The sequence below is a fragment of the Pongo abelii genome, chromosome 1, assembly GCF_028885655.2.
Source record: "Pongo abelii isolate AG06213 chromosome 1, NHGRI_mPonAbe1-v2.0_pri, whole genome shotgun sequence".
Lineage (NCBI taxonomy): Eukaryota > Metazoa > Chordata > Mammalia > Primates > Hominidae > Pongo > Pongo abelii.
Window position 1 is genome coordinate 125197216 of NC_071985.2, and position 576716 is coordinate 125773931.

The window sequence follows — 576716 nt, forward strand, 5'->3', positions numbered from 1 at the left end:
CCTACTCTCAGGGGAAACTCTTACATCCAGCATTTTCATGCAATAATGTTAGAACATTCAACCATGGCCTAGAAAGATGCTTACAATTGTCTTTTATATTTCCTCACAATGATGATGCTAGTGTTTTAACTCTAGTTAGAGGAGGAGTGAGGATCTAGAGGAGACTATTCTTGTACTTGATGCCTTCTATGAAGTATCATTTCCTTTTATTTGTCTTATGTAATGTGCTGGTAATTTCATTGCATAAGTTGGCATTTCCAACCAATGTAATTACATTTGGAAATGGTTATAAGAGGCTATTACTAAAGAAATCAAATGTTTCTCCTCTTTATGTAAAGTGGAGATAATAATTCCTCTTAATGTTTGTACTGTGCTTGGAGAGCCTTGGCTGAAAGAAGTTTTGCAAACACAAAACAGCACTCCCTGTCTCACTTTGTCCTTATTTAGCACCTATCACAAGAGTGCCATTCTGGCACAAAGTAATGCAGAAAGCTCAGTCTCTGGGGACCTATCAAATGATCATGCCACCTGAGTGACTGGGTGTTAACATTAGGAGAGAGAAAATGTCAAATGTAAATTAAGGGCTCCTGTCACAAACATGAACAATACTGTTCTTGAAAGTTACAGATAAACACAGGCTAAAGTGGCACCGTTTCTTCTCTTCCTGCGATCCCAGGGGAGACACCAGCCCAGTGACTTTAGGCCATGCCAGTGAGAGAGGCTGGGGGAGCAGGCTGGGCTGAAGAAAGTCATAGGGCTCAGACGCTTCTTGGATCCAGCTGGTTAGTGGTGAGCTGTGCCTTCTCTCCTTCCAAACCCCCAGCTGAGTCATGGAGGATACAGGGAAGGAACACAGGCTATGAGGCACAGTGCTTGGCATATTGAGGGTCAATAAAGTATCTGAAGAATTATTTTAGGGCTACCAAATCACCAGTTAAGTTTTACACATGAGCCACAAAGCCATCTTCCCTACTTTTACTTGTCTACTGAGCATCAGTTTGGCAAACACTTAACAAATGCCTGTTAGGCCCAGAAGCTATTAGTTTCCAGGAACAAAGAGACAAATACAACAGTCCTTGCTGGAAAGACAAAAAACAAAAGCATCCTACGGTTTAATGCAGGGATGGCATGTCATTTTCATTTCTTGAACTGAAATTCTTTTCCAGTGCTAGTGGTCATTGGGAGCACTGCTCAGAAGGGTCCTAAGGCCTCCTCTGGTTTCTGCAGGCAAGGACGCTGTGATCAAAAGCATTTGTTTGTTCATTCATTAATTCCACAGATATTTGTTTAGTGCCTTCTATAATGTCAGACACTGTTCTGGGTGCTTGGAATTCAGCCGCAAACACAGCAGATATTCTAGTGGAAGGAGACAGACAATGAACAAACAAATAATATAATGTCAGTGGTGGTAAGCAGTAGGAAGAGAAAGCAGGATAAAGGAATAGAAGGTGATGGTGAGAAAGAGGGGCCTCTCTGCTGAGGTGACATCTGAGCAAAGTCCTAGTTGAATTTTGGAGAATATCTAGGGAAGAAGATTCCAGGCAGAGGAAACAGCATGTACAGAGCCTCGAGACAGAGTGGGCTTGAGAGAAAGGCAAGGAATATGTCCGAAGGGGAGTCAGGGAGGGATGTTTGAATTTTCAGAGAAATTTTGCTGGAGATGTAGCTGCAGGCTATTTATGGAGGGTCTGTGAGCCTCAGTAAGACCTTCATACTTTAATCTACATGTGAGGAGAAGCCATTGGCAGGTTTGAGAAGAGGCAGGCGTGACCATATTTTCTTATTTAAAGGGGAGATGGAGTGAAGAGGGGTAAGGCTGGAGGAAATGAAACCAGTAAGGATGCTGTTGCAGTAGGCCAGTGAGGAGAGGTGCCGGGTTTGATATGTGGAGCCGGAAGGGCTTGCTGACTGCATGTATGATCGAAAGAGGAATCTTCAGGCTTCTGGGTCTGAGAAACTGAGTGAAAGGAGATGTCACATTGTGACATGGGGAAGTTGGAGAGCAGGTAGGGGCTGGAGGAGGGGGGCATATTAGTTTGGTATTTTAGACATATTGGTTAAGCACCCCTATTAGACATCTAGGTAGGCCTCTCATAGGCCATTGGACACAAAAGGCTGATTCCAGGAAAGGATGCCTTTGACATCCCTGGCGAGTGCTTCTAGTTCTAGTTCATGAAGGCTAGATAATTCCTTGGATACAATTTCCAGGCTTTGCAGTTTCTCTTTTGATTGTGGAACAAATACTGGTTACCCTGTAACATTTATTCCCCATGTTTTCTGAATCAAAACCTGGCATCGATGGTTTGATAAACACCAATAGTTCAAGGTTGAAACTGATTAGAATGTCTGGATGCATTATTGCTAAATTGGCTAATTCATGCATTCTTGAGTTCATTCATTCCACAAGCATTTATTGAATACCTCCTACATACTTTGCTTCTTATTAGCAAAATTGGCAGCACAGAAATAAATCTAATTAAAGCACAGCCCTCTAAGGGGGTTATTTTCCTCATTTTATTTCCTATGGGCACCAGAAATCCTCATTGAAATATTTGCGTAACTTCATCAGCATAAAAGATGACATAGCCCAGGCCATCTCTCTCACTTCTTGTACCACCTTCCTTTTTGCTTGGCCTGGTCAACCACGTTTCCCTCCTGCTGTTCCTCACACACACTCTTGCCCCCGATATGTGCCCTTGATGTATTCTCTGCCTGCCAGGTTCTTCCCTAAGATATCAGTAATGCCCATTTCCTAATTTAGGTTTCTGCTTAAAAGCCATTGTGTCATGACGCCTCATCTCATCTCCGTCTCAGGTGGCCTCAACCTGCTGTTACTCTCTACTCCTGGATCACGTATCACCATCTGTGCCTCTGCTCTTGCCAGTCACCCACCACCAGAATATGAGCTCTGTGAGAACAGGATCATATTGTCCTCCACTGTATCTAGGTGCTAGAATCAAAATCATTCCTGGCACATACTATGTTCTCAGTAAGTAGTTGGAGAATAAATGAACAAACTTAGCAAGAGTTTTTTTTGTTTGTTTGTTCTTGTTTGAACTTGGGACTTTAGAGGGTTTATTTCTTTACCAGGGCTAGGTTAAAAGTCCAAGATCAATGTGCTGGCATGGTTGGCTTCTCCTGAGGCCAGCCTCCTTGGCTTGCAGAAGGCTGCCTTCTCACTGTGTTCTCACATGGCCTTTTCTCAGCACACATGCATCCCTGGTGCCTCTTTCTCTTCTTGTAAGGACAACAGTCATATAGGATAAGGGTCCCCCTCCCACTGCCATATGACCTTATTTAACCTAATTACCTCTTTAAAGATCCTCTCTCCAAATCCAGTCGCATTGGGGGTTAGGGATTCAACATATGCATCTGGAGGAACACAATTCAGTCTGTAACAGATGGAAAAAACGTTGCTGCTTAGAATGATGGACTTTTTACCCTGGCCTCTGCAATTAGATGAGCTTTGTATAACAGCACTTGTAAAAACAGGAGCCTATTCCCTCATGCTCAACCCAGGCCTGACCGTGCTAACAGCAGATTTTCTATGGCATCCTGTCTACAACAGTCTTCTTTCCTGCACCCCATATTATTCCTGGCCCTGCTGCCCTGCAGTGGGTGGTCTTCTCCTTGCCTGGGGCCCTTGGCTTGATCATGGTTGGCATTTGCTTTTGATCACTCACCTTTGGAAAGGTGGTGTGCTGCTGTGGCCACTGATAATCTCTCTGAGAGGTCTGAATCTACATTCTGTGGGTCACCAGGTTCTCCATTCAGAAATAGTGTGCTTCCACACAGCGCAGAGAAATTGGGCTTGGTGTGAGGGTTAGATACCCTTTGATAGAAGGGGTCTCTGTGTGCTCGGAATCCAAACATACAGACCTTTAATTTGGGCAAAGTTCAGGGTGACTTAATTTAAGTACTTGGTGTCCAATATCATATGTGTGCTTTGCCAGACCTGCATATACAATGTCCGTGAGGACATCATGGTCTAATGTGGAAGCCAGTGGGCTAAGCAGCTACATAGCACAGTCAGAAGAAGGCGTTGATAGAGGTCGCAAGGTACTGGGTGGTCAAAGGAGACACTGTCCACCCTATCTGGGAGAGGTGAGAGATGGAACAAGATTCCAAATTCGTTGACACTTCTCCCAGCAAGAGGCAAGATCTATGTCCACTCCCACGAATCTGGGTTAGCTTTTGACTGTGTTGAGTGATTGAGTTCTAAGGCTAAGTCATAAAAGGCATCTTGATCATTGAAATGAGATGTCTGACTTCTCTGCAGCTGTGTCGCCAGCCAGGCTAGGTGTAGGCACTCGGGTCATGTGGAGAGTGGATCCTCCGGTCCCAGCTGTCAGTCACATCAATTGCCCCCAACTGAGGTGCCAGATATCACAGAGGAAAGATGAGATGCCATCCTTTCTTGCTACTCACTAAGTTTTGGGGTGGTTCGTCATGCAGCAATGGTAACTGGAACAGGGCATCAAAATGAAGGCTCCTCAACCAGGTCCTAAGGGATATAAGCTCACCAGATGGGCACAATGAGGAAGCACATATCAGGCCAAAGGGACAACACATGTGAAAGCATATGGGACATCAGAGTCTGATGTCTTCAGGGAAGTGCAATCACTTGCATTTAGCTGGAGCACAGGCTGACAAGCAAGATGAGTCTGAAAAAATATGCAGGGACCAGATAATAAGGAGACTTGCATGCCTTGCACAGGCCCTCATCAGGCTTGGTTACATTCAGGTTAATCTAAACTCGCTGTTGCTTCTCCACTCCTGATAATTTACTCATGCCTTGCTGACTTCTTAATGAAACCAGTTGTTGGGCAGTATTTGAGATGCTATCCGTAATATAGAAACTAAAGAAGCTCTTTATTTCCTATGTCACTGACCACAAACTTCCAATTTCACTGTTTTAACATTTCAATCGTGAGTGTAACAATAAAGTGTCCATTATATTGCCCCCAAAGGAAGGGTGTGGGTGTCAGCCTCTGGAATGCTATGACTTCCAGGGGATAGAGTGGATTGGGGCTTGGAGCGGGGGTCTCTGAGGGGAGAGCTAGGATTGCTCTACTTCTTGAAATTCTCTGTTCCCCCGGAATACCTCCATCACATTTTTTCTGAAGTTAGCATTTCCTTTTACTTTTAATAGGAATGAAAGCTTTTTCCTTCCTTGGAAAGGAGGATCCCCATTCCGTATTCTTGTTGAGTCAATTTTAGAAGCACCTTCTCTGTGCTGCAAGATATTGTAGTGCGTTTCCATAACATATTTAAAGGCTCACTCCTCAAAACTGTCACGTCTGGAGAGTCCTAGATAAGTCAGCAAGGACAAAGACGTGATGACTCTCTCCTGCCCCTAGTATTACAGGCAGCTATCAATTCCAGCTCATTTAGGCTGATCCAATCCCGGCACCAAAAGCCATTTCCATATTATTACACCAAACTGAAAATTACAGAGGCTGTGTATTCCTCTGCAGAGTCTCCAATTTAAGCTTGTAACTTAGCACTAGGTTATTAGTGACATGCATCATTATTCTCAAGACACATTCTATCTGCAAAATTTTGTTCTCCAATTCTTCGGAAGATGTCAGCTGTGCTGCTCAGACTCTCCACTAGGCAAGCTGCACTGTTCATGTTAATGTGCTCTTACCACAGGCTTTAAAATTAATTTTTGATCATTGATTCCTTACATTAACAGCCCCCTGAGCCCTTCTAGTGGGTAGAGAAACATCATAGAGTGAGGCCACAGAGTGTGTCAGTGGGCAAACTGGAGTTAGAACGAACCAGGCTTTAATTAAGTGGGCTCTCACAGGGCCTCAGAGCATCCGTTGGAAGCTACAACCATGAACTGACAAGAAAAACGAGAATCTCGTTTCTATTTTTCTTTTAGTCTGGAAGCAGCTTGTTTCGGTCAAATAATTCAATTTAGGAAAAAACCAAATATTCAAGTTGAGAAATGATACATGCAACCCATTCAATTGTTTTGATTGCTTTATTGAATCAAGAAAAGTAAACAAAAAAGGTTTGACTATTTACCTGCTCCAAAACATTTAACTGCTCGCTCCAGAAAATCTCTAAGGTCTTGGCCAGCTGTATGATTCCATTATTTTATCATTTTTGTCAGTAAAAATTGTTGAATTTAGAGACCAGAATTTCCAATAGCTGGAATTGCTTGAGTGGGAGAATCTAGTGAAATATATGCTTTAGCCATATTTTATGGCTAAATTGAAAATGTGTAGTTTTAACTCACAGTTCATAAATGTGAACTTCAGATGAGATAATTTCATGTACATTATCTCATTTAATTCTCACCACAACCCTTCTGGGTAGGAATAATGATGCCCATTTTAATATTAGTTAACCTCAGGGAAGCGGAGTTTAGGGTAAACCCAGTGAGGGGCTTGTTAAACTGCAGTGAGGTTTTTAATTAGCTTAATCCAATGGTTCTCAAAGTCACGTCAGCATCAGCAGTTTTCAACCTCACCTGGGAACTTGTTGCAAATCACACCCTTTACCTCCATTTCAGACCTACTGAATCAGAAACTCTGGGGCTTGGCTCCAGCAAACTGTTTTACTACAACCCTCGAAGAGATTCTGATTCACACTCGAGGTTGAAAATGGTTAGCTCAAGGGCCAAATATTTTTTTCTTTTTTTGAGACAGAGTCTTGCTGTTTCACCCAGGCTGGAGTGCAGTAGCACGATCTCGACTCTCCGCAACCTCTCCCTCCCAGGTTCAAGTGATTCTCCTGCCTCAGCCTCCCGCGCAGCTGGGATTACAGGCACAAACCACCATGGCCAACTAATTTTTTGTATTTTTAGTAGAGATGAAGTTTCACCATATTGCCCAGGCTGGTCCTGAACTCTTGGGCTCAAGTGATCCACCCGCCTCGGCCTCCCAAAGTGCTGGGATTACAGGCATGAGCCAGTGCGCCCAGCCAAGGGCTAAATATGACGAAGATTGAGAAATGCAGTTGTTTCTGTTTTAAGAAAAGGGGAAATATATCAAAATCTGACATTAGAGAAGGTAAATTGGGATATATTGATCCCATTAGAAAAGGTAAATTGGGGTATATTGATCACTTTTTTAAAAAAGAATAAACCACAAGTTTTAATTAGAAATACTCCTTAATGAATTTAAAATGAGATTCAATTTGCAAATCTTGAGTGTAAACACATTTTCTCTTCAGGAACTCTATTTTAGCTCTTATTTATATTACTTAATACAGCAATAGATTTATATTACATAATTTAAGTAATATGTAATTTACAGTGTTAGACTCTGTTGTTCCAATCAACTAGAGCAGTGCTTAGTACATTACTAGATGCTCAACAGATGTTTGTGAATGCACATATAGAGCCTTGCTAAATGCAAGGTCCTCTGTGTGTGTGCATGTGTGTATGTATGTATGTGTCATGTCAGTATTAACACTGATAATCTAGTAGGAGAGATAACAAGCCACAAGATAAGTCACACATAGGAGGAACTAGCTGCTGGGTCAAATCTTTAAGCAGGAATAGAAGCAGTGAGATGAATTGGCAAGGTTTCTTGGAAAGACAGAACCTGATGTGGGATAGGGTTTTAATGGGTGAAGAGTGTTGAAAGGCATTCTAAGTTTTTAAGAAAGACCTAAATATAGTCAAGAAGATGAGAATGGGTAGAGCATTTTCAAGGTTCATGGGTTGGGCAGGTGTCCTGGGGCCAGTGTGAAGATGGATTTTGAGTTTGAGGTGTGAAATGATAAGTTGATCCTGTAAGATTGTTAAATGTGGTGATGAGATAACAGAAATACTATCTCATGAATATTATCCTTTAAATTGATAAAATTTAAATTAATGTGAGGTTCAACACTTGAATCCAACTATAGAAATTTAGACACCTTTCACATACTGTATCTCTATTATGCAACCATATACACATATGGTTGACTCAAATTTTGCTTTGTCCATTTAATTGCTACTATAAGTCACATTTAGCCATCTTCTTGTTGTATACATATATAACTTATCAGAAGCAATTAAGTTTCAGAAAGCAAACTACAAGTCAACTATGTGTTCATAAACTGCATTAATAGAGGTGCAGTGTATTATTTAGAATAAAGATAGTAAAAAGAAATACTTAACATTGTACCTGGCTCAAGGCTTTTGATAAAGGTTGTTGATTACTAATCTTTTTATTACCATTAGTATTCTCCTGTTGTCATTGTTGCTGATGTAAGCTCCAGGTTCAGGTCACGTGTCACATTCAAAACTTTGAAAGTGTTGCATATATTGCATTGGAGCACTTTCAGAGAAAGTTATGGCAAGATCTCTGGCTGGAAACTTCCAAAAAATCTGCAAATGTGGAACAGGAGCTTGAAAATTTTATCGTGATTATCACTATCATGGAAAACTACAATTTACCAAGGAATTTCATATTCAGTAACTCATCTTGATTTTCATACTAACTCTGGGAAGTGAATACTTCTACTGCTTGAATATTATTAGCCCCATTTTAGGGGCTAATAGATGGAAAAATTAGGTGTCTAGAGCAGTGTTGTCCAACAGAAATATAATGTGAGCCACACATGTAATTCAAAAATCTCTAATAGCCACATTAGAAAAGGGAAAAAAATAGTTAAAATAAATTCTAGTAATATATTTTATTTTATCCAGTGTATCTAAAATATTATCATTTTAATGTGTAACCAATATGAAAATTATGAAAGAGATAAATCACGTTTTTTGTTTTTGTACTAAGAGTTTGAAGTATGATGTGTCTTTTGAATTCACAAGACTTTGGACTGACAACATTGATACGCCCGGTGGCCAGAGGTGGCTAGTAGCTAGTGGCAGGTGCAGGTCTAGAGGACTGATTAGGAATGTAAGTCCTCACATAATCAGAGTAGTGCCCACAACTCAGGGAGCCATAAAGACAATTAGAAAGACCTTTGCTCCTGATCTAATGCTTGTAAGCTAGAACAGCCATACAAATGAAACAAACCAGCCATTCAATTCAACAAGTATGTTCCCGTGTCACACATATATTATTTTCTTTCTTATAAATTTTATGAGAAGTGTGGGAAAAAATGGTTGAAGCCCTTTCTAGCAAAATGTCTGCAATAAAGAAAAATCAGAGTGGGTTGCTTCTCACCACCCTGAAAACAGAATCAGAGTTCACACTATATCAGACTTTTTCAGGAGGTAATATATAGAGACACCCACACACACAACAGGGACTACAGATTTCCTTAGCAGCTCAGTAGAGATAAGATTCGTATGAAATAAATAAATAACTGATTGTAGGAAAACATGTGCTTTCATATACCTGAGTCATTATCATTCACCTCCTGACAACAATTTATTATGTAATGAGACTTTCCACAGTTGGGGTAAATCGTAATCTTAGGATTCAGAGCAGTCATTCTTATACTTTTAGGCCTTTTATAAATTTAAAAAAAGAATTTATTTCTCTATTCAGAAAAACAATGTCATATATATAGCAAATCTTACATATAATTTTAAACACTTCACTGATAGACTCCCCACAGTGCCCTCCCCTAACCTAGTTTGAATTCTAGGTGTAGAAGTCCTGTTTTGAAGTCACTTACTCTAATGTGTTGTGTGGGGTCTACTTGGCAGCCTGAGAACCATTGATCAGAATGCATTTAGATTTGACTGCTTTCCCAATTATGAATTGTAATTACACAGGATGTAAACACGAGTTTAAGTGGTTGTAAAGCTCTCCAATACTTGTCACGCTATTAATTTAATAAACGGAATATTTAGCTGGGGTCTTTATAATTAAGCATCAACTGACTGAAAGATTCTTGAAAACATTGTCATACTATATTTGGACACCCCCCACCTTTTTTTTTTTTTTTTTTTTTTTTCCAAAGGGAGAGAAAAAGAGACGGAGAGTAATGACACTAATCTCTTTGCCTCTAGGTGTTTATCACACCATGAAAGCCAAAACAATTACTCAGGGCTTCATGGGGTAGTCATGACTGGTAAATAGCAAAATACGATTTCCTTGGAGAATGTTTTCCTGCAGTGTTTCACACTGGCAGAGGGAAAACCATTCCCCAACAGGAGCAGCCCTCCTTCAGGGTGCAAATACAAACGAACAAAAATGACATTATGTTCTTGCCTGCCTGGGGCAAAAAGAATCACCTATTCTTAACAGGACTTCAGGTGTGCGATTTTCTGCCATTTTCTGTCTTTTATTAGATTAGAATGACTGCCCCTTGTAAGAGCAAAGCAGTAATGTGGTACTATTAGGGCAGCTGGAGGATACAGCTGTGGTACGTTATGTCTTCAAGGCAACTTGACACATTCTTGCCATGCAGGAGTTTCAGAATCTATTCAGACAGATGTAAGAGGGGTAGTAATTATTTTTTCTCTTTCCAGTCATTTTTCCCCATAGAATTCACAGTTCACTAATTTAATAATAGTTAAAAGTAATGCCTTTGAAAAAATGGGACTAAGTTAAGAAAATGAAGATTATTTTTACTTCCAATCCTCTGCAGTTTGCTTCAGCCAGGCAAGCCAAACCTTTAGTGTTAACATAATTAGATTTTTGCAGAATAATGGCCCATTTTACCAGCTATCATTTTAGGTTAATAAAAACATCACATAATTTTAAATGTTACTACTCCATTTTAATTCATCCTTCAATGAAGAACAGCTTTTGGGTGATGAGAGAAGGCAGAGGGGGATTCCGGCACTTAATAAATGCTCAATTATGTAACTCTAAACAACACCCCCTAACATCATTTAGGTCTTCTTGCTAGACTTGTTTCAAGACCTACTCTAAAAATGTATTAGGGATAGAACTTTCCTGTCATAGTAGATCTCAAGTAACCGCATTTTATTCATTATCATTATGAGTTTTTCACAGATGTTATTTTCTCATTTCTAGTTCAACGCAATAATATGATGTATACAAGCGATAGGTGTGTTTCTTAGTTATTTGATATTTCAGATGCAAAATGAAGATAATAACATGTGAGTCACACCTCACCAGGTGTGGAGAAGAGTAAAAGTTCACTATGTTCCCAAGATTACTGGTGAAAATTCAAAACACGATAGTTGGCATTCTTAATTCTTTCTGACATCATATTATGTTTATGTGCAGTTTATTCTGGGAATTTGTTGGCATCTGTTTTAGGTAGCTAAAGGAGAAAGCTACTTTTGGTGTAAGAAAGTAAAAACATAAAGTATAAAATCATTCTATACAGAAATCGTCAGAACTGACAGAATATTTATGTCAGATGAACATTTGATGTTTCTCAGAGATAAAATTGATTAGAATTTAATCCTATTTCCTAAGGTAAAGAAAGAATTGTGCATGGCCAGACACTTAAAACCTTGAGAGTGTCCCTTACCTGTATTTTCATTCTTCTATATTATTAAAACTTTCCAATTGGACTTTCTTTAAAAAACAAACAAATAAAAAAACAAAATGAAAAACTTGGAGTTTTACCCGGTGGCTCATATTCTTCTCTGATACAGCTTAGCCACTGTCACCTTGCCATCCTTCTCAATTAAGGTTGGGAGTAGGAAAGGTAGGTAAGGAATTCTAGTTCAGATTCGGGAAGCTGAGCTCTGAGTTGTACCAGATCAAAAATACCTACAGTGTTTTCACATTACAAATATATAGAAAATGCAGTTCCCACATATCTTGGTCAATCCTGTGAGCAGAGAATCTGTTAAACAGGTATTTTATTTAGTGTTTAACAACCGGTAAAGTACAACAACCCATTTGCCATATAGTACAGAGCATCCCATTTCAGAATGCTGGGTCTTTACATCCCAATCATACTGGATTATTGATAGAGGGTAAAGGAGATGGAACAAAATATTCGATGTCAAGATTTCCTCACAGTTGTCCCCCAGTGCATCCAAAATTTCTTATACTCCAGTCAGACCACAGGTCCAAGAGAAGATGAGGGGAGCATTAACTACAGGGCCAGCTGAACTGTGGAGCAGATGCCTTCTTCCAACCTGGACCTTTCTTTGTGTTACCTGGTGAGCAGTTTGTGCCAACTTAGGGATCTGACTCAAGGGCGCCTCAGGCAGATCGACCCCAAATATCTGCAGGACCTTGTGCAAAAGTACCAATGGAGGACCGCATGCCACATGTCTAAGTATTTAAAAGTCATACATAAAGCTAACAAACTGTTAAATTATCTTCCTTCCTGCCACTTTGACACATGATGCTTTCATCACCCTTGGAAGCCCAGGTATAGATTTAGAATTCTTAGACTGTTCAGTGTTCTGTACTGGCCCCCGGCCTCATGGTAGCCCTTGTCTATCTCCTTCCTAGCCCTCATCCCCTTATTTTTTAGCCGTGGACTCTTGTTTTCATGTCAAGTGGCTTCTCCTTGCTTGTGTGTACACTCCACACTCCAGGCCCCAGGGCCTAATCCATCCACACAGATGCACCCTTTGCCACTCCCTGTGCCCAGGTATATGCACTCAGGATGTTGCCTGCCTTCAAGAGTTTAAACCCCCAGAGGGGGCCCACATTTGGCCTAAAAGTGTGTGTGTGGGGGGGTGGGGGGCGTTATCTGAGTAGGAAACTCTAGGTTCCTGATATCTGGGAGAAAGCTGGAGGAGAGTCAGAATGGGTCTCTCTAAGAAAGGTCCCCTCTTTGCTGGACTAAATTCTTCCTGTAGGCTGTGTACAGGGTCAGAAATAAATAACTCTCACATCACAGCAGGGCATGTCCATTATCTTCCTATAAATAGCAAATCTTTCTAGATAGCTGAACCTTTGTCCCATTTTTTGAAATGTTATGCCCATCAATAGTATTGACAGAAGGAATTATATCAGTTCTATATGGGAAAGTTGATAGATTAACTCATATGCAAGACTATATTAACCCACTTTAAGGGATTTATCAAAGGGAAAAAATCACAAGAATTAGGACCTCAAATATATGAACAACTGAGTACCCGCTTTTCACCCCAGTCCTGTTCTTAGGGCACAACATTGTAGATGAAACCACCTTTGTAAGAATGCTGGAAAGTAACAGATGAATCAAGTCCACTGAGTTGAGGTTTCCTCAGAGGAGTAGCTCCCTTAGAAGAACTTGAGAATCCAGATTTAAAAAGAACATTTCATTTCCATTTGTTGTATACCTATAAGTGAATTTTTATTAAAAGCAGTTCACATCGCTTCAGAAATTCAGAAAACTATATCTAAATACACTGAATGAAAGATATTCCTCATCAATTTAGATTCTTATAGCCTCATAAAGATAAACTGCAGATGAATCAGTTTAAATCAGGCCTTCATTAAATTTTAGAATTAGCTTTTGGAATCCCAACTATTGAAGTGTGCAGTGTCTGATTCCTGAGCGTTGCGACAAAGCCATGAGCAGATAACGATAAAGTGCATCGTTGCCAGAAATAACACGGGCTGCCTTTGGTTTGTGCTAATAAACTATAAGACAACTTAAACTCCAATTTTAATATCAGAAATCCACTTCATTATAAATAATCTCAAACTCCCTATGTTATCAGCATTTTCATGTGTTTCTTTGGTGAGCCTGAAATATAATTTTCTATTTATGCTTCCAATGTAAATCTCCAATTTCTGGTTGGCCACTCTGGCACTAAGCCTAAGCTCTAATTTATTTCCATCTTTCCTTATTTCTTACATCAAAAGAGACTGTTGGTTTGAATAACAAACATTCAATAGACTTAGACGTGGGGTGGCAGGCGGCACAGGCATTACCTGTTTACCTTTTATTGCCTTCTTTGAATTGGCTTTTCTGGGAACAAAACCAATAAGACATGCTGTTCCTTCATCTAGTTTTTACCCAGGTTATTTATCAGGAGACATTCCTCCCCCCTTCCCTGTTTCAGCAAGGAGTGGCAGCAGGGTGAAGAATTCAGACTGGAACTAGGCTTCTGACCTGACACTATCATAGGTTATTGTTCTACCAAGTCATGTAGAATTTCATTGTCCTTAAGACTCTGGTTCGGGCTGATAATTGTTTTTGATTCCAGGAGATGCTGCTGCTAACACATTTGTAATCTGTAGGACAACAGTGTGCTGGGAACAAAATTCACACTGTTTTAGCCTCTTTGAAACTTTGCAAAGGTTCTTCCCCACCTGCCTCCCCTTGCTGTCTTGCACAGTAATTGGCCTAATAAAAGGCAGAAACCAGAATTTATTACAACTTGGGCAATACTTAAAACAAACTTTATTCTCAGGAACAGCAGTTATGTCTACTTGCTGCTTTATATTTTGATATTTCCTCTAAATACTTAAGTCTGAATATATTCAAAGTCAAATCGCAAATCACTCAATTTCCCTGCTCCTTTCCTGGTTCCCCAGGTTGCGCCTTGTGATACTCCATGTAAACACTGTATTTGGAAAGATACATAGATCAGCATCCCTAGAGTCACATGATCACCATCAATCTGTGAAAATAGCATGACTTAAAAATAAAAGTCTCTTAGTACTCTGCCAACAGGCTTTGGCATAATCTTGGCAATCACTTAGATTTTTTTTTTTCTGTTGTTATTTTTCCCAAGTGGAGATAGTCTCATATTTTGCAGAAGTTGTCCAAGCTAGTGAACATCAATTCATCTTCCTGGGTACTAAATTCGTCAGCTGAATGTATTCAGTCCACACAGAAATCAGTAAAGTGAGTGTGAAACTGCTTGGTGGCTGTTCTTTTCATCTTAAGAAATTGCAATACAAATTCCTGAAATCGTTTATGCAGGAATTTTTATTCTTTAAATCTTCCAGTGTTAAAGCAACAAGAAAACATTTAGAATGTCCTTTGGTGGAATCTTATTACACTTGTTACATATGTAAACTGTTATTCTTTGATGCCAGCATGTTCGTTGCCCTTACAGAGAAATCTCTGCACAATGAAACAAAACAGAACGAAAGAGGACAAAATAAAATGTTAGTCTTTGCTGATTCGAATTAGATACATTAACAGATTGTCTGGTAACACAAATTGGCAATAATACAAAAAATCTACATATTACAGTAGTTCAAGAAAAATAACTTCATTTGAATACAAAAGGATAGATACACTTTCTTTTTTCCTATAGCCACTCTTGTATAGTGGGTGTGTGCTCGCACTGGACTCAGTGCTGCTAAGATATACAGGGGTATGACTGGCTTGCGCTTTTGGAGGGGGCTGTTACACATGTGCATCACTAACATCTGACAAAGAAATCTTTCAACCAACAAGGGTTACAGAGCAACGTTCACTAAAGCACAGGTTGGAAGGGATTCAGGGACGGAAGCAGGCCAATATGGCAGCTTGTAACAGATTTCCTTAAGCCCACAATGCACCTGACAGCAAAGAACGCTATTTGGTTGGTCCACACACTGGGCGGAGTCGTACTAGGGCGCACCACGCTAGAGTAGCCAATGTTTTTAGGTCGGTTGATTTGTTTGTTTTTTGTCTTTCCTGTTTGGGGGGCTGTCGCAGCCTTTCCAATCCACAATATGCTCTGCAGCTGGCAATGTGATTTGCAGTGATAATATCAACAGCTGCCAACTCCTCTGGAGTCAGAAATTAACAGTCTTGACTCGGATGTGCTGTCCACGGGTGATAAATATGGCTTAGTTCAATTAGGCCTTCTTAGTTTGTACACTGTCTGAGTGGGGGTGTCTGTATGTGTGTGTTTCCTATGTTAGTAGCAAATGTTTGGGTTGTGTCTTCTTCCCCACGGCACAGGCCCGTCCGGTGTGGCTGGAGGTGACACCTAGAACACCAGGGGGCTGGCGGTTCCCAGCAGCGTGGTCAGCAGCAGCAGCGCTGGGGAGCCGTGCGGGGGCGCGCCCTGGCCAGAGTCGGAGCCGCAGCTGCCAGCCTCCTCGCACCGCAGCTTCTCGCAGAGGATGCCCGTGTATGCGGCCGGGCACAAGCAGCGCACGTTGTTGTGGCACGTCCCTCCGTTCTGGCAGTGCAGGAGCTCGTTGTCGCAGACATTCGCTGCAGAATGAGGGGGAAGGTAGGGGTGGGTGGGCGCGGGGAGGAGAAGCAGAATCAATTTAAGTTCATCTGGTACATCATGTTTTCAGCCTAAAAAGAAAACTCTATCGATCTTTGTGCTCCCCCCTCCCCTCCACAAACGAAGCCCGTGACTCCAATTTCCAAACAAATGTAGTTTTCTGCCTTTGTTTTTATCATATTAGTCCTTTTCACATAGATTTTTGCTGCAATCTTGGATGTTATCATTGTCCATTTCAGGCTATAGAATACAAAGTAATGCAATAGTCCTGGTTTGGCAGTATCTTTTCTTCATGGAACTGGGACCTGTTGTGATCTCTTGGGTTTTTAAAGGACAAGTGCCCGATGCCAGAGTGCAGATCTTTGAAGCCAGATGAATGGTATTTAAAATGCAAAGCGGTATTGCTAAAATGACCAAAAACCTCTAAGGGGTGGGCCATTCTCCCGGTGCGTGATTCCAGCGCTGCATGCATGAAGACAGAACCCACCGGGAGGCATGGGGATGGGGGGTGGGGACACGGGGAAAGTAGCATGCTCCAGGCAGGCGGCAGCCAGATGGGAAGAGAGAAAGCTTGTTTCATGGGAGGAGTGTGAGGAAAAGCAGTCACATTCGTCCCTGACAGCCTATTAAGGATTTTTATCACCTTGTAAATATGGGAAGTATAGCCCAAGGTTACCTTGATTTCCGGGAATAGTAATAAATGCAATGGTGAAACCCTGATTACCAAAATTTCATTATGTCCATCAATTAATGGAATCAGTTTGAATAAATCAAGACAAGCAACTTCAGAGACTAGAATTCATTCACAGACCCTGTCATGTAACTTTCACCTCTAATAATTTCTTATTTCTTCAAAATTCTGACTAACCTCATTAATTCCATGTCTCCTATTCTTTTAGATAATCACTGTTTCACTGATTTAGCAGAATGTTAAATAGAACCCAGGGAAATTAAAACAACAACAAAGAATAAAAGAGCCAAGAACATTTCCCAAGCAACATATGCTGCTTAAGCACTTAACATATAGAACCCCTCTGGAATGGGAGGTCGGGGACAGAGCAGAAAAAGCAGCTTTTTATAAATTGTAACATTTTCCATTTTTAAAAAATGTCATGGTGAAATTTCCCCAGGGATGCCACATGAGTTCAACACACTACACACTCATATACACATACCCAATATTACTATTAAGTGCAAAGTATTAAAAGAAAACAACTCTACCCTCCAAGTAGTAGCTCAATAGAGAATGTTGCCTTGTCCATTAATTATGTTCAACAGTCATGTCAGCTTCAAAAGAAGCTTCTTACACACAAACATGCCAGTGCTTTGTGTGTGAATGAGCTTAGGAAAGATGGTGGTGGATACCCACATGGTTAATAACAGAGTGCCCTAAATAGACCACTGTTTTACCGCCTTCCTCAACATTTCCTTGGTGACCTCTAATACAGTTGCATAGTGTATTGGCATAATTTTCAAATGTATCCACGTTTGCTATCTGTAAATGTCAGAAGTGACTATTAAGGCCTACTAAATCCTTCAGGCTCCAAATATTGATATGCAAGGCAGTGTTCCATGGTTTCTAATGATTAATATAAGCTACCTCTTATTGAGTGGCTTAGAAATCATAATATTAGAACCACATTATTTTATGAGTCATGGTTAAAAATGTCAAGATCTGTAGCTGTGAAGCAAAGTCCACAAGTGTAGAGTGGCTAGCCTCATGGTCAAAACTGACAAAAGTTCTTGGTTTTGGCTTTAGTTAATTTGGAAAGCATATGTAGGTTTTCAGGATTTTATTTTGCTTACACTTGAAGAAATATGTTTAATTGGGGCAACATGGAATAAACAGATCCAGATAACTGTTTTCATCTAAAGTTAAAGATCCTCAGCATTTCTTGTTCCAGGCAGCAGAATGCTGAATGGGGTATTTCCTTTCATATGGGCACTAGAGGTAGGGAAATATCTGTTCCATCAATATCGATAATTGCTTGCCTTGAATAATTGAGAAGAAATCAATAGTTAATTACATATCACTCCCCTTTAGAAAAAAAAAGCTATTTTTCTTCTTCTTGGATGTGAATATAAATCAGCTGTTGAACAGAGGTTTCTTTTTTCAAGAAGCTGGTGATTAAGTTAAAATTCAATATTTTCCTACATTTAAATAATTACTAGTTGATTTTGATAGTTGTGAGAAATTTAATAAATACACTAGGAACAGATATAGCCCAGAATTAGTAATCTCATGGATTGGCAGGATATATTTTCTGTAGGAGAGAAATTGAGAAAAATAAAACCTATAATATTTTTCATTATTTAGGATTCACTATAAAACATATTACATTTGGTCTCTTGATTGTGCTAGTCCTCCAACAAATACAGAACTTTATCATACATACAGTGCCCTCTAACTGTTGGAATCACGTGCTAGAAGCACATCTACACCTAATTATGGATCTTACCTGATATTCATAACTCATGCTCCATCTTCATGTCATTTTGAACCAAAATTGTGGTAGCTAATAAACAAGCTAGGTGGTTAATAAATATCACTGAGCTCTTCTTCAGTGTGCTCAACCTTGTACTTAACCCCGCAAAGAAAATGAAAGAAATATAAAGGATGATTTCTGCTCTTACGGAGTTTAAATCTGGCTGGGACGATAAAATATCTATAAGAAATGATCTAATATTAATTTCATTAAAATGCCCTTATCAATTCCATTGAGCTTAATCAATATCTGTTGTATGCCAGGCACCCTGCTATATTTTACGGTTGTAACTAACTGTCCTAAAGGAGTACATGGTTTGGCAGAAAATAAATGGAAAATAAATACACAAACACACATTATGATACAGTATAAAAAAATCTACAAAAAACGTATTTGCAAATTACTAGGGAAACTCACATGATAGTATGAATAATTACTTTTGGGAAGATTAAGGGAGATTATAAAAAAGAGATTGTATTTGAACAAAGGCATTCATCAGGCAGATACTGGTAGAAAAGCCATTATAAATAGGGAAACTGCATGAGTAAAGACAAGGAGATGTGAAAGTGTATCGTATTGGTTATTAAGCAATTGTCTCTTAACTCTAAATCCACCCTTCTGATGTTGAGGCCAGAACTCTGCAAGTTGTCTGCTGGATCCCGCCAACAGCGGGCACTAGAGGGAGCAGAGAAAGTAGGAGGCATGGAAGATCCTGTTTCCTTGATTCTGTTTGATGGTGCTCTAACAGTACTGCCCAGCAACGGCCCTTCACATCAACAGCAACATGTGGTTCCAGTGTTAAACTTTATTCATAACCAGCTTCATCACACCCTTAGAGGTTCCTACACCAGCCTGGTGGCATTCCTTCCCTAGAGGTTTAATCCTCAGCTCCAAGGAGGCTCTACTCAGCATTTCAGAGGCAGCTGCAGCAGCCAGCCATTACCCTATCTTAGAGGTTCAGGTTTCAGCTCTGTGGGGGTCCCTTTTATCCAAACTTTTACTTTCTGATAACTCCATCCTCTTTCCTGTAATCCCTCAGTCCTAAAGTGATAGGTGGTTCCTGCTTACTTGACACAGGAATTACTTCAGTATCCTGTTCTCACTTTAAAATTTCAAATACTTTTTAAACTATTTCTTTTAATAAACTCTCTCTGTTGAAATACCTAGAAATGGTTTCAGTTTTCTGCCTGAAGCCCAACTGAAAGACACATTAGTGAATGATGCATGGACTGGTATGGCTGGAATGATGGATGCACAGAGGAAAAGGCAAATGTGGCCTGGTTGTGAAGGTGCCACAGTGGAGTTTAGTAATAAGGGATGGAAAGCTATCAAAGACTTAGAAGGAGGGTGGTGTTTAAAAGAGAAGAGGAAGGTGAATCTAGACCAGAAAAAGGGCAGACTGGAGGTAAGCAGATGATACTCAAATAGAATGGACTTGGACGAGGTTAGAACAATGGTGAAGGGAAGGAGGGAAAAGATTTGGAGACAGGTTATGTGAATGGATAAGAGAGAGTCTAAGGTTCCTGTTTGGGGTATTTAGATGCATAATAAAGAAATTTATCGAGAAAAGAATATAAGAGGAAGAGTTTGGTCAGGAGAGAGAGAAATGTTTTTTGGACCTGTTGACTTTTAGAACTGTCTAGGTTCTTCTGCAGCTTTTGTTATTAGTTGGAAAACTATTTAATGGAACAGGAGATAGGTCATCCTGGAGACACAAATTTGGAGCCAGGATGGTGGTGGTCATTGTTGCAAAACATGAAGCAAAAAGAGTAGAAGACTTCATCCTAGGAGAATATAGACCAAGTAAAAATGAGGACTGCAGACAGAAAACTGAAGAACATCAGCATTTAGGCCACTGGAAGAGAAAGACCATAAAGAATGCTGAGAAGAAAACAATGTCAAAAAAATGCAGTGATCCTATGAAAGTATGAAATTAACCGCAGAAGTCTTCCTGATGTGAATGACTGTATCTATGAATCAACAAACTGGAAAAGTATGAGAGGAAGGGCACTTTGAGTTGGACAAATGAAATATGCAAAATAAACATTGCATGTTCTTGATTGACTCTGTCATAAGGGGTTCTTGAATAATTGGAAAAAGGATTGAAAAATTTTGAAGAATTAACATTTAATGGATGTCTTCGGATGTCAGTCTAAAGTAGTGGTTCTCAACACTGGATGATTTTGCTCCCATGGGTATTTGACAATGTCTGGAGACATTTTTTTGGTTGTCACAAGTGGGTAGGGAGGGCACACTACTGGCCACTGATGTGTATAGCGAGGCCAGGAATGTTGCTAACATCCTGCAGTATACAGAACAACCCCCCACAACAAATAATTACTTCTCAATTAATGTAAAAGATAAAATGATAAGGCCTGGCTCAGGGCATCAGTCATAGCAATGAAGAAGGGCAGTTGTCCCTGATATATTTTGGGGAAGGTACAATAAAGAAACTTTGTCATTTCTAGATCAGGAAGATGGTAAATTTTCAGGTGCTGAGCTGTGGGAATTAGAGGTGACTCTAAGTACTTGAATTGGAAATGTAAGAGTGGGTTATCTACTTCAGGGAATAAATATAGGAGACTGGGATCTAAGACAGACCCTTTAGTACTGTTCACAATGAAAGGGTGAGAGGAAACAAAAGCACTCCTGCCATGTAAGTTGCTTTCATAGAAGCAGTAAAATCAGAGCTTGCGGGAAACTTCAGAAACCATCTAGATGAGCTGTAGATAAGGAAGCTGTAGATAAGCAATTGAGAGTAGAACTGGGACTAGAATCCAGGTCTCTCGATTTATAGATTACTGCTCTTCACATAGAAAAAGAACAATCAGGAGAAATGTAGTAAATAATATTGCACAGTGCCACATTCCATGCTCCTCAAGACATAGCTGACTTTCCCACTTACCAGGGAGACATGAAGTAATTCTTCTATAGATACTTAGTAGATTTGCAGCTGTAATGACTAAGTGCTCTGCTTTCATATCACACTATGACTAGGCAGAGGTTTTTGTTGATATTATCAATTGTTACTCATTCTAGGGTTTTACCACATTTTGGTGGAGCTCCAAGTACAAATCTGCTCATACAGAAAATAAACCAGAAATGCCAATGTCTAGGCTGAAAATGGCAAATATGTCTGCACTTACACTGTCATTTCCTCTTCCCCTGTACATAGGAAACTGCTATGTACAGAACGTGTGTTCTCTCTAAAACTCATGTTGAAATTTATTTGCCACTGTAACAGTATTAAGAAGTGGGACCTTTAAGAAGTGTTTAGGTCATAAGGGCTCCACCTTCATGAATGGACTAATGCTGTTATTTTGGGAGAGGGTCTGTTATCATGGGGTGGGCTGACCCTTTCTTCTTCTCTTTCTCTCTCTGCCCTTCAGTCATGTGATGCCTTCTGCCATGTTACGGTGCGACAAGAAAGCCCTCACAAGATGTGAGCCCCTTGATCTTGGACTTGTCAGCCTCCAGAATTGTGAGTTGATAAACTTCCATTCATTATAAATTACCCAGTGTGTGGTATTCTGTTATAGTGCATAAAATGGAGTAAGTCAGAAATACAGCTAGTTAATCACGGGACTCTCTTGCACTGAACTTCAAATGCTTCTCAACATAAGGTTCCAGGCATCCACCATGAGTTGATAGTACTGGCATGAGGATAAACAACCATTTACAATCCTGGCATTATCTCACATAATCCTGCATATAGTTGCAAATTAAAGATCCAAGTGAAAATTTCTACCCAGCAGGCATATTTCAGTGATCACGCTCTTTACTTGGTGCCCTGCTCTGTGGGTTTACCTCAGACTGAAAACTCTAAACTTATTCTGTGGGTGTATTCATTTTAAGCATGTCCCAACTCTCTCTTTATTGTTAGTGACAGTCTAAGAGTGTCCTATGTCAGTAAACAGAAAGGTTCATTTTAAAATCCCTTATACAACACTTGATCCAGTACTGGATGCAAATAGTTATTTGCTAGACAGAATTCTTTTTGTGATGGTAAAATATGATCCTTAGATACCAGAAAAGATAATACTGCTTTGGTAATAGCTTGACTGTATTCTAAAGGATTCCTTTTAGTATTGATAAATATTATTCATTTATGGAGTATCCAATATCACAAAATATAATCCCCTGATGTTTTGACATTAGGAATGATTTCAAATGGAGTGACCAAGATAATTTGTGGAATTTGACAGCTGAGGTTAGAGTATTAATGTTAGATTCAAACAGAGTTATGTGGCCAAAAGATGAAGTGTGGAATCCTGGTGGAAAAGCTGAAGTCAGCAAGGTGTTGTAACAGCTCTGACCATAGCTTTAGTAAGCAAGCCACAAGGTAGATAAATAAGCTCTCACAATTGCCATGAGTTTACAAAAACATTTAGAATTTCCACAGTGAAAGAATTGATCAAGCAGCATTTCTTCCTCTCTTACTTCTATTTATTTTTCTCACACCATCTTGGATGAGGAGCGACACAGGGATATAGCTAAATTATTTAATTCTTTCATTTTTTTTGGTGGGTGTCTTGATTGTCACATACATTTCCTCTTCTCAAACTGCAATCTGCTGTCAAATGTGACTTACGAGACCTTGATTCCTTTCCCCTCTATGAGTTCTTTCTGGAAGGTATGGAAAAACTGACCACAGATGGACTCCTTATGCTCAGAGGGTATTAGCCAGGGCTTGGTGTTGCCACTTGTTCTATTCTTTTATCTTTTATGAGCTGAAGGGTCACTTATTCCCCTAAGGTCGTGATGATCCATTACACTACCAAAGGGAAGTTTTCTTTTCTCTGTTTGGGTTTCGTTCAACGTTATCCATTTAGGTTCATGCTGTCAGTGAGCTGCTATGCTTGAGCAATGCTGGGTCTGTATTTATAGACTTGAAAGTTTCTCTTTTTGGCTTTGTCTCCTGCTCTTCAAGGAATCGATGTAATGCGTTACCATGACAGCTTTTCTTGATGGTTGTATTAACAAAGTGACCTCTACCTTTACCACCTGAAACAAGCCCAGGATTGCTGAGAGAAAGATGTTCCAAATTGTTCCCGTCCTTTTCAAAGAAACATCAAAGAGTGAATAACCTCCACCAAACAGGCTAATAACAAAGGTATGTGGGCTACATTCAGGTCTGATTTAGGCATTCGAGACTGTGTGGCAGGGAGTTGAAGAGCTGTGATTATGACCCATTTATACAGCTTTTGCAGCTGTTTTGCTAAGTTGTGATATGTGAGATGGAAAACTGAACCTACAGGTTAGCTCCCGGGGCATGGAAGAAACTTTATAGATTGTTATCTAATCACTTTTTGTTGTTGTGGTTGGAATTCTAGGTACACTAACTGCATTCCACCCCCGCGCCACAAAAAAAAAACAAAAACCTTTTTTCTTCCCTCACCTTATGGTCTGGTCTGGTCTGGTCTGGCCATGAGGGGTAGTATGGTGCAAAGGGAAAACACATTGGCTGAGAGTCATAGAACTGGAAAACCTGAGATCTAGGTCTGACTAGTCATCCATTTACGATAAGGCCTTGGACATACTATGCAACTACTTAGTGACATTCATCCATGCATTTGTCCAACATCCACCCAGGCACTGCTCTAGATGGTAGGCATATTGTGGTAAGCCAGACCCACAGTGGAGCTGCACATGAGGGGCTTGTATTCTAGTTGCAGCTGTAAAGTTAGGCTACAGGCTACAGGTTTGAAGTTGGTATTTCTAGTTTTCTCAAGTTTTATGATTTGCATGAATATTTTTAATGGAAAGCCTATCATTTTGAAGGCAAAGTGTTAGAAATCCCTCTTCTTCTTGACCAAATATATGATGATGGTTGGCCTTGTGTAACAGAGTCCTTGGTGATGACTTAGGTGACTGTTTCTGTTTGATCTGTTTTGATTCAGTCTTATCTGTTGCCCCATGCAACAGGGATAGTTTTTTCCCTCATACACTAAAAGCATGAGGTAGTATAAAGAGAATTAGGCTCGGATCCTGTGATTCAAGTCTCATCTCTGTAGTTAATGAGCTGGGTGAACTTGGGGAAATCACTTAACCTCTTTGTGCCTTTCTTCACTTCACAAGCGGGATAATAACACTTGTTCTATTTACCCGCCTAATAGTTGTTGGTAGCCTCAAGATGAATTATGTGGAGGTGCTCTAAAAAAAAATAAAACACAGCCTAAGTATACTTTGTTAAAGTTCAATTTCTTCCTCAATCCACCCAGTGCCAGAAGCTCAGGATGGAAGAATGAGGTGCTAATTCCTATCTCTGCCAGAATAATGAATTAAACACTACCTATCCAATTCAAGCTACTTGAAGTATAAAAGGAAGCAAATGTCCTTCCTCAAAGACAGCATCTGTGCATGTCTTCTGCTAGTATGAATCTTGAGCAAGCATGGGGTCAAAACATGCAATTCTCAAATATTTGTATTCAACTACTGCGTATTCTACAAAGCCTTGCAAGGTCACCTTAGAGTGGCAGTGCCCATTTTCTCAAAGACGACTTTTATATTCTCATTCAATGTGCACTCTCCTGTATCAATCAGAGCACATAAATAAGGTGTGTTTCCAGAGTAGCAGGGAGGGGCTGAGCTGGAGACCATCAACCTGCATCTACTGCTCCATAGCCCACCTTTTGTCTTTTGCAATGTTGATGGTGTAGGGGGCCAAGGGAGGTACGGATGCAAACGACAGACTGAAACTTGGTAGCCATCACATGAAAACACCCTTGCTTTCCTGTTTTTAATTTACACTCAAGTTTGTCTGTATGCATCTGAAGACAGTGGTACTTCGGTGACATGACCCTGTGTGACAGCATCCGATCTACTTGGTTTCAGCATAATGAAGCCAAGGGGCAGAGCTGAAGTTGCTGTAGGGAACAATGTGGAAGCTGTTGGCTGGGTGGTTGGACACACGTAGGTAATCAAGGACCGCAAGTTCTGACCTTAGGGAGTAGCCATTCTATTCTTACCCATCTAATATTAAAGCACCTGTTATGAGAGTGACACTTTCTTTTGCCAAATCATAGAAAAAAACTGCTTAAAACACCATTAAAGAGCCTCACTCATTTAGAAGGAGACCATTCTGCAGTTCACAGTATCCTGGCTAGCATGAAAGAGGTGACAGGTGACTCTGATGCAGGAGCAGGAGGCCCTGCCCAAACATCCCTAAAATTTTTGGTCTTTGCAACCTGAAAAAAGCCTTCGCTGTGTGATATTGAGAAAGAATTAATTCACTGAGAATCCCACAAGCTGAAGGCTGGGCACCTCTCCCAAAGTGATCATTAATGATGTATTGAAATCCTATTTAGGTCAACACCTTCAGACACAGACACAGACAAGGTTCTCATAAAAATGGTGCTGAGAAGTCACAGACTTTCTCATCAGGTATCAGAAAATGCACTTGTCAAGTTTAATAAGAGTTGCAACCTCTACTCTTAGCTGAAGGTGAAAGATGGAATTCATGGGGAGGCATATTCACACACAATGGCAACACATATCAGGGTAAAAATCATCGTTTCAAAGTACATGATATTGTGCCAGGATGAAAGGCAGATACAAAATGTTTATCCAGTATAATCTCCATAAGTACAGACATGTAACTCTACACATACCTGTGTAATATAAACCTTAGCAAAAATACTAGAATCAATTGTACCAAAATGTGAACAGTGTTTATTTATAGCTGGTAGGAGTGCAATAAACTTTAGTAATTTTAATTTTCATCTTTATACTGTTCACTCTTTCCAAATTGCCTAGAATATAGTACTTTGGTGATATTAAAAATGTTAATAAAATAAATTGCTGGGTTTTTTAAAGAAATATGTGTCTTTTACTTAGATAATAAAGGTAATTCAGTTAAGAAATGAATTATGTAATCACATTTTATCAAATTTCAGTATTTGTGTTACTAATACATATTTCTAGTAGAACTACCAATTATCTCAGAAAAGGCATGAGTTTCTATACAATCCCATAACCATGAAGGGGTCTTAGACTTGATTCCTTGGCTTGCCAATGACTCCACAGCCTCAGATGTGAATGGAACCCATCAGAGCTTCCTGAGCTAAAGGGATCTGCAGCCGAACGGATGACCATCTTGTTGGTAATTAGTAGAGACCGGTGCTAAATGAGTGGACATTTTTACATTTGTAGATTGAGCCACAGTGACAGTTGGCTGAATATCTCACCACCTTTCTAGTAGAGGGGATCAAAGTTGAATTTTTTTAAACTAATTAAAAAAAAAAAACAAACTATTTCATGTAACTTGAGTTTGTGAAGGACTCTAACCTGCTGCCCTTGTACGTACCTGCACTTCATCTTTTACCTGTTTATTGTTGCTATGTCATTAGTATTCAGCACTGTCTCTGGCATGGAATAGATGCTAAGTAAATAATAAACAAATAGGCTAGGCGTGGTGGCTCACGCCTGTAATCCCAGCATTTTGAGAGGCTGAGGCAGGAGGGTCACTTGAGCTCAGGAGTTCAAGACCAGCCAACATGGTCGGACCCTGGCTCTATTAAAAATACCAAAAAATTAGCTGGGCATGGTGGGGAAGTTGAAGCAGGAGAATTGCTTGAACCTGGGAGACAGAGGTTGCATTGAGCTGACATGGTGCCACTGCACTCCAGCCTGGGAGACAGAGAGAGACTCTGACTCAAAAAATACAATAAAATAAAATAAGATAAAATAAAATAAATAAAATTTTGTTGTGTGCCTGTTTCTGAATGGTGGATGTCTGTCTATTATTAGCAGCTAGCTAGCTAAATGGGAAAATTATTTGGCAGGGAAATGGGATAGGGAGCTAACTAACACATGGAAAACTTGCTGAGCAGCTTTGACTTGCCAACTCAGGTTGGATACCATGATTGTCAAAGGTTCCCATACACATGATTTTATAATGGAAGCATTAACAGGAAGAGAATGGTGACTTGCATTAAGTCATTCTTCATGATATGATATATACTTGGGGAAAGGATGGAAGAGAGGAGAAGCAGCAAGGATGATTGGTGCTTTGAAATAAGAGATCAGGAACGTTCCTTTCATTTTTTTTTTTTGAGACGGAGTTTTGATCCTGTCACCCAGGCTGGAGTGCAGTGGCATAATAATGGCTCACTGCAACCTCCGCCTCCCGGGATTCAAGCGATTCTCCTGCTTCAGCCTCCTGAGTAGCTAGGATTATAGGTGCGCGCCACCACGCCTAGCTAATTTTTGTAGTTTTAGTAGAGACAGGGTTTCACCATGTTGGTCAGGCTGGTCTCGAACTCCTGACCTCGTGATCCGCCCACCTCGACCTCCCAAAGTGCTGGGATTACAGGCGTGAGCCACCGCACCTGGCCTTCCTATCATTTTTCATTAAGCAAAATGTATTAGCTCTTATTATAATCTGGGCATTACTAGTAATACAAAGGTGAAAACAACATGGCCCTGAGGACCTGAAGGATCTCAGTGACTTTTTAAATTTAATCTAGAAGGTGATTAGTTAACTTTGGAACATAGGGTAAAGGAAAATCCACATGGAGCTGTTCTTTGTGGGAGTACAGCAGAGGTGAGAAACCATTATGGGAACATAGAAGAACTCAAGTAAAAGGCTTTGGTGTTCTTTGAAATGATGTTGGAATTATGAAAGACAATCTTTCCAACCCTATACAGTGCTGAAGACAAATTTGTAAAACATTCTACATTCTGGCTAGGAGGTAGGAAAATACTACAGGCCTTTGATATCCCAGCATTAAGAAATGCAAGTATCTGCAGCTGAAAGGAGATAATTGTGTCATTAATTCAACTAAGCGTTTTTTTTTAAAGGCAGAATTTCAATGCCTTTGAGCACTTTGTAAAGCTAAAATATAATTTGAGGTTCCTGTTTGTCAAGCTATAGCCAAATGTCTCCTTAGAGACTTAATTTTTCCTATATATACTTGGCAGGAGTGTTCTAAATATGGTCTAAGCCCTCTTAGGATTTTTAAACAGCAGGGATATTTAAGTATGAAAAATAGCTACTGAAATCACACAGCAGTGACTTTTCTTAATGATTTTTTTTTTTTCCAGGGAATCACTGTGATTCACTCTTGTCTGCTGTGGCCTTGCTGTCACCATAACCACCCCCTGACAATGTCAAACCAAGTCTTGGGAGGTGATTTTATAATGTCAGGATGAAACAAAGCCATTTCCCTGTTAATGCCAATGTCAAGGCAAAATGAATTGGTGTCAATAAATTCAAGGAGAGGAAAACAACATTATGGAATCACGAGAATGTGCAAAATGATGACAGGAGTCATTTAGGGATGCCTGATTCCAAGTAAAAATGACTGCTAATTTTCAAAAGTATATTTGCTACTGCACTGGAGACCAAACATTTAAATTTCTTAAAATACATTAGCAAGGCTAAGAAAGGACAAAGAGGTTAAGATTATAGACAAGTCATAGCATACCTTTTCAATGAAGTTGATGCTGACTATTGTAACTCACATTGTCTTTCCCACTTACAAATTCCTGAGACACTCAAAATTTGAACCACAAAGTTTAGTACTTGATCATTTACTGTGGTGGTGTCCAGAAGTCTGGATTTCAATACTGACATTACCACGCATGGCTCTGCAATCTGGATTTCTGAGCCTCTATTTCTTCATCTGTAAAAGAGGCCACTTCACAGGGCTGTTGTGAACATGAGAGGTCATTTAACTCAATGATTATTATTAAGTGCTTTGTAAGTGCCAGGCACTGCTCAAAGTCCTACAATAAAAGATAGACTGTCAGAGTCACAGAAATGGTGATTGTTAATATAGGTTCATGCTTTTTATGTCTCATTAGGTAATGAAGTTTCACATAGTGCATACTCCTGTGTTTTCTAGTTCACTTTTATCATTAGCAATTTCTAGCTTAATGAATACTTGTCAATTTGAAAAAAATCATTGTTCACTCCTACAATTTCTTGGATGAATCAATAGCTGCTTACCTGTTGAAAAGATCTATTTGTTCACTTTTCTTTAATGATGAGAAAAATAAACAAGAGCTCTTATTAAAAAAAAAGTTTAGGTAAAGACAGCGACGTTAGACAAGCTCATAAGTAACATTAAGTAATTCTGTGCAACATAACTTTTACTAAAGCCAAACTTCAAACATGAGGCAGAAAGAGGATGTACTGAGTTCTTTCCTAATATCTAAAGGAATCCTTTCTTCATTGGTTAAGAAAAAGATATCTGAGTGAGAACATATCTGCTTAGTGGACCTGAAAAGGGGGAAAATTAAGTCATTACGGGCATTCAGAAGGGTATTTTACAGCTTTTCTGAGAAGAGCAAGGCTGTTGTGTCTCAGGAGAGAGGTGAGATACTTAAACCAAAATCAGAGTCTGGCAAAAAATGTGTGGAAGCTATGCCTTCAGGGACTTTCAGATCCAGCAGCAGAAAGAAAAAATTTATGAATTGGTTTGGATACAATTGGGAGGCTATGCGTGGTATTTAAAACACAGGGAAAAGATGTTAGAGCATCTCTTTGAAGCAGACTAAGACATACCCAGGTTAGATTAAGCAGTGATGAAAAAGACTTGGGTGGACTCATTAAAGACTAATCACATGACGTGCTTTAAAATATCTTGTCCTAACACATTTCACTTTCCTCAACATTTCTTACTCTATTTTCTGAAGATATGTATTTTTACATGAATAGGGAGTTATTCTAGAATAAAAGCTCCATGAAGATAAGAATTTTGACTGCTTTCTTCTTTGCTGTGTGTGCAATGCCTAGAACAGTGCTTGATAACAAAGTATACTCAATGAATATAAGTATTTTGAGTGAATGAATAAATGAATTTCATAGAAAAAATGACATATTCCATATCCATTGCTTCCTCTTTACTTCTAAAATAGCTTCTCAACTGTGACTATTCTATATGCCCTAAATTAAATTGCACAGATATGCTACAGCCAGATGGGGCTTCCTCACAAAGAGTTTACACAATACTTCTCACTCATTCGCTCCCTCACAATCTTCCACGGCTCCCCACTGCTAACTGCAAATACTGCAGTCAGGACCTCCCAACAGTGTGTTCAGAATCTCCCCATCATGTGCTTTTACTCCACAACATAAAATGACTACTCCTGGATCATATACTCACTGTCTTAAACTTACATACCTCCTCCCCACACACATATGCACACATGCACAATTAAAATTAACAAGTTATCATTAAAAGGCCAGAAACATTTACATCTGTTATCTAATTGAATATATCTAATAATCTGGCAGATAGGTATTATTGTTATTATTATTACTTCAATTTTATGGGAGACCTGTGGATCTTACATAAGTCTTCCTGGCGACTGAGCAGCAGAGGCAGGATCAGAGCTGAAGTCTTTCTATTTGCAAAGCACTGTCCATGCTCCCCCGGGTCCCTGGACTGCCACATGCCTGCCCCTGTAGAGGTGTCTCTGCTCCAGATATGTGCTTCCCTAAACTCTCCACCCATTCTTGAAGATCTTGCTCATGGACAACCCCCACCATGGAAATTTATTTCTGTGAGTGTTTAAGCCTTCGGATACTATCCTTCCTTTGAAGCCTTGTGGCAGATGATCTAGATAAAGACATAGACATAGATAGAAATGTTAGCTTTATATGACTCTGCAAAATCTACAACAAACACTCGTTTTCCATGTGCATTTCTTGTCTCCTCAACCAAAATACAAGCAATCTGAGGGCAGGCCATTGTCTTGCAACTCCTCTTATTGTCCACACAGAACAGTATGGTGCATGACAGAGCAGTCCATCTATAAGCACTATTCCTTAAAGGTAGTAGACACCTTTTTCATCTTTATAGCCTCAGATATCTATTTTATCTTTGAATCCTAAGCATCCATTTTGTTTTTCTGGCACCTAACAGGGGATTCTCAATGATTTCTTTTCCAATGATGATTTTTCACATGGCTTCTGCATTTGTAAGGTCATGGAAAGATTCAATCATTCCTGAGACTGTAATTGGAAATAACCTGGGTTCTCATTAACGCCTCCAAGTACTGGTTTCAAAAAAGTCCCTTCGCTAGCAGTTTTTAAAACTTTGTGCTTCTGTTTCTTGTACTGTGGTGAGAAGGGCAGTAGAGGGAGATAAAGAGGACAGAGAAGGAGGGGGAATGTGGGGTTGGGCCGACCTGGAGAGAAACGCCACATAAGCCTATGGAGAGACGTGGGGCCCATCCTTCCCTGTGGGCATCTCAGCTCTGCTTGTTAAGGGGTAGGAATCACATTTAAAATTTAAAACCTTCAAAGTGTTAAACTAAAACTGTATCTTGGATTTCGCTTCTTGTATCAGAGTGATGAATGAATCTCACGGACTTCCCATAAAAATGTGCAGGAGGGTGGAAGGCAGATTCTCCACCTATTGCACTCCCATTACCATTCGAACTCGGCCTGAGGCTGAAGCTAAGACCCTGCACGGACAAACACTTTTCTTGTCACTGGATGTGCTGCTGCTTGGTATGCTGTGTGACCTCACTTGGATCACGTCATCTGGTTTTATCTTCCAGGGTTCTAATTGTTCTTTAACTTCTTGTTCCGTGCAAGCCTCTTGGTTAATCTAAAGTTCTTTGCTCCCATTCCCCCTTTGTTCTGTAGATTCCTGCTACCTGTCACTGCTGCGCTAGCCCCTTCATATATGTCTGAGTTACTCATTTCCATGCTGGGCTTGCTTTTTACACCCCGGGCCCCAACTAGGCAAATCTTTTGAACATCCCTTCAGCCTATCAGGATCTGTTTCAGGCTGGTCTCTGTTCTGCTTAATCTGGCAATTCTTTTGTGCTAACGATGTGACTGATTATAAATCTTTATGCTTGTCAAATCTACCTATAAAGTTTAAATACTGTAGTCTAAAGGCTAAGGCTATGGCTGGCCTGGCTTTAACAAGACAAAGCAAAGCAGTTTATTCACAGATTGCGAAGAAAGAAAAGATTCACAAGGTGGGCAACAAAGGTTTTTTTAAGGGTGTAAAACTGATGCCCCTATTATGTTAACTAAAGGGGAAGAAACACATAACTCAAAGGATATTGAATTAAGGGCAAGGTCATTACATCAGACTTGAATACTGAAGGCTTCATCCTAAGTGCCACTAATTGCTTTTAATTTTTAGTAAATGATTATTAGATGCCTCCTTTTTACACAGTCTAGGAAATAAATTATATATTTTCAAAATAACCTCAAATCCCCCAAATCCACCAAATGAAAATGTATCTAAAAGTGAATACATTGCATTTTTCTGTACTTTTAGGGTCACACATGCTGATTTTTAGGGTCACTGTCGATATGAAGAAGAAATAAGGACTATAATTTAGTAAACATATGGAAATGACTCCTAAGGACATAAATCAGGGCTCTTGCCTTGTATAGACTGGTGAGTAAACTGAAAAAAAATCTTACAAGCCACAAGTACATTTTGGTTCTTAATAATTTTCTGATAAAAACTCTTACATTTTCTTTTGATGTAATGCTTAAATAGCTAAAAATGCTTTAGCTAATATTATAAATTATTCATTTTCTATTTTAAATTTATTGCTTTATTTTTCTGGGAACAAGTGAAAAAAAAACAAGGTTATTATGGAATGAAATTGTGTCTTTTTTTTTTAGCATTACATAACTAATAAGATGAAAATTTTGACAATTCAGTCAGTAAAGAATTACACCAAAATCTCAAGATAAATGGATTTTTATGACCAAGTTATAAACGACATGATACAGATTGAGTTTACAATGCTAACATCAATAGATCCTTAACTATATTGCCAAGAGCAATAAAGTGAGAATAATGGGAAAGATGGGATGACCACTTGAAAAAGGAAAGGATTTTCAGTGATTTCCAACCTTTATCAGTTAATTTCCTAAGAAGCACATAACGAATTCATGTTGATGATGAGTACTTGCCTAATGACATCCAAATGCATGATCAGTACATGCTAACTAGACTAGGAATCTAGCACAGAACATTCCTAACTGGAAGTTAGTCAAGGCACAATGAAAATCTGAGCTGACATGAGGAAAGGGAGGGGAGAAACCTACTTTCCTGGTTTGTTTGATAGTGCAGCTAAGAGTCCATTGGAGGTAGGCTGGTATAGTTTGTCTCTTCCCCACTGTATGGGAGAAATTGCAAGGATTGTGGAGTCACACAGATCTAGAGTCCCATCTTGTATCCTCAACTCATTAGCTGTGGGGCTTTGGCAAAGCAAGTGACCTCCCTGAGCCTTGGCTTCTGCGTCTATAAAACAGGCACAGCATGTTTTCACTGTAAGGCAGCTGTGAAGATGAGAATAGGTACCAACAAATAAAAATCTTACCAACAAATGGTAACTCTGTTGATTATAGAGAGGTCTAAATGAGATATATATGAAACATCTGTCAAACAGTAAGAACTTCTTAAATGTTCGTTCCTTTTCTCCTTAGAAGAGATATTTAAAAACAACAGCAAAAAGCCTCTACATAGTTTGGCTTCCTGTTTGGGAAATTAAAGGAAAAGCACATGTTGATACGCCATTAAATGTATCACATTTGGTGAGGGAGGGTGAGGTTTAAATTAAAACAGGATAATAATAGTAACAAAAGCGAACATCTATTTATTGAGGACTTGGTCTGGTATCAGGCATTTTTCCAAGTGCTTTTTGTGCACTGGTTAATCCTTTTAACAATCTTACAAGGGAAGAACTTTTAAGAGTTTGACAGGTGAAGAAATCAAGACTTGAGGAGGGTAAATAATCCCTCTAAGGTCACACAGGTAGTGGGTAGCAGAGCCTGTAACCCACCCAATTCTGTGAGCTTAATTACTTTGCTATTTTGCCTGATTGTTATGTTCTGTTCGAGGTCTATATGCTGGAATGCTGTGAATGCTATTACTTTTGCCCTTGTTTCTTTCTCCACGAAACAGAAACTGGTAGGAACCATTATTATAAGCCATCCATGTGGCAAGGGCAATAGAAAACAGAAAAAGTGCATCCCTGCTTCAGACCACCTGAAAATTTAGATTTAACACTTTTTCAGCAAAGGCAGGCAGAGACTACGACAGATCCCAGATCCATCTATTTTCATTACCTGTGTTGCTCCTAACGGTCCAAGCCACTAACACCCCTTACCTGGTCTACTGTAATCTTGCTAATTACAAACCTTGCCCTTTCCTTCTTGCCCCTGCTTGCAATCCATTGTCCACACAGTAGCCAGTTATTTTTTAATTTAAACTCCTACATCACGGCACGCCTCTGCTCAAGGCCCATTGAACTTGGAATGGAATCCATGTCTCTAGGCCAGGCGCGGTGGCTCACACCTGTAATCCCAGCACTTTGGGAGGCCGAGGCGGGCAGTACACGAGGTCAAGAGATCGAGAACATCCTGGCCAACATGGTGAAACCCTGTCTTTACTAAAATACAAGAAATTAGCTGGGCGTGGTGGCGCACACCTGTAGTTCCAGCTACTCAGGAGGCTGAGGCAGGGGAATCGCTTGAACCTGGGAGGCGGAGGTTACAGTGAGCCAAGACTGTGCCACTCCAGCCTGGAGACAGAGCAAGACTCTGTCTCAAAAAAAAAAAAAAAAAAAAAGAGAAAAAGAAAAAAAGAGAATCCATATCTCTAGTGTTGGCCTTCAAGGATGGGTGATCTGGTGTTTATCTTCCTCTTCGCATCTCAGACCACCTCTCCCTCATCAGCACCCTCCAGCCATACTTGCTTCCTTCCATTTTCTGAACTGGCCTAGCTCCTTCCTGCCTTTTAGCTTTTGCAGGAAGTGTCTCCTCTGCCTGGAACACTCTTCCTCCAGAACTTTCCATGGTGGGGTCTCCTTAACACTTGGATCTCAGCTGAAGTACTCCCTTCTCAGAAAGACCTTCAATGACTATTCAGTCTACAGTGGTCTTTGCCCACTGTTTATTTCTTTCCCTGTTTTCCGTGTGCCTCCCACCAGCGTATGATCTCCTTGAGAGCAAGGTCTATGTATGTCTTCTTACCACAGTATACTCAATATCCAGAGCAGTGGCTGGTATAGAATTCACGCTTTTTACACATGTATTGAATAAATTAAAGCCTTCTCTGTCTTGTTTCACCCAGCATCCATCCTTTAAGGGCCTAAAAATAGGCCAGGGATAATGGATTTTGTGGAGACTGTCCTGGCTGGGATGGATTTTAATTGCTCTCTTACCCTAGGATTAGATAAACTCTTCTGACCTTCTGGGCTCTAAGACCCGATGACAACTATTGAACACAATTAGCAGCCCAGTACACTGGGCTGCCAGACCCTCTAGAGTTAAGTATCTCAGGATGTGTTACAGCAGTGTTGTTTTATGCAGCCTTGCTCCAGGGGAATATTATGCACTTGGCAATCCAGCAGAAAATTCCCCTCAGAGAAAGGATCATTCCTCGTGATGGATGGACAGTTTCCAGCATCAGTTTTCACAGCTAGGCTACCTCCTAATTTCCAGTTTGGTATAAAAGTGAAAGCTGAAGGATGTACTGCTGTCAAAAAAAGAAGCTATCGAATAATTACAGCTATTATTTCACATAGAGCTGCCTTTTTCGCCGGCAGTGCAGCCAAGTTGCTGTGAATATAAATATTCGTAAGAAGTCAATATTAAACCATGGGCCATAGAGGAAATAATTTCATTTTCTAAATAGAAAACTATTGGATTTCTTTGTGAGATTTAATTGCCAAAGTTTTTCCAAAGTGTAAAATCTGTCCTGCCTGGTAAAATATTATCTGTGAGGGCTCAGAAGGAAAGCTGAGGAGAAATGAGCTCACCTCTTTCTGACAATAAGAGCAGAGGAGCGATGTCATGGTAAATGAGGCGACTAAAGACCTGGGAGTGCACTCATGATGAACTGTCAGTTCGGCACTGTGCAGGCCATGGTTTGATGGCATTGTAGCGGGGCATGAGCTGAGTTTCAAGAAGCTCACGACGAGAACCTAGACTAGCCATCTGTGACTCTGAAACTCTGCCCTTGATGAAACGGATCTTAGCCTGCATGCTCATTGCACTGAGAACTGTTTTCTAGAGGTTTTCCTTTCCTGACAAAGCACATTATTTTCTAATCTTATCTTAATATTTTAAAGAAAAGGAAAAGAACAAAGTGAGAAATTAGGAGAAAAAAAAAGAGAGCCACAATTGTACTTTTATACTTCAAAATTTCATTTGCTCTCCCTGAGTGCACATCGGACTAGTTGGAAAGGTGAGGGATACTGAATTGTGATTTAAATTTCCCCACTGGAAAATCCACAAGCAAATAATTTTCCCTAGGAGTACCCGGCTGGCTCCATCTTAAAATGCTGCTATGAATGCTTGTGTTAAAACATTCCAAAACCGTGTATTGGGACAGCTCGTTTGAGCCACGTTCTAGGTTAAAGTGCTCTATTCTGAAGGTGTTTTAACAAACTCTGTCCTGCTGGTGTCCTGCTAGCATCAACGCATAATAAATTTTGTCAGGAGAAATCAGTGGTGATGCTGCTAAGTCCTCCCCCCATCTGTAAAGAATCATTAATCTTGACTGCAAATAATTCCAAATTACTTGAATGAGTAGAAATACCTCAAATTGAATTGAAAATACATTTTTTTTTTCTTCTGGCAACTTTTTATTTTTTACCCCTGCCTTTTTTCCTCCCCCATCTTCTCTTTCTGTTCTTTAGGCTGACATCTCTGTATACTGGCAAGGGTATTTTCAAAGACTCTCCAACAGCTGTGAATGCAGAGAACGGGATCTTCTGAAAGTATGTATTCTATTTTCAGGCTGAATGAATAGCATAACCTGAAGCTAGTGGCCTTTATGTTAGGAAAGCAAAACAAAACACAACAGAACCTGAGTTTTACAAAGGATATATGAATAAAGTTATCCTAGGTGTAGGACTCAAATAAAATTAAAGGCAATTTCTATCTCTCTCTTTTTGAACAATATGCATATGTCTTTGCAAAGTTACAAAAGAGGAAAAGCAATGAACTACTTTAACTTTTTCCTCTTTGATATACTTCAGGTAATAATAGATAGTGTGAACCTAAGCTATATCAAAATCCACTAATGCCATTTTTCAGTGGTAAAAGATAATGATAAAAATAAAATAAAATAAAAAACAATACATATGGAAAATGACTTTAAAACAGCATCCGTTTAACTTTCTAAACTGTTTTGATCCCTTCTGAGATTGTAGGAAGTAGAACGAAACTAGGCAAACATTAAGTTATATTCCTTATCAGAGAATAATGTTTCCAATTTGAAAATGAAGTTCACATCCAGCAAATAGGACTCCAGATATGGAAGATCTATAGAAATTGGCATGACAAATTTGGCCCACCAATTTTTGTATGCAAAAATGTTATGCCAAGGAACTATCATATGGAAAGCAGTAATTATGGTATTAAGGTAATGGTAATTAATCGTAAGACATTACATGTTTTTCTTCTTCTTTTCCTGAGTTGTTCAGCTTCAAAAAGGCCATCAGGTTAATTTTTGAATAATTGTTTCATGAATATTGTTAATCTGTGAATTAACTGAATTTGCAGGACTTTAAAAAGGAAGCAGTGCACACTTTGCTCATTTCTGTCCATGTCTCAAATGATACCTATTTTTTAGTTTTAAGCCAGATGGTCAATGAAGGCAGTGACCTTAGTAATAGCCAGTGTAATTACCTACTTTATTTTCACTGAAATTGAAACTTCATTGAAAATAATTTTGCCTCTCAGTTTATTTATGGTGAAAAGTGCTTTTTACCTTTTGAACTTTAAGACTACTGGGCTAAATTTAATGGCTAGAGATCTCCTTTAATCGCCTCTAATGGCTTCAGAGTAGGCTGGAGTTAAATTTAAAATGATATAGAGTTCTTTTGCTTCCCCCAGACTGGCAGTTCCTAATTTTAGAAGATTGCCACTGGAATAGTGTAACAGTGGAACTAATGTGTCATCCCCATTAATCTGACTAATAGATTTAAAGTAAGGGGATTTTGGATCAGCTTTTTATTGTTCTGTGTGTTTTAATATTTGACATTAGGCATATGGTGAATTACACTTCCAAACTTTTAGATGCGAACATGTTGGAATTGAATATATCTGCGCTTGGGCTATCAGCGCAAATGAGAGCAACTTTTAACGGGAAACAGCCTTTTTCTCGAACATGATGGCTACAAACACACCATGCTGAGGACGGGCTCATTCTCTAATATCTCTAACTAAGGAAGCTGGGATATACAAATTAAAAATGTCTTCAGAAAAATTTCCTTACAGTACTCATAACACAAAAAGCCCCCCAAAATTTATGTACTTTTTCTTAGATGTTACGGCAAAGTATTAGATTCATAATTTTCTAATACATTAGGAGGCAAACACATCCCCACACTACAAACTCATAAGTCTACTGGCATAAATAATTTATTCCAGTGGCTTATGTATGATTCAAACTGTAATATTTATAAAAGAATGTGGCAATTTTCTTGTTATAAAAAACTTAATAAAAAATAAATTATTAAAAAATGCGTAAGATTTTCTAGATCATTAATAAAAGGAAAACAATCCCACCCCCCAAAAATCTATTTGTCTTAGAGCATTACATGAATATCGGATAGACACATGTATGTTATAATTTAGCATGATATGAGACAATATTCCCAAGTTCTATATTAATTGAGCATAATAACACAATCAACATAACTGTGTTGGATGAATGCTCATATCTGTATATCTATAGCACTGAGCACAGTGCCATGCACATGGGTAAATGTAAAAGGTGCAAATGGAATTCTAATGCATTGCCTCTAGACTTTTCCAAAGATGTACTGCTCTTTTAAGCTGAAGTATTGGATTGGGGATTTAGTACCAAAAGAGCCAGAAGTTCATACTACAAAATAAGCTGAATGATAGGTGTATGGTGTTTACTTTGTATTTGGATGATGTCTACTGGCTTTTATTTCTCTCCAAGAGTGATTTCCCAATGAAGGAGAACAGATTGGGACAATTCTATATTTTTACACCTAATGCAGCACAGAAAAGGTTGCATTGGCCAGGCAAGCCTGAGGTTTGAGATTTGTATTTTCTTCAGATAATACAACCTAGATGTGCTAGTGGTTATAATCATGACAGAATAAAAAGGAAGCCATTTCTTACATGTGTGGATGGTGGTGTGCTTCATTTCTGCAGAAGAATTATTAATTCATCAGTATATTGACTTATATGACACAACACTCCAAATGTATAATTCCATGGACCTAAGACCTGGCAGTCCAGTATGACCTTATGGAGAAAGATTTTATGACAGAGTATCTGGTAATAATGGTCCCTCTAAGCACAAATATCATCCAACTTGGGGACTGAGGTCTTGCATCACGTTACATAAGCAACAATATTGCATTGCATAGCCAGACAAAGGTCTTTGTGGACAAACATGAAACCAAATGGAACCACTAAGGTCTGGCTTCCCTACTTGCTACCCAATACTTTAACCTACTTTCAGAGTCAAGGATTAAATAAGATGTAGTGTGGTATCTGCAGCCACATCAAAGGCTGTTCTAAAATCCAGCTAGGAGTACTGATAAGCGAGCAGGCCTACCAAGGGTTCTACTTGCTTCTGGTGGGAGCTCTGAGAGAGGCATGGCTGATTTATCTGAGTGGGAGTAATCCCCCAATACTACAGTCTCTGGGATTAGGCATGGACCTACAAGAGACTCCAAAATCAGATAGCACGAGACAGAACTTGCTCATGCTGTGTACAAATCCCACTCTCTCTTCAAAAGATTAAAAGTAGGAATGTAGGCATCTTCTTGGCATCTAAGGGCCTTCATTTTGTTAGACCCAGCTAGCTCACAGCCAAGTGAGCCTTTGGCTTATCAGACCAGGGTTGGAGGGTGTCAAGTCTTCCTATGCATCACTTTACTATCTTACTACTAACTTTAAAAAGATCCATCCATGCAATTTAAAGCCCTAAGTGATTCCAGGATGCTTTTCACTGCTCCTTCACGGCCTTTGTCTTTCATTGCTCATCCCTCTTGGCATGTAATGGTTTTCTGTTTCTAAGATGAAATGACCTGCCTCCCATCATCATAGGTCACCGTGTTATGACCTGGGGAATCATTCTATCCATTCTCGAAATGGGTGCATCCTTTCAAACCTCTTCAGGGATTATTTCGTGGCACCTCTCCATGTTTTCAAAGATCCTGTTTTTAGTATGTGCAGCCACCATATCGAGCGATCTCTACTTTTCCTCATACACCATTTTAGAAGGAATGACAGGCGCAGGACATGGAGCTGAGACAGGGTGTCTGCTACTGGCAGCTAATGATTTGATGATGAAGAGAATTCTTACCATTCCTGTCTCCGGGGCAACAGAGGCAGCCTGACCATGTAGCACTGAAACGACAGCATGAAAGTTGCTACCACAGTAAAAGGCTCATCCACGTATTGTTCTTGCCACGCTCTCCAGTGCTGTCACCTCATTTCACAGAAATGGCTGCAGTGCAACAGCAGTTACCTTCCATCTCACCACAGAGCTGTGGAGTAGAGTCACTTTGTGGTTGCCCTGCCTGTCTGAGAACACTGGGCTCTCAGAGCGAGTCAGGCATTTATTATTTTTTACACACACTAACACAGCTGTTGAAGAAGAACAAGCCTGCTGCTTTGGAAAAGATGGGCACCTTCCTGCTTGCAGCATCCAACCCTCAGGTTCACTTGATCCTGGGCGCCACATTAGGCTACTGGACAACACTGTGCATAATGACTTTTTATTGATTTTTAAAGTCACCATGGGCTGGGCGTGGTGGCTCACGTCTGTAATCCCAGCACTTTGGGATGCTGAGGCGGGCAGATCACTGGAGGTCAGGAGTTCGACACCAGCCTGACCAACATGGTGAAACCCCGTCTCTACTAAAAATACAAGAATTAGCTGGGCATGGTGGCACATGCCTGTAATCCCAGCTACTTGGGAGGCTGAGGCAGGAGAATCGCTTGAACCTGGGAGGTGGAGGTTGTAATGAGCTGAGATCGCCCCATTGCACTCCAGCCTGGGTGACAAAAGCAAATCTCAGTCTCAGAAAAAAAAAAAAATAGTCACCATGTGAGTGTCTAATGTTCAAGAGTCTTCCTCATTCTTGCCTCTGCGTCCCTACAAGGCTTACCACAGAGTTGGCACAGCACTGTGCTCACATGTAGCACCTGAACGATGAATGTATGTTGGTGTGGGGTGGAAGGGAAGAGAGCTGAGTTTGAGCCTCATTCATTTATCTCCTAAATTCCTGACCTCAAATGTGCTTCACCTCTGTAAGCCTTGGTTTCCTTATCTGTAAGATGAAAAAATGATATCTTCTATTATAGGGATATTGCAAAGATCAAATAAAACGATGCGAAGAGCCTGCCATGATGATGATGTTGGAATAAGTTTACCTCTTTTTCATATATAATCCAGTGACTAAATAGATGATAGCTATTTATGCATGCTATTTCTTCCTTTGGGTATTAATTAGTGAAGTGACATGGGGTCTGCTTATTGGGCCACAGTTTGATGTTTATGTATCTAAATTTTTGACAGGTTTGAGGAATTGGTCAGAGTGATTTTTTTTTTTTTTTTTTTTGGTAAAAAGACACAGGATATTTGGCTTGAATTGCATCATTTGCATCCTTGGAATGACAGCCCATTCTTTCCGTTAACATCTTAGGCCTATGAGAATGTGTAGAGACTATGTCTCAGCAGTGTCTACTTTATGGCAGGGTCTCTCCTCTGCATGCAAGTAAACACTGTCCTTGTGAGCTGGTAATCTGAGTATAACTTGCTTGTGCAAAGTATGCATGGGTGCAGTAGTTGTTGATTCTGAGAAATAAATTCACTGCACACAGAGGGCAGTGAACAAACATTTGTTCCTGATAGATGATAAACAGATAGTGAGAGAGAACTGGTAAGCCTTGTCAGTCACTGCTTGTTTTTATCCCGAAGTCTCTTTCTCTGTTGTGTGGTATTGTTTGTGTTTACCAACACTCCCATTAATGAGTACTGAGGGCTGTTTTCATTTCACTGAAAGCAAACTGATCCTGTAGCTGGGCTGTGGTCCAATATTAGAACACTGCAAGTTCCTATTACCCTCCTGGTTCTAAAGGAGGGTTGGGCTTGAGGTGGGTTTATTTTGGACCTATCACAGTGAGTTGGTGTGGCATGTGGGGCAAGGAGTCAAATCTGTATTTTGATTTTATAATAGCTCTATCAGCTACTAGTTGTTTGCTTTGAGCATATTAAATTCTCTGAGACTCAGTTTCCTCATCTATAAAATGAGTATATTAGCACTCCTTTGCAGGGTTATTGGAAGAATAAATAAAGTAACATGTGTGAAATGTCCAAGCATACTGATGGCACAAAGTGAGTTTATTACTGAAATAATTTTAAATTTAGTTTAATTTATAAAGCGGTTACAACATGAGAGTTTTTATGTGTAAGAGTCTAGCCCACTTCCCTACATGGCATCCATTTTCCTCTTTATTAAAGTCATGGCAGTTTGAAAAGAAAGACTAGTCAGCAGGAAAATCTTAAGTACATTGTAGAAAAAATCCAGGCTTATGCTGGACTGAAGAAACCCCCTGGGAGGCTTTGGTCGTGATCTCTATTCATATTTTCAAACACACTCTTCAGTAAGTAATGCACACTCTTGTAGCTGGAAACTAGACACCTGCTGAGGGAAAGAAAAGATCCCCAGTGAACTACTGTCTTCTCTTAAAAGGAAATGTGTTTGTAGTGTCCTTTTTGACTGTCAGTTTCTGGATGAAGTTTTAGATGAAAATCCATATCCTAGAGGAACACTATTTTCTGTACTAGTGTTAAAGTTGGAGCTAGGAATAGGTAGTGCTTTGCCTTCTTGATGAAAAAGAAGTAAAAGACTTCCTTTGCCTTCACATTTATTAACAAACTTGAAGTTTACTGTGCTGCTTTACAAAATAATAGAATTCTAATTTGAAGTCAGACACAAGAGAAAATTCTTTCTTTCACTAAAACAAAGGATTAATGCTGACCACTGTTGAGACATCGAACGGTCTCAGTGTCACTGAACAGTCAGGAAAGTGAGCCACAGTGAATGGAAGATCCATATTCTGCCTCAGCATACTCAAGAGGGAATCCTGAGCAATGTTGGGGGCCTCAGGCACTCTCTAGAAGTTAGTCACCTCCTTAGGGCCAAGGGAAGAGACCAGGGATTGTCACGTACCTCCTCAGTGAAGGATGGACTTTCAATTCTTTATACTTCTACTCCCCATTTGTTTTAGTCCATTTTGTGTTGCTATAACAGAATACCTGAGACTGAGTGATTTATAAAGAAAAGAATTTTATTTAGCTTATGGTTCTCCAGGCTGGGAAGTTCAAGGGCATGATGCTGGTTTCTGGAAAAGGTATTCCTGCTTCATTGTGTCATGGCAGAGAAGGTCAAAGGGGAAGCAGACACTTGGAAAGAAAGAAAACCCAAGGGGCATCCTGCCTTTATACCAACCCATTATCAAGGGAACTAATCCATTCCCATGAGAATTAATCCAGTCTCACCAGAAGGAGAACTCACTCACTACCACTAGAATGCACTAGTAGCCATTCATGAGGGATCTACCCTCATGACCCAAACACCTCCCTGTAGGCCCCACTTCCCAATACTACCACGGTGGGGATCAAATTTCAATACAAGTTTCTGTGGGGACAAACTCCAGCTCTATTTATACCATAGTGCCACTGCATTTCAGAGTTTGAAGGAATCCATAGTAAGTGTACTGTTCACCATCCAAGACTTCCCATGTTTCCTTGATGGACACACATGATTCACTGCTTTGTCAAATACTCTGTAAAAACCCACATTTATGATCAGAATTTCCATTTACAGGTTTAATGGCTCATTGACAGATGCAAATCCTTCCCAGCACTTCATCAAGGTTATCTACCACCACTTGATTATAGTAGAGTAATACCAATAATAGCTGTAATTTATAGAGGTTATGTTACTGCAGATGTTGTGCTTAGTAGTTTACAAGCATTTCATTTAATTCTATAACAACAACCCCAATGAGGTGTAATAATATTTTTTTAGAGAAGTGAAATCTTAGGTCAGAGAAGTTATATAATTTTTTCAACAAGACACACTTAGTAAGTGGCAGAGCCAGGATTCAAACCACTACGTAAGAGAGAGCTACTGAGCTGGAATAGACCTTAGAGTTTTCAGTTTCACAACCAGGGCCGTTAGGAGTTCTCTAAGTACTCTGGACAGGAAACTTTGGTTTCACTCTACGATTTCACATGTTTTACTACAGTCTCAAGTTTAGCAACATCCTTAAGGCATGGGCTGTGTTAAACTTGTTTTCTATCTTACATGGTACCTATGATGTTGCAGGATTCAAACAGTCAATAAATGTTTGGTTACTGATTAATGAATCCCTAAAACCAAGGTCTCTCTTCCTACCATACTCCTTCAGAGTGGTATTCTTACACTGTTTCTCTCTCTCCTGGGGGTTCTTCACTCAACATCTAGCTGCAACGACTAGTATATTCATGTCAAAACATAAAATAATACACTGATATAGTGTGTAGGAGGACGGCACTTTACAAATGCAGACTAAATCAAGATGGCTGACCCCTGAAAATGAGTCCATGCAGTGTGCTGCTGATGACAGTCACACTTACAGTCTCTTTACTCTGTGGAGGTTATGTTTCCTTCTCATTTTTACATTTTTGGTTAACAGTGTTAGGGCTGCCGAAGTATTAACTCATCCTGTGTTCCTCCGCGCCTTTTGGTATTCTAGGAAAATTCAGCCTTACTTTTTCAAGGGCAGTGTGACATGTGGTGAAATTGTTAATCATACTATTTTTAAAAAATCTTTTTACAGGAATAAACAACCTTATTGTCTTCAAAGTTACAGTCTCAATTTTAGTCTTTCTAGCATAAGAAGAGAAACCTTAACTTTGCTGAAAAATAGCACATAGCATGAACTTGCTAAGAATAGCCAAATAACCCCGTGGAAAGTCCCCTGAGGAGTTATAAAAAAAAAAAAAAAAAAAGAAAGAAAAAAGGGAATTGAGGAACTGAGTGCTTGTTTCAGACATACAAACCCCTAAGGGTATTAACAGTCACCAAGCTGATAATAGTCAAGTATCCAGTAGGTCTGATGGTGACTCTATGAATTGTGACTGCCCAGTAATCACTCCTGGATAACTGGTTTCTGCCCAAGTAGAGAACCCCATTTAGTTTTTGGTCTGTTTAGGGGTCACCATAATTCAAGACCCTTCCAGTAGGCAGGTATTTTAGCATTACAGGGTAATTTCCAGGATTTAGGATGATCCTAAAATTGATGAAGAATTGCTGCTAAGGTTGGGATGAATTTAATGAATACAACTTATCATAGGTTGCTTTATTTTCCTATTTGGAACCTGTAAGACTAAATGGCATTGATTTTGGACAAAATCTTAACTTAAAATTCACATTTACAGATGGTGATTAGTATTTGAAATGACCACAGTAAAAGACATAATAGGTATTAAATCCCATAATTTTGTAGCCTTCTTTTTTTTCCGGGAAGGAGCCATGATTATCATAGCTTTCATTTTATTATGTCATTTGTTTGTAACTTGATTTCTTAAATTTGTTAATCCATTCCTCACCATTTTCAATGAAACTGTGAGGATGGGTACCATCATTTATAGTTTTATTATCTCACTGCGTGCCCATACTCTGACAGAAACTGGGTTAAACATTTTAATTCATTGTGTTATTTAATTCTCACGGATAGTGATGTGGGTCCAATTCTTATCTTCATTTTACATGCACAAACTGAGGCTGAGGCTGCATTTTTCAACACTAAATATTTGTGTGTGCAACAATAACAGACATATACTGCTAGCTGATTCTAATTCTATAAGAATTTAGGCACATTAGCTTAGGTTGCAAATATTACATTTGGTTTCATTATCTTTAAAAATCTGTCGTTGTCCAAAATGTTCTTACTTCTTTATCCCAAGACTTTAAAAATTAACAGGTGTTAACATATTTTTCTAGTTCTATTCACTTTTAAAAACATAACTGAACATAAACAGGAATTCTTGAAGAAAGAGGATAAACCTATCAGTAGGAATAAAGCAGTCATACATTTTTCTTTATACCTACTTGCTTTCTCCCTGTCTAGAAATATTTTATCAAGACAAGTATGCAATGAGGAAGTTGGTTTTAAAAAATGGTAATTGGGAACCTGGTAAAATATATTTCAGTGCAATGCTAATCATGTGTGTCAAGATAAAGGAAATTAAGGTAGCTTAAGTTTTCAGTTCTCTTCAGAAAAATCAATTATAAAGCAGTTATGCTGCTGACACTAAACAATAAATCCCTGGATTTAGTTAATAAAAAAAGCTTCCACTTTTTGAAGGTTTTTTTTTTTTTTTTTTAATCCAGCAGAAGAAGCTCATAACATTGATTTTTGAGAAAAAAAAAAGGACTCTTTAAGTCAGGTATTTTAAAATCCAGACATATTCTTGGTCTTAGCCTGTTGGGAACAGAAATCACTGACCATCTAGGGAACATGTCTTTATAAAGCTTCCCACAGTCTGCAGTGCTCTTGGCATTAGTTACCTTGAAGTCTAACTAGGAGTGGCAAACTGGAGGCCAGCTTGCATCTCACTTGGGGTTCTGAATATCCTGAGTCAATTCACGGCTGGATTAAATCTCTCCGAAAATGTATAATTGCTAAATATGTAGTCCTCAATCCTGGCTGCATGTTATCCTCACCTAGGGAGTTCTGTAAAATACAGATGTCTGGAGCCCACCCCCAGAGAATCACACTTAAGAAGGTTGGAGTGGGGCCAGCGATTACTATTTCATTTCAATCTCAATTAACCTTTATATAGTCACTGAGATGTCCCCTGTCTTGTCACTTTCTAGTTTTGGATGATTAGGATCTTGCTGTCATTCTTTCCCTTTTGTTCTCATAAAACCAATGACACAAAGGTTAGCCAATGAGAAAGAAAGTTTTTCAACAAGTACAGTTCTGCTCATCTCTTTTCAAATGAGCAGTTAATAATTCATAACAATTAACTGAGTTATGAGTTTCTCTTTCAATACGTTTCCAAACATGAATAGATTAAATGGTAATTGCCATCAAATTTTATGTTCTGTTTCATGTGCCCAATAGAAGTTTAGCTTTTGGAGCTCACTTTGTATTTCCTTTTGACATATTCATAACCAAATGCAATATACTATATTAAAATATTTATTATTAACCTATCAAATATTAACCACTTTTAAATTGTAGGGATGAAAGAAAACAAATAGGCTACTTGTTTAAGTTTTCATGATTTTTCTTATTTTAATATGATTTGGATTCGTAGAATACATAAAAATTGATGGCGTGAGATACTATATGAGTTCCTGCCCCTTATATAAAATGTTCCAAGGTGTATGTATGCCCTTGATTTCCCAGCCACCATTATTCTATAAATACAAAGTGATAAAAAGCAACAACAAAACTCCTTGGGCTTGAGTCAGTTTATCCTAGGTTAAAACCTTCATTTATTATCTAGTCCTCTGCTTCTCAAACTTCACTGCGCATATGAATCACCTGGAGATCTTATTAAAATGCAGATCAGTAAGTCTGCAGGTGGGTCTATGATTCTGCATTTCCAACAAATTCCCAAGTGATGCTGATCATACCCATTGAGGGATCACACTTTTAAGTTGCAAGGAACTATATAACTTTGTGCAGATTACTTAAGCCTCTCTGGGCCTCAGTCCATTCATCTTCTGTTAAATGGGGATAACTGCCAATGGGGTTTATAATTGGCAAGACTATAAACGGCTTGGCATAGTGCCTGGCACATGACAAGCATATAATTAATAGTGTCCATTGTCATTACTACTGCATATTAATAAGGAGAGCTAATTTATGTCTTAAATGAGTGGCTAAACCAGAACATTGTTAAGGTTTCTGCTCAGATACAAAATTCTATGGTTATAAGTCAGAGACAACTATGATCAGAAAAGCAAGCTAGAAAAGTGGTATTGGAAGTCAGTTGTCTCAGATTTTGACAAGAGGAAGGTACTGTTAGACTGGAGACCCCTCTTGAACCGTGGCCCTTGGATGGCAGGAATCCCATTTATCTTTTGGTGCCAAAACTTAGTACAATGTCTGGCACATACTAGGACTTCAATATTTGTTAAATAAATGATTTGTGAATTAATGAATGCAAATATAAGTGAACGTGTGATTGAATAAAAAGGTGAATGCTTTGGGCAACGTGATAGCCAGGCCAGTTTGCCAGGAAGGATAACTTAAAAGGTTTAGCAAGGCTCTGTTAAGAAGCTCCTTCTGTCACCTTGTCTAAATTAAATTCAGTAACCAAAGATGAAACAAAGGCATAGTTTTCTGCAGAGTACAGTATGATCTCATCTCATTTGTTGTATTTAAAAGGACGTATTGAACATAGTTGATTGAACGATGTTTTATTAGATGTTTCTATCAAGTGAAGCACAAACTCCTCCATGTCAAGACCCTGGACAGTCTTTATTAAAATTGTTACTTCAGAAATTTCGAGGCTTGATTTAACTATACGGAATTCATACATCATGTCTATATGTAGTTTAGCATCCTTGTTGCAAAATCAGCAACTTTAATTTTTCATTCAATTAGAAAGAACAAGGATGTAATATTTCAGGAAAGACTTAATAGTATGCCCAAATAACTTCCATCTGGTGAGCCAGCAACACCATAGAGAACTCAGTGATGGTGGCCTCTGACATTATATCACTAATAAATTGTCAAGTTATCCTGATAACAAGCTCTTCTGTAAACTCCCTAACTTTGTCTTTTTGCATTCAACATCTGTGGGAACATACTAGTTGTCCATATTATTGATTTTCATGATAAGGAGTACGGGTTAACACATAGGCTAAGTCCATTGGGTCAAAAATACTAATTAAAAAGAGGCATAAATGAATGTCTTAAAAATAAAATCAATATTTCATCATTTTTATAGTGTTTTATCTCTGAGACATATGCCCATTTCCCCAAAAGAGTTGTAGTTTAGAAAAAAATATCTGTAATATGTAATGTTAATCCTACGCTTTTGCAGAATAAGGGAAAGAATATTGTTAAAAATATATCTTAGCAATTGTTTCTGTTTAAAAATGAACATCCAGCAATGTCTGGATGATCTTGACTGCTAACCAGTCAAAGATTAAGGCAGAGGCAGAGCAGATGAACTGTGTGTAAGCCTAAATTTCCATGTGCATACAGTATGTGCCTATATTGGAATTTACATCAAGACAATCAATCACACTGTATTTATGAAGGCCTTTTCTCCCCTCCCTGTAGCAACGGATAACTGAAGGTTGTAAACAGAAAACTTTATAAAGATGGGATGAAAAGCATATATGCATTTTAACAGTGACGGGTTATAACATTATTCCTGTGGGTAATCCAGAATCTCTTGGGTTCAATGGGCTCAATCACACTGAAAAGAGAGCTGGGCAGAAATGCAGGGGTTCATATTCACAGCACTGTCATGCACTGTGTTCAGAATAATTGTCTCTGATATTAAAAGGCAATGGTAAAAACCTACATTCTGAACATGTTCTGTATCTGTTTTTTCCTGTGAACATGGTATTATAACCTGATATTATTACTGTAATTGTCTCTAAATAGAGCTTTTTGCTGATATTCAAGGTGACGGGTTGTTCCTGCAGAACACAACTGAATGATTCCTTACACCAACATGAGCAATCCTGATCATATTATGGCCACCCTGACTTCTCTTTCATTAGTTGCTGATTGTACTAAATTGATGCTAAATTGGCTCGGCTGGCTCTTAAAGCCTTTAAACAGATGGCACTGATTATGTCTGTGATCTTGTCCTGGAAATCATATGGTCAAAGCCCTCATGTTTCTGGGAACCCTAACATTTTTCTTAAGAACAGTTAGGGCCTTGTAAATAAGAACCAGTTAGTTCAACTCCCTGTGATACCCATGTCAAGACAGAGGACACATTTTAATGAAATGTATGTTTTTCTTATGTTCTTTCCTGCCTTCTGCTTCACATTCTTTATTTAACAGGTCCTCTGTTTCTTCATCTTGAATTGCTGTTTGAGTTTGGAATAAATCAAACTATGATCTGCAAGCCAAATCCAGCCTGCTTCCTGTTTACAATGGCCTATGAACTAAGAATCATTTTTACCTTTTTTAAATGATTGAAACAAAATCAAAAGAAGAATACTTCTTGACACATGAAAATTACATGAAATTCAAATTTCAGCATCCATAAAAAAAGTTTTACCGGAACACAGCTACACTCTTTCATTTAAGCGTTGTCTATGGCAGTACAATAGCAGGGTTGAGTAGCTGTGACAGAGACTGTATGGCCTACAGAGCCTAAAATTGTTGCCATCTGGCCCATTACAGAAAGAATGTGCTGACCCCTGGAATAAATTATCAAAGCTTCTGTCTCCATCTGCAAAGTAAAAGTGACAAAATCCTATAAAATGCCATTGGATTAAAAATAAATATTCACTAGTAACTGGTGTGCCACTTAACAGGTATTTGAGTTGGTGGAATTATCCTCTTTAAATCTCAGTTTTGTCATCTATAAAATAAGGAAAATAATCTTCTCCTGTGGAATGAGATAATGCATACATGTTCCCGACACATACAAAGGGCTCAATAAGTAACACTTTTTATTATTTTTAAATAATAATAATTCTTTACTAGAAATAAGTCCATATGTAAACTGATAGGACCATTTGTAAGATTTCAGGATCACAGAATTTAAGACCAAGAAGGAACCTTGGAATATCCAAGCCCTCTCTAGGATTTCACAGAAGGAAATTCAAAGGTTGATGACTTGAGCAAACATTCTTTGGAGAGGTGGTGGAGTTACACCTAGAACAAGACCCCGACTTCAAATCTAGGGCTTCTTTTCACCTCACTGTGTTGACTCCTACAAATTAGTTTTCAAGAACCCTCCCATCATAGTCTACCTGTGACTCCTCTTCCCCAGAATTCTGTTCCACTGGGGGCTGAGAACTTGCCCTTGCTTAACTGAAATATTTATTCTGCAAGTTTCAAGTAGGATGGCCCTTTTGCAATTGGGCTGATTTTCACATTTAGACATTATCTTTATATATGTAGCTTTAGAAAATTTTGAGATTTTCTTCCCATATACACACTCACACATACACTCATTAGTGTGTAAGGAATGGCCCAAGGTGAAACTCCATTTATGTACTTAGGTAAGAAAAGAGCTTCACATATTGTATTACCACTTGGCCTTCTTATCATCTTATTATCAGGTAGGATCAGGCCGTTGCTTTGATTCTCAGCTACTAGCAGATAAAACTGTGCCTGCATTTTTACATGAGCACCAGCATTTCATACAGCTTTCACTATTAAGCTTCAATGGTTCTGTGGTGTGAAATTGTGGAGTTTGGGCATACATGTCCTTCTCAATATTCTCTTTAAATAAAGGGGGAAATTAACATGGATTGTCAAGTAAATATGAAAAGTTGCCATCCAGGTCAAAGTGGAGGCCCCTCTCTGAGCTGAGCACACGATGGCTAAATAGTAGGCAAGCCTCAGAATGCCAGTGGGTGCCTGGAATTGCTGTCTGGTATGTCCACTGTCTGCATTTGCCCTAGGCTAAGCTTCAGCAATTCAGGAGCTGTGGGTTTTGAATGTATTTAGGATATGATGCTACTGTGGATTACATTCAGAACAACTCACTGCTTTCAAGCCAGCTCCATCAGTGTATCCCTTTTGTGGTTGCTCTGAATGGAGCCCTTAGTGTGTGAAGTCCTTTCCACAGCATAAGCCCTGACTCTCCATGCTCAGAGGTAGCATCAGGTCCCTGATGTTTTAGAGGTCTGTGGGCTTTTTACATTAAGAATCAAGGGAAAATAAGAGCTGCATCTGCAATGCAATGGCTATTAGCAAGACTGAGTGGTGTGGCATCTTCCTGCTGAATCAAGAGATACTTCACAACTGGGGGCAACCCTGGGGTTTGCTCATCTAGCAGACAAAATGATCCTTTTTGCCCCCAGGAGTACTACCAACTTATTTGTAATGCCTACAAATTGCCACTTTCTATCTTCTGTCTTCCTAATATTTTCCTTTTTAAATTGCCTCTGGGAGGCTCCTACTAGTTCTGTTTAAAGAGCACTTCCTTCCCACCCTTAGGAGTTGTACCATGGTAACATCAAGTGCCTTTCTCTGAGTATTTATTTTTCATCACCCTTATGTATGTAGCAAGGGAAATGATGCTGTGTTCAAGGTGCTATTGGAAACTAATGAAACTAAGGAAATTAAAAACTTGGATTCAGTGATGCCATTCATTTTATTGATGAGACCAACTTGTAGTGATAGAGATTGATAGAGATGTGAGGGCCAAATGAGGGAAATCGTATGTTTAGCAACTACAGATGCTCTGCAGCATCACAGACACATCCTTGTTTAAGTGACGTGCTGCCTGTCAATGAATTCAAAGTGTGAGGTCAACTGGTGAAATGTGAACTGGACATTTTAATGTAACACGACAAACAGGAAGAGACAGCAACTAGAAACATTGAAAAATTACAAGTTAGGTGCAAGGTATTTGTCCAGGGAGGTATAATCTTCATCTCACAGAGGCAGTTGGAAGCATCATCTTAATACCTTCATGATCACAATTCGTCAGGACTGTAGTAGTTAATCCCCTATCCCCTCCAAAAAGAAAAAAAGAAAACCTCCTGAACTATAGTAATAGAAGAGTGTGATAGGAACCAATTAATCCCTAGGATAAAAGGAGTTATTTAAGTCTCTAGTTTCTGACTTTTGGAAACCAGAAGTGAGGACTGAGAACACGGCTAGTGGGAAGTATGAGAGTCTGAGATCTGTGGGTAAAGAAAGATTAGAGTGTAGAGGACAGCCAAGTGATCAAACCGTGGTTCTTACTATAAACTGAGGTGGGCAACTTCACCATGCCTACCCTCTGCTGCATGAGTGTGGTCTGACGTTAAAACTGGAAAGTTGAAGAGGCCCTAAGGAGTTTTCACTCAACTTCTCATTTAAGCCAAAACTCTTCAGAAAGCATCGCTGATAGGAGCCTGTTCAGCTTCTATTGGAACTTCTCCAGAGTCTGGGGAAGTTGTCATTACTCAATGCACCTACTATATTCTCAGACACCTAGAAAGCGTAACTTGGAAAATGCTAAATTGAAACCCACCTCCATTATTCATGGTCCCTGTTCTATCTTCCTGAATCACGTCTACTTGTTAGCCCTCCAAACACTGGTTGACATCTGTAACATATGTTATCAAGCTGCTTCAACACTGTTTCATATGAAAAAACTTTCATCAAAGAAGGGACTCTCTTACATCACTGTCTGCAATGCTAGAATGCTCTTTCCAAGAACTGGCCCCTTGATGTGGGCTGCTCAGGACATGTTTTAGTGGGACTGTAACCTCCTTTGATCTTAGTTCAGCCTGAAATTGTTAGTTCCTTTGCCACTTATATAATATACTGTCTAAAATTGAGCTTTAATGTAAGCTAACATCTTTCCATTTTTGTCATTTGAACTATGTCAGCACAGCCCTATACTATCTGCATTTTTGCAAATTATTTAGCCTAAATTTGCAACACAGTGTAGGGACTGAAATAATGTTCATCAAAACCTCAGAAGAAAGAGCCTTTGATAGTCAAGTTGGTTAATGTAGAAGTCTTTCATTTTTTTTTAGGTAGTCTATTGGGAACAATTTATGCTTTTATTTTTAATAAAAGTGATTGTATGTGTATGTGCATATGTGCACACCCATTTTTAAAAAGGTCTAACATCCTGCCTTTTTCCCCCAGGAATATTTTGAATCTTTCTTAATGTTTGGAACAATACCTCTTAGATTTTTAATAGTGTTTGCTCCCTTATGTGACAATGCCTTCTCCATGGTATGGTACCAATAAGTGGTAGCTCCTCAGACTGCTTCTTCCACTCTTTTGGGTAAAGAAATTCTCATTAATGCAAGTAAACAATTTTACCAGAACAAACCTTTTAGCAGAACTCCTGATATTTGAATTCCCCCATTTTGGAAGATAGAATATTTAAATTTTCCAATTTTCCTCTGAACAATGTGTCCTCTAAATGGTCTAGTGGTCTACAATATGCTCTCACGATACTTTTCTTATACAGTCTTTGGTCTTGACTGAAACATATTTCACTATCTCTACCTTGTAATGCACAATGCACATCTATACCTGCTTGACATACATTACTCCTCTCGAATCCTTTTAAGTATTTCTTTTGAATATGTTTTACCATTGCATATCTTTTTCCCCAGCATGAGTTGCATTCTGTCTTTATAACACCTGCATATTTATCTCTGACATGAAACATTGACATTCTTGATTATTATTATGATAAGCACAATATAATGTGTTCTCAAAGATGTCTACATCCTAATCCCCAGAACCTCTTACCTCACTTGGCAAAAGAGACTTTATAGATGTGATTAAATTAGAGATCTTGAAAAGGAGAGATTATCCTGGATTACATGTGTGGGCCCAATCTATTCACGTGGTTCCTTAAAAATGGAAAGCCTTTCCCACTTGTGCTTAGAGAAGGATGTGATCTGTCTCCCCCTTGCTATGTGTACTTTGCTTTTTATTTCCCACAGCTCTAGTATCTTCCAAAATCATAACATTTAACTGATATCACCAAATCTTCTGACTTTCACTTAAATAAGCAGACTGTGAATTCTTCTGAAAGTACCATTAGTATTCACACAAGTTAACAATTGGTGGCTTTAATAAACCCTGCAGCATATTCCCATGTGTCTTACATACATCCTCCAGGAAGACAAACATATCTCCTCACCAGTCACATTAGTTCTACAAGTGGCTATTTCTACTCTCCCAAACTGAAAAGTCATAGATCTCCTTTATGTCCAGTTACTTTGGCGCTGACAACAACTATTTAGTTACTTCCCAATACATGTTAACCCTTCATGTTTTCTATAAAGCATAGAATGCTGCTTCCTATGTAGAAGGCTCAATTTTATTCTCTGGAACCCAGCTATTGACTCTTCTCTGGTTTCAAAAGGATCATTTAAAACTTTTTTTCTCTTTCTTTCCAATGTCTCATTTTTCTATTGGGCAACCTCAACACTAATTTTGACTCTGCCAGGCCTCCTTGAAATCTTATTATTTCTGTTTTCTTTCCTAGCTTATTTGTTCTATGCTGTCTAAAGACCATTCGTTCTAGTGGTTTAGAAGTGTTTCACCTTTTAATTCAGAAAGACTTGGCTACATTTACACAGTTCATAATTGGTGGCCTCTCAAGCAGAAAGTTTGCTGATGAGCCTGGAGTTTTTAAAATGTCCCCAGCTCAAACCCCATAATTGCTTTGGGGTCAGTTTTGCTTCACTCTCTTGAATCAGTCTTGTCTCTAACCAGGAGGCTTTTTAGAAGCTACCAGGTCAACAGTTTGATTCCTCAATGGTGGCCAAACAAGTTCTGCAGTAACATTGCACGAAAGCTTTTGAACATGGATTCTTGCTTAGTTCTGTGGCATATCAACATGTGCTTGGAAGTAGTAATAATAATTGAGCACTTACTATGTACTATGAGGTCCACATTCATTATTTTATTTGAACCTTCACAATTACTATATGTGTTAGGTCATATTATTACCCCATTTTAGATGAAACACCAGGCTTAGACAGTCCAAGTAATTTCCTCTTAGTCTTGCAGGTCATAAGAAGTGGAGATGGGATTCAGACCCCGGTCTCTATGAATCCAGAGTCTACTCAAAGAGCATACTCACTGTTTCGATTCACAGAATATAGGCAACAGTGTCAATTACTGAATCCCTTTTTTAAATCTTCTGTTCCCAAACACAAGTCCTTTTGGACCACAATTCCACATGGCTCCTTTTGACAATCCTGTGGGAGGACTGGAACCTTCGACCTGGATCCCTTGGACTCTTCCTGATACCTCCTACTGCCTCCCTGGCAGTGCCTACCTAAATGCCTGCTTACTCTCAGCTCATCACTGCAACTCCACTGTCAGCCCTACTCTCCCACTGGTTTTCTGCTTGGCATTGATTTCATGTTGCCACGTTAATAGCTCCTCCACTAATACTGTGGCCAAATCCAAGGATGGGTTCAACTCAGGGCAAGTGGAAGTCGGGGCGAGCAGTGGGAGAGGGGAAAGGGAGACAAGGATGCACCAAGGGGCATTTTTGAGTGCATTCATGTGTGTGAGGACAGGAGCAAAATGAAAAAGAATATTTATCAACCTTCCAGCACCAACTAATCAGAATGTACATTAACTGTAATCCTGGAGCAGGTGCTAGTGGCATGCTACTGTGACACGTGTTACCCCGTTATTGCTGATCCTTGGTGACAGCCCAAGAGATCCCAGGGGAAGGCACTTCAGGATCTTGGTGAAGTAGCCATTTACTAACTGACAGAAGAATTTCTATATTTTAACATAGAATACCAGCCCTATGTGGGTGAGTCTAAGAGAAGGAAGAAAGATTTCAGACTGAGAAAAATCTCCTGTGTTCTCAAAGGTGTGTTTGGACGATGTTAAATTTATATATCAAATCTAATTTCAACACATTCCATTCCTTTCTTTACTTAGTAGCTAGAATAATCTTTTTAAAAACAAATCTGTTCCTTTCATTTCTCTGCTTAAAACCATATGATGTATCCCATATCTTCTCCATATGATGATTCCTATTTTCCTGCCTGACAACATAAAATGTCTTAGCTTGGGATTCATGAAACCACATGATCTAGTCCCTGGATGCTGTTTAACATCTTCCCTTACTCCCAACACATGTGCATGCTCACACACACACACACACACACACACACACATTCTGGAACACAGTGTGTTAGCTCAATCACCTTTACCCAAGATTCCTATCCTGGAAAGCTCCACTGATCCTTTAGTGCTTAACTACATGTCACTTTTCTGGGAAGACTTACTCCCCATGTTGGACTTCACTAACAAATAACATGTACCTTCCTCTTATTGAGCTCTGATTACCTTCTATCGTAATTGTTGGGACTCTCACTTGGATGTGGACTCCATGTCCACATGTCCACAGTAGCTCTCTCTTTTCATCCTTCTGTGCCCTACCATTAGCCCAGTGCCTAAGTCATGGTAGGTACTCAATACATACTCAAAAGAATAAATGCATGTCCTCTCATCATCTCAGTGATCCACCTAAGAAGTATGTGAGGTTCTGGAACTGAGGCACAGAGGGTTTTATGATTTGTATGTGGCAGGGTGAGGCTTAAATTCAGTCTTTTGATTCCAGAAGGGAAAAGTTGGTGGCAACACCATATTTTTTATAATACTCCAATAATGAATATAGAAAAATTGGGTTAGGTCCTTTTTGAGATGCTTTTTCCCAAAGCAGGATTGATTTATTTTCCTCTCCCAAGTCTTACCCTGAGTACACTCCAGCAACCAATTCTTTAGGTCCTGCTTCCTCAGGAGCTTTATATGAGATCTTCTCTTTGAGAAGTGTGTCTTAATTACAAAGTCTCCTTATTCTTTATGCTTGAGTCTTGGTGCTGGTTTTGATTTTTCCTCTGCCTATTCTCCTTCTCTTCTCCTGACTGTTGGCCTGCTCTAGGCCTTGAGGTCTAGCTGTGCCATGATTGATAGCTTCACTCTGAACCCTGACACTTCACATGGTTGCTGGGATCCACCAACTCTCCCAGGCACTAAGGACTAGCACTTTCTGGAAAACAACAGCATGCAAGACTTTTAAACCATGGCTTTATCTAGACCTTATATGCAGGTGTGAGGCCTGACTTCTGACTATTTGACTGTCTTTCAGTGTTCCTCTCCAGCAAGGCTGGAGACCTCAGTCCCCAGTTCTTGGATTCCATTCTAACCTTGGCCTGCTCAATGCCAAAATTTCAACTTATTGCCAGAGCTCATTGCTGCCCATGGCATTTCACTTTGGATTTCCATTACTTAGAAGTGTGGCTGCCAGATAACTATGTATTCCATAAGTAACAGATAGAACTTTCTATAATTTTGTATAGAAATTGGATCTACACAGTTATTATTATAGAATTCATCATACAGAATTTATTTTATAGATATAAAAGTTGCTATTACTACTGTATTATATAAATAATATATAGTTTTCTATAGAAATTGGCTTTAGATGTTAGCTGCATGCTGACATTTGTTTCAAGTGAAAAGTAAGCAAAAATAACTCTAGGGCTGTGCTGTCCAATATGGTAGACACATGTGGCTATTAAGCCTTACAATATGGCCACCCCTAACTGACATTTTCTGCAAGTATAAAATGCACATCTGACTTCAAAGACAATAAAAAAAATGAAAAATATAGCCTTAATAATTTTGATATTAGTTATATGTTGAAATAATAGTATCTTATCTAATTTGAGCTAAATATGTTATTAAAATTAATTTCTCTTATTTCTTTTTACTTTTTTAATGTGGAAAGCAAAAGCGTCTTAAATTACATATGTGGCTTGCTTGATTTTCTGTTGGACCACACTGCTACACAGGATATGTCTTGTGGTTCTTTAATACTAGCAAAATACCTGTCTATAGATAAAATGGAAAGTTAGTTCGGAATTCAAAAGCAGAAAAGGTTATAAAAGACAGAAGGAACCTTCTGCCTTGATTTTAAAATTCATGTTCCTTGTACACACTGACATGCCACCTGCCTTGACAAGCTTTGAAGACCTGGTAATCTCAAGAGAAATGAGGCTGAACCAAATGGCATTTGTCCACAGCTCCCCGCATAGTGCCTAACCTCAGAGGCTTGAAATCAATATTGATTTTTGCCATTTATTTTACCCCACGTTTAAATATTCCTTCGATTTATTCCCTTTAGGTTTTTGGTTAAGATTCAGTGATGGGTGTGATAGCAAGGGTAGTAATAAGTTATGCAGATATCATTTAATTTATGAACTCTGGAGCTCCAGGGTAGCTTTCAGTTCAAGAAATGTATTAACCACATGCACATCACCCTTCATTCTGCGGTGAAGATTTCCACGCTGGGTCCCTATTGTGCCACTTAATTTATGGTCTGGCCAGGTATATGGATCTCCATACAATATTTCAATATAAGTTGCTCCAGCTAACTGAGGGGATGAAGATGGGCTTCAAAAAAGCCAGCTGGACAGCTGATGGATTGCTCTTCCATACATCGGCTGCAGCATTAAGTAGCTTTTAAAACTTGTCAGCGGTTTGGATATTTTTCTGCTCTGAGAAGCTGCACGCACCAGCCTAGCCAAGCAGAAATCAGCCATGCTGCAGCAGGCAGAGGGCAGCTCCCAGAGTTACTTACGTTGACAGCCGTAGTGCCAGGAATTTCCCGGCAGACACTCATCACACTTAGGCCCTGTTGTTCCAGTCTTACACTCACAAAATCCTGAGCCATTACAACGATCATGGATTGAGCCCAAAGGGTTACAATAACACTCTGTAGAAACAAGACAACACACAGGCTGGAGACAAGTCTGCATGGCTTATAGGTTATCAACACAGGAGCGTCACGTACTTAAATGCATCACTTACTTGAAGAAAGATGTCCATTAATGAAATGCTTCTGCAAATATGGCTATTTTACAACCATTTATTTATTTGCTTAGCCTTCCATGATATCATTTTTATGATATGGGAGGAATGAACTGAAAACTTCCAAGGAAATAAGACACACTTTTCACTGGTAACAGATCGTAATGGAGATTCCATTTGTTAGGATATTTTTAGATGGTTTAATAAACACCATGAGAAGTTTGTATATCAAGGATAAATCAATATACCATCAGTGTAAAGTGTGTTTTAAGTTATTCAAATGGGCTTAGCCATTGCACTCAATATTTGAGAACTGCTGAACATTTTAAAAGTACAATATGAATGCACTTAGCTCATTCAAAGGTAGTTTTACTTCATGAATTGGGACAGTATCTTAACTTATTCATGTATATACCACTTTGTGATAAGCCTTTAGATGTTGTATTTGCTAGGCATATTAATGCAGTTTTTATGCAGCCCAGATTAACAATCATGAAAGAAAAATAAACTTTGTAATCCCAAATAATTTTCAATATAGTTATAATTTAAGATGTATATTTTTCATTATAATGTCTGCTGGCAGGACAATACAGCTTTGCACAGTAAAAGGTGAATAGAGTGTTTTCTTGATTCCTCACACATTCTTATATAGGATATTTTTACTTCTGAAGCTCTATTTTGCTTAAAGCTTGAACCAGAAATGGATATCCTTTAGGCTTCTATTAGCTGGAAAGATAGTGCAGGTAGCTGGCAGCTTTTGGGTACTGTGAGCTAAAGTTCCTTTCCTCATTACTCTTCTAATAATTTTGGGGAAGTTATTGTGCCTCTCAGTTTCCATTATTTAAAAATGGGTACATTAAGCAGTTCCCTCACTAAAAACCAAATAAAACTATACCATCCAACTAACCAAGAGAAGTCTTGAAAATTTAGTTTAATATAATCAAGTTTAGCATATTAGATTCGCTATGGGGATTCAGGGTTTAGCCTTACAGATGGATCCAGGGGTTTGACTCTAAGTTTGTGTCACAGACACTAATTAGATAGTCTTCAAATAAAAGTGGAGTACCTTAGAATTATGATTTATTTTATGCTAATTAAGTCAGGTTTCGAGTTCAGCATTCTTATAAAACATATTTATATGATGAATAGTCAAATATGTAGGTAAAAATAAAACTTAAAAACTCAAAAATGCTCTCTCCTTGCCTGGCTTAGTTTGTACTTAACAACTAGAGTTTTATTTTAAATTAACATTTTCTATTTTAATATGCGTGTGTATATGGAAGCTGATTAAAAATATTTTAAAATACTAATTTTGTGAAAGCTTTTAATGTTTGTCTGCACGTAGGCACATTATAAATTTGTACCTATATCAAAACTGTAATTTTCTTTTTACTGTTTAAAGTGTGTAAGTTGACAATAAATCACCAACATTTTGTAAGCCAGTAAGCAGAGTTACATCTGGCTAACATGAATTCACACACTCCTCCAGTCAATTAGCCCATGACCGTTAATTAATATAAGATTTTAGAGGCAAAAAATGTAAACAAAATTAAACAAAACAGTAGAACATTTAAACCATAATATATCCCAGTCATTGTCATAGGAAAATGTGGGTAAGTGTAATGTTTTGCAGTCATGAAAATAAAGGACAAGAAGGGGTGTGGCCTTCCCTTCACCTTATGTAACAAATAATTCAGTTTTTTAAAAGTATCATTTATGGAATGATGGTCAATGGTGGATGTTGGAGTAATGCAAAGAGTCTTGGAGGATCATATTTTATTCCATGAAATTAGGAAGAACACGCAAGACTGTTAGATTACAAAGCAAGATAAAATACCTGGCGGTGGGGGCTTCATTTAAAAGTTATACTAGAATTGATTTACAGGTATTAAAAGTGTCTTATGTTCCCCTTATTCTATTTAAGGTACCTCTGATTACCCAATCATGGGTTTCAAAGGGGAATTAAAAATAATACATCATAATTTTAAGAAATGCTTAGCAGCAGCTGCTGAACTCTGTTTCATTGTGATGCAAAGCTTGTCAGCAGGATTATTAACAGTGATTACCCAGGGTCACAAACCATATATCCTCTAGCTTCCTGCTTAATGCTCAAGTTTACACGAAACAGAAGCATGCAAGGATGTCATCTTCACGTAACTGCTGCGTCATTACAGGGTAATTACATGTATCTTTGGAGACATGGCTGTGTTTGGAATTTGTACAAAAAGTGGGCAAATTCACCAGTAATTACAAAGCAGCAATCACTGTGGCAACATGGAATAGCCTGCTGCATTTTATATTTGCCATAATATAAAATGATGCAAGTATTTTACAACATCTATTTCATCACACAGAGCCTACATTTTGTCAGATATGAGTTGTTCCTTTACAGCAAGGTGGTGAATTTTATTGTCAGTTGTTAAAGAATTGGCAAAGTGTTTTTTTTTTATTTTTAATGTAGATAAGACTTAGATGAAGTTCAAAGTTTCCAAGATTAGTGCCTTATTCTGTGAAAGCGAATGGGGTAAGTATCCCTTCATTTTCATTAGTGCTTTCTATACAAAATGGTATTAAAATTAACTCTCAATTACTTGTGATGTATCCTTTTGAATTTAATAGTCCTGCCTCAAGCCCTTTAGGAATCTTAATTGTGGAAAATAGCAAATAGGTTCATGCTGTCTCATAGGGCAAACCTTAGCAATGGAGCCACAGGCTTCCAACGGCCCTGAGAGGGCAAACTCCAGCCTTGTGCACAGGCAGCCCCGGTATCACTGCCCTCCACGCCTCAAGCAGGGTAAGTGAAATCTACAGCTTTTTAAGGAAATTGTTATTAACTCATTGTGTGCATATAAGCACTACAGATAAAAGATAGACCTTAGTACCTATCAGCTAGCCAAATTTTTCAATTCATTCTTTAAACACAATTTTCTCCTTTAGAAAAGGGCAATAATTTAAGAAATTATGGTGGGTGAGGGAATAATCTAGCTAATATTACTTTTTATTTTATTTTATTTTTTGAGATGAAGTCTCGCTCTGTAGCCCAGGCTGGAGTGCAGTGGCGCTATTCTCTCAGCTCACTGCAACCTCCATCTCTCGAGTTCAAATGATTCTCCTGCCTCAGCCTTCTGAGTAGCTGGGATTACAGGCACAGGCCACCACGCTCAGCTAATTTTTTATTTCTTTCAGTAGAGATGTGGTTTCACCATGTGGCCAGGCTGGTCTCAAACTCCTGACCTTAAGTGATCCACCTGCCCGGGCCTTCTAAAGTGCTGGGATTACAGGCGTTAGCCATTGCACCTGGCCTAATGTAGCTAACTTTAATAGTACCTAAGAATGCACCCCTTTGTGTTCACCAAGTACTTCGCTTGGTTTCAAGTACAAAATACTAAGTAGAAACAGGTTTACCTCAATAAAATGGAATTTTCCAAAAGTTTATAATTTTAATTAAAAAACTTTCTAGAAATGGAGAAGAAAACTCTTCTTGATTTTTAAAAGTAAAAATAAATACAAAATTGATATTATTTTTCATATTTCTTCTGTAGTTTATGTGATTTAAAAGACTGACACTGAATGGACTGTTTTCTAGTCTGTGGATAATCAAATATGGATTTACAACTGAACTATACCTTTTAAAACTGGATAGAAAGAAGCAGATGTGGAGTTCACAGTTTACTTCAGAACTGGAAAAAAGGCCAAACTTCATAATAATAAAATACTCTGAATAAAATATATTGTGATGTTAAGTTACCTGATAAGAGAAATTTTATGGAATAAAATATTTCCTTTTAAGGACTTTTTAAGATTGATTTAAAATCATATTAAATATTATAAAACATTTTAATCTTATGCATTTTGTAAAAATGGTTAGGTTTTTTATCCTGTGTTCCTATTTATTTTAGCTTTCTGTTGTTTACCTATCTATAGCATGACATTTATATATTTTTATAAATGACATTCAGTAAAATGTACTCTGCATTCAAAATTCAGACAACTACATGTCTTTTGGTTTTTATTAATATCCTCAAATCTTTGTAACCCCAGTGTTATGAAGACAATTGAACTTCTGCTCATAAACTCAGAGTGGAATTGCTGCTGTCATCCAAAACGCATACCATAAGTAAAAGTCTGACAAGCTTAGCTTTGCTAATTGTGTCAGTGGTTGAAAGTGTTTAAGCTTTGAAGTCAGAAACCCTTTGCTGTAAGATTTGGGTCAATCTGCCTTACTTTTCTCAATGACAAGATAGGGGAAACAATTAGTGTAATACTTACCCCACTGTTTTGTTAATGAGGATTAAGTAAAAACAAAACAAGACATCTGCAAGCCAGTTCACAGTTGACCAAGTGTTTCCTGTGTATCCCACTTGATCTTCATCTGACTAGAAGGCTCAAATGACTTACCTATGGCACACGGCCATGAGATAGCAAACGGAAATTTGAGCCTAGCTTTCTGAACTCTAAGTCCAGTACTTTCTCTCATAATTGACACATAATAAATAAGGAGATGCTTTGAAATATAGAAAGTACTGTAGACACCAACACTATTACATATACTTGGCCCAGTTTGATTAAAAACAACTCTACAGCTTTTTTTTGTGACACTTGGATCTTGACGATCCAATCAGAGGACAATGATCACAGAAATACGGATTGGATTTCTTTTCTTGATAAAAAGATTGCTTGTCATTATTCAGCTTGTGTATCTTATTGAACGTACCTCAATGTGAAAAAGTCTACCTTTAAAACCGGGTGCCTATATAGCTACCTACTGGTGTGGTAATGGCTACACATACAGTTTTCAGCATTTCAAATATATGCATTGCTTCAGCGTGAATTATGAAGTGAAATTCCATTTATTGTTTCTTATTTTTCCATTGGCACCCCCACATTCTTAAAGACAGGTTTTACTATGTAAAAGTTAGGAGATTTTCTGGGTGGGAAAGGTGCCTGGTCCTCCCTAGGTGCCAAGAGCAGTAGTCATTGGTGGGGAGGGAAGGGAAAGTGCTCAGGGGCCTCTGTGGATGCAGTTTCCCAGGGATAAGATAATTAATTGCCTAGAATACTTTTGAGAAATTACTCCTCCTTTTTGGGAGCTGTAGGAAAATTCTATAAATGGAATTTCATTGCTATGGATGAAGAAGTCAGACAAACTTTTACATTTCCAGTTGCTAGTCATTTTCAATTTCAAATAGCAACATTTTCAATCTATAAATACTCGTTGATCACAATTATATGCAAGAATCTGTACCCCAATTTTTCATATCCATAATTAAATCCCATATAATGAGTTTCTATTTTGAAAGTTGAATGTATAACTTAAGGCTATAAGATCAGTTCAGAATCATCAGGTTTTAAAATTTCATACAAAAACAAAAAACGGGAAGAAAGAAAATTCTTAATTTCTTTAACATGATTTCTGAGATCATCATATTTAAAGCAACAACATAAGGGTTCAAAGTATATCCCCCAACTATGATTTCAACCAATACAAGTGAAATCACAAGTGAAATCTACCATAGGATATTTGCTCCATTGAGAAAGTTCATTCTGGCTCAACCGTGGTGCACATCGCCAGCCTCTCCACCCTAAATATCTCCCCGTAGCTCAAAAGGCACAGAAGAATAGCTGAAATTGTAATGGAACTGACCTATGCACACATTCTCATCGTCCAGTTGTGCAGAAGCATTTCTGAAGTAGCCCAGCCTGCATAACTCACAGTGCTGCCCTCTAGTGTTGTGTTTACAGCTCACGCAAATGACTGTATTTAGCAGATCGATATAACTGCATCGATTGGAGTGGCCGAAGCATTCACAATCTTGCAAGGAAGAACAGAAATGTATACAGAGTGTATACAGCAGCAGAGTAATAGCATACTACATGCTTGGGTAAAATGAGGGATGGAGAAAAGACGGTGGAATGGCATTACATATATGTGATTCAACACAACACATGGTGGCAACAGGTGGTTGTGACTGGCATGGAAATAGCATCTGTTTCAAGCAGGATAGGAAGGTCGGACATTCGGAACAAGACTGAAGATTGTTAATTCTTGGCAGACAAGATGAACAGAAGCATTTGCAGGTGTACACCTTTTAAAATTTGGGAAGCCTCAGTTTCTAGTGATGAAAAAGTCTATTTTTATTTTTATTTTTTGCAGATGGAGAATTTTAGTGTCTTTGCACTATTTCCCTTGTTTTCTCTTCATCTTTTCAGCCTTAAAAAAAGTGAGAGAGGGTTGTGTGAGCATTGAGAGTCTGAGTACCATCAACATGGCTCCTTTAGCTCTCTGACATCATGCCAAGACAGCAACTCAGTTGGGGTTTCATATACATCATGGCAAATTTAATAGAGTTCTAGAAAACTAAACAATTCTTTATTTTTGTTTTTCCCCAATGCTAAGAGAAGATGGCTTTCTTAAGCCTTTCTTCAGACCAAATCTCTATGCATATGTGTGAGAGAAGACAAAAAAAGCAGGGAGATAATTTGTGTGAAAAAGTGCTCTTAAGATTTCCTCCTTTTCTCTCAAGTTTCAAGAATAGTTTGCTACAAAAGAAGAATTAGGTAGCTACTGCAACCCCACCTTTCTCTTCCTTGGTTTCTCTAAAATGTTAGAGGTGTCTCTGAGGCTTAGGAGTGATGGTGGTAATGACTAGACAGGGAGATGAAGAAGAGCATGAGAGTAGCTGGGGAAGGGTGGAGGGTGACTAGATTTCTTCTTTCTTGCATCTCATCTAGAGCAAGAAGTTGTAAATCCAATTCAACCTTTTTAAAATAAATGATAATGACAAAGTCTCTGTTGGTAGAAATAATTATCACAGAAGTGTGAGTGGTAACTAGGTGGGGTATCTCTTTTGTCTTCTTGGAATATGAGGGTAAGCCTAGTTGGACATTTATAAGGAAGGTCAGCCAGGATACTGCAAATTTTGTTTGTTTAAAAATATTTCTTGCATCAATATCAATCTCGCTTTTATCCCACTAGAAAGCCAAGCACAGTCATTATTTGAACACTTTCATTCATTCTTTCATTCGTTCATTCAGTAAATATTTTTATTGAGTTGGTCTACCTATGTGTCAAGAACTTGGCTAGGTGTTGAGTTACTATTTTGGCCTATATAAAATTTTTCAAGTATTATATTTTGATGACCAGAGTAAAAATGAGTAAGTGTTGTCAAGTAAATAATAATAAGAGGTGGCTAACTTTTAAACTTTAAAAAAAATTAATATGCTACCACTCATCAGAAAAGTTCATATTCTGGAAGCTGAGAACAAGGTCCTGATGGAACGAAATCAAATTTGGATAGAAGCAGAGGAGGATACTGGAAATGGTGAAGAGTAGAAGATAACCAGAAACAGTGTCAGCAACTTTGGGACCCCAGTTGCTAAAAGAGAGGCAAGAAGAAAGGGGGGATCCTGAAGCCAAGGCCCTTCCTTTATTTGAGGTGAGCTGTATCACCATGTGTATGTGCGCAGGGAGAGAAGGGTGAGTGTGAGGACAGGAAGAAGTCAGAGGGGAGGCGAGTATGGAGGAGAGGGAGAGTACTGGGAGACGGTGGCCTTGAGACTCCAACGTAGGAGACAGTGTAAGAAAATATCCACATAAATTTAGTAGTAAAGGCATGCCAAGTTAATAATAATACTACCAGCAATAATCATAGAGTTACAGATTACTAAATTAAAATCTCTTGTAAAACAACAAGCATTTCCCACCAATCCTCTGTACCGCTCTGAGTTACGCGTTGTTTATACTGGCATTACTGACTCCTGAGGAAGTCAGAAAGGCTTCTAGAGCCTTCTCTGTTTGAGAGTTTGAAATCAAGACAATCTTTCAGGACTACAGCCTTTTGAGAGCAGTGGTTGAAGGAAGGAAACCCAATTCTCAAACCTAATTGCTTCCCAAGGACTTCTTGAGAACTGCCTGGAATTCCTGAGGAGGGGCAATAAGAGCCCTGCTCCTGGGTCCCCTCCTCTGGAAGAGGTCTCTTATTGGCTGTCCTTCTTCAGGTTCCCTAACCCGGGTTGGTTCTTGTTACATCTAATTTAATTAACAGAGCTTTGTTCAAAAGTATCTTTTATGTTCAAAAATTCATCTAGGAGATTTCTACAGCTACATAGAAGCTTGTTGCCTGGAAGCTTATTTAGTAAATAAGACAACATATGCTCAGATAACCAGAAAAAAATAGTATGTGCAGAGAAAAAAACAGTGACACAAAGCAATCTAAGTAGAAGGAGAACTTCATTTAACATGAGGGGAATTAGAAAAAATGTCCTACAGGATGCACACTCTGAATCTTCCTTAGGGCATGTAGAGTTTATTAAAACAAAACAAAATAGGAGGGAATGAGCATTTTAGGTGAAAGGAATAGAGTAGAGTGGGAAAAGGTATGAAGCTGGGGAAATGTAGAGAATAAGGCTAGTGACTTTTCATAGTATGGTTCCTTTGTGGGTACCTAAAGGATTCTGTAGAGTCTGCCCAACGGCCAGAACTACATGCTTTAATCTACCTGACAAAGCTTTATCTGAGTAAGAAAACCAAATCTGTAAGATACCCAAGTTCAACAGTTTAAGACCCATTCCATGAATCTCTATAAAAATGTTAAATGTGATATTATCACTACTATTATCAGAATTTAATGAATAGTACACATTTCTCTGGGGACATTAACTATTTATGGGTCTTGTTTAAAAACTAATTTATTAATTTTGAAAGGAAATGATAAATAATTGTATAAGAAACCATATTCAGCTAAACATACAATAGTATAAATTTATTTCAAATGATAATTGGATACTTTAAATGTTTTATAATGTAGAAAATGGCTAATAATAACTTGATTCTTTTAAGACTTCTAGTACTCTTCTGAGACTTTGATAAAGCTGTCATCTCTGGCCATAATATATTTGAGAATATAAAATAAGAAACAGATCTTTGAAAGTGATTTGAAAAACATGAGAGTATTATATAAAGGCAAAGTATTTCAAATATGACTCTTAAACTGCTATATTATTTTTTGGTGTTCTGTTAATTTCCTACTTTTTAATACCTGGTCTTTCCACACAGGCACAGAACCTATTAAGATACAGCTTGAGGTGCATTATCCTACTAAGTTTCTGAAGGGATGATATTAATAGTTTAATAATGATTTGATTCTTCAAATCACTGACCTCCCATGACCTCCCATTTCTTCTTATATAGTATCCATAGTCCAATCCTTATAATCACTTCCTTTTATATACTCCTTTGGCCTTCCACCCTCCAATTATAAGGAAATCTTGATCCCAGTTAAAAGTTGATGCTGGTTAAATTCAGCTCTCCAGGAAGTCCTAGCCAGAGCTATCAGGCAAGAGAAAGAAATAAAAGGCATTCAAATTGGAAAAGAGGAAATTAAATTATCTCTGTTTGCTGACAACATGATCATATACCTAGAAAAGCCTAAAGATCCTGTAGGAGAATCCTAGACTGATTGCCGACCTCAGCAAACTCTCAGGATACAAAATCAATGTACAAAAATCAGTAGCATTTCTATACACCAATAACATTCAAGCTGGAAACCAAATTAAGAACTCAATCCCATTTACGTAGCCCCCAAAGTAAAATAAAATACCTAGGAATACAGCTAACAGAAGAGGTGAAAGATCTTTACAAGGAGAACTATAAAATGCTGATGGGAGAAATTGTAGACAACACAAATGAAAAAATTTCCCATGCTCATGGGTTGAAAGAATTAATATTGCTAAAATCACCCATTACTCAAAGCAATCTAAAATTCAATGCAATTCCTATCAAATTTCCAATGTCATTTTTCACAGAATCAGAAAAACCAATCCTGAAGTTCATATGGAACCCCCCAACAAATGCCCAAATGGCCAAAGCCAAAGCATTTCTAAGCAAAAGGAACAAATCCAGAGGCATCACATTGCCTGACTTCAAATTATACTACAAAGCTATAGTAACTAAAACAGCATGGTACTGGTACAAAAATAGACACATAGACCAATGGAAGAGAATAGAGAACCCAACAATAAAGCCACATACCCTACAACTTCTGACCTTCCATAAAGTGGACAAAACTAAACAATGGGGAAAAACACCCTATTCAATAAACAGTGCTGAGAAAACTGGCTCACAATACGCAGAAGAATGAAGCTTAACCTCTATCTCACCCTATACAAATATTAACTCAGGATGGATTAAGGACCTACATATAAGACCTAAAACCATAGAAATCCTAGAAGAAAACCTGGGAAAAACTCTTCTGCACATCAGCCTAGGCAAAGAATTTATAATGAAGACCCAAAAAACAAATACAACAAAAACAAAAATAAAAAAATGGGACTTAAACTAAAAAGCTTCTGCACAGCAAAATAAATAATCAACAGAATAAACAGACAACCTACAGAATGGGAAAAGTATTTAGAAATTATGCCTCTAAAGACTAATGTTTAAAATCTACAAGGAACTCAAATAACTCAACAAGAATAAAACAAACAACCCCATTAAAAACTGGGAAAGGCATGAACAGACATTTCTCAAAAGAAGACATACAAGTAGCCAACAAACACATGAAAAAATTCTCAGTATCACTAATCAACAGAGAAATGTAAATTAAAATCACATTAATGTGCCATCTTACACCCGTCAAAATTACTCTAATTAAAAAGTCAAAAAGCAAGAGATGTTGGCATGGATGTAGAGAAAAAGGAATACTCATACCCTGTTGGTGGGAATGTAAATAAGATCAGGCTCCATGGAAAACAGTATGGAGATATCTCAAAGAACTAAAAATAGAACTGCCATTTGACCCAGCAATTCTACTACTGGGTATCTACCCAAAGGAACATAAATCATTATATAAAAAAGACAACTACAGTAATATGTTTATTGCAGCACTATGTATGATAGCAAAGTCATGAAACCACCCTAAGTGTCCACTAATGGTTGATTAAATAAAGAAAATGTGTATATACACCATGAAATACTATGCAGACATAAGAAAGAATTAAATCATGTCATTTGCAGCAACATGGATGGAGCTGCAGGCCATTATCCTAAGCGAACTAACAGAGAGGCAGAAAATCAAATATTGCATGTTCTTATGTATAAGTGGGGGTTAAATAAAGGGTACATATGGACATAAAGATGGAAAAAATAGACTGTGAGCACTCTAAAATGGGGGACATTTGAGGGTTGAAAAATTACCTACTGGGTACAATATCGAATATTTAGGTGATAAGTATACTAGAAGCCCAGTCCCCGGCCATTATGCATGTAATATCCGTGAAACACACAAGCACATGTACCCCCTGAATCTAATTTTTTTTAAATTCAACTTTTCGTCTCTTCATGCTCATATCCCAGTAGCTAAATGTGGCTAGTTTTTCTCCAACCATTTAGAAACAAGTCTCATTTGAAGTTCTTGACCATAAACCTCAATGGGGTCCCCAGATCTGCCTGGTAATCCTTCCTGAAGCAGGGGGCTTCTGGGCCACCACATTCTCTTGATTCTCCTTCTTCCCTACACATCATTGCTTTTTTCTCTCTTTTGCTTTTTGTCCTCATCTCCTCAAATGTCTCAAGGTTTAGTCCTTGGACCTCTTTGTTCTCTACATTCACTCTAGATGATTTTTACCCAACCCCATGGTCTATATGCGGGCCATTCCAAAATAGTTATTTCCAGGGTGGACTGACTCCCCAGTTAATTAGTGAGACTCCCTTCAGAGTCATCCATTGTGTGCCACTGCCTTCCTAGAATTTCCACTTGGACGTTTTATAAACATTTCAACTTTAACTTGTTCAAAGAGGAGCTCTTGGGTTGCTTTCCTAAACTTGCTACTCACCCAACCTGCCCTGTCTCAGTAAATGACTACTCCATTCCTCCAAATGCTTAGCTTCCACCTCTCACCATCTCTACCACCTTTTACTCAGATGCATCATCAGCCCTTACTTGGATTACTGCCATCGTCCCCAAACTGTTCTTCTGGCCTCAACCCTTGTGAAAATGTCATCTCCACACAGCAGACAGAGTAACTCTTTCAAAACTTTAGTGAGGTCATGACATCCCTCTGCTCATCATCCTAATGGCTTCACATCTTATTCAGAATAAAAGAGGAGTTCATTCATTCTCTAGTGACCTGGCCCCTGTCCTCCCTGGGGGCTCATTGCTAGCTCTCTCCTCCTAATTCATGGCACAGTGCCTCCATGTTGCTCTTCAAACACACCAAGCACTTCCCAGGGCCTTTGCACTTGCTGGTCTGGAATACCCCCAGACATCTCCATTATTTGCTTCCCCACTTCTTTTTAAAATGTCTTCTCAAAAAAAATTCTCTGACCATTTAATCTGAGATAATAGCCCCCACCCACATTCCCTAATCCCCCAATTTCCTAATTTTGTTTATATTTTTTCATAGAATTTATAATATTCAAAAAGTATTATGCAAAAATAATATCTCCCCCTCTAGTTGAGTGTAGATTTTCAAGGGCAGACTGTGTCTGTTTTGTGCACAATTATAACTACAGAACTTAAGATATTGCCTGGCATACACTAAGCACTGAAAAAATATTGTCAAATGAATGAATGAATGATGATCCTGAGATCCCTTCCTTTGGGGAACAGAGGAAGATACAGAGAAAAGTTATGTTTAATTCATTCCTTCATCATTTGAATTCCTGAAGAGAATCTGGCTATATCCTATATATTAAGGAGTTTAGAAAAACAGTAGCCACAGAACAAGCTACAGCTGAGTTAGTGATTATTTTAGCTGAGAGTTCACTACATGTCTATTAACAGATCAGCTTAGGCAGAGAAAAAGCAGGTTTCTGAAAATTGCTTTACATAGTTTTTAATGTCAAATTGCATTTCAGACAACTTTTATTACTGTTGTATAAGCAAAGCTAAAGGGGGTCTTTAGCTGTATGTATACACAATGTGGCATGGCAACCATTGGCAACACATGTTTATTGAGGACTACCCTGTACCATGTACAGCCATCATGTACCAGAAGACAAAGGGAATGAGGTCCAGGCCTTCAGAGTCTAGTGTGGGGTTTCTCAACCTTGGCACGATTGCCATTTTGGGCCAAATGACTTTGTTGAATGGGGCTGTCCTGTGCATTGTAGGCTTTTCAGATGCATCCCTGGGCCATCTACAGACTAGATGACTAGATGTGGTAGCAAGCCCCAAACTGACAAACAAAAATTTCTCCAGACATTGCCAAATGTCCCCTGGGGGGCAAAATCCACCCACATCCCCATTGAGTACTATTGCTCTAGTGGGAAGATAGAAAAAATACTATATATGTGTAATATATATTATATATTGAAGCATAGAAGGCAGTTGTGGTAAAGTACGTAGTACCTAGACAGTTAAGAGCAATGAAGGCTAGAGGTGTTTTATAAGGGGAAGGGTTCAAAGTTGACTTTCTAGATAAAGAAAGGACCAAGTCTCCTCTAAGGTTTAAAAGGTTCCTTTTGACCGACACTGGCTGGGGAAGACCTGGACAGATAAGAGTTCCAGGAAATCAAGATGTTGGACACAGAGAATGAAAGAAAAAGAATGTTACTAAGAGGAGGGGATTCAATTTCTCTTTTGCATCCTCGTTCTTACTATTCCCCACATTGCCTATAATTACATTAGTAAATTGTCTCTGTAAATATAACATAAAATACAATGAATGTGGCACAATTAGAACAGGTAGATTTTCTTTTTTTTTGGCCAAATGAGGAAAGCTAATTCAAATCCAGAGCTGATTAAAATTCATTTTAGACATTCAAAAAGAAAGAATTTGAGAAAAAGACCTCAAAGGTGAAGGAATTGGAACTCTAAAAAGAATTTTCCCTTCACTGCATTAAATGGAGTGATTCTGGGAATTAAGAGGCTCTAGCATTTTCTTTGTCTTTTCCCCACCCACCACCCTGTCTTGCATCCTTACGTAGCTGTTGAAGCTCTTCCACACATATCATTTGACGATGATGTGAATTTGTCTCTGGTAAGTCTATCTCAACTGGCTAGCTTCTCCCTGCCCCCAGGAATATGTCTGGACCTCATTGGTGCTGTGTCCTCAAGGAACTAGAGATGCAGGTTCAAATTCCAGGTTCAGAGGCCTCTTGTATATCCAGCACGCTTGACATGACAGAAAAGAGATGAACTTTGTACATGCTTTTTCCTTCCTTTCTCCTTCACCTCCTTTGTTTCTTTCCATATGGCATCCCTATGGTGGCTTCAGTGACTGCCTATATGACACACCACATACCCAAATTGATTTGTTACCGTCTGAGCCTGCATCTGCTCTTCTCATACAGGACTTATTTCCCAAAATTTCAAACCTAATTGGGTTCCCCTCAACCCAAATTGGCATCTTCTATGTTCCACGGTTAAAAGCACATTTGAGAAAATTTTGACCTATGGTTTAAATACTCTTGGTTTCCCTTTTCCCATTTCCTGACTAGTTTCCACTTTTTCTCTATATGCCACGGAAGGACAAATTCAACATTGATTAAAATCTAGGAAATGACTAAATTCAATAAGGAATAGGAAAACATTATGGTCATTTTCACCAAATGGGTCAAACTAAGTTCAGATTTTATTAATAAATGTGTTTCTTTGTAAGAGGTGTTTTATGAAAAAACCAAAACCAAAACCAAAACGTGACATATGCCCAACAGTCAAGGGTGGAAAACAAGACACACCTGTTACACAGGACATTCAAAGAAAAAATGGTGAAATAAAAACAGAAGTCTTCATGTTTCCTGAAAAATCTTCATTCTGTGAATGACAGATGCTAGCTGGAATGGGCCATTCATAAGTCACAGATGAGATGCTGCTCACTTTCATTTAAAGAAAGTAATATAACTATTATTTTTGGATCCTAAGCAACACTTAATCCAGTGCAGATCTTCACTTGTGTTTTTCAAAGTTATTCAAAACAATTTTTTGGAAGCATAAATTCCAAGGTGTTTCATTTGTCACAAAGTGAAATGGGCACCATACATGGAACCTGCCATTCTGGTCTCATGAAAAGCATCCTTGAAACTCACTATAAGTGGGTTTCTTTATTTTCAATGCAAGTGAGTATCCATGATAGTGCTCTAACATTCGTGTTCTAAACAGGAACCTCAACCATTGTAATTCTTATTCACACATGAATCTTTCAGAAAACAAATGTAGCATTTTTAATTGCAGTCAAGTTTCTGAGTGAAGCATTTTTTGTTCTTACAGATGATTCTCAGTACTATTCGATGCATTGATTGATATCAGTCAACATGCCTCACCAATAAGCTGATGGGTACACTTCACAGATATTCCAGATTCATACAGTGCAATGTTTCACAACACATAACACCATGAAATCACTGTATGAATCCAAGAATTCCTACCTCTCTTGTGGTTTGCAACTTGAACAGAAGAAACTGTTGACAAAGCTAATTTGGGAGCAACTGGATAGGTTTAAAAGAATGAACAGTAAATTAGAAACAATAGTGAAACGTTCAAACTGTAATAACTTATCACCAACCCACTTGAAAACAGCCCTAAATTAAGAGACTATTTGTATCTGTTGTTTCTGGGAGTTTGTTTCAATCACAAAGTAAGGCTTGTATTTGGCTGACAATGGTTCAACATTGTCAGTAATACAATTTAGAAGTTTTCTTTTCAGAGGGAAAAATAATTACCATTTAAATCAAGAATCCAGTGAAGCAAGGATTGTTCCCATAACAATATGGATAGTAGCATCCCCTACTGTCAATCTTTTAAAATAGGAGTTGTGTTGTCAGTTGACATTATCATTGCCTGGGTTCACCATGACATTCTGTGTCATGATAAACTATATGACATATACACCATTTAGACTATTTTTGTTGAACTAATTAGGCATCCTAGAACATAGTCAGTCCCAATAGTCAGCCATTCAGCAGCATTTAGGCCTATCTCAGAGTCACCTTGAACACATATACCTTTAAAAGTTGTAGTCTTCTCAGCATTTGTTACCTTTTTGATGATATCAGCTTGTTAATGGCAGGGATTTCTCTCTATGTTTGCCTGCCATTTCTTTTCCGATTATTCATGAAGAGTTGTTTGTTAAATAGCCAAAACAGAATAGAGCCTGATGTTCTTTGCAGACGCTGACAAGATAAATTATGGCTGCATAGAACTGGCCTCTGCTACAAAGTGCACCTTTCGCTAACATTTCAAAATTTAAGCACTTTGCTCAACTGTGCTGCTTCTCAATAGATTCATTTGAACTCATTCTAAGAAAGTGCAACTGGTATTACATAATGATATTTCTGAAAGTGTTTTGTCCTGTGACTCTCACAGACAACACAGCAAAATAATTAAATGGGCCTATTTCAGGTTTTGAACAACGCATAATCTTGTTCAGCTCAAAACTCACTGTGGAGAAGTGTTGTCTTAGAGCCTGTGTTGTATAATTTGTTAACTATGAAATTCAATAGGAAATACCGAGTGACATTTCACTGAAGATGCTGTCGTTGAACTTGCCAAGGAATAAAGCCACTAAACCTCTTCTGAATCCTCCTAGAATTATACTAATAGGGGCGAGATTGATCTGTATTTCTTCTTTCATATACGTATGCAGAAACTTGAAAAAATTCATTTGGAGCAGATGATTAAGATAATTCTATTTGCTAGTAATATATGTATCTAGGACAGTCTAGATTTCATCACTCTGATCAAGGACTGAAAATGCAGCCCTTCCAATTTGACTCCTCAACAAATTGCTAATATATTTTGTTTTGCTTAGCAGCTATTTCCTGGTTCCTCCTTTTGCTCATTTCCTTTTCCATCTGTATTCATTAGAGTTCAAAAGGAACATCCTGTATATAACTAAGGAAGGTGGAAGCCAAAGATGTGCCTTTTTTTTGAAGAAGGAAGAAGGCAAAATAATACAATATTATATTAAAATAAATTCCTATTTATACATGACTATATATATCTATGGGCTAGATGTTAATATAAATTTAACATTACACTGCAGCTTATGAAGTTTATTGCTCAGCCTTTAAAAGTTCTCTTTCTTCCTGAGTAATCACATTTCTGTCTATCAGTGTTGTTTTCTTTTTTCTTTTTTTTTTTTTTCTTTTTCTTCTTTGACATTAGGAGTCAGAAAATAATTCTTGCTCTAAGGACAGAAAGAGAACAGATTGCTCTAAATGCTGGAACACATGAATGTTAATTAATAAAGAAGATAAAAGGAAAAGTTCCAACAAGGAAAATTTACTGTGATGTGAAAGACAGGAGAGAGAGAGAGAGAGGAGGGAGGAGGTAGGGGGGAGAGGGAGAGAGGAGACAGGGAGTGAGAAAGAGTGTATGAGAGAGGCTAAAGGGAGGGAGGAAGAGAGGAAAAAGGAGGAAGGGAAAGAGACAGATTGCTCCAAATTTTTGCAAGTCAATATGGAGCAATAGTCAGAGAAAACAGATCTGTCAGGTGTCACAATACTACCTCTATGTATTTTCCCAGACCCTCAGTACAACTGAGGTACCAGTTGGTTGACTTAAAAATAAGAGGAAGACATTGAAAGGATGCCTGTGCCACTCACACATTTTTAAGTCTTGTTTGTCCTCCACACTGTGGTGGTAACAGGAGTCTAGACTTCTCTTGGGACTGACTGACCTTCATTGTAATCTGGTAAAGGGCTTTTTAACTTCCATGCCATCTAATTTTCCCCTTCATCTTTCACTCTAATATTTTTGGGACACTCTTCATATTAGAAAAAAAGATTGAATTATGATTCTTTCAAAGACATAGCATTCATGATAATGCTCTTATTTTGTGCTAAAAATGGCATATAGGATTTTCCCCCAAACACGTGGGATTTTATGTCAGTAGGAATTTTACATGCTCCTACCTTGTTTTGGGTTAGAAACCTCAAGGGAAGAAATATTCGGCCATATCCTATTAAACTTTGGAGGATCTGCATGCATCAGGAAAAATCAGGGTATGTTATTTTCAGCTATAATGTCATTTGGTCTAAACAGAAAATTATATGGATAAAGACACAAACCACACATCTGCTCTTTAACTTGGCTGTGATGCACTTAAACAAAACATGACTCCCACATCAAACAAGAGCAAGCAATTGATGATTCCCAAAACATTGAATGGACATTAAATATATAGCTACTTCCCTAACAAAGCTACACATTTACTTTTAAAATAAGGTAGAGTGTTCTTACACACACACAAAAATACAAATAAGGACTTCAGCAATCCAAACCATTATGTAAAGCTGGTGCCTGAAACTAGAAGATAACACTAAAGAAATAATTTCTCACTTGAGGATTCCATTCTCCTCAATTTATATTTACAGATATGAACTGGTTGCATTCGTCTTTTGTGATGGATTCTTCTGGGTATGTTTTAAGTGTGAGCCATTATCTCTGAAAAGGAGTGGATATATTTCCTATTTTTATATGTGTAGTTTCTCAGAAAAGGAAAGAGGGATAACTGGTGGTTTTGGCTTATGGAGAAAAGTCCAAGATGCTTCCAGTTGTATTTAAGGTTTGTATGTATGGGTGTGTATGTATTTTTATGATGCCTTTACCTCAAAATATGTTCCCAGAGTTATTGATTTCAATGCAGAAATCAATAAAAGCATTAATTAATTTAAGAATTGGTATTATTTATGTCTTGGTATTATTTGTGTCTTCCAGTTATGGAAGGCAGAACAGCCAGGCTAGGATTTAATGTTTTTAAACTATTTTTGTGAAGGTGCATAGGGCATGACTATTAAAGCAGCTATTTTATGATGAAAATCCTACCATCTATTGAGTCCAGTCTCAAAACCACATCTCTTTTGTTGTCCTTTGGTACCACCCAGGTCCGTAAGGACGGCTCTTGGCTCTAAATTTCTGTAACCTGTTACTTTCAGTGCTCCTGTTTTCTCACTGATACGTGGACAGGCATGAGTTTTAATACTGCCAGTTAAAATTTTATAGGTCGATTTCTCACCTCTGTAATTGGATTGGATCTCTTTGAAGAAGGGCAAAGCCTTATAGAGGGCTTCAGTAAATATCTGATAATTGAGAAATAGATATCAAGTGGCTATGCTACCGTAAACAGGTATTATCATGTTGTTTCCTCCATAATTAGATTATAGTGCATTCTTCTGAGACAAGAGACTTGCACTATAACTTTGCTTTTTTAAATATTTGTTAGAAAAGCTGACCTGATAGAGCCAACAGAACTGTTGCTCTGTTTCGCTCTGTTCTCATACATATATCCACAAAGGCAAAGGCAATCTTGATGATATCTATGAAAATTTATGAATGAAGAAAGAATGCAATAATTTTCCACATCTGTACTCAAGTGTTATTAAATAAATAAATATTTGGTAACATGTAGGCAAAATATGTAAGTCAATTGACTGAATGTTGCTTTTCACTTGAGCATTTTGATGATGGGTAGATATTGAATGGCAGATATTGAATTAATAGGACAAGCCTATTTGATCTGTGATGATCAGCTTTGAAAAACTATAAATTTGTGTTTTGAGGAAATTAATATTGTCTGTATTCCCAGAAACTGTTTTATTTAATAAAGCTTTCAAAGTATTGGTGTGGTTTTACATAAAAATGTATTTGTATTATTAGTATCAAATTAAGACAATCTTAGTTTGGTGAACTAGCTCTCTCCATCTTTTTCTGTGCAGAAACAAATATAGGTCTTAAGTGGGAGTGAAGTTTGCAAGCTTAATGTTAAGTAGTGACTTGTTTGTCTTGATGAAATGCAAGTACTGGTATGATTTATTATTTTGTTATTGAGCTTTGCCAAGAAATTTAAGTAAAGATAATAATTTTATATTAAATCAATTTTAGAAATGAGTTCTGAAAAATAACACTATAAATTAAACTTTATTTCATATACTAATATTTTAAATATTTGTCTGTGCCTGTATTTTAGTATAACTCCTTTCTTAGTGTTTTATGATTTTTTTCCCCCAGGATGCTGAGGTTCCAGTTTATGGATCTTCTTATATGTATTTAAAAAATTAATGTAGGCCATTCTACTTTCAAATTGCTGAGACTTCTTGACCTGTATGGACTTATCAAGATAGACACCTCACTTACAATCTGTTTCTACTGAGAATATAATTGTCTTCTGTATTGTGTACCTAAAATATTTTCTTGGGCGGGGGAAGCCTTTGTGTTTGCCTGGGAATATAATTCGACTTTTTTTTCAAATAATTTTCATTATGTAGAATGCCTAACCTCCTTAAACTACTAAAACTCAGAACCACCAGCAGCCATCATATGAAAATCCTGATCAAATCCATACATATCTCCAGTGGGACAAATTTTATGTGCTCTGCATTTTCCTTGGGAGGAAAAATGTTATCCTGTAAAAATGGATATTGAAATTTGTGGCCTCTAAACTCCTATAGTCTGTTACTGACTGCACATATACATTTTAACATTTGGCCATCATGAGACTTTTTAAGTTAATATCTCATCTTAATTTTTTAAATGTATTTTGTTTTATAATTGCAAGGCCAAGTAAGAAAACAACTTAAAATTAGCCAATTACTCTCTGAGTAATTTTACTTTTTATTCTAATACCTTAGCATGTAGTAAATGCTCAACAAATATTACTAACATTTAATTCCCAGAAGTAAATTAAGCATATTAGAGGCTACTTTAATAGTATGTCTGAGAGCAATTCTATCTTATCACATCCAATTCCAATGAAAGTTTTTGTAGAACATGAAGCTTCTGAGAATTCTTAGTGAGAAAAATTCTTAGCAATGGAAAACAAATTATAATACATCAACAATATTTGTATTGCTTCTTTGTATGAACTGTTGTAGAATGTATTAATTTCATTTTTTTCCCACAAATCAACTAGGGAAAATCTTTGGGTCAATATGAATGTCTCAGAGTGGTGTTTTGTTACAAGGCAAAGGGCACTGGGATTCAGAAGATGAGAGGTCTGATCCCCGTTCTGCCACTGAGGAGCTATCTGGCTGTTAATTTCTCCGGATTTTACTTTCCTTATCTGTAAAACAGGAATGCCAGATAAGAGATTTCTAAGGTTTCTCTCAGCTGACAATTTCCATCACTCCAGTGGTTTTCTCATGGCCCAGCAGCATCATGGTAAAGTTCATGGAAGGGTGACGCCTGTATATATGAGGCATATGCCATTTGGAGAATCTAGTGGATTAAGAATTCCTTGCGTGATGAGGAAATTATCCCTACGTGCCTTGACTATGGACCTTTTGACTGTTGGTGAAACCCAAACTGAATTGAGAAATTATTATAAGGGTGAGGGGAAGGATCACGATATGCTTGTAAATGACAAATCATTCAAGAATAGCTTTTTATGGAAATCACTTCTTCTTAAGGATGCTGGTTCCATACCTTTGGGAAAATTGACTGAATTTGTCTTGAGGATCTCCCTGATCAGGCTCCAAAGACTATGTCTACATATGTAGTATGGAGACCAAAATCACTTATTCCACAACTGCCTCCTTTAAAAAATAAAATATCTGAAATGCCTTTCAGTTGCTATTATTAGTCTGAATTTTCAGATTGTATCTATGGGAAGCCTAGAAAATAATCTATTTAGGATAAATGTATTTAAGATATGGTGCACGTAAATAGAGCTCAGGCTGGGTTAAAAGTCCAGTTCCACCACTTGGACAATTCCTTAACTTCTTTGTGCCTAGCTTTTCTCATCTGCAAAATGGAATAGATAACGACACTGTCTGCTACTCATTGTTGTCAAGACAGAATGAGTTAATATTTGCTTGACATCGTAGTGAGCATTCAGTAAATGTTAGCTCATTCTATTTGTGGTTGCTATTGTAAATAAAAATCAGATTGCTGCACTATAAACAGTTACTGACTTGAAGTAGGAAAATAATGTCTTCCTCTATTTTTTTCAGTATCAATTGTTCTTAAACCAAGTGATCCGATAAGTTAAAAAGATCTCTTAAGATATAGCTTACTTTAGAGAATAATCCAATTCTAGGGCCTCTATCAATTACTATTATTCAGAAAGCAATACAAATTATTTTATAATACTGTGGACAATATTTGATTTTTAACCTTTAATCTGAAAATGGTAATTCCTAAATTTCTTTTGGTTTAGAACCACATCAGCTTAGAATATGAATTAAATACGTAGTTTCTCCATTTTTTTTAAGAACCCAACCCCAAACTGTTACATGACAATTTAGTGGTCGCACTTGAAATCAGTTTTCATGAATGAGAAAAACTGAGACTTTGGTTATAAAAATTAGACTCTGGAAGGAAATATTTTCCTCTTCTGCACCCAAGGAAAGCTCACTGCATTGTAAGTTGAAGAAAACTATGATAGAATTGCTAAACCTGACTGTCTAGTGCTGACATCCCAGTGAGTCAAGCTGCAAAGCAAGCTTGAAACAGAAAACTAAAGACACTTTATTTACATCAAGAAAGCTTTGGAGGTAGAGTTGCTTTAGAATATTAAGTTGCCTTCTATCACACATGGCATTTACTGAGCAGCTTTCAAGTCACTTTGTGGATGGCCTTTAAGAACATTGTAAAATGTAACTTTCCCATTAAGGAAAAAGTTTTCTAATTTTTTTTTCTAGTATTGTCTACCATGTAATATCTCATATTTTAGTTTAATTTATATAAATGAGAAAGTTAATTCTAATGTCATGGTAGAATGAAAAAAGTTCTAGTTTGGAAATTGGACATTGAGCTGGAATCCTGGCTCTGTCATTATTTAGATTTTTTAGGGAATTCATTTAAGACTTGGCTGCCTGGTCTGAAAATGATGAGGTGGATGAGTTGCTTTTTTATTAAGTTTCCTAACAACACTAATGCTTACATAATTTTTGGTTCTAAAATATGGCAACCTGTGAGAAACAGGGTACCACCATGATATGATGTGCGACTGCTGTGAGGATGTTAGTGAACCTTCCTTAAACATTCTTCTTCCCTGGCATATGAGGAAACTATCTGGTGGAGATAAAATTACAAGGTCCCTTTGGGTTTATACAGTCACTACTCTCATTCCTCAGGAAATCTAGAAATAGCATTTTTTTATTTGAAAAAAATTTTTTAAGCACACACCGCATTTGGGACGGAAATAGCATTATTGATGCCCAGAAAGAAATCCACAGGACCATCCTGGCTAATATGGTGAGATCCTGTCTCTACTAAAAATCCAAAAACAAAATTAGCCGTGAGTGGTGGCAGGAGCCTGTAGTCCCAGCTATTTGGGAGGCTGAGGTGGGAGAAAGGCGTGAACCCAGGAGGTGGAGCTTGCAGTAAGCTGAGATTGCGTCACTGCACTCCAGCTTGGGCGACAGAGTGAGAGACTCCGTCTCAGAAAAAGAAAAAAAGAAAAAAAATGAACAAACCAAAACAAAATAAAACAAAAAAACAGAAAAGAAAAGAAATCCACAGGAAACTCCAAAGTTCTATGGGAGAAATCCCCAGAGGCTTGGAGGTAATCTTACCATCTTCGCAGCAACTACCTACTATCAGAAACACACCATCATTAAACAGATGGGGAAAACAGAGTTTAGAGTGATATTGGCAGAGTTCTCCTTGAGATGGCATATCGAATTTTATTTTGTTATAAGCAACTATCTTGATGAAGAAAAATTTTTGGTTTACTGTCGCAGAGTAGGCATAAGCATGCTTCACAATTTGCATAGCTAATTTCACAAACTGTTTCATGTTCTATAAAATATCTGACATCTATACATTTTCTCTCTTCCTCAATATATTGAGGATGTTTGGTGGTAGAGGAATAGTATATTTTGAAAGGGGGAGGTCACAGTCCTCCATCCCTGTCCTCAGACACCATCCATGCTTGTAAGTTCTCCAGCTGACAACACAATAAGGAATCCGAAAATGAACTCTGATTTTTCTCCAGGACTCTACAGTTCCCTGAATAGAAATGGGATCAACAGGTCTTCTAAGGCACAGTGTAATGGATTGGAAAATGTCTAGGGTAGGAGTCAATTAATCTAGAATTTTTCTTTTCTAATCTCTTCCACTTGGTATAATGTTATGAGTGTAGCCTTTGCAGCCAGATAGGCATTCCTGGTTGTACTGCATTGGGCAAGTTATGTGGCCACTCTAAACCTCAGATTCACCATTTGTAAAACAGAATTCTGTAGACGTGGGAATACCTCCCTAGAATTACTTTTTCTAGGCAGTGGTGTGGTTAGTTGGACAGCTCTCCATCGATAGTCCAAGAAGACTTCAATTGATAGTCACATCCTTGAAGTAACTGGCACAGTACAGGAATTCATAGTTAACATGTCTAAAGTCTCATCAAATGAAACCTTTTGGAGATCTTGGCAAGTTTTTGCTTAAGCTAGGAATTTCCTGACCCCACAGAGATAACTGGCAAAGGCAGAGATATCAGCTCACACTTAAAAAAAAAAAAAAAAAAGTGGCTTGACATTGTAAGGTCACCTGGGAAAACGCTAATACATGATAAAGTTAATTTGCTCAAGGTGGGCAATTGTTGTCAATAAAGACTGGTAAACTTATTGGATTTTAAAAAAAACATTTAAGTAGGAGATTATTTCAGCTCCTCCATTGGAATATTCGATTTGTTCTTCAGGATTAAAGAGGCAGCTATGTCCTAATGTTCATTCAATTTTAGGATAACCACAAGATTTCATGAATGTGAAATGCCATTTACACAAATATGAAATGGTTTCGTGATGAGGATACTGGGTACATGATAGTCCCAAAGGCATTTCACCTGGGACCTTAGCTTTCCTTCTAGAACATCAGCAAACAGTTCAAAATTAATGTAGCACACCATGCAATTTGCCTATCGCTACACTAGCCTGATAATTTTTTCCTCATTACATAAAACCTAATTAGTTAAAGGGCAATTCAAATGAAACTTTTATTTGGGGGATTTAGAAGTATTACAGCAAAGGGAAAAAAAAACCCCAAACAAACACTGCAGCTCTCTGTATAACATGAATGTGATTATTAATAACCTTTGGGTGGGAAAATGATTAACCTTGTTATTTTCTTCACTATCCAGGTTTCTACAATAAATCAAGACTGCACAAAAATATTTGGATGCTGTATGGAAAACAACTTTTACAAGGTCTCCAACTGGCATAAAATGTTTTCAAGTATGAAAACATCTCTGGGCTTCCTCAACAGGCTGATAGATCCCTGCAGGTAGCACTTCCCTTGTTTAATGGCCTTGCCAACTAAATCAAATTAGAGATGAATTTTTAACTCTGTGATGAAGACACTGCTTATTATGAGATAAAACAGGACAATTAGCTATTTCCCTTAAGTGAACTGTTGTTTTAAATTGAATAAGTTAGGGGTGGGGGACAGGAGAGGAATAGCCAAACACCTTCCTCAGTATTCTATGCTTCATATAACATACTTTCAAACAGTCATTTGAAAGTAATTTAAGGAAATAATCTAGAGTCAGGTTCACAAAATGTTTACATCTCTCTTTTCTTTTGTTTGTATTATTTAAAAAATTCTATTTATTTCAAAACTCCAAGAGTTCGAAATGGTCTTCTTTGATGTGATCTTTGTTTTGTGAATAGTTTAACTTTAACCTCTGACTCATCTGTCATTTGCTTTTGTAAGAAGTGATAATCACCCACACAAATGTATTTGCACATTAGGCCAATTCTTGCTGGTCTAATTATGCTTTTTATAATATAATGTTTAACATAATTTGTGTAATCATTTGCTTTTCAGGACCAAAGATCAGATGATATATATTAGAAGGTAATGATCAGTTTATCACTTGAACAAAAACACCCACACCAAGCCAACTATTACTTTGGATTATCAGCAGCAACAAATATTCACTTGGATAAAATCATGAATTCTACTTATAAGTGCATAATATACTTTATTAAAAAACGCAATCTGAAGGAATTCCTACCACATCAGGTAAAGTGAAGACATAAGTCTCAAAGGCTACAGATTTATTTTGGGATTCATTAATTGCTGACAATATCACCAGCATTTTTTCAGCCATGGTCAAAGCAGATCAGAATGACTGAGTTCTAAGTCAAGTATCCTTAGGATTATGGGAAACCTACTTGTTAATAGATAGACAACAGCAAGTACGAATGACCTTAATGGGAAATTTGTTTCAAAAACATTTTTAGCAGATGATCGGAAAGGATGACCCCTCTGTCCATGCATTTGAACCTTAATACAGGCGTTGGCATTTTGAGATCTATACTGAAATTTATTAGGGCTCCAAAACCTTTAATCACTGTGTATACAGAATATATATGTAAACTGATGGCTATTTACATCAATAATCTACATCGATAATATACATCATTTATTTTCCTTGAGCTATGCTGTGATAATCGGGGTCTCATGGGTGTTACATCTGTTATAATGGTATCTTTCTATATAGTTAGTGGAATTATAGTCATTGATTCCTTCTTTGGGGTAATGCAAAAAGCACTGGCAAACACTCATAACTTAGCTAAATATCCAAACAGCTTCCTTTTCTCTGGCTTGCACCTTGAAAACCCCATTCCCCTGCCCTCTGGAACAGGCAGTGTCATCTACGTGTGAATTCTTGCCCTTTGGAGAGGAAAGGAATCCATGAGTGCACACAACAAGCACCTTATAAGCCCACAAAGAAGGAACTTTCAAATGCCATTAAAGCAGCCTAGAAGATACAATCACGTTTGATGGTTTTACTGTAACTCTTTACCTTAAAAGCCAGGCAACAGGTAAGCTAGTCATGTGTGATGTTGGGTGACCTCTGGAAGCTCTTATATCCTGCTTGCTGGAAATCTGAGAAAATACCCATTGCATTCTAAGCAGAACAGCCAGAGGCATATTGAAGGGAAAGTCCAAAATATCACTTTTAGTCAGAGGGTTTTTATTAGGAGTAAATTTTCCTAGGTTCTTGGTAATAAAGGTTAATATATTTTTTTCAAAGGCACAACGAAGCATCCTTTCAGGTCACCACTGATTTCAAAACAAAACAAAACAAAACAGAAATTTCCTGATTTGGTGTGTAAAAGGTCAACATCTGCTGATGCTTAGATATGGGGAATGTGGTGGAGGCGGCCGAATGGGATGTCGAGTGAGCAGTACAGTTAGAGGGGCCATGCAACATACAACTGACACTCCAAACGGAAAGACACCCCAACGCCAAAGAACTACTTTTCCATCCATCCATTTCTGAAACTTCTGACAGGCCAGATCACTATAGCACCCTCAATAATCTGTGTCAGCTTGCTTCTACTTGCTTCCCTGTTGCACTAAAATGCACGTGCAAATGCAATTGTCAAGGCCTGAAAGGAGCACATTGTGGGGTATATATAGTTAGGCAAATGCCAAGGGGGATGCTAAAGCAGAAAAATTAGACTATTAGAGCTGAAGGTTTTCATTTGCAAGTTTGTAACACTGATGCTGTTTCAACAAGATCACAAAGACGATGCTGTAGCATTAGGCTGGTATCTCTAAATGGATGTGAACACTTCTATTTACAAAGTGGCCAATTTTCATGGCATTTACCACATCTAGCGCTTAACAAATCAGTGTCCAGGCCTATTCACAAGCTCAAGTAAACTGGGTTGATTTATAAATTGGGAAACCTGACTGCGCATTTATAAGAAGCAGGAAGTTGCTTTATCCAAATTATCAGAGTATTGCTTTTTAGATGGATGCTGGGAATCGCAATTATTCAATGGCTATTTACACTGCGATCACCCTGCCTGGCACAGCACCTATGACACAAGCCTGTGAGGGGGTGACACTACAGTGAAAATTCTCTCCGCTTACCATGCATAATCTTGCTTCCTCAGTAATTTATTTCTAATCAGTTACTTAGTAGTTGTTCAAAGATTTTAGCCATTAGAGATAAAGGGTGCAATATATAAAAAATATGTAAAATTTTGCTCTGTAAAGTTACTGGGCATTTTCTTAATGCGAATTTCCGGCTTGGCATGAGGGCACCATTATTTTACACATGAAGCAGGAGCTACACCTGGTGCTCCCATGATAGCTGGAAGACAGTTCTTTGTAGTGATGCTGGAGAAGTGTTCTATAGATGGTTGAAGGGGGGTTTCTCTCCAATTGCTTAGATTCATACTAACAGATTTATCAAAGGAATTTCTAGTACTCTCACTCCCAAATTCCGCACATTTTTTTATACTCTTTCTATATCAAACTCAAAGCTAAGTAGTCAAGAAGACATAGATCATTGTATTTTAGGAGGGAGAAATGAATGTACAGATTCTCTTTATCCTTTATCTCTCCAGAAAGACTACTGATCACAAACTTGCCTGTTTCAGGCCTTCACAAAATCTAGAGTTTAATGCATTAACAAAATTCCCTCCCCTTGGTTTCATGGACTTTTTCTTGGGTTCTAATGCATATACCCAAGGCATTCATTGGCTTTCATTTTCTGCTTTTTAAAATTATGTTAGACATCCAAATCCAGTCTAAGAGAGAGAGTTCAATTTGTTTGTTGGTTACTAAGTATGGATAAATAGGACTACTTATATTTTTGCTAAATGATGATGATTATCTAAGGAATTGCACCTGAGTCTAGGTAGCCCTCACTGGTTAAGAGTAGTCAGAAAAGTCGTAGCACTGCCATGTTCATGGAGTTATGCACAAATAATAATTTTATCTGTGTTCTCACCAAATCTGTGCAGAAAATCAACACAAAAATGCAATTCACAAAGAAAATACCTTATTACATCAGAAATGGACACTGGGAAAATAGATCTGAGGAGCGGAACAACAAAGCAAAGCTAGCCTAGACTTGGTTTGGTGGTTTTTTTTTGTTTTTGTTTTTGTTTTTACTTACTACCAATACTGGAAATACTGGGGATACCTGGAGAGAAAGAAAACAATAAAGAAAAGCTGTTAGCTATTTATTAGTACATAACATCTTTAACTTAATATAAAAATCTTAGAAACTTGACACTTGATAACATTCAGACTATTAGGAAATTAGCACACACACAAAATACATGTGTACGTATATATGCATATACACATTTTATACACACACACACACACACACACACACACACACACACACACAATTTCCAGCAATTGAAACCATTTTGTTTCATTCTAGAACTCCTGGGCTCATCAGAGTTGGGAAGTTAATACTCATTTCGGCATCTGGTCCAAGTAAGCCTTTTGACATCCAACATTTTGTGTTTCCCTATAAGGTTAATGAACATTTGTATGTGGTTCAAACTAGATATTAAACCAGGCTTAAGTTATGGGTACAGGGTACCAAATATACACTCTATGGACCTGTGCAAATATATTCGCATATGCAATAGACCTTTTAAAATGTGTTATGAGATTCATGTGTTAGCTGTTGAAAATCACTTGGCATTTTATTTGATTAATTTCATATAACTATCATTTTTATTCTTTTACTTGTCAGATATGTGGATTAAACTCTGTAATAGAAACTTAATTGAGCAGAATAATTCAAGAATACATTAGGTTGTGTATATTGATCACGGGCTTCATCGATTTTTCAGCTTTCACTTTAATTCACAAATTGTGCTAAGGTAGAGAAGCCATTTCAGAATATGGCTGGACTTGGTATAAATGTGGACATGAATTTAGTCTGTATCTAACCTAGCATTATAGTGCTGTGACCAATAGTCTGGGCTCAGAAGCCAGGCTCTCTGAGTCTGATGCTTGACTCCAACTCCTAAATTTTCACTGACCACATGACTTCGGGGCAAGTTGCTTTTGCCCTCAGTAGCTCAGTTTTTTACCTCTTAGGGTTGCTGCAAGAGTTATATAAACTGATAGATGTAAATCACTCAGAGTATTGCTTGACAGGTAGTATGTACTAGGTCCATCTTTGCTATGATTACTATTATTGTTATAGCTCATTCACCAAGCCACATTATGATAGATGCTGTTAATTAAAAGCCAGAGATTTACATCTTCACCACTAATTTGGGTAGGAGAGCATGCGATGGAAATCAGACAGAACTCAGTGAGAATTCTGCTTTATACTGCCTTGCTGGGTGATTTTAGGCAAGTCTGCCAGCTTCTTTGCACTGTTTCCTCATCTGAAAAAGGGCTAATAAGATCTACTGCATAGGGCTGCCATGAGGATCGAATGAGATAATCCATAAAAATGTCTGACACATGGTATGCGGCCAATAAACGATAGCTGTTAATGAGTTGTTCAGACTTGTTCTTCACATCACTGAAGTATAGTAACAGGTGGTAACTGCAAAAATCATTAAGGTTCTATTTTAGTATTTGTCTTTGAACAACAGCCCTTGTTTTATTTTAACTAATCATTTTAGCTTGGTCGGAGATTTCTAGCTTTGTATTCTTTAAAACCAAAAACTATTTTCCTATTTTTTAGTGGATAGGAGAGAATAAGAAATTAAGACTTACTCTGAGTCTTTTAAACCCTGGAAAGAATGAAGTCTTAATTTTAGTTATTAGAAACACAAAAATATCTTGATTTTAAATGCTCAGAATTTGTAGTTCTTCAGCTTAATTCCTGATCAACCAAAACTAGAAATCCAAATTTCCATGTCCATGTTTTAACTCCACCGTATGAATCTCAAGCTGAACGTGATTTCTGCAAAGGACCGCTGAATTCCTGACCTGACACTTCAGTAGACTACCTTTGCTGCTGTGTGACAGTGACTCGATACTGAATCTTTATTTTTTTTGCAAATCCTCTGTTGAGTGAGATATGATGGCAGCATCACAATTTTAGTATCAATTGCAGAAGTTCCAAATTTCCCCATGATTGAAAATCCTGCTCCATTGCAAGGCACTGCTTGCCTGCTGTAATCCACCGAAGAGAATGGAAGTTGGGATGGCAGGAAGAGACTTTTCATGTCTTTACAAACTTACATGGTGCCAGAAGGCCAGGCATTATGCAAGGCAGAGATCTCAGGGTGTTTGGCACGATACAATGAAGAAGAAAGCCACAAGACTGTTTGATGCAGTATTTGCTGCAGCTGAATACTTTAGAAAGATGCAGAAATTTTTTCATTCCTTTGGGGGTACCAGGGCAGGGGAGCAATGTTTGTTCCAAGTTTCCAAACCTCGCCAAGCAAGGCTATTAGGAGATTCTGTTTTTCTCATGAAGATGTTTTCTATTACCTAACATTGGTTGCTTAAAATTCAGGCTGTTCCTCATTTTGTGGCTTACAATTTTTTGAGGTGCTGCCAGATGAGTCATTTTTTCTATTCCTCTGCTGTAAAATGGGAATTGCTTAGAAAAGATTTTTAAACTGCTCATTTGAATAAAGACCTTTGAAGTTGAAAATGTCTGAACACCAAGGGATGTCCACTACTATATTTTAAAATATCATTATTTTTTTCTAATGCTTCTTATTTTAATGTCCAAATACCTTGTTTGTGGTTCTCCACAGATAAAGAATTGAATAAACTCATAAATCCACTAGAAAGGCTACAGGTAAGCCAGGAGAAATTCCTCAAACACTCCAGGGGATAAGACAGAAAGGGTTAGAAATGAACTGCAACAATTTATTTCATGAACGGTGGGGTGTCTTTGGGGTTTGTGAGGAATGAATCAATGAATGCAATTCCATCTTACAACAAACAGTGACTATGTCTAAAAGCCACAGGAATGAGAGTCAGATTGTGCTTAGGAAAACTGTCTAGGCACATGTTGGCAGTTTTTTAGCATTCTCTGTGAAGTGACAACTACCATGTAAAGAATATTATTACCTTCGAAACTGAGCTCAGAAGTTATTTATTTCCTTCCTCCTCCACATCCCTGACGTGAGTTAGCTACTCTCTCCTTTGTGATCCCATAGCATTTGGTACAGGCCTCCATGATCAATTTATCAACTTGTTTTTGCATTTTTTTAAATGTGTTTGCCTGACAGATCTGAGGGCACAAGTTCCATGCCTTGTTCCCTTCTGCACCTGTTGGATCTGCCTGGGACAATGTCTGATGACATAAGCGTTGCTCAATGTATATTGGATCAAAAATTTATTACTTATTTCCATGAAACTTTCTATCATTGTGAAAACATCACTTTTTGGTCAAAGGGTGATTTTATCCCCTATAAAGTGTTCCACTGAGATTTCTCAGAGTACAGGATTAATGGATATTAATTGTTAATACTAATAATACATCTTGTCTTTGAACACATGCAACATTCTTATAACAAGAGTTAGGCAATGTACAAATTCCTTTTATCACTTTGCCTTCCATGAAACTCAGAGCTCAGTTTGATGCTCAGCTGGGGAAACTGTTTAGCATTTAGTGTTTGGCCTATTTTCTTTCTATTCTTTTTCTCGGATCTTCTGTTTAAATTCCATTTTTTGACACTCTTATTTGTATTTGTCTTTTTTCCTAACACACCCAGGGGCAAGTGCAGACTTTGTGGGACATAAAATGTGTACAATTCTGTGACTTCTCTTTAAGAAAAATAACTTAACATTAAAATATAAAATTATACATATATATAAATTATGAAGGAGCTCAGTGAGGGATCCTGAAGTTTAAGCTTCATTAGCTTAAATTCACTTCTGGAGCAACCTCAAAAATACTTGGGAAAGATAAAGAGATGACAGGTAAATTAAAAAGAACGGAAGGAAGGAAAGATACTAGATAAGTTCATTCAGAAAGAGTGATAAAAAATGAAAGCTGAAAGGGATTTAAGACATCATCTTCTTCAGCCCTTTCATTTTATAGAAGAGGCATAAAGAGATTCAAGTGCCTTGTCCAAGTCCATCCCTTTATAGTCAACATCGGAGCATGTAATTTCTAGTCCCTGTGTGAGGCATTGTTAAATTTGTGCAGAGGAAATGAAGCACAGGTGTGCATGAGGGTTTTTTTTTTTTTTTTTTTTTTTGACAGAGTCTTGTCTTGTCATCCAGGCTGGAGTGCAGTGGCTTGATCTTGGCTCACTGCAACCTCCACCTCCCGGGTTCAAGCAATTCACCTGCCTCAGCCTCCCGAGTAGCTAGGATTACAGGTGCATACCAACACGTCCGACTAATTTTTGTATTTTTAGTAGAGATGGGGTTTTGCTGTATTGGCCAGGCTGGTCCTGAACTCCTGACCTCAGGTGATCCACCTGCCTCAGCCTCCCAAAGTGCTGGGATTACATGTGTGAGCCACCATGCTTGGCCCCGGTGCATGAGTTTTAACAGAAGTTTCTGCAATTAGTACTATTTTAATAATAACGCTTCTTCTAGAATAGAAATGTCACTTCAACCACAGAAATACATACGTGTTGAGTAAGCCAAAGGGCTATTATGCTACCATATGCTGAAAAAATGAGAAAGCACTTGTCTTGCAGGTACTTGCAATTATTCTTTCCTCAATCAGCCCTTCCTTCTCCCACTTATGTTTGTTTTAAAGATATTCTGCTGCAATTAGGGGGGTGAGAACCTAGTAGAATTACACAAAATAATAATGTGATGTTTTCTTCTTTTTAAATAAGTTTACTACTCCCCCAACCAAGTAAATAGCTTAAGGGTACACTGTTATGCTTAAGGAAGTCAAAATGATGATCTCAAAAATAAATACCCTCCTCTTCAGAAGCTGATTAATACAGTGCTAAAAGCCATAACTCCTTTTGAGAATCAATGGAAGATTCAGCGGCTTTTCATCAGGAAGGAAGCAGAAGGGATAAGGATTTGGCATGCTTCAAATTGAGAGGAAAAATTACCACTGTTGTGATAGATGGTTTGAAAAACCCATCAAGTAGGTAACTAGATCTTATAGCCAGACTGCAGCCGTCAGGAACTCTAACTCCAAAAAAACTTCTTCAAGTTGAAGAAAAGGCAGATAATGAGTAAGAAAACATTCTGCAGATTCATTTGTATTCCAGAGGAATTACTTCCAATGTTCTTCCAGTCCTGGCCCCTAGTATAAACTGCTGTTGATAGGAGATGCAATGAGTTGTCTCCCAGGAACTTGAAAGTGAGGGAAATAAGATCACCTTCAAAGAAGTATGCTGTGAAGTCATCACATAAATGATCCAAGCAGAAATGGCCACAGTCATCTTATAGCAGTAGCAGAGCTTGGGGCCTGAGTGTGTGTGGCAGACTCAACAGAGGTGACATTAACCTGACTTACCATGTTAGCATATCTGAAGAGTGGAAGAACTAGCTAATCAGAAGGTGGAAGCCTCGCAAAAGGAGCATCCTGACACATATGGTGACAGTACCGTCCTAGCATGGTCTCAAGAGCCGGGAGTGGTAACCTGCAAACTTTCAGACCTTCAGTGTCCTGTTGGCATGAAGAAGGCTGACCCTGAGGCAGGATGGATGGGTCAGGATGTTTCAGCCTGATGTTATTAACATTCAAGTCATTCAAATTTCCTGATCCCATGCTCACGAAGCAACTTCCTGATTATTATCTGGCTCTGCACATAGACTTAATTACAGGAAAGAGAATACACTGGCAATAAGGACTTGAATAATCTGAACACCATGACAGTTATTTCATACTGTGGTTGAATAGACAGGCAGTTGGCCACAATATATCTCCCTACATAGCTACTGTCTCCAAGGGGAGAATTTGCTGCATATGTGCTGGGTCTCAGGGAAAATATAATGACTATAGCAGGTAATTGCACTGCTGCTTACTACGTGGCTGGCACTGTCTAAATGCCTTACATGTACTAATTCATTTAATTTTTATGAGCATCCTATGACGTCAATAATCAGGCTGATTTTACAGATGGAGGAAACTCAAACACATAGAAGCTGAGTAACTTGCCCAAGATCATCTCAGTCTGTTGGGAAGGAAACTTGAGCCCAGAGTCCAGGTACCAGAATTCAGGGCCATAGCCACCATTCTATACTGTCTTTCCATTTATTTCAGGCCCTGATCTTTACTATTCAGCCCTCAAATTAAAAAAAAAAAACTATGAAAATTAAAATTCTTTTCAACATGTACCTGCAATATGACCTACTGTGATCTGAATCAACTTGGTGGCAAAACTGTATTGGAACTGGTGTGAGGGTATTATTTATAGTCTTACTCCATCCGAGTTGCTGAGAATAATCATGTTTGCTGTAGAAATATTAAAATGTTTGATTAAATGGTGTTGCCTAATATTCTGCTATGGGTATTGTTGTAATATATGTGTACTGTATTACCTTTGTAAAATCCTGAAGATGTTGAATTCCAAATCATATCTGGTCAGATGAGGGACCACACACTATAGATCAGTGGTTGTACCTGAATAACTTGGTATTCTGGTTTTCAACACTGGGCCTACAGCTTGGTCATACACATATGTGGAAGAACCTCTCTTACTGTGCTGACAAAATTAGGGTTCTGAACCTGAAAGGCTGGTAGTCAAGCCACCCAGGTGGTAAATAACCCTCGGGGAGGCCTGTGAAAACCCGCCATCCGATATGCTATCTAGATGGTTCGATTGACCATGAGCACCAGTGAGATTTTTTCCCACTAAAGTTCCTCCAAGAACTCAGATGGTCTCTCCTGTAGGAGATTGAAGGCTCTTGTGTTGGAGCTGGTGACCTGTTAAGGCCACATATTCCAGGAGATACAAGAAAATCAATGGGAAGCCAGTGTAGCCATGTGCACATTACAGGGCTATTAGGTTTACTTATCCATTCACAAAAATAATTCCACAAATGAGCTGGGCGTGGTGGCTCACACCTGTAATCCCAGCACTTTGGGAAGCTGAGGCGGGTGGATCACCGGAGGTCAGGAGTTCAAGAGCAGCCTGACCAACATGGTGAAACCCTGTCTCTACTGAAAATACAAAAAATCAGCTGGGTGTGGTGGTAGGCATCTGTAATCCCAGCTACTTGGGAGGCTGAGGCAGGAGAATCGCTTGAACCAGGGAGGCAGAGGTTGCAGTGAGCCAAGATCGTGCCATTGCACTCCAGCCTGGGCAACAAGAGCAAAACTACATCTCAAAAAAAAAAAAAAAAAACAAACAAAAAAAAAACAACATATTGCACAAACGTTGATGAAGACCAAGAATAAAACATGGACCTATTCTTAAATTTCTCACATTTTAGTTCCTATAATGAGACAGACCTAAGTTTAAATCTTAGCTATGGGACTTTGGAACAACTTAACCTTTCTGTGTCTGCATTTCCTTATCTGTAAAATGAGGATAATAATAGTATATATCCCATGGGGATGTTGTGGGGATTTAAACCAATAAAGAACATAAAGTACTTTATGAAGTGTAAAAGCCTGTAGTAAATTTAATACATGGAAGCTATCATTATTATAATAATTTTGGTTAAAGGTAGTTGACCAGTTGTAAATCTACACACATTATCAATATTTGAGAGAGAGACAGAAGTAATTGATTTTGCATAGGAGAATCTAGGTAGGCTTCAATGAGGCGTCAAGGAGAAGTCTTGAAAAATGAGCAGAATTTCAATATAGAGTGAAGAGAAAAATGCTTTAGGGGAAAGAAATGAATTTAGTATCTAGCATGTTGACTTTGAGATCTTTACTGACAGCTGAAAAATTTTTCTGAATTTATTAGTAAGATTGAAGTTAGAATTGGTTGATTACTACTAAATCAATAATACTAAGATCTAAAACCACAAGAATAGGCTAGAATGTCAAGAAAAAATTGTAGACTGAGAGCAAGCGGGATGGGGAACATGGAGATTTAAAAGACTAATAGAAGGGGAATCTTTGAAGGCAGAAAAATAACAGGCAGAGATGAAGGAAGAGTGCAGGTTTAGAGAAAACTGACTTGTTCAAATAGGCATTGAAATGGAGCCTAAATCCCAGTGGAGAACAGAGAAAGTCACTCAAATTTAACTTGATCGGCAATACAGTGCAATGTGCAGTTCTCAGAGTCAAGACCCACCTGGATTCAAATCCTCCCTTTAACCCTTTCTAGCTGTGCAAACCTTAAACAAGATCTTTTTCCTCTGAAATCACAATATTCCATGTGTTTAAAATTAAAATAGTAGTATTTGCTTTGTAAGACTATTTTGAGTTTAGAATGGACTGATATATATAAAACACTTAGGAAATTGTCTGGATAAAGACACATACATGTGTACACCTGGGAAAATATAAATTGGTCAATGCAAACTTGATACCAGAGAAAATAATGGAACAGTCATCAAATTACTTTCCATCACTCAGAGGACCCCTAGATATTGTGTAACAATTCAAGTTAGATTTATGAACAAATAATGTCAAAGTCAGACCAATTTGATTTTCTTTCTTTGAAGAATATTAGACCATGTGGGTAAGAGAAAAGGAAAAGATTGAATACAGCTGAACTAGCTCAGTTTTCTGTCTATCTCCATGACATTTCTATGGCTAGGCTGCAAGAAACTGTTCAGCTCAGCATGTCCCCATAAGAGTGTTTTATAGAAAGTTATTGAATGGTCCATGAAGCAAATAAGTTTGGGAAACACTGGGTAAAATAGGTTGCTTTATTGTAGGACTTTTCAAATGTTTCTATTATAGTAATGCAATATGAATAGTCAGTATAGTGTACAGCATTTCTCAGACTTATCTGGCCATGGAGTGCTTTTATGGGTCAAAGAACATAGCCAGAGAAGGAGAGGTATAGGTATAATATTATATTTGCTGAAGTTATGATTCCTACATAGTGATTATTAAGTTTTTAGCATCTATATATAGAAAAACATGTGTTATTCCATAGGGATCAGAGTTTAAAGAGTTATTTAATACTTTTATTCATGAGCTGGACAATGGGGAATCAAGAGAATCATAATTAAGCACGAAGTTGGACAGAATTGCTATTACTTGGAAGACAGAAATAAAATTCAAAGGACATCCAAAATAGAATTCTATCAAAAAAGAATGAAGATCAATAAGGAGAAGAAAAATGTCTTTTCTATAAAACATAAGCTTTGTAGAAAAAGAAAGAAAAGATTTTGATATACATGTGCATGGCTTTAAAAGTCCAAGAAAACACACTGGGTCTTGAATAAAAGCATGATGAATAAAAATATCACAAAAGTTACTCTGCCTCTGTCAAGTTTATTGTCATGAAAAGCATAGGGAAATGTGGTGTGTCTCACAGACTGGGGTGGCTATATTTTAGAATGTTGGCCTTCTGCACACTTCTGCTTAGCTCTACATGTTTCATACAATAGTGGTCTTGAACTGCTCTAGAATAGAGGACCTCCAAAGCCAAATGACTCCCAGCAAGGTCCCATCTACGGTATCCCTGAGTGGTGGCCTGAGTGTCTTGGGGAAGAATCTTGTCATTCCTTGATTTAATTTAAGACCTCTTAGTTGTTTTGTTAAAACTTGTGAAGGTGAACAGAAACTGATCATCCTATTTGAAAAATATCCTGGCTACTTGATATTCTGCTAAATCTAGAGATTATCCAGGATGAGTGGCATTTCTAGGTCCCTGAAAAGTTGATTTTGAGGGACCAGAAGTTGTAGCTTTTGTGTTCTTATGTTAGGCAATGATATATCCTAAGTATCCCTCATAGATAACTAACTTGTAACGTACCCACTAGAGTCATGTGAGTGTGTGTGTGTGTGTACCTGTATGCATATGTGTAAGAAAAAGCAATATGAAGTGAGAATCATAAAACTGCTGAAGGTCCTGTGCTTGGCTGGAAGTACTACACTAATGAATTAGAGGACTTCCAGAGCAGGCAGCCAGGTAAAGGACATGAAAACATTAGCACATAAGAATTGGAGTCGATAATGGTTAACCTGTGGAAGAAATAAAGCCAGGGTTGATATACTTCCTTTACTACTTAAAAAGAAAAAAAAAAAAAAAGGTTTGATAAGAAGTAACTTTTATACCAGTTAAAACTGTCCAACAATGGACAAGACTGTCTTACGAAAAAAACTAAAAATAAATTATTTTTTGAATGCTTATTTTGTGACAGGTGTTAGGCTAAACACATTACATGCGTTAGCTTAGTCAACCATCTAAAAATCCACAGGAGGTAATAGCTGTTATTATCCTCACAGTAGAGATGGGAAACAGTGTTGGAGAAGTTGGCTTACTTTTTCAAGGTCACATAGCTAGTAAATGGAGAAACTGGGATTCCAGCCTACAGTCCGTGCACTAAACTACTAAATTGCTTACTTCCATCCTCAGATGCTTTAAAGCACAGTCTGATGTGTCAGAGATTTAGTCAAAGGGGTTATTCCCATTGCAAGACTGGACCACTGCAGATCTGCAGATAGTTTCTAAAACCCTTCATCTAATTTCTGCCATACTGATGATTGGAATATTGAATTGAACCCCTTTGGACACTGGGTCCATCCATCACCTGCCTATTTTAACGTCAATGAGGAAAAACGTCCTAAAAGTATAGAGAAAACCAGTAAAACTAAGGGATAGGTGGACAATTGGACCTACAAGGAAAACTGAAAGAAGTTTCATTCCTTTGGTCAGAAAGTGACTTGGTGATCTTCAATATGCAAAGGATTCGGGGTATACAAGTTATTTCCATGATGATTATAACAAGAAAATAACAAGAAATCAATTTTCAATGCGAAAGCTTGGATGAAACAAGAAAGTCTTTCCAGTGAAAATGTCTTGAAATAAAAACTTCAAAGTACAGTTCTGGGTAGAAGAACAAGGTCATGTTAGAATAGAAGCCGAGGACTTCAACAGCAGCCTTCCCCTGCTGCCTCTCCAGTGGCCTTGGCAAGTTGACCTGCCCTGAGGACAAGCCAGAATGCCAGGAAGTGTTTGTGAACATCACACTCTTCCAGCCTTTTCTACTAAAGAAGGAGCAGACATTAAAGAGGAAATCTGAGCCATTTTCACTTTAGGAAAGCTTTAAACTAAATTTGACAACTGCGGTCATAGGAGTTCTTAGGTAGCCAGCCACAGGGTATTGCAATAAATAACCTTGCAAGATCCCTTCCAAATTCATGAGTCTATGGCCCTCAACAATTGAGGAAAGGCTACAGAGTCTCCATTAATAAAATCACCTTGAAATATCCACGTTTCTGCTCAACAGAGCATTAATGTATTAATTTTAGGAGCAAGAAGTCAGTTTTTTTCTTTAACACTGAAAGCAACTGAATACCCTTACAAAGAGGGATTTTTAAAAGTCTTTTGAAGGATTTCTCTCTGCTTCATAGAAATGTTATCATAATTTCATGCCCCCATACTTCATGGCTTGTTACTTGGTCCATTACTCTTACGTTTAAGTTGATAAAGTCCTGGTTCCTATGATATTAGTTCTTAGGTTTGGTTTCTCACAGTTGCTGCTTTGAAGTGCCTGATAACATTCTTACCCTTCTATGGAACCAGTGGCTTCTGAAGTTCTGATTCCTATGGGGAATCAGGGATTTCAGTGGGGGCACACAGATGGTTTCTGTAAATGCAGATAATGCTTGCACTCTTTCACGTGCGTAGAAAAATCTTGTTTCTTAATGTGGTCCCCACAGGCCTACAGTCGTGCTCTTTATCCAGAGGGGACCTCTACACACAGGATCCAAAGCAGGTATGTTTCAATTGCTGGAGTTTGGAAACAGCCAAACTTTTCACAAGGCAAAGTTAGGTCCTAGCTAAAACTGTAGCGGGGAAAAATATTCTGGACAAAGCATCTTTCAGGATACTCAGTAAGGGAAATGGGGCTGTAAACATTCAAATAATTTCTGTAAATTGTTTATGGCTAAAATTAAATTAGGATTGAGAGTTTTCAAGGCCTTTGATATTTTAATAGGAAATTAATTTGGGGGAGGAAAAAAATCACCTCCTGTCTCATCCACTTAGAAAAAATTTCTTCTGTGATGTCAAGTATCATTTCCCAACACATTTGATGTGAATGTTAGATGACTGAATCCTACCAATGATCAGAGTGCTAAAACACGTCCACGTGAGGTAAGATAGGGACTAAAACTTTTGCTGCACTTTGAAGAAGAATGAGACTACTGGTAAGAGGAATAAAATCACAATTGTAAGCAAAATTGAGAGGAACTATCACCTCATTGTGCACAGAATACGCTGTTACCAAGCAAAGTTACTCACAGGTATTTGCAGTGCCTTTGGGGATGGGGAGATAGGAGCCTGGACTCCAAGGTCGGCCCTGATAATTCTTCTTGCATTTCCCACAGTCTGGACCTGTAGTGTTGTGCTCACATTCGCATGTCAATTTGCTGTTGTCATACACACATACAGTGGCATGGAGATTACACTTGCACCTGGGCAGAGGAGAGACAAAGAGTTCATTGTCAGATAAGTTGGTCTTGGTGACCACTGTGGCATTCCTGATCTGTCTCCTCAAACCATGCAGTGCTTTAGTGATACACAGAGGCGTTTAGTAAGAGATAGATTTGCAGGCCCAGCCCTCAGAATCTTCGCCAAAAGAGCTGGTTGCAGGGGGCCGGGTTGTTACGATGTAGTCTGTCCTTACACTGCACATTGAGAAAGCCAAATAGCAGTCAAGTCAGTGGGGGCCAGAAGCTCCCGCAAGATAGCTGTGCTCCAAAATCAAGGGGTTCCCAACAGGTTCCAAAATACTGTCATTTAGGAAAAGTCTTTTTGTGATATTAACAAATCTATGACAATTTCATCTGGGCTTCGTTTGAGTTTAAAGAACAATGTTATCTTTTTTCTTTAAATTGTTAAGACAATTCTTATTTGTTTAAAATGGAAGATAACCATTAAAATAATTTGCTATTCAGACTTATTCTTAGAAACCCAAGAAATTATAATCAAGTGTTCTCATTCTGCACTCTAAAATGACATTTCCTCAGATCAGAAGAGATTTTCCACCAAGGCCGCTAACAGACCCGAAGGGAGGTGAGACACAGTAATCCTCAGACATCCCACTCACAGCAAATCGGGGAATCACAAAGGGCTCTCAGAAACAGGCCAAATGACTCTAATAAAAGATGCCTAGAATCCTAAAGGAGAAAAAAAACCCTTCATGTGGCAGGGTTGGGAAGTCATTAGCCAAGGCCTGGCCTTTGCTGCCTATGAATAAAGCCATGATATACGAGAGGCAACAATGGAATATGCAATTTCCACAAAAATACATCCCAATGCCCGCAGTCTTTGACTATAAAATTGCAATGGCTAACTTGATATTTGTTGAGGCAGCAGGATATAAACTGTATCACACCATATCCTCTGGAAAGGTAAAACCTACAGTGACAGAATGGCCACAACCAGAGGTCAGAATAATGTATGTGGGAAGAGATGGTCCACACATAGGAGAGAACCTGGGCACCCAGGCTTAGGGGGGTAGAGAATCAAGATAGGTGTGAATCAGAACCAGAGAGAGAGAGAGAGAGAGAGAGAGACAGTGTGTGTGTGTGCGTGTGTGTGTGAGAGAGAGAGAAACATGGCCTCTTCCAGGAACTAGGACAAAAATATAGAAAATCAAGTTTCATAAAGATCAAAAAATATTATAGTATTTTATTTTATTTTTCTCTTGGGCCAAATGCCATGAACGGGAAAAAGAACAGAATGCTCTTTCTTAGGTAGGAAGATGAGACTCCTTAACAACCATGTTGGCTTCTCTAATGTCTGTATAGCAATGGCCAAGTTTTTCTTTAGTGCATCCATAATCTTTTTGGAACACTGACCCGTACTTACGACAAGGAAAAAAAGGAATGGTTAAGACTATTACTGAAAGCTGTTGGGCTCTCTTTTAATCAAAGGTGTAGTCCTAAAGCAACCACCATCTACACTAACCTGTCTGGGAAGACCAAGCTACAGCTTCCTCAGGGGTCTATTACAATGTTTAATACTTCTTGCTACAATCTGTTCTCTGTGTACTTACCAATTATAAGCTTGTTCAACTTAGACACATAAATGTCACCTTTGAAAATGAACATTTGTATATTCTTTAAAAAGGTAAGATAAAAAATAATTCAGTTAAATAGGCAATGTTTAATTATGAGCTAGGTCCTATAACAATCTCCTATATGCAGGGAATTACTTGTGCTAGGTTGCTTATTAAAGGATCTTTCTCCTTCCAACATTAACACCTTTATTTATGGGTGTGTTTCTATATACGGAGGATGTTTAAAACCTAAGTGATAGAAACACCAGCTTATACTGATTTAGCAACATATCTAGTGTTAAAAATTCCAAATGAGGAAATTGAACAATGTGATCCCAAAGAATATGCTGGTTTCCTGCCTGAAGATCAAGAATGCAAGGAGTAATTGTAAATTGGATTATATATCTTGTAACTGTTAATACTTTCATACTTGTAGTCACTCTGAGTTATAGGCAATTTCCATTCTAAAGACATTATATTAGCTGAGAAGATATTCTTTGAATAATAAAAGGAGGTAAAAGGAGAATAGAGGAATATTTAGTCTTATTTTTTCTCAGATTTCTTCCAATTAATGGCTCTTTCTCAGCTGTCCAAAAGCTTATTAACCATTCAAGGCTAAACTCAATTCATAACCCTTCTCTGAAATCCATCCTGACCACTGTACACACCCTGAGTTCTACCCTTCTGATTTCCTTAAATGTGTCCGTGTGCTTGGATTGGTTGTTACTAAAGGCTTTTCGTACTTATAAATTTTCTTACTCATTGCACAAGCCTCGCCCATCTTAAGGTGAGGAAATACCTACTGTGCATCTGGTCATCTTCTCTAGCTACCCCCTAAGTCCTCTCCCCTTCCTTCTTGAGTTTCCTATACTTGCCACCTCCATTCTCTCATCTCCCACTCACTCAGTCCTTCCAAATGACCACAGCCTCCCTTGCCAAATCACCCACGACCTCCTTGTTGAAAATCCAATGGATACTTTTCCATGCCTTATTTGTTTCCTCAGGGGCTGGGACTCTGGACCACTCTCTCTCCCCTGACACTCTCCCCTCTGGATACCCAAGCTCGTTTTCAGGAACCTCTTCAGCCTGTTGACTACACATGCTCTTCTCTGGGTTCTGGCCCAGCACAGCCAGCACACTCTCCCTGCGCACTCTTATCTAGTTGTCCCTTCAATCTTTGTCTGCACTCCTTAACTTCCTTTGTGTTACAAACCTTTAAAGCAAATTCACATCATCTTCCCCACCCCAAATAAATATATTTAAAGGAAGCTCAAAGTGTGAAAATATTTTAGGAGATTTGATGATTCTCTGTTAGCTACAGGGGTCCATAGAGCCCCCTCCCTCCATTACACCACATGAAGAATATCTAATCAAAATGCTGGTAAGTCTGGGCTCTGTATCTCCATCTCAGATCTCTCTCCCAGGCTTCAGACTTATTCATCAAAATGCCTCCTGGACAAATCTAACTCAATATGTCCCCAAACTAAACTCTTTGGCTTCCTGCCTCACCCGTTCTTCATTCTGTGCTTTCTGTCTTAGTAAATTGTACCATCTTCCACCCAGTTAGGTAAGAATGACGTATCCCTCTCCTTTTCCTACCACATCTAATCTGGCATTACTCAGTCTCTCACCAAGCCCTGAGATTCCTCTTTGATATGGTTTAGATATTTTGTCCCCTCCAAATCTCATGTTGAAATGTGATCTCCAATGCTAGAGAGGGACCTGATGGGAGGTATTGGAGTCATGAGGGCAGATCTCTCATGAAGGCTTGGTGCCCTCATTGTGGTAATGAATGAGTTCTCACTCCGTGAGTTTTTGCAAGATCTGGCGGTTTAAAAAGTGTGGCACCTCCCTCCCCCATTCTTGTTCCTGCTCTTGCCATGTGACATGCCTGCTTCCCCTTTGCCTTCCACCATGAGTGGAAGCTTCCTGAGGCCCTCACCAGAAACTGAGCAGATGCAGGCATCATGCTTCTTGTACACAGCTTACAGAACTGTAAGCCAAAATAAGCCTCTTTTCTTTATAAATTACCAAGTCTCAGGTGTTCCTTTATAGCAGTGCAAATGGACTAATGCACTCTTCCTTGATTCTCTTTCCAATCCATACAGTTCTAGCAACAATCACTTTCTTAGCTGTGATCATCATCTTTGATCTGGTTTATTACAAGAACTTCTAAACAGAAGTTTGTGCTCCAGGCATGCTCCTCTCTACCCAATCTCAACACAATAGTCAAAATATTTTTTTACACAAATATATTTTGGGTCACTTCTGGAACAGAACTATTGTAAGATTTCCCATTATTTTCAGGATACAGTCCAAGCTCTGTAACATGGCTTGCAAGTTCATTTTGCAATTTATCTCTTGACCCTTTTGCAGCTTCATTTGTACCCCTCCTAACTCTACACTTAGTTCTTCAAACTTTGCCTTCAGGTACTCTTATAAGCGGTTTCTTCTGCCTACAGCATTCTACTCTCCTATTCCTACCTCTTTGATCAGGATAATTCTTCCCTTCAGATATTAACCTGTATATGTCAGTGGCTGGCTCCTTTCTGGTATTCAAAAAATAACTGCCCATAGTTGGAATGTTTCTCTGGTCCACCAGGATGCCTTTTCTGTGTGCTCCTATGACATAAGGCAAGGCTAGTTGCATAATAAAGCTCATAGTATCTCTGCTATAGACTGTAGGCTGTATTTTAATTGCTTATTCTGTCATCCTCACTAGAGGATAAGTTCCTGGGAGGCAGCAGTCATGTCTGCTTTATTTATTGTAACATCCCTAGTGTGTGTTGTGGTTCTTGGCACATAATAAGTGCTTGAAAACTTAGATGATTAAGACAAATGATAATAAACAAGTAAGCTTCCTGAAAGCAGGAATGTCATATGCGTGTTCTACTGTGTCTAATTTGACAATGGACTAATTAATGAAAAATTAATAGACATTGTACTAAATTAAACACTCCATGATGTGTGTTGAAAACTGCCACATGCCCTAATTGTTGGTTTTCATAACTTATACTACATTGGAGAAAGGAGATGCTATGAAATTTGTGAGATATCATAAACCCAGTTTAATTTCATTTAAACTCCAGGGGATTTATCAGATGACTGAAACCCAAAACAAGAGCTTCCTAAACAATGTTTGAAAGACCTAGGAAAAGAACACAGCTCAGAGGAGAGAAAAAAACAAAGCATTTGCATAGCATAATTATTCCGAAATGTGCCTCTTTTAGCTTCAATGTCTCATGCAAGGATGGCCACCCTGGTCCAGCTGAAGTTGGAGGAACGGCATTGCTTGAACATTGGCTAAAACTGTAACTTCACATCTGGTGAAGCTTTTGGGCTCTCTTTGCTTAGTCACTGTAACAATTGCTGTGCTGGGGCTGAACACTGCAAGTAGAGGGTGAGGCACCAGGACACTGCCTTTGTTTGGAGATGACCCCCTTTCATTTTCCACAGCTCAGTTTATCCCCATCAGCCCCATTCCAATCAGAGGCGAAAACCTGTTATTTAGAGCCCTTGCCAGAGGGCTCTTCCTCCAACCAGAAAAAAAAAAAAAAAAAAAAAAGATATCACAATGCTGGGAGATTGCTGTCAATTCCTGGTGCTGTGACCTCCGGCCTCATGATGGGTAGAGGGCAGACTTCTGTGACATCCCACTTGTCTCTGACAGATTCATTATCCATTCCCATGGCCATGTAGCTCCCACGTCTATTTATCCTGTTAGGCAGGGGAGGACTGGACAAGTGGAGACCTAAAAGGCTCTGCTAGCAGCCACATGTCTGATGTTCTCGAGAGCCAAGTCTGTTCACCGATTCTGTTTACACCCACAGTACTCATACCTAAGCACTGCAGATAGAACTAATTGACCTGCGTGTTCCTTGACGATCTACTTGTGTGCAAGTGACAAATGGCAGACATTGCCAAATAAGGGTGTCACCAAGGCAGACTTAAAAAAAAAAAAAGTGAGCTCTAGTCTGTGATGCAAACTTTACGAACACCAGTGTGTTCTCACTTTCAACCAGATCTGCACTTCCTGTATTTTAGTGACCAGCTGTCATGAGTCAATTTAATCTTGCTTATAAAAATGCTCCAACATTTAGTTCTGTGCCACCTGCCAGTAGGTGTGAAAAACCTATACCGTCTGCCTCATTTTTTATTTTTTTATAACTTAATGTATCTATTCTGGGAAGCCTGTTATCTGCCAGAATTTCCTGTGAGCTAGAGGTCCATATAGCCTATCGCTAATGTTCATAATAGAGGTACTGAGACAAAGAAATTTTAAAAATGTCCCTTTGTGAAGAAAAACATGAATGCAGGCCAGGCTTGCTGTTGTGCAGTCAGAGTTTTGGTTACTTTTGTGCCATAGGAGGATTCAACATGAAGTGGATAAAATTTGGCTTCGGGACCCTTTCAGGGCTCTGAGGAGGACCCTAGCAATATGTTCACACGGTAATATGTTTTGGTATAATTTACTCAAGTAAGATATTTATTTATTTTTATTAATGAGGGTTTTTTCTTAATGAGGCCCCTTGGGTCCCTGCAACCCCAAAAGAAGTTTCAGGCATTCCAAAACGTGGATCATCCTCTGCTTGTACCTCTTCCCTTGGATTGGCACTAGCTATACAAATGCTTTTAGAGAATGTGTCAGCACAAATATTGGAGCTTGTAAATATCTTTTTAAAAGAGTGATACATTATACAGTGCCCCTCACATTCTTTTTCTGTCTCTGCAGCCACCTTGACTTTTGACTTTCTTTACATAGACACATGAATTTCCAGTTCCCACCTTAACACATTACTTGAAATGGGAGATGTGCAGCAACGTAACTTAGAGTTGATGAGTTATGACACTGGGACACTGAAATAGACAGCCTGAGTTCAAATCCCTCCTTTGCCACTTACTTACTGTAAGGCCGGGATAAGTAACTTAACAAATCAACAACTAAACAAAGCTAACACTGTCTGAATAATTCTAAGCACCTGGCATCGTGCTAATTGCTTTTTGCATTTTTCACATATTGTTTCATACCAAGCTCACAACAATCCCATGAGACCTGCACTAATGATTACAGATGATCATGCATTTGAATATTAAAGTGTTCTGAATCCCAGCTGGTACAAAATGGAGCAGGGATTTAGACCATGGGCAGCCTGCCTCCAGAACTTTGCTCTTACAACTGCAGATGGCATTCACTCTTCCTAAGTACAGCTAAAATTCAGCTGCCTTTTCTGTAAAAACAAGGGCAAGAAATGGAGGAGTTTCCAAAGGATGGTTGTGAGGCTTGAACCAGATGATGCATGTAAGCCCTTAAGATAGTATCTGACACAAAGTTCTTAACAAATGTTAGTTTCCATTATTATTTCTGTAGTTACTATCTCTACTATTATGGACTTGGGCTGTCTGATTCATTCTGTGGGCATTAATTAATGGGATATTCTATGGATAGCACCATGAGAGGTCACATAGGGATTCAAACAGAAGGCAACATATAGTACTAATCCCCAAGAACATAGAATGTGTTGAGTAGAGAAGATGAAACATACACGGAATAACTATAAACAGAGTAATACTCTCTGTATCTAATCATGACAATATAACAAAGTAGGGTAGGGACACTTAGTTGTCTCTCCAGTGATGATGATGCCTTTGCACTGAACAGTCAGAGGGAGACAGTCTCTACTACTGAAGGCAAGTGGAAAAAAGAGGGCCAACAATTACCAAGGCCCTTCATATACCTGGAACTGTAATAGATGGTTTATGTACATTATTTCACCTCATCCTCATTATCACTCTGAAAAGGAGGTATAATTACCTGTTATTTTCAGATGTGGAAAGTGTGGCTGACAGCAGTAAAGTAACTTGCTCAAAGAAACACACTGCTGGTAAGTGGCAGCCGAGAGTCAATTCCAAAGGCTGGATCTAGGACATTACTCTGTCTGAGATTAGAACCAAGCAATCTGGTTCATATAACAATTAGACTCGAGGTTCTAGTCAGCAATGTTAACACTTAATACTCTAATGTTGCTAATCAATGTGTGGTCCATGGACCAGCAGCTTCTGTATCACCAGAGGGCTTGTTAGAAATCTCAGGCCTCCTCTAGGCTTACTAAAGCAGAATCTGCAACGTTAACAAGATTTCACATGACTTAGATGCACGGTAAGGTTTGAGAAACACTGTAGAGCTCACCAGTATGTCAGAGTTCTGATGAAGAGAAAAACTAAAATATGGGTGAGGCTTATGCAAGCCCTCTCCCTTCCACCAGAATTCTGTTGGAAAATTTTTGGCCCAAACTGGACTAGCACTAAGGTTCTAGCTGTACCCACAAACTGGACTGATTATTTTGTTTGAAAATTCTGTCAAATCTACTAATTGGTGCATTCATACAATAATTGAACAATTTAACTATATCAAAATGGGTTGCACTTACTGTTTAAAATGGTATTTATGTGTAGAACATATTAGGAATGCTAACAACTGATTTATAAAATGACAAATAACCCAATTAGAAAATGGGTGAAGAATCTGAATAGATATTTTATGAAGACGATATACAAATAGCCAATAAGCACATGAAAAAATGCTCAATATCATTTGTCATTAAGGGAGATGCAAATCAAAATGACAATGAGATGCCGATTCACACTAGGATGGCTGTAATAAAACAAAGACGGATGATAACAAATGCTGCAAGGATGTGGAGAAATTGGAATCCTCAGAGATTGCTATTGGGAGTATAAAATGTGTTTTTACACTTTCAAAGTGGTACAGCCATTTTGCAAAATAGTCTGGCAGTTCCTCAAAAAGATACAGTTACCATATGACCCATAAATTTTACATCTAGGTATTTATCCAAGAGAACTGAAAATATGTCCACATAAAAACTTGTACGCAAATATTAAAAGCAACATTATTCATAATAGCCAAAAAGTGAACACAACCCAATGTCCATCAACTGATGAATAGATAAACAAAACTCAGTATATCCATATAATGGAATATTATTCTGCCATAAAAAAGAATGAAGTACTGATACATGCTACAGCATGAATTAACCTTGGAAGCATTGTGCTATGTGAAAAACGTCAGACACAAAAGGCCACGTAATATATGACTTCCTGCCAGGAGTGGTGGCTCACACCTGTAATCCCAGCACTTTGGGAGGCTGAGGCGGGCAGATCACTTGAGGTCAGGAGTTCAAGACCAGCCTGGCCAACATGGCGAAACCCCATCTCTACTAAAAATACAAAAAAAATTTAGCTGGGCCTGGTGGCGGGCGCCTGTAATCCCACCTACTTGGAGGGCTGAGACAGGAGAATTGCTTGAATCCAAGAGGTATAAGCTGCAGTGAGCCGAGATCATGGCATTGAACTCCAGTCTGGGCAACAAGAGTGAAACCCCACCTCAAAGGAAGAAGAAAATATATATATATATATATATATATATATATATACAGTTTCCTTCATATGAAGTGTCCAGAATAGGCAAGTCTATAGAGACAGAAAGTAGATTAGTGGATGCTAGGAGATGGGGAGAGGGGCACGAGGGGCACATGGGGAGTGACTGTTGATGGATAGGGGCTTTTTGAGTGATAAAAATGTTCTGGAATTAGACAGTGGTGATGGTTGCACAACACTTTGAATATACTAAAAACCACTGAATTGTACATTTAAAAAAAAAACAACAAAATTCTTAAAAGTATGGCATTTATCCAAAATAGAATAGAATAGAAAACAGTGGATAAGAGTTTCAGCCCTGGAATCTTGTAGCCCTGCTGCAGCAGGAAGTTTTAGGCAAGTTCCTTAAGCTCAATTTACTTACTCTGTAAAATGAGGATAATAAGATACCTACAAAAGGGGTTGTTAGGAGCGTTAAATGATATGACACAATGAGGCCAAGACTGGTAACTGATATATAATCTTTTTTTTTTTTTTTTCCCTCACAACAGCACAGTTTTAGCTGGGTACACAGTCACCAGTATAAAGATAACACCTCTCAACACCTTCTCTAGCTAGGTGTGGCCATATGACTATGTTCTGACCGATGGGATATTAACAGGCATGGCGTCTGTGAAACTCATTCCTCAATTTCTCATTTATTTCCTGGAATAAGAACACAGTGTGGTGCCATCATGGACCACATGGACTATGGCAGAGACCAGAGAGTGGTGGCATGGCGGTGAGGGGACCGAATCCCAGCCCTCAGACAACTTCCATTGTAGTTAGGGAACGTGTGTCAAAGCGGGTATACAGAGCAGAGGCCACGATCCCAGCCCTAGGGCACTGTTAACGTGAGTCTGTCTTCACACAACTGATATCTGAACACAGGGCCTGGTATATATTAATCACTTAATAAATATAAGCTATTATTATCATCACTTGTATAATTGAAGTACAATATTACAGCAAAAGCCTATATCATAAAATGTCAGGTGTGCCTGGCCTGATCCTGATACTAGAGGAAAGAGAAGACTCCGATCTGTTCAGCATTCTATGAGTCCTTTCATTATTAATAAAAACCCAGAGTTTGACAGTAGTTACCACTGATAAGCAAAAATGTTTTTAGAAGATGTATTTTTCCAAAATATGCAATGACCAAAGTTTAATGTGAAATAGATATCTTCTTATAATTTTTTGAAAGCAGCCTCATGTCAACAGACCAACAAAGAGGACAACAGCCAATTTGCATATGAATTCCTGTATTATAGGAGAAGCATACATGAAAGAAGGGGCATTAGGGCTCTAGGCATCCTCTCTGCAAACTGAGAGGCCAGGTTTCCATAGAGTTCTTGAGCTCATTCTTTCACAAATATAATGAGTACCTAATATAGCTCCTGGTTGATGGGATTTTCTTGTCTTGGGCTCTGTTCTTGAGAAAATTATCTTTGGAAACTGACTGGTATAGACTATAAAGAAAAAACAAATAAACAGAGAAATCGACTGCTATGCGGTTTCCTCTGGGAATGTAAACTAAAAACTGAGATTTTGATCATTTCTTCATGGACAGTGGGATGTTGTGGTCATATATATATATATATAGAGAGAGAGAGAGCAATTGGCTTGCCCCAGAAGTTGATGGAACAAGGACCAGAAAGTCTTCTTGTACATTTGGGCAATAAATGGGTTAGACATCTTGGCATTTAAAAAAATTATCTAAAAGTTCCATTTAAACCTTACTTGAGACTCTAAACTTGAGTATAGTGAAGCATCAGATTACATGATTCAGTAAACTGCTGGTTCTGTTAGATAATAGTAAAAGTTGCCCCATTCTATTTCCAAGCTTGCAAGGGAGGCTAGAGTACCATGACTATAAAATGAAAATAGGAGCTTATAAGTTTGAGATAATGAACTGTTCAAGATTGGCACAGGAATATGATGGTGCTCCATGATCATTTGCTAAACTCGTGAGGAATCTGGTTAGATAAGGAGTGCTGAAGGATAAAAGACATGACAAGATAATTACTACAATCCAGATTGCAACCGTTCTCCACAAAACCAATCTATCCAAAGACTGGTGGGCAAAGGGCTTGTTAAATTAAAACTAAGTTAACCCAAGGCCAATAAGCAATTAACAGCATTAACAAAACTAGGTGCTTAATATATGCACAGGTGTGGCAAACTTTTATATTCTATGTCCTTTTGAGGAAACAGAAAATTTAGGGTTTTCCAGCCCCAGAAATACAAATGAACAATGTTCAAGTAACCAGAGTCTATAAGAGGAATAGGGCAACATAGTGTTAAGAGCTTGGACTCTGGTGACAAAATGGGCTGAGTTCAAGTCCTGGCTCTCTCAGTAACCTGCTGGGTGCATCCAACTGAGTCTCAGCTTCCTTCCGTGTAACTCAAGACTATTATTATTAGCTATAATGTAGGACTGCTATGAAGATAAATAAAATAGTCCTAGAGCTTATAAAGATTTTTGATGTATTCAAGCTATTTTCACACATATTCATCCATTCTGTGGTTTATGGTAACCAACTTCTATATTAGATCTCTTTCTTTTTTTCTCTTCATAGAACCACATAAGTGAAATATTTCTTTCACTTAGGTTTTTATTTCCTATTTGATGTGAACTATACCATGATAATTTCTTATATACTTCCTTGGATTAAACAATATAATTTTTTTATAGGGGAAACTGTGAGAAAAGAAAAATAGAGCAGGAATAAACCTAATACTCTCTTGGGTTTTGCAAAGCCACAGAGTTCAGGTAGGCTCTGGCTAGAGAGCTGTGAGCCATCTGACTCCATAGCCCTCCTCTATCAGGCTAGATTATCAGGTAAGGTTTTGATATCTCTTAAATATACATACTTGTCTACTTAAAAAAAGGTATTATTTCATCAAGTGGTTATATTACACTCTGATTAGAAATGGATCAGGCTAGGAGTAAAATTCCTAGCTCTATGACTAGGAATTTTAAAACACCAAATCTGTGTAAAAGAATACTACACTCCAGCAACTTTATTCCATACTTTTAGTTTTTACTACAAAATTTGAGAGGAAATTGAATTAGATTCCCATGGGTGGTATGGAAAATTGGGGAAAATAGCTTTCTTCTAATTCTCCCTTTTCTGAGAAATAAAATAATTTCCAATAGAGAAGAGTGCGCCTAGCAAAGTTCTTTTTTTTTCCTCTTATTTGGTGGCCTACTTTTGTTAACAAACCTTGGAAAAGTTGAAGTTTTAAAGACCAAAAACAAAACAAAAAATACACAAAGGGAGAGAGAGAGGAAAAGGGAAAACAAAAACCAAAAACCCAAGCCCACCAAAGGAGTTGATCTTATTTGTCAAGACCAATGACCCAAACTGTGCCACTTAAGAATAGAAACAAAGGCTCCAAAGCAAAGACACAAAGAATCCTGAATAGAGAAATGAAGAAGAGCAATGATGTCTGAAATGATACAACAGATAGGACATGGCCAAGAAAAAAATAACTAGATAGTGACTACTGGATTTCTGGACACTGTCATAATTATAGTCAATGCCTGCAATCTTTCTGTCTATCTGGTTAAATATTCCAAAGTGGGGTCTGCCCAAAGTGTGTACAAATGTTTTAATGAAAAGTGAAATTTAAAATAATTTAACATGGATCAATGTCACATTTTTAGAGTCAAATGATACACGATGAAGAGACCTGGGTTCAATCACTAACTAGCTGATTCACTAGTTGGGCTAGGTTGGCTTTCTGGGGCTAATTTCTTTGAAATTTAAAGGGTTTGTTCTATGCTGAAAAATGTCTCACATTGGCTCCTTGACTGTCCCCACCTTCTGGCAATATCTAAATTGTAGTGAGGTTGCATGCTGTAGCTTTTGCACACCCCAATACCTTCTTCCTTCTTTGATAACAACCCTTTGGGACCACTCTTCCTCATTCTCAGGCTAAGTAGTTCCCAACTTGCAGCAATCAGGGAGAACAGAGGAGCCAGGTTCAGCCCATCAATCCATTCTATCTTCCTGGCACAACGGTTGGTTCAAGGAAAATTGAACCATTGTGATTGGTTCAAGGAAAATTGAACCATTGTGATTGGTTCAATTTTGAAACCAATTATGAAAATTGGCCCTAGGGCCTTTGCCGAGATCATGGTAGAGACAAGTCCTCTTAATTACAATACTGCTAACCTGATAGAAGGTAAATTTGGACCTGGTCATCATTTTGGCCATGACATGGAGAATCCCGGCTTAGAATAAAGCCAAGACAGAGGAGAGCAAAACCAAGAGCCAGGGTCAATGTCCTGATGGCTTTATGTAGCCCATGCTCCAGCCTGTCTGAATTTAGCTGTGTCCTGGATTCCTAGTTATGTAAGCCAAATAGTCTCTATTTGGTTTAAACTGGTTTGGATTATTTTTCTACCACTTGCAACCCAAAGATGCTAACTAACATACCTGACTACAGCACAGAGTACATCATGTTACTTCACCTCCCAACCTGAATGAGCTAGGCTGGATGCAAAACAATGGATTGAGCAGCAATCTGCAACTTATGGCCTGGCCTGAAAACATGATCTGGATCAACCAGAGTTTTCTACCTAGCATTTAGCTTTGGAAAATGGAGAAATGATATCACTAGGAGGCAGGCATTAGAATATGCTAATTTCAAAGCCCATTCTAGTTCTAATCTTATGCAATACTTACGAAACAAATTAGTTAAAATAAAGTGACTTTTTTTTTTTTTTTTTAGTTAAAGAGAAAAGTGCTATATTTTGGAGTTAGAGAAAACTGGATTTGACTCTGCCCTTTATCACTTTAAAAGCTGTTTGACCTTAGGCTAGTGACTTTGCTTCTCCAGGTCTAGCTCCTCATCTGTAAAATAGAGATGACAATAAGCTCTTCATTTGGTTTTATTATGACTTTTGAATGACATAACATGTCAAGTGCCACCATCAACACCACATGAGTAGGTATTTGATAAGTTTTAGGTCTTACCTGATGTCATAATCAATCATTTATAAAATAGTTGTTTAGTACTCACAATATAGAGGACCCTGTGGTTAAGTTTTTACTATTATTTCTGAGCATTGAAACATTGATGAACAAGCAAAACAGACAGATAAAAGGGACCTGATGTTTCAACTCATACTCCAGGGTCATCAGATTTTCTCATTTTTGTTTTATATTTAACAGAAAGATGAGAAGAAACCTTGGTGTACTGTGAGGCGCTGTAATAGTGTGGAGGAAAGGAACCAGGACTATGAGCTTCTTGAGGGTAAGGGACCGGCAGGGGATGGTCAGGGTATGGTCAGGGGACAGGCAGGGCTGAATCCCCAGGTCCTGAACAAGGCCTTCCAAGGTGCCTGGTGTGCAGTGAGCTCTTAATAAACACTTGCTGGAAAAATTATCTAATTCTATGTCCTCGCTGTGGAAACATGAAAACCAGGATCAGAGAAATAATAATAACAATAGTAAATTAGCTAGCACTATTGAACTACTTCATGTTTAAAAATGCCTTCATAAGAGTACATTTTCCTAACAGTGTAATGGTGTTCTACTTCATTTATACAGCAGCTTTATGAGAGAGATACAAGAAAGTATCACTATCCCTATTTCACAGATAAAGAAAAAACTCATCCCTAGGGAGTATATGTGTAACAGAATATAAAGCCAAACTTGTTTTAAAGTGATAACATAATGACTTAGCTCTTCTCCACACACCTCCTTCTCCCATCTCCCCCAAGTCCTATTAGCAACACTTTAAACAAAGTAAGGCAACTTTCATCTTTTAAGTGTTTGAAAATGGAGATCGCTTTGCCTTGCTTTATTTGCCAAAAATTTCTGCTATGGCTTTAACAGGTTATCAAAATCATTTGATGAAAAAAAAAGAGAGATTAATTAGTGTTTTGCGCTTGAAAAAATGAAAAGTGGGTAGTATCATTGCCTTTCAAATTTTCCTGTGTCCTCCCCTGAAGGTCACTGCAGACAGTTCTCCCAACAGTCAGCTTCATAGTCTCTTGCCTTTTGCCTTAACATGCTTGATGCTTGGCCAGCCAAGTTGAACAAGCCAGAGGTGATTTAACTTCCCAGGATCAACTCTCAAAGAAACAGATGTTTGAGGATAAATACTCCAGCATTTTTCCCCCCAGGGAGATAGTTCTGAGAATAGCACCTTTATTGATGTTCTTACCTTCTCTTGTATCCTGGTCTTCTGTCTCAAGTCCAAAATGCTCCAATTTGAATTCCACTTGCTTTACCACCTGCTAGCAGGTTGCTTAACTTTTATGTATCTTAATTTCCTCATCTGTAAAACTGGACTTTAAAAGTACCTACCTTATTAGGTTGTTAAGAATAACAAATTATTATCTTTGAAGTATTTAAAAAATAGTACCTGACACATAGTGCTTGCTATCATTATCACCCCCTTCGTCATTGTTATTATTTTGGTTGTGGGAAGGAGGGCTGATGGGGCACTAGAGAAAGCCAAGACCTCCAAATTCCTGACTTGCAGAGTTCTTTGTAACAGTATTGCTATATTATCACATGAAAGGTTTCTGGATCTATATGGCTAGCAGCTTAGGATATGACCAATACCATTCATGTTTTTATCTCTCATGAATTGTGTAGTTTGGACATAATTTTAAACTTTCAGGTGCTTGAATCAAATCTGAAGGCCACTGTTGATCCCTGATCCTCAGAGAATGAGGATATAGCCTCTGAAACTAAGGTGGAAGGTTCTGGAAGTCTTACAGGCCTTTACGATTCCGTAGAGATGACCATAGAAATGAAGTGACATGTGCTTTTTAAAATAAAAACCACATGATGCTGACAATAACTGCCACGATGCAGTTCCAGACCTTGAGGTTTCCCTTTATTTGAGGACCTGCCTAAAGAGCAGCCTTGCAACAAAAGCAAATGGAAATTGCCTCTCCTGCAGGACTGGAAATACCAAATGCAGAGTGTGTTGTAGCCTTTTAATCCACAGGGTAGCAAAGTAAAGGTCAATTACCTCACTTAGAGGAATGAAAGGCATGTAGTAAAAGTCAAATAGATATGCCATTAGATAACGTATTTCAAGCATGAAAATGAGGATTTTTCTATTGCAGGGTTATATTTAATGCACTGGTAAACACAAGAGCTTTATGACAAAGAGTAAGATACGAGGTTGACAGTGAATCTGCCCGACAGAGTGCCCTCTGTTTCATGTGTGGGACTGTGCAGTCACCACTGATTGGTGTCAGGACCCTGCCAGGAAGCAGGCAGGCTGGCCCCACAACCCGCCAGACTGAGCCAGGAGGAACAGGTGCTTCCAAGGGTGGCTCTAGGGATTTAAGTCCGTCAAGACACTCTCAGCAATGCCAGACCAGCCTCTCTGTCTGTAGTCTGTCCTGACCTGTGAACCTGTACCTTGGGCTTTTCTCCTTCTTCGACATTCTTCTCCTGAGCCTGACATTGGCTCTGTACCCAGCTCTGCCCTCCCTCATTGGTGAGTCAGGTTTAACAAACTCATTCCCAGCTCCCATGGCTGTGACTTTGCATTCCAAGGCTGTTCCCCCATCCCCAAGTACCCCAGATTTAAGTCTCTATTTTTAACCAAAATCAATGTGTATCCATCCTGGTTTCTGCATTTGTGGATGATTTGATTTGAAGTGTCTGACCCTGATTTTTACATTCTGGTCACTTGTTTAGAAAGGGCTCTTTCCCTGCTGAAAGCAATCACCTGGCCAGGTCTCTGGATATATCTTCTTCCCTGGCTATGCGATCAGTCTTTCATCTAATCAGAAACATCCTCAAGGGTCATAGGCAATGTGCTGAGGCTGGAAGAAGGAGTGCTTCTGCTGCTGACCCAGGAGTTCCTCATGAACCTGGTGTTATTTCACTTGGGGAAGCACAGGGTTGGTTTAGACCTATTGTTTAATTTCTCTGAGTTTCAGTTTCTACACTGCAAGCAAGTAAAATAATTCCACTTCTCATTTCTTTTCTAAATATAAGCACTTACATTAAATAGGGACATTTATTTGGTAAAAGTGTACTTTATTTGGTAAGAATGTACTTTAATGTTAATCAAACCGATTGGCAGTTCTGCCAGAAACATCACCATTGGATTAGATCTGTGTGGAAAAGTCTACCTTAGTTCTGAAAATCACACTTTGGTGAGCTTTTCCTTTATGCAATATATAATGTAAGTACCTATCCACTCTTGTTGGGAATGCCCTGATCCTGTGAAATAGCCCAGTGCAGGGACTTCAGCTTGAGATGGTAAGCTTTCTGGTTAGTGACGTAAGTTTGGTGCCTTGTTTGCACATCCACATGTCTAGGGAGATTCCCCAGTAAATTGCAATTTATGCTGCCATATTCCTGAAAATGCTGACTTGTCCTTGGTAGATACATGCATCTTTTTGCCCAAGCACTTGCTCATAGGAAACAAGAAGAGTGCAGGGCACAAGGAGGAGTGTGGCGCTCTGATCTCTTATCCTTTTGCTGGAGAGAACGCTGTGAAGAGGAACTAGACTGAGCTTGTGCACACAATCAGGACTGAATTTTGCTGTCTCAAAGATGAAATTATGGTGGATTCCACAGACTTAAATGTACTGGTTGAACAGAGCCATTGTTTTTCTCCTGGGCCAGGAGGTCTGGCTGCATTCTCTCGGTAGATGTGAGAATTTCCCTTAAAGAAACAGAATCTTCTCAGACAATTATCCTCAGGCAGGAAATTAGGTGGGCTTTAGAGGGATAAAGGATGTCTCTCCTCTCTCTCTCTGAAGCCAGGCAGTGGGGAGCTTGGAGGTGTGGTGGTGATTGAGATACTCCTCCGTTCCTGGCCACATCACTACTGCATGATGCCTCCTGGGAGGTTCAATGTGAGGGCTTAAAACTAGTCACTTACTCTCAGTTTAGTATTCAGTGCTCCCCAAAGCTTCCATCAAGTGTTGTTAAATTCAACAACCTTGTTTTAAGGAAGTATGTGTCCAAAACTGGGGGAAACAGATATGTGACAAGCAGCTCAATTGGCCCCATGTACGCCAGGAACAGGAGTCAGGGGGACCCTGAAGCCACATATGTCAGGCTCGGGGCACTTTAGTCTCCCCCTTTGCAGACCTGCAACTCCCTGCTTTTCCTGTGTTACTCTAAATGAAGCTCTGCTGCTGAGTCAATGAATAAGTAGGCAGAGGCAGTGATCTTCATTTGAGAAGAGGCATTATTCAGATAGTTACGAAGGAACAGAGCTGTGAACATAGAGTAGGGGAAGACAGGACACTTGCATGTGCTGGGGCTGGTGGCTGGGGAGCAGCAAAAGAAGACTGGAAGTTGGGACCAAGAAAGCGAAGAAATTATCCAATAAGGTTCACTCTAGATACTATGTCAGCAATTAGGTTAAAAATCCCCATGTCATACAAATTAAAAGTCAGAGAAAAGCATGTAAGAAACTCAGGGAAAACAAAAAAACAAAAACAAAACAAAATTCAGGGCCAGTGTAAATTCTAAAGTTGAGAGAGCCTGGGCATAAGGTGGCATGGCAGACTGGGTAGGATCTCAGGCTCCTCACAGAGTTTCCTGATTGGGATCCTTTGCCTTTTTAAGTAGGTACACAACACTGGACAATTTTTCTTAATGCCTCTGCTTCTCAATCTGTAAAATGGAAATACAATAGCAAATTTGTTTTTTTTTTCTCACTCTGTCGCCCAGGCTAGAGTGCAGTGGCGCGACCTCGGCTCACTGCAAGCTCCGCCTCCCAGGTTCACGCCATTCTCCTGCCTCAGCCTCCCGAGTAGCTGGGACTATAGGCGCCCGTCACCCTGCCCAGCTAATTTTTTTTTTTTTTTTTTTTTTTTTTTTTTTTTTTTTTTTTTAAGACGGAGTCTTTCTCTGTCACCCAGGCTGGAGTGCAGTGGCGCGACCTCGGCTCACTGCAAGTTCCCTCTCCCGGGTTCACGCCATTCATCTGCCTCAGCCTCCCAGTAGCTGTAACTACAGGCTCCTGCCACCACGCCCGGATAATTTTTTGTATTTTTAGTAGAGACGGGGTTTCACTGTGGTCTCGACATACTGATCTCATGATCTGCCCGCCTCGGCCTCCCAAAGTGCTGGGATTACAGGCGTGAACAACCGCGCCGGCCTGTTTTTGTATTTTTAGTAGAGGCGGGGTTTCACCGTGTTAGCCAGGATGGTCTCGATCTCCTGACCTCGTGATCAGCCGGCCTCGGCCTCCCAAAGTGCTGGGATTACAGGCGTTAGCCACCGCACCCAGCTTACAATAGCAATATTATTATATGTTTTGATGAATAAATAAGTTAATAAGAGTATAGTGCTTAGAAGAGTTCATAACACAATACAAACGTCAATAAATGTTGGCAAATTGCTATCATTACTATTATTGTTTTCTAGGCAGATATAAGCTAGAAGCAACTGATTAATAATTAAATGTCCTGACTAGTCACCTACTCTCTGTCTTTCTCTCTTCAAAATGAGGAAGAGGTAAACAGAAAGAAGGAGGAGGTTAGGCACAAGAATTTAAAGCACAGGAAAAACAGTTAAAGGAACAAAAAAGTGTGAATAGCAAGAAGACTATGATTTTGAGCTGGTCTGATGTCTGACATGGTGAACTTCATATTTACTTCCTCTTGGGGTAGCTAAAAATCCTGCTTATTATCAATTATCAGTCAAACGATCAATCTATGACCTGAAGGTGGAGGCACTAAATTGGGTTTCATTGTGGGTTGTAATCCCTTTTTGGGTCAGAATCAAAAGACAAGTCAACATATTTGACTAAAACATAATAATATATAACTTTTATATCCAATAAGGGCACTTTGGCCAATGAATCTGCCATTTACAAATAGCTGATCAATAGTACCCTGTAGATCATGTCAGTAATCACTGGAAAAAATATTAATTAAGAAGAAGGACTCCAGAAGAACTTCTACTTACAACCAAGTTGGAGTAACAAGACCTGTATTTACCCTCCCGCCTGAAACAACAGCAACAACAAGTCAAAACAAAATATACGAAATGTTTTTAAGACATCAGGTAAGGAGGGACAATTGCCTCTGAGAGGCAGAAAACAAATGAGGTGAGTCCAATGACTGCCTTAGCTTGCCAGAGTGTAGAAAGGAGGAACGCAGGCTGAGCTACTAGACTCCCGGATCAAAGGAGTTGAGGTGAGTTCAGGGGACTGAGGATGCTAAAGTCAAGGCTAAGTACTGGAGAGAAAAGAATTGCACAAAGAACACTGAAGATCTGTACATGGTCCTCCTGAACTATTTAGCAGAGTACTTGTCTGTGTATGTGTATGAAGAAACTACATGAAGACAGGGAACAAACCTCCAAAAGGATTAGAGAAAAGCACCCAGTATTCACACAAGGCTAGGAATAGTGCCGGTGCTCACTAGCCAGACTAGAAAATCTCTAATTCACAGGACATTGAGTAGATAATCAGGAAAGTCTTGCTTCAATAATGAGGAATAATTAACCCTAGACTACTGTGAACAAGTCAGAAAAGCAAGATCCGAAGGGACTGACAGTTTCCAAATAACTTAATAAATCACTGAAAAAAACCCTAAAGAATATTCATAAAAACACAAAAAGGCTCAACACTCAACCAGATAAAATTCACAATACCTGTTATAGAATCAAAGATTGCCAGCCATGCAAAGGAGCAGAAAAATGACACAAATAATCAATTGAAATCAACTCCAAACTGACACATATATTGGAATTAGCAGATAGGACATTAAAACAGTTATATACAATTATTATTATAATTGTATTCTATATGTTCAAACATTAAAGTAATAGAATATATAGATATATATTTTTAAAAGACCCAAATTGAACTTCTAGAGCCAAAAAGTACATTTCTGTAAAAAAAAGATACACTGAATGAGATTGTGAACGGAAAGACACAGCAATAGAAATGGTTTAAAATGAAACATAGAGAAGATAAAAAAAATTTTTAAAAATGCAAAAAGCTTCAGTGAATTGCATGCCAATGTAAAGTGACCTAAGACATGTGTAACTGGAATAGTCAAAGGAGAAGAGAGAGAGATGGGTAGGCCGAATAAATATTTGAATAAATAATTACCAAAATTTTTCTGACTTTACCAAATCCAAGGAGTGTCATGAACCTCAAGAATAAAAAAATAAAATAAAATTACACCAAGCACATCATAAACAAACATGCCCCAAACCAGCAATACAGACTATCTTGAAAGCAACAGAAGAATAAAGGACATGTTACACACAGATTTCTTTTTGAAAACAATTCAAGTGAGAAGACAGTAGAGTAAAATCTTTCAAGTAATAAAAGAAAAAAAGAAAACATGTCAATCTAGGACTCTCTATCCAGTAAAATATCTTTCAAAATAGAAGTCTATGGCTGAGTGTAGTGGCTCATGCGTGTAATCCCAATACTCTCAGAGGCTGAGGCAGGAGGATTTCTTGAAGCCAGGTGTTTGAGACCAGCCTGAGCAAAAAAGCAAGACCCTGTCTTTACAAAAAATAATTTAAAAAATAGCCAGATGTTGTGGCACACGCCTGGAGTCTCAGCTACTCGGGAGGCTGAGGCATGAGGATTGCTTGAGCCCAGGATGTCGAGGCTGTAGTGAGCTATGATTGTGCCACTGCACTCCAACCTGGGTGACTGAGTGAGACCCTGTCTCTTAAAAAAAAAAAGAAGGCTGAATAAAGACATTTTCAGACATACAAAAGCTGAAAGAATTCATTTCCAGCAGACATGTACTACAAGAAATGTTAAAGGAAGTCCTTTAGGAAAAAAAAAAAAAAAAGGATAACACATGGAATTCTGGATTTAGACACAAAGGAATGAAGAGAACAACAAATGGTAGCTATGTGAGTAAATATGTAAGTTTTTATCTATTATTTGAAAGATAATTGTTAAAACAAAAATGATAATATATTGTGAGGCATATTAGATATATATGTATCTGTAAAACATGTGAAAACAAAATCATAAAGTCTGAGAGGGGAGAAATGGAAGTACTATTGTAAGGTTGTTATATTTCATCTGAATTGGTATGATATCACCTGAATTTAGACTGTGTTAAATTATAGTTATATATTATATACTCTAAAGCAATTCTAAGATTAAAAAAATGAAAAATGACTAGCAAGCCAACAAAGGAGATATAAAGGAATCATTTAAAAAATTCCATTAATCCAAACAAATGCAGAAAAAGAGGAAAAGGGAACAATAAGAATGGGACAAGTAGAAAATAAATAGCAAGATATTACCTTTAAGTCTAAAGATATCAATAATTACATTAAGTATAAATAATCTAAACACTATAATTAGGATAGATATTTAAAAAAAAAAACAAGAGGAGTTATATGCTGCCCACGAAAAGGGTGGAGAAAAATAGATCATGCTAACACTAACCCAAAGGAAGCTGGAATGATATATCAATATCAGACCAAGTAGTGTTCAGAGCAAAGACTATCGCCAGAGTTAATGTAGGTTATTTAATTATAATAAGGATTTAACTGATGAAAGGAACAAAATAATTCTAATTGTTTATTCTCCCTGAAACAGAACTTTAAATCGAATTAAGCAAAATTGATTGAAGGACAAATAAAAAAATAATGATGGCAAGGTGTTTCCATAGTCCTTTCTCAGTAATTGATAGAACAAGTAGATAGAAAATTAGCAAGTTTATAGTAGACTTGACAACACTATCCACCAACTTGATCTTATTGGCATTTTTAAAACATTCCACCCCAAAACATCAGATTATGCATTCTTTTCATGTATATACAGAGCATTTACTAAGCCATAAAATAAGTTGAAATAAATTTAAAATGAAGTTATACAATGTATGTTCTCTGATTATAATGAAACTACACTGAAAATTCATAACAGAACAATGTCTGAAACATCCCCAAATATTAGGTAAATAAATATATACATCTAAATAAACCACAGGTCAAATTAAATCTCAAAGTTTCCCTTTTGAGATTTTTGAACTGACAAAATAAATCAAAATTTTTGAAACAGTACTAAAACAGTATTTAGGGAGGAAATTTATAGCACTAAATTCCAATATTATTACAGAAGAAGAAAGGCCTCAAATCAATTTCCTCACCTTCCATCTCAAGAAACTAGAAAATGAAAAGCATATTAAGAAGAGCAAATTAAGCCCAAAGTATGCTTAATGAATATCAAAACAGAAACCAATGAAATAGAAAAAATAAACATAATAAAAAAATCAATGAAACCAAAAGATAGTTTTTAGAGAAGATAAATTAAGTTGAACCTCTAGCTAAACTGATCTGGGAAAAATAGAGAAGACACAAATTATCTACATAAGGAAGGACAGAGGTGATATCACTACAAGTTGAGCACCTCAAATCTGAAATGCTTCAAAGTCTAAAATGTTTTTGAGGGCTGACAGGACACTCATAGGAAATACTCATTGGAGTATTTTGGATTTCATATTAGGGATGCTGAGCCATTAAGTATATAATGCAAATATTTCAAAATAAAAAAAAAATCCAAAATCTAAAACTCTTCTGGTCCTAAGCTTTTTGGATAAGTAATACTCAGCTTGTCTTGTAAAGATCTTGTCTTGTTTTGGTACCAGCCTATTACTTGCATCAGACAATGATTTAGAAAGTATTCCCTCCTCTTCAGTTTTCTGGCTGAGTTTGTGTAGCATTGATGTTTCTTTCTTAAATGTTTCCTAGAATTCACTATTGATTCTAGTGAATTTGGCCTTGGGACTTTTCTCTGTGGGAAGATTTCTAACTACAAGTTCAATTTATTTAATAAATATGAGGCTTTTTGAGTTGTCTGTTTCTTTTTGAGTAAGCTTTGGTAGTTTGTATCTTTCAAAAAATCTTTCTATTTTATCTAAGTTGTCAAGTTTATAGGCATAAAATTGTTCACAATATTTCCTAATTTTCCTTTTGCTAGCTATAGAATCTATCATGTTATAGGCCAATAACCCTTATAAACATAGATGTAAAAATTCTAAACAAAAATTTAGCAAAATGAATTCAACAATATATAAAAAGGATAATACATGATGACTAAGTAAAGTGCATGTATCCCAGAAATGCAGGGTTGTTTTAACATTCAACAATGAATTAATGTAATTCACCATATTAACAAACTAAGAAAGAAAAACCACAAGATCAGCTCAAAAGGCACACAAAAATCATTTAGCAAAACTCAACATCCATTTCTGATAACAACTCTCAGGGAACTAGGCATGGAAGGAAACTTCCTCAGAATGATAAAGGAACACCTATGTTTAACATTTCACTTAACGGTCAAAGACTGAATGCTTTCTTTTTAATGTAAGGAACAAGAAAAGATGCTCATTCTTACCACTTCTGACTGTGTAAAAAATCTGAAAGAATTTAAAATAAGCTACGAGAAATAATAAGTCAATTTAGCAAGGCTGTAGTATATAAGATCAATATACAAAAATCAATTGTATTTCTAAATAGTGGTAACAAACTGTTGAAAATTATAATAAAAGCCAATAGCATTTATATTAGCATAACAATAAAATACTTACGATGAAATTTGACAAAATATGTGCAAAACCTATACAGAAATAAACAAAATTGCTGAGGCAAATTAAAGAAAATCTGAATAATTGAAGAGATATACCTTGTCCATGGGCCAGAAGACTCAATGTTGTAAAACGGAATGAATTAATGGCATTAGCAGCAAACTGGATGGGATTGGAGACTATTATTCTAAGTGAAGCGACTCAGGAATGGAAAACCAAATATTGTATGTTCTCAATCATAAGTGGAAGCTAAGCTAGAGGATGGAAACGCATAAGAATGATACAATGGACTCTGGGGACTCGGGGGAAAGTATGAAAGGGGGTAAGGGATAAAAGACTACAAATTGGGTTCAGTGTATACTGCTTGGGTGATGGGTGCACCAAAATCTCACAAATCACCACTAAAGAACTTACTCATGTAACCAAGTACCACCTGTTCCCCTAAAACCTATGGAAACAAAAATTGAAAAAAATTCTCAAAAAAAAATGACAATTCTCCCTAAACTTATCCAATGGATTCAATGCACTCTCAAGTAATCCTCTCCCTTGGAGAAAAGCTCAGCAGCTTTTTTTTTTTTTTTTTTTTAAGAAATTGACAAGCTCATTCTAAAATTTACATGGAAATGTAAAGGGCTTAGAATAGCCAGAACAATTTTTACAAAGAACAAAGCTGAAAGATTAACACTACCTGATTTCAAGACTTATAAAGCTACAGTAATTAAAACAGTGTGATACTGGTATAAAGATAGATTGGAGAACGGAATATAGCATCCAGAAATAGGCCACACATATATACACAACTGATTTTTGACAAAAATGCAAAGACACTTCAGTGGAAAAATGATAGTCTTTTGCATAAATGCTGTTAAAACAATTAGATATTCATATAACTGAACTATTCATACCTCCATCGCTTACAAAAATTAATTCAAAACTGATCATAGGCTTAAATATGAAACCTAAAACTGTACATTTTTACAAGAAAACATAGCAGAAAGTCTTGGTGACCTTAGATTAGGAAAAGATTTCTTAGATGTGGCACCAACAGGATGATCCATAAAGAACAAACCTAGATCAACTTCTACTCTTCAAAAGACAATGTTAAGAGAAGGAAAAGATAAATTGGGAGATCCACATATTGAAATAAAATATTTGCAAAGCATACATGTGACAAAGAATATGCATCCAGAATACAAAAAGACCTTTCTGAACTCAATAATAGGAAAATAATCAGCCCAATTTTTAAAATGAGCAAAAGTTTTGAACTGACACTTCACCATGAAAGATATATGGCAAATAAGCAAATGAAAGATGTTCAATGCAATTAGTCATTAGTAAAGTGCCAATTAAAATCCCAATGAGATACCATTACATACCTACTAAAATGTCTAAAATTAAAAAGACTGACCCTCACCAAGTTTGGTGAAGGATGTGGAGGAACTGGGCTCTCATACATTGTGAGTGGGAATGTAACATATAATAAGTAAGTCAGATAACAGTTTGACAGTTTCTTAAAGAGTTAAACTTATGTTTACCATATGATTCGGCCATTCTACTACTGGGTATTTACCTCAAAGAAAACATATGCCCATAAAATATTTGTACATGAATGTTCATAACAGCATTACTTGTAATAGCCAAAAACTGGTCACAACCCAAGTGTCCATCAATAGGTGAATAGATAAACAATGGAATAATACACATCAATAAAGTGGAATGAAATATGACATGAATGAATCTCAAAATAATTATGTTGAATAAAAGAAGTGATAAAAAAGAGTCATATTACATAATTCCATTTATATAAAACTCTAGAATATGCAAACAAATCTGTAAAACCAAAGTTGATCGGGGGCACGAAGAAACTTCTGGGCATAATGGATATGTTCACTACTTAGCTTGTGGTGATGGCTTCACGGATGTATACATCAGTCAAAACATATCAAATTGCATACTTCAAATATGTGCAGTTTATTGTATGTCAATTACATTTCAATAAAACTGTTTACAAAATAAAGACAAAGTCTTAGTGTTGGACTGCCTGGAATGGAATCCTGACTCCACTATTTACTCGGTGTCTGATTATAAACAACTTAGATAACCCCTTGAGACTCAGTTTCTTTATCTGTCACATTGGGATAACAACAGTGCAAGTCTCATGTTCCTAATATGAAGAGTAAGTGAAATAATGCACGTAAAGGACTCAGAAGAATGCTGTTACATAGGCAGTACTCAGTGAGTGCTCACTGTTAGTATGTTACTTCATGGTGTCTCTAATGAAGGAGGCAGTGAATCACAGTCAACTTAGAAGTCAAGTTCAACTTCTAGCACTTTAGGTACTGGCTGTGAAACTTTACATAAGTTAGTCAACTTCTCTTCTTCTCAGTGTCCCCATCTGTAAAATGAGGAAAGCAACAGTACTTACCACACAAGACCATTATGCAAGAAGCTGAAATGAGAAACTTGTACTAAATAATCCTGCCACCAATTTTTTTTTTTTTTTAGGTAAAGAAAATAAACAAATGTGGTATTTTTGCACACCTGAGAATCATCTTTATTGCACACATTAAGATTCATGTTGGGGGAGAAGGAAAAGAAGGAAGAGGGGAGAAACAGAATGAAGAGAGGAGACCTAAGACATTGGAACCAGAGGTAATGAGGATATAAGAAAATCCTCTAAGAATCCTGGAGATAATGGGGACATGAAGATAGAAGAAAGGGGTTCCTATTATGTGTTGGATCGATGTTTCAGCCATCCTTATTTAAAGTTTTTAGGCCAGGCACGGTGTCTCATGCCTGTAATCCCAGCACTTTGGGAGGCCGAGGCAGGCGGGTTGAGGTCAGACCATCCTGATCACCTGGCCAGCATAGGGAAACCCTGTCTCTACTAAAAACTACAAAAATTAGCTGGGCATGGTGGCGTGTGCATGTAGTCACAGCTACTCAGGAGGCTGAGGTGGGAGAATCGCTTGAACCAGGGAGGTGGAGGCTGCAGTGAGCCGAGATCGCACCGGCACTACAGCCTGGCGACAGAGTGAGACTCCATCTCAACAACAACAAAAAACCCCAAAAAACAAAAAAACAAAAACAAAAACAAACAGACAAAAAAAATAAAAAATAAAGATTTTAGCACAGAGTAACTACAGTAGACTAGGGACTAGGGGAAATTTGGATGGCTCATGTATTTGCCATTTATTTATTTATTTATTTATTTTGTGGTAAAATTGCCTGTTTACAAATGAGAAAAATTGTTGTGACATTCCAGGCTTGCCATGATGCAACAGGGATCCACAGGCATAAAGGTATTCCAGGATTTAAGAGTCACACAGGAAAACTTTCTCCTGAGGGTAAATCTGATCTTAGTTACAAATGAAGTTTTTTAGGCCATAATGATAATAATTCACTCCAGAATTATTTACTGCATATTTGACATGAACCAAGCATGCTGGTGTCAGACATTCAGAAGATTCAGTGCCCTTCTTCGAGGAGTTTCAAATCAGCATGTTTCTAATTCCTATCTATATTTCTCACGGTCTTGTATTAAAAAAAAATCAATTTCAGGCAAACATTAAGATCTGTACTTCTTCTTTGGGGCAGGCATGGGTTTAAAATGGCCAAGCCTCCATCCAGGATTCAGCCCCTTTGCCTGTTATATCTGTAGGACAGTACTGATTTATCACATGGCTTGATGTCATTAAACATTTATTATGCACCCATAGTGTGCTAGAGAAACACACACACACACACACAAGAACAGATAAAAGACATTGTTCCTCTTTAGCAGCACTTTGTAAAAAATGACTATGAATATATGCTTATTCAATAGATCAAGCAAGCAATATACATTTTAAGAAATTTATAAATGTTTAATCAAGATTTTGTACAGTAACTCTGACTGAGAAACCCAGCCTTCTTGGAATACTAAAATAGGATTTTAAATGACCAGAAATTTAAAGGTCCGCAGCTTTTGTGAACAAAATGAACTGAAACATCTTGAAATGGATATTTTAGAAGTATTTCATATAATTTCTTGTACATTTTTCAGAAGAAAACATAAAAAGCAGAGAACATCCTACATCCCTAATAGATGAGTTAATTCTGCATCATTTCAGTCTAGAAATAAAATGTGGAAGATTTCATTTTGTCCTAGTAGCTTATACGCTAATAACTTGGGAAGAATTTGAAGTCTGACTTTCTCCTTTCGAGTACCTTTAAATATAAAACACATATACAGAGAGCTTTACAGAAATAGTTTTTGTCTACAGAGCTATAACCCAACATGCTGGCATTCTGTAGCCCTTTGGAACATCATCCTTGACTCTAAACCCTTTTGTTCTAAAGTTAATTTTAGCTACGAATTTCCAGGTCTCTGGAGAGAATGTGTCACAACAAACTTTACTTTGAGACAGATTTTTTGGGTCTATATTTAATTAAAAGTGCCCTTACATCTGTTCAGTAGCCATCCTAAAAAAGTCCTTCTGAGATATGAGTGATGACCCACAACTTCCGATCTATATTTGTAGGTAGTATTCCATAGCAGCAACTGCCAGCTGGTGTCGTGCTCTTTTCTCTCTACTGTGCCACACTGAAAGGGAACAATTTGTTGTGTGGGAGGTCTAACACTGTGGAGATTAAATTACCTTCTGAGTGGACATGGTTACAATACCATTAAAAATATTACTCAACTCTCTGCTATGTTCCCCCACCACACACACGCACTAACAGAGCTGCCCAGGTGAGCTGTTACAGATCTGCGTCAACTGCTACTGTTGCATGAAACAGACACGGGTAGCAGAATCTTTATCTGTCATCAGCTTACTGGAGAGGTAGAGAAGGTATTTTGACACAGTGGGGAATATAGTACGTTTATGAACTGAAAGAAAATTGAGTTTCTGTGGAATTGTTTACTGCTGCTGGAGAAACAAAAGAGGTTAATTCCATACTGTTTAATATAGCTTTGAATGAACATAAAATAAAATAATGCCTGAGCATAACAGTGGTATGCTTAAAATCTGCCCTCCCCCAAGCAAAACAAACTCAATGTAGTTTCAGACCTTTAAAGCAGATTTTAAATTCTTATGAATTCAGATCCTGAGGGATTATGTTAAGTAGTTGTTACAAATCATATCTCATGCCAAGTGGCATATAGAAAAAATATGCAAAAATATGATTATGTTTCATTGAAGATACTGTCTATTCTGTATTATGGCTGAATTTGAATTTTTATATTTATAGACATCATTACATCACATATGGTAAGCGACTGTAAAATTGCATATATAAAAATTATATTGGCTTACCTATATGCAAATTAATATATATATTCATGTGTACAATTTTTTTATTATCCTTTAACTTCTTAAAAATGGGGCTGCAATCCAGTTGTTTCTTATGGGCCCTGGAGTGCCAAGAAAGATTTATGTGTACCATCAGTAAATCATTCACCACATTGGTGACCCTTTGGTTATCTTTTTTTGGTAGGGAACATCAATATTTTTTTGGACAGTTCCTAATACAGGCTGGAGTTATGGAGTTATGGTGTGAGAAAAGACAATATCTCAGAGTTGATTTTGACCATTTTGAATGAAGTCTTCTAGGAAAGAAATCTGCTCCATAGTCCCAAACCATATATTGGATCTCAACTGTCTTTTAAGTCAACACTTTGTAATATAGCTGTAACGTGAGCTTCGGATACAAGGCCCCATATGTAAGTTTAAATTTTCTAACTAGCCACATCAAAAAAAAGTAACAGGTGAAATTAATTTTAATAATGTATTTAATTTAATATATCCAAAATGTTATTGTTTCAATATACTCATTAAAATGAATATATGACTGTGCATCATATAAATTATTTTGTTTCCCATCCGTGTTACAAGCGCTATACTTTGGGAAGTACTTTTTTACATAATGAAGGAGGACTGGGAGACAAAAGGTAGATAAACAACTATGTGCATATGAGATAGACACGGATTGGGACTCTGGGTTCTGTATTTTACTACACAATTGACTTTAGGCAGATAATTTTGCACTTGGAACTACTCTTATCTGTAAAGGTGGAATAATTGATTCAGAGTAGATAAGCATTCAAAGCACTTAGTATGTGCCTGGCACAGAACAATTGCTCAATACATGTTAGGAGGAAAAAAATGATGGAGATGCTTTCTTATGTGTGAAACCAAGGGGTGCAGTTTTGATCAGGTCACTAAGAGCTCATGTGAGAGTACTCCAGGCCCTTCTGAACACATCGTAAATGGTTGCAGAAGCACTTTGTGAAACTATATGTAAAATGTAGTGAGAAAATTCAATGAGTCTTTTAACCAAGTCAATTCACTCCTAGAATATGTCTGAATGAAATAATTCAAGTAAAACAACAACAAAAAACCTCTATTATGAAGGTCTTCACTGCAGTGTAACCTATGAAAGAAATAAATGGGAAAAAGCTAAAAGTTTAATAATAAGTGAATAGATTAATAAATAAGGGAATATTGTGCTGTACCTCATTATGCAGTTAACAAAGATAGCCACGAGAATTATGTAAAATTACTGAAATGATTATGGTAAATACAAATTAAAATTCTGAATACAAAATAGTAAGTATATTCTGAAAACAATTACATAAAATATGTATGGTGTGAAAAAGGTTTGGAAGATAATTTGCAAAAATAGAAATAATTGTGTTAGGGTAAAGTGACTTAAATTATTAATATCATTATGACATATTTTCAATAAAATAAGTGTAAGCAGTTTACCCAAGAAATACTTATACATTCTTATTAGTCAGTCAAGCAAAATATTTCACATCTATCCTATGCTCCTCTCTTCACTGGGCACAGTGCAGCATCAGAAAATAAAAAGAGACAGTTCCTTTTCCCCCAGATGTTACCTAGACCAACAACACAAAATAACTGATCAAAACAATGGTGAACAATGTAAGATAGGTAGCAATTATGTCATACTACATCTTATTTAATAATGAAAGTACTGTATATAATATCTGAGGAAATATACATGTGCATGTTGAAAAGATTAAATGTTAAATTGAATTGAGTTCAGATAAGATGAAAGCAAGTATCAATATGAAATGGTGCCTGTTGGTGGAGATGAGCCTTGAGCTAAAGTCTGAAGGAGAAGCAATCTTTATATAAACGGCAAGAGAGGATCCACGTTCCACAAAGTGAAAAAGCAAATAAAAGTATGAAGTGAATAGAATTAACCAGAAAAGTGACTGATATTATTAGCAGGTTTTTTTATTGGGGGAAATAATAGTGGGATAATTATTAATTTTGCTTAACTAACATTTATTAAGTGCAAACTATGGTTCAGATAAGGAGATGAAATTAGGCATGATGTTGAAAGCAGTTATGTTGCAGATTAAATCATGTTTCCTGTGTATTCTAAATGATGACCAAATCGGACTGGATGACCCCCCATATTCCTCATGACTGTGAGACTTTGCAATGATATATTCCATGTGGCTTTCTGGCACAGAGACTACACAATTCTATACTCCCTCCCTAGGAATATAGCAAGACGCTGTTTTATTTGTACTTGCAATGGGGCTTTTTTCCTTCAGAAAACCATCCAATGAATAAGCCTTGTCATTTCTCCATCATATGTTCATGAAATTCAGGTGTGAAAATGCTTTCTTTTGAAAACTATAATTAGACTAATTCATATTTACAACATGAGGAAAAAACCTACCTCTAATTCTTTGATTAACTTTTAAAAAGAAGCAGCAATATGAAACCCTGACCATCCATTAGACAAGATATAAAAATGTTCTTAAGAAATTCAGTCAGCCAGGCTTCTGTGTGCTAAAAGCCAGCCATGGAAAAGCCATGAAACAAAAGGGAGGGAAAGGGTGAGGCACTAAGACCGAACTCAAACATTTGCTCAGAATATTCTCCTGAGCTCATCCTCAAGTAATCAGCCAAAATAAAAACAGATTGTTAAGAAGGGTAGGGAAACTTTTAAAAAAAATCTGAAAGGTCTTGAAATCTTCATCTGCCCTTATTCTATTTTTGCTTAAATTGAAAATAGCATCATTTGCCTTGTGCTTTACAGTTTACAAAGTGTTTTAACATATATGCTGTGTTTAAGTTTCACAGCAACTCTGGATTTTACAGCTGATGCAAGAGTCTCAGAGGCTTAGAGACCTGCCCACACCTCTGCTTCATCAAGCAGTGGACACTGAGCACACATCTAGGTCTTTAGACTCCAAAGCTCATGGTGTTTCCACTGCACTACATCATGCACCTGTTCAGCTTTTGCTTCATTTGTGCTGGAATAATGCACAGACTAATTCATGTTCCTACTTAGATCCTGACACCCCATAGTTGAGGCCACAGTGAAAATTAACTAGTGAACATGTAGCTTTCCAGTAATTAAAGCAGTAGGATAACATGTAACCAACAACCACAGGTATCTAGCATACCTTACATTAGACATCAAGTGGTAGTATTACAAAGGAAATAAAAGGCCTCTTCTCCATAACTCTCCTAAGCTGCCAGCTAGTGCATCCAGAATCTCCACCATTTTAGTTATTCCTTTGGGCAAGGTGTAACCGTCTCTTTTAAATAGCAATTATATTATTGAGGTGAAAATATCATGGCACACAGACTTAAGAAAATTGATCAGAGAGAGAGTTCTGAGGAAAATGGGTAGAGGTTGGGGTAATTCTGATGGATGGTTTCAGGGATGGGTGCTCTTTGGATGCCCAAGGAGATTGTGATGGTGGTACAAGAGCATGAGACGAGGGAGTGCTGGATATGAGATGAGCTTCACGCTTTCTGCAATGTTGTTCAGGGCTCTCCCTGCCCCTGTTCTTGTCTCTGCCATATTTAAATCAGCCTGTTCCGGCTGAGTACTCCATGGACCCTGTCAGCCACACTCTAAGATTCTACAAAATAGTGTAGCATAAGCCAAGATGCTAATTTGATATGTTACAATTATGAAGTGATCCTCAGAATTGAAATAGCAAACACTCTTTCTTCAGGTTACTGCAGCAGGATGCAGACTAGTTTATCATTTCTTCCATAAAGAAGTCATTTCCCAAGTGTCAAAAATGACATCAGCTTTCAACAGGATGAGGAAGTACTGGCAGTGATTAAAATATTTGCTTTTTTCTGGCTGGGTGCAGTGGCTCATGCCTGCAATCCCAGCACTTTGGGAGGCCGAGGCGGGTGGATCACTTGAGATCAGGAGTTTGAGACCAGCCTGACCAACATGCTGAAACCTCATGTCTACTAAAAATACAAAATTAGCTGGGCATGGTGGTGCATGCCTGCAGTCCCAGCTACTCGGGAGGCTGAGGCAGGAGAATTGCTTGACCCAGGAGGCAGAGGTTGCAGTGAGCCGAGATCAGGCCATTGCACTCCAACCTGGGCAACAAGAGTGAAACTGTGTCTCAAAAAAAAAAAAAAAATATATATATATATATATATATATAAAAAATATAATTATATTCATTATATAATGATTATATATGTTATATATTATGTTATATGTTTTTATATAAAAATTCTATATTATATAGTTCTTATATAATATATTTTATATAATATATTTATTTATTTTATATATAATTATATATTATATAATATATATTATATAAGAACTATATAATAGATTATATAATAAAATATATAACACTATATATATTATATCTATATTTTTTCAAACCCATTTCAAAGATCTTTTGACTTTTTTTGGAGCTATGTACTTCCATATTGCAATATAAGAACTGATTCTTCTTTAAAACAATGCAATTTACAGAGTTAAAGAAGTGAGATAGCAGTTACAGGAGAAGCAGATATATGTGTCATGTATACAAATCAATAACAAAACTAAGTTTCTTAAGTCTTTCTAGTAATCACGGGAAGAAATATGTAACATGTATTTTGGAGGCATGGACGAGAGATACTCAGTGACTGGTGACTAGATGTTAGAAAGTAGCATCTCAGCTATGAGTCAAGGACCATATATTAAGTGATCTTTACACCCTAAACAGGGCTTAGCATAGGATGTGCACATATTAGTTGCTACTTAAATGCTTTCTAATATATTGATTTGCTAAGCAGACTGATAATGCAGATAAAATTTCAGAGGCATTACTTATCTTTGCAAATACTTTTCAGAATTCAAATAAATTATTTATGTACTACCCATGAATTAGAGACTATCCATTCATTATCATATAAATTATATTACTTGATTTCCTTGCTGAAAATCTTCCAGTGGCTTCCTGTTGCCTATAGGACCTAAACAATATGGCATTTGCTCAACTCTCCTACCTTAATTTCTATCACTTTCCACCTTGAGTATTCCATACTGTATTTTCTATTTCTCTTCAGGGTCTTTACACTCACTGTTTCTCTTTTTGGAATGTTCTTCCACAGATATTTCTATGGTCCACTCTTTCACATCCTTTAACTTTTGTTCTGATATTCTGACCTCTCAGACCACCTCTTCCTAAAATGGCTGTCTTCTTATTCTCTTTCCCTTACCCCGATTCATTTTTCTTCATGGTATATATCACTGCCTGAAATTATATTTATTGTTTTGGTGTGTCAAGTTCAGTACCTGGTATGTAATGCCCAGTAAACATTTCCCTAAAAAAAATCAATTTTTCTAATCAATATGTTTGGGTGGTATAGACCAAAGGGTTGGTCAGTTGTCAGGCAGGTAAGCAGACCCTGTATAAGACAACAGGGTGTGGCGGGAGCAGCAACCATGTGTGAACAGTTTAGGCTTGATTAAGAGGTATGCAAATAAAAAATAAGTAAAATGTTGTGTCGACCAAATAAAATATATCTGGGGACCAGATTGGGCCCAACTGTTTTGGGTTTACATAAGTTACACAATAAATAGCAATGACCATCTCGTGATAGTTTTGGAGAAAATCTTGTTTTCTATAAATATGTATTCCCACTTCTCTCTTTTCCTTTTTTTTCATCTTATCACACTTAGTATTTTTTCCTTCAGATGTAAAGGTGAATTAGCACGGTGTATGCACTCAATACTGTCTGTTCAGCTCCCTAATGATATGAACAGTGAATGAAAATGTAAACCTATCTGTAGGTTTTCTAATCACAGAAACAGGAAGCTCCAAATTTAAGAACATAGAATCAGTGATGCAAATGTGTTGGGGGTGGGGGAGCTTGCCAAGGACAGACAGAAAATAGAAAAAGTCACCCTTCACTGCTGATGCCTACTCTCAATCAAGTCTCAGAGAGGGGCAATTTCCGGAGAAATGATCATCCTATAGGTATGAATAGGTTAATGAAGCTATAAAGCCTTTGTTTGCCCACCAGGCCTGTTTTCTCTTCTCTTCCTGGGAAACTAAGGCTTCTTTTAAGCCATTCTCTGATTCTCTGATATCTTAACTGGTCTGTGATAGGGTTCAGATTCAGTCAATCTATTATCATCTCCTATTTATATTTCTCTGCAATCAATGACCATGCTATATTGCTTCAGGCTGTGATTCACAATCATAAACTGTAGTTTATATTTATCAACTTCATTTACAAGAAAAATTGGGCACGCAGGATGTAATTACATTGTCATGAGCTGCTAAAGACAAACACTGAGACTCACACATCAGTGACCACAGAAGTCAGACCCGTTCTCCCCAACAGCTCAGTTTGTGTGTCCAAATCTCTATAGCTCTACTGGCATCTAGGAGCTGCAATTTCCTGTGTGTTTTAAGTTGCCTTGTTCAGATTTCTAGCAAATTGGAATAACATTTGGTGATAGAGACGTCAGCATTTTCAATAGAACTTTATATTTTTTTGTGGGACAATGATCAGCCTTGTAGGAGTTGGCCATAATTTAGATTAATTTACAGTGGAGCTGTCAAGCCTAGAATTAAGAGAGAAAACCTAGCATAAACTAATCTGTCAGTTCAAGGCACAGACTTCAATCCTTTAATCACAGCTAAACTCTTTTACTTCTGGGGCACCAAAGCTGTCCTCACAGCAGGGTGTTATGGCATGTTTATAATGTCTAAAGGGTAAAAATATGCTCAAATTGCAGTTCAAATACAGTGTTTTTAAGCAACAGCAGCTTGTAGATGTTGTTAAACTCTCTGCCTTTTTTTTTTTCCTGGAATGATTCGATTATCATCATAAGGTCCTCTTTAGAATTCATTACTTTCAAAACAGATACACTAAAATTTAGGCTTTTCTCCCCCACAGGCCAGTGCTCTGCATTAGTTTGGAAAAAGATGACCACATTTCAGTGGGCTAGATCAACACTAGAATGCAAGAAATGAATCGATTATAAAGAAAAAGTTTACATTAGACAGACTCATCCAGAACAGGAAAACCCCACTCGTGACCAAATCTATGTGCAAGTGGCCATTTGCTGTGGATTAATTCTAGTCATAGATGTCAAAAAAAAATTAAGTACTATCTCCTCATGCCCATCTATTTTGCAGTGCTCAACTTGAGAGTATCATCTTCTTCAGTAAGGCTTGAAGAACTAAATGTTTAAAATAACTCAAGTAGAGGTGGCACTTAATATTTCTTAGTCCAGAGTGTAATATTTTCTCTCAATTGCACTTTTCCCCACAAAGATTAAAAAAATTCATACCTTAGGTATTTACTTTCGGGTTGTGCATATTGTTATATATGCATTCTTAGGACACGTAAACATTTTCTCACAGTGTTTAGAGTCACAATAAAAGCTCATTTTTAATTTGATATATTTCAAAATTTTAATCATGTATTCGAATGGAATGATCTATTATTTGAGTGGTCAGAAATTTAAAAGAAACGATTTGACTTACATAGAAGAGTAGTATATAATGCTATAAATTCCACTGTTACAGTTTCAAATGTTCCTTAGACATATGAAACCAAGTGCAACTTTAATATTCTAACTAAAGAACTTCATCTATATTTCAAATGTTTCTAATCAATATTTTCCTTCATTTCAGATCAACTCACCATTCTAATCACATATAACTGGAAAGTTAAGGACCAGATAGCCTGTTATGAATAATTTACAGCTGTCATTGTGAAAAACAAATTGTTAAATATCACTGACAAAAAAAATTTACAATTTTATGTCAAAAAATAAATTTTTTCCAGTTCCTTTTGTTCTTCGTTAGCTTTTAAAATCAAGCTGTCCTCTTTCTTCCAATGTTAACTTGGTGATTCAGGATTTCTGGCCATTTCTCAACTATTTCTATCAGATCAGCCAAGTAAAGAATGAAATTAGCTAAAGTTTTTAAGGAACTATGAAATGTCTGTGGAAGGAATGAAGTAGTTAAAAGCTGAGCTATTATATGTTTATGGAGATTTTGGGGTCCAAGACTTTGACAAGGAGGTATTACAATCAAAGTATCTAGAAAATATGTTATAATCCTGAATGAATCATATTTAGCTTTTCTTTCCTTTCTCATGCTCACTGCATGCCTACTCATCTTTTCTGGCCCAGTTAAGTATAAATTTAGGAATTTATTTTAATTGAGATCATGGCTCAATGAGGTCAACTACTATAATGGATCAGGTCAGCAGAAAATAATTTCTTTCAAAAAGTACTCGCATATACTATAGGGCATAGGTTAGTGCTCTGTAACCTAGGGAAAGAATCCATGGACACAATTGTCAGAGCCAATTCTGACTGGGGTGGGGCCCACCAGTGAATGCATTTAAAAATTATATTTGGTGATTTGTGTTGTCTGGTTAGGCACTGCTGATTAGGCCCAGATGGAGACAGACTTGGTAAAATTCTCCCCATCATCAGATTGGTCTTCTACTTTTGAGACAGAGTCTCACCTTGTTGCCCAGGCTGGAGTGCAGTGGCACGATCTCTGCTTGCTGCAACCTCCACCTCCTGGGTTCAGGAGATCCTCATGCATCAACCTCCTGAGTAGCTAGGATTACAGGCACGCGCCAACATGCCCGGCTAACTTTTGTATTTTTTGTAGAGACAGTGTTTTGCCATGTTGTCCAGGCTGGTCTCAAACTCCTGAACTCAAGTGATCCACCTACCTTGACCTCCCAAAGTGTTGGGATTACAGGCGTGAGCCACCACCAGATTGGTCTTTAATTCCTATACCCAAAGGATATGATACGTTTCTTCTAATGACTTGACTCCCTTCAGAAAATAGCCAAATTCTTCCTTAAAAAAAATCATTCTTACAAATTGATTAATTCATTCAATAGGCCTGGCATGGTGGCTCACACCTGTAATCCCAGCACTTTGGGAGGCCAAGGCAAGCAGATCACTTGAGGCCAGGAGTTCGACACCAGCCTGGCCAATGTGGCGAAACCCTGTCTCTACTAAAAATATAAAAATTAGCCAGGTGCGGTGGTAGGTGCCTGTAATCCCAGCTACTCGGGAGGCTGAGGCATAACAATCACTTGAACCTGGGAGGTGGAGGTTGCAGTCAGCTGAGATCGTGCCACTGCACTCCAGCCTGGGTGACAGAGCAAGACTCTGTCTCTAAATAAACAAATAAATAAATTTATTAATTCATTCAATAAATATTTTTGAGAATATACTCTCTACCAGGTATGTTCTAGGTCAATAACATTTTAATCTTAGCATTGCATTAAAATTTCTTAAAGAGCTTTTAAAATATGTCTATGAGAGGCCTTATGCCAGATGTGCATAATCACTGGATACAACCCTAAATATAACCAGGATGGAGACACTTTCCAGGCACTGAGGTGACAAAGGTGAGAAGAATAGACTAAATCCCTTTCATAGTGGATACATTTTCATGAAGGTAAAACAGCCCAAAATATGAAGACTTTTGTTTCTGCCACGACGGTGGTCTGGAATACACAAAAATCTTTTTAGGACACAATAATTTATGAACACTTTTGAGACCGTGGAAAACAGTGTAGAAAAAAATCCACTGAGGTCAGAAATAAACAATAAAACCAGAGCATTACTGAAACCATGGATTACCGAATTTCTGTGGCCTAGAGTTTGAGGGTGGCGGTGGGTGGACTCGTATTGTGAAAAGACCTGAGGCATTGCATCAAAGATCACCCTAAATAAAGAAGGAAGCCCAAGAAAGGTTAAGGCCTTATGAGAAAGGGCAAATTAGTGTGTGTCTGTTTATATATGCACATTTCATAGAGACATCCACACTTCCTATAAATGTTGTTGAGACAATTGGCAAGGAAACTTATTTGTTTGGGCTTGGCTCTAAGTAGTGGTTAAAAATGAAAAAATATCTCTGTTTCTTATTACTACACTATGTGCTCTGAAGTTTGAATATACTCTATTTGTATGTTCCTTAAGACTGCAATCTGTGAATTATAACTTTAAATAGATCCAGTCCCCATTGCCCCTAAGTACCGTAAAGAAGAAAACATAAATTTGCTTTATTATTTAAATAACTGGGAAAGATAAATTACTATCAATTATAAGCTAAGAATTAAAAAAAAACACACTCACAAAGCTAGCAGAAAACTACTGCCTTATGTGAGAATCAGTGGAAAAAGTAAAAAGAATGATGTCAATTTAAAAAATAAACAATAAAAAAGTTAAAAAAGAAATTGACCTGCAAAGACTTTGAAAAGTTGAACAATCAGATCAAAATAACCATGTTTGATAGCCTTAAGAAATAAAGAGAAAATTAAAAGCACAAGTGAGGAATCGGAGACTATCAAAAATGATCAGGAAGGTTCAAAAGAAAAAAAGAAAACTAATCAAACACAATTCTAGAAATAAAAGATCTGTTCACTAAAACAAAAAATTCAATGATAAGAGTTTCATGTAGAGAGAAACTCAATATAAGACAGAAGTAGCATTGCTTATCAACAGGAAAGGGTGAATTATTTTTAGGATACTAACAGCTGGGCACACTGGTCCCTTGTCTTTTAAGGTATATAATGTCAAAACCCATCACGCTAAAGTATGCTATCATAAAAAACTGAAATGTTTATTACTCATTCAGGCAATAGGCATTCCCTGGATGAGAGATGGAGCACAGACACAAAAGGGCTCTCTGAGTGTCCAGTGGAAGGGGATAAGGAAGCATGCAGGCCACAAGTGGGAATTTTCAATGATGCTGGGGGTAGGCTAAGTTTTGAAAGACTGTATTGGTGAGGACCAAAAGGGGATGGGAGAGGGTCCCTGGCATGCAACTTATTGAGCTTCAGCAGAAATGAATGCAAGTGGCATTTTGATGATCCCCATGCAGCTGAGCATAGAGTTTTACCGTTTTACCCATGGATGCAGCTGAGCACTACAGGTTTCCACCCATACTGGCTGGTGTTTAATGGTTTAATTAATGTCATAATGCTTGGGGTGATTTTTTTTTTTTTTGAGATGGAGTCTCAGTTTGTTGCCCAGGCTGGAGTGCAGTGGCACAATCTCGGCTCACTGCAGCCTCCACCTCCCGGGTTCGAGCGATTCTTCTGCCTCTGCCTCCTGAGTAGCTGGGACTACAGGTAACCGCCACCACGCTTGGCAAATTTTTGTATTTTTAGTAGAGACGGGGTTTCACCATATTGGCCAGGCTGGTCTTGAACTCCTGACCTCATGATCTGCCTGCCTCGGCCTCCCAAAGTGCTGGGATTAAAGGCATGAGCCACCATGCCTGGCCAATTTAAGTCTGTATCTCTACAACTATTCAATAAATGGTGCTGGAACAATCAGTTATCCAAGTAGAAAAAAATAAACTGGATCTCACTTCAGGGTCATTGACATGGTTTGGGTCTGTGTCTCTGCCGAAATCTCATGTCAAATTGTAATCCCCAATGTTGGAGGTGGTGCCTTGTGGGAGGTGATTGGCTCATTGGGGTTGATTTCCCCTTGCTGTTGGTTTCATGATAGTGAGTGAGTTCTCATAAGATCTGGTTGTTTAAAAGTGCATGGCACCTCTCTACCCATTGGTACTGCTCTTGCCATGTAAGACGTCTGCTCCTGTTTTGCCTTCTACCATGAGTAAAAGCAACCTGAGGCCTCCCCAGAAGCAGATGCTACCATGCTTCCTGTACAGCCTGTGGAAACATAAGCCAGTTAAATCTCTTTTCTTTATGAAGTACCCAGTTTCAGGTATTTCTTTGTAGCAGTGCAAGAATAAACTAACACAAAAATTGGTATTCAGGAGTGGGGCATTGCTATAAAAATATCTGAAAATGTGGAAGCAGCTTTGGAATTGGGTAACTGGCAGAGGTTGGAAGAGTGTGGAGTGCTCAGAAGAAGACAGGAAGATGAGGGAAAGTTTGGAACTTCCAAACTTTCCAAATTTGCTAAGTTGTTGTGACCAAAATGTGAATAGTGATATGGACAATGAAGTCTAGGCTAAGGAGGTCTCAGATGGAAATTACGAAGTCACTGGGAACAGGAGCAAAGGTCACCTTTGTTATGTGTTAGCAAAAATGTTGACTGTGTTGTGCCCTGCCCTAGGGATCTGTGGAACTTTGAACTTGAGAATGATGATTTAGGGTATCTGGCAAAATAAATTTCTAAGCAGCAAAGCATTCAAAATTTGACAAGGCTGTTTCTAACAGTTTTGGCTAATATGTGTGGGCAAAGAAATGGCTTGAAACTGGAACACATATTTGAAAGGGAAGCAGAGTGTAAAAGTACGGAAACTTTGCAGCCTGGCCATGTGGTAGAAAAGAAAAGCCCATTTTTAGGAGAGGATCAAGCAGGCTACAGAAATTTGCATAAGAAAAATGTTAATTTTCTTATGCAAATGTTAATATCCAAGACAAGGGGGGAACAGCCTTGAAGGCATTTCAGAGACTTTCATGGCAGGCCCCCTCATCTGAGGCCCAGAAACCTAGGAGGAAAAAACGGTTTCCTGGGCCAGGCCCAGTGCCCCACCACCTTGCACAGCCTTGGTCCACTGCTTCCCACATGCTGGCTGCTCCAGCTCCAGTTGTGGCTCAAAGGGGCCCACCTACAGCTAGGACCACTGCTCCAGAGGGTGCAAACCATAAGCTTTGGTGGTTTCCACGTGGTGTTAAGCCTGCAGGTGCACAGAACTTATTTAAAAGTGCAGAGCAGGAACAGGCATATTATAAACAGAGTGTGTAAGAACTCCTGACCTCGTGAGCTGCCCGCCTTTAAGCTGATCCACACCTTAAAGCTTATTTTGAAGCTTTAAGATTTAATCACTACTATGTTGGGTTTTGGACTTGCAGGGGGGCTGTAGCCCCTTTCTTTTGGCTGATTTCTCCCTTTTGGAAGGAGAAGGTTTACTCAATTGTACCTTGGAGGTAACTAACTTGTTTTTGATTTTACAGACTCATAGGTGGAAGAGACTTGCCTTATCACAGAGGGGAAATGTGGGGCTGGAGCCCCCACACAGAGTCCCCATTTGAGCATTGCCTAGTGGGTCTGTGAGAAGAGGGCCATTGTCTTCCAGAGACCATAATTGTAGATATACCAACAGCTTGCACCTGTCACCAGGAAAAGCCTAGATTTCAGAGGATATATGGAAAAGCCTGGATGTCCAGGCAGAAGCCTGCTGCAGGAGCAAAGGCCTCATGAAGAACCTCTACTAAGGTAGTGCAGAGGGGAAATGTGGGGCTGGAGCCCACACACAGAGTCCCCATTGGAGCACTGCCTAGTGGGTCTGTGAGAAGAGGGCCATTGTCCTCCAGAGCCCGTAACTGTAGATACACCAACAGCTTGCACCCATCACCAGGAAAAGCCACAGGCACTCAACACCAACCCACGAAAGCAGCCACAAGGGCTGAACCCTGCAAAGCCACAAAGATGGAGCTGCCCATGGCTTTGGGAGCCCACCCCTTGCACCACTGTGCCCTGGATGTGAAACATGGGGTCAAAGGAGATTATTTTGAAGCTTTAAGATTTAATGACTCCATGTTGGGTTTTGGACTTGCATGGGGCCTGTAGCCCCTTTCTTTTGGCTGATTTCTCCCTTTTGGAAGGGGAATGTTTACCCAATGCTTGTATCCTAATTGTACCTTGGAGGTAACTAACTGGTGTTTGATTTTATAGACTGATAGGTAGAAGGGACTTGCCTTATCTCAGATGAGACTTTGGACTTTAGACTTTTGAGTTAATGCTGGAATGAGTTAAGACTTTGGGGGACTGTTGGGAAGGCATGATTATATACTGCAATGTGAGAAGGACATGAGATTTGGGAAGGGCCAGGGGCAGAATGATATTGGTTTGGGTCTGTGTCCCTACCCAAATCTCATGTTGAATTGTAATAACCAATGCTGGAGGTGGGGCCTGGTGGGAAGTGATTGGATCATGGGGGCAGATTATCCCTTTGGTACAGGTGAGTTCTCATGAGATCTGATTCTTTAAAAGTATGTAGCACTGCCCCCATCTTTTTTGGTCTTGCTCCTGCCAGGTAAGATGCCTGTTCCCGCTTTACCTTCCACCATGAGTAAAAGCTCTCTGAGGCCTCCCCAGAAGCAGCTGCTGCCATGCTTCCTGTATAGCCTGCAGAACTGTGAGTCAATTGAACATCTTTTCTTTATAAATTATCCAATTTGAGGTATTTCTTTATAGCAGTGAGCAAACTGACTAAAACAGTCATATATGAAATTGATCTCCAGGTGGGTCATGGACTTTATTGTGAGTGGCAAGATCCTAAAACATTTTGAAGAAGCTAAGACAGAGTATCTCTGTGATTTGGGGAAGACAAAGATTGCATTTTTGTAGATTTATTAAGGTATAATTAACAGATAAAAATTGTGTATACTTAAATACTACTAAGTGATAATTTGACATGTATAAACACTGTGAAGTGTTTACCACAATCAAGCTGATTAACACAACCATAACCTCACATAGTTAGCTCTGTGTGTGTGGGGAGAACATTTAAGATCTATATTCTTAGCAAATTTTAGGTGTACAATATTACTAACTATAGTCACCATGCTGTACATGAGCTCTCCAAAACTTATTCAACCTGCATAACTGAAACTTTGCACTTTTTGACAAGAATTTCCCATTTTCTCCACCTCCCATCCCCTGGCAACCATCATTCTACTCTTTGCTTCAATAAGTTAGACTTCTTTAGATTCCACATATAAGTGAGATCATGCAGTATTGTCTTTCTGTGCCTGGCTTATATTTCTTAGCATAATGTTCTCCAGGCTCATCAATGTTGTCACAAATGACAGAATTTTCTTCATTTTTAAGGCTGAATAACATCACATTGTATATATGCATTACACTTTCCTTATCCATTCATCTGTCAATGAACATTTAGGGTGATTCCACATCTTTGCAATTGTGAGTAATGCTGCAGTGAACAAGGGAGTGCAGATATCTCTTTGAGATACTGATTTTAATTCCTTTTGATATATATACAGAAGTAGGATTACTGGATTGTATGGTAGTTGAATAAAGATTTAATTTCTTAAGTAAAACACAAAAACATAATCATCATAAAGACAACTATGGATAAATTTGATCAATTACAAATTATGGACATCTATTCATCAAAAGTCACCATAAAGAGAATGAAAATTCAAGCCATGAATTGGAGAAAGGAAGACAAAACTGATGAAGAATTAGAATCCCGATTATATATTTCTATGAATCAATTAAAATGAAAGATAAATTATCTCATTAAAAATGGGCAAAATACAGGGAAAGATATTTCCCAATATAAGAAACAAGAATGATAGACATTTAGGGCATCTATCTTCATCAGTAATGAGATTATTAATCAGAACCACAACTTATTATATTACATTCATGAGGTTGAAAAAAATTAGTAAGTTTGAAAATACCAACTCATAGAGAGAAAGTACAATTTTTAGACCTGCTGTTGAAAATATAAATTAGTACAACACTTTGGAAGAAAAGTAGGGGTTATTTTATAATATGGAATATGTGCTTCTTACCTATTCCCTTCCAAGGTATTTATTTCCCTAGATACTTTTTGCACACACGTACCAAAAAGTTCTTAACAAGGATATCTATAAGAGTAGCAGTTTAAAACAACCCAAATGTCCATTGACAGGAGTGTAGATAAACTGTGGTATAGTCACACAATTGAATACTATTTCATCAATATTTATGAATCTCAGAAGCATAATATTAGGTTAGAAAAGCAAGTCTCAGAAGAAGGCATACACTACGACACTTAAAACTAACCTAAACAGTATATTGTTTAGGGATAAGCATCCATGTGCTAAAACTACAGAACAAAGCAAAAGAAAGAAAAAATGATGCAAGATAATGGTTATCCTAGATGTGAGTGTGGATGGTCAAAAAGTCAGGGACATGTAGCAGCATGGTATTGTCACTTGGGAGAAATACATGAGGGATTTAAACAATATTGCTAATATTCTATTTCTCAAATTCTGTGGTGGGTTCATAGGTGGGTAATTTTGTTATTCAGCTCCCTAACCTAGATCTATTCTACATACATTCTTTGTATGTTTCATTAAAAAGGATTTTATGCATATAACTTAAATTACATCTATGCATAGAAAAAAACTTTAAAATAAATTAAAAAATAGATTATTAAGATTATTTTATGCAGAGCTCAGTGCTACAAACAACAACAGGGTAATATAATCAGGGTGGGGTTGCTGTTGGAGAGAAAATGACTCTCAGAAGTGGCTTTGGTATGATATCTGATTAATGTGAAGGAATCCATGAAATGTCAGGCAAACGGTATTCCAGGGAGAGAAATCAGAAGCTCATGAAGAGGTCCTGAAGCAGGAACAAGCTTGGCAACTGAGGAACAGAAGAAGGCTCTGCGGCTAGAGCTGAGGGACCAATGGAGTGGTAATCCCAGAGGAAGTCAGAGAGAGGCAGGGGCTCACTATGGAGGGGACTAGAGTCAGGAGGTAGAGTTTGGATGTTATCTGAAATGCATTTAAAAGCCATGGGAGGATATTAAGCACGAAAGTAGTGGATTTAAGTTTGTAAAAGAGAACTTTGACTGTAGAGTGGAAAATAGATTTGAGAGAGGCATAAGTAAAAGCACAGAGAACAGTATAACAATATTCCTATCAACAATAATAATGGTAATAAAAGAAGCCAAGATTTATTGTGCACTTACTAGGTGCAAGGCACACAGCATTATCAGCATTATCCTAAATCTCTTAGAGAGGCAGGGTTCAACTTGGATATGAAATTTTCTATTTTATCCTAGATACCATAGCAGAAATCAGTTTATTTGAATTAATTTACTAAAACGTTCATTACCCATTGTCATCAGCGGGGACAATGAAATTCAGAACAAGACAGTGTTTGGAGGTGGGAGGGAGGTCTGAGAGCTGAGGCTGGTGCATCTGACAGTGGCTGAGGCACAACAGTGGACAGCCTTTGATAAAAATGAAATGATTTAAGGAAAATGGCTTAATATGGAAGCTGGTAAAATAGAGGTATTAACACAGTGATTAAGAAGAGTACCAGGGACAGGCACAGTGGCTCAAGCCTGTAATCCTAGCATTTAGGGAGGCCGAGGTGAGCAGATCACTTGAAGTCAGGAGTTCGAGACCATCCTGGCCAACACGGCAAAACGCCGTCTCTTCTAAAAATACAAAAATTAGCCAGGTGTCGTGGTGCACACCTGTTGTCCCAGCTACTCAGGAGGTTGAGGCAGAATAATTGCTTGAACCCAGGAGGTGGAGTTCGCAGTGAGCCAAGACCATGCCACTGCACTCCAGCCTGGACAACAGAGTGAGACTCCATCTCAAATAATAATAATAATAATAAAAGCAAACAAAAAAAGCAAACAAACAAAAAAAATCGGGTACCAATATGGGGACAGAGAAGATAGGCAGTCAGAAGGCAAGGATGTCAGGACCACAGATATGATATGGTTTGGCTCTGTGTCCCCACCCAAATCTCACTTCAAATTGTAATCCCTATGATCACCATGTGCCAAGGGTGGGACCAGGTGGAAATAATTGGATCATGGTGCCAGTTTTCCCCATTCTGTTCTCAAGATAGTGAGGGAGTTCTCATGAGATCTGATGATTTTATAAGCATCTGGCATTTCTCCTGCTGGCACTCACTCCATCCTGCCACCCTATGAAGAAGGTGCCTGCTTCTCCTTTGCCTTCTGCCATGATTGTAAGTGTCCTGAGGCCTCCCCAGCAATGCAGAACGGTGAGTCAATTAAATCTCTTTCCTTTATAAATTACCCAGTATTGGGTATTTCTTCATAGCAGTGTGAGAATGGACTAACACAGATAAATCATGATGAATAACAATTCTTACTATGTATGTACTAGGCACCAAGTGCAGCACACTATATGCTAATTCTCTCAACAATCCCATGAGGCCAGTTTTGTTTTGTTTTGTTGTTTGTTTGTTTTTAAGAGATAGGATCTCACTCTGTTGACCAAGTTGGAATGCAGTGGAGCAATCTCGGCTCACTGCGGCCTCGATCACCTAGACTCAAAAGATTGTCCTGCCTCAGCCTCCCAAGTAGCTAGTGCTACAGGCACCCACCACCATGCCCAGCTAATTTTTCTAATGTTTTCTAGATATGGGGGTCTCATTATATTGCCTATCTGATCTTGAACTTCTGGCCTCAAACAATCCTCCCACCTTGAACTTCCAAAATGCAGGGATTACAGGTGTGAGCCACCATGCCCAGCCTGAGGCCAGTTATTATTCTCACTTTACTGATGTGGAAACTATTGCTCAGAGATGAAGTCATCACCCAAGTTACAGAGATGGTAAATGATGGAGAGACGGATCTGAATCCAGTCTGTATGACTACAAAATGCCCATCAAGTGATAGGAAGCCTTACTGTGACCATTTCTGTCTCACTCTAGAAGTCTGCTCCTCCTGCTTGCTTTGCCTTGTTCTTTATTCCCTTCCTCTTCCTCTTCCTTCCAACCCTAAAACATGCTGTAGCTGCTTCTGCCACCACTGTTTTCCTGGGTCAGCACATGTCCCCACAAAAAGGATTTTTCTTTTTTTTTTTTTTTTTTAGGATAGAAAAGAGATCATGGCAGAGGTGAAAGAACTAAGGTGCAGCTGCTGTTTTTTGAATTCCTACTATGTTCACATTCTTCACAAATGCATATACAAAATAGGAAAGTCCTGGCTGTTATAGGGGCAAGATTAGTCATCTTTAAGCAATCTTGAAAGAATGTGTTAAGTAAGGGGTGCCTTGCAATAAACCTCCGAATGCTATTCTGGTCCCCTCAGTTTGATCAAAGTTCCTTTTTAAACTAGCTTCTGAACATTTTATCTTGGATATAAATTTTTCACTTGTTTTGACATCTCTGAGGAGTTTTTTAAAACTTGCCAAAAAAATCTAAATATATAGCAGATTTGTGTGTGCACCTTGAGAGAAATGTATTCTAAATCAGAACAGCCATCAGAACCTATGTAGTTAAGCTGCCATCCTAGAAAGGGGCATGGGTCATGTCCATGCCACTACCTGGAGTACAGTTATCTGGTAAGTTCTCACTCTGCATCTGGGTTGCCCTCAAATGAATGGTCTTTTTCTCCAGCCTGCAGTCTTAAAGGGTATCAGAATGGCTCACTCAAACATCACTTTGCCTCTGGCCAGCTGACTGTACTAAATCCATACCCAGAGCCAAAGAAATGCAGTTTCCTCATTGTGCCAAATTGATCAGGGATCAATCTTCTTCCAGAGCTGTATTACTGATGGAGAAAAACTTCAGTCATTTCTTGTTGGCTGTAGTTCAGTATTTCTTAGTCTCCTACATTTTTCCTTTTTTGAAATCTATAGAAATTGCAATGCCTGGGCAAATCAGACTGCAACACATCAGCCACACAGGCAGGGAGACACCAGACCCCAACTCAAATCGAGGCTTATCAGGCGTGCCTTTTTTGTGTGTTGCTGGTTGATGTAACTGTACCTTTCCTGATATATTAGGGCCTGAAGGAAATCCCTTCTCAGAAAATAGATTCATAAGTTATACAATCTATGCCAAGTGAACTAATGAACACTTTCAATTCTGAGAAGACTATATATACCCTCAGTCTGGAAATGAGAAGAGGGTATTGCTCACCATGTGACATACATAACCTAGGAATGAAAATCCTTCAAATCAGAAAGTTTTTAAAGAAAAAAAACAGCAAAAATCTAGGGCAGGCAGCACACTTTTCTTATGGGGATTAGTTGAGGTAAAAGAATTTCTAAGGTACTGCAAAGGCTGCATGTAAAATACAGTGGGTGACATTCAGACTGCTTGAGATGAGGGCCAGTTATCAGCCTGCAGGTGGGTTTTTTAGAACAATGGTTCTGGACTGAGGGTTGCCGTCATGAATAATATGAAATGCCATCTGAAATTCCTACCCCAGAAAAATGCCATTTCAAAGGAGAAAGCCAAAGTAACCCGCTCTCCCTTGCTGCTATGTTTGTAACTTCTGTGCCACAGCGGCTCACAACTGTCTAGTGACCTGCTGAGCACACTGCCTTCCAGCATAATCCACAGAACTTTGAAAATAACCCTTTGGGCTCTTCGGATTCACACAAAGAATAATAAGGGTCAGTTATTCTGAGTATTAGCTAACAGTAAGTAGTTCCGGCTTATAATGTTTCAAATGTTAGCTCTTCTCTATTTTGATAACTAATTCTGTCATCAAGCAGGGTAGAGATCAGTTATCTGATTTTACCCAGATTTTCCATATAGCTCTGGAACTCTACATTTAAATTCCCAGGTAAATAAATAAGACAAACTCAAAACATTTGGAGAGATTTTCATGGTCAGACCTACAACATAATGTGATCCCTAGTCTCTCTTGGAATTATTGGGTCTTATGCTTCTTAGAGAGACAAAAATATTACAAGTGACATTTTGGAACTACTCCAGGATATCAGTGTTTGAATGCTATGCTTTTCCTGATAGTAAAAATAAACCACATAGTTTTCATCTGTTTTAAAGAAAACTAGATGTTTTATTCACAAATCAACTTTTTTTCCTGCTGTTTTAAAGCAGAATGCCACACTGTAAAGTAGAAGGCAAGGTTTAAAAAATTAACCTTATCTTTGAGGATAAATAAACACTGTTGTCAGCGAATTAGACAACTTGAACTTTATGACCCAAAAGAGTTTCAGAATAAAAGTGAGAAAAATGTTTTAGAATTGAGGACACTGACAGTATAAAAAGAGGTATTAAGGGAGGGTTATGAAATTCTGTTTTGCATCTCAGAGATATCTTTGGGCCCAAGAAGAGGGCCCAAACCTCACAAATACAACAGAATGACAAGTTTGCTGACAAACACTTCATCAAGTAGACTTGAAAAAAATTAAAACACCAACAGATGGAATGTGTCTGAATCCCCTCCCTGCTGGTGTGTGTGTGTCACTAAATATCAGCAAGTATACTGGGGAGGCCCCATAGGATTCTGCCGAGAAGGCAGCAATGACCCAAATGCACTTCCCTACACAAAAGACTCAAGGTTGATGAATGCAGCTGGCTTTTGTTGGCTCTTCGTGTCTCCCTAGGTACCCTGTCCTCTCCTAAAATAAAAAGAAAACAACAAAAAAAGTCAGATCATAATTTTAGATCAAAGAAACTTTTCATTTCTTTTTCCATAAAAACTTTGGTAAATATCATCTGTAGGTTTAAAGAATCAATCCTCCTCTTCCCTGTAATTAAGTGGGAAAATAAATTAGTAAATGTTTCCAAACATAAGCATTAAAAACAATAAATATGCCTCTATGGTAAAGTTTTCCTTTTGGAGGGGAAGAAGTAACAAAATCTAAATTAAATTAAAGTGGCATTCTGGGAACCAAAGTGATACCATAGCTCAATAAACTAATGTAATTAGATAATGTAAGATTTTTTTTTCTAGACTCCAAGTTTGTAGAGGGCTTTGTAAGGACTCAGGATCATTGCTGGAATCCAATTCAGTCTTCCAGCTTCTCAAATTCACAGGCAGAACTCTGCCTTTCAGGTGTCACTTGTCTGATTATCGTTCCAGTCTCTCTCCATCTTGGAATGGTTTTGTGTAACTTTCAAGTGCAGCAGCCCCCTTTGGAAACTGACAAGTGTTCATCTTAAAATGGAGTCATCAAATGCATGCAGCCTTCAGGAGGCTCCTTTTTTCACGAGAACAAAGAGAAATGTTTTTAGTACAAAATTCCTTTTTAACAAATAAAAAGCTTGTATTGCACTGCAGGGCTGCCCATCTCCACAAAGCCCTGGCTCTTTTTGGTGGCCCTCAGAAGCAGCTTTTCATTGTATAATTCGTTCAGGGATAGAGAGTCTGCTGGGCTAATGAGCTCTCCTGCAGACTTTTCTTCTGCAGGCGAATCCCCAAAAGCACAATCTTAAATCAGATACTGTAAAAGCCAAAAGTAGAAGGGGGGAATGAAAGGAAAAAAAAAAAAAAGTAGGGTCAAGAAAGCCAGGATAGCAGTAGGCCAATAATCATACCCTGCATTTGGCTTCAAAGAAATTGTGGGCTTGAAGATCTTCATCCATAGTTAATTTCTATGGTTGTTCTTTCATGGCCAAGGTTCTGTTTTGGGTATTGCATCATGTGAGCACATCTCCAATGGATGTTAATATAATACATCATCATGGCAGCTTGCTCTTAAATATATTGACAACAACCTTGACCAAGAGCTGATTAGAAAGGGCAGGATTAAGGAACATTCCCTTTTTTGCCAAAAACTGGAGCATGACATTGGAAATTATGAAGGCTCTGATTCCTGTCCTATTACTAATTTTCCCATGTTTTATACTGTCACCAGTGAGTCTGGCAGACATTATTAGGGAAGCTATGTGACAACATCTAATAAGGTATGTTGGGAGAGAAATCATGGCTCCCCTCTGCACTAATGATCTTTTGAAGAAATACAGTATTGTAGATTACAGGAGGTGGAGGTTGCAAACACTGATGATACCCATGATATTTCATCATCAGGCAGCAACTTACCAGTGATCTATAGCTGCAAAGGAATAGCTTTTAGGAGGCACAGGGATAGGGAGTGTGTCTTATCCATGTTAGTGAAGATGTTCTGGAGAGGATCGTTTGATTATTTATTGGTCGTTCTAAATCCCTGAACACAATTTTAGAACACTGTAGGTCTTTGTGGTGTGACACCTGTATAGGATATTCTGCCTTTAGAAGTAGCCAATGGGGTTGTTTAAAACAGCACAGACTGTGTTACGAGTGCTTTAGTGATGAACTTGGAGATTTTAAAAGGCCAGGGGAGTATTAGTAATGTTGGGGTTAACAGAGGCAGCTCATTTTAGAAATTTGGCATTTGAGTTTTTCAACATTATCCAAAGTAGGTTCACCACATTCTTTTTAACAAACTCTCCAGCACGGAGCAGATGGTTTCTCTATTAACAACCATTTGCATTTAACATATTGCAATGATTTATGTACCACATGCCACTGAGAAAAGCAAAAACATTCAGTAGCAACTAATTAGTTGAGTGCAAAGACACATATCTCAATGTACAGAGCCCTCCTTTATGTTTTACATTTTTTATAGTTTACTGTTTTATTTGTGCAAAGCAGTTAAATCTGAACCTTGGCATTCCTCTTATGATTATGGTAATGCCTCTTTAATTATCATTCTATTAATGCTTCAGTCATACTTTTTCGTTAATTCAGGGGGCTAACATATTTGTATGTCAGAATTTCCCTGGAAATTGATGTCAGTCACATTTTATTTTTAAATGGTTAAAGTGATTATAAGTTATTCCTAAACCCACCAAAATGCTTATTTTAATAAGTACACTTTGCTTTTAAAATAGAATATACTCAGTATAAAATGTATATAAAATACGACTACTAAACAAAAAGTGACTTATAAAGATTGACAAATTTTAAATGGGTTTTTGATGTCATTTATTAATACATAATTTGTTTTTATCCTATCTTCTTTAGTAAATTGTCCACTCTAATGCACTCACATAATTTTTTCCTTTTCCTGCGGAACCCCTGTTCCAATTCCCTCACAACTCATGGATTCACCTCTAAACTGGATGTGATTCTTAAGTTGGTGACCTCTTAACCTCCCCAGGACACAAGGGTTTTGCTGTCTTTCAAAACCAGCTTTCCTGAAGCCAGAAGAGAAATAGAACTAAAAATTCATTAGTTATTGCATTCTATGAAAGAGAAATCCCAAACTCTTTTTCTCTCTTAGATGATCCTGAAACATATTCTGCTTCTTTGTGCTGACCAACAGTGTCAATGGATATTACAATGCTGTCACTGTGTGTCAAGGTGACAATGTTAGGACTGTAGGATGAGCCAATGAATCTTTTATAAGCATGATTTTCATTCTCAAGAGCCATCCATGCAAAATGTCAAAGTAGGCCATCCATCATCGGTGAGGATAAATGCACATCTGCAACCCAGAGGAAATGGGGTATAATATAACTTCATTACCCAGGGCTCAAGAAGCCAATCTTAGAAACCTAAGCTTGCTCTTCCCCCTTTGCAATTCCCAGTTTTAATTTTCATGGGAATCTCTACCAATAGAGAACTCTAGGAATATGGTAATGATAAATTAAAGCTGCTGAGGTCTTTAAAGAGGAAGGAAACAATTAAGACAGATAAGTGCACATTAATGGCAGTGGAATAGGATATGAATTATATAGCAGAATTAATATAAACTCAGTCCATCAACATAGGAAAATGGAAACAGTTACTAGAGAAAGACAAAATACTAGTGGTTAAGTTTGACAGGGCCAATATATTGTTGTGAGATTAATATAAAAAATGATTAAAAATAAAACAAAACTTACTTCTTTCTTTTTTATGAGATGGGGTCTTGCTATGTTGTCCAGGGTGGTCTCAAACTCCTGGCCTCAAGCAATCTTTTCACTTTGGCCTCTCAAAGCACTGGAATTACAGTCACTGCACCTGGCCCAAAGCTACTTTCAAAGTCATAATATTCATTGTAGCTACCATTTCATGAGCCTCATGGTAATAACCACTACTTAGTTTAATATGTACTTGCATTTTATACACATTAATAAACTTGAAAATAACTTGCAAATGTGGGTAGCATTTGTATATTTTATGGATGGGGACTGAGACTCTGAGATGTTTAAATTATGTGATTTTTCTAAACTCTATCAAGTAAGCCAATGGAGGAGCTGGGATTTGAACCCAGGTCTGTCAACCTTAAAGCCACTCTTGTCTCTCTATGTAAACCAGAGTTCATTAACAAACCACAGTTGATTTTTCTGATTTTAGTTTGTATCAAAAACTTACCTGTGGTGTGCAATTTCCTCTGGCATCTCATTTTGATAGTAAAATAATATGGAATCTTTACATATGCTGTTGTTAGCAGAAAAATCTGATAGAATAATCAATATCAAGGAAAGAAGCAAATAATCAAATTGCAAAGAAGCCTCTTCGTTTAAACTCATCAATGCTAAACAAATATAAAATGTGTAACCCTGAGAGATATTCTTTTGCTTCTGCAGGGCTCCTGTTTTCCATAAATAACATTTATATTTAATGAAAAGAGGATTAACTTTGTATTGAAAATTGAGCCTTTCATTCAGTCTGATTAAACAACATGTGGTCTTGCAAGTCCACATTTTACTGAGTATTTCTGTGTGTCTGAAACCACCTCCACTGTGAATCAATTTTCTGGATATGCCTATCTTAGGGAAAGGAGAAATATGTCTTTCTAAGTGTATATACAGATCTGGTACTAAAATAAGGAATAAGATACTTTCAACCATTAGATAATCAACCATTTAAAATGATTAATAATAAGAATTTCATTTAGTTTAATATAACATATGGAGATAATTGTTTAGAAATAACCTTGATGAAATTGAGGCTATCAGAATATCCTCCAGAAAGCGTCTGCCCTCCCAGAGGTCTAGGCTGCTGCTCTTCCTCCTCCCTGCTGTTGCCACAGTAACCTTATACACATCCACATCATTGCACAAACCATGATGCTTCATAATTTTTCTCTTGAAATATCTGTCAACTCATCCAGATGGTAGCAACTTGAGGACAGGGACTGTGGCTTTTCATCTTTGTATCTCTAGCAACTGGAACCCTGCCAGGAACTATTACACTAAGCACAAAACACTTAAGAGTTCACATTTATTTGTATTATATTTTACATTCTTGAAAGAGAAGTAGGTAGATATTATTTTCCATGTTACAGTTCTGGGATAAGAATTCATGTGATCTGATTCCCAGCTAAATAATGTGGTTTTTTTTGTTATTTATTTATTTACTTATTTATTTTTTAATTTTTTATTATTATACTTTAAGTTTTAGGGTACCTCTGCACAATGTGCAGGTTAGTTACATATGTATACATGTGCCATGCTGGTGTGCTGCACCGATTAACTTGCCATTTAGCATTAGGTATATCTCCTAATGCTATCCCTCCCCGCTCCCCCCACCCCACAACAGTCCACAGAGTGTGATGTTCCCCTTCCAGTGTCCATGTGTTCTCATTGTTCAATTCCCACCTATGAGCGAGAACATGCGGTGTTTGGTTTTTTATCCTTGCGATAGTGTGCTGAGAATGATGGTTTCCAGTTTCATCCATGTCTTTACAAAGGACATGAACTCATCATTTTTGATGGCTGCATAGTATTCCATGGTGTATATGTGCCACATTTTCTTAATCCAGTCTAACATTGTTGGACATTTGGGTTGGTTCCAAGTCTTTGCTATTGTGAATAGTGCCACAATAAACATATGTGTGCATGTGTCTTTATAGCAGCATGATTTATAGTCCTTTGGGTATATACCCAGTAATGGGATGGCTGAGTCAAATGGTATTTCTAGTTCTAGATCCCTGAGGAATCGCCACACTGACTTCCACAATGGTTGAACTAGTTTACAGTCCCACCAACAGTGTAAAAGTGTTCCTATTTCTCCACATCCTCTCCAGCACCTGTTGTTTCCTGACTTTTTAATGATTGCCATTCTAACTGGTGTGAGACGGTACCTCATTGTGGTTTTGATTTGCATTTCTCTGATGGCCAGTGATGGTGAGCATTTTTTCATGTGTCTTTTGGCTGCATAAATGTCTTCTTTTGAGAAGTGTCTGTTCATATCCTTCGCTCACTTTTTGATGGGGTTGCTTTTTTCTTGTAAATTTGTTTGAGCTCGTTGTAGATTCTGGATATTAGCCCTTTGTCAGATGAGTAGGTTGAGAAAATTTTCTCCCATTTTGTAGGTTGCCTGTTCACTCTGATGGTAGTTTCTTTTGCTGTGCAGAAGCTCTTTAGTTTAATTGGATCCCATTTGTCAATTTTGGCTTTTGTTGCCATTGCTTTTGGTGTTTTAGACATGAAGTCCTTGCCCAGGCCTATGTCCTGAATGGTAATGCCTAGGTTTTCTTCTAGGGTTTTTATGGTTTTAGGTCTAACGTTGAAGTCTTTAATCCATCTTGAATTAATTTTTGTATAAGGTGTAAGGAAGGGATCCAGTTTCAGCTTTCTACATATGGCTAGCCAGTTTTCCCAGCACCATTTATTAAATAGGGAATCCTTTCCCCATTGCTTGTTTTTCTCAGGTTTGTCAAAGATCAGACAGTTGTAGATATGTGGCGTTATTTCTGAGGGCTCTGTTCTGTTCCATTGATCTATAGCTCTGTTTTGGTACCAGTACCATGCTGTTTTGGTTACTGTAGCCTTGTAGTACAGTTTGAAGTCAGGTAGCGTGATGCCTCCAGCTTTGTTCTTTTGGCTTAGGATTGACTTGGCGATGTGGGCTCTTTTTTGGTTCCATATGAACTTTAAAGTAGTTTTTTCCAATTCTGTGAAGAAAGTCATTGGTAGCTTGATGGGGATGGCACTGAATCTATACGGTACCTTGGGCAGTATGGCCATTTTCACGATATTGATTCTTCCTACCCATGAGCATGGAGTGTTCTTCCATTTGTTTATATCCTCTTTTATTTCATTGAGCAGTGGTTTATAGTTCTCCTTGAAGAGGTCCTTCGCATCCCTTGTAAGTTGGATTCCTAGGTATTTTATTCTCTTTGAAGCAATTGTGAATGGGAGTTCACTCATGATTTGGCTCTCTGTTTGTCTGTTATTGGTGTATAAGAATGCTTGTGATTTTTGTACATTGATTTTGTATCCTGAGACTTTGCTGAAGTTGCTTATCAGCTTAAGGAGATTTTGGGCTGAGACGATAGGGTTTTCTAGATATACAATCATGTCGTCTGCAAACAGGGACAATTTGACTTCCTCTTTTCTTAATTGAATACCCTTCATTTCCTTCTCCTGCCTAATTGCCCTGGCCAGAACTTCCAACACTATGTTGAATAGGAGTGGTGAGAGAGGGCATCCCTGTCTTGTGCCAGTTTTCAAAGGGAATGCTTCCAGTTTTTGCCCATTCAGTATGATATTGGCTGTGTATTTGTCATAGATAGCTCTTATTATTTTGAGATACATCCCATCAATACCTAATTTATTGAGAGTTTTTAGCATGAAGAGTTGTTGAATTTTGTCAAAGGCCTTTTCTGCATCTATTGAGATAATCATGTGGTTTTTGTCTTTGGTTCTGTTTATATGCTGGATTACATTTATTGATTTGCATATATTGAACCAGCCTTGCATCCCAGGGATGAAGCCCACTTGATCAGGGTGGATAAGTTTTTTGGTGTGCTGCTGGATTCTGTTTGCCAGTATTTTATTGAGGATTTTTGCATCAATGTTCATCAAGGATATTGGTCTAAAATTCTCTTTTTTGGTTGTGTCTCTACCCGGCTTTGGTATCAGGATGATGCTGGCCTCATAAAATGAGTTAGGGAGGATTCCCTCTTTTTCCATTGATTGGAACAGTTTCAGAAGGAATGGTACCAGTTCCTCCTTGTGCCTCTGGTAGAGTTCAGCTGTGAATCCATCTGGTCCTGGACTCTTTTTGGTTGGTAAGCTATTGATTATTGCCACAATTTCAGATCCTGTTATTGGTCTATTCAGAGATTTAACTTCTTCCTGGTTTAATCTTGGGAGGGTGTATGTGTCGAGGAATTTATCCATTTCTTCTGGATTTTCTAGTTTATTTGCATAGAGGTGTTTGTAGTATTCTCTGATGGTAGTTTGTATTTCTGTGGGATCGGTGGTGATATCCCCTTTATCATTTTTTATTGAGTCTATTTGATTCTTCTCTCTTTTCTTCTTTATTAGTCTTGCTAGAGGTCTATCGATTTTGTTGATCCTTTCAAAAAACCAGCTCCTGGATTCATTAATTTTTGAAGGGTTTTTTGTGTCTCTATTTCCTTCAGTTCTGCTCTGATTTTAGTTATTTCTTGCCTTCTGCTAGCTTTTGAATGTGTTTGCTCTTGCTTTTCTAGTTCTTCTAATTGTGATGTTAGGGTGTCAATTTTGGATCTTTCCTGCTTTCTCTTGTGGGCATTTAGTGCTATAAATTTCCCTCTACACACTGCTTTGAATGTGTCCCAGAGATTCTGGTATGTTGTGTCTTTGTTCTCGTTGGTTTCAAAGAACATCTTTATTTCTGCCTTCATTTCGTTATGTACCCAGTAGTCATTCAGGAGCAGGTTGTTCAGTTTCCATGTAGTTGAGCGGTTTTGAGTGAGTTTCTTAATCCTGAGTTCTAGTTTGATTGCACTGTGGTCTGAGAGACAGTTTGTTATAATTTCTGTTCTTTTACATTTGCTGAGGAGAGCTTTACTTCCAAGTATGTGGTCAATTTTGGAATAGGTGTGGTGTGGTGCTGAAAAAAAATGTATATTCTGTTGGTTTGGGGTGGAGAGTTCTGTAGATGTCTATTAGGTCCGCTTGGTGCAGAGCTGAGTTCAATTCCTGGGTATCCTTGTGAACTTTCTGTCTTGTTGATCTGTCTAATGTTGACAGTGGGGTGTTAAAGTCTCCCACTATTATTGTGTGGGAGTCTAAGTCTCTTTGTAGGTCACTCAGGACTTGCTTTATGAATCTGGGTGCTCCTGTGTTGGGTGCATATATATTTAGGATAGTTAGCTCTTCTTGTTGAATTGATCCCTTTACCATTATGTAATGGCCTTCTTTGTCTCTTTTGATCTTTGTTGGTTTAAAGTCTGTTTTATCAGAGACTAGGATGGCAACCCCTGCCTTTTTTTGTTTTCCATTTGCTTGGTAGATCTTCCTCCATCCTTTTATTTTAAGCCTATGTGCGTCTCTGCATGTGAAATGGGTTTCCTGAATACAGCACACTGATGGGTCTTGACTCTTTATCCAATTTGCCAGTCTGTGTCTTTTAGTTGGAGCATTTAGTCCATTTACATTTAAAGTTAATATTGTTATGTGTGAATTTGATCCTGTCATTATGATGTTAGCTGGTTATTTTGCTCGTTAGTTGATGCAGTTTCTTCCTAGTCTTGATGGTCTTTACATTTTGGTATGCTTTTGCAGCAGCTGGTACCGGTTGTGCCTTTTCACGTTTAGCACTTCCTTCAGGAGCTCTTTTAGGGCAGGCCTGGTGGTGACAAAATCTCTCAGCATTTGCTTGTCTGTAAAGTATTTTATTTCTCCTTCACTTATGAAGCTTTACTCCTTTATATTCCTACCAATTGTCATGTTCTCACAAAGCTCACAAAGTCATTTCTAGTTTACTAAACAGAACTGATTATTCTTTTCTTTCTTATTCCACAAACATAAATTATTACTAAAGTAGCAAAATGTCTGCATGGTATTAACAGATTTAATCAAATGGTTACAGCTATTTGCCAAATGAAACCCTTTCCTTTTTAAATTATAGTATATTTCTCACTTTCTCTGGACTATTTTTCATATAAGTATATGTTATACATTATAGGATCTTTATATTTTAAATTCTATTTAGTGCAGATGTTAAGAAGGTGGTTGCCAGGGTCTCCTTTGATATTAACATGATACATTTCCAGAATGCTTCATCGCTTCCCTTAAATGGGTCACCCTGGAACACAGAAGAAGCCCTGTCTGATAGATTGTAACCTGCCGACTTCCCAAATTAACAATGGCTGGAGAAGTGGGAAGATCTGAGAGAACCAAAGAGAATTTGAGAGCCCCTAGTGGAGCTGGAGGCGTAGCTTTGAACCAGGAAGGGTTATGTGCTGCATCCTTATATTCCTCCACCCATAGTCAGACAGATGGGCAATAATAATGGTTCTAAAGTGAATGTGGATGGGATTTCTCAACTGACTTGCTCTTCCTGGGAGTGTAGAATATTGTACCATGCTGTTAAAGAGCTCTATTGAAGCTTTACAATTTCCCACAAAAATGCCACTTACTTTTTTCTTCATTTTTTTAAAAACAATTTTCCAAAGAAAAAGAATACATTTTTGTGATATACTTTCCATCCAAAATCCTATTTCCTTTTTTTTTTTTAAAGTTTCTTACTTTATTTTCTCTTTGTGTTTTATTATTATTATTTTTTTAAAGTTTTGACCTTGGCTGCTGCCTCTAAGTACAGAACCCTATTCTCTGTGGTCATTCTCCAGGGCCTTCAAATAATGGTTTTGATATTTAGTTCAGAGTTTGTAGTTGTTGTGCACAGGACAGTCAGCATGATAGGACATGCTTGGCTACTATCAGAAGAAGAACTCTTGGTGTAATTTTGGGAGGTGCTTAGAACTACCTGGAAATCCTGAAATGAAGAAGTGAATCATGGAAGAAGATAAATTTCCTGGCTTGGCCTCCTAGGTGCTTGCCTGGGTAAGTTTCCATCCCAAGTTCATGTAGATCTAGTTACTACTTATGAGTCTTGGGTCAAGGACATAGCTTCTACCTTTCTCTAGCTCAGGCTTGCAGCAGCAGACCTAGCTAGGGAGAGATGATGGCCCCTTCTGTCACACTATGGGGAGTGAGCTATGGGACTCAGGATGGGAACATGAGCCAAACAGTGGTGTAGTTCAGCTTATGTTTTATACATATTTAGGCATATGGTATGTGGGCTTGTATTTTTATTTTTTCCCCAACCTTGCAAATGTTAGGGGCAAACCTACTTTCTGTATTATTAAAACCTACTTTTCACATTTACTTCTTCCTTTCTCTATCCACAACCCTCATGTTTCATGAAAGTTATTTCAACAGTCAATTACATCCCTCTTCCAAACCATTTTATGCACAGATAGTAACACACTCTTTTAAGTCCTTTTCTAACATTGGCATCATCCCCAACACAGGACACTTTACAAGGGCCTATAGTGGTTCCAATTGCTTACCTATAGTATGGAATAAAAACTCAGTCTGATTTTAAATATCCTCCACTACTATTATTATATCTGCCCCTTAAGCTCCCTTTCTCTCTGTGCTTCATCGCTCCTCTACACAGAAAATGTTCTTTGATTAGTTAAATTCTGGCCAAATTCTTACTCTAAAACTTATTTTCTGTTGCTTCAAGGAGCTTCACATCCTATTTCCTCCAACTAGACCCCTCATTGTGAAGCCCCAAACAAACTTGGAAACCTGTTGAACATCTTCCTCCATCTCAAAACCAAGAATAACATTAAAAGTGGGAAAAGACTAGAATATTTCATAAGGACAGCGAAAAAAGACACATGGATATATGTCAGAATTTCTGTGTTTTACTTTGCTGAGTCAAGGAGTATTGTTTGTGCAGTTATTTTTGTTGTTGTTGTTAAAATACACATAACACATAATTTACTATTTTAATCATTAATGTACAGTTTTGTGGCATGAAATATTTTCACATTCTTGTGCAACCATCATCATCATTCATCTCTGGAACTTTTTTATCTTCCCTAACTGAAACTTTGTGCTCATTACAAATGAATCTTCTTTTTCATCTGCCCCCAGCCCCTGGCAGTCACCATTATACTTTATGAATTTTGTTACTCTAGGACACTCATATAAGTTGCATATCATGCAACATTTGTCCTTTTGTCACTGTCTTATTTCACTTAGCATAATGTCTTTAAGTTTCATCCATGTTGTAGTATGTGTCAAAATTTCTTTCGTTTTTGTGGCTGAATAAAATTCCACTGTATGTATATACCACATTTTGGTTTTCCACTGATCCATCGATGCATACTTGGGTGGCTTCCACCTTTGGCTATTGTGAACCATGCTGCTATAAATAGGATGTACAAATATCTGTTCAAGCTTCCGCTTTAACTTCTTTTGGATATATACCCAGAATGGAATTGCTGGATCACATGGCAATTTTATGTTTAGTTTTTTTGAGTAATCACCACACTGTTTTCCACAGTGTCTGTATCATTTCACTAGTATAGCAAAAACACTCCAATTTTTTCATGTCCTTTCCAAACATGTTATTTTATTTTTTTGAATAGTAATCATTCTGATGGGTGTGAAGTGGTATTTCATTGTGGTTTTGACTTGCATGTCCCTAATGACTAATGATCTTGAGCATCTTTTCCTATGTTTATTGACCATTTTTATATCCTCTTTGGAGAAATGTTTATTTAAGTCCTTTGCTCATTTTTTAATTAGGATTTTTTTGTTGTTGAATTGTAAGAGTAATTTATACATTCTGAATAAAAATCCCTTATCAAATATATGATTTACAAATATTTCCACCCATTCTGTGGGTTGCTTTTTCACTTTGTTGATAGTGTCCTTTGATGCACTAAAGTTGTTAATTTTGATGAAGTTCAACTTACCCATTTTTGCTTTTGTTGACTGTGCTTTTGATGTTATATCCAAGAAATTATTGCCAGATTTAATGTCATGAAGTTTTCTTCCTTTGTTTTTTTCTAAACGTTTCATAGTTTTAGCTCTTACATTTAGGTCTTTAATGCATTTTGAATTAGTTTTTGTATATGGTGTAAGGTAAGGGTCCAACTTCCTTTTTTGGTTTGTTTTTCTTGCATGTGACTATCCAGTTTTTCCAGCCTCATTTGTTGAAAAGACTGTCTTTTCCTCACTCAATGGTCTTGGCAACATTGTTGAAAATTATTTGACCATATATGTGAGGGTTTATTTTGGGACTGTCTATTCTATTTCTTTGGTTCGTATGTCTATCTTTATGTCAGTATCACACAGTTTTGACTACTGTGACTTTGTAGTAAGTTTTGAAATTAAAAAAAAAAAAGAACAACAACATAAAAACCCCAGTGAGGCCACTAACTTTATTCTTCTTTTTCAATGTTATTTTGGCTATTTCCAGGTCCCTACAAATTCTATATGAATTTTAGCATGGATTTTTCTATTTCCGAAAATATCATCATTGGGATTTTGACTTCCAATCCATGAACATAGGATGTCTTCCCATTTATTTGTGTCTTCTTTAATTTCTTTCAGCACTGTTTTGTAGTTTTTAGTGTAGAAGGCTTTTGGATTTTTGGTTAAGTTTATTCTTAACCATTTTATTATTTTTACGCTATTGTAAATGGAATTGTTTTCTTAATTTCCTGTTGGACCATTCATTGTTAGTGTATAGAAGCACAGCTGATGTTTGTGTGTTGCTTTTGTATCCTTCAACTTTGCTGAATTTTAACTTAATTTTAAAAACTATTTTTTTCTGATGATACAATGAGTAAAATGAAAAAAATAGAAAATCACAACTAATTAGATAAAAATTACTCACAATTCCACCACTATTAGCCAGCTATATTTGTGTTGTCTTATTCTCTCTTTTTTCCTCCTTCTCATAATTAGCCTCATGCTATTAATATTTTTAATCCTATTTTGCTACTTAAGAGTATATAATGAACTTCAATTATTTTCATAAAGACATATGTTCATAAAAGTTTCAGCAGATACATGTATATAGTTGAGTTTGGTCACTGCCTGTTTCCATGTCTCCTCGGCTCAAACTCTTTGAAACCCCAGCTTTGAACCTATCAATATGTAAAGGCATCATTTACAAATTGTAACGTTTTTAAATAGCATTTTAAATCTCCTTGGTTGCTAAACTCAAGAAGCAAACATCATCTGAAGACAACTTTGGGATGTGGATGTATAGTGATATTGCAATTTTACTAAATATTGCTTGAGAATGAGAGCAGTTCATTCCTTTGCATGGACTTCTCTTCATCCAGGAAAGGCATTAAGGGTCACAATTTCTGATCTTAAAAGGACCAATCAAACAAATAATAAAAGAAATTGTGTGTATTTGAGTGGAGTGGTATTCATTTAACCCAAGTACATAGGTTACTCTGTTATCTGAAGTAGATATATTTTATTCTTTAAGTTTGGACTATTGGTTAAAGCCTGAAGCTTTGCAATCTGGTTTATTGGATGAAGTGACATAGCCAAAAACAATGGGCTAAGCTCCAATTCCCTTGCAGTCTTGTGAGGGGGAATATTTAGAGGTGGCCACAGCATACCTAAAGGGAAAACCGTCCTCAGAATGGTCCTCTACATGATGCTCATAAGGATATTCTGCAATCATTCTCTCATCCCATCAATAAATATTTATTGAACTCTTAATATGTGCCAGGCCCAGTTGCAGGCATGGGACGCAGATCAGTGAGTAAACTAAAAGTTCCCTCTGAGTCTAAATTCTAGTTATGCAACAGTGTCATCCATGACTAATTCATTTAACCATTCTGTTTCACATCTGAAAAAGAAGGAGTTAGATTAAATTATTTTTATGTTTTTTTTTTTCAGTTCTAAGAGAAATGATTTTGCAATGCTATGGTTCTATGTGGCGTACACCCTGTCTATACAAATCCAATACTGGAGTTAATGATGCTGTCTCCTTCCAACCTGCCAAATCTCTGACCTCTTAGATTTCCCCCACCCATTATCTCTTGGCCCACCCTTCCCCCATCTGTTCCCTGTTCCCAGCAGCATTGGAGTATCTATAATTACACATGGATGTCACCAATATGTTATAACAGCTTTGCTTCCCTGATATTCTGGTAGCACCAAATGAGTAAAAGCAGCCAGGACAAAAACACAATTCCTAGACAAGGTGATATCCTTAGCTGTATACAATGTTTAGTTTTACTGGGCTCTGATTTGTTACTCATTAACAGTCCTAATTAGCAAAAGAAAGGCAAGATTCATTTAACTAAAATTAGCTTGTGGTTTCAAGAATATCCTTCAAAGCAAATGAAAAAAAAGAATATATTAAATACTGGTTAATCTTATTTTTCTTTGAATACATGATTTTAGCTCATTGCTGTAATTAGAGTTTGAGGCGCTTACATATGGGAGGAATAAAAATCCTTTAGCATCTCTATTTATCTACAAAATACACCAGATTGTACCACTTGGCATTTCATTTTTCACATCTTTGCTGACTCTTCCATCACAATTTCACTAGCCTAAAAACAAAATAAAAAAATCCCTATTTATTCCAATACAGTACTTAATTTCCTATAATTCTTAAAGAAAGATGCATAGTACTCCAAGGTTCAAAAAATAAGAGCAACAGTTAAAAAAAAAAAAAAAAGAGATACTCTTCATTGAGGTTAGTCTTTCTCTAAGACAGTCTCACCTTTTCACCCAAAGTAGCAGTAATATAGGAAGGATGATAACTAAAGTTGGAACTTGCTTTGAAAAATCAATCTGTTTTTAGCACTGCAAATAGTTTAAACACACACACACACACACAAACACACACATGCACACACACACATGATGTTTTCATGTATTTCCTTCAATCTTACAAAGAGTCCAATAATGTTGGAGCTTGAAGAGTTCTGTGAATACTAGTCGTTTATGGGTACTAATATATGTTTTTTGACTAAGTAAGTTCTAGAGGCTCTGTCTTCAATAAAATAGAAATGTTTCTTTACTGTAGGACACCTCAGGGTCTTTAATATATGAATATACATTGTGATTCTCGTAGAAGGAAGTATTGTGAACACTTCCCAAATGTTTTTGACCATCATGGACTTTATTTGAAGAGTACATCCTGAGACACAGTAAACTAGTATAAAAATCTCATTTTGTAGATGAGGAGAATCTGATTATGGTAACTGTGACCTGTTCTGAGCTCACAAAGAATTATTAGCACAACCAGAGTGAGAATCTATTTCTCTTGACTCTTAGCCAATGTTTCCTTCTAAAATAAGATAGATAATGACTTTAAAATCCTAATGACTTGTCCTCTATCCTCTCAATATATTTATAGCACAATATCAGTTGTCTTAGGTACCAGTCAAAATGCAAGAGAGAGCCAATGTAGTAACTACCCTACTTTTATAATATTCTGGACCAGTAGGGTTTGTGAGGCTCCTGTTTCACATATTCAAAGCCTTTCTATCCATTTTTTTCAATGGTTTTTCAATGTTTTTCAGAAACAAATTTATACGCCAACATAAGTAATTTTTAAATTTTCCTTTCCCCTTTGGTATTGATTAACCTTGTTTAGATGTAGTTTTCCTACCTATAAAAGGGAGGTAGAAATAGTAACCATGAGTTTTTATGCAGTGCAGTCATTTCTGGTTAAACTAATATACTTAGTTCTAAAAGTGGCTTATTGAATTGAAAATATAGACCCATATTGCAACAGAATCAATATATCAATCCACACAATCAAATTACTGTGATAGAATTCATGACATTAACACATTTGTTCTTGTATTTATTTGGAGAATGAACGGAAATAGTCTCTTTACTGAACCACTGATCACATAGGTCTCAAAAAACTCTTACACTAAGTATCAAACAATGGCCAGCATCTCCTAATGTGTTAAGAAAAAACTCTGATCCTAGGGACAGAAAGACAGCAAGACATTCCAAAGATGCAGACCACAGATTTAGGATAAAAAACAGGGCTGCAGAAGCTGGTGTATTCCTGCCTCCCATTGTTTGGGCATGCAGATGTAGCTAGAATGTAGCTTCCCTTACAAATGCTAAGTTAAATGAGGGAAGAAATTATTTTATTTATCCATTTTGTGGTATTTTGCTTAAATATCCTTATGTTTCTTAAAAAAGAGACATCTTTCTTTTAATGACCCACTAGCTTAAAAAATCTACGGCACTAGGGAATTAAGGATAAAGAGACAAGCTCCTAAACCAGATTGTTTTTCTGCATGCTAATGAATTTCATAATTTAAATGGAGGAATTATTAGATACATTCTCTCCTTATAATAGTACAAACCTCAGAGGAAAATGAGCGGCTTATGCATATATTCTCTTTATAATTCAAGATTTTCTAATGGATTTTAAAAATATGCTCCAAATCAGAATGGCCCTCCCTCAGTTGTCCACTTACAATGGGTGCATACGATAAAGTCTTTATTCTAAGTGTTTCCACTGGAGTTAAGTAGCAATGTTTTATGTTGGTTTTTAATTTTTAATTATGATTACTATGTTTTTCATTTGAATACTCTTATTTACTGGACTTCATTCTGCCTTTTAAAAGGAGAGTAAATTAAATTTTAGTGGAATGGTTTAATATCCATTTAGCTTGAAAAAAAGACCTGGTGGAGAGAATCATTGATTAAAAATTTATGAAATTTTATTATATGAAAGAGGCAGCACACTTATTCACAATAGTTTCAGAAGAGAGAATGTGGACTTATATGTGGAAGTTAAAAGGAAAAACATATTTTCCTCACTTGAAGTATGAACTTGCTTAAAATAAGCGAAGGTAGTTGGCCATTTCCAAGTTTATCCATTAAGATATATGACTTGTTTTAGTGTTTGATGATGCCCATTAGTTGAAAGCAGGTGTACATAATAAAAGTTTATGAAGAAATATGGGAGAAAAATTAACATTGAGAAAATTGTGCTTATTTATTTATTTTTGTCTTCCCATGGAAAAATAAGAAGCTATCATCACAATTTGATTTTAGTAGTAAAACACCTAGACTTAACACAATGTGACAAATGAGCCCAATCACACATTTGAAAGTTGATAAAAATGAAGTAAGAAGTTAGAGTTCAGATAAACACAGAGCAGCCTGGTGTACTAAAATACTGAGCCAAAAGCCATGGAGAATGTGACTACCAGAACATTCTAAGAGGGGCGGAGTCATAAGATGTATTGATTCATTGTTGCTATTTAAAGATGGCTTCTTTGGGAATTTTTGGGGTCTTCTATATATACTGAGCTGATCTCTGGCTGGTGTGACTGTAAGAGCATAATGTTTGGAAAAAGCCTAAGGTTTGTCATGAAAAACCTGATTTTACCACTTTATTATGTGTGACGTTAAAGAAAAAGTCATGGCACTTCTCTGGTCCTCAGTTTTCTCCTCTGTAAAATGAGGTTAACCAACACCTGCCTCACAAGTGTCCTGTAAGTACTAAAGGAAATAAGGTACCTGACAAGAATTTTGTAAACTGAATGCTATACAAATTTAAAGGACTATTACTTAAATATGAGTGGGGATTATTAGAATGACATTAACTCATTCCCTTCTCTTTGAATTGTCTCAGATTATTTCTCAATTTCCTTCAGAAATTACCTTTTACATAGTAGTATTCCACAGGATTCTGTAAATGTTCTATAATGGTCATTTATACCTATGAACAAAAAAATCCTCAATGTCATCGATTCTCAAAGCATCCACCATCACACATAAGGTAATAATTCTCAAACCTATATTTGAGCTCAAATCTCTCTCTACAACACTAGACAAGTATTTTCAAATCCTTAACTAGAATCTCTACTTGAATCTCTACTACTTGAAATGGTGCAACAAAATAACTAGCTAAATCATGAATTAACTAAAAGCCTGTTTCAGTATTTATTCCCCATTTTAGTTTTGGCCCCACCATCCAATTCACTGGGAAGTCTTCCCCAAAATCTGACTGGGCAACAAGTCCTACTGACTTTGTAAGCAAAACTGAGACCACTGCCATATGATGGCTCCTGTGGAATATGGAGAGCTTTTCTGGATTCTCCACTTGAGCATCAGGGCTTGGAGCTATAGTTGCTCCACAATTAAGCAATGTTATAGCTCTCCAGTCTGCACAGTTACAAGAGAATAGCCTTTACTACAATTGCCTTAAAAAATGTTCCTCACTTGTAGTCAATTAATATGGAGGCTCCATATGATTTTGGGTTTCTTATGACATAGGAGAATCAGAGAGAAAGAGGTAAGAATCCTTCAGAGCTTCCTGAACATGCTGAAGACCCATAAAGGGAAGATGGTAGAGCATCTTCAGGGCTCTTAATTCCATCAGTTCCTTACTGCTTGGAGTTCCTTAACATGCTGTGCTGTTTTTAGGTATAATTTGTCTGCCTATGATCTCCATTCTTTCCTGGCTGCTTGGCACAATAAAACCCATATTTCGAGACATCATACATGTCACATCTGTATCAAAGGTTTTACTAGTCTTTCCAGATTACATTAGTAGCTTCTCTGCTACCACAGCACTTTGAATATTCACACAGTAAAAGCACTTCACCCACATTATCATCATTTTGTTGTTGTTGCTGTTGTTTATAAAGTCTGTGTCCCTTCTGGATATCAGCTCCTTAAGAGCAGAGACTATGCTTGGTGCATCTTCGTCTGTCTACCATCAAAGCAAGCATCTGCCCCAGAGTAGAGGATAAGTATTTATGGATGACAGAAAGCAAGAAGGTGTTATAAATAGCAGAATCTGTTAAGTGGCAGTAAAGCCCAACTTCAATAATTGAGACTAATTGGAAAAGAATAGATAAAGGCCAGGCTCAATGCTTTAAAAGCATTTTCATGAGATGTCTCTTACAAAAGAGGTAAACAGTAAATATTTCAGATTTATTTCAGTTGTGGCTAAGAAAAAGACTTACGGAACCTTCAGAATAACTGATTTTTCCAGAAATTTAAAAAGTGCTCTACTGCTTTTATACTTTTGAATTTCCCCAAGTGTTCTTGGTTACCTGACATCACATCTTTTCGCACTAACCAGGTGGAAGCTGTGCTTCAAGAACATGATGTCAGCTTCACCTTGTTCTAATTACGGCAAATATAAAGGCAGTGACATTCAAAGAATAAGGGTTTACGCATAGAAGCTGGACTCCTGAGAGTGACGTAGGGGGCCTGCCTCACTCCTGGCACCTAGTCATAGTGGCTCTGGTCCTGGCCCTTTGCAGGTCCTGGAATTAGGCAGGGAGAGTGTGATTCTGAGCAGGGGCAGCCATGAAGTGAAGATGGCACCAAAAAGTTTTGTCGAAGTGAAACTTCTGTGCTAATATTCCAAGGCTTCTTTCTTGGAGGTAAACAATGGAGGTAGAAAAAGGAAAAAATACTGTTCACTATTATGGCAGTCAACTACCTATAATGGAGCCTGAGTAGGCACTGCAAGGGGTAAGAAATGTGTAATGACCATTGAGAAAAAATGACCGATAATTACCTTTAGGAATATTTTGTTAAAGGGTAAATACTGAAGATGTTGATGGGAGTTTTCCAGGCCACTTTCTTCAAGTTCTTACTGTTAAAATAGAATTTCCATTGTCTTATGGCTAAAATCAGTAACTTGATATATGGCTGATAGCATATCTTAAAAATAAATGAGTAGATTACTAAAGATTCATTTGTCTTTCAGATTTACAAATTATTACATTAAATCACATTATTTCTTCGAAAGTGTTTACCTCAAAGAAACAATAAATAATGTTGAGTTTATATTCCATAAAATCTACGCAGCTGACAAATACAGTGCTCGCTTTTTCAATTATTTTAATTGTGGAAAGCTTAGAAGGAATCAAAATACTTAAAAATCAAAGTTTTCAATGGTGTAAGTAAGAAAACATTTTGGACATTATCTATATTTAACAGCTTTTGAGTTTAACCCCCTGTCTGTATAAAAAGATGTTCAGAACAAACATTTACTTCTAATTTCTCCTCTCGCCCCTCATCTGAGTAGATTTTATTTATGCATTAGACGACCTTTTTGGCCATTAGAACCATCTTGCTTCAGCAGTTAATTAACATAAGTACCATAATTTAATACAGTTAATGCTACTTGATGCCCTTTAATGTACCTTCCATTAGTGATATTATTGTAGTATTACCCTCTAAATTAAAATGAGATCAAGACTAAGAGAGCCGCTCTTTAATTAAGGTACTGGCACACTGCACTCGTCTGTTATTCACTGGAGAAAATCACCCTGATTTACTGAAGCGGGACATCCATAAGTCAGAATTAGTCCATGTAGATTATTAGGTTTATTGAACAATGTAAGTACTACGGAGCTGCTGAAATTGCCAACAGCCATGTTCCCTCTTTTTCCTTCATTATCTTAATAAATACACAATGAGAGGGAGTAAATGGAAGCAAAATAAGCGTGTGGCAAAAGGAGAATAAATTTTTTATGATGAGATTACACTTTTTTCTTACTAGTAAAATAGGTATCAGATGTATCACATTCCAAAAAGAACATAAATGCTACATTAGTCTAATGTCAATCAAAACACTATTTTTCCATCAAACAACACTAGCCAGTATAAAACAAACATATGCACAAAGAAATGGAGAATTGGATCTCACAAGCTCAGTCATCTTAAGCAAAGCTCAACTGTTTTTGTCTCACAGTTTAAGATTTCAAGGTAAAAAAATTCTGAATTCTCTGTCCACTATACCATGGATGTTTACATCTGGTCTCCATTCTACTTTCCCAAAATAACTTATGTCAATTTCCACATTATGGTGGGGTTGGAGATAGAAGTAGCAAGCAGAAAAATATCATTGTCATGATCAGATATAGACATATAAAGGCATGTTAAATGTTGCAATCATTTCATGGGATGGTGGGGGCGGGTGCAAGGAACAAGAACTTCAGTTGTATTTTGAAAAGTGTACATTTATGAGAGCCTTGAAAGGGAAACTTTAGAACTTTCTTTTAGAGATCATCAATTAATATTTAATCCTTCTATAGATGATTTGTTATATAACAGAAAGACAATCTAGACCATTAATCTTACTGAAACTTTCAAGGGTAAAATAATTAGATCAGCTTCTATGCTGAAAGGCCCCTGAACCAGACTATAGCTCAACATTTCCCTTCACTGGCTCCATCATCAGCAGATCTTCATTATATAACTTAAAAGCTGGAGACACGCCCGAGCCATCAGACCTTGCTTCTTTAGTCCCTCCCCTAAGACTAAAAATACTCCAGCCATCTGGTGCCTAGTGCAGTACATGCCAGCATCAGTTCTACCCTGAGGATTTGGACAAAGTCTGGAGGTGACAGAAGAAGACCTTATGGAAGGGGCTCACCTCTACTGCACCTTTCTCGTTTGCCCAGCTGCTTCTCTTCAGCTTACAGTTGACTGGTGAACAGGAAAAGACAGTGGAGCTGAGTCCAGAGAAGGAGGGAGGAGCCCTCCAAACTCCTCAGAACCACTGAAATGCAATTGGAGGAAATGACTAGTCTGAGAGATGGAAGAAATGTGATAGATCTGAAGGGACCTACATTTCCAACACACCACCTTTAGGAGATGGCATGCTTGACAGCAGTGGAGAATGCAGAAAAATGCCTTTAGCTTTCAAGTTTATTTTACACTTTCTTTTAAATTATTAGAGGAAACAAAATGAATACTAATAACAAAAATAAGCATCAGCAATAGGTTTTTCTCAACCAAAATGCTTCAGAAGATTGCCTTATTTACAAGTGGCAAATAAAGGTATTTGGGGAAGTGGAGCAATAGGAATTTGGGCTCAGATTAAGTAAGTATTTCTTAAACTGCAAGGAAACTGGCCTAGATGAATCTACCGAGCAATGTAGATTACACTAGGATTAAAATTCAAATCTTAGTTTGTTAATTTTTTACCATTATTCATGTAGATGAATTGAATATTTGCTACTTCATTGTGGCAAGCTATCGTTAATAATAACAACATCAACTATTTTCATATATCATATGTCCCCAAGAATAAGATCCTGGAAACTAATAGTCTTTTGCTAAAATGTTCATAAGTATAATGGCTGTGTATTATTATAAATAGCAAACTCATGTTTAAGACAACAGCTCCATATTGCCCTTTCATGTACCCTGCTAATAATACATGAATTATCCTCTACAGCTTAGAACTCACAATTTCAATATCGTTCTGATTTAAAGATATACTCATTATATACAACTAAGACCTTGGTCAAAAGTTTTAGGAAAAGCTTCGCAGATAAACGCTCTTGATTCTTCCATGAGGAACATGAAGCTAGAAAAAGCTGAGAGTAGATGGCCACCAGTTTCTACGACTTTTCCACAGCTAAGACTCTAAAACCTTTGACACCACACTACGGTGAAGCCCACCACTCCATTCTGTGTTCCCACTATGGTCTTTACCTTAACAGCAGTGACCTTTCTCCCAGCACACATAGGTAAGGCAAATCTCTGACAGACCAGAAAGTCTCAACACTTCTCCAGTTTCTGAGAACTGGGCTGCCTAAAGGATGTTGGCAGCCAATAAATTGAATCAATCCTGCCTTATCTGTTTGAATTTTATCATTAAATAATTAAACCTACATGATATATACTATTTATATTCTTATCCTCATATATTTCGATTTAAAGATATCTTGGCCTTTTTACTGGGGTGTTATTTCTTTGCTTGCCTTTCCCTTTGCTAGATACTCTGCTCTTACCTTTAGTTTTCCCACTCATTATCTCATGCTTCCACTCCCATCAGGTGGTCGTTTTGATAATACGCCACACTTAAAAAGCTGGTTGAAAATCCCTGTGTGGTGGTTCTGGTTCTCATTATTGAAGTTTTTCATTTAAACATCTTCAAAATTCTTGGAAATTTGCTCAGTTCTGTCTCTAGTATATTATGAAAACCAAAGCTATCCCTGACTGTGTTTAATTAATGTGTTTAAACTCTGTCCATTTGTGATTAATCTACAAGATGAAGGGAGCCCAACTCAGGTCTATATTTTAAATCCTAGTATATATTTTTGACATAGTAATATCCAAAAACATGAAAAGTAGACTTGTCCCAATTTAACAAATGTTTCCTACAAGCTATTGATTCTGATTTAATAAATTTACAGAAATATAACTCTAGTTTCCAGATTTTTTTGTGCAATATTACACAAAACATAAATTGACTGCTGTACCATGTTGAATCCCTGCTTTGCATTTGTAAACAATGGTATGTTGTATTTCTAGTTTTTCAGTTCCTTATAGGGCAAATGGTTTTGCTTCCCCTGGCTTCACTGCCTTAAAGACCTAAAGGACCTCCTGACCCAGGGAGTTACTTTTTAAAATTCACTTTTATTTAAATTCTGAAGAATCATGCTAGGTTCAGTGACAGCAAGTTTGGGATTACAAACTGATGAGGATGAGGGGTCTCAGAATGCCTTCAGAACCTAGTTCTACACTGGAGTTCCTGAAGAAAACGTTGCAGTAGAAATTGACAAATGTTACTTTACAGCTGTGAGACACTCTGGCATTTTCTTTGGACACACCCGTTCCCATTGAAGGCAGACAGATTTTCTCTTACCTTCCTCGCACCTTTATGTCTGAGATCGCGTAAAAGTAGCGTGCCAAGTGTAGCTCATCTACAAATATTTCCCCAACGGCTGGTCTTAACAGCCTTATCCTCAGGTCTGTGACAGTAAAGAAATCTCTGAGTTTCTTGGTTGTATCCAGCTGTCCGTAGAGGGAAGCCATATTGCGTAGGCGAGGTCCAGCAAAAAACGCGAACCTGTCTTTGATTTCAAAGTGGATTATTTTGCTATTTGTTGTATACCCTGTTGAGTACTCTTCTGTGCAAATGATTTCTAAGACCGTATGCTGTGATAAATCCTTCACGGATTTAGGATCCATGTGAAAAGCATCTAAGCAGTCTGTGGCATAATACTGATAGGGCTGCCATGTTCGTCCATAATCGAGAGACTTCTCCAGGATCATTTGGTCTGGACGCCCCGATTCAAAGGTAATAACTATGTTGTCTGTTAGCTCAATAGTTTTGCTCCAAGACAGAGTGATGTTAACCTGGAGAGGCTTGGGATACTCCTTCCAAGTGGCAGACTGCCAAAATGTGGAGGGATGTCTTCCTTCAAAATCAAACATCAGCTCAGGGGGGTGTGCCAGCTCAGGGGTACTCGCATCGCACTCATTATTGCACATGTAGGGATTGCCCTATGGAAGAAGAACAAAAGAGGGTGCATCAAAACACTGGTTTGCCACAAGTCTTGCCATATTGCTGTTGCTCAGTAAGAGGCTAGAAAAGGAAAAAAAAATCTGTTTTCAGTAATCATTTTTATTTGCCCTAACTGGATTCTCCTCTTTAATAGTTTTTTTAAAAAAAAAAAAAAAAAAAGCAATATGGTAATTTTCTTGTCTTGTTTCCTTCCATGTGCTTTAAGAAATGAAAACAGTTTATTTATCCCATATGTGTTAGACCCATAATGTGGTCACAGAAGCACGAAGACTCTGAGCAACTGTCTAACAGCTCAATACCTCTGCTTCCTCTTAGAAAGATGCTATAGAAAAGCAAGGGAAATTCCTCCCTGTCTGAAGGACATTCTTTAAGAGTACACTTCTTTAAAAAGTCATTTTTCAAGCAAAGCTTTAGAATGAGCCATGAACCATAGATACCTGTGTTCTGTAGGGGAGACAATACCCCTATACAACATTCAGCCTTTTTTTTTTTGGCTTTCCCTGAAATCTGTCATACTTAACTGGGTCCTTGCTTCATAATGTCTGGTTTTAAAACGTTTGCTTTGTTCACCACAAATTATTAAAATGTGGTACCCTAAAGGCTCTGGGGCTTGGTCCAAATACCTGCCAGCCTATTAGGTAAAGATAAAAGGATTGTTCAGGAAAGTCTTGGGGCTGGGAGTGTGCTCCAAGTTATCAGGACAAGAAAACCTACTACTCAATTAGGAGGCTGTTGCACATCAAAACCACAGCCACTTGATGTGTTTGTTACTCTGTGCCTGCCCATAGGCAGTTCTTCATGGATGTTAGTTATTATTATTCTACCTTTAACAAATGCTACTTCCTTTACAGCCATTCAAACAAGAAGCTAGAAATAAATCTCCTAGTTAATATTACAAGTTACAACACTGCTTATGTTACACTAAATGGCTACTGTCAGCTTTCATCAGTAGATTCCATGGCAAACGACAAGTTACCAGATTTTTGTTGATTTTGTTTTTAAGAAAACAAGTAGTATCATTAGGACTTGACTATTCAGGTGTTTCTTATTCTGTACTCAGTTATTATGAGCATGGCTGGGTGAAAAGAATTGATCCTCTGACATTGTCCTTTTGTAATTACGATTAGGTTTCTTTCTTTTTTTTTTTTTCCATGAACTGTGAGCTTTTCATCATACCTGTAGGATACAGGAGCGAGGTCTCAGATAATGAATTTACACTTTAGACGCTGACACTCAGTGACTAGCTGACTCCTATGAAATATAAGATGAACGTGGGAGAATTGCTTTGGTCTCCCTAGAGGCAACTTTCTCCTACCTAGTCAGCTAATACTCTCACTCTCTCTTTCCCATTAATGTAACCGAATCCTAAAGTTGGCAACAGGTTTTGGAGATTCAAGTATAATTGTGATAGGGCAGGAGAAAGGAGAGAAGGTACATTATTTGAGGAACAGAACTGTTTTAAAAATACACTCAAGGAATCAGTGATAATGAAAATGTTTCTGTACTTCTCTCTCAAATTTCAATTCCCTAGTCCTGATCCCAGCGCCTGTGGCACTATTTATAGTATCCCCTTCAAAATGAGCCAGGGCAGAGGGAAATAAGTTTCTGTTCCAGGTGGAAGACATCACCAAATTTATTATTATTTAAATTCTCTTAAGCATGCCAGAGAGCCAAATGCAAAGCTCTACAAACTGGCAAAGGCTTTTTATGGAGGGCTATAAATATTGTGGAATCTGTCAGGATTTATAAATTCTAAATATATGTAAATGCACATTTTACAGGAAGAGGTCAGATTTACACAAATCACACCTTCATTTGAAATTTACTGAAAAAATATGGTCACTTCAAAATCTGTCAGCATGTAGCCATCTGCACTATCATTAACTTGGATGTTACCATCTTCCTCCTGACAAAAGCGTCTTCATCTGAGGTCAGGGGTATGGAAACAAGGGGAAAGGAGCTGCGGGATCCACGAAAGGGAGTTATCAGATGTTTGTAGTAAGTTGTGTTGAAAGATAACATTTGTTTGTCTTCAGCATAGGTGTGCAGAGCTTCTCAGATAGGGATAGGGCACTGGGACCACACGAGATGACACATTAGGCTGCTTCTGGAAATTGGTCAATACTAACAAACCTATTTTATAAAATATGGTTGAAGAAATCTATGTAAAAGGCTCTCATGCCTATACTCAATATAAAGTATTGGCAATAACCACCATTTAGTTAGCACGTGTGTGCTGGACACTACGTACATTTTCCTGGGTAATCCTTTTCAACCCTACCTTACAGAAGAGGAAACTGAGGCATAGAGGCGTTAAGTAATTTGTCCAAGGTCACATAATAAAGTCAGTAAGAGGCAGTGACGAGACTGGTGCCTCTTACCCCTTCCCTGGCTTGCTGAATTCCCAAGTCACTGGAGTTCCCTCTGTTGTAGCCCTGTTGTAGAAACAGGATTGGCTGGTAGAAAGGAAATGTCTAAGACCAAATAAGTTCAGGAAACACAGCCTAATCTTCTTGTCTTGGAGAGCCCTAATGAATGTTATCATAATCTGATATACCTTGAAATTAAGAACCTTGTTTAGCTTCACATAATACCTAGTTTCATAGATTTACGTGACCACGGAGTCTCTTTCTAGTTTAGTAACTCCTGTTCATATTCTACAGAAGTCGTATCCTGGAGGGCATCCTTAGAGAGTCTCTGCTTTGTATCACTGGATATTGTAAACATGAGGAGGCCAAACAGCACTATACAACCCAGTTTTAGTCCTTTAATGAAGGCATAGCTACAGAAAGCACCAGGTCTGTTCTCAGTGGGCACCCTTCCATTGAGGCTGAGTGGAACAGCCAGCTCAGGGCAAATGTCTACATTTGTATCAAGTTCTTCACTGCTTGGCACAGATCTGGTGCTTTAGGCACCCAAAAAAATGAGAGTAAAGATTCATACATGCAACAATTTGTTATTGATTGCCATATTTAAGGCACTCAGCTTGGCTCTCAAGATACAGCAGTAAACAAATCCAAGTCCTTGCTTCCTGTGGCACGTCCATCCTAGTTGGGGGAGAGGCACTAAACAAACAAACATAATGTGTTATAATATTACACGATGATAACTTGTATGGAGAAAATAAAGCCAATTAAAGGAAGCAATGGTGATTGTAATTTTATTTTGGGAAGTCAGAGAAGGTCTCCTTGATAACATGACATTTGAGCTGATTGGGAACAATTCCCAATTTACACTGGAGATGATCAGAAGAAGTTGATCAGAATGACAGTTTCGTCCTTCATTTGACTCTACTCTTAGTGATATTTTCAGCAGCATAACAATTTATCGAAATCAATGGGTAAACAAATCATTTCAAATGAGAATCTACACCAAATGACTGTAGATACCAAAGAGGGAAAAAATCAATTGGATTGTTCTCCCTATTTCATAACACTCGTGCTCTTTTAGGAGATTAGTGATTTGATGGCTATTAACATAACTTACTGAGATATGATGACATTGACAGAAAATTAACAGAAGAAGCAGGAAAAAAAAAAAAATTTCCTTTTGGTCCCCTGCACTTCAGGTGAGAGAAAGGAAAAAAAAAAAAAAAAGATGAAAGGTGAAGAAGCCGTAAATCTTATCCTTCCCCAAAGAAAAAGCTGGAGGAGAGATTACAGGCTACAATATTTAGTGTAAATATTTCACAGGGCGTGATCTGTAATACTGTTGTTACAGAGAATTATCAATATGAAAATAATTCCTGTTAAAGGGATTAGATTAATTAAATTTTCAGCTACTTCAACCCCACCCTAATCCTCTTTAATAACATCAACAATGAAATTTATATAAGAAATGCAACTTTTCCTGACTTACAAAAACAAAGTACACTTCTTGCTGCTATATCTAACAGATTCAGGCATCAGGAAGTGTAAGTAATTATTTTGTGGCCAGCAGGCAGCCTTAAATAGATCTTAATTTAAGTCCGACAAGCAACATATCCTTAGCTGATTGTGGACAAAGCAGAAAATATTTATGACTGTGCTGATAATATTTACACCACTAACAAATGCCTAAATAATTAAACAGCTATTGCTGCTAAATATTTTTGTAAGAATTAGAAGAAGATTGTGATGTTTAATTTCATTTTTAAAATGTTAATATTTTACCTCTGGGAGAATTGTAGTTATTAATTAGCAATTTGTAGCCAAAGTGGAATATTGCTATTCTTCCTTAATATGCTTTCAGAATTTAGAGAGATAAATACGATTTGAGGCATGCTTTTACTGTTTCTATTGATGGAAGGTGTCTTCCTTCCTTCTGGCAAAGTGACACTTTGAAAAGAACATCCTTCCACCTAAGATCTGCTAAGCCCTTCAGAGTTATACATATATTTAAAAAACCTCATGTAAGCGGTATTAATGTAACACTTGCAGTTGCTATCATTTTGACTTTGCCTTTCCAAGCTTTACCTATGGGCAAACTATTGGAAACAACAGTTGAAAATGAAGAGAATTCTTATGTGAGATTTGCTAGTGAACTGTAAGCTACATGCCAAGCAGACATGTACACAAGTGATTGTGAGACGCATTTGGGTTAACACTTAAAAGAATCATGAAAAAAGAATGACACAGAGATGTCCTGCACCCATTTGCATCTGGCTCATCCTTGCTTGTTTTATTGGTGACAGTCAAAAAAGACACAAAGGCAAGAAGCAGCATTCTGGAATGGCACTCCCAACCTGTTCCTGCTGTGACTGAGACAGACACCATTAGGGTGTTTCCAATGCAAGGCCTTTAAAGGGTACAGAACTTGGTTGCAGAGCCTACTATTCGTTTCTCAGAGATTGAAACCATGAGAACCACGCTTTAACTGCAAGTTTGGGGCATCGTCTAGACAGCTTCTGGGAGGCTAGTGATTGACTCGTTTATATCAGAGGTATAATTTTTGGTGGAGGGCCTCCCCATCCCACTTCCTTTTTGCCACTTCCTGGCCACTCCTCCTTGCCTCAAGTCCTTCTGCTCCCAAATTCTTGCTTGGCTATAGCATGGGAAGGCCCCTTCTTTATGACTTTTCTGAAGACACTTAGACTATTCTGAGTCTGGGAGCTGATGTTCACAGGTCACGCTGAGGTGCCCCCTTCAGGTCTTATAGCTTAGTTACTGGCACTGGAGAGAAGCAGAGACAAGTCAGTACCAGAGGTAAGAACAATCTAAGATAGCGGACATCTCTTTCAGATTCAGAAGACTGAAAGATAAAGATCGGCACCACAAACATACTAACAAGCCCTGATGACCACAGTTCTAGAGATAGACTGTATATCTTCAAACAGGAAGGTCCAAAAGGCCATATGTTTCCAGCTGCCCACTGGCCCTCAGGACAAAAAGGGCAGTGGTCTCTACTAATGGCCATGTAGTGCAATCTCATTTTGTAAGCTTCCTTGTTAACTGGTATGCTGGGTACCAACGTGTGGTATGCATACAGCAACAGTACAGAGTAGTCCCCCTTTATTCTCTGGGAAAATGTTCCAAGACCCCCATTGAATGCCTGAAAGCGAGGATAGTATGAAATCCGATCGCTGTCAGTCGAAACGTTTCTGTTCATGTTTTCCACTCACAAATGTAATGCCTCTTCCCTCTTAACTAAGCACTTATCACACACTGTGGCCATAACTTTTGCAGTTTGAGGTGTGACAGCAAAACCGGCACAAATTTCTTTGTCTTTTTTTGCAATTTCACAGATAGAAGATTTGTTCTTACCATAGCTCTTAGCAACCTCAATATGATTTTTTTTCTTTCCTTGTTGAGAACTTTTACCTTTTCACTTAAAGGAGACACTTTACAGCTTCTCTTTGGCATATCCAAATTGCCAGCAACACTACCTCTGTGCTTTAGGGCCATTATTCAATAAAATAAGGGTTCTTTGAACACAAACACTGTGATACTATGACAATGGATCTGATAACCGAGATGGCTACTGACTAGTGGGTGGGTAACATCTACAGTGTGGAGATTCTGGACAAAAAGATGGGTCATGTCCCAGGAGGGATGGGGCTAAGTGGTGTGAGATTTTATCAAACTACTTATAGAGGCACACAATTTAAAACTTATGAATTATTTTATTTCTGGAATTTTCCATTAAATATTTTCAGACTGTGGGACAACTGAAATTATGGGAATTAAAACTGTGGATAAAGTGGGACTACTACATCCTAAATACTATGAGACTGTCCCAACATTAGATAGTCTGAAACTGTTGTGACAAAAGTACCTATGTATCTGTCAGAACATGAGTCTCAAATTTTGTTTTGGAAAATATGGCCACCCTAAGAATAGTAGAGGATAAAGAGTTTTGTTTTTGTATAACTCTGGAGTTAAAAACTAACTGCTCCGTTTTCTAATGGAACCCTTTGTTCATCACAGAGATTCCCCGCTGGCATAGACACCGGCTTAGGGCCTGATTGAAGTTGCAGCTTGTTTCAATCTGCTCCCTGACAATACTAAAACCCTGTGGACTTTTTTACTCAGGAATAAAGACAGGAGGGCTTAACCTTTCTGCAACAAGGATACTGGAAGCCCTATCACAGATTATGGGCAATAATAGACACCTGTGTAAATCCCCACAGAGGATTATGGTTGGAATTTTCAAACTGGTGAAGGCTGAGGGGTCAAGAAGACCAAGTTTTTAAGAAGGAGCCAAATAAATTCCCAAGCCATAAGCCACAAAAACAGATTCCTATATAGCAATGTCAATTATTACTTTGCATGTACTGGACAAGACATAAATACTAACGGAATCAAGTGGGGTTGAATATGAATGTCTGCAGAAAAGCTGTGTACTAAGGTAACACTATTGTAAGTGGTAGGGAGGTTGCTTTTTAAAAAATATTTTCTTTAAAAAATCACTAATAAGGGTTTCATAGAGTATTTCACCTTGTAGATGGTCTTGAATTAGATCGGAGCACAGACTTTAAAAATGTTAATTACAAAAAAGCTAAAGTAGGCTGTTAGCATTTAAGTTAATGCAACTTGAGAAAAACAAGGGGAGTTAAAATATCTTGGAGGTGGGAATGTTCTGAGTCCTGATTCCATCAGGTATCATTAGAGATAGTTTGAGCATTTTGAATCCTGAAAGCTCTAATTTGATGTTCGAAAAGTTTTTTTCTTCTCCGCATGAGTATGCAAGTCCAAGACCTCTTTGAAGTCCATTTACTGAAGGCCACGAGTTTTGAGAGACTATGTTAAGACCAAAAGCATTCTCTGCTGAAGTGATCACTTGATCTTGAGAGGCAGGCAGGACCTTCCTACGGTGGCACTTCCAACAGCGTCTGGCTGCTGGCAGGTCTATCCTGCTTTCTCAGATTCCTTATTTCTTTCAAACTCCTGTGTTCCAAATTCATTAGCTATTTATTGGATATCTACTGTGTTGAAAACATTGTGGAGAACATAACATAATACAACAAGGTATTTGCAGTTTAGTGTAGAGATAAGATATATACAGGCAACAATCACCTGTTTCTCAAATGGGTTGCTCATGCGCCTAAAGAGAGGATTAGGTGTCTCGGGGGCAGCCAAGATGGCCGAATAGGAACAGCTCCAGTCTGCAGCTCCCAGAGTGAGCGATGCAGAAGATGGGTGATTTCTGCATTTCCATCTGAGGTACCGTGTTCATCTCACTAGGGAGTGCCAGACAGTGGGCGCAGGACAGTGAGTGCAGCGCACCGTGCACGAGCCAAAGCAGGGCGAGGCATTGCCTCACTCAGGAAGCACAAGGGGTCAGGGAGTTCCCTTTCCTAGTAAAAGAAAGGGGTGACAGATGGCACCTGGAAAATCGGGTCACTCCCACCCTAATACTGCGCTTTTCCGATGGGCTTAAAAAACAGTGCACCAGGAGATTATATCCCTCACGTGGCTCGGAGGATCCTAGGCCCACGGAGTCTCGCTGATTGCTAGCACAGCAGTCTGAGATCAAACTGCAAGGCAGCAGTGAGGCTGGGGGAGGGGCGCCCGCCATTGCCCAGGCTTGCTTAGGTAAACAAAGCAGCCAGGAAGCTCGAACTGGGTGGTGCCCACCACAGCTCAAGGAGGCCTGCCTGTCTCTGTAGGCTCCACCTCTGGGGGCAGGGCACAGACAAACAAAAAGACAGCAGTAACCTCTGCAGACTTAAATGTCCCTGTCTGACAGCTTTGAAGAGAGCAGTGGTTCTCCGAGCACGCAGCTGGAGATCTGAGAACCGGCAGACTGCCTCCTCAAGTGGGTCCCTGACCCCTGACCCCCGAGCAGCCTAACTGGGAGGCACACCCCAGTAGGGGCAAACTGACACCACACACGGCCGGGTACTCCTCTGAGACAAAACTTCCAGAGGAATGATCAGACAGCAGCATTCGCGGTTCATGAAAATCCGCTGTTCTGCAGACACCACTGCTGTTACCCAGGCAAACAGGGTCTGGAGTGGACCTCTAGCAAACTCCAACAGACCTGCAGCTGAGGGTCCTGTCTGCTAGAAGGAAAACTAACAAACAGAAAGGACATCCACACCAAAAACCCATCTGTACATCACCATCATTAAAGACCAAAAGTAGATAAAACCACAAAGATGGGGAAAAAACAGAGCAGAAAAACTGGAAACTCTAAAAAGCAGAGCACCTCTCCTCCTCCAAAGGAACGCAGTTCCTCACCAGCAACGGAACAAAGCTGGACGGAGAATGACTTTGACGAGTTGAGAGAAGAAGGCTTCAGACGATCAAACTACTCTGAGCTACAGGAGGAAATTCAAACCAAAGGCAAAGAAGTTGAAAACTTTGAAAAAAATTTAGACGAATGTATAACTAGAATAACCAATACAGAGAAGTGCTTAAAGGAGCTGATGGAACTGAAAGCCAAGGCTCGAGAACTACATGAAGAATACAGAACCCTCAGGAGCCGATGCGATCAACTGGAAGAAATGGTATCAGTGATGGAAGATGAAATGAATGAAATGAAGCGAGAAGGGAGGTTTAGAGAAAAAAGAATAAAAAGAAACAAACAAAGCCTCCAAGAAATATGGGACTATGTGAAAAGACCAAATCTACGTCTGATTGGTGTACCTGAAAGTGACGGGGAGAATGGAAACAAGTTGGAAAACACTCTGCAGGATATTATCCAGGAGAACTTCCCCAATCTAGCAAGGCAGGCCAACATTCAGATTCAGGAAATACAGAAAACACCACAAAGATACTCCTCGAGAAGAGCAACTCCAAGACGCATAATTGTCAGATTCACCAAAGTTGAAATGAAGGAAAAAATGTTAAGTGCAGCCAGAGAGAAAGGTCGGGTTACCCACAAAGGGAAGCCCATCAGACTAACAGCGGATCTCTCGGCAGAAAGTCTACAAGCCAGAAGAGAGTGGGGGCCAATATTCAACATTCTTAAAGAAAAGAATTTTCAACCCAGGATTTCATATCCAGCCAAACTAAGCTTCATAAGTGAAGGAGAAATAAAATACTTTCCAGACAAGCAAACGCTGAGAGATTTTGTCACCACCAGGCTTGCCCTAAAAGAGCTCCTGAAGGAAGCACTAAACATGGAAAGGAACAACCGGTACCAGCCACTGCAAAATCATGCCAAATTGTAAAGACCATCGAGGCTAGGAAGAAACTGCATTAAGTAACGAGCAAAATACCCACCTAACATCATAATGACAGGATCAAATTCACACATAACAATCTTAACTTTAAATGTAAATGGACTAAATGCTCCAATTAAAAGACACAGAGTGGCAAATTGGATAAAGAGTCAAGACCCATCAGTGTGCTGTATTCAGGAAACCCATCTCATGTGCAGTGACACATATAGGCTCAGAATAAAAGGATGGAGGAAGATGTACCAAGAAAATGGAAAACAAAAAAAGGCAGGGGTTGCAATCCTAGTCTGATAAAACAGACTTTAAACCAACAAAGATCAAAAGAGACAAAGAAGGCCATTACATAATGGTAAAGGGATCAATTCAATAAGAAGAGCTAACTATCCTAAATATATATGCACCCAATACAGGAGCACCCAGATTCATAAAGCAAGTCCTGAGTGACCTACAAAGAGGCTTAGATTCACACACAATAATAATGGGAGACTTCAACACCCCACTGTCAACATTAGACAGATCAATGAGACAGAAAGTTAACAAGGATACCCAGGAATTGAACTCAGCTCGGCTCCAAGCGGACCTAATAGACACCTACAGAACTCTCCACCCCAAACCAACAGAATATACATTTTTTTCAGCACCACACCACACCTATTCCAAAATTGACCACATACTTGGAAGTAAAGCTCTCCTCAGCAAATGTAAAAGAACAGAAATTATAACAAACTGTCTCTCAGACCACAGTGCAATCAAACTAGAACTCAGGATTAAGAAACTCACTCAAAACCGCTCAACTACATGGAAACTGAACAACCTGTTCCTGAATGACTACTGGGTACATAATGAAATGAAGGCAGAAATAAAGATGTTCTTTGAAACCAATGAGAACAAAGACACAACGTACCAGAATCTCTGGGACACATTCAAAGCAGTGTGTAGAGGGAAATTTATAGCACTAAATGCCCACAAGAGAAAGCAGGAAAGATCCAAAATTGACACCCTAACATCACAATTAAAAGAACCAGAAAAGCAAGAGCAAACACATTCAAAAGCTAGCAGAAGGCAAGGAATAACTAAAATCAGAGCAGAACTGAAGGAAATAGAGACACAAAAAACCCTTCAAAAATTAATGAATCCAGGAGCCGGTTTTTTGAAACGATCAACAAAATTGATAGACCTCTAGCAAGACTAATAAAGAAGAAAAGAGAGAAGAATCAAATAGACTCAATAAAAAATGATAAAGGGGATATCACCACCGATCCCACAGAAATACAAACTACCATCAGAGAATACTACAAACACCTCTACGCAAATAAACTAGAAAATCCAGAAGAAATGGATAAATTCCTCGACACATACACCCTCCCAAGACTAAACCAGGAAGAAGTTGAATCTCTGAATAGACCAATAACAGGATCTGAAATTGTGGCAATAATCAATAGCTTACCAACCAAAAAGAATCCAGGACCAGATGGATTCACAGCTGAATTCTACCAGAGGTACAAGGAGGAACTGGTACCATTCCTTCTGAAACTATTCCAATCAATGGAAAAAGAGGGAATCCTCCCTAACTCATTTTATGAGGCCAGCATCATCCTGATACCAAAGCCGGGCAGAGACACAACCAAAAAAGAGAATTTTAGACCAATATCCTTGATGAACATTGATGCAAAAATCCTCAATAAAATACTGGCAAACAGAATCCAGCAGCACATCAAAAAGCTTATCCACCATGATCAAGTGGGCTTCATCCCTGGGATGCAAGGCTGGTTCAATATACGCAAATCAATAAATGTAATCCAGCATATAAACAGAACCAAAGACAAAAACCACATGATTATCTCAATAGGTGCAGAAAAGGCCTTTGACAAAAGTCAACAACCCTTCATGCGAAAAACTCTCAATAAATTAGGTATTGATGGGACATATCTCAAAATAATAAAAGCTATCTATGACAAACCCACAGCCAATATGATACTGAATGGGCAAAAACTGGAAGCATTCCCTTTGAAAACTGGCACAAGGCAGGGATGCCCTCTCTCGCCACTCCTATTCAACATAGTGTTGGAACTTCTGGCCAGGGCAATTAGGCAGGAGAAGGAAATAAAGGGCATTCAATTAGGAAAAGAGGAAGTCAAACTGTCCCTGTTTGCAGATGACATGATTGTATATCTAGAAAACCCCATCGTCTCAGCCCAAAATCTCCTTAAGCTGATAACCAACTTCAGCAAAGTCTCAGGATACAAAATCAATGTACAAAAATCACAAGCATTCTTATACACCAATAACAGACAAACAGAGAGTCAAGTCATGAGTGAACTCCCATTCACAATTGCTTCAAAGAGAATAAAATACCTAGGAATCCAACTTACAAGGGACGTGAAGGACCTCTTCAAGGAGAACTACAAACCACTGCTCAATGAAATAAAAGAGGATACAAAGAAATGGAAGAACATTCCATGCTCATAGGTAGGAAGAATCAATATCGTGAAAATGGCCATACTGCCCAAGGTAATTTATAGATTCAATGCCATCCCCATCAAGCTACCAATGACTTTCTTCACAGAATTGGAAAAAACTACTTTAAAGTTCATGTGGAACCAAAAAAGAGCCCACATCGCCAAGTCAATCCTAAGCCAAAAGAACAAAGCTGGAGGCATCATGCTACCTGACTTCAAACTGTACTACAAGGCTACAGTAACCAAAACAGCATGGTACTGGTACCAAAACAGAGATATAGATCAATGGAACAGAACAGAGCCCTCAGAAATAACGCCACATGTCTACAACTATCTGATCTTTGACAAACCTGAGAAAAACAAGCAATGGGGAAAGGATTCCCTATTTAATAAATGGTGCTGGGATAACTGGCTAGCCATATGCAGAAAGCTGAAACTTGATCCCTTCCTTATACCTGATACAAAAATTAATTCAAGATGGATTAAAGACTTAAATGTTAGACCTAAAACCATAAAAACCCTAGAAGAAAACCTAGGCATTACCATTCAGGACATAGGCCTGGGCAAGGACTTCATGTCTAAAACACCAAAAGCAATGGCAACAAAAGCCAAAATTGACAAATGGGATCCAATTAAACTAAAGAGCTTCTGCACAGCAAAAGAAACTACCATCAGAGTGAACAGGCAACCTACAAAATGGGAGAAAATTTTCGCAACCTACTCATCTGACAAAGGGCTAATATCCAGAATCTACAGTGAACTCAAACAAATTTACAAGAAAAAAACAACCCCATCAAAAAGTGGGCAAAGGACATGAACAGACACTTCTCAAAAGAAGACTTTTATGCAGCCAAAAAACACATGAAAAAATGCTCACCATCACTGGCCATTAGAGAAATGCAAATCTAAACCACAATGAGATACCATCTCACACCAGTTAGAATGGCAATCATTAAAAAGTCAGGAAACAACAGGTGCTGGAGAGGATGTGGAGAAACAGGAACACTTTTACACTGTTGGTGGGACTGTAAACTAGTTCAACCCTTGTGGAAGTTAGTGTGGCGATTCCTCAGGGATCTAGAACTAGAAATACCATTTGACCCAGCCATCCCATTACTGGGTATATACCCAAAGGACTATAAATCATGCTGCTATAAAGACACATGCACACGTATGTTTATTGCGGCTCTATTCACAATAGCAAAGACTTGGAACCAACCCAAATGTCCAACAATGATAGACTGGATTAAGAAAATGTGGCACATATACACCATGGAATACTATGCAGCCATAAAAAATGAGGAGTTCATGTCCTTTGTAGGGACATGGATGAAACTGGAAATCATCATTCTCAGTAAACTATCGCAAGAACAAAAAACCAAACACCGCATATTCTCACTCATAGGTGGGAATTGAACAATGAGAACACATGGACACAGGAAGGGGAACATCACACTCTGGGGACTGTTGTGGGGTGGGGGGAGGGGGGAAGGATAGATAGCATTAAGAGATATACCTAATGCTAAATGATGAGTTAATGGGTGCAGCACACCAGCATGTCACATGTATACATATGTAACTAACCTGCACATTGTGCACATGTACCCTAAAACTTAAAGTATAATAATAATAAAATAAAAAAAAAGAGAGGATTAGGTGTCCTTGAGGGTAAACTGAGTCATCAACAACACAATGCCATTTCCTGGAGCATCAGTTTCATCTCTTGGTACATAATTCAATGTAATTTTATATAAAAAACAGATACTATATGGGGTAAAATGTAAAAACAATTTGCAAGCATTTGTAGGGAAAATACCCCACAAAGACATTTCATGTTTGGGGCAGATTTGGAGGTATGTGCTCAAACCCACCGAAGGAGAGTATGAAGAAGGAAAGAGAAGTCTAGGAGGCTTGGGAATAATTTACTCTATCCCACCACCATCTTGAATTTTCTACTTCATCCAAACCAACACGGGGTGGCTGAAGAAAAAGTAGTCATTTTAAGTCTGAGAATTGTGAGTTTCACCATCCCGACATAAAATTCCTAGTGGAAAATATTTGCTTCACTCCACCCCATGGCCATCTGGGTGGTGTCTTCATACTCAGCACTTCCAGGCAGAAGATAGCACCTGGAACACTAATTGCTTTTTTTAGAAATATATTTTATTCTCATGATAACAGCATCTGGTGTGCATTGGAATCACCTAGGGCATAAGGCCAATGTTGCTTCCTAGGCCCCAGCTTCAGAAATTCTAAATTTTTGGTTCTGAGTACAGGCACAGAAACTGGTATTTTTTAAGCAAGCACTCACAACTTAGGCATTAGGGAAACACCTATTTATTAATGATATCTTAATTTTCATGGCTTTCCTGAAAAAAGAAGTGAACTTTTGTTGATCTCCAGCTTCCAAGAAAGCTTTCCAGAACCTGAAAGAGTACTTTATCTATAACCCTATCTTTTATTTACTCACTCACTGATTCATGCATTCAATAAATAGTTATTGGATATGACAGACACTGTGCTGTATACTGGGTATAGTGTGGTAAATTAAACAACTGAGTCCCTATCTAAACTAAGTTCGTTTACAGGTTAGGTGGAAAGGCAGCCCCTACAAAAGTAAACAATTATATAATTACATATAAGCTGCAAAAGGAAATCACAGAGTTCTATGAAAGAAAAATAAATTGAGACCCAGAAAGTAAGAAAGACTACACCTTGGGACTCAAGGCTGGGAGGGAGATCATTCTTGGCAAAGGGAGTAACAGATGCCAGGCCCTAAGTTGAGGTAGAACTTGGGGTTTCACAGGAACTGATACAAAGTGATTGTTTCTGGAGTGTAATGAGCTAGAGGGAAGTGAAGGGGATGAGGCTGGGGAAGAAGTCACAGAGGAGATCATGCATGAGCCTGAAGGAAATAAAGAGTATGTGAGATGGAAGAACTGATGTGTTGTAAGGAGAGGCCTGCCACAATTTGATTTACATTTTCAATGTTCTTTTTGCCTTCTGTGTGGATAATGCATCCTAAGGGGGTAGGGAGCAGAAGCAGAGCAACCCGTAGGAGGTTTACTAGAGTCACTGAATGAGGCATGTTGGTGGCTTGATATGGGGTGCGAGGAGTGGAAATGGACAGAAGAGGATGGATGGAAGGTATATTTTAAAGAACAATCAATGGGGCTTTATATACCTGTTTAATATTTATGACAGGACTAGATATGACATAAAGATGAAGAACAAGAAGTGATAAAAAGCAGGTTTCTGGCTTGACCAAGTAGGTGTTTGGTGGTACTTTTTACTGAGGTGGAAGGCCAGGTTTGGAGTTGTGGAGCGAGCAAGAGTTCAAGACTGGAAATGTTACATTTGATATTCTTATGAGACATAGTAGAAGTAAGCATATGTGATGCTTAGGATGTGTTCAACACTCTTCTAAATGTTTTGCTCATTTAATCTTCGTAACAACACCATGAGGGAGATACTGTTATTCACTTTGTTTCACAGATAAGGCAATTGAAGTAGAAATCATTTAAGTAACTTGCTAAGAAGTTATTACTTGCTAAATTTAATAAATTTGAGCTAGTAAGTCTCAAAAGTCAGGACATGAGTCCACTCAATGAGTTAATAGTCAATGTTCTCAACCACTATGTTATACCACCTTTCTATACATTGAGATCTTCAGGTAAATGTGGGTTTAGACCTCAGCGGAGAAGCCAGGCTGGAGATCATACATTTATGAGAAATTAGCTTATAGACGTATTTAAAAGTGAGAATAGATAAGAATAATGGGGAAGAAAGTGTAGGGATAAAAGGGCAAAGGCCTAGGACAGTGTCCTATGTTAACTCATATATGTAGGCAATACTCACTCATTTACTAGGCCCAAGGATGTTATTCACCAATACCTGACAAACCAGCTCTTAACTAGGTGTGTATCTCATTTATTTTTATTTATTTATTTATTTACTGAGATGGATTCTCGCTCTTTGCCCAGGCTGGAGTGCAGTGGTGCAATCTCGGCTCACTGCAACCTCTGCCTCCCGGGTTCAAGCGATTCGCCTGCCTCAGCCTCCTGAGTAGCTGGGAATACAGGCATGTGCCACCACACCCAGCTAATCTATTTTTAGTAGAGATGGGGTTTCACCATGTTGGCCAGGATGGTCTCGATCTCCTGAACTCATGACCAGCCTACCTCGGCCTCCCAAAGTGCTGGGATTACACGCATGAGCCACCGCTCATGGCCTTCATTTTTTAAAAAGCAGATTTGAATGGGAGGATTCTAGGTCACATGAGGGGTTAAAATAAGGAAAAAGGTTGACTTTAATAAAGAATAATTTTTTAAAATTTGGGTTTGGGAGAAAATAAACTTTTCAGTAGATCACTTATTTGTGATAAGAAAGAATATCATGCCTGCTGTAGGGAAACAAAGGGCTTGCAGAGGTAAAAGATAAACAAATGGTATATAAGTTTTTTTGGAATAGTGAATTTAATAACACAAGAGGAGCAGATTCCACTTAAAAGAATTATAAAAGAATCCACATTATCAGTGAAAGTCCAGTTGCAGTAAAGAAGAGTAAATGGAAGGACAGTTTGAAGAAAACATCAACAGGAGGGATTAATTTAGGATTGCAACCTTCATCTCCATTAGTTTTCCTAATCCTGTTTCACTATTTTTTTTTTAACCTCTCCATCATCTGCTCCTCCTCACTTTGTTTTGCCTGTTTTCCTTCTTATTTAGATTCTTAAAATCAATGTGCACCCGTGGTCTTCTCATCCTTTGGCCTTTTACCTTCTAGCTCTACATAAAGTCCTTCATTGAGTTAATTCCCATTTACAGCTTCAACTATCACTTATACTTCGATGACTCTAAAATTCTGTCTTCAGGTATGATTTCCCAGGTGACCCTCAGATCCATCTATTCAAGTACTTATTAGACATCATCTAACTGCTCCACAAGAATTTCAAACTCAACATACTGAAAAGTTAACGTTTCCTCTTTCCCTCCCTCTTCCTTCCTGAATAATTCACTCCTAAAGCTATTGGGTGGGTCCAAACAAGGCAGGTATCACTTGGAAATATTCCTGCCAAAGATGCATAATCAGAATCTAATCATGAGGAAATATCAGACAAATCCAAATTGAGGGGTATTCTATAAAATAACTGCCCTGTAGTATCTAAGCGTATCATAAAAATTTTGAGAAACCATTTCAGACTGATGGAGACTAAAGGGATCTGACAACTAATGCCCCCCAAAGTAGATCGTTTTGCTACAAAAGCTATTAATGGGACAACTGGTGACACTGGTCAGGGGTCTGAAGATTATACACTACTAAAGGATCCATATTAATTTCTTGACTTTGACCGTCAAATTGTAACTATGTAGGAGAATGCCTTTATTTGTAGGAGGTATTAAAGTATTAGCAGGTTATGAGCATCAGGTTGACAACTTACAGTCAAATGGCTCAGGAAAAAAAAGTTATTTCTATTGTATGCATCTTTTCTATAAATGTGAGATTTGGAAAAAATGCTAAAGATTTTCATATAAAAAAGTGAATTTCTTATCATCTTTCTACCAAGCAGTAGTATATTACTATGCATTGCAGTGGTATGTAAAGATTAAGGTGCATAAAAAACGCCTGGTAAGTCCAGTCCCCACCCACCAGGAATTCTGTTTGAATAAACTGGTTCCTGTTGGACCCAGGAACCTGTATTTAGAAAGTACCTTAGATCATCTGCATGCAAGTAGCCTCTGGCCCACACTTCAATTCACACTGGTATAGTGTTAAGAAGCATGGCTCTGGGTCAGATCTTCCTAAGTTTGAATTCCAGCTCTACCACTTAGCTACAGTGTAATTTTTGACAACCTTCTTCACATTTTGAGCCTTGATTTCTTCTTGAAATTCAATATAATTAATGATGCTAATTTGAGATACAATTATATAATGCATGTTAAGTGCTTAGCATCTCCTTGGGTGTAGTCAGTGCTCAATAATTAGTAGTTAGCATTAAACGTACTCTCCCACCTGTGCTTCTTGACTCAGAGAGTAATACCAAATTCTTCCATTTCCTAAATAGGAAAGGTTGGAGTCATCTTATATTCCTTATTCTTCATCAATCTGTTTATCAAAGAAGTCTACAGATGAAATTTTTCACTGCAGCTTCATTCATATTGCCATTGCCTTTGTTAGATTTTTTTAAATATACTTCTTCTGAATTATCATTAATAGGCTCAAAATTATCTCCCTCCATATAGTATTGCCATCTTATAACCTATTTTCTGCATAACTGCTAAAGTGATCTTTCTACAACTGAAATCTGACTGTATCATGTTCCCTTTTAAAGCTATTGAATGGATTTCTCACTACCCTTCGAGCGTACCATTCAAATTCTTTAGCATAGCATGTAAGATTCTTCAAGAATAGCCTATGCAAGTCTCTGAATGTACGTTTTAGTTTTTCACTCACTTGTGGTGTTCACACCTCAAGAGTCAGTCATATCAGCCTATGAGTGTGTACATATGCACCATCATGCAATTCATCATATAAAATTGTAATTTTTTTGTATCTCTCCTACTATAATTCTATGAGATGAAGAACTGACACATAATAAGTGTGCAAACATTTTTAATGATTCAAGAAAAGTAAGAAAAGCAGAAAAAACAAAAAGCCAGGAAGAAGATAGGATAAATTAGGTAGGTTTGGAAGTGTGGGATAAGATGGAAGGGATTTGCTCATAGGTTGGTCACTGGGAATTGACATCATCAAGCTTAAAGAACTAACCATTTCAATGAGTTGTATATGGAATTTGTATAATGTAATAAGCAATGTAAAAAAAAAGTCCAACTCCAAGTACAGAGTGCCTATGTGTGTGATTGATATAGTTACTGGGGTTTCAGGTGAGGTTAGAGGACAAGGACAAATGGCATGAGCTGCAATTATGTCCCAGTTCTTTCTTGCTGTTCATTTTTTCTTCATTTTTCTCCATCAGTCAAAGAAGTATTTCTCCTAGTGGCTTCAGAGCTGACCATCTCTTTCCCTAATCCTATCTTGCCTTCTTTATCCAATCCACAGCATCCTTCTGCGTTCTCAGGAGGAGCTGAACATGAAGAATGTATTTGCTCTTGAGCAATTATGGAGAGCTAAATACAAACTGATGGAAAAAGCACTGAGTGGCGCGGTTGTAAATTTACAATGGTCATGCATGGAGGTGTCTCAGTCGGAAAAAGTCTTGAAAAAATTGTCAGATATAAGGTAGAAATAGGTGTAGAACAAGAAACAAAACCTTATTGTGCTGGAGAAGAGGGACATGCTCTTTGTTTATTTGCCACAGCTTCAGTGGCTAATTACAGAGATTCTGATAATTCTACCTGAGTTCAGAGGTTGATTCATTATAAGCTAATGAAACCTACCCCTCAGAGACACTCCATTACACAAGCTGCTTCTCAGGCCTTTTATGTAGGTCTGTATTGCTAGTCTTGGGTTTATTTTTTTTTTTAAAGAAGGCCTTCAGAACTGAAGAGGCAACAAGTTCATTAAACCTGGTCTTGTCACTGTTTGGGACATGGGTAGTGTATTTCAGGGCCCACTGAACTAAAACAACTCTATCTTCTTATTCCCTCTTTTCAATTAATTTCATTGTTCTTTCCCACCAAGATTTTCTATTTTCAGCATTTGCAATCTTGAGATATATATTCTCTAAATGCAACTTTCAAAATTGTGCTTGTCCAAGTTCATACCTGATATATAACATGCCAATGTTTCATTAAAATACAAGTATATTTTATTCAGATCAGCAGACACATAAATCTCTTGGTGTATTACCAACAATAAATATAATCTTCACTTATCTGTAAGACTGGAATAGCTGTTGATCTATCAGATCCACCATCATGAACCAAAGTAAATTAAATGATATAATATATTCAGCATCTGTCATGTGCAAAGCACTATTTTAGATGTTGTAGGTTAGTTCAAAATAAGGTTGATTCTTCCCTATTAGCTACAATATAGTAGCAAGACAAGATTGAGAAAGCTGTATCATTTTGAAACTAAGAAAATGTGTTATAGAGGGCTACTTTGATAAATGGAAATAAAATAGCAGTTAGTAATTCTAATGTGAAGACAACATGTGCAAAAACCTATTGTTAAAGAGAGAGATGAAAGAAAGTCATTATGAAAACTGTTGAGGAGGCAGGGTCTTGGTTTTGAAAAATGTGTCATATTTGCATAAGTGAACCACATTCTCTTTTTGAAATGGAGAAGGAATCAATGACCATTCAACACCCTTATGGTTAGGAATTTTAAAAGGGGCTTTCTATTTGTCGTTTCATTTAATCTTCATGATTCCCTAGGAGTCAGGTATTAGCCTAGTTTTACCTATGAATAAACTAAGGTCCAAAATGTCATGGAACCTAGTTAAAAGAAATGGTGGGAGTTTGTCTGTAAGGATGAAAAACAGACCTAATATTTGGGAGGCCAGGAGTAGGGCTGTGAGGTAGTAGGAGATAGGTTTAAATATAAAACAAGAAGTTGATTTTAGAGAGCATTAAAAGCTGGGTAGAAATGTTGGGTTTGATTAATTGGAGAACTGAAAACCATTAATGGTTTTTATAGCAGACATCTCATACTTGGTTAACCTTCTTCATTAGTTTTCCAGAATCCTTTCTAGAGAAAACAAAAAGTTCAAGTTGAGTACAATGTTGGAAGTCATCTCAAACAAGTGATGAAGCAGAATCAAAAGCAAGATTTGGTAAGAATGCCAGTAGTGGGCATGCAAAGAATCCTGGACACATCTTATTCATTTTTGTATCCTTCAAAATTCCTGGCAGAGAGTAGATAGTCAATAAATGATGAGCAAACAAGTGAATGTAAAACAAACTATTTTATAATTAATTCTTCTGTTTAACAAAATATGAAACTGCTCAAAAATTAAAGAAGCAATTATATGTCTTCTAATTCAATGCTGTACGTGCTGCATGAGTCACTTTTGGAATATCTAGCAAAGATGAACCATTGTCTTTGACTTCTTTCTTTATTTACAGAGATACTGACTAATTCTCAAACATGAGTTTATAAATCAAGAGACCCTATCGTGAGCCAGAAAGGGTCCAGAACTGGCCTAGGGTTGGTGACTCTATTTCCACTGAAGCCTAAGACACAGGCTGAGACATCCTAAGAAATAGTGGAATGCCATGATAAATGCAGTGCAGTATAAAATGAAAGGAGGATAGATTGGAGGTAGGAAAGCCAGTTAGGAATTTAGCTTTAATTATCTAGTTGTGAGAACAAGGGACTGATGAAGAGCAAGATGATGGAAGATTCAGCAAGAGTTTGACTGGAAGTAGAGAACAAAGGAAAAGAAAGAACCAATAATACATCAACGTGTAATGTCTGGAAGACGGTGAAAATGATGGTGATAAGCCAACAACAGCCAAGCAAAGAGCCAAATCAGGTACGCAATCCCATGCACAATTTCCACAAAAATAAAAGAATAAAATGCCTAGAAATACAGCTAACCAGAGAGGTGAAGGATCTCAACAATGAGAATTACAAATCATTGATCGAAGAAGTGGAAAAACATTCATACTTATGAATAGGAAGATTCAATATTATTAAAATGGCCATATTGCCCAAGACTATTTACAGATGCAGTGCTATTTCTATCAAACTACCAGTGACATTTTTTCACAGAATTAGAAAAAACATTCTAAAATTCATTTGGAACCAAAAGAACAGCCTAAATAGCCAAAGCAATCCTAAGCAAAAATAACGAATCTGGAGGCATCACACTACTTGACTTCACACTATACTACAGGGCTACAGTAACCAAAACAGTATGGTACTGGTACAGAAAAAGACACATAGACCAATGGAACAGAATAGAGAGCCCAGAAATAAGGCCACACACCTACAACCATCTGATCTTTGCCAAAGCTGACAAAAACAAGCAATGGGGAAAGGACTCCCTATTGAATAAACTGTGCTGGCATAACTGGCTAGCCATATGCAGAAGATTGAAACTGGACCCCTTCCTTACACCATACACAAAAATTAACTCAAGATGGATTAAAGACTTATATGTAAAACCCAAAACTATAAAAACCCTGGAAGCAACCTAGGCAATACCATTCTGGACATAGGAACAGGCAAAGATTTCATGATGAATATGCCAAAAACAATCTCGACAAAAGCAAAAATTGACAAATGGGATCTAATTAAACTTAAGAGCTTCTGCACAGCAAAGAAGCTATCAATAGAGTTGATACAGAATGGGAGAGACTATTTGCAAACTATGCATCTGACAAAGGTTAATACAGCATCTATAAGGAACTTAAATGAATTTACAAGAAAAAAAAAACAACACCATTAAAAAGTGGGCAAAAGACATGAGCTGTGAATATTCTTAAGGACCTAAGTGGGCCCAATATTTCTGACAAGAGGCTAAAGCTGGGAATTTCAACCCAAGGAAGGAACAATGTATGTTACCCTCCCCAACGTAGTTACTAGAGATTAGAAGGCCAAGGACAAATGCCAAGTGGAAAAAAGCTTGAGTGGAAGTGAGAACAGGACTAAGTGTTAGAAGACAGAGAGAAACCAGTAAAAATGGGAGGAAGTTACAGATAAGTTAAAAATAAGCCTTGTTAGATGGAAACTAGTGATGAATGGGGGCATTAGCACTGGACAAAGATGGAGTCATCATTTTCAAGCCTGGACAACTGGAACAAATAATTTTTCTATTGGGAAATATGTCTTTCCTATAATGAATAAGAGCACAAAACTGTCTTTTCTCAGAGTTTGCATCCCAGCCCTCTATGAATTCTTTGTGTCTCAGTTTCTCATCTATGCAAGATGAATAATAATTTTACACATTTCATAGTGTTTTTGTGAGGACTAAATGAACTAATATTTAAAAAGAGCTTGACATGGTGCCTAGAACATAGTAAGGTCTCAATACAAGTCAGAAATTACTGGCATCATCATCATCATCATCATCATCATCATCATCACTATCATTGCTATTCTTATCTATGATCTTCCCAACTTGCCATCGTATAAAAGCCTCCTTTGTAGGGTCCAGTGTGTCACCTAATAGGTCAGCACTGAGTTAATTAAATGGAGGCATGAAAATTAATCTCTTCATAGAATACACAGAATAAGCCATTCTCTTACAGATCTAAATGCAAAATGCAATTTCTACTATTTATGGTGTAACTGTAAAAGGTCCCAAGATATTCTTGTGGACAAAATAAAAACATCCCCCAAATGGCTCTGATTGTACTATCATACCTATCTCTTAGTATCAAACCTGTTGTAGCAGCTATGGACAAATTAGAAAGAACACAATCCTCCCAGCCTTGCCAGCTAACACAGAATTCAGAGTAATTAAAATTCAGGTGAGAAAAGATCAAACACAAGACTGAATCCACACTTTTGACTTTATGAGCTGAATCAAGTTTGAGAAACGATCTAACCTTTTGGAGCCTGTGTTGGCCAGGTATACAGTGAAGACTATGTCTCACTCCCAGATAGATTAAAGTAGCTAATTCATTAGAAAAAAACCAAGTCACTTATAGAAATTGAAATATAATTGGCAATATAGATTTATTTTTTTCCATTTCCACTTTTTTTTTTTTTTTTTTTTTTTTGCGATGGAGTCTTGCTCTGTCTCCCAGGCTGGAGTGCAAGGGTGTGATCTTGGCTCACTGCAACCTCCACCTCCCAGGTTCAAGCGATTCTCCTGCCTCAGCCTCCTGAGTAGCTGGGATTACAGGCATGTGCCACCATGCCCAGCTAATTTTTCTATTTTTAGTAGAGGCAGGGTTTCACCATGTTGGCCCGGCTAGTTTTGAACTCCTGAACTCAGGTGATCTGCCTGCCTTGGCCTCCCAAAGTGCTGGGATTACAGGCAGGAGCTGCCACGCCTGGCCTCCACTTCCACTCTTTTGTCCTGTTAACAGTTCAGTCCTGTGTTGTCCCATATGGGAGCCATGAGCCACATGAAGGTACTGAACACTTGAAATGTAGCTAGTCCAAATGAGATGTAATGTAAGTATAAATTACACATTGGATTTTAAAGACTTAGTACAAAAAGAAAACAATGTAAGAATACATCGCTAGTAACTTTATACTGATGCATATTGAAATGATAATATTTTAAATATATTAGGTTAAATAAAACATATTAAAATTATTTTACCTGTTTCATTTCACCTTTGTTAGATTTAAAATTACTTATATAGACACATTATATTTCTATTGGATAGTAGTAGTTTAAGTAATCAATCTGATGTGATTAAAGAAACAATAATCAGGCAAATGAAATATCATAGTGGTGCTTTCTACTTCTCAAAGCCTAGACTGAAGAGGCCTTTGCCTTTAGCACCAATGAGTGCTTGAATGTTTGTTTCCAGCAGTAGTCCAGGAAAGGGAATAAGCTTGCTCACAAAATAAATAGGTAAGTAAATTAATTAATTAAATATTAAATAACAACATAGGTACAGGAGGCATGAAAAATAATCAGCTGATGAAAACAAAGCCTAAGATGAAAAACAGAACAATAAAAAGTTCTGGATATAGGCATGGGCAAAGACTTCATGACCTAAACACCAGAAGCAATGGCAACAAAAGCCAAAATAGACAAATGGGATTTAATTAAACTAAAGAGCTTCTGCACAGCAAAAGAAACTATCATCAGAGTGAACAGGCAACCTACAGAATGGGAGAAAATATTTGCAATCTATCCATCTGTTAAAGGGCTAATATCCAGAATCTACAAAGAACTTAAATTTACAAGAAAAAAAAACCCCATCAAAAAGTGGGTGAAGTATATAAACAGACACTTCTCAAAAGAAGACATTTATGCGGCCAACAAACATAAGAAAAAAAGCTAATCATCACTGGTCATTAGAGAAATGCAAATGAAAGCCCCAATTAGATACCATCTCAGGCCAGTTAGAATGGCAATCATTAAGAAGTCAGGAAACAACAGACGCTGGAGAGGATGTGGAGAAATAGGAACACTTTTACACTGTTGGTGGGAGTGTAAATTAGTTCAACCATTGTGGAAGACAGTGCGGCGATTCCTCAAGGACCTAGAATCAGAAATACCATTTGACCCAGCAATCCCATTACTGGGTATATACCCAAAGGATTATAAATCATTCTACTATAAAGACACATGCACACAGATGTTTATTGCAGCACTGTTCACAATAGCACAGATGTGGAACCAACCCAAATGCCCATCAATGATAGACTGGATAAATAAAACATGGCACATACACACCATGGAATACTATGCAGCCATAAAAAAGGATAAATTCATGTCCTTTGCAGGGACATGGATAAAGCTGGAAACCATCATTCTCAGGAAACTATCACAGGAAAAGAAAAGCAAACACCACATGTTCTCACTCATAAATGGGAGCTGAACAATGAGAACACATGGACACAAGGAGGGGAATATCATACACCAGGGCCTGTCAGGGGGTGGCAGGGCTAGGGGAGGGATAGCATTAGGAGAAATACCTAATGTAGATGATGAGTTGATGAGTGCAGCAAACCACCATGGCATGTGTATACCTGTGTAACAAACCTGCATGTTCTGCACATGTATCCCAGAACTTAAAGTATAATTTAAAAAAAAAAAAAAAGAACGTTCTGAGCCTTGTGTTTTTCACGGTTGGGAAAGGCAGAGAGAGATTAGCCATAGGACGAAACAGTTCTTCATAAATTACATGAAAATTAATATCAACTGGATGTCCAAGAATCAAACTGCAATAAGGATCATTTATGTGTGTCCAGAAAAATAATTGGAGATTTCTCAATCCCAGTAGTAATATGTTTTTTATAGAATTTAGAAGGGGTAGAAAATGGAGTTACTTTTTCTGTAAGTGCCTCTCCTGAATCTACCATGTAGGAGGTTGATGAGTTCTTCTATAGGAAGGAAGAATTCATGTATTTGGCCATAAATGTGAAAACACCAAATTCAGTTACAACTGATTTTATTGGCAGCTTACAACTCAAATTTCAGTTACTATATATAATTTGGGCCACTCTAGATAGTTGAATGTGTGTACTAGAAGAGAAATAAAAATTTAATCTGACCTCCAGAAAATGAAAAGGCAATTCATATCCTAGAGAATAAAGAAAAAAATTATTTTAAAATGCCAGAAAGAAAAAGAAAAAAAAACGTATGTGATCAATAGTGCCAGTACTCTAAAGAAGATAAGGAGTAAGAAAAATCTTTTGATTTGTCTTGAAAGTGGTTGTCAGTGACCTTGGAAATACTTGTTATAATAGGCTGTTGAGGCAGAAGTCATTTTACTAGAGAATTGTGCAATTACTACTTTTTTTTTTTTTTTTTCTGAAAAGAGGCAGGGGTTCAAAACGCTCATTAGAGGCAGGTGCGGTGGCTCACACCTGTAATCCCAGCACTTCAGGAGGCCAAGGCGGGCGGATCATGAGGTGCGGATCATGAGGTCAGGAGATCGAGACCATCCTGGCCAACATGGTGAAACCCCGTTTCTACTATCATACAAAAAATTAGCCAGGTGTGGTGGCATGCGCCTGTAGTCCCGCTACTCCAGAGACTGAGGCAGGGGAATCACTTGAACCTGAGAGGTGGAGGTTGCAGTGAGCCGAGATCGTTCCACTGCATTACAGCCTGGCGACAGAGCAAGACTCCATCTCAAAACAAACACACAACAAACAAAAAAAGAAACACTCATTAGAGAAGTGTTAAAATGAAGGCAGGGAAATGGGATAGTAGTTTAAGTGGAGAAGAGAATCTAGTAATGTACTTTTAAGACTTATCAATGATGACAGAGTGCAAATAAATGTAGTGAAAAAGGAAAAAAATCTATTCATGAAACAAGGGTTAAGTGTGGGACTAAGGTGTTAGTATCTGCATTGTAATTTTTGAAACACAGGATATATTCCTATTACAAAAAAACTCTGTTATTTGTCGGATAAATCTTTTTAGTTAGTAGTCAGTATGCTCTATGGCTAAGATTATTGGATAAATGTCTCTTTTATTCCTCACTTTCTAATCTCATTGATCTGCTGCGGTTAACTCTCACTAACAGAGACCAATATAATGACTGATTTTAGGCAACTTAAAATTTTCCTCAGTATTAGTTCAGGACCATATCAGCAAAAAACCTACTTGTCCTGAATGGATTGCACTGGTCTACTCAAGTGATTTCAGAACTGGGAAGTCAGAAGATATTGAATTTTAAATATTAGATTATTTTATATTGGACTTAGGATCTAATCTTAGATATTAAAGTACAAAATCACATAGTCCTTATTGCTAGCCTTCTTTTTTATCTTGCTGCAGGATCAGTATTGTTTTACTACAGTATTTGATGGCTCATGAACCTACAGGGTAGGAAAGTAGGGGGAAATATTTACATTACTTATTGAGTGGTGAATAGCCTAAGCTTTAAAACAAATGTTGCCACATTTTAAGTGCCATAATTTATTAACATCTGATGGCCAAACCATATTTTACTATTGTAGCAAAAGAAATATAAAACAAAACAAAATACCAAGCTAGCCTAGAAAAGTAAGGGATATGTCTGTAAGTCATCTGTGGTCTTGCCTCTAAAAAGAAATGTTTCTCCAAGAAAGACTGCCTCTGTTCATTCTGGTATGTTGATGCCATAAAAAAGGTAGAAAACAAAAACAAAAGAAGATAATTATGAGGATTCACACTCATAATACCAAAGTGGGTCAGTATTATTTTTCAACTGTACTATTCTGACATATATTAAGTCTCACTATTGAGCAATACTTTAAAAAAACACTAAAACTGGGGGGAGGAGCCAACATGGCCGAATAGGAACAGCTCCAGTCTACAGCTCCCAGTGGGAGCGATGCAGAAGATGGGTGATTTCTGCATTTCCATCTGAGGTACCGTGTTCATCTCACTAGGGAGTGCCAGGCAGCGGGCGCAGGTCAGTGGGTGAGTGTACCGTGTGCCAGCCGAAGCGGGGGCGAGGCATTGCCTCACTCGGGCAGCGCAAGGGGTCAGGGAGTTCCCTTTCCAGGGGTGACAGACGGCACCTGGAAAATCGGGCCACTCCCACCCGAATACTGTGCTTTTCTGATGGGCATAGGAAACGGTGCCCCAGGAGAGTATAGCCCGCACCTCGCTCAGAGGGTCCTACGCCCACGGAGTCTCACTGTTTGCTAGCACAACAGTCTGAGATCAAACAGCAAGTCCGCAGCGAGGCTGGGGGAGGGGCGCCCGCCATTGCCCAGGCTCGCTTAGGTAAACAAAGCAGCCTGGAAGCTTGAACTGGGTGGAGCCCACCACAGCTCAAGGAGGCCTGCCTGCCTCTGTAGGCTCCACCTCCGGGGGCAGGGCACAGACAAACAAAAAGACAGCAGTAACCTCTGCAGACTTAAATGTCCCTGTCTGACAGCTTTGAGGAGAGCAGTGGTTCTCCCAGCACGCAGCTGGAGATCTGAGAACGGGCTGACTGCCTCCTCAAGTGGGTCCCTGACCCCTGACCCCCGAGCAGCCTAACTGGGAGGCACCCCCCAGCAGGGGCAGACTGACACCTCACACGGCCGGCCAGGTACTCCAACAGACCTGCAGCTGAGGGTTCTGTCTGTTAGAAGGAAAACTAACAGAAAGGACATCCACACCAAAAACCCATCTGTACATCACCATCATCAAAGACCAAAAGTAGATAAAACCACAAAGATGGGGAAAAAACAGAGCAGAAAAACTGGAAACTCTAAAAAGCAGAGTACTTCTCCTCCTCCAAAGGAACGCAGTTCCTCACCAGCAACGGAACAAAGCTGGACGGAGAATGACTTTGACGAGCTGAGAGAAGGCGGCTTCAGACGATCAAATTACTCCGAGCTACGGGAGGATATTCAAACCAAAGGCAAAGAAGTTGAAAACTTTGAAAAAAATTTAGAAGAATGTATAACTAGAATAACCAATACAGAGAAGTGCTTAAAGGAGCTGATGGAGCTGAAAACCAAGGCTCGAGAATTACGTGAAGAATGCAGAAGCCTCAGGAGCCGATGCGATCAAATGGAAGAAAGGGTATCAGCCCTGGAAGATGAAATGAATGAAATGAAGCGAGAAGGGAAGTTTAGAGAAAAAAGAATAAAAAGAAACGAGCAAAGCCTCCAGGAAATGTGGGACTATGTGAAAAGACCAAATCTACGTCTGATTGGTGTACCTGAAAGTGATGGGGAGAATGGAAACAAGTTGGAAAACACTCTGCAGGATATTATCCAGGAGAACTTCCCCAATCTAGCAAGGCAGGCCAACATTCAGATTCAGGAAATACAGAGAATGCCACAAAGATACTCCTCGAGAAGAGCAACTCCAAGACACATAATTGTCAGATTCACCAAAGTTGAAATGAAGGAAAAAATGTTAAGGGCAGCCAGAGAGAAAGGTCGGGTTACCATCAAAGGGAAGCCCATCAGACTAACAGCGGATCTCTCAGCAGAAACCCTACAAGCCAGAAGAGAGTGGGGGCCAATATTCAACATTCTTAAAGAAAAGAATTTTCAACCCAGAATTTCATATCCTGCCAAACTAAGCTTCATAAGTGAAGGAGAAATAAAATACTTTCCAGACAAGCAAATGCTGAGAGATTTTGTCACCACCAGGCCTGCCCTAAAAGAGCTCCTGAAGGAAGCACTAAACATGGAAAGGCACAACCGGTACCAGCCACTGCAAAATCATACCGAAATGTAAAGACTATCGAGACTAGGAAGAGACTGCATCAGCTAACGAGCAAAATAACCAGCTAACATCATAATGACAGGATCAGATTCACACATAACAATATTAACTTTAAATGTAAATGGACTAAATGCTCCAATTAAAAGACACAGACTGGCATATTGGATAAAGACTCAAGACCCATCAGTGTGCTGTATTCAGGAAACCCATCTCACACGCAGAGACACACATAGGCTCAGAATAAAAGGATGGAGGAAGATCTACCAAGCAAATGGAAACAAAAAAAGGCAGGGGTTGCAATCCTAGTCTCTGATAAAACAGACTTTAAACCAACAAAGATCGAAAGAGACAAAGAAGGCCATTACATAATGGTAAAGGGATTAATTCAACAAGAAGAGCTAACTATCCTAAATATATATGCACCCAATACAGGAGCACCCAGATTCATAAAGCAAGTCCTGAGTGACCTACAAAGAGACTTAGACTCCCACACATTAATAATGGGAGACTTTAACACCCCACTGTCAACATTAGACAGATCAACGAGACAGAAAGTCAACAAGGATACCCAGGAATTGAACTCAGCTCTGCACCAAGCGGACCTAATAGACATCTACAGAACTCTCCACCCCAAATCAACAGAATATACATTTTTTTCAGCACCACACCACACCTATTCCAAAATTGACCATATAGTTGGAAGTAAAGCTCTCCTGAATAAATGTAAAAGAACAGAAATTATAACAAACTATCTCTCAGATCACAGTGCAATCAAGCTAGAACTCAGGATTAAGAATCTCACTCAAAACCGCTCAACTACGTGGAAACTGAACAACCTGCTCCTGAATGACTACTGTGTACATAACGAAATGAAGGCAGAAATAAAGATGTTCTTTGAAACCAACGAGAACAAAGACACAACATACCAGAATCTCTGGGATGCATTCAAAGCAGTGTGTAGAGGGAAACTTATAGCACTAAATGCCCACAAGAGAAAGCAGGAAAGATCCAAAATTGACACCCTAACATCACAATTAAAAGAAATAGAAAAGCAAGAGCAAACACATTCAAAAGCTAGCAGAAGGCAAGAAATAACTAAAATCAGAGCAGAACTGAAGGAAATAGAGACACAAAAAACCCTTCAAAAAATCAATGAATCCAGGAGCTGGTTTTTTGAAACGATCAACAAAATTGATAGACTGCTAGCAAGACTAATAAAGAAAAAAAGAGAGAAGAATCAAATAGATGCAATAAAAAATGATAAAGGGGATATCACCACCGATCCCACAGAAATACAAACTACCATCAGAGAATATTACAAACACCTCTACGCAAATAAACTAGAAAATCTAGAAGAAATGGATAAATTCCTCAACACATACACCCTCCCAAGACTAAACCAGGAAGAAGTTGAATCTCTGAATAGACCAATAACAGGAGCTGAAATTGTGGCAATAATCAATAGCTTACCAACCAAAAAGAATCCAGGACCAGATGGGTTCACAGCCGGATTCTACCAGAGGTACAAGGAGGAGCTGGTACCATTCCTTCTGAAACTATTCCAATCAATAGAAAAGGAGGGAATCCTCCCTAACTCATTTTATGAGGCCAGCATCATCCTGATACCAAAGCCTGGCAGAGACACAACAAAAAAAGAGAATTTTAGACCAATATCCTTGATGTACATTGATGCAAAAATCCTCAATAAAATACTGGCAAACAGAATCCAGCAGCACATCAAAAAGCTTATCCACCATGATCAAGTGGGCTTCATCCCTGGGATGCAAGGCTGGTTCAATATACGCAAATCAATAAATGTAATCCAGCATATAAACAGAACCAAAGACAAAAACCACATGATTATCTCAATAGATGCAGAAAAGGCCTTTGACAAAATTCAACAACCCTTCATGCTAAAAACTCTCAATAAATTAGGTATTGATGGGACGTATCTCAAAATAATAAAAGCTATCTATGACAAACCCACAGCCAATATGATACTGAATGGGCAAAAACTGGAAGCATTCCCTTTGAAAACTGGCACAAGACAGGGATGCCCTCTCTCACCACTTCTATTCAACATAGTGTTGGAAGTTCTGGCCAGGGCAATTAGGCAGGAGAAGGAAATCAAGGGTATTCAATTAGGAAAAGAGGAAGTCAAATTGTCCCTGTTTGCAGATGACATGATAGTATATCTAGAAAACCCCATTGTGTCAGCCCAAAATCTCCTTAAGCTGATAAGCAACTTCAGCAAAGTCTCAGGATACAAAATCAATGTACAAAAATCACAAGCATTCTTATTCATCAATAACAGACAAACAGAGAGCCAAATCGTGAGTGAACTCCCATTCACAATTGCTTCTAAGAGAATAAAATACCTAGGAATCCAACTTACAAGGTATGTGAAGGACCTCTTCAAGGAGAACTACAAACCACTGCTCAAGGAAATAAAAGAGGATACAAACAAATGGAAGAACATTCCATGCTCATGGGTAGGAAGAATCAATATCATGAAAATGGCCATACTTCCCAAGGTAATTTACAGATTCAATGCCATCCCCATCAAGTTACCAATGACTTTCTTCACAGAATTGGAAAAAACTACTTTAAAGTTCATATGGAACCAAAAAAGAGCCCGCATCGCCAAGTCAATCCTAAGCCAAAAGAACAAAGCTGGAGGCATCACACTACCTGACTTCAAACTATACTACAAGGCTACAGTAACCAAAACAGCATGGTACTGGTACCAAAACAGAGATATAGATCAATGGAACAGAACAGAGCCATCAGAAATAATGCCACATATCTACAACTATCTGATCTTTGACAAACCTGAGAAAAACAAGCAATGGGGAAAGGATTCCCTATTTAATAAATGGTGCTGGGAAAACTGGCTAGCCATATGTAGAAAGCTGAAACTGGATCCCTTCCTTACACCTTATACAAAAATCAATTCAAGATGGATTAAAGACTTAAATGTTAGACCTAAAACCATAAAAACCCTAGAAGAAAACCTAGGCATTACCATTCAGGACATAGGCATGGGCAAGGACTTCATGTCTAAAACACCAAAAGCAATGGCAACAAAAGCCAAAATTGACAAATGGGATCTAATTAAACTAAAGAGCTTCTGCACAGCAAAGGAAACTACCATCAGAGTGAACAGGCAACCTACAAAATGGGAGAAAATTTTCTCAACCTACTCATCTGACAAAGGGCTAATATCCAGAATCTACAATGAACTCCAACAAATTTACAAGAAAAAAACAAACAACCCCATCAAAAAGTGGGCGAAGGACATGAACAGACACTTCTCAAAAGAAGACATTTATGCAGCCAAAAAACACATGAAAAAATGCTCACCATCACTGGCCATCAGAGAAATGCAAATCAAAACCACAATGAGATACCATCTCACACCAGTTAGAATGGCAATCATTAAAAAGTCAGGAAACAACAGGTGCTGGAGAGGATGTGAAGAAATAGGAACACTTTTACACTGTTGGTGGGACTGTAAACTAGTTCAACCATTGTGGAAGTCAGTGTGGCGATTCCTCAGGGATCTAGAACTAGAAATTCCATTTGACCCAGCCATCCCATTACTGGGTATATACCCAAAGGACTATAAATCATGCTGCTATAAAGACACATGCACACGTATGTTTATTGCGGCATTATTCACAATAGCAAAGACTTGGAACCAACCCAAATGTCCAACAATGATAGACTGGATTAAGAAAATGTGGCACATATACTCCATGGAATACTATGCAGCCATAAAAAGTGAGGAGTTCATGTCCTTTGTAGGGACATGGATGAAATTGGAAATCATCATTCTCAGTAAACCATCGCAAGAACAAAAAACCAAACACCGCATATTCTCACTCATAGGTGGGAATTGAACAATGAGAACACATGGACACAGGAAGGGGAACATCACACTTCAGGGACTGTTGTGGGGTGGGGGGAGGGGGGAGGGATAGCATTGGGAGATATACCTAATGCTAGATGACGAGTTGGTGGGTGCAGCGCACCAGCATGGCACATGTATACATATGTAACTTACCTGCACGTTGCGCACATGTACCATAGAGCCTAAATAATAATAATAATAATAGTAATAATAAAAGAAAAAACAAATACTAAAACTGCAAAAAAATGTACATCTTTGACCCTCAAATCAAACACAAATGTTTGATTTTATTGAACTGTAAAACAGGCCCAAGTTTTGCTTTTGTCTAAAACAATGATAATATTTATAATAATAATAATAATAATATTTTTCTTGAAATGGACAGGTGCCAAGCAGGTGAGTAGTAACCTGGTTATCAATGGAGAACAAAGTGGGGACTGGGTCCCATGAACTAGAAGGTTATCAGAATAAGTGTTCCTGTACATGATGAAGACCAAGCAGGAAGAGTGAACTTGTGATTATTCCCAAATTATGGGGTAGACCTATCTTAATTCTCTTTGACCCAAAGCCAGGATTCATCCTAGAAACTGTAGTGAAGCTATGCTAGCAAGTTTTGTGAAAGGCCATGGTACTCCACTTACATGGACAAGAGAAGCGCAAAGGCTAAGACCCGAGTAGGGCTTATCCAAAAAGATCTTAGGTTCTGAGTACAAAGGGGTGGACATTGGTCCTAGGAAATAAGGGAAGGTTTAGTGAGATGAAAGGTTTGTAATATAAAGAGGTTGGAAATGTTTACCAGGATCTTCCGGGGATTCAGTGGAGACCCTATGGAAAGAGCTGGCAAACAGCAAGCAAAGAAGATCTTCAGAAAACTTGAACACAGCAGGATTTCCCAGAGATCTTGGAGGAATATTAGCCATATAGATGCTCTCCTTCATAAAGATTCACAACAGGATTCTGTACTAAAGATGAGAAGTCACACAACAAGAAAACCTATCTAATTTTAACTTAGTATTTCCCAAACTTACTTGAAAATGAAACTCTTTCTTATGGAATTCTTATTAAAATGACGTTGAACTTGTGTTGCATAGAATAGAATTTGGAAAAGAACTGGGATGATCACAATGAAGAAGAAGAAACAAAGTAGTCCATTATGGGGGTTGAGGAAAATACTGGAACATCTATTTCTACTTTTGTTATCTCACCCTTTAAAATTTCTCATTATGATATGCTTTATAATGTATGACATACATTACTGCAGTGGAAAATTTATTCAATTTTTATATAAATAAATGTACACATATTGAGGGTGCATGTTCCCTACATTCTACTGATGAAGTACACATTAGATGGGTTTGAAGTCAGCCAGGAGGAGAAGGAGATCATGTTTTAGGTGGATATTCCCTATCACAGTATAACTTTAGTCTATCTTGGAGGCTGTTCCACATTCCTCCTCTGTGTTTCTTTCTGTGTTTGTCCAGGAATAATTTTAGCCTCCTATAGTACCACTCTTAGCCACTGTGAACTGTTAGTGGTAAGTACCAGTATCACCTTGAACAATGGCATATGAAGTCTTTTAAAGATAATGTGAATGTACACCACTTCAGATTAATAATCAAAATAAATCTAAACATTACATAGCATTGTTATTGTTATTAAAATTTTAAAAGCAATATACTAATCATTTGTTCATAGATAAGTCTTCTGTATAGAAATCAACATTACTTTTCTTTCTAATATTGATAACTACTTAGGGTCAGATATAGAATTTTTTTAAGTAAAATAAAGTACTGATGTCATAAAGTCAAGCTTTTAGGTAGAAAAAAAGAAAAAAGGAAAGAATCTATTCAGACACTGCAATTATTTGAATTTATAAATCTCTTTTCTCCACGGCCCTTAAAATTCTCTCGAAATAAGTTTGCTGACATACATTTTAAACATATAATCTGGATTCTCACGAATATTATTAACATTTAATTATCTAATTGTAATTAGTTACTAAGTCTTAAAATGTTAACATTAACTCTGTATTCAGGATCTTAAAATGTGAAAGTAAAATGTAAATTTTTAAAAATTCTGGAGACATAAATACTACACTCAACTTCAAAAAGGAAGAGATGAATCACTTGCTTGATGTGAAAATTCTCTGTGAAAGGACTACCATATATAATTCTGGATATCACAAAACAGATCTCACTGCTCTTTCTAACTTACAAATTTTTATACTTGCTTGCAACTGTCAAAGTGTATTGTTTTGAAGTAAATAGCTGTCTTAATTATAACAACCATTTAGATGTGAGGTCACCAACTAAAAGCCAGGCAGGCAGAGTCAACCTGTGTAAAAGAATAATTGAGTGTTGGGGCAAAGGTGAATTGGGGAACTAGATTAGGGAAGCAATGACTACTCAGCTACAGCTGTTACTGTCACGCAGGGATTCAGATGTAATACTGCCAAATTCTCTCATTTTTCAAGAGAAGCTGCAAAAATCCAGATTTTAGGTGACCTCTCAGTATTTAAAAATTGACATGATTTTTAAAGAAAACGTGGCATGTGATGAGCTAACCACATCTATAGGCAAAATTCAAACTGCAAGCTGCCAGTGTGCAACCTCTGCTTAGCAACACTCTTCCTTTCAGCATCAGTAGGTGCGTTTAATTATTTTTGAAAAATCAAAGACCATGGGGCTTTGGGGGCAAATATGCCCCAGTCTGCATTCCTGTTTTGCTATAGAAGAGTTCTGGAACTGGCCACAATTTCTTGGGCTCTATAGAATTCATTTCTACAGCTATTACATAAAGGAAAATGGCAATGGCTATGAAGCACTGTTGTTAGGATTAAATAACATAAACCAACAGCCAACAGTCTCTCTTTTAAAATGTACTGCATCTGTTTTCTTCAATTTTGCTTCCAATGGGAAGTGTGTGTCTCTGTGTGTGTGTGTGTGTATACATAGAACAAGATCAGATTACAGTCTATCCACTAACTTACTGCATGCTTCTTGTCAGGCTGCTTAACTTCTCCTGGCCTTAGTTGCTTATCTGTACATTCATAAAGGGAGCACAATGATGCCCCCAGTCTAGAGTCATTCTGAGGCACTGATATAATAGTGACAGGCTTGGACACTAGTGTCATACTGTCTGGATTTGAATCTTGGCTCTGCTGCTTACTAGCTGTGAGATACTGGACACATTACTTAAGCTTCTCGTGTTTCAATCTCCTCATCTGTAAAGACAGTCAGAGTACTTACCCTACAGGGTCCATTTAATAAATAAATAAGACACGTAAAGTCCTTAAAACTGTGACCAGATAGCAAGTGCCTAAAAAATAACAGTTATTTCTATAGTTCATAGAATCCACTACACCATTGATTTTGAGAAGTACCACTGTATGTGCTACAAAGGAAGAAAAAAAATGCTTCAAATTAAACTATGACATAACGCTTTGTTATTACAATTTTTATTTTATACTTGATTTTTAAGTACAGACCTAAGTACATGACCTAAGTACAGATTTGCATCAGACACCACTCTTGTTCATATATTAAAAGAAACATATATATTTAGTTGGTTAGATTGACTTTGCTGTATCTCTTTGCAACTTTGAGTTGTCCACATGTCCATCTCAGTGCTTTTCTACTCAATATCATCTGGACAATCAGAAGCATTAGGAATGCATTATCTCCTTTTGCTTTCTCCCTGCGTTCTTCTTCTTCTGATTTTTAAAAAGACTTTTAATTTCAAAAACTTTCCAAGAATAACAGAGAGAATAGCATAATGTACCCATAACCCAAGGCAACACTACCCATATATACCCATAGTCCAAAGCAACACTCTTCACAAAGTGCTTTTTACCATCTGCAGGTTTTTCTCCCAAGCTGCTAACACCATTTTGTAAGTTTGGTGCTTATATTTTCTTGATCTTCCTAGAGGATGCCAGTAGAAGGTTTTCAGGCAAGAATCACAACTCATATTCCTTTCTCCAATCATGCTGAAATGGTTCATTTGAGGCATCAACGGGTTGCCCTTGTTCAGTCATCTCAACGGGAGCTGCAGCCAGATGTGTGCATGTGCAGGCAATGACAACTATGTCACAACTGCCACCTGTCAACGTTCAATTGTAGGACACTATTGATTGCATCCTGACTTCAGTGATGACAAAATAAGCGGGAGGAAAAGTTAAATTTAGGATTAATGCAATAGAATATTATCATAAAATAAGACTCAAAAGATGTAAGACCCTTTTCTTGATTTCTCCTTCAGTGACTTTAACTGTATGTGTGAATAACTTTGGCAAAACAGCTTCTGGGATGGCATATTCTCTGCTATGTTACCTATCATATGATTTCTTTTTATATGAATAACAACTCAGTATTTCCCTGTCCTCACCCCAGAAATACTAGAGTTGCTTCATTGTCTTAAGGTCTATGATAGTGCAGATGAGAACTTTGAAAAAAGGTAACTTTTACTCCCGTCGAAGTAAAGTGACTTTCCTGCTCTGAGACATGGAATTCATCATCACTATCTCCAATAATTTAAAAATTGTAACAAGATACAGTTTGTGTCATTACCCTGACTACTAACATTACCCGAGATATAATAAACTCAACTATTTTGGGGTCTTTTTATCCCCAGAATTCAGAAATACATTTTGTTATAACTTTAATGATTAATTTTGATCCATTTGTTGAGTCTATAGGTTTTATCTTCATGACTGACTTCTATGCCAATTATATTTTGAGTCATTTTTAAAATCCATGATTTCATTTTCTCAGTATTCTGGGTATGGCTGATTTGATTATCTGCAATGTCAGGTCTGCTTTTTACTACTTTCAAATAAGACTTTTATTTCAGTTATTGTCATTTTCATTATGTAGCATGCTCTTCTTATTCAGGTCTGCTTTTGCTCAATAGAGACAATGTCATCTTTTATTGCATTAGGAATAAAAAGTAGGTAATTTCTAAAAACGTGACTTCTATTTCATGAAATAGATCAGATTTATGTCCCCACAATGTAACTAGGCTCTGCTGTGTGGCAGATTTCCTGCTGGTGTTTTTCATCTTTGAGATTGATGTGTTGATATTTTCATCCCTGAAGTTAAGATTTTTCCTGGACATCTCCAACAGCAGCAATTGTTGTTTGGGGAGAGACAAATTTATTACAGAAATGATCCTGACATCCTAAATCTCAACAGTGGTTCTTAAATCGTAGAGCACATAAGAATCACCTGGGGAACTGTTTAAGAATGCAGATTCCAGGGATCCACTCCTGGTGATCTTGATACTGGAGTGGGGTGTCCATAAATATCATTTGTTAGATGTTTAATAGAAAATTTTCAAACATACCTAAAAGTAGAATCATATAGTGAATTACTATGCACCTATGACCGAACTTTCACAGTTACCACTATTTTGCTCATCTTGTGTCTTCTATCACCACTGCCCCTGTTTTTTCTTTATCTTTTCAATTTATTTGTTGCTAGAATACATCAGGTCCTTCAATCTTAAATTTACAACATGCATCCTTAACTGATGTGTGTGTATATATATATATATATATATATATATATATAGATGATGTTATATATATATATATAGATGATGTTATATATATATGTGTGTGTTTGTGTGTGTGTGTGTGTGTGTGTGTGTATGTGTCCTCATCTGTAAAGATAACCAGAGTACTTACCAGATAGTACTTGCTCCACTGGGCTCCACTTAAAAAAGGCAACAGCAAAATGTTTCTTCTGAGCATCCCAACCAACCCTAATGTAATTACACAATCACCTTCTGATAACAAAAACTGAGCACAGTGTAAGTACTGAAATAAACTGAAATAAGTAAGACATGTAAAGTCTTAAAAGGAACCTGTAGGGTAAGTACTGTGATTATCTTTTTATAATCATCCTTAGTTATTATCTTTTAGTTTTATATATATATAATATATGTCTAATATATATTTTATATTACATAACATATATAACTGGAATGATATATATATAATTGGAATATTATATATAACTGGAATTATATTAATACATAATAGTATATTAGTATATATAATATAAATATATGTTATATATAAATGTAAATGTATATATTTCATATATTCATATAAATAATATATATTCATATAAATAATATCGATTTCATATATTTATAATTATGTGTAGTATATATTTATATTATATGTATATAACTGGAATGATATTATCACATCTAATTAAAATCAGAAATAATCCCCAGTATTCCACAATGCATAATCCTATTTAAATTTCTCTTAGTGATTAAAAACTGTCTTTTTCCAGTTAGATTGTTGAATCAGGTTTCATGCAATGTGCATACATTGTACTTGGTTGTTATGTTCCATATGTTGAAGCAGCTATTCTTAAAACTTGTCTTCTAGGTCCTGAGTAAGATGTTGACCTATGATTCCTTCCACTGAAAAGTCTAGATTTCTGGTTTGTGTATCTGTGTAAATACCGATATCATTCATCCAGGTGGAGAATTAATTGAAGGCATATGAAAATTCAGTAAGTTCCCTTTTGGAATATTGGTGCAGGATTGATAGGTAACAGTCAGTAAATGTGAATCTGATGTTTACCAGTGAATCATTAGTCAAATCTGTGAAAGGCTACATGAAATGGAAAGATCAGAAGGTTGAGGATGAAACCTGAGTAATACCATCGTTAAGAGGATCAACTGAGGCAGACACCACTTATTTAAAAGAGACAAAGACGGATGGGCCAAAGAGGTTAGAAGAAAATAAGGAAAGAATGGGTCAAGGGCATACGAAGTTACAAGAGACTGAAAGTGGTCAACAGGGACAAATATGGCAGTAAATTATAGTCCACAAAGATATTAAAATACCCACTGAATTAGGCAGTTAGCAGCCTGCTTTTAAGTGTAATACTACTTGAAACACAATTTTGATTCTTGATTCTGTCATCATTTACTTTAGCTAGTTTTTTCTGCTTTGCATGATTTATATATGTGTGTGTGTGTATATATATATACTTTCTATGCATTCATAACAATAGCTACAATTTATTAAATGCTTACTATATCCCTGGTTCTCTATGTACATTGTTATTAATGTATAAATAATCCTGCAAAATTCATACTATCATCTTCATTTTAAAAATGAAAAAACAGGTTGCCATAACCCAAATTCAAAGAAGAGGGGACTGGAACTAAGTCTGGCAGATATTAGGACCTGTTTTCTTCATGCTTACACTACAAGCCCATTGTTCTCTTCGGGTGTCAGTTGCATAAGCCATGAAATGCAGCTTCATTATGGCACAGGGAAACTAGTGACAAACGGCAAGGTTATTTGATGTTTCCAACCCTTGAAAGAAGCTGGCTTATTTAATCCACCATAGAAGCAAGAGGATTTGTTAATATGAAGCAAAGTGAAAATGGATATATCCACAATGAATGAGCAAAAAGGTATAGGTAATGAAGCTTAAAACAATCACATCTAAAGGGAACCACAAGAAAAGAAGCAAAGTTGGGTGAGACCTACAGGAATATTCAAGTGATATAATTTGCTCCACTGGGCTCCACTTTAAAAAGGCAAGAGCACAAGTGATTCTTCTGCACATCCCAACCAACCCTAATGTAATTACACAACCACCTTCTGATATCAGAAACTGAACACAGTGTAAAATCCATGGGATGATTTTAATTAAAAGTTATTTTCAAAAGCAAACATAAATGGAATTTGCAAAAGGCCAAGTAAAAATCAGATGTCTGAGTGTTGCAAAGATTTCACTTACTGAGTGCACTTAGGCTGATATTGTATTGGATGAAAACACTTCTGACTCTCATGGGGTCAGCTCATGTTATATGTTGCAACACCCTGAACTTCAGATGAATTCAGGCCTAGAACTCATTATATTTTAATGTAATGTCACAAAATGGCAGATAAATGATACCAGCAAAAGTATGAAGAAAATGCTAGGGGATTCCAGATGAACACTAAAGAACTACAAACTCTCACTAATTTCTGTAAAGCAAAGCTACTCTGCCCTCTTAAACATGAATCTCACCAAACTGACCACTTTTTTAGATTGCCTGATTCATCTGATCTTCATCAACTACCATATTTAGCTGCCTAGGTCTCATTTCTTTTAAAAATATGCCCCTTAGTGTCTAGTGAAGGTGCTATTACCAATTCACTAATAACAAGACATATGTTTCGGATTATAGGTTTAGTAGTGGAGAGGTAGGGAAGTGGAAAGGAAAAAAGGAAGGAGGTAATTTGCTCCTTTCTATTCATGCTCTGAACTGGCCCAGGCTTGGTTAGACATATGGCAATGAACAGGCATGCAGCCTGCAGGCACACAAAGCGGCTAACTATGGGACTCCCTCGGGGGTGCAACATGGAACTTTGGCCATATTCATACCATGCTCTAGCCTAGGGATTCTCAAATTTTGGTATGAGTTAGAATCACAGGTGGAGTCTTTATTAAAAATTCAAGCACTTATATCTCACCTCAGTCTTATCAAATTAAAAGCTCTGGACTTGGGCCCCTGGCATCCCTGTTGTTCTCAGGCTCCACTGTTGGTTGGATACACACCATGACTGAAGAACCACTGCTCTGCCAACTAGGAGACACCTCCTCATCCAGGATGCTGCCTACTTGCTATGTGGCAGATGGTGCTGGCTGACAGAGGCTCTGCCCTGGTTGTCCAGCTCCTGGCTACTGCTGCTGCCTGTCTGATTTACTCTTTCTTTTCAGAATCCTTTATCTATCTTCCACTTGGAAACAAAACAAAAAACAAAACCAATACACTTAAAAAATCATGAAAGTAAAGAAATCTGGAAAATATACACAAGAAAAAAAATCACTTATAACTGCACCATTCCAAGATAACCACTTTTAATGCTGCAGTAAATTATTTCACTCTATATTCAGTTATAGCCATCCTTTTATAGACTCTTATATGTCATTAAAAAATAGTTAATTTTTATTGAGTGCTCTGTGCCTCTGATAAGTACTTTATGTTCATTATCTCATTTAATCCTTACAACATCACAAAATCCCTATAAGCATTGAACAATTATACCCCCACTTTATATATTAAGAAATTAGAGCTTAGAGAAGTCAGAATAGATGGTGACAGAGTGCTGGTTTGGACCCAGGAACAGTCTCTTTTCTTACTCTAATGTTCCACATATGTAAATTTCCAAGATATTGGGAACACTGTGTAAACAACATTTTTAATAGGCACATACTTTCCAGTTTTAAGGCTGTATTATTGGTTTACCCAATGCTCATAATCCAATGGATTATAGATTGCTATAATGTTGCAATGAGTGCCTTCATGAATTTAGCTTCTCTGTTTTTCCAATTGCTTCCTTAGGAAAAATTCCTAGAATATGAATCAATATGTCAAAGGGTATAAATACTTAAGAAATATCATTCTTGATGAATGCTACAGAGTTGCTTTTAACAAAAGATTATAAAAATTTCTTCATACTTTTTAAATCTACCTTGGCCAAAATGCTTAGGTAGCCAATTCTCATTTTTCCCTATTATAAATAACCCCTAAGTGATCATATTTGTACACTTATTTTTGGTTACATTTTTGATCATTTCTTAAATTCCTAAAGACAAAATTGTTGGATCAACGGGTACACACATTTTAAAAGCTGTTAATACTTATGGTGTTATCAGCAGTGAATCTGTATGAGTGTGCAGCAACCTCAATTCTTGCTTCCTTAGAAGAAAGAATTCATCTGAAGGGCATAAGGCAGAAGGAGAGACGAAGGCAAATTTTAGAGCAGGAGTGGAAGTTTATTAAAAAGTTTTAGAGCAGGAACAAAAGCAAGGAAATTACACTTGGAAGTGGGCCATGAGGGTAACTTGAAAGACAAGTGCACAATTTGACCTTTTGACTTGGGGTTCTATATGTGGGCATACTTGCAGGGTCTTGCATCCCATTTCCCTTGATTCTTCCCTGGGGTGGGCTGTCCGTATGCACAGTGGCCTGCTAGCACTTGAGAGGTGAGCATGTGCAGTGTGTTTACTGAGGCATTCTTCCCTTACCAACTTAATGACCCTAGGAGGTCATATACCATTTAAACTCTGCCATTTTGCCTCTTAGTGAGCTTGTGTGAGCCCATCTGCCCATCTCCCGAGATCTTATTGGGAAGGTGTTGATCACCAGCTTCAGGTGCTTCTATTTTTGGGGAGACTGCCTTTCCCTGGTGCTGGCAGTGACCAATTATTATTTTAGAGAGACCGCTTAACAACTGCCTGACCATCACCTGAGGATCGGCTGACATTCCTGGTGTGTGGGGTAGGGTGCGGGAAACCCTCTCCTGTTCTGCTCATGTCTAATGAGGTACCTACTGTAATAGTTCCTGCTCTAAAGCTTTTTAATAAATGTTCACTCCTGATCTAAAACTTGCCTCCATCTCTCCTTCTGCCTGCCTTATGCCCCTCAGTCGAATTTTCATCTGAGGACGCAAGAATTGAGGTTGCTGCAGACCCACACAGATTTGCCACTGGCAGCACTGGTATTTCTAAACTGTCTGCTAGAAAGGTCACACTTATACTCCCACTAGCAGGGAATGTGAGTGACCATTTCTTCACACCCTTATCAACAGGAAGCATCTTGTTTTTATCTGCATTTTAAGAACTAATGTAGTAGAACAGTTTTTTATGTTTATCGACCCATTACCTTCCTTGCTTCTCTTTGTAAATTTCTTATTTAAGCCCTTTGCCTTTACTTAAAAAAAAAAATCTTCTGGTTACAAGTCTCTGTCTTATTAATTGTTAATTTGAAAGAGTTCTTTTATTAAGATTATTAACTGTCATATACATTGCAAAATGTCTCTAGTTTGTCATTTGAATATTTCTTATGAACGTTCTTGATGTAACCGAGTTTAAATTTTAATAAGGTCAGGTCTAAAAACTATTTTCCTTTCTGGATCCTACCTTTGGTTTTAGATAGAATTTAGAAAATGTATTCACATCCAACTAAATATAACTATTCATATGTATTTTCTTTTAAGTTTATATAATGCATCATTTAATCTTTTATTCATTTGAAACATATTTTGAGGTAGGGTATAATATAAAAGTTCTACATTTCTACTATATTTCAAGCAGTTGATAAATCAGCAATATTTCTTGAATTATTTATTTTTCCTTTTATGTGAAATGCTAACCTCATACATTTATGAAAAACACACACACGTACACACATACATATTTGTCTAGGCATATATTTACATATACATATGTACATGTACAGTTGATCCTTGAACGACACATGGGTTAGGGGTGCTGGCCCCTGGCACAGTCAGAACCTCACACGTAACTTTTGACTTCCCCAAAACTAAACTATTAATAGCCTATTGTTGACCAAAATACTTACTGATAGAAAAAACAATTGGTTACACATATTTTCTATGTTATATATATTATATACTATATTCTTATAATAAAGTAAGCTAGAGAAAAGAAAATCATAAAGAAGAGAACACATATTTACTATTCATTAAGCAGACATGGATCATCATAAAGGTCTTCATCCTTGTCTTCACATTGAGTAGGCTGAGGAGGGGGAGGCAAAGGATGGGTTGGTCTTGCTGTCTCAGAGGTGGCAGAGGTAGAAAAAAATCTGTGTATAAGTAGACCTACACAGTTTAAATGTGTGTTGTTCAAGAGTCAACTATATTTATCTATGCATATATATGTGTGTGTATGTGTATATATGCATATATATATATATATGCACTTTAAAATATCTCCACATGTCTAACCAATATTTAAACAATCTAATTCATTGAGTAACCCATCTGGTCTTTCCTTCTTTTATTCAATATATATACATGAGTGGGTTTTACATGCAAGCATGTAATTATATGCTGTTTTCCCTCAATCTTATTATTATTGTATTAACAGGAAAGAGGTCCTACCATTTAACAAGAAATCCTATTTGCTTTATATGTTATAGCACGGATGGTCTCTTCTGTTCATTAGGTACTTAATCACTTCAAATACAACAGCATATTTTCATTTAATTTTAGACCTTCCTGGTTTGTGTCCATATGAAGAAGACAACATATTTGTGTATAAGGATTGTGCCTGAATTCCGGTACCCCTCACAATGCTTAACATATATAATACACTTTTAAGGCAAGTTTATCCTCTTAAAAATTAGGTGTAAATTATTTATACTAATTTTGCAAATGAAGCAGATTAAAAAAAAATGGCTTATTGAAGGTCACACAGCTAATCAGTGACTGTGTTTGGGTCAGGGTCCATGTCTTTCAGCTGTCACTTCAAGAACCTTTCTATCTCCATACTCTTTTTTTTCTAGTACTTCGTTTCACTCTTCTACAATGTACTGTTCTGATAAAATAAACTTGGCTTGAAGGCAGGGTCATTGAGGCTCTCAAGCCATGAGTAAGTTAAAACACTCAATGAATTGTAAGATAATTCTGTCCTATATTTCAATATGTATACCCTTAAGTGGTATAGGTATCTCCTATAACACAAATAGCTTAGTCAACCAGACACATAATATTCAACAGGACACATAATATGTATGCATTATGTGTCTGGTTGACTAAGTTATTAGTGGTACAGGAGAACTAAATGCACAAACTGAAAAATTAAATACATATGGTGGAGAAATAATGCTTGTTGAAACAAATACAGAAATGTCAAGGATTTTTTTTCATATGTTGAGGTCAATACTCTTTCAGTGGAAACATATTTGAAAATATAATTGTTCTTAGTGGGAAAATATGATTTCATATGAAAATATTCCTTGGTTTACTGCAAAATTCAATGTATAAAAATCAATTAATATAAAAATCAACTGAATGTAAATCAATTCTTTAGGTAAATTACATTATAATAAATGTGCTAGGGAATGTATTAATGAGAAACTGCAGGTAACACTCAACAAAAATTTAATGAGGGCTTATCCTATGCCAGGCTGTATGCAGTATACACCACATAAGAATGAACAAGACACGTTATCTCTTCTTTGTAGAATTTACAGTCTCTTAGGGAAGAAAGACAACAGGTGACTAGAAGGACTAGAATAAGGAAGAGTGCCTGGGCTAGGGTTGAAGAAAGACTGTTATAATGAAGCGATATTTAAGTTGAGAACGACAACATAAGTATAAAAAACCTTGGGGTAGGGAGAGCAGTCGAGAGGTGGGAATGACATTCCAAGCAGAGAAACTTGCAAAGCTAAGAGGTAAGGCGAGTATCTGTCTGTTAAAGATTGGTCAAACTTTATGAAGCTTTGAAATTAACATCAACTTCTTTATAAAAGAAGCTGGAGAGAGGTAGTAAAGTGAGGACTTTATAAATATTTGGTTGAGATTTGAGCTTGTTTGATGACTGACAGGAAGACATCAAAGTGAAGCTGCATATACATGGGGATGAGGTAATGACTAATAGCACAAGGTTCCTGATGAAGACAGAGGAGAGAAATCCAGCATAGTAGGTGAGTGGATCAGCCCAGACCATTGTAAAAAGAGAGACGTAAAAACCAGGATATTCAGAGCACATATGAATTTTAGATTTGATGGTGGAAAGTTGAAACAATCAGCACTTCTGATGGTCTGTGTTTCTCACTGAAGTAGACTGACAAGAATAAAGAGAAGCTGGAGGAGGAGTTAGGAGGAATGTGTAGATTCTGAAATAATCATGAGGTCAATGGAAGAGACAACTGACTAGAGAAAATCATACTTTATTAAGGCGAGGTTTCTTGTGTGTATACTGTATACTTGTATTATAAAAAAACTTATCTTGACCTTTATCTATGAAACTGAGAAACTAGAAAGAAGGGAAACTAAGACAATCATTGAACCTTGATTCAGAAAAGACTTCAACGTTCATCCAATGAGATTGAATATGTAACCTTTGAACAAAATACATAAATTAAAACTTCTCGAAATATAAACATTTCTTGACTTCCATTAACTATCAAATTTCTCAGAGCAGTATTTTATACTTGTTTCCTCTTAATCAACCCCCACTCATTTGTCAATCCCTTGCAATAAAAACTGAAGTTTCTAAGGATATAGATGATTTAATTGCAAATTATTTGGCTTCATACTATACCACCTTTCCTTACTCCCTTTTCTCTCGCTATCTTGAAATGTTTTCAACAACTCTTAGAACACCTCTATTTGATTATCTTCCTGCTCCATCATAAATGTTGCAATTTCTCAGTGATGCGATTTTAGACCTTTTCTCTTTCCCCTTACTATTTCACAATATTCATGTTATATATTTCTTGGCTTTCATTTGTACTTCAATGCAAATGCCTCTCAAACATACAGGCTGCAAAGACAACCTTTTCATTATACTTCAGGTCCTCGTTTTCAGTGGTCCAGCCAGACATCCCAGTCTGAATGTCCCATGGAAACTCCAAACCCTATTTTATCATTTCACTGTGTTTCCAAGTTTGAGTTAACATCCTCCTAGACCCTTATGTTCACATTTGTGAAATCATTTTTTCTCTTGCTTTTACCTCATGTGCATATCAGTTATCCCACCCTGTTGATGCTATTCTTTTATGATGCCATTTATTTATCCTTCTGTACCCTACTTCAGGCTTTTAAATAATATTTGCTTGGATAATTGTAATGATCTTTATAATTCTATTCTTTCTTCCTTTAGGCTTCACTCACTCTGTCCTTCATGCTGTGGTCAGAGTAATCTTCCTAAATGATAGGTGCGATTATGTATTTGCATGCTCAAAATTCTCCCAGGTGGTTCCAATAGTGATAGCTGTCATTTGTTAAGCTTTCATAAGTGCCAGACAGTATGCAATCTTTATCTTATATTACCTTATATTATATATCCTCCTTGTCCTCATCCTAATCTAAAAAAGGAGTATTGTACCCATTTGACAGCTGAGAGTGCCACAGGTCATAGAGCTCAACTAATGGCAAAGCTGGAATTCAAATAAAGTGTTTAGTGAACTGTAAATCTCTACTCCTAACCATTACTTTCCCACCTAGAGAATAAAAGTCAAACTCCCTACTTTCACATTCAAAGTCTTCAAAATGTATTGCAAATGTCCATCTTCAACCTTTTTCCCTACCATTAACCCTCTAAATTTAAGAGTTTTGTTTGTTTGTTTTATAGAGACCAAGGTCTCACTACCTTGCCCAGGCTGGCCTCAAACTCCTGGGCTCAAGAAATCCTTCCGCCTCAGTCTCCTGAGTAGTTGGGACTACAGGCACATGCCACTGCACTATGTTTTAAATGAGTTTGACTACATTTCTGGCATGCATGCCAAGCAGTGGAAAGTCTTTGAAGGCTAATGCTCCAAAAAATAGGTAGTAGTTAACCAAGGGCCATGTAACCGGTATTCTGTGTTACACCTAATCAACAAAGTAGTGATGAACTGGTTACACTTTATGCCAATTATTTAAATAGTGTTTTGTCATCGCCTTTTTTTTATTGGTTGAGAGGGAGGAGATATTTTAAAATACAGTAACTAATTTATTATAATGCTTTATGTAAAGCCATCTATACACTATGCACAATTTTTTGGTCTGTAGCCTCCATAGCTAGAACACCCTATTCTTCTTCTTATAAATAAATACATCTATTATTCCTTTATATCAACAGGTATTCTACATGTGAAAGAAAAATGAGCCTTCAAAATGCCTCAGAAAACCAAATGCAGCTGTAAATGGCTATACAATTTTGCACATGATTTACAAAGTTTTTATAAATGTATAAACACCCTGTACAGATGTGTGAAGGATACAGTGTGCTTAGTGTTATTATTTGAATATGCTAAATCTTTGTTGGCCTAAAAATATATTAATCCTTTTGAAATTTGGATGATGAGATTTATACCTTTCTTGGCAAAATCTTTAAAACTGGAATAAAGGAAATTATGGACATTATAATAAATCACATCAACAACCAGGAATTAATATTTATTTGTAAGCCCTTTTATGTAAATAAACTTACTACCAGCAGACAAATAGCATAAAAGGCACTTAACTTTGTTGGAGTATACACCCTAAGGAAGTGACTTTGTGAACTGCAAAAGAGAAATGAATTATTTCTCTTTTCTTACTTTCACCCATTTATTAAATAATTCTATTTGCTTCTCTAAATGTGTAGCTATAACAAATATTCATATAATGCCTCTGCATAATCTGTAGAAAATCAGATATAAATTACAGAAAGAAAATGAATGGTAAGCATGCAGTCCTCCACGGTGTTCATTAATGGGTACTCTCTACAAGATCCTGTCAGCTTCAGTTTACTAATTTTTCCTTGCATGGTTCCTATTTCTTCAGCAGAAGGTTTAGGCATCACTAGGATAGCTCATCATTGGTGGCAGGAGTGAAATGACTTGTCTGTCAGACATGCTACAAAGCATAGAGTTGTTACTAAGAAATATGAAAGAGGGCCTCAGATCTTACTCATTTAGCAAGTAGCAGACCAAAAATGCCACGCTGAATTAGATGATCCTCCCATACCTTCAGCCACTTCTACACCATTGAGTAGTTTTCATTTTCCTATGGCACCTGGATAATTACGGAATTAGAGTTTAGGAGTGGCTCCTAGATGAATTTGATATAGAAGTTACAATAGAAATAGCTCCTACAGCCTTTACATCTGCTTAAGGGAATTTGCAGCAAACATCTTCAGAAATGACAAAGCGACTGCAGATCTCCTACAGCCTCTTCATAGTCTCTTTGATGTGTTTCCTTCTTTTAGAAAGAAAGACTGATATTTTATTTTTTTATTGTTAATTCTATTGCTAATTCCAAGAGATAGTGGTGAGGAGCGAGTGTCACACATCAAGATAAAAAGAGAACAAAGGGAAAAACAACAAATGAAGGCTCTTTTCCCCCTCCCGCAACTTGAGATCTTTGAAATGTACTGCTGGGATAGTCTGCATTATTTGTGGGCTATTGATTCTACGCCTGTGGATTCCATGCAAAAGTCAGATTTCTAAAATAAATGCAATTTTATGGTTAATCATAAAGCTCTCATTGTTTTCGACAATTTCTGACCCACTTCTATGCTGCCAATGTGTCTCCTGCCATTTTTAATAAGCTTTAGAGTTGGTGGATTAACACTGAATGTCAAGCACCACAAACAGAATTGCTGATTGTATGCAGAAACACTATTTTCATAGATTAAAAAGCTGCCTTATTCTTAACATAATATTCAGCACTCACTTCTGTTGTATTTGATCATTCTTTCATGCACATCTTAGCTCTCAATAATCCTTGTGTGAATACAAGCCTTTGAAAGGGAGAAAGTTAACGTAAATAAAAATGACAATCAGAAGTGGAACCTAATTTCCTTTCACTTTTATAAAAAGGTACATTAGGCTGTTCAGCTGTTCATTTTTCCTATGGTTCATCATCAGTAACCATGTGATCCAACATCTGTGAAAGCGAATTTAAAAGCTAGACACAACAGAGTAAATGCACCTCCTTAGCATGGGTTGGAGTTAGGCTTTCTTGTATTCTCAAATTATAGAGCATAATTCTCTAGAAAGGAGTGACATTACTTATCCACTCTACTTCATGTTATTCTGGATAGTTGTGCAAAGTTGTATCTGAGTTTAATCCATATTTTCCTACAGCATCAAGTAGAATAACCCAATTTTGGGGAAAAATTAGTAATTCTCAAATGTCCCACAAGACTTAATACAGGTCAAAAATATTTTTATACATGTGATTGACAATCAGTGAGATACAAATTAATTCATTGAGATGTATCCATGACTAATCTAAATAAAATTTAGAATCCTGTACTCCTCCCTGTATATCATTCTAAGTTAGTGGACTAATCAATCTATCAACAGCTACCAATAAGTTAGAGTTAATTCTGTTAGGCATTTTCCTTCCCTTTGTAATTCTTCACTTTTTAATATCAGTCTACTAAACTCACTAAAGTAAACTTGGAATATGCAAAATACTGTAATGGAGAAAAAAGCACCCATAGTTATGCCAGCACACTTACCTGTTAACATTCTGGAGGTGATTCTTTCTTTCCCTCAATCTTTTCTTATGCATATTTTTAAAAAAACACAGTCAGATTATAGTATATATATAATTTTTGTTCTACTTTTTTGCTTGGCATTTTGTAAACATTTTCCATGTTACTGCAACCTGTGAAGTATAATTTTTAATGGCTACCTAATTTTCCATGAAGTGAATCAATTATTAGGCCAATTTTCTTAAGTATAGATTTGCAGAAGATTTACAAATAAAACATCATTTCTTACCTTCTTTAGTCCAAATACCATTATTGCATATATACAACAAAGGTTTCTGCAGGTATCTGTAAACCAATCAATACTTTAAGGTAAATTATTTTCTTGAGAGTGGGGATATTCAAGTATCATCACAATTAGGTTTTCTTCATCAAGAGTGGCCCAAATTCTCCTGATGTTGGTTCTCCTTAAATTCTCACAAATCATCTTGATTGAGTGGTCACTATAATAGTTACTTTATTTGCTCTTCTGTAACAATCAATAATTTATTCACTGACTAGGTATTCAGTATCATCCACACGAAAGAGATCGTGTTAGCCACTACGATGGTACACTGATGCATAAAGGGGCAACACCTACCCTCAAGGAGCTAATACTCAAAAAAGGAGATAAGCATACTAACAAATGAGTAGAAATGACGGAAAATAAAATGAATGCTCCAAAGAAGGGAAGATAATATTTGCCTGAGGTTATCAAGTAAGATTATTCTGAAGAGACAGCATTTGAACTGAGCTGTAGAAGATGCATAAAAACTGAATCAGTAGAAAGCAAAAGAAATATATAACAATATGCCAAAATTAGAGGCAACAATTAAGGGCATGCAACTGAATAACCGAAAGACAGCTTAGAGTATAGGAGTCAATGGCTGAGTTGATGATGTGGCTTAATGATCAGGCAGCAGTTCTTGAACTCCATCTGTTATGCCATAGGGATCCACCATAGGTTCTTCAGCACAAGTATGAGGATTCATGTGGCAAATTGAAGAAGCCAACATGTCAATGATGTGTAAATTGGATTGAACAGAGAAAAAATACCAAGTATCTGAGTCAGATCTATTGAAATGGTCTAGGCCAGATACGGCTAACATATTTGAAATGGCAATACAGCAATTAATCTGACTTGCCCATTACAAGGTAATCATTAAATACAAAAGAATAATGTTTCTATATGTACTTGGAAAATTGAAAATGAATAAAGTGACAAACTAACAAGGTTATTTGCACTAACATACCCCATGTGGGTTTGGTGCTCTTTATCTGAGGATTGGACAGGGTGGAGCTTGCGAGTTGAAATTTAGTAGGACTGGAGCAGGCTCTGTTAGGAGTTGCCCCAAGTGATGCCCTGCACCAACATGGCATCCTAGGAAAGAAGAGCTGGTAGTCTCAAAAGGAGACAGAGCACTCATGGATGAAAAAGGTTAGAGATTCTAATCAAGTTGGACTATAGTATATAGCCTCGAAAATGTTGCATCAACTGAGTGACAGAAGTCAGAGAGAAGGTTATCTCTAGGAAAGACTGGGTGCTACTCTCAGAGTAAAAGGCAAAAATGGTAAGAGCCTTGCTAGGGTCTGAAAGTTTGTGTCCCTGCAAAGTTTATATGTTGAAACCTAACCACCAAAATGATGATACTAGGAAGTGGGGCCTTTGAGAGGTGACCAGATCATGACGGTGGAGCCATCATGAATGGCATTGATACCCTTATAAAACAGATGTCAGAGTGCTTCCTCACCCCCTCTGTCAAGTGAGGACAGTAAGAAGGTATCATCTATAAACCAGAATGTGGGCCCTCACCAAACACTGAATCTGTCAGCACCTTTATCTTGGACTTGCCAGCCTCCCCAACTGTAAGAAGTAAGTTTCTGCTGTTTATAAGCTACCTACCTGAGGGTATTTTGTTATAGCAGCCTGAACAGTCTAAGACAAGCACCATTTAGAAACTAGGCCATTCCAGGAATTTGGTCTGAATGAGACTGAAGGACAGTGCTATAATATAATCTTTGGGATCTGAAGCTAACTAGAACCAAGGGTGGATTAGCACCAGACAGTGAGCTATAATGTGGGCAGGCCTTCTCTTCAGGTAAAAGTGTTTGGGAAGAGAATCAAGGAATTTTGAGGGCCAACAGAAGGGGACTGACCATTGCCTGATTATGCAATAGTGAATATTCAGGAGGTAGTACCTTCTCAGTAGTGTTACAGAAATGTCTTACCTTTCATCAGCTGGCAGAGATGGAGAGATCATTTTTAAATTCTGGAGGGCCTCATGATAGCAGGCAAATATTGATATAGTAATTCACTACCCACCTCACTAGCAATTTACACATAAAGATTTGCAGATCCCAGGGTGTTAATTAGAATCAGCTAGCATGAAGTCTCAGGATGAGGGTTCGTAGGGAGAAAGAACAGACAGGCAAGGGTTGGCAACAAGTAGAAGTCTGAAACAGTTTTGGATATTATCTCATTGGCAACTTAAATGATTGCTTTCTATTAAACAAACCAGAGTGGTTTATGGGATTGTGTCAAACTGAAAGAAAACAAAACTTCCACTGTGAGAAATTATTGAAACTTCCTCCATTGTTTTAAGAAAGACATAAAAAATTAAGCATCGTATCTGTAAATGATCATAACAGTTCTCAGATTTATTCCAAAAAGCCCACGTGTCAGACTGAACTAGCACTTTATTCAATGCCTTCTCTGCCAGGCGCTATTCTAACTGATGTCTGCAAGTGTTCTCAAGATGTGAACTGAGGACTAGTGCTGATCTGAAAACTGTTACCTGTCTGTGATTGGATCAGTATCTTTTTTTGACAAAATGTGAGTCACTATACTACTTTTTTCATTGGGAATGTCTTGCTAGGAAAAAATGTTAACTGCAAAGTATGCTTAGTAACTTAGTTGATTTACATTCTCGTAAAAGTTTATATTGTCATGGACAGTTAACAAACACTGATATGCAGTAGCCCACAGACCATATTTTAAATAAAATTGTGTATGTGTTATATATATATTTATGTGTATATATATACACACACACACACACACATATATATATATAAAACAATTTAAGCAAGTACACAAGTTAAGCCTAATATCTAATTGAGGAAAATGCAGGGCAAAGTAGACATTTAATTTAGGATTGGTTCATTTCCTCACAGTTCTGTGCCAACATGAAAATTCTACAACTCTTAACACATTTGTGAACTGATTCAAAATCCTCAATTATCTTGAAAACTCTTGAACATAACCATCAAGTCTCACAAAATATAAACAACAAATTCATTTTTCTTATTTTTTAGAAAAAGACTAATCATATTATTTTTCTGAAAAAAAAATCCCTGCTAAATATAAATTCCAAGAGCAGTTAAGGGACTTGTGGGAGAAGATAGCAGACTGAGGCTAGTCATTCATGTCCTAGCTCTACTGGGGGCTCTGAAGTAACAGTGTTTTATATGTACATAATTGTGTGGAAGTACAAAGAGGAATAGACATATAACAACAAAGATATAAGATTTCAACACATTTATGGGAGAAAACAAATGGAAATGTTGATAGGTCAACAGAAATGCAGTCACCAGAATGTGCTATAAGAGGATGATTGAGAAGGTGAGAAGGTTAGAAACCTGAAAGGCTGCAGGCTCTTGGCTGGAGGGTAAGGGTGAAATGAGAGTAAGGGTGAAATGTGGGGCTTAAAACAGGAAGAAAAAGAGAAAATATTATATAGAAGAATTGCCCTTCCATTTCCATTACTCGAAGTGATTGGCAGTCTGGCCTTCGTTCTCAGCCAAAATAAAATAAAATAAGTCAGAGGACTGTTTGTGAAATAAATTAAATAAACTGTCTAGGGATGACCTAAGTTTCTATTATGAGTGTTGGTACCCCTCCTTATTTTGGCATTTGTGGTCCTGAGGCTTGCAGCCTGCAGTTTGATCTTTGGCAGGTTTCCCTGCCAGGTGGGAATACCTGCCCAGTAACGAGCTCTGAATTAGGCTTCTCATTCATAAAGGAGAGTTATAGGATAATGTGCTTATATAGTGGCCAAAAAAAAAAAAGCCATGCCAACTTCCCAAACCTTGACTCTTATTGGAGGAAGAGTTACAGCATGCCTGAGAAAAGTCAAGACAAACAAAGAGAAAACTGATCTTGAAGGAAACAGAAATAATTCTGGAAACAGAGAATGGTATTAAAATTGTAATTAATTAATAATGCAGGAGAAACTCAAAGGAAGATACACATGCAAACACACATACACACTTATGAGAGAAGAGGTTAATAATACAGAGATTCAACCCATGACATCCAAAGAACATCTAGCAGAATTGCAAAGAAGAGAGCAGAGAACACATAGAATAAGCAATTGTCAGAAATAAAAAAGAAAAATTTCTACAACTAAAGGAGTAAATTAACCTTCAGATCGAGAGGCCCTATAGAATAACCAGGGAGAAAAAAAAAAAAAGGCCAGCACCGAAACACATCATACATCACATATCATATATCTTTAGGAGATATAAATTAAGGAGATATAAATTAAGATATACATCATATATCTTTAGGAGATATAAATTAAAAAATTAAATCCAAAAAAATGATCCAAGAAGGTTTAGAGTAAAACACACACACACACACACACACACACACAGACACCAACAAAGGAACAGGAATTCAGAAGTCATCAGACTTTTTCATCAGCAACACTGGAGGCCAAAAGCCATTGAAAGCCAAACATGGTGGTGTGCACCTCTAGTCCCAGCTACAGGTAGGACTGCAACCCATGGTGGGAGGACTGCTTGAGGCTAACTAAGAGTTTGAGGCTGCAATGCATTATGTTCACACCCCTGCACTCCAGCCTGGGCAACAGAGAGAGACCCCATCTTTAAAAATATTAAAAATGAAAACTAAAAGCCAATGGAGTAATGCTTTAAAAATGCCAAAGAAATATTGTTTTCTACCCAGAATTATATTCCAAGCCAAGTCATCAATGCAGAATGAAGGTAAAAGACTTTTCACTCTTTTAAAGTTAATTTTCCACATTTTTCTTCAGAGGAAGCTGAGGATGTAATCTAGAAATATGAAGGAGAAAACAGAAGTAAGGAGAGTCAAGAAATAATTAGGCCATTCTGCAGGAACAGAAAGGTAGAAACCTAGTGGGGCATCTGTGCTGCTGGCTTAGGCAGAGCTGTTAGTGTGTACACACAGGAATGCCCAGTTGGCTGTTTAAAAATGACTTCTGCCTTGATTGGTCAGTGATGATGTCATGCTAGTTGTTGAATAATTTGACTGCAACGTGAATTCAAGAGGGAAGTAAACAGGAAAAATGGTGACAATATACAACCAATTTTGTAATTGAGAAGATGAAAAACTTTAGACTACGATAAACATACATTCCATTGTCAATAACAAAACAAGGAGGAAAAGAAAAAACTGTACAAAAAAGTATAGAGATTAATATGAGGCAGATATGAGCCAAAAAATAATGTGACATTATTTTAAGCAATTTGAGGTCATTTTAAATAATGTACTTAATTTTGGTGCTGGAAATACTCTCTGAGTGACTGAAGGGTCAAGACCATAGTTCTATAGAGAAGGAAATGTAATCCTATTACTCATTTCATCCATGACCAACATCAATGTAGTCATAGTAACCCCAGTCTACTTGAATTTTAACTTTTAGAATCAACCTATGGATCAAACATGAAACCCTGGTTATGGTTATAGCACAAAATGTAACTATTAAGAATCCTAACAACATAAAAATTAGAATAACTGAGGTGATCAGTGGAATGGGAGAAGGGAAAGTAGAAGAAAGTTTAGGGTCATTAAAATTCTCATGTTGAGAATTTAAGTGCTCACTGATGTTGATGGAACAAGACATCAAGAAATTCTTTTTTTAAGTTACAAAAATAATCAACAGAAGACAAATTAATACAACCACCATCAAACAATGAAAAAAGGAGATAAACTGGTGAAAATAATGCTGCACCCATTATTAGATCCTTATATTTCATAGTGGGGAATCAGTACATATTGTCTAAAACTTCCTCATTGAAAGAGAGGTTATGGAGATAAATTCACCATAAGAACAAAAACAGAAAAGACTAAAAGAGACTGCCTCTAGGCAGTAAAATTGAACGAATAAGACCCTCAATTCTTGGGTTTTCTTATCATAAGCACTTAGTCTGATTTTTAAAAAGTAATAAACACAAAATAAAAGCCTCTGTTTTGGATCTACTACATGCTTGTGAATACTAAAGGAACAAAAGAATCGTCTATTTCCCTGAAGTCTTTTCTATTTAATACGTGAGACAAGACCTTAAGGAAAAGACAACATGTAAGAGAGTACCTAGTAGAGTGTAGAGTATACTTATATAGGTGCTAAAGGAATGCAAATACTTAATGACAATACTTCATATTACTTTTGTAGCCTCTAAGAGATTATTGAGAGAATAGTTTTTTAGGAAATACTCCTTGGAAAAGAGTAGTCCTTCCCAATTCAAGGTATCTTCAAGGAAGTAATGGATTACTATGGGTGGGGAGGAAATGCAAAGGCCTTTTTCAACAAGATGAAGCCCATGAGAAAATATCCAAAGATAAGTAGTGAGCGCATGGACAAATGCAGGGGCTGGGAACTAGAGTGGGATTGAGCAGGGAGACCAATCACGTGTTTTTAATAGCACTGCTTTCTATAAGTTATGCCATATATTATCTTGAATCATTTCTTTCTGGCATGAAAAATGTTATATGAAATAATGATTGGGTTTTATTTATTTATTAGAGTTAAGGTTGCTTCTAAGAAAGACTGGTTTATTTATAGGAATGCAAATTTTTAAAGCCTTTTGGAATTTAGAAAAGGCTTGTCATTTAAAACTCCTATAAATTAGATATGCTCTATTCTATACAACAGACTTACATGTTCTTTCTCACAAGATATGCAGCATCAACAATTTGTCAAATGTGATTCTTCTGAGGAAGTCATTTGAATTTAAACTGTAAGATCCAAAAAACTATGACCTTAGTAGAACATCTACTCATTAGAAACTTCCAAGCAAAAAGATACCTTTGATTTTTCTTTGAAACATATTTGTGCCCACAGTTTCCTGTAGTGTTTTAATTTTGTTCACTTAAGTATTTTATTTTTCTCTATCATGTCAGAATTAGCTAACAATTGAAGCTTACCTAGGATTCTAAATAATTTCAAATGGTTTTAAGAATGCACTTTCTATAGTTTCATTATTTAAAGAGAGCTTTTTCTATTTAAAATATGTTTAGATGCAAGACTGTAGAGGGAATAAAGAACATTCCCTACTGCCTCAAGGGTTTCAAGCCACTGTGGTCACCATGAAAATGTGGGCTCTGAAATCCAACTGCAAGGATTGTAACTGACCAAGGGCCCTGGCTTCTGGGCTCTGAAATCCATCTCTGAGTTTGACTAGGAAGTCCATACTGCTAAGGGTTGCTCCCAGCGAACAACTGAGTTCAGCAAGGATATTAATGCAGCCAGTTCCTGAGAGATACAAAGCTCCCTCTGGTGGGCGATCTTTGACTGGAAGATTCCCCATTGGCTGTTTGAAACATTCTTAAAACTGCACCATAGTGTAACACTTTTTCATATCCAACCTTCATTCCTTCCCTCTCTCCTTCACAAGGATTAAACCTGCATGGTGATCTGACAAATTCCCCAGCCTCCCCCAGCTTCCTCTTCTTTTTTCCTCATGGCAGTTCTCCCCAATAAATCTCTTTCATATCTAATCCTGTTACAGTAGCTGTTTCTTGAAGGACCTCTATTCAACATTAAAGATAAAATTTTAAGAATGACTGTTTATCCCATCTCTTCAATAAGACAAAAAAAAGAAAAGAAAATTTAAATGACCTGGAAGGAGGCCAGGGAATACTAGGCAATGAATATCATTGTTAATAATCTTATTGTACACATTAGTTTATTCATCCAACAATTAGTGACTACTTACTGTGTGTCAGGTAGAGTACTAGGTGCTTAAGATACAGAGATGGAATATGACCTCGTCTTTGACCACTATAATTTCACTGACTGGCAACGAAGGCAATACTCCTTGAATAAACTCTAGCAGAAGTAGATACCCAGTGTTATGGGAACTTGCTTGAAGACACAATGGATTCTTCCACATGAGAAAGGCTGAAGGTGAAGATTCAGTGATGTGAGCCTTGAAATTTGAGTAGGCATTCTCCATGTGAAGAATGCAGGAAGAAAAGCTTCCAATCAGAAGGTATAGCATAAGCAAAGGCAGGAGGGGAGGCAAGTATGTGGGATATGTGAGCACTGGTGAACAGCAGGTATGGTCAGAGCTGACAGTGACTTTTGGGAGCATGGTAGACCTGAAAAGTGAGACAATGTTGCTATGAAGAGATGATGATTGACTGCTAATGCTGAAGTCTAGTAAATAAATGTCTGGATGTACTATTTTCCTCCTCACACAAAAAAGACTGTAATCAACAAGTACTTAATAGAATCTCCTTAGTAAGGAATCAGATTCAGAACAGAAGCTATAAGGCAAAAAGGTCTGATCCCTACCTGTGATGTACATAGGAAGCATCAAATATATATACTCAAAATAACAAAGAATAAAACAAAACTAGATAAAATTGATTTATAGCATATTTTGTCCAGAACATATTCAGGAGGCTAACACAATTAAGTTTAGCACCTTCTGCATTCCAGCTCTGTACTAAGTGCTGTGGGATTCTCAGGAAAATAAGAGACAAACCCTTCTTCTCTTTTACTAGAGCCCATTGGTTTTGGGTGGAATGATGAAGGTGTGATGGTTAATTTTATATGTCACCTTGAATGGGATGCAAAGTGCAGAGACATTTGCTCAAACATTAATCTGAGTGTGTCTGTGAGGGTATTTTTGTAAGATTACCATTTGAATTGGTAAATTGAGTAAAGCAGATTTATCTCCCTAATGTGGGTGGGCTCCATCCAGTTAGTGAATAGAACATAAAGGCTGACCCTTCCTTGAGTAAAGAACTCATCCTGTCTGGCTGCCTTTAAGCTGGGACATGTGTTTTTTTCCCCTGCCTTTAGACTCTAATTGAAACATCATTGTTTCTTGAATGTTGAGCCTGCTGGTCTTTGGACTGGAACTACAACATCAGCTCTCCTGGTTCTCAGCTCTTTGGACTCAGACTGGAGCTACATATTGCCTCTCCTGGGTCTTCAGCTTGCCAGCTGCAGATCTTGGGACTTGTCAGCCTCTGTAATTGTATGAGCCAATTCCTCATAATAAATCTCTATATTTTTTTTTATTTTTATTTATTTATCTTTTTTTGAGACAAGTCTCGCTGTCGCCTAGGCTGGAGTACAGTGGCGCGATCTCGGCTCACTGCAACCTCCGCCTCCCGGATTCATGCCATTCTCCTGCCTCAGCCTCCCGAGTAGCTGAGGTTATAGGCGTCTGCCACCACGCCTGGCTAATTTTTGTATTTTTAGTAGAGACAGGGTTTCACCATATTGGCCAGGCTGGTGTTGAACTCCTGACCTCAAGTGATCCACCCGACTTAGCCTCCCAAAGTGCTGGGATTACTGGTGTGAGCCACCGTGCCCAGCCAATTAATCTCTTTATATTATATTATACACACACGTACACATGCCCTGTTAGTTCTGTTTCCCTGGAGAAGCCTGACTAATGCAAAAGGGAAGCACAAAGATATGGTAAGAGCCACAAGAACAAAGATTTCTGGGTCCTCAGGGAACACAGAAAAGCATCTATTCCAGAATTGGAGAAAGTGGTGAAAGGGTGGTCAGGAGGCTTCCCAGACGAAAGTGTCTAAGCTGACACAGTGCTGCAACCATTATAGATAATCTAATGCTAAACAATAAATGCTGAAAAATAATTTTAACAGTATTCCAATGCCTGCATAGAATCAAATATAAATTGTTCAGCCAACAAATTTAAAACCCTCTACAGTCTGTCTGTGGTGGGAGCTAACTTGTCTCCAGTGCTTTCCTGCTCATTGCCCAGAGAAAATCCACAGGTAGCAGAATATGTTTGAGTCTCTCCAAAGCCTACATGGTTACAGCATTCTCTTCATCTGGACAATCTGTTCTCTCTCTGCTGTTCCCCAAACCCCTTATCTCACTGGCTGGGTGACTTGGAGCAAGTTATTTAAGGCTTGTGTTTCAGTTTGGTCATTGGTAAAAGGAAGGGATGATAATAGTACCTAATTCATAGGGTTGTAGTGAGGCATAAATGACCTAATTATTAACCAAAGATCCTTAGCACATGTCAAGTGCAATAGAAGTGTTTCCAGTTGTTATTACTGCTCTTAGGCAGTTCAAACTCAAGTTCTACTGATTCTACCAAATCTTTTCAAATAGCAAATTCATAGCGATTTCATTTCCCTGAAATCTGATGGCACTTTAACAATTCTCCATGAACACTTAGCACATAATACCTTGTCATCATGTTACTTGTTTTCCCAGAATGGGCCCTGGAAACAGCCTACCTGGGTTAGAATCCCAGTGCTACCCCGTTGGGGACTTGTGAAAGTTACTCCCTAAGTCCCAATTCCTTCATTTGGAAATTGTGAATAATAATAATACCGACTTTGATGGGTTATTATACAAACTCAGTGGCAAATATACTCCTTAATAGGGTGACTGGCACATGGTAAGAGCTACTACATGTTTGATATTAGTAAATGGTAAGTTCCAAAGGCACAGAGCTTTGCTTTAATTCTCAAATTCTTAGCACTTAGTCAAGTTACCGGATAATCATGATAAATCACTTCAGTAATTCAGAAGAGAAGAAGATAACATTGTCAGAAAGAGAAAGTAATTAAAACGTGAAACTATTAAGCTTGATGGGTTTATATCTCATGCATTTAGTTCATTTAATGCATATTCAGGGATCACCAACTGGGGTACTATGGGTACATGACTATGACTGATATGTACTCGACAAGAGGCCCATGAATTAACAGGTGAGATGACATATATAAAAATAACATAATTATAAGGAAGTACATAATTCACATTGCAAAGTTCAGAACTGTGAGAAAAAAGCTTCATTCATTCCTCAAATATTCAGACAGCACCTACTAGGTATAAGTCACCGCATGAGGCATTCTGTGGTAGACTGGAAAAGAAGCTGGGAAAGACAGCAAGCATGGCTGCTATTTCAGATCCCTGTTCCTTCTATTTAAAAAACCAAACCAAACTAACCCCTTCCCTACAAATAACAACAACAGCAACAACAATAACTATGTTGCTTTACATTTTGCACTTTCAAAGGCCTATCTCATGCTATTCTCTTAAGAATTCTGAGGGGAGATTTAAATAACTTCAGTAGTTTATAATAATTTGCCTTAATTCACAAGCCAATACATTCTTCTATCAGGATTCAAACAACCTAACGTCTAATTCCAGGCTCCCTTCCAGTTCTATACATTCTCCACTGCATCACTCAGCACTCTCTTCCTGGCTATTCTCACTGCTCAGCGACCCCTGCCACACCTTTCAGGACCCCCCTACCTTGACGTCTGTAAGCTTCTGGGTAATTCATGCCATCTAGCAAGGCCTGATACTGTTCAAAAAGAAGAGGAAAAAACCGACAGCCTTCATAGAGAGGAAAAAATAGATATGCATTTGATTCCTTTACTAAGAAATAGTATATTATTGATCTTTGCATCTTTATTATCCTAGAGAAAGTAAGCTGCTTGCAAACAATGATAGTAAAGATATGCTAAGCAATCTTTAAGTATTTATGATGCTTTAGATTAGTTTGTATTATGGACAATTTTACCAGAGCTTCTAAGTGCTTCCGACTTCAGGGCTTTAAGCTGCTTAAGCATTTGTACTTAATGGTTAGACCAAGATAATGCCTACCCTCTTAATACAACACTACTGAAGGCCAAATGTATACATTACATCATTTTTAAGATTTGTTTTTCAAGTGACTTAGAGAGCACTATTAAACCTCAATATTGCCCCTTGACAACTTTTCTTACATACAGAATGGCTTTCACTTGCTCAACTGTATACATGGGGAAATGGTTCCTTCTGGGGGTTGACGGCTGCTTCTGAGTGTTTTCAGGTATTCTATACCTGAATTCTATATAGACAGGCTGAGCACATAAATAAACTTCCCAAGAGAAGTTCCCATCTTGCGCCACTTACATGTGGGAATTCACTGCAACAAAATGCCCTGGAGGGCTGATTTGAATACCATGTTCTCAGTGGAATTCTTTCTAAGATGCTCATTTATTAACCACCAAGGATTCTGATGCTTAGATTAGCCCAACAGAGAGCTAAAAAGTGGTGGAGCAAATGCAGAGAATCATTAGTTTATAAACTCAAGGAAGGAACAATGATGATTATTCTGTGTTCCCGAAAAAAAGCTCAGAGAAGGAAACATTTTGCCACATGGAAAAAACATTACTCGAAAAAGAGACTGAGGAAAGTTCTTTTAGACCCTTTAAGAATATTATTAGTAACATTATTAGTAATATTATTATTCAAAATCTAGACAATACTATTATTGATGATAACTAACTAAGCCATTTGCAAAAGCATGGTATTGACACAACGAGGTGCTCGATAAATATTTGTTGGAGAGTCACTTAAAAACACCAAGAATGTTTTACCAAGCTGATTTCCATTTGACTTTTAAAAGTTCTCTGCATCACTATTTGGTCAGAAGGGTATTTTAACTAGAAGAGACGGTTTTAGCTTAAAACTCTGAATCATTGTTTTTAGAACAGGTACTAAACTTGACAGAACAAGGTCTTACCTCCCCATAATTCCTTCTTTTCATTAATGTCATTTTTTAAAATGCATTTAAAAGACAGTGTATGCCCTAGATTTTGAAGTCACTAATATATATTCATGAAGCAAACATGATTGGAGTGTTATTCTGCAAAGTTCTATATCTTATCATATTCTTGTCTCAGATTAGTAGCATTTTTTTTTCACCTAAAGATGGGGAAACATCTATTTTACCAGATTTGGAAAAGTCAACTACATTTCTCTGTGTTGTATACATAACTTTACCTGTAATATCTATTTTTAATGAAATATCCATCTACAGCAAAATAAAGGTTACAATAGAATATATCAGTTTGCTATTGTAACGAAGCTATTTTGGATTCTTATTCTTCTGCTGGTCTGGGTTATTAAACTCTTTGATGTCTGCTAGTTATTAATGTGTTTTTGTTGTTTTGTTTTAAATACAACTTCTGAGTATAGGGAATTAATTATTTATAAGGTGAATATGTAAGAAAATGGTAAAGGAAAACATGGAGGTTACAAACAATAGTAATAAAGGCCTGAAGAGGTTAAATTTGATTAGGTTAGACTGGATTTCTAACTGGTTTGTGTGATTATAATTCTTACAATATCAATTAAAATATAGTTTGGATTGATTTATGCTACCTGGAGTACAAAATTACAATCTGTATCTTTATAGACAAAGTTATTGTAACTATTTAAATTATCTTAATTTTAGATGTATGTCTAAATATTGTTGTCTACTTTTTGTGGTAAGCAATCTGCCTTTTAAATCCTTTTGGTTGAATATGTAGAACACTTTCTGTTGCTTAATAATTTCTTCATTATTTTAAATGAACTTACTTGATGTATAGTCTAATTCCTTTATCATCAGAATCATCCTATATGTTGTGTATTGTTATGGAGAGAGTGCTTTCACAATGTAAGTGTCTTCTCTTAAAATAAATATTATATTATGCAAATAAAACAAACTTTCCAGCAAATGTAATATCAATGAAAAACTTAATTTTTAAGTTCAAAGAAATACATCAGACCATGACTCAGAGAAAGGAGCAAACACTGCACTTTGGCAGGTGGGGTGGGGGGCGGGGTGGGGGGGGATTCCATATATTCAGATTAATGGGTTTTGTTTAGAAAGTGAACAAAAAGTTTATATCTTGGAGATAATATATCCAGCTCCAAATTATGGACTACTGGTAAACAGCTCTTCCTACAGCATAAAAGAACCCATTAATAACATCAGAAATACTGGTAAATGCATATTGAGTGTTATATAGGAATTGTTTATTTCTATCATCATAACAACCTTATTATTCCCATTTCAAACATGAGAAAACTGTGTCTTAGAGATGTTGAGTAATTTGTCTGATGTTACTGAGATGAAAATTCAAAGAGCTTAGATTCCAACTGAACAAGCCTGATTCCAAAGCCTGAAGTTTGACATCATAAGAATAAGTGAAGAAATAAGCCAACCATGGCAGTCTACAATGAGATTGTCATATCTTACTAAACTATTTGTGGAAATAGTAAAACAATTTTCACTATAACAGAAAAAACTCAATACAAATAACAGGTCAAAAAATGCTAAGAAAATAATAAAATAATATACAGTACATTAAGTTTGTTTTCTGCTTTAAAAAGTTACTCACTGTTTTACATCTGTCTTTCTGTTTAAGGTGACTTGGATTTTTGGTTTTCACCAACTTTGGAACAGTTTGCTGTGCAGAAGCCCAGCTTGAAATAAAATGGCAGTTGATGATATTTTTCATATTGGCATACTTTATGTAATATTCAGTGGCTTTTCAATGGCATTTGGAACATAAATAGAAATTACTGAGCCAGCTATGCTAAAAGCAAAACAATTGCTTAGACCACTATTGTGAGGGCATCAGTACAGAACTGTTTAAAGCTGCTGATGTCTATGTGTTCATTTAAGTTTATGATATTTAAAGGCAGAAGTCTGAACATGAAAAGAAAGAAAATCTCTAAAAGTAACTCAGCCATGGAATCTGCTAAGTAGTCTAAAGATATAAAATGTAACATGCCAAGTTTACAACCATAAGAATCTTACTCTACACTACTATATTTAGCTGCAGAGCTAGAAGAAATGACTGATATCCTAGTCTCCCATAATCAATTAAGAGGAACATTCATTCATTTATTCAATTAACAAATATTTTCTTAAGCACATTCCATGTACCAGATGTTATTCTAGGTATTGGGGATAAAGACAAATGAAGGGAGGGGAGACCTATAGAATCCCTGTTATCACAAAGCTGCCTTCATGTGGATAATAATAGCCAACAAACAAACAAACTAACATTGTATATCGGAAAGCAGTAAGTGTTATGGGGAAAAACAATAAAGCAGGGTAAATAACTGGAAATGCCAAGGGTAGAAATGAGGATACTATTTTAATTAGGTGATAAAATAAGGTTTCACTGAAAAGTTGCCAAATGAGCAGAGAATTGAGGAAAATGAAAGAACAAGAGTGAGTCATGTAGATTTGGGGAGTAAGAAAATTCCAGCCAGAGAGAATAGCAAGTGCAAAGGCCTTTCAGTGAAGGCATCCTTGAAGATGTAGTAGAAGCCAAAAGAGAATCCTACAGGATTTGTAAACTAGCAAGGAGGAGATTCGTAGGACATGAAGTCAGGGAGGTAGCTGGGTCACTAAAAATAGATTGACTTTTATTTACTAGAGATATTGAGTCACTGGAAAGTGTTTTAACAGAGGAGTGGCATGGCATGCCTTACATTAAAAAAAATTTGTACTGAATGCCATCTTGATAAAAGATTACAGGGAGTAAGGGTGGAAACAGACCAGATAGATTACTTCAGTTATCCACATGGGAGATGACAATGGCTTGGAGGGTTGGCTCCTAGATATATTTGTTGATAAATTGGATGTGAATAAAGAAAAGATGCCAAGGTTTTTCATGTGATGAAGACTAGTGATAGACAACTACAAGATTTTTGGCCTAAGCAATTGGCAGAATGGAATTGCATTGAATTGGAGTTGTCTAGAATGGTTTTGGGAAGGAGGTGGGAACTGGACATTTCATCTTAGATAAGTTCACCATGAAACGCTCAATAGGAACTCAGTGATGTGAAATAGGTAGTAACTCTAGAGTTCAGTAGTGAGGTCTGTGATTGAGTTATCTGGGGCTTATCAACATATAGTTCACACTTAAAGCTGTGAGACTGGTTTGCTAGAAAGTATAGATAGAGAAGAGGAAACACAGTGTACCTTAAGAGATTGGAGGATAAGGGGAAACCAGTAAAGAAAAGCGAGAGAGCCAAGATCAAGGAGTCCAAAAAGCCCAGTGAAGACAGTTTCAAGAAATGAGGAGTAACCAACTGAGTCCAATGTGTCAATCAATCCAGAAAGGTGAAGTCTGGGATCTCACCCTTGGAACTGGTGATACAGAGATCAGTGGTTATTGGACATGAATTATATTTGCTACAATTGTGGGGACCCAAGCATGTTTAGAGTGGTTAGGAAAGGAATGGAAGTAAAAGAAGTAGAGAAAGCCAGTATAGACAAATCTTTCCACGAGTTTTGTTGTAAACAGAAGTAGAGAAATGTGGCAATGTCTAGAAGGGTATGTGAAGTACAGGGAGATTTTTGTTTTTCTTTTTGAAGATGGGATGTATTTTTACATAATTGCACAAATGATGATATAAAAGAGAAATGACAATGTAGGAGAAAAGGAGAAGAATATCTGCAGTAATGTCCTCACTTTGTAAGAGGGATGGGATTGAGTATGTGAAGAAAGGTTGGTCTTAGAATGGGGACAATTTATCCACAGTATGGGAAAGAAGGGCAGAGTTCGAATGCAAGAAGACTGTCAGGTGTGTGCTGAGAATCTGTGGAAAGTGGGCTCTTATTTGATGGTTAGCAGAGTGCTTTTTGTTTTTTCATTCCAGTGAAGTATAGAGAGAAATAAACAGGAAATGCAATGTTACGATAAAGACCTACTGGAGGAAAGGAGTCTAGGAGGTAATGTATGTGTGCTTGGTGTGTGCTCAGTTGGGGAAGGAAAGGCAGCCAGGGGCTAAGTGCTCTATGTTAAGTAAGCAGCACGTTCAAAGACGTGAGGGCAAGAGTGTGGAGGACACCCTGGGGACTGAGAGTAGCGGGAGGAACCCTGGCTGGAGAGAGGTACTGGGAATGGAAAAGTGCAGTGGAATTTGAGAGGATTAGGTAGGTCTGAAAGAAGTTAGAATTGATAGACGTTGGTAGTGAATTGAATATTTTAGGAATGAGCACGAGGGTAAGGGACAAGCTACAGTTGATACCCAGGTTTCAGTTTGAACAACTGGGTTGATATTCATTCTTGCATTAGCTCAGTCACCTCAGAGCCTTTCTTCCTGATTAAACTCTATGCAAATTCAACTCTTGCACTCAAATCTAACACACACCCTAGCTCCCTAGTATTCTTTCAGTCCATACTAAACTCTCTCTTCCTTGAATAATGGTCAACATTGCTACTATTCATTGGAAGTCTTATGATGACCAGGCATTGTACAAGGTGTTTAAGATGTATTATTTCGTTTATCCATATAACAAGCCTATAGGTGGGTCTTGTCATCCCTTTTTACAAATGACAAAGGTGAAGGCTCAGTATGGACATTTTAACACGTCTCCCAATGCACAACTGAAAGAATTAAAGTAGCTGAGGAACAGTTTCTGAATTATATTCTTGATATTTTCTGTACATTGTACTATAATGTGTTGTGACAATAGTGAGACTGTAATTTCCAAGATGCAATCATACACCTTTAACTGTGACCCTTTAGTGCTTTGAATATATGAGGGAAGGAAATCAATGTTGACATGAAGGGAAAGAAATCTGTATATGAGACCCACAGCTTGATCCTTTAGATAAACCGATAGTTTTCACTGAACATGTTCAGGGAGTGGAGAGAGACCCAAAGAGCACTCCCATTGGCTGAAATGCTAACATAATAACATAAACTGAACAGCTCTTTACAGACCTGAAAGCAGTCCACACATAATCTTTCTTTTGCTTCTTCTTGGTGACTATTCTCCCCTTCCTATGAATAGGAAACTCTCACCTTAGAGAGTTAAATGACTTGATCCAGGTTATGTAGTTGTAACACGAGGTCTAAACTTAAAAAAAAAAAAAACAATGTTGCTAAGGTTTGGATTTGTGTCCCTACCCAAATCTCATGTCAAATTGTAATCCCCAATGTTAGAGGAGCGGTCTGGTGAGAGGTGGTTAGATCATGGGGACCTATTTCCCCCTTGCTGTTTTCATGATAGTGGATGAGTTCTCATGACATCTGATTGCCAAACAGTGTGTAGCACCTTCCCCTTCACTGTCTTCCTCCTGCCTCGTCCATGTAAGACATGCCTGAATCACTTTCTGCCATGGTTAAAAGTTTCCTTAGGCCTCCCCAGCCTTGCTTCCTGTACAGCCCGCAGAACCATGAGCCAATTAAATCTATTTTCTTTATAAATTACCCAGTTTCAGGTATTTCTTTATAGCCCTGCAAGAATGGACTAATACAGGTGTCCAGCACATTTTCCTCATTTAAGCACTTCCCCTCCCATATTCACTATTCAAGTGATACTTCTTAGTGGTCCCAATTTCATATTACCACATATTAGACATTGATAGGAGAAAACAGATGAATGAGACATAGGATTTCACATTCCAGGAAAAAGAAGAAGATAGACAATTAACAAATTACTCCAAAATGTGACTAGCGTGCAATTAGAATTGTGCCCAAAAAATACAAAGAAAGCACAAAGATTGAAAAGATGACTTTTTTTCTGAGACAAGGAGTAGGAAGATGGAAGCATTTTCAATTTGTCCATTATGTACAGATGTGCTTTTCAAACACATTGATTATTACTGGATATTGAATTAAAGAGACTCACCTCCTGGTAGGAGGCCAACCAGAGCACCAGAGAGAGTGCTCCCATTTTTGCTATGCATTCATAGCTCTGCTTTATTTTCCTATATATTTCTTAAACAAATAATTTCTTCTACTTCTCACCAAAGAGGAACATGACTGAATGTGTTAAAACAACTTACATGTCTAAACCCATAATTCTTATGATCTCAATTTCTTATACTGAAAATTTAACAGAAAGCTGATTTAGAGCCAGTTGTAAACAAGTGATTTCAAAATAACTAAGGGTCAATATAATTAAATCACCTAACAGAACTCATTGCTTTTTAGAATCTCCATATGATATTTATGTCACTAGGCCTGCAGGCCTGCAAATCTTAACTCACAATGGAGACTTTTCAATGCTTATATTCTGTTAATCATAGTTAGTTGACTATTAGTTGACTCCCTTTCAGCAAGGCCTCTTCCTCCAGACTCTCATTTTAATCCATCGCCAAACTCTTAAAATCAGGGAAGGAGAAGTGCTGTATTTGAATTTTCATTAAAGAAAATCCTTTTCTTTTTCTGGCAAAGTAATTTATAGAGCCTGGAGGGGTTAATTTGTAACAGTTTACCAAACTATAGTTGTAGGTACTTCTAGATTCCTTTCCTTATCCCCCTACTGATTTGGTGTACACTTTTATCAGCGTCTACTATTCTGTAATTCTTCAGGGACCTCAAGGAGGCATTCTCCTGAGAGAGGAAACTTAGATAGAATATTGGAACAATGAGAAAACAAGACACAATCACCACACCAGCATTAGTCCTTCATGCTACGTTCATTCATCCGCACATTCATTCGTTCAATAAATACTTGTTAGTGACTGCTGTGCAAAACACTGACGGTGGGAGGTGAGCAAAGACACAGCCAAGGTGCTCAACAGCAGGTGAGAGAGGCCAATATGCAAAACTTCCCACTGTACCCAAGTCACAGAAAACATTCTTCCTGCATATTTGATCAAAACCTTTATTTCGGGGGAAACAAGCTATGTGTGAATGTATGTTTCCTCAAGGCTGGAATTTCCAAGGAAAGCTGTACAGAGTGACTGAAGGATGGACTCAGCTTCTGCCTCAGTTCTCACTAACCACAGATGGGGCCAAACATCCAGGCTAAATGGAAAAGAAATGAAAAGGAAATGGCTCAAAGGTGCCCTAGACTAACGTAAACAGAGAAAATGTTGAGATCAGCTAAATAGATGCAAAATGATTTTCATTTTAAAAACTGCCAATTTATAAAGGAATAAGCACAAGGAACTATGGCTAAGAATTATCCTCAGAGAATACAGGGCAGTATGATAGAAAAATCCAAGGAGCATTTATAAAAAATGAAAGGAAAATCTATATATAGTCTTTTAACTTCATAGGGAAGGATGGGGGACATAGATTGTCATAAGATTGTGAAGGATTTCACTCTGTAGCTAGATGGCTTAATCCACTCGAATTTGGGGGTTGCTTCTTTAATGAAGCCATCCCTGTAATGAATGGACCTTTCAGCCTCCACAAAGCAAAAATGGCAGGGAGTGTGTCAACCTCCAACAAATTGTGTGGGAGGTCAGATGATCGATAAGAAGTCTCTCTCACTGTCACCTTAAAAAGCAATGCCTACAAAAATGTGCACCATGGTGGAAAAACGGTGGTGGCGGGGGGGAGGGGGTGTGGCTAAGAATTCTGAAAAATAGAAGGGCGTGTGTGTTTGTGGGCCTGTGTGTGTGTATTCTACAGGCAAGAAGGAAAGATGGTGGCATGGATCTGTTTAATCAAATAACAAGAGAGAGCAAGGACTACAGATTAATCTCCTGTCATCTACTGACATCTGTCAAATACAAGGTAGCTTAGAACTATAATTCCTTGGAATGTTTCAACAAACTATGATAAGAACCATAAGAGAAATAGTATAATACATTTTTTTTAAAGATAGAAAACTTCAGAACATTTCATCAAGATGTGTTTGGGTCATGATGGATTGTATTATAACATTTCTTTTAAAAAAATGCCAACAATGGTTACATACAAACCTCAAATTCTTGAGTACTCAAATATGAAAATGAATGTTAAAATGGATTTTTTTCATAAAATTAATAAAGGCAAGTGCCGTGAGCATAACTCTCAAATACTTCTTTCCCAAAGGGAATATCTGGGATTGCCTCAGGTTATAAGGCTTGTAAGGAGACAAGAAATGCTAAGTGGGAAGTCACACTGTACAAACCTAGGAAAGAAATTTTTTTAACTTGCCTTGTTAAGGCTAGTTAGCATAGATGAAAAGAGCTAGATAACTCAGAGTATTCATTAGCTCCCTCACTCCACTAAGCAACCTCCCCAAAGTGCTAATATCTTTCCTACTACATTCTTAAAATGTTTCATATTCACTATTCATGATTCACACTTCGAAAAGACCAATTTCCTGATTAATGCCTAAATAGAAAGAGTATAAAATGTCTCAAAAATTAGCATAGGCCTCAAAGGTGTAAAACTGCTATTGTAAAGGCTTTGTAAAGGAAAAAAAAGAAAAAAAGGAAGGAAGGAAGGAAGGAAGGAAGCTAACCTAGAACTGTTATGAGCTTTTCCCACACACCCACTCACTCTCACACCCACACATCCTTTCTCCAAAGAACTGTGGGGATGCAGTCACATTCTCAGCGTAAATGTATTGAGATTTACCACATTTCAAAGCTTCAGGATTTTGTTCATTCTCATTCCTCTTCACAATAAAGACAATATTGATTCCATAGCTTTTCCCCCCTCTTTTATCAGAATTGTTTGCACAGTAACTCACACATGAGTAAGTGACCAACTTTGCATTATTTGTGCTAGATAATGATTTCCATTCCTTTACCACCAGATCCTCTAATGGGCTGATTTCTCAATTCAGTCATCACTATGGTGGTTCCTCTAATTACAGATGTTCACAGCTAAGAATAAAGTTGTGCACCAGCGAAAAAGTGTTTCATCTCTGTCCACTACCAACAGATGGTAACCAACAGATTATGAATAACCCTTTATTTGTCTTTCCCAACCCCTTTCTGGAGATGAATGAAGTGTTTTTCATTTGGTTTGTCTTTTTCTAAACAGAAGACAAATACACTCACAGAAAAGATGAATACCATTGTCTCAAGTCAACATAAGTGATTTTCAACACCTTCTAATTCATGTATTTCTTTCTCAATTTCCAGCTACTACCTTGAGCCATTACAATTTATTATGTCACCATGATTATGTGGGCTGCAGCGAGACTGATTTTTCTACTTTGATCATGGCAATCCGTTGCCCTAAAACTTTCAATGGCATAAAATATCAGAAAAAATATAAACTCCTTCGTTGATCATTCAAAGTCCACAATTGTTAGACCCCAACCTACTTTTATATTGTTTTATAACAATAAAATTTATCTCTATATTAGCCAACTGACCTAGTGCTTGTCTCCCAGACACATTTTAATCTTTTGTGACAAAATACCTTTTCTACTGCCCTCTTCTCCCTGAACTGCCCTCATTACCCACAAAAGACTCCATTCTGGCCTCCCTAAGTAGTGAACCTAGTTTTCCTCCCAGTCTCCACTCATGTGCCCCTATCTTTCTAAAGTCATTCAGATTTCACGTGATTTACTAATTGTGTCACTACATGTGTAATGGCTTTGAAAAATACCTTTTTAAGACTTTTAATGTAAATATATAAATCAGAAAAAGTCTTTGTAACGTTTAGCTTCAAAATATGTAAACAGCACTTAGGTACATTAACTGCCAAGGGCCTTAGCTCATATTCTTGTTTTGTGGTTATTTTAAGGTGTATCTTATTTTCCTCAATCAGAGTAAACTCTTAGAATGTAATTTTCCTATAGTTAACATTGCCCGGGCAGAGAACCTCATACAAACTTTGTGTTTACCTTACATATTAGAATGTGGAATTCACAAATGATGTCTTATAATATAGTTGTTATCTTTTTTTTTTTTTTTTTGAGACAGAGTCTTACTCTGTCACCCTGGCTGGAGTGCAGTGGTGCGATCTGGGCTCACTGCAAGCTCCACCTCCCGGGTTCACGCCATTCTCCTGCCTCAGCCTCCCAAGTAGCTGGGACTACAGGCCCCCCCCACACGCCCAGCTAATTTTTTGTATTTTTAGTAGAGACAGGGTTTCACCATGTTAGCCAGGATGGTCTCGATCTCCTCACCTCATGATCCGCCCACCTCGGCCTCCCAAAGTGCTGGGATTACAGGCGTGAGCCATCGCGCCCGGCCCTAGTTATCTTTTTAAATAGCAAATTTATCATCTAAAATCAACAACGGGCTTGAAAGTAACATATTAATTATAATACTTATTTAAAATCTTCTGAAGAGCTTTTTTTTTTTTAATCGTGTGAAACATGCAGACAAAAAGTTTTAACTGCCAGCATTTTCCACCTGATGTTAACAAATTTCCTTATTATTATCAAATTGGCTACTGGAAGTTGTCTGGTATTTTAAGAAAATCTTAGATGCTTACAAAGCATTTATCATAGTTGTGATTAAATAATCATTTTTCTGTTTGTCTAACATCTTTATACCCTACTAGACTATCCATTACATGAAGACAGGGATTATGTCTACCTTGTTCATTTTCATATCTCCAGTACTTAGAATAGTATCTGGCACAGGACCCAGGACCTGGTAAACATTTTCTGGATCAATGAATTAAAGAATAAATAATTTTTAAAAATGAATGAATTAAAGAACGAGTAATATCAACAGCACTCCTACTTCTTTGGGCTCTCATCCATCATAAGTGTACAGCTCTTCAGATGTACTTACCTGGGCTGCAGCTTTAGTTCACCAAGGTCTCTAGATCCTTTTCCTTGCTTTTTTCTCTTGCCTATGAACTAACCTTGGTGAGTAGTCCCAGCTGGGATCTCCTTTCTCTGTGTAAAATATTGGCTTTGAATCAGTGGCTTTCATTTATCAGGTATGTCAGGCAGCAGAAGCAGCAGAAATGCCAACAGAAGAAACCAGAGCTGTACGTGTGTGGTGTAGAAGGGGAGTACTCACCTGACTGATTTCTTGGGATCTCTAAACATCAGCATCTTGGCAATAGTATTATTTGGTAATAATGGTGGGGATGCTCTTATTCCAGAGCCTAGAGAAGCTAGATGGGAGAATGTCAAACAGGAGTAACTCAGCTCTGGCATTCTCAAAAGTAATGTGTTCTTGAAACACATGGTTTGTAATGATGGTTGTGACTGCTGTGGAAGACCTTGACCAAAAGCCAGAGACAGATGCTTCTACGGGTATGTGACTCCAGGACTTTCTTTTGTCTTATTGCTGATGCTACAACTGAATATCATTCTATGAAGGCTGTTGTCACAACTACAGCTATGGTTGGTGGCAGGGTAGACCCTCTGCCTGCTGTAGAACATCAAAGTGAAATAGGGATCCCATTGTCCCTACATTTTGTTTCTGAGGTGAGTGTGAAAAGAAGTCCCAAAGCAGCCCCAGAAAGTAGCCAGCGAGAAGAGGATCATCTTTTCTCCATCCGCCAAAGCCTCTTTAGAGTTTGTATTGGCAAAAATCACTCTTCTCAAAGTCAGTTCAAGTAGGATATCTGGAAAGCTGGGAGATCAAAAAGCTCATTCATTTTTATATGATGTTATCACAGAACACTAGTATCGTGAGAGGATCAAATGAGTATTTTCACTTTTCAATCACTGTTTACTATCATGAAGAGACATGGCCAAAATTTTAATTTTCAGTGTGTGTTCTTGTGCATTCCAGAGTCATATTTTAGATAACCTATAATTTGCATTCAAATGAAGAGAATGAACCATTTGTACTGTCTCGGCTCTGTGGTGTTCCTCTCACCTAGCTCAGTATTTTTAGCAAGTTTCTGACTTATTCTGGACTCTGAATCAGGAGGATTACAATTAAAAGAACAGAATGCTGAAATCTATTTATGACCCAAGATATGCAGAAAACTATAAAGATTTTTAATAATTATTTAAAGAAGAAAAGTAGAGACCTAATCAAAAGAAATCAGTCTGCGAAAGATATATGTCATCTACGGCACACACATCTCACATACTAGAGAGAAATAGTTGACTGGTATTTGAACAAAGCAAATAGTATGATGGAGATTTTATCTTGTGGGGGAGGAACATATAATGAGGGTAAAATAGAAGTAGCAAATGTAAATTATTCATTCCCAGCAGAATAATATTTTAGGAAGGAAAATTAAAGAGAAGAGCTTGAGGGAAACGACCTAAAAAATGAGTTCTAATAGGTTCTGGATTTATATCGATGAAAATTTTCCAAAATAATAAGTTCAGAGTTAAACTAAATGATTTTAAAGATATTTCGTAAGTCTAATTTTGATGATTATATGGGCTAGTAAATTAAAGCTGTGTTACATTTCATGCCTTACACATGCTTCCTAACACGGGTGATCCTTTCAGGAAACCTTGTCAATTTATTCCTGTTATTTATAGCACCAAGCTTTTTCCAATGAACACACTTGCTACCTTGATCTAGTGGACACTTTAGTGTGAAAGAGCCAGTAATGCAGATGGAAACAGTTTGAAGTTTTACATTACAAACTGCTTTGGAGCTTTGGAATAAAAATATACCGGAAAAAAACATTGCACAAAAATAGAAAAGAAAATTGGAATAATAAAGTACTTATAATCGTAATGGTTTTATGATTTTTAACCTCAACCATTTTTACAGTGTATTTCTTAAGCCAGCATTTTCTAATAATTTACTTTCCTGCCTCCAGTATCAGTCAAATTTTGGTCATCCCCATTAGAGAGCTGATTAATTTTTAGGACTCCTTTAAATTATTGCCTTATCTTATTTTCCATTTTCCCTTTGGATTTTTCAGATAACACATGCATTCTCTCTAATCTTACTTTTTTTTCCTTTCTCCAAGGATTAAAACAAATAATAACAACAACAGCAACAACAACAAAAAGACTTTATTCTCTTTGTATGAAGATGGCTACACTGTCAGACCAAAGTCTGTTCCTCAAGATTGCGCCTGCCAAAGTGGGCTGACTGAGTGGAATCTGAACTCTCCCCCTTGTCAAAGGCATTCAGTGAAGTGGCCAATTGTACCCTGTGGAGATGGGCCCTGAGTTCAAATCCTGCTCTGCTGCTTGCTTATTTATGAACTCAAGTGAGTTATTTAATTCCCATGCCTCAGTTTTCTCATTTGGAAAATCAGGATATAATAGAAGCCACCTTAAACAGGTATCTTGTGAGGAAATTAATAAATGGAAGAATGCTGGCATGTTCAAATTGCCATGAGTGTTTGCTGTTATTATAAACTGTGCTTATGCATGCCACTAAAAAGGATCTAAGTTTATACTCCAACTTCTTTTATTTTTTTTTAATAAAATGCAATTTAAGGAATCTATTATAGAGGTGGGTTTTTTGGGGTCACTTGTCTGAGTAGATAAAGTAACATGCTTTAATTCAGAGATAAACCTGCATTATTTTAATGTAGTGACAATTAGTTTTAGTAATATCATGGGTTTTTTTTTTCTCAACCACTAATAAAATGAAAAAAAAAAAACAACTCTTAGAGCCATTAAAACACTTAATAAGACTTTCCTTGGGCAAAACATTAAATAAAAAAATATAATCCGAGTAAGAGCATTCAGTTTAATGATATTCATCCCATAAACCCAAACATAGATGATCCTATCTACACAGGGCAAGACTGCCAATGCCATTTGTAGGTTTAGTGATTAACCCTAGAGTGTCTTTTATATAATGTTTTAATCCCACATGTCCAAAATTTTAAAATGGGAAAGGAGCTCCTATTATCACTAATGATGTCCTAAATAATAAAATAACCTTGGAGGAAAGAAGGCTTTCTGGGTTACCCTAGGCCTGAGGCTCCTGAAACAAAGGAGAAACATGAAAAGGAAAACTGGATTATTAATGTGGAAATGTAGGATACTTTTTCATTGCGAGGTCATTGGAAGAATAAGATATTTTGATTGTGGGAAATTCTGGCAAGCTGCATCTATGATTTTGCTCTCTGCCATGCCTCTGCAGGACATTTGCTTACCCCTACTCTGGGTCTCTGGCTAACATGTGGAAGGGTTCTCTCAGCTGGAGTCCATGCAAAGAGGGTTCTAATCCCCCCACACAGTGCCCATCCATAGAACCCCATCTACATGCAGGGATCAAATTGGCTGCATATGTTTGGATATATTCACAATCAATTCCAAATCAGGTGACTGGAGCCGCTGTGTAGCATTTCAGTTTATTCATTAAGATATACAAAATGACCATATTGATAGGTTTTGGTCTTTTCATTATCTTAAAGAAAAAAGAAGTAAATTCTCTAGTTCCAAAGAGCTGACTGCGAAGTTGAGGCAAGATATTAACGAGATGAAAGGCATTCTTTTTATTTTCCAGTCTACACTTAAAATACAAAATAAATATTTGGAAGGACACATATCAAAAGGCCTACTTTTCTCAAATATTTCTCTAGATCTAGCTGTTCTACAGTCTTGGGATACTTTTAACAAAAATATATTTCAGTGATGTTTCCACGGTGACCTCCTAAGATTTTTTCTATTTTGAATGTTATGAATTATGATTTAAACTGGTTTCTAAACTGGTTCATTCAGTCCAAATGACGATAAAGGCAGGTAGTTAATATCATATAAATAGCACATAATCTCCTTTTTAATATTGTTTACAACTATTTTTTGGAGCATATTTACCTTTCTAATTTAGCATGATAAAAGATTTCCAGCAGGTAGTTGAGGAAGGAAAATAGAAGTCAGAGATTCAGACCAGAAAGAAAAATCTCCATATTGTCAGATAAGCAAAAACATTTCAAAGTCAAATCTGTCAGAAATGGAAGCCAGCTCAGTTTGGACAATAAAAAAAAAAAATAACAATTTGGACACTTTGACAGGTATAGGAAGGGCATAAAGTATGGCTGATTAATTCAGTTAGAATTTGATACTAATTGGACAGAAGTCATTCTCTTGATTAAATCCTTCATTTGCTCTCTAGTTTCTGCAGGGTAAACGCCAAATGAATGGCTTCCAAAGCCTTCCCCAATGGCTTCCTTGCCCTGTCTTCCTCTCCCGCTCTCTCTTCTCCTCCCGTCCAGGCTCATGGAACTACTGGAGCAAGGTTCTCTCTCCCACTGCCTGTAAATGCGGCATTCTCTGCCTGGACATCCTCCCCTTAGCTCTTCCTTTCTGAGAGCTCTTATTCTGTCTTCTCTTGGGACACCTTCTGTTACCTCTCTGGGCTCTGTTATGCTAACTTCGAATACTCTTTATGTTCACTGCTTGCTCCTTTGCAGGTACTCACAAAATCTTGAGCTCTCTGAAAGCAGGAGTTATGCCATCTATTCATACGGAAAATAAAAGTATGGGGTGTAGAATCTGTATAAGTGTTCAATAGTGCATAAATACATTTACTCATTGATGGACTGACTGAATGAATGAATCCAGTTAGCAGTTCACAGCTCCAGACAACACCAAGTACTCACCACCCTGGTTACCAGCTTCTGAGAGATATCTTTGGTTACATGAGGAAATTGAGAGGCCAGTGGGAAGCTCATGGCCCATAAGAGGAAAAGACAATTAAAGTAAATTGTGGGTGGGGAGTAACAATGGATCAATAATGTCATTTTCCTCTTAAAAGGACAGCCACATTTAGCCATCAAATAATTACAGAGAATGTTTGAGGTGTGACCATAAAGTAATGTAATAACTTTAATAAACAACACATGAAAACCAGTTTCATTAACTTAAAATCACATTCTTACAGATGCATTGAATTTGTTGCTTTTACAATTAAGACAATAGCTTATGAACAGCCCAGTGAGGTTCCAAACACGTATTTTCAACTTTCTCAAAACAGTTATATTTTAAGTATAATAATAACTATAAGCAATTCATTTTAATAGAATAGGTTTTAGTTGTAAAAGATACAATTAAGTGTGAATAGGCTAAGAAAGGAAGGGTATCAGGGATGCTATGAAAAACAGGGCTCATTTTTCAAGATTGCAGGCTATTTCTAAATGTGCTGAACTTAAGTTTCCAAACCAGAGAAAACTTGTTATATAGGCAACTTTATCCCCACAATAGTCTCAGCCCCACTGTCTGTCAGAATCCAGGAATGTGGGTGGTAAGTTGAAAAACTTGAATTACTAGAATTTTGTATTAGACTGGAACATAGACAGGTATCTTCAAAGAGACAAAAGGGCAGTTAATGAGAAAGAAAGATGTTTAAAAAATTCCCATCGAGTTTCAGCTTTCAAGTCACACAGGAAAAGAAGAACTTAATCAAAAAGGCCCTAAATATATTTTCATCTGGGCTAACGCATTTCCTTTTATTTCAGTCTTTGCACCATTGTAGAAAGCCAACCAAATCACAAACAACCGCTCCATCTCTCATCCTCTCATTTATCACTGTCCTGATACCTATGCTCTTGGCTGCTTCTCCTTTGGGCAATGACTGTGTCTTTACGGAGGAAAACTATCTTTGCCATAATGACATGATGGTTATGATGTTTAATAATCTGAAGGTCAAAATGATTTTAAATGCTAAAAACATTTTATGTTTGTGAATAGCTTACCTTCTGAAATCTCAAGCTACAGAGGGAAGACTGATTAAAACACGAGGCAACTTTTATTTTAATTATTTTACTATTTTGGTTATTTCCTTCTCATTTGCTAGGATGCATATTAGTTATAATGCTTCCTTAGTTTTAATCTATAGTATTAAAAGTCCTAGGTATTTTCAGTGCCCTACTTCTAAGTATTTTGTGTAATTGTGTTATAGTTGTTTATGAATATAATTAATAGATGCAAGTATTAAGGTCAAAAGACTAGAAACATAGAAAGATTCTTTAGTCTTTCTCTTCTGGACAAAGGTACAGTATTTTTGGCAGGGATGTATGAAGCCTCTTTGAATGCTAAAACTGTGTGTCTAATACCGCCATAAGCATTCAAAGTCACAGATAGGTATAATACACAATCATGGGCAAGCAATGTATTTTTGTGTCCCCAAATGGAGAGATTAGCTCAGTCTTTCACTAAACAAAAGTCTGTTCTATTTTTAATCCTTAACTCATTTTTTTTCTTTCAAAAGTACTCTTCTATTTAAATTTGTTACGATTCCCCATTGCACAAAATCCTATTATCGTAAATCCTTTCCTAGTGCGGGCAGTTACCCCTTGAACACAGTAGATAATGCATGCTCTTATGCATCACATAACCCCATGGAGTTTCCTACAGCGAGGCAAGCGCCTCAAAGGGCAGTGGTGTGGATTCTTCAGAAGGAGCCCGGGGAGCTCTTGAGCCCCATTGCCAGGGCAGACTCAAACAGCAGTAGCAGCAGCAGTCCTCATGCGGCTGCTACTAGGAAGTGAGGTACATGACAGTCAAGAGGTAAAATGAGCACAAAGTCACCAAGACTTTGTTATTTTAGCTTACTGGATACAGAGAAAATCTTGGTAAGTGCTTATTCACCTCAATTTTACGATCCAACTGGTGTGCTGGGTTTTCAGATTGTATGGTTCATATTAACTCAATTTTATCATCAGTTGTTTCTCCTGATGTTAAATAGATCTGATGGCTACTCTAGCCACCACTGTAGGTGTTTATTTAAAGAACACATTTTCCTCAGTTGGTTCTCTGTTTTACAGCTTTACTGGAGCACTCTCATGTCAACAAAGCCCCCTGGGCTTTGAGAAGTGATGAATCCTAAAAGATATTTTCCCCACAGAAACCACAAGGTAAATGTAAGAAGCAATCAATCTTCTAAGCAGCAATCAGGCAACCACTTAACGAACATACTACACAAACAAAATAATTAATCTAAGCACTGTCCCGAATAGTAATTAATCTAATCGGCTTTCAGTGATGTGTTTGTTCACTGTTCACTATTTTGTTTCATAGTTGTCATAGTTAAAGGTGTCAGAGACAGTACAAATGTGTTAACCAGTTTAAAAGAATACTAATTTCGAGAGGAAAGTGTGACACAAATGTTTATGCAATGTGGGATGTTGGTTCTTTTGTTTGCAGAGAGGAACAACACAGATCAATGTCAGGGTAAAACAAAAAGGACAAATGGTTTAAAATAAGAGAGGAAACAGGAGCAACACTGCTAAATATCAGCGAAGCCATTAAGACCTGAGACAATTATAAGGCAATCTAAACCAATAATTGCCTTCTGGGGAAGGGCAGGTAAACTTAATTATAAATGCCCCAACAAATGAAAATGAAATGAAATGAGAAATAGAGCCAAAAGAGTACCCTTCTCTAACACCTGTGACACACAAATTGGTTAGAAGAGTTGGCTGATTTTCTGGGGAAAATGGGTGACATACAAGCTAATTCTGAGAATTTAGAATAAAAGGATAAAGATATATTCCTTATTAGCTGTTTCTTTACTTGGATTCCAAATTCAATAATTTCAAATGTTATCAGCTAACTCTTATCATTGAACTTCACCTTATGTCATGAAGACCAAACCTTTATTGGAGAGTGGCTGCCCTCAAGAGTAAAAAGTCACCAGACTGCATTTATAACAAACATGTGGCTCAGGAATGTAATGTACAGTGGCATTAAGCCTCAATTTAAGTCAGACTCTACTGAGTACCAGGAGCTTTCTCAAGACTGTGTTTTAACCCATGAAAGCTGAGATAAACCACCTTAAGACTTGTAGGTCTGTTCTGGAAAATATCCATGAAATTAAGAGTGGATTTCAAAATACTTGGTTACAATAGGTTTTCCCTGGTATTCTTTAGTGCTTCTGGAGTGGCAAAAGAGAGTAAAGAAAGCAGGCATTCTGCAAGATACACTAAGATATATCTTACTCCAGTAAAGACGGTGACAGGATCCATGCCTATTTTGTGGCATCTGCACTGTGCCTATACCCACCGCCGCTATAGGAGGGATATTCTAAGTAATTATCTTTGAATCAGATAAAGCTATAGCTTTGACTACAGCAACTGAAATAGAAGGGGGCACTTAATCTAGGGAACCAAACCATATTCCACCTGAGCCAGTAAAATACTACTTTTTTTTTAAGAATTTGGAATTCAGATACCAAAAGACTGATCTGAATTTGGAATTCAGATACCAAAAGACTGTGTTTGTTAGTTGTAGGGAGCCCAGATGCAAAGCCAAGTGATATCCAAGCAGTAATCAGTGTCTTAGCAAACTCAATCCACTCATGCGCAAGAAGAACATGGGGAAACAGCAAAACTGAGCAGAGAAAGTCAGTCTGCTAAGAGAACTAGGGAAAGAACTCAGAAGCAGACTAAAACAGCGTGAAATGGCCTAGAACTAGACAGAAGTCTCAGCCTAATCCCATGTGGCCTAGCTGTCTGCAATTTCCTGTTCTTAGATATTGTCATGATTACCTGTTGGAGCCATTCAGTAAACATCAAGCTTGCATGCACTGGTTTCTGTGACTTTCGATACAATACATTTCTTGAATTAGGAAAGGAAGGAATCACCAAATTAAAAAATCTGGGACCAGACATACAATTAGCAAGTAGCAAATCAGCAAATGGCTTTGAAAAGGACAATGCATCATGGGGCTACAGTAAAAGATCCCATATAAAAGTAGGTGCCAGTGAAGACTTTAATTTGGCCTGAACAAAAGCAATAATAATAGACAAAATGTATAGAATGCTTATTATAAGCCAGGCATTCTTCTAAGCAATTCCATCTATGAACCATTTAGTTCATAACATCTGATGCAGATGCTACTGTCCTCATTTTACAGATGAGGAACTGATGCAGAAAGAAATTGAGTAACATACTCAAAGTCATACAATTGGTAAGTGGATAGAAGTAAACCATGGAGGCTGGTTCCAGAGCCTACTCTCTTAAACCAAATACCCTTCTGTTCTCAGTATTTTGGTATGTAGGCTTTCCTTTGCCTTTAGGAGCCCACAGATTATAGGTACAGCAAAGACTGAAAAAGCATAAACTATGCACTTATGGATAAAACTAATGTGCTTAGGGACAAATAGTGGGAGGAGAAACTGGAGAGGTCAGTGGCAACAGTAAGACAACAGTGAGACAAAGTAAGACAACAGTGGACAGGAAGGGCCCTTACTGTCTAGCTTCTGGCCACTGAGAATTCTAAGTAGTGAGGTGACATGATCAGAGTTGAAGTTGTAGGAGACTGGTCTGATAGTTTCAACTAGAGACATTAATTTAGATGCCAATGTACTAGTCCAGTTAGAGGTTTTATGGCCAGGGAACAGAAAGAGAGAGCGGATGCTAGAGGTAGTGAAGATGCAGAACTTGTGGGATTTGTTGACCAATTTGTTAACTAGATGCAAAAGTGAAGGAGTGGCTGAGAGGTAAAGTTGATTCTGGATTACAAACCTAAGGGAATTTGAGAATGGTGATTCCAATTTAAAAAAAAGTTTAAAAGCCAAAAAGGGGAATGGGTTTGGCTGGAATACAAGTAGAGAAACAAAGATTAATTGTGAGTGAGGGGAAGATAAGACGAGTTTCTACAAAGTATATTTGAGGACCCAAACTAATAAAAACATTTACTCATCAAGGAAAGATTCTATTATGCACATTTCAGCCTTTTCATTAAGATATGGATATATGAGCAAGATTTTAATAAGATTTCCTTTAAAAATAGTGTTTAAAAGTTTTGGCACTTAGGTAAATTTTTCAACCAGAAGAGTCAGTCATGCAGAATGTATTCTTTTCCCAGTGATTTGGAATGATTTGAAGCATTACTGCATGAAATTTCTTCATGATAAATGTATTCTTTCAACACTTTTTTCTTAAAATTTATTTTGCATGATTGAAGACAATAACAAGATATAAAGAATAAGGTAAGAATAACCATGCATGAAAACAAATTGTATTAATAAAATATAGATGTTGTATTTAAACAAATACAAATTTGCCAGTGGTGGTAAATCCTCTGAAGGGCATAGAGTGATGCTACCAGATTCCCACTTCAGAACCAAGACACCCCCTCCACTAGTTGCCTGGCGGGTTGGCTGCTTTCAGCTGAAGCTGCCTTGACCAAGGTCATCCTATCTCTCTTCCTCTCCAGGAGCAGCTCACTTCCAAAGACTGGTTGACGCAGGGGTACAAATACCCGACCCTCTTGCCTGGATTCTGGACATCTCTGAAGGGCCGAGAGTTAGGTTGAAGGCAGTTTTGCAAAGGTATTACAGCTCAGCTTCTCCCTCTCTCTTTCACAGTTGTCTTTCTTTTCTATTTTTTATTTTTTAATTATTATACTTTCAGTTCTGGGATACATGTGCAGAACGTGCAGGTTTGTTACATAGGTATACATGTGCCATGGTCAGCACACTAACACAGGAACAGAAAACCAAACACCACATGTTCTTACAGCTGTCTTTCTTGAGAGCATTCCTGAAGGCTGTCCTGGGCTCAACCCTCAGGGTTTCGTAGTGTTTCCCAGGAGCACACCTGCCACACCTTCCTTTGTGTATGACTTCCTGAACATCCCCCACATCCTGGCAGCAGTAACCACCATCCTGAATTTGGTGTGTATCATTTTCATAGAGTTCTTTATATTTTTACCAGAAGAGGTTTCAGTTTTCTACATTCTTTGTGAAGCTATCTCATTATCTTATCACTTTGGAGACCTCCTTGGTTAAAATAATCAGTGAATTAAATCTGTGAAGACAGTAACAATCTGGACCTATGTCTAAAGGTATAAATTTGTGCCAAGGAAGGCTTCATCAAAGATTGTAGGTAAATGTAGGTAAAGAAATAAGTTTCTGATCCTTATATATAACAAGGCAAGCACTTCTCCCTGCCCCCACACTGCATGGGAGACTGTTACCATGGGGAAGGACCACTGGAATGAACTGACTTACAAACGATTATCTCTGTTAGTACCTGCTCTTCTCCCATGTAAGCCCAGTGCATCTGTTGGTGAAAACATATGATGCAGAAAAATACAATAGAAAAATGCATATTATGGTAACGTTTCCCAAAATATATCTCATAAAGTGTTAGTCCCATAGTTTTTATTTTACAGGAAGGGTCTTTGTAGTCATGTAAATTTGTAAAACTCTGAGTCAAACGATGTGAAGTAAGCTCATTTTCTCAGGAATGTGTGAAGTCCTTAACGTGCTAATATACAGTGTGGATTATTAAGAGAAAGAGATTTTATGTAGTTCTCTCAAAACTCATATGAACACAGAACCCATTTTTAGGGTGGTCTCATCAAAATAACACATTTGGGGAACTTCTAGGAAACAATGCAAGTAATAGTGTCTTAAGAGATAATGTCCAAATACACATATAGTTACCCAAACTAACTTTTTTTTTTTTTTTTTTGGAGACGGAGTTTCACTCTTGCTGCCCAGGCTGGAATGCAATGGTGCGATCTCGGCTCACCGCAACCTCCGCCTCCCAGGTTCAAGCAATTCTCCTGCCTCAGCTTCCCGAGTATCTGGGATTACAGGCATGCGCCACCACGCCCAGCTAATTTTGTATTTTTAGTAGAGACGGGTTTTCTCCATGTTGAGGCTGGTCTCGAACTCCTGACCTCAGGTGATCTGCCCGCCTCGGCCTCCCAAAGTGCTGGGATTACAGGTGTGAGCCACTGCGCCCAGCCTTACCTAAACTAACTTTTAAATTATTATTATTATTATTATTGAGATGGAGTCTCACTCTTGTCACCCAGGCTGGAGTGCAGTGGCGCCATCTCGGCTCACTGCAACCCCCACCTCCCAGGTTCAAGCGATTCTCCTGCCTCAGCCTCCCAAGTAGCTGAGATTACAGTTGCCTGCACCATGCCCAGTTAATTTTTTTTTTTTTTTGTATTTTTAGTAGAGATGGGGTTTCACCATGTTGGCCAGGCTGGTCTTGAACTCCTGACCTCAGATGATCCGCCTGCCTTGGCCTCCAAAAGTTCTGGGATTATAGGCGTGAGCCACTACCCCCAGCCTAACTTTTACATTTCAATCAATAATAATAGTTAAACCTCTGATGAAGTAAACCACGAACATTCTTAAGGATTTATAAGCCAGATATACATACAAGTACCCCTGTGCCCATTCATGAAAGAATAATATGAAATTCAGTACTTTGGGAATAAAGAACAGTCTTGCATTTTCACCACCCTCCTGGACTTGGGATGTGACCAGAATAAGAAAGTTGTATAGTAACTGACAGGATAACAAAATCTCTTATATAGTGATTGTCATTATAGATTCAGTGAACTCTATCTGATGGCCAAAAGCAATGAAAAATGCTTGTCTTAAATCACAGAAGACCTGAAGACAAGTGGGTAGTGAAAGTACACATATGTAATCTTAGTTCCTTAGTAAGATTAACTCCTTGTTACCTCTCATGTCTGTTGAGCACCAAATTTGTAAAGGCAGCTACAAATCCCAGACTTTCCTAAACCAAAAACTCGCTTCACCACCTGCTACTCCCTCTAGAAACTGGAGAAGACATCATATTACATAAGTGAACCCAATAGCATTGTGACATGATGCTGCCACTGCCATCATCGAAGTGATCATGAATGAATCCTCACCATTCTCATTCAGGAGTCAAGGCCGCAAACAGAATGATCTGGTTAACAAAGGCAAGGTCACAGGACTGAGCCCCAGCTGCCAAGAGGCCTGAAAAATTTAGTTTCTTTCTTAACTTCTGACTTGGAGGCAAGGTACCTTATTACAATAATGCTATACACAGTGGCATTTTCCATTTAAATAGAATGGCATGTTGGCAGTGGGATTGCTAAAAAATAAAAGAAAAAAAAGAAAAAAAGTCTACTACCGTGGCAAGGGATCATTTTGAATGACCACTCCTAGTTCTGTGGGAACTCTACAACTATCTAAATGAAGGAACAACTGTAGTTGGTGAGTCTGAGCCTCTCCATCCACTCTCCACCTCATCTGTGCAGCACCAGACTGACTTCACTGCACTGGCTTCACTTGAAAAGGTGGGTGTCAGACACATATTAACTGAGCAGAGAACCACAAAGCTTCTCAAGGTCTGGATAGCTGATGGAGCCCACAGCTGAGATTTGCTTCACTTGACATTGATATTGGTTTTTTGTTTTTGTTTTTTATAAGAGAACTCATTTGTTAGGAGTAAATAAGATCTTCTTTATGTGGCAAATGGTTGGCATTACAAGTTTGACATTCAGGAACCCGACAAAGAAAAGCTGGTCATGTTATCTGGAGGGGAGGGAAAAGGTCAAGTTCTAAGATTGGGACCCAAACTCACAGTATTCAGGCAAAAATTGAAGAGAAGGTCCATGTTTTTGAGCATAGATCTGTCAAGAAATCACTAACACACACTGAAAGATGTTATTATACCCACTTTACAGAAGAAGAATCAGAGTCTTAAGTATTTTAAGTAACTTGTATGACTTTGCATGATACAGCTCATCAGTAGTAGAGAAACTTGGCCTCTCTAACTCCAAGCTCTGTGCTAGCCATTGCATGATCTTCTTAGCTTGTTTCTCTCCTTTTCATCACTCTGTAGCCTCTTTTTAAACTTACGACTGAAAGAGAAACACAAAGAAAAGACCAGCTAATTAAGTAATGATTATTTCTAAGCAGGATTGAGGGTGCTGTTGTGGCATAATTAATGGTGCGACAAGTCCCACTTAGTATTCAGGAAATGACCAATTGCATGAGTGCAGACATAACATCTCAGAAGGTTACAACTATTCTTATGGAGAATTACCCTTTCGGCTTCTTCCACCAGAGCCTCACAGTGGTCTCCTCAAATGTACTTTAGTGAAAAATCAAGTAGGAAGACAGCCTCATCTCTGAATCCGCTGGGTTTCTAGGGTGACAGCCACATCAATAAAGCCACAGAGAAGTGGCAGAAAGTGTGACATGTCTTTATAGGAATAACCCAATGCCTGGCTGATAGCTGTAGTTCTCACCAAGAAAGGAAGCGTACGATGGCTATTACAATTTACATATGGGTGTTGTGTATTATGAAAAATTAGATTTACTATATAAATAAATTTAACCTCTATTATAAATGGGATCTTGGATTTTTTGTAAGATTCACTGAAAAGCTCCTTTAAGTAGCCAGTTTTCCTATTATATTTACATTTTTTATAACTTACTATACAGGGGCTCTGAGATTGCAAAATTTAAGATTTCAGCATTAGTAGCTACTGCAATAAAAAATTAAGCACAGGTAAAACACATGTTTACAATTATAATGTATATATTATATTACAGGAAATAGGAGTAGATGAGAAAAAATCAAATGGAAACTCAGCCACTCACAATTATGACTACTACATCAATTGAGGTTTAAAGGTATTTCCCCATTGTAAAACAGGGATTAATACATTTATGATAGCATCATTTAAAAACAGTTGCATTTAAGCTTTCCTTTCCCACAACGACTTTTTTTTTTTTTTTTTTGCTTAAACAAGGAGAATAAAACTCTCATATTGACTTTATATTGTATAGCCTACTATTAATAATTAAATAAAATCAAGCCTGTAATCCCAGCACTTTTGGAGGCCGAGGTAGGCAGATCACAGGTCCAGGAGATGGAGGCCGTCCTGGCTAGCATGGTGAAACCCCGCCTCTATTAAAAATACAAAAATAATTAGCCAGGCATGGTGGTGGGTGCCTGTAGTCCCAGCTACTCAGGAGGCTGAGGCAGGAGAATGGCATGAACCCGGGAGACAGAGCTTGCAGTGAGCGGAGATCACACCACTGCACTCCAGCCTAGGTGACAGAGCGAGACTCTGTCTCCAAAACAAAACAAAACAAAAATAATAATTAAATAAAATCTCCTATAGCAACAAATGTTTTTAAACTACTAATCTAGAGACGTAAAATTTACTGCTGATATATATGAAATAAATTTTGTTTTAATAAGAGAATTACAAGGATACATATCATTTATTGAGCACCTAGTATGTTTCTGGCTTTAAATGAGGCTGTTTATTCATTATAACACGTAATAGAACCATTTTTGGGATAGGTATTATTCCCATTTAATAGATGAGAAAATAGTGACTTAGTATTAACACCTAATTAGAAAGCACATGCGTGATAATATGCAGCAAGCCATTCAAACCTTGATGTGTTTCTGTGACTCTTAATCCCTACGCATTTGCTTTTCATCCTTGGCTACATAAAACAACTGCAATGAAAGTATTTTCCTAGATTAACATTCTGTACATCATTCAAATAAGTAGCATCAAATTAGACTAAGGAAACAGTATTGATTACAAACAATAGTAAAAGCAAGACAATAAATATGAATAAAAAGAAATATACATAAATGGAGAAAAGCAAATTAAACTTGAAAAATCATTTCAATTTAAAAACTAAGCAGTGGTGGCAAGAGCAGAGATTCTTTTTTCTTATAATAGCCAAATAGGCTGATGGCTCATTTCTTTGTACAGCAACATTCTGATTTTTCTCCTGAAGCTGGAAATGCCTATTTACCAGAATGAGAAAAATACTTACACTTATGTAAACTGCAGTGGTAAATTATGCATGCTCAATTAATCCACAAGTATAGCCCTGGGTTTGCTTGAGGTTTTTCAAGCATAAGATGCAGGTGCCATGCTGATAATTTATCAACGCCTGGATTTTCAGTCATCTATTCAGATTAGGCTGATAGTGTACAAAGTGTTTATTGTTTAAAAGGAATTTGCCTGGATAAATTCCTGCCGCTGTCCCTCCCCCACCACACCATTCATTACTGAGCTCCATAGATGTGAAAGATGAACACTTCTGAGAAAGTTCTGTTAGCTAACAAATCCAGCCCACAATAAATCTTCTTTCTTTACTGCTCACCTGGCTATGGCTCTATCAGTATCAGCAGGAGAAAAGATAAAATCTTATCAGTGAACTGCGCTGACACCAGATGCAGTTTCCCTTTCAGGACTTGGGGCGTGTGAATTGCACACTAGTTCTATCAGGCTCCAAAGTGACAGCTAAATTCTCCAGTGCAAGATGCACAGTCCAGACCGTGCCACAGTCAAGGTCCTGCTGTTCGCGCCACACTCTTCACTTCATTCAGAAGATCTGTGTACGGCATGTGTAAGAGAGACAGCTAGACTGGCAGACAGACAGACAGAGAAGAAGGGAGAGAACACCTTGAGGTGGCAGGAGAGGGAGGAAGGAAGAGGGAGACACAGAGAAAGGAAACTCAAAAATATAACAATATACAAAATTACTGAAATAATGGACCATTTATTCCATAAGATAAACTGAAAACAGAAATATAGAGTGGAAAAATTTAAAGCTCGAACATGATCTCACATAATGGCAGTGTCTATTAGGGAATAAAAGAGGGCCTATTATTTCTAAGACAGCAGCATCGGTTTGTATGGAGCAGCAGATGCGGGCACATAATACAGGATACCTCACGTGGCACATTTCAGAACAAGTTAAAATGATGGGGATTTGGAGGGGAAACCAAATTGTCAACACTTTTTACTTTTTCAGAATCATGAGTTTTAGAAGTTACAGGCAGCATAAGAGAAAAATAAATCATTCCAACTTTTAAGTTGTATCTATTTGATTAGTACTTTGTCTCCACAGGATAAGCAAATGTAGGTAACACTTATACTCTTGTTTATTGGTTTCTATGTATATAAAGCAAATATTTAAAACTAAACAACAGGCAACCTTATATATAAAGTTAGTAACCTATACATTAGCAGCAATGATAGGTGTATTTTTCAAATGTCTTTATTATACCAGCATGTTTTTAGCTTCCAGCAATTATTGCCATGGATTGAAAGATGCTCTATTGCTAAGTGGTTAATTTGCCTCCAAGTTTGTTAGTAATTTCATTTTTCATTTCAAAATAAAACAAAATCTCCTAACTTTTTCTGTAGCCACTTCACTGGACAAAATGCCTAGCTTTAACAAAATTTGAAAAATAATATATTTAAAGAGTGAGGGCATAAGGAACTGAATAGTTTTCTTCTATCGATATATGTATCCTTACATTAAAATGATTCAAGTGCATAGAGTCATATATTGAAAAAAAAAAAAAAAACTCTCAGTCTCTTGAGACATAGCTCCTTTCCCTTTCTCTAGAGCAGCATAAGAAGCCAGCTGTGGTGGCACACACCTGTAGTCCCAGCTACTGGAAGGCTGAGGCAGGACAGCTTCAAGGCTGCAGTGCACACTAGGACTGCGCCTGTGAACAGCTGGTGCGCTCCAGCCAGGGCAATACAGTGAAAGCCCATCTCAAAAAACAAAACACAAAAACAAAAAAAAACCCCAGCACAACCAACTTATACAATTCTGTCATTGAAATATATTCTATGTATAGGTACGTCATTGAAATATATTCTATGTATAGGTACATCAAAATATTGAATGAACAAACCAAGGCATTTAACAGTGGTGGGACTTTTCTTTTTCATTCAATATAGCTTGGATCTGATCTTTTAAGCTGGCAAATAGGATTCCATTTTAAGGATGTGCCATGACTTATTTAAATAGTCCCTATTCATGTTCATTTAGGTTATTCCTTGGAATTCTGCAAGCTTGAAACATTTTTAGAGCCAACTTTTGGGTCACTTTTCCTCTTTCAAAACTTTCTGCTTTTTTTCTAGCGATGTTCAAATTCAATTCAACCACTGATGTTATAACAAGTATAAAGCCTGCACAGAAATAGCTGCAAAGCTACAAGGAGAAACATGCCACATGGAATATAAATGTGGGCAAAAAATATTTTGTATAACTTTTCAAAGGAATAAAAGTCAAGTTCACAAGTTACGAGGATTTTCAACAAACCCCTTGATGCTCTGATCAAGCCTTAGAAATTTAAATCAAAAACCCTCTGGCAACCTTACCTCTAAGTAATCAAAAGCTCACTTTCCCTGTATATGACATATTGACATGTGCTAACCTCTTACTCTAAAGAGTTATTTCTTCTCAAATAAGGCTTTTTATTATTTTGTTCTCTGGTTGCATTTAACTCTTCAGTATAAAAATTTTTCCCCTTTAAATTATAAATCCAACAAAACAAAGGTATTTCTAAAGCACAAATGTTCCCACTTCAGCAGCTCAGTGAGCTCCAGCCACAACATTAGGGAGAGGAGGTGATCAAGTGGAGAGAGGGAAGAGATCTTTTGTTTACTGCAGCAAAGCAAGTCTTCCTATTCATTTTCTATATAAAAATACAGCAACTACCTTATAAGTATAGCACAAGGTTAGGATGACAGTGAATCCAAAGCTTTAGGTATGTTCATTTTGTAGACCACAAGTGTAGGAAACACAGACTGGTTTGCTGTTTTACCTAACACATCTTACATGGTATTATCTGGTGTTCAGTAAAGCTCAGAGGCTGATCTGCAATTGTTATACTATTTAATACAACTATGTGGTTGGAAGACTTTCTCTTACCACAGATTCCTAAAGCCTTTGAGTTAGATGGTATTTGGATATACTTCATAAAAATTTTTATGTAAGATATGCATATATAGAGAGGGAGAGTGAGAGAGAGAGATAAAGAGAGAGAGAGATCAAACATATTCTTTTTTTTCACTCTGTCACCCAAGCTGGAGTGTAGTAGTGTAATCTTGGCTCACTGCAATCTTCACCTCCTGGGCTCAAAGGATTCTCTTACCTCAAGCCTCCCCAACCACTCCTCTGACCCCATCCCCTCACCCCCACTCCTCCCAGTAGCTGGGACTACAGGCACACAACACCACGCCCAGATAATGCTTGTATTTTTGTAAAGACAGGGTTTTGCTATGACATCCAGGTGGTGTCGAACTCCCGGGCTCATTGAGCGATCTGTCTGACTCGGCCTTCCAAAGTGCTGAGATTACAGGTATGAGCCACCATGCCCGGCCTAAAGATCAAACATACTCTAATATATGTATGATACATTTCATAATCAAAACTTTAACCAAAACGTCTGTGAGCACTGTGATGCAGGAGGTTACAACTCTTCTAAGTCAGTTCAAGATTTTTTTTCTCGAGAAGTTAAAAGTAAAACTGATGGTTCAAGATTTTAAAGACAATTATATGACTCCCTCCCCACTTTTTTTGCCCTAAAATATGTTTCTGGCATCAAGTTACCCCCCAAGTTGAATTAAGCAATCAAATTTTTTAAAACATGGTATAGTAGTGATGCCCTTGTGCCAATGACTGCATTTTCTTGAGGGAACAGGGTATTTCAGGTAGAACTATGGTACAACTATTGGCATTTTGTTGCTTTAGTCACTGATGCTTTGTCCTGTTTGAGTTGTTCTGGTTGTAGGATGCATGATTTAGTGCAGGACTCTCTAAACAATTTTCAGTAGGGTTAAAATACTGCGGTTTATGGTTAGCTTGTTCTTGGCCTCTTTACTAATATCCTATTGCAATGTGGAATTCAGTTATATTTGGACATTGTATAGAACATTAACTGAAGGCAATTTTTTTTTCTGTATAGTAAATATTACTGCTTCCTCCTTTCCATTTATACCCAGGCTGGGCTGTTTCAGGAGGTCTCCTGTCCAAGAACCCATTAGTAATTTATCAAAAGAGCAAATGTCATTATGCAGGAAGCTAAGGGAACTATTTTGCATTTGATTTCTGGTTTTGATAACATTACTATTGATTTAGTATTCTCCAGCATGACATGGGCTAGACACAACATATCACTGTATTTTTGAACTGTCAATCACAAATGATCCAAAGCTTTCCAAAAGAGTAGAAGGTCCATGTCACAGCCTGAAAACTGCATTTTATCTGCAATTCCTTAGTCCCAAAATATTTAGTAAGGATCTGCTTTATTACTATTAAAAATATTTTTTAATGAAGAAATCTCAATAGTTACTTCCAAAAAGTAAGGGAATCATGTAATTAGTACTTCAAAAAAAAATCTGAAGTGATTTTAAAGAAATTTGTTTTAGATCTGTCATCTCCCAAAAAAAGAAACTAAGAAACTAAGAGTACAGAGCCTAGGTTAAATGAAGGAAATTCACATAATTTCTGATTAACTGAGAAATTCAGCAATTTTTCCAGCATATGGCGGCAAAATTATTTGTTAAAAAATTTTAATTGGTTAAATTTACATCAGTCTTCACTACAGAAAAACCTAGGGTGTTCATACTGCATATAGTTTGTTCACCTTTTTTCACTAACTGAACAATGAAAATCAAACTGGACTCATGAACACCCAACAGATAGCCAGGTATTAATGAAGAGCACTTAATACATGTAATGTTTTTCAGAGAACAAGAAGGATTTGCAGAGGAATGTGCACATTTTTTGGCAAAAGTGATATTACAACATCAAATGACTGCTGCAGCAGGGCACTGCACAAGCAGAATGGACACCTTCACTACTAAGTTCAGTTCTGGCATAAACAGGCAGAGATGTTTGCCCTCTACTACACCCACAGGTGGCCCTTCAGTCCCAAATGTGGCTTCTGGGCTCTTCTGGAGTGCAAAGGTCAGGTACACTGGCTTTGGAGTTAAGCAGCGTGACTTCAACTACTGACCGTCACCATTTACTGCTAGTGTGAAGTGACCTGACTTCACTAAAACTAAATATCGTAATGTGTAAAAAAAAAATAATAATAAGGATATTCCACTCAAAAGGGATAAACATCCCTAAAAATGTTTGTTGGCAAAGTTGGGGCATTATGCTACAAGAGCTTTACTATATTCACTTCCAAAATATAAACTTTTTTTTTAAAAAAGCAATTTTGTAGTTGTTTCTGAAAGACATTAATTGCATTTCTCTATTGTATCATCATACCTCACATACATTGAAACATTACTGTGTAATGGAAACTTCTGCATTGATAGAAATGTTCTATGTCTGTGATGTCCAACATGGTAGCCACCAGGTATATGTGACTACTGAACACTTGAAGTGTGACTAGTGTAACTGATGATCTGTGTGTTTATGTGATTTTAATTACCTCAAATTTATATTTAAATGGCTAGTGACCTTGTTGTTGAACAGAACAGTTATAGAGATCCTAGTATTATCTTCAATTTATTTGATGATTCATTTTATATTGAGACCAACCTCCACTATCAAGGACATTTTTTTTTTATTTAACCACCTGTCCCAAGCTATTGTCCTAAGCTATTCTGCCCCACACCCCAACTCTAAGCCAATCTGACCAGAAGTCAGTGATGGCTTCTTGTTCTCTCGTCAGTATAACTAAACATCATGGCTCCAGTGGCCTATACCAGTCAGGGGTCTGATAGACTTAAAAACAAATTATGAGCTCTCAATGTTTGGATTTTGGTCGAATTATTTATCTATCATTGCTGTGGTTTTCAGAACGATAGGATTTAATCTCTGGCCAAGAGTCAGCAATCCTCCAGAAAACAGACTTCTTACTCTTGCTTGGATAAAGAATGTCCAGTAGGTTTAAACTCAGGTGTTAATTCCAAAAAATGGTAGAACAATGTGGAGTGCTTCAGATCTGATATTTAAACTCAAAATGAGATGTCAAGTCTGTCCCACCCTTTCATTTCTATTCCAATCTACTGTTTGTCTTTGATCTGGGTCTTGCTATATAATCCATGAGACTGATTTGAGACAAAGTATAAAATATTCATTAAATTTTCTAAATCAGAAATTTCTAGTGCTCCATGTCTGCCATTCAAATTGTTTACATTCCGGCAGCCTATGCTGCTTGCGCAGGTTCTTATCTGATACTTTCTACTCCTTCTAGGCCTAACTCTCCTGTTATCCATGTATAGTTTTCCTTCACAATCCTAGGCATTACATTTGCTCCCTGACTTGTGATTTCATAGCACTTTCTAGACTTCTTCATTCTGGCAGTTACTACCTTGTTTGGTATAAAGTCAGCAATCAAAAAATCCTGTGTTGAACAAATCAATGAACTGGGTGATAACAGTTTGTCTCTGCCTCTTTCTGGAGCATAGCTTCCTAGGTGTATGGGCCACATCATATTCATTTTATTTTTTGTCCTTAATACAAGACAATGCTAGGAATATGGAAAGCATTATGTATTAGTCCATTTTCATGCTGCTGATAAAGACGTACCGAGACTGGGAAATTTACCAAAAAAAAAAAAAAAAAAAAAAAAGGTTTAATTAGACTCACAGTTCCACATGGCTGGGGAGGCCTCACAATCAGGGTGAAAGGCAAGTAGCAGCAAGTCACATCTTACGTGGATGGCAGCAGGCAAAAAAAGCTTGTACAGGAAAACTCTCATTTTTAAAGCCATCAGATTTCATGAGACTCATTCACGCTCATAGATACAGCGCAGGAGAGACTTGCCCCAATGATTCAATTCCCTCCCACTGGGTCTCTCCCACATGTGGGAAATCAAAATGAGATTTGGGTGGGGACACAGCCAAACCATATCATTCTATCCCTGGCCCCTCCCAATTCTTATGTCCTCACATTTCAAAACCAATCATGCCTTCCCAACAGTTCCCCCAAGTCTTAACTCATTTCAGCATTAACTCAAAAGTCCACAGTCCAAAGTCTCATCCAAGACAAGGCAAGTATAAGCCTGTAAAATCAAAAGCAAGTTAGTTACTTCCTAGACACAATGGGGGTACAAGCATTGGATAAACACAGCCATTCCACATGGGAGACATTGGCCAAAACAAAGGGGCTATAGACCCCATGCAAGTCTGAAATCCAGTGGGGCAGTCAAATCTTAAAGCTCCAAAATGTTCTCCTTTGACTCCATGTCTCATATCCAGATCACAATGATGCAAGAGGTGGGTTCCCATGGTCTTCGGCAGCTCTCCTGTAGCTTTGCAGGGTACAGTGTCCTTCCTGGCTGCTTTCAGGGGCTGGTGTTGAGTGTCTGCAACTTTTCCACGCTCATGGTGCAAGCTGTCAGTGGGTCTACCATTCTGGGATCTGGAGGATGATGGCCCTCTTCTCACAGCTCCCCTAGGTGGTGCCCCAGTAGGGACTCTCTGTGGGGGATCTGTACCTATATTTCCCTTCCACACTGCCTTAGCAGAGGTTCTCCATGAGGGCCCCACCCCTGCAGCAAACTTTTGGCTGGGCATCCAGGTGTTTCCATACATCTTCTGAAATCTAGGCAGAGATTTCCAAACCTCAATTCTTGACTTCTGTGCGTTTGCAGGCTCAACACCACTTGGAAGCTGCCAAGACTTGGGGTTTGCACTCTCTCAAGCCATGGTCTGCTTGAGCTCTACAGTGGCCCCTTTCAGCCACAGCTGGGGTAGCTGGAACACAGGGCACCAAGTCCCTAGGCTGCACATAGCACAGGGACCCTGGGCACGGCCCACAAAACCACTTTTTTCTCCCAGGCCTTCAGACCTGTGATGGGAAGGACTGCCATGAAGACCTCTGATGTGCCCTGGAGACATTTTCTTCATTGTCTTGGGGATTAACATTTGGATCCTCATTACTTATGCAAATTTCTGCAGCTGGCTTGGATTTCTTCTCAGAAAATGAGATTTTCTTTTCTATTGCATTGTCAGGCTGCATATTTTCCAAACTTTTATGCTCTGCTTCCTTTATAAAAACAAATGCCTTTAACAACACCCAGGTCACCTCTTGAATGCTTTGCTGCTTAGAAATTTCTTCCACCATATACCCTAAATCATCACTCTCAAGTTCAAAGTTCCACAAATCTCTAGGGCAGGGGCAAAATGCCACCAGTCTCTTTGCTAAAACATAACAAGAATCACCTTTGCTCCAGTTCCCAACAAGTTCCTCATCTCCATCTAAGACCACCTCAGCTGGGACCTTATTGTCCATATCAGTATCAGCATTTTGGTCAGACATTCAACAGGTCTCTAGGAAGTTCCAAGCTTCCCACATTTTCCTGTTTTCTTCTGAGCCCTCCAAACTGTTCCAATCTCTGCCTGTTACCTAGTTCCAAAGTTGCTTCCACAATTTGGGGTATCTTTTCAGCAACACACCACTTCTGGTACCAATTTACTGTATTAATCCATTTTCACATTGCTGATAAAGACACACCTGAGACTGGGCAATTTACAAAAGAAAGAGGTTTAATTGGACTCACAGTTTCACATGGCTGGAGAGGCCTCACAATTATGGCAGAAGGCAAGGAGGAGCAAGTCACATCTTATGGGGATTGCAGCAGGCAAAAAAAAAAATATATATATATATATATATAGTGCAGGGAAACTCCCACTTTTAAAACCATCAGATCTCATGAGACTTATTCACTATCATGAGAAGACTGCAGGAAAGACCCGCCCACATGAGTCAATTACCTCCCACTGAGTCCTTCCCACAACACATGGGAACTGAAGATGAGATCTGGGTGGGGACATAGCCAAATCATATGACATTATAAACCATTTTTCAGCCTAGATGGCATGCAGGGGCTTTAAGCAATCTTTTCTATTCTGACCACACTCTAAGCTCCTCAAACCCTGGCTATTTGGATCATCATCTGTATACTTCACTCTGCCTCTCTCTTCCTTCAGTGCTCCTATCTTCTGACTCTCTGCCCATACCTTTAATAACACATATGCCTTAGGTCTGTCTGCCTGTTTTCTGACTTATAACCTCTTCCTTCTGCCTGAAAAATTTAAATCTTCACTTTTGAAAGATAACTTTGATGGATGTAGAATTCTATGTTGGCATTTTTTTCATTCAACACTCCATGCTCTCCCTGCTTGAATAATTTCTGACCAGAAGTCCACTGTAATTATTTCACTTGTTCCTCTAAAACTAAGGTGTTTTCCTTCCTCAGGCTAATTTCAAGATTTTCTCTGTTTTTGATTTTCTGCTGATTGAACGTGATATGCCTAGATTTGTTGTGTGTTTGTGTGTGTGTGTGTGTGTGCACACATGTGTAAAATGCATATAGGCATCCTTGATGTTGTATTCCTTCTTGACTTTGAGATTCTGTGTCTTACAGCTTTTTCAGCTGTAATCCACTGTTATTACACTGGGACTCAGTTGGTGTGGGGGCAAAGTGTGAGAGAGGGGAGCATTCTATAATCTTCTGATTAAATTTCAGTATCTTACTGAGCCCTGGACAGTGGGATGTAGTCTTCCCAAAGTTACTCCAGGGGCATAGCTAATCTCCCTCCCACCATCTCCCAATATCCTTCCCTGGCTGCAGCATTCCCAATAAATTTCCTTGAAGATCTGACCCCTATGTCCTATTTCTTTCTCTATGAGATGAGATTGGCAGGCTAAAGGGATCTAAAGTGGAAGGAGTATACTTTCCTTAACTGAGGATAAAGTCTATTACTGTGGAGTTAAAGCCTTTGTTATGGAGAAGGCTCTGGGTATATACTGCAATAATTCCTTCCAACCACAGCAATGATGGAAGCTTCACCATGAGAACTTGATGGAGTTCCTGAAGGTAAAGCCCATGAAAGTGTGGGGACCAGAGGCTGAGGTTCCCTGGCATTTTTCACATCCATAACAGTCTATACTCAGTGTTTAGCAATTCATCAAAATCATCATTGATGTGTTCCTACCAGTATGTGGCTCCAGTGGCTTGGCTGCTAGGTATGAAGATGTAGGTCATTTCTCTTTGAATGTGCCTGTCTCTCTGGAATGTGTGATGTTGATTTGCCCTGTAACCACATTTCTGATGGGTCCAAAAAGTCCAATGGGTCCATTGAAGTCACTGACTTTCAATGTCCATGTTTTTCTTGGTTTTAAAACAATAATGATGGCTTCTAAGCTCTTTCCATGTCAGAACTGAAATCTCAAGTCCTAGAGCATGCCCTTTGAAATCAGACAAAGGGAGTTGAGCTCTCCTATTGTCATTTATCAGCTATGTAACCCTGGGAAAATTACCTAACCTTTTAAAACCCCAGTTGCTGCACTGATAAAGTTGGAATAATTATAGGAAGCTTGTATTAAATAAGGCATTGCATTACATTGGGTCTAGCACATGGAAAGCACCCAATAAAAGTTAGCTGCTATTATTTCCCAAGGACCATTTTCATTTGTGCTTATGCATGATACTCTGCTGGAGGTCTTGCCCCATCTTTCTGTATCCTGTCCCCTTGTTCCATGCATGAGGCTTGATACTGCATGAGCAGTTCCAGTGTTGACAAATTTAGAAGCTGTGGGTTCAATAGCAGCACATCCCCACACTTCTTTTTAATCACTGGCTTTTATCCAATAAAAGATTCCCGACTATCAGTGTTTTCTCCATGGGGACCAGTTGACCTTGGGCTTATATGTGATTAGAATATGTTGTTAAGAGTGGGAAGAAAAGAAATTCAAATACTGCCTCTGTAATTTTTTGGCTGTATCATCTTAGGCATGTTACTCACCCTCTCTGTGCAACAGTTTTCTTATCCATACAATAGAGGGGAATAATACCTACCTCATGAAATGGCTGTGTGGATCAAAAGAGGAAGCATATGTGGTATTTAGAACAGTGCTTGCCACAGAGTAAGCACTCGATAAGCATTAAAAATGACTATCATTGAACATATATTTCTGAAAAAAAAACTGAAAAGGGGCTGGGTTTGGTGGCTCATGCCTGTAATCCCAGCACTTTGGGAGGCCGAGGTGGGCAGATTACTTGAGGTCAGGAGTTAAAGACCAGCTTGGCCAATATGGGGGAACCACATGTCTACTAAAAATATAAAAATTAGCTGGGCCAGGTGTCAGGTATCTGTAATCCCAGCTACTTGGGAGACTGAGGCAGGAAAATCGCTTGAACCCAGGAGACAGAGGTTGCAGTGAGCCAAGATCATGCCACTGCACTGCAGCCTGGGCAACAGAGTGAGACTCCATCTCAAATCCCCCTCTCCTAACAGCCCTAGCCCATTATGTCATTATGCTATTAGATGTATAAGTTATTCCCTCTCTATTACAAAATTTTATCCCATATAAAGGTAAAAATCAATAACTAAAAAGCCTATCTCCAGGGCTCCAGGGTATAAAGTGACAGAACAATACAGGCAAAATTAGTTCAGCTAATTATCCGCCCCTTGATCTAATGCAACTGTTATTCTGAAACAAAAATCCTGTATTGCTTTAGAGTAGATGCCAATGAAGACAGGAACATGAGATAGGAAAGGTGGTTCTAATTCCATGGCTTCCAGTAAGAAAAACTTAATATAAAAAGGAGCAAAAAAATGTCAAAGCCGTATGGCCATTAACCATCCTGAACAGGCAACAGAAAATTAAGTAATTAATCCCTAATCAAAATCTACAAGTAAGATTTCTATTCCATGTACACTCTCTAATCATTGTATTTGAAAGCTATCTGGGGAAGGGTTCTGGCTTCTAGATGTGGGGAACAGTGAAAGACCATGATCGGCGGGGAACTCACTAAAAGAACTTGACCACCATGCTGAATGTTTTCCAAAATGCCATGAGCACAATTTCTTTTCCAATAAAAGATGTAATTTATCAATTGCTAAGATTGATTTCCTCAGTAAAGCTCATTTAAGGATGGGCTTTGAAATTGTACACATTGCATTTCTTTTTAAAATCAAGGATGTTTACTGAAAGACCTAAAAGTTTGAATATCATTGAGTAATCTAAAGTCTACTCCCAGTGGAATGCTAGAGTTCAAGAGACTTCATATAAACAAAAATCCTGTTAGAAATATTTAAGCTCAATAAAAGTATTTTCTGAAATCTACAAAGCACAATAAATAGAGAAATGTGAATGCTTAAAAATAGCAGACCAAGTCTCTGACTACTTAGTAGTATTTCTTATCTTCTATCTCCAAGATTTTGCTTATTTATATAGATCTGACATTGAAAGCTGTTATTCTCAGCACAGGTCTATATGGTTTAATGTTTCCATAATCTCATATTGATGGACTTTAGGCAAATGTATCAGTCATATTAGAGACAACCTTGAAACAAAAGTAGAACATGTTAGCGGTCTCTGAAAGGAAATGCAATTAAAATGATAAAAAGCTAATAAAAATTATATTATTATCCATAAAATGGAAAAAGCATATTCTGATGAGATTTGTGGATAAACCTTATCCTAAATAAAATAAAGTCCAATATTTGAGCTTCCAGCTTTAATTTGTTTCTCTGTAGTCTGAGCTATACACGCTATCATTATCAGATAATGTCTATGCAGCTGAATGCTATTAGTACCCTCCATTTTGACTAGACTATTATATTACAAAACATGAGATTGGACAATTTTACCTCTATTCCTTTTATTGATTCTGACTAGTAAGTAGGCAATCAATGGTGATTACAAGATGCAAGGCATTCCAGAGTAGAAAGAAAATTAAATTTGGCTCATCACTTCTCTTAACTATACAAATATAATATCTCAAGACGAACAGCAGGCAGACTTTAATATAAATAAATATACCGTTTAAGGTCCCAAACCAGCAACAAAATTTATGAGACCACTTCAAAATGATGATGCATTTAAAAGGAGATTATATTTTCAAAGGAACTGCTCTATTTAAATTGTTAGCAATATAAGCACATGGTGACACTAATTAGTAAGTGAAAGAACACAAGGCATATTTGTTAAAAGGGAGAAACCATGGAAGGCACAAGACTCAGAGCTTCTGGTTTCCATGGAAGAAGGGAAAGGTATATAGAGAATTGGTTTAAGCAGTCATTTTGTGGTTTAAGGATGGGGTATAACCAATACTTTGTTGGAATATTTCACCTATAAAAACTCCACTGTGCACTAAGTGTCCTTTACATGTTGTTATTCCGGATCTGTACTTGCCTTCATTTGAAAAGATACTATTATAGTAGAAAGGATCTGATCTCGAAATGTTTTAGTAAGTAGAAAATAAAGAAGGTTACATATTGAGGCCCTTCATTCTATTCGCCTTGACTTAAGACAATAAGGACCAAATGAGGCTAACCTTAGAATTTGATCTGTTAAATATCCACATAGTACCAAGCTGCTATTCAGAGTTTCTGAATCAAGAGGCCTTCATTATTCCTTCTGTGTATAGGAAAACCATCCAAAGTATAAAATACTCACAGATATATGGAAAAAGCCTGGTAAGTTTCCAGACTGATTTCACTTGAGACTTTCTAAATGGAGGGGTCAATCCATGGACTAAATCTATTTCTTCTATTGTAGCCATATGTTAATTTCATTTCATTCTCGTTGGCAACAATTTGCCTTCCTTCCATGGCCTGGCAGTATCCAAGATGCTAAAGTAGACAGAGGCCACCGAGGACCAGCTTACAGATACTGGGAACTGGCCCTCCTTCAATCTGCACACCTCACTGGCCTGAACTTGATGATTATCATCCAGGAGTTCATCTGTTTGGTTATCTTCCCTTCTGTGAGAGGCAATGTAATATAACAAGTGGTGAAGTTCTCAGAATTGTAATTAATTTGGCAACGTATGATAATCTAACCTACTCATATCATAAGGAGCAAATGACTAGCCATCTGAGATGAATTAGCCTCAAAATACCATAAATAGTCCTAGAAAAAGTATACAATCTGTTGAGAAGACACATGGAATTGTATTTAGCATAAATCACTTATCTGAATTAACCACCATTTACCAGCAGTAAATGGCATTCAGGAGTTGAAGTCAGGCTGCTTAGCTCCACAGCCTGCTTACCTGACCTCTGTAACTCAAGACAGTGCAGAGGCTACATCCAGTACTGAGAAGCGATCCAGTACTGAGTGGGTGCAGTGGTGGGCACCTCTGCTTGTTTATGCCAGCAACTGAGCTTATTGATTAGAATTGATTTTTATGATGATCATCATGGCCCTCATGGCATTGTATTGATCTCTTATTGTACAGGTAGTTTACATGAAACATCTCTGCGTAAAATCTGCAAGGTAGGGATATTTATGTTTGTTCTACAGGTGAGGAAACAGAGACTCTCAGTCAAGTACTTCATCATACATTTGGTTATTATCAGAAACTGGCTCCAAACCCATTTTTACCTAATTCCAAAGTCCAAGCTCTCTCCCATTCTATCACAATACTTCCTTTATTCATTGTAATTCAATATATGGATAACACATTAGAAGCTATCCATTCTAGGAAGTACTTGAGGTGGTACAAAGAAAGAAATTCACTCATATTTGAAATTGGTTAGTACTGCATCTTATTGCTGTATTATCTACCAAGGCCAACTAGTGGGTCAAATGTCAACTACTCTACATTTCTAGGCTCTCAGCATTAAATATGTGTTCAAAGTTTTGGCAGACCTAGGAATAACTTGTTTTTCTGTTATAGCTTAAAAAGCACATTCCTAAATAATGCATGATTTGAAAATCACAAGGTAAATACTGTTATTAATATTCCCATCTTAAATATAGAAAACCACACCTAAGGTCAAGAATCAAAAGGAAAACAAGGTGAAGAAACCAAGGTTTAGATAATTTGTTTGGCTGCTATATAAAGAAACAGTATTCAAATCCTATTCTATTGACTCAGTCTTTCCAGAGTCCTAAAAATGCTTCTTTGGGTCCAGCTTACAGCTGCACTGTACCCACTCTTAGCCTCTTTATTCCCATAGAGCTCTCTTATCTTCTTATCTGTTCTTATCTGGAACAAATCCTGCAAAAACTGCAGACTTTCTAGGGAGCTGTCTGATACAGACTGCCCATCAATGGACTGACTGGAACCTGCAGGAAAGGGCATAAGGGCTGTCTTTTCCCCAACCCGCATACAGGTGGGGGACCTTACATCACTGTTACACCGAGGGATGTCCAGAAGTAAAAATTTCTTGTGATATCACTATTTCTTTAGCTTTCAAAATTATTTTAAGTGATCATAAAACTAGTATAACAAACAGCCACAATAATCCAACAAATGATAAGAAACTACACATTTTTGAGTAGGTTCCAATATTATCATTTATATATTTAATACTTAGTTTCCTCAATTTATCTTCCATATTTTGCCTCAGTGAAGAATTCTAGAACCAGTCTTTGCCATCTTTACAAATAAGCCAAAATCCCAGAAACCACAGAACAGTGTTTCTAAAAAAAATAAATTCAGTTTTCAGGGTCATTAGCATATTCCCATGAGATTACAAAGCAGAGCAACTCTGCTCAGGAAATACATTTCCTTCCTCCAAGAGAGGAACCACTGCATTTTTTTCCAGCTGTCTCTCAGAGGATCATCGCTATTGCCAACAGAATTCACAGTAAATGCAGAAATACTAGGCACTATGACTTAAGTGAAGGAATCACTTGGGACTCTAAAAAGAATATTAAAAAAAAAAAAAATCCCCAAAAGTTTTGCAAACTGTCATGGCATAGCAATCTTTAGAAGTGAGAGAAGGGAAGATAAGATATTACAGGAATCAGCTTCCCAACTCCCCACAGAGCAGCCCAACACACTGGTACCTCCATCTCTAAGCATTTTTCCAATTGCTTCTCTTTTCAGAGCAGAACGCTTTCCATCAATTCTCATTTAAAAATAAATGAAAAAACTTTGAAATGTATTAAACACATCACAAATTCTGTAGTATAAATAAGCTGCTCTGGAAAGACAGGATTAAGAGCCTGAGAGGGCAGCAAAGGAATATTCTCATTCCAGCTTTTGCACTTGATCTTAGCCAAAAGGCCTAGAAACAATCATTCCAGCTTTATTATTGCTTGCTGTCTTTTATTTTTAGAGATGGCATACTTGATGAGAAAATGACATCAAGTGTATACAGATGAGGCTGAGAAGGCCAATGCTGGATCAACCGAGGGACATGTACATATTGAGCAAAGATTGATTATCCTTCAATCAGTTATTAAGTGGGGCTGCCATCCGAAGAGCCCTTCTTCATTTATGACATTTCCACTTTCCTTGACTTGCAGCCAGCCCTTTGCTCAATATGAGCAGTTCCAATCAGTCTAGTAACTTGCTAGGTTACGCATGCAGCTATACATCTTTGAAAGGCATCTAGCATGAAGCCAGTCCAAGGCTATGTTTCATGCATCCTCAAGCCATCTTTATCAGTTTCCTGCTGGTGAGGAGATTCTTGCTTCACTGAGAAGTTACTCTGATGACATTAACCCTGATTAGTTCAATAGAAATGCACTGCGGGGAGCAATGCTGCCAGCCCTGGAAGGCTGACCACAGCACATGGCTTGTCTTGCCATTTATGTTAACTTACCTGGTTCATACATGACGCCAACTGAGACTCCCCACTGGCTGGTGGGGATGGTTTTGGTGACTCAGGCCTTTCTTACAGCCTCATCAGAATTAGGAAACACTATTATTGTATGAATCTGAATCCATATCAGTGGCACATTCAACTTCCCTGAACCTCATTTTCCTTATTTATAAAACCGGAATAATAACAGGACCTGCACAATGAATTTATTGTAAAGTTATTGTAAACTATCTCACCCAGAGGGTGGCATGTAGTAGTCATACAGTTAATATTAATTATTATTCTTATCGCAGTTGTTTTTCAGCTACTTGGAAATGTGCTGACTTCAAGATTCTGGAATAAACTTTAACATGGAAATGACTGCCATACTTTAACAGGAGGGAGCATTTGACTTTTCTGTAAACATGCAAGTAGTTTACTATAACCTAAATTGGAATCTTTGCTGATGTGTTGAATGAAAAACTATTATATATATACACTTCATAGTTCACAAAATAACAGTTGAGTCTGACCTCATGGATGTAAAATGTCCTGGCATGTAACAAGCAAACACTGAATAGTGTATTAATACTAAGAAAGAGGAGGAAAGTGGGAGAGTAGATGAATACCTAAGTTGAAATATTACTGGCATAAGGGATAATGCTATTTTTGTCTTAGAGGTATTGTTTCAACTTTGCCTTTAGAAAAGAATCCTTGTGATTCAAATCTCAATGAGGAAAAAAAAATTAAATGTTTTAAAGTTGATGCAAGAATAGCAGATGTGGATTACCTGATACTTACGTAGTACTCAAATAAGAACAAAAGAAGAATAGATAATTTATTATCTAGAAGTCATACAAATAGGTATTCTTGAACAAACTGCTAAAGTGAATGTTTTCATTAGTGAACAATTCTTTAATTCTGGTTTCAGGTAACTGAAGAAGAACTAATTAGTATCATTGAAAGATTACTTGGGAGGTTTCATATAAAACATCATTTCACAATGATGTTCTGTTGAAATTTCAGTGAAAAAGTATCTTTGAATGAGATTTAACAAGAATTCAAGTATATCTAAGAAGTCAAGTATGTAACCGAATTGTAATGGAAGGTTTCAGGGCTGAAAAAATATAACTCCATGTGTCTGTCCATCTGTGTGTGTGTGTGTGTGTGAGAGAGAGAGAGAGAGAGAAAGAAAGAGAGAGACAGAGAGAGAGTGAGAGAGACAGATTGAGAATATGAATCCTTGTTTCTAGCTTGAGCCAAAAGGAAATTCAGCTAGGATTCAAACATCAGACATATCTTAGCCCATTTGGATGCCTGCGAACCTAGTATCAACAGAATTGATTTGCTCAAGGGACCAACCGAGGAGCAAGCTAGTCAAACCTAAGGAAGGAATAATAAAGGCACACAAATGTAACGAAGATTAGTGCCACAGAGTTGGAAAGCAGGGCATTCCTGAATAAACCCAAGTGCTTACTACTCACAGCATCCTCCAGCTCAAGGTTGAGTCCTAGGGAGAGGAGCTGCAAGTATAAAGTGAAAGAGGAAAAGATAAAAATCTCTGCACTGTATCCTGGGTGCCAGAGCCAGTTAGATTTGAGGACTCATACAATATTAACAGTGGTCAACATTTGCTGAGCCCTCACTCTGGACTAGGTACAACCCTGTGAGGTAAGTACTCTTATTGTTAACCCCACTTTACAGATGAGGAAACGTAGGCAAACAGAGATTAAATAATTGCCCACAGTCACACTGCAACCAGACAGAAGAGCTGAAACTCAGACCCCAGGATGAGGGAGTATGATTCTCCACCCCTACTCTGATCCACTACGGTTTATAGAGTAAAGCACTCAAATGGGAGAGCTGGGTAGTCCCCCATTACTGAAGCATACAGAAGTAGATGTGGGTTCAGGAATTCCAGAGAACACAGCAAGCCCTTGTTGCTGCTCAGTTGCTGGACCAAGCAGTATCCTTAAGATTCCAAATGCTGTTTTGGAGGCCCCAAAACAACGTATGTTGGAGACAGAGCCAGTTACTTCACACAAGCCTGCACAGCACCATCACTTCAGGAAGTCAGAACATGTGAGGAAGAAACCAGCTGACAGTCTTTGGTATCTGGTGAGACTCTGTACGTGAACAAATCTCTGTGTAATAACTGAGGGAATCCTTCTGTAGGGATGGGGTCACACAATAATGAAAGTATAGACAGTCAAAGAGATATTGTTTGTTAATGGTATTCCACCACTGAATTTCATTCCTGGGCTGATGTGGCCTGGGGAAACCACTGTAGGTGCTAAGGAAAGTAAGGTTAGTAGAAACACAGTTGGGTAGGAAACTGCCATACGCATGCCTGCTGGGTGCTGAGCCCCTTGTCTGCATGCGATTGCCCTGGAGGCATATGAACCTACATGTGTTTTATTCCTAATAAAACTGTTGTCGCATTAATAACAAAATTCTTCTCTTACACAATGAGAGAGGGAAGAAAGGAACATGAACATGGCATTTATCTCAGATGTAACATTTTACTTCCTGACTGTGTTAATGGTTGCATCTGAATAGCAGGGAGGAAGAAAAAAACCTAAAACAGTGCATTGCATTTAGCATTTAACATCTGGGATCAATTCAGTCAAATTAAGACTCACAAGAGTACACCAGGACATTATGGGGGTTCTGTTGTTGTTCCACAATATAGTCATAACAATATTACATTTGTTTTTGCTACACAATTGACACTAGCTTAAAAGTACCTTTAAAGACAACAGGCCAGGGTTCAAGTGCTGCCTTCTCTCACAAGCTATATAACTTTGGGCAAGATACTTAATCTTTTTGAGTCTTATTTTATTTGTCTATAAATACAGATGAGATTTGCCTATCTCATAGCATTAATGTGAGGTTTGCAAAAGAGATTACTTGGCAGGTGCTTGGAACAGTACTGGGCACATTGAACCTGTGCCTCCATAGCCCTTCCCCCTGTACTTCCTTAGGCTGTGTGATTGTCCCCAGTGGCTATCTGAGCAATTCATATGTTAATTGCCTGGAAAGGGTTCTACAAAAAAAAAAATCTCTGGGTTATTCATTTCTATATCAATACAGTAACAGGATTGAAAAACAAATTCTTGATTTTATCTGGACACACATGAGAACTTTCTAGGGATAAAATGTTGTTGTCTGCCTGGATACATATTGACGCCACATTCGCACATAGAAAAATATAACTAACATGTATTGATTATTTATCTCATGCCATGCTCTCTGCTAACTGGTTTTCAGCATCTATATTAGTTTCCACAGAGGGAGGAGGATATGGTTTATAGAGGTTATGTATCTTGCTCAGGAGCTCACAGATAGTAAAGTGATTTATCAGGCACTCAAATGCAGATCTGTCTAAATCCAAAGCAATGTTTGAATCCCCAATCCATGTTGTCTGAACTATACACAAAACTTGCACAGACCTATTTACATATTTTCACACAAAATCTAGCAATGAAGATAAGCAAGATTTTTTTTTTTAATTCACACTTTATTTTCCTTTGTACCATAAACAGGTGCTTCTCAACTGCCTTGACCTAGGAGATGGATATAATGTCTTGGATTTTGATGTCTGCTAATCCCAAAACTGCCCCCAGAGAGCACCTATCCAAAATCAAGTTCTTATCCAAAGTCCTTAACTGGGAAAGGAAAATTGCTAATTCTTCTAATTTCATTCCTATATAAATCTTATGTTCTGGCTATGTGGCAAATTAATATATTTCCTTGGAACACACTTGTTTTATGTTCCTGGAGATACTCTCTGGGTATACGGACAAGTAACAGTAACAGTTGAAGTAGTAACCACTAATATTTAGTAAGCATTTACTATTAATATATGCTAGGTACCATACTAATTAATAAACATGCGTTATCTCATTTAGTACTCACTATAACCTTATAAAGGAAGTGACTTTTATACAACAGTTGAGAAACTGAGCCTTAGAGATTTAGAGCTAATGATTTGCAGAGGTGGGTCTCAAACCAGATTCTGTCTGACACCAATATCCATATTTCTAACAGCTACAGATTCAGCCTCAGTTGTGAATCAGAATGCTATTTAATTTCTCATTATTCCTGCATAATTAAATGAATGCACTGCAACCCTGCCGCTTCTGTTATACTACCAGGCAACATTTCAGAAGACATTGCAGACAGGAATCCAGTAGGGAGTACTTAAAACGGCAGCATTCCAGGCAGGTAAATGGAATCAAATCCCATTTAGTAAAAGCTCTAGGGACCAACAAATGTCTGACCACAGAAGAAGCTACTCAAATAGCTTCTTCTCAGATGACTGTGCTCCATGATCCTCTTGATGAGTTCCCTGAGTGGGGAAGGTTTAGAGAGGGTGAAACAGTCTGAATATCCAGGAAAACTGAAACTCGTTACCTGAAAGACGATATCATAAATCACCAGCCTTAGAAATCAGTGACCAATGCACTCGAATGTCCAGATAAGCACCAATTTTCCTGAAAATGTGTTTCTCAGATCTCTATGGGCAAACATTTCAGGGCAGTTCATTTCAAGGAAAGAAAACTTTACAATGTGAGCTTTGATTTAGGGTTTTACATCCTCAATCAGATCTTCAGGTAAGGTTAGGTTCTAAGTCATACTGGAGCACCTTAGCAATGAATACATATGTGCTTTTTCTTGCATGATACCAATAAATTGGCAATGATCCATTCATCCTCTCTTGCATGGTGTTTTTGTTTTGGTGACCCTTGACATCTTTCTACAAAACAGGTGTCTGATGTTAGCTTAAGTTATTTAGCCTTTAGGAATGAGAAGAAGTTAACTGGTCCATTAGGGGATCAAATCCGCGACTTTGTGCTCTAATTAAAATATTTTAAAACAATTGAACTAGCATTTTGAAAATTCCCATGTAAAGGACAGTACTTTTAGCTCTCGTATTGTCATTAATATTTTCATCAATTGTCTCTTAAATTCTTCATAAAATGTGTCCCTTCTCCATTCTAAGGATAATCTTTCAATCTGACACAATTCTAGATTGGTTCTTCCAGGATTTTATCCTCACCCGACTCCACCTCTACCTTCTCTAAAGAGCAAGCAAAAATGTTTTCTGACCTTAAAAGAAAAGGCCTTTCTCTCCTTCCTGTAATCCCTAGAGATACGTTTTTTCTTTCAGCTCCACTCAGAAAATTCAAGAATGTTTACTTTTTGTTATGAAACCAATACTTTAACTGTAGAAAAATTAATAAATACCATTGATGAAAAGAAGAAAATAAAAACTGCCCATAATATAACTACTTAGATATAACAAAACATAGTGTCATTCTGATTTATACTATATTTTACTTAAAAACATGTCATTAATGTTTTTCTGTGTCATTAAATATTCTATTAGTAAGGAACACCCATTGCCCTCTTCCTAACCTCCTCCTGCCCTAGTATTCTGTCCAAGAACACAATTCTCTCATCTGTGGCTTCTGCATGTCAAACTCACTAACCTTCTTTCATTTCTCACTCGCTCCTTCCTTTACTGACTTGTCATACCACATGGGATACCACGTTTTCTTCCAGAAACTCTTTACTTGCGTTCCTTACATAACCTTCACACACACACACACACACACACACACATACACACACCTGCATGTCCTAGCCTCCTTTTTACCCTACAAAAGGTAGATACCATTTTCATTTAATAAGGGAAGAAACTGAAACTCATAATAAATAGTTTGTTCAACTTCACAGTGAAATCATCTAAGCTATTTGTCAAAATGCATATTCCACCACAGACCTACCTTATTGGTCAGGATCTATAGAGATAAAACCCAGAAGCATGCCCCTTAAAACCCTCCTCAGGTTATTCCAAAGCACACTAAAGTTAGAGAAGCATTGGCTCAAAAGAGTCCCCCTTCTTAAAATGAAATTCATGCCTTTCTCCCATCTATAGTTTCTTTCCCCAGCTGCAGGACTAAATGTTGGTTGAGCTTGCTAGTAAACATATAACTCAGTATGCTCCCTAAATGAGTTCTGAATTGATGATGTTGTCCCATCCACCACTTCTGCTCCAAAAAAAAAAGGCAGCACTGGTTTTCCCTTTCTCTAGGCTCAGGCCTGAGTTAGAGACTGCCCACTCCCTTGTCTCCTCCTATAATTAGGTAAATTGCCAAGTTCTATTGGCTCTTACCTCTAAAACATTTTTCACATCTACATCTTCATCATTTCCACGGGCATTGTTTCAATCATCCAATAATATTTGGCACACCTAGTATGCTCCCAGTAGTGTACTGCTGTGGAGCACTCCAAGGGGTCCAATTGTGACTACTAGCAGCAAAATTTTAATAAATACCTATGATGTCTTAATTACATTCCAGGCACTCTGCTAAACTTTGCCTATGCTACCACATTTCATTCCTCACACCAACCCTAAAGTTAGTCTTTGTTATTATTTCCATTGTACAGATAAGACATGAATGTTAGCCACATCAAGTAACTCATCCAAAGTCATTCTAGTACTAAATTGCAGAATCGGGATACAGAACTAGGTCTATACATATCTCTCAATCCCCACTTTTAGCCAATAAATTATATAGTCTTCACCCTTTTAGAACTTTCAGTCTGCAGTGGTTAGGCAGCAAGTACAGAGAGACAGATAACATGTGGGAAGTACAGGGTGCTATGAGAGTCCCCAGAAGAGAAGCTATCCAGATTTGCTGGCTGGAGTGAGTCAGAGAAAGCCTTCTACAAGAAGTGATGTATCCACTGAGATGGAAGATGAGCAGGAGTTGGCCAAGTGGTGAAGAGAAGGAGATTCAAAGCAGACACAACAACATGTATGAAGGTTTAAGACACAAGAGAAGAGATCAGCAAGTTGAAGGAACTAAAATAAATTAAGCAGAGTTAGACATTAGTTGTGATGGAGGTAGGGGAAAAGGAGAAGGAAAGGTTGGAAATGAGGCTGGATAGCTTAGCAGGACCCTGGACAAACAGAAATGTCTCTGCCTCTAGGAGCTTCACTTCAAGTTTTCAAGGATACGTATATTCCCAACTCAACTTTCCAAAGGATGGCACTGACAATTATATTCTTTGGTCAAAAATGTCCCACTCTGTTTTTACTGAACAGAGCTCACATCCCTTAGCATGCACTGGTTTAAGCACATACCAGGTGCCAGCCACGGCCCAAGTACTGTGCTGAGTGTTAAAACACACAGGCTTTGCCTTCCACCTCCAGCCCTCAGGTACCCTATGTTCTAACAAAAGAAATTACACAATGTACATTCCTACTGCTCTTTCTTTGCTTTGAATGTTCCCTCTACCTAGAAAGCCTTTCCTGACATTTTGGTAGGAAATGTCAGGAAAGATTGACTTCAGGCTCTGAGTCAGGCGCAGATGTCAACTTTATCATAGAGCCACCCTGAATCCTTCCAGATGGAGGTAGTCTACCTTGCTTGGAATCTTCCAACACTTAACCTGTCTTTGTTAGGCCATGATCAGCTTTGCCTTGCAGGTGTTTGCTTGTTTCTTTTTAAACAAATGTTTCCTTGCCTGTAGGAGTGTGGTCTCTTTGTGGGCTGAAGCCCAAGGGCAATTTGCTGTGTACCATCACACCCTGTAGAGCCTTATCATAAAAGCTAATATGTATATTGCGATCTTCTCATTAGGATGGACTGTATGAAATTGCCTTTTTCATAGTAAAAAATAGTGAATATTGGCAATTTCATGTTGTTTAACCTAAAAATAGGCCAAGTACCCAGCTAAGTAATTTACATGGTATAACTCAATTAATCCACACAATAGCCCTATAATGTAGGTACTAAATTACCTTTATTTTACATACAAAGTTTGCCAGGCTTAGAGGAGGTAAATGATTTGCTCAAGGTTACACTGATAATGATATCCATTGATAATAAGTGGAAAAGTTTAATTAAGTAAAAAAAAAAATGATTGGAATGAAACACATCAAAATGGTAACATAAATTGCCTCTTAGTGGTGGGATAAGGGAAATACATGTCATTTTTACTCATTTTCTGTATTTTTCCCTTTTCCACAAGAAGGGTATAGTGCCTGATTGTGAATAAGACTGCTATTAAAATAACTAGGAAATGCATAGAGTCTTAATGATAAAGATTCATTAGGCATTTATCTTATGTCAAACACTGTTCTAATTCCTTTAAATCAGTTAATGTTCACAACAATCCTATGAGACATAGTCCTGACAAATGAGGAAACTGAGGCTGACAGAGGTTAAAAACTTTGCCCCATTCACACAGCTACTAAGTAGTGGAGTTAGGATTTGGCAGGTAGTCAGACTTCAGAGATGATTCTCTTAACCTCTATGCCATGCATATGTGCAAAAGCTGATACTGTATGTAGAGGATATATTTAAAATGGTGAAAGGGGTAGGAAAATGGTGGATAGAAGGCAAGACTAACTTGCAGCTCCCACTTGAACAGACAGAGAAGCATGTGGCAACCCACATCATGAACTTTTGCTCCAAGAACTACCACAAGAACATACCAGGAAAGCTGAGAGAATCCACAGACCCTTTGAAGGTCTGTGGATTGCCACTGCAGGCTCCATGGGAGAGCCAAGGAACTGTGCCTGGGACAAATTCTCAGCTCTGACCACCAGCTGCCTGGAAATAAACTCAGTGCTGTTGGCGGCAGGTGAGGAGGGCTGTATGGGACCTGGGTGAGGCCTGTGGCTGCTGGCCTTTCTCCTCTTCCCTGGCAACCTGTGTGACACAGCAAAGGCATCCATAATCTCCCTGGGAACATAACTCCATTGGCCTGGAAACCACACTCCTTGGGCAGCAAGCCTTGCCCAAGGAGAGTCAGAAATCAGACATGCCTAACACCTGATGGTCTTTCTCTACTCACCGTGGTAGCCAAAGACAAAGGACATAGTCTCTTGGGAGCTCTATGGCCCCACCCACTGCCTGATCCTCCCTATACTACTGCAACTAATGTGCTCTTGAAAGTGCCACCTCCTGGCTGGAGGCTAACCAACAAAAAACCAGTGCACTTAACAAAAATGCAACCAAGGACTCTCACAGAGTCCACTTCACTCCCCTGCTACCTCCACCAGAGTAGGTGCTGGTATCCATGGCTGAGATACCTGAAGACAGATCACATCACAGGACCTTTGCAGATATTCCCTGGTACCAGCCCAGAGCTGGGTACCTCCACTGGGTGGCTAAATCACTGCAGTTAGTTCAGTTCTCAGGAAGCCCCATCCCTAGGGGAAAGGGGAGAGCACCACATCAAGGGAGCATCCATGAGACAGAAGAATCTGAACAGCAGCCCTTGAGTCCTATATCTTCCCTTTGACATCTACCCAAGTGAGGAGGACCAAAAACAATTCTGGTAACATAACAAAACAAGATTCTTTAACACCCACAAAAGACCACACTAGTTCACCAGTAATGGATCCAAATCACAACGAAATCTCTGAATTGCCAGAAAAAGAATTCAGAATGTTGACTATTAAGCCAATTAAAGAGGCACCAGAGAAGGATGAAGCCCAACTTAAATCAAAAACATAGTACAGGATACGAATAGAAACATCTCCAGTGAGATAGATAGCATAAATAAAAAACAATCACAACTTCTGGAAATGAAAGACACACTTAGAGAATTGCAAAATGCCCTGGAAAGTCTCAGCAATAGAATTGAACAAGTAGAGGAAGAAACTTCAGAGCTCAAAGACAAGGCTTTTCAATTAACCTGATCTATTAAAGACAAAAAAAAATTAATTCTTTAATTAAAGAATTAAAGAACAAAAACTCCAAGAAGTTTGGGATTATGTTAAACGACCAAGCCTAGGAATAATTGGTGTTCCTGAGGAAGAAAAGTCTGAAAGTTAGAGTTTTTCGAAAAACATATTTGTGGGTATAATTGACGAAAACTTCTCTGGCCTTCCTAGAGACCTAGACATCCAAGTACAAGAAGCTCAAAGAACACCTAGGAAATTCATTGCAAAAAGATCATCACCTAGGCACATAGTCATCAGGTTATCTAAAGTCATGACAAAGGAAAGAATCTGATTAACAATAGATTTCTCAGCAGAAACCCTACAAGCTAGAAGGGATTGGGGTCCTATATTCAGCCTCCTTAAACAAAACAACTATCAGACAAGAATTTTGTATTCAGCAAAACTAAGCCTCATAAATGAAAGAAAGATATAGTCTTTTACAGACAAACAAATGCTGAGAGAATTTGCCACTACCAAGCCAGCACCATAAGAACTTCTAAAAGGAGCTCTAAATCTTGAAATGAATGTGTGAAATACACCAAAATAGAATCTCCTTAAAGCATAAATATCACAGGACCTATAAAACAACTATGCAATGAAAAATAAACCAAGGTTTTCAGGCAACAAATAGCATGATGAATAGAATAGTACCTCACATCTCAATACTAACGTTGAATGTAAATGGCTTAAATGCTCCATTTAAAAGATACAGAATGGCAGAATGATAAGAACTCACCAAACAAGTATCTGCTGTCTTCAAGAGACTCACCTGACACATAAAGACTCATGTAAATTTAAGGTAAAAGAATGGAAAAAGATATTCCAGGCAAATGGACACCAAAATCCAGCATGAGTAGCTATTCTTATATCAAATAAAACAAATTTTAAAGCAACAGTAGTTAAAAAAGACAAACAGGAACATTACATAATGATAAAAGAACTAGTCCAACAGGAAAATATCACAGTCCTAAATAAATATGCACCTAATAGTGGGGATCCTGAATTTATAAAACAATTACTACAAGACCTAAAAAATGACACAGACAGCAACAGAATAATAGTGTGGGACTTCAGTGCTCCACTGACAGCACTAGACAGGTCAAGTCAGAAAGTCAACAACAAAACAACTGAATTAAATTATACCCTGGAACAAATGGACTTAACAGATATTTACAGAACATTCTACCCAACAACTGGAGAATATACTTTCCATTTATCAGCCATGGAACATTGTCCAAGATAGACCAAATGATAGGCCACAAAACAAATCTCAACAAGTTTTAGAAAACTGAAATTACAGCAAGTACTCTCTCAGACCACAGTGGAATAAAATTGGAAATCAACTCCAAAGGAACCCTCAAAACCATGAAATAAATGGAAATTAAATAACCTGCTCCTGAATGATTGTTAGGTCAACAATGAAATCAAGATAGAAACTAAAAGATTCTTTGAAATGAGTAGTAGTGATATAACCTATCAAAACCTCTGGGATATAGCAAGGTCAGTGCTAAGAGGAAAGTTCATAGCATTAAATGCCTACATCAAAAAGCTGAAAGAGCACAAATAAACAATCTAAGGTCCCACCTCAAGGAGCTGGAGAAACAAGAACAAACCAAATCGAAACCCAGCAAAAGAAAATAAATAACCAAGAACAGAGCAGAACTAAATGAAATTGAAACAAACAAACAAACAAAAAATCCAAAAGATAAATGAAACAAAAAGCTGGTTCTTTGAAAAGATAAATAAAATTAATAGACCATTAGCGAGATTAACCAAGAAAAGAAGAGAGAAGATTCAAATAAACTCAATTACAAGTGAAATGGAAGATATTACAACCAATACCACAGAAATACAGAAGGTCATTCAAGGCTACTGTGAACACAGTTACATGCATAAACTAGAAAACCTAGAGGAGATGGATAAATTCCTGGAAATACACAACCTTCCTAGATTAAACCAGGAAGAAATAGAAACTCTGGACAGACCAATAACAAGCAGCGAGATTAAAATAGTAATTAAAAAGTTACCAAGAAAAAAAGTCTGGGACCAGACAGATTTACTGCTGAATTCTATTGGACTTTCAAAGAAAAACTGGTACCAATCCTATTGGCACTATTCCAAAAGATAGAGAAAGAGGGAATCTGCTGGGTGTGGTGGCTCACGCCTGTAATCCCAGCACTTTGGGTGGCCGAGGAGGGTGGATCATGAGGTCAAGAGATCAAGACCATCCTGGCCAACATGGTGAAACCCCATCTCTACTAAAAATACAAAAATTAGCTGGTCGTGGTAGTGCATGCCTGTAGTCCCAGCTACTCAGGAGGCTGAGGCAGGAGAATTGCTTGAACCCGGGAGGTGGAGGTTGCAGTGAGCCGAGATCATGCCACTGCATTCCAGCCTGGCAACAGAGGAAGACTCTGAAAAAAAAAAAAAAAAAAAAAAAAATCCTCCCTAAATCATTCTATAAAGTCAGTATCGCCCTAATACCAAAACCAGGAAATGACATAACTGAATAAGAAAACCACAGACCAATATCCCTGATGAACCTAAATGTAAAAATCCTTAACAAAATACTAGCTAACCAAATCCAAAAGCATATTGAAAAGATAATCCATCATGATCAAGTGGGTCTCATACCAGAGATGCAAGGATGGTTTAACATCTGCAGGTCAATAAATGTGGTATATCAGATAAACAGAATTAAAAACAAAAATCACATGACCATCTCAATAGACTCAGAAAAAGCATTTGACAAAATCCAGCATCCATTTATGATGAAAACCCTTAGCAAAATTGGCATACAAGAGACATACTTTAAGGTAATAAAAGCCATCTATGACAAACCTATAGCCAACAGTATCTTGAATGGGGAAAAGTTGAAAACATCCCCCCTGAGAACTGGAACCAGACAAGGATGCCCACTTTCACCACTTCTATTCAACATAGTACTGGAAGTCCTAGACAGAGCAACTGGACGAGAGAAAGAAATAAGGGGCATCCAAATGGGTAAAGAGGAAGTCAAACTGTCTCTGTTTGCTGATGACATGATTGTATACCTTGAAAACCCCAAAGACTCATCCAAAAGGCTTCCAGAACTGGGAAATGAATTCAGCAAAGTCTTAGTATAAAAATTTAATGTACACAAATAAGTAGCCCTGCTATACACCAACAGCAACCAAGCTGAGAATCAAATCAAGAACTCAATCCCTTTTACAATAGCTGCAAGACAATAAAATTAAATGATTAGGAATATACTTAACCAAGAAGGTAAAAAGACCTCTATAAAAACAAACAAACAAACAAACAAAACCCTACAAAACCCTGCTGAAAGAAATCATAGATGACACAAGCAAATGGAAACACATCCCATGCTTATTGATGGGTAGAATCAATATTGTGAAAATGACCACACTGCCAAAAGCAAATCTAAAATTCCATGCAATTCTCATCAAAATACCACCATCATTCTTTGCAGAACTAGAAAAAAAAATCTCAAAATTCATATAGAACAACAACAACAAGAAAAGCCTGCATGGCCAAAGCGAGACTAAGCAAAAAGAACAAATCTGGAGGTATTACATTACCTGACTTCAAAATATGCTATAAGGCCATAGTCATCAAAACAGCATGTTACTGGTATAAAAATAGGCACATAGACCAATGGAACAGAATAGAGAACCCAAAAATAAAGACAAACACTTACAGTCAACTGATCTTTGACAAGACAAACAAAAACTAAGTGGGGGAAGGACACCCTATTCAACAAAAGGTGCTGGGATACTTGGCAAGCCACATGTAGAAAAATGAAACTGGATCCTCATCTCTCACCTTATATAAAAATCAACTCAAAATGGATCAAATACTTAAATAAATCTAAGATCTGAAACCATACAAATTCTAGAAGATAACTTTGGAAAAACACTTCTCGACATGGGCTCAGGCAATGACTTCATGACCAAGAATCTAAAAGCTAATGCACCAAAACAAAGATATATAGATGATAATTAGTTAAACTAAAAAGCTTCTGCACAGCAAAATAAATAATCATCAGAGTAAACAGACAACCCACAGAGTGGGAGAAAATCTTCACAATTTATACATCAGACAAAGGACTAATATCCAGAATCTACAAGGAACTCAAACAAAAAATCAAGAAAAAACAAACAATCCCATCAAAAAGAAGGCTAAGGACACGAATAGACAATTCTCAAAAGAATATACACAAATGGCCCAAAAAAATATGAAACAATGCTCAACATCACTAATGATCAGAGAAATGCAAATCAAACCACAATATGATACCACCTCACCCTTACAAGAATGGCCATAATCAGAAAATTAAAAAAAAAAAATAGATGATGGCATGGATGTGGTGAAAAGGAAACACTTTTATGCTGCTGGTGGAAATGTAAACTAGTACAACCACTATGACAAACAGTGTGAAGATTCCTTAAAGAACTAAAAACAGATCTACCATTTGATCCAGCAAATGGATCAAGGTAGATATCCTGGGTATCCACCCAGAGGAAAAGAAGTCATTATACGAAAAAGATACTTGCACGTGCATATTTATAGCAACATAATTTGCATCTGCAAAAATATGCAACCAGCCCAAATGCCCATCAATCAATGAGTGGATAAAGAAAATGTGGCTTATATACATACCATGGAATACTACTCAGCCATAAAAAGGGATGAAACAATGACATTTGCAGCAACCTGGATGGAATTGGAGACCATTATTCTAAGTGAAGCAACTCAGGAATGGAAAATCAAACATCATATCTTCTCAGTCGTAAGTGAGAGCTAAGCTATGAGGACACAAACGCATAAGAATGATACAGTGGACTTTGGGGACTCGGGGGAAAGTATGGGAAGGGGTGAGGGATAAAAGATTACACATTGGGTACACATTCACTGCTCAGATGATGGGTGCACCAAATCTCACAAATCACCGCCAAATAACTTATTCATGTAACCAAACATCACCTGTTTACTAAAAATCTTGAAATAAAAAATAAATACATTAAAATTTTAAAAAGCAATGATCATAAAACATTGATAAATTTTACTTCATTAAAATTAAGAACTTATATTTATTAAAACTATCAATGAGAGAGTGAAAAGAAAAACTAAAAATTATGAGAAGATATTTTCATACATATGTCTGATGAAGGATTGTATCCAAAATATATTTTAAAACCTACAAACCAATAAAAATGCAAAAAACAATAAAATATAATGGCAAAAGGCACAAATATATATTAATCTAAATCAAGGTTAAGAATGCGTGCAAAAATGTAAATGAATTTGGTGCCTTAATTCTCCCTTGCTATGTCTGGAAAATAATCACAGGCTGACTCTTTTTAACATGCTGCAGTTTTAAAGGCAGATTTATTTGTTTATTAGCTTCTTCAAAGAATAATGATTAAGAAAGAACAAAGATATATAGCCATACTGATACACACATGATGGTTCAGAATCTTGAATACAAAAGGATTTCTGACTCTGCCCCAGGAATATGTCAGCTAGCCCTGATTAAGTCCAAAGTATGACTGAGGAACTCATCATTGCTAGTTTAATAACTGCTTGGGATAAGCCAAACAGAGAGGGCAATGGGAGGGGGAATGGGTTGGGGAGCTTAGTAGGTACCTAGAAAATAATCTCTTTTGGGAAATGCATTTCCCAACTAAGGCTTGTGGAGCAGCCTTCCACGCATGCTCCACCCCTCTTGTCTACTCCCATCTGTAATGCTGGATACAGAAACGGAGAGAGCGTGGCAGGAGCGTTAGTGCCAATGGTTAGCCAGGTCTTAATAATATGTCCTTTAACATGATTTCTTGTGACAGTCTCTTTAGACAGGCTGTTGTGCTTTTCATAGCTTCCAGATGTTAAAGCTGTGATGCAAAAAATTGAAACAAGTGTAATGGGCTTGATTGTGCAAAATCAGATCAATTCAAATTAGTTTATGGGCCCACTAAACATTAACAGTCAATGAGTTTACAAGAGATTAAAACTGAAAACAGCACTAACTACGGTATTTCATGACAAAATGAGAAATTTAACAGTTAAAATGAAAATATTTCATTTCACTTTTATCTAGTAGCAATTTTCAAATCAGGTTATGTTTGACTATAAATCTTAGCATTCACCACCACTCTTTTAAAAGTAGAATGCCAAGGGAATTGGCAACATTGCCCTGGGATGTTCCCAATGAGAATTACTTGGTAAGAGTCTTCTGAATGGTCACCTTTCTCCCCACATAACTCATATCAAGTGAGTTAATACATGCAAAAGGCTGGATATATACTGACCATAAAGCTGGAGCTCAATACGCGACAGTTTCCTTCTCTTTCTCCTACACTGAGTAAGACACCCCTTCCTGGTATCTATAGGAAAAATTGGATGCAGACAAGTATATCTTGGATTGAAATCATACACAGTTGAAGTTTTCTTCAGTAAGTTCTTGGGAGGGCAGATTGTTCGGGCTATGTCCAGAAGCTCCAATGAATAATTCACTACTCAAAGCTCAATGATGTCAAAATTCTTTTAAGAAAACAAGAAGTATCTATAAACTTTTCATATGTTCAGTGACACTGAATTAACAAGGAGAAAAATGGCTTGACATTACTGTTCATATAACAAAATTAAATGGGCACAGATTTTGGAGGCAAAAGGACCTGGATTTGAGTCCTACTTTCAAAATTTACTAGCTATGTTGCCTTGGATAAGACCTGTAATCTTTCTGGGAGTCATTTCAAATGGGTTATTACTATCTTTGCAGTGCTGTTATGAGGATTCAAGATCAGATATGTAAAGTACTGGTACAGTCTCTGGCAAAGACTAAGCACTCATTAAATGATGTAATATTGCAATGGATATTCAAGCATACTCATTACTATTACATTTTCATTTGATAAAAATAGCAATATCATAAAGATTTTTAACAAAAGTGTGGGTGATGCTACTGCAACAGAGAGCAAATGGGGCTACTTGCTCTATAGTTCTGACCAACTCCCCTAAGTCTTCTAGTTCTCATATAATGCTTTCCTCCAAGAAAACAATAATATCTAGTTCTGATTTTACCCTTAGAGATTTATGAGTATTAAATATGTTTTAATACATCTATAAAGAGATTTAAGCTCTTTTTGGAAATAAAGCTGAAGAAGCCATTGATCAGAGTTTGACATGGGAATAATTTCACTGCTGGGCTGCATTTTTCCAAATACATTTCTCCCCATAAACTGATAAGAAATTCAGTATTTCATTTTCTGAATATTGCCCAAATGAACTGTGGAAGTCCGGCAGAAGTGCTTGATTGTACTTTCATTAGACTTCCTTTCCTTTAGGCCATACAGGTGCAATAAAAGAATAAAGAAAATTAATTAAATTTATAGGCATGTTTATACCCTCCAGGTGTCATAAAATGTACTGGCTCAGACATTTTTCAAGTAATTAAGCAGACTTCTCTGTGTTTCCTAATGAGTTGCTGCCCTTCCCTTTTTAATCTGGTGAGAGATCTCATCACCTGCTTTCTGTCAGCTGATGGGCTTATTCCCTGGATGAGCTCAACCTTCTCCTCATGCTGCAATGTGCTAATGGGACTTCATGGATACAAATATGAAATCCTCTTCCCTGCAAAAATATTTCCAAGGGTCAAGTAATCATTGTACTAGGTATGGTGGCTTAGGGATATTAAAATAAATCTGCCTCTTATATGTATTATTGGAAATGCTGCTCTATATTATTTGAAAAACATTATGACTTAAATATGCACAAATATTCAAATATATATTATATATTACATATGTATGAAGATAGAGTAAATAATTCATTTCAGTCTGGGGCTTAGCTTCACAGATGAGACAAACTTTGAACTGCATCTTATAGGATGTATGAATGGAATTCTGTGACAAAGTAGAGGTGGAGAAAGATTCCAGGAGACGTGAAGAACATGTATAACTGACTTATATGATGCTTCTACAATTCACCCAACACTGTTCCAGACACCAAAGACCCTTAAGAAGCACTAGGTTTAGAAAGCAAACCAACACATATGAAATAATTAGAGTTCTAAATTACAGAGAATATGTATGACTGATTGTATTACATAGGAGTTGAGTACAGTGCATGTTCAGAGAAGACATATAAGGGCCCCAGGACAGAGTAGAGTATGGAGAAGGAAGGCATCCCAATAGAATGGAGAACAAGCCAAGCTAAGACAATTGCTAAGAAAGAAATGGAAAACAGGATTCTGTACAGGAGCACCTTATAAACTCGGCATCTGCAGGAACATGGAAGGAACTGCTCTGTCTAGAGCAGAGAGTGTGGCATGGAAAGCAACTGTAAATAAGATTAAAGAGGCACAGGGAGGCTAAATGAAAATGGAAGGTTTAGAACTAGGGTGAGAGATTAGAATTTGAATCTTTGTGTAGATTCCTTGGCAGTGACACATAATCAATTTTTTTAATCACCTGAAGTAATCTTAAAGATCAACTAATCTAAACTTATCCTCCCTCCACAATCTTTTCACAGATGAAGAAATACATTGAAAAGAGTATTTTATTAAAATTCATCTGGCGGTGACTTGGATAGCTTGAGGATAGCCTGAGCTGCCAGGCACAATGGGCAAATGCCTCATCTTCCCTCCAGACCTTCTCTGCCTCTGATGTCCCCCATCTCAGTGGAATGGCTCCTTCATCCCCGGGTGGCCCAAGGCCTGCCCTGGCAGTTTCATCTCTTTATTCTCCTTTAAAGCCACCATTTTACTCTGTTCTCCAGACCACTACCTTAATTCAAGTCTTTATCATTGCCGACTGGAGTAAGAGAGGAGTTGTTTAAATTTTCTCCTTGCTTTGTTTTTGTTCCATTCCAAGTCATTCTCCAAATGAACTTGAGTAAAAAAGTTTGGGGTACCAAAGCTATCTTCCTACAATTCATTATTTTATTATTGTGTTCAGGGTAAAACCCCAAACTCCTCTGCTTGGTCTCCTGTGGAAATGATTCTCCAATATCCTTGAGCAGTGTCCTCTCTCCCTCCGTTAATGTCCTCACTGTTCACGTTTCCATCTCATTGCAGCCTTTGCTCAAAGTGCATCCCCTTTCTGTGATGCTCCTCTCCTTCTTCAGCACTCAACTCTGGCATCACCTCCTTTAGAGAGTATTTAAATTGCATCTCTTTTAGTTGCAATCCTGAACTGAAATCCTGAACCATCCAATTTAAACAAAACCTGAAGCAACTTAAACAGAAAAAAGAAAAAAAAGAAGTCTATATTGACAGAAAGAACGGTGATGGACTTGACTTCAGGCATGGCCTGATCTAGGGACACCTGTTGCCAGATCTCTTTGTGGATCCTGCCTCCCTTCCCCATTCCCACAATATAATAACTTAATTTCTCCCTTGTACAAACAGGCTTTTTGCAAACACAGTTGCAGGCAACTGCCACTATACGAAAGAGGATAGAGAATTCTTAGGAAAATTCTAGGGGAATATCTTCAATTGGCCCAACTAAGGTCATATGTCTATCCCTGGACCTATTAATGCGGGAGGGAGGATGAGGTGCAATTATTGTCTCAATCAAGGTCATATGTCGGGGACTGATTACCGAGAGAAGGTGATGAATAACTGAGAGCTGAGCCAAAGATAAACAGTAGCCAATGCAAGAAGTCTTCTCTTACCTTACCTGTTAAGGCTGTCATCTCCCATAGGTGCTCCTTTCACCCCTTTTTCATATGACTGTCTTAAGTCGACATATCTCATCATCTGTTTCCTTTTCTGCCTTCCTTAAGAGTATATTTTGAGGCATCTTCATCATGACTACAGCTCTTGGCACATAGTGGTGTCTGGAAAAACATTACTTGAATAGACCAAAAAAAGTCAAATCTGTGACTGATCAAAAGAGATCCACATAGTGTAATTACCACATTGTGGTAATCAAAGCAATAGGTAAGGAGGTTTCAGATGAGGGCAGGACAGAGTAGAAAAGCAAGGACTCAAATGCCATGTGGGTATTTGCAGTTAAACGAGGTAAGGAAATAGCAAATGCAGCTCAGAAAAAAAGGCAAGCAGAAGGTTTGAAAAAGTATCAAACGAATCTGGAATCTCAGAAACCATATAAAGCAGCTCATGAACACAAAATACAAAACTTGAGCTTTATTTGTTTGGATAATGGATAACTAAGGATGTTTTCTAACTAGCTGTATTTACCAACAAGAAAAGTAATCTCACAAATAAATGCTGTGGCATGTGGTCAGGGCTTTGAGGGCAGTAGTGGTGGTGGAGTCCTAGAAAAAAGGCATATGGAAGCTGTGAGCGTGGTTGAAGGTAGACATTTCAGTCAGCTGAACTGGAAGGTAAGCCCCCACAAAAGACCACTCTCCTGAGAAACTGAGGCACCCTCTGGGAGGGACTCCAGCTAAGAGAAGGGAGAGTAGGGGATACGTGCCTAACCCAAGGACAATGCCTTGGTCACTGGAAGTGGGAGATGATTCTAAGTGCAGCGTGGTGCTGGTCACTTGCATATTTCTCCCTGCCAGGCCTCTGGGGATAGGGACAACAGATGGAAAACGAAAGACTTCCTTCATTAGAAACTCAGTGAGACATGGGGCGTAGGTGTGTTGCTTGGGGATGTATTTGATAAAGAAAAAGATTAACAGAGAAGCAAGCAAAGAAGTATTCCCTCCATTTCTTTTCTTTCTTTTTTCTTTCTTTTTTTTTTTTTTTTTTTTGAGATGATGTTTGGCTCTTGCTGCCCAGGCTGGAGGTGCAGTGGTGTGATCATGGCTCACTGCAACCTCCGCCTTCCAGGTTCAAGCGATTCTCCTGCCTCAGCCTCTCGAGTAGCTGGGATTACAGGCCTGTGCCACCATACCCAGCTAATTTTGTATTTTTAGTAGAGACGGGGGTTTCTCCAGTTGGTCAGGCTGGTCTCGAACTCCCAGCCTCTGGTGATCAGCCCGTCTTGGCCTCTCAAAGTGCTGGGATTACAGGCATGAGCCACCACGCCCAGCCTCCCCCCATTTCTGCATGAATCAGATATGAACTTAATGTGCTGGGGTCTCAGGGGAACACACATGCCTTCGACGCCTTGAGCACTTCAGCATCAGCTCTGTTTCCACGATCATGGTGAAGAGGAGGGGGACAGGGACAATGGTTCCGGGTAGAAAACATTCTTCTGTGAGTACCAGAGTCCCTGGCAGCGAGTCACTGGAACCAGAGACAGGGTGGAAGGAGAAGAAAGTTCAGCTGCCATGCTGTGGCTGCTAGGACATGTTTAAGTCCGTGGCATGTGGAAACCTTCCCACGGAATTTTAACTATCATTGAGGAAAAGTGCATTAGGCCAGAAACTCTAAAATAGTTTACAGGCACAAGTTCCATGAAACATGAGCTACGAAAGTACTTATCACTTCACAGAGCACAGAGTGAAGAAATGGGCACGTGAATCATCATAACTGTTGAGATACGCATGCCACCTCATCTTCAATAGGTGAAAAGTTTTGAATCATTTTGAATATGATGAAAACAAGAAAACGACAGCCACCCTTTATACCTTAGGTACTAAACATAATGTAGTTTCTCCACGGACGGGTTCATTTTTCTCTTTACTTTCTGTAGCAGAAGTTGATTAGAAGAGAAAGGCAGAATGAAGAATACCTTTAAAAAAGTACATAAGTACACAATGGGATCTCTCACTAAGCACCACAGAGAAACTGGCTTTGCGCCATCACCTTCACAAGCTACAGTATTTTTCCTTTGGGAGGTGGCTGTCCACAGTCTGAAAGTCATTTTTTCAGTGTGTGTACCTACTGCATAAAGTATCTGATTCCACAGAGGAGCTTTTCACAGTTATGGGAGGAAAATAGTAAAGTGTTTGAGGCAAAATGAAATCTCTAGGTGTCACACTTAGTGCCAGGAAGAGTGTCTCCTCAGGGTGGAGGTCGCAGCTCTGCTATTATAGAGGATAACAAAGCTGTGTCAGACTGGGAAGAGAATTTCTTTAATAAAACCCACAGTGACACCTGAGACTGTCTAGGATAGCTGAGAAATTAGGAACCAAGTAATTGGATGTTTTCATCTCTGAAACACACTTCACACCACTTTTGAAAAAAACATCAGTGAAAAATCTTATTTTTTTTTCCTTTTAGAAAATTACTAGGCAGAAATCTCACAAGATGAAATTTCAAAGTAGCTTTCATGTTCATCTGCTTAAAGTACTATACATCAGCTTCTTCCCATCTAATTGCACCAGCAAGATGGGGGAATATACATCGAGGTCTTATATTAAAGGCGGGCTCGTTCAAAACCAGCACTTAGTCTAGGCCAGCCCATGGTCTAAATGCTCCATGAGTAAAAGAATTGTCTCTGATTCACGTATAAGCCCTCCCCCAACGCAGCTTCACACAAAACCCAATATATACTAGGCACTGAATAAATATTTACTTAAGATCTTTTAAATTCGTAAAATCTAAAACTTAACATATTTGATTTTTCAGGAATAATCCTTGTGGTGGCTCCTAAGTGCAGCTTGGGATGTAAAAGTTGACCCTATATGTTTTATATGTTCATTCAGTTAAGCAGGCATCTTTGTAACACTGGGTGAAAGGCACATGAGAAGAACAACATCATGGCAGATTTTGAGAGATGCAAAGGTAATGATAAGAACCCTGCCTAGAAAGACCTCCCAGTTTAGCTAGAAAGATAGACTTGACTAAAAGTCCATCATAATGGATGGCATGCTCAAATGGCCAGTAAGCATAAAAAGATGCTCAACATTATTACCCATAGGGAAAATAAAATTAAAACCACAGTGAAACTAGTCAGGGACCCCAAACGGAGGAACCGGCTGAAGCCATGACAGAAGAACGTGGATTATGAAGATTTTATGGACATTTATTAGTTTCCCAAATTAATACTTTTGTAATTTCTTATGCCTGTCTTCACTGCAATCTCTAAACATAAATTGTAAAGATTTCATGGACGCTTATCACTTCCCCGATCAATACCCTTGTGATTTCCTATGCCTGTCTTTAATCTCTTAATCCTGTCAGCAGAGAAGGATGTATATCATCTCAGGACCCTGTAATAATTGCGTTAACTAAACAAATTGTACAGCATGTGTGTTTGAGCAATATGAAATGTGGGCACCCTGAAAAAAAAACAGGATAACAGCAATTGTTCAGGGAATAAGAGAGATAACCTTAAACTCTGACCACCGGGGAGCCAGGCAGAACAGAGCCATATTTCTCTTCTTTCAAAAGCAAATGGGAGAAATATCGCTGAATTCTTTTTCTCAGCATGGAACGTCCCTGAGAAAGAGAATGCGCACCTAGGGGTAGGTCTCTGAACTGGCCCCCCCGGGGCGTACCTGTCTCTTATGGTCGAGATTGCAGAGGTGAAATAAACTCCAGTCTCCCATAGCGCTCCCAGGCTTATTAGGAAGAGGAAATTCCCGCCTAATAAATTTTGGTCAGACCGGTTGATCTCAAAACCCTGTCTCCTGATAAGATGTTATTAATGACAATGGTGCCCGAAACTTCGTTAGCAATTTTAATTTGGCCTCCGTCCTGTGGTCCTGTGATCTCGCCCTGCCTCCACTTGCCTTGTGATATTCTATTACCCTGTTAAGTACTTGATGTCTGTCACCCACACCTATTCGCACACTCCATCCCCTTTTGAAAATCCCTAATAAAAACTTGCTGGTTTTGTGGCTTGGGAGGCATCACGGATCCTACCAATGTGTGATGTCTCCCCTGGACGCCCAGCTTTAAAATTTCTCTCTTTTGTACTCTGTCCTTTTATTTCTCAAGCCAGCCAACGCTTAGGAAAATAGAAAAGAACCTACGTGATTATCGGGGCAGGTCCCCCGATAGCAAAGGTAATGATAAGAACTCTGCCTAGAAAGACCTCCCAGTCTACCTAGAAAGATAGACTTGACTAAAAGTCCATCATAATGGATGGCATGCTCAAATGGCCAGTAAACATGAAAAGATGCTCAACATTATTACCCATAGGGAAAATAAAATTAAAACCACAGTGAAACACCACTATACACTTTAGAAACAGCAAAAGAGAAAAAGATGCAAAATATCAAATGTTGATGAGGATATGGGGCACCCAGAAATTTCATACATTCTGGGTAGTGTTGATGGGATAGGGCAATGAGGGAGTGAAGGAGGACAGGGACAGCCATGCAGAAAATTACTTTTCAGTGTCTACGAAAGCTGAAAGTATGCATACATTATGACCCAGCAATTAGACTTCTCCAAGGTATACACCTAATAGAAACACACATATATATTCATCAAAAATATGTACTAGAAAGTTTCAGCAGCCCTGGAAACTATGAAAATCTTCATATACTTTAGAATGGACAAATAAATTGTCACAGTGAGCAATGAGAATGAACTATATACAATAATGCAGATTATTTTAAAAACCTAACATTAAACCCAACAAGTCAGATACGAAAGAGCACATACTGTACAATTCCACGTATAAGTTCAAAAACAAGCCAAACTAGCATATGCTATAAGAAGTCAGAATAGGGCGAGGAGCCAAGATGGCCGAATAGGAACAGCTCCGGTCTACATCTCCCAGCGTGAGCGACGCAGAAGATGGGTGATTTCTGCATTTCCATCTGAGGTACCGTATTCATCTCACTAGGGAGTGCCAGACAGTGGACGCAGGTCAGTGGGTGCACGCACCGTGTACCAGCCGAAGAAGGGCGAGGCATTGCCTCACTCAGGAAGCGCAAGGGGTCAGGGAGTTCCCTTTCCAGGGGTGACAGACGGCACCTGGAAAATCGAGCCACTCCCACCTGAATACTGTGCTTTTCCCATGGGCTTAGGAAACGGTGCACCAGGAGATTATAGCCCGCACCTGGCTCAGAGGGTCCTACGCCCACAGAGTCTCGCTGATTGCTAGCACAGCAGTCTGAGATCAAACAGCAAGGTGGCAGCGAGGCTGGGGGAGGGGCGCCCGCCATTGCCCAGGCTCGCTTAGGTAAACAAAGCAGCTGGGAAGCTCGAACTGGGTGGAGCCCACCACACCTCAAGGAGGCCTGCCTGCCTCTGTAGGCTCCACCTCTGGGGGCAGGGCACAGACAAACAAAAAGACAGCAGTAACCTCTGCAGACTTAAATGTCCCTGTCTGACAGCTTTGAGGAGAGCAGTGGTTCTCCCAGCATGCAGCTGGAGATCTGAGAATGGGCAGACTGCCTCCTCAAGTGGGTCCCTGACCCCTGACCCCCGAGCAGCCTAACTGGGAGGCACCCCCCAGCAGGGGCAGACTGACACCTCACACGGCCAGCCGGGTACTCCAACAGACCTGCAGCTGAGGGTCCTGTCTGTTAGAAGGAAAACAAACAGAAAGGACATCCACACCAAAAACCCATCTGTACAACACCATCATCAAAGACCAAAAGTAGATAAAACCACAATGATGGGGAAAAAACAGAGCAGAAAAACTGGAAACTCTAAAAAGCAGAGTGCCTCTCCTCCTCCAAAGGAACGCAGTTCCTCACTAGCAATGGAACAAAGCTAGATGGAGAATGACTTTGACGAGCTGAGAGAAGAAGGCTTCAGACCATCAAATTACTCTGAGCTATGGGAGGATATTCAAACCAAAGGCAAAGAAGTTGAAAACTTTGAAAAAAATTTAGAAGAATGTATAACTAGAATAACCGATACATAGAAGTGCTTAAAGGAGCTGACAGAGCTGAAAACCAAGGCTCGAGAACTACATGAAGAATGCAGAAGCCTCAGGAGCTGATGCGATCAAATGGAAGAAAGGGTATCAGCGATGGAAGATGAAATGAATGAAATGAAGTGAGAAGGGAAGTTTAGAGAAAAAAGAATAAAAAGAAACGAGCAAAGCCTCCAAGAAATGTGGGACTATGTGAAAAGACCAAATCTACGTCTGATTGGTGTACCTGAAAGTGACGGGGAGAATGGAACCAAGTTGGAAAACACTCTGCAGGATATTATCCAGGAGAACTTCCCCAATCTAGCAAGGCGGGCCAACATTCAGATTCAGGAAATACAGAGAACGCCACAAAGATACTCCTTGAGAAGAGCAACTCCAAGACACATAATTGTCAGATTCACCAAAGTTGAAATGAAGGAAAAAATGTTAAGGGCAGCCAGAGAGAAAGGTCGGGTTACCCACAAAGGGAAGCCCATCAGACTAACAGCGGACCTCTCAGCAGAAACCCTACAAGCCAGAAGAGAGTTGGGGCCAATATTCAACATTCTTAAAGAAAAGAATTTTCAACACAGAATTTCATATCCAGCCAAACTAAGCTTCATAAGTGAAGGAGAAATAAAATACTTCACAGACAAGCAAATGCTGAGAGATTTTGTCACCACCAGGCCTGCCCTAAAAGAGCTCCTGAAGGAAGTGCTAAACATGGAAAGGCACAACCGATACCAGCCGCTGCAAAATCATGCCAAAATGTAAAGACCATAGAGACTAGGAAGAGACCGCATCAACTAACGAGCAAAATAACCAGCTAACATCATAATGACAGGATCAAATTCACACATAACCATATTAACTTTAAATGTAAATGGACGAAATGCTCCAATTAAAAGACACAGACTGGCAAATTGGATAAAGACTCAAGACCCATCAGTGTGCTGTATTCAGGAAACCCATCTCACGTGCAGAGACACACATAGGCTCAGAATAAAAGGATGGAGGAAGATCTACCAAGAAAACGGAAAACAAAAAAAGGCAGGGGTTGCAATCCTAGTCTCTGATAAAACAGACTTTAAACCAACAAAGATCAAAAGAGACAAAGAAGGCCATTACATAATGGTAAAGGGATCAATTCAACAAGAAGAGCTAACTATCCTAAATATATATGCACCCAATACAGGAGCACCCAGATTCATAAAGCAAGTCCTGAGTGACCTACAAAGAGACTTAGACTCCCACACATTAATAATGGGAGACTTTAACACCCCACTGTCAACATTAGACAGATCAACGAGACAGAAAGTCAACAAGGATACCCAGGAATCGAACTCAGCTCTGCACCAAGTGGACCTAATAGACATCTACAGAACTCTCCACCCCAAATCAACAGAATATACATTTTTTTCAGCACCACACCACACCTATTCCAAAATTGACCACATACTTGGAAGTAAAGCTCTCCTCAGTAAATGTAAAAGAACAGAAATTATAACAAACTATCTCTCAGATCACAGTGCAATCAAGCTAGAACTCAGGATTAAGAATCTCACTGAAAACTGCTCAACTACATGGAAACTGAACAACTTGCTCCTGAATGACTACTAGGTACATAACGAAATGAAGGCAGAAATAAACATGTTCTTTGAAACCAATGAGAACCAAGACACAACATACCAGAACCTCTGGGATGCATTCAAAGCAGTGTGTAGAGGGAAATTTATAGCACTAAATACCCATAAGAGAAAGCAGGAAAGATCCAAAATTGACACCCTAACATCACAATTAAAAGAACTAGAAAAGCAAGAGCAAACACATTCAAAAGCTAGCAGAAGGCAAGAAATAACTAAAATCAGAGTAGAACTGAAGGAAATAGAGACACAAAAAACCCTTCAAAAAATTAATGAATCCAGGAGCTGGTGTTTTGAAAGGATCAACAAAATTGATAGACCGCTAGCAAGACTAATAAAGAAAAAAAGAGAGAAGAATCAAATAGATGCAATAAAAAATGATAAAGGGGATATCACCACCGATCCCACAGAAATACAAACTACCATCAGAGAATACTACAAAAACCTCCACGCAAATAAACTAGAAAATCTAGAAGAAATGGATAAATTCCTCGACACATACACCCTCCCAAGATTAAACCAGGAAGAAGTTAAATCTCTGAATAGACCAATAACAGGAGCTGAAATCGTGGCAATAATCAATAGCTTACCAACCAAAAAAAATCCAGGACCAGATGGATTCACAGCCGAATTCTACCAGAGGTACAAGGAGGAAGTGGTACCATTCCTTCTGAAGCTATTCCAATCAATAGAAAAAGAGGGAGTCCTCCCTAACTCATTTTATGAGGCCAGCATCATCCTGATACCAAAGCCGGGTAGAGACACAACCAAAAAAGAGAATTTTAGACCAATATCCTTGATGAACATTGATGCAAAAATCCTCAATAAAATACTGGCAAACCGAATCCAGCAGCACATCAAAAAGCTTATCCACCATGATCAAGTGAGCTTCATCCCTGGGATGCAAGGCTGGTTCAATATACGCAAATCAATAAATGTAATCCAGCATATAAACAGAACCAAAGACAAAAACCACATGATTATCTCAATAGATGCAGAAAAGGCCTTTGACAAAATTCAACAACCATTCATGCTAAAAACTCTCAATAAATTAGGTATTGATGGGACATATCTCAAAATAATAAGAGCTATCTATGACAAACCCACAGCCAATATCATACTGAATGGGCAAAAACTGGAAGCATTCCTTTTGAAAACTGGCACAAGACAGGGATGCCCTCTCTCACCACTTCTATTCAACATAGTGTTGGAAGTTCTGGCCAGGGCAATTAGGCAGGAGAAGGAAATAAAGGGTATTCAATTAGGAAAAGAGGAAGTCAAATTGTCACTGTTTGCAGACGACATGATGTTATATCTAGAAAACCCCATTGTCTCAGCCCAAAATCTCCTTAAGCTGATAAGCAACTTCAGCAAAGTCTCAGGATACAAAATCAATGTACAAAAATCACAAGCATTCTTATACACCAATAACAGACAAACAGAGAGCCAAATCATGAGTGAACTCCCATTCACAACTGCTTCAAAGAGAATAAAATACCTAGGAATCCAACTTACAAGGGATGTGAAGGACCTCTTCAAGGAGAACTACAAACCACTGCTCAAGGAAATAAAAGAGGATACAAACAAATGGAAAAACATTCCATGCTCATGGGTAGGAAGAATCAATATCCTGAAAATGGCCATATTGCCCAAGGTAATTTACAGATTCAATGCCATCCCCATCAAGCTACCAATGACTTTCTTCACAGAATTGGAAAAAACTACTTTAAAGTTCATATGGAACCAAAAAAGAGCCCACATCACCAAGTCAATCCTAAGTCAAAAGAACAAAGCTGGAGGCATCACGCTACCTGACTTCAAACTGTACTACAAGGCTACAGTAACCAAAACAGCATGGTATATGTACTACATATGTACTACATATGTAGTATATGGTATATGTACTACAAGGCTACAGTAACCAAAACAGAGCTATAGATAAATGGAACAGAACAGAGCCCTCAGAAATAACGCCACATATCTACAACTATCTGATCTTTGACAAGCCTGAGAAAAACAAGCAATGGGGAAAGGATTCCCTATTTAATAAATGGTGCTGGGAAAACTGGCTAGCCATATGTAGAAAGCTGAAACTGATCCCTTCCTTACACTTTATACAAAAATCAATTCAAGATGGATTAAAGACTTAAATGTTAGACCTAAAACCATAAAAACTCTAGAAGAAAACCTAGGCATTACCATTCAGGACATAGGCATGGGCAAGGACTTCATGTCTAAAACACCAAAAGCAATGGCAACAAAAGCCAAAATTGACAAATGGGATCTAATTAAACTAAAGAGCTTCTGCACAGCAAAAGAAACTACCATCAGAGTGAACAGGCAACCTACAAAATGGGAGAAAATTTTCTCAACCTACTCATCTGACAAAGGGCTAATATCCAGAATCTACAATGAACTCCAACAAATTTACAAGAAAAAAACAAACAACCCCACAAAAAGTGGGCAAAGGACATGAACAGACACTTCTCAAAAGAAGACATTTATGCAGCCAAAAACCACATGAAAAAATGCTCACCATCACTGGCCATCAGAGAAATGCAAATCAAAACCACAATGAGATACCACCTCACACCAGTTAGAATGGCAATCATTAAAAAGTCAGGAAACAACAGGTGCTGGAGAGGATGTGGAGAAATAGGAACACTTTTACACTGTTGGTGGGACTGTAAACTAGTTCAACCATTGTGGAAGTCAGTGTGGCGATTCCTCAGGGATCTAGAACTAGAAGTTCCATTTGACCCAGCCATCCCATTACTGGGTATATACCCAAAGGACTATAAATCATGCTGCTATAAATACACATGCACACGTATGTTTATTGTGGCATTATTCACAATAGCAAAGACTTGGAACCAACCCAAATGTCCAACAATGATAGGCTGGATTAAGAAAATGTGGCACATATACACCATGGAATACTATGCAGCCATAAAAAATGATGAGTTCATGTCCTTTGTAGGGACATGGATGAAATTGGAAATCATCATTCTCAGTAAACTATCGCAAGAACAAAAAACCAAACACTGCATATTCTCACTCATAGGTGGGAATTGAACAGTGAGAACACATGGACACAGGAAGGGGAACATCACACTTTGGGGACTGTTGTGGGGTGGGGGGAGGGGGGAGGGATCGCAATGGGAGATATATCTAATGCTAGATGACGAGTTAGTGGGTGCAGCACACCAGCATGGCACATGTATGCATACGTAACTAACCTGCACATTGCGCACGTGTACCATAAAACCTAAAGTATAATAATAAATAAATAAATAAATAAAGAAGTCAGAATAGTAGTTGTCTTTTGGGAGTGTGGGCAATTAGTAAAGTTGAAAGGGCAGTTGAAGAGGGCATGAGAGGTGTTCCTGGGAGTGTGGTAATGTTCTGATTCTTTACCTGGGTGCCAGTTGTACTGGTGACTTTCAGTTTGTGAAAATTCATTGTTCTGTACACTTAGGATGTGGCACATTTCTGTGTGTATGTTAGACGGATTATATAGGTTTTTTTCTTTTAAAGTCTGCTTTATACACTGAAAAAGAATTGTAAAGAAAATATTTAGGATTTGTGGTAGAGGGGGAATTGTAATTTCACACTTGGAGGTTCTGCATTCTGGTCCAAACTTTTAACAATAATATATACTTATAAAAATTATGAAAATTTAAAATAAAAAAGCTATAACTAATTTCTGGCTTGAGCTCGGACAGGCAAGGTGCTTGGAAGTCATCACTGTCATCCTTACAAGGAAAAGCCGGATAAATTGAAAATCACTGACGTTTCTTGGACCCATCAGAGAACTGAGGCTGTATAGCAAACCATCACCCTGAAATTTGGGGAGACAGGCATATCAAAGAGACACAACCTAGATCTGCATACCTGGAACAGAAGTCTCCGAAGCCATAAACTCTGAAGCCATAGACTCATAGAAACATTTAAAATGGATTGTTGATGAATTTTTGGAGGTTGAGTGTGAATTAAATGAGAGTGAGACACTTCTGGGATCAAAGTCCTAGTGGAGCTCCACATTTTCATGTGCTTTACTTCCAGGTCCTCACTCTAAAGATTTCCTGAGGCTCTGGCAGAGGGAAGGAATGATACTGGAGGCACTTCATGTAAGTGAGGAACTGGACCAAGATGCTTTTGGCTCAGTGACTCCAGTCTGCAGTATCTCCCGTATCACCTACTCTCAATAGGAGCTCTAAGCCTTAGTTCTGGACTGAGGAATAGGGAAATTTAGTGAAGCATCCCAAAACCAGTAGTCAAGAAGGGTATGTACAGAGATTGCAGGGGTGCGGGTAGGAGGTAGGGAAACAAATTCAAGATAAAGCCCCATTTCTGTTGTCTATTGCTAAGTAACAAAACACCCTAAACCTTTAATGGCTTAAACAATTACCATTTCATTCTATCTTATAATTTTGTGGATCAGGAATTTCAACAGGTTTCAGCTGAGTGATTCTTCCGCTTCACCTGGTATCAATTATTATCCTTGATTGTATTCAGATGGTGGCTGGGGTGATATGAAGGGTCAGAGATAGATTCACTCACATGCCTGGTTCCCTGGCAGAGATGGCTGGAAGGTTGGGATCAGCTGGGCCCCACTCCCTCTCCGTGAAGTCTCAGGGTCTTTCCATGTGGTCATTCACATGGTAGTGAAACTTCTCAAGTCTCAGTTTAAGGCTCTAAAGTGACTGATATGAGAGATAAGAAGTATCCAGAAACTGATGTAGTATCAGTTCCACCATTGTCTATTGTTAAAAAATAGTTAGAAATTCCATCAAATTAAAGAAGAGACAGAGATTCACAGTTGTGACTCAACGGAAATAGCATCAACTAATCTGCTATATCAAACCAAAACTCCAAAACAGTAATGAAAATTTAATGCTAAAAGTTGTAATCAAAGAAATCAACAAGTGGGAAATAAATGTATTCCAGAGGGGGATAAACAAAACAAAACAAAACAGAAACATCCTGGTAACAACTTCAGTATAAAAACCTTAAGGATTTTCAAAAAGATACAGAGAAGCAATAATATGCAAAAAAATAGAACCGTATACTATGAAATACAAATAGCTAAGAAGAGTAAGTAGATTAGAAATCTTGAATATTACAAATAAAGGTTTAATTTTTTTTAAATAAAGTTAGTGGAATAAACTTTAAATTAGTAAGAGTCAATGATAAGAATTAGTGAACTGAAATGTAGTATTGATAAATTCACCTAAAATGCAATGCAAAAAGATAAAGATATTTTAAAATACATAAAAAAGCAATTAAGAGACATAAAATGCCAGTTAAGACTCTCAAGTATACTTAAAAAAATTCAAAGTATAGAATAAAGGGAATAGATAAAAAATTCCAAGTCTGAATAAAAATAGATATTCTTAGATTAAAAGTATAAAACAAAGGTCATGTTGAAAAACCAAAAATAAAACAACACTTCAGCAGAATTTAGTGAAACTGAATGAAGAATAGCTATATATATATATACACGGTAACTATATATATGAATAACTCTGTAAGAATAACTATACATATAACTATATATTCATATATATAAACTTCCCAGAAAGAATAACTGCTTATCTACAAAAAATAAAATTGACAAAATTGGCAATAAATTTTCATTAGCAGCAATATGACTAGGAAACAATAGCAAATATCTTTTGAAAATGGAAAGAAAACTCAATCTGGAATTCTATCTCAAGGTATACTATCATTTTACACTGAAGAAATAGCAAAAAAAAAAAAAAAGACATTTTCAGACCAAGAGTAAGAGAAATTACTACTCACGGACCCTTGATGAAAAAACTATTAAGGAATGTGCATCAGTAAGAAAAATAGTAAATACAAAGAGGTCAAAAGACAAAAAAAAAAATGAGTGATTGAAAGGATTAAAGAACATTCTTGCTACATTTAATTACCTGAAAAGCAAAAAAAATTATGTTTTTAAAAGTAGAATTAAAATTCTAGACAACAATAAGAAGAAAAACAGAAGGATGGAGGGTCAGTATGTATACATATAGCTAAGATCTTTTCATTTAAAAAGTGTGGATATATAAAACAATTTTAAATTTTGGAAAAAATTTTTATCATTAAAATGTAATAGATCTCCACATAGATTCATCTCAAAGACATTTTTCTAGGTAAAAGAACACAATCTCAAAATATTACATACTCTATGATTACATTTAGATGAAAAAGGGAAAACTTTTGAGACAGAAAACAGATCAGTGATTGCCAGATTTTAGGGGTAGTAGGAGGTCTGACTACAGAGGTCAGCAGGAGAAAATAGTGCATTTGAAATTGTTTAGAATTCTGATTGTGGTGATAGTTACAAGAATCTGTACATGCATTGCAACTCATAGAATTGTACACCAAATGGATGAATGCTACTGTAAGTAAATTTAAAAATAAATAAACAAAAATAATCGTAACCAAAAAAATAATGGCACTAAAATTTATAGTTTCAATCCAGTAGAAAGGGAAAAAAGAGTAGAAAAGTTCTTCTACAGTGAGTCAGGAAATTATAAGAAGCAAACAAAGAAATAAAATAAATAAGGTCCTATAAATAGAAAACAAGGTAAAATAGTAGTAGTAGTACTGGCAGTGGTGGTAGTAATAGCATTCATTGTGCATTCGCTATGCACCATTTAAAGCATTTTACATACATTAACTGATTGATTCTTTACAATTAGGTAGATACTATTATAACCAACATTTTCCAGATGACAAAAGTAAGATATATATAAGTTAAACAAGCAGTCCAAATCACAAAGTTACTAAAGGCTGAAACTGAGATTTGAAAATAGGAAAAAGTACAAGTCAGCCAAGAATAACAATAAATATAAATGGATTAAATTCTATCAGATTGGATTTTTTTTTGAAGTCCAGTTTTGAGACATGTCTAAAGCAAAATTACATGGAAAAGCAAAACAATAAAAATATTTTTTAAAAACTCTTCTAGTAAAATACTAAAAATATAAAACAAAAAATAAAGCTATAGCAATATTAATATAAGACAAAATAAAATTTAAAGCCAAAAGAACTATTAGGGATAAAGAGGAACATTATATAATTATAACAGAATAATCCAGTAAAACTATAGAACAGAGGAGAGAGGAATTAATTCTCTCACAAATGTGAAGGATCATTTCATGGAGTAAGCAGCATTTGAGTTCTTCCTTAAAGAATGAACTGAATATCAGGATAGTCGTAAATAAAGGGAATGTTAAGGATATGGGAACAGGCATTATTTAATGTGCCTGAAGAAATATCTGTGTGTGAATAAGTACAATTGCATTTTAACAGGTTACATGTTATCTGTCTGCTGAATTCCCTGCCTTGGGTAGAAATTACAGCCTGGAAGACCAGTTAAGAGGTTTGATACGGTCTAGGCAAATTGACGTGTGAAATATGTGCCTGATTTTCTTTCTCCTCCCAACCTAACCATCTACAATATGTGATCAAGAATACAGAATGGAGAGTGTGGAGCAAAGGAAATAAAAAGGGCACAAGAGGTAACATCTTTGGCAACCTTTTCTCTCCTTTGTCACAGAAGTGACCACCCACTCCCCAAACACAGGAATTCATAAGACAAAAGGGAAATGAAAAGAAATCCTTGTAACACAATGAGGGAAAATTATATGAGGATTACAAGTGAGAACTGGAGGGCTATTTAACAAGTTGGCACAAGAGTAGAGCGAGATGCAGATTGGAAGATTGAGGACAATTTAAAATGTGGTCAGGAGACAAATTCAAGGACTTGAGCTAGATGATTCTGGGAACAAACACACAAAAGGAAGGCAAAGTTCCCTGGTCTCCATGCCTCAAAGTGATAGTGGCCCAAGAAGTCAAGTTTACTCCATTATTATCTGTGACAATTAGGGAATAGTTTAATACTATACATTTAGAGGATAATGTTAAAAAAATTAAGGTACAAGTTTTTGAGGATAATATAGATATGACTTGAAGAATATTTGAATTATTTCCTTCAGTTTTAATTTTTAAAAAAATTGAAAAAATTTACAGTACCCAAAATTGCGTTGTGTTCCTTAGAATGCTAGGGCAAACAGAAACAAACTCAGTAAATGTTCAGTATAAGAAGTAAACACAACTCAAGGGAGGGATATCAATAACAAAAATAATGCTGGTCAGAGAAAAGAACTGAGTCATAACCTTCTTAAGAAAAATATACTTACTGAGTTTTTTATCTATGCAATGCTAACACACAATAAGCATTTGGTAAATATTTGTTGAATGAATGAATAAAAAGTCACTATGGAGAGTAATAGGAGGGGCTCAGGGAGGAAATTCATTTTTGAAATAGAAAATCAAGCCCTCCTTTACATAAAGCAGTTATGTGAAAATGAGAGAACTATATGATCAAAGGGCAACCAGTGGCTCTAATTTTTTTCATTTTAAAAAGACTTTGAAATATTCCTCATGAAAGAGTATTAAAAGCATGGTGAAACAACAACAACAAAAATCTCTAAAGGGTTGGCCAAGAAGGGAGAATGATTTGGTTAATCCTTTCCCCTGGACACATGTTCCCCTAATGTTCCCCTGCAGCCTGATGGAAATCTTCATGAAAATATTATGAAAGACTCAAAAGGAAACCCAAGACACTGTGATCAAGACAACACAGACTGTTTAAGCTCAACCACAGACCATATGATTAGTTGATATGCTACCAAGTATTACTAATATGTTATTTTGTTATTAACAAGAAATGTTATATAACAAGAAACATGTTATTTTGAAATGGAGGGTGCCAGGATTATCTTTGTCACTCTTGTACTTACCTAACAAAAGAGTGAATGACCAGAAGAATGTTTATTGAATGACTAAATAAATGAATGTTAATATTAATAGCTAACCACAGAGCCCACCCTAATGTATCAGTCAGAGATTATGGTGAAAGAAAGGAATGGTTACAAAAGCAGTATCCAAGAATCTGGCATTGTCACTAGAGTACATATCTGGCTAAAGAAGGAAGAAATCATAGTACTTGTCATGTCTAGTACTTCTAACAAATTGACAGAAAACCCCATGATTCCATGAAGATCAAAAGCTGACGCTGAAAGATTCTAGATAAAAGTATCACTGCTTCATAGAAACTAAACAAACAAATCCTGGTCCAGAAAGTTACTGATTGATAAAATGGATTATCACAAAGACATTGAGTAAGCCAAGAGGATTTGTATTTTTTTAAGGCTGACAATGTATTTCTTAGGGATATTCCATTATGGCTTCCACTGAAATAGTCACTTTACTTTAAGAGGACCAGAGTTGGGTCTCTGAATTAATTATGGTAATTTTGAAGTATCTACGCAAGAGGAGGACTGTGTGTATGAATAAGTAAGTGTCACTTAGTAACATTTTCTGATGAATAAATCAGTTTAAAATTGGAAATCTGTGTCCTCTGGTAATTTCTTCTAAGCCTTCTTTCCTGTGAAATCGCTTTTCAGAATTAACACACCTAGAAGACATTCATTAAACATTTGTTGAATGGATGAATTTTGATGTGACATTGAGATAATACTTAGTATTGCTATAAAGTAGTATCCAGTACATATTTTTAATAAGCAAATGTTTTGCAATGATTATAGGACTGCAATACAATTTAATACTTCTGTAGAAGTTACAAAGACATAGATCTACAGTGAGCTAAGGTTGTGCTTCACATATTCAGAAGTCTCACTAAGGCTTTTTTTTTTTTATGGCCTAAATACAACATGTGTAATGTGTGCCAAATTCCAGAATTAGGAATAGAAAAAAAAAGAATAAAATTGGTGAAGAGATCTGGCTACATGAGAATACATAAAAGAATTAATTAAGAAAACTGGGGACATAACTGAAGGTAATAAAATCACAAAATGATATATAGGAAATATGGTATTATTAAGAAGAACTTGGCCTACTAAAAGAAGGGTGCACTTTTAAAATCTTGAGTTTATTTTAACACTATATCAAGAAATTTCAACTTTTCAAAGTGAGAAATAATTTCTGTAACTCATTGTTGACTAGAAAATTTCAATAAAAAATAGCAATTTCAGAAGAAACTAAATAATAAATTGCTGCACAGGAGATTCAGGGGAAGCATAAAATATTTCGGTGTCTCATTCCTAATATCTTTAAGTCAAAATCAGTTGTCCCCAGAATATAGCCCATTGCTCCATTAACACAGACAGAATACAGGACTAAACACGCCATGAGCCAAGTTTGCAGGGGATTTGGAAAGCCTGCGTGTGATATCAAGTCAAACAATTTTAGAGCCAAACGCCCTATGAAACCACACAGTGCAATGTTCTCATTTTACATAATGAGAAAACTGAGACCCAAAGAGATTAAGTATCTTGCCTGAGGTCACACAACTAACAAAAGGCAGAAACTTGCTAGAATCTAGACTCCCTGAGTCCCCAGTTCTAAGTTCTTTGTCTTACATGTTTACTCTCCCCAAAACACAAAAATACGAAGGGGAACAAAAGAAGCAGACACCCAAGCACTGAACTTTTGGACAAATATTATTTCTCCCCACTAAAGATGGGCATTAAAATCTTTGATTTCCTGTGATGTAATTTTATTTTGTCTTTGTATAAGCAGACTAGAGTTTGGGGATAAGGACATAGTTTTTACTGTTCTGGAAAATTTCAAGCATATACAAAAGTAGATAGAATAGTATAATGAAACTGTCATGTACTCACTATCCACCTTCAATAATTATCTCAATACTAATCTTGTTTGATCCATTCCCTACTTAATCCTGTCTCCTTCCACAATATAATCTTGAAGTCAAGCCAAGCACACATCCATAAGTATATCAGTATGTGTCTCTAAATGTAACTACAACACCATTATCACACCTAAAGAATGAAACATCATTCTTTTCCATCACCGTTAAAGTCACTGTTTAAATTTCCAATTGTCCCACTGGTGTCATATTATTTAGAATTTGTTCTGAAGCAAGAACATTTTAAATTTTACTGAAATATTGAAAATGCAGAATATCTAAATAAGCTGTAGTGATGAAAGTTACACTAGAATCTACCTTTGACATTGCACCTCAAAGAATAGGAAAAAAATGTGCATTATCATAAGGGTCTGGGAATAGTATCATTATTTTTGTATAATCACATTAAGTGACCCAATTTAATGCATAGAAAATTATGTGAATAGAGATGAGCTTATGATTTAAAATAACAGTGGCCAGGTGGATGGCAATGTTTACACACCATGGTGCACCAGATTATCAATTATACCCATACATCCAAATGATCCTGGGCAAGGTGCCACACAGAGAAAGAAAAATGGATCCTACTCTGTCACTACATGAATGTGTATTCTAATGTCATGGCAGGGATTGGATAGGTAGCGCCATAGGGGAAACTCTGTAGGGAAAACCAGTGGAGCCTGAAGACAGAGGGCCAAAATCTCATCCAAGCCAGAATGTAGTCCTGCACAAATCTGTTGAACTCTCTGAGTGTCGCCTTATCAGTATAAAAAGAGTAGCCAAGATGGCATCTGAAGAGCCTTCCATATCTAACACTCAATGAGTCTAAATATTGTCAACCCATTCTTATATAATATGCAGAACTTCAAAGATATCATTTCATTATGAAACTAAATGTTGAAAAATTGCTTCATCTGCCACACAGTTTCTAATGAACAAAATTCCAAAGTATTGACAACTGCCATTTCTCATTAGATTGTGTCTAATGAGAAGGCTCTGTGACAATGTAATTGGCTGTTGTAGAGGGCAGCATTTGGAAGTGGCAGTAAGCCAGCAGAGACCTACCTAGTTTCAGCACAGCTGACCCTTGTAACTAAGGGCCGCAGAACTAATCAGACCGCATTTCCTGTGTCACAAGCCTAAGGGTATCAGACAGACATATACAGCGCCCCCTGTAGGTTGGTCAGATTAAGCAACTAAAAGTACTGCATGCTCAGTTAAAATGTTTCAGATAAACAATAAATAGTTTTACACTAAACTTTTATACGCTAAAACTTGTATAACAACAATATGCATTGTTTACAATGAACTCAAACTTAACTGGTTGTCCTGTATTTTATTTGGTAACCCTAACCCCAACATGCATGCACGCGCGCACACACACATACACCCACCCCAGAATGACAAGGTTTTCATATCCTCTTAGTCTGACACTATTATAGAAAAATATGACATTAGAGCTGATATTTGGGAGAAGGCACATACAGTCCTGAAAGACACAGATCATCCATAATTAGAATAAAATATTTTTATCTTTATTTTATCTAAAATTTAAAATGCATATTGATATTGGCATGTAGGACTTTTCTTTTCCACCCAACATACTTAGTTTATTAATAAAACTCATAACGGTTTTTCCATAGAGAAACTAGTTTCTCTTTGACAAACAGTTCTTGCCTGGGTGTTATGCTGTCATCATTTACTGTACTCCTCACAGGAAGCTGAAGCAGAGAAAAGTTGTGTTATTTTTTCAAAGGCACACATCTATCAAAGAGCAGAATTAAACAGAAGACAGGACCCAAGGACTCCGAGTCCATCCCACTACTTCCCACCATCTACTTTCCTCAACTTCCATGGGATAAGATGTTTAAAAATCAGCATATTAACAGTTATGACTTACTGAGTGTTAATTATATGCCAGGTACTGTGCCAAGTAGTTTATATACATTATATTATTTATTCTATATAGTAAGGTGAGATGTTAATTATAACCCATTTTATACATGGAAGGGGTTTTGTGGGGAGGGAGCTGAGGCTCAGAGAGCCTAGGTAAATTGCCCATAGATCAATAGCTGGTAGTCAAAAGAGGTATGTTTAAACATAAGTCCATCTGCCCCCACTCCCACCAAAGTCAAATTTCTTAAGAGGTAGTGACTGCTACGTAGGAGATCCTCTATATGGATTATTTTACTTAATCTTTGAAACAACTGGAGAGGTAGGAAGTCATTAAACCAAAGTTATCAAGTGCCTACTACTATGTGCCAGGCCCTGGGTTCTAAGTGCTGGGAGTACAACAAAAGCAAATAGTACAAAAATTCCCATCCTCCATGAGGCTTACATTCTAGGAGGGGAGATCAATGAGGGTAAATAAAAGATACAGTGTTTAGAGACTGGTAAATGCTAAGGAGAAAATAAGGCAAAGGAGCACATGAGGTGTGGGCACAGGGTGAGAAAGAGGGTCACTGGCCATTTTAGAAAGCGTGTCTAGGAAAGGATTTACCAAGAAGAAAATATTTGAGTCAGAATTGATATAAACAAGGGAGCAAGTCATATGGATATCCAGAATGCATTCTAGGCAAACGAATCAGCAAGTGCAAGGGCCTGAACATACCTGAAATATTTGGAATATTTAAGAACAAGGAGGACAATGTGGCTGGAAAAAGGTGGGCAAGGGAGACTGCTAAGGCACAGGTGTGTGTGTATGTGTGTGTGTGTGTGTGTGCCTGTGTGTGTGTTTAGGAAGTCAGAAATAGTGAAGGACAGGAATCAAATTATGTAGGGCCTTGTGGGACATAGTGAGGACTTTGGCTTTTACTCATGTGAAATGAGAACCTCTTACAGACTTTTGGGCAAAGAAATGGTGTAACTGACTCACTTTTTAATATTTATACTCTGGCTGCCAAAGTTGCAAATAGACTGAAAGGGAGGCAAAGGCAGGAGTAAGGCAACCAAACAGAAATCCATTGCAGCAATCCAGATAATGGTGATGATGACTAGGAGTAGGATGGCAGCATGCAGGTGAAAAAAATTGGATGATTCTGAATACCTTTTGAGAATAAAGTGGACATGATTTATTAATGGGGCAGATGCAGAATGTACGGGGATTTAATCTTCATTTTACAGATCAAGAAACTGAGGTTCAGAAAGCTTAAGTAAAGCTTAACATAGAAAAAACAAATGGTTGCAGTGGAATTTAAACACCAATCTGCCTCACTTGAAAATGTATGCATTTTTCATTACATTTTCATTGTTCCCTAAGCATGCATGGAAAACAATTTAAATTTGCTTTAAATATGCAGTGAAACTTTAACAAATTTAAATGTAAGAAGACCACAGCTTCTAGAAGGGTTATGCCTCAAAGTCTGTAAGGCAGCTATTAAAAACTTGGAAGGCCTTTTTTTTTTCCCTATAGAAATACTCTTACAAATGGTTATTAGTTTCCAGGTCAAACGATAAAATCTGTGTAATCCATATTCTAGTTGATCACCATAGATACTTCTAATTAAAAATATAGTAGGAGCTAAGCATGTTGCCATATTTATAACTAACCAAGACAAAACTAATAGGAAGTATATTCTTATTTACTTTTTAATGGAGCTGTAGGATGTAAAGCAAATTGCATTGTGATAAATCAGAAGTTAATGGAAACATTGTGAAGACTTAACAGTGTCTACTAAAAATTTCTAAACACATTACAGATGGATGCTACTGGTTTACTATGCTGATCTCACTTTTAAACACTTTGGATTTTCTTTTCTTGGATACAGATGTCAGTTTGCGTATGTGACCAGTAACTGGGGCTGTCTCTTTTCTCAGATGAAAATATATGACAGAAAGGGAGAAAGAAAGAAGAATAAATCAAAGTATTCACCTCTGTGGCTGAATAACTGGAAAAAGTTTTAGGAGAAAAGAGGAGACTGATGTGAATTTGTGTTTCTGAAAAGATGTATTGATTTAAGATGTAATTAATTAAGGAATAATAGGAAAAAAGGCAGAAGAATGCTGTGAATGCCATAGGGAAGTGATTTAAAACCAGAGACTTCCTTGCACTGGTGACCACCTGATATAACCATCCAAAAACATTTGGTTATTGTCCCAAACAGCTTTGGAGAAGCCCAGAGCCCAGAGCAATACAGGAACATGGTGGAGGTGGAGGGAGGACAGGGTGAGTTCTGAAGAATGATGAGAGTTGGCCAGTACAAGGAGAGTTCTAGGCAAAGGTGGAAGTGCATGCAAAGGTACAAAGACCAGAATGCAAGGTCTGTTGATAATTTCAAGCAGTTTGGTATAGTTGGAAGTGATGAGAAGGAAATCATTAGATAAATGGTGAGATAAAATCCTGGGCAAGAATTCAGGGACCTGATCATAAAGGTTTAAGGAGTCTGGATTTGATTAGTATGGCAAGATGGAGACTTTGAAACATTTAAGCAGGAGAGAGACACGATAGGTCTTTTCTTTTTTACTCACTCAAAAGGAAGAAGGAAGGAAGAAAAAAGAAGGAAGGAATTGAGGGAAGGAAGGAGACAGGAAGGTCTGGTGGCAGTAAAGAGAATGGACCTGAGTAAGGCGAAATTTAAGGCAAATTAATAGATATTCCAGGTGAAATTATGAGGGTTTGAACTAAGATAGTGGCATTAAAAATATAAACCTTGTAGTCTTAATGCCTGAACCTTCACGTGGACCTCTTAGGCAAGTCACCTAACTTCACTCAATCTACATCTGCTCACCCATAAACTGAGGACATAATTAAGTACACTTGCAAGGGCTGTTACGTATGAAAGTGGCCAATACATAGCAAGAGTTCCACAATATTAGACACTACTCTGGCTATTACTAAAAGATTAAGGAAGGGGGTTTCTGGCCAGAGAAGTACAGAGAATACCAGAATAATGAGTTATGAGGACAAAGAGCATGAATTCAGTTCAAAGTATCTAGAGTTTCAATTTATTCTGAGATGTGGACATGTTCATTTGGCAGATGAGAATCCAGGCTTGGAGACCACAAAATGGCCGAAGTTGGAGAAACAGCAGCAAGTAGGCAGAACTTGAAATTATGTCAGGAAGACTATGAGAAGTAAGAAGACCAGTGAGCAAAAAATATGAGAGTATTGAGAAGTGACAAGAGTGAAGAAGTTGTGGAAGGGGTTCTCAAAGAGGTAAGAATACCTGGAGAGAAAACATCCTACTGTCCAGGAGAGAAGACAATGAGAACACCTATCAAGGTACTTTTAATTTCTGAGTCTAACCATTGAACAATTAGTATATGTTCAAGGGCATTTATTTCATTAGGCCAGTATATTTTGATTCATAATCATTCTGTAACTGATCTCATTTTCCCTATTAGTTTCTATTTGCTTTGTTTATGATACACACGGAATTTAAAAGGAAAACAATTTAATTATGTTGAAAATTAGTCAATGATTCTCATTTTTCAGGAAATCGCAGTAGTCTTAACTTCCATTATTCAGAATTAGTCAGATTTTATTATATAATGTGAACCAGCTGAATTAAAATAAACATTAGAATCAAATCCCATGGCTTTGCTGATAATGTCCATGCATGCACAAGGTACCTACACATGGAATAATAACTGTAGCAAAGACCATTTTACTTACCCAGGAATGGCATTTGTATCCTAAAATTTTAAACTATGTACACATTTTGGAAATACAAAAAAATCAAGATAGGGAAAAGATGTGCCAGAAAATTAGCAAACACAAGAAAAGAGAGAGATTTCAGGCAAATACATGTGTCCCTAGGGCCCCTGTGAGTTGAAAGGGGAAAGTAGGGGTTAAACTGGCAAAGAATCTCCAGATACTGGCATTTGGGGCTAACAGTTGAGGCTGTGGGGCCAAGAGGTTTTGAGAAGACTCCTGGGAGAAACCATAGTGAGACACATTAGAACTGATGTCAACCCTTGGGATAAGGCTTTTGAACAAAATCCATCTACTTATGTCTTAGGAAACACTCTGGGCAGGCTTATCCATCCAGGATTGTTGTGTAAAAAGAAGGTCCAAAGCACGAAGGAGGAGTCAGACACACAGGGGCACAGAGCAAGTAGAGTGTAAGATGGTACAAAAAATACACCAACAACAGACAAACAGAGAGCCAAATCATGAGTGAACTCCCATTCACAACTGCTTCAAAGAGAATAAAATAGCTAGGAATCCAACTTACAAGGGACGTGAAGGACCTCTTCAAGGAGAACTACAAACCACTGCTCAAGGAAATAAAAGAGGATACAAACAAATGGAAGAACATTCCATGCTCATGGGTAGGAAGAATCAATATCGTGAAAATGGCCATACTGCCCAAGGTAATTTATAGATTCAATGCCATCCCCATCAAGCTACCAATGACTTTCTTCACAGAATTGGAAAAAACTACTTTAAAGTTCATATGGAACCAAAAGAGAGCCCACATCGCCAAGTCAATCCTAAGCCAAAAGAACAAAGCTGGAGGCATCACGCTACCTGACTTCAAACTATACTACAAGGCTACAGTAACCAAAACAGCATGGTACTGGTACCAAAACAGAGATATAGATCAATGGAACAGAACAGAGCCCTCAGAAATAATGCCGCATATCTACAACTATCTGATCCTTGACAAACCTGACAAAAACAAGAAATGGGGAAAGGATTCCCTATTTAATAAATGGTGCTGGGAAAACTGGCTAGCCATATGTAGAAAGCTGAAACTGGATCCCTTCCTTACACCTTATATAAAAATTAATTCAAGATGGATTAAAGACTTAAACGTTAGACCTAAAACCATAAAAACCCTAGAAGAAAACCTAGGCATTACCATTCAGGACATAGGCATGGGCAAGGACTTCATGTCTAAAACACCAAAAGCAATGGCAACAAAAGCCAAAATTGACAAATGGGATCTAATTAAACTAAAGAGTTTTGGCACAGCAAAAGAAACTACCAACAGAGTGAACAGGCAAGCTACAAAATGGGAGAAAATTTTTGCAACCTACTCAGCTGACAAAGGGCTAATATCCAGAATCTACAATGAACTCCAACAAATTTACAAGAAAAAAACAAACAACCCCACAAAAAGTGGGCAAAGGATATGAACAGACACTTCTCAAAAGAAGACATTTATGCAGCCAAAAAACACATGAAAAAATGCTCACCATCACTGGCCATCAGAGAAATGCAAATCAAAACCACAATGAGATACCATCTCACACCAGTTAGAATGGCAATCATTAAAAAGTCAGGAAACAACAGGTGCTGGAGAGGATGTGGAGAAATAGGAACACTTTTACACTGTTGGTGGGGCTGTAAACTAGTTCAACCATTGTGGAAGTCAGTGTGGTGATTCCTCAGGGATCTAGAACTAGAAATACCATTTGACCCAGCCATCCCATTACTGAGTATATACCCAAAGGATTATAAATCATGCTGCTATAAAGACACATGCACATGTATGTTTATAGTGGCACTATTCACAATAGCAAAGACTTGGAACCAACCTAAATGTCCAACAATGATAGACTGGATTAAGAAAATGTGGCACATATACACCATGGAATACTATGCAGCCATAAAAAATGATGAGTTCATGTCCTTTGTAGGGACATGGATGAAGCTGGAAACCATCATTCTCAGCAAACTATCACAAGGACAGAAAAACAAACACCGCATGTTCTCACTCATAGGTGGGAATTGAACAATGAGAACACATGGACACAGGAAGGGGAACATCACACACTGGGGACTGTCGTGGGGTGCGGGGAGGGGGGAGAGATAGCATTAGGAGATATACCTAATGCTGAATGACAAGTTAATGGGTGCAGCATACCGACATGGCACATGTATACATATGTAACAAACCTGCACGTTGTGCACATGTACCCTAAAACTTAAAGTATAATAACAATAAAATTAAAAAAAAAAAAGATGGTACAAAAAGATGTTCAAGAACTCTTGGCTTCTTCTAAGACATCTTGCTTTTTGTTGTTGTTGTTTTGTTTCTAATTGTGGCAAAATAAACACAACATAAAACTTACCATCTTAACCATTTTCAAGTGTGCAATTCAGTGGAATTAAGTGTGTTAACATTGCTTTGCAACCATTACCACAATCTTTCTCCGAAACGTTATTTTCCCAAACTGAAACTCTTGCCCATTAAACAATAACTCTTCATTCCTCCCTCCTCTCAGTCCCTGGAAACCACCATTCTACTTTCTGTCTCTAGGATTTTACTACTCTGGAGAGCTCACATAAGTGGAATTGTACAATATTTGCCATTTTGTGATAGGCTTATTTTACTTATAATATCTTCAAGATTCATCCATATTGTAGCATGTATCAAAATTTCATTCTTTTTAAAGGCTAATATTCTATTGTATGTATATACTACATTTTGTCTATCCATTCATCTGTCAATGGATATTTGGGCTATTCCCACCTTTTGGCTGTTATGAATAATGCTACTGTGAATACTAGTACACAAATACCTGATCCAGTAAGGCCCCCCTTTTTTTTTTTTTTTTTTTAACTTTTGACTTGGTAGGCCATAGCTCTTTGCTTCAATTGTCTTAGGACATCGAGACCTTTCTGTTTTTAGATGTGTTTCGCTAGAACTGTCTATTTGTCGTCCAGGGTGATATATAAGGAATTTATACACCGGATAGGATGATGGGCAACTGATGGTTTATACATTCAGCTAGGATATTTTTTAAAGGTAGAGAATATTAAAACATTTTATAAACCTACCTATATGAACGTAGTGCTATACTCAAATTCTAGAGAAAGAAATTGAGTCAATGATATTGGCAAACTATGAAAGATACTCGTGCAGCAAAGAGTACTTTGACAGGGCTTGCAATTTTGACACCCCCCGCCCCCCACCTTTTTTTTTTTTCAAGACCACTGGTTGTTTATTTTCCTTTAAAAAAAACTAAGAGTTACTTACAATTTTGTCCCAAAACTTCATTTTCTTTTCTAAATTCACCCAAACTTTTTTTTTTTTTTTTTTTTTTTGAGACAAGGTCTCTCTCTGTCACCCAGGCTTTAGTGCAGTGGCCTGATCTCGGTTCACTGTAACCTCTGCCTCCTGGGTTCAAGTGATTCTTGTGCCTCAGCCTTTGGAGTAGGTGGAACTACAGGCGTGCACCACCATGCCCAGCTAATTTTTGTATTTTTGGTAGAGAAGGAGTTTTGCCACGTGGCGAGGCTAGTCTTGAACTCCTGGCCTCAAGGGATACACCCACCTCGGTCTCCCAAAGTGCTGGGATTACAGGTGAGAGCCACGGTGCTAGGCCTATATTCACCCAAACTCTTACAGTCCCCCAAAATATGACTGTACACCAACACCTATTCTTTCAAATATTGAATAGGAAGCCCCTCAAATGAGATGGAATTAATACTCTGAAAAATTCCATTGATTTGTATGCCATTATCCAATTTGAGATTACCAGGAAGGACCATTTTAAATTTAAATAAATGCTGCCTTAGCTGGAATAACTTACTCTTGATCCCCACATTTGTAATCAATAGGGAACTCTTTGGCTGCATCTGGTTTTTCACAGTTTTCAGCTAAGTCAGGAATCCTAATGCAAAATTCTGCCCTGTTAGGTGGATTTGTGAACTGTCTAGAGGGTTCTGGGTCCATTAACCAATGGATAGATTACCAGGAGACCCAAATATAATGTTTTTGTCTCCAACAGAGACATTCTTGCTCTAATATTATTCATATGATTTCAAGCAAAGTGGTGGCTGTTTTCTTCAGGCTCATTCCGGGAAATTAATAAAGAGATAGAGCAAGGCATTTCTCTTGGCATTAATTCAAAATTCTAAAGCAAAATTAATTACATGTGCACTTTAAAAAATCTGGATTCTGGAGCTTTCAGTGAGAGCATTTCAGAATTTATTCATTCAAAATCCCAGAGCGAATGTGCATAATAGGGGGTATTACTTATGCAGAGTGTGAAGAGCTGTAGCATCTGGGGCCAAGGTATAGACCTGTCAGTTAAATGACAGACACATTACACCCTGGCCATGACTGAGACAAGACATTCAAGCATCACCCCTTGTCTTACGGCCTTGGTGCTGCAGTCAGGCAACATATGTCAGGAATCTCATACCCAATGTGATAAATAGAGTCCCACCAACTTCTACAAATTCATTCAGATCTATTGTCGCTTCACATCAATCAGGACTATGGAACTGTTGATTTAAAAAAAAAAATCAATTGATACTTTTGTAATTAAAAACTGTTAAATAAGATGCTATCAGCAACGCTGAGTGGCACATAGTTGTCAAAAAAATGCCTATGCCATTCTCGATTACATACAGAGGTAAATAACTGGACTAATTATAAATCAGTCCTTTGTATGATCATGCAGCATAAAACATCTAACAAACATTCTCAAGGAAATGTTTCCTCCTAGCCAAAGCTGTAACTGAGAATTTTTAAGCCTAATGTAAAATATTAATGGCTTTTTCCCCTTTTCTCTTTTCACTCCTTCCTGTTCCAATCTCTGCCATCCTCTCCCTTTAAGGGTAAAACAAAGTCATTCTGCCCTTGCTTCTGCATCATATGTGTCCTTGCCAACACCTGAGGCAGTGAAAAAAGATGAAGAAATGACAGTATCTGGTCTCAGTGCTTCTCACCACATTGTTGTAGCAGTATTTAGTATCTCAGATACAGAGTTAACTCTTCATTGTCCTTTTGCAGCTCTGATAACAGCCGTGCTCTGAACCCTCACACCAATGTATGTGATCTTTGGAGCTGAAACCACAAGGGTTTATGCAGAAAGGGTAACCCCCTACCCTGCTAGGAAACCAATTACTGTGGGTGAGCTACTCTGCTCTTTGCAACATTCATTCATTTATTCATTAATTCAGTGATATGCTAGAGCTTAATTTTCAGGGATCTTGTAAGCCAATTGTTAAACTGTTTACAACTTGAAATTGGTTGGTGGTAAGAGTATGGAAATTTTAAAAAGCTATAAATCATCCCCAACCTTACACCCAAAGCTAGCTGTTAGATCAACACATTACTAAATGTATTCATCAATTACTTATTGAGTACCTACTATGTGCCAAGTACTGCATTGTGTGCTGGGGTATAACAATGAAAAATAATAAACATTTTCAATACTAGTAGTAAAGATAAGCAATAAATAAATAAATACACTCTTTAAAAAAACTACAAAGAGTAATAGGCAAAATGAAGAAAAGAAACAGATGCTATAACTGAGAATAAAATGAGGAGCAAGCCTGTCTCTAGAGGCAACAGAGTCTGGTAGTTTAGAGGGCAGCCTTTGGAGCCAGAAAGCCCAGTGTGTAATTCTAAACTCTGTGCTTCATCATACACAGTATACCGCATATGTGTGCAATAGTATGATTTGGGAACATTATTTTACATCTCTAAACCTCAGTTTCCTTATCTGTAAAATAAGGATAATAATAAAACCTCTTTCATAAGATGTTACAAGGATCGCAAGAGATAATCCAGGTAGAATGTCTAGTTCTGGGGCATGGCCTATATTTTGAGCTAACTCAAAAATATGTTAACTGTAACTATTATTATTATTATTGTCTAAAGAGGTAACATTTAAGATGAAACTTAGAGTGTGCAAAATGTGAGCTTGATAAAGACCTGAATAAAGAGATTTCCAGGCAGAAGAAAACACAAGTGCAAAGTCTTTAAGGTACAAACAGTTCTTGGTCCAAGAACAATTTGAAGGCTTGGGTGGCCGGAGAGTTAGTACTTTACTTTAATGCCTTGCTTTTAATGACAAAACTGCAATTACTTTTGCATCAACCTAATAGTACATAGGGAAAAAGAAGCTGACATAGAATAGAGTTGAAGAGACAGGCTTGGTGGGATCATGCAGGGCCAGTTAGGCCTCTGAGACACATCTGGATTTTACTCTAAGTGTAATCAGAAGTCTCTAAAGGAGTTAAACAGAGAAGTGACATAAGTCCATTCATAGTTTTAGTATCTCTTTTCTTGCCACTTGGTGCTGAATGGTTTAGAAGAGGCAAGAGTAGACACAGAAAGATCAAATAAGAGTCTAATACAATAATTCAGATGAGAGATTACGGTGTTTTGCATGACTAGGCGGCAAAGGAGGTAAGTGAACAGATTTGGGATATATTTTGAAGGTAAAGTCCATATGAAATCATGTCTTGTGGAGCAACACAGATGGAACTGGAGGCCATTATCCTAAGTGAAATAATTAAAAAACAGAAGGTCAAACACCACATGTTCTCACTTATAAGTGGAAGCTAAATAATGCACATGCAGAGTGGAATAATAGATATTGGAGACTCTGAAGAGTGGGAGGGTGGGCGTGAGGGTGAGGGATGCAAAATTACCTAGTGGGTACAATGTACAATATTTGGGTGCTGGTTGCACTAAAAGCCCAAGCTTCACCACTATGGAATATAATTATGTAACAAAACTGCACTTTTACCCTTTAAATGTATACAAATTTAAAAAAAAATAGAAGTTGGTCACGGACTGGATAAGGATGTGGTAGACTGCATTTTTCAAAAATGAACACAATGCCACTTCATAGGCCGCATATTACTCCACAATGTGATCCTAGCTGTCCCCCATCTAGAAGTCTCCTCCCTTTAAACCTCAGTATGATTGTGGTTGTTTTAACCAATTGAAGCACAGCACAAACGATGCTATGTAACTTTCAAGGCTAGAGAGACAATGTGATTTCCACCTCGTTCTGACTTCAGTAGTGTCCCACAAAAATGCATATTCACTCAAACCTCAGAAAGTGACCTTCTTTAGAAATACGGTTTTTGCAAATGCAATTAGGTAAGATGAGGACATATTGGATTAGGCTGGACCCTAATTCCAATATGGTTTGTGTCCTTATAAGAAGAAGAAAGGGCACACAGACACAGACACACACAAAGCGAAGAAGGCCATGTAAAGATAAGGAAGGCAGAGATTGGACTGATGCAGCTGCAAGCCAAGGAAGGCCAGGGGTCGCCAGCAACCACCAGAAGCTATAGGAATCTGTAACAAAGGATTCTTCCCCAGAGCCTTCACAGGGAGTGCAGTCCTGCCAACACTTTGATTTCAGACGTCTGGCCTCTGAAACTGTGAGAAGATATATGCATGCTTTTAAGCCATCCAATTTGTGGCATTTTGTCACAGCACTCCCAGGAAATTAAAATACACCTTGTCTGCTATGACACACTTTGAAGCTCAAAGCTGCTATGTAACAAATTGACTACTCTGAGTTCACCACACAGTGAGGAAGCCCAGGCCATGTGAGAAGCCACATAAAGGTGCTCCAGTGAGTAGCCTCAGTGAGGTTCCAACTGACAGCCAGCGTCAACTGCCAGACACGTGAGGAGACACCTCAACTCAAGATGATCCCAATCCCAGATGTCAACTTGTCCCCAGCTGTTGAGTTCTCCCAGTGGAAACTCTAGAAATTGTGGGGCAGAGACAAGCCATCCTTATTTTACCCTGTCTGAATACCTGATCTACAGAATCTTTAAGTATAATAAATGAATATTTTCTGCCACTAAATTTTGAAGTGGTTTTGGAAAGATTTAAGATGGTTCCTTATAAACTTTTCACACATACACAAAGCCTTCAGGATTTAAGAACCTGCCTTTTTAAAACAACAGGCACCTATGAATCTTAAGGGTGATGGTCCATGGCAGCTTCACTGGAAGCCCATGGTAGAAAAAGGCTTACACTGAAGAGATCTGTGGGTGTGTCTTTTGTCTAATGTAGTGGATATATAAATTGATACACAGGAAGCCATAAAGTTTTTTTAAAGGAACTGCATCAGCTTGAACTAAAAGGAGAGATACACCATAAAAAGAAGGGGGTGAGGTTCTCTGGGCCCATGAACTACTTTCAGCAGGAAGCAGGATAAGAAAACTACTCAGTGGCAACAACGGGCTGTTTACTATGGAAAAGGAAGAATAACTCAGAAAGTCATGTCAGATGCTGGGAAGGTGGATCTGGCAACAATTGACTTTTGAACTGCTGTTGGACAGTGACTGCTGTGTGTCTCCCATTTCTCCCTTTTTTGAACAGGAATGCATGCCTGACCCCCAGTGCATGGTGGTATGTGGGAAGAAGACAATTGGAATCTTTTGTTGACAGCTCTTCAGAAATTAAGAGGAACCATGCTAGGAGAACTGCATCCAAAGAGCCTCATCAGTACCGGGCATGACTTGGATGACAACATCCTAGACTTCAAAGTCATGAGGTGAGATTTTGGGAATGTTGGGGGAAGGACTGGGTGTATTTTACATGTAGAAAGGTTGAGAACAGTTGCGGACAGTAGATAGATCGATTGTACTGACTGAAGATGGCTACTACAGCATCTTTTATCTCACATGCTCTTCTCTGCTTTATGCCACTAAGTTTTGGGATAGTTTGTCACACAGCAATAGTAATCAGATTGTGGCAGGAAAAGGGAGGGGGATCACATAGGACTATTAGTTTTTGGCTCAGGCAACTGGTTGAAAGGTGATCCCACTTGCTACGATAATCAGTTTTGGGGGAAGGGGGCTAAGGAGTGCAGGAGAGGAAATCACAGTTGTCTTTTGTCCAGGTTATTTTTGAAATGTGTATGAGACGTTCAAATGCAATCTCCTTAGCTCATTCGGGATTCTGAAACCTCAGTATGACTTCCATAGTAGAATTAGCTTAGCAGTGACATTTCTATGAAGCATGGCACTATAAGCCCATTGTGACATTAACAAAAACAAAAGCTCGATGTCCTCCAAGTGGCATAATCATCCAAAACTAATACAACCAAATATAAGCTGCCCCTCATTTTTAATACTAGTGCTTGTTACTTTGAAAGGGGACCATTTGGCCCTCACTAAATAAGAGAAATACAACTTTATTACTTGAAAATGTTTGAATACTTGAAGTAGAAAAATTATATTTAAATAATCACCCTTGCAACAAAAACACAATTTGAAGTTGATCTAACTGATCGCTTCCCGATAATCAAATCTTGGACTGGATTCTAGTTTTAGTCTGAATGCAAATGAGGGCTATTTCAAAACTGGTGTTCCTTATGGGGATGCCAAAGACCTTAAACAGTTCAGTGTGCCAGATACAGCCATAAAGAAGAGAAGTAGCTGTTTTGCATTCCAGCATTAATCACAGGAACCAGACAAGAATAAACAGCAGTTAAGGTAGGGGGTGCCCCATGAACAAGGATAATGAATGTTTGTGATGACCTCTTCCAGCACGGAATTAAATGCTCTGGGAGACATGAAAAAGTAGAGTAAAAGAATCGGTTCAATCTTCTGTTACCTGTGTTGATGAAACAATGTGCAATTTGTACAAAACCTCTACTCAAAACAAATCATCCCAGCCTGCTAGATCCCATGTTTCTGGTTACAATGTGACCTTAATATCATTGGAATTCTCCTTCATTTTTGGATGTTGTGATTGATCCATGACACTAGGTTTGTTGCAACCTTCAACAGAATGCTATCATTTATTCAAGGGGCAATTGAATCACAGCGAATCAGCGGACAGAGGAATGGTCTCTGACTCCTCTGTCCTTGTCTCTCATGAAGGATAAAGAAGGTTGCCATCCATGCTATGCCCCGCTTTCCCTTTGTGAATGCATCAGTAGTCCCAATTGAATGTGTGATTGTAGATCGGGTCTCCTGTGCAGCTCAAATCTCAAAATCCCAGAGAATCACTAGATGACATTTAATAAAGCCTACAGAGTCTGTGCCAAGGAAACGGTGAGTGGTTGGAAGTTTACTAGGACCATGGGGAACTGAGTATAGGCAAGGAATGAAGGATATTTTATCATTTTTTTCTTGTATCTAACACAGGAACTCTAGGTGCCAGCACATAGCTCAACACATAGTCAGACATCAATGACTTTTTAATAATGATGAGCTAATGTTTACATAAAGTATAATCTTAATTGACAAAGCAATTAATAAAACAAAATGCAAAGCAAAATTTCTTCACTTGGCTTTGACCATCAAGGGGGGAAGAATTTATTACTGGCAGTATCATTAAACATGTGGCATGTTTCTGTTGCTAGGAAATTTCTCTAAAATGAGATTTGGGGAGACTCAAATGCTGTACTTGTGCCTATACTTTTTTTAACTGCTTCCTCCTCCTTCCCATTCCTAATGTTAGATATGGATCATAAATGTCTTCTCTTGCATTTCAATAAAATATATTTATGCATTCAAATCTTTTATCAAATGTTAAAGCTTCAAATACTTTAAAGACAAAAGGGAAAATGCACATTGGTTTGGGGGTTTAGGAGTGTTTAGAGTTTTCTGGGTTTTCTTTTAAAGCGAAATTGCAAATGGTACAGGAGAGGAATCAACCCTAATTCCCCTAATAATTATTATTAATATAAAAAAAACAGGGGAATATTGAGAGTACTCTGGCATTTTTTTTCACCTAAAGGAGGCAACCAGAATGAGATGCAAATCAGTGCTCTTATCTAATGAATAATGCAAATGAGCGTTCTGCATATAGTAAGTCAGTCTGCAGGAACTCTCTCAGCCTTACCTCACATTTCTTGTGGATTTAAGCACCGTGTGTCACAAGAAATTAGAGAAAGGAATTGCCAAGTAATGACAGAGCCTTGGAGCCCCAAGTCAGTGCAGACAGCAAGGACATTAAGAAGCACAGTACAGCAAGGGAGGGAGCTGACATCTCATTAAAATGAAAATGTTGTTATTTTCCTTCACCGAGTTAATGGAGTTGTATGACACTGTCATCCGCGATTATTTGTGTGGCTATTACTTAAAAGAATCCTCAGCCACAGTTTCTTGAAAGGATTCTGGAAAATTTTTAAAAGCCACCTTCCTCACAAACCCTACTGAAAGAAAAAATGTTATCAAGGAGTATTTCACACTCTCTTTCATACAAGTTAACCAACACTTAAGACTTTTCAGTAGCATAACAAAAGCCACTTAAAATTGCACTTTACACAACTTTCTAGCCACTTGAAAGGTACTCAATTCCTCTAATAACAATTGAAAACAAACTCTCATTTATGCAATACATAACTGATAGATGTGAACCAAGGGTGTGCTCACAGTTACTTTTCAGTCATGGGTTATTTCACTGAAATGTATTTTTTATTTAGAACTCACTGTCATTGTCTCTAGTTTTCTAAGAAAGCAGCTCTGAATACAAAATTCTTTTCCTTGCATAACAAAATATCACGTCTTATTTTTGTTGTTGAATCCCTTTTTCTGCTAGTCCCAGATTTAAATCAATCTTGGAGTGCTCAGCTAATCTTGTGCAAGTGTGATTGACTCTATTTTTCACCAAAATATTTAGAAAAGAGTTCGGCCTAAGTGGCCACTTGCAGGAGGGGAATCTGCAGCACAGTCCTTGGCCATTTGTTTCTGGCTTTCCTTAGGGGATCTCTAAATACAGAGGTGGACCAAAATCAAGCAACAAAGGTTAAATCTTTTTGATGGAGAGAAATATGTTGTAAATTCCCTGCTATAAGAAATATTATCTAGGAGATACTGAAGATACTATTATCTAGGCGAAACTAACCACACATTATCCTAATTAGGACAATGGACACATATATCCATTATTAATCTAGGCAATTATTATGTTTTAGTTTTGTGGTTTCCTCCTAAGCTTTAATTTTGGAGAAAATTTTGGATAACAAAGCCTGCCAAAAATTATAAGCCTCTGAGTTAAGGAGCAGTGTTACAAAATAAAGGCAATATATTCAGAATAGGGATTTTGTGACATTTATTTAAAAACCTAGAGAACATTTTTTTTACTTCTCAGGACCATGTTCTATAGCACTATTTTTTACACTACAAAATTATTAGTATGTCATAAACCAGTTTAGCAAATCTTGATCATAGTTTTAAAATCTGAAATAGAAAACATAAAATTGCTTTGTACACAGTAAGGCATTTTTGTGAAACTTTTATTTCACTTAAATGCATATTTATGTTTATATGTGCTTACTGAGTCTTGATGTAAAATGCATTACCATTAATTTTAGATTTAAAAAGTTTGAAAGGCTGTACTTTAGGGCCCTTCATCAAATCATCCAAGGTTCGTATTGACACTGAGAAGGAGCACAAATAAGCCAGACAAACTTGATTATTATGCTTACCAAGTAAAAGGATTGACTAAGACTTCCATACCTATCTAAAATATAAGCTCTGAGAAATTCACAATTTTATAGGAACACAAATACATTTTTATTTCCTAATGGGCTTTGCAAAAAGAAGCACAGATTTTATTACAATTCCTATATTGTTGCCGGGGTGGAAATCAATCCAGGTTCCTATCTTCAGATAGAAAAATCTAAGACACTCTCTGGTATGTAGGAAGCAAGGATTTAAATAGGGCCTTGAGTTAATTGGGCAAATTTAAGGCTCCTGTGTGTACACCGGAGTTTTAAAGTGGAGCTTTTGCAATCTTGCATATTGGACAACCATTTCCTGACATGCAACTTACTAATGTAAAACTGGACTTACTCCCTCACAATGCTTCTAGTCAGAAGCTCTTGAAAAGAAAGCCAAAAGAAATAAGCAGAAAAGCTCACCCTAAGGGAAATGGAGACAACTCAGGAAAAAGAAAAGAATATTAAAGTAATTCCATTAATATTTCGGAGGGTGGAGGGTGAGGAGGAGGGAGAGGATCAGGAAAAATAACTGATAGTACTAGTTTTAATACTTGGGTGATGAAATAATCTATACAACAAACCCCTATGACACAAGTTTACCTGTGTAACAAACCTGCACTTGTACCCTTGAACTTCAAATAAAGGTTAAAAACAAAAACAAATCTACTCGGAGAAGTTCAAGAATGTTTTATATTCATATAACAAAAATAAAATATTTTGAGAGAAAACAGTAAAAATAATTTGTATTGTCAATTTTTTAAAAAATATATTGAAATAAATACCTGGAAAAATGTCATAGAGCAAAAAGACAAACAGTGACACAGGTGTTTTAAAAAATAAAAAGATAAAAAATACAAATAAAAACAACTGAGATGCTTCAGTTTCTAGAATGAATGAATGAAGAACAGGAAGAAGAGTTATTTAAAAGATAACAAAATATTTCCCACAAGAAAGGTTTAAGTCTTTTGGATTGGGTAGATCCACCAAGTTCCATCATAATAATAAATGAATAAAAGAACCAGCTGGACACTCATTATAAATTTTCAGGATAAAAAGAAAGTCCTCAACTCTTTCAAGAGTGTGGTACATTGTCTTATTGTTCCTAGTTATTCACTGTCCCCCTCCAAAGGGCCCATCTTTCAGGGCCCCTCCCTGGGTCTTCTCTTTGTGGGGAGGGCAGGGCTAAAAAAGGAGGAGGCTTGGAGACAATGTTTCCTATTACATTAATGTCAAGCTTGGGCATATTGAAATATGAGTGGAAATAACATATGCTATGTCCAAGCAGCTACACTGATCTACCGCAGCTCCTTTTTCTAGCCAAGAGGTGAGCATTCCCAGATGGGGCTAATTCTTCAGTCCAGATCATGTGGGACCAAGCTAAAGTCAATCTGCAGCTAACATGTTGCAAGCCACTAAGATTTTTATGTTGTGTGTCGCCACGGCTTAACTTAGTGAAACTTAATGTAAGAGAACAATATGTCACCTAGAAAAGAGAAACAGTATGTCTTTTCAGCAGCATTGGGTCTAACTGTGCCTTCTGAATTGTGGACAAAAATATTTTTAACTTAGAATTCTGTGCCAACCTATCAATTAAGGTGAGAGTAAAATAGAAAAATTTTTCATGAAGCAAGTACCCATGCAAAGTTGATTGCCCATACACTTTTTCTTTATAAGTTAATTGAACCTATGTCCTAACAAAATGAAGATAAAACAAAAATTAGAAAGACACGGGAAACTATGGGTCCTACCTAGGACAACAATGGAAAAAAAAACCCAAGTGGTGGGCTGGGATCCAGAAAAGACTGACCTCATAAACATGTGGCTATAATGAAGGAAAATAGGCAAATAGTGCCAGAAATGGGGCAAATGAAAACTCACAAGAAAGATAGGAGTTACTTGTAAAATATGGCATGATTTTTCACAGCTGATAAGAATTGAAGAAAAAAAGAATTTATCTGACACTGATACTAATCCTTATACTCCATGTGATGCAAGGATCATGACTTTGGACCTATGCAAAATAAAATAAAATTATAGATCTAAACTTGACGTAATATAGAAAAATGTCTGCATAGTCATGATAATGTAAATTTGGTTTAATGACTTTCAACTTAAAGAGTTAACCTAAGAATAAAGGACAAAAGACTTAGTTGCATTTGCAAGGCAGAATAAAAATGTTAACACTGTGAACAGTAGTGTAAATAAAAATATGGCTGACAGCAGGTAGGATATGGAAGAGGTGAAGAAAAGGTAAAGGCAGTCAAGTTCTCAACTTACTATAATGGGAGGGTTGAGAGATACAATCAATTGGGTCTCTAGTCCCTCCTAGCTCCAGAAAGTACAACAATGTGGTCCTGAAAGTTGATTGACCAATAATAGATTATGTTTACAAGATGAACATACATGAATACAATCACCTAAATATGATAAAATGGAAAAAAGGGAAGAAAAAAGGCAATTTATATAACTGATCTAAAACTTTATCTTTAAAACAGAGAGACAATCAATGTTGCCTAAAGTTGATAAATCAAATAAAAGTATAAATATATCTAGAGTTACGGAGAAAAACACAAGAAGTAAATCAGAAACAGTTCTTTAAAAGTTGCTTCTTAAGGCCGGGCGCGGTGGTTCACGCCTGTAATCCCAGCACTTTGGGAGGCTGAGGCGGGCAGATCACGAGATCAGGAGGTTGAGACCAGGCTGGCCAACATGCTGAAACCCCATCTGTGCTAAAAATACAAAAATTAGCTGGGCGTGGTGGTGGGTGCCTGTAATTCCAGCTACTCAGGAGGCTGAGGTAGGAGAATTGCTTGAACCCAGGAGGCGGAGGTTGCAGTGAGCTGAGATCGTGCCACTGCACTCTAGCCTGGACAACAGAGCAAGACTCTGTCTCAGGAAAAAAAAAAAAAAAAGTTGCTTCTTAGACATGAGAGTGGGGAGAAGGAGACCAGGTGACTTGCTTTTCATAGCTCTTCTGTACTCTTTTATTTGTTAACATGAGCATGTAGTATTTTGCTAAAAATGAAACTTAAATAAAACAGGGTAAGGGCAGTTAGGGCCTCGAATATTATGGTAAAAGTCATTGGCAGTTCAGTGGCGCAAGAGAGACATGTGATTCTCACTAAAATAATGCATTAGAATCATTAGAATAGCAGCTATCATGAAGGAAGTTGAGACTGAAGAAGATTTAGGAGGTTGACTTGGACCAGTGGTTCTCAACTGGGGCAATTTTGCTCCTCAGAGGATATTTGGCAATATCTGAAGATATGATGGTTTGCCACAACTGGATGTGTGTGCTACTGGCATCTAGTGCCGGTAAGCTGCTATACAGGATAGCCACCTATAACAGGAAATTATCCAGTCCCGAATGTCAATTATGCCAAGTGTCAGAAACCTTGCTTTAGACTACGTATATTTGTTTATATGAGAGATAAAAAGACACCAAACTAAGCAAATAACATAAAGGAATGAGTGAAATAATGAAGGATGAGGAGAAACTGGTAGTATTGGGGGCAACCTGGATGGGTAAATGAAAATCAAAAACCTTTGAAAATATAGATTGTAAAAAATCACAGTCCGTTTATCCATGTTAGTCAATTCCTAATGGAGTATAGCATTGCAGTTAACCTGAACATTTTCAAAATACTCTAATTCATGTAAGTACCACAGCACCCTTAAGCCTCACTGTAAGTGTATATGCAGTTCATCCTGTCAGATAATTCACTTAACAGTGATGTTAAGATTCATACTTTGTTAAATATGGGCAAAGGCAACCCTTGAATTCCTTACTTGAGGATCAGTGCAACTGAGTTGTTTATAAAGATTAATTCAGCGAACTTACTCCTCCAAATCTTCTTGTGTTCAGATACTTAAGAGTAAAAGTATGCTCTTCATGTCTATGAAAATGCATATTTTTATTTTAATTTCAGAAATACACAATGTACATAATTTTCCAAACCTCTCTTATCAAATAAGTTGCTGATTGCAGTTGAAAGAAAAGAAAGATATTCATAGGAAATGGGAAACCATTTAACTCTCCCTAAATCAATCTCTCCTACCATGGTGTTATTCTATAGACCTAATTTATTGGCAACAAAACTTTATTTTATAATCAAAAGCTGCAGTTTTTCTACCCAATAGTAGAAATTTTACTCAACTACCCATATGTTCCCTGAAGGTAGGAACCTTGTCTTACTCAACTGCCTTCTCCTCAAAATACCCAGTGGAAAACAGTGGGCCCTCAATAAGTAGCTATTGATTCGTATTGAATTGCTGAATTAAACTTCACACAACCCCCAGCAAGAATCTGTACTTGTCAACACTAAAATTACTTATGATCCTATGCAGACATAATCAACTGACAAAGTTATGAATCTTTACTAAACTGGCCTTAAAACTATTAGTTGTTCTCACCATGCATATGTTAAATGAATCTGGAATTTTTATGCCAAGTTGAAACATGGTGTCCTAGAGAATTTCCATAAATTATATCATTCAAGTAAATTTACTCTGTGCCCCCTAACACCCACACTATTATTAGAGTCTGGCCTTTTGTTTCAAATTACATAATAGCATAATAGCTTTTCATATAAGACATCTGTCTTGTAACTTGCCTAACTTTCTTAGAAAAAAAACAACAACAGAAAGCAATAGGAAAAACAATACCTCAGTGACATTAATTATACCAGAATGTTTGCCCGTGCTTTGAAAGGAGGACTATGAACATTGATTGCCATTGAAATGAGAGCTGAAGGATATATTACAGTCCTGAAAACCCCACTTAATGTTCTTATGGCTCTAAGAAATCTAGTAATATCCTGATGGCTACCTAGGGAAACAAACAATTTCTCCTATGAAGTTGCCCTAGGCAGTAACCTGCTGTGTGCTGGTGCCAGGATCCTTTTGCAGGCTGTTGAATTCTAAAATGCCTCTTGCTTTCTGACGCAAAGTTTGATCAGGATATAACATACTAGTAGATAAAGATCCTTCAAGTCCCAAATCAAATTGCAAAGAACCCTCACATTCTGATTGCACTATTGTTAAACTTTATTCATCTCAATAAGCTGATTTTTCTTGAGTTTGGAATTCTTAAGAAGCATCATAGAAGAGCCACTGTGCTAAGTTTCAAAAGGTAAATACAATTTGGTTGTGAAAATCAGAAAGCACTAACTGAATTTGAAGCTACTATTATAATTGCTGCTTAATGCTTGATACTATTTCACCATTAATGCATTCAAGAATCATACAATGATCAAATCAATAAATAAAATTCTTACATTACAAAAACCATGGTAAGTCAGCATTTAAAAATTCATTCATTCATTCATTCATTCATCCATTCATTCATTCAACCAGTCATTATTAGTGAAGTATCTGTTATATATCAGGCATGGTCCTAAGTTCTGGTAATATGGCTGAATTATCCTTGCCCTTGAATTTATAAGATAAATTTTCAACTCTCAGCTTGCACTAAAATTAGGTAGACAACTAAAAAAAAAATCTGTAAATTTCATCTCCAAAAGTAGTTCTCAAATACTGGCATTTCTTAAAAACACCCTGGGAGGTTCTAATGTGGAGCTGGGAATGAGATCCTTGCTCTAAGAGGTGAACTACACAACAAACGGGAAATCATTATGCACTGTGTTAATTGATGTCATAGGCATAGACCCCATGTTATGGGAGCACTTTGGAAGGTCATAAAACTCAGTCTTGGTGGGCAGCAGGTAGAGGAATGAACAGGGAGAGTTTTACCAATAAAAGTAACCTAATGGCTTCTACAGAAGAACAAAAGAACTTTCAAAAAGGATCAAGGCAGAAAGAGGGAGACAAGAAAATAAAGAATTAAGTAGGCAAAAACACATGCACATTTTAGCACAATAAACTAAAGGGCAAACATTCAGCCAAAGTGCTGCATTCCACAGTGGAAGGAGCAAGGGATTCAGCTCAAACATCAACAATATGCTCCTGGGCAAGTAACTGTGCTTTTTATTTTTGTCTTCATTTTTAAATTGGGGGCAATAGATACCTTATAGGATTGTTATAAAGAGCAGAAATAAAATATGGCATAAAGCAAACACTCCATCATTGTTTGCTTTATGATGAGATTTACTTACTCATCATTACTTACTTACTTACTCATCAAGTAATGATGAGATTTACTTACTCATCATTAAGTAAATCTAGAGGATTCTAACCCAGATACTATTTAAATTAAACAATAATTTAGTGATTCAATTAAGGTGATAATTTCCATTTGTTGAGAAGACTGAAACCTCAAGATTAAATAAGAACAATCCTGTTGTATCTTTCTGTTGTGGAATATGGGATCTAGTGCACATTACTTTTTATGCCACATTAATCCTAAACAGGACTCAACTTTTCTCTCCCAAAGTTAGTGTTGACTAGTGTAACACTTTCATTAATCAAGACCAGAAAATTCTGATGGAATTCAGATTCCATATAGAAAAGGAAATGCTAAAACTCAAATCTATCTTCCAGGACAAAACAAACTCAGTGTGACTCTGAAGTATTTTCTTCATGAAATCATTTTATTCTTTAGATTTGCTTATCTACCTTAAAATAGCAGGCAAAAAAAAAAAAAAAAGAAAGAAAGAAAAGAAAAAAGAAAAAAAAAAGAGCTACAGTTTTTCTCACTGTATTTCATTGTTCTAAATAAGAACTTATTAAACACCTCACACTCCTTTCACCAGATTGGTATCATCTTCCTTAAGAACCAGAGAGCTGTAAAACCTTCACTTCTAAGGCATTGAGTGTGCTGGGCATTACTGAAGGATTCCGGGTTTGGCATATAGTTTTTCAGGCAAAGTGAAGTGTTGTGGATCATACTTTGTTGTCAAAGAAATTTAGGCCCAATCCTTTACTTCTTCCCTGCCTTAAGCAAACAATAAGCCAGGTTATTCAATTTATCTATTACTGAAGGAGAGAAACATCAATTCTCTTCCACCAGGGCTTTGAAATGGTTATTTCTAAAGAATCACCAGTCTTTCTGTATCCTAGACTAAAGTTTAGAAATTTTTAAAAAGCATAAAGGAAAAAAGGAACAAAACATAAAATGAAAAACTGCTAGAATAGTGAATTGTGAGGCTTTAAGATGCATTAAACAACAACACAACAAAATTCTGGCTGGGTATGTATCTCAATAAATCCTTGAAACACTACTACATGATTCTTTGACAAATATCATATAATGGCCTGGAAGTGAAGTATAATTTCAGTTCCTACTACAGAGCCATTATGATGTTCTTGTGGACCAGTTAATTCATTACTGAGCTCTCCTGAACCAATCTCACACTAATCTGGAAACAGAAAAGTCATCTCTTCTGAATGAGGTGATTTCTCTAGAAAGGCTGCTGTTCTCAAGAGTCAAGTTCACAGCACATAGATTGCAGAAGGACATTGCCAAATTATCTACTTTAGAGTCTGCCAAGAAAAATTACTTTCTTCTATCACAAAATTCTACCAAGTACCTATTGCTTTAAAAATGCCAGTTTTTAAATATTTCTTCTGGTATAACATAGCAAATTTCTATTTATGAGAGTCCCTAGTGACTCGTGGGACAAGGAGTCTATAATTTAAGGCAAACCCTTAATCAGGTTGATTCCATAAAAATTCCATTTCCTTTTAAGACAACTTTTAAAAGCATAGTCAGTATTCGCCACAGCCCAAGAATGTCTTAACCAAACCACTGGCCTCTTTTCTTTTATAGTGACAGTATAAAGACAATTTTAAGTCTTGGACTCTGCAACTTAACTTCACACATTATGGGATGCAGGGTAAACATAAGGAGTCAGAAACCAGACTGCCAAGATTTTTGCTAATTGTGTGACTTTGGACAGATTTTATAATTTTTCTGTGTCCTACCTTCCGCATTTGAAAAGTGGGGTCAATTATAGTACCTAATCATTGAGACGGTTATGAATGAACACATATAAAAGTCTTACAATAGTGCCTGATACACAGTTGATGTTTGACAGAAGTTAGCTGTTAATAATTTATGCTAAGGTCCCCAAGAATTCCCTTGGCAGAGTATAGGTTTTGAAACTGGGATGAATCTCAGCTCAGTCCTTCATTAGCTTTGTCGTGATAGACAACACTCTTTGAGCTCTCTGAGTCTCAGTGTTCTCAAGTGTTTCGAGGATAATAATACCTACGTCATACAACTGTTTGAGGATTAAACAAGCAAGGAGCAAAATGTTTGGCATATGTAGTCAGGTGGTTATCTGAATAGCATGTAGCAACTGAAGTGAATAAATAGCATATATACTAGATTGTCAAACTGGCAAAAGAATAAAAAACAGACTAAAAGTAAGTTAATATTTCATTCTAAAAACTCCTAGATTTCTCACTTGCCATCTCAAAAAAAATAAAAAATAAAAACAAAAAATAAAAAACCAAGGAAAACAAAAAAAAAGGAAAAAAATCCAGGCTGTTGGTAAAAGTATCCTATGTTCCAATGTGAATGTGAGACTAGGAAATCGCTGGTAACTCTGGTCAGCTTTCAGCAAACATATTGACTTAGATAAAGTGAACAGTTGTCACTGCAGAATCTCCAGAAATACTGCAAGTTTTCAGAGGGTGGATGGCAGTTATGTCTGTGAGGGGCAGAGAAATGGATTTTAGAGCGATAAATGCAGCAGGTGTGCAGTGACTAATACTGAGGACAACTGCAGTACAGAGCCCCATGGAGGTTCCACACACAGGGCAGTCTGGAAGCGTCTAAGCCTCCTGCTGGGACACACAATGGCAGACCACTGGCTGCTGAGGAGACCGAAAAAGAACCCAGTGTCTTTGAGTCATCCAGACTCCTTGAGAGAGAAAAACTTGAATCTCAAGTCATAAAAGTCCTTCCATTGCTGTCTGCCAATGGCTGTGAGGAGACAGTGAAAGGCCAGGAGGAAGAGAAAAAGCTGTTTGCTGAAGGACGGAGGGAATCTAAGTGCAAAACTCAGAGCTAGTATAGAATGGACATGGAAAATGAGCAAGTGTTGTCATTATAAATATATATATACACACACATACAATGAGAAAAAATGAAAACTGTTTTGGGGGTGAAAAATTGTGATGTGTTGACACTCAATTCAAAAAATATAAGGTGGAAAAGGAAAAATATTTACTGAGCATTTTTATACATCAATAACTTAGCCATTAATATTTTTAAATATTAAAAAGGGCACAGAGTATGGTATTGATTTGAAATATAGAAAATGTCATGCTAAAAACTGTATCTGGTTTTGACCTGACAAAATAAGATGAGTCAATCTGATTTTACCACATACTAAAGGCTAGATTTCAGCACAATAAAATTTTGTCTTATTAAAATGTGGATTGGGACACTAAATATTTGTACGATGCTGTAAGTATTGATGGTCCCATTATTAAAATATGAAAAATGCATTCTTTACTAGAATCTACTATTCTGATTAAAGAGTTCCAAAGAAAGAAAAGGGAATTGCAAGCTTGAATATATTCTTTAATGACTGCCCATATTTGATTATGGAGTCAGCAATGGTAACTTAATAAATTATAGTGTGTTTTTGGAACTTAGCCTATAATAGCTACTTTTATTCCATTTTTTATTCTTTTGTTTTTTTTTTCCCCCTCAGAAAAAATCACATTCAATACAATAGCTACTATTAAAACAAAACATATAAATACCAAATAATCTATCCAATTAATCCACTTCCAATGGGTTTAGATTATCAGCAGCAATAATTATGTTCCATTTATATCTGGTTATTAATCCTAATGATGTTAAATCTGCCATTTAAATAATTACTTTCTTTTACCAGTATCATCAGTGACAAAAATTTTTTGCTTGTAATTAATACATTTGTCATTTTTTTTAAGACTGCTAATCAATTTTGAACAGCCTTCCCTTAACCTAGTATATCATCCACAGGACGATCATAAAGATAAATAAAATAATAGATGGGTACTAAAATTTGCTACTCATTTGAATTTTCATACATGACATTGATGTAGCCCAAGAAAAAAAGAAATAACTTATTTATCTTCCTTAGGCTCAAACCCCCTTTCATTTTTACTTCCTTTAGGTCTAAGTTATTTTTATGTAAGAAGCCTTAATCAATAATCCACTTTAAAAATAATTTTCTTAGTATTCCTAAAAAGTAGATGTGATGGTCTTTTTGATGCATCAACTGGTCTAGGCTACAGTCACCAGTTACTCTGCCAAACATTAATCCAGGTGTCTCTGTGAAGAAATTTTATAGATGTGATTTAAGTCCATAATCAGCTGATTTTCAGTAAGGGAGATTATCCTAGATAATCTGAGCGGGCCTGATTCAATCAATTGAAATGTTTTAGAAGCAGAGTTGAGTCTTCCCTAAAGAAGAGAAAATTCCAGCTGTGGACAGCAGCTATTTAGTCTGTGCACAAGAGTTCCAGCCTCCCCTTTCTTATAGCCTGCCATAAAGATTTTTCAGTTGCCTAGGCAGCCTCCATAATAGCATAACCCAATTCTTTGCGAGGCATCTCTTAATGTACATCTCCTACTAGCTCTGCTTCTCTGGTTACAGCGAAGATTAGATGTCTTAATGAATGACTAACCCTGACTGAAACAGTAGGCTAGTGCAAGGCGTCCTGGGGGTTGTGTCAGAGAATAGAGAGAGTAAAAACTACTTGCTTTAAATATACACCTTACCATTTTAAATTTCATTATTGGATAGCCACTCACTTATTTGTAAGATTTTATAAAAATTCAGTATTTCTAGAAGGGGTAACAGCATAAACTATTCCTATGAAGGCCTTCACCATTAGAGGTTCCCTACTCCTGCTTGAGGTGCCAAGAAAGTGGAACATATGAAGGAGAGCTCTAAAGACCAGCAAATGAGAAATTACTCAGTGGATCTAATGTACACTATTTAGGCGATGGCTACATTTCAAGTCTAGACTTCACCACTATGCAGAAAATCTGTGTAACAAAACTACACTTGTATCCCCTAAATCTTTAATAATAATAAAAGACCAGCAGAAGAGTAAGCATCAAATGGAAGCGTTGCTACTGTGTAGCTTGGCCAAGGGCCAGTCCTCTCAGAACTAGTAATTCTCCAAATTTCCTTGAATTTCTAATGAATTACAAGTTTGACTTCTCCCAGGTGGCCAAGACTGTAAATTATAGGAATGTATACCCAAAGGATTTCATTATCAGAATGGAACCTACCAAGATGCTCTAAAATATTAATGCTCTTGCCATTCTTTGTAAAATCTATAAATTCAAGAAAAAAGAATTTGATTCAAAGACTATGGAGTCAAATAATGCACTTATAGATTAAACTGTTTGCAATGGCTAGTTTTATTTTAACTACACATTAAGTATGGGTACAGATTGAACAGAAAAAGAAGGCTAGCCTTAGTAATGGCTTCAGCAAATTTCGGTCTGTCAAAAACATGATGTCTATTTGAAATTGGTGACCAATTTGATCAATTTTTCAAAATGTCATCAGCTCACCAAATATATCCAATTATTTTGAGATGTTTCTGCAGATTTTTTTTTGCTATGTTGGTTCTATGAATCAGCCCTTTATGGTTAAGAGACTAGTGGGCCTGTCCTGAGTTTGGAGGATTGAACCAAATAGGAGTGAAATCACAGATATTGATATAGACATAATACAATGTGCTTATTCCTATGTTTATCCAGGATGCAATTTAAAATATGATTATTTTAAGCTAGATTTACTACTGGGCTTATTTTGTTGTCCTTGGTAAATGTCACCTCAAAGTAGTTCCATTTCTATTTTCCTCAAGGGAGCAGAGATGCTCATGAACAGTTGTAGACAGGGGCATAGTGTCAAGTTAAAGCAGATATGGAAAAGTTTCTACTGAGAGAGAGAAATATTTTAAACTGTCCAGAATATTAAAAATAAATAAGATTTATATATCAGAAAAATACTCTTCTAGATGTAGTGTCTTACTTCATCGATTAATAACTAATTGTAGACATAATTTTACAGCTTCTTGAAATTATTTTTATAACAGTCTAGTTGCTAAGGCCATTTTTTGACAGGATTCTAAAGTGAAAATGAGGACTTTACCAGTGATTTCCTGTGCTGATGATGTACTTCCTTAAAAAAGAAAAAGAGAAAGAAGGAAGGAAGGAAATAAGGGGGATGCGGGGAGGGAGGGCAGTAGAGCAACACTTATTGTCTTGTTCATTTCAGGCTAGACTTCATGAACAATCTTGTTTCAAAGTAAAGCTCCCTTTAGTTATATTGTGAAATTACAGGGTGTTTTTCCTTCAGAGATCTCAAAGTTCTCTTCTGGTATCAATTTGTCAATAGCCCAATGCCTTCCATCCTGTAGTGCCCAGAGGAGTCTGTTCTAGCATTATTTCTGCAGAGCCTTTCATAAGCCTTATGACAACCCAAGGTAAGAAGCATCAATTATGACTGTAAGTTTTTGTTTTGTTTTCCAAATGCTTACTTAACTAACAAACAATGTACACATGAAAAAAAAGAATGGCTTTACAAAAACTGGAAAACTTAAGGGCAACATATTTACATCTTTCTAAAATCTACTCAAGCTTTCATTCAAATATTATATTAATACATGTTAGGCACTTAGACAGTGCCTGATGAAATATACTCAATGAAAATTAATTATTATCACCTTAATGATATCCAGCAATCTCACAACTATTTTTTATCAGTTACTGTGACTTATGGCAAGTCATTTAACCTCTTCACATCAGTTTCCTCATTTTTTAAATGAGGCTTTTACCTACATATTAGTATTAACATGACTAAAGATACACAAAACCATATTTAAGTTTTTATACAAATATAAAAATACACATTATTTTTATATTTGTACTAATAATTATACAAATTATTAGTATAATAAATATGGGTCTTGAACTTTAGGCACTTTTGAAATTTTAACACTGATAATAATAAATCATATAGAATATATATTATCCGCACTATTAATAAACTGTGGAAAAGGTAATGCCGATGTTCTGTCATTACAGATAGAGTCTTCTAAAATAAAGTTCTTCTCGGTGAACATGCATAAATTCGTGCCACCCTAAGGATAACTGTAGACAGTCTCATGGAGTTATGAAGATTTGTTCTGTAACATTGAAGAGCAAATCAAATAAAATGGAACTTAAGCAATTTTATAAATGTTTCTTACTGGAAAACAATGGTAAAACCAACAGTCCAATATACCACTGAAATTGTCATATAGTCATGAATCAGTATCTTAGAATTGGAGGGAAACCTGAGGTTTGGGCTGGGATTACAGAACACCCTCTGAATGTCAGAGATTATGACCTAGAGCAGGTTAAGTTGCTTGTATCTGAATTCTGTGTCATTGTGATCCGTCTGACTGTACCCATCTCTAAATAAGAGCACTTAAACCCATGGTACTTAATGACAGTACCAGTGACTTTGATATTTACCCATCTACTGTTATGTAGATATTGTCTATCTCAATTATGTAAGTCTTATATCTCTAGAACGTTTTTGATAGGCAAAGGCCTGGGTCAATCCAAGGGTCTGGTATGTTATTAAGAGTGACTTTTTCCTGTACTTTTGGTTTCACAGTTAATTGCTTCAGACAATCTTCACAAAAAAAAAAAAAAAAATTAAAAACTCCCTGAAACCCAGAAAGTTTAAATAAGTGACTTGTCCAAAATTACTTGATTAGGCTTTTGTAAATATATTTTGAATTGGATCTTTATATTATCTGTTAAGTACTTATGATTTGTGATCACTGAGCTTGCAAATAAATACAAAATAAGAATTATGGTAACTTACTTTTGTATACCACTTTCCTCCTATTTTATCTAGTACTTTGCATTTTATAAAGTACCTTCACCTACATTATTGCATTTAAAGATTGCTTATAGAGAGAAGAAGCCAAGTATAAGAAACGATGCTAGTACATCATGTATTGGGAAACATAAGGAGAGCTGAGCAGGATTTAGATTAATTCACAGACAGCACAATGGTAAAATTTGTTACTGTTGAGATAAATCTACAAAAGAAACTTATTTTAAAAGGAAAGTGAAATACAAGACTTTGCAGTTTCCTTAAGCTAGAATGTCCTTCTATTTCTTCTTCCAGCTCAGAGTAGTCTACTTTTTTCTCAAAGCTTAGCTCAAAGGCCTTCTGGTTTTATGAAGCTATCATTGATCCCTCTGAGTTTGCAATGAACTGCTTCTTTCTGTGTTCCCATTGCTATTTACATGTAGTGCTGGCATAATATTTGTTTCTTCTTTGTAAATAATTATTTACTTTATAAAGCTTCTTGAAGGCAGAGGCCAGTCTGTCATTGTTATCTCTCATTATGCCCAGCCCAGGGCTCTACAGAGCAAGGAATTTCATAAACACATGCGGGACTGAACTAACTGTTTAGAGGACACTTAGGGAACACAACTTAGTGACTTCACAGTGGAAAGAAACCACTAAATACTCCCAGAAAACAATCCCAAGTATCACCTTCTGCCAGATTCTTCATGAGGTTACTTTGATATAATAAATAATGGCAAAGTCACTGGAAATAAGAAAAATGTGGCAGAAAAGATTATTGAGGGACAATAATTAAAATGAAAGAGTGAAAGTGGAGAGCACCAATTTAGGAAAGCAGACAGGGTGGAAGGATTCTTCATTCCATGGTTAGATATTAAGGGCTCACTATGTATCAGGCACTATACTTAATTGCCAGGGATACAATAGAGAACACAGGTTCATTTCTGTCTGCAAGGAGCTTACAATCTGATGTGGGGGGCAGACTAGTAGCTAATAATTACAAAATGAAATGGTGAGCACATTGTTAAGGAGAATTACCTACTACAAGAGGGCAGTTGCATTGCTAAGAAAACTTGCTCTTAAATTAACTTAAAAACATAGTTTCAGTGACAAAAAGGAGTTAGGGATTTTTTGTCTTATAACAGCAAAGCTATTTTAATGTAGGAATTTTAATAATAAAGTTGCATGTCTCAATCACTGTGTTAGATATAGTGAATTCCAAGTTTCTCTTCAAAGAATCAGTATGTCAGTATGTTCAGCTCTCTTATTCTTTGATTCTCCATTTTAAAGTTTAACTTCCTGGTTCTCTTCGCCCCTTGCCTCTAGTTTGAGTAAACAGCTTTCCCGCCAGTTCTAATCAGTAGTTCACGTCTGTTCCCCTGGTCACCTGCTTTGACCTGAGTCACCCCTGGTCACTTGCTCCATCCTGAGTCACTCCTGGTCACCTTCTCTGACCTGAATCATCCTGAGTCACCTGTTCTGTAACTGCCCTTCCCGCCAAACTACTCACCCCACTCTGGCTCGTATCCCTGCTCTCTTTAAAATAGCCTGTCGGAATTAGCTTAGACTGTGCGGTCCAACCCTAGCCAACAGGGGAACCACACAGCGTTAGGAATAAGAACCCCTTCCCCTCCCTTGTCTAGGTATGCTCTCGCCATTATTCAGTCACGAATTGCACCCTTCTATAGAAGCAAAAATTGCCTTGCTGAGAAAATTAAATCTTTGTTTGAGTGCTATTTCTTTGTGGCACTGAGGAACAAGCATTTTGTTTCTAACAGCTGTAAAAATGTAGATGCAAAACCAAAACCATTACTGCACAAATCTAGCATTTGACAACGTTCATATTTTCCTCAAGAACAATGGTCTTTACTTTCCTGACATCACCAGCATTAAGATTACATACTCTCATAGGAGCTTAAATTTCTTCTTTGAAGTGTTTATCACAGTAGTAATTACTGGTGTACTTATTTAAGTATTTCTCTCTGCTTTCCCTATGAGCTCCAAAAGGTTAGGAAATAAGTCTGTTTTGCACATTTTTGTACCTCTAGCTCAGTACCTTGCACATAACAGGTACTCAGTAAGTTAAATTACTAACACTTGTTACTTTTATCACCCAATGGTCACATAAATAAAGTTTCTGTATGGATTACAACAGCTTTTTCACCCTTCATGGTTCTCTTTCCAGAATGTAGTAGGAGTCCTGCACAAAATCAAGTTATAATTGTGAGGCCTGCATGGTTCTTGGGGCCAGCAGGCACTGTTGGCCAGGCTGTGACCAGCACAAGGACGTCCAACCAAGCTAGAGGTGGAGGCTGAGATCCAGCCTGCTCTCCCCTCCTCAAGCCATAGTACAAAGCTACATGTATTGGAAGGAAATAGCACCTCTTTTTAATTCACAGTCACCTTGATAATGCAACTTGTTGGTGTCTCTAATCGAACACACTGTGAAGTAAAAAATGCAATTGGAGTAAGTAGAAATTATGGAGCTAAGGTTCCATCTAGTAATGTTTTGTTTTGTTGATTAGCAGTGTGACAGAAATCCACTGGATGCTTTTGAGGAAGGGGATAATATGGATAATATGGCAGCCAAAATAATTGATTTAGAACCTAGCATTTCCCTTTCCCATGCAGCAGGAATTCCTCTCACTTACTATGCCTTTATGAAAGCCAACATATTGAGCCTATTCCAATATGTCATTAATAAAAAAAGCTTTAATTTATTTGCACAATTATTTATTTTGTTAGCTTTCTTTGTTTTCAGAAATAGTTATTATATTGTTCGTAGACATTTCTAACGCAGTTGTTAAAACACCGAGCCAATATAATCTCAGTGCAAATGTCATTGTATCCATGAGTGATTATTTTAATTCTGTGTTATTTAGAATACACTTCATTTAATTTAAAATCACAGTTGTGAAATTATTTGGGTTTTAAATACCTTACTTGGAGCCTGAACCTCACAAGCAGTTAGCTACTAGCTGCCATTAGTAACATCCAGGAAAGCCAGACACGTTTCAGAAAGGGAAACTAATAGGAAAACCTTCAGAAGATTCATTCAAAGCAGAAAATAAGCATCAGAAGGACTTGTACGTTTTAGCAACATAAATGATAATCACAATGATAAAGATAATTAATATTTATTGAGTATTTACTATATGCCAGGCACTGTGCTAAGTACATCATCTTATTATTTTTCAAAACAAAGAAGTAAAATAACTTGACTGAGGTACAACTTGAACCTTCAGACCTGTTTAAATTCAAATAAAATATCCATAAAGGTATGCACTTCCCCATGTTAGACATGGCACTTCAGAACACCTGGCTCTAAATGTCTAAAAACCCAGAGAGCTTCTGATCCCAGAAACTTCCTTTCAAGAAGGGACAATTGACTCTTTTTTATGAGGTCATAAAGAAATGTAAAGACTTATCATTGCTACTCTTAAAAGATCCCCCAATTCCCCCTGAACAAACAAGAAGACGTACAAAATGTGTACTGATCTACCTCCCTTGTCAGCCTAAATGTAAACTTCCTGGCTGTGGTTTTAATTGGAAATAGAACCCTTCCTTGCTGTCCAAATTTATTACAGTTACACATCACCCTCAGGTTTTCGTCTAGGAGACAAGTCATTCCAGTGATGGATGATGCAATATTTATATATTATCTTGCAAGGTAAGCAAAAAGACTTCCAGTTTTAAAGCACTATAAGGCTATTGTTATAATCTAGTAATGAAGACGGTAAATTTGGGAAAAAATTATATATGGCTAAGTATTAAAAATTTTAAAAGAGGGACTTTTATACAAATTGTATAGGTCAGAGTATATCTTTCAATTCGGGTGGCCAGATGTAAGGTGCCACTCTTAAAATTTGTTACCCCCTGTGTAAAGTTCTAGTCAAAGAAGTTTGCTCATAATTTAGCTCAATGTTTGCTTATCCAAATTTTATGCTTCTTTCTGTTAATTTGCCATTCTAAATATTTATTGGTGATGCTTATACAACTTCCAAGTGATTTATTATTAAATAATTGAAACAAAAATGAGACATTAAGAGGCATAGTACATAGAGTTTTACCAAAAATCCTAGGTTAATTGTGGTTACCATGATACATCATAAAATCTATTCCTGACAGCTAAGGAAATAAGAGAAACATGATTTCTTAAGATAGTAATTACATAATAAGAGGAAGCATATCAATAAACACAACAAAACTTATTAAGGAGAATACTTATAATCTGTTGATAGGAGTTCAAAGCAGTGCAACCACATTTGACGAAAATGTTCATACTCTACAGTCCAACAGATTGGCTTTGGGGTGCATTCCTTGGGAAAAACAAAATAAAACTTGCTCATACACACCAAGAGTTTGGTGCAAGGATATTTCTTGTAGAGTGGCTTGTAATTGCAAAAACTAAAAATAAAAAAAGAAACTTCCTAAATTTCCATTAATGAGTTATGTATTTATACAATGAAATATACACATATGCATACATATGTGTGTGTGTATATATATATATATATAGTATTAACATGAATTAACATGATCATATAGATCAAATGGATAATTTACAAATACAACATTGAATGACAAAGGAAGCTACAGAATAGTTTTTTTTTTTTTTTCCAGGATGGTAACATTAAAAAAATCCAAAATCAAAACTATGTGTTATTTTTGAACACATAATCCATGTATAAAAGCATAAAAGCATGGACTAGAAGGAAATACAACAATGCAAGATACTGATTTCTTCTTAGGGAAATAGGGACAAAGATTATTTCAACTCTGTCAGTGATATCTTTTTTTTTTTTTAATTCTAACAAAAACAATATAACATCACCACTGTTAATCATAAGTCATGGAGGCTTTTTTGGTGTTTTTTCTTTTTTTCTTTTTTTTTTTTTTTTTGAGACAGTTTCACTCTGTCACCCAGGCTGGAGTGCAGTGGCACGATCTCAACTCACTGCAACCACTGCCTCTTGGGTTCAAGTGATTCTCGTACCTCAGCCTCCCAAGTGGCTGGAATTACAGGTGCACACCATTACACCTGGCCAATTTTTGTATTTTTAGTAGAGATGGGGTTTTGCCACGTTGGCCAGGTTGGTCTCAAACTCCTGACCTCAAGTGATCCTCCTGCCTCAGCCTCCCAAAGTGCTGGGATTACAGGCATGAGCCACCACACCCGGCCTACAAGTTGTGGTTGTACGTGTATTTATTATACTGCTTATGTACCTTAAAATATTTTTAATTGAAAAATAAAGCTAAAGGTTAAGGACCTTTAAAAGATAAAGGGCCTCCAGCACAGCCAATACTCCGAAGACCTTGTGTATATCAGAGCAATAATCTTTGATATGAATGTTATGGTCAAATATATCTCCGTTTAATGGTTCATTCATTCATTTAACAAATGTTTATGGGGCTGTACTATGGGCACTACAAAACACAGTTCCTACCCTTTGGAGCTTGTATTCTGGAGGGGAAAAGAGATATAAATAAATGAGCAAATATGTAACCTATGAGATATCAGTTATAGTCTGACAGTCAGAAAGTGGCCTGTAGGGAGTAAAACCATTGTCATCTTTTCTGATTGGTCAGTGTTTGTGCTGTCCCAGTTTGTAAATATTTTCACTATAATCCCCATAAAAAATTCAGAGGATGCATTTCAATAGGGTGGTCAGGTAGGCCCCTTTGAGTTTTTTTAAGTGGAGACCTGAATAAAAGTTAGAAAAAAACTATAGGAGATATTGAGAATGCAGATCCAAGCAAAGCAGCAGGAATAAACAGTGTTACAAGGAACAGCAAAAGGGTGCAGCTAGAGAGGACTGAGCAAGGTGGGAGCAATGAGAGTGGGAGGTTAGAGAGGCATGCAGGAGCCAGATTAGATAGGAAGTTCCAGGCAGCAGTAAGGGTTGGGATATGATGTTGAATGGACACAAAGTTACGAGGAAAAATGAACAAGGAAAGGGTCAGACTGGCTGAGATTTTTAAAATTATACACACACATATATTATTATGTTACATATGTCTCTATTTTATAATAGCTTATATTATATAGTACATTAATGATGTTGATAGTAGGACAAAAGTGGGGAGCAGGGAGACCAATTAGGAGATACTGCGGGAATCTAGCCTAGAAACACAGCTGGTGGAGACCTGGCTGTTGGCAGTGGAGAAGGTAAAAAGTGGTTGGATTTGCAAAATATCTTGATGATTTTGCTAACAGCACTTGCTAATATATGTTGTGAGGGATATAAAGGAGTTAAGGAGGATTCTTAGATTTTTCATCTTCAGCAGCTAGATGAATATAAGTTGCCATTTACAGATATGGGAAATACTAGAGGCAGAATAGATTTAGGAAGAAGAAATCAAGAGTTCTATAATAAACACATTAAGTTTAAACTGCCTACTAGACATCCAAGTAGAGACAGCATGTAGGCAGTTGGCTATATGATAACAGTTGTTATTGATACTGTAAAAAACCAAAAACAAAACAAAAGCATCACACTAACTACTTTTCTCAACACCTCACCCACAAGAATATGATTTTGTTAACTAGCCAACAGTTGCTGACTTATTATTCTGTTTTTTACATGATGAATACAATATGTACTCTACTCTCTATGATTTCTAACAGCTTATTTCCATTTATATGAACACGTTAATGGAATAGAAAGCAAGAATGGAAACAAACACTGTTGATCAGTTCTCTTATCCCTGAATGAAGACACTCATCACGTAATATGTATTTTCAACCTTCCATACACTGTTTACACAATCCAATTTTCTGAGGTTATTTCAGATGAAAGGCTTTTTAAATAACAAAATCATAGTATTGTAGCTCACAGCCCAAATCAAAAATGTGATTTTTTAAAAAAGGTTTTCACTATGATTTTATTCCACATGCTACAAATAAAATTAGGGGAGGAATAGAATAGTTTAAGAGTGGAACATAGGTGTCAGAGTGGGTTTATATCCTGTTTGCACTACTTACTTAGAATAATTATTTAACCTCAGGCTCCAATTACTCTGGTGAGTAAGGATAAGACAGGACTGAGGATTATAAGAACCAACACAGTCCAAGCTTTCAGTACAGTGCATGACACCATGTAAGTTCTTCATAAATATCAGCTACAAGTATTATTTGTAAAAATATAGCACAAGTTCAATTCAACAAGCATGTAACTACTCCTATATGCATCACACCATGCTCGGCACTATAAAAGCACTGTCTCTCGTGATGGCTAAATAGAACATGATTCTAAGCCAGATAGTAGCCACATTGATGAGTATGCTCCCTAACACCTCATATAAGATTAGTCTTTCTAAACTTTGAAATAAAAACCCATATGGAGTGGCCCAGGCATTAACAACCAACCTCAGATTAGCATATTGGCCACCAACTCATTTTCTCTATGTCATGCACACATCTTCTTCTGTAAGTTATGCAGACCACACACATTGGATTCTGTTCTCTCTTGAGAGAGCACGCAGATGGTCCACAATATGAATGACCTCAGTCTACTCTGACCCATAAAGGAATCCAAAAATTTTGAACGTCATTTTCAAAAAGATTGAGGCCCTTTGGTATAACCTTCATATGACCTACAAATCTCAGCTCTACATATCTGGCAGACAATTTATAGTTTTACACATCCCACATTCATGTCTTCTGGCACCTATGCACACACTAAAATATCTTTCTTTGAAATATAGAATTCTTTTTCTAGAACAGTCTTTTAACTTCTCGGCAGGCTTCATATTCCTTACACTTGTCTAATCTTTTCTACCAGTTTATAATTTTTTCCTTCATACGAATCACTATAGAGGAACCATGACAACATTGCTGAAACACAAGACTAGTTTCCAGACCGTACTTAGAAATTGTTTGGAAGTGTACTTGATTTCTTCATTTTACAATTTCCAAGAAGGAAAGGGAGCAACAGGAAAGCAACAAAATGTCACATATGACGGTGAAAAATCACCGCGCAGATATGGCCTCATGATAATGTCGGCAGCTGGACTTCTCAATGGACATCAACTCTCTGAAACAAAAGGGCTATTTCTTTGTACTGGAGCAACACTTAGTTCAATTCTTCATTTAATATTTTAGAAGTCAGCTTCAAAGTGGGTCAAAGAGAAACCAATTCTGTTTTTTCCTCAGCTCATATCTTTAATTTTCATGGAATAGATACTATATGAATCTATCTGTTCCTAGCAAGGTGAAAAGAAATTTACAACCTGCCGATCTCAGTAAGTTCTTTCCAATATTATGCTTATGAAACAAATTTCATCATTTTCCCCTTTTGTAAGAAAAGAAACTCTGAAATTTTTAAATGGCACACAAAAAACCAGCCTGCCCATTAGACTGGTGAATTAAAACCAGAGCAGATTTCATACCAGCAGTTTTATACAAGGAATATGTTTTAGGATTCAGCTTTTTTCAAAGGGACTGATTCTAAGTGGAAAGGATGCTTTGCCTGAGAGTAAATAACAACTGAGCTAAGTTCTTATAATAGGAACAAAAGACAGAAGCAGGCACTCAGATGAATCTTTCCCAGCCCTAAGATTATGTCTCTACCACCAAAATCCAGTGCAGAAACACATAACATTTCCACAAAATGAGGAGTGTGGAAAAGTCTCTGAAATGATGTCTGTTCTTATGGCAAAAAGATATTCATATTTTGAACTGATTATGCTGACAGGAAATTGAGTTTTTGTAAAAGGTCCAAATATTACATATATATAAATAAATATTAATTTTTGGCTTTAGTAAAAAGTTAGAATCTAAGAGGCAAAAAGTACAAAGGAGTTAAAACTCTTACAGTCAGAAATAAAGAAATTTAAATAGCCAAGAAACATATTAAAAATCAACCCTCTCAATAAATGCATCTTTAAAAAAATGAAATGCCACTTTTACCTTCAAATATGTCCCTTTATCAATATCAAATTTAAAACATTATAACCTTAGGAAAACAGATGGTGGGAATAAGATAATTTTGTCATTATTCTTTTGGTTAAACTCCATATCCTCATTTATTTGCTAAGGCCTTTTAGTGGAAGAAAATGTGAGAATATAATGTGCAGTATTGATGAGGATCTAATGACCAGCATATCTGCATAACATGCTGGTAGAAGTACAAATTGTTAACTATCTTTCTCTATCTTTCTGGTGGACAATTTGACAACACCAATCAGGAACCTTAGAGTGTAAAATCCAAAAAACTGAAATGCCTAGGAATAGAAGGCTGGCTGAAGAGATATTCATATGGTAGAATACTATACAACAGTTTATCTCAAAAACTTCATGTTCAATTTAAAAAAGGACATTATGCAATGTTTGGTACAGTATTTTTCCACTTATTCAAGTTTCAAAAACAATGCTACATATAATTTGTGGATCATAATCAGTATATAATTTCCAATTAGTTGTTAAATAAGAGAAAAGAATATAATGGAAGAAAAAATATCAGAGGCCATAACACATAGAAACTGTAAGCTCTGTTTTGTGAAGCTTTTGTTTTGGCTGTGTGTGGGGATAAGTGTGTGTTTACTGTGTTCCAACATAAAATCTATTTCTCACTGTGGATCGATTTAAAGCAAATTTTAATGCCACAGGTATAGTTTACAAGGTGTAATTTACTCATCTTCAGCTTATTGCTTCCAAAGAGATGGCCTGACTTTGCTTAATACCATGTGGTCAAGGGTATCTTCCTTCTTCCTCCAGAAGCACAGACAAAAGAGAGCAATGACCAGAGAGTGGGACCTGCCTAAGTTCCCTGACACCTCTTTCCCCATGACTGACACGGAGTATACGTTCAATGACAGTTCCATCCCTGGACCACACAGGAATGTAGCCCTACCTTTTTAGCCTCAATTAAATACAATACAATGAGCTCAACATCCTAAAAACATACACAACATTGAAATCATTTTGCCATATCATTCTTTAAAAAAAATTACTACTATGTTTTCCATGTTTATTTTTCTCATTATATATCCTTCAGAAATATTACTTTAATAGCTATACATATTCTATTATGTGGCTATATAATATTTTATTTAATTGCCTTTCCACTTGGATATCTTGATATTTTCATTCTTTTTTCCATTGGTTATAATGCTGTGTTGAACATATATCAGGATAGTCTTCTTTATCTAAACAGATTCTTATTTCCTCACATACCAAACCTCCTATATTTAATTAGAAATAGAAAAAAATTCTCATATATATTCTAGAGAAAGAGAGAGAGATTTCAGTACCTGAGTTCAGAGTAGATTTTGCCTCTACAATTTCTTTTTTGAGAGCAGCATAAGCTGCCCAAGTACAGTAGCTAAATTTTGCTAGTTGTCTCTTAATTTAGAGAGGAAAACATTAGATTTATGATAAATGTGTTCAAGAAATAGAAAACATTACGGTAATCAAATACAGTCATGTGTCACTTTACAACAGGGATACATTTTGAGAAATGTGTCATTAGGTGATCTTGTTGTTGTGTGAACATCACAGGGTGTACTTACACACATCTAGATGGTGTATCCTGCTACACATACCTAGGCTATATGGTAGAGTCTATTGCTCCTAGGCTACAAGCCTGTATAGCATGTCACTATACTGAATACTATAGGCAACTATAACATGATGTTAAGTATTTGTGAACCTAAATCTATCTAAACATAGAAAAAGTCCAGTAAAAATACAGCATTTTAATCTCATGAGACCTCTGTAGTATAAATAGTCCCTCATTTACCAAAACATCATTATGTGGTGCATGACTTTACAATATTGAAATCAATTAATTAGCTAGAACCATGTTATCATTTATTTGCTGACTAGGAGTATGTTAAATGCTACAAGGAATAAAAAACAATATAATATACAGTCTTTAGTGAATTCCTACTATGCATTAGCAAGTGTGGTGGCTCTCTCACATATCATCCCACTTAAAGAGTAGTGACTCACTTAAAGAGTCAGAATACAGTAAACATATGAAGCAAATGTGTATGTGGGTATATAAATCAATAAGATCTAATGAGGTGCTAAATGGTGGAGTACAGTTGAGTACACAGGCAGTGCTGGCTACTATATATGTCTATCTAGATATAGAGGTCTATACATATTAGATAGATAGATAGATAGATAGATAGAGAGAGAGAGATAGAGAGAGAGATTTAACAAGAGTTAAAAAGGCAAGAGAATGATATGACCTGAAATTAACTTGAGCTAGACATTGAAAGATAGGTGGCATCAGAGTAAGTGGAGAAGAGCACGGACTATGCCAAACAAAAGGAATGTCTTCTGCTTGTCCTCCGAGAGACAAGAGATGACATGAGGGCTTCATGGTGATAACACTAGTCCTCAAAATCAGAGGATCAAAAGACCATCCTAAAGCCCATGTTAAACACAAAACAAAACAAAAATCAAAGAAAAGCGGAGCAAGTCTTCCAAAATTCTGGAGAATATGCCCATTATATTTTGAAACAATCCAGAGAGACTGATGCTTTAGGACAATGCTTCTCACACTTTGCAAGTGATGATCCTCTAGATTAAAAGCAGACAAGGTTATCTCCTGGGGGACTGAAGGAGGTAACTTCAGTATTCCACTGCAAAGCATTCATTATTTTGAGGTCTCATGTTTCACCTTTAAAAATGTTGCATCTCTGCATTCGGTTAAATGTTTCCCCTAATCTTAATGTGAAATTGGAGTTCCAGGTAGATAAGCCATATTTGTTTTACTCAACATACTCTGGTATCTCTTAAATTAATAACTATATATGCATATTTGAAATATATATACATATATATATTTCAACCTGATATATATATGTATATATCAGGTTCTTTATTATTTTGTTCCTCTTCCATCCTAGCTGTATCTACCAGATATAAGAAGTCTACCATTAACCAGGACACCAGGCAGTCATTAAAACACTGTGCCACCATCTGCTCCACCCAATTTTTTTTTTTTTTTTTTTTTTTTTTTGAGACAGGGTCTTGCTCTGTTGCCTAGGCTGTTGTGCAGTGGCATGATCTTGGCTCACTGCAGCCTTGACCTCCTGGGGTCAAGAGATCCTCCCACCTCAGCCTCCCAAGTAGCTGGGACTACAGGCACATGTCACCATGTCTGGCTAATTTTTATAGAGACGGGGTTTCTTTCTGTTGCCCAGGCTGGTCTTGAACTCCTAGGCTCAAGAGATCCACCCATTTCAGCCTCTCGAAGTGCTGGGATTACAGGTGTCAGCCACTGCACTTGGCCAACCCAGCCTTATTTTCTCTCCTTTTCTGGCACTGTTTAATATTTTCTCTCCTTTTCTGGCATTTGGCTACCAGATAGTATTTTCCAAGTGGCCCTTTGACACGTTGCAAAATAATATTTCACCTTTAAATTCTGAGTGCTGGTCTTATTTCTCTATTCTTCTACCCTCTGAATACACACTACTTTGTATTAATTTTGCTCAGGACTCTACTTCCGTTGGCTGCAATGACCATATACTATTCGACATTAGTTATCTCCACCACCCCTAGGTTTTGCATGTGCTGAATGCTCTGTTCACTTCACTCTGCACACAATGGGTTGCAGTAATGTTTGTGAGGCATTAGCTCAACAAAGAGCACTTATGCACACTATCTGGGACAATAAATGACATGAGGTGGTTTTAGGTTTTGTTACATTTCCCATAATCTTCATCAGTTCCTTCCTAAGACCTCCCCAACAAGCCATGCATGCTATGCCAAGGCAGTTTCAACTCAAATCCAGTTGTCCCCTTCCAATCAGATTGCCAGCCATAGTCCCCTGGAGATGCTACAAAGTCCTGATGAGAAGTAGTGGGCGATAGGCTGTATGCACCCAAATTCAAAAAACAGGTAGAGTAATTTAGACATGATGCAATAGATAGTAAGGAGCTATTGTAGGCTCCTCAAAAAGGAAATACTTGATATAGTGGTATATGAGAAAGACTGATTTCCTTGGAACTTAATTCATTCCAAACATGAGTTAAACTTTTCTAAGAAATAAGTCTAAATAATGAACTAATAACAATGAAGTGTTAATAATGAAAGAACTGAAGGTTTTCAAAAATTCCATTTTGGCATAATTAAGGGATAAATCAGTTCAAATGAAAGGTGTCACTGTTATTAAAACTTCATTCATTTACTGAATTATGTTTCATGTGAACAGAGTGTATTTTTAAGATTATTTCATTATTATATAAGTCAATATCATTTCCAGTTTTTGGAAAATTGATAGTAACTCCATGTCACTGAAAATGTAACTGAGTTTATCAAGTTAATTTCTCAAGGGCCACCTGATAGCCACCAGATGGCAACCTGAGCCAAAGGTAAATCAGAACTTGAAATTATAGATAGCCCTGAGACTATGAGTTACCAGTCACTCATCTCTCAGGGTTCCTTTGAAACCACAAAACACAAAGGCTTTGTGCCACTTCTGTAAATTCCATTTGAACATAATGAAATATGCTCTATCTGCAATGCTTACAATAATTAAAGTTTTTTCATAATAGAAGTCTATCTAGAAATAGCACAATATGGAATGATCATTAATAGATCTGTTAAGGTACTTGAATAAATGCCTATTGAGAGCACAGGCACACATTAGTAAATTTCCTAAGTAAAATCCATTTTCATTTCGCATTCTGACATTTTATTTAGAAAAATTATACCTTTTCTTTTAATTATTTCAGTAAACATAATGAGGTTATTGCTAACTATACCTCAGAGTACTTTATTTTCTCCAATTTTTTAGTAATATGAGTCTACTTGTAATTAAAGGCATGCTGCATTAATGATGCTGAACGTCTCCAAGGGAAACATTTAATGTCCACCTCATAATATTATGCCAAAATTACATGCACAGAAGACTTTTTAATAATTTTTGTTTCCTAATTTAGTTTTGATTGGCTCTGAAATCCATAGCAGCACTCAAGGGCTTCCATTTCTACAGTGATCAGCACTTCTGAGCCACAAATTGTACAAACACACATGAGTTCTTCCGTCTGTAGGCTCCTTTTCAAAGCGTCTGTTTAACTTATCCAGAAAATTACTGCAGGCTAGAGATAATTGCAGATAATTTTGCCATTTTTAAGCCACTGGGGTGTGCGGGAAGATATGACAGCTAAGTTTGTCTAAACACAAAGAAAAAGTCATAGCTTTGTGTTGTCACTTCAGCTTTACACACAGGTTCAGATCATCCTCTCTGCTCTTTATGCAAATTGAAACAAATTGTAGTCACTAGATGATCTGTGTTTCCTGACAAAGCTCTGCCACCTGAAGCTTTCAATGTGGCTGAAAAGATAGGATCTATTCAAATGTGTTTTCCTAGCCTAAAAAAAGGGTTAACCCCCGCCTTCCCTTCAGATTCTTCCCCATTGACGAAAACAGAGATTTTCTTTAGCCATCATCAACTCAAAAGGAATACATCAAATTAAAAAGAAAATATATGGTTTTCAATATACACAATTTATATATATATGTATATATATGTGTATATATGTGTATATATGTATATATGTGTGTATATATGTATATATGTGTATATATGTATATATGTGTGTATATATGTATATATATGTGTGTATATATATATATATTCCTCTTCCTTATCCACTATGATTAATAGAAATGGCAGTGTGCTCCTGAAAAACTAATGTTTATAAATACTGGTACAATTAATACATAACAATTTTAAAGTACTTCACATTGAAGATTTATTAGGTATGCCATCCAGGTTAATAAGCAGAGATCTATTGTTAAATGGAATCCATATGCTCCTTCTTTTCCTGAAATTTTACCCTATATTAAAATAAATGCAACATTCATGGATAGTCACTGGCACATAATGATGAAGTCAATGAAAAAAGCAGCAACACAGACTCTTAGCAATGCCAATGAACTTCAACTTTATATTAAAGAAATTGGCCCTGGGAATTATAGGTATTTCTCTCAGCACATGTTCCCTCGGTGCTCAGAACAGCTATAGCCACAGCTAATAGGAGTGTCACTAGCTGAACAAGTGATTACTGAAACAATTTTGCAGCAAACATTTACATATAGGGGCTAAGCAGTGGCTGTACTCATGTGGCAGCTCCCCTGATGTAATAGGCCATAACGACTCTGAGGGAGCAGGTATGGATGCAAGTGTCAAGGAGGGGAGAACGCATAAGTCATAACACAAATGACTTTATGAATCCCCATTACACCCTGGGCTAAGGAGTACCTAAACAGGTTTGACATGACAGCATCCTGAGACAGTTTCCCAACCTTGTGTCAGGAATCCTTATACTAAAGAGTTTTATGGAACATCCAAAACTGCAGAGTGGAAGTGTTGCTATATTAGGCCATTACCATTGACATGGTATATAATATGCATACAAATAGTCACAAGGTGTATATTTAAAGGATAGATTATTTAATTTGTTATGCCTATCATATGCATATTAAGGAATACAAATTAAGCATTGATAGGTAACATTTCACAAATCTTACATTCTCCCTTGGAAAACCATTCTGTCCAATGACAAGTTTACATCCACCAGGGCTTCCAAATATCTGCATCACACCAAGATGCAGGCTTTTAAAGACTGTCCTGCGGCATTTCATGTGAACATACAAAGTATACACATTACTGCACTTGAGAAAGCTGAGGGATATCATTTTAATTCTTTTTTCCCATTTGGTCTCTAACATCACTTAGCCAATGGACTGAGAGGAATTGGCTTGTTTAAATACCTTAGACCATGTTCCTTTGAAAGGCAGGCATGGGAAGATCTGTAACATGCCCTTTGCACTCATGGTGGGAGAAAGAGGCATGCTGAAGACACCAAGTAAACCCTTCAACATGACAGACAGGAGCAGTGCTGAGCAAGCATTCTCTGGCCAGAGACTGAGATCAGGGAAGCTGCACCCACAAATCACACCTTGAAAACATCATACAGGGCCTATGAGAGGGAAAACAGCACCCTGGGAAAGGAAATTTGCTATTTTACTTAGATCTGTAAATTATTAAACAATTCCAGAAAGGACATGTTGTTAACAAGTGTCGTGTAAACCAATATATAGAGCTAGAGTGTTCTTAACAATATGCAGACTTGGCCTGGAACTCATCCTCTGCTATAAGGAGTAGAAGACTATACAACCTATCACCCAAACAGCAATTTCAACCCAGATTTGTAATGAGCTCTTATAGTTGACCTTTTATGAGAAATTATTAAAGACCTCACATAAAGCCACCACAAATGTCTCTGCTCATTTACAGATTTATTATGATTTTGCTAATGTGTTTGAATAAACTCCTTCTCTGGAAGTCTCTGCTTTCCAAAATGCAACTTCTTTGCAAAGCACATACCTGTTCCCAGAGAGATGGGTCCTCTCTTTGAAATATTTAGTCTTTCAGGGCACTTTAGTCACAGTGACACCTAATAGCCAAGCGCTTTTTCTCACTCTCCACAAAATCAGGTTTAGACTATAATTCAAACCAGTCCCCAAAGGCACTTCTGAAAAATGGCAAGCCCTTAGCTTTAAGGTGAAAACACTCTTTATTGCTCAAAATTGTTTCCTGTTACAAAACCTTTTTTATGGTGCTAGGTCTAAGATGATCTTATGCTAATTTAACTCACTGGGGACTGTGAACAGATGCTACTTTGATTAATAGTTTCACTATCCTGAAAATGCCAGGCCAGGTTCAAGATAATATAGTCAGGTAAGATTACTATTAAAATCTGCCATACAATTATATCTGTTATGTGGAAAAAAATAGGATCACAGTTCTTGTATCAAATAAAAACCACCTATAATTAAAAAAAAAAACCAAATGAACTCACCATCTGAACTCTTTAGCACATTAATGTATACTATTTTAATCACTAGCCTCTTTACTAATACTTACAGAAATATTGTCAGCTATGTCTTTCTTAAAAATTCAATGTGTTACTCCAATATTACCTTTTCACATGGTATTTAACTTTCTAAAAAGTTAAATAGAAGAAAAGGACTTATATAAGCCTTGAGAACAATGAATTCTGTAACTTTGCTTATCAAAAAAAGTATCTGAATTTATATATGCTGAGCCCTTGCTTTTCAGTAAATAAGTTTTCTATATTCCAAAAGTCATCTTTAAAATATACATAGGAAACTATGACCTTGATAATAAGGGGAGTTAGCAAATAAGATTTTGCTGGAAAAACTTCTCACAAGGCTTTAGTTCCTCTCTCCTCTACTTTTTTTCTTGCTGATCTCCTAACCAAGGACTCCCAAATCATAGCAGCTTCCTGATGAAGATAATTATGAGATCTAGTCTCTCCTTGAACTACAGAATTTAGGACTGGCTTTATATACATATGTGAAGAAACATTTGTGTTTTTAAAGTTGGTTTGCCAATGCATTTTATCCCTAACATGACAGATATGACCTAATCATACTTCTAACCTCCAATCTAAAATTTAACCTTCGATCGGACTTTTTCTTTTATAATATATGCTATAGTGTACCTGCCTCAGTGAAACTATTGGTTTTCAGGGAAGCAGAAAGTAAGTTCCTCTCAGGGCATCAATCACACTGAGCAAATTGTAATTCCAGGCAGTGTAAGCCTCCACTGAGAAAGAAACTAGCCTGTTAACACAAATCTGCCACCTGCAGATTCAACTTACTGCATGAATTGTCTTCACACTCACCACATCTGTATGCATATAAGATTAGACTCTATTTATATGAAATATTTTATGCAAAAGGGTTACCTCACCATTGCACAGAACGTCTCAGGAGGGTCTCCACAGGTAATATCCGGAGGATCGAGTTTCACTTTCAGATATTTTGTCATGTCCGTGGATTCCGGCTGGCAGGCCATGTAATCCCAAACTTTCCCTTCTTCCGTGTAAATCTGAGTCTTACACAGATCATAATGTCCCCAAACCAAAGGGTAGGGCTGCATCACTGAGGACACTGTAACCCAAAGGGCATGAATCGACAGGAATCTTGACAAATACATCTCTAAATTCTTTGTAATCTTCTTGGAAACTAAAGCAGAGCTTGCTTTATGATCTGCGATCTTTGTCTATTTTACATATATATACACTATGTATGTATGTATATGGGTAGGTAGGTCTGTGTATTTTTTTTCAAATGAGGATGGGACCTCAAAGCAGATCCCAAAACCAAATATGCAGAGTTAAGATACTGTGTGTATTCAGGTATATTGAGGACTTTGGTGGAAGCCTAACATACTTTTGTGTTAGGCGTTAACAACTTGTAGCTTTTTCTTTGTCTTAGAACATATCTAGTAGACTCAGGTCTAGTTTGGTTTTTGTAAAAGATGTCCAATTGCAGATAGTAATTTAGCAAAGTGGTGGCTCTCCCGTTGTACATCCGATAACCCTGAGTGATCCTCAATGTTCACAGCTCACAAGGGATGCTCAGGCAGGCTGAGATATCAGTATCTGAAGCAAAAGGATGAGTGTCTATAGCCCGGTGTCTGTTTCCCATCAATCATTCTTTTCTTCTGGCACCAACACCCTTTTAGAAACAATAAGAGTAAGAGTTATTGTCCCAGAATCAATGTATTACGAAATGTACAATATGTTGACATTTTGGAGGTCTGATGCAATATAAAGCAAATTGGTGTAATACAGATAACCTTTACTCAGCTGCTTTGCTAGAATGAGCAAACCATGGAAATCATTCACATTGGGGAGAATTTCAATATGAAGGATTTAACTCTTCCATAACAAAGACAGACACGTGTGCGTGAGTTACAGGTTTTCACTTCAAAAATTATATTTCCATCTTGACAAAACTGAGAGCAAGCAGCTAGATTTGAACATTTCTCATACATTGCAGTGCTAGAAAATCTTCCAAGAGAACAATGGGGTAAATGAGTGCTTTTATAATGATGACAAAGAAATGACAACTACTTATATCCCTTTTGTCTCTTGGCAAAGAGACCCTAAAAATCTCCAAATTCCTTGTATATTTCTTAGCTTTTGTTTGCTGGAGTGAAAATCAGCATTGTTGGCAAGAGCCTGTCCCTGTGGATTTGCTCATTATATTGGAAGAATTTAGCATCTTTTCTTTAGTTGCATTTAGTAATAAAGATAAGTTGGCTCTCTGAAAAAAAAATCAAAAATAAAACCAAAGGATCAAAATTTCCTTTCATAAGAATTTTCTATATTTTTACATCTTTTTATAGCCATTACATCTGCATTTGCCATTACTTTTTGTAACAGAAGAGAATTTGTCCCAAAGGCGAATGTTATAAGCTGCTTTAAAACTAAAAGCTCTGTAGTAAAATGCACAATTTAAAATGCACATATAAAAATAGCCAAGGGTGAGTTAACAGGCCATGAAGCAGAATAATACGGCGCTAATTCTAAGAGAAAATAAAAATTACTGTGTAAAAGTACTTTTGGTTAACTGATAATGCATCCTACATAACTATGGCTACAAGCCATTGGCGAGTTTAATTGGCCACTTTTCTGTTTAGAGATCACTATCCAAATCTAAACAAATGCTAACATTTGGAAACCAGGTATTAAAAAGTATATTTTCTTAATTCGATTACTTATATTTATAGTCTAAAAGTTAACTGATTTTTAAGCAATGCAAAAAGGACAAAAAAGCCTACAATTTTAAAAAATTCTATTATAGACCCTTCAATTCACATTAAACAGTTGAAATATGGAAGTTCACTATCTTCAAACAATCTTATAAAGGGAATTCATTATATTTCAATAATGTACCATCTTAAAACGAACTAAGCCACAAAGACTATGAAATGCCAACAGATGGTTGAATTGTGTTTCCACAGCAAAGTAATTTATAATAATTGCTTTATGGATGCAAGTGCAATTTTCATTATATTCAATTCATAAAATGTTATCATACAGCTGCAATTTGTGATATTTCCTAATAGAAAAAGTGTTGAATATTTGAGTTCCTATGAAGCAATAATTAGTAGTTTGTCTAAATATGTATAAACTACAGATTTGAATCAGCCTCTTCCTTGTAACCTAAAAACTATACTGGGTAAAGCACATTTTGAAATCTTAAGCTAACAAGAAAAAAATCAGAGAAGCATGTGTTGTGGCTACTATAGCCTTCTGCTTTTTTTCAGATTCATTAGTAATTTTATGTTGATATTTTCAGACACACCCAACAATTTGACAATTAATAATCTGAGGTGTTAAAATGATACAAATTTACATTTTTGAGATGAATTTTTCAACTGTATTTACTAGTTTTTATAAGAGGAAACAAATACTTTCCAAGGGGTGGGGGGATGGAGGCATTATAACTGAAGCAGTGTAAAATCCACTAGGTCAGAAATTATTAACTTTAATTCTTAGTTTCAAATACACAGTAATTTATTTATCAAGAATGATATAATCTTGAAGACCCGGAATTGACTGTTTTGAGTTTGAATGGAGTGAGCATTGTGTGTTTATTTTTAATATTAGTTTGAAAATACCACTTTAAATATATTTGAGTGCTTCCTGAGATTAGTCTTCACTTTCTTTTTTAACCAACAAATGATATTCTTCTCATCCATTTATTCTCGGTTACTCTGTCCTCAACCACATTTTGCATTACTGCAACCACAAAATAAAGGGTGACCATGCATTTGTACAGGAAAAATTTGAACACTAAGGAAATATATGTGAACCCTTCGCTATCTCCTGACACAACAGCAATCCCAATATAACGAATTCTCATTAAAGTATACCAGGATTATAATGATGGTCATTACACAGAATTACGGACTACACCATTGATCGAATTTAGAGAACTGACAAGGAAAAATGCAGAGGAGTGCAAGATATTTGAATATTAGGCAGTTGCAGGACTGTGCAACAGACATTCTTGATGAGAGGCAGCCAATTATAGCTTAAATTTCTGGCACATAACCAGTTGTGATTAATAGTTTTCCATTACATTACAGACATATTACTAATGTATTAAAAATGTCAAGCTTTGGCAAGCACTAATATGGCATGGCTCAGTTAGTCTGCAGAGTTTACATTTAATGAGCTCCCATTGACACAGAAAAAGATATTGACCACGGCGTATTACAGATCAGGAGCAGAGGGACACTAAGCTGTTATTTAACATAATTATTTGATTTCATTCTAATTTTTATATTTGTACTATCGTTATGTATCCTGCATTTCAGGGTCTTCTTACTTTTCAGTGTCACATATACTTCAAAGGAAATCCTCTTAACTTCAAATTAGTAAGAAATTAAATCTATGAACTTCCATGACACACAATGGAAAAGCAGCCTGTGAAAATCAGGAATTTGTTATTAAAGTATAATTATGGAGTTTTCAAAGAAAATACAATGATGTAAAAATAGAATATTATTTACAACTTAACCTCCACTATTTAATGGCACTGTGTCTATCTGCTGTGCTTTCAAACAGGTTAAAATTATCAATAGCTTCTTAAAAGCTAGGTCATCACAGCAAATAGCTAGGGAAACCAATTATGAGAAGGACAGTGAATAACGTATTTGGGGACTTAATATACTAAACCTATCCCTTCTGGCCCATAACTGAACTAATTGTGAAGTGACGTGGCCTTTAAATTTGTCTCAGGTGTCCGTATCACCTAAATAAGAACAGATTCATAAGAGCTCTGGGCAGCTCCAGTTCTACCTCTTCACTTTGCAGACCTTGGGAAGTCACTGTAATCAAAAATGCTACCACCTCTACTTGGGAACTAAAGTACTGAGAAGTCCTCTTTGATAAAAATACCCGTTAATAGGTTGTGAGTACCCCATAGACCTCTGGTGTATAAATCTGCAGAACCAATGATAAAAGGTAAAATTATGTTATGGCCCTCAAGTTGATAGATATTATTGATCAGGACTAAAATGGGCTACAAAATGCCTTTGCACACACAAAACATGTATTTGTCCAGGATTCTGCAGCTAATTCCCTTCCACCTTGGATTAATTTTGCAGAAGCCATTTTCACAGGCCCTTTCTTTCACCAGAAAAAAAGTCTCCCAAAATATTACATGGAAGTAATAATGACTAATATTATAGGCAATTATATTCCAAAAGCAATTGCCAGTTTCATCAACGGAGAGGAAGACATTATCAGTAAATCTCCTAATCTAGCTGGTTTTCAGCATTCATTTTATTATATAATCTCACTAGCAGGTAGGAATGGTGGTAGTAAGCTATTTTTTTCATAAATATTCAGCTTTTCAGGGGTGCCTGAAATACACAACTATTGACTCATTCCTCATAGACATTAAGAATTTTATAAATATGCATGTTTCTGAATGGGAAGGAACAAAAGGAAAATTGACTATATAGAACATCGAGTGAAAATATAAAAAGATAAAGATATACAAAATTATAACCTATCAAAATTAGCAGCTTCCAGCAGTCATAATGAAATTTATTACATAAGATATTTTAACATGTATTCAATGCTCTTTGCAGCTATTTGTTCTGAAAAAAGCATTTTCTAGTCATCTTAATGGAAAACATATGCTTCTATCCTTTTGTTAACTGTCTCTCAAAATATAAGGAATTTAACATGTACTGCAACATCATTGGCATAGCTTACTCACACTTGATTGGGTATTATGAGCAACTGTCTATCATGAGATTCTTAATAAACCCAAATAACACACCTTGGTATTTGAAAGATCTCTATTTTCATTGAGAGAAGACTGATTCGAGAAATTAGATAGCACATGTTTTGCAAGATGATGGAGGATGGGATAATACCCAAAACTATTTCAGAATCAGTTAAGCCTAGAAGAAATCTGGAGTTTAATTACCACATGAAAAACAAATATTTAATTCTCATGCAGGGAAGTTCAGAAATCTAAGGTCTCAAACGCATATATGAGAAAATCTACACCTACCTGAAGTTTTGAAACAGAACTTTGGATTCTGCAGATAAAATTATTTTTTAAAGTATGCTAAATCTCATACTAACCTAAGACTTTAATATAATCTCTCATACAATATAATTCACACACATATATTTCAATGTTAACATATAATTGGTTTTCAAAGTTGAATCCAATTTTCTTTTTTCCAAGTGACTTGATGCCTTTGTAACTAAAACTCTCCAAATTTTTATGACACTTAGAAATCCTATCAAATAAATGTGTAATGGTTTAACTTTTTAAACAAATTACCTAATATTTTTCAGAATAATAATGGAAGCAAAGATAGGTATTTGCACCACTTGCAAATACACAAAAGGAAACTGCAAAATACATTTGCCTCCTCCTAAAAACGCTAACCTGAATCATTTTAACACATATACTCATTGAAAGCTGACAAAACAAAAATATTAACAGGAAACCAGCTTTATGTTCAAATAAACTGTTTCCATACAAAAGTTTTAAGATTATCCCTCTTAAATTCCACAGTAGGAAATACCACCAAATTAGTAGTCCAGTACATAGAATCCTGAATGCCTTAATGGTGGTCTTCAGTGGGTGAAATATCTCTCATTTCATGGCATCCAGAAAAGAAAATATATCCCTGGAACAACATTACATGTGAAATACTTGATGAACATTTTTCCTTGCATGTTGATCCACATGCAGAGATCCAAATTTTATCTTAATGAAAAATTGAAAGTTGCTTATCTTCAAAAAGAATCTTGGACAGTTACTGAGCTGCTGTTCCTTTGCCAAAGAGAAAGGGAGGCGGGTAAGGCATTCAAAGTGACACAATTCAAAATACTTAATGAAATGTGGAATTGCTAATTCCCTCACTAGAGATCCTCCTCAAGGGACAAACAAAACAGAAAAGCCTCCCCTGAAAAAAAAAAAATTTTTTTTTGGAAAACTTTCCAACAAGCTTAACTACTAAGCATATCTGAATAAGTGATTTTAATGGAAGATCTTTCTGGGTTTTTTTTTTTCATTTCTGTAAGATAAAACAACTTTTAGTATTTTCAGTCATAAAACAGGGCCTTATTTCTAGAGCAATTCTACTGCCAGATTCACCATATGTTTAGTGGAGTTCTGAATCTTACTCAGAATTTTCCATTCCAAAGATTGACAATTTGTTATGAGGAGTGGCTCCATTATTCCCTGTATAAAGAGAAGAATGGGTGAGAGAGGAGGACCCTGTACTCACTGGAAATCTGTACCTGATGCAACTATAGGAGCTCAACCTGCTACTTTTCCAAGTAAAGTTGCTTTAAAATCCCCGCTAGGAATTTTCCTCCCTTGCCCTGTAAGATGACAGCCTACTCTTAAGTGGATTTCTGAAGGGAAAAAAAAAAAAGTCCCCGGGTGAGGGTACTAAAATTAACAGCAGAGGGCGCAGTTTCTTTTTATATCCAAGTTTTTCCTTGTATGAATCACTTAATTGGTTATTTTAGGCCCAATAATATTCAGTATTATTTGTATTATATATATATATATCCACAGATCCATACAGGAGAGCAACTCAATGTCCCTAGCCGAATCCATCAACCGATTAATATGATGCCAGTAAAGAATATGAGAGAATATTCCAAACAGCATCCCTACACCAAGTCTCCCTGTTTCAATTTCCCTTTCTCCCCAGCTGCACAACATGGGATAGTAATGCTTTAATCTAGCACCAATAAAGGCGATTAAAAGAAGGGACTTCAAAAGCTCTCGATGTGGCCACCAGATCCCCAAGGCCGGCAATAGCGCAAGTGTTTTTTTGTTTTTTGTTTTTTTTTTGTTTTGTTTTTTTTGTTTTTTTGCTTTTCCCCAAACAAATATAATTGGCGAAAAAAAGAAAAAATAACGACAACCCTCCTGAGCGATGTGTGTGGCCAGGTGTACGTGAGAGAGGGAGAGCGCCGGGCGCCTGTCAGTCGGCGGATGGAGGCTCAGACCCCGCGCCTGGGCTCGGGACACAACAGGCGGACGCATCATCGGCCCGGGGCGCACCCCCGGGAAGACTTGTGTGTGGGTGTGAGCGTGTGCCGGTGTGTGTGCGCGCAGGGCTCCGCGCGCTGCCTCCTCGGGGCGCTTTACAAAGTTCCTCGCCCACCCGGAGCCTTCCCTCCCGCCTGTGGATCGCAGCGGGTCGGGGGTGGGGGGGGGGGAATCCGGGGAAGAGGGGCACGGGCGAGAGGCGCGGGTCGCAGTAGGAGAGGCGAGCCGCGGGCACTTACCGTGTGGCTCGTTTGCCCTTGCGCCGGGCGGGAGCCGAGCCGACGGCGCGGGGCGGCGGCCCTGCGCAGCCAGCCTGGTCCGCCTCGGGCGGCGGCCGCAGCAGCGGAGCCCGCGGGCGATGCACCGGCGGAGGGCGGCAACTCCCGCGGAGCCTCCTCCACGGGCGGGAGCGGGCGGAGCGGGAGGGGTGGGCGTGAGGACCCGAGCCGCCGCCACCGCCGCAGCCCGGGGATCCCGATCGCGCCCGGCCGCCGGCGGGAGAGGACCCCGAGGACCGAGAACCCAGCGCCGGCCCGCCACTCCTCGCCGCTTAATTACCTTCGCCTCCGCCCCCGGGGGGAGCCTCCTGCACGTCGCCCCCTCTCGGAGCCGGCGCCCAGAGGGGGAATTCCTTCCCGTTGACGTCCTCTTCCGAAATGCAAAAGATCAGTGACTTTGACAGGTAGATGAGGGGGAGGGAGTAAGGGTGGGCGGAGAGGAAGAGAGGATGAGAAAGGTGCCTCTCCCTCCAAAAATATGGTGATATTAATAATGAGATCTCAGCCTTCGGAGGTCGTGCCAGCCCAGTCCCCTGCTCGCCGGCTCTCCTCCGCGCCTCCTCACTCCGCTGCCTCTGACACTTCTCGCCTTAAACTTTTACTGAGGGATATTTTTTCTTTTTTCTATTTCTATTTCTTTTTTTTTTTTTTCCTCTTTTTTTTTTTTCAAGCCGCAGGACGCTTTTCTGTTTCCCGGGGATCAGAACCAGCGGCCAGGCGGTTCTATGCCGCTTGGCACCGCTTTCATTTTATTTCAGATGAAGACGTTGAGCTTAGTCAGAAGGGGCATAAATCAGGACAATTAGCATTGGCGCCAAGAAGATCCTCTAGTACCAATTTCACCCGGGTTTCCTTCGCGCATTCCTCCACTCAAGTCAGAAATGTCACTGCACATAGCGCTGATGGCTGTGAGACGCGACGCACCCAAAGTCCGTTTGATGAAATATACATGGCCCACGACGCTTCTGGATTGCGGCTCCCGGGCTCCCCGCCCCCGCCCGCGGCTCCTGGCCGGGACCCTGCTCCTAGCGGGCAGCGAGCTCCCGGCAAACTTAGGGGCCAGTGCCAATTAAAGAGTGAGCGCGAGAGCCGGAAAGAGGAGCGGCAAAGAAGCAAGCCTGGGGAAGCCGCAGCCCTCGGAGGGGTGGCATGTACGTTTCACTTAAAAAGCAGATCCTCTTCTGCAACTGCCAGCAAGTGGAAGGATAGCAAACCTTATACTACCTCGAGACCTGTGCGCTCCGAGCGGTCCTAACTCCGTCCCGCTCGCTGTTGCTGTTGCTGCTGCTGCTCCGGCCGCAGCTGCTGCCGCTCCACGACCTCGGGGCGCTGAGGCAACAGGGCCCCCTCCCCCTACTCCCCATCCCCCCGGCTCCTCCACAGAAGCACCGTTTCCAGTAACTCCTCGTGTACCTCCCACTTTTGCCGCCGTCCATCCCACCCCTCTCTTCTGTCTCCTCCCCAAACCGTTCCCAAGCACACCCTTCGCCGCTAGAAGTGATCACAATGTTGTTTTTCAACCAGCACTTCCTTTGCCCAGAGGCCCCTACAGCCCTAGACTGGAACCTCCTCATTTAGAAATTCATTCCCCTTTAAAAAGTTGAAGTTCAAGGGAGAGCTGTGCATTTCAGGCTTCCTTGCCTTTTCTAAGAGAAAAACAAATGCTCCGATGCTCCAGGCTTCATTCCCCACCAAGGCGGGCTCAGACTCACCTGGGATCACTCTTAGCTACACATTAACGTCAAACAGAAACAAATTCGAATTTAGATAAGATAGGGAGACTTCCACTAGAAAGAAAGACTATTGTAACAGGGAAAACGCTCTGATCTCGGAAATCTGCAAGCCTCTCAAAACTAAACAGAAATCGGCCTTTTTTTTTTCTTCTATATATATAAGGGGTAGCAAGCAACAGGGAAAGCCAAGTAGATGGGGGAAACAACTCACTTCAAGACCCTCATGGTTGAACAAGAAATGTGTCTCTGTGGTCCAAGAATTTGGAAGATAAGCTAACAACGGTGAATGTTTCACATTTTAGTTCTTGCTCAGATTTGTGGGGCAAGCTAAATCCCAGGGACCTGCTGGAGAGAAGCCTGACTCATGTTTGGTCAAGGCAAAGGTGGGGGGGGGAAGAAATGGGCAATTGTGAACACTTAGTCACTATGTGTCCCACAATTAAGGCAGGAGGCTGAGTAATTGGGTCATTTTTCTGTGATGACTGGGGGTGGTGTGGTAAAAGGATGGATGGGGGAGAAGTTTGTTGAGTTGGGCCTATAGCCAGGCCCTCCTTGGCCCTGGGCAGCCAGGAAGTGGGCAGGGATTTCAGGCACCCCCAGCCTTCCCTCTAACACCTAAGAGGCCACAATAAGTCACCTTCTGAATCTCTGAGTGCAGGAATCTGGGATTTATGTGCTTTCCTCTTTCCCACCTTTGTCCTGTAGTGCTGACATTGCAAAAAGGAGTTACCTGCAGGGCTGAAACTCCTACCAAGGGTTCTTAGACAGTGGCCAAGTCTGGCTCTTCCCCCTGTCTCTAGGCATGCTCCTCCAGGTTTAAAACATACTGACTATATGGAGATGTTACTCACCACCTAATCCTCCTTCACAGGCCCTTAGATCCCACTTCTTTCTATGGGGGCCTTTTGCAATAGGATATAAGAAACAATATCAAGAGTGGCCTTCTTATTTCTCATTGGCCCCTTGGCCTAGATCCTGAAATACAGACAGTTCTCAGCCTTTCCTTTCTCTCTTGCCCTTCTCTCTCAAGCCAAGAAAGCCTTTCTGAACTCTCATCCTCTGCTTTATCTGGTCATTTAAGGCCCTTCTGTAGTAAAAAGAAAATAAATCTATGCAGAGATTAGAGAATTCTCTTCTGGAATATACCAAGATCTTTGTGATTTTGGCTTCCAACCTGGAAAAATACTTGTTTTCATCTGTCAAAATCTTGGAACTAACCTCCCTTCCTCTCTTCCTGTATCATCCCTCATTCCCAGGGTTCCTTTGACTATGAGGCAATCCCAAGTAAGTGTGATATGTAAATGGGAACCTCTCCAATTAGGTAACACCTCCCACTACAGGAGTGGGAAAGTCTTTCAGAGGTGAGTTTTTCTGTGGAACATGTGCTCTGACCTTTGCAGAAGCTCAGTGAATCACCAACTAAACATGTGGATCTAAACTCAAGGAAGTAAATCAGAATCATCAGAGACTTTTCAACATTAAAACCCCTTCCCTTCCAGATCTTGTTCTCTCCTCCAGCAGCAATGAGGTGGGAAGGACTTTTTCTCCAAAAAAGCACTTTAAGTGGATCTGATATACTTCCCCAAACTAACATGCATATATTAAACCAGCTTTCCTCAATATACCTTTGCGTATTTGTTTATATGATATACACAGATCAGAAATGGACTTTAGAGATTTCATTGCCACCAAGTGAAATTATTTAGGGGACACCTACCTTACCTTATCATTCTTTGCTTTCTCTAGCCATGTATATATTTAACTTTCTTTGGAAAAAACTATTTTTCTGTTTTTATTTAACCTTTCAACTCTACTTTTTTTTTTTTCTTTTTCCTTTTGGAGAAGAATGGTTTGATCTTTCAGTTCTCTGGCTTTAGATCTTTGGCTGGTTTCTACACATTCCTCATTCTTCTTCAACTTAGATATCCATTTATTTGTAATCTTGTTAGGTCTCTAACTGTTGTTCATTTTTCTAGGTTCTTAGCTGCCTAAAAATCTTCTCTTTAGAGATTTGGCAGGGTTGTTTCAATATTTGTAACTTCAATATGCCAAAGTGGTAGTGATGGCATATTTGCAATATATCTGGTCCAAAAAGACATGTGTCTTTTTTATAAATACTGTAAAATACTTGACATAAAGTAGGTGTAAGATAAATGTTCAGTGCAGGTGTGAATAGCTTTAGCTTATTCTCACGATTCATGGCCTCTTTGGTAACAGGAGCTAACTCTCACCATATTAAATTAATATGTAGATGTCTAAAATATCCAAATCATGGGTGCATTAGATATTCTGGGGTGCTGTAACAAAGACCATAGATTGAGTGGCTTTAAAACAATAGAAATTTATTTCTCACAGCCCTAGAGACTGGAAATCTGAGATCAGAGGGCCAACATGGTCAGGTTCTGGTGAGAGCCCCCTACTGGGTTGCAGGCAATAGACTAACTCCTTGTATTCTCACATGGTGGAAGGAGGGCTAAGGAGCTCTCTAGGGTCCCTTTTATAAGGGCACTAATCCTACTCGTGAGGGCTCCACTCCATCTTCTTCTTGACTTAGTTATCTCCCAAAGGCCCTACCTCCTAATACCATCACATCAGGGGTTAGGATTTCAACTTATGAATTTAGTGGGTATGGAAAAAAACATTTATTTCATAACAAGGACCAAGCTCTATTTGACCAGATGTATACTATGTGGTAGATGCTGTTTATAATTGCTGCTTGTGTCCCAATAGAAACATCCTTCAGCTCTTTCTTGCCTTCACTTTGTGCTCAGGGACATGTTTTACTACAGAGCCATTAGCTGTATAGTTTTGACAAGTTTTGAAGTTTCTTACCTGACAGGCTTTTTTAATACTCAAATATTTTGACATTTAAACCTCCAGCAAGCCCTAAGCATTGGTCTGGGCTCTATAAACTAGATTATACTGGCATTTTCCTTCTGTTGTAGGAATACCAAGGTACTTCTCTTAAAGCTTTAAATTCGCAAGCCCAAACAATTCAAGTAACTGATCGTGCTCAACATATGTATACCAACAGTCTCATTTAGTTCCTCTCAAGGCTAACAGCAGACCAAAAGACGTATTGTTTAATGTAAGAAAATATACATATTTACTGAGTTGATGATACCGGAGCACAAAAATTAGCAAATAGTGTAAGACATTGCCAATTAGTGACCGATGCAGGGAACATGTCTTCTAGCACCCATGTACTTTCTAGTATATGGCACTGTGTAAAGTAGTTTGGAAATAATAAAATTAGCTGCTTTGTTAAATAATATATTTTTTAAATGAGCAAAATATGGATTTTTGAAGAGAAAGCATGCTAACTTAAAAGATGACAACTTTAGTCAAATATTTTATGTTTCCTTTCTATTCCAATCCTAGGGCCCTAGAAATGTTTAATGGAAAATAAGGTTTTCTTTTTTTTTGTTTACCCCTTCTTATCCTTAAAAAAATCAAGAGAAATCACTTTTTAATTTTTATGCTCTGAGTATGTGATACTAGATGTTTTTATCCAACTGGTGAATCTCTTAAAATCATGACACCCTGAGCTTCTATTACCCATTTTCTTTGAGAATCAGACAGAACATGTAGTCAATATTTGTTTAACAGTTTATCTTTCTTCTAAGGCTATTAAAAATAAAGGCATCCCACCAGCAGGTTTGGATAATTCTATGGTCTGAACAAACTCAGTAAGCGCCCATGTGCTTATGTATTATTGAACTTCATTTGTCAGCCTAAGATCCTCAACTTATTTTTTGAAAACAGGAGATTCCACAATTAATCTAGTGTGTTGGCTGAAAAAGTTCAGCCCCAAAAATCAACGGCTGTGTGGATTTCCTCAAATGTAATTTTCATAATTTCAATTTCTCTACAACAACAAAATTAGCAGCCTTTTCAAAATGAGAAGGAAAATACATGGAGAAGATTGAGTAATGCCCTTTGCCTCATTTAGAGAACTTTCCATCAATTCCATACCAATAGTTCTCCTCAATTTAGTGAACATTGGTGCAACTCCTGTGGCCTGCTGGGAACTGTCCTTGGTGCTGGAGGAAATGCAAAGCTCTCGAGTCTAGGTAGATGCTAACAATCATATTAGAGAGAACTGAATAACTAACTGTAATGTGCATCTTTAGTATTATATTAGAGATAGCTTAAGGGAAAGGTATCTGTAAAGGTCAAGTCTAGGGACTCCTTTTGTACACTCTTAAATGTCCACAAAGATCTGTATCATGCCATTGACCCAAAGGAAAATAGAGTGCAACCTCTCTGGTTTAGTAGCCTCTGTGGGCAATCCTTGTACTGTCATATAAATATGGGGCAAAAATGGTTCAAGGATAGAAAAATAGCAGACACAGCCCAGGTGCAGTGGCTTATGCCCGTAATCTCAGCACTTTGAGAGGCCAAGGTCGGGGAATCATTTGAAGCCAGGAATTCAAGACCAGCCTGGCCAATATGGTGAAACTCCATCTCTACTGAAAATACAAAAATTAGCCAAGGGTGGTGGTGCACACCTGTAGTCACAGCTACTCTGGAGGCTGAGGCAGGAGAATCACTTGAACCCAGGAGGTGGAGGTTGCAGTGAGCCGAGATCATGCTACTGCATTCCAGCCTGGACAACAGACTGAGACCCTGTCTCAAAAGAAAAGAAAAAAAAAGAAAAAAGAAAAGAAAAGAGAGGAAAGGAGAGGAGGAAAGAAAGAAAAAGAAAGAAAGAGAAAGAAAGAAAGAAAGAAAGAAAGAAAGAAAGAAAGAAAAAAAGGAAAGAAAGAAAGAAAGAAAGGGAAAGAAAGAAAGAAAGAAAGAAAGAAAGGAAGGAAGGAAAGAAAGAAAAGAAAGAAAGAGTGAGAGAGAAAAACAGGCACAGAAGAGAAACATAGGTCACAGGGTGCCATTTGGTTTGGGGTGTACTCTATCCAGATGTATCTTTCTGCTTTTCTTGACTTCTTGGTCCCGGGTTTAGTTTGAGGTTTACTGTCTAAAATTATTATTTTTACTACTGTTTTTAGCAGCTCTATTGCTGCCATCCTTTAGCTTCCATGTTGAATGCAAGCAATGGATATAAGCTGGATATTGGCTTCTAGTAAGTAAACTGAAGTCATGCCAAGTGGCCTTTACTTCCCAGTGGGCTGCCAAGGATTCTCCCTCTCTTACAGAAAATGACTAATTCTCTTAAATCCTGCCTCGATTTGTAAGGGAGAGGAATAAAATCAGAAGTATTATGAATTCTCTTCTTACTTCAATAAGTCAGGAAGAAACTTGATTGTCAGTTCTCCAAACTTTGAAGTCCCATAGAAAATGACACAATAGTAAGATATTACAATAGATTTCTATGATCTTATAGAAATTCTTTTTCCTTGTTGCCTTTCTATTTCCTCTTCCTCAGACATGAATTTAGCTCCTATGTGCTAGGGACTGAATTAGAAATAACAAGATAAATAACACAGTCCCTTCTATAACTTACTGTCTGTTGGAGAAGATAAACTTGTAAACAAACAATGTAATACTGCCATAGGAACTGAGATAGACACCCACAGGGAGCAGGTTAGCCCCAAAGGAAAAGATGTATAATTCTCCTTTGGGATTCTGAGAAAAACTAGATAGATGAGATGATATGTGAGCAACACCTCAAAAGATGAGTAGCCATTCATCCAGCAGACAAAGACACAAAAGGCATTGTGACCTGAAAGCAGGTGGTACAAAGTCAGGAAGTAGAAGACAGTAGAGCATATTTTGTCACTTCCAAGTCATCTGATACAACTGTACAGCTCACGGCACCATACGGATGGCCTTTGTAGTGAACATTTACAAGCATTTTGATACTAAAAATAACAAAAATTGAGGGCATTAGGAGAAAAATCAAGAATAAGAAAATGTCCTATATTATTTAGGTTGAGATATATTAACATGTCAATAATTTATCATTGTTGACTACAAAAATGGCAATTTCATATGTCTCAACCTATTAGCATCCAGTACTTCCAATTTAGTTCTTGGTAACCTGTTTTAAGAGAAGAGAATAAAACAGCAAATAATTTTTAAACTTCTATATTTGCTTTTGGAATACATTATATTCCTTCTTTTGGCAGGAGATATACCTTCCTAATGAGATTTTGTGCTTAGATTGGTATTAAAATTAGCTGGATTTCCCTGAGTAAGCGTTGAGCATGAGAACGTGCCCGCAGAGCAGACTGGGGGTGACCGAGAAACCCAAGGTTCAAGCATTTAACCAGGCATATGCCACACATGAATAATGAAAAGTTTAGTAATTAGTAATTATAGATACCAATTAAGCCTTAGACATAAAGAACCAGTCCTCAATCATTCTGCCAAGGTTTGCATTTTTACCATCCTAAATCACTGTTTCATTCCAACTCCAGCTAGAGAAAAATTATTTGTCAATAATAAAGAAGAAGATAATATCATATAGGAAATAATGCTAAAAATCAAGAAATTTAGAAATCGTTATACATGATACAAGGAAACAGCAACAACTTGATGATTACAGTAACCAAGTACTTCTCTAAGATGAAGTGAAATTCAGGTTTTCTTTTTACCTTTTTTGGTGAATTTGGTTAATCGAGTTCTTAAGTGGTTTATGACCAAAAGGTCAGGAGATATATTGGTGATGAAGAAAAAAATGAATCATATTTCTTATTTTTTACCTGCTTTCCCCACATACTTCCACTGCCTTCTGCATTTTTAAACCTGTTTTTTAGATATCTATGTAAAATGAGATGCTGGAAATCACCTCAGCCACTGCCCTGAAACTCTATCTGCCCCCACTAGCCTGAAAGCTGAGTTCACAATAATGAAAGGTAGACTGTCAGTTACCGTATATCATGGTATATATATATCACTGTATAGATGTTGTAATCATTTTTTAAGGGACAGGGTCTTGCTCTGTTGCCCAGGCTGGAGTGCAGTGGCACAAACATAGTTCACTGCAGACTTGAACTCCTGGACTCAAGAAATCTTCCTGCCTTCACCTCCCCAAGTCCTGGGGTGACAGGTGCGAACCTGGCCCAATTATTCTTATATTAAGAATTCACTGATAGGCAAGGAGAGCCAGATGCTCACAGTGCACTAAAGCCTTCAGAAGTATAACCTAGGACTTCAATAGTAGAAAATTGAGACTGATCTAAATGCAAGATTAGCTTAAAATTCATATATTGAGATACTGCAAATGAATTTTCAGACAATCCAATGAGATATAGTGTAAATAATCACTAAACTAGGAACAAAGAAACTAAGCCCTTGTTAAAACACTTTTTTGCTGTGTGAATTTTCCTACATCATTTTACTTCTCTGGGCCTTAACTACCTCATCTGTAAAATGAGGAAGTTGAATCTGATGATTCTAAGGCGGTTATTCTTAAAATAGGTTTCATAAACTTCCTACCTCAGAATAATGTTAGGGGCTTGCTAAAAAGCAAGTAGAAGAGTCCATCCTCTCCCACATTGCCTGAATTAGCAACTCCCCAGGTGGTTCTTATTTAAGCACATTACAGTTTGAACATCACTAGCCTAAGGTTTGCTCCAGATTTTGCATTTTGAGTCTTGCTTTGAGGTTGGAATTAATTTAAATGAAAGCTAAGACAAAAATAAATCTATCCTTCATGTTTCTGGATGATAGAATAGGATCTATGATTTCTAAAAGTTGTATATAACTTTCTATATATTGGAATTAAGTGGGATATATGTTTGATTCCCTGAAAGATTAGATAGAATAAAGGCCAAGGACTTTGAAATAATATTTTTAACACACACACAAAAAAATCAAAACCATGCTCACTGATGTCCAATTTCTGGAACACATGTATTAGCTATAAGCTGCCATAATCTCTCCTAGAAGTCTATTACTCAACTGGTAAAAACTAGTTCTCTGAAAACTACCATGAGATGCAGTCATGAGGTTTTAAAAGCTTTTGAACTTTTTATTCCAGTTGAGTTTCTTTAAAATTAGTCAGGGATTATTGGACTTTGTTTACTAGCACTAGCTTATATATCTTTATAAAATGTCCTTGTAAATTATTACAATCAGATTTCCACAAAGGTTAGAACTTTCAAAACATTTCAGAGTAAAAACTTCTCAATTAAACAATATATATGTATGTATGTATTGTATATTTGCCTGTATTTTCTGTGCATTTAAGTTAATTATTGTGAAATGTATTCTAATGTATTGGCAAGTCTTCAAAGACCAAAGGTAAAGTCCTTGATACGTTGTTAAACAGTTGCATGGCCTTAGATAACTGGCTTAATCTTTCTGAGCCTGTATTTCCTTAGCTACAAAATGGGAATAATAGGACTATTGCTGAGTATCTCATAGGATTGCTATGAAGAATAAATGTGCTCTTTGATATAACAAAAAATGTTTGCAAATATTAGATATTATTTACTTTCTATATTACAGTATTGAAGCTTCCATTATAAATATGTCAGCATAAGTTCTGACATTTATTTATTTAACTACTTATTTAGTAAACAATCATTTTTGACAATCTATTATGCTCACAAGACTGTACCACGTGCTCTGGAAAATAAATCCAGAAAAAATATAAGCTGTAATTTCTACATTTAAGAAACTTAAATTTTACTTGAGGTTTTATAACAGTATCAAAAAGTGTAAGGTTAAAAACTCTGAAATACAAATGTTTTAAGCTGGCTAGCAATTGACCTTCTAAGATCAAGGAGTGTTACATTGAAGCAGGTGAGGTACTGAGCTAGACCTTTTAGGGTTTGATAGGCAAATAATGGAAGGATAGGCAAGAAGGAGACTGCACAAGGGCAAAATCAGGAAAGGCAGAAAGGTCAAGCCATTTTCAAGAGATCAGGGAGCAGCAGCATCATCGGAATTAAGGTGCCATGTTAGAGAATGCTGGACATACTTTTGGAAAATTCAATAAGCCCAAAATTCATTGCTTCTTGAATTCCCCAGTGAAAAGTCTGAAATTTATGCAGGAGATAACATGCAGCAATTAAAGTTCTGAGCAGGAAAGACTCATGAATAATGTGGTGTTTTTAAACAAATTTACCTGGAAATATTGTTCATAATGATTTGGACTAGGGAGATACTATTAGAATCAGGGAGAGCAATCAGGAGTCTACTATATGGCCAGGGAGATGACGATTTATACCAAAATAGTAGTTGTTAAAATAGAAAAAAAGAATATACGAATATGTGAGGCAACAGTGAGATTTCCGATAGAATTTATTTATAAAAATAATTTCAGCTAAACAATTCTTTTAAATTAGATGAGAATAAAAACAGTCCTCTAAAGCTCTTACATTTTCATTTTCATTCCAAATGTTCAAACTGCACATATCTTTCCTTTATTCAACCAAATATTTATTGAAGGCATCATATGCATTGTTGTAGGAGTTTGAGATTCAGTTATGAACTAAACAAAGGTTGAACTCATGTACCTCACATTCTACTTCGGGGACAAAGGATAGAAATGTTAAACATAATTAATAAGTAATTATTATTATTGAAAGAGAAAAATACATGTAAATAAGAAAAAGTAGAACAGGATATGAGGGATTTGGAGCAATACATTGAGGACGATTCCAGTGTAAATAGAGTGGTCAGTGGAGCCCTTGCAGAGAAGGTGATATTCAGCAAAGTCTTAAGGAGGAAAGCAAGCTAGTCTCACAGACATTTGGAGGAAGAATGTTACAGGCAGAGGAAACACATAGCTCAAGGGTTGAGCCTCCCTAGCATGTTGGAAGAGCCCAGCGTGGCTAGAGATATAAGAATCTGTTTTATTTTTAATTTTTTAATTTATTATTTATTTATTTATTTTTGAGATGGAGTCTTGCCCTGTTGCTCAGGTTGGAGTGCAGTGGACATGATTTCGGTTCACTGCAACCTTCGCCTCCCAGATTCGAGCGATTCTTCTGCCTCACCCTCCCAAGTAGCTGGGATTACAGGCACCCACCACCATGCCTGGCTTATTTTTGTATTTTTAGTAGAGATGGGGTTTCGCCATGTTGACCAGGCTGGTCTAGAACTTTTGACCTCAAGTGATCCACCCTCATTGGCCTCCCAAAGTGCTGGGATTACAGGTGTGAGCCCCCAAGCCTGGCCAGGAATTATTTTTAAAGTCTGACAAAAACTTACAGCAAATCACTTTTCAAATTTGTGCTTACACAACTCTTTGAGGTTTGACCATATTTGTACTATTTGTATGTGTCACACAGGCCTCTATGAGGCAATTGTGAGCCTTTCTAATATACATATGTATGTATATAAATATGCACAGTGAAGAACAGCATGGAGAAAAGTGTGCTTTACACATTTGATGTCAGCTAACATTATTATTTTATTAATATTATTGATTTTATATGAATATTTTATTTCCATAGTTTTCTGTTTTAGGGATTTTTTTATTCACTCCTTTTCAGTTTTGTGCTTCATGCAGAAATGATTACTAATTAGTCCAGAAAGGATTTTAGGCCACTTACAAGCATAGCTAGAGGATGTCCCCCCAAAAAGGAGCAAAAACAAAGTGAAGTGAGAAAAAGGCTTAAAATGCACGTCATAATATCCACATACCACTAATTTTCCCCTAAGCTTGCTAGTGGATAATCAAAAGGAAAAATCTTATAACTCAATTGATAACATATATGATATTTTAAAAAACCTATGTATATAGAAAAAGTATTTTCTGTGTTCTTTGTAATAAGACCATACATACATTTTCCTGGAGATTCTCAAAAAAAAGAATATGATGTGATGAAATAATATTTTAAACAACTTTGGCATAGATATGAATATAGAGAAAAGTGTTTCATGGGAGAGACAGTTTAATTCAAGACCTCATTTGATTATCTCAGGCACCTCTGGGAAAAGCATGGAATACATGTGAAATTATACTTGTTGTAGCAGAAAAGAATCTCATTTTCTCACTTAGGATGTCACATAACCACATGTTTACAAACTCTACAAATTACTTGTCTGTCCCTTGTTCCATATTAAGATCCTGAATTCAAACCAGGGAAATTTGGATGGAATTGCCAGTTTTGTTACATATCTTGATAAGAATGCTTAAGAATGGGAGACTGGGACCGGGCGCGCTGGCTCACGCCTGTAATCCTAGCACTTTGGGAGGTGGGCGGATAGCGAGGTCAGGAGTTGAAGACCAGCCTGGCCAATATGGTGAAATCCCGTCTCTACTAAAACTATGAAAATTAGCTGGGCATTGTGGCATGCACCTGTAGTCCCAGCTACTTGGGTGGCTGAGGCAGAAGAAGAATCGCTTAAACCCAGGAGATGGAGGTTGCAGTGAGCCGAGATCACGTCACTGCACTGCAGCCTGGGCGATAGAGTTAGACTCCATCTCAAAAAAAAAAACATAGATTTTTTAAAATATCATATATGTTATCAATTGAGTTATAAGATTTTTCCTTTTGATTATCCACTAGCAAGTTTAGGGGAAAATTAGTGGTATGTGAATATTATGACGTGCATTTTAAGCCTTTTTCTCACTTCACTTTGTTTTTGCTCCTTTTTGGGGGGATATCGCCTAGCTATGCTTGTAAGTGGCCTAAAATCCTTTCTGGACTAATTAGTAATCCTTTCTGCATGAAGCACAAAACTGAGAAGGAATGAATAAAAAAATCCCTAAAACAGAAAACTATGGAAATAAAATATTCATATAAAATCAATAATATTAATAAAATAATAATAATGCTAGCTGACATCAAATGCGTAAAGCACACTTTTCTCCATGCTGTTCTTCACTGTACATATTTATATACATACATATGTATATTAGAAAGGCTCACAGTTGCCTCAGGAGCCATAGCATCCTGACCAAGGTTAAATTGAAAGGCTTTTCTCCTACTCCAGTTTTTACCAAACTTGTTAAATTTACTGTCATGGGAAACACTTGATACCCATTGTGTATGTGGCCAGGAGAAACAATACATTAACGTTTTAGAATATATGTAATAATCACATATAATTAGAACATAATCTAATTGAGAATAATCAGAACATGAAATCAGTAGCTGTAGAGCTGCTGCAAGGCAGAATTATGATTAAAAAAAATTCACAATTTAAGAATCTCCACTTAGTGATGACACTCTTAAAAGTTGTTTTGAGAGTACAGAAATTTTGTCAGTGGATTTATGGCATGCATTTGGTACGGTACCCATTAAATATTTATCATTACGTGTAATATTTATCTCATGCTCATCTCTTAATTACATTTCATGTGTTTGATTTATATGAAAATCAGTGAAAATGTCTACTCACTGACCATATGAGTTTTGTTTGTCATAAGGACACAGATGACCAATTAGGTGGATAAGATAATAGTGAAAAAATAAATAGGAAATTCTGATGAACCTGATTTCCAGTGGGGAAACAGTGACACTGTTCTGATGAACCTGATTTCCAGTGGGGAAACAGTGACATAATAAATAGCACACAGCCTCTGTGAGCCCGGGGGTGAAGAAGAGTGATTTCAGTTGGCTGCCTGGCTGATCTTCACAAATGCCCATTACTTGGAATGATGCATAGCAAGTAGAGATCTTCACACCTTTGACAGCTAACCATGAGTAGTGATTTGTGGTACCACTGCAAACCAGTAAAGGGCAGCACCAGCCAGCAGTTTTCTAACACTGAACAAATAAAGCCTAATTGTTATTTCAAGTTGTAAAGAAAAATGTTTGACTTTGTTCAACATAAAGGTATTTGCTGCAAATTATCAACAGTGTTGATAGGCTAACTTTATTTATTTATTTATTTATTTATTTGAAGCAGAGTCTCCCTCTGTCACCCAGGCTGGAGTGCAGTGGTACAATCTTGGCTCACTGCAACCTCCACTTCCCAGGTTCAAGTGATTCTCCTGCAGCACGTGATAGGCTAACTTTAATATCACCTAATATGCACAAAAATTCATGATTAACTTGACCATTTGTGCTCTCAGAATCAGTTGGTCCTTACAGAACTTATAGAGAGACAACAAGAAACCAAAGATTTTTCCGTGGCTATTTTGGGAAAACATAACAAATGAAATACTTTCAGACCATCGAAATTTTGCCATCCAAAATATAGCATTGAATAGCATAAGCATCCTAAGGTTTTATTAATCTGAAATTAAAAATGAAAGAAAGACTAATTACATTCATTGGAACATCAATTGATACAATTGTAAACCAAATAAATTCTTTTTCAGATATCATTTCAGTTCATGACTTGAACTCAAATTCTTTTGCCATAGATTAATAATGTATACAAGAAAAGAGGAAAACTCCTTATAACATGTTTTAGACTTTACCAGAGCTTTCTGATTAAATTAATTTCTTACTACACTATGCTAAAAATTGGGGGAGGGAAGATGTTTATCCTAAGTGATTAAAATAAGTCAGAGGGAGGAAGGAGGTGACAGCCCCAGGCTTGGAGCCACACCTCACTTTAATTATCTTTCACTGCTGGGTTATAAGTATGACGCAAGAACTTTTTTGTTTGTCCCCCCACCCTTTTTTTCACTTCTTAAAAATTTTTTGTAGATATGGGTGGAGGAAGGTGGGATGTCTCTCTATGTTGTCCAGGCTGGCCTTAAACTCCTACCTCAAGTGATTCTCCTACCTCAGCCTCCCACAGTACTGGGATTACAGGTGTTAGCCATGGCACCCAGCTGATGTAAGGACTTTCAATGGCCTTAAAATATTCTAGAATAGCCATTAGGAAATATGTGTAGATTCTGGGCTTTCTTACAGCAGACATATGCCTTTGGTGACTGACTGCCCTGATGTGATCTCCAGCTCATCTACTTAAGATCGATGTGATCACGACAAGTGACTTCCTTCCCTCTGAACCTGTTTTTGATGTGTAGAATGGGGATACTATATGACCCTTACAATTACTAGAAGGTTAAGTTAAATGGCCTGTGCCCATAAGAATGTTATTTAACATAAATATGCCAGGCAAATCAATTAGAGAATACATTCTATAACTTTTGTCTTTTTTGGATTGTGTAACAAAATATGGAGCAAATAAGATACTATAAACCTTATTTAGTAATGTGAACATAATTATTGCATTTACTTATAAATTATATCAAAATAAAAATTGTGATGCATTATCATTTTCTTTTTTAACAAGCATATATAATAATTTTTTAAAAATAAATGACAATTTCAGTTTTTGGGAAATCTTTGCTGATCTTTGCAATTTATTGGTTGTACTGCTTCCAGAGAAACAAAGGAAGCGGTTAGTGCCACAGCTCTTTTGCAAGGACCCATCAGGGTCATCTACCTTCTTTAGCCGTGCCTTGCCTTATCACATTCCTCTTTCAGTATGCAATTCTGGACTATGTCCTGCTCAGTAGCAAATTAGTATGTCTTATAAAATTTGTGAAATTTTTGCAACGTGAAATAGCTTCTGACAGAGTCATTTTCAAATTGCCCCATTAAGATCCACATCATGGATAGTAGGTTGCAGCTCTATAGCAGTTATCCCATTACCTGGTCTTTCTTTCTGTCCTAGTAATAGAATTTTAGCTAAGGACATTTCCCAGCCTTGCTTAAATAGTATGTAAAACTTTCAGGAAATCTCTTTAAAGGATAGGAGCCCTACTTTCCTTTTTTCTCCTTCCTTTTGAAATGTTGATGGGAAAGTGGGAGCTAGAACAACTGTCTTGAACCATGACATGGAAACCATACTTTGAGGGCTGCAGAACAAATGAGAAAGAATCCTGTCTTCACGATGTAACAGACCACCCTACTAGCCCTGGACTATTCTGCTTGGATGGTTATGTGAGATTTTTTTGGGTCTTGTTGAAACGGCCAAACTGCACCTTAGTGAGTACAGTTTCTACGACTTAAGCACAGAATCCAGATACATCACAGCCAAGCAGAACAATCACTACGTACCAGAGCTATAACAAATCACTTCTTAAGTATTATGGTGAAATTATTTTTAAATAATAATTCTATCATTTGAACCTTCTAACATACGTGGTAGCTTAATTTGCTCTTTTTTCCAAGTCCTTTAAAATTAAAAAAAACAACTTTTCTATACTGAGTTCCTCACTTTTAAAAAAGTTACTTTTTAGCCTCATATGATAAAGACATAAAGGAAAACTAAGATTGTATCTTTTCATAGTGAATATATTCTAGACTCTCTGACCAGTGAAAATTGATTAGAAAACATATTTTCCTATGAAAGATAATAATGAAATACTTCCTACTATATAGTCTTGCTCTTTGACTTGCTATTATGCCCTTCCCTAGTTAAAGTTGTCTTCTGGGTAGTACTGTACCCACGTGATGGGTCGTAAAATACAGTTTGCACAGCATGTCTTTAACCACAGTGGCCCCTGTCAATGATTTATAGTTAGATTATTACTGTCTCAACTACTCATACAGCTTCATTTGAACACCCTTAGCCAGTGCATATTAAAGTGAACAATTCCAGGAGGCCGGGAGTGCAGTGAAACTAGTGTGGGCTTTGAATTCAGATGTGTCTGGATTTAAATCCTCGCATTGACACTTACTGCCCTATTTCCCTTGGGTTATATCCTTGACTCCTCTTAGCCTATGTCTGTAAATGAGGGTAATAACATCTATTCATAATTCACAGCCTAGTTGAAAAGAGTGCTTCATTCCTTGTAGGTGCTCAATAAATGTTAACCTCTTGGCCCCTACAAGAGTGTTCTGACATAATGTCCACAGGTGAGCATGAAAAATTTGACCCCTGTCTCTGGGGACTTATTCAGTGTATTTACTTATTGTCGATATTGAAAGATATTACTGGCCTTGCTCACAGAAGTTGGAGCACCCACCACCTTTTTAATTATAATGAAATCCATAAGGAATGGAAAAGGAGCAACTGGACACTCTCAGATGTGCTGTATCTTAAGCGGTTAACGTCTTAGCTCCTCCCCATCTTCTCCACCTCACCTTGTTATCTTTTGGAGAGTTTGGAACAAATTTCCCTGGCTGCTTGGGCTTCTGTGACAAGGCTGTCTTTGAGAAGATCAACCACAACTCAGCCCACTTTGATGTTATATAAGTGGGCTTCAGGAGACCTGTAGTATCCATTTCCATCCTGCCACTGAATGGGGATGGGGAGCTAGGTAAGGAAAGACGGGCAAAGAATATGTTTTGAACGCTTACTATGTACCTTGTCATGTGTTAGACAGTTGGTATCTTTATTTAATTTTATCTTCCCAAGAGGCCTGTGATATAAGCATTCTTACACCCTTTTCAGGTGAAGAAACCAAGGTTTCCTTGCACTAAGTAAACTGCTCTGAAATTATTGCATCATAAATTGAACCCAGCACTGGCTGATTTCAAAGCCCTGTCCCTTTTGCCATGTATAATAGAATGCCGCCTCTTTGACCTGATTGAACCTATGCTTCCCCTGCAAAATGTTATGGGATGGATGTTCTGTAAGGTCCTTTATACTCTCACATCCTATAATTCCATCCTCTTTATTCTAAATGCAGGATTATAAAACTTACTAAGCTTTTTAAAGACTTAATAAGTCTTACTCCAATAAATGTTCATGCTATGTTTGGCTCAGTATAGTAGATACTTTCATATGTAAAAGATATAAAAAGAGTGAATATGTATAATTGGCCGCAGGGAGCAAGGAATTAGGTACCTGTTTTCTGTAGGCATCATTTTTTCAGAAAGATCCTGTTTAAAATCTAAATTCTTTTATTTCTTTATTTGTTAAACTTCGGATTACACAACAGAACACAAATGAAACAATTCACAATCCATGCTGTGTTGAAAGAAGAAAGGGATTCAACAAGTATAATTGAGCCCAACAGGAGACACAGTTATAGAAATGTTACAGCTGAAGGAGCCAGGAGTACAAAAGATTGTTAACTTAATTCCATTTTTGTATTCCTGAGTTAGCTAAACAGTCAACACAGCAATATCTAACACCTAGCTTCCTTCATTTGTCACACACATTTTAAGTTCAAAGATGTGAGTCTCGTACTGATTTGAAAAACATAAATATTTATTATTTGCCTTTTTTGGTACCATAACGCTTTAATTTTTTTCTCTCTTGAATAGCAAGGCCAGTTCTGGAGAGACTTGTCAGGTCTGTGCTGAAGCTCAACTGTAATACCTTTCAAGTTGCAAATTCAATTTTATATTTATGGATACATCTGCCTTAGTCATAATCAGTAAGTCTCCATCTCGGTCACCAAGAAATGTTGCATTTGGTTGGGGTTTATTATCTCTATTCCTTGTTCTTTGTATATCTATTTGAAGAAAAGGAGGAGGCTACTCTTCTTTTTATTGTCAGTAAGTTTGTGCTTTTGTGAAACACGTTAGAATTTGTATTTTCCTTTAGTTTATAATATAGTGCTATTGGAAGCTACTGAAAATTAAAGGTATTTAAAAGAGATGCAAAGAACATATTTTCAACTACTCAATAAGCTGTAGATGCAGACTCATGATGGAATGGACATTTAAGTAAAGTGACAGAGGTGCAGAGGTTACAGTGTCTGAGGCAGATGTTCTGTGAAAATGTAACCTGGTCCATTTCACTCCCGTTTCTTTAACAGTACTATTTATGATGTACTCTAGCTGACTCACTCTATGGACCACATTTTGCAAATGTAAAATTCACCATTTTGATTCCAGGTTTTATTACCACCTGAACCTCAATGGCACAATGCATGATTTTTATGCACATGAGGCTTCCACTGGTGTCATGCACATTGTGAACTTCTGGCAAGGACAAATGACTCAACTCTCCCATGGAGCTGGAATTGCAGGGCCCATTACATCTCTTCCAAATTTTGCAATTAATCGGCCCCACACATATGTTTTGGGTGTGTACTTGCACAAGGGCACAAATACTACAGCATGACTTCTGGGGTAACTTGATTCATTGGCAGCCTACTTCAGTTGTCCCTAGCTTACACCCAAGCTTTGACCTAATTAAGTACTTATTAATACTTGGTGCTTAAAAAAGGAGAAAGTTCATTTAAACAGTGTGGAAACAAAAAGGAAAGTATAGAAAAGGCACTGCTGCCTTCTCTCCCTAATCTCTCATTCCTGCTTCTAGCATGGAAGGTTCTCTGGGCCCAGGCATTCAGACATGTTCAGATGGACACAAAGAGAAAGGCATGTGATGTCAATAATCTCTTTCAGATCTGACAGTGGTGCTGGGCTATCAAATTCATTTGCTTTGCTTATTGTTTTTATGGTAAAGTCAAATGAGGTTGAGTCTCAAAGTATGGTCTGAGCCAGTTAAATGTGCTCCACAGCAGCCCTAAACCTGACTAGAGCTCTCTTCTGAGCTGCATGAGTTCTGTTGACATTTAGACTAACCCCTTGATAAGAATATTGCCAAGTAGTAAGCTAACATTTTTGGGATCCATTTTCCTTCTCATTGGATGAGCAAGTATATGCCAGTGAGGCAAGGATGGAGGACTTCACTACAAGGATAAATCCCAACTGGGGTGGGGTGGGGCTGCTGCAGACCACATCTTGTTTGTTCAGATAAGGGCATTGAGACCCAGCTTCATTCTTCTTGGCATCCCCTCTCAAAACCACCACAGCAACCAGCAAGGAGGAACACATAACAATCACCTGCAGAGGAAAATTCCTACCACATAAGCTGATGCCTCATTGCCCTTCCTCTTTAAAACCATCGTCAAATAGTTGAAGACTGGACTTTCAAACTATCCTGTTATAAGAGTGACTGACACCCAGTCTCTGTTAAATGAGTAGCATTATAACTTGGCTATCATGGTACTTTAAAATATGCAATTAAAACAAAATTTAACAGCCACAACAATTGGTAACACCTCGTTTAATTCTCATGGCAGCCCACACAAAGAGAAGCTTTAAGGGTGAGATATCTTGGGTTTAAATCTTGGCATCATCACTTTCTAGCTATATGGCCTTGCTGCTTCCCTGTGCCTACATTCCCTTTAATCTTTACAGCTACTGTGTATAGCAACTACAATGTCTCCACCTTACAAATGTGGAAACAGTCAGAGATGTTGGAAAATTGCCTGGCTTTGAATTCAACTTTCTCAAAGAAATTCTCATGTACTTTCTCCTGCTCTTCATTTCCACTACAACCACAGTCAGTCCAAAATATTGTTTTTCATCAGCCCACTGCTTTAGTCATAGATTGTTCTCTGTTACATCAACATGTTCTCAAACAACTAACCTCCCACCAATCCCTTCTCTACATGGCAGCCAGAGTGATCTTCTTATAAACATATCTAAGCTTGTATCACGTTCTGCTTAACACATTTGGTGTCTCTCCATTGTTCTGAGGATGAACACAAAATCACTAACAAGGCCTGTAAGGAAAGGTGTGCTGTAGCACCTGCCTACCTAGTCAGGCTGATCTCACAAGACTTTGCCCCTTGCTCTCCTTAGTAAGTTAAGAAAGGTAAGAAATGTGGGCATCTTGTCACCTGAACCATTTTCCAAAGATAAGCCTAGTATAGAAAACATTAGACAAATGATTCCTTAGGGACCTTAGGGACCTTAGAGGAAAATTCCTACCACATAAACTGATGTCTCATTGCCTTTCCTCTTTAAAACCATGGTCAAATAGTTGAAGACTGGGCTTTAAAACTATCCTGTTATAAGAGTGACCTAAGACCTAAAAACATTAGACAAATGATTCCTTAGGGACCATACATGCACATTTTATAGAAATGTAAATTGGTAGCTTAGACTAGAGAATGCATTTTCCTATAGATGCTGTGTTATTAAAACCAGTTAAGTTTCAAGGCCATAAAAGCCCATTTTGCCTACAAGGTAGCAAAACTCCTCTACTGAAAATGCTGTGGCTTCCCATTAGACAAAATACCAATATTTGACAAAATAACAATAGCTAATATTTATTTAGTACTTACAAAATACCAGGTGATATTTTCAGCATTTGATGTATATTAGCTACCCCAAACTTTATGAAGTAATTACTCTCATAATCCCTATTGTACAGATAAAGAAAATGAGGCATACGGATCCCAGCAAGGAAAAAAAAATCAAGTGGAAGTAAACTACAATCATAGTTTTTAGGAGAAAATTCATGTTCATATGCCTCCTATTCTTAATTCTAACATTAATAGAATAGCAGCTTAAATTTCAGGAATCCATGATAGTTCAGCAATCAAGATATTTTTGCTCTTTATTTCATACTTTTAAAAGTAAAACCTATAAAATATAAAATTTTTCTAATTAAGGATTCAATACTTATTTCTCAGCCTTTGAAAAATTTCCCATAACTATGACAACAAAACAGTTCCTGCTTTTAGTGATTTGCATGTTGTTTCTGTCTGTTCAGACCTGCAGTTCAAAACCCACCATCTTGATCCACTCATTCAAAAATTTCTGTTAATGTCTGAACAGGTGACAAAACAGCACAGGTGTAGTCTAGTACTTATAGAATGCAGAGTCAATTTCCTCATGGTAACCCCATTTAAGACACAGTCTGTAGGAATGCATAGAAATAACAACCCTAAGCCATCTTGAATTGCCTAATTTTTTCTTCCACCAGATTGAGATTGCTCCCTACAGTGTGGTGTTACATCTCTGTTTAGCTTTTTTATTTTTTAAAGGCTTAAGCAGATTCTGCATGTATAAAAAGATCAGATCTCAGGTTATTAATATTTGAGCAATTGCAAAAAAATTAAACTAAAATTCCAGACAGCATCACTGATTCATTTTCATCTATTGCCTTTGTTGTTTCACACATTGGGGAATATTTGGCTGGAGTATGTTTAATTTGGGAGAATTATTTAAAAGTGTTTTTATTGCCTACAACGATTTTCAATAATAGGTCAGCAAATGAAGGGATTTAAATACATGTTTTATTGAAAGCTTAAAAATATTTTAGATTCAAAGGGATGCTCTAATATAAAACTGTAAGGTTTTGCAAAAGTAGTAATTTCTTAGTTGTAAAAATGTAAGCAAGGTGGAGGATAATTAAATCTTGCTTATATATTTGATATTCTTATTATAGATTGTAACCAGAAAACATGTTATCTATTTTTTTCATTCCATCCTCTACGCTACTTTTTCCCCAATAGCATGGCCTCCATACTATCCTGATGTACTTCCATTTAAATAAGTGTTGTTAATATAATACAAAAGAAGATGTTATATGGTTTTTAATATATAGTTAATACATAAAGTAGCCCCCTGCCCCTTATCCATGAGGGATACGTTGCAAGCACCCCAGTGGATACCTGAAACTGAGGATAGTACCAAACCCCATATACACTACGTTTTTTTCCTATACATACGTACCTATCATAAAGTTTAATTTATAAATTAGACAGAGTAAGAGATTAATAACAACAACTAATAATAAAATGGAACAACTGTAAAAATATAACAGCATCACTATGTTTGTGCTTTGGGGCCATTATTAAGTAAAATAAGGGTTACTTGAACACAAGCACTGAAATACCGGGATGGTCGATCCTGCAACTATGTAGGCTACTAAGTGACTAATGGGTGGGTTGTATAGACAGTGTGGACATGTTGGACAAAGAAATGATTTATGTCCTATGTGGGACTGAGCAGGATAGTGAAAGCATTCAGCATGTCACTCAGCATGGTGTACAATTTACAACTTACGAATTGTTTTTTTTTTTTCTGGAATTTTCCATTTAATATTTTTAGATCACTGTTGACTGTGGGTAACTGAAGCTGCAGAAAGTGAAACAGTGGACAAGGGGGACTACTGTATAAATATGCATTATATATGTTACAACAAGGAATAGTTAATGTTTTCTTCAACTCTCCATAATGTACTTAATAAATAAGACTCTTCAAAATATTGCAGTGGTAAACAACTAGTATGGCACAGGGCCCTACCAGACAGAGCTAACATAAGAGCCTGTTTAATGCCATGCCAGGAATTAAACCTTTGGTTATGGGGAGATGGGACACTAGCAGTTGGGAGGTGCACAGTGCTTATGACAATGGCTATTTACTGACTAGTGCAGAAATATTTAAACATTGTAAGTCACTGAATGTCCGCACAGGTACATACTGGCTTATGGAAGTCCTGATCTCAGTGTGAGATCAGTTAGTAATAGGCAGCCAAAGAAACACACCACTTTGCATTTATCATTTTATGATCCTATCTTTGCATCGCCATTTGAGAGCCTAGTTCTGTGTCATCTCTAGCCATAGTTTGTAAGGGAGAGGCCCCAATGCACTTTTCATGATACGAATGGTCTTTTGTCACTCATGTATTCTTTACTGCTTTGGTAAGTGGAATATCTCAGAACACTGGCATTAGGTGAGTTTTTAGGCTTTACATAATATATCCACTCACTGCATGCTGCTTCTCTGAGCCCTTGTTTCCTTCTGCTACCATAGCAATTTTGACGTTTCTACTTCATTTATGGCAGGCTGTTGCTTCCTCCAAGCACACTAACACTTTTCCCAAGGTGCCTTGACAGGTTATGACATTCTGTATTCCAGGACAATGATCCCACATCAACATATTTTTCCTTATTCAACACTATGTTCTGTCCCTTTTGATCCAGCACCCCTAGAATCTACTACGACTTCTAGTTTTTTCTGGTCCATGTTGACTAGATCCTACACCTCCTTTGGTGTCCTTTATCCCCCTTGTCAGGTCTAACACTTCTCCAGCCAGGTTATGTTGTGATTTTAACCCTAATTATTGCTCTGGAGGACTGGACAGTGTCTGCAGGTCCAGTAGATCTACTTAAAACTGGTGATTTAAGATGTTCAAGGCATCTTTTATCAGAGGATCCCATTCTTTCCCAATTAAGGTTCTGGTCTTGACAGCAGATTTCCTTAAGTTGAGAATTCAACCATTTTTGGAGTTCTGATACTTCTCATAAAAAAATAATTTGGGGCCTGGTTCTCAGCATTTTTTTGCCATCCAGCTCCAAGAGATCAAAATCTCTTCACATGCTGCTAAGATTTCAGTCTTTCATACCAATCCCTTAATTGTTGATTTTCTATTCTCAGTCTTTTATTACTTTTTCTAAAGCATCAGTTGTCCCCATCAATAACCAGATAATTTCATTATCCTTACAATGACCTTGTATTTCTCAAACAACTAATACATTGCATCCATTAGTGCATTTCCTTCCATTATTATACCAACCCCACTCACCACCAGTAAGCATTTTAACAATGTCACTGCTACCTTTGCCAGGAGCTCCAACTACCACCAGCGATAGGGTCCTCATTGCCAGGATAATGGCAGGTGTTCAAGTTCCGTTTTAGTGTTTATATTCCCTGGCCACTCCTGGTATCAACACTTGCTGGTTGGATTACTGAGGAGGCAAAATCTGAGGTGGAGATTAGCATGCAGGAGAAATACCTGTGGCTATCTCAGTTTCCATACTTCCAGTGGATCCTTGGAGACCTCCCTTAAGACTGCATTGCAGACCAATTTCTCCGTCTGCCTGATAATGTTCGCTTTTCCTTTTGCTACAGAATTTTTCTAAGTTGAGACAAAAAAGGTCAGGAAAGACTTTTGTCAGGGACTTTTGCCAAGGTAGCTCTCATCAGTCTAGGTGACTGACTCTGAAACTTTAGCATATATCAGAGTCAGAACCCAGGAGGGCTTAATAAAACAGATTGTTGGGTCCTACTGCCAGAGTTTCTAATGAGGTCTGGAAGAAGGCCAGAGAACTTGCATTTCTAACAAGTTCCCAAGTGATGCTGCTACTTCTGGTCCAGGGATTGTATTTGGGGAATCACTGGTATAGTCCATTTCCTGGAAGGGGGCCTGTCAGCTGGCAGCCTCCCAACAGCTGGGGAGAACAAGGTGATCAATCCTGAGAGGAGATCTGGGAAGCAGACCACAACATCTACTGCTAGCATGGACTCTGGAGTCTGTAAGAGGCATAATCCTGTAGATTCCACCACTTACTAGATCTTTGACCTTAGGATATTATCCAACTTCTCTGAGCTTCATTTCTAAAGTGTCTATAATAACACCTGATGTAAGGAATATTGTGAGAAAAATTTGCTACTCTTTATTTGTTCCTTAACCCAGTGATCGGCACCACTATCCAACCAGTTGCCCAAGTTAGAATGTTGAGAATCATCTTGGTCTTCTTACCTCTTCCTGTCATCTAATCAGTGCAGTAAATCTTGACAGCTCTACCATTTAAATGTCTCTTGATCCATTTCCTTTTAAGGCCATTGAAAATGGTACCAGTCATTCTTCACCTATGAACTGGCTTATTTGCCACCATTCTTTTCTTCCATTTTATTCCGTAAAAGCATCAGATTTTCCTAAAATGTTAACTTGATCATGTATTCACATGCTCATCAGTCTTTAATGGCTCCCTACTGTCCTTAGGATAGAATGTCATCATTCCAACTTGGTTCTGCCCTTTAGAAGACCTCTGCTACCTTTCCATCCTCACATATCACCACTCATGCCTGCATAATTTACTCTGTAATCCTATTTAGCTATTTGTACTTCTTTCAAAGTTCTTTCCTTTTTCTTTCTTACCTTCAGACTTTGCATATAGTATGCACTCTTTATGGAATGCTCTTCCCTTATTTTCTATGACACCTTTTCCAGACTTCAAAATATCCTTCAGGTCTCACTTCTGTAAACATTTCTTGACTCATCAAGGCTGGTTAAATGTCCCTATTATGTGCTGCCTTGACTTCTTATGTTTTTCTTAATTTTGCTGCAGTTAGTTCCCTCTTTATTTTTTTGTTCCTTAATCTCCACCTTCCACAAGGTGGAGATGGCTTTGAAAACACTATCATAACACCAGTGCTAGGTAAAGCGCTAGGTACATAGTAGAGGTTCCCATTTCAAATTTTGGAAGGCCAAATCAGTAAATTGCATGCTTGACACATGAAAAGTATTCAATAAATAACAGTTATTATTCCAGTTGGGGCTGAAAATTTTAAGTTCAGGTGAGTTAGGAGAAGGTTTGAAATGGAACATGCAACTGGTTATTTCTAAGTGGGAAGTTCATAATTGAGACAGTATCCATCATAGTTATTTTCCCTGCCAAAAATTCAAATGATTTGAAAACTTTAATCTTTTTAAACAAATCTTTTTGTATCCTAATTTCATTAATAAAGATATTAAAAACATAAAAACATTAAAATTTTATAATCTACCATGGAAATGAAAGCCATAAATAATACTGAAGGAACATAGTAATCTGACTATAACTATGGTTAATTTACTTTTCAATTATTATTTAGTTATACTTTGTGGTTGATTCAACTTCTCAGTATTGATATAACACTTTGCAACCACTTACATGTTTAATAAACTCAGCAATTCTGTGATAGAGAAATAAACCTAATGTTTTTGCAACTGAAGAAATAGAAATAGTTATGTAGGAATATCTCAAAGGAATTAAGGAGGCAGAAACCAAGGTCCAGATTTTTAAGCACAGGAATCACATACCCCACCTCCATCTACTTTCCATGAGAAAAAGAAATCTTTACCAGAATCTGTGAGAAATAAGCAAACAGGGTTATTGTGAGTGAAGGTATCAATAAGGGAAATTAGAAGCTAATATAGCATAACATTATAGAGTAGACAAGTTTCTATTTTGGTACACAGGAGTCCCTTTACTGTTTATCCATTAAACGTAGTTGCAATGTACTATCTTTCCACTTAGTCACTCACTCAGAACAGTCCGACTCTTTTGCTTCCTATCAACTGTCAAAAATCTTATGAGAAAATTTCTGATATAGCGTTTTCCCCTCAGGTGTATGGAGACTTTGTAGTGTGTCAAATTTGTTAGGGGGAGCTACATTTCCCAGAATTCCTTTTCCCTATATGTTTCTGGTTACAGTGGGACCCAGAGATATTTTTCTGTGAGATTTGAAGGACAAAAGTGAAATGATAGCTATTCTGTAGTTCACATATTTCACTGATGTAAGGGAAAAGAAAGAAAGAAAACAAAGAAAGAAAGAAAGAAAGAAGAGAGGGAGAGAAAGAAGTAAGTAACAGCTTTTGATCTGCAGCGGGGACTGACACTGACCACTTGACCATGGAACATCAGGTTACCAAGTGGTCTGAACTGCCCATCATGAGCTGCATGTGACACCTGGCCTACCAAACCACAAAACTGGATGTGCACAACTACACTGCATTATCAAATGGAAATAGTATATACAATGTAATGTTTAAACAAGTCCACAATGCAAAAGTAAGTTGCATGAGAAAGTGGCCCAGATGTTCATTGTTACGATTTCTGTTGCATTACCTTCTCTTTCTCAACATATAACTATGGACTCATAGGGAGTTGTGCATGACTAGTTGACTGAGGAAGAAAAGTCTTGTGCTTGTTTTACAGATGATTCTGCATGATGTGTGGGCACTACCCAAAAGAGGACGGTTATAGCACCGCAGTTCCGCTCTGGGATGATGCTGAAGACCTGTAGTGGAAGGAATCCTCCCAGTGGGTAGAACTTCAAGCAGTGCCTCTGGTTTTCATTCTGCCTCAATGAAGGGTTGGCATGATACATGAGTATATACCATTTTTTTTTTTTTGAGAATGGTCTCACCTTGTTGCCCAGGCTGGAGTGCAGTGGCATGGTCATGGCTCATTGCAGCTCTGACTTGCTGTGCTCAAGCGATCCTCCCACCTTAGCCTCCCAAGTAACTGAGACTACACATGCATGACACCACATCTGGCTAATTTTTGTATTTTTTGTAGACATGGGGTTTCACCATATTGCTCAGGCTGGTCTCAAACTCCTCAGCTCATGCAATCCACCTGCCTGGGCTTCCCAAGTGGTGTTGGGACTACAGGTGTGAGCCACTGTGCTCAGCCAAGTCTATACTAATTTATAAGCTATGGCTAATGGTTTGACTGGTTTGTCAGGGACTTCAAAGGAACAACATTGGAAAATTGCTTGTTAGGAGACCTTTCCAAACAAGCAGAGAGGTTGAAGATTTATGTTCCCTGTGAGTGTGCATCAAAGGATGACCTCAGCAGAGAAGGATTTTTATAACCAGATGGATAGTAGAACCCATTCTGTGGACAAAGTTAGCCTCCTTTTTTAGTCACTGCTGTCATTGCTTGGTGGGCTCATGAACAAATGACTATGATAACAGAGATAGAGGTTATATGTAGACCCAGCATTATGAACTTCCTCTCACCAAGGCTTATCTGACTATACTCACTGTCGAGTACTCAATTATAGCAGACAACAGCTGCAGAGAACAACATGGAGCTATTGGAGCTCCTGATATGGCACTATTCCCATGGGAGACCAACCAGCTACTTCATGTTGAGTTATTTACAGTAGGCCACTTTCATCGTGAAGGAGGCAGCACTTATTTCTCACAAAATAAACACTTACTCTAGAGATGAATTTGCCTCCCCTAATGCTGCTGCCAAAACTATCAACCATGGACTTCAAAGTGCCTTATCTATCCTAATGGTATTTCATACAGCATCACTTCTGACCAAGGAATTCATTTCACAGTGAATCAAGTGTGACATTGGGCCCATGCTCATGAAATTCACTGGTCTTAATATGTCCTCATCATCTTGGAGCAGCTGGCTTAAGCAAAGACTGGTTCTAGGCCAGTGGCAACACGTAAAGAAGTAGTGCAGTATCCTCTCAGATGTGGTATATACCTGAAATCAGCATCCAATGCTGCTGGCCTCCTATAGCCAGGATTCGTGGATAGAAAGGAAAGTGACTCATTTTACTACTACCTTAAGTGATCTACTAGCAACATTTCTGTTTCTCATTTCCATGACATTACACTCTGCTGGGGACACAACAATTATTCCAATCAACTGGTAGTTAAAACTGCCGCCTGGATACTTTGGTTTCCTTATGCCACTGAATCAACAGACAATGCAAAGGATTATTCTATTGGCTGATGTGTTTGATCCTGACTATCAAGGGGAAATAGATTGCTACTACACAATTGTCTAGCGTGAGATGCAAAGAAAACAGCCTTAGTGAGACTGTGTAAGCAACTCGAACTTCCAAATCTTGCAAGGTCAAATCCCTGTAACAAAACTATCTGTCTGTCTATCTATCTGTCTGTCTGTCTGTCTGTCTGTCTGTCATCTATCAACACATCATGGTCTTGCTTCTCTGATTGGATGCTAACTGATAGAGAGTGTAAATGTAGGCCAAGCATGGTGACTCATGCCTGTAATCCCAGCACTTTGGGAGGCCAAGGTGGGAGGGTCGCTTGAGGTCAGGAGTTTGAGACCAGCCTGGCTAACATGGGGGAATGCTGTCTCTACTAAAAGTACAAAAATTAGCCAGGTGTGGTGATGGGCACTTTTAATCTCAGCTACGTAGGAGGCTGAGACAGGAGAATTGCTTGATCACTTGAACCCAGGAGATGGAGGTTGCAGTGAGCCAAGATCGTGCCATTGTACTCCAGCCTGGGTGACAGAGCGAGATTCTGTCTCAAAAAAATAAATAAATAAATAAAATAAATAAAAGAGTGTAAATGTAAATGACTACAAAGAAATTAAAGTTGTACTTTGTAATGAAGTTCAAATCCTTAAGCCACTGGACAAGGTGAGAAGTGATTTTGGAAGAAGGCTTTTGGACAAACTACAACTAAGGTCATATTATCACTAGGATCAGAAAAGATGTTTCACAGGAGGATCTAGCATATGTTTTCCGATGACACAATGTACATTAACCTAAATAGACCTGCGATTTTATTTGTTAAATAGGCACTGTAGCTTGGGTGACTCTAATTAGCCTAATAGCATCAAGTCTTAGGAAAATGTTTCCTGTGTCTCAAACAAATGGCTGCAATAGGATCTCTAGGACAGTATTTTATACTGAGGATTGCCCATGTGAAGTAATTTTTCGAAATAACCAGAAAAGGTGATCATCCAACAGAAGGGTTGAAATATAAATGAAATTTTCTTGGGAATGTTTTTCTCTGTTAATATGTTTTGTACTGTACCTTGGACTAGGAAAAGTTGTTTAAGAGGCAGTAGACCAAATTTTTGGAATTGTAAACAATAATAAGGGTGTGATCTATTTTGTGATATCATGTAATTACTGGGATAAGGTATATGGTACTTCTCAAAATCTTTCTAATGTAACGAGTATTCACCCACATTTTTCAGTGTCAGTAAATAATGAGTTATCCTAGCAAAGGTCGTGTGACTGTACCTTGTATAGTGGATGTTTAACATGCCTTATGGTCCCTGTTTCAGGACTGTATCTGATCATGGTAAATAAATGAGGATACCTAACTTTATCTCAGCTTCACTGTCACTTCACAAATGTCCTAATTTTATCCCAGAATTCATGAAAACAACTTATTTTTGTTATTTAACATATTAATGTTCAAATCTCAGATACCTCATATTATGGGTTTCTAGGGCATTTCTGTTCTCAAGCCAGGAGCTGAGTTCCATGAGCTAAGTTCTGCATCTCTTTTCAATAATAGGCTCTTTTAATCATTTCAATCAATCACAGTCTAAGTATGATTAAAATCACTTAATGAATTTCCAGTTACGTGTCAGAGCTCCAGGAAACATGTAGATTCAGTAACATTGAACCTTAGAATCACAAAATGAAATAAATACATTTAACCCCGTTTTCCTCACTCCCTTCTTGATTCAACCAAATTGTCAATGCACAACAGCATGTGGAAGATTCGTTTAACAAGTATTCATTGTTAAAGGATGCCAGAATGGCCTCCTTCCTGGAGGAATTTCAAACTCTAGAGCTGTGTATCCCACAAGGCTTACAGCATTATTTTGCAAACTTCCTTACCATATTTCTTTGAATATAATGTCCCCAGGTATTTTCCTTTCCACTTTGATTTTGAGGAACAAATATATTTTTTATTTGGTTGGTTGGTTTTTACTCCAAGTTATTTTCACAGCAGTGTGCTGCTTTTGTTGTTGACAAAAGTAGTTGCTGCGCTGAAAGAGGCATGAAAGACCCTATTTGCTGAAAGAGAAAGCAAGTGTGTGTATAGACTTAGTAATGATGCTTGAGTGATTTGATATTGAGGAAATTTAGCTGTAAATTGCTATGGCTGTGGTCCCCGGGGCAGTTATAATCTATTGATCTAATTTTTATCTTCTGTGGACCGTCTTCTATCCCTATTTCTATTTTAGGATTTAAACATTCCCTTATGAGGCCACAGAAATTCAGCCCCATGTGAACACAAAGTGGGAGACGGTCGTGGTTCATAAAGTGATTCCTGTTCTGAAGATTTCCCTCGTTTTAGAGATATCAGAAATGATTATAGGAGAATTCTAAGCATTTGGTTCATCCTGGCAGTTTAAGGATTCAGAGGGTAACTTTCTCAGCATGAAGAATCTGAAACATATTTTGAAACAAAATCATTAGAAACATTGTTTTCTAATATATTTCACAGCTTATACATGCTGAGTCATGTAAAAAGAGAGAAAAAATACAACAAAATGTGTTTTGTCCCTGACTGTATTGGCAATTAAAATACCATGAGGACCAGTAAATACCTTGAGAGTGAGTTGCATGCTCTAATGTGGTCTAGCACATTATTGATCAGCCAGCTGCTGCTGCATTTATTTAAGCTATTAATTGGAATTGCAACTATTGCCAAATAAAATGTATATACTTTGGTGGCTTAATAGACAAAATCAACATGTAAAAAGAGATAAGAGGGAGTATTAGAGAAATGGTTTTGTGTTGTCTTTTCTAAACAATGGAATATGAATGCAATATAGCATGACAAATGAGTAAAGAAAAGATGATATTGGTGTAAAAGAAAAAAGATATTTATGTCTTATTGAAATCCATTTGTTTATTTGTGATCTCAGTGTTCTTCTGGGAATTTACCAAATCATAGGGTATTTCTGATGGACAAAAATGTTCTTTTTTGCTCTATTATAAATTAAAAGAATTCTTGGCTCTGAATTGACACAGTTCACTTATTTAATAAATGAATTGTGGAAAGGTAAAATTCCTCTTTTGTGGACGTAAATAATAGAGGCTGTTTAGTGTGGTCCTTCAGAACATAAGCCTTGATGACAGACACAACTAACCATGAACCTCAATTCTGCTGCTTACTGTGTGATTTGGGGCACATTTCTTAGTTTCTCTAAATCTTAGTTTCTTTATCTAGCAAATGGGCTAAAATCACAACCTCTATTCATAAAGTTACATGCAAATAAAATGAGGCAATACATAAAAAATGCATAGCATAGTGTCTGGCACATAATAAAAGCTCAATAAATGTTTGCTATTTTTAAAGCTGCAAGCTTGTATATAACCTTGCAATATTCATAGTATGCTTATAGAATTTAGATCCTTAATACATTGGTCTTTAAATGGAGCAAGGTGCAGTATGACTACATAAAGAAACTTCACACAGGGTAACTTGAGTGTGTTGTTCAATGAGGTACAAATGAGAGGAACAAGGCATTCCAGAAGTAACCATAAAGATAATAAGCAGGCCGGACATGGTGGCTCACGCCTGTAATGCCAGCACTTTGGGAGGCCAAGGCGGGCAGATTGCCTGAGGTCAGGAGTTTGCGACCAGTCTGGCCAACATGGTGAAACCCTGTCTCTACTAAAAATACAAAACAATTAGCCAGCCATGGTGGTGTGCACCTATAATCCCAGCTACTCAGGAGGCTGAGGCAGGGGAATTGCTTGAACCAGGGAGGTGGAGGTTACAGTGAGTTGAGATTGTGCCACTGCACTCCAGCCTGGGCGACAGAGCAAGACTCCATCTCAAAAAAATTAAAAAAAGAGAGAGATAATGAGCAGACAATCTAACAGCCTGAAACCAAGTAAGGATAGTGGAGATCTGTCTACACAGGAATTCCTCTTTTTAGCAGGCAAGGATTTACAGAGGCTAGACTAAATCATGGATAAAAGACAGATACAGAATCTTCAAGGGCATATCACAAGGAGGGATGCTACAGTGGTTTACATATAATTAAATCAGAATTGAAAGCCCTGGAAGGAGAGTCATCAAGTAATAGTTGAAGAATGAAAGCAAACACTGGAAAGGGGCCAAATGACTAGCTCAAGGACCCCATTGGCTGAGCCATACCAACGACTAAGGGACAAATTGAAGGTAGACCCTTTTATTCATTCTCCTACTATGTGCCAGGAGCCACACTAGTTAGGAGAATTAAACAGTATATTCACACACACAGAGAGAATGTATTTGGACTCTGCAGCATTTCCTGGTTTCTATTTGTTTATTCATTTATTCAACAAATACGTATTCACTGCTTGCTTTGTTCCAGGCTGTGTTCTAAACATGGAGTATGCTGTATTAAACAGAGATGAAAGTCTCTACCCTCATGGAGCTTACATTCTAGTGAAAGAAAGACACACGTTAAAAAATAAATAAATAAAATATGTTAAAAGTTAGATGACATTACCAGCTAAGCAAGAAGGGGAATAGGAAGTGCTGTGGGAGATGCGCTTTTATTTAGGCCTCACTGAAAAGTGATCCTTGAGTAAAATCCTGAAGGAGATGAGGCAGTACACCAAGTGGATATCTGAAAGAATGGCATTCCTGGGTGATGCTAATGTTGCCTTGAGTGCCAGCAGGCTTGTCATGAGACTCACCATGTCAGGGGCAGATACACCTCCAGCAGAGGCAGAGGCTGCAGAAGAACCAGTTTAGGCTGGATGAAAAGGCTAGTGTTCACCAAGGTATCTCCAGCCAGCGGTAGCCACACTGAGATGGAGATAGTCAAGGAGAACTACCAGGCCCTGACCAAGCAAGAGAGACCAAATCATAAACAGTGCAATCAGAAACTTGATTCACAAGATGTCAGCAGGGCCAGTATCCCTAAGTCCAGTGTATCCCACTTGGGACCTGCATGTAGCTAGTAAGCCTTACCTCCCCTGGCAATCCGCAAGGACATAAAAGCTGCAAAACTCCTCTCCTTCCTCCAACCACAACCACTTATCCAGACAACATTTCAGAGAAAGAAGCAAGGAGAGGAATCTAAATAAACCACTGAATATTTTTGCCAAGGAAAGCTGGACCCTACCTGAAAGTTGTATTATACTAAATTATATAATTTATAATATGTAAATTGTGTATAAAGTCTATAATTAATATTTCATTTATTTTCTTTCATCTCTCCCCTCCTTTGTACCAGTGGGTGTGGCCCCAGAGGAAGACATTTGAATTGCACTGTGAGTAAAACTTGTGACTCTAATGCATTTATATGATCAAAGGAAAAATAGGATACGTTAGCTGCTACACCATAAAAAAGACTTGTGCTTTCTTTTTAGTTATCTGTAAATTTATTCTAATTACCCTTGTTTTTCTTCTCCATTAGATGAATGATTCATCTTTTCATTTTTTTATTTAACTGTTTTTTATATTCTTGCTCAAAAATAATTTTCAAAATAAGATGTTCTAGCAGTGGTGTAAATAAAACACCTATTTTACTTGTCCAGCACTTTCCACTATTTTTCTGGGGAACTCACCTTTCCCCCTTCCAAAGATGTGATTCTAATGAGAGCTTCCATGATGATGATGAACATAATAATTTAAAAATACTATTCACTATTTAATTGTGCATTTCATATGTACCTGATCTTATGCTAATCACTTCATGTACATTAATTCATTTAATATTCACAAGATCGCTCTAAGTTGGGAACTAGTATTTCTTTCATGTTACAGATGAGGAAAAGGAGACCTAGAAAAATCAAGTAGCTTTTCCAATATCACACAGCCAGTAAATGGTGGGGCCTGAACATGTTCTTATATTACCTTCGCTTCCTAGTGACAGTGCTAATTCTATGGTGGTTACCAGAACCAAATGGGTCCAATGATATTACTTGTCGTGAAAACCTCAATTGACTCATCTGATGGGGAGCACAAGACCCAAGCTAGTAATTTTCTTTTCCAAATTGGAGTTGAGGAAGAAGAACCAGTAGAAGCAGGAGGTGGAGAAGGAAGAGGAGAAGTTGTAAGTTTAGAGTTTCAGATGCTGCTAGCAGCTGCGTTTTGCATCAAATAGAAGAAGCTAAACTAAGAGAATGAAGTCAAGTTGGCAATTTAGAGTGTAGGCAGTTTCTGTTGTTCTGAATTTCCACTGTCCCTGAGGTCTAGCAGCATTTCTGCTTTTGCATTATGTAGTTCAAATCGGGTTTTGCCATTTGCCACCAAAAGTCCTGAAAGAATACAAATGGAAAAAGGTAGTTAAATGTTAATAGTCTAGTCTTTGATGCAGTAGTGACTGTGAGGTGATCCAGTGGCTTTAGTTTCAATTTTATAACTTTTAACATTGAGGTACACATTCAAATATTTATTATTTCTAGTAATGGTGATATTTATTTGTTTAATACTTGGTCAAAATATCAGTAAATTATTTTTTGGAATCACAGAATTTGAAGGGACTTGGAAATGGCATCTCTGTCCACCCCAATCTGCAGGAAATAAGTCATCCTTCAAGGTCTGAATCAAATAATGCTTCCATTGAGATAACTGTTTCTATATCCCAGAAAGAATTAATCACTTCTTTTTCTTATCTTGAAAATATCTTTCATATAATGTTCATATAATATATATTATGTAATATTGATGTTTTCATAGATATGTAAAATGTATGCTGTGGCTTTTTGGCTTTGTATTTTGATATTTAACACACACCTAGCATTCCCTAGATATATATGATGCAATTATCAAACAAATTAAACAACCATGAAATTCAGTTTAGAATAAAGAAACATAAAAAAAATGAGAGGTACAAAGAACCTTTGTAATCATCTAATATAAACTTCTTAGTGCATACATTTGTATACTGAGGCCTATAGAGTTGAAGTGTTTGCTTTCTCCTCCAAACTCACATAACTTATTAGTAGCAAAATTGGAATTAAAACGAAGATCTATATTCAGCTATGGTAAGTTGTAATTCCAAGGAGATATTTTTTCAAATTAAACCTTGTGTGATGAATTCCTGCTCTGAGAAGAGAAAAGAGAATTCATGAGCCCAAGAAAGGTGGCCTTCTTCATTCTCCATAAAGGTGTACAGAACGGAGAGCCATTCTCTTTGTTGATGTCTTGTTTAATGAGAACTGCTTCGGCCTTGTAACTCTGAAGGTTGAATGTTATTGTTTCCATGTGTCATCTAATGACATGCTCTCTATTTTATGTTAGAAATATTTAAATTAGCATACAGAAAACTTCCCTGGGTCTGAGATGTTTAAAAGTTAGATACTTTAATGGCAATTTTATGTCTCTTTAAGGAGACTTCTTGGTGAGACTCTATTTTATTTTAGAGCACAGCATAATTTTCTTTTTAATTAGGCAGAACTATAGCTAGGATTCTGTTTTATTTCCACATGTGCTATATAGGACCTATGCAATGTTGGCGTTCAACTTTTGTAATGATGATGGATCCTGAGGAAAACACCATTGGAACTGAGTAGGAGCTCTGATAACAAGAGGTCAATCATATCTTGGACCAGGTGGGGACTGTCAATGTTAATTGCTCAGAGACTTATGTCCTCAATGTATCGAGAGCCTTTAAGGGGGAACTAAAATGTGCTTCTCAGGAGCAACTCTGAATTGGGAGTAATATCTCTCTTGATCATAGACTGAGTTATTGTAGAATGTGGAGGCAGATCACAGAGGAAATGGGAAAAGAGTATTTTGAGAGTGGATTATGAATAAGATGACAATGTTTGGAAGGGTTTCACCTATATGAACTTTCATGAAAATTTACTCTTTCGAACGGGAGTTGAGGCGCGAATCACCTATGGTAATGCTGCTGGTGTGAATCACAAGGTTCCATCTTAAATTCTATAAACTAGATGGGACGGTTGGAAACCTCATGGAGACTACAGATACTATAGGGAGCTGGTGTAGGTTCTGCAACCAGTGAAGCTATGCTGCAATCAATTTAGCTGCAGAGGTTGGGACAGATAGATATTTTCTTGTCCCTCTGTGTTGTCTGTGACCTCCAAGACAGTCAGGAGAGAATTGATTCCCTGCATTTATACCAGAGCAAGTCATCAAACCTAATTTTTATTACAGGATTTCCTTTCTCTTTTTTAATATTTGTTGATACATTGTATCAAAATATTAAAATATTTTTGCTCATATATTAGCAATATATTTCAAGTACAGCTCTTAAATATTTATAGAACACAGAAATCTTATTTTTCTGTACACAGTTATTAGATATTTTTCTTGGTCTGTATTTAAATAATATTATTTAAAAAATGATGAAACCTAAACTTATACTACTGTTCTTCAAGGAGAGAGATTAAAACTCATATTCCAACTGTTTGAGAAGACTGACATATTTTATGTCTCTTAATTATCTTTAAAGTTCCCAATTGCATTACTGTTGAAAAGACTCAATTTACTATGTAGCAATGAAAGAATAAAAGAACCTCCCAGACAACTGCTATTTCAGATGAGAAAGTATTTCATTCCTTTGTACTGTCAGAATATAAAACTTTCATGTGAAGGACGTTTTTAACCTTCTTTTGTTCTACTCAAAGTCATGGCATTGTTTAGGTCAAGACTGACATTCAACACAAGTATAAAATATTAATTTAATAAAATTGTCCAGTATATAGATTTTCTGTTATTTATTAATTGGTAATGCCTTATGTCTTTGTCTCTCAAAAATATTTTATGATATATGAAAGCAGTCTCAAAATGAGCTTGACAAAATTGATCAATCTTTTGAGGTTTTTACTAGCCTACTGAGATTTTTTAACCCTTCTCCAAATTTCCTGTTCTTTCATCAAAGGGTCACTTCATTGAAAATCTTATTTTGTACCCTCTATGACCCTTTTCACTATGTGCCTTTTGAAACTACTAGGGAGAGCTTGATGAATCAAGAATAGCCTGTAGGAATGGCTGCTGAATTGTTTGTTCATCTGAAATGGCTCAGCAGTAGAAAGCCTATCCCCTTCTAAATTTACATTTGGGCAGTTTGAGATCTGAAAATTACATTAACTATAAACCTATTTGCATATTTCATTATGCAATTTTTTACAGCCGGTTTTGTTATAATTTCTTTTATCTTTTTTGGATGGTGGTACAGAGACATGTTTTAATCATAAGTCTAGGTTCGTGGCACATTGTCATTATTAGTTCTCATTTCATTTTATTTTTACTAATTATCCTTTTCGTCAATGGTCACTAGTTCCATTCTTCTCCGACCCCCTCTCTCACCAGGGACTCACACTATTTTGCTTAAGATATGTCCATTTGTATGTTCTATCCTTGTTAAGTATTGTTTTGAATCTTTAAAAAATTATGTAAATGGTATTATAGTATAAATTATAGTTATCTTTCTATTTCTTACACTTTTTTAAACCCCCAAAATATATTAACATTTATCCATGATTTTGAATGCATACCTAATTCATTGCTTCCGACTGTTGCATAGTATTTCATAGTATGTGTCCACCATATTTAATTATCCGTTCTCCCAGTAATGGACAGCCAGTTTGCTTCATGTCTACATTAACCCGAGGCTCCAATGTTGGAGTGGGGGTAGGGGAGAACTGTGAGTAGAAGTACCCAGGAGTTACATGGTCAGCCAGCACCTGTTTTCATGTCCTTCATAGCAATATGGGTTTGAATGCTTCTCTGTTTTGCTTCTACCATCGCTGGTGCTGGCTAGGGCTGCTTTTTTGTATTTTACAGTGAGGAAGGGGCCGACAATGTTCTCCTCAGGGGTTCTTTTTTTGCTGTTGCTGTTGTCATCATTAATTTTTCAGAGTGAGAAATTTTATCTCACTTCTATGGCACATCAAGTGTTGGACTTCAATAAAGGTTGCTAGCAATCTGTGTTAAGTCTTTGTGTTTTCAGGAACCAAGAATCTAGAATTACTTTTAGAAAACAAATTCTTGTTTATAATATGAAGATGAGCTTAGGTATTTGAGAAATACAGACATGAAAATATACTTTCATTGGGCACATCTGACATGCAGAATGTTGAAATGATATCTACTCTAAATAAACATTAGGGTTATTAACTGTATTAAAAGAACCACAAATCTCACAAGGCAGAATTAATGGCTATATAAATGATCACAGATTTATTTGAAGTGATAAGAAAAAAAAAAGACTCTGGAAAAGATTTCTTAAAATTATTGTAGCAATATATTTTCTGGTCATGTTCTCACCTTCCAAGCAAATTTTAATCTTTGTGATCTCTTTTTTCTCTTTGATCTCATTCTTTGAAATAACTCCATTTCCTCGGTGGGATGAGCAAGACTTGACATACAAATACTCACCTTTCTCTGCTTGGTGAACTCTGACAAGAACATTCAAATACTACCTAGAATCTTCCACTCTAAAACCAAGAATAAATAAATAAATAAATAAAAACAGACAAAGAAACCTCCAATAAACAATAAAATGCCTTCCTTGATCCTGAATCTCACCCAGGTGCTGTTTTTCATATCCTTCACAGTCAAATTTCTTCCAAGAGACTTCCCCCCTTCACACTGCAACCTGCCCTTAACACTCCACTAAAACAAATGTTATCCTAAAGGGCACAATTCAACACTTTCATTTTCAGCTCCACATTTTCTGTTGGCAGCAAATGACATATAAACTACTTCCTCCACCTTGAAACTCTCTATTACATGGTCTTGCTCAGGTTTAACTCCTAACTCTCTAAGATACTCTACTGTCTCCTTTGTCTCCTAACACATCCAACCCTGAAGTGTTCTTCATTCCTCTGCCCATGGCACCCTTATCTTGTCACTCTATTTTCCCTTCCTAAGTAATTGCATGACTTCATGTACCATGTATCTATTTGCAGGGATTTAAAAATCTATATCTTCACTACAGATATCATTCCTAACTCCAAATATCCAACTATTAATTAGCTCTCACCTTGAGTAGCTCAGAGGTAGCTCATACTAAGCTTGGACTAGCTCCCTCCCATTCCCATTTTCTCTTCCCCTCCCCTACCCCATTAGTCCTCTTCCAGTCCCTGCAGTTCTCCATGTACAACCATCTATTCAGTCATGCAATCTATAAATGGACAAAGTATCCTTTACATTGCTCTTTCCTTTTTCAGTCCTGATATATAATCAATCACCAAATCTTATCAGGTATATTTCCAAAATATGTTTACAATTTATCCATGTATCCACACTTCCATCCTGGTGCTTTTTCAACTCATTCTGCACACAGCAGCCAGAGTGAACTTAATAAACCCTAAATCAAATTTTTAAACGCCTTCAAATGGCACTCATAGTCCATAGGATGTCATTAAACTCCTCATGGATTAGGCCTGCCTATTACACTAATAATTCTGCTTTTTACTCTCTGTTGTCATCACGTTTAATATCTTTCTGTTCATGTGCTCATCCATCTCTTTGCCTGCATTATGATTTTCCCTGTGCCTGGAATGCTCTTCCTACATCACATTTCCCCGCCTCACCAGAATAACTCTTACTCACCTTTTAACACTTGGCTTAAACCTTACCTCCCCAGGTTAGATGAGGATTCCTTTTTGAGGAGCTTACATAGAACCATGTACTTTTCTTTTCATAATGTTATTTAATCTTGTAATTTTTTTTATTAATGCTACATTCTACAAACTGTGCTTCAAGTATGCAAAACCCACAACTCTCTTATTCCCTTGGCATGGTGCCTGGGATCATAGGCACTCTAAAATATTTTATGAATGAAAGAATGAATACTTGAAGGAAGAAATTCATCCTTTGGGATTCCCTTATGCACTTGAGAAAGCCTTTCCCAAACTTTTCACTTTGGCTAAGGGCCCCTTTCCTTTATATTCCTAGCACTGTATCCATGTTTCTACGATAAATTTTACTAAGTTAAATTAAAAATATCTGCTTCAGAGTTTGCCACTACTGAACTCTGTCTCAGAACTTGGAACTGAAATTTGGCTGAAATTCCAGCTCTGCGACCAAATAACTAATCTTTAATAAACTATAACTCAGTTCCCCCTCTATAAAAAAGATATTAAGTTTTACAATGTGATTTATTGTTAGGATTAAAGGACAGCATACATAGTAAGTGTTCAATAAATGTTTCTCATTATCGCTGTGTGTAGTTTTGTATATTCTATATTGTTTTTCTGTAAATGATAAGACAAATTGCCTAAGGCAGTAGAGAAGGACAAAGAGAAATGAAATTACAACTTAAATTAATCCATCTATTCTTTTATATAAAATATGTATTTGAGTACCTATTTCTAAATTCAATTCAATTCATCTTCCACACTTCAACCAGAATTATACTGTAAAAAGGCAAGCTCTCTTTTGCTGCTTCTCTAATCAATTTTTTTCCAATGATTTCTTATCACTTATATAAAAAATTACAAAAGCTTTAGCATGGAATGAGATGGTCCATGCTAACGTTTCCTATATTACCACCTCGAATTTTTTGTTCCATCTTGTTACTTTCTTTTGCTTCAGCTATATTTGTCTCCGACTAAAAAAAGAAAAAAAAGAAAAGAAAGAAAAAGAGAAAGTGATGGCCAGTATTCTTCTCTGAAGCACCTGATCTTCACATAATCATACTATGTTTTCAATTTTTGTTTTACTTTTTTCCTATTCTTTACTCACTCCAAAAAAATTATATTACGTCTCTTTTAAATTCTCATGGCATCTTGTATAAGCCCATAGCATCTTGTCACATTTTATTATAATTACTTACGAGCTTATTTCTCTACTGGTTGTGAGCTCCTGAGGGCAGGGTCTTTGTAGACCATAGCAGTTAAAATGCAGGTCTTGCATTTAAATCCTGACTTCATCTCTTCCACACTGTGTTCTTGCGTCAGTTTTTTTTGCTCCCCACTAGAAAATGGAGATAATGTTAGTATTTACCTAACAATTAAATAAGTGCCTAAGAGATAAAAAAGAGCTCAATGGATGCTATCTTTTATTAATAGTAATTGTTATGGGTATCTATGGTCATACAATAAATTATCCTAAAATCTTGTGGCTTACATGAACAACAGTTTTACTATGTTTCGCAATTTCGTAGGTCAGAAATCCAAGCTGAGTTTTTTTGGACAATTTCCTATTCCTTGTAGCGCTGACTGGGAGCAGCTGGAAGATTCAAGACAGAGTCATTCACATCTGATATGTGATCATTCTGCAAAGCCTGATCTCAGCTAAACGGTTGATCAAAGTGCCTACACATGGTCTCTTCATCAGATAGTTTCAGATGAGTCAAACGTCTTACATGGTGCCTCACTTCCCCTAGGGCAAACCTAGGTTTCAAGAAAACCAGGTAGAAGATGCATAACTGTATTTGTTTACTTTCTGTTGCTTATAACAATTCCTGAAATTGCATAATTTATGAAAAAAATAAATTTATTTCTTATAGTTATGGAGTCTAAGAAGTCCAAGGCCCAGGCTGCATCTGGTAAGAGTCTTGTTGCTGGTGAAGTCTCTGTGCAGGGTCACCAGGCAGTGCAGGGTATCACATGGCATGGGGGCTGAGCATGCTAACCTGCTAAGGTCACTCTTGTTTTTTTTTTTTTTTTTTTGAGATGAAGTCTTGCTCTGTCACCCAGGCTGGAGTGCAGTGGCCCAATCTCAGCTCACTGCAACCTCCGCCTCCCAAGTTCGAGCCATTCTCCTGCCTCAGCCTCCCAAGTAGCTGGGATTACAGGCACCTGCCACCACACCCAGCTAATTTTTATATTTTTAGTAGAGATGAGGTTTCACCATGTTGGCCAGGCTGGTCTCGAACTTCTGACCCTTCAGGTGATCCACCCGCTATGGCTTCCCAAAGTGCTGGGATTACAGGCGTGAGCCACCGCACCTGGCCTCTTGCTTTTCTTTTAAAGCTACTAGTCCCACCCCCATAATAATCATCAATCCATTAACACATTTATCCATTAATTCATGAATGGATTCAAGACTCTCATGACCCAATAACCTCTTAAAGGTCTCACCTTTCATTACTGCTGCATTGGAGATTTAATTTAAATGAATTTTGGAGGGAACATTCAAACCATAGTAAGGATTTTTTCTGACCTGGCCTCAAAAAACCTGGATTTTTGGCTTCTTAATGATAGCCATTCTGATTAGTATGAAATGGTATCTCATTGTGGTTTTGATCTGCATTTCTCTGAATAGTGATGATGAGGATGATGGTGATGAGCATTTCCTTATGTTTGTTGGTTTCTTGTATGTTTTCTTTTGAAAAGTGTCTGTTCATGTCCTTTGTCCATTTGTAGTGGGGTTATATATTTTCTGTTTGTTGATGTAAGTTCCTTATAGATTGTGGATATTAGACCTTTGTCAGATGCATAGCTTGCAAATATTTTCTCCCATCCTGTAGGCTGTCTGTTTACTCTACTGATAGTTCCTTTTGCTATATAGAAGCTCTTTAGTTTAATTAGATCTCATTTGTCAATTTTTGTTTTTGTTGCAACTGCTTTTGGGGAACCAGCCAAAAATTATTTGCTGAGGCCAATATCAAGAGAGGTATTTCCTAGGTTTTCTTCTAAGATTTTTATAGTTTGAGGTCTTATATTAATATCTTTAATGATGCTGGTGAGGCTGAAGAGAAAAGGGAACACTTATATACTGTTGGTGGGAATGTAAATTAGTTCAGCCACTTTGGAAAGCAGGTTGAAAAGTTCTCAAAGAACTTATAACAAAGCTACCATTTGACCCAGCAATCCATAACTGGGTATATACCCAAAGGAAAATATTTTACCAGAAAGACACACAGACTCATGTGTTCATCACCACACTATCCACAATAACAAAGACATGGAATCGACCTAGGCACTCATCAATGGTGGATTGGATAAAGAAAATGTGGTATATATACATCAGTGAATACTACACAGCCATAAAAAATAATAAAATCAAGTCTTTTGCAGCAACGTGGATAGATCTGGAGGCCATCATCCTAAGTAAATTAACACAGGAACAAAAAACCAAATACTACATGTTCTCACTTATAAGTGGGAGGTAATCACTGAGCACACATGAACATAAACATGGGAACAATAGGCACTGTGGACCACTAGAGGGTTGGGGAAGGGAGCAGGGTGTGGATTTAAAAACTACCTATTGGGTACTATGCTCATAACAAAACCTGCACATGTACCTATATCTAAAATAAAAATGAAATTAAAAAAAAAACTTGCATTTTCATTTCTGCTACATTCAATTTGTTAGAAGCAAATTCTAAGGCTAGACCTGGCCTGGTCATATCATAAAAGAGCATGTAGAATAGGCGATACTCTTGTCATTTTCGGAACATACAGTCCACTACAGTGTTATCAGTGTTTAGCAGAGTGTCAGGCGATCAATCACTATTTGGAGAATGGGTGAATGAGAGATGTGGGGGAAGAAAATGAAAGTAGATCACAATCCTTGTTTTTTAGGATATTTTAACTATGTCCTTGATAGCTGCTGAGAATCAAAGGCAATCACAGTTTGTGTCTGTATGAAACTAAAGAAACAGGCTCTACTTTTCCTTATTTTTTTTCTCTTCTAAGGAAATTCTTGAGGAAGCCCTGGCCTGGTCATATCATAAAAGAGCATGTAGAATAGGCGATACTCTTGTCATTTTCGGAACATACAGTCCACTACAGTGTTATCAGTGTTTAGCAGAGTGTCAGGCGATCAATCACTATTTGGAGAATGGGTGAATGAGAGATGTGGGGGAAGAAAATGAAAGTAGATCACAATCCTTGTTTTTTAGGATATTTTAACTATGTCCTTGATAGCTGCTGAGAATCAAAGGCAATCACAGTTTGTGTCTGTATGAAACTAAAGAAACAGGCTCTACTTTTCCTTATCTTTTTTCTCTTCTAAAATAAATCTTAGTGCAATATTTTGAAATTGGAAATGAACGGAGTTTGCCCCTGAAAACTTACACCCAGTGTTCACCACACACACACACACCCTCCGTGTTTTAAAATTTAGTAAAGTTTTGTATCAGTTATCTTACTATTTTAACACAAAAAGATATAGTTTTTTCTTTTATACAGAAAATTATAGAAAGTTTTATGAAAAAGCATTTACTATTTATATCTTTATAAATACAAACTATAATTTTTAAGATAATAGTCAGTTAAAATGGTGTCACAAAACGTTTCACAAGTCCAAAATTATTTTTTTAAATGAATGAAAACAAAAAAATCAATTGATATAAAAGTCTCTAATCAAATTGTTGATGTTAAATTGTTGATGTTAAAAAGAATCTTTAGCACAGAAAGTCTTGTGTCCAGTCATGGAATTCCCCTGCCCATGTGCCCAGGTGAGCTTTAGCCTTTACTTCCTGATGAGGATAAAACTAATAATTACCCTACCAAAGAGAATATCATATTTTCCAAATTCATAGTTATACAAAATATTATTGAATCTAGAATTTAAATGTTTTAAAACAACAACTACCAAAATAGAGACTACTTATTTAAAGATACATTGTACATAATAAAAAGACATGTCCAAGTAATGGCACAACTGTCTGAAATCTAACAAGACAGAAATGATTATTTCCTCAATTGAGTATGGTGTTTCATGACCAGTGAAAACAGGCCTCAGTTATATTATTCACATATGTTGGTTAGTTACATCTTCTTTAAATGTTGGAATGTCTTGCTGAGCAGTGGATAAGCCAAAGTTCTAAATTCAAGATTTTCCTTTCTCCTGGACCCCAGCCCAGCTCACTGAAGTGGAGAGTTGCACTTATTTCTGTTCAATAGCACCAAACGGACTGAGAGGAGGAATACGCATTGATTGGCTGCTATGATTTGGCAGAAACCAAAGGGCACAGAAAATGATGCATCTGTAACATCTACTCAAGAAAATGCAGAAGGCAGTAAACCAGTTCAGCTGTTTATTCTCTGCATTTGTGGGGTTTTTTTTTTTTTGACGGAGTTTCGCTGTTGTTGCCCAGGCTGGAGTGCAATGGCGCGATCTCGCTCACTGCATCCTCCGCCTCCCGGGTTGAAGCAATTCTCCTGCCTCAGCCTCCCGAGAAGCTAGGATTACAGGCGCCCATCACCACGTCTGGCTAATTGTTTTGTATTTTTAGTAAAGACAGGCCAGGCTGGTCTCGAACTTCTGACCTCAGGTGATCCGCCCACCTTGGCCTCCCAAAGTGCTGAGATTACACGCGTGAGCCACCACGCCCATACTGCATTTGTTATTTACACTAAATATTGGTGAAAATATACATGTTTGATCTTTCTACTGATTGTATCTAATTGTGCTTAAATATAAATGAGTCAAACAATTCCTGAATGAAATATATTCAAACAAGAAACATGGGTATAAGTAGTTCCTAAGTAAAATGTGCTAAAACATTGCTGAGTCCTGGAATTTAAGTGGACATAACCTTTCCATAGAGATTCTAAAACATCTCAACCAGATGCTTGTTTACTAGAAGTGTTGGCTATTCAACACATGTTGGAAAAATTCCTGTTTCTACTCATTTGTCATTGAACTTTCAACAAGAGTTAACACGGTATCCCTGTTCTCCCTCATGCCTTGGAACAAATACCAAAACCCTGTGTTCATTGGACATCTCTTCATTAAATCTGAAGAACAATTGGCATCGGTTTGGCCTCAAAGAAATCTGCATTCTTCTATTTTTTTTCTTTGTTGTTTACTTCTACAAAAGTCTTGGGTTTACCTTTAAGACATAAAGGATTATTAATTAATCCATTAATGTATTAGTTTGACCACAAATTCAAACATTACTGAACTCCTTATACTCTGAGTGTATAATTATTAATAAAAACAAAGAAAGTCATTACATTTTATTTACTCACATTGAGGAGACAGATACTTATATGCAATTATATTGTACTGTATGTGATGAATACACATCATGCACATAGGAGCATATACATTATGCCATAGAAGCCTGGGAGAGAGGAACACCCATTTTTTTCTCCTAGAGGGTTATAGAAATCTTCTTGGAGAAGGTAATAATTTAAGGGAAAGAAGTCTTAAGATACACAGGAAAAATAAGGATTTATTTTACTCTTGTAGTTGACCCTTGAACAATGTAAGAAGTTGGGGTGCAGACCCCCAAGCAATAAAAAAAAAATCTGTGTATAACTTTTGACTTCCCCAAAACTTAACTACCTACTAATTGCCTACTGTTGACCAGAAGCCTTACCTATAACCTAAGTCGTGAACTAACACATATTTTGTATGTTATATGTATGATATACTGTATTCTTACCATAAACTAGAGAAAAGTAGTAAACTAGAGAAAAGAAAACATTATTAAGAAAATCATAAGGAAGAAAGAATATATTTGCTATGGAAGTGGATCATCATGGAGGTCTTCTTCCTCATGGTCTTCACGATGAGTAGGCTGAGGGGAAGGGAGGAGAGGAGAGGTTAGTCTTGTGGTCTCAGTGGTAGCAGAGGTGGAAGAAAATCTGCATGTAAGTGGACTAAAACAGTTCAAAGCCATGTTATTCAAGGGGCAACAGTATTATGTTGATTTTACTTTTAGTCAACCAATATACATTACTGGCTGACTAAATAATAGGGACTATTCTAAATAGAGACTATTTCTAATAGAGACAAAGTAGAGTCTATTTCTCCATCATTCTCACTTAAAGACTTAACATTAGAATACACATTCTCAACCTCTTTAACACCACCATTGGAAGATAAGTGTAAACAATTGAAATACTAGGTATTACATACTGGGTGTATTAGTCCGTTTTCACGCTACTCATGAAGACAGACTGGGCAATTTATAAAAGAAAGAGGTTTAATGGACTCACAATACCATGTGACTGGGGAGGCCTCACAATCATGGTGGAAGGTGAAAGGCACATCTCACATGGTGTGGTGGCAGTCAAGAGAAGACAGCTTGTGCAGGGAAACTTCACTTTATAAAACCATCACATCTCATAAGACTTATTCACTATCATGAGAATAGCACAGGAAAGACCAGCCCCCATGATTCAATGACCTCCTACTGGGTTCCTCCCACAACATGTAGGAACTGTGGGAGTTACAATTCAAGGTGAGATGTGGGTGGGCACACAGCCAAACTATATCACTGGGTTGGTCTATTAGGCAGCATAATTTGGTTTCTTGATATTTTAGAAATTAATTACTTGCAGTTGAGACAAAGGTGAAAATAAAGGGGGAAGATTTTTTTAAAAATCACCATTCAACTCATTGGTTCTACAGTGACAGAACAGGAAATGAGGTCATTCAATGAAATTTATTTTATTGGCAAAAGCTTCCTTAAAGGCATTTCCTTAGGTGGCTCTTCCTTCAACAAAACAGTCCCCAAAACATTTTCTATTAAGATATTATTCCTGTGATATTAGTGGTTATGAAATATTTTATATTCACTTTTTCAGTTATTCATCTGACAATTATTTATTAAGTGCTAACTATGGATCAGGCACCATCTTACCCCAGGTACTTGATATACAGACATGGGTGTACTAGGAAATGTTTGACAATGCCTGGGGGTCACTTACTGTTTTCTCTGGTGTATATGCTTCTATAATGGCTGATTTCAAGCCACCAACAGGATATGAGGTAAGTGATCAGAGAGCACTGAATGAATTGACTTTTGAATGTATGAAGGCCAGAAACTTTGTCAGCTTCCCACCATCTCCTCAACACCAAGTTAATAATAGGTGCTTAATAAATAATTGTTGATTGAATAACTATATACTTGAATAAATAGAAAGAAAGAAAAACTGGAAACTTTGGGCCGGGCGCGGTGGCTCACGCCTGTAATCACAGCACTTTGGAAGGCTGAGGCGGGTGGATCATGAGGTCAGGAGATCGAGACCATCCTGGCTAACACGGTGAAACCCCGTCTCTACCAAAAATACAAAACATTAGCCGGGCGCGGTGGCGGGCACCTGTAGTCCTAGCCACTTGGGAGGCTGAGGCAGGAGAATTGCGTGAACCCGGGAGACGGAGGAGCTTGCAGTAAGCCGAGATCCCGCCACTGCACTCCAGCCTCGGCGACAGAGCGAGACTCCGTCTCAAAAAAAAAAAAAAAAAAAAAAAACTGGAAACTTTGGATTTATAGTTTTAGGACAGCCTTGGACAAAAAAATTTCTTAAAGATAATGGAATATTAACTTCTTTGATTTTGTTCTGGTTTATTAGCAAATGTTAATTGTGTTTAGAATGTTTTGAAAACAAAAAATTGATATAGACACTGTATTAATTTTCCATAGCTTCTGTAACAAATTACCACAGATGAAGTGGTTAAAACAATAATCTTACAGTTCTCTAGTTCTGAAGTGCAGAATGGCACTCACTGGGCCAAAATAAAGGTGTTATCAGGGCTGCACTTTTTCTAGATATCTAGGGGAACTTCTGTTTTCTTGCCTTTCCCAGATTCCAGAGGCTGCTTGTGTTCCTTGGTTTGTGGTCCCTTTTCCATCGTTACAACCAGCAATGGTCATTTGAGTCCTTCTCACACCACTCTAATACTCTTCTGCCACTGTCTTCTACATTTAAGGACCCTTGTGATTAAACTGGAACTGCCCAAATAATCCAGGACAAACTAGGCCTCTCAAGGTCAGCCGATTAACAACCCTAATTCTATCTGCCACCTAAATTCCCATTGGCCCTGTAACCTGACATATTCACAGGTCCAGAGCATTAAGGTGTGGTCATCCTGTGGGATCATTACTTTTCCTATCAGAGACACCAAAAACTGGGATTGAAATTGCTATTCTATAGTTATCTAAGGTTACATTTAACAATAGCACATTGTCATCATTGACTCATTAATCTCATTTGAAACATTTATAAAGTTTGAGGGGCTTGATTCACATGGAGTTCGGTTGCAGTCCCAGACCTGCCTCCTCTACTTTTATAACCTTGGGCAAAGAGCTAGATGATCCCAGTGTCATTCCAGGGCTGCAAAATGGTAACATGTGTTGCACAAGTTTTGTGAGGAGTAGAGAAATATATGGAGAGGCAATAGATCATTTATAAGCCTAATAAAATTATCAATTTATTCTCACCATTTTGGGAAGATAGAAAGAATGGAAGAGCAACTAAACAACCTGGTTCTTGCTTCTCTTGCTCTAGTAGTAATTAAGAACAACTTTAAATTTCTATCTAACATGTTAGAGAAGCATACAGGACTGCTAAGGAAGAGGAGAAAATGGAAATAGGCATCTGAGAAGATGATGAAGGTGGCCAGACCCTGAGCCTTGAAGGACACAGGTATTATAGGATCAGTAAAAGGGCTGTGTTTCCTATTTATACCATCATGCTAGGGCCAGGTATGACCTCAAAGAGTGAAGGCTGCTCATGTGCCCAGGGAGGTCAGGATTCTTGATAAAGATTCTGGCTAGGTGCGGTGGCTCATGCCTGTAATCCCAGCACTTTGGGAGGCCGAGGTGGCTGGATCACGAGATCAGGAGTTCAAGACCAGCCTGGCCAAGATGGTGAAACCCCGTCTTTACTAAAAAAATACAAAAAATTAGCCGGGCGTGGTGGCGGGCACCTGTAATTCCAGCTACTCGGGAGGCTGAGGCAGAGAATTGCTTGAACCCAGGAGGTGGAGGTTGCAGTGAGCCGAGATCATGTCACTGCGCTCCAGCTTGGACAACAGGGCAAGACACCATCTCAAAAAAGAAAAAGATTCCCCTGTTCATTCATACCTGGCATAGAAGTAAAGCACACAAATGTGCTGAAAGGACCATGAAGACCTTGGTGAGAGGCGGCAGAGTGGTTCTCACAGACCTTAGGATTCTTGAATTGTGGCAGGAGGGGAGGTGAATGGGACAATTTTGATTTTGGAAAATAAGCGTATTTGATATTTTTAGTTGTAAAATCTGAAATATGAGAAAGTTTAAAAAGCAGCTATTAATTAATTTTCAGTCTGTGTGATATAATTTGATTCTTTCCAAATACTACACATGCTGAATACAAGTAATATAAGGCTTCTCATTGATTTGTGTATCTTTGCTTTAACGTTCTTAATAAATAAGGTTTCTTGAAAATGAAATGGCAACAGGTTTCTGATTTTCACTCTTCATAAAAATCATATAGTAATATCCTCTTCTTATTTGAAATCTTGATTACTGTTCCTGACATTTGCTAGTTCTAGTGTACTCTTTGCTACTTGTTATAAAATGTAAAAACAACATTTCTGAAAGGCCCACTCAATATGATAAAGAATCTATTTGAATGGCTCAAAAGACATTTATTCTATTTAACCAGTCTGTATGCATTTTGATATTATTTTACTTTAATTTTTAAAATGTACTTTATTTATCCAACCAATTGGAACTGTTCTGGTTTGCATTCATTTATGAATGCTTTTAAAATTCCAAATGGCTCATAAGCATATTTGAAACTACTGGAGTTGATGCTCTAATTGAATGTTAAGACTCATAACCCAAATGAAAAGCTGTTATTGTACAACGCTCAAGTCCATTTTCTAGGGCATAATATCTCAGCAGTTTTAAACACTTCTATTCAAAATACCAAGAAGAATTAGACAATATGATGGCAATCCCTTTGCAAACTTCAACTGTTAAAAATCATTCTGAAAATATCCTCCTGGAAAATATCAACCACACTTACAAACATTTATTAGTATTACCATAAATTAATGTTGACTGTGGCAATAAAAGTGCCATAAGAATTTTAATTTTTAGAATTGTTAAATTCTAAACAATTTAAAATAACCCTCTCTATACAGCTAGATGATTCTATAAAAGCAGAGAAAGTATAAATCTCTTTTATGGTTTGAGAAAGACAGTCGTATGGTTAATATGGTCCATGTGGTTTACCACTGCAGCTTTTGGAGCATCATATCCTTCACTGGTTTTGTTCTACACAGTAAATATCCCATTCATTAATATGTATGTATATTCTGTGAAACAGCTTAAAACATTGTTACTATAGTGCACTATTTTCTGGCTGAGATGTATATTTCTACTAATTCATAAATATCAGTTACAGAAACTTGTACAGAATCTCCACTCTGTTTGAATACTTTGTAGAGAGCTAAAAAGTGCCAGACAGTGGCTCTCAATCAGTGATTCTCAAACAGGGTTCAATTTACCCCACTTTTGCAGTCCTCCTGGGATATTTGGCAATGTCCAGAGATAATTTTGGTTGTCAAAACTAGATTGGGGGTGCCACTGGGGTTGAATGGATAGAAAGGAGGAATGCTGCTAGCATCCTACAATGCACAAGACAGCCCTCACAGAAAAGAATTATCTGCCAAGGACATGTGTATAGTGCCAAGATTGAGAAATCTTGTTCTAAATTAAACAACAATAGCAAAACATATACATATATGTTTTGCTATAACTAACTATACATAACTATATATATATACTATAGTTATGTATAGTTAGTTACATATATTTATTTTTACCCAAAAACTAACTAAATATATATAACTATATATATAGTTATATATATATATATCATTAGTTAGCTATTTTATGCAAAAATTAACTCTCTGTATGTATAATATATACATATATAGTTATATATATATAGAGAGAGTTAGTTTTTGGGTTAAAAAACTATATATAACCAACTATATATAACTATATATAACTATAGTATAAAATATATATAACTATAGTATAAAAACTAACTAAACATATATATATTTAGTTAGTTTTGGGTAAAAATAACTATATATAACTAACCATACATATATAACTAACTATATATATATAACTGACTATATATAACTATATATATAACTATATATATCTAACCAACTATATATATAAAACTAACTATAGTTATATAACTACAACTATAATTAGTTGTATATAGTTATAACTAACTACATAACTATAGTTAGTTGTATATAGTTATAACTAACTACATAACTATAGTTAGTTGTATATAGTTATAACTAACTACATAGCTATGGTTAGTTGTATATAGTTATAACTAACTACATAGCTATGGTTAGTTGTATATAGTTATAACTAACTATATAGCTATAGTTAGTTGTATATAGTTATAACTAACTATATAGCTATAGTTAGTTGTATATAGTTATAACTAACTTATAACTAACTACATAGCTATAGTTAGTTGTATATAGTTATAACTAACTACATAGCTATAGTTAGTTGTATATAGTTATAACTAACTACATAGCTATAGTTAGTTGTATATAGTTATAACTAACTACATAGCTATAGTTAGTTGTATATAGTTATAACTAACTACATAGCTATAGTTAGTTGTATATAGTTATAACTAACTACATAGCTATAGTTAGTTATATATAGTTATAACTATATAACTATAGTTAGTTATATATAGTTATAACTATATATAACTATAGTTAGTTATATATAGTTATAACTATATAACTACAGCTAGTTATGTATATATAGTTATATATACATAAGTATAGTTAGTTATATATATATAGTTTTATATATATATAGTCATATATATATAGTTAGTTTTTGGGTAAAAATAGCTGGTTAGCTAGTAACTCTTATTTACAGGATATCCCCTTTGGCAAATGGAAACACTGAAAAATAAATAGCTTCTTTGAAAATGTGGCACATATGTACCATGGAATACTATGCAGCCATTAAAAAAGAATGAGTTCATGTGCTTTGCAGGGACATGAATGAAGCTGGAAACCATCATTCTCAGCAAACTAACACAGGAACAGAAAACCAAACACCACATGTTCTCACTCATAAGTGGGAGGTGGACAATGAGAACACATGGACACAGGGAGGGGAACATCACACACCGGGGCTTGTTGGGGGTGGGGGGCTAGGGGAGGGATAGCATTAGGAGAAATACCTAATGCGGATGACAGGTTGATAGGTGCAACAAACCAGCATGGCACATGTATACCTCTCTAACAAACCTGCATGTTCTGTACATGTATCCCAGAATTTAAAGTACAATAAAAAAAATTAAGTCTATAAATATGACAAAAAATTAAAATGTTAAAGTTTCAATAAGACAGTTGGTCTAAAATTTAGTTTTCTTATTATTTCTAAAATTAGGCTATAAATGTAAGCAAAACACAAATCCAAGAAATATAAAGTATAAACAACTTTGTACACAATAGGTTCTCAATAAACATTTATCTAGTACAAATTTATTCAATGTCCACTGTGTTCTTAGCAGAATCAAAGTCAAATAAGTAGGTCCCTGAGATTGAGGAATTCATATTCTACCACGAGGAGGCTGACAGTTAAACAAATGTATACAATTAGAGGAGAGAAAAGGCTGAGAAAGGAAGGTAGGGCCAGAATGCAAATAACATTATGTGACACGGAGGTTTGAATTTTATTTTATAGACAACAGCATTAAGAACTGTCTGGTAGAAGTGGGAAGAATGGCCTGGAGTGATACCTACCAGTAGGATTTTAAAATCCAGGAAAGAGGTGTTAAGGACCTTAATTAAGACAGCAGCATAATTATGGAGAAGAGTAGGCAGGTATAAAAGCTACAAATGAGTTTAAATTGAGTGAGTCTGGTGATTGATTAGCTAGGAGTGGGACTGGGAGATGGGATGAGAGAGAACCGACATGTAGAATGACCCCCAGGTATCAAGGTGGTTGCTATGGTTTGAATATATCCCTCCAAAATTCAGTTTTTGAAACTTAATGGCCAACGTGATGATATTAAGAGGTACAGCCTTTAAAAGGTGATTAGGTCACAAGGGATCCTCCTCCTGTGAATGGGATTAAGGCCTTTATAAAGGAGGCTACATGAAGCATTTGGCTCTCTTGCCCTGTTGCATTTTTTTCATATGAGACACAGCATCCCTGCCATATGTAGGGTGCATTAACAAGGCACTGCCTTGGAGGCACAGAACAGCCCTTACCAGACAACTTAACCTGCTAGTGCACTGATCTAGATCTTCCTAGACTCAAGAACTTCAAGAAATAAATTTCTATTGCGTATAAACTACCCTGTCTCAGATATTTTGTTGTAGCGGTGCAAAACAGACTAAGACAGTGGGTTAGATAAGTAGTTATTCACTAAGATAGAAAATCAAAGGAAAAGTGAATTATGAAATAACCTTCTGAATTCACTGTGGCAATCTAAGTTTGAAACGCCTTTATGATATCCTGGTGGTGTATCAAGTATATGTGGGTCTGGAATTAATAGAAGAGAGCTGGACTATGATGAGACAATTCTGCAGGGATCCGTAACATCTCGGTATGTCTTTCGGGCAGAAATGTTGACGGCTTTTGGTTCTGTACCATCTTTTCAAGGATGGTTATATAGGGATGTTCAAGGCTTGAAGATAGTGATAGTGTCTCACTCTGAAAGACAAAGCAGGTTTGTTTGCTTTAAAGTATAATACAGATAGTATGTCAGAGGAGAATTCTGGGAATATGATGAAGTAGGAATCACCAGGACTTTGTCTCCCCAACTAGATGACAATTGGACTGGAAGAATCTGTCTGATGTAAGTATTTTGGGATTCTGGAGCCTATTGAAGGCTTGAAACTTCCAGGGAAAAGTTTGGAGAATACTTGCAGTTAATTATGGTCAATTTCAGCTTTAACACATAGCAGCTACCTATCTCCTACCCTCAGCCTTTTGGCAGGCAGCTGTGCACATGTTCCTGGAGCAGCTTGCACACAGATTGTGGGGGCCAGGGTGGGCAAAAAGGACCCTGTCATCCAAATATCAGGAATCTATGCTGTAATTGCTTATTTCTCCTTCTGATCACAGAGGTGCAGGGAAAAAGTTGAGTAAACATTGTTGTTGCACCTTTCTCTATTGGTGTAAACTCTTCCTCTTCCAGCTTTCTTTCCAGAGAAATTAAAGGGCTACCAACACTAATTCTTTTCCCCACCCTCATTTTTTTCTTTTTTTCCTTTTATGGAGCCACACATTAAGGACTAGGAAATTTAAAAGCAGCTACATATATGGGGAAAAATAGAAAGTGACTGTACAAGCCCAGGGAAAGCTGAAACTCAAAAAAGGCCTGATAAGCCCTTAAATTTACACTTCAGGCTGATACTTGGCACAGAGACAGCCTGCAACAATCACAAAACAAGCACAGTAGCAGAAAACAGCAAAGCCTGTGGAAGGGGAGAATCTGATATCCAGAGTTACTATATTATTAGATTCAAATGCCCAGGTTTCCACAACAAAGAAATCACAAGGCATGCAAAGAAATAGGAAAGTATGGTCAATTCAAAGGGGGAAAAAAACAACAGAAACTGTCTCTGAAAAATACCTAATGGCACATCTGCTAGACAAAGACCTTAAAACAACTATCTTAAAGATGCTCAAAGAACTAAAGAAAGATGTGAAGAAAGTCAAGAAAACGATTTATGAACAAAATATTAATAAAATATTTATAAAATATAAAAAGAAACCAAAAAGAAATTCTGGAGCTGAAAAATACAATAACTGAAGTGAAAACTCTCCAGAGAGATTCAAAGGCAGATTTGATTTGGAAGAAAGAATCAGCAATAAACCAATTGGATCTAACAGATACATATGGAACACTCTACCCTACAACAATAGCGTATACATTCTTCTCTGGTGCACATAGGACATTTTCTAGCAGACTATATATTAGGTCACAAAATATTTAAAAAATGAATGATAGATATCAAGCAAAGTTTTTTTTTAACTACAACAGAATGAAGTTAGAAACCAATACAAGAAGTAAAGCTGGAAAACTCACAAATTTGTAGAAATTAAGCAACACACTCTTAAACAGCCAATGGAACATAGAAGAAATTATAAGGAACAGAAAATACTTAGAGATGAATAAAAATGAAAACACAGCACATCAAAACTTATAGGACACAAAGAAAGCAGTGTAAAGAGAGAAATTTATATGTATAGTGCTTACATTAAAAAATAAGAAAGATCTCAAGTTAGCAATCCAATCTCACTTTACAACCTAAGAAACTAGAAAAATAAGAACAAATGAAACCCAAAGCTAGTAGAAAGAAGAAAATAATAAAGAATAGAGCAGAGAGAAATGAAATAGATAATAGAAAAACAATATAGAAAGTCAATAAAACCAAAAGGTTGTTCTCTGGAAAAATCAACAAAATTGACAAACCTCTAGCTAAATGGACTAAGAAAGAAAGAGAGAAGACTCAAATTATTAAAATCAGTAATGAAAGCAGAGACATTACTATCAATTCTATAAAAAAGGAGTTATAATAGAGTACTGAGAACGACTATACACCAACAAATAAGATAAGCTAGATGAAATGGACAGATACTTAGAAATGGAAAACCTACAAAAATGAAATCACAAAGAAACAGAGTATCTGAATAGACCTATAAATAGTAAGGATATTGAATTAGTCATCAAAAATTTCCCCAAAAAGAAAAGCCCTGGACCTGATGGCTTCACTGGTGAATTCTGCCAAACATTTAAAGAATAACTAATACCGGTTATTCCCAAACTTTTCAAACAAGTTGAAGAGGAATACTTCCTAACTCATTCTATGATGCCAGCATTATCTTGATTCCAACACCAAAGACACTACAAGAAAATAAAACTATAGACCAATATTCCTCATGAGCACTGATGCAAAAACACTCAACAAAATATTAACAAACTTAATTCAACAGCATATTAAAATGATTGTACACCACAACAAAGTGGGGTTTATTCCTGCAATGCAAGGATGGTTCCACATGCAAAAGTCAATGTATTACACCACCTTAACATATTGAAGAAAAAACAACACATAATCACCTCAATTGATACAGAAAAAAGCATTTGAAAAAAATTCAACACTCTCAGTGAAAACACTCAACAGATAAGGACTAGAAGGAAACTACCTTAACATAATAAAAACCATATAGGAAAAACTCACAGTGGACATTATAAATTCAATGGTGAAAGGCTGAATGCATTTCCTCTAAGATCAGGATCAAAGATGCCCACTTTTGTCCGTTCTATTAAATAGAGTACTAGCCAGAGCAAGTAGGCAAGATAAAGAAATAAAAGGCATCCAAACTGGAAAGAAAAAAGTAAAATTTTCTCTGTTCTTAGAGTGATATGATATTATATGTGGAAAACCCTAAAGATTCCATACATACACCCACAAAATACTGCTAGGATTAATAAATGAATTCAGCAAAGTAGCAGGATAGAAAGTCAACCCACAAAAATTAATTGCATTTAAATATACTAACATAAGTAATCTGAAAAGGGAATTATTAAAACAATTCCATTTAGAATAGAAGCAAAATGAATAAAATACCTAGGAATTAATTTAACCAAAGATTTAAAAGATGTGTACAATGAAAGCTAGCATTGCTGAAATAAAGAAGACATAAATGGAAGGATATCCCATGTTTATAGATTGAAAGACCTAATATTTTTAAGATGTCAGTACCACCAAAAGAGAATTACTAATGCAATTTCCATCAAAACCTCAAGGAAACTTTTTTGCAGAACTAGAAAACCCACCCTAAAATTTATATGGAATGTTATGGGACCCTGATTAACTAAAATAATTTTGAAAGAGAAGAACAAGACTGGAGTACTAGTATTTCCTGATGTCCAAACTTACCACAAAGCCACAGTAATCAAAACAATGTGATACTGGCATTAAAAAAAAAACAAACCAGTAACATATAGACCAATCTAAAAGAACAGAGAGCCCAGAAATATACCATTGCCTATGTAGTCACATAATTTCTGGCAAGGGTGCCAATAACATTCAATTGGGAAAGAACAGTCTTTTCAACAAATGGTGCTGGGAAAACTGGACAACTCTTACACAAGAATGATATTGGACACTTACCTAAAATGATATACAAAAATTAGCTCAAAATATATAATATATTTATATGTAAGAACTCAAATGAAAAATCTCAGGAAAAAACTTACCAAAAGCTCCACAATATTAGATTTGACAATAATTTCTTAGATATTGCACCAAAGGCACAGACAACAAAAGAAAACATAGACAAATTGGACTTCATAGAAATTAAAACATTTTGTGCATCAAATGATAATATCCAACAAAGTAAAAGGCCACCCACAGAATGGGAAAAATATATGCAAATTATATACCTGATAAGGACTAGTATACAAATCATAGAGAACTCCTAATACTCAACAACTAAAAACCAAATAACCTGATTCAAATGGACAAAAGACTGGAATAGGCATTTCTCCAAAGAAGATGTACAATTTACCAATAAACACATGAAAAGATGCTCAACATTGCAAATCATTAGAGAAACACAAATCAAAACTATAATGTGATACCATCTCATACCCATTAGGACAGCATTTATTAAAAAAATAAACACAACAAACAAACAAAAAATACAGAAAATAGCAAGTGTTGATGAGGACATGGAGAGATTGGAACCCTTGCACCCTGTTAATGGAAATATACAATGAAACAGCCCTTGTGGAAAACAGTATGGAGGCTTCTCAAAAAAAATAAAAACAGACACCATGTGATCAAGTAATTCCAATTCTAGATATAGACCCAAAAGAGTTGAAAGCAGGAGCTTAAAGCCATATTTGTACACCCACATTGGTAGCAGCACTATTCGAAATACCTAAAATATGGAAGCAAAATGAGTGCCCATTAATGAATGAATGGATAAGCAAAATGTGATATATACATAAATCGTAGTATTATTCGCCTTAAAAAGGAAGGAAATTCTGATATATGCTACAATATGGATGAACTTTGAGGACATTATGCTAAGTGAAATAATCCAATAAAAAAGGATAAATACTGTATAGTCCCACTTATAGGAGATATTTAGAGTACCTCAAAATCATAAAGACTGAAAATAGAATGGTGGTTGCTGGGGACTGGGAGTACAGGGGAATGAGAAATTATTGCTTGATGAGCATTGAGTTTCCATTTTTGCAAGATGAAAAGAGTTATGGAGATGGATACTGGTGTTAATTAAACAACTTTATGAATGTATTGAATTCTACAGAACTGTGCACTTAAAAATGGTTGAGATTATACATTTTCATTATAGGCATTTTACCACTAAAAATTGGGGCTAGGAGATAATGTCTTCCTCTGGAGCACAGGTTGGACAGGTTTTCTTGTAGTCCATTTTAAAATTTGGGGGTATCCTAAGCTCAGATTTTCTCAGTTTTGGTGCAAACCCACTGCATCAAACTGGCCTCTCTACATCTACGGTACCCTCATGGACCTGGATGGAAAAAGATACCTGGCATAAACATGTGGCTTATTCAGTTTGCTGTGCTATGAGTAAGAAAGGCTTTTGTCTCTGACCCAAGTGCCTTGAGTCTTCTGCCAGCATCCATGAACCTGTGGCAATCTAACCTGTTAGACTGCAAGCATGATAATATCTCATACAGTTATTGAAAGGCTGGAAATGGAGATTTGGGAGTGATCAAAGTAGTGGCAGTGGTTGAAGTTGTAGGATTGCATAAAGATCTCCCGCTATATTATGAAAGGAATGGAATGCTTCAACCTGAAATATATAGCATTTTCTTCTTTCTTTTGTTCTCTCCCTCCCTCTCTGTCTCCCTTCCTTCCTTCCTTCCTTCCTTCCTTCCTTCCTTCCTTCCATCCTTCCTTTCCATTCCTCCTCATTCCTTTTTTCTCTCCGTCTATCTCTCTTTCTTTTGTAATGCCAGATAAGCCCAGGAGGCATTGCAAAAAAACTGCATCTCTCTCCTTCATCACTGTACACAGAGATGCTATCCTTTTCCTCGGTTCCAAACTGTCTCAAAGAAACTGTCTCATGCAAAGTTCACAACAGGCAGCCCTGTCAGAATCTCACATTCTGGCCACATCATAGATGGAGATGGGAAGATAAGCTGCTTCTACTAGAGAGGACACAGAGAAAGCAGATAAAAGCAAAGTAATGCAGGGAGCATCCTGTGAAACCATTTGAGAAGAAAGGTTTGTTTGTGAGCGTTCCAGAGAAAATGCCATTTATTAAATCTCTTGATTTCCCCACACAGACATTGTAGCAGAGTATAAACATTCAAACTTTTAGCTTGGAAAGTTAACACTTTTTTTTTCCTCCTTTTCTTTGCTATCCTGGGACTATTTCAGATAAGCCTGTATTTCTATTTCTGATTATTTCAGGTCTTGTTTTAGTGGCCCATTAATGTATCTTATTAAAGAGAAGAGATTACATTTTTTGAGTAGTGACTCTGGTGATGGGTGCAGTATACGTGGGGCACAAATTGTAGGAAGAACTATGGAGATGACAAAAAAGTTTGTGTTTTTGGAGATGGAGTAGTCAGCCAATGAGGTTCCTAATGTTTAACTGATCCAGTAAAATTTTCAAGTGAGAAGAGAAGGAATTAACTTAATGAGTGGACACAATGAAAAACCAATGGATAAGACACAGAAGTACCTCCCAGGGGCTGGGTCTTGCTTTCAATCAAACAAGATCATCATGGCTAAGACTCAAGAACTGTTTTTGTTGAATCTCCTGAAGTCCTAAAGAAAGTATTTCTTTTATGACACATCCACATCTACTTTCACTCTGAATGCCCAGCAAGAGTAATGATCATTCATGATACAAATCTCTGTTTTGTCCTTCTACCCTTTGTGCACACCATTACACACATACACAATGCCACAGAACACCTGCAGCCCAGAGAAAGAGGTCCTCAGTTGGAATCATTTTACACAGAATCATTTCAGGATTTTTTTTTGGAAAGAGGAATATTTTAAAGTAAAGCGTGAAAGAGGAGTGAGCACTTTTCCAGAATAAAGAGTGGCATAAGCACAAACAGGAATTTCTATTAAATGGTGGTTATTTTGGAAAAAAACGGCGAGTAAACCTGAACCAGTAGCGATTTTATTGGTAGCAACTAGAAGATTATTTTAGTCAACTAGGGGATAGTTATATTATGTAAAGGACAAGTTAACAATTAAAATCCTGCAGTGCCAAGTTTTGGCATGGGGTAACCCTGAGTGCAGACCAATGAAATAAATTTAGGACATTTCACGGCATTTCTGTTAAGTGCAAAGTTTTATGTGGTTAGCAAACATTCTATATCTGTAAAATTATTCACTCCCCAGACTGAAAAAAAATAAAGACCTAAAAAAAGGGAATATGTACTAAATATTTCCAAGAGAAAAGAATTATTAATTTCTCAATTAAAAACTGTTATGTAAAGTATGCATTTCAATGAATAATATTACAGTACACCAAGCAAAGCCTTTCCACAGAAGTATGCATCCCCGTCTTTCTATATATTTGTATCAAAGTATGGATCTAGCTGGATCTAGCTGGGAGTGGTAGCTCATGCCTGTAATCCCAGCACTTCGGGAGGCTGAGGCAGGGGGATCACTTGAGCCCAGGAGTTTGAAAGCAGCCCGGGCAACATGGTAAAATCGTATCTCTACAAAAAATAAAAAAAATTAGCTGGGCATGGTGGCATGCCCCTGTAGTCCCAGCTGCTGAGGTGGGAAGATCATTCAAGCCTAGGATATTGAGGCTACAGTGAGCTGTAATGGTGCCCCACTGTACTTTATCCTGTCTGACAGAGCGAGGCCCTGTCTCAAAAAAAAAAAAAAAAAAAAAGAAAAAGAAAAAAGAAAGAAAAAGAAAAAAGAAAAAAAAAGGATCTAACTTTTCAGATATATCTGTGAACACTAGAGCAACACTTGAATATTCAGTTCATGTTTGTTTCTGAGCTTAGACTATATGCATACTCTCATCTATGCAGACTTGTGATAAGATGCTTGTTGCAAAAATATGAACTCAATGTTTCTGCAAATGCATGCCTGAATAAAAGCTGTCAATAACTATTCATCAATATGTCTTACTGGCCAGTTTTTTTTTCAGCATATGCAGTTCCTGTAATGTGTTATGATAATGCTGGTTTAAAATAGCTATGGTTCCAGTCAGTTCACATTAAGAGTAAACAAACAGACGGCTCACCAGAGGATGGATCTTCTTTTCTAATAACACAAATATGCCAAAAACATACTTTTATAAATACGATTACTTTGAAAAATTACCTTACAATTACCTTAGAAAAGTCATTCGACCTACATAAAAAATTAATTTTTATTTTTTTAGAGACAAGTTCTCACTCTGACACCCAGGCTGGAGTGCTGTGGTGTGATCACACCTCACTGCAGCCTCGACTTCCTGGGCTCAAGTGATCCTCCTGCCTCAGTCTTTTGAGTATCTGGGACTACATGTGCCATCATGCCAGGCGATTTTTAAATTTTTTTGTAGAGACAGGGTCTTGCTATGTTGCCCCAGCTGGTCTCGAACTCCTGGCCTCAAGCAATCCTCCCTCCTTGGTCTCCCAAATTGCTGGAATTACAGGTGTGAGCCATTATGCTCAGTCTAAAACATTCTTTTAAGTGAGAGTTCTTAGAATGTTCAGAGTAAATACAAGATTGAAAGTACCTTGTTTCCTGACCTGTAGGTTAAACGAGAAGGAAATGGACAACATATCTAAGCCTAATAACCATGAACACCAGCCAGGTATTCACGTAGCAACTCCATCAGTAAACTGTTCATAAATTTCCCTATGTAATTAGTTTTATTGAATGCTGACAGCTAGTGTATATCCTATCTTTGAAAAGAAAATATCTGAAAGAAGAAAAGCAAGCTCTTTTATAATGAAGTTATATTAAGAAGTTTAATGAACCACACATATTATATAACATGCACATCAAACATTGAGGCCATTTCCAGGAAAGATGTAGGAATAAGAGAAGACTTATAACCTAGCCCTCACTAAAAATTTACCAAAATAAACAAAATAGGCAAGAAAATTGAAACTAGAAAGCGCTTTCAAACTTATACCACAAACTTTATGGAGTATCTTTTAGGAACAGTATAAACTGAAAAAAAAATTGAAAGTCAACACTATAATTTGACATTAAATAATCTTTCTAAAAGCAGTGATTCAGTGATTTAGGAAGCAAGTGGTGTAAGTCTAGAAAGTCTCCAGTAACGTTTCCCATTTTGGAAAGAGATATGGAGGTAGAGACTGAATTAGAGAATGCTGAAGAAATCTTTTCATAAAGAGTTGACTGTCATGGAATTTAATGCTCAATGTGTATGTGCTATAAAGAAAAATTCCTCCAAAAATTCAAGGAAATGAAGCAGGTTACTTGAAGAAGAGTGAAAAAATAGATTGTTCTTAGACTTTTCCTTAGCAACAGCAAAAACCAGAAAAGTTATTTCTATGGACAAGGAAATGTCAGTAAACAGTTGGAAATATGGTCTATGGTTTATAAAAGACATTTGTTCTGGAGATAGAAATGCCTGCTAGTCAGTTGTACCCAATTGCCATCATGAGGAATTCTAGGGCAGTATTGCCAGATCATCCAAACTTTTAAGAGAAGTAAATATTCTCTATTTTTAAATAAAATCTTCTGATTCTTAAATTTTGAATTTAAAACTATTTGAATTTTAATAGAAAGTATTTAAGAACTGCCATGGTTGAGCCAAATAAAGTATAGGGAGCATTAATCTGAAAACTCTGTAGTAGAATAAAAAGGAAACAAAGGTCCTACAATTAGCCTCAGTGAACTCTAACAACTATCTAATTTGTTAAAACACATTACAAAGCTGTATTTATTAAAAGTGTGATGCTTGATCAGGAATAAATAAAACAATGGGAAAGTTTTAAGTGTTACCAAAAAAAAGTCCCAATTATGGGAATCTTGGTATGATACAGGTAGCATTACAGTGACTAAAATAAATATACATTTTTCAGTATGATTTGGGGACATTGTATAGCCATTTGGAAAATAAAATTATGTTGAAATCCTACCTCACATATCACAACAAAAATAATGACCACTTTAGATATAAATTTTTAAAAATATACATATACCAAATTAAAATTTAGGTGAAGATTTCTATAATGATAAGTTGAGAAAGAACTATCTGAGTGCAAACGAAAGCCATTGTATTAAGTATCTATTGCTGTACAACAAACCATTCTTAGTGGATTAAACAATGATTTATTCTTTCTAATTACTTTTTGAATTGGCTGGGTGATTCTTTTGACTGGGTTGACTCACGTGGCTGCAATCAGGTCAGAAGGTGGCTGGGCTCAGCTATGGCAAATGGAATGCCTGGTTTTTCATCTTTAATGAGGTTAACCTAGGCTTCTTCAGAGGCTAGTCACCTCAGAGTTTCAAAGAGGCGAAAGCAGAAACTACAAGGAATTTGAGGCCTAGCTCAAAAGTTACACAAAGTCACTTCTGCCTCATTCATAGCAAGTCACCGTGTTTGTCAGTTACAATAAGTGGGAAAGTAAACTCTGTCTCTCCATGAAATAAGCTGCAAAGGATTCTTGGCAATTTTTAATCCACCACAGGAACGAACCTCCAAGGACAATTTTGTTGTTTTGACGACACAAAAGTTTGAAGTTTTACTGCCAAACTCTCATAATGAAAAAGGCTGAACAACAAATAACAAAAGTGGTTAAAAATATTTCTCAACATATGTGACTAAGGATTGATATTTCTATTTTTACATTTTATTTATTTTTTGTTTTTATAGATCTAGGGGTACAAGTGCAGTTTCGTTACATGGAAACATCATGTAGTGGTGAAGTCTGGGCTTTTGGTGTACGCATCAAACCAAATAGTGAACATTGTACCCAATAGGTAATTTTTCGACCCTCACCCCCGCCTCACCCTTCCACCTTTTGTAGTCTCCAATGTCTATTATTCTACTTTGTATGTTCAAGTGTACTCATTGTTTAGCTCCCGCTTACAAATGAGAACATGTGGGTTTTGACCTTCTGTTTTCGAGTCATTTCACTCAGAATAATGGTCTCCAATTCCTTCCAGGTTGCTGCAAAATACATGATTTCATTTGTTTTTATGGCTAAGTAGTATTCCATGGTATACATGTACCATATTGTTTTTATCCAATCATCCACTGATGGACACTTATGTTCAAATATTTATGACTTTGCTAAGGATTAATATTTCTAATATACAAATAGCTCTTAGAAGTCAATGAAAGAAAGTAAAAACTAATTAGAATAGGATAAGTCAATTGTAGTAACAATTCACAAAAGAACTATCAATAATTAGTATGAAAATAACCTAACTATAATCCATTTAGTAATCAAACTCAAAATAAAACACCACTGCAATTTTTTTTTACCACCCATAAAACTATTTCATAGTACAAATTTAAAAATCGATGATAATGTCCTTTTATGGAAAATTACAGAAAAAAGTGCTCTCCCACAGTAGAAGAATGTGAATTTGAATTTCCTTTTAGAATAACAACTGGGCATTCTATCAAAATTCCTTAAAAATATACATACCTAACAATTCAATTTCTAAGAATTTGTCTTAAGAAAATTAGGCAAATAGACAAAAATAAATATAAGAATCTTCCTTCCAAAGTTGATTGCAGTAGCTCAAAAACAATAACAAGATTAATTCTTTATTCTTTCATGCATTCATTCAACAAATATTTATTTTTATATACAGGCATTTTTGGTAAACCAAAGTCCTTGCTGTCATGGTGCTCGTGTTTTATTGTGGCACCTATTATACACAATATGCTATCAGGTGAAGGGGTAAGGAGTTATTTTAATAAAGTAGTCTGGGAAGACCTCTCTAATGAAGTGACATTAAAACACAGGATTTGTGGAAGACCCAGAGATGTGCTCCCACAGATCCCTTTTCAAAGAAGTACTTGTTGTCCAGCAAGGCAAAGACTGTTTTATTCAGTTTTATTTTTAGCCCTAAGCATGCAGCTTTATGATTGGTACATAAAGAACTCAAAATAATCAAGATATTTCCATTAAAAATTATTCGTTCATTATTATGTAGATTCAGAATACCTGGACAACCTTGGCATGCAAAACCTATGCTTTGATACTATATTATTTTCTCCTTGGGCTGTATTTGTGCCTTGGCTGAGTCTTAGATCTTTCCTGGGACTCTACTGAATGCACTGAATTACTAGTGTGACCAGGAGAGAGGCTGTCTGGTCTGTCCCCTTTGGATTGTCATCTTTCCTCTCCAATGTTACTAGCTTCATTGTCCTGGTTACTCAACCAATAATCTTGACATTTTAGACTTCTAGAAGTAGCGCTTTTGGCAGCAGAGGTTGCCTTGTAGGCCTACTTTTCACCAAATACACAACCCTGTCTGATACTGCAAGAAGTGTTATAATTCAACTACTTTCTCTCAAAGCCTCAAGTTTCTTTCTTTCTTTTTAAATTTTTTTTATTTCAATAGGTTTTGCGGTAACAGATGGTATTTGGTTACATGAATAAATTCTTCAGTGGTGATTTCTGGGATTTTGGTGCACCCATCACCCGAGCAGTGTACACTGTACCCAATGTGTAGTCTGTTATCCCTCGCCAGCTCCCACCCTTTCCTCTGAGTCCCCAAAGTCCAATGTATCATTCTTATGCCTTTGTGTCCTCATCGGTTAGTTTCCACATATGAGTGAGAACATATGATGTTTTGTTTTCCATTCCTGAGTTACTGCACTTAGAATAATGCTCTCCAATTCCATCCAGGTTGCTGTGAATGCCATTATTTCATTCCTCTTGATGGCTGAGTAGTATTCCATGGTGTGTGCATGTATCACCTTTTCTTTATCCACTTGTTGATTGATGGACACTTAGGCTGGTTCCACATTTTTGCAATTGCAAATTGTGCTTCTATAAACATGCATGTGCAAGTATCTTTTTTGTATAATGACTTCTTTTCCTCTGGGTAGATACCTAGTAATGGGATTGCTGGATCGAATTGTATATCTACTTTTAGGTCTTTAAGGAATCTCCACACTGTTTTCCATAGTGGTTATACTAGTTTACATTTCCACCAACAGTGGAAAAATGTTCCCTTTTCCCTGCATCCATGCCAACATCTATTAATTTTTTATTTTTATGTTATGGCCATTCTTACAAGTTTCTTTCTTTTTTTCTCTCAATTATCTAGTTCAGAAAAGTCTCTTCCAACCTTTGTTAGATTCTTAAATAGCTTGATTGCCTACTTGAACACCCAAACTCTTCCTTCAAATAATTCTGATGTGATTGAAAAGTGTCAGAATTAAATAATATAAAATTAATCAATATTTGTTGAGTACCTAGTACATCTAATAAATGTGTTAAGTAAGTAGAAACATACCCAAATAATAATAAACATCAATCTTGAATTAACTGCCATGTAGTTGAACTATCCAAATATAACTAGCAATATCAAGTGGTATAGAAGGGGGTCCCCAACTGGGGTGGTAATGATTGTTGATTACCCAATTTAGGGTCAAATATGAAACATGTAGTTAAATTGTTTGCTTTGCTTGAATTGAACAAAAAATTTGAACAATTCCATTTGTTGCACTGAAATCAGTGAATTAGAAGTTCAGTTATTACTAGTAAAACAGCAACAACAGCAAAAGCAGCAAAAGCTAAGTCTAATGGCATCAACATAGACAGTGACCTGTTATTTTTAATTGTAAAAAACGGTGACCTGCTGAATGAACGTAATACACTTTGGGGTTAAGTCTCATTTCAAATGATTATTAATTGATATTTTTGCCTTTGTGGAAAATTCTAGATGCCTTAAACATAACAGATCTTTAATCCATGATGATTAAATTGAAATGAATCTTACAGGAAGTAAGTTCAGGAGACAAAGCAGGAATTGGGACCTCCTATTTAATACTCTCCTAAATGTCCCATTTAGTTTACATATTCATGTTTACACATACAAATTTTATAGTGTAAGAATTAAACTGTAAGTCAAATAAATCTGATAGATTTGGGGACAGTGTTTTTAATGTCTGTGTTTTAATCCGTTTTTCAGGAAAACAGGAATACTAGTAAACTTTGTCTCTTCTAAAGGACAAGTTGTAAGAATAATTTCTTTTAACCTGTGAAAGAGCTTTGCATTATTCAGAAGCAAAATATTAATGTTGTTATTAATGGGGCACAGGCAATCATAGTAGAGAACATTGAGAATTTAGAGATGCAATCAGATGTTATGCTATTAAAATAAAATTAGTAGAAAATCAACCTGTAGTTGATATTAGCCACTTCTAGAAATTATTCTTTCCATTCTTTAGGGGATACTTTACTAATACTCTTGGATCAAGTTATATCCTGGATTAAATCAAGGCCCAGTTCACTTCTGTGAATCTAATCGAAATAATCAAAATGTTTTCTGAAAAACTGCAACCTAATTGATTGTATTTTAACAATCATATTATGCTTTCCCAGTAAAGTTATTTTTTTCCTAAGTTAACTATTTCATGCTTCTCACTCCATCCAAAAGGAATAGATTGAGACATATGTCCTTTCCATGATAATACTATGGTTCTCTTCTTTGGGCACCAGAATTGAAAGATACTCCTACAGGTTTACAACGCTCAAAACAGAATTAAAGCACATGAACTCTTCATTACTGGCACACAACCCCAAGTTCTAAACCCTCAAGATAGTGGTGGAGAATCTCAGCCCAGGACCAGACATTGTTTGTCTTGTTTGTGCTGGCAGAGATGAATTTGAGGCTAGGCAGTTCTGAGCTTTCAGATATTGGGATATCATCTGCTTATGGTTTGGGAGAGGATGGGAAAAATAAAAATAAAAATTGTTCTGGCTGGAGCAAAGCAGCTACTTTTGGGGGCCCTAGGGTGTTAAGTGATGTCAGTTCTTAGAGGAAAATGCTTACCTAGGGCTAAAGAGGGGAGTCTATTATTTTTACATACTATCTATCTCTAGATTATTACAAAGATTAAATATGCAATATATGTGCACTCTAAAGCACATACAATGGTTTTTGGCTCAATAAATGTTAGTTATTATTCATTGTTTCATCCAATTATCCTCATAATCAGCTAATATTTTTAATGCTTTGCAAACAAAAGAAATGCACGGCAAACAAAAAAAGAAAATACAATTTCTGTCTTTTGAAGCTTAAATTTTTGTAGGAAAGAAAAAAAAACAAATGAAATAATTACATACTGTGTAAAATGACATGAATTAAAGAGGCTATTTTGATAAAGCATAATCACAGAGGGGGCATGTATGCTTGAGTGATTAGGGCTATATCTTTGTGGAAATGACATTTAAACTTAGGCATAAAGAATGACGAATATTAATATGGTAGAAGTGTTCTAAATGAAGAACATACAGAGCCCAGAGAGCTTGGCATATTCTGGGCACTACCAGAAAGCCAGTGTGACTTTAGTGCCCTATGCAGGGCAGAGAAGTGGATGAGATTTTGGGGGAGGTGAAGTGTAGATGAGGCCTGAGAGGGTAAGATCTTGTAGATCATGATATGAAGTCTGGATTTTATTTTAGGTCCATTGGGAAGATAGTAAGGAATCTAGGAAGCTGTTGTGATTGGCTTGATCAGAGGATATGGTGACACAGATGAAGGTGATGGTAGTGATGACAAAGAAGATTAACTGGTTTCAAAATATATTTTGGTAGTAAACCCCTCAGTGTTTACAACAGATTAGATGTGGGGAAAGAAGTAATGTTAGGAATTAATACTGACATCTAGTTTTCTGGCTTGAACAAAGAGGTAGGTATCAGGGTGCTGTATATTGAGATAAAAAAGCTTTGTGGAAAAACCAGCCGTGGAGGAGGAAGAGACAACTGAGAGGAGACAACTGAGATATTGTAGAAAGAAGAAAAGGGCTTCATACTTGTTCACTGCAATAACTGTAGAGAAAAGGAGTTTCCAAAACAAGATTCAAGTTTTCTAAAAATTTAGAAACATAGAAAAGTATTTCAGTAAGTTTTCAACCAGCTTCATATTTGAAATACCATATCTAGCACCCTAGTCATGTTGCTACACTGACTGAGGCAGCAACAGCAAATGTTATTATGACAGCACACTCGCTCTCCTAAAAGTTAAGGGTGTGTCAGTATTTCCATTATAAACTCCAATTTTCGGGGACTTATAACTTGACTATTTTAAAATCACATCAGGCTGAAACTTGCAAGTAATAAAACATTTAAAAAAATAGATTTAGTGCATTTTTGTCAAGATCAACTTAAAGTATTGCTGAATTGTTCTGAAATAAAGCAACTTTTGGTAATATATTAAGATAAATGTTTAATTAAAAGCACTTTTTACTTTAAAGTTTTTGGAAAAATTACACTCTATAATACTGCTATATTTCATACGTATAGATTAGATATGGTGGAACACAAACATTACATTGAAGCAATTCTAACACATTATGCCAGAAGTTGGCATATGTATTGCAGTTTGGGATGAATTTCTTCCTGATAAAACTTGCTGTAAATTGGTTAAGGTTCTTCTGAGGAACAACAACTTGTTCAATTTTGTTTTATAAATAGATATTTTTATTATTGTGCCAAGCAGAACTTAGTCTCAAAGTAATTTTATTTTATTTTGTTTGAGACAGGGTCTTGGTCTGTCGCCCAGGCTGGAATTCAGTGGCAAAATCATAGCTCACTGCAGCCTTGACCTCCTGGGCTTAAGCAATCCTCTCATCTCAGTCTCCTAAGCAGCTGTGACCACAGGTGCATACCACCACACCCAGCTAATTAAAAAAAAATCTTTGTAGAGGTGGGGTCATGCTTTGTTGCCCAGGCTGTCAAAGTTAGTATTCAATTAAAAATATGCCATCTTCAGCTTGAGATACAATATTCTGATTTCCTGTTAGTAATGGAATTTATTAAATGGATTTTCACCTAATTTAAGTTCACCTAAGGCCTTTTGTAAAATTGGTTAGGCCAGGAAATCGGCCTTAAAGTATAAAAACACTTTCCCTCATGAGGAACCTGAAGAAACCCAGAAAATGGTATATAATGGAAACAATTAAGTACTAAATCCTAGGCAAAATGGGGGATGCAAAGATGAATAAGAAATGTGCCCTGCCCTTAAAGGACAATAAAACAAAACCAAAGCGACACAGGCAAGACCCAAAAGAGTAGAGCAGATTGCTTTCGATGGAGAGATGAGGAAATACTTAGTATGGGAGGTGGCATTTAAGCAGGATCTTGAAGGTCGAATATGGAAAGAGAAAGGGAGCAGATGAGCGCTCTAGATAGGCATAGCAGCATGAGCAAAGCAAAGGAGTCAGGGAATTGCATGACAATTTTTGAGATGATAGCACCATATTTTTTCAGGAATTGAGCCACATTTGCCCAATAGATGTTGCTTTATGGGTTCGTTTCCAGAATTTCTACAAAGTATGTGTGTGTGTTTATGTGTGTGTGTGTGTGTGTGTGTGTGTGTGTGTATATAGATTTTTTTTTTTTGAGATGGAATCTCGCTCTGTCGCCCAGGCTGTAGTGCAGTGGCGCAATCTCAGCTCACTGCAAGCTCCGCCTCCTGGGTTGAAGCCATTCTCCTGCCTCAGCCTCCCGAGTAGTTGGGACTACAGGCGCCCGCCACCACGCCCAGCTAATTTTTTTGTAGTTTTAGTAGAGACGGAGTTTCACTGTGTTAGCCAGGATGGTCTCGATCTCCTGACCTCATGATCCGCCCTCCTCGGCTTCCCAAGGTGCTGGGATTACAGGCATGAGCCACTGCACCCGGCCTTATGTGTATATTTGACTAACAGGGTACATTAGTTGAATGTGAAACGAACTCTATTGGGTAGATTTCTTCCTCTTTCCTCCTTTCTCCTTTCCTCCTCCCCCTCCTCCTCCTCCTCCCTCCTCCTGCTTCTTCTTCTTAATTATTATTATTATTATTATTATTATTTTGAGAAGAATCTCGCTCTGTCATCTAGGCTGGAGTGGCGCAATCCCGGCTCACTACAACCTCTGCCTTCCGGGTTCAAGCAATTCTCATACTTCAGCCTCCTGAGTAGCTGGGATTACACGTGCATACCACCATACACAACTGTTTTATTTATTTATTTATTTATTTATTTATTTATTTATTTTTGGAGACGGAGTCTCGCTCTGTCGCCAGGCTGGAGTGCAGTGGCGCGATCTCGGCTCACTGCAACCTCCGCCTCCTGGGTTCAAGCGATTCTCTTGCCTCGGCTTACCAAGTAGCTGGGACTACAGGTGCGCGCCATCAGGCTCAGCTAATTTTTGTATTTTTGGTAGAGACAGGTTTTCACCATGTTGGCCAGGATGGTCTCGATCTCTTGACCTCGTGATCTGCCCTCCTTGGCCTCCCAAAGTGCTGGGATTACAAGAGTGAGCCATCGCGCCCGGCCAATTTTTGTATTTTTAATAGAGACAGGGTTTCACCATGATGGCCAGGCTGGTTTGAACTCCTGGCATCAAATGATGTGCCCACCTTGGCCTCCCACTGTGCTGGGATTACAGGTGTTAGCCGCTGTGCCCAGGCTGTAAGCTTTAAAATAAATATTTATTAATATTAGTAATAAAGAATAAAAAGACAAATATTTATTAAGAAAAAAATCAATCCTTTAAGAGAAGAGCAAATGTCAGACTATGTCAGAAATAATATTTATTCATCATTACAAAGATCGCATCAAAGTTGGCTTGGGCAGAAAACTGATATGAAACAATACTTTTTCTGGTTGGGTGCCAAACACTTTGGGACACTGAGGCAGGAGGATTGCTTGAGCCCAAGAATTTGAGATCAGCCTGGGCAATGTAGTAGACCGTCTTTCCAAAATAATTTAAAAATAATTTTAAAATAAATAATTTTTTTGAATCGCAAGCATTAATGATAAATTTTGTTTGTTCTGCTTTAGCTCAGACATTTTATCTCATCTCCTGTATCTTTCTTCTGAACATCTGTTGAGTTTCCAAACTCCTAACATTTAGTGAGAATATTACTTATGCTGTAGTCTGCCACTGTTGTTTCGATCCTCTCCAACATTCTCTACTCCTCTTGCATTTTCTTTTCTAACTTAGGCCTTTTTTATTTCTCTTTCTTTTACCATGAAAATATACCTATTGCTGTTTTCCATATATTTTCTTATATGTAGCTTTCTCTCTTTCTCCCATCTTACCTGTTATTAAAATTATACTTTCTTATATTTCTGAAATGCTGAGGTATGTGTGAAAATCACTGATTCAACTTATGCTAAAAGTGAAATCTAGTAGTATTTATTGCATGGATTTTATGGTCTTGCATTGAAAAGAATTTTTACCTCAAGTTGTTTAAAAAAACTCATAAATTTCATAGGGATTAAGTATCTGAATTAAAATTAAATAATGAAAATGGATGACAATTTGGGAATATGTCCCTCACCTTTGGATTAGGAGAAGGCTTTTTAATTAGAAAAGAAACTGATAAGCAATAACAAACAAGATTAATAGATTAGAGCAATAAAAATATGAAAGTTCTGAATGACCAAATATTAATGAAGTAAAAAAAAAATCAAATGAAAGCATGATACCACATGATAGACTATGCCTAATAAACAAACAGCCCCCCAATAGCCATAAAATCCAATAGAAAAATGGGTAAAGCAAGTAATATATTCACAGAAAAGGAAATATAAATGGACAATGAATATAAAGAAAGATGCTCAACCCACCAGGAGTTAGGGTAATAAAAACTAAAACAAGAAGCTAGTATTTTTTTGCCCATAAGATTATCATAAATAAGATTAATAAAATCCAGGTGAGTGGGTGTATCACAAAACAGGCTTTCTCTTATATCCTTGTTAGGAATGTGAATTATATGAACCTTTTAGAAAACAATCTGCCAGGATTTACTAAAATTAAAAATAAGCAAATACTTAAGGGAATCTAGCCTAAAGATGCATAAATATCAGTACACAAAACAATAAATTTGCATACCATAAACTTTCATATTGCTATTATCAATAATAAGTTATTTGTATATGTATTGACTTCTTGGGATACTTAGTATGTGCAGAGTTAAACTGAAAAAAAAACAATTTCCAGAGTAACATGAATTATATGTTTACGTATTTGTAAAAAATTATATAAATATTTGTATGTAAGTTTATGTAGTGGAAAGATATACTGAACTGTGGAAATAGGGAATTATTAACTTTTTCCTTCCAAACAATTTGTTTCATTCGCACTATATTAATGCAGCTTCAAAAACCTAATGAAAGAGGGACACAAAACAAATGTGTCTATAACTATTTTAGAATGTAAAGGAGTCTTAAAAAGGACATTTACCACTATAGCCATATCCTATCAGCGTTCCAATTACATTGCTTTATATCCTTTGCTTTTTTCTTTCTTCTTTTTTCCATATCTGCTCCCCCAATGCTTTCATCTCAACCCTCAGCATTGCACTGGCAACCCTTTGTTGGGTGACCGTCCTTAGCCTGTGGAACCTGCGATGCACATTCATGTAGACAGCCAGGAAACTTATGTCTCCCCTGGGGCAGTCATTAACGAATGACTGGCAGGTGAGAATGTAGGAATGTTCCAGATTTTTTGCTTCTTCACTGGATACATTCTGAGGCGTGATCCATCCTGCAGCCAGAGTATCTCTGTGAGATTGAACATTTCTTGGGAATTTGCTGGACATCACACTCTAGCCTGGCTTCCCATTCCTAGTCTCATTTGCCAACTACCCTTCTGCCATTTTCTAGGAACACTTTTTGATAACACTTTTACATGTATCTTTATCTCAAGGTTGGCTCCTGGAGATTCTGACCTAAGACAATGACAGTCGGCTTTAAATGCCTACAGATGTCACTTTAACTCTTGAGAGCCCAGGTATCATGGTTAGGTCATTTACTTACACCATGGCCTTGGACAAGTCACCAAATTCCTTCATGGCTTTGTTTTCTCATCTATAAGATAGGATTGATAATAGAACTACTTCATGGAGCTATTTCGAAGAGTAAATAAGATAATGTGCTTAAAATTTATCTAACATGTTAGGCACTCAATAATAATTAAAAATATTAACAAAGATGCTTTATACAAGTATCATGACTGCTTCTCTCTAGGTAGGTTGAGGCCTGTCTGACAAAAGGAGGCATTTCCTTTAAATGGAAATTTATAATAGATTTGGAGTCTTCCTTAGAATGAAAATCACTCTTTATAGAACATTATTTTATTATGTATAACTCATGTGAAGTAAATAAAGTTAATATACTATTGATTTTAATGGAACTTTGCATGGTTTGATTAATATACCATTATTGCATAAAAATATTCTACATGCTGAGTAGTAGTGGCTGCATTAGAGTATTGTTTGGTGTAAAGTTTCACCATATGCTTTTTTCACAACCTATCCCAGCGAATGCACTATTATTTGGTATAAAATAAATCAGATATAGTGAATAAAAAAATGAAAAATTATAACCCATTAACAGCCATATCACATATGTTAGCACTGAATAATATATCATTTTAATGTTTTAAATAACATTACTATTTATGGGGATAGTGCAATGACCACTCTATGTCTGGTTTTAATTTTTAGAACTTTGTTTATAGTAACTCAATCATTTTATCTCCTATCTGTATATGGATTTACCATTCTGAAACTTTACTATAATATTTTTCTTTGACCCAGTGCCAAGGTATTAATTTATATGTAAACCTATCTTATAATAATGCCTGGGCTCTATCAAGTATCTTTGGTTGGGGTTTAAAGCAAAGCTAACTAATATTTAATTTTATTTTTACAAACGACACATTTCCCGGTGATTTATAATTTCATTTTATATTAAAATCCTCTTGTAATTGTTGTCATTCTCTCCTTGCTTTCCTCTAATTATTTTGCCTAGAGTAAATTCTTAATTATTCAGTGACTGGATATTTAATCTGTGGATTTTCCAAATACTCTCTTTTTAATTCTTTTACTGTTCATTCTAAAGCATTTAAATGTTTTTTATTTTTATAATTTCACCAGATGATAAATGATGGTAGAGTGAGAAGTTCATATTAAAATAAGCAGTTTGCCCTTTTAATAAAGATTCCTGGTAAAAAGTTTGATGCCAATGAATGCATAAAATAAATGTTTTAATCATTCGTGGACTGGAATCCTTTCACCATCCTATATAACTTAAAGTCAAAACTCCACAGTTTGCTCTTAGAAAAATTTTATAATATAATAAACATATTACCTTTAATTATATAATATATGTAATTAATATATAATATACAACATAATAATTTTACCAAAAGCAAAGTTGCAAGTGTTAAAAAGAAAGCCTAATAGTCACACCACTCCATACCACCTACTAAACTACACACAGCTTTCAATAATGGGGAGTGGAAAGTTTTCTTCACAAATTTGAGAGGATTAAGTAGTTCTTACATAGAAAAGTCCTTGTATAGATTTAGAAATTAAGCTGAAAAGTGAGGTTAAGGACAATGTCAAATATCAAAATAAGCAACAGCTATGTCAATCAAAATACTGTTATAAGCCCATGATTTAAGGAAGGAGAAAATTACCTGAGGAAATTGTGACGTAGGCAGAAAGTATGCATAGGGATCCTACTCATCATTTATATGCTTCTCTCACTCACTTTAGGCTTTTTTTTGGCCCCAAGATGTTTTAATATTACCCTGTGACTGTGGAAAAACAGCTATTGTCCCCAGTGCCCTCTATCAAACTACTTTTTGAATGCAGGTAACTGTACTTAACTATTTTCCTTTCACTCTACACAGGTCAGAATTTGTATTCTCCCTTCCTATTAACTTTCCTGTTGACTAAAATAACAAAATTAATTCATACTAAAGTGTGGTTACAACCTTCCCTTCCCTTCCAGAAAATTTTCACTGAAAAGAAAAGATTTTTAAACCCAAATGGAATTCTGAATTACTTTAATTTCTAGAAATTTCACAAAGAACAGAATGTTTTGTTACAATGCGTGTTTCCATAAAATCAATGAACTCAATTGGCAAGTAGAATGACATCAGTATAGAATGTAGCGTTAGCACCACCAGGTAACAGTCACTGAACACAAAATATATTGATGCAATTGACTGCAGCACCCTACTTCTTCCTATTGGCTCATTCTGTCTTAGAGATGTTTATTAAGCCTTCTCTCTGTCTTTGTGAATTTTACTTTGTATAAATCTTCCTTATTTCCTTCCATCAAGCTATTTTTATTTATATTTACTGCAGTGTTTCTTTATTAAAAATTTATATTTCTTAACTAGTTTTATTAAAATTGCTATTATTTTGTTAGTACTTTTTTGAGACAGGGTCTTGCTGTGTCTCCCAGACTGGAATACATTGGCCCGATCAAGGGTCGCAGCAACCTCAACCTCCTGGTCCCAAGCTATCCTTCCAGCTCAGCCTCCCAAGTAGCTGGGACCACAAGCATGCACCACCATGTCTAGCTAATTTTATATTATATTTTATTTTTTGTAGAAATGGGGTGTCTCTGTGTTGCCCAGGCTGGAACTCCTGGGCTCAAGCAATCCTCCAGTCTCGACCTCCCAAAGTGCTGAGATTTCAGGCCTGAGCACACCGCACACTTGTTAGACTCTTGGTTACAAAGTTACATATATTTTGATGGTTCACCAAACCCATTTTTCCCTTAAGCTTGTTATTTTTATAATTTTGCAGAATTTTGGGGGTTTTTCAGTAACATATATCACATGATTATAGGAGTGTTTGTAAAGTATTTTAAAAAGTGTGGGGAAAATATCCTTCCATCCTACCTCTTCTTTTTGTCCTTCCTTTCTTGCAGGAGGCAGCCTAGAGAGAGAGACAAAGGAACTTTTTTCCTTCTCTCAGCATCCTGCATTTTAAGTGTCTGTTATAAGGGTTTACTCAGTCAACTAAAATCACGTGCCTCCCCCTACAGTTATTATCAATAACGATAAACTTAATTACCAAAGGTTCCAAATGAGTACAATTCCGATGTCACTGGTCATGTCTTAAATTTTACTAAAATTCTCTTAATTTTAATCAGGTCCAAGGTTCTTTGTTTTGAATGTCTTTTCCTATGAGCATGTATAATATTTTGAGAAATAGTCTCCTTATATCATCTTCTTCCCTATCACTTAAATTGTTTTGACACATTTTGGAAAAGGTTTGGAAGTCTGTAACTCTCCTTACTGTTGTGTTTAAGATTTTAATCAGGGCCTGTTCTAGGCTTAGAAAGTCCTGCAGAACATTTAGTTTCCACAAATTGTCTTCATGTCTCAGATTTTTCACATAGTCTCTTGATTTTATAAAATGTAAAATGCTATAAATTTGGCTAAACGGATGAGATCACTTCAGTTATCCATCGATATGAACAATGTGATGAGACACCACCTTTTGTAGGAAATAATGGGGACATATCTCAGAGTCTTCTGGCCTCCTTATCCTCAGAGCTCCTGCAGGTATTCCAAAAAGTAGGAAGATATTTTCATGCCAAAAAATTTAGAAGAGAATAAGGCTACACACATTCCAACAAAACATATAATATTTATTATAAATGACAGAAGATAAATCAGGAAAAAAAATTGGAATATAGAAGTGGAGCCAGATGTAAAGTAAAAAAAAGCACAGCGAAGCATAAATTGGGCTCAGCTCTCTAGTAGCCAATGTGAGAATGGTCATCTATGCAATATACTGTGTTCATTAGCTGAAACAAACCAGTTATTTAGAGGACATAGACTTACTTTTGGAACTAATAACAGAGACTTTTTCTCTGAGGATTTCATGATCTATGTGATAAGTAATATTTTTGCACTTGGGAGTTTTTTGCACTAAGGATAAGTGGGCTGGCTCTTCTCAACCTTGCTTCAACAGATTTAGTCAGAATGATGTTGGGACTCAGAAAATACCCCAAAATGAAGACCTCGGAAGCAAAAGTGTTTCTCTGATCTTCTCTTGCCCTCCTGTTTCTCAGTCCAATTCTCCCCTTAGGCTAGCCACAGAAACTAGAATCGCTTTTCCCCAAGGCAGGTCGTAGACACCAGAACCCCCTTTCCCCAAAGCCAGTCGTAAAACCTAAAATCGTTACTCACTTTCTCTCTGCCTTTCTATACAAAAACTACTCATAAAGAAATTCTGTGACCTACCTTCTTTGACTATGGGTTATAAGACCCTCATTCCAGAGATGGTGTTGCCTCACACCAAGAAGGAAGAAACGCATGCTCAGAGAGGGCAAGAATCTAGACAGACAGGCCCTGCTGGGATCCCCTGCTCAGTCTGTTAGCATGACATCATACCCTTTTTGTGCAATCTTATTTCTACATAGTTATCCATATTTTATTGAACCTCAGCATAAAAATGGACACTTCCTCCTGTATCTTTGGGTCTTCATTCTGAGGGCTTCCGTGTGTACACATTATTTAAATTTGTATGCCTTTTCTCCAATTAATTTGCATTTGTGAGTTGACTTCTCAGAGAAACTTCAGAGGGCCACAGAGAACTTTTCCCTTGGCCCTGACGGTCTTTCCAGGCTAAGGATGCAAATTACTGAATTGATATAGGTAATTTTATTTCCCATACTGCATACTAGTTTTTAGAGGGTAGAGTTTGCTTATCATAGAACTTGAATGTTTTATAGTTGGCGTTTATTAAATCATGAAATGAATGGATAAAAAAGATGTACATATGGGAGGAGGGGGGCCTCATTGACTGATTCATCTCTCCTCAGCATTGGGTGGTACAAAGTGTGAAGATGCTAACAGGGCTGGCTGTAAGCAAAACGTTAGCCAGTTTTGTGTGCTGGAGGTGTCTTTCATACTCACCTTTTTAAAACTCCTTCTGCCCACTTTTAGCCTCATCAGATGCCTCTGCTCCTCAGCACCAAGCACCTGAGTTCATCTACCTTTGCTACTGTTTTGAGGAGTCAGTTTTCTGGGGGCCTCAGAGCGCCACATTTGACTAACCGTTGGGAAAATGGGTATGGGGGTATTTATGTCAATGAGTGCCTAGTAGTTGTCAAGTGTGAGATCCTATACACTGAAAGTGGTTCTTTGAGGCCTATGAGATACATCTTAATGAGACTTCCTTAAGCTAAGGACATTTCCCATTCCTTCATTCATCAAACAATAAAAACTGTTGTCACTCATTCAGGAGGTACGTACTTCTGTTTCTTTTCTTTTTTTTTTTGAGATGGAGTCTCGCTCTGTCACCCAGGCTGGAATGCAATGGCACTATCTCTGCTCACTGCAAGCTCCGCCTCCTGGGTTCACGCCATTCTCCTGCCTCAGCCTCCCAAGTTGCTGGGACCACAGGCGCCCGCCACCACGCCCAGCTAATTTTTTGTATTTTATTAGAGACGGGGTTTCACCGTGTTAGCCAGGATGGTCTTGATCTCCTGACCTGGTGATCCGCCCGCCTTGGCCTCCCAAAGTGCTGGGATACAAGCGTGAGCCACCGTGCCCACTTTTGTTTTTAATTGAAGCAGGCAAGATTAATATAATAAACGTGAATTTTTGTTTGGAGTTAGGAATTAAAAGCCAAGAATTAGCTATGTAACCTTAGGCCAAGTCCTTCAGTATCTGTATAACTCTTGTTCCTGGTATGTAAATTGAGTTAATTACTTGCCCTTTCTAACACGAAGACCATCCCAGTCTTTAGCCCATTATCATTTATTGTACTTACCATTTTATCTTATGAACATATCATTTGAAGGAAGAAACTGTGTTTTATCGGTTTGTATCCTAAATGCTTATCACAGTGACTGTTACATTGTATACTCAATAAAATGTCCATTGGTCCAATGAATTAATGAAAATATTTGTAAACTTTCACAGTGCAAAATAAATGTAAGTTGTTTGAGGGAAGCAGGTCGAACTTTACCATGTTTTCCTCTCCTTTGGGCCTGGTAGTTCCTGCCTGTGGTCCATGGCACCAAGCAGTCAGTACCAGTCCATACAGACAGATTGGACAGTGCCTGGATGTTGATACATCTTACACCTTCATCCTTCTGGAGGTGTCCTCACTCCAAAGGTCTTGAATTCCCTTTGGATCATTTGGTGTACAGTGTCATACATTGCTCCTCACGTACAACCACATACTGTTGAATACCTGTAAAAAAATCAAAATGTTGAATATTTATTGTCACACGTTTTGCATGCATCCAAGTGCTCCAGGTTTATGACTTTTCCCTAACTACAACACTGAGGATTTATTGAGATCTTATTATATACCAGACATTATGTAGTCACATGTATTAACTCATTCTATCCTCACGTCTATGACGTAGGTACTATTGTTATCTCCATTTTGCATACGAGAGGAATTTCCTCCATTTTGAAGGAAAAAAAGGTGTTTAATATTTTGCCCAAGGTCACAAAGAGTGGTGGAGCCTGGGTTCTACCATGGGCTGTCTGGCTCCAGAGTCCAATTTTGTAGCCATTATGTTATGCTAACTCTTGACTAATTGCTTCAGTCGCTGTATTTTTATAATTCATTTTTCTTTTGGAAAGGAGTAATAAAAATCCTGAAGCTTACTTTAACTATGGAATACATACGCTTTACTTCTATAGTTCCTCCAAGTTTTAACTGAGGTTCCCTTTATGTGCTTATACTGATAATGATAACTCTATAGTATTTATCAAATATATAAAAAATAGAATTTGGAAGAATGTTCTCATTTATCACTTAGTAAAGGAACTGTTAAATCAAGTTTTTTTAAAAAACAAACCAAACCACCAGAAACCTACTCAAAATCACACTAAAACTCTAAAGAAATGTTTGATTTAAAACATAGAACACCTTATAAGGAGCTCTATTTTCCCTCTAGCTTAAGTCTAGCTTGCTGTGACTGTAGCATTTACATGAGATGATGACTATCTTAGCATCAAAATGGTGACGGTTATAACTGTACTGCTTGCTACTCAATTATCTTGTAAATTGATAATTTTGTACATGTATGTCTCTCCATGATGGAAGATCTTGTGTTATATACAACCAAAGTTTAGCAAATTAGTTTTTATACTCTAATACTTTAATATGCAATGAATAAAAGGGCAGAAAACTCAGAATTACAATAAATGTTAGGCTATTTCAGAACACCAGTTTTTCACACCTATTTTCTTAGCATACAGAAGCTCGAAAATCATACATTAAGCATAGTTTGAATTGTCCTGAAGTTATATTCTGAAGGGGCTGTAACACTTAAGAACTAAAAATATTAAAAAGGCAAAAGCATTGTAACTCATAGCACACAAGACTTTTTACTTCATCTATAAAACGTGAGAATGTCAATGTTTTATTGGCTACAAGGATAAGGAGGGAAACATCAATGAAATAAATTTGATAACAAGATTCACACTTCATTACAAGTGATTTTCCTAAATTCACAACTTTCACATTTGGCTGAGTGAAAGAGAGAGAAACAAAACAAAACAAAACAAAACTGAAAAGGGAACTTTCACTACTTGTAAGTAGGCCAACTCACATGATCCCTCCAAATGAGAAAGTTTAAATGAGAATGAGTACACTTTTCTAGCTGGGAAAATATTTTCCTTAATTAAGTGAGTTTAAATAATTTACCCATGGTGATGAATAAGCCCTTGGGCTAGGCTCAGCAACCTCCTCTACCAGCCTGTTTCATAAGAATTACACAAATATTTTTATGGGACATACATGAAATATTTGTTTTTTGGTTGTAATAGTAGAGACAAGAATTTTTAAAAATCCATACTATTTCTTTCAGGTCTCTCTCCTAAATGCACCTTCTGAGTTTCTTAGGTATGCTGTACGATTACAAAGTCCATTTTACTTAACGGATTAATGTGTTCATCAACTTTAGCACCCTATGATGTATGTGGTCAAAGTAATGAGAACAGGGTTATTTAAACTGCTTCCTCATATCCTTCCCCTTAATTACGAGTAGTGAAGTTTACTTAGAAAACAATGAGGAAGAAGTACCATAGCCTACAGGCACCTAGGGAGGGGGAATTAATTCAGACTGAGAAAATATGGCTCTGGAGAGATACTAAAGTCGTACTGGAAATGTATGAAGTCTAAATGAACCCTTTCTCCCCAGCTTCAGACTTAGATAAGGTGTGAGGTGTCAGGGATGTGCATGGACCCTTCAAAAACTGACATTTTCATCCGTGTTCTTCCCTCTCCCTCCCCCGCAAAACAAAATATACGGAAATACAAGTGTTTGGTACTACATGCTTTTGAGGCTTAAATGCCCAATAATAAGCACGCTGTATCCGTTGTTGAGGGAGATCACTTTTTAAGTAAACATCACCAGAAGAATCTCTTCAAATGGAGCATGAAGTCACTCTCCCTCCCTAGAGGCTATGAGGGAAAACGGAGACAGATATTCCCCCTACTTGCACGTGGAATCTCCCTTTCTCCTCCGACCTCGCTACGCCTCTCCCACGCAGGTCAGGCTGCTTTGGGAGGTAGCTGGGAGAAAAGGCAACGCTCAGTCCTCCATGGCAAAGTCTTTGGTCTTCTCCTCCTGGTCTCCCACTTTGTAGCGCAGCAGCACGCGCAGGCGACGGGGGTTGTCCCGGGAGGGCAGCAGCGTGATCTCTCCTGAAACGTCCGTGTCTTGCTCCACTTGCACCGGCTCGTTCAGGTAGAGGAGCGCCTGTTTCCAGTGCGTGGCCGGGTGAAAAGGCGAGGTGGACAGCACCAGGGGTTTCTCCGACTCCCCTCCAGGGAAGGTCACCTGGAACCAGATGGCAAAGCCATGCATGGGCGCCGAGCCATAGCAGCTGCAGCGGAAGCGCCCGCCCACTCCGGCCTCCAGCTCCTGCTCCAAGCCGGCGCGGGAGAGCTCTAGCTGAGCAAAGCGCTGCGGCCGGGCCAGCACGTCCTCGCCGGACAATCCCTGCACAACGATCTCTGAGTGGCCCATAAGGCAGCGCGTGGCGAAGCCCTCCAGGCAGCTCATGTCCACACCATAGTGCTGCTTCACCTGGCTCCAGAAGCCCAGGCGCCATTCCAGCATCTGGTCGCTGATGGGGGCTATGAAGAGCTCGGCGGAGGCCGGCAGGAGAAGACCGCCCTCCTTCAGCCACTTGGTTCGCGCGTGGAGGACGGAGCTCAGCATGGACTCGTGTAGGAGTCCGTAGCCCATCCACTCGCTCACGATGGCATCCACCTGTTCTGGCAACTCCACAGTCTCCACCGGTCCCGGCAGGACGTGCACCCGGTCCTCCAGCCCATTGAACCGCACCACCTCCCGGGCCTGTTGCCAGATGGCGCTGGCCTCTACCGCGTACACGCGCCGGGCCCCGGCCTGGGCACAGAAGATGCTCAGAATGCCGGTGCCCGCGCCCACGTCCAGTACCGTCTTGCCTCGCAGTGCTGCCCAGTTCCGAAGGATACCCAGGCGGTAGGCATCGGTGCGGACGCGGTCCGCGATCATCTCCTCGTGGACCGAAACGTCCGAGTAGCACTCGTAGTACAGCTGGTCCCGCTCCCGCTTAGTCCTCCGGGGTCGCTCCAGGGCCGCCTCCAGCTCCGCGCCATCTTCCTCTTCAGTTCCCTCCCCTCCTTCGCCGCCGCCCCCCGACTCAAGCTTTCTTTTCTTGGGCTGCGACATCTTGGCCGCTGTGGCCGGCTCCCGGCGGGCGTAGCGCGGCACGGCGCGGGCTCCAGGAAACCGGGGCTTCTGGGATTTGTAGTGCGCGCTTGTCCTGCCTACTTCCTGCGGGGTCGCCCGGCCGGCAGCGCGGAAGGTCTCCGGTGCCTGCCCACGGGAGCTGTTTTGTATTGCTCTTCTGGTGCCCTGGCATCCCTTTTCCCACCCACGACGCCCACATTCTGAGATCCTTTCATTCCCCCTCTCACCCTTAGCTCCTCAGTTTTTTGCTTTCACTCCCTTCCTGAAGTAGACACGCCCACTTAAGACTAATAATCCACCTTTGTTTCTTCTGCTGAACTCACCTCTGTTTTTTTTTTGTTTGTTTTTTGTTTTTTTTTTGAGACGGAATTTCGCTCTTGTTTCCCAGGCTGGAGTGCAATGGCGCGATCTCCGCTCACCGCAACCTCCGCCTCCTGGGTTCAAGCGATTCTCCCGCCTCAGTCTCCAGAGTTCCTGGGATTACAGGCGCGCGCCACCACGGCCGGCTAATTTTGTATTTTCGGTAGAGACGGGGTTTCTCCCTGTTGGTCAGGCTGGTCTCGAACTCCCGACCTCAGGTGATCTGCCCGCCTCGGCCTCCCAAAGTGTTGGGATTACAAGCGTGAGCCACCGCGCCCAGCCTAACTCACCTCTGGTTTTATTCCACCGAATTAACATGGCGGCACCATCCACCCACTACCGCCTTAACTGGACGATTGTAGCTCTTAAAGTGCTTCCGCCGTGGCAATTTAGAAATTGCACTACGCATTTCTTTTTTCTGTTTTCAGTGGAGTTAGAGTGCAAATGTAACAAAATTAAAACCTAACAATGCAAAATCTTGGTTCTGATTCCAGTATGACCACTAATTAGTTGAGTGATTTAGGGCAAGTAATAGAACTTCTCTGGCCTTCAGTTGCCAATTCACCCACCAGCGAATCTTCATTGCAGTTGGGGAAGAATTATGTTTCTGGTTCTACTTAGAAGAATAGTTACTTGGCTTTCGGCCCTGCTCTGATAATTCTGTGGCTCTCAAGAGTTAAATCCTGAAAAGTGCAGACTCAAGAGCCATGTGATACAAGCAAACTCGTTGCTAGGTGTATTCTATATATATATGCATTTTTTTCCTCTCAGAAATAACGGAATCCATTTCTTTTGATCACTTTCTTAATGCAATTCATTTTTTCCTGTGTTTCCTTGTCTGGGCAATATTGACACTCTCCTCTTTCTCTTCTATTTTTCTTGCAGTCAACCATCAGCTGTTACTCTTTCTGTTGTCCATAATGGAAATAAAATATATTTTTAAATATGTGTGGCATCTATATGAGTGTCCGTGTTATTAACAAGGTGGGCATAATTCCGTTTTCTGCCAGCTTAAAAAAAAGTCACACAGAGGAAAATGGACTTTTATTTTCTTGTGGTCTTGAATTATGTCCTTGTAACCAATAGGCCTGTATTCCTTGTCTGGGATCAAAGTTCTTTCATCCTATTTTCTCTATTAATCTTTCATTAGCAGAATAGGCTTATTGATGTGGCATCCTTAGCTGTACTCTACTTCTAACTCAAGACTCTCCATCCTGGCCGCTCATTAGAATTCTCTAAGGAGCTTTTTAAAAAATACCGATGCCTGGGTCTACCTCAGACCAATTAAATCAGAATCACTCCAGTGGAACCTGGGCTTCTAGTTTTTAAAAGCTCCCCAGGGAATTCTAATGGGCAGCCAGGGTGAGAACAACTGTTTCTCACTAAAATGATCTTAGTTAAATCTCGCTTCGTTATTTTAATTGGGTAAATTATATTTTTTTCAGTGGCCTGGGCTCAACCATTTAAGGCTAAAAACCTTGAAGCATTTCTTCTCTTTTTCTGCCTTGGTTTAATATCTTAAGATAATTGAGGCCCAGTGTAGGACATCAGATTAGAGTTGTAAATGTGACCACTTTAATGTGTTACTTTTATTAATAGGTTGTTACTTAGTGTATACTTTTGCCATTCTTTCTTTCCTCAAAATGTAACCTTTTCCTTTTAAATACATTCATTCCTTCACCCAATTTTCAATTCACTTCCTTATGGTCTCTTTTAAGAAAATTCTGAATATAAGTTTCACTGGTTCTACCTCCAAAATATATCTTGAATCCATCTGCTTTTCTCCATTTCTATTGTCAACACCCTAGTTTAATCTTCCATATTTACTTGCCTGAAAATTAGTCTCCTAAGGGATCGCTCAGCTTCTAATCTCAACCCTATCTAATCCCTTCTCTACATAGCTGAAAGAATAAGCTTTTATAAAACCCATTGGGCCATGTCATTCTTCAGTAACTTCCCATGTTAGTTACTGGAACAATTCAGTAACTTCAGGTAACTTCCCATCTCATCTCATACCATTTTTCCCAACTCTTCACTGGGCTCAAGATATACTGGCTTCTAATAACACATTTCTTTCCTGTGTCAGGTCTTCGTGCATACACTCCTGGTGCTGCGAAAATTGTTTTTCTCCTTAGCACTTCACTTTAATGGCTTCTTCTCGTCCTTCATGTCTCAACTTAAATGTTACCTCATGAAAAAGGCCTTTCCTGGCTTCCTTAAATAATATTTTCAAACCCAAGACACTATTTTGTTCCCTCCTAGCATTCATTATTATCTGTATGTATTTAATTAATTTATTTGTTTTCTATACAATATCAACTCCAGGAGACTTGGACTTTTGTATTCCCACTATTGTAGTCCCTAGCACTAAAACAGAACCTGGCACATAGAAAGTGCTCAATAAATAGTCTTGAACAAAATCTATTGTGGATGTAGAGAGTTTTGCTTCGTTAGTTCAGTGTGACAATGTGACTTGGTAAACTCTGAGATAGATCCAGATATAGATAGAATGTAGAATGCTCCCAGAAATGAGAATAGTATAAATTTTAAACACTGTTAATGCTTCTAGATAGAATAATGGTAAGCACCAAACATTATCCCTAGAGCAGATTAAAAAAGGTCTGTGGCACTTTCCTTTCCTGCACTTTTATTTGATATAGAGAAGGAGTTCTTTACTGATCTTTTGTACCATAGTGAGATGTTTTAAGTAGGAAAGGGACCTAGATCATAGCCCTTCCCTAAGCCGTGCAGCTCAGCAGCAAACCACCTGCATGGGAGAACAGTTGGAGTTCTGCTGGCAGAGCATTCTTTGTATTTTCATTTCAGCGGTCTGCTTGCCACGTCTGTTCAATGCTCAAACCCAGTTTTTCAAACAAATGATCTTGAAATTAATTTAGTGCAACTTGACCACTATTAATCAAGAAGAAATAATAGATCAGAAAATATTAATGTGTCAAATGAGTAAAGGTGGGTATTATTTCATAAAACTTGTTTCATGGCTCACACCCGTAATCTCAGCACTTTGGAAGGCCGAGGCAGGCGGATCACGAGGTCAGGAGATCAAGACCATCCTGGCCAACATGGTGAAACCCTGTCTCTACTAAAAATACAAAAATTAGCTGGGCATGGTGGCACGCGCCTGTAGTCCCAGCTACTCAGGAAGCTGAGGCAGGAGAATCGCTTGAACCCAGAAGGCAGACATTGCAGTGAGCAGAGATTGTGCCACTGCACTCCAGCCTGGTGAAAGAGCGAGACTCCGTCTAAAAAAAAAAAAAAAAAGTACTGTATGTATATTTCTTGCTTCAGGTTATGGTTAAAAGTTTGAAATATACAGCTTACTGTTCTCCAAAAACACTATGAATTTTGGGATTTCTGTACTTTTGCTTTGCGTGCCTCTACTCTTCCCTCCTCTCACTCATCTTTTTAGCTAATGCTCAAATGTTGTTTTTTCAGCCAGTCTATGGCCCTTTAATACATATAACTCTTTTTGCACTGGTATCATTGTATCAGAACTATTTATATATCTGGCTTTGGACTGTGGACGTTTGAACACCAAGATTTTGTATTTTTCACTTTTATGCTGAGAACCTAGTGCATTGTGCTGGAATCCGGACATTTCCATATTCCAGATTGTTGCTCCCAAGTATACTGAGGTTCACAGATGTGCTTTGGATGACTGGGAGAATCATGATCTATTTTCTGTATCAAACACACTCATTTACTTGTTCAACCATTCATTTATTCAACAGGCATTCTGGACTTTTATCATTCTAGAAATAAGAGATAAAGTAAACAAAAAGCAAACATTCTTATCTCTGAGGAACTTATATTTTTGTGTTAAAGTTATGTTATCTATTATTATTATGGTTTTTTACTAGCAATTTATTATACCACTTTTAAGTCTCAACTCTCATGTATTATTTTATCTTGGATGTGCTGATGTGATATCCTCCCACAAATACTTATTTCTAAATTTCTTTCCCTTTTTAATTCAAAGGTATATTATTTAAAAATATTTTTTAAAGCCTAGTGTAAGGGTTGAAGATAGTTCCTTCAGGATTTCAAAAATTCACTGTAATTCTCAAAGTGTGTGTTGAGGAAGGGTAAAGGAGCAATGGCATGAAAAATATTATAACTGTCTCTTTGATATGAATATTCATTAAATGATATAGTTCTTGCCATTCTGCAGTTACTTGGAAGCTGCCGGCATAGAAAGAAGTACTTCTGTTAAAAAAAAATTTATAGAAAATAAAGACACAAGTGGTGACTTTTGTGTCTAAACAAATTGGAACATCAAACATAGAAAGCCTAGGTATATGTTATTATCTTGATAGGTATAGTGTCTTTTAGATCTGTGGTGTATTGGCCCAGCTATTAAACCCCATACTGAAACAGATGAATAGCAAATTCATAACTTCTTGATGATATTATTATAAGTGGGTGTAATTCTTTAAGAAAAGTTTGTATTGAATTGTTTAGGTAGTATAAATGAGGATATTATACACTTAATTAATAATTATCAATTCAGTTTATATTTATTGAGCCCTCTTAAAATACAGAATATAGAACTGTAACAACTTCAGGTATAAATATTGATTATGACATTTTAACAATTTCTACTATAAATCAGGCCAAACATAATAAAAATAGTAAAGAGAAATGGGAATGTAAATTATAATGTGGGGAAAAGTTATGTCTCAGTGCATCCGTGGAAATGTACACCTGCTTACCTGCCTAAGGCATCATGAGAATCGGGTAGCTTAATGAAATTCAGATATTAAGCCTAATGAATATCATTTAATAGAACTTCTCTCTCTTTTTTATTCTTTTGTGCAAAACTTTAACATGAAAGAAAGCAAGCTATCGGCTTTTTTTTTTTTTCTGTGTCATGCTTTTTTATTTTCTAACTTTTATGGGTACATATTAGGTGTATATAATTATGAAGTACCTATGATTTCTTTTAAATTAAATTTAATTTTATATTAAGTTCCAGGATACATGTGCAGGATGTGCAGTTTTGTTACATAGGTAAACACGTGTTATGGTGGTTTGCTGCACCTATCAACCCAACACCTAGGTATTAAGGCCCACATGCATTAGCTATTTATCCTGATGCTCTCCCTCCCCCTGTTCCTCTGAAAGGCCCCAGTGTGTGTTGTTCCTCTCCCTGTGTCCATGGGTTCTCATTGTTTAGCTTCCAATTATAAGTGAGAACATGTGACGTTTGGTTTTCTGTTCCTGTATTAGTTTGTTGAGGATAATGGCTTCCAACTCCATCCATTTCCCTGCAAAGGACATGATCTCTTTCCTTTTTATGGCTGCATAGTATTCCATGGTGTATATGTACCACAGATGACATGATCCTATATCTAGAAAACCCCACAGTCTCTGCCCAAAAGCTCCTTAAGATAAGCAACTACAGCAAAGTCTCAGGATACAAAATCAATGTGCAAAAATCACAAGCATTCCTATACACCAACAATAGACAAGCAGAGTCAAATCATAAATGAACTCCCATTCACATCTGCTGCAAAGAGAATAAAATACCTAGGAATATAGCTAAGAAGGGAAGTGAAGGACCTTTTCAAGGAGAACTACAAACCACTGCCCAAGGAAATAGGAAAGGACACAAAAAATGGAAAAACATTCCATTCTCGTGGATAGGAAGAATCACTATCGTGAAAATGACCATAATGCCCAAAGTAATTTGAGATTCAATGCTATTCCCATTAAACTACCATTGACATTCTTCACAGAATTAGAAAAAACTACTTTAAAAATCATACAGAACCAAAAAAGAGCCCGTATAGCCAAGACAATCCTAAGCAAAAAGAACAAAGCTGGAGGCATCATGCTACTCGACTTCAAACTATACTTACTACAAGGCTACAGCAACCAAAAAAAGCATGGTACTGGTACAAAAACAGACACATAGACCAATAGAACAGAATAGAGATCTTACAAATAAGGCCACACATCTGCAACCATCTGACCTTCAACAAACCTGACGAAAACAAGCAATGGGAAAAGGATTCCCTATTTAATAAATTGTGCTGGCAAAATTAGCTAGTCATATTGAAAAAGTGAAAATTGAAACTGGATCCCTTACTTATACCTTCTACAAATTTAACTCAAGATGGATTAAAGACTTAAATGTCAAACCCAAAACTATAAAAACCCTAGAAGAAAATGTAGGCAATACCATTCAGGACATAGGCACAGGCAAAGATTTCGTGACAAAAACATCAAAAGCAATTGCAACAAAAGCAAAAATTGACAAATGAGATCTAATTAAACTAAAGAGCTTCTGCAAAGCGAAAGAAACTATCATCAGAGTGAACAGACACCCTACAGAATAGAAGAAAAATTTTGCAATCTATCCATCTGACAAAGGTCTAATATTTGGCATCTACCGAGAACTTAAACACATTTACAAGAATAAATAAACAATACCATTAAAAAGTGGGCAAAGGACATGAACACACACTTCTGAAAAGAAGACATTTGGCTGAGCGTGGTGGCTCACGCCTGTAATCCTAGCACTTTGGGAGGCCAAGGAGGGCGGATCACCAGGTCAGGAGATCGAGACCATCCTAGCTAACATGGTGAAACCCCATCTCTACTAAAAATACAAAAAATTAGCCAGGCGTGGTGGTGGGCGCCTGTAGGCCCAGCAACTCGGGAGGCTGAGGCAGGAGAATGGCATGAACCCGGGAGGCGGAGCTTGCAGTGAGCAGAGATAGTGCCATTGCACTCCAGCCTGGGCGACAGAGCCAGACTCTGCCACAAAAAAAAAAAAAAAAGGAGACATTTATGCAGCCAATGGACACGTGAAGAAAAGCTCAATGTAACTGATCATTACAGACAGGGAAATCAAAACCACAATGAGATACCATCTTATGCCTGTCAGAATCCTATTATTAAAGTCAAGAAACAACAGATGCTGGCGAGGCTGCAGAAAAATAGTAATGCTTTTCCACTGTTTATGGGAATGTAAATTAGTTCAACCATTGTGGAAGACAGTGTGGCGATTCCTCAAAGACCTAGAACCAGAAATGCCATTTGATCCAGCAATCCCATTACTGGGTATATACCCAAAGGAGTAGAAATCATTCTGTTTTAAAGATACATGCACATGTATGTTCACTGCAGCACTATTCACAATAACAAAGACATGGAATCAACTCATATGCCCATTAATGATAGACTGGACAACTATTGGCTTTTATCAGATTCTTATGTTCTCATAGTAGATTGCTACTGAGGGCATTTGAAGTGCATGGAAATAATTATACTCACATTATACTCACGGTAGCCTGGTGGTTCTCAAAGTGTGGTCTCTAGACCAATAGCAGCAGCATCACCTGCGAAATTGTTAGAATTACAAAATGTTGGACCCCATCCTAGATCTAATGAATTGGAATCTTTAGGGAAGAGAATCTGCAGTCTTCCTTTTTAATAGGCTTTCAGGTGATTCTGATGCACACGGAAATTTGAGAACCACTACCTACCTAGATAGTTTGAAGAGTACAAGAACCAATGTGAGGCCATGTAGAGTTTATGGAATGGAGCATCTATTATTTTTTTCTACTGCTGTATAACAAATTACTACAAATTCAGTTAGCATCTTAAAACAATATGGTTTTTATTTTTATTTTTATTTATTTATTTTTTTGATCTCACAGAGGCCATGGGTCAGAAGTTCAGGCGCAGCTTAGGTATGTCCTCTCAAAGCTGCAATCAAGGTGTTGACCTGGCAGCTTTCCTTTCTGGAGCTTAAATTATCTTCCAAGCTCATGTGATTGTTGTTGGCAGAGTTCAGTTCCTTGCGTTTGTAGGACTGAGGTTCCCCTTTTCTTCCCGATTGTCGGATGGGGGCTACTTGCAGTTCCTTGAAGCTGCTGGCAGTTCCTTGCTATGTGGTCCTCTCCCAGACTCTTTCACAACATGGCAGCTTACTTCTTCAAGGCCAAGAGGAGAAGCTTTCCTATTTCAGGAAGGTTCCTGATCCAAGTGCACACTCCCTCCTACAGGATAATTTTGATTAACTCAAATTCCACTAATATGGGACCTCATTTATATCTGTAAAATAATATTTTCAGCTGGAGAAATGACTGAGGATAGAGACTAATGGTATATTCCCACCAAAGCTTGATAAACTCAAAATATCTGCCAAGAAATCTATGTCTCAGAACAATATGTGTCTGGCTCATGGCATGTAGAGATGGAGGCAGGACAATATGGTCTGGAGGCAGGGAACCTAAGGACTTCCTAGAACTAAATCAAACTGAAAAACCCCAACTTTCTAAGCCCAAGTAAATGACATTGTAACTTCACTTCAGCCTCTTCATTTGCAAAGGGTGTACACCAAGTAAATAACTTTGTAACTTCACTTCAGCCTCTTCATTTACATAGGGCGTACACCAAGTAACCAATGGAAAACCTCTAGAGGGTATTTAAATCCCTGAAAATTCTGTAACCAGCACTCTTGAGCTGCTTACTGGAGCCTGCTCCCACTCTGTGGAGTGTACTTTTGTTTCAATAAATCTGTTCTTTTCTTTCCTTGCTTTATTTGTGCATTTTGTCCCATTCTTTGTTCAAAATGCTGAGAACTTTGACACCCTCTGCTGGTAACAGAAATGACTGGGTCAAATAGATGAAAAACAAAGTTTTGAACAAGCTGTATGTACTCCACATCTGAGCAGAAAATTTTAATACAGCTGCATAGTTTGCCTCTGTCACCCTTGAGTTTCTAAACTCTGCCATATGAAAAGCATGCCACAAATAGTAGCTACTTTTCTAGCCTGGGTCACAGAAAGGAGATTCCTGGAATGAAGTGAAGCTGAGCTGAGCCTAAGTGAACCCAGGAGAACATAGCAGGCCACAGTTCCCATGTAATGGAAGCAAGGAACAAAATACATTTTGTTGTGAACACTGAGATATTGGGGTTATTTGTTACGATAGCAAAAACAAATCTGAGTAATAATAAACATACAGAATGAATTATTGAAACTGACCCAATAGTCTCATTAATAGATAGGTTTTGTTTGCCTTTTTGTTTTTGATAAACATAGAAATTGACCCATCTGGTCTTAAAGATTGAAACTTATATTTAATTTATCAGAGTTCCTTCCTCAGGAAATGACCTTCAGGCTTCTAAAAAAAGAAAGTATCAAAGAACTGAAACTCACCAGATCACCAGTCCAGGCAATGAGATGCCAGACCCCTCATTCACCATGATTGCTTCCTTACCCCTCCTCCCACTTGTTTTCTTACACATTATTACATTTCTTCCCTGCTATCTAAAACCCTAATTTTAGTGGGTCAGGGAGATGGATTTAAGACTGATCTCGGCTGCAGCACCAAATTAAAGCCTTCTTCCTTGGCAATAATCCTCTCAGTGATTGGCTTTCTGTGCAGCAGGACCTACACTGGACCTAGACTGAACCCTGGGTATTTCAGTAACATCTTTATTGTGGAATTATTACCCAAGTCACTACCTAAAACATTACTAACACTAGAGTCCTCCCTATGTCCTTCCAATCCTATACTTTCCATCTTTCCCAAAAGTAAGTATTCTAATAATACCATAAAATATTTGGTGACCTGGTTTGAACTTCATATAACCGGAATAATAGAGTAAATGCTCCTGAGAGTCATCTGTGTGACTATGTATGGCTTTTTTTTTTCACTTTCTGTGGTTTATTTTATTTTAAATTATGAATATACCATAGTTTATTTAACTGTGTTTCTGTTGTTGCACAGTTCCTCTTAAATAAAAATTATCATTCCTGTCAGGAATTTCATAGTGTTTTGGGTTTTTTTTGTACAAGTCTTTTAACTCTTCAAATTTTCTACTTTATGTAAATAAATATGTTAGTTTTTCTTGCCATATTATATATTAAGTTATTAATGATAGCTAAAACTTATTGTGTGTTTTTCATGTGCTAGGCATTTCCTAAGTGTTTTATATGCTTCATTCATTCATGCATACATTTATTCAACAAATATTTACTAACCACCTAATACCATGTAGGCTCCAAAAGTATAAGGGTAAACAAAACAGACAAATCCTTGTTTTTATGACATTTATATTTTAGGAAATAATTTCCAGTTACCAAAATCCATTATATAAGTATGATTATTATTATCTTTATTAGAGACTGTGTGTCCAGAATTGGTGGGTTCTTGGTCTCACTGACTTCAAGAATGAAGCTGCGGATGGACCCTCGCGGTGAGTGTTACAGCTCTTAAGGTGGCGCATCTGGAGTTTGTTCCTTCTGATGTTCGGATGTGTTCGGAGTCTCTTTGTTCTGGTGGGTTCGTGGTCTCGCTGGCTCAGGAGTGAAGCTGCAGACCTTCAGGGTGAGTGTTACAGCTCTTAAGGTGGAGCGTCTGGAGTCGTTCGTTCCTTCTGGTGGGCTCGTGGTCTCGCTGGCTTCAAGACTGAAGCTGCAGACCTTTGCAGTGAGTGTTACAGCTCACAAAAGCAGTGTGGACCCAAAGAGTGAGCAGTAGCAAGATTTATTGCAAAGAGCAAAAGAACAAAGCTTCCACAGTGTGGAAGGGGACCCCAGCGGGTTGCCACTGCTGGCTCAGGAAGCCTGCTTTTATTTTCTCATCTGGCCCCACCCACATCCTGCTGATTGGTAGAGCCGAGTGGTCTGTTTTGACAGGGCGCTTGGTGCGTTTACAATCCCTGAGCTAGACACAAAGGTTCTCCACATCCCCACCAGAGTAGCTAGATACAGAGTGTGAATTGGTGCATTCACAAACCCTGAGCTAGACACAAGGTGCTGATTGGTGTATTTACAAACCTAGAGCTAGACACAAAGGTTCTCCAAGGCCCCACCAGAGTAGCTAGATACAGAGTGTGGATTGGTGCATTCACAAACCCTGAGCTAGACACAGGGTGCTGATTGGTGTGTTTACAAACCTTGAGCTAGATACAGAGCACCCATTGGTGTATTTACAATCCCTGGGCTAGACATAAAGGTTCTCCACGTCCCCACCAGACTCAGGAGCCCAGCTGGCTTTCACCCAGTGGATCCCACACTGGGGCTGCAGGTGGAGCTGCCTGCCAGTCCCTTGCAGTGCGCCCGGACTCCTCAGCCCTTGGGAGGTCAATGGGACTGGGTGCCCTGGAGCAGGGGGCGACGCTCATCGGGGAGGCTCGGGGGCACAGGAGCCCATGGAGGGGGTGGGAGGCTCAGGCATGGAGGCTGCAGGCTCAGGCATGGCGGGCTGCAGGTCCAGAGCTGCGGGAAGGCAGCTAAGGCCCGGTGAGAAATTGAGCGCAGCGCTGGTGGGCTGGCACTGCTTGGGGACCCAGTACACCCTCCGCAGCCGCTGGCCCGGGTGCTAAGCCCCTCATTGCCCGGGGCCGGCAGGGCGGGGCCGGCAGGGCTGGCCGGCTGCTCCGAGTGCGGGGCCGCCAAACCAACGCCCACCCGGAACTCCAGCTGGCCCGCAAGCGCCGCGCGCAGCCCCAGTTCCCGCTGGCGCCTCTCCCTCCACACCTCCCTGCAAGCTGAGGGAGCCCGCTCCGGCCTTGGCCAGCCCAGAAAGGGGCTCCCACAGTGCAGCGGTGGGCTGAAGGGCTCATCAAGTGCCGCCAAAGTGGGAGCCCAGGCAGAGGCGGTGCCCAGAGAGCGAGGGCTGTGAGGACTGGAGCACGCTGTCACCTCTCAACAGGGTCTTGCTCTGTCACCCAAGCTGGAGTGCAGTGAACTGATTAGGTGGGTGTTATTATCTGTTTTCACAAATGGAAAAACAAAGGCACATGGTAGCTACATCCATCTCTTATTTATCTTTTCTACCAGATTGTAAACTACTTTCTGACAGGATACAATCTCTCCACAGTGCTAGGGGATCACCACACATATAATCATAACATTAATAAATTTGATGATGATGGACATTTATTATGTGATTTTTATACACAAGAGACAACTCAATCTTCAGAAAACTTATGTGGTTGGTATTATTAGCCTCATTTTGCAGACCGCAACACACACAAAAAATGCAAAGTGACTTGCCTTTGGTCTAGGTTCTCTGTGTGTTGAAATTCATCCATGTGGTTGCATATAACAGTGGTTCCTTCATTTTCATTGCTGTATCATATTCAGTTCTCAGCTTCCTGTAAAGCCACTATGTTATACACTATGCTTTACATATAAACGACTTTGAATAGACAAGGTAAGTGAGCTTCTCGTTTCTTCCATCTCTGTCCTGTAGCCACTCTATTTCTATACACAAAAGGAAAAAAAAAAACACTGTAGACATTGTGCTTGTATCTAATCCTACATGTGTTTGACTCAACAGGGTTGTAGTATGGGTATCACTAGTTATTCTGTAATAGGCTGTATTTAAGAATCTTAGCTGGTTTATTCCCTTAAAATTGTTAAGCTCCTTGTATATAGCTAGCACTGTGCTAGGCTTTAGGAAAGAGAGGATGAAGCAGTCTCAGTCTACCCTAAGGAGCTCACAATACAAAGAGCTCATAATCCATTTGGCTTTAATCCAGGTTTGTCTATGTTTTACAAATGATGTTGAGTGCTTTTCTCAAAAACTTGAGGATAATTCTTGGGCTATTCAAATATCTTTCCTACATGGCTCTGCAGGTATGTAATTTGCACTGAATTTTGTTGCTAGTTTGAACTACTGTGTTAGTCTGATGAATACTGTTACGTTCTCTACTTCGTTTTCTAATCTATATGCCTTAGGATATTATTGGACAGTGTAATGGTCACACTTAAGAATTCAATCAATTTTCAGTTTCATGTGTATAAAGCCTTCTGTAAAGTGCTGTGAGATGACATTATAATTATTGTTGTTGTTGGGTTTATGCTTTATCAACATAGCCAATATGAAGAAATACCTGAATGACTGAAGGCATATATGCTTGTGTGTGTGTGTGTGTATGTGTGTCTCTGTGTGTGTGTGTGTGTGTGTGGTGTGTTTAATGTCCACTGAGTTGAAGGCTTTCTCCAAGGACAGAAAGAAAAATTTAACATATGCTTCCAGGCTTCTCTTTATATTCTCAAGTATGGTTTACAGCCTCAGGCATGGTTGTTCTTACTGACAGAACTATCTTTTATCTTCTTTTTACAAGATAAGATTAATCTATTTTTAAAGTTAATACACCACTGGCTTTATATCCTTGTTGTAGGCTTTGTGAATAGGTTAACGCCTCTTTGTGTTGCATTATTTACTGTGCAGCTACATTCAAAAATGCAATGAATAAACTGAAATTAATAACTCTAGAAGGGTGAAAAGCGATAGTATTCACACTCAATTACAGAAATGATCCATTACATTAATATAATAGTGATGTTATCCAAATGCAATATGTTGAATAAAAATAAAGTGACAGGCTAACAAAATTTTAGCTTTTGAGTCTGGGAAGGAAGATAAATAGTTAGAAGGCATGGTTAATAGCTCAAATGTATATGCTATAAGCCCTTATTTCAGTGTCAACTCTTTGCAAAGGACACCAGGCAAGTGAACTTGAATATCTATTTGATTAACTAGCTTCTTAAGAACTGAAATAAGCTTTTATATTGCTGGCAAAAAGGCTAAGAGGGTGGGTTTTAACGGAGGTAATCCTCTAATAAATTATGCCTTAGCAGTTAGAAATATAGAAAAGCAAGATAAACTTGAAGTAATCCTGATAAGTCCTGTTTTACTCATTGTCTTCACTGAATAGATACTCTGGATTTGGATTAAACTGTGTTCAGTCATTACCCTGAGAAATCCTATTCTTTATGTATTCTTTTTCCCTCTTCTTACCCAGTTAATGAGTACTTTCTCACCTGTCAGTTGTGAATGAAGTCAATGAATGGGTGGAGTCCTGGTTCTTTAATTAAGATTATCATAGATCTGTAAGGAGCCTTTATACGTTCTATCCCCTAAGTGGTGACTACGAGCTTTGCTTGGACATCAGATTCACCAGTGTAGCAAGTTAGAAATATGCATACCTAGATGTCTCTCTCATAGATATTTGTTCTGCATATCTGAGGGGAGCCAGGACAATAGTGTCTTTTAACAAGCTTCACTGTTGACTATGATGTAGGAACAGGGTTAAGAACCCTATGCCATTGTTGATTCAGAAAGAGGTGGGGATTTTCTTAAAGTAAATTTCAGTATTGATTTGAATTTATATTATTTTATGTATATAATTAATTTTTATTATCCAAGTAATACCTGTCTACTATAGAAACATCAGAAAATATAGAACCAAAAAGAATCTTCAGATCTGACCACTGTTAATGTTTGAAAGTATGCGAGTGGGAATTTGGAGATAGTAACAGAGCATTTGCCTTTGCAATTGGAAGGAGAAATCCATAGGTGATTCATAGAGTTATTTTTCTTGTATATAATTAGATATTATTTGTTCAAATGGGCATTCTTCACTGAAGAAAGGATCCTATCCTTCTTTTCTTTCTCTACCCAAGTATTTTTCTGTTTTTTGTTTTTCCTCTGGAAAGTGGCATAGCTGATTTCAGCATGGGAGTTCAGCAAAGCTGATAATGGACTTTTGGGATTATCAGTCCTGGTGACATACCAAACTAGTGTGACAGCATTTCACTCATCCATTCAATTTATTCATTCAACAGACATTTATTGAGCACATACTGATATGTCAGCCATCATGCCATGTGTTGGTGATACCCGGTCTTTCCCTGGAGGATCTTCACACTCTGTGTGGGAGATAGACAACTAAACATAAAAATTTATGGTGTATTGTATATGAGCTATGAAAGACATATGCACAGGATATGTTGTACATTCACATAAGGGACATTCAAACCAAAACAGGGAATCAGGGAAGATGAATATGAAGAAAGGATGTTAAAGCAGGATGTCAGAGCTGAATGATATTCACTTGTGGCCTTTGTGTGATTTTGGAAATCATACGGGGGCATATTAACTCCACTTACTGTATCACTGCCTAGAGTGGAAATCAGGAAGCCCTTCTTTGTTTTCTAATGTTCCTTTTTAAAAATAGTATTCTGCTCTCTTTTTCATAGATGAATTATGTTGTATTAGGTTTCCAAGTATCTTAATAATAATATTTTGAAAAGCTCTTCTCTCTGGATAGTTTATGTTTCTCTGGGAAGCCTTTTCATTTTGTTTTGATCCTATTTTTCAGTGTATAGGTCAGATTTTTTGAGTAATTGCTTCCAGTCTCTTGCTGGAAAGGTTATAGGCCTGGCTTTCAACCTCTGTGAAGTGCATGGGGTAAGAAGGCAAAGATCTTGGCATTCAGAATGTAAATGTTCAATGGGGTGAAACAGCCATCCAACTGGGTAATTTACAAAAGAAATAGGTTTAATTGGAATTACAGTTCCACGTGACTGGGGAAGCCTCACAATCATGGAGAAGGCAAGGAGGAGCAAGTTCCATCTTACGTGGATGGCAGCAGGCAGAGAGAATGACAGAAGATTCAAAAGCAGAAACCCTGATAAAACCATCACATCTTATGAGACTTATTCACTACCATGAGAGCAGTATGGGGGAAATGACCCCCATGATTCAATTATCTTCCACCGGGTCCCTCCCACAACACATGGGAATTATGGGAGTAGAATCCAAGATGAGATTTGGGTGGTAACACAGAGGCAAGCCATATCATTCATCCCTGGCCCGTGCCAAATCTCATGTCCTCACATTTCAAAACCAATCCTGCCTTCCCAACAGTCCCCCAAAGTCTTAACTCATTTCAGCATTAACTTAAAAGTCCACAGTTTAAAGTCTCATCTGAGACAAGGTGAGTTCCTTCTGCCCATGAGCCTGTAAAATCAAAAGCAAGCTAGTTATTTCCTAGATACAGTGGGGGTACAGACACTGGGTAAATACAACGATTCCAAATGGGAGAAATTGGCCAAAACAAAGGTGCTACAGGGCCCATGCAATTCTGAAATCCAGCCAGGCAGTCCAATCTTAAAGCTACAAAATGATCTCCTTTAACTCCATGTCTCACATCCAGGTCACACTGATGCAAGAGGTGAGTTCCCATGCTCTTGGGCAGCTCAGCCCTCGTGGCTTTGTAGCATACAACTTCCTTCCCACCTGCTTTCATGGGCTGGTGTTGAGTGTCTGCGGCTTTTCAGGTGCACGGTGCAAGCTGTAGGTGGATCTACCATTCTGGGTTCTGGAGGACGGTGCCCTCTTCTCACAGCTCCACTAGGTGGTGCCCCAGTAGGGACTCTCTGTGGGGGCTCCTACCCCACATTTCCCTTCTTCACTGTTCTAGCAGAGGTTCTCCATGAGGGCCCCATCCCTGTGGCAAAATTCTGCCTGGTCATCCAGGAGTTTCCATACATCTTCTGAAATCTAGGTGAAGGTTCCCAAACATCAATTCTTGACTTCTGTGCATCTGCAGGCTCAACACCACGTGGAAGCTGCCAAGGCTTGGGGCATGCATCATCAGAAGCCATGGCCCAAGCTCTCCATTGGCCCCTTTCAGCCATGGTTGGAGCAGGTGGGATGTAGGGCACCAAGTCCCTAGGCTGTACACAGCTCAGGGCCCCTGGGCCCAGCCCATGAAACCACTTTTTCCTCCTAGAGCTCTGGGCTTGTGATGGGAGGGGCTGCGGTGGAGATCTCTGATATGTGCTGGAGACATTTTCCCCATTGTCTTGGGGATTAACATTTGGCTCCTTGTTACTTATGCAGATTTCTGCAGGTGGCTTGAATTTCTCCTCAGAAAATGGGATTTTCTTTCCTATCACATTATCAAGCTGCAAGTTTTTCAAACTTTTATGCTGTGTTTCCCTTTTAAAACTGAATGCTTTTAACACACCCAAGTCACTTCTTGAATGTTTTGCTGCTTAGAAATTTCTTCTGCTAGATACCCTAAATCATCTGTCTCAAGTTCAAAGTTCCACAAGTCTCTAGGGCATGGGCAAAATGCCACCAATCTCTTTGCTAAAACATAACAAGAGTCATCTTTGCTCCAATTCTCAACAAGTTCCTCATCTCCATTTGAGACCACCTCAGCCTGGACCTTATTGTCCGTATCACTATCAGCATTTTGGGTGAAGCCATTCAACAAGTCTCTAGGAAGTTCAAAACTTTCCCACATTTTCCTGTCTTCTTCTGAGCCCTCCAAACTTTTGCAAAATCTGCCTGTTACCCAGTTCCAAAGTTGCTTCCACATTTTTGGGTATCTTTTCAGCAACGCCCCCACTCCACTGGTACCAATTTACTCTATTAGTCATTTTCATGCTGCTGATAAAGACATACCAGAGACTGGGCAATTTACAAAAGAAAGAGGTTTAATTGGACTTACAGTTCCATGTGTCTGGGGAAGCCTCACAATCATGGTAGAAGACAAGGAGGAGCAAGTCCCATCTTACATGGATGGCAGCAAGCAAAGAGAGAATGAGAGAAGACACAAAAGCAGAACCCCCTGGTAAAACCATCAGATCTTGTGAGACTTATTCATTATGATGAAAATAGTATAGGGGAAATGGCCCCCATGATTCAATTATCTCCCACTGGTCCCTCCCACAACACATGGGAATTATGGGAATACAATCCAAGATGAGATTTGGGTGGGAACAAAGAACCAAACCATATCAGAGCTCATCTGACAATATCGTGGTAAGATAAGTGGTTCTTAAAAACACTTTTGACCAATTTTCATCTTCTGGATTTATTTTGACCTACACCTTCAGAGGAGGGCAGTTACCTGCTGTAAATAGGTAGGGTTGCTTCTCACTTCTTCCAGTACCAGCTTTGTATTTTGCTTTCTTGGGTTTGCTGTCAGTTACCATTAGTCAATTATTTACTGTCTGGCTTCCAAACTTTTGCTGCTCTTCTTCTCTTCCCTTCTCCTCTCCTCTCCTCTCCTCTCCTCTCCTCTCCTCTCCTCTCCCCTCCCCTCCCCTCCCCTCCCCTCCCCTCCCCTCCCCTCCCCTCCCCTCCCCTCCCCTCCCCTCTCCTCTCCTCTCCTCTCCTCTTTCTCTTCTCGGCTTTGCATATTGAAAAAATCAAAGTAAAGCAAAACAAAACAACAGAACAAAACAACGCAACTAATATCATATGGTTTCAGGAAGCAGGGAAAATAAATTCGTGTATTCATTTGGCTCTTTTGTCTGTATTGAATTGCTTTCTTTTTGTAGGACACTGTGCTAAGAACTTAATTCATGATAATTCTAGGTAATAGGCATTATTATCATACCACTTTTGCAGATGAGGACACTGCATTTCAGACAGCTTAAATGGCCAAAGAGCTAGTAAGTGATAGAGCTGTGATAGTGGTTCAAATCTGTAAATTGGTTATACAGGTTTTGAGGTCTCTTTTGCATAAACATTCTTGTCAAAGATAAGCTCATTCTTTTCCTGCATTTCTCAGAGCAAATTCTGATTCCAAATCCAGCTTCAGGGACTCTGATGGTGAGGTGAAGACCTGTAAAGGGAAAGTTGTACATGGAGCACTAAGAGGGAGCCCCTGTTTTGCTGATTTCATCTGCTCTAACACCAGTATAATTTGGACCTTATTCTGATGTAAGTTTATTCTTTTAGGATCTTGACAAAAGTTGCATTTTGATGCTCTATGTTACTAATTATGAAATTCAAGCCACCTGCTTTCAAAGAAAAGAGCTGCAATGGAGAATAATAGTGATGTAAATATGGTGATTTTTATGGACAAAAGCAAATCTTAACAGGATGTTTTAAAATATTAAATATTTAACAGCAGTTTTACAAAATAAGTGAAATGCTTCTTTATTATTAAAGAATGTGCACAGGTAATTAATTTTAAAGTAAAACATTACCTTATTTGATTCTCTTTAGCATCACTGAATTAACTAATTTTATTATTGACAAGATTCTAAATCTCTACTAATTAAAAATATTATTTTGTATGAAAAGCAAATATAAATTAACAAGGCAAATTTTCTCATGTGGTTTGTGAAATTGAGCTCATGGCTTTATGTATATAACTGGTATGAAATGGATTGTACATTACCTTGGCTAGAAATGATAAATAGGAGTAGGAAGGGGTACAAGATAACATTTTGGGGAATAATATTTGTATTGTAAAATAAAGGGTGAAGTTTGGAGTAAAGAAAGATTATTAAGTATACTGAATTTAAAATATAAAAGAGTGATGATATGAGATTATTGAAAAGTCATGTCTTTTCCAACAAGGCTTTTATTACATGCAAATCTATTATCTAGCAAGTGGTTTACCTTAGCTCCTTGTTATGGACTGAATGAGTGTGTCCTCCACAAATTCATCTGTTGAAGTCTGGACCCCCAGTGTGATAGTATTTGGAGATGGGTACTCTCAGAGGTAATTATAGTTAGATTAGGTCAAGAGGGTAGCGTACATGATGGGATTGGGGGCCTTATAAGAGGGTAGAGCCTTCATGATGGGATTGAGGGCTTCTCTCTCCATTATTTGAAGACACAGTGAGAAGGCAGCTGGTTGCAAGCCAGAAAGAGAGCCCTCAACAGGATCTGACCATGGTGGCACTCTGATCTTGGGTTTCCAGTCTCCAGAAGTAGGAGAAAACAAATTTATCTTGTTTAAGCCATTCAGTCTATGATATTTTGTTGTGGTAGCCCAAGCTGACTAATATACCTCTCAACTTTGTACTTCATCTTGCTCTACGCTTTATAGGCCACAGTCCCCATCAGTTCACACATGGTGCTTCTTTTGTCTTCAGTGTAAAATATATCCCATGGTCCCTGAGACACTTCCTCCTCTCAACACTCAATAATCCTCTGTGTCCTAGTTTTGAAGCAAAGCTGAGATCCAAAGTTTTATATGAAATTGCCCAATATTTTAAATATTGATGTATCATTCTATAATATAACACATTTCTATGCTGGATCGACCCATAAGGAAACAGTTTACAACTTTTTTTTTTTTTTTGAATGTATATGCCCTATCTCCTAAGCTCCTTGAGGCAAGGTTTATTTTTTTATTCTCTAATTCCCAAGACCTAAACTGGTTGGTAATCAAATAATATTTGTTCTGGTTGATGCTGATCATAGTTGGTCTTTTTCTTACTGAAACTGACCCAACAGTCTCATAGATTTTTTTGTGGGGGTGGGGGAATAAACATAGAAATGGACACTTCGTGTCTTAAAGCTTGAACATTTAATTTATTTTACCTGAGTTTCTTCCTCAGAAAAGGACTCTCTTGCCTCTCAAAAAGTATCAAAGAACTACAACTCACCAGATGATCGCATTCAGACAATGAGACTCCAGGCCCCTCATTCCTTACGATTGCTTCCTTACCCCTCCTGAGTTCCTATTTTCTCACACATGGTTACATTTCTTCCCTGCTATCTAAATCCCTAGTTTTAGTCAGTCAGGGAGATAGATTTGAGACTGATCTCCCATCTCCTTGGCTGCTGCACCCAATTAAAACCTTCTTCCTTAGCAATACTTCTTGTCTCAGTCATTGGCTTTCTGCGCATGGTAAGAGGCAAGGCCTAGACTGAACCCCTGGTGTTTTAGTAATATTACCCCTCTCTTCTATAGGTAAAATACTCCCAATTATATTCATTGTTATATTCTTCAATTATGTTTTTAATTAATGTGGCCGCACTCGTTTGATTGCTCAGATTTTGGTGAAGAGTCTTGTTAGGAATCATGGTGGGAGAAACCTACTTGTCCCTACATACCACTTTTTAATACTATACTTTGAGACTAAGAGATGGGAGCATTAGGGTGCAGGCTTCTTTTCAACTGTTGGCCTTGAGCTGTACCTAGAAAGGGATTGACTGATGCTAAATGTATGGAGGGTTTCCTCACTGTTTTCTTTGTTTTCATCACCTACTAACTTGATTGTTATTTCAACAACAGTGCCATTTTACTGCTCTGTGGTCCAATTTTCCTCAGTCTCAGTGGGGTGGCTTCTCTTTTATGTACCTATTTGCTTCTATTATGTGGAAATTATGATTTAAGTGGCTATACACCTGTTTATTCATTCTGCAAGTGGCGTTGCTCACTGCCAGTGGTTGTTTTTTGATGCTAATAATGCTTCTAATGCTTTGTTTTATTCAGGTCCCTGACATGCTTGCTGGCCTGCAGGTTCTAATAAATAACAGTGATGAATTCTTTCCCAGTTCCAGTTCCTCCCTCACTACAATCTTCCTGGAGTCAAAACAGAGGAAACTTCTATTTCTCTGGCTCCATATTTAGTGTATGTAAACTGTTCAATCAAGGTACTGATCAAATGAAGTTACTTGTATTTCAATAATGTAGTACTGAGGTAATTTTGTGAGTTATTTTTCTGCAACAGTTTTTATCATTCAATTTTTGGTATAGATAATATCTTTTTATCATTCAAAAATAATATTAAAAATGCAAAATAGTACAGTGAAAGTCTTGCTCCCACCTTTTTCTCTCTTTTGCCTAGTCCTATTGTCTGATTCCACATGTGACTACTTTAATTAATGTTTTCTATATCTTTCCAGTGTTTGCTTATATACATGTGCCATGGTCTGAATGTTTGCTTTCTCCCCAAATTTATATATAGAAATCCTAACCCCGAAGGCGATGGTATTAGGAAGTAAGTCCTTTGGGGTAGTGATTAGGTATAAGGATGGAACACTCATACATGGGATTAGTGCCCTTATACAAGAGACCTGAGAGAGACTCTTAGTTCCTTCCACTATGTAAGAACACATTGAGAAGGTGCCATCTATGAGGCAGGAAGCAGGCTTTCACCAGACACTGAAAATACCAGTGCCTTGATCATGGACTTCCAAGCCTCCAGAATTGGGAGAAATAAGTTTATGTTATTAATAAGCAACTCAGATTGTGATTTTTTTCATAGCAGCCCAAATGGAATAAGGCAACATGTAAGAGAGTGCAAATTATATGACTTTTTGGACCTGCGTTTTAAATACAGGATGCCATTGTTCTTCACTTTGAAGTTTTTAGTTAACACAATTTCTTGGAGTTCATGCCATACCAAAATACAGAGAGCTGCATTCTTTTATACAGTTGAATAGTATTTCATTTGATGGAGGTACTGTCGTATGATTTATTTAAACAATGCTTTGCTGATATACATTTGTTTTGTTCCTATTATTTTACTACAACTTGCAATGTTGTGACAAACAACTTCTTTTTTTTTGTAAAGATGTTATTATTATTATTTTTCATTTTATTATTATACTTTAAGTTTTACGGTACATGTGCACATGTGCAGGTTAGTTACATATGTATACATGTGCCATGCTGGTGTGCTGCACCCATTAACTCGTCATTTAGCAGTAGGTATATCTCCTAAAGCTATCCCTCCCCACTAACCCCACCCCACAACAGTCCCCAGAGTGTGATGTTCCCCTTCCTGTGTCCATGTGTTCTCATTGTTCAATTCCCACCTATGAGTGAGAATATGCAGTGTTTGGTTTTTTGTTCTTGCGATAGTTTACTGAGAATGATGATTTCCAATTTCATCCATGTCCCTACAAAGGACATGAACTCATCATTTTTGATGGCTGCATAGTATTTCATGGTGTATATGTGCCACATTTTCTTAATCTAGTCTATCATTGTTGGACATTTGGGTTGGTTCCAAGTCTTTGCTATTGTGAATAGTGCCGCAATAAAAATACCTGTGCATGTGTCTTTATAGCAGCATGATTTATAATCCTTTGGGTATATACCCAGTAATGGGATGGCTGGGTCAAATGGTATTTCTAGTTCTAGATCCCTGAGGAATCGCCACACTGACTTCCACAATGGTTGAACTAGTTCACGGTCCCGCCAACAGTGTAAAAGTGTTCCTGTTTCTCCACATCCTCTCCAGCACCTGTTGTTTCCTGACTTTTTAATGATTGCCATTCTAACTGGTGTGAGATGGTATCTCATTGTGGTTTCGATTTGCATTTCTCTGACAGCCAGTGATGGTGAGCATTTTTTCATGTGTTTTTTGACTGCATAAATGTCTTCTTTTGAGAAGTGTCCTTCACCCACTTTTTGATGGGGTTGCTTTTTTCTTGTAAATTTGTTTGAGTTCATTGTAGATTCTGGATATTAGCCCTTTGTCAGATGAGTAGGTTGAGAAAATTTTCTCCCATTTTGTAGGTTGCCTGTTCACTCTGATGGTAGTTTCTTTTGCTGTGCAGAAGCTCTTTAGTTTAATGAGATCCCATTTGTCAATTTTGGCTTTTGTTGCCATTGCTTTTGGTGTTTTAGACATGAAGTCCTTGCCCATGCCTATGTCCTGAATGGTAATGCCTAGGTTTTCTTCTAGGGTTTTTATGGTTTTAGGTCTAACGTTGAAGTCTTTAATCCATCTTGAATTAATTTTTGTATAAGGTGTAAGGAAGGGATCCAGTTTCAGCTTTCTACATATGGCTAGCCAGTTTTCCCAGCACCATTTATTAAATAGGGAATCCTTTCCCCATTGCTTGTTTTTCTCAGGTTTGTCAAAGATCAGATAGTTGTAGATATGCAGCGTTATTTCTGAGGGCTCTGTTCTGTTCCGTTGATCTATAGCTCTGTTTTGGTAAAAGTACCATGCTGTTTTGGATACTGTAGCCTTGTAGTATAGTTTGAAGTCAGGTAGCGTGATGCCTCCTGCTTTGTTCTTTTGGCTTAGGATTGACTTGGTGATGAGGGCTCTTTTTTGATTCCATATGAACTTTAAAGTAGTTTTTTCCAATTCTGTGAAGAAAGTCATTGGTAGCTTGAGGGGGATGGCATTGAATCTATAATTTACCTTGGGCAGTATGGCCATTTTCATGATATTGATTCTTCCTACCCATGAGCATGGAATGTTCTTCCATTTGTTTGTATCCTCTTTTATTTCATTGAGCAGTGGTTTGTAGTTCTCCTTGAGGAGGTCCTTCACGTCCCTTGTAAGTTGGATTCCTAGGTATTTTATTCTCTTTGAAGCAATTGTGAATGGGAGTTCACTCATGATTTGGCTCTCTGTTTTTCTGTTATTGGTGTATAAGAATGCTTGTGATTTTTGTACATTGATTTTGTATCCTGAGACTTTGCTGAAGTTGTTTATCAGCTTAAGGAGATTTTCGGCTGAGACAATGGGATTTTCTAGATATACAATCATGTCATCTGCAAACAGGGACAATTTGATTTCCTCTTTTCCTAATTGAATGCCCTTTATTTCCTTCTCCTGCCTAATTGCCCTGGCCAGAACTTCCAACACTCTGTTGAATAGGAGTGGTGAGAGAGGACATCCCTGTCTTGTGCCAGTTTTCAAAGGGAATGCTTCCAGTTTTTGCCCATTCAGTATGATATTAGCTGTGGGTTTGTCATAGATAGCTCTTATTATTTTGAGATACATCCCATCAATACCTAATTTATTGAGAGTTTTTAGCATGAAGAGTTGTTGAATTTTGTCAAAGGCCTTTTCTACATCTATTGAGATAATCATGTGGTTTTTGTTGTTGGTTCTGTTTATATGCTGGATTACATTTATTGATTTGTGTATATTGAACCAGCCTTGCATCCCAGGGATGAAGCCCACTTGATCATGGTGGATAAGCTTTTTGATGTGCTGCTGGATTCCGTTTGCCAGTATTTTACTGAGGATTTTTGCATCAATGTACATCAAGGATATTGGTCTAAAATTCTCTTTTTTGGTTGTCTCTGCCTGGCTTTGGTATCAGGATGATGCTGGCCTCATAAAATGAGTTAGGGAGGATTCCCTCTTTTTCTATTGATTGGAATAGTTTCAGAAGGAATGGTACCAGTTCCTCCTTGTACCTCTGGTAGAATTCGGCTGTGAATCCATCTGGTCCTGGACTCTTTTTTGATGGTAAGCTATTGATTATTGCCACAACTTCAGAGTCTGTTATTGGTCTATTAAGAGATTCAACTTCTTCCTGGTTTAGTCTTGGGAGAGTGTATGTGTCGAGGAATTTATCCATTTCTTCTAGATTTTCTAGTTTATTTGCCTAGCGGTGTTTGTAGTATTCTCTGATGATAGTTTGTATTTCTGTGGGATCGGTGGTGATATCCCCTTTATCATTTTTTATTGCATCTATTTGATTCTTCTGTCTTTTTTTCTTTATTAGTCTTGCTAGCGGTCTATCAATTTTGTTGATCCTTTCAAAAAACCAGCACCTGGATTCATTAATTTTTTGAAGGATTTTTTTGTGTCTCTATTTCCTTCAGTTCTGCTCTGATTTTAGTTATTTCTTGCCTTCTGCTAGCTTTCGAATGTGTTTGCTCTTGCTTTTCTAGTTCTTTTAATTGTGATGTTAGGGTGTCAATTTTGGATCTTTCCTGCTTTCTCTTGTGGGCATTTAGTGCTATAAATTTCCCTCTACACACTGCTTTGAATGTGTCCCAGAGATTCTGGTATGTTGTGTCTTTGTTCTCATTGGTTTCAAAGAACATCTTTATTTCTGCCTTCATTTCGTTATGTACCCAGTAGTCCTTCAGGAGCAGGTTGTTCAGTTTCCATGTAGTTGAGCGGTTTTGAGTGAGATTCTTAATCCTGAGTTCTAGTTTGATTGTACTGTGGTCTGAGAGACAGTTTGTTATAATTTCTGTTCTTTTACATTTGCTGAGGAGAGTTTTACTTCCAAGTATGTGGTCAATTTTGGAATAGGTGTGGTGTGGTGCTGAAAAAAATGTATATGCTGTTGATTTGGAGTGGAGAGTTCTGTAGATGTCTATTAGGTCCACTTGGTGCAGAGCTGAGTTCAATTCCTGGGTATCCTTGTTAACTTTCTATCTCGTTGATCTGTCTAATGTTGACAGTGGGGTGTTAAAGTCTCCCATTATTATTGTGTGGGAGTCTAAGTCTCTTTGTAGGTCACTCAGGACTTGCTTTGTGAATCTGAGTGCTCCCGTATTGGGTGCATATATATTTAGGATAGTTAGCTCTTCTTGTTGAATTGATCCCTTTACCATTATGTAATAGCCTTCTTTGTCTCTTTTGATCTTTGTTGGTTTAAAGTCTGTTTTATCAGAGACTAGGATTGCAACCCCTGCCTTTTTTTGTTTTCCATTTGCTTGGTAGATCTTCCTCCATCCTTTTATTCTGAGCCTATGTGTGTCTCTGCACGTGAGATGGGTTTCCTGAATACAGCACACTGATGGGTCTTGACTCTTTATCCAATTTGCCTGTCTGTGTCTTTTAATTGGAGCATTTAGTCCATTTACATTTAAAGTTAATATTGTTATGTGTGAATTTGATCCTGTCATTATGATGTTAGCTGGTTATTTTGCTCATTAGTTGATGCAGTCTCTTCCCAGTCTCGATGGTCTTTACATTTTGGCATGATTTTGCAGTGGCTGGTACCGGTTGTGCCTTTCCATGTTTAGTGCTTCCTTCAGGAGCTCTTTTAGGGCAGGTCTGGTGGTGACAAAATCTCTCAGCATTTGCTTGTCTGTAAAATATTTTATTTCTCCTTCACTTATGAAGCTTAGTTCGGCTGGATATGAAATTCTGGGTTGAAAATTCTTTTCTTTAAGAATGTTGAATATTGGCCCCTACTGTCTTCTGGCTTGTAGGGTTTCTGCCGAGAGATCTGCTGTTAGTCTGATGGGCTTCCCTTTGAGGGTAACCCGACCTTTCTCTCTGGCTGCCCTTAACATTTTTTCCTTCATTTCAACTTTGGTGAACCTGACAATTATGTGTCTTGGAGTTGCTCTTCTCGAGGAGTATCTTTGTGGTGTTTTCTGTACTTCCTAAATCTGAATGTTGGCCTGCCTTGCTAGATTGGGGAAATTCTCCTGGATAATATCCTGCAGAGTGTTTTCCAAGTTGGTTCCGTTCTCCCCGTCACTTTCAGGTACACCAGTCAGACGCAGATTTGGTCTTTTCACATAGTCCCATATTTCTTGGAGGCTTTGCTCGTTTCTTTGTATTCCTTTTTCTCTAAACTTCCCTTCTCACTGCATTTCATTCATTTCATCTTCCATCACTGATACCCTTTCTTCCATTTGATCGCATAGGCTCCTGAGGCTTCTGCATTCTTCATGTAGTTCTTGAGCCTTGGTTTTCAGCTCCATCAGCTCCTTTAAGCACTTCTCTGTATTGGTTATTCTAGTTATACATTCGTCTAAAGTTTTTTCAAAGTTTTCAACTTCTTTGCCTTTGGTTTGAATTTCCTCCTGTAGCTCAGAGTAGTTTGAGCGTCTGAAGCCTTCTTCTCTCAACTCGTCAAAGTCATTCTCCATCCAGCTTTGTTCCGTTGCTGGTGAGGAACTGCGTTCCTTTGGAGGAGGAGAGGCGCTCTGCTTTTTAGAGTTTCCAGTTTTTCTGCTCTGTTTTTTTCCCCATCTTTGTGGTTTTAACTACTTTTGGTCTTTGATGATGGTGTTGTACAGATGGGTTTTTGGTGTGGATGTCCTTTCTGTTTGTTAGTTTTCCTTCTAACAGACAGGACCCTCAGCTGCAGGTCTGTTGGAGTTTGCTAGAGGTCCACTCCAGACCCTGTTTGCCTGGGTATCAGCAGCGGTGTCCGCAGAACTGCGGATTTTTGTGATCTGAGAATGCTGCTGTCTGATCGTTCCTCTGGAAGTTTTGTCTCAGAGGAGTACCCTGCCGTGTGAGGTGTCAGTCTGCCCCTACTGGGAGGTGTCTCCCAGTTAGGCTGCTCAGGGGTCAGGGGTCAGGGACCCACTTGAGGAGGCAGTCTGCCTGTTCTCAGATCTCCAGCTGCGGGCTGGGAGAACCACTGCTCTCCTCAATGCTGTCAGACAGGGACATTTAAGTCTGCAGAGGTTACTGCTGTCTTTTTGTTTGTGCCCTGCCCCCAGAGGTGGAGCCTACAGAGGCAGGTAGGCCTCCTTGAGCTGTGGTGGGCTCCACCCCGTTCGAGCTTCCCGCCTGCTTTGTTTACCTAAGCAAGCCTGGGCAATGGCGGGCCCACCTCCCCCAGCCTCGCTGCCACCTTGCAGTTTGATCTCAGACTGCTGTGCTAGCAATCAGTGAGACTCTGTGGGCGTAGGGCCCTCCGAGCCAGGTGCGGGATATAATCTCCTGGTGCACCGTTTTTTAAGCCCCTGGAAAAGCACAGTATTAGGGTGGGAGTGACCCGATTTTCCAGGTGCCGTCTGTCACCCCTTTCTTTGACTAGGAAAGGGAACTCTCTGATCCCTTGTGCTTCCTGAGTGAGGCAATGCCTCACCCTGCTTCGGCTCATGCACGGTGCGCTGCACCCACTGTCCTGCGCCCACTGTCTGGCACTCCCTAGTGAGATGAACCCGTTATCTCATATGGAAATGCAGAAATCACCTGTCTTCTTCATCGCTCATGCTGGGAGCTGTAGACCGGAGCTGTTCCTATTCGGCCATCTTGGCTCCACCCTTGACAAATAACTTCTTACAGACCTCGTGTCACATATGCCAAATAAGTTTGTGTAGGATACATTCCCAGAAGCAGTTTTACTAGGTCAAAAGATGTACGCATTTGTAATTTTGTCAGATATTGATAAATTGCTTTCCACAGGAGCTGCACCAGTTTATATTCTCAATGTGTGAGAGTGATATTATCAAGCTTACCTGTAGAGAGCTTTATCAAGCCTCTGGATTTTGTCTTTCTGATGGGTAAATATACAATCTCAAGGCAGTTTTAATTTGTATTTCTTTTATTATGAAAACAATTGGGCATCTCGTTATATGGTTAAAATCATCATTATTCTTTCTATATTAATTTTATGTTCATAGCCTTTGCCTATTTTCCTATTGGACTGTTAGATTTTATTATCAGTTTCTAAAAGGTCTTTGTATATTACAAAGGTTAGTCTTCATATTTGATATGTGAGCCAAGTTTTTTTTGTGTGATTTGAGATTTGTCTTGGCTTATTGCGTTTTTCTTTCAAAATTATTTTAATTCAGTTTTTTTTTTCAGATTTAGGATTTCGAGGTACAATAAAAGACCTTTTTTATAGTTGCCTCTCCAACACACAAAGTTTATTCCAGCATTTTATAATTTCATTTTTTTAACATTTGAATTTTTGTTTGATTGATTCATTCATTGAATAAATGTTTATTGAGTGTCTGTCACATATAAATGGTCCTGACTGAAGATGCTTTGACTTTGGGTTTCTGACTTTACAGTGTTGTGAAAGTGAGGCACATCCAGTAGAAACCACACTTTGAATTTTCATCTTTCCTTGACCTAGCAATATGGAGTACAATACTCTCTCACAATACTGGCAGGGCAAAGAGCTGCAGCTTCTAGTCAGCCATGTGATCACGAGGGCAAACAACCAACACCCTCCAGTATACTGTGTTGTCAGATAATTTTCCCCAACTGTAGTTAATGTAAGTGTTCTAAGCACATTTAAGTTATGCTAGTCTAAACTATGATGTTCAGTAGGGTAGGTATATTAGAAACATTTTTAACCTATGATATTTTTAATTTACTATGAGTTTAATGAAATATAATCCCATCATAAGTCAACAGGATTTGTACTCTAAGCTGCTTTAAATACTTGGAATATGTCAGTGATCAAGACAGGAAAATATCCTTGCCTTTGTGGAGCTTACATTCTGGTGAAGGGAAACAGACATATATTCCTGTGAAGAGGAATAGATTAAAAGTAAATGAAACAAGTAAACTGTATAGAATGTTAGAGAGCGATGGGTGCTCTTAAAATTAAGAGAAAAAGCGGGTTAAGGGGGACTGGAGTATCAAGCAGAGTATATAAATTGCAATTTTAAATATGATAATCAGTGTAGGCCTCATGGAGAAGGTAATAACTGAGCAAAGCCAGGAAGAAAGTAAATGACTTTCATGCAAATATCTGGGAGAAGAAAATTCTAGGCAGAGACCCTAAGTCAAGAGCATGCCTGAGAAGAAGCAAGAAGCCATTGGGATGGAAGGTAATGAATGAGGAGGAGAGTAGTTGCAGAGGAATCCAAAGAGGCAATAGAGATCTGATGATGTAAAGCTTTCTAGACCCCTGTCAAGACTTTAGCTTTTACTTTGAGTGAAATGAGGGATCATTATTGACTTTTGAGGAGAGGAATAACAAATATGACATGTCTTAAATGGATCATACTGGCTGCTGTGTTGAGAATATAGAAGAGCAAGAGTAGAAACGAAAAGATCAGTTAAAATTCTATTGCAAAATTCTAGACAAGAGGAGATGAAGACAGAACAGAGTGGAAGCAGTAGACATGGTCAGATGTGCTCACATTAATATACTCTATAGGGCTTACCAAGAGAATTTCCTGATGGATTGGATATGGGGAAAAAATGCAAGAGGATGCCAAAATGATTGGAAGGCTTTCCTGAGAAACTAGAAAATTGGAGTTACTATCAATCAAAATGCAAATGCTGTCAGTGGAAAGATTTGGGGGGAAATCAGAAGTTTCATATGAGCTTGTTTTACCATAGAGTTTTAGAAGGTTTCTGAGTAGTGATGTTGAGTGGGCACCTGACTGGATGCAGTTGCCAAGTGAATGAGTATAGAGAGAAGAAGGACCAAACAGCATAATCTGGGGCATGTCATTAAGACTCTGAGGACAAGAGAAGGGATTAGCAAAAGAAGCTAACAATAAAGATAGTGTGTCACATGTTGCTGATAGCAGTAAGCATTGAGGATAATGAGGACTGAGAATTGATGATAGGATTTACAATGTGGAATTATTGAGTGACCTCATTAAGTACTTTTGATTAAGTGGTGGAGATGAAACCCTGATATAAGTAGGGTTTAAAAGACATGATAAAAGAGAAATGGATGACAATCAGTTTAGTCAACTCTTTCAAGTAATTTTATTGTGGAGGAAAATGTTTGTTGTAGCTGATAGTAAAAGTGAGGCTAAAAGAATGACTTTTTTCTTGTAATTATTATTGTTTTAAGTTGGGAGAAATAATAGCATGTGTGTATGCTGATACAAATGATACAGAAGAGAGTAAGGATTTGATGATGGAAAGCATGGTGAAAAGTGCTAAATTATGGTCTTGATTAGGCAGGAAGGATGTGATCTGGTGCACAAATGGAGGGACTAGATTTAGATTATGAAGATGGATAGTTGATCTATGCCAATGGGAAGAAAAGTAGACCCTGTATATGGAGATGGGTGTAGATGCATATATATTATGTGCCAGGATCTATGGAATGTTTCAATATTTCAGCGAGGTAATTTCTTACTCATTTTGAGAAGTTGTAACAAATTACCATAGACATGGTGACTTATAAGTGGTAAATACTAACCTCTCACAGTTCTGAAGACTGGGAAGTCCAAGATCAAAATGCTAGCAGATCTGGTGTCTGGTGAGGATCTACTTCCTGGTTTATGGATAGCCAACTTCTTGTTGTGTCCTCACATGGCAGAAGGGGCAAGGGAGCTCTCTTGGATCTCTTTTATAAGGGCATTAGTCTCATTCACAAGGACTCCACCTGCATATCCTAATCACCTACAAAGACCCTACTTCTTAATACCATCACACTGGGGATTAGGTTTTCACATATGAATTGGTGTTGGAGGGTGGGTGGCACAAACATTCAGTCTATAGAAGATAAGTGGCAAGGCCTTTAAGAATGAGGATGAGGGAGGAGGTGTTGGGGTGAGGAGAGAGACTAAGGAGTTATCGTCACCTTGGAGTGTGGGAGACTGAATGTACTAGAGGCATAAAGTATGCTGGTAGCATTAAGGGCCCTCTTGATGTTCATGGCTGTGGATTTAGAGTGACACTAGATAGCATGTATTCCTTCAGCTGTGTTCAGCAGAGACACTGAAGGTACAGAATGGTGAGAGTTGGTTTGACCAGTTTTGGAGCATTTCTAAATCAGTTCAATGATGTGAGAGAAGGGGTAGAGAGACCAATAATTTATACTGTGTAAGGAGGGGAATGAGGACACCAAGGCAGGGAAAAGATGGTAGGATTCATGTTAATGGGGTTGAGGAATTATGGAGACTGAGATATTAGTAGGAGTAAATTGTGAGGAGAAATGGGTGAGAGAGAATGGGATGTAAAGTGAGGTTATGGAGAGGTTGCAGTTCTGACAAAAGCTGTGATGTGATATTGAGAATGAGTAGCTGAGATAGGGTAAAAAACATCATATGACATGTATTTTAAAGGGCATAGCTTTAATGACGGATCATTAAAAGGGATGAAGTTAAAAAAAAGAGAAGAGATTATAAGATGGATCATCTGCATATATTATGGACTGAATTGTGTCTCCCCCCAAATTCATATGTTGAAGCCCTAATTCCCAATACCTTAGCATGTGACTGTATTTGGATATAGGGAATTTAAAGCGATAATTAAGCGAAAATGAGGACATTACAGTGAGCCCTAAAACAACATGGACTGGTTTCCTTGTAAAAAGAGGATATTAGGACATAGAAAGAGAAACACCAGAGATGCATGCATGCAGAGAAAAGACCCTGTGAAAGCGGCAGCAAGAGGGTGGCCATCTGCAAGTCAATGAGAGAAGCCTCAGAGGAAACCAACCCTGAAGGCATCTTAATCTTGGACTTTGAGCCTTCAGCACTGTGAGAAAAGAAATTTCTGTTATTTAAACCACTCCGTTTTTGGTTTTGTTATGGCAGCCCAAGTGAACTAATATGGCATGCCTATTAAATCACCATGGAAGAAGGAAGGAGTTGTATTGAAGGGAGTGATAGTGAAGAATCAGGGGCTAAAATTGCTGAGAAATTAGGGGAAAGGATTCAGAGCATATAATATGTCAGCAAAGATAGAGTGTTTGGTGATATTATCTGATGACAATATATCAAAGCTGGGTTTTTAGGGAGGGGGGATGCTCTGAAAGCAGCAATGAGGACCAAGATGACATCTAAGTCACAGGCCCAATGACACTAGGGCTATGGATCAAAAAACAGCCACTGTAGGGAAAGCAGAGCCCATAGGGAGAGCCAGGTTTCAGTTAGGAAAGGAGGTGAAGGGGATAGAATTTTGCTGCTAATGGACCCACAAATTTCAGGGAGTACAGTGGAAGAGTTTCAGCAATTGGATGGCTTGGGAAAAGATGACAGAATGAGGATGTAGATATTCTTACTATGATTAAAGGGTAGATTTTCCAAGAGTGTGATCATGGTCATAAATAGAGGTAAAGGTATAATGAAGTAAATCTGGGAGTATTCAAGGCAGAGAACTTCTTCAGGCCTTAGTGTATTAATTGGAGGGTGTGTATGTTTTGGGGATGGGGGAGCTGTGTTTCTGATTAAGAGGACAGAAGTCCTAGCAGGTATGGTTTTAGGTTCTCGGCCTTGAGTGGAGTGGTGGTAATCTTAGAATGTGCTATCTTGACTCCATGTTGATGGCCTTGGGGACTTTTGGGGAAGCAGAGTAAGCAGAGTGTTACACTAAATGTGTTGACTGCTTCACTCTTTACTATTCAGAAATTTATCTTGTTTTACTGTGTGAAGTATTGAACCAAATTCATTTTGTTCTGGACAGTTACCCAGTTGGCTCAAAACCTTGTTTTGGATAGTCCTTCTCTTCCCCGTTGGATTTGGGATGCCACCTTTATAAATGCTACATTTCCAAATGCATCCTGTGTTTAGTGTCTATGTGTATTGTTTTTAAAACTATTGTGATTAATAAAAATAAATATTCTTTAAAAAGTGTTACATCATTTATAGAAGCATTTTGTTAATGTGATTTTCTCAAAAGGTAAGTCATAGAAGTATGGAACTGTCATTTACTGAAGAAGAGGGTATAAGTTATTAAAGTGTACTTACGTTATAGAATAATTCTTACACAAAAATGTTGTGAGAACAACCTTCTTCATTATTATCCTTCACTGGGATTGTAATTCTGCAGATGTTGGTCACTGTTTTCTTCTGTGCTAACCTGGCCTTCACCATCAAACAATGACATAGCAATACAGCGTAACTCCCAGGAGTAACATTATCACAAATTCCCATCTGCCATAAGGTAAGTTAATAATGCAAGGTTGAGCAAGTCCTCTAAGTTGCCAGTACATCCTGGCAGGGTCTGGTATTATAATTTCATCTGGGGAATATGTTGTTGTACTGCCGTCAGCAATTGAGATTTACAATTGGTTAGTAATAGTGATGATGATGATTAAAACAAACTACTAATATGAATTGTTAGGAATAACGCTTAAAATCCTAAGGAAATTAAACACTTGAACAAAAGATTCTTAGCAAAGCAGTTTTACTTCTGTGCAAAGGGGTGCCTCCTTGGCCAGTTGCCATAAGAGTACACCTGAATAAAGGGCACAAGAGCCTTTATTTCTGACGCAAGTCTTGCCCCTGTACCCTTTCCCCATTGGCTGGGGTAGGGTCGTATAATTTAAACTAATCCCGGTTGGCTAAACATTTAGTTGTTTTAGGTAGGGTGGGTACGTAAAAGAAAGTGGAGAGAAAGGGGAAGGGGGTGTTTATAATGAGCTAGAAATTTAGTCCCCTTTTTAAATAAGGAAAGGAATGTTAGCTGGTATTAATAATGCTTGGTACTGAAGCGTGCCTAGGCATCTAACAAAGGCAAAAAGGAAAAAGGAGAAAAAGAAAAAGAAAGGAGGGGGTACTATAAATTAAAGAATAAAAGATTGATCAAATTATTTTTTTAAAAAACCATTATATCCCACATAATTAAATAAGTGCCAATTTTTGAGCACCTTACTAGTTGTTTGATACTGTGCCTATAATTTTGATAGTGCATGTTTGAAAACAATAATAAATTATCTTGGTTTTACAGAACAGTATGCTAAGGCTTAGGAAAAATGAGAAACTTGCTGTCACACAGTGAGTAAGTGGCAGAACTGGGATTTAACACAATGTCTTGGTCTGTGTTCTACTTAAAGTAGTAGATTTCTTTTTTGCTTTTTTCTTACTTTACTGCTAAATATTGTTTAGATTAGTTACATGACAAAGAAAATCTCATAAAAGATAACTTCCAGAGCAAATAACATAAGAACACCTTAATTATGTTATTTTGCATAATTATCATTCCCATGTAATGTGCACATAAAATCAATGCATACATAGTTTATCAGTCTATCACCTGTTTATCTAATGTTGCAGAATAAATTTGTATGAATAATTATAAAGATAGAAACACTTATATAAATTAAAATAATTAAAAAAAACAAAAAACCATAGTGACTTGTGTTAATCTCATAAAATCCAGGATTATGGAAAAAAAACCACACTACTGAGATAGGTTTATAATCTATCTGTAGTGTAGATTTATAATTTGTAGTATAGATGTATAATCTATCAGTAGTGAGATAGATTTATAATCTCAGTAGTATTTTTTTTTTCCTTTAACACAAGTGTGGTCCAGATACTGATCACATCATTTCTTTTTACTCAGTATGTCTGTGGATTTTATTCAAAGGTTGTTATTGTTTTGCATTGTGTTGGGTAACAGACATTTTAAACCATTATGTGGAAATCTAACAGTCACTGTCACAAGAAGTCTAATAAAAGATGGATTTCCTATTGTGTTCCAGCTACACACACCTCAATTCTGTTTTTTAAATGTGCTGAGCACCATGATGCCTCAGGGCCTTTGCATGAGTTTTCTTGTCAGAATGCATTTACACCAGATATTCACAAGTCTCTCTGCTTTACTTCAATCAGGTCTTCCTTCAACTTAGTTTCTTGGGTCTTTCCTAACGGTCCTCTCTAAAAGAGTGCCTCTTTCACTCTGCAGCCTTGGATACTGCTTTTCTGCTGCACATTTTAATTTATATTTATTTATTCATTTTTTGCTGTTTCTTCCAAGAGAATATAAATTACATTCCATCAAAGATTATTTTTTGTTCACTAATGTGTCTCCGGGACCTAGAAGAGTGCCTGGGATCTAATGAACACTCCAAAAACATTTGTTAGTGTGTTGAGTTTTTAACATATAAACACTTTTAGGTTGTCTTCTTTTATTTTCACATTTCTTAAAATGTCTGATCTATAAAGAGCAGCTTTTTATTTATTTTTCCTCTCTTTAAACAAAATTATCATATATTTTATCTTCTTTAGATGGTATTATACCAATAAATGTCTTTCATGATTTTTTTGATTGTTATTCTTCTGTAGCAACATATGGAATAAAATAATTCCCCTTTAAATAAATTGTCAGAATTTCCACCAATTTTAATGCTCTACCTAATTTGTAAAGAATGTAAAAATGTTTATCAAAAGAAACAGAAAGAGAATACTTATCTCCAAGTAAGAATCTTTAGAGCATCTTTATTCCATCATTTATTGAAACACTTAGGATGCATTACTATAAATAATGCTTATGAAGACACTTTGAAGTGCTTTTCAGGTATAAGATAATGTTTTTTTTAACATTTTGACTACAGTGATATGGAAGATATTTCTTGAACCAGCATTAGACATTTTATTTTTATTTTAAAAAAGGCACATATATTTAAACTGTTGAAAACTCACTGCTAAATATTTAAACTTAAAATCACAGAAAAATGTTTTCATAAGACATTTGAAATTTTACTATTAATGTATTTTATGTGCTTGTAATTGGTAAATATTCACCACTAAATATTTGAACTGAAAATCATGGGAAAAAACAATCTAAGATTAGTAGTATTTTTTGCTGATATCCATTCCACCCCTATTGAAATTTGGTCTTCATGGAAAGTCATTTAGAGTATTTAACAAGAGAGCAAACCCATTCAAAATATGCAAGCTCTTGGAAAACAAAATCCAGTATACTAATTAAACCTATTAAAGCAGTTACAGAGGACTATAAATGATGCAAAGTTCTGTTGGGCTCCTCATGGTACCAATGACAAAAAGCAAAGGAGTATCTATTTTTCTAAATAGAGATAAAGGGTATGGGTGATTCATTTCAGCGCCATTGAGTTAATTTGCAATGAGTCAACAGCGGAAAACATTTCCATGGGCATAGAATAATGGTAGAAGAGAGTTGTTTTACCACTCAGTGGTAATATGGCTTTTTGTCAGGGAATGCTTTAGTAATCAAGGAAAAACTACCACCACCTGTTGACAAGAAAGAAGAAACATAAAAAGTTTCCGGAAACAGTCTGTAGTCTTCAATTGTGACCAGATCTCTTGAGGTTTCTCTCACCAGCATGCATGTTTGAGAAGATTCTTAACTGCTGCCTTCATATCTTTTAATGGATGATCAAAACATTATGACTTCTGTTTCAGAAGACAATGTCAGGCTTATGAGCTAGTAATAGAAATTTCAAACCTGTCATCCGAAAGGCACTGATTATTATTATGTAGTGGCATTGAAACCCTTCTCATTTAAGGAATATGAAAATCAAGCAAAGGTCAATAAAATCTTAAAAGATTTATGTACAGACTTGTGAGACTTTTTTTTTGGTTTTTTCTTGTTTTTTTTTTTTTTTTTTTTTTTTTTTTTCAGATGGAGTTTCGCATTGTCACCCAGGCTGGAGTGCTGGAGTACAGTGGCGCTATGTCGGCTCACTGCAACCTCCGCCTCCCGAGTTCAAGTGATTCTCCCTCCTCAGCCTCCCATGTAGCCGGAATTACAGGTGTGTGCCACCACACCTGGCTAACTTTTGTGTTTGTAATAGAAACAGGGTTTCACCATGTTGGCCAGGCTGGTCTTGAACTCCTGACCTCAAGTGATCCTGCCTCGGCCCCCCAAAGTGCTGGGATTACAGGCATGAGCTGCTGCGCCCGGCCTAAGGCTCTTTTTTTAAGTACTTAAGAAAACCCTCAATTAATATTTATAATCACTCTGTGCAGCAACAGCCACAGGTAAAACTAGCCCTGCTCTTCGGATGAATAATTGAGGAAGAAAAATTAAGAAATTTTTCCCAATACCTCTCATCAAAGGAGGAATAGAAGTTTGGGATCAGAATTCAGCTTTCCTAAATTCTAGTTTGGCAAACAATGGCTACAGGGAGGTGGCTCATGATACCATGTGATTATTTCTCCAATCTTAGCTGCCTGATGAATTTTCAGTTGTTTGTGTTTCACACATTGCAAAAGCGTATTTATTATTATTCTTCAAATTACAACAGATGTGCAAGGTCAGCCAGGGCAGAATAAGCGTGAAGGAAGGGCAACGAACAGCATATGTGCAGATATAACATCTATTAGAGAGTCATCCTCAGTGGTTTTGCCAGGAATGGAAGCCATCAACAGAACTGCTTGAGGCTGCAGAATTTCATACAATGCTCTCCTCCAGAGCTAATCACAACAGAACAGTTCAGTTGTTTTGGTGGTGTTAGTGATTGTCACCCCTATTTAATGTGTTCATTAAAAACAATGTGTATATGTTTTAAGTGGCATATACCCCATGACAGAATGGAGTAAGAAGGTGAATGAAAACTGAACATAATTAATGTCTTATTTTAAGTTCACGAGATTCAGAATTTAGGAATCTCAGTTACAAAGGCATAGCTAATTGAATTGTGATATGGTTTGGCTCTGTCCCCATCCAAATCTCATCTTGAATTGTAATCCCCTACTTGTTGAGGGCAAGACCTGGTGGGAGGTGATTGGATCATGGGGGTGGTTTCCTTGGTGCTGTCCTTGCGATAGTGAGTGACTTCTCACAATATCTGGTTGTTTGATAAGTGTGGGGGCTCTTCCTGTTTTATGCACTTCTGTCTCTTGCCTGCTGTGAGAACTGTGAGTCAATTAAACCTCTTTTCTTTATAAATTTACCCAGTCTCGGGTATGTTTTTAAGGCAGTATCAAAATGGACTAATACAAATTGCTTTTACCCAATTGTTATAGGACACATTCCTTAAAAGTGGGTATTTCTTAATTGAGGTCTTATTAAAATGAACAACTTTCTTTTTGTTTGGTTCATCATCTTAACACATGCTGATTATGCCAGGCCTTTTGTTGAGTCCCATTTTAGGCTAGGAACTCAGTGAGGGCAGAAACTTTCTCTTCCATCTTTTTTATCATGCTTGCTTAATATTACACAAGCATTGAACAAATAGTGCATGAACCAATAATTTTATATCTGATCAAAATATCTCAGTCAAAATATTGACTGAGAGAGAACTATATAAAGTCCTGAAATGGCTAACTGGAAAGAGGACTCTCTTCAAAGCAATTAGACAAGGTAACTGGTAAAAGTTATTGAACATGATTCAGACTTTACTATTTTTATTTTTTATTATATTTTAAGTTCTGGGATACACGTGCAGAACATGCAGGTTTGTTACATATGTATACACGTGCCATGGTGGTTTGCTGCACCCATCAACCCATCATCTACATTAGGTATTTCTCCTAATGATATCCATCCCCTAGCCCTCTACCCCTTGACAGGCCCCGGTGTGTGATGTTCCCCTTACTGTGTCCATGTGTTCTCATTGTTCAACTCCCACTTATGAGTGAAAACATGTGGTGTTTGGTTTTCTGTTCCTGTGTTAGTTTGCTGAGAATGATGGTTTCCAGCTTCACCCATGTCCCTGCAAAGGACATGAACTTATCATTTTTTATGGCTGCATAGTATTCCATGGTGTATATGTGCCACATCTCTTTACCCAGTCTATCACTGAAAGGCATTAGGGTTTGTTCCAAGTCTTTGCTATTGTGAACAGTGCTGCAGTAAACACATGTGTGCATGTGTCTTTATAGTAGAATGATTTATAGTCCTTTGGGTATATACCCAGTAATGGGTCTCGAACTCCTGACCTCAGGTGATCTACCTACCTCAGCCTCCCAAACTGCTGGGATTATAGGCGTGAGCCGCTGTGCCCAGCCTCAGATTTTACTATTTTTAAAGGATGAATGAAACTTCTGTAAATGATCTAGAGAGGATATCTAGGTCTTATGTAGCCTTGAGTTCCTCTTTGTCCATATAAGGTATACACTATGAAAGAGAAAAGAGAATATGTTCAATTAAGAACTTGGTTGCTAAATGATGTCAGTGTTTCCTAGACAATGGCTTAAGATTGCCAAAATGGTGAGCTCATGATGGAGCTTCAAGGATTGAGAAAATTCATTTACTAAGAAATCTGCCAGATTGATCATCTGAGAATAGATCATGGATTCTAAAAAACATAAATACATTTAGCTACCCTGAGCTGATCTGGAAATAGGAATAATAATGGAGAAAGTTCCCAATAGGTCATACTGGAAATGAAAAAAAGAGAAACACTTAATGGCACAACCTGGTTGTATGAATTTAAAGATATGACTAAGATTCAGTATGATGGGATTCACTGTAAGAAATTTGTCTACGGAAAGGTATCCATAAGTGCTGTCTAATAGAACCATAATGTGAGCCACATATGTGATTTAATATTTAACATTTTCTAGAAGCCACTTTGTGTAGTAAAGAATTTGACCTTGTCTGAAAAGAGGTTTAGCTTAGACCCTGTAAACAAAGACACTCCTGTCAGGTATGACATACATTGACTGGTGCCAGTTAAACGAGATCTTATTAGCAATGCCATCCATACCCAATAGCCTTAGAATGGGGCTGTTCATGCCATAAATAACATAAATAGCAACCATGTGATTTAGAGTAGGGGGTTTGGGTTGCATGGTATCTATCGGTCATCCTGGGGTTGAGTACAATCTTGTGGGAAATCAATCAATCACACCTATGTAATAAAGCCTCAATAAAAACTCTGGACATTGAAACTCAGGTGAGCTGCCTCGATTGGCAATACCCTGTGTTTGTTGTGACACACATTGATGCCAGGATGGTGATATGTCCTGAGAACAATGGATGCTTCACGTTTGGAACTCTCCTAGACTCTGCCCTATGAGTCTGTTCCCTTGGCTGATTACAGTTTGTAACCTTTGTCTATGATAAAGCATAACCAAGAGTAGAACAGCTTTCGATAAGTCCTGGAGTCCTAGCAAATTATCAAAACTAAGGGTGGTTTTGGAAACCCCACAAACTTGCAGTTGTTACCCGAAGAGAGAGTGCTTTTCCCTCTAACCTTGTAGTTGGACACTACAGGCAGTTGGTGTCAGAGTCTTGGGTGCACTTAATCTGGAGGATTGTGCTGTCACCTTTGCAGTTCAGATCACTTAAACTACATATTAATAAAGTAAAAATAAACAGGTGAGTTAGTATTACTAATATATTTTCTTTAACAAATATATCCAAAATATTATCACTTTAACAGGTAATCCAATAAAAACTATTAGTTAGCTATTTTACGTTCATTTTCTTTTCATACTAAATCTTCTGACTAGTGGCTACCATGTTGGACAGAGCAGAACAGATATATATTTCTGCTTAGAGCTCTAAGCAGAAGAAATCAAGTAATGGCATTCGTCAAGACAGTATTCACCTATCGTAAAAACTCATGAGCCTGAAGGTTGAGGCAGATTGAAGAACATTTGGGTACTGGGTAATAGGACAAAAGAATATAACAGAGGACTGCATGTCCAGGTTAAACACAGGGAATGTATATCCACGAATCTGATCATAAAATGGATACAGAAACACTATATGGCAGCAGACTTGGGGAACATCAGCTGTCAGTTCATCTGCTGGTATTTCCATTCAACTCAAGGTGGTGCATAGGATACACTCTGCCATTTATTGTGGGAAATATCTTCTTTGTCTCCTTCTTCCTTTAATCCCCCTTTTCTTCTCCCCTCCCTTCTTTCTCTCCCTCCTTAATTCCTTTTTCCCCCATTTGTCTTTCTTTCAAGAAGTATTTATTGAGTTCTTGTTTATTTGTCACGTATTACTTTTCTCCTAATAATTTTGCCCTCCACCTGCAGGGGACATTTGACAATAAGTATTTGGAGACATTTTTAGTTGTCACAACCCAGGGTGAGGGTATTACTGGAACAGGGTCAGTAGAGGCCAGGGATATTGCTAAACATCCTGCAATATATAGACCTGTTTCCCACCATAAATGTTTGTCTAACCCTAAATGTTAATAGTGCTGCAGAAACCCTGTTCTAAAATGTTGTAGAGATGAAGGGAGCTACTCTTCTAGGCATAATTATGATTAAGAAGGAAAAATGGAGGTTAAGAAAAATCTTTAGAGAAAGGAGTAATTAAAAGTAACAACGACAATAATATAACAGCTGACACTGGTGTGCTTACAATTTTTTATTACCTATGATAAACATTTTACACACCTTAATCTACTTTATCTTTGCAACCTATGAAACAGATATGCTATTATCTTCACTTTATGCATGAGGACATTGAGATCCTTTCTATTAGCTGAAGCTATGAGACAGTGGAGTTGTCATGTTAGAATAGTGGGCAAGAGGAACAATTGGCTCCATAATGAGAAAAAAACAGAATTGTATATATGCATATATATACAATTCCCCTAAACTGAGAGGAAACTAAGAGACCAAAGAATGAATCAGACAAGTCTAGCTTGGTGAGTAGGTGAGTTTATTAGGAATTGATTATGAGACACTCCTGGATGGCAGCGAGACAGCTTTAAGGGATCTGTACCACTTCCCATCTCTGAGGCGCTTTTAAGTTAAGTTTCTGGCTCTTTGTCTGCTGTGTGTGCACAATGGGACAATTTTTTTTTGGTATGTTCTCAGATCCTCTCTAGGATGTTTGGGTTCTCAGCTGGGCACTGTGGCTGTGGCTCACTCCTCGGCCTTCAGGGTTCAAGCAGCAGACATACAACCTTAAGTAACCTGTTGGGGGACCTGTCACACTACAGTTTCACTCCAGTATTTACCATATACATCAGGGAAATGAGTTTCAAAAATTAAAGGAAACATAGTAGGCCTATGTGATTTGAGGCTGTAATGGAGAGGATGGGTTAGTAGGATTTGGAATTTCTGAAAACATACTCTAATAATGATATAAGAAATGATCTCATCACAGTAAAGAATGAATGTTTTCCAAAGGGATATATTAGTCACCTTAGTGTGCTGGAGCTGATGCACTCAGTATCCTGTTTATATCCATTGGACACATATGGTTCCTGGACTTGCATACCTCACCCAAGAACTTCCTACAGTAAACACCTACAACTCTTCGCTTGAGATGTTTCTTGGGAAGGTGGAGAGTTCTCAGCCTGCAAGGGGGAGCCAAAGATGTTAATATTTTTGAGGAAGACTCTAATGGTTGACAAGAGTTTTTGCATGAAAAGCCACCTTCCTTGCCCCTCTGAGATGGGCTCTCTGCAGTCTCCATAAGCTCCTCAGCAGATCTGAGCCCCTGTTGGCCACAGTGGCATCCTAATTTGTAACATGCCTTGCATTGGCTTCCTTCTTTCCTTGTCTCACTCACTTTTCTGTGGGCGCTGCCTAGGATAACCTACCATTTATAGACTTGCATTCAAGATTTTCTAGTGGAAACTGATCTAAGACGTGGTCTCAGATTGGGTCAGATTTTGAAAGTAGATGGCAAAATAAATTAGGGAAAGCTTAAAGATGAATATGGATAAACCAAAAAACTGTAAACCTGGAATAAACCAATGCCCATGAAAATTTCTGGAGACAACGCAAATGGCTCTTAGAAAGTAAAGTACGAATAATAAAGATATGAGGAATGTGCATTAATGAATCTCAAAAACAGAACCAATGTTGCTTCTTCCTCCTCTGTCAAGAAAAATTATCTGTACCTTCAATGAAAAGGGTAGAACAAATGTTAATGAAGAGGAATTGAAACCCAAATTTCTTAATTTTCAAACCCAAGTTTGAGAATTATTTTTTTTTAAAGAAATCTTCAACTAATGACGGACAAGAGTTTGTGCACAACCAGCTTCCCTGTCCGTCTGAAGTATATATTCTATGCAGGCTCTGAGATCTTTGGCAATCTAAACTATTTACATATCTGAATTCAGACAAATTGCAGGAAACTTGAAGATAATATGACTGAACTTATGTAGGAAATGTTGAAAGAATCATGAAAGATTTGTAAGGATAGATAAGATCTACATTTTCAGTAAGTATCAAGATATTTTATTTATAAACTGTAGTTCCCTCAATAGATCTAGGCAGGATTCTAAAATCAATTATGAAATAATAGTTTGTGAGCATTTGTGAAATAAAGTTGCAATCATTTGGAGCCGGTGTGTGTTCTTGGACTATTCCTGGTGGACCTAGACGTGTAAGCAGTAAAAAGTCTCAGAACTCTCGCAATCTAGTGTTAGAAAATTTGGTCACACCAATTATGACCCTGACTTTTCTAGTTACTAAATAATGAGAATATTATATATTTTAAATCATATACCTGATTTTTAATCTCACAGGAGAATTACAGCACAAGTCTTAACTATATGGACATGGCTAACTACCTTTAAGAAAAGCTGGCTGGGCACAGTGGCTCACGCCTGTAATCCCAGCACGTTGGGAGGCCAAGGCAGGCGGATCATGAGGTCAGGAGATCGAGACCATCCTGGCTAACACGACGAAACCCGGTCTCTACGAAAAATGCAAACAATTAGCTGGGCGTGGTGGCGGGCGCCTGTAGTCCCAGCTACTCCAGAGGCTGAGGCAGGAGAATGGCATTAACCCAGAGGGCGGAGCTTGCAGTGAGCCGAGATAGCGCCACTGCACTTCAGCCTGGGCGGCAGAGAGAGACTCCGCATGAAGAAAAAAAAAAAAAAAGTCTTCATGCAAATTTAAAATGGTACATGCATTTTGAAATAGCTTTATTATATTTCATGTCATATCATTATTTTCCCCATTGATTGCTCAGAGCTTGCTGTAGTCTAAAAAACCAAAGGAAATAAATTTAACAATAAGAGAGCTATGCCAATTATAAAATAAATAAATCAAAATTATTTTAATTGTATTAACTTAAATTATTAACATAAAGACACAAATATGAGACTTTTTAGTCTTGTAATTGTAGAATGATGATCAATATTTTTCAGTATGACATTAGTGTTTGGAATGTCTGGTAGCAGAAATCATAAATAAAAGTATTCAATTCTATTGTAACTTTCGTGTCCTGGTTTTTAACTCATTTAATTTAGACATCTTTGCATTTTCTTTGAACTGTGTGGAAGTTTCCTTTTGCATATTGATGATTAGTATGAGCCCTCTATAAATATTAAAATATTAATCTATTTAAAAAACACGCACTGTTCTCACATCTCCTCAGATGTATTCTGAAATAGCTGATCTGATGGTTGAAAACATCAATGATTCTCATAGATACATTCTGTTTTTCCTATGAATTAAATCACAGTTTACTCATCTCTAAATGCCAGCATTTTTTATATTTGATAGTGGTGGTGGTGGTGTGTAGAAGGAGAACACTGGTCCTGGTGCACATGGAAATGGTTAGGTCTGTTAGTAAGATGCTCTAATTTTAAAAAATAAGTAGAGTAAATCAATAATTTAAGTTATGAGGAGTTTAGATTCCTGCTTCTCATCAGCGAATAACTAGGAAGTAGGGCTGTGGCCACATCAGTACTATCCTTTCACTTTAAGTCTCTAGTGGCTGAAAATTATCTCATGAATACCTACTAGTGGTTTCTAAAGCTCCGTATTGCTCTTTAAGCCCCTCTCGAGACAAAGTATGTGTAGATATTAGAACCTGATTGTAAGCAATTCAACAATTTAACTATCTCAGTCAGTTTTGTAGGATCTTCTTCTGATGTAAAATTGTTGAGCCATCAGAAAGGTCTTACTTTGTCAACACATTTCAGCTAATTAAATGTTTGTGTGCCCAGCAGACATATTAAACACTGTGTGGGTCAGTGTTTTCTGTTTTACTTTCATAACTTTTGTCAAAGCTCATTCTCAAATCTGCCTTGCAGCAGTTTTCTAACATACACAGAGGACTGCAGGCTATTCAGAAGTGTTAGAAAATGGGGTGTTCGGATTATATGAGGAGTCTATCCAAATGAAATTAACACAACTATCAATTTACAAGTAACACAAAAACGCTGAACAGTTTTCTTTTTTAAGTCATCGTTGCAGTTTTAGAATTTTTACCAAAATTATACAAATTTTAGAACTCAAATTATTAATTTTAATAATCAAACAAATAAGATTTCGTATGAACAAATAATAATCTTTCTCTCCCTTCTTTTGTCACCTTTGCCCTCCCCAGAGAAACCTTTTTCACTCCTTTTAAATCTCTCTCTCTCTCTCTGAATGTGTATGCATGGTATTTATCTTATGTTTCTAAATAACATATTGTTGCCTTTTCATTTTTTAATTTTAAGCTTTAGCTACTGACTCCCTGCTATGGAGAGTAAGGTTTTAGCGCTCTGTCTTCTCTAGTTCCCCACTGCCCCCGCTCCCACACACTAACAATATTAGAGTCTGATTGTAAGCAATTCAACAATTTAGCCCTCTCAGTCAGTGTTCTGTAGGATCTTTTTCTGATGTAAAATTGTTGAGCTATCAGGAAGGTCTCATTTTGTCAACACTCACACTCTCCTCCTTTCCCACTTTCTTATTCACTTTCTTTTCTTATTCAACTCAATATTATAATTTTGGCTGGAATAGTTTTCAGCATTTACCTTATTAAGAATGGGGGATGTTTTCTAGAGTCAAGAAGTCCAACGCTGCTCTGATCCTTGTTTCTTTGTATATTAACTCTTTTCTTTTTTTTAAACAAACAAAAAACTCCAGAAGCTTTTGCTGTTGGTGTTTAGACATTTTATGGTGAAGTTCTGTGATATGATTGTATTTTATAATTTTTGCTAGCACTTGGTGGGGAAAGTTTTCGTTTATTTCTTCCTGGGAAATTTTTCTCTGTGTTCTCTGTTCTTTTCCTTCAATTGTTTGGAGATTGGATCATCTGGATTGATCCTCTTATTTTCTAATCTTTTTCTTCTATTTCCCATTTCTTTCTTTTCCTCCCATTCCTGGCAGATGTACTCAGTGTTAGCTATTAAGTTTTGCATATCTGCTGTGATATTTTTCCATTTCCAAGAGCTCTCTTATTTCTCTAAAAATGCTTTATTAATAATATCCTATTTTTGTTTCATGGCTGTAGTACATTCTTTTGTCTCTCTGAGGATATTGATGATAGTTTTTTTGTTTTCTTTTGTTTTTGAGTTTGCTCTGCTCTATATTCCACTTTTCCTCCACATTTCTTTTTCTATTTGATTATCGTGATCTCGATTTCTTATGTGAGATAATTTCCTCAAATGTCTGGTACCACTCAGTTGTCTCATATTCAAAGTGGTGAAATAAAACTTACTGGAAGCTGTGAGACCTGGAAGGGAATTATTATCTGTGAGCTTTGCTGTAGGGTAATCTGCCTGGGCTAGTTGATTGGAAAGACTGATATCTCTATCTTTGGGCTTTACCTTATGCCAGTTAGATTCTGCAGAGAATGATCTAGTCACCTGTGTGGAGTTGAAGGATGGCTGCTATCATTCTGGGATTAGTTTTCCATTCTTAAATTCTTCAGAGATTCTGAGATGTAAATGGGACTGGTTTTTAGCTTTGCCTGGTTCCCATTTAGAGTTCAGTTATATACCATCCTTCCACCTGCTTTCCAACTTCCAGACCTTATTGCTCCCATCTTTTCTCCTGTACTCCTCATTACTGTGAGATAATGACCCTCAAAAGTATACTTACGATAGTTTTGGTGGGGCTTCTGGAGGGAGAAAAAGTAAATGGGTGTATGCAATTTGATGTTTTCATCCTGGATCTTAATCTTTCTGAAATATTAGTAGTTATTTGGAGGCTGAAAGGGGAAATCCTGTCATATCCTACGTGCAGGCTATGTCCATGCTTCCTGGGAAAGATTCTCCTAAATTCATCCAGTCAGATAGGTATTTGTCAAAATTAAAATATGTTCAAACATATTCAAACAGCAAAAGCAGCCTTGTGATGGTAATGGTTGAAATTGGATAATGTCCACTTGTGAGTTCATCGTACATACCCTCTATCACTGTATGTATTTGAAATTTCCCATAACACAAATTTTTCTAAAAGAGCTATTCTATAGTCCTCATGAAGGTGTTTTTTTAAAATCCAAGACTCAAGTCATTTTTACTTAAAAACTTACATAGCATTCTATCACATATGTTGCATATTCAAATTAATTTTCATTATATGTCTCTAGAAAAGTTATGGACTTCAGTCAAAACACTGAAAGTATTTTACATCAAGAAATAAATTAACTTCCTAATAATCTAGAGTCCCATTGCTATTATTGGCTTACTTAGCCACTAAATTGATCGCCAGTCCACTTTTAAAAATTCTTTTCTTTCTCTTCTGCTTGTAACTCTACCTTAAGGTGGTCTTCTAATCATAGCCCAGTGTACCTTTCTCTGTATGTCAGCTGACAAATGGAAAGGATTTTATTGTACCTTAATAAAATAAATTCAAAGTCACTAAATATTTTTGTCCATGACAATTTGTCTAAGAAAAGTGTATCTCCATAAGAAATAAAAATTATGTAATATTATGTAAAATATGAATTTTTGAAATATGAAATGTGTGTGTGTGTGTGTGTGTGTTTTAAGACAGAATCTTGCTCTTGCTGCCCAGGCTGGAGTGCAATGGCACAATCTCGGCTCACTGCAACCTCCGCCTCCTGGGTTCAAGCGATTCTCCTGCCTCAGCCTCCTGAGTAGCTGGGATTACAGGCATGCGCCACCATGCCCGGCTAATTTTGTATTTTTATTAGAGACAGGGTTTCTCCATGTTTGTCAGGCTGGTCTCGAACTCCCGACCTCAAGTGATCTGCCCGCCTCGGCCTCCCAAAGTGCTGGGATTACAGGCATAAGCCACCTAGCCCGGCTGAAATGTGTTTTTAAATGCAGTAGTGCCTTAGAGTAGTGCAAAAATTTAGTTAAAATATTCTGTAACAATACTTCCAAAGACAACTCTTTAGACAATAATGCACCTGACCAAATGTATAAAATTAAGTCATGGAGATGAGGAAATTTTGGTTATTTATAGCATTTACTTAAGAACTCAGACATTAGAAGCAATCAGTAATTTTAAGAGAAGACAGTAATTTTAAGAGAAATGTCAAATCTTTGAAAATGCTCTTACCCATCACATGAAATCAACATTTCTTTTTTTTTCTTTTTCCTTTTTTTTTTTTTTTTTTTTTGAGACGGAGTCTCGCTCTTTTGCTCAGGCTGGAGTGCAGTGGCGCGATCTCGGCTCACTGCAAGCTCACGCCATTCTCGTGCCTCAGCCTCTGGAGTAGCTGGGACTACAGGCGCCCGCCACCACGCCCAGCTAATTGTTTTGTATTTTTAGTAGAGACGGGGTTTCACCATGTTGGCCAGGATGGTCTTGATCTCCTGACCTCGTGATCCTCCTGCCTCAGCCTCCCAAAGTGCTGGGGTTACAGGCGTGAGCCACCGCGCCTGGCCTATTTATTTATTTATTTTTGAGACGGAGTGTCGCTCTTGTTGCCTAGGCTGGAGGGCAAGGGTGGATTTTGGCTCACTGCAACCTCTGCCTCCCGGGTTCAAGCAATTCTCCTGCCTCAGCCTCCCGAGTAGCTGGGATTACAGGCAGGTGCCACCACACCAGGCTAATTTTGTATTTTTAGTAGAGACAGGGTTTCTCCATGTTGGTCAGTCTGATTTCCAACTCCCAACATCAGGTCATCCACCGCGTTGGCCTCCCAAAGCGCTGGGATTACAGGCTTGAGCCACCGTGCCCGGCCAACATTTCTTAATAAACATTCAGTTCCCACTGGCTGCACTCAGACCTTTATATTACCATCTATTGTTTTGTCTCTTGAATTCTTTTTGATTTAACTGATCAAAACCCAAGTTACCTATAAAATGACGTTTCTTCAATATGAGAAGTCTGAGAATATTGATGTTTCTATTTGAGAAAAAAATGTTTTCCTGAATGAAAGAATGGGGGCCTGTTTGGTATATGGGAAATCAAAGAATCCTAAGATTGGAAAAAACTTTTGGAAACCATCTTCTTGAGTGGTTCTCAGCCAGGACTGTTTATAGCCCCTAAAAAGGAGTGTTTGGAAATGTATTTGGGAATTTTTCATTATTATATGACTGAATGGGAGGGGTCTTACTGGTATTTAGTAGCGGGGGCAGGGATGATAAATAGCCTACAATGTTTAGGATGGTTTGAGATAATCAGGAATCGTCTTTCCCAACTCCTGATCAGTTCAGTCAGCATCTGATTCATGAATCCTTTAGGCATTGTGGTTTTATTGTAAGAATGATGAATAGCAAATTCACTTTTAGGATTACAACAATGCAATTCTGAGAAGTTGAGCAGTAGTTGTAATAGTGAAAAACAGCACAAATTCATTGGAATTGGAAAGTCACTGAATAGAATCTGCCATCTTTCTACTTGACAACGAAGGTTTCCAGCGTGATCTGAACCACACTTGTCTAGGTCTAAATGTAAATTTATTCAAATATGTTAATATAATAATTTTTTTCCCAAATGAAATTTCCTTCTCTCTTGATTTAAAAAAAAAAAAGCAAAAATACCTAGCTTTTGTAAATAATCCAGAATATAGGAAAGAACAAAGAAGGAACAACAATCACTCTCAATTCCATTACCCAGAAAAAGCATTATTAATGTTCAGAACGGAGTTTCTAAACAGTAGTACTATTGAAGCTTTAGATAGGATAATCCTTTGATGGGGAGTCCCCCTGCTCTGCCCTTACAGGATGCTTATCAGCATTTCTGGCCACTGCTCACTAGATGCCAGTACCATCCACATAGTTTTGACAATGAAAAATTTCTCTAGAGATTGCCAAATATTCCATGAGGGGCAAAATCACCCCTGGTTGAGAGCTACTGGTTTTGATGTATATGTGTGTAAGTGCATGTGTTCAATCAGGTTATCATCTTGGATGGCATAAAAAATTCCAATGCTTACCTAAACTAGCTACGTGCCATTAATGTATTTTGAAACATTTTTTATAGTTGTGACAATGGGAGTCTTGAGGCCCAGTGAATTACATGGGTTCTTCTACATAAGTAGCAGGAGGGACTTAGTCTGATTTATTCTTTATCAATTTACTCATCTTTTAGATGTGGACCAAAACCTCCAAGGATAATGATCTGCATAGGTAAATCACCTGGCCTAACCTGCTTGGAGAATGTCCTAGCCTCATATTTCAGTCATTCGTTACCACAGTTTTTCTTTTTCTCTCTCTGTATTCCCTTAATTCTGAGCTGACATTTATTTGCATTTCAGGCTAGATATTATTTATTGGTGGTTCTGTGTAGTGTTTGCATGGTGTGAAGACATTTTTAATATAGCCACATGCATTTTCTCCTGTACTGTATAGGCAAATTTGAAATCATTTCTGCTTAAACTGGTCACTAGGCTAGCTGATGAGAATTCATTCCCTGAAAGAACAGGATAACCATTTTCTACTTTTTCCTAGTGAGTGAGATTGTGAATACTGTTTTGTGATTTATTAAAACATGAAAAATATATGTTGGCAAGTAATAACATGTAGTAGATTTACACCGGTACATTCCAATGGATTCATCAGGGCTTTCTCTTTGTAACTTTCCTGCACACATGGAGCTAGATTCACATGACGAATTCTTTAGATAAATTAAAAGAGCCCCTCCATACCTGACTGAGTCCCACATTTCATTTCCCTTTTCTATGACCAAAAGAGGCAGCTAGGCTTCTATTGACAAGCTCTTCACCTCCTGCCTCCAGCCTAACTCAAAGACCCTGACAGAGTAAATAAATGTTTACGAAAAACTGTGTTACCAAGTTGCTGGAAATTTAATGTACTCCCAAAAAAGGAGTTGCTAAGCTTGGAATAAAACCACAAAATGTTCTTTCATGATGAGCAAAATTGTAGCATTAGAAACTCAGGGAAAAAGAGAAAGCATGAGCCTGGTTTCAAAAGTTCACTCTCGAGGCAGAAGTGATCAGTGCTCACCAACTACCTATGTGTTCTTCTACATTTCCTAGCCTCCATTATATATGATGTTTCCAGACAGTACAATGTAAGTGTACCCACTGCAGGGAAGAAGAGCCAGTAAGCTATGTCACTCACACCTTTTCCTGGTATTTTGACTTTAGCGCCTACATGTTCCCACTGACATGGATACACAATGGAAGAAGCCTGGATCTCTAAGTTTCCACATAGAGGATAATTGTGAAAGTCCTGACCTGTGAACCAAAAAATAAATTATTTGTTACTGCAGTGTGGCTTTACCTTACCTAAGAAATCAGCCAGCCTTAAATGGCTGGGAAATGAAAAGAAGAGGGTGAATCAGACAGACAAGCAAATGAAGTGAAGCAGAGATGCAGTTAGCTCAATTTGAGAACTACTGATACGTTTTAATAATTATTTTCTTTGGAAGCAGAAAGAGAAATTTTATCTGAACCATTGGTTTGTCTATGGTGATTAAATATGTCAGCAAGTATTTTTGGAGGAGAATCTCATTGCACTGATATTTTACTCTCCCATTTAAAGTTTAAACAAAAAATTTAGAAAGACCCAGTTGTGGCTGTTATTTTTAAACCTTGTGGTTATATTCTAAACGTGAGACCCAAGCAATCAGCTAAATTGATAGGGTTTTTTTTTTTTTTTTTTTTTTTTACAATGTATTAGCAGAAAATTCACTGTTATTGTAACACTTGGATCCCAAATAATTGCAGAAACAGTCAGAAGATTGGCAGAAATTTAGAGATCTCAAATCTTCATTTCAATCCTAAAAAACACCTCCTAAAAAGCAGAAAACAAAACCCAGTATCTTACAACATTTCTAAAGTTACAAGAAGATAGGATTCCCCTATTTTGTCTTCTTCAAAAGATGACAGAGAGAATTGGCAAATAAATTAAGTCTGGGAAGAAGGCCACCTGGCTTCTACACATCAGACAAGAAGGAATGTCAAGCCGAAGGGTTTTCCCCGTAAGGAGACAGTGGTAGTGAGGCGGACTCTTGAGGGATGGAAAGGGATAAGGAGTATCAGAACCTGGAATTCAGCCTAGATCCACACATGATTTGGAAAGCTTGATTTCACACCAAAATTGAGCCAAGGCTTAGTGGAAGCTTTACACTCTAGCAAATGTCAATTGACTTTCTGATTTCGAAAAAGAGCCTAAAAGGAGAAGAAACAGAGCTTTGGCAGTGATGGTAGCTGACTGGCAATTGCTGCTGGTAGTGTTGGCTACACAAATTGCACGATCCTACCCCTCTCACTGACTCAGTCCAACAATGTGGGGGTACATTTTTAATTTGTGAAAGTTTGTAGTAGTAGAGAGAAACATGAGTTCTTAGCTATTTGGATATTGTTCATGTTGAAAATAGCAAATAATATGTCAGTAACTTGAAGAATATAGAGGAAAATACATTTTTAAAAATATCATAATGGGTAATTTTATGTGTCAACTTGACTGGGATAGGGGATGCCCAGATAACTGGTAAAACTTTGTTTCTGGGTGACTGTGAGGGTGTTTCCAGAAGAGGTTAATATCTGAATCAGATTATGTAAAGATCAGCTCCCATCCATGTGGGTGGGCATCATCCAATTCATTGAGGACTCAAAGAGGACAAAAAGGGAGAGAAATGGTGACTTCTCTCTCTCTCTCTTCTCAAGTTGGGATATCCCTCTTCTCTTGTCCTTGGACGTTGAAACTCTTGATTCTCAGACATTTGGGCTTCAGAACTTCCAACAGCAGATCCCTGGTTCTTAGGCCTTTGAACTTGGATTGAATTACATCACTGGCTTTCCTGGCTCTCCAGCTTGCAGACTTCTCAGCCTCCATAATTATATGATAAGCCAATTCTTATAGTAAATCTCCTTCTCATGTATCTATAGATATCCTATAGATTCTGTTTCTCTGGAGAACCCTAAATACACTAGGCTTCCCTAATCCATGGGGAATTCATTCCACCATCCCCAGTGGATACCTGAAACCATGAATAGAAACAAACTATATATACATATGGTATATCTACATGCACATGTACCATATATATGTACATGTACATATACCATAAGTATATATAATGATGATGCAACTTACCTTTTTTATGACTCTCTGATGATGGGAGTCAAGAAGTAAAAAAAATCATCCATTGATGATACACATTCAATAGAAACTGTACTTTGAGTAGAAGTACAACCATTCTGTTTTTCATTTCCAGTGCAATATTTTAAAAATTACATGATATATTCAACACCATTATAAAATAGGGTTTGTGATAGATGTTCTGCCCAATTGTAGGCAAATGGAAGTGTTCTGAGCACATTTAAATTAGGCTAGGCTAAGCTATAGTGTTTGGTAGATTAGTTATACTAAATGGATTTTGATTTATAACATTTTCAAGTAGTGATGGACTTATAGGGACAAAACCTCATCATAAGTCAAGGAGCACCATACTGTTTTTTCCAATAGATACACATCTATGATAGAGTTTTCCTGTACATACATACTTATGATAGAGTTTCATTTATAAATTAGGCACAGTAAGAGATTAACAGCAATAACTAATAATAAAATAGAGCAATTATAGCGATATGTCAACATCACTACTTTGGTATAATGACTTTGGGGCCACGATTAAATAAAATAAGGATCACTTGAACATGGTCACTGTGATACCATGATGGTTGATCTGATAACTGAGCCAGCCACTAAGTGACTAGTGCTGGGTAGCAGCGCATGGATACATTGGACAAAGGGATGTTTCAAGTCCCCAGCAAGATGGAGTGGGATGGAATGAGATTTCATCACACTACTCAGAATGGCACGTCATTTAAAACGTATAAATTGTTTGTTTCTGGAATTTTCCATTTTATATTTTTTGACCACAGTTGACCATAAGTAACTGAAACTGGGAGAAAGCAAAATCAAGGATTGAATAACGAGGGGAATACTGTAATACAACCACCTATTTAGTTGCCCATTTATTTTGTTCAATATCTTGCAGTCTGAAATCATATGAGTAATTAACACAAAGATAAAATCAAGGCTGTGCGTGGTGTCTCACGCCTGTAATCCTAGCACTCTGGGAGGCTGAGGCGGGAGGTTCACCTAAGTTCAGGAGTTCGAGACCAGCCTGGCCAAAAAAGTGAAACCATGTCTATACTAAAAATACAAAAATTAGCCGGATGTGGTGGCACATGTCTGTAGTCCCAGCTACTCAGGAGGCTGAGGCAGGAGAATCACTTGAACTCTGGAGGCAGAGGTTGCAGTGAGCTGAGATCACACCACTGCACCCCAGCCTGGGTGACAGAGTCAGACTCCGTTAAAAAAAAAAAAAAGATAAAGTCAGCTCTTGGTTATTGGGTATGATGTCTTCCCTGACAACAGCCTTCTAATAATAAGGTAAATTAACCAATTAAGAACTTGTTTCTGGGTCATGTGCTGCGGTGGGAGATCCAGGAGCTGGGGAGTCAAAGAGTAGAGGAGGGCAGGGAAAAGTCCAATTGCAGGGTGGCAAGCAGATCATCAGCTGAGACAGGGACCCACTCTGGTAAGAGATAGGCAGTGCTTTCAGGCTCAGCTCCTGTGTCTTGGCAGAACCTTGAAAAATACACTGGCAAACAAACAACTTTCTCCTTATTGTCTGTATAGTATCTGATATTTAGAGCTTATGAGGTACACCCTTCAGCAGCTAACTAGGACAAACAGAAAGAAGAAATAGTAAGAATATTAGATTCTGATGAACTATGCCACATTTTTCATGTTGGCTAGAGTAAGTTGCTGTTCTTCAGTGTATTAAAACGTTTGTCATCACATTTTAGTTTTAGTTCCAGCATTTTTTAGATTCCACTCTTTAATTAAATGTTGGGCCTTCTATGTAGCAGACACATAAATGTTGGCACTTTCTCTAAAGTGGCAATTTTGTTAGTTTCTCAGGGACTTTTCTTCATGGCCACCTCCTTCTCTTCAGGCTTTAAACATGGGAAATGCTCTCTTGAGGCATCATGTCTCTGTCTCAAGCCCTGATTTCTGACAGTTCATCCTACACAGAATTTTCTCTAATAGGTTACCTTGCTCCTCCTGGGTTTCTCAGGTGAGAAGGGTTTGTTTAGAAACAATATGTCTGTCTTTACATGTATTCCTGAGACCCAGTGTCAACTTGCTGCACTGCAGCCCTCTCTACTTGCCCTGCTGTCAGGGTGGACCCATGTAGCACCCATCTTTCTAGACTGCTCCAGGAGAGAGTCAGGTTCCAGTTGCTTTGTGATCTCCAAACTCCAGGTAGTACAAGTCAGTTTCCAAACATTTCTCGGAATCCCCCAGTCCCACCTCACTTGCTTTGTGGAGACAGACAAGAGAAAGTGCACTGCTGAGACAATATCTTCCAGTGAAGTTTCTAACCTACCTCTGATGAATCCTTAGCCTTTTCTTATATGGCCTGGTGGTGGCCTGTGCTGTAGCAGAACTAGTTTGGGTCTCTAACTTTTCTGACTGTTCTTAAATGATCTAACACACTTGTTTTTGAATATGGAAGGTACTTTTATCATTTGTTGTGGTCTTGGGGTTTTAGCTGAAACTCCAGAATAGAAAGTGTCCCATTTTAACAATCTATTACACACATCAAATAATTAAAAGGGTATTATGAATGCTAAAATAATAAAATGGAGGAAATAACTCCCAAACAAGTAGGGTAGGGGGAATGGAATAATAACAGGTATAATAAAATTTAAAGCTGATGAATCGAAAAGAAGGCAAGAAATAACAAAATACCAAAGTACAGAAAAATCAGGGCAAATAGAAAGAACAAAATAAGGCACATATCTAAAGATATCTACAATCACAATAAATGTGAATGGATTATTATGTTAGTTGAAAGAGAAATTATCAGACTTGAATTAAAAAAAATCTAGTTACTGTTATTTGAAGAAAGAATACCTCACATGTTTAAACAGAAATAGAAAAATTGGAAGTAAAATAATTAAATGTAGAACAGATAATTTTTTTTTAAATGAAGCTAGTATGTTAAAATCTGATAAAACAGACTTTAAGACAAAAAAAATATAAAGTAATTAAGGCATTTTTGTGTACAAGTAGAAAAGCTATAATAGGGACTTCAGAATCATATTCAGAAATTTTATGTATCACAGAGGTTTACATTACCTATTAGGAGAGAAAGGTGGATCTGGTTATAAAAACTGTTGCTCAGACAACTCTTGAATAAAATATATACTTGACTCCTACCTCTTGCCATATCCAAAAGTTACTATTAGACATATTAATAAAACCTACTGTGCAAATTAAGTCTTTAGATCTTTTAGAAGCTGTAAAGAATTTTCTGTTAGAAAATATCTTTTAATATATCTAGAGGGGGAATATGACTAATAGGATCCAGAGAGCATATAAAGAAAAATTTAATTTTGATTATACGAAAAATCAAAATGTAAAAAAGTATAGGATAAAGAGATGCTATAAACAACAACAGAAAAGTTAAATGAAATATAAGTCATAGACTAGAAGATAATTTCAATGCATAAAAGCAGGAGATGATTAGAATGTGGAATTATAAACAGCTCCTATAACTAATATAGAACAAATTAAAAGCCCAATAGGAAACAATGGACAATACATTTAAACTTAAAAGAAAGTTTACATTGCCAAGAAACAATTAAAAATATGTTCATACTAAATGGTAATCAAAAATACATGTTGAAACCAGAATAAGATAATTTTGCACCTATCAGATTGAGAGGAGTGCAAAAAAAAAAAAAAAAAGAGAGAGAGAGAAAGAATACCAAGCATTGGCAAGAATGTTGAGCAATGGGAGCTCTCCTACATGGTGGTGAGAGTGTATACTGGTGAAACCATATAGCAGATCTATTTCACAATGTGTGGTCAAGTTTAAGATGCATAGGTGCTATGTAGTGGATACAAAAAAGGAGCCTTAGCATCAATTTCCATATCTATGGAAACTATGCCATTCTGTCTTGTGAAAGATTGAAGGCCAAAAATAAACATTTCTCTTTTATGACGTTAGATCTCTGGAAACAAATGATGTTCTGTCAGTTAGAAGCATTTTGGCAATATTCTGAAGGCAGAAATGATTTGGGGCGATTCCTATACCTTTGTTATGGCTGGCAGGCAAAGTTATGGCAAAAGACATTGTTTTTGTTTTTGTTCTAGCAGCAGTGACTGTAAAGTCACTCATCAGAGTTGAGAGGTAGTCATAGTTCAGAGGCTGTGATTTCCTGATCCTGGGATCACAGTGACAGTAGTTTATTCTTTAACTTAAATAGTTACAGTATTGGCCTCCTGACTTCCTACCTTCCTGCTCGTGGCAAAGGTGGAATTCTCCTGTAGAGTTCATTTAGTGGCATTATTCTGAGTCATTCCTTGGTGTGTGGAACTGACTCTGCCAGCCTCTTCAATGATTTTACAAGCACCTAATACTCTATATCAGATCCCCTTCTGCTTAAAATGTTTGAGGTGGTTTCTGCTTTCTACAACTGAACTCTGATACACCTGTCACCTAGGAATTCTACTTTTGCATATATACCCTAAGAAGACTCTTGTGCCTAAGCAGACGTGTGTGAGAATGTTCCTTGTGGCATGATTACCAAATATGTAACTTGATAGGAGAAAGGGTTTGAAAAGAGAGTAATTATGAATCTCTGAAATAGTCCATAACAAATTAAAAATAATAATCAAACACATAAATACAAAACATAGTATCTGCCCTGGGTTATTTTGATAGAATAGTTATAGTTTTTAAGTGCAAGACTTTTGGAACCAGATGATTTTTTAAGATTCCTTTATCAGCTTGTCTTCTTTTCCTTATACACTCTTTCAAGGCTTTCTCACACTTTTCTATAATTTTAGGTACGATGTATATGTTGTATATGTTGATGATAGTCAAAGTTATATCCCTGAGATTCTGACTCATGTCCAAAGGACTCTTGGATATCTCTTCAGTTAGGTGTGTTGAAGACATTTCAAATTCAGTGAGGCTGCAAATAAACTAATCTGTGCTCCCAAACCAGCTCTTCACTCTATGTTGCTTCTCTCAGTTTGTAGAGAATTCCTTCCTATTTCCCCAGGTTAGAAACCTGGGTACCAACTTTACCTACTTTCTCCCTTTCACCCTCTACCCCTAACATACAATCACTACGTCCCATCAGTTCTTTTCCATTTATATTATTAACAATTTTCTCATCAACTATACTGCCACTTTCCTCATATATCTTCTATTGGAAGCCTTTTACTCATTGTCACCTTGTCCCCAATCTTACTCTACCTTTCTATTCCACATACTATAATCAAAGTGACTTTTCTAAAGCAAAAACATTATCGTGTCATTCTCTTGCTTGAACTTCTTCAATGGTCGCTGTTTCTCCTAAACATAATGTTCAAAGCTATTCATGATGAGGCTTCCAGTGACGTCTTAGTTCTCCCATTTACCACCTTCCCTTTCAAGCTCTGCAGTACCGTCGTACTGTGTCTTTCAGTTTCTTGGATACGCTATGGTCTTTCCGATCTTCAGCACGTTCCATGTGCTGTTTGTTTTGCATGGAATGCTCTTTCCCTCTCCTTCCTACCCACTTCCATTAGGTCTCAGCCAAGGAATTAATATCTTCCAATGGCATGTTTCTCTAACATCTGCCTCCTTCCTTATATTACATCCCCTCATCCAAAAGTCTGCATGATGTCTAACACGTAAGTCCTTTAAAACATACATATATAATTACCATTTCATCATGACATCTACTATATTTAACAGTTATTTCTTAATATCATTTAACACAAAGTCTGTGTACAAATTTTCTTGATTGACAGAAAACAGCCTTTGTAAGTGATTTGCTTAGATCAGGATCAAACAAGGTCCACACATTGCAATAGGTTAAAATGTTGTAATCTTGGCTGTGGGTTTGTCATAGATAGCTCTTATTATTTTGAGATACGTCCCATCAATACCTAATTTATTGAGAGTTTTTAGCATAATGGACAAAAACTGGAAGCATTCCTTTTGAAAACTGGCACAAGACAGGGATGCCCTCTCTCACCACTCCTACTCAAGATAGTGTTGGAAGTTCTGGCCAGGGCAGTCAGGCAGGAGAAGGAAATAAAGGGCATTCAATTAGGAAAAGAGGAAGTCAAATTGTCCCTGTTTGCAGATGACATGATTATATATCTAGAAAACCCCATCGTCTCAGCCCAAAATCTCCTTAAGCTGATAAGCAACTTCAGCAAAGTCTCAGGATGCAAAAATCACAAGCATTCTTATACACCAATAACAGAAAAACAGAGAGCCAAATCATGAGTGAATTCCTGTTCACAATTGCTTCAAAGAGAATAAAATACCTAGGAATCCAACTTACAAGGGATGTAAAGGACCTCTTCAAGGAGAACTACAAACCACTGCTCAATGAAATAAAACAGGATACAAAGAAATGGAAGAACATTCCATGCTCATGGGTAGGAAGAATCAATATCATGAAAATGGCCATACTGCCCAAGGTAATTTATAGATTCAATGCCATCCCCATCAAGCTACCAATGACTTTCTTCACAGAATTGGAAAAAACTACTTTAAAGTTCATATGGAACCAAAAAAGAGCCCGCATTGCCAAGACAATCCTAAGCCAAAAGAACAAAGCTGGAGGCATCATGCTACCTGACTTCAAACTGTTCTACAAGGCTACAGTAACCAAAACAGCATGGTACTGGTACCAAAACAGAGATATAGATCAATGGAACAGAACAGAGCCCTCAGAAATAATGCCGCATATCTACAACTATCTGATCTTTGACAAACCTGAGAAAAACAAGCAATGGGGAAAGGATTCCCTATTTAATAAATGGTGCTGGGAAAACTGGCTAGCCATATGTAGAAAGCTGGAACTGGATCCCTTCCTTACATCTTATACAAAAATTAATTCAAGATGGATTAAAGACTTACATGTTAGACCTAAAACCATAAAAACCCTAGAAGAAAACCTAGGCAATACCATTCAGGACATAGGCACGGGCAAGGACTTCATGTCTAAAATACCAAAAGCAATGGCAACAAAAGCCAGAATTGACAAATGGGATCTAATTAAACTAAAGAGCTTCTGCACAGCAAAAGAAACTACTATCAGAGTGAACAGGCAACCTACAGAGTGGGAGAAAATTTTTGCAAGTTACTCATTTGACAAAGGGCTAATATCCAGAATCTACAATGAACTCAAACAAATTTACAAGAAAAAAGCAAACAACCCCATCAAAAAGTGGACAAAGGATATGAACAGACACTTCTCAAAAGAAGACATTTATGCAGTCAAAAAACACATGAAAAAATGCTCACCATCACTGACCATCAGAGAAATGCAAATCAAAGCCACAATGAGATACCATCTCACATCAGTTAGAATGGCAATCATTAAAAAGTCAGGAAACAACAGGTGCTGGAGAGGATGTGGAGAAATAGGAACACTTTTACACTGTTGGTGGGACTGTAAACTAGTTTAACCATTGTGGAAGTCAGTGTGGCCATTCTTCAGAGATCTAGAACTAGAAATACCATTTGACCCAGCCATCCCATTACTGGGTATATACCCAAAGGATTATAAGTCATGCTGCTATAAAGACACATGTACACGTATGTTTATAGTGGCACTATTCACAATAGCAAAGACTTGGAACCAAGCCAAATGTCCAACAATGATAGACTGGATTAAGAAAATGTGGCACATATACACCATGGAATACTATGCAGCCATAAAAATGATGAGTTCATGTCCTTTGTAGGGACGTGGATGAAGACGGAAACCATCATTCTCAGCAAACTATCACAAGGACAAAAAACCAAACACCGCATGTTCTCACTCATAGGTGGGAATTGAACAATGAGAACACGTGGACACAGGAAGGGGAATATCACACTCTGGGGACTGTTGTGGGGTGGGAGGAGGGGGGAGGGGGGAGGGATAGCATTAGGAGATATACCTAATGTAAATGACGAGTTAATGGATGCAGCACACCAGCATGGCACATATATACATATGTAACAAACCTGCACGTTGTGCACACGTACCCTAAAACTTAAGGTACAATAAAAAAAGTCGTAATCTGTGATACTTCCTTTTCTCATTTTAAATGCCATTTGTATTTGAAAGAAACCCATTGATTTGTCTCATAGAATTTCCACATATCAGATTTCAGAATTTCAGTTTTATGGTGATATTTAACACATTCCTCTATCCACCACTTTTTCTATTAGCTAATAGTTTATCTAAAGGCTTGATTAGATGCATATTTTAACTTTACTAAGAACATTTAGCAGATGGTGCAATGTACTTTTTCTTGCATCTGTCAGGAGACATTTAGAGTTGGTTGTTTCTCTTCTAGGGCTATTCAAGTTATCACTCAGTTCAGACAGTTCCAGCCTAATCCATCATAAAGCAGCCCATTAATCTTTTACTTAATGGTTTTAGCCATCATTGGATGATTGTTACCTAAACTCAGTATTCCAATAGGTTGCAATATGATGATTTTTCTCATTCTTTCATTTTGTCTGCAATTTGTTACCCGAGAATATAATTGATACAGAAAGGCAGCATGAATGTTTGATTCTTTCTTTCTGTTTACTAATTTTAGGAATAATGGCTCAGTGCCTATTATGATCATTCCACAGGAGATAGTCTCAACTCCACACCCACAATTTGGTTTGGATTTTGAGACTGGTGATGCCACAAGTGCAGCAAGAGGATATGAAGACATTTGTTATTCATATAATGAACCTTTGTGAGGAGCACAGGGCAGGCTCTTAAGCAGGTCTGAAAATGTCTTTAGAGAGCAAAGAAGGGATAACTGGCTTTGAGTTTTACTGTGGTTAGAAAGTGGGGTTGGAATGAGGGCTCCTGCACTCAGGCTGGGGCTTGCCTGCTTTAAGCACCATGGTGGTGGCGGTTGGGGGAACACATGGGCTTGCCCACAGGGGGATAATAGGGGATAAAGGAGGAATGGGATTTAAAAGAAAGTTGTAAATAGTCAGACATAAATAAAAATGGAATTGGACTATTTACCGTAATTCACTCCTGATGTTTGACTGATGATTGAAATGTATCATGCTTGTTTAAGTAAGCCATTACGGCACTTATGAGACCTGCAACCTGTATCTGCTAAGGGCGGTGAAAGTTATATTAAATGCTTTATTCAAGAGCCCAATATTGTATATTCTGAATGGTGAAATCAGTGTCTTTCATTCTATTCTCTAAATAGGTCTAGTTTAACGGATTTTTAACCCTTAAAAACTCTGTTTTATTTATATTGGACCATATTAACTTTTAACTGGGGAAGTGGAGGTACATGGAGCCCTAGTTCATCAAGCTGATTGTAAGGGCCAAAGATTTAACTTGAAGATAGTGCAATATCAGGAGACTAGATAGCACTTGTTTTTTTAAAGCTTCGCTTTTTCTTTCAGAATATCACAAGACTGGAATCAAGGTTTTGGCTTGGGCTGTGGTATGACATGAGGCTCAAATCAGGAAGTATCTGCTTTCAAATTCAGATCCAAACTCACATGGTTTATAAAAATATTTAGTTTTTTTCACAGTTGCAGGGCAAGTGGCTCAATTTCTTGCCAGCTGTTGGCTGGAAGCTCTTTTCTGTGTGGCCTGCTCCATATGGTAGCTCACAAATTTGGCAGTTTGATTATTCAAAGCCAGCAAGGAAGAATGCCTTTTAGTAACAATGATGCTACAATCTTATGTAATATATGTAATCACATACATCCTTTTACCTTTGCTGTGTTCTGTTGATCAGAAGTGAGTCACAGGTGCTTCTCACACTCAGAGAGAGAGGATTAAACAAAGTTGTGAATATCTAGAGGTGAGGATCATGGTGTTCATCCTAGAGTCTGCGCAATACTGCAGGGTGGTTCTGTCTTAGGTCGCAGGTAGCTTCCTCACACATTGTTGATCTCGAGTTACCTCTCTGCAGATTTCTTTTTCAGTGACTTTTCCTGTGAACTTTAGCTTTTTTGATATACTTGGACTCACAAATCTATACTTTCACGTCAGAGAATCATTATTCTTTGACTGGGCTTTTCCCCATTCACCCGGTGCCAGGCTTTGGAAACTTCTCAAGGCAGTAAGCTGGGACAATAGTAAGAATTATATCTTTTGAATTGTCCCTCAGAGATTATTGTCCCTCATTGTCTGATGCCTCCAGTGTCTTGAAAACCATTGTTTCATGTATTTTACCCAGTTTTTCATTGCTTCAGGCAAAGGGGCAAATCCAGTCTACGTTACTGGATCTTGCCTGAAAGTGGAAGCCTGATAGATTTCTTTTAGTAATTAAACAGTATGTTAAAATACATTTTAGTATAATGCTCCATACATGTACTCATCATTTCCAGAACAATGTGTAAAAATTCTCTTATTTTTTCAAAAAGCAACCACAAAACTTTTATAAAAATTTATTATTATAAAATCATATTATGCTTATTCATTTTTTGGAAAACAGAAGCACCAAGAATAATATTAAAATCACCTATAATCAAATCATACTGCCAAGATAAAATTACTGATAATGTTTTGGAAGGTATGCTTCTAATGCATTTTTAAAAAAATTGGGGTCCTTTCCCCCAGTATTATATAATGAGCATATTCTGGTGACATTAACTATTTTTCAAAATATGATTTTCAATGGTTGGATGAAAATCTATTTGTAGGTTCACTACTTTTAATTTGATCATTACTCTTTCCTGGGAGCATTTAGATAATTTTCAATTTTCATTATTGTAAATAATATCTTTTAAATAAATCTTTGTCCATATTTCTGATTATTTCTTTAAAATAGATTCCTAAATATATAATTACAAGTTCAGCCTTCTTTGTTAAAAACAAAGGAAGCTGTTAACTTTTGTTTATGAAAGATATTTGTCTCTTTTCTAGTAGATAGAATACTTTATCTTGTAGGGTTAGAGTTGATGGATGCTAAAGATTATTTTGCCATATTGCATTGTAACCCTACAAGTATAAATAAACTTCATTTAGTGAAGACACCTCTCTATATTCATGCTAGTTAATTGAAAAATTTTATAATCAGGAGGAATATTCTGAAAGATTAATGAAGGTTGTCAAAAGAGCAAGCAGACAGGGATTCAGATGCTGAGATAGTTTCTTATTTTTCCTTTTAAACTTGCATTATATTATAATAGATACATATCAGTGAAAAAAGAAATTCATTACAAAAATGCATGAAAAGCTATAATGCATGAAGTTATAATCTGTGATTAGACCATTGGTGTTCAAATTTTGGCTTTTCCATTTATTAGTTTTGTGGGTTAAACAAACATCTTTTGGTCCCAGTTTTTGCATCTGTAAAGTGGGGATAGTGTCATACCTTAAATGATTGTTATGATGATTTAATCAGATATTAAATGTATAGCATTTAGAATCATGCTTGGCATACAGTAAACAAAAATGTAGTAGACACCATTAGTGTAAATCCTCTATAATACCTTTATAAAGAATTTCCTTTTCCTTAGTAAATAATCATTAAGTACTTTTTTTGGATAAAGCAATTGGTTAATTTCTGGTACTAAAGAAAACAGAATTTAAGTTACAATCTTATGAATCAGTGGATTTGACTCAGTCTCCTAGCCATAGACTTTACTGTGAATCAAAGACCTCTATAAAGGAATTTTCAATTTCCTGCTTAGCATGAAAATTCCTCTTAAAGTCTCTCTAATAGCTGATCTCACTACCTTCTTTTGAGAATCCTGCTTACCAAAGCTGATTCTATTCCTAAAATGGTATGATTCATTTTGGGGGAGTCCTATGTAGGGGTTCTATGAGGACAGGTTCTCAGAAAGCCTTAGCCAAACCAGCTCTTCCTCCTCCCACTTGCAGTCCATGGAATAACTGCAGAATGTACTGAGAAAGTGATAACCTGAGATAAGGGCGATGTGTCTGGAATAACCCAAGCTGTATCCTCACTCCTCTGAGAACAGGAAGTTTTTTAATGTTTGTGCTCAGCAAGTTTAGTCATGTACAGTGTATATACACTCAGGGTGGAGTGCTTTCAGAGTCCCTCAGCTGCGGTCTGATGTGGGGCATGAGCAGACAATGCTCCATCCAACTTACGCAGCCTCCTGAACCTTGGTGGACTAGCTCTCCATGGAGTCTAGGCTTTTGTTTATCCTTGTTTCCTATATGTGAGTGTAAATCTGCTTTGAGGAATTTGTTGTAAGACTGTTCTGTCTTACCTGACTCATGCAATTGGTAGAGATACTGAGGTTCCTTTTGCTTCTCACAGCTGTTCTTACAATGTTGAAACTGTTATGGCAGCTGGGTCCACAGGGAAAAGTAAGTGCTCCAGTCTTTTCTGTCTCTCTGACAAACTATTCTTCTCTCCACTATTATCAGCTTTCTTATAATTAATCTATTCATTAAAAATTCATTTTATTGGATGAGTAGATTGCAAAAATTTTCTCCCATTCTGTAGGTTGCCTGTTCACTCTGATGGTAGTTTCTTTTGCTGTGCAGAAGCTCTTTAGTTTAATTAAATCCCATTTGTCAATTCTGGCTTTTGTTGCCATTGCTTTTGGTGTTTTAGACATGAAGTCCTTGCCCGTGCCTATGTCCTGAATGGTATTGCCTAGGTTTTCTTCTAGGGTTTTTATGGTTTTAGGTCTAACATGTAAGTCTTTAATCCATCTTGAATTAATTTCTGAATAAGGTATAAGGAAGGGATCCAGTTTCAGCTTTCTACATATGGCTAGCCAGTTTTCCCAGCACCATTTATTAAATAGGGAATCATTTCCCCATTTCTTGTCTTTGTCAGGTTTGTCAAAGATCAGATGGTTGTAGATGTGCGGTATTATTTCTGAGGGTTCTGTTCTGTTCCATTGGTCTATATCTCTGTTTTGGTACCAGTACCATGCTGTTTTGGTTACTGTAGCCTTGTAGTACAGTTTGAAGTCAGGTAGCATGATGCCTCCAGCTTTGTTCTTTTGGCTTAGGATTGTCTTGGCAATGTGCGCTCTTTTTTGGTTCCATATGAACTTTAAAGTAGTTTTTTCCAATTCTGTGAAGAAAGTCATTGGTAGCTCGATGGGGATGGCATTAAATCTATAACTTACCTTGGGCAGTATGGCCATTTTTACAATATTGATTCTTCCTATCCATGAGCATGGACTGTTCTTCCATTTCTTTGTGTCCTCTTTTATTTCATTGAGCAGTGATTTGTAGTTCTCCTTGAAGAGGTCCTTCGCATCCCTTGTAAGTTGGATTCCTAGGTATTTTATTTTCTCTGAAACAATTGTAAGGGCTAATATCCAGAATCTACAAAGACTCAAACAAATTTACAAGAAAAAAACAAACAACCCCATCAAAAAGTGGACGAAGGATATGAACAGACACGTCTCAAAAGAAGACATTTATGCAGCCAACAGACACATGAAAAAATGCTCATCATCACTGGCCATCAGAGAAATGCAAATCAAAACCACAATGAGATACCATCTCACACCAGTTAGAATGGCGATCATTAAAAAGTCAGGAAACAACAGGTGCTGGAGAGGATGTGGAGAAATAGGAACACTTTTACACTGTTATTGGGACTGTAAACTGGTTCAATCACTGTGGAAGACAGTGTAGCAATTCCTCAAGAATCTAGAATTAGAAATACCATCTGATCCAGCCATCCCATTACTGGGTATATACCCAAAGGATTATAAATCATGCTGCTCTAAAGACACATGCACACGTATGTTTATTGCGGCACTATTCACAATAGCAAAGACATGGAACCAACCCAAATGTCCATCAATGATAGACTGGATTAACCTGCACGTTGTGCACATGTACCCTAAAACTGAAAGTATAATAAAAAAAAAAGAAAATGTGGCACATATACACCATGGAATACTATGCAGCCATAAAAAAGGATGAGTTCATGTCCTTTGTAGGGACATGGATGAAGCTGGAAACCATCATTCTCAGCAAACTATCGCAGGGACAAAAAACCAAACACTGCATGTTCTTACTCATAGGTGGGAATTGAACAATGAGAACACTTGGACACAGGAAGGGGAACATCACACACTGGGGCCTGTTGTGCGGTGTGGGGAGAGGGGAGGGATAGCATTAGGAGATATACCTAATGTAAATGACGAGTTAATGGGTGCAGCACACCAACATGGCACATGTATACATATGTAACAAACATGCACGTTGTGCACACGTACCCTAGAACTTAAAGTATAATAAAAAAATTCATTTTATTTTATAACAGTTTAAGATGTACAGAAACAATGACAAAGATAGTACAGAGAGTTCCTGTGTATTCCCCCTTTCTCCTTGTTGTGATTTGTCTTGTTATGGTTTCTTTTTAATTTGGTTTTGAGGTCTACCACATGAGAGTGGTCATAAGACATAATAACCACTTACCAGGAGAGCCCTGACCAGGGGAAAATGTTAGATTCAGGTGTGTTGGTCAGGTGAGACGCAAAGAAGAAGTGAAACCAATAGGCATGAAACCAAAAATTTGTTACTCACAGGTCCCAGAGAGGTTAGGGGGGCCAACAAGAGACCAACAGGAAGTTCAAAACTCAACCAGTAGTGAGGAGTGAGAGTAAGAGAGAAGGCATCTGTGGGACTACACCTTTATTAAAGTCCATGAGTGTTATCCCTTAGGTTTTCCCTTGGGGGCTGTGGATTGGCTAGTTTAATAGATACAAATACCAAGAAGGAACTTATTTACATTCTTGTATTGACCCTTAAATTTTCACACTGCTCAGCAGCTTTAGGGTGTGTTGAGTTTTTGGTCAGTAGGATGAGGAACAGTGGGTTATATTATAAACAAAACAAAACAAAAAACAAACAAACAAAAACATGGGAAGGGGAAGTTTTAATCAGGCCAAAGGTGATGAGGTACAACTGGGTTTCAAAAAACTTATGTTGGGCTTAAAAATGAGTGCTGAGACAGCAATTACATTAAATGAATTTATGATACCCAGCAGTTTCTACCATTATTAACATATTAGTTTAGGGTATTTGTCACAATCAATGAATGAATATTGATACATTATTATTAACTAAAGTCCATATTGTATTCAGGTTTCCTTAGTTTTCACCTAATGTGATTTTTCTGTCCCAGGATCCCATCCAGGATGCTATATTACATTAAGTTGTTAGGTATTTTTAGGCTTCCCTTGGTTGTGACAGTTTCTCAGACCTTGACAGCTTTGAGGACTGCTGGCCAGATATACTCATATTGTAGAATGACAATTTATTGGAATGTGTCCTATCTTTTTCTCATGATTAAACTGTGGTTATGGCCTTTCTGGAGAAAGATTACAGAGGTAAAGTGCCCTTCTTATCATGCCATCTCAAGGGCATACACTATCAACATGATTTATAACTGTTAATCTTGATTATGATCACCTGGCTAAAGTAGTGTTTGTCAGGTTTCTGCACTATAAAGTTATTTCCCCCAACCTTTTCATTCTGTACTCTTTGTAAGGAAGTTACTATGCCCATCCCATGGAGTTACGCTCTGTCTTATTTAAGGTAAGATAGCTATATGATTATTAGAAAATGTTCTGCATAGGCAATTTATCTCTTTTCCCAGAATTATTAATTTATTTAACAATTTATTTATATCGATACAGACTCATAGAAATTTATGTATACATTGGGTTGCAATCCATTACTGCTTTATTCTCTTCCTCAAAGTGCTCCAGCTTTGCTTATTGGGAGCTGTGCACGGAGTTGGTTCCTGTGCCCTTTGGACGTACATCTATCAGTGCATTTTGTTTGTTTGCTTTTGTTCACTTGCTTACTTTCTGGTACTTTAAGGTGCTTCAGGTTCATCTTGTATATTTTCTGCCCCAGTTCTATGATTCTCAATTTCTCCAAGGAGCTTAGGTTCTTCTTGTTGGAGAATGGTATTAGAAATCAATGTCCAGGCTGTGGGTATTCTTGTTGTTACTGGAGTGTCAATTATTCTAGGTCTTCTAAGCTGACAGAGCAAATAAATGTACATGTATACTAACCCATATGTATGTACATACTTATAAACATTTCTATATTGTAATCATCTGTATCTATATTAAGTTAAATATGAGCTCTTACTGATGTCTCTTTCTCTAATCCATTACTACATAAATCATTCTAGCCTCTTCCCCAGCCGATATGTAAATTTCGACTCCAACAGCAAGAAACCTGGCTTACACAATCTGCCATCCATTTAGTTAATTTTTCAATTCCAGTATACATCTATAATAGTATCAAAATTGATAACCTATACCCCCTTGGAAAACAACTTCTATTGACTCACATTATAGGCAGTTTTTTTGCTCTTAATCTACAGACTTCATTTATTTCCCAAGTTACTTAGGTTGGCACATACAGTAGATGATTTTCATATATTTTTTCTTTCTTTTTTTTTTTTTTTTTGATATGGAGTCTTGCTCTGTTGCTCAGGCTGGAGTGCAGTGGCGCGATCTCGGCTTACTGCAAGCTCCTCCTCCCAGGTTCACCCCATTCTCCTGCCTCAGCCTCCCAAGTAGCTGGGACTACAGGTGCCCGCCACCATGCCCGGCTAATTTTTTTTTTTTTTTTTTTTGTATTTTTAGTAGAGACAGGGTTTCGCCGTTTAGCCAGGATGGTCTCGATTTCCTGACCTCGTGATCCGCCCTCCTCGGCCTCCCAAAGTGCTGGGATTACAGGCTTGAGCCACCGCGCCCGGCCGAGTAGATGATTTTCATCACAGATCACAGTTTGCATTATTTCTTGGAATCTGCTCACCTCCTAAATGATTTTTATTTTAATTTACTCCCACTAAGGATCACTCTCTATGCTATAAAGTTCTACAGGTTTTGGCAAATAGATAATGTCATGTATCTGCCCTTACTGTATCATACAGAATGGTTTCACTGCCCCCAAAGCACCCTGTGCTTCAGGTATTTATCTCTCTTCTCTCTAATTTCTAGAACTCCCTGACATTTTAACTCTATAGTTGTGTCTTTTCTGTAATGTAATATAATTGGAATAATACAGCATGTAAGTATTCAGATTTCTTTCACTTTGAAATATACAGACGCTCCTCAACTTACAATGGGGCTATATCCTGGTAATCCCATCACAAATGGAAAATATCCTAAGTCATAAAATGCATTTATAATAAATGCCTAACCTACCAAACATCATAGCTTGGCATAGACTACAGTAGTCTAGACCACTTACATTAGCCTACAGTTGGGCAAAATCATCTATCACAATACCGATTTCATAATAAAGTATTGAATAGCTTATGTAATTTACTGAATATTGTGCTGAAAGTGAAAAAACAGAATAGTTGTATGGTACTGGAAGTATGGTTGCTACTGAATGTACCTTTTTAGCATCATCATAAAGTAAAAAAGCTCATAAGTTGAGCTATTGTTAATTGGGGACCATCTGTACATTTAAAACTCCATGTCAAGGAATATATATATATATATATTTTTCTTTCTTTTTTTCTTTACTTTAAAAATTTCAATAGTTTTGGGGGTACAGGTGATTTTTTTGTTAAATGAATAAGTTATTTAGTGGTGACTGATGATTTCTGATATGTTGGTGCATCTGCCACCTGAGCAGTGTACACTGCTTGAGGTACCCAATATGTAGTCTTTTATCCCTCATCCATCTCCCTCCCTTCTCCCCTGAGTCCCCAAAGTCCATTATTTCATTCTTATGCCTTTGCATCCTTATAGCTTAGCTCTCACTTATAGGTGAGAACATATGATATTTGGTTTTCCATACCTGAGTTACTTCACTTAGAATAGTGGCCTCCAGCTCCATCCAAGTTGCTGCAAAGGCCATTATTTTGTTCTGTTTTATGGCTGAGTAGTATTCCATGGTGTATATATACCACATTTTCTTTATCCACTTATTGGTTGATGGGCATTTAGGTTGGTCCTATATTTTCACAATTGTGCTGCTATAAACATGCATGTGCATGTGTTTTTTTCATATAATAAATTATTTTCCTTTTGGTAGATACCCAGTAGTGAGATTGCTGGATTGAATGGTAGTTCTACTTTTAGTTCTTTAAGGAATCCCCATACTGTTTTCCATAGTGGTTGTACCAGTACACATTCCCTCCAGCAGTGTAAAAGTGTTCCCTTTGCACCACATCCAATAATAGATGCTGACATCTATTATTTTTTGATTTTTAAATTATGGCCATTCTTGCAGGAGTAAGGTGGTATCTCATTGTAGTTTTAATTTGCATTGCCCTGATGATTAGTGATGTTGAGCATTTTTCAAGTTTCTTGGCTGTTTGTATATCTTCTTTTGAGAACTGTCTATTCATGTCCTTTGCCCCATTTTTGATGAGATTGTATTTTTTCTTGCTAATTTGAGTTTCTTGTAGATTCTGATTATTAGTCATTGTCAGATGCATAGTTTGTGAATATTTTCTCCCACTCTATGGGTTATCTGTTTACTCTGCTGATTATTTATTTTACTGTGCAGAAGCATTTTAGTTTAATTAGGTCCCATCTATTTATTTTTGTTTTTATTGCATTTGCTTTTGGGTTCTTTGTTATGAATTCTTCGCCTCAGCCAATGCCTAGAAATTTTTCCAGTGTTATCTTCTAGAATTTTTTTGGTTTCAGGTCTTAGATTTAAGTCTTCAATCCATCTTGAGTTGATTTTTGTGTAAAGTGAGAGATAAGGTTGCAGTTTCATTCTACTACCTGTGGCTTGCCAGTTTTCCCAGCACGATTTATTTAATAGGGTGTCTTTACCCTCTTTATGTTTTTGTATGCTTTGTTGAAGATCAGTTGGCTGAGAGTATTAGGCTTTATTCCTAGGTTCTCTGTTTGGTTCCATTGGTCTATGTGCCTATTTTGATACCAGTTTTAAACAAACCATGCTGTTTTGGTAACTACAGCCTTGTAGTATAATTTGAAATCAGGTACTTCGATGCCTCCAGATTTGTTCTTTTTGCTTAGTATTGCTTCGGCTATGTGGACTCTTTTTTGGTTCCATATGAATTTTAGAATTTCTTTCTATTCTGTGAAGAATGTAATTATATTTTATGTGAATTGCATTGAATCTGTGAATTGCTTTTGCTACTGTGGTCATTTTCACAATATTGATTCTACTCATCCATCAGCATGTGATGTTTTTCCATTTGTTTTTTGTAGTCTGTGATTTCTTTCAGCAGTGTTTTGTAGTTTTCCTTGCAGAAGGCTTTCACCTCCTTGGTTAAGTGCATTCCTAAGTATTTTATTTTCTTTCTTTGCAGCTGTTGTAAAAGGGATTGAGTTCTTGAATTGTTTCTCAGCTTGATTGTTGTTGGTGTGCATCAGTGCTACCAATTTGTGTGCACTGATTTTGTATCGTAAGACTACTGAATTCATTTATTAGATCTAGGAGCTTTTTGGATGAGTCTTTAGGGTTTTCTGGGTATATGATTATGTTGGTGAATAGTGACAGTTTGACTTCCTCTTATCCAATATGGATGCCATTTATTTCTTTTCTTGCCTGATACCTCTGGCCAAGACTTCCAGTACTATGTTGAATAGAAGTGGTGAAAGTGGGTATATTTGTCTTGTTTCAGTTATCAGGGGGAATGCTTTCAACTCTTCCTCATTCATTATGATGTTGGCTGTGAGTTTGTCACAGATGAGTTTTATTACTTTGAGGTATATCCCTTCTATGCCAATTTTGTTGAGGGTTTTTTATCATAAAGGGATGCTGGGTTTTGTCAAACATTCTTTCTGCATCTATTGAGAGGATCATATGATTTTTGCTTTTAATTCTGTTTGTGCGATGTATCACATTTATTGTCTTGCATATGTTGAACCAGTCCCTACATCCCTGTTATGAAATCCACTTGATTGTGATGTATTATCTTTTCCATATGCTGTTGGATTTGGTTTGCTAGTATTTTATGGAGGATTTTACACTTATGTTCATCAGAGATGTAGGTCTGTAGTTTCCTTTTTTGTTATGTCCTTTCCTGGTTTTGATATTACAGTGATTCTGGCTTCATAGAATGATTTAGGGAAGATTCTCTCTCTATCTTTTGGGACATTTCAGTAGTATTGGTAGCAATTCTTTGAATGTTTGATAGAATTAAGCTGTGAATCCATCTGGTTCTTGACTTTTTTGATGGCAATTTTAAAAGTTACTGATTCAATCTCACGTGTTATTGGTGTGTTCAGAGTTTTTCATTTTTCCTGATTTAATCTAGAAGGGTTGTATATTTCCAGGGATTTATCCATCTCCTCTAGATTTTCTAGTTTGTGCATGTGAAGGTGTTCATAGAAGCCGCGAATGATCTTTTGTATTTCTATGGTATCAGTTGTAATATCTGTCATTTCATTTCTAATTGAGCTTATTTGGATCTTCTCTCTTCTTTTCTTGGTGAATCTTGCTAATGGTCTATCAATTTTGTTTATCCTCTCAACCAGATTTTCGTTTCATTTATCTTTGTATTTTTTTGTTTCAATTTCATTTAGTTCTGCTTTGATCTTTGTTATTTCTTTTCTTCTGCTGATTTGGTATTTGTTTGTTCTTGTTTCTCTAGTTCCTTGAGGTGTGACATTAGGTTTTCTTTTGCATGCTTTCAGACTTTCTGATGTAGACATTTAATGTTATGAACTTTCCTCTCCTTCAAGCCACAAAATATGACTTGTTAACATTTATTTTTATTGCTGAATTATATTCTTATTGTTGTTTTAATTTACAATTTTATAATGACAAATGATGTTGAGCGTCTTTTATTAAGCATATTTGACACCTGTATGTCTTCTTTGGTGATGTGTCTGTTCATATCCTTTGCTCATTTTAAAACTTCATTCTTAAATTTTAAAAGTTCTTTGTATATTTGGATGAAAATCCTTAATCAGATATATGGTTTGAAAATATTTTCTCCCCATCTGTGTCTTGTCTTTTCATTCTCCTAACAGTGTCTTTCATAGAACAGAAGATTTTAGCTTTAAAAAATACAACATCTATATATGGATTGTACTGTTGGTGTTGTATCTAAAAACTCATTGCCAAACTTGTTTCCTAGATTTTTTTCGTAATTTGTCTTCCAAATATTTTATAGTTTTGCTTTTTATATTTATGCAATGACCCATTAGGTTTTGTGGAAGGTATAAGCACTGTTCCTAGATTTACTTTTTTTTGTATATTGACAACCAATTGTTCCAGCATCATTTGTTAAAAAGACTATCCATTTTCTATTGAATTGCCTTTGCTCCTTTGTCGGTGATCAGTTGAGTATATTTGAGGGGTCAGCTTCTGGGCTTTCTTTTCTATTCCATTGATAAAGGTGTCAGCCCTTTCACCGATACCACTCTGTCTTGTTCACTGTATCTTAAAACAAGTTTTAATCCTGGATAATATCGGTGCTTCTAATTTGTTCTTCAATGTTGTATTGGTTATTTTGGGGTTTTTGCCTTTATGTATAAACTTTAGATTCAGGTTGTCAATATAAAAAATGTTTGCTGGGATTTTGCTTGGAATTGCATTGATTTTATATATCAAGTTAAGAATAATTGATATCTTAATATTGTATCTTCAACCTGTGAACACAAAATGTATCTCCATTTATTTAGACCTTCATTGATTTATTTCATTATAGTTTTGTAGTTTCCCACATATAGAGACCTTGTACATATTTTGTTAGATTTATATTTAACTTTCTTTTTTTTGGCGCTGTTTTAAATGCTGGTGTGCTTTTCATTTCAAATTCAAATTGTTCATTGCCTGTAAGAGAAAGCTATTTACTTTTATATATTAACCTTGTGTCCTGCAACAGATGTTTTTGTTGATTCTTTGGGGTTTTGTATATAGACTTTGATGTCATCTGCAAACAGACAGTTTTGTCTCTTTTCTCCCTATCTATGTAGCTTATATATTTTTTTCTTGCCAATATACTAGCTAGGACTTCCTGTACAATGTTGAAAAGGATGGGTGTGATGTGACATCCTTGCCTTATTCTCAATCTTAGGGGAAAAATATCCAGTTTCTCATCCTTAAGTATGATGTTAGTTGTAGATTGTTTTGTAGATGTTCTTCATCAAGCTGAGGTTCCCTTCTATCCCCTATTTGTTGAGAGTTTTTATTTCGGATGTGTGTTGGATTTTGTGAAATGCTTTTTCTGTATCCAGTGACATGGTCATATGATTTTAATTCATTAACCTGTTGATGTGATGGATTAAGTAATTGATTTTTGAATGTTACACCAGCCTTGCATACCTAGAACATATCTCACCTGATTGTTGTGAGTATTTTTCTTATTAAACTGTTGGATTTGATTTGCTAATGTTTTGTTGAGGATTGTATGTCCATGTTAATAGGAGATATTGGTTTGTAGTTTTCCTTTCTTTTAATATATTTATCTAGTTTTGATATTAGGACATGCTGGCTGCATAGATTGAGTTAGGAAGTATTATTCCCTTTGCTTCTATTTTTTTGGAAAATTAATATCATTTGCTGCCTTGACATCTGGTAAAAATGAGAGGGTCCTGAATGGCCTAACCACAAGTTATTCTTTGATTTAAAGGTACCAGGGAATTGTTTCAAACAGGTATGGTAAGACATGCAGACATTACTGTCATAAAGGACGACTTTTTTATATTCACAGAGCCCTAGAAGCAGGAGGCACAGCATGCCAGGCAGGGCCACACAGGGAAGCACCCAGATCAGTCAGGAGGAGACAGACAGGGAAAAATGTGGGCAAGAGCCTTTATTGTGGTGTTTGTGGAAAGAAACAAGTGAGGCAGGCTTAGAATTAGTTTATTTGAATAATTTTAGTGTGTTTTGGGGCATGGCATAGGGATTGTCCTTTGTTTTCCAGTAACAAGTCCTGGGGTAATAAGGGCAGGGAAATAGTGGCCTGGAGTGTAAGAGCTCAGTAAATGGTGCAGTTTGGGGAGTGGGCTCTGGATTGGTTGGTTTGCATAAGAAGGGTGTGCATGGCCGGGCGTGGTGGTTCACACCTGTAATCTCAGCACTTTGGGAGGCCGAGGCAGGTGGATCACGAGGTCAGGAGATCAAGACCATCCTGGCCAACATGGTGAAACACTGTCTCTACTAAAAATATAAAAATTAGCTGGGCTTGGTGGCTCTTGCCAGAATGGCTACTCAGGAGGCTGAGGCAAGAGAATCGCTTGAACCCAGGAGGCAGAGGATGCAGTGAGCCAAGATCGTACCACCGCACTCCAGCCTGGCTACAGAGTGAGGCTCTGTCAAAAAAAAAAAAAAAAAAAAAGAAAGAGTGTGCGCAGAGCTGAGGCCTTTACTATCTCTAGGAATTGGCTGGCCCTGGAAGGGATTCCCCTAGGATCAGCAAGGCCCCAGGTGTCAAAGCATCAAATACAGAAGCATGGTTATTATACCTGCCAACTATACTCCTTTGGATGAGGTTCCCTAGTCTACCAGCCCTCCTTATCAAATAGACCAAATGCAGATCCCTCTCATCAATGAATGTCGGGTTTCAGTTCCCTGCCAGCTTGCAGAATTATTCAGACAGGCCAATCACATTCCAACATGGGACCTGAGGGTGCTCTCCACTCTTGATATTACAAAGCCTGCCTCCCACAGTCCTTGATTGTTTACTGTGCTCCCAAGTGCAACCCCATATGTCTCTGTATTGCCTGTGGTATCCTCCTCCCTGTGCTGTGAGTCTGTTTAATAAACTGCTGTCTATCTCATTTGTTGTTGGATGTTGTGTGCTTAGTCATTCCCGTAATGCTAGAGTGGACTCTCTTCCTCAACAATGGGATGAAGAGGAGGTAATCAAAACACTGCCGCTGAAAGAGTCAGGAAGGAGTCTTTATTAGATCTTCACCAGAAAGGAGTCTGTGGTATTGTGGAAGCCCCCACAAGACTGGCTCCCGGGTGTTTCTCGCATTCACTCCAGTCCATCCTCATTCCCCAGTAATTGGCCAAAATTACTATTTGAGTGTTCACATCAGTCTATGGCTCCAGTGGCTTTTACACCAGGTAAACAGATCTGGCCTCTTTCTCCTAGGATGTTCCTTTTCTCCAGATTTTGAGGTGATGATTTGCCCTGAAACTTCAGTTCTCTGATGGGTGTGAGAAAAGTTGTTTATTTTCAGCTTGTTTAACTGTTTCTTGCTGTAAAGATAAGAGTGATAAATTCTAAGCTTTTTACATGTTGGAGTTCTAATTCGTTCATTTTTTTAATACTGTAATCTGACTTCTTTACCATCAAAATTTTTCTTAGCTAAGGTCCAACTATCTTTGTTACTAAACTTGATGGACACATTTATTTCCTTACCTTAATCTCGTTGTGACATTTAAAATTGTTGACTACTTTGCCCTTCTTGAAACTCTTGCCTTGCTAAATTTCTAAAATACCATAATTATGTTTTTTCTTCCCTAGGTTTTGCCATTAATCTGTTCTTGAAATGTTAGTGTTTTCTAGGTTCTACTTTCAGTTTTCTCTACTTCTCAACTCTCCTTGGGTGACTTCCTCTGCTCCCACGATTTTAATTAGCTCTTCAACTTTAATCACTCCTAGAATCACTTTTATCATAATCTTTTTTTCTATATTCAGATCTCTCTATTACACTACCATTCTGGATGTCTGCATTTGAACGTCCAGTATTTCAGATTTGACACATCCCAAAGAGAAATAACCATTTATTTTCTATGCCAACCACCCCAAACTTAATATTTTATTCCTAGATCTCTGAAAGACTCTAGTAGGCATCAATCACTCAAATCATAAACCTTGAAATTATATTTTACTTCCATTTTCATCTAATCTGTTATCATGTCTTTCGGTTCTATCGCATCTGGAAAGCGTGTCTTCCACTCTCCAAACCCATTGTCACTCATCTTGTCTCCCACCACTAGTATCCTAAACAAGTGGTTCACAAACGTTAGTATGCACCAGCACCACCTGGAAAGCTTGCTAAAACACAGGTGACTGTGATGGAACCTATGGTTTGTGATTCCGTAGGTCTGGATTGGGGCCTGAAAATTTGCATTTCTAACAAGTTGCCAGGTGCTTTTGATTTTGTCAGTTTGGCAACCACATTTTGACAACCATTGTTCTAGTTTATTACAATGGCCATCTAATGGATTCCCCTGTTCAGGACTTTTTCCAAGCCATATTCCACTCCATTGTCTTGATTCTAAAACACAAATGTCCTTAAACTGTATAATTGCTCTTCATGGCTTTTTGGGCCAAGCAAGTGCCTGGCACATGCTTAGCATTCAGTGTTTATATACACTAAATAGGCATTAGAAAATGAATGGGATTTGCATAGGAAGAGTTGACACAATGCTGGCATGAGGGTGAGGAGAGAGGAGGGACAGGATACAGTATAACATTGCAAGGAAGCAGTGCCTTTAGTGGAAATACATTTTATATAAAACTTATTTAGCAATTAAATTTCATTATATATCTAAAATAAATATATATATAAATTATACTTGGCTTTATATATATATATATATATATATATATATATATACACATACATATAGAAAATATAGGCCAGTGAGGAAATCAGCTTTATTAAAGCAAAGGATTATACTAGACTGTGACCTCCACAAGGACAGAGAAAAACTCAGTATCTTAAACATTTTATTTTGCCTCACAGTGTTAAAAAAAATCTAGATTTACTTTTGCACTTTCTCTCACATGTCTTGTATAGTTTGAATATTTGGTTTAGTTTTCCTCTATGTAGCTTTTTCGAGCTCAAGAAACATACATTTATAGAGTATATCTACTTGTTTGGTTTATGTGTAGAAACTTTCTCCATTAGAATTAGCTCAAGGACTTTATTTAGCTTGCCACCACAGTCAAGAATATATTTGTTATATCCCTAGAGTTTTAATATTATAATTTCTTTATGAAAAGAGCTGTCATTTGGTTGAAGTTTCTCCTTCAAAGATCTTTCTACATGGAACATAGACACTTGTTTCCCAAAATATTATTCAACTTATTTAGGAAAATCCTTTGTAAATTGTTTGTTTCGTGTACACAGAGGTGAATAAAGTCAAGGAAAATAAAAAGAATATTTGGGTCTTCCAAGGATGATAGTTGACAATTCTCCCCCAAAAGCAGTGGATATTAATTAAGATTTGTATTAGATTCTTCCTCCTCCTTCTACTTTTCTTCCCTGAGAACTCACACAGGAGAGTAGGGACAATGCCTATTTTGAAATTGCTTCCAAGGTAGTTTTGATCCATCCTCTGCAAGCACATTGACAGTTTGTTGGGTCTCGACTTTTGTTTTTCACAGGAGAGAACATTTTTCTTTTTTGATTTGGGGGCAAGGTAGTGTTGCTGACCTTTAATTTGATGCACGGACATTGAAATTAAACAACAATAAAAACTACCACATGTTATCACCATTCCTTCCAAAGAGAGGATATTTTAATTCCAAAATGTAAGTAGAACATACTCCCAAAATAAGAAATAATATTTTAAATTGGATACATTACATTTAACAAAAAAATACCACTTTGTCCTTACTTTGCAGGGGACAATTGAAAACATTATTGGACCAATGCTTTTCTTAGCATCTGGGGACCATTGTCCTAGATAAGTTAGCCGCCTCTAGGAGAGAAAGTTAAAATCACCTTTGCTTTCTTTACTCTTTATTTTAATTTGTCATTTTAAAGCTTTGATTTCCATGTATGTCCTAGCAGTCTATTTTGGTTCAATTAAGTATTTCCTTTCCTGTTTTTCTCTGTTCTGCTCCAGGGGAACCATTCTAACTGCTAAGAACTCGTGTCATTAGATCAGATGGTTCTTTCTTTCTGTCCTTCATCCAGTGGCAGGTTTAAAACCCTTTGATAATTCAGCTGTATAATAGTTAAAGTTCTATTTCAAATCCTTCAAACTTAGAGTTTTAGGAAATAGCTAGCTGTGTGGGTAGGAAAGAGAAGAGTCTATTAAAATCTCCAATCCTCTTAGTGACCCATTCACTGAGTCTCTTGACAGATCTATTCAGTTCTTCCCTCTGCTGAAAACAAAGGAAAAAGCAAATGGGAAAGCAAAACCCTACCAAGACAAATCTAAGAAGAGCCCACCCAGAAATAAGCCTTATTAAGAGAGACTATTGTAAGGCCTACTTATTTTGCACATTCTGAGCACCAGCATATCAAATCTAACAGCTGAGTGGTGTCCAGCCAGTTCAGGCAACTTTCCTTTACAATACTGGAAGAGGCTCTTTCATTTAGGATTCTACGAATATGGAAAAACAACTAAGGGTACATTCTTTACTGAGAGCTATATTCTGTTTACATACATAAACTTTCAAGGCTGTACAAGAGTTCTGAAATCAGTTTCCTTTTGCTCTTCATTGACTGATTATTGAAAACTTTGAACAGGTGTAGCCAAGGAAATATTTCTGTTCCAGCCAGCACTTCCTTCTGTATGTGACACTGTTCTCATTTATCCACGTCAAGTTCAGTCAGACTTATTCCATTAGATTTTAGAGTTTTTTTTTTATAAGTACTTACAGACTAGTTGTTAGGCACTCTATCTTTAACAACTGGTTTCCATAGAAGGCTTTGCTTCCTTTCAACGTTCTTGCTTATTGTTAGTTGGGCCTGTGTAATCTCCAGCTGTCTGTATCTCTAAGCTGAGTATTTTAAGTGTTTCTTCTTTGGGGATCAATGTCCTTCTACACACTGAAGCATTACTTTGTGAGGAGGGAGGATTAAATCCCTTTTGACAGGAAGAGTGACTTTCTGTTTGAATAAAAGCTGGAAGCACATTTACCCATTTCTGTAGAACCATGATTACATCTATGTAGTACCAATAAAGGTCTCTCCTATAATGCACCCCCAACCCTCCCACATAGTAGTAAGAGTAGTAATAATTGTATTAGCAAGAAACATTTACGTGGTCCTTCCTATGCACCGGGTACTGTTCCAATGCTTTATTTTTATTAATTGATTTAATATTGAAATAATTCTCTAAATTAGATACTATCATAGTCATTTACAGAAGAGGAAATGGAAGCACAGAGAGATTAAACCCAAGGTCATTGATAAAAACATAGGCAGTCTAGTCTAGACCCTAGACTCTGTTTTTTTGTTTGTTTTTCTCTCACTCTGTTGCCCAGGCTGGAGTGCAGTGATATGAGCATAAATCACTGTAGCCTTACACTTTTGGGTTTAAGCAATCCTCCTGACTCAGCCTCCTAAGTTGCTGGAACTATAGGCATGAGCCACCATGCCCAGTTATTTTATAATTTTTTTTGTAGAGATGGGGTCTCACTGTGTTGCCTAGGCTAGTCTTGAGCTCCAGGCCTCAAGTAATCCTCCCAGCTGGGTCTCCCAAAGTGCTGGGATTACAGGTGTGAGCCTCTCTCCCCTGCTGAGACTCTGGTTCTTTAACTGCTTTTCTTTATAGTGAGAAACTAAACCAGAGGAATTGCTTTTTAATCACTTTATTACCAAACATCATGCTTTCTCCAAAGAGGAAGAATTAATTGGATAGATGGATGGATAAATGGATGGATGAGAGGGAACTTATTAGGGGAAATGGCTCATGAGATTATCGAAGCTGAGAAATCTCATGATAGGTCATCTGCATTGTGGACACCCAGGGATGCTGATATGCGGTGATGGCTCAGTCCAAGTCTGAAAGTCTCAGAACCAGGGAAGCCCCTGGTGAGGTTCTCAGTCTGAGGGAGAAGGCCTGAGAACCTGAAGAGCTGCTGGTGCAATTCTGGGAGTCCAATGACTGGAGGACCTAGAGATCTGATATCTGAGGGCAAGAGGAGTGTCTCAGCTCTGAGACACACACACGCACGCACACACACACACACACACAGAGAGAGAGAGAGAGAGCTAGAGCTATTTTTTTTTCTCTGCTCTTTTGTTCTATCTATCCGAGTCCCCAGCCCGCTGGATGGTTCATGCCCACAATGAGCAAAGATCTTCCTCACTCAGTCCACCAATTCATTTGCCAGTCACCTCTGGAAACACCCTTACAGACACACCTAGAAATAGTGCTTTACCAGCTATCTAGTATCCCTTAATACAGTCAAGTTGACACCCAAAATTAACCACCACACAGATTTTTGCAGACAATGAACTCAGGACCGAGACATATTATAACAGGATAATAACCAGCTTGCAAAACCTCTGGGAACTTTGGGGAGATTGTATTTAGAGAGCACAGATTTGAAACCAGATGTACAAGGATTTAAATATCAGGTGTCATTAACTGGACAAAACTGTGAGCATGTTTCTTAACCTCTCTAATCTGGTTTCTCATATAGAAAAGAACCTATTTCTTAGGGTATTATGAGATGGAGTACAAAGAAAGAATAGCAGCTGAATGAAAAAGTTAGTAGCAAATTTGAACTCCTATGCTGTCGTTTTTAATATGTGTTTATTTAATCAATACATACATTAATTTACATTAATACATATATTAATTTACATTACATTCTGTGCTATTTTAGGTGCCCTCTCTCTCTCTCTATATATATATATATATATATATATATGTGTGTATATATATGTGTATATATTCAACTCACTGAAGCCTCATATAGCAACTCTGTGAAAAATTATCATTATCATCAAGTCTATTCTATAGATGAAGAAGCTGAGGCCGAGAACAGAGTGATTAAAATATCCTGCCCAGGGTAACACAGAGTTGTGGTTAGAGCTGGGATTCAAATCCAGGCACATGGTACCAGTCTGTGTTTTTAATTGCTAGGCCATTTTGCTTAACACTAGCTAAACCATGGAATGAGAGGGCTAATTGGTATTTTAGCATCCATGTATTTGCATAAAAAGAGAGAACGAGACTGCTATCTCAATTGTTTAAGAGACATTTTGGGTCTTAAACAATTACCACAGTGAGTGGTAGAGCTGGAAGTAGAAGTGTTCTTTTAAACATCCACAGCTTTTTCTTTCATAGTCACAGTGATTATAACTTTGGAACCTAACACGAAGGACTACTGATCAAGTAGGAATTTGGGGCTTTTCCAGAAAGTTCAGAACCTATACCACATTGCAAATGATGTACTCATTCCATTATCACATCACTGTGCAATGATTGATAAGCTAAGCTCACATTGCATTATACTCTTAGGTAGAGAGAGAGAGGCAGTGGATAAAACTGAAATGGGATTTTCTGCTTGGTTTGTTGATGAAATATCTGAGAGTACTTTCCACAACAACAAAATGCTCCTGTTCTGGTAATGTAGACAAATTCAAGCTGAGTGATTAAATTCCACCTAATTAAAAATTCTTTCTCTAATTTCAGATTCTCTTTGTTTACAAGACTCTTTACCTTCTGTCCAAAATTGTTGTTTACTATGTTTTCCTGCTGCTCAGTTTTTTATTGCATTTCTCCCTGGAGGTAGTTGTATACTGGCAATGGTTAAAATAATTCTATATGTAAAGTTTGCATGCAATATGTAAATATTTGTACTTTAACTCTGGAACAAATCTAAATTAAAATGTATAAATATATTGTTTTCAGAACTCCTTTCAAATGACTCACCCATTCAAAACTCCTTTTGAATGTGAACTGAAGATTGGACACACAGTTGTAATTATTTATTAATCTTACATTTAATATTCCCCATGCTGCCATAAAATGTCTGAGGAGACATGCTGCTAAGAATAAACGTCCTCAGCATTGCAGTACAATGCAGACAATTTTCCACAGGGAAAGAAAAAAAAAAGAAACATATCTTTTCACCTATTGCAGAGCAAAACACTAATGATTTTGCCCATTTGAGCTGAGAAGTAATTAGTGGTATGGGATAGAAGCCACGCATATCAAGAAAATGTGTTTTACTCATGTACTGATATACCCATTTTGGATTTAGCTGTAATTTCTGTACATTTTGTAAATTTCCTTTACTTCTGTCACAACCTTAATATTAATAACTTGTTTCCCTGAATATAGTGATTTAAAAATGAGCATATTTTATTTAGATGCAAATTGTAACTATATACATTTTTAAACACCTAAGCCAGTTTGTTGCATATTTTATTATTAATTTTTTTGTATGACAGCTTAATATGACTTTTCTTTCTTCTACAGTCACTTAGCTCAAAGCAGTATGGAAGCTCATATCAGCCTCAGAGTATCAGCCTGCTAACAGTCAGTGGAGATAACTTAATGGATTAATTCCTTGTTTCAAAAATTCAGCCATATTGCAGGGCTCTAAGTGGCTTCAAGGTCATCTGATTTTCTTTCTGATGTGATACAGAAGCATTCAAATGATGGCCTAATTTGATCTTTCAAACCTCCAAGATATTAATATATAGCCTTCCTAGGCAATTTTTTCTGAAGTTAACTGCTTTGAAAATGGAATAAATACATAATCCACTATACAATTTCATCCTTTGTTTCAGGCAGGTTGGCAAGTTATCTAATGGTTACTTCTGGGTTTATGTGTAATATGTGACATGGTATAGATCATTGAGCAATCACAGAATCTGAGAAGTGGGAGTGTTAGAGATGAACTATTTTGCATACTTGAAATGCAATCAGCCAGCCTGGAGGAAATGGGACAGGAGCACAATGGAAAGAAGTGGCCATGATCTTATCAATCAGCCTTGCTTATAGTTGTTGCCATTATATAATTGTATGTTCTTGGCTCCGTCTGCTGCTAATGGTGAGTCATTCTTGCAAAAAAAAAAAAAAGTAATAGGTTTATACTTATAAAATACATTGCGCAAATTTTATGAGGGATGTTCCAAAAAATATAAGTGGTGTTCCAAGAAACATGTTCTGAAAGCAAAATAAGTCATTAAATCGGCAATTTTGACATGTGATTCTACTTAGTGCTGTTATCTTGCCAGGATATACAAATACTGTATTATTTGACTATTACTCAATAATGTTCACTCTCATTTTTTAGTGTTTGAATTTTCAGTGTAGGCCATGTTTTAAAATATACTTTACCAGAGGAAATGCAAAGAAGAAAAGATGTGAATGTTGTTCTGAAATACTGTAAGTGAAATCAGTAATTGATTTATAATATAAATTAGCAAAACCAAAATTGACTTCAAAGGCAAAACTAAAATAAGAGCAGGGAGACAAGACATTTTCATCACTATAAAAGGAAATGAGCTTATATAAAATAACACATACCCTAATGCCCAACTTGAGGATGCTTTTGGAACCATTCTTAAAAATTTGATTAAGGTAAATGCAGAATGAGAGAAAGTGTTCTATGTCTTGAATATATTTCAATTTTTAAATGATTTTTATTTATTTTTTAATGTTACCTTAATTTAAGGGTTTCTGTTTTCAAAAGTCTATGTAGCAGAGACCATTTTAATATGTTTATGTATACATAACAAATTAATGTATACATAGCAAATTTGAAATATATAATCTTATAAATTTATATTTATTTGAAATATATAATCTTATAATGATGTATTGCATTACAGTAATAAGGAAAACCATGCATTCATTATTATTGTTTTCTTAAAAGAGAAAAATCTATGAAAATTGTAGTATAACCATATCACAGAAGAATAATTTGCTGTTCACTATTATGGCCACTCATTATTTCTTAAAATAATGTAAATGATATATTATGAAAAATACAGAATAATTTATAATTTCAGGAATTTGTAAAAATTACCATGATTTCTGATTTTTAGTTCTTGAATCCCAAAGATTACTATCAATCAGAAATTTGGAAACATTATTGGAGAATATTCTATTCTTTCTATAATGGATTTTCTTTCACCAAATAGTCTCAATTTATACATTTTTACTGGTTTTAGTTTTGGTAACTTTTATTTGGCACTAGAACCTTTTGGCATCAATGATCTAAATATATACATAGATGCATACCATACATAAGAGACTTTATACACATTTAAACATACATATATACCATTTCCACAGTATAAGCTCATATAGATTTATGTCAATATTGTGAAATTTCAAATTGAAAAATTAGTTAAATTCCAATAATGGTTTGATTTCTTTTGAATCCAATTTGTGCAATTTAAGTAAAACTTTTGGAAGTTCATTCTGTTGAAAGCAAAACATCTACATTATTTTGAACACTGTTGTTAATTCATTTATAAAGGTGAACATTGAAGATATATTTGCTTTCATGGTGATAACATGACTACATATTTTGTGTAGTCAATGTATAGCAAAACACTGTTTCTTCATAAATTAATAAACTTATAAAGCAGATATATACAGGAAACTTGTTATAGTACATGTATAATTTATAATCCAAATAAGCTACAATATTTTGTAAGCCATAATGATCTAAATTTACAAGTATCCTATACATACTCAGAGAAATTCAACTATAAAATTTTTGTGAAAGAGCTGGTATTGGATGCACATACACGAATTTATCATTATAGCAATATATATTTTCTCTTCTTGCAGCCCATCAACAATTCAATTTTAGAAATGTTTGAGCTGACAAAGAATGATTTTGTAAATTATGGCGTTTTACAATTGTATTGATTCTTTAATAACCAGGTTCTTTAATACATAGTTTCATGTTGTTAAAATAATTGAAAGTATTTAATCATAGAATATCAAAGGAATTTTAACTTTTGAAGCTTTTGGAAGACTTGCAATTATTGAAGACAAAGCATACAAGCAGGTAGACACTGAAATTGTTCTTGCAAAATATAGAACTGAAAAAATTAAAGCATATGAATGTAAATGTTCTACATAATTTAATTTTAAAATCCTATAATTGCATTTTAGAAAGTCTTATTTGATGGGAAAAATGCTTTACTGTAGGTTTTGGTTTTACTTGTATACATTTATTTTCAGTATCATAAAAAGAAATTGAAAGGATTATTGATTTTGGAGAAACATTCAAAAGAATAATAAAAATAATCAATTTATTGACAATTTTACTTGTAAATATATTTGTTCAACACTGATACTTTGAATGGTGGTAAAACGTAAAATATTTGGCCTGAAATAATTTTGCATTAAATATAAAAAAGTAAAAATTAATATTATTCTACATATAGCAGAATTTGTTCTGAACATATCATTCATAGATAACATTCATTGTTTTTACTGGATATATTTGCTTAGAGATTCGTTGTAATTTACTTGTTGAATTTCTTATATTTTGGTCCCGCTAGACCACTGCCTCCTGTTTGACACTAGATGGCTCCTTAAGCCACGTTTGCCCCAGTTTTAGTAAAGGATCAGCGTGAGAACCATCTAGAAAGACAGAGGTTCCAAAGGGACTCTCCTGGCAGTGGGTTCCTGCCCAGGGGACCTGTAGAACATATATTTCATGAGTAGTGCTGCTGAACAGCCACTCTTTTTTGGCATCTCCTTTGACTGAGTTATACAGCAGGATTTCCAGGAGTGGGGACCATAGTCCTGTCTCCTCTTTTTTGTCTTTAGCTTTCCTCAGGAATATGTCTTCCTTCAGGCACTCACAATGCTTTCTGTGGATTGAGGCATGGACAGAACTTCTGACAGAGAACCTAACAGTGAAAAAGCCAGTTGTCCACCTCAATCTCTTTTTCTAGTGTAGAAACTGAGTTAGGGGAAATTTTTCACATGCTTGGTGCCAGGAAGATTGCGGGGAGGGGCATTTAAGACATGAAAAGCCTATTCTCTTACCATTGGCTCAGAGTTTTTTTTTTTTTTTTTTTAACTTCTCTGTGGCCCTGAGATCTGACCATCATATTTGAGTTCTGGGATATTGCTGGTGATAATATTGGTGCTGTAACTTGTTTTTAGTTTTCTGTAGGGGAAAGTGAAGCCAGCTTGTGTTTAAGCCACAATTTTGGACCTGCAAGTACTTCTCAGAAAAGTTTTGAAAAATATGATAAGAACTTTACCTATTGACCATCTCCTATGGGCTAGGGAGCATACTTGATGAACAACATGCATTAATTATTTCTTACGAGAATCCCATGAAGTAGCTTATGATTATTTTTACCCTTATTTTATAGACAAGGCAATCAAGGCTTATTGAAGTAAGATAATGTGCCCAAGATCAACAGATAGTAAGTAAAAAAAAAAAAAAAAAAGGGATTTCTTGCTTCTGCCTGATTTCATGCTCACAGCTCACACTCATTCTTAAAGTAGGCTTTAGAGGATTTTCATGAAAATGTTAGACATCCAGAAAAAAGGGCTATAATGACTACCTTGAAGCTAAAGAAACAAGGTCAACCATAATCTAAAAAAGCAAAGGATAGTCAGTATTACCAACATGTTAAGAAAATGGGTTTTAAGTACACAACTTAAAAAGTTAAAATTTCAGATGAACAACCTACCAGCTGAGTAAACTTGGGGTCCATCCACTTCTTGTCCATGAAATTCAGCATTTATTATTATAAAAAATGATAAAATGAGTCTATATTAAAGAAGGGCTCAAGAATAAAATAAGGTATCACTTTAAAAGTTTAGGATAGTGCATTGAGCTTCATAAGTACTCAGTAAAGGTTATCTATTATTTTCTTATTAATAATAAAATAGAGCAGTTGTTTGAGAAATGGCTCCATGAGTCTACATTTGATAACACTATAAATAATCTACTTGCATTATCTAATAAATAGGTTTTTCTGCTTATATGTTTAAACTTGGAAAAGAACTATCAAAATAAAATGTGGATCACCTAATTATTGGATAGGTTTGTGAAAGTCATTAGCATTATAATAGATTGGCCAAACCAGCTATGACTTTTTTAACTTCCTTTTCTCAAAATTAGGGGGATTCTTCCCATTACCACATTATTTTAGTTTTAACTAGTGGATGAAACCAGAAAAAACAAGATAATATAGTTTGTTCCTAGATAGAATAGTTTCAAAGGTTTTCACTTTGCTGACAAAATTATTTAGCATTATACTGGTGGGAGTGGTGAAGGTAAATTTCATAATTTGATGTTATTAATAAAAACAAAGTTAATATTTCTTGCGATTGTCTTTCAAGGGAATAAGTGGCAGATTAAATTTGTGTTTCTGGGCCAGGCACAGTGGCTCAGCCCTGTAATTCTAGCACTTTAGGAGGCCGAGGAGGGTGGATTGTTTGAGCTCAGGAGTTAGAGACCAGCGTGGGCAACATGGTGAAACCCCGTATCTACAAAAAATAGAAAACTTAAACGGGTGTGGTGGTGTGCACCTGTAGTCCCAGCTACTACTTTGGAGTCTGAGGTGGGAGGATTGCTTGAGCCTGGCAGGTTGAGGCTGCAGTGAGCCAAAATCACATCACTGCACTACAGCCTGGGCGACAGAGTGAGACCCTGTCTCAAAAAGAAAAACAAAAAAGGAAAAACAAACAAAACTATGTTTCTGACCTATTTCTCCAAGGGCTTAAAATTTAATTTTGGAGCAGTCTTATAAATGTAAAGAATATTTGAGATGAGATTCTAAAGATCTGCTCTCTTACTAGAAATGTGCATTTTAGCAAGTCTTATCTTTCTATGCCTCAGTTTCATTATCTGCTAACAAAAATAAGTTTGGAATATCAAATGCAACAACAAAATGGGACATTCTGTAAACTGGATAACTCTCTAGTTGGTTAGGACATGTCTCAAACCTAGTGTAAATTCAGGTATTAAATGAGACAAAAACATGAAATGTTTTGTATTTTGAATAGACATGGATAGTATATATAGAATTATTACAAGGTTAAGTAGCTTAATCTGCTTATGTAGCCAGTCATGAACTTTTATTCATTTGGTTGAGGAACTCATGTATGTTAAACACTTGCTGCACAAAAGGCAGTGTGTTATAATGGTGAATAAAATAAAAACTGGTTTATTAAATGAAGTTTATTGTCTACTATTAATAGAAGAGTTGGACATAGCATACATATGATCTTAGCTAAGCATTGTGATAATTTATATGAAATAAATTAACTGAATTCTGTAAGAAAGAATAACATCTGGGGAGTGATAACTAACTTGGTTTGGAGAGTTGGAGAGTACAATGCTTGAATTGGACCCTGATAGATGAGTTGATTTTAGCCAAGTGAAGACTCTTACTTGATGGGTGGGAAGAAGTGAAGAAGCTGTCCAGATAAGAAATAACATATTCAATACCTGAGGGAGGCAAGAGCTTGGTGTTTTCTAGGAATTGAAATTGGTTCAATGAGGTTGCAATATAGAAACTTGGGATGAGTTTGAAGATCTGGACACAAAGTCCAGATTATGCAGAGTTTGAGGCCCTGTTAAAGTGGTTGGATTCTATTCTAAATGAAATGGAAAGCCATTGAAAGAGAGGAGGGAAGAATAAGTGTCCCATATTGGACACATTGGTATGCAGGGACCTAGAAGCATGTAAGTGACTGAGTGAAGTAGTTAGTTGAATATGAGCCTGTGACTCTGGGGATCCAGACTAGCAATATCAGTTTGGGAGTCATTGGCACAGACTGTCTTTAAAGTCATGGGAATGGATGATACCCTTTAGGAAGAGAACCTAATGCGAGAAGAAAAAGTACTATGTCTGAAACCAAGGAACTCCAACATTGAAAACTTTAAAAGAGGAGTTGTTAGCAAAAGAGACTGAGAAAGAGTTGTCAAAGAAATAGGAGGAAGTGTGGTGTCAGCGTCAGTGAAGCCTGTGTTTTGAGAAATAGTGGCCAACTGAGTCAAATGCTTAAAAACTGTATGGAGGTCAGTACAACTTTAGCAAGAGTGGCTTGGGTGGAGTGTTGCAGGCAGATGACATGTCTGATATTGAAAGGTAAACAGGAAGTGTATAAGTGAAACCAGGACAAGAAGAATATTCTAAAGTAAGTTTTGGATAAGAACAGACAGAGAAGTCTAGAGCAGTAACTATTGGGAGATCAGACATTTTTATTTTGTTGAAGATCAGAAATAAAACATGCTTATATGTTAATATAAATAATCCAACTGAGAGGAGAGGTTTAAGATGAAGGAGAAAGAAAGAATAGTCAAAGAAGTTATTCCTTGGGAAGGCAAGAGAGCCTGGAACTCAGAATATGAGCCAAAGGACTTTGTTAAGAGAAGAGATTAATGGTTGTAAATTTGTGGTGATACAGATCTACTCAGTTATACAAATCTCTTCATTGATGTTTACCTTCAAGGAGACAGCCTAGAGGCACATAACTGGGTTTATACAGCTTAAGAGTTTTGCCAGAGCAGTACAAGACAGTGAGAGGAGGCCAACAGGGGTAGTTTGCAAGGGAGTGATTATAATTAGTTGAGCTTAGGACTTTTGGTAATAGACTGATATAGATTTTGTATTTGTAGCAGTAAGCTATTTGTGGTCTAACTAACTCTGAGTTGTGCCCTGTGACATATATTCAGTTTGAAGGCTAATATTGGTTTCTTTATTGCTGTTTCTAAGATATGTCTAGAGTTGAACATGTTAGTAGCTAATATGTAATGCCAATTTTCTCGCTGGCATCCTTCTCTTCAATAAAGTCAGTAATCTAAGTTGTAAGAATAAGTATTTTTATGGATCGCTATAAAAGTTATTTTATTTTGAATTCTAAAATGCTGTCTTCTAAACATCACTTGATATAATAGATGTTTTCTTGGCCTGCTGGGTGAAAGATGCTCTAAATTTGCTTCAAGGAGTTTAAAAATATGAGTCTAAATAGGAATATATTAGGTAAGTTTTTTAGATAAACCACACACACATACACACACACATGCACACGCACACTGCTACTGCAAAGCTCCCTCATTTCCATCTATGAAAATCCATCCAGCAAATACCCCTCTGCTATATTAGGCTTGCCTGTGAGCTTCATCTCTGCCATCATTACCTTTCAGTTTTTTGAGGTGACAGCATGCTGTGTACGTGTAAATGCATCAGTGAGGATGCATTTACAACAGGGCAGGCCTCCTCATGTAACTAGCTTTTCCAAATGTCTGTTTTTTAATAGGATGTTTTTTTATTTTCCTTTCCTGCCCATTATAATGAAATGTTTTAAAAAAGAGATTGTCTCTGGTTGCTCTAAGATTAAGATAATTCTTCTCCATCAATAAATAAATTCATAAATAATAATCAAACATTTATAAAAATCAGCACGTTATCAGTAGAAACCTGCAAGCAATTTAGTCTTTAATTACACATATACATGTATTTCTATTTTAACTTTCCCCATTCTTTTCCCCAACTAATCTTGATGTAATACATTTTTGGAAAGTGTAAGACAGCTATTCACAAATTCTGGGAGAGTTACTTAAAGTATTGAATAACTGATCCCTTGAATAACACTGTATGTCATCCTCCCAAAATCATCTCACTTAATTCTGACAATAACCGTTGAAAAATAAGTGTATTATCATCATAACTATCCCATTATTACAAATGGCAAAATAAAATTATGAAGAGGTTAGGGGCTTCAGTAATTAGCCTAAAGTGATAGAACTGGTAAGTAGTGAAAAGCAGAACTCAATCTCAGGACCTCACATTATGATTTCTGTGTTCTTTCTATTATCCACACTGCCTTTCCAAACTGTGCTTCAGTAGCTGGGACAAGTCATGTGACTGGATTTAGGTGGAACTAGAGAGATAATAGATAAAAGCTGGGGACTCTGGGATGTGCTTCTCTTTGGAAATACTTTTGGAGGAACTGGACCTTCATAGAGAATGCAAGCCCGTGATTTCAGCCATGATTGCCACACTTCTTGGCAGTCTTGCTTGTTCTGTCACTTATTTTATAGGATTTTATGAGATTTTAATAACAATACTTTTAATAAGATATCATGAAGAAAGCATGATATGATGAAAGAAAAAGGAATTATAATGTAGTAGTTTAGCCCTAAATTCATAACCCTAACTATAAATGTTATATCGTTTATATAAGATTGTTTTTTCACCAGAGGAAAAGTATTTGTGTTTGTCATATAAACATGTGTGATGTACATAGTTAGTAAAACTGATAGTATTAATAAAAATCTTAATTGATTTCATGATTAGAATAAAATGATATTTTGATCCAAATCCCTAATTAGAACAGTACATATACCAACTGTTCTCATGGGAAACGGAGCCAGAATTCATCATTTAAAATGATACCTAATTAATCTTTCTTTGTAACAGATGTCAGCCTTATTTTCAAATCTTTTGTAGACAATAACTCTCTGTGTGAATCTTTTAATTGTCTATCTGGGGTTATTTTTTTAACACTATAATATATAGTTAAATAAAGAAGGTAGAGATAATCAGTTTAACTGTGATTTGAGTCTGTTTAGCTACTATGGTGGGAATATGAGATGTTTAACACCACAAATACATTCATGATTTTCTATCAGAATTAATTTAAAATGAAGCTCAGTAGTAAGTGTGTTAATCACAGTACTGTGAGGAAACATTGGCCTGGGAATTAGGAGACCAGAATTCTCTGCCACATATGATTGCATTATCTCAAGCAATTCATCCCACTTCTTCAGACCACAGATGTACTTATCTGCATAACAAAGCCACCGGACTGTGATTCTTAGGATCCCTTCCAGTTTGAAGATTTGTTCATTATCTTTTAAAAAATTCCATTTTTATAACTTACATTCCATTTTAATTTACTCTGTGCATACGTATGTGTATATATGCATATACCCACACACATACATATAGCTCTATCTTTATTTAGTGTTTAGACTTCATTCCACAGTGTCTTTTGATGAAGAATAGCAAGATAGTGACAGCTAATAAAGTTATTTATGTTTTTTTGACATATATTATCTGGTATAGGTAAAAAGAGAACCATTATTCAGTAACAGTTTTCAGCATATACCTGTGGAAGCATAATATTACATTTTGAATGCTTTTGCATCAGTGAGTTAGGAAAAACAATTATGATGAAAATTTAAGATATACATTTAATTTCTATCAATTCTTCCTTATTATAAAGTAATGCATATTTTAATTCTAGGAACTACTTACCAAAAATGACAAAAGTATAATATGAAGAGCAGAAAAAAATATGGAATAGAATGTGTCAAAAATGGTGTCAGTACTTGCTATGATAATTAAAGGTAACAGCCTGTTAGTAGGAACTTATGTATCACTATTGTTGAATATTTGAATGATATGATCTGTATTTAGATGAAGACTGAAATAATTTGACCTGTAAGTCTGTTGGCTTTGAATGAGCTCTATACTGTTAAACAAAAACCCATGAAGTTGATAACTTTTATAATGCCAAAAGGGCTAATAGCAGATAGGAACCGTTAACATCTAGTAAGAGCTCATTCTATACAGGCTATATTTTATACATATAATTAACTTCACTTTAGTCCTTTAATTGATTTCATTTTGCATTTGTACATAGTAAAACTGATAGTTTTATTATCAGTTAGTAAAACTGATTACTGATAGTTAGTAAAACTGATTTTCCTAGTTGGACAATGGCCCCATCATTCATCTATATGAGAATACCAAGACTTGCAGATATTAAGTAAGTTAGTCAAGATCTCTCAACAAAAGTGGAGGGGAGCTGAGACTCCAACTTAGGCAGTTTGAATCCAGATTCTTATCAACACACAGTGACAATAAAACTGACAAAGAAAGGTGTAATGCAGAAACAGAAGACCAAATACCACGTGTTCTCACTTACAAGTGGGAGGTAAATTTTGAGTATGCATGAACATAAATATGGGAAAAATAGACACTGGGGACTACAAGAGGGGCACAGAGAGAGGGAGGCAAGGGCTGAAAAACTACCTATTGCGTACTATGCTCACTACCTGGGTGATGGATTCAGTCACACCCCAGACCTCGGCATTACACAATATTCCTTTGTAACAAATCTGTACAAGTACTCTGATTCTAAAATAAAAGTTGAGGAAAAAACTTAAAAATAACCAACTAATCAACAATAATGCATGCAGATCATTCCTAAATGTTTATCTTTAGCTTGACCTACCTGTATATCCATGTGCCTTTTAGACTTATGCCCTAGAAAGTCTCAGACTTCCCTCTAATCCACACTGCCAAGCTGAACTCACCATCCTGTACACTAAACCCACTCCTTCTCCAGTGATTTTCCTAGTTGGACAATGGCCCCGTCATTCGTCTATGGCTCAAGCCTGGGAGTCAACACTGTCTTCTCTCTTCTCACTTGCTACATCCAATTATTCATTATATAAATTCAATCCTATTACTTAAATACTTTTAAATCCAATTGCTCTTCTCTATTGCCATGGCCTCCTTCCTGGTCCAGGAGATATCATTTCTCATGTGGTCAGCTGTAAAATTTCCCAGTATTGGCTACTCTTCTTCCAGTTTTGCTCTTTTTCTATCCATTTTCTATACTTTAATAAGAATGGTGTTTTAAAGTTACATATTTTATTATATAACAGAGCTGGCTTAAAACTTAATATATTTTCATTATTTTGGATAAAGTCCGACCTCCTTAATATGCTTACAAGTTCAGCTCTCTGCTTACCCACCTGTCCCCAAGCCCACATCATCTTATGCCATGATCTCCTGCCATCTCATGTGACAGTCATGCTGTTTTTCTTTTGGTGTTTGCTTTTACCTTTGCTGCTTCAGGATCTTCACACATTCATTTGAGTGTTCATTATCAATCACTTCCTAAATGATAGTGACTGTTCTGAGCACTATGGAATAGTGGTGAGCAAGACTGACAAAGTCCCTGCCCTCATGAAAATTTTATTTTAATGATTTTGAGGGACAGACCGTCAACCAAGAAAATGATGTATTTCCAAAGGGTGGTGAGTTCTATTAAGAGAACAGGGCAAGGGGACAGAGTGAGTACCTAGATGCCTGGAATATTCTTACAGTCTTCTCTTGCCATCTCACCCTGCTTTCCAGACCATGCCTGGCTAACTCCTACTTATATTGCAGTTCTGAGCTTAATCATCACTTGATTGAAAGGCTTTTCTTGACTTCTCCTCTATCCAGACAAGAATGGGTCTATTGTACATGCCCCAAGTTCTCTGCTTGCTCTTTTGTAATATTCATCATGCTTTAAATTATTTAAAATCCATTTCCTATACTTTAAATTCCATGAAAAAGAACTATTTATTTCTGGGTATACTTCAGTACAAAAGACAAACCCATAAACCTCTACTCAATGAGCTTATATTCTTATTAATGTTTGGGAAATCACATAAATAAATAAGGTAATAGCAGTTAGTTAAAAGATATAAATATTTGACTGATTATAAGTTTAGCAAATACAAAGTGCAGTTGTTTTCTTTTTTAAACAATCTGTAAGTGATGAACCTCCGCTGTCTGAAGTGTTAGGGACAGCCTTCCTAAGGAAGTGACAATTAGGCTGAGGCCTAGATGAGAAGAGTTAGCTAGGTGAAGATCTGACTTGGCTACATGAGAAAATATCTCAGCACACCATGGTGGGGAGGTGTAGGGATCAAGGAAAGGGTGATACTTAAATTGGGAGTCAAAGGAGTTTCCCTGAGGAGGCAAAATTTGAGTTGAGACCTCAATGGCAAGAATAAATCAGCCATGTGACTATCAGAACAGTGGACTTTCAGAAGGAGAGAAGATACAAAAGCCCTGTGACAGGAATGAGCCTGTTGTAGCCTAGGAAAACCAAAAGGGCTATCCTGTGTGAGTGTGGTAATGAAAGTGGATAGGGGTGAGAGATAAGGTCTGGTCTGAAGGTAGGCAGAGGTCAGATCATAGTGGGCCTTGCTGGCTGCTGCAAGGAACTTAGACTTTATTCTGAGTGCGCTGAAAAACCTGGATGATTTAAGGTGGGACAGTGGTGTGACATAATTTATATTTTAAGTATATTACTCTGGCTGTGGTAGAGAGAAAGGATTTTAGGAGGCAGGAAAGTAAACAATAAGAACAGTTAAAAGCTGACAAGTAACATAAGTGATCACCTCTGTAATATGAATGAAGGGTCAGAAAGAAAGAAATGTTGTGCATTCTGTCACAGAGATTATTTTTTTGGGGAACAAAGAAGCAAGGTGCAGTGAAAATATTTAGGATTCCGGCCAACTTGGTTTTAAACTGGAGCCTAGCTATGGGACTTTGAACAGGTAATTTATAAAATGAGAACAATAATCCATACCTCATAGGGTTATTAAGAACACCACTAAGGAAATGTTTTTGATCCTATCATAGTACTGGTACCCGAAACGGACTAAAAGACATGTTTCTTTTCTTCCCCTTTTAAAGATAAATATTCCCTGTGAGGAATAATATCTTACGGGACAAGTGACTATTAATTTAACAGCAATGACCAGCATTTCATGAGGGCCCACCATTTTCCAGGCACTGTGCTGGATGCTGAGGCCACAGCCGGAAACAAGACAGACTAATTTCCTTTTCACAAGTATCTAATAGTACAGCAAGAAGATAGACATTAAACACATGGTTACACAAAGAGTTATACGATCATAGTTGTGATGAATCTTGAAAAGAACAAAGTTCTTTTCTTTTAATTACTATTATACTTTAAGTTTTAGGGTACATGTGCACAATGTGCAGGTTAGTTACATGTGTATACATATCATGCTGGTGTGCTGCACCCATTAACTCACCATTTAGCATTAGGTATATCTCCTAATGCTATCCCTCCCCCCTCCCCCCACCCCACAACAGTCCCCAGAGTGTGATGTTCCCCTTCCTGTGTCCATGTGTTCTCATTGTTCAATTCCCATCTATGAATGAGAACTTGCAGTGTTTGGTTTTTTGTTCTTGCAATAGTTTACTGAGAATGATGATTTCCAATTTCATCCATATTCCTACAAAGGACATGAACTCATCATTTTTTATGGCTGCATAGTATTCCATGGTGTATATGTGCCACATTTTCTTAATCCAGTCTATCATTGTTGGACATTTGGGTTGGTTCCACGTCTTTGCTATTGTGAATAGTGCCGCAATAAACATACGTGTGCATGTGTCTTTATAGCAGCATGATTTATAGTCCTTTGGGTATATACCCAGTAATGGGATGGCTGGGTCAAATGGTATTTCTAGTTCTAGATCTCTGAGGAATCGCCACACTGACTTCCACAATGGTTGAACTAGTTTACAGTCCCACCAACAGTGTAAAAGTGTTCCTGTTTCTCCACATCGTCTCCAGCACCTGTTGTTTCCTGACTTTTAAATGATTGCCATTCTAACTGGTGTGAGATGGTATCTCATTGTGGTTTTGATTTGCATTTCTCTGATGGCCAGTGATGATGAGCATTTTTTCATGTGTCTTTTGGCTGCATAAATGTCTTCTTTTGAGAAGTGTCTGTTCATATCCTTCACCCACTTTTTGATGGGGTTGTTTTTTTTTTTCTTGTAAATTTGTTTGAGTTCATTGTAGATTCTGGATATTAGCCCTTTGTCAGCTGAGTAGGTTGCGAAAATTTTCTCCCATTTTGTAGGTTGCCTGTTCACTCTGATGGTAGTTTCTTTTGCTGTGCAGAAGCTCTTTAGTTTAATGAGATCCCATTTGTCAATTTTGGCTTTTGTTGCCATTGCTTTTGGTGTTTTAGACATGAAGTCCTTGCCCATGCCTATGTCCTGAATGATAATGCCTAGGTTTTGTTCCAGGATTTTTATGGTTTTAGGCCTAACATGTAAGTCTTTAATCCATCTTGAATTAATTTCTGTATAAGGTGTAAGGAAGGGATCCAGTTTCAGCTTTCTACATATGGGTAGCCAGTTTTCCCAGCACCATTTATTAAATAGGGAATCCTTTCCCCATTGCTTGTTTTTCTCAGGTTTGTCAAAGATCAGATAGTTGTACCAGAATCTCTGGGACACATTCAAAGCAGTGTGTAGAGGGAAATTTATAGCACTAAATGCCCACAAGAGAAAGCAGGAAAGATCCAAAATTGACACCCTAACATCACAATTAAAAGAACTAGAAAATCAAGAGCAAACACATTCAAAAGCTAGCAGAAGGCAAGAAATAACTAAAATCAGAGCAGAACTGAAGGAAATAGAGACAAAAAAAAACCTTCAAAAAATTAATGATTCCAGGAACTGGTTTTCTGAAAGGATCAACAAAATTGATAGACCACTAGCAAGACTAATAAAGAAAAAAAGAGAGAAGAATCAAATAGATGCAATAAAAAATGAAAAAGGGGATATCACTACCGATCCCACAGAAATACAAACTACCATCAGAGAATACTACAAACACCTCTACGCAAATAAACTAGAAAATCTAGAAGAAATGGATAAATTCCTCAACACATACACTCTCCCAAGACTAAACCAGGAAGAAGTTGAATCTCTGAATAGACCAATAACAGGATCTGAAATTGTGGCAATAATCAATAGCTTACCAACCAAAAAGAGTCCAGGACCAGATGGATGCACAGCCGAATTCTACCAGAGGTACAAGGAGGAACTGGTACCATTCCTTCTGAAACTATTTCAATCAATAGAGAAAGAGGGAATCCTCCCTAACTCATTTTATGAGGCCAGCATCATCCTGATACCAAAGCCGGGCAGAGACACAACCAAAAAAGAGAATTTTAGACCAATATCCTTGATGAACATTGATGCAAAAATCCTCAATAAAATACTGGCAAACCGAATCCAGCAGCACATCAAAAAGCTTATCCACCATGATCAAGTGGGCTTCATCCCTGGGATGCAAGGCTGCTTCAATATACGCAAATCAATAAATGTAATCCAGCATACAAACAGAACCAAAGACAAAAACCACATGATTATCTCAATAGATGCAGAAAAGGCCTTTGACAAAATTCAACAACTCTTCATGCTAAAAACTCTCAATAAATTAGGTATTGATGGGACGTATCTCAAAATAATAAGAGCTATCTATGACAAACCCACAGCCAATGTCATACTGAATGGGCAAAAACTGGAAGCATTCCCTTTGAAAACTGGTACAAGACAGGGATGCCCTCTCTCACCACTCCTATTCAGCATAGTGTTGGAAGTTCTGGCCAGGGCAATTAGGCAGGAGAAGGAAATAAAGGGTATTCAGTTAGGAAAAGAGGAAATCAAATTGTCCCTGTTTGCAGACAACATGATTGTGTATCTAGAAAACCCCATTGTCTCAGCCCAAAATCTTCTTAAGCTGATAAGCAACTTCAGCAAAGTCTCAGGATACAAAATCAATGTACAAAAATCACAAGCATTCTTATACACCAATAACAGACAAACAGAGAGCCAAATCATGAGTGAACTCCCATTCACAATTGCTTCAAAGAGAATAAAATACTTAGGAATCCAACTTACAAGGGACATGAAGGACCTCTTCAAGGAGAACTATAAACCACTGCTCAATGAAATAAAAGAGGATACAAACAAATGGAAGAACATTCCATGCTCATGGGTAGGAAGAATCAATATCGTGAAAATGGCCATACTTCCTAAGGTAATTTATAGATTCAATGCCATCCCCATCAAGCTACCAATGACTTTCTTCAGAGAATTGGAAAAAACTACTTTAAAGTTCATATGGCACCAAAAAAGAGCCCACATCGCCAAGTCAATCCTAAGCCAAAAGAACAAAGCTGGAGGCATCACGTTACCTGACTTCAAACTATACCACAAGGCTACAGTAACCAAAACAGCATGGTACTGGTACCAAAACAGAGATATAGATCAATGGAACAGAACAGAGCCCTCAGAAATAACGCTGCATATCTACAAGAACAAAGTTCTTTAAAACGTATAATAGTAAGACCATCTAATCTTAAGTTTTAGGGAAGGCTCCTGGAATGGCATTTAGTTATATGTCTGAAGGGTGAATGTTAAGTAGGTTATGATTTACTTAGTCTGGGCTTTTGAAAGGTGACAGCTTGTACAATTTGTTTTGATAAGGATTGGAAAGAGAAACCAAGAGATGAAATCTGACGTGAGGTAAGAAATCCTGTACCAGGGCCCCAGAACAATGAGATGTGGGGGTATGTGATCTATGATGGGGAAGAGGAGATTTGCAAGTTCAGAGTTCAGCTTAGAAAGTGGACAATGCATATATCATAGAAAGCAGAGGGAAGATCATGCTCATAAGTTTATACTCATTCTTTCCAGCACTCAAGACATTGGGAGCATAAATAAGAAGGAGAAATTAGACTCAGGGAAGGTGAGTTAGTATATGGTTTGGGAAACTGGACAGTCTTGTGAGTCAAGGTGAACGGAGCAGTTTCAGGTATTACAATTACAATTACAATTGCAATTACAATTACAAATAAATAAATGGTAATTTCTCTTTCCTGGTATTCATAAAGATAAAAGATCAATTCACATCTCATCTGCAACTGCCTTAATTATGTTGTGAACTTCAAAATATAAATCATGATCCCAAATCTAAATTGATTCATGAACGAAAGATCTAAAATTTTATAAAATATTTTTATCTATTTGTGCATAATTATCCCAAAAATAATTTACCTGAAAAATCATTATATATGTTTCCAATGCTAAAAATGTTCAGAATGTAGAAGGCCATATCTATATCTCAATTCTGCTTTTTTCATATTATTAAGATTGAAATGAAAGTAGCAATTGCTGAAAATGCGGTCTTTGATCAAATATCTTTTTGTTTTAGAAAAATAATATTAAAGGGAAAGTGTGAAGTTCGTATTCTCACTTGGTAAATCCATGGTGAGAACATTGAAACACACACACACACACGAAACAATGACAAACAAACAACACCCCAAGTCTATCCTCAGTAAAATTACTTTTGCTATTCAAAAACTCTTCACTGGAAAGAACTTTTCACTAGTTTTTAAAACTACATTCATTTTATGTTCCTGCCTATTGCATTTAGAGATGGCCGAGTTGACAGTGTTCCTTCCTGTGTGTGCTGATGTGGCTGAAAATCCCAGCGGCCAATCAGCAGTTTTTGCACACCATGGTTTCCAGTCCACTCTGTCCTTTGAGCAAGGATTCTAAGTGCTGCTTGCCAAGCCTGCTCTGTTGGTGGTCTTGGCCTCAAAGTCAGAGTGTTGTCAAACTGAATTGTTTCATCTCTGATCATGAAGCTTCTACTTGTCCTACAGGATGCTGTGTCTTCTCTGTGCCCTACGAGGTTACAGTCCTTTAAATTGGGTCATTGGAAATATTTTTCTTGCCTGCTGCCACAAGCTAAATCTCCATCAGTTTCCTCTAGTTATTCTTCTGCTCATCTGGAATATTCCATTCTTTAGCTGGGAAAAAAGCTTAACTTTAAAAAATGTGCAACAGAATGGAGCTCTGCCATTTGGGTATGTTCAGCTTTAACATAAAGAGTGAGCACACAAGAGCTTTTCTTCATTGCCCTCACACTTACTGGGAAAGTATAAATTATTACAAACCTATGGCTTAATTGACTCAGTATAAGGGCTTACCTTTTCCCATGTGCTTTCTGAGGACAGTCTATAGCCTTTTGCCTGTGGACTTGGTGCATATATTATGTCTACTCACATGAATGCAAGAAAGAGCATTCTTCAAAAGCAGTGTTGAATTTTACTATGATCTTGTGCTTTCTTTTACTTACCCCCAACCCCTGTTATTTAGACTCTTTCAACCTCTTAGAGAGAGCATCAACTTCAAATGAAAGTTTTTTCCTTTCTTAAGTTCAATATGTGAATGTAACATGCCTAGAAAACTGTCTAAGCCACAATAGATGATTTCATTTCTTCTGATTCACTGATCTTTTAAAAATTATTAAAATATTAATATATTTTCTCTTTTTCTCTTAGTCATCTCCATAACATATCCTTAACCTTCCAAATTATTTTAAATCAGTGGAATTAAAATAACATGCTTAACATGGAAAAATCTAGAGTTCATCAGAGAATAAATTTAGGACTGGATATTTTTATTTACAGTTTTTATAAAGATAGAGAAAAACATGCTTGAAGAATGGCTTCATCATTTTTATTATTAAGAATAATAGTTGTTTGCTGTTTCATGGGAGGAATTTTTGAATCCATAAATGGGTCTTCATACATTTTAAGGTCTTGAAGTGACAGCTTATGTATGGCAAATGCCATCTAATGGTGTGTGACTTTTAAGAGTTTTGTCTAAAGAAACATGAATAGGTTTGTAACTGCCGTATCTGAAAAATTCATTTATTCTTTTACTGCATCAAGACAAATTCTTCCTTCCCAAACGGAGAAGGTGTATTTTACAATCTGCAATGGCCAAACCAATTCTTTTGATCAACGCTGTTTGAGGCAAAAACCACGTTACTCTCCTACCACAGATTCTTCTACAGACATTTTATAAAGAATAGAATGTCCTTGTGCTTCCAATTAAGAAATTTGGGTTACAGATTTTAAAAGGAATTATTGGGAAACCCTAGGAAGGAATTAGTCTTAACCTATCAATAACGTTTAGTAAGAAGTAAGAGGCAGAAAGGAAATGTCATTAGGGAAGTTGTCTGCATGGAGAAAAGGGATGAGATCTGGTCCTCTTCTGCTTTCTTCCAACTCCAATTCTCCAAAGCCCTAATACCTGCTAGTATCATATATTTCTATTCAAGAGTAGGAAGATATATAAAATAAATATTTTTAAGCTCTAATCATAGATTATTGAAATTCAATAAATTCATAGAAAATTTGTATACATAAAGCAGATTTATTTTCATTATGTGAGCATGAAAACTAAGGAAAAAAGTTTCTATAACCTTAAAGAGCTGAAATGATTTTCTTCTCTAAAAATTGTGTTCTCAAGTTTCATTGCCTTGTGCCAGTTTTGAGCCTAGAGTGAATTTTATGGTTGAGTCATAAACCTCTGAAAATCATACCACTAGTTTATAGTGGAAGGCTGACACCGCTTTAATTATAGTGTGGCAAGCAAGGGCTGGAGTGAGAAGCGTGGCATTAACTCCTTCACTCACTCAATGCATCAGATGCAAGTGGGCTTGGTGATGCAATCCTGAAAGTGCGTAACTCCAAGTCATCAAGTTTGTACATAGATCTGTTTTGTTTATGTTTCTTTGCCCCTTCCAAAAAATACTATCATTAGGGTTATAATGAATAGCTTCATTTGTCAGTTTGGATCAAAGCAACCTGACACTCTGAATAAACCAACTTCCCTGGGCTGTTGTAGCAAACATACCTCAGACTTAGATTTGCAAGCTGCATTTGATAACTGTTACCACTGGGATCTTTCTTTGGCTAAAAGATAAAAAATAAGGGGCTTGGTCTTCTAATTTGAAACTGAAAAATGGATTCAAAACTCGTGCCACACAAGAGGAAATTCCAAGGCTGTTGGGTACACTGCTTCTTTGGCAACATTGCCCATATTTTGATGAACAAGCAAATGATCAAGCAATTGTTTAAGACGATCAATGAACCATAAGTGGCCTAAAATAACTGACTCATGAAAGCAACAAAGCTTTTCACGGGCATCTTAGGGATCTCAAATATGGAGGCTGCTTTTGTATTCACTGGTAGGGCATATTTAGAACATAAACTGCTGAGAGATTACAGCCATACATTATATATAGTACTTAGTACATTGTGAACCCTTAAAAACACAAGCCAATTATAATGAGATGTTAAAAATAAGGGGAAAAGGAAGATAGGCATTTTCTTTGTAGTAAGATACCTAAGAAATTTTATCCTAAAATGGCTGAGGAAACAGCCCTAATGAAATAAGCTAAACTGGGACAGATCCATCAAGTCAATAACTACATTAGCAATTACATCCTTTTAGTGAAAAAGCAATCTGGGCCATGTCTCCACAGCTATTGAGGGGATGTCTCCTCAGCTGTGCTGGGAGAGTCCAATAACTTTGGCTGCCTCAGCTCTCTAGAGCTTTCAGTTAAAGCAGTTTGATGGATTAAGTTGGCAGCTAACAAGGGCCAGCCACGAGGGTGTATTGGGACTGTGTCTGAAAGCTCATGGAAAATTCTGAGAGATTCTATATCCAAACAAAGTATAGAAATGGATTTGATGGCCACTTCCATGCTGAGAAGTTTCCTTAAAACATTAATAAACTGGTCATCCTGTTTTCCGTGAAAGATTGACAATGACAATGTAAACAATGATATTCTGCTAGTGCTAGAGATGTGGATAAAACATGTTTTCAAGGTGTTCCTCACAGAATCATAATCTGCTAATTCTGCAAGGGCTTTTAGAGAAAAATCTTGTCCAGTGTCTTGCCCAAGTCCACTTACAGAATTAGTGGAGAAACTAAGTGTAGACCTCAAGATTTGTGAACACCCATTATTATTATAGAGTAATATTCCTTTATTCTGCCAATTCATTCTGTTTGGGCAGTAGCCACCAACTGAATAAATTCTATTCATGCCCAATTGCTTATTCATTGTGGATGGTTTCTTCCTTCCATCTTTTTTTTTTCTCTCTTTCTTTTCTCCTAAGACTGTGATTTTCAGATCTTTAGTAGATTAACTTTCCAACAGGTACAACATCGTGGAAGATGCACAATAACAATATTATGAAAAATCCTTTTGTGTAAACTCTCTTAGAAATACATTATTGTTATATTTAGGATGAACTTTTCTCAGTATCTTATGACAAAGAAAAGGATTGTCTTCCTTTTTCTCATTTTTTAACATGCCATAATAATCAATTTATGTTTATTAATGCCTCACAATGTATATAATACAGGGAAGTGGGTTGGATGGCTACACTGTGTAGCAGAATGAGAATAGAATTTACAGTCAGACTTAGCTTTGAATGTGGCCTCTGACCCTTTCTAGGCATGCAGCATTGGGTAGGTTACTAAGCATCTCAAATTTTAAGTCTTTTTTATAAGGTGTTACTAATTTCTACCACAGGACTGTTGGAAGAGTTGCATAATATAACACGCGTAAAGTGTTTAGAACTGTACCTGAATTCAAGTGTCTCTGATCCCAAATCACTAATTCCAAATCAGGAATTTTTAAAGTGTGGTATCTGGATCAGTAGCATCACCATCACCTAGAAACTTAGAAATGCAAAGGTTGCGGCCCCACTGAAACTTTCTGAATGAGAAGCTCAGGGGGAGGGGTCTAGTGAAATGTGTTTTAACAAGCCCTAAACATGACTCTGATGCACATTCAGGTTTCAGAACCACTGCTTTAAGGCAACTGATACAGGGACCACGGATTTTTTTTTCATAGCTGTCCTTGATGTTCACTTCTTTTCTAATCCATAGTCTTGCAATTCTTAGAAAATGGACCTAATGCAATGAGTATATTGGTCATTATTTAACTAGTTTTATTTTCCACTTACTATTTTATGCTGTATACGTAGCCCGTTTTTAAAAAGTGTGTTTTACAATGAACCAGAATTAACTTCCATTTTGTTCCCAGACTATTTTGTGGATTTATAATTTTCAAAATCCAATAAGATACAATGAGTTTAAAGTCAATATAGACCATCAGAGTTGAAAAACCATTGTTTAGTTGTTTGGCCAGCTAATGCTGTGAAAACTAGATTAATCAACCTTGACTAAAAGTGGTTCCAGCTGATCCTTTTACATTTAGCCCTGCTTAGAATTGTTATTACATCATTTAAACTGTTGAATTCTCAACGATTTAAATGGACAGGTGTTTTCTTCTCCTGATAATATTCAAGCATGTTGCTTGAATAGCCCCAGTCTGAAGTTCTTCTGGGCAATTTTCCTTTAATTAAACCTGACAGCTTTTTTTGGTATGGAGCTTTTAGAAACACCCTAGGATTGCTTATGTCCTTTCCACTTATTAAAAAAATAAGCTCCTGGGTTCCACAGGATGATATAGGTGGAAGTGTTTTGAGGAAGTTAAAAGCATCATATGATATTTCTCATTTGGGTAAGTTAACATGGGTGAAGTAGGTTTTGAACAGCAAAGTGGTTCAACTTTTGTTCTAGGTCTTCCTTCCTTGCTTCCTTTCTCCTCGGAAGTACTTTAAGACTTTCTCTTTTGGATCCCTGAATCCCTAAAGTTGCTTTTTTAAACTAGAACAAGAAAAAACAAAGCAACAGCCTTTTAGAGCTAGCATTTTGGGGAAAACAACCTCTGACATCTATCTGCTTTTGGAAATAGACAAGTCAACTTATTTAACTTTAGGGTACTGGGGCAGCTGGACTATGGGGGTCTTGAATAGAGGGTCATAGACAGTGGCATTACCTTTGGCCAAGATACTTTCAGATAGCTGATTTCAGAGGCCAGGGGATTGGGGTCACAGAGTTCTTGGGACTTAGGTTGATTCTATAGGGTCGTCTGCTTGATGTTATATCTTGAGTAGCTTTGTAAGTTTACTTCTATTGAAATACATAGGTCCACTTGCAAATGGAGGCATCATGTAGGAAAAATATACTTAAAACTTATATAAATTAATTTTATATTTCTGTCTCCTACAATTTTCTAGTACTTCTCATTGAGGGTTTCTTCCACAATCAAAAGATGTAAATAGCTACTCTATAAATAACACACTCTAATATTCAAAGACCTCTCTTAACAAGTTGTGGCAACTGGGTGAAATTGCTAGTGACAAATAAAACTTATTTTAAAAAATATGGCAGTGAAAAGAGTAAGCAAGCTCAAAAACCTCAGTTAACAAAGTTAATACCATGTTGACTAATGCACAAACAGATTCAATTTTCTTTAATTAGTTCAGAGTTAGGTGACAACATATTTAATCAGTGAGCTAACAAGTGCAGCTGCTGATTGCTCTCACCACCCTGTGTGTGTGTTGACTTAAAAAGTAAATAAAATTACTTACACTGCAATAATAAAGTGGTATTCTAATTTTATTACAGTAGCAACCTTTCAGAGTACCATATAGCAGTGAAAATTGATTATTTCCTAAATACATTTTCCTCCCACTTTAACATGTCACCGTTGTTTAACCCTTTGGAGAAGTGATAGCGAAATAGAAGTTTGTCTGTCAAGGAGACAGACCACAACTTCCACATCTTCTGTGTCTCTTCTGCAAGATACTGAGACAGTTCTGAGTGCACTGCTTGAATTCACATTAGCAGCTATATTCCTACGTGGTAAAACATGGCCCTTGGCAGACAGAGAGATCTATTTAAAATTCAGTGTTGTTCCAATTAGTTAAACACACCTAGAAGCCACCAGTGTGTCTGCTTGTTTTTTTTTAAAGTGTCTTTGTCAGTGAGATAAGGAATGGTGACACTTTTCTCACCCTTTTCATGACCTATATGAGGATATTAATTTATTTATTTTATATTAATTAGCTTGGATTTTGTTATGATTTTTCTAGGTTGACAAAGGAGAATTCTCAAAAGCAATGCTACTCACTCAGGGAACATTTCTTCCTATATACTTGGTCTTTCGGGTTCTATGGTGTTTAGAAAACTCTGTTTCTCAAATAATTGTACCATTTGAACAGATAAGCTGTGATAAAAATTGTTAATAGCAACCTGTTCCATTTGCTATTATTACATACAAAATGTGTAGGACTTCATTTGTTTTCATTAGGTTTTCTTGCCTTTAGCTGTCACCAAAAATACTGAGACAAAGATCTTATTTGAAAGCCTTTTGGTACTCACTTGTAAAAACTCCTGATCCAGCATGTCAGGAGGAATTTTAATTAAAAGGATGTAAAATCCATGCAGAATTATGCTTTAAAGTAGTTACCATAATCTATAGTCCCACAGCACCCCTAGAGGAATTACATGCTAGTATCGAGGACACTTTTGTTCAACTCAGCAGGAGGGATGATTTTGTATATCACCCTCTTAATCATTCACCTTGTTTGATGCATGCATACCAGGTAATCTAGTTGCATTGCCTCATTTAATTATCACAACAATTCTGGGAAGTAGACATTATTATAATACCCATTTTTCAGATGAAGAAACAGAGACAGACAAGTGGATATTGCAGTTGGATCTGTGCCCAGTCTTGCACTGTGAACTAACGGCCCTCAAGATGATTTAATTATATTGCTATACTCCATGCCCTGTTGGCTTTAGAACTATTCCAACTAGTTCTTGGTATTCTGAATGCTATAGAAAAGACTCAAGAGTTCTCTTCTTTATTTGGTCAGTGGGGCTCATAGTTTTCCATATAAAACAGATTGTGCACAAAGCCTTCTGTTTTACAGACTGACTTTCTCTCAGGATCAGAGATTGATTCAAGGGAGAAATAATTGTTTTTCTTCTCAGAATGGCATACCTCCTCTCCTTTGAGCTCATTTCGAAAGACAGGTAACCATAGGCCTTGGAGATAGGCAGGCATGGGTTCAATCTTCGACTCTGTATCTTACTGTCCATGTGACTTTTGGACAAATTACTTAACTGCTGAGCCCAAGATTTCATCTTTTTAAATGGATATACAAATGTCAACTACATAGTCTCATCATGATACTTAAATGATATCATAGAGATATTTTATATAATTTAAGATACCTATGAAAACAAAAACCCTTGAACAACAACCAAAAAAACCCAATCCACAATTAAATAGAATCAACACAATGTTATATAGTATAAACTTGCTCCTCGTGTTTGTAGTTTATATAACACTTGTATTAGTAATATTTGGAAGACTGGGAACAGGTTTCACTGAAGAGAAGCTAATAATGTTTGTACTACTTGTAATGCAGATATATGCGGGAGTATCCTGATTTTTGAAATGCCTCTATTTCTATGGAGTGACTTGGGTAGTTTATGTGTCCTTTAGCCTCTCTTGGCTCGGGATTTCTGCCTCCATTGAATTCATTTAATCGAGGATGATCTCATCATCACAAATATGTTGCAGCTGTTTTCCAATAGCTTTTCCCCAACTGGATAACGCTCTGACTCCTTCAGGTCCCAAGGTATCAGTGACCCAAGGCTCTGTGGTTAAGCAGTCATTTACTGAAATGTGTAGGCAATGGAAAACATCACAGTCCATATGCAAAAAATTTAAAATCAAGATTTTACCACATTTTCAAAAGTCCCTGGGTCGTTATCAATGGCTCACTCATATAAAACCTCAGTTTTCACACCTTGCTGAGTTTCTCTGTCCTCTCTTTCTCTCTGGAAACCCATTCTGCTTTCCTAATATTCCCGGAAACACCCAAGTTTGTACTTAATTATGCAATAAATTTAATTCTCCTTTTTCTTTTCTGCCTTTGAGTTCTGCCCCTACACGTCAACACCCAAATGGCACATCAATGTGTCTTGCTAAACCGAGAGAATTTATGCCATTCTCTAAGGAGGCAGAAACTGCTGCAGTCAGTTGTAATTTCAAATCAGCACCCCTTCCTCACCCCACTATATGTTCATTCACAAAGTTTTTATTAAGCACCAATTTATGAAGAACCCATACCCACTGTAATGGTAAAGAAATTAATAAGCAAAAAGTAAGCAAAAATAGTCAAGAATATCTCTGCCCCTAAATTGGTTACTTTGGTCACCTTTATTGTTCTTGTCTGTTTGTAACTGTTGTGACTTTGGGAAACATCAATAGAATGAAAACTGAGATAAAATGTACTCTTTCTCCATAATGTACAATTATCAAAATGTTGCTTCTGAGTCACTGCCTTCACTATTGGAGAGTCAAAGTACTATATTAGCATTGCTACTCTCGATAGCAATAAGGTTAAAAAAATATTAAAGACATCAGAGCATAACCTGAGAAAAGCTAGATTTTAACAGCTCAACATAACAGGGCCAAAGACATGAGAAGCAGAGTCTGGGTTAGAGTTTAAATTCTTTCCTTTTTTTAATTCCTGGATGCACAATTCTTCTTTCATTGCCACTAATGACTCAATATCTCAGTGTTTCTTTGTCCCTCCTGCAGTATTTATTTAGGAAACATTAAGAGAAAGGCGGCAGGTGATTACTTATTGCAGGATTTTTAAAAGAAGCTGGAAGAGTCAACAATGCTGATAATGCAAGTGGGAAAGGAGCACAAAAACTTTATCAGGTAGCACATTGATATAATAATCTGAGGCTTTAAGATTTTAAATTTCGTAATAACCCAAATTTAGCATTCTTATATGGTATACATGAAATCTCAAAATCCTGCTTTTAATGATAGCAATGACTGAAGTGAATAAGGCACCTAAAATAGGCTCTTAAAATGCAACAACTGTGATGCTAAAAGATTTAATTTAAAATGCTAACCGTATGTACCAGGTGCATACCTACCTAAAACACTCTATGCAAAATAATATAGGATTTTCAGAACCATGGCCAAAATGGACATTAAGCATTAGGATATTTTGTTTGCCTCCTGATAATTCTTGTAAAAAGCATGAATAGTTTTAGGTGGACATCAATTTTGTTTTTCAGCCCCTGTGGACTAGGCTATTTTATCATCTGCGGGAAATCAGAGAAAAATAATTGTATTGTAAAAACGATTTTGGCTAGCTTCAAAGTTTTTAATTGCTTTATTTTTTCCTCTTGGAACACCTGATATTTAATAGGCAGAAAAAGGTACACAGAAAATGAACATTTTTATAAATAAACAATAAACACCAAAGATATTGATGACTGC

The 576716-nt window shown here is 37.5% G+C and overlaps 2 protein-coding genes and 1 long non-coding RNA gene across 14 annotated transcripts; 1 reads left to right on the plus strand and 2 right to left on the minus strand.

Moving 5' to 3' along the window:
- Nucleotides 1–14706: 14706 nt before the first annotated feature.
- Nucleotides 14707–379916, minus strand: NTNG1 (netrin G1). Of its 12 annotated transcripts, XM_054530567.2 has the most exons (10): nucleotides 378875–379821; nucleotides 371169–371938; nucleotides 175728–176368; nucleotides 100896–101068; nucleotides 88766–88792; nucleotides 77823–77888; nucleotides 75336–75395; nucleotides 65613–65780; nucleotides 59739–59873; nucleotides 14707–15951 (listed from the first exon to the last, which is right to left on the minus strand). In XM_054530567.2, the coding sequence occupies exons 2-10, from the start codon at nucleotides 371412–371414 to the stop codon at nucleotides 15722–15724; spliced, it is 1746 nt and encodes a 581-aa protein (XP_054386542.1). In that variant the 5' UTR covers nucleotides 371415–371938; nucleotides 378875–379821; the 3' UTR covers nucleotides 14707–15721. The 12 variants fall into 12 exon arrangements, with proteins under 12 accessions (XP_054386542.1, XP_002810578.2, XP_024111352.2 ...); XM_002810532.5 differs by lacking the exons at nucleotides 75336–75395; nucleotides 77823–77888 and having other exon boundaries at nucleotides 379819–379916; XM_024255584.3 differs by lacking the exons at nucleotides 75336–75395; nucleotides 77823–77888.
- LOC129049854 (uncharacterized) lies at nucleotides 335557–352903 on the plus strand. The gene is made up of 3 exons (XR_008513232.2): nucleotides 335557–335731; nucleotides 351952–352039; nucleotides 352641–352903. It is a non-coding gene; the product is annotated as an uncharacterized LOC129049854 (long non-coding RNA).
- Nucleotides 379917–461879: 81963 nt separating the features above from the next.
- Nucleotides 461880–465799, minus strand: PRMT6 (protein arginine methyltransferase 6). Its single transcript, XM_002832547.6, has one exon. The coding sequence runs from the start codon at nucleotides 464464–464466 to the stop codon at nucleotides 463339–463341; it is 1128 nt and encodes a 375-aa protein (XP_002832593.4). The 5' UTR covers nucleotides 464467–465799; the 3' UTR covers nucleotides 461880–463338.
- Nucleotides 465800–576716: the final 110917 nt, after the last annotated feature.

Excerpts from the sequence above, each read along its gene's own strand:
- PRMT6 (XM_002832547.6), bottom strand. The coding sequence starts at position 464,466 with ATGTCGCAGCCCAAGAAAAGAAAGCTTGAGTCGGGGGGCGGCGGCGAA.
- NTNG1 (XM_054530567.2), bottom strand. The coding sequence starts at position 371,414 with ATGTATTTGTCAAGATTCCTGTCGATTCATGCCCTTTGGGTTACAGTG. Across the intron at positions 101,069-175,727 it reads GACATAAAGGTGCGAGGAAG|GTGCAAGTGTAATCTCCATG; the intron begins GTAAGAGAAAAT and ends TCCTCTGCCCAG. Across the intron at positions 75,396-77,822 it reads GGTTTCTAACCCAAAACAAG|TTGCTCCCAAATTAGCTTTG; the intron begins GTAGGAGCATGT and ends AAACCTATCCAG.